The sequence below is a fragment of the Lissotriton helveticus genome, chromosome 11 (genome assembly GCF_964261635.1).
Source record: "Lissotriton helveticus chromosome 11, aLisHel1.1, whole genome shotgun sequence".
Lineage (NCBI taxonomy): Eukaryota > Metazoa > Chordata > Amphibia > Caudata > Salamandridae > Lissotriton > Lissotriton helveticus.
In genome coordinates, this window is record NC_136072.1 from 1,092,342,423 (window position 1) to 1,092,830,009 (window position 487,587).

Below are 487,587 nucleotides of genomic sequence, written 5' to 3' on the forward strand. Positions count from 1 at the left end.
GTCAAACCGTAAAACAGTAAGATAGTGTGTTTACTGTATTTTATCCAAACACGAGCCCAAAACCAGCAGTCATGCCCAGCGGCATTGCCAAACCGCTGTTGTTCACAGCGCCATTGCCGCTTGCCGACCTCGATGGACTACTCTAAACTTGGACGCCGCTGTCGGCCCGCTCATTGGTTAAGGCGGAGCCAATCAGCGGTGCCCATGAGTATAACCACTCAGAAAGCGGTATTCTGTATCGCACCAGTGACATCCAACCAGCTATTCCTTGTGTCACTTGAGAAACGCTAGCGGACCTTGCAGAGAACTGGTAAACAGGACGCCGCAGCCGGCCCGCGCATTGGTTGCAGGCGGAGCCAACCAGCGGTTTCCAAACGTAAAATCACTAGTGTTGTTGCCGCAACCCGGCCTCGCATAATGTTTGGACTGTAATGTACACAAACAGTTGCGGACCTTGATGAAAACTCTTAAGGTGGACAACGCTGTAGGCCCGCGCATTGGTTACAGGCGGAGCCAATCATTGTGTCCACGGGAAGCACTCTATCATTAATAAGGCAGCCCGGCTTCACATAATGTCGGACAGCGACATAAGCTCAAAGGCATCATTGAAACCAGTTCAGCTGACAGAACGCACCAGAATGATGGCCTACACTTGGTGTGTTTTTACTGCAAGGGGGCACTGTTCAGAGGTCGCGCACTAGTTTAGCACATGAGGAACGTCCGTTTGCCAACTAACAGTCAGACGGTATCATGGGCTCAGACTGATGTAGACACTGGCTAAATATATTCAACATAAGAAGGAGAGCCCAACCCAGTGAAGGTGTATAAACTCACTGGAGGTAACCTCTTTGCCAAAGGCAGAGCCCAGCTACCACTGTTGACAAAAGGACTCTAGTATAAGAAGGTTATTTCTCTATAACTCTTAGTTGTGTGCTGTCAGTGTGTAGTAGGATGATATATCAGTTGGATGCATGGTGGCAGAACTCCAAACCACTCTGAGGTCAGGTCAGCCGACCCGATAAATAAACCGCACCCTGCACACTCAAAGAAATTGGAATTGTCAGATGTCCTGGAGGCAGGGGGGCGTACTAAATAAGCAATGCCTAATAGTGGCTTGGTAGAAGGAAAATAGGAAAAAACCCCATGCATCACTGCCGGGCCTTTCTTAAATGGTCCAAAATGAAAAACCTCTTATCACCCACAGGTCATAAAAATCCCATGGACCCAGAGGTGTGGGACACAGAGGTGTGTGCTCAGGAAAACACAATTTGCGCACTCACAGCTGCATCCAAGGAATGTCATCATTCAATCCTTCTGTATCGCTATGAAGTTTGAAAACCCACTTCTGTTCTTTCCTCAACAGGAAAAGTGAAACATCCGTGACGTGACTAGGTATGTAGGGTTGTTCAAGAACCAACCATCTCAGTTCATCTGGGCTATGTCTCTTGTCAAGGAAGTGAGTGGTGAGCCGTGTGGCCTGTTTTCTGCGTCTCATGGTGCTCATATGTTCCTGCACGCGCAATTTGATTTTTCTTGCGGTCATGCCGATGTACCTTAGTCCACAGGGGCAGGTAATCTGGTATATCACTTTCTCACTGTTGCAATTAGTGTGGTGTTTCAATTGCCATGGTCGCGAGGTCCCTATGTCCACTTCAAGAGTTTTGCTAGTTAGCGGACATACTGAACAGTTCCCGCAGGGATGATGTCCACGTACCGGGGGCAGACCCCATAGAGTGGGCGGAGGTTCACATACTTCTTGCCGAGGTCGTGTATGCACAAGAGAGTCTCTCAAGTTGTTCCCTCTTTTAAAAGAAAAGAGTGGAAGGGGAATGCTCTCTCCGGAGCTGTTCAGGATACGCCACCTCTTCCTGATCATCTTTTGGATTCTAGAAGATGATGTGTTGTACGTTGTCACACACACCAACCTGTCTAATGGTGGTTTAATAACTGGAGGCTCAAGCAGCGCTTCCCGATGGTTATTCGCAGCGCGTTTCATCGAAGTCCGGACAAGGTTATTCGGATAGCGTCTCACTTTCAACTTCATGGAGAGATCTTTCGCTTTTTGGCGGAAATCCGGAATGTTTGAACAATTCCTCCGGACCCTCAAGAACTGTCCAAAGGGGAGGTTCTCACGGAGGGACCGGGGGTGATGGCTATCGAATCTCAACAAGGAGTTTCGAGCCATAGGTTTCCGATACAGGGAGCTCGCCAAATGGCCATCTTCTGGAAATATGACAAGATCCAAGAAGGGGAGCTCTTTTCTACTATGCTCAAGGGTAAACCTCAGAAAAGCATTCTGACCATTCAGCCACTCCTGAAACAGCAAAAGGGATGGTACATCACCACGCCAGACGACAAGAATGTCGTCGATGTACCGCTTCCACATCATCAATTGATGATGATGAGGGTTGTTGGTGCTCAACACGTGGTGGGTCTCAAACTGGTGGACATATAAATTAGCCAGGCTGGGGGCAAATTTGCTGCCCATTGATGTCCCCGAGGTTTGTAAGTACAGGGAATCCTCAAAGGCAAAGAAGTTCTCGGTCATGGCAATCCGAGCTAATTCCATGACAAAATGAGTGGGAGTTGTCAAGGTAGAAGGGAAAGCCTCTAAAAGTTCTTGTACAGTTTGTAGTGTATCAATTTGAGGAATACAAGTGTACAAAGATTCGACATCAAAACTAGCTAGAATGTCAGTGTTAATGTCGAAGGTCACCTCAGGTAGAATGCGCAGGACATCTTTGGTGTCCTGAAGATAGGTCGGCATTGTTTTAACAATGGGACTTAAAAAGATGTCAACAAAGGAGGACAATGGTTCGAGCAAAGATCCAATGCCCGAAATGATCGGACGGCCCGGAGGAGGTCTCGCAGGCTTGTGAATCTTTGGGAGGATGTAAAAATAGGGAGTGATAGGACACTTGGTGACTAAAAAGGTTGCCTCTTTTGGAGTAATCCAGCCTTCTGTGCTGGCTTCCTCTACCAGATGTTTGATCTCATTAGTTAGTCTTGGCGTGGGATTTTCAGCAAGGAGGGTGTAAGACTGTGCATTGCCTAGTTGTCTCAGGCACTCAGCTCGGTAGTCAGTAGTGTTAAGAATGACTATGGCACCCCCCTTGTCTGCTGGTTTAATCACTATCCCCGTGTCTTTCGAGAGAGTGTCAAGGACTGATCTGTCTCTTTTTGATATATTCTGGTATTTCCCCTCTTTGGAAAAGTCCATAGATTTGAGGTCTTGTAGTATTGCAGCCTCAAAAGTGCCAACTTTGGACGGTACTTGTTGCAACAGGGGCATGAAGGTGGATCTGACTTTAAGACCTGTGTTCGTGTCTTCAGTCGGAGTGTCTATTTCTTTGTTTTTGAAGAAATAGTGCAGCCTGATGGTTCTGAAAAAACGTTCGATCTCCCCTCTTATCAAAAAAGGTTCCCCACTGTTAGTCGGGACAAACCCTAGGCCTCTGTTTAAAACATCCTGTTCAGTAGGAGTGATCACTCGACTACTCAGGTTCACTACCAAGTCTTCATCCTCTTGTGAGTCGCTCATTGCCCTTGTTTGTTGTGAGTCATTGTCGAGTCCTGGTTGTCTGACCACTGAACTTGGTTTTGGCCTCTCTGCCTGCCTCTGTTCCAACCTCGGCCCTGTCCCAAAAAAGCCTGGTTATCAAAATACTGAGGCTGCATGGGGTAATGAGACATTGGTGGGGGAAACTGGGGATAACCCCAAGGGGCTGGTGGCCACCATGACCCCGTCTGGTACATGTTTCCACGATTATTATATCGACGATTCGGTCGATTCCCACGGCCTCTGCCTCTGGGTTGGCTGTTGTCTCCACTCTCAGAGCCAGAAGAATCAGTCTCAGATGATGTGGCATATGAAGAGCCTACAGTGTGTTTGGGTTTGTTGGTGTCAGTGGGAGTGTAATTATCACTGGTGTAGGGATACACATTCTCATGTGAGAATTTAGCCAGGTCTTTCTTGAACTTTTCTATCTTGGCGAGAAAAATTGGTTCTTTATACTCCTTGTTTGCTTTGTTGGAGTCTTCTAATTGTTTTTCAAATTTTTTGGTTGTTAGGGTGGTCTTAATTTGCCCTTCTAGAATTTGAATCTCGACCAAGATGGCATCTGCAATACGTTTGGCTGTAGTGATAATTAAAATCAGCCAGTCTCTTGTACAGCGCCAGGCTATTAAGGACCAGTCTTTGACAAAGACCTTATCAGTGAGGAAGAGCCTAGGCGCGTTGGTAACTATGAGACCTGTGGGTGAACATTTGCCATGTAAATATTCTGCCATTATTTGCCCGTGTATGATAGTTCGTGAATGACTTTTTTTCAGATTTAATATCGTTTCCCAGTCTCCCACAATAGCTGGAGCTGGGGTGGGGATCTGGTCTAGCATACTAGGATTTTCAGATAAAATAGATGAGAGAAACTCATCATCGAAACCCAGACCGCCAAAGTCCGCCATGGTATCGCCAATTAAGAATGTGAAGAATCCAGGAAATGCACCAAATGGTCAGTGCATTTATTCAAGATGAAGGACCCGCAGCCAAGGCTGCACAACAGAACAGAGGAACAAAAGGTTAAGGGGGGGTCCGAGGGGAGAAATTATTATAGACCTACTGGTACCTAGTCCCCCAACTAGACACTAAAACACACGGAAGGTACAGGAGGTCTGAGAAATACAGAGGGAGAGAAAAGAAAATAGCAAATCTCTCTATTGGGACCTGATAGTGTCCTCTTTACATACCCAGACTACACAGTTAATCTGGAAACAGCCAGGAACACAGAAACAAGAGAAGATACACAAAGAGAGGAAAAGAATACCCATCAGCCCACTCATAAGTGGAATCTCGTCATCTGGGTATGTGTTGGTAAATGGTGTCCTCTAGGATCTGCCTTGGAAACAATCCATAGGACTGGCTAGTGATGGACCCAGAACATTCCACCAACAGATGACAGTATATGAGCGGGAGGGGCTGAGGTTGCAGTGCTCAAAGAGAAAGAAAAAGAAAAGGAAAAATAATCCAAGTGATTCTAAAAATACCTACAATGATGTCATAAAACACTTTATTGGGGCTGACCATCAAAGTGGTATGGTTAAAAACAGTATGCTGATAGCATGTAAAGAATTGCTACCCACCAGTGTTGTTAATCGGTCAACATGTTTCAGCCTCAAGGGCTTTCGTCAGGACCTATGGTGCTACTGCAACACTTACTTAAGTGATGTGAAAGTGGAGTCTACATCTGCTTTCCAAACTGAAAGGAGTGTATCTTCTCCTGCATAGACAAAATACAAAAAAGACAAAAACAGAGACATGGACATATAATGTCACCAGAACAAGTGCAAAGACTACAAACTCTTGTTTCTATGGTCTTTATAATATGGCTGTGAACACTTGAAAAACACTCACCCTTATTGTGGGGAGAGAAAACCTCACCTCACCTGGCCACTGCTCAGGAAAGAAGGGAGGCCACGCACTGGAAACAAACAAAACACTTTAAAAGTTATAACCAGTGGTAGTAAAAACAAAATACACAAACAAGAAAACTGGATTCAAAAACACATAAATCAGAGATACACATGGTGACACAATATGGCCAGACTGGTTTCTTCTAGCATCAGGAAAGTATACCACAAAGCCTCACTGACTGCACTGCTTACACAAACCTGTAAACCTATAAAGTACAAAGGCCCAGGTAGCCAGCCGTAGTCACTGGAAATTGAGGCGCCTACTCCTGTGCTTTAAACCTAGTACTCAGAGACCAAAGACCAAAGCAATTGTGCTGTTGACTGTCCCACCGCCACTGACCTCTCCGTCGTTGCCTCGGAGTGAAAACTGAGCCGAGGGGGAGGCAATGACTGATGGTCACACGCGATGTTAAATACACTGCAGTGGACCTGAAAGGAAACTCCTTTGTTCCATAATTTGATTGGTTAAAGGCCTCCTCAAGTGTAGGCCAATAGGAAATAGGCTCACAGACAGCCAACCGTGACCTTCACGGATAAACCTCGGCCGCATTAGCAGGCCGACCGTGAGACATACCTCATTTGCATATGCGGAATAGTCAAACCGTAAAACAGTAAGATAGTGTGTTTACTGTATTTTATCCAAACACGAGCCCAAAACCAGCAGTCATGCCCAGCGGCATTGCCAAACCGCTGTTGTTCACAGCGCCATTGCCGCTTGCCGACCTCGATGGACTACTCTAAACTTGGACGCCGCTGTCGGCCCGCTCATTGGTTAAGGCGGAGCCAATCAGCGGTGCCCATGAGTATAACCACTCAGAAAGTGGTATTCTGTATCGCACCAGTGACATCCAACCAGCTATTCCTTGTGTCACTTGAGAAACGCTAGCGGACCTTGCAGAGAACTGGTAAACAGGACGCCGCAGCCGGCCCGCGCATTGGTTGCAGGCGGAGCCAACCAGCGGTTTCCAAACGTAAAATCACTAGTGTTGTTGCCGCAACCCGGCCTCGCATAATGTTTGGACTGTAATGTACACAAACAGTTGCGGACCTTGATGAAAACTCTTAAGGTGGACAACGCTGTAGGCCCGCGCATTGGTTACAGGCGGAGCCAATCAGCGGTGTCCACGGGAAGCACTCTATCATTAATAAGGCAGCCCGGCTTCACATAATGTCGGACAGCGACATAAGCTCAAAGGCATCATTGAAAACAGTTCAGCTGACAGAACGCACCAGAATGATGGCCTACACTTGGTGTGTTTTTACTGCAAGGGGGCACTGTTCAGAGGTCGCGCACTAGTTTAGCACATGAGGAACGTCCGTTTGCCAACTAACAGTCAGACGGTATCATGGGCTCAGACTGATGTAGACACTGGCTAAATATATTCAACATAAGAAGGAGAGCCCAACCCAGTGAAGGTGTATAAACTCACTGGAGGTAACCTCTTTGCCAAAGGCAGAGCCCAGCTACCACTGTTGACAAAAGGACTCTAGTATAAGAAGGTTATTTCTCTATAACTCTTAGTTGTGTGCTGTCAGTGTGTAGTAGGATGATATATCAGTTGGATGCATGGTGGCAGAACTCCAAACCACTCTGAGGTCAGGTCAGCCGACCCGATAAATAAACCGCACCCTGCACACTCAAAGAAATTGGAATTGTCAGATGTCCTGGAGGCAGGGGGGCGTACTAAATAAGCAATGCCTAATAGTGGCTTGGTAGAAGGAAAATAGGAAAAAACCCCATGCATCACTGCCGGGCCTTTCTTAAATGGTCCAAAATTAAAAACCTCTTATCACCCACAGGTCATAAAAATCCCATGGACCCAGAGGTGTGGGACACAGAGGTGTGTGCTCAGGAAAACACAATTTGCGCACTCACAGCTGCATCCAAGGAATGTCATCATTCAATCCTTCTGTATCGCTATGAAGTTTGAAAGCCCACTTCTGTTCTTTCCTCAACAGGAAAAGTGAAACATCCGTGACGTGACTAGGTATGTAGGGTTGTTCAAGAACCAACCATCTCAGTTCATCTGGGCTATGTCTCTTGTCAAGGAAGTGAGTGGTGAGCCGTGTGGCCTGTTTTCTGCGTCTCATGGTGCTCATATGTTCCTGCACGCGCAATTTGATTTTTCTTGCGGTCATGCCGATGTACCTTAGTCCACAGGGGCAGGTAATCTGGTATATCACTTTCTCACTGTTGCAATTAGTGTGGTGTTTCAATTGCCATGGTCGCGAGGTCCCAATGTCCACTTCAAGAGTTTTGCTAGTTAGCGGACATACTGAACAGTTCCCGCAGGGATGATGTCCACGTACCGGGGGCAGACCCCATAGAGTGGGCGGAGGTTCACATACTTCTTGCCGAGGTCGTGTATGCACAAGAGAGTCTCTCAAGTTGTTCCCTCTTTTAAAAGAAAAGAGTGGAAGGGGAATGCTCTCTCCGGAGCTGTTCAGGATACGCCACCTCTTCCTGATCATCTTTTGGATTCTAGAAGATGATGTGTTGTACGTTGTCACACACACCAACCTGTCTAATGGTGGTTTAATAACTGGAGGCTCAAGCAGCGCTTCCCGATGGTTATTCGCAGCGCGTTTCATCGAAGTCCGGACAAGGTTATTCGGATAGCGTCTCACTTTCAACTTCATGGAGAGATCTTTCGCTTTTTGGCGGAAATCCGGAATGTTTGAACAATTCCTCCGGACCCTCAAGAACTGTCCAAAGGGGAGGTTCTCAGTCAACAGCACAATTGCTTTGGTCTTTGGTCTCTGAGTACTAGGTTTAAAGCACAGGAGTAGGCGCCTCAATTTCCAGTGACTACGGCTGGCTACCTGGGCCTTTGTACTTTATAGGTTTACAGGTTTGTGTAAGCAGTGCAGTCAGTGAGGCTTTGTGGTATACTTTCCTGATGCTAGAAGAAACCAGTCTGGCCATATTGTGTCACCATGTGTATCTCTGATTTATGTGTTTTTGAATCCAGTTTTCTTGTTTGTGTATTTTGTTTTTACTACCACTGGTTATAACTTTTAAAGTGTTTTGTTTGTTTCCAGTGCGTGGCCTCCCTTCTTTCCTGAGCAGTGGCCAGGTGAGGTGAGGTTTTCTCTCCCCACAATAAGGGTGAGTGTTTTTCAAGTGTTCACAGCCATATTATAAAGACCATAGAAACAAGAGTTTGTAGTCTTTGCACTTGTTCTGGTGACATTATATGTCCATGTCTCTGTTTTTGTCTTTTTTGTATTTTGTCTATGCAGGAGAAGATACACTCCTTTCAGTTTGGAAAGCAGATGTAGACTCCACTTTCACATCACTTAAGTAAGTGTTGCAGTAGCACCATAGGTCCTGACGAAAGCCCTTGAGGCTGAAACATGTTGACCGATTAACAACACTGGTGGGTAGCAATTCTTTACATGCTATCAGCATACTGTTTTTAACCATACCACTTTGATGGTCAGCCCCAATAAAGTGTTTTATGACATCATTGTAGGTATTTTTAGAATCACTTGGATTATTTTTCCTTTTCTTTTTCTTTCTCTTTGAGCACTGCAACCTCAGCCCCTCCCGCTCATATACTGTCATCTGTTGGTGGAATGTTCTGGGTCCATCACTAGGCAGTCCTATGGATTGTTTCCAAGGCAGATCCTAGAGGACACCATTTACCAACACATACCCAGATGACGAGATTCCACTTATGAGTGGGCTGATGGGTATTCTTTTCCTCTCTTTGTGTATCTTCTCTTGTTTCTGTGTTCCTGGCTGTTTCCAGATTAACTGTGTAGTCTGGGTATGTAAAGAGGACACTATCAGGTCCCAATAGAGAGATTTGCTATTTTCTTTTCTCTCCCTCTGTATTTCTCAGACCTCCTGTACCTTCCGTGTGTTTTAGTTTGAAGTAGATAAGTGCCCTGCTAGAGGTTTCAATTCCCCAGAAAGCCAGCAATATTTTCACTTCTAACAACTAGCACATGCTGGTGAGTAGCAAAGAGAGACTCGTCAGTCACCAGCCTTTGTTCCTTCCTAATCACACCTATGATAGACGTGTGGTACACAAATGACAGGAACCTAATACTATAGACAGGCAACATGTCTATAAAGGCACCATTCTAGAAAATGAATGATCATTTAAACAATGCTTGAGTGTCCCGACATGAACTGATGAATGCTAGCAGAAAAAACAGTATATCGCAGCAGAGGAAGCCCCAAAAAATGGGGGGGAAAATCTGGGCACCTTGGCGAGAGTATAGAGAGTTAATGTGATAGTCTCTCAACTTAGACTTTAGTATTGCTACAAAATGTATAACATGACAGTAAATGATGATGTCTACTGTCAATTGTCTCAGTCACCCCTCACTGATAATTTCCAATGTGTGATGCCTTGAAACCTGCCTTTTTTATTGGTTTCTGTTTCTTTCTTTCGTCTAGAAAAGCAATTCATTATTTCTTTTTTTAGATCATGCTTACGCAATTTACTGTAAGCATAAAGTCAATTAAAACGTTGTGACCTGAAATTCATGCAATTATATATACTCGTATAGTTTTTTTTTTTTTTTTGCGTAAGACCTTTATTAACACAAAGCATTTGACACAGCATGAGCCTACAACCCTGGGGCCGGCTCGCTACGTTTATGGCAGCAACCATCATCAGACCTGGTCATTATACAGATACAGCTTTGTTATGTGAGGCGAAGTTCGTCCGCATGCCCCACTCATGGTTACTTAGCTGGCATATGAACTGAGTCTTACATTTTCACATTTTATAACAAATAAAAACAGAACAATAGTCCCCCAACTTAGACCGTACAGTGCAATCTTAACTGTTACTCTGCAGCTATTATGACAGTTCGGTTCCCTTCACGGTTCTGCCGTCGCCTGGCTCATTCTCGTGTAATTACCTGCACATGTTTACCATCGAGTCAAGCCAGGGGTAGGCTCTCCACATCATCCTGTATAGAAGCGAGGTATTCCTCTAAATAACTCCAGATATTTTTGGGCCTGGATTTCGCCGGCAACTGCTCCTCATAAGTTTGTAGTCTGTCACGGCATGTGGACATGTCATGTAACCATGTTTTCATCTTTGGCACCTTTCTGCTGTGCCAACATTGCGCCACTTGTCTCTTTGCCAACAATAAGGCTACGGCACAGAACTTGCGTTTCACCGCCCTGAATTGTGGCACTATACCCAGCAGGCAGACTTTGGGCGTACATTGCACCTCTCCCTCCAAAATTACAGACAAGGTGGCTGTTACCTCCGCCCAGTAACTCGCTATCTTGGCACAGTCCCATGCCAGGTGTGCAAAGCCCGCTCCCTCCCCATTACACCTTTTGCACCTATCTTCCTCCTGCAACCCAAATCTAAGCAATTTTGTCGGCGTGTAATAAATTTGGTGCAGGAATTTAAAATGAATAATTCTTAGGTTGCCGTTGGGTGTCAGTATCTGTGTCAGGGCACAAGTGCTAGTCCATTCTTCGTCTGTTAATGGCGTATCCAATAGTGCATCCCACCGCCCCCTGGCCTGCATCGTGCGTCCCGCTAATTCTGATTGTGCAGCTGAATAAAGTCTGGATACTAGGTGGGATAAATCGTTAGTTGTGATCAATAATTGCAGCGGAGCAAGGCATTCCGGTTCCGATGGGAACGTCGGGTAGTGCTCTCTCAAGGCCCTGGTGAGTCTGTAATATGTAAAGTGAAACATGGGAGTTTGGTTCTGGATGTAGCCCAACTGGTCTATGCCTATGAATGTGCCTCCTAGAAACACATCCCCCATCTTGTCAATACCAGCTCTACTCAGTAGGGACATCCCGACACTCTCCCTGGTGACTGACAACTCCTGATGATGATGTAAGGACATGGCCGGTGCATATAGCGGGGTTTTATGAGCTAACTGCCCTAACCTATGCCAAGCTTTGACCGTTGTATCCACCGTATTAATATCCCTAGCATGTAGTGCGGGTCGCGTATGTGTAATGATCGCCGAGAGGGGAACAGGATGCGCGTCACTCTCCTCTATAGCTGCATGTGTGAGGTATGGGACCGCATGGTACCAGTACGCCGCGAATTGCGCCTGCGCGCAGAGGTAGTACAGGAGGAAATCAGGCACACTGAAACCACCCCGTGCGAACGGGAGCGTAAGAGTCTGTAAGTCCACACGGGCTTGCTTGCCAGCCCATATCAGTGTCCTCACCAGTGAGTTAATGCGACGGAATATAGCCTGTGGTGGAGTGATTGGGATGTTGTTAAACAGGTATAGCAATTTGGGCAGTACGTTCATTTTAACAATAGCTATCCTGTCGGCTAACGACAGGGGCAAATGTATCCAGCGCTGGATGCTGTCCTCCAGCTTCGAGAGTACCACACCGTAGTTCGCTCTTAGCACCTCCTCTGGATCTCTATGGTACATAACCCCCAAATACCTGATCGGGTCTTTCTGCCACTCCAGCGGAAAATCCACAGCAAAGGGGGAGGTGGTGTCAGTGAGGGGTATTATAGAGGATTTGGCCCAATTTATAGCCAGCCCTGAGTGTCCTCCGAATCTGATGTACTCCCTGAGTAGCGAGTTCAGGTGAGTCTCGGGGTCACGGACATAGAGTAACATGTCGTCCGCGTATAGTGATATGTGAAGCGGCCTTGCTATAAAGTTTAAAGCCGATTCCCTGTAGTTCTGCCTGACCAGACAGGCCAGAGGCTCCAGCGCTAGTGCGAACAATAGAGGTGAGAGCGGGCAGCCCTGCCTCGTCCCTCGCTCAATAGCAAAGTGTTCCGAAACGTAGCCATTGATTCTAACCCTGGCGCACGGCTTCGTGTAAAGCAAGGTGACCCACTGCACAAACCGTTTGGGAAACCCCATTCTATTCAGGACGGTGATCATATAACGCCACTCAATGGAGTCAAACGCTTTTGCCGCATCGAGCATGACCGCCACTGCTTTGACCGAGGGTTGCAGGTAGTGTGATATCGCAAACAGGGATCTAGTATTATGCGTGGTTGATCTGGAGGGCACAAAGCCGGATTGGTCCGGTAGGACCAGACTGGTCATCAGAGGAGACAGCCGCTTCGCTATAAGTTTTGCAAGGATTTTTGAGTCCACGTTTATTAGCGACAGTGGCCTATACGAGTCGCATTCCTCTGGATCTTTCGACGGTTTGAGGAGTGCAATGATCATGGCCTCGCGCAACGTGGGGGGGAGCAACGCCTTTTCAAAAGAGGCGCCGTACATGTCCACCAAGTGCGGTGCAACAATGTCTGCATATTGTTTATAAAATTCCGAGGTGTACCAATCCGGGCCAGGCGCCTTACCATTCGGCAACGAACCTATCACCTCAGTCACCTCTTCCGCCGTGATCGGTCTGGCCAGATATTCCCTGTGCGCGTCAGACAGCCAGCCAATCGCCACATCGTGTAAATAGTCATATGTGTCGGCCGCTGGGGCAGTGGGTTTCGACTGATATAGTGACCCAAAGGAATCCACAAAGCATTTCAATATGTCCGCGGCATGTGTTTGTGGCACACCCTCCTTGGACTTCACCCTGAGAATTGCTGTCGGGCCACGGCCCTCACAGATTTTCCGAGCCAATACAGCTCCAGGTCTACCCCCCTCTCCAAAGGCTCTGGCCACATGCGTGCGATTCAGGTACTTCATTTCTGCTTCAAGAAAGTCCGCGTGTTCAGTGTGCACTTCGCGCAACTTAGACAGAAGGGAGACATCTTGAGTGGCCTCGTACAAGGACTCCAGGTCTCTCATCTGCCGCTCGCATCTGTGTATTTGGCCTCTAATATCTTTAAGAACCCCTATGGTTGTGCTAATGCAGACCCCCCTAATCGTGGCTTTGAAAGCCTCCCATAAGAGACACGGATCTTCCGTTGTTGGTGCATTGATTTCAAAATAGTTCTTTATCTCTTTTTTAATGGTGTCTGCATACACCGTGTCATGGAGAGCACGCGAATTAAAACGCCATTGAAAAGGAGGTGGCGTGTAACGTGGGATTTCTAACTGCAGTAGGACGGGGTTGTGGTCTGAAAGTGTGCGGGGCAACACCTGAAGGTGACGAGCCCACAGTGCCAAGTCCTCGGTGCCCAACCAGTAGTCCAGCCTGGACCAGCTGTTGTGTGAAGCGGTGATGTGTGTTGCCCCAGGTGTGTGAGTATGTTTCAGCCTCCAAAGGTCCGCCAACCCCAAGTCTTTCATCATGTGACCTACCATTAGGCGCGATTGCTTGTGCTGTTCCAGGGAATTAGAGGAGCGGTCCAAGCCGTCCCGCAGGGTTATGTTCCAGTCACCTCCACATAATATGTGTGTGCCATTATGTTTCTGCAGGTGGTCCCAGATTTCTCGAAAGAACTCCGGGGCGTCCGAGTTTGGACCATAAACATTCAGCAATGTCACACGCTGACCTCTCAGTGTGCCTGAAACCAACACAAACCTTCCAGACGGGTCCTGTGTAACATGTTGAGGTTCAAAGCCCACCCCCCGCTTTATCAAGATGACCACCCCTCTAGAGTAGGAAGAATACGAGGCCCTGTATACCGCCTCTGCCCATCGTGATCCCAAGTGAGCGTGTGTGTGTGGCGCCAGGTGTGATTCCTGCAGGAACGCTATGTCCACATTCCATCTCACCAGGCTAGCGAATACCTGCCTGATCTTACGAGGTTGTGAGAACCCTCTAATGTTCCAGGTGAGTATGTTCAAGATTCTCCTACCCGCATCCCTTGAACCCATCTAAAGTCGTAAATACAAAGCATGAAAAAATCATCCATTTCAACAGTGCAGGAAGTTTCAGCCGTTCCCCAGCGGGAAGCCCAGCCGGTGTGTCGGCTGGCAGAACCAACGGAGAACATAAAAGAAGAGGCTTATCGCACTCGTTCGGTCTATGTATACACTTAAGGAACCCCCCACCCCTTATCCCTCCCACTCCAGCAACCCCAACCTGCCGAAGCCTTACCCCATCAGTGCACCATTCCCTCAAACACAGAACCATAACTATAGTGCCCAAATCGAACTCTTAGTGGGTTATACCCTCACGGAGGTCCGCCAGGAGCACAACTCTCCACCCGGTAGATGGGTGCGGGCGATGCTAGACAAACTGTGTGATACGCAATTTAAGTGATCATCCATCTCCACCCCCACCGCCCCCCAACAACACATCAACAGCGTCTCAAAAGATCATAACATGCCCAGCGCAGCACCATCCCCCCGCATGTTCAGTATTCAAGCATCAAATAGCAGATCCCCACCCCCCCACACCGCTGTCCGCCTCCACAGCACATCCAACATGTTAAGGGTGTCATTTTGTTGAAGTATGTGGAATCGGGTAAACAGTAGGCAGCTAATGTCTTACATGGTTCAGCAGCCCGCCTAGAGTGAGCTCGCTCAACAGAACAAACTATCAATATGAGTCATGTCCGGCCGCCACTATCAGTTAGCAGTGCAGGAGGGAGGGTATGACAGTACGGGGCTGATAAAATACATAAGCAAGGTGAATCCTGCAGAGCAGAAAGCAGTCATATCGCCCCATCATGTCACCTCCAACCGAACAGGGAGACACTGCCGCACCGGCCTCACGGTTCTCATTCCAGTAAATCAATGCCATGGTGGTCCCACCAGCGCAGCGCCTGCGGCCATGTTATAACGCATGCTAGCAATCCATGCAACCATGCCCAGCATTCGGCGCGCCCCGTACAGCAAGCGGGCAGATCGCAGTCCTAGTAGATTGTCGGTGTGTGAGAGCAGGCGCATAGTCTTTATCCTTCCCCCCATCAGTAATTGCAATCTAGAATGCAGCGGGCCGCTCAGCCACCCCACTGCAACGTTTACAAGAGAAACCACAGCAGTCAAATGTGGAGGATGTGAATCGGACCGCTCGGTACGTGCCAGGGGAGTTGGCGCCATAACAACCCGTTACCATAATCCAGCCTAGTGTGGGGTGTGCGGGCATGAGCGTGTGGGGCAGCCTCGCGCCATAATCAAAATTAACACTAAACTGAGAAGCTTCAGTCTCGGTCGCTCCATCGCATGCCCACCACCCAGGCATTCAGTCTGCACAGGTGTTCCCCCACTACCTTGTATGCATGAAGTCGGCGCCAAACTCGCCAACCAGCACCGGCGGCCTAAAACTAACTGTCACAAGCCTTTAGCACAATCCAACTCACCACTGGCCGGCATGGAAACAGTCTAGTGGCTTCAGTCCGAGTCCGGACGCTGTTCATTTTGTGATCTGTCTTTCATCTCTCGCTGCACCTTTTTAACAAAATCTTGTGCCGCCTTTGGTGTCGCTAAAACAATCGCTTTCCCCTGCCACACCACTCGGAGTTTCGCCGGATACAGCATGGAATACACAATGTTCAACTCTCGCAGTTTGGCCTTTACTGTAGTGTATTCTTTCCGGGCCTGTTGGACTGCAACCGTGTGGTCGGGGTAGAACTCCAGGGAGTTACCTTGGTGTTGAATTTTCCCTTTTTCTCTCGCGAGTCGAAGGATCGTGTCTCTGTCGCGGTAATTAAGAATCCGCGCCACAATTGGTCTCGGAGTGGCGCCCGGCGGTGGCTTCGGGGCCAATGATCTGTGGGCTCGCTCCACAATGAAAAGTGGTGATAAGGCCTCCGCACCAAATAGATCTTTGCACAGGTGTTCAACGTAGACCTCCATGCGCCCCGTGTTGGTTGTCTCCGGCAGGCCTGTAATACGTATGTTATTGCGCCTCGAGCGCGCTTCCAAGTCCTCTTCCTTCGCTCTGATCACTTCCAGGAGACGTTCCATACCAGTGCACTTGGAGGTGGAGGCCCGTGCTTCGTCCTCAACAGCAGATATTCTGGTTTCGGCCTCATCCAGACGCTCGCCGTGTTTCTCCTGCCTCGCCGCCATGCTGTCCATTCTGCAAGTTAGATTGTCCAGTTTGCCATTGATATCCTGCAAGTTGGACTGAATCGCTAGAAGGATCTTCTCAATGTTGTTGTTCGTCGCAGGTCCGGCAGTGTCGCTATCTACCACCATATCTTCTGTTGGTTTCGTCGGTTTTTTTGTTCTCAAAGGAGATTTTCGACTGTTGCTTGTCTGGCTTGCCCATGGTGCTGACTGGAGACGTTGTCTTCTTGTGTGTGGGCCCAGATGCCCTCGTGATTCTGGTCGTGGTCGCCGTGATGTACCGGACAGAGCCACACCTCGTACCACCTCTAGGATGACAAGGGGGCCCTCCCTCCAGCCACCTACCCACGTGTGTAGTAGGGAGATCGTCCGCAGTTCTCACATGCGGTTGCGCAGGGCCGTGCGGTCGGGGATTCTGTAGTGCGCCTCAGTGATTGCGGCGATATGCTGCAGAGCGCTGATGAGCAGGATACGGCCCAGGCCACACCGTCCCAGAGGTCATGTGCATTTGGCGCGTGTTTTTACTCCCTCGCGCTGCTCGGTCGCCACAGCCCAAACCAATCCACAGGCACTTCGAGAGAGACTGCTAGGTTGACAGCGTTACAGGACCCCGACAGTGTAGCGGCCACCTTGTCATTACCACAATCTTGGGACGGTTGATCGTTCTGTGGTATATAAATAAATAATACCGGATCTATTTTTGGATGAATGAATGAATAACAGATAGCTCAATAAAATAAGAGTCAAGATTCGAGGTAGTAGGAGTTTCTGCAGGTTTATTACAGCATAAGGACAGGATCAGGACAACCTGCATAGGATGACCCAGCAGCTGCTGGGGGCCGGGTCTGGGATGAGCGCGCTAACTTTTAATAACAATACATCGACTTATATACATAGCGCAAACACATAGCATTACATTGCAGTAGGCGTAGCAGTGGGTGGAGCAGAAGGCGTGACGCGTAGCAGTCGCGAAAGATAACAGTAAAAAGAGGTGTAACTGGGAGTATACATAGACATGTGATGCAAACGTAACAGAATATGTCATGAATGGGCGGAAACATTGGAGGGGGCTACCTAAGGAGCCGGGACCTCTAATCTAATGGTGCGCGAAAACTGGCAATGACGTATTACTAGGAGAAGCTGGGGGCTACGAACTCTGTGCTAGGAGCAGAGACTAGAGTCTGGAGGGTCGGAGCGACATGTACCTAAACCCTATCTGGTATCTAATGTTTAGGGAACATGTTGATATAAACTAGAAGTCATGAGGGGAAAAGCTAACTTGATTCTAAGACTGGACCATGCATTATTTTACATGTAGTGCGTGATGAAGAATATTAAATGACCATTAATACAGTATTTCTCTAACGTGGAGACGAAAAGGCTAGACAATGACGGAAACTATTGATGCAGTTCAGTAGCTTAGGAATGCAAAGGAGGAGGACTGAACTGATAGCTGGAACTATAACATACTTTTGGCAGACTCAGAGGCAGAGCCAAGCTGCACCGGGCACTGCGAGGCAGGAAGTAAGTGAAGGGTCGAGGATACAGGTGGGGGCTGTATCGCTCCTCAGCGAGGCTTTCAGGAGACAGGAGACAGGAGCTGAATCTGTGGTCCGGGCCCTTTTGAGGCCTGGAAACGGGGACTTTATAATGGAATAACGTGCACACTGGGAAACGTGGCAACATAACTTTACATAGGCCTGATATTCGTAGTATTCACGAGGACTGGAAAATGACATACCAGAGGTGGACACAACTGGAATTGCGTCATTAATCAGACATGGGGAATAACATATGCATATTGGTCATGCACACATAACATATGATGGATGAGGCGTAGGGACACAGAACATGGCAAAATTTACTTTTCCACATTCCCTCCTTGTCACTACGTTTCCATCAGGAAACATCAATTTTCATGATACCATCTATCATTTCATACAGTACCATTTGTTCGTCTCGAATTGTCTTGGAACGGGATTTAGAACGGGGCTTGGGACTAGGAATACAAGAGGTAGCACAAATGCCGCAAATCGCAGGGCCACATTGTATACAGAGGCAGCAGCTAAATATGATCGCTACTGCAATACCTAGAAAGGACAGGACTTTCCATCCCCATGCGGAAATTATATTCCAGAACCAACCGGACCATGTCCAGGTGCCTGGATCTTGATGTAACAGATGGGCAATTTTATGGAGTCTGGTTATAGCTGAATAAACAGACGGCGCGTTATTTGGAATGAAAATGCAGCAACTAGATCCGATGACTCTACAGGCCCCGCCCCTATCAGCCAGTATGACGTCAAGGACGAGACGATTTTGCAAAACGACAAATCTCATAGCAGATTGTTCTTCGGTTAAGTTACCTAGAGCAGAGGCAGTCTCATTTACTACAGCTTCAAGGGTTCTTGTTAACCTACGGATCAGTTTACTATTCTGGACAGGTCCTACAAAGAAGAAGAAACCTTTATTGAAATCTGTATACTGTTCTAGAGTAGTTTCAGTATAATCGACAATTGGGGACTCCCTTCTATGTCTAATGTGTACTAGATGTGTGTTTCTGTGATAATCAGATGGGGCTAGGAAAACAGGTGGCAGTAGGAAAGCAATGTAACAGGTTCCCTCCCAATCGAGGGGCAGACGGACATATGCAGTTTGACCACAAATAAAATAAGAATGGCGTGAAGCTTTGAAAACAGATTTCCCACTGTCACTATACTTGACAACAGTAGTACATTCACTATGACCTATATGTACAGAACCATAATTACGGACACATAATTCGCCTTTGACAGGTAGTACTGAAATAGCAGGTAAGTCTGGAGTAGTATCAGACTGAACATTCAGGACCATGAAATTCGACGAATAATTACCTAAATTATATACTTCATTTTCTAGATCTAAACCTGTTCTGTGGGGGAGACCTTGCTTGTCTGTGAAACATGTACTGTTAAGAAAAGACATATCTGTTGAGGATGACGTTAACGTGGACCATGCTCCACACGAACCATTGTGTGAGAATGGATAAGGAAAGAGTGGCAGAACTCCCTTTGAGGTCTGGAAAGGGGGGAGTCGACCACACACCCAACAATTAGTAGCATTGCTGGTCTGGTGTGAGTAATGTAACATACGGATAAATGTGTTGTTACGCATAGCGAGACGGTAAGAATATTCGTGAGGAGGCAGATCACTAAACGTGTGCTCTACTGTAGTATTAGCAGACATATTTACATGAGGAACTGGAAAATACAGATGGAACGCATAGCTGGTGCAGGAAATCATAATGCTGATGAATAATACGAAACTCAGAAAAACGATACATCTGATTGAACTTTGACTGACTCTCTCACTATGGGGGTCTATTTTATACATGTCAGAAACAGTCTAACCGTTTCACCTAGGGGAGGACTTATACAATCAAACTGACTGACTTATTTTACTAGACCTGAGCTTTAACTTATACTCCTGTTGCGGAGTTTTCTCTACCAAGGGAGGGGTTGTAATAATGTCTTGTGCGGGACAGTCCTTTAAAACAATGTCTTGACAGTCTTTCGAATCTTGGGAATCCTTGGAAATGTTTTTAGAAACTGGTTTCAGTCCCTTAAAAAGTTTAACATGGGACAGGTGGATCCATCCTTTTCTGCCTTCCAACTTCACGGCTGTACGGGTGGTGAGGAGGACCTGACGTGGCTCCTTCCAACGTGGTTCCAGCGGACTTGATCTGTCAAAATTTCTGATCATCACCAAGGAGCCTGGAACGATCTCGTGCGGTGCCACCTCGGTATTGTCTGGAAATGCGGCGGCAACCTGTGAACGACATGAGTTGAGGGCAGACATCAAGGAAGCTAGGTAATCTGTCAGCATATTACATGAAACATCGGTAATACTTCGGGGTCTAGGAGTACCCCACATGTTAGGGGGGCGGCCGAATACGACCTCATACGGGGACAGACCTGATCTGGAATGTGCGACCATGCGCATATAAAACAGAGCAACTGGCAGAGCTACTAGCCAGTCCACACCTTTTTCTTTACAGACTTTGGCAATACGGATTTTCAGGGTCTGATTATGTCTCTCGACCAGACCGGCTGCTTCAGGATGGCGTACACAATGGAACTTCCACTGGTACCCTAACAAAAGGGAAACGTGCTTCATGAGTTCGGATGAGAATGGCTGACCGTTATCAGAATATACGACTCTAGGGAGTCCGTATCTAGGGAAGAATTCACGAACCAACTGTTTGGCAGTGGTCGCGGCTGTGTAATCTGGAACTGGATATGCTTCTGTCCACCTGGACAAAGCGCATACAACTACAAGGACATACTTGAAACCTCGACATCGCTCCATCTGAATATAATCCATCTGGAGGACCTCAAAAGGGTGGTCAGGGGGCTGGAAACCACCTTGTTCCACCGGGACACTTTTACCTGGATTAAACTGACAACATATCATACAGGTACGGACTTTCTGTTTGGCTGCAGCTCGTAAATGCTTGTTGAACCAAATGTTCTGGATACTGTCTAACATAGCTTTTTCTCCTAAATGTGCTGGACTATGTGCGGTATTGATAATGACTTGAACCATAGAATCGGGGAGAAACCATGTGGCTCTACCCTTCGTTAACCATCCTTGATCTGTCTGGACCCCTCCTTGTTCAGACCATTTCTTGATTTCATCGGGAGTAGCATGTAACTGGATATCTATGACATCTTGTGTAGGGTCCTTAACTGTCATGCATGTAATCGGATCTGGAGTATGTGTCTGATTAACTGGAATGTCTGGAGTCTGTGCTGTAAGCTTAGCTGTGCGGTCTGCTAGATCATTACCTTGGGAAATAATGTCTGTAACTTTCGTATGTGCTTTGCACTTCATGATAGCGATAGATGTCGGTAAATGTATGGCATCTAACAGGGCTTGAATAAGGAGACCATGCTGAATCTTGGTTCCATGAGAAGTCATGAAACCTCTCTCCTGCCAGAGCACTCCGAAGTCGTGTACAACTCCGAATGCGTAACGTGAATCTGTGTAAACATTAACTTTCAGGTTCTTGGCATGTATACAGGCTTGTGTCAGAGCGACTAGCTCTGCTGCTTGAGCGGACAGGGTATCAATACGGTGTGTTTCAATAACTTCAGTGTCAGTAGTCACTGCATATGCGGCGACTAGTTCTCCTGTACTAGTTCTCATACATGAACCATCCACATAAAGTGTCAGGTCAGGATCTGGTAACGGAATGTCTGTCAGGTCTTGTCTTGGCTTTGTCGTAATGTTAACTACTTCCACACAATCATGTGGGTCTGGATTTGAATTTACTGATGGTAACAGTGTAGCAGGATTCAGGACGTTGCAGCGTCTAATATCTATGTGTGGCTGGAACAGTGTCAATTCATAACCTGTTAAACGTGCAATTGTCAAGTGCTGTGTTTGTGTTCGGTTTAAAAGAACTTCTACTGAATGTGGGACTTGTACTGTCAGTGAATGTCCTAAAACTATGGAATCACTTTGTCTGATAGCTAGTGCTGTGGCTGCAACTGACTTGAGGCACGCAGGCAACGCCTGGGCGACTGGATCTAATGTGCTCGAAAAATAAGCACAGGGCTTGTATTGTCCTGCTTGATCTTGTGTAAGAACAGATAATGCTGTACCTTCACGTTCTGTAACGAAAAGTGTAAAAGGCTTACTGTAGTTCGGTGTAGCTAGAACTGGAGCTTGACATAGGGCTTTCTTTAACTCGTTGAAACTAAGTGTATGGTCAGATGTCCAAGGGAGGACAGTCGATACGGCTGCCTCCTGCGTCGTTAACTGTATCAGTGGCTTGGCTAGAAATGCATACTGGGGAATCCATTGTCTACAATAAGAAGTAAGGCCGATAAAGGCACGTACCTCCTTCTGGGTTCTGGGCTGGGGAAGACTCGCTATTAACTGGATACGGTCGGGTGTCAACTGCCTACCCCTCTTGGACAGCAAGTGTCCTAAGTATACCACTTGCTGGACACAGAATTGAAGCTTCGAAGGTGACACCTTGTGCCCCATCTCGGCTAGAAAATACAGGACTGTAAGGGATGCTCGCTCGCAGTCACGTTCAGAACGGGCTGTGATCAGGAGATCATCGACATACTGGAGCAGGGCAGTGTCAGTTGGCATGTGAATGTTGTCTAGTTGTCTCTTGAGTGCCTGACTGTAAATACTAGGACTTTCTGTGAAACCTTGAGGAGCGCGTGTGAACATATAGCTCCTTCCATTTAAACAAAATCCGAAAAGAAACTGGCTGTCTGGATGAATCGGAACACTAAAAAATGCATTCTTGAGGTCTATGACAGTGAAGAACATGGCTTCGGAATCAATGGCTGTTAACAGGGAAGAAATATCTGGGACAACTGGGTACTGCGGAATAATACATTTATTAAGCTCTCGTAAATCAATCACTAGTCGATATACTGGGGGTGCAGTTGGATCAGTACGTTTCATGACGGGAATGATCGGAGAATTGCATACATTGGAGTCAGTTTCCACAACTACTCCTTGAGCCATGAGCTCGTCAATAATTTTGGATAAGGCTGCTACAGCCTCAGGTGGCAATCTGTACTGTCTGATTCGGGGTAACACTACACCTGGTTTGAGAGTCACACGATGGGGTGTGATTTGCATGTAACCTACATCAGTTGGACCTTGCGCCCATAAATGCTGTGGAACATTAGACAATCTTGAATCAAAATCTCGTAATACATAGTGACCCTTAAAGTCACGTAGGAACAGACGTATTCCCTCTGGGGAACAGCAAATAACTGCACCTAATTCTTTCAGTGTCTTAATGCCTAATAGGTTTTCTGGACATGACTTAGTAAGTAACAGATCAGTAGTGAGGGACAATGGACCTACTTCTAGAGTAACTGCCTTTGATATCTCATTAACTATTGGCTTTCCTGAAAATCCAAGGGAAACATTTCTTGAGCCTGAGAGCGGAGCCCCTGGAACATCGGCGTGACTAATTGTGGTCCTACTTGCCCCTGTATCGATCAAAAACTTTCTGTCTTTCCCTAATACTTGACTGTGAACATAGGGACCTTCTTGATCTACAGGTATCTCGATGAGAGGCAAGCCTACCTCCCTCTCTAGGCTGTTTCATGAATATGACTGGTACTCTGGATACTCAGACTGTGCATACTGGTACATCTGCGATGTGACATGCTGTGTTGCAGCAATAGGCTGCGGTGCTGTAACTGTCTGTTGTGCATTCTGTGACTGAGGAATCTGTGAAACTTGTTCTTGTCTAGGCGGACGTGGTCTTTCTTTAGTCTTACCAGTAGCTATATTATGTTTCAGAACTGCACACTCGTTTATAAAATGACCTGGCTGTTTACAATAATTGCAGTTCCCTTTAACGGGAGCTGCAGGATGACTGGCTTGATTCGGACCCCTCTTCTGACTGTCTTGAGGAACAGATTGTGCAACTAGCACTTTCATTTTCGTGTCTTTCATACGTTTTCTCTCGTGTTCTTGCTCTTCTCTGATTCTATTCTGGTGATACTGGAGCATCTGGAGCATCTGGGACGGGGTATTTGCTTGCCAGGTGCTTTCGACTTTCAAAACTCGATTTTTAATTTGTGGGCTTGAATTCTCGACTAATTTGGTAACGAAAAGATGAGGGTATGACTCACTACTTGTCTTGAGACCACTATTAATACTGAAACATTTCTCGAATCTAGAATAAAAATCACTAATATCTTCATCTTGTTTCTGTTTACAGGCTGAGATTGCATCCCAGTCTTCCTTTCTCGTTGTCAACAATCGGGGTAAAACTTGAATCAGTAATTCTGGTAATTCTTTACATTTATCTCCAAGACCGGTACCTGGTACTCGTGCCTTGTCTTCAGCTTCTAGAGCTGTCCAATCGATCTTTTTCTCTCCCACCTCCCATTCCTTTTCCTTTAACTTTTCATACACCCCTGCGGGTAACAGGACCTTTAACATTTTAATGATATCTGGGTAAGTGTATTCTCCCATACGGAGCATGTCTTTTAATTCTCTATGGAACCCTGCTGGATCTTTGTCATGACAAGGAATTAATTTCTTCATTTCAAGGAGTTCCATCTTTGATATTGGAGTGTATACAAACACTCGTTGCATTACGCCACCCGCCCCTTGGACTGGGTGGACTTCTCGTAACGGATTCTGTCTGTCTATGTAGAATGATTTACTTTCTGGGGGTGAGACATGAACAAAATGCGGATTCAGAAACGTTCTATATTTGTGGCGCTGTTCTAGGATGACACTAATTAAATCGGTACCTAGACCTCTCCATCTATACTGGAGTAACTCGTTCAGGATATCATGCAACGGGCCTGGATCAGAATGTTGACCCTCATACAAAGTAATGAGGTGCTGGATCATATACATACCCACCAGTCGTTGCTCGGCTGGGGGCAGTTTCAGAAACATTTGTGCCACTATTTCGTCTGGAAAAGTGGTAGAATCAGTAATCCATCGGACTGCTGATCGGACTAGTTCTTGTTCATGCATGGTACTTAATTCACTGTAACCGACTCGTGATTTCAGAATGTGATCGGTAGCTTGAAATACTTGTTCTAGAGAACCTTGTTCTGGAGCTGGATGATGAAAAATAGACTTGTGTTCTAGGCGTAAATGGCGATCTGGAAATCTGGATTTTCCTACATACGCTATTCTGGCGGGATTCTCGTTCTCTTCCTCTTCAGGATCAGAGATACTTTCTTTCTCGCTTACTTGTGCTGCTTTACGCTGGTCGTGTAACCTTATTATTTCTTTACGAATTTTCTTGTACATACTCTCCATAGCACCGACGGTCTTGTGCTTACCCTCGGCTATATTATCACTCCACCTTGTCAGGATTCTCATTTCGGCGGAATCTTTAGACGGGTAATCTTGTTCTCTTATTAGACAATTGATCAGGAACTTTAATATCATGAGCTGGATCTCGGCTTTCCTTTGAGACATAGTCTCGCTAATACTTTCTGGATCATCCCCTGTACGGATGAAACGATATATTCTGTCTAGATCTTCTTTCATATTCGGCAAGGTGACTAGATACTCGGTCACTTTTCTTACACGGAATGAATATAAAACCATATTATCCTCGCCTGGGACTGGATCATAGACACATTCGGCAAGGGATTTTCTTATTTCTGCAACAGACTGATATCTAGGCGTACGCTGTGACGCTTGTGCATGTAATTCGGCTAACGTTAAACGCTTGTGTGGCGGCGGGGTTTGAGGAGGACCTCCTCCCGCGGCCCCTAGACTGGAGTCGTCTATTGACATTCTTCGTCCTGGCAGGGTCGGTAATTGTAACGTGGGCTGGACTTGTATGGCGGGCTGGACCGGGGGTACCGTAATAGGTACTCCGGTGTCTGAAGGAGCGGGAAGTGCCTGATTTACAGGGACTGGCGGAGCGTGAACAGGATTTGCATATTCTGGAACGGTGTCGTCCAGATAGGACGAAATAAAAATATCAGCTGCGGTCGGTTTGTGACGTAGCTTGGTCGGAACTAATGGTGGCGGGAAATTACTGGATGCCTCTGGGGTCGCTTTTGGCACCCCTTCGGCAAGAAGAGGATACATACCCTTGATGAGGGCATGCCTCTGTCTGTCTGACTGTTCGGCTTTGACTTGTTCACCTATCTCGATTAGTTCTCTTTCTTGGGCTCGTTCTTGGGATTCTCTACTTAACTCTGACTTTCTGACTTCCTTTTCGGTTCTTCTATGCGCTTCTTTACGCCATAACTCGATGGCATCTTTCTGTGACTGTCTGGCTTTCTTTTTCCATAATGCTTCTTCTACTCGCATGATACATTCGGCATCCCATGTACCCGATACGGGCCATCTATACTTTTCTTCTAACTGTTTAGTATACTCTACCCATAAATCTAGATACATTATGGCGCTTATGCCATGTTTCTGATACATAAAGTGACCTGGACTGTCCCTAGGCGGGACAGGAACCGCTTCCTCTAACAGACCCTTTCTAGTTTTTAACTGACGTAACTTGGAAAAGAGCGGCATGACTGGACTATAATCTGGACACAATACAATACACAATAAAAACACGAAATCACATCACACTCATACCACAACATTAAAATACATAAAGAACATTATAAATAACAGTTCGAACAGAATATTACCTGAAATACTGAGAACAGAAACAGAACAGATTTTCTCGAGAACGGAACAGACTAGAGTTACTAGATGCACTGCTATAACAGTACGGAACATACCGGTCCCATAAAGGAACGCATCAAGACCCGTATCCACCTAGGTGAACACTTCGTTTGTGAGTCTGGGCACCACCAACCCACGGACCAGGAGTCAATTTAGATTGGTCCTGTCTAGATACTACCCCAGCAATGGTACTCACCGGGCAGCACGGAACGGAAGGCCTCGGACTGGACTGGATTTCTACGACGACGAACTTCGGACTTCAGTTACGGGTGGGCCTCCGGATACCTCGGACCTTGGACTCTCGGCTTGGGCTCTGGTCGGGACTCGCCGCGTTCCTCCACCGTCTCGTTCGGATGCTGGACCGCCTCCTCCGTCTCCTCCGTGGGCCTGAGGGATACTTGAGCAGAAATATCTGCCACTGCGCAGAAGAGTTCCGTCACGACTGCAGAGGGTCAGGGGGTCGGCGTGGCTTCACCGACGCGTGGGGAAAGGGCAAGTCCCTGTTCGGGCGCCATTATGTGGTATATAAATAAATAATACCGGATCTATTTTTGGATGAATGAATGAATAACAGATAGCTCAATAAAATAAGAGTCAAGATTCGAGGTAGTAGGAGTTTCTGCAGGTTTATTACAGCATAAGGACAGGATCAGGACAACCTGCATAGGATGACCCAGCAGCTGCTGGGGGCCGGGTCTGGGATGAGCGCGCTAACTTTTAATAACAATACATCGACTTATATACATAGCGCAAACACATAGCATTACATTGCAGTAGGCGTAGCAGTGGGTGGAGCAGAAGGCGTGACGCGTAGCAGTCGCGAAAGATAACAGTAAAAAGAGGTGTAACTGGGAGTATACATAGACATGTGATGCAAACGTAACAGAATATGTCATGAATGGGCGGAAACATTGGAGGGGGCTACCTAAGGAGCCGGGACCTCTAATCTAATGGTGCGCGAAAACTGGCAATGACGTATTACTAGGAGAAGCTGGGGGCTACGAACTCTGTGCTAGGAGCAGAGACTAGAGTCTGGAGGGTCGGAGCGACATGTACCTAAACCCTATCTGGTATCTAATGTTTAGGGAACATGTTGATATAAACTAGAAGTCATGAGGGGAAAAGCTAACTTGATTCTAAGACTGGACCATGCATTATTTTACATGTAGTGCGTGATGAAGAATATTAAATGACCATTAATACAGTATTTCTCTAACGTGGAGACGAAAAGGCTAGACAATGACGGAAACTATTGATGCAGTTCAGTAGCTTAGGAATGCAAAGGAGGAGGACTGAACTGATAGCTGGAACTATAACATACTTTTGGCAGACTCAGAGGCAGAGCCAAGCTGCACCGGGCACTGCGAGGCAGGAAGTAAGTGAAGGGTCGAGGATACAGGTGGGGGCTGTATCGCTCCTCAGCGAGGCTTTCAGGAGACAGGAGACAGGAGCTGAATCTGTGGTCCGGGCCCTTTTGAGGCCTGGAAACGGGGACTTTATAATGGAATAACGTGCACACTGGGAAACGTGGCAACATAACTTTACATAGGCCTGATATTCGTAGTATTCACGAGGACTGGAAAATGACATACCAGAGGTGGACACAACTGGAATTGCGTCATTAATCAGACATGGGGAATAACATATGCATATTGGTCATGCACACATAACATATGATGGATGAGGCGTAGGGACACAGAACATGGCAAAATTTACTTTTCCACAGTTCATCGGCGAGAAGTCGATCCTCCCCCACTCCGACAGTTGCCGCCGCCATCCTGTCAGGCAGCCCGCCCGGCCTAATTACAGCAGCACCTGGCCCTTCGTGGTCCCAAGAGGCGAGATGTAGACAGTAAAAGGGAGAAGGAGCAGGTCCTTACCCCCGAGGTGGTGCCACTCGTGCAGGAAGGTGGAATAGTGCTGGCGGCTCCTCACGCAACTCTTGTATGTCCTCCGGCGGCGGCCATATTGTCAGGCAGGCAACGCGCTCGAACACCGTTTGACAGGATAATTCAGCAAAAGTCTATTTTCGGTGCGCGCTGTGCACGTCAAACGCCGCCGCTCATCTTCCCACACCTGTCGATGCGCTCGGAGAGCGGGTACCGGGGGCTTCGACGGCAAGAGATCACAGAATTGCCGATCGCCCGGCGGAGCTGCAGCTCAGGCAGCCATTACGCTGTGCGCCCCCTAGCGCCTCCTATATACTCGTATAGTTATATGCAGTATACAGATATATAGTGGTTGCTCAGTGTGTCGGTGGACATGTGGTGGTCAATAAATTGTACCACGGGCCAGTGAGGTGATCACAGAAGAAGACAACAAAATGGCGAAGAGAGCATATGTAATTACTTTTGCAACATGTGCTTAGTACGGGTTCCAAATGGATCAACGTTCAAAAAGGAGTTCAAGCCCGTCTGCACCTGGACGTTGCCAGGAGCCAGAACCCCTGCCGGTTTTTCCTCAAATCCTGGTAATATACTTGGTGATTTGTGTTCCTATACACACCATGAATTGTAAGGATTAAACACAGCTATTCTAACTTCTGTAGACATCCAGCTTACTCTGTACTTACTACACCCACAGTTCTGGAAGGCCATTTTTCATGCATATTCTGCAGATTCCAGAGTATAGAACCAGAACACTCCCTGACCCAATAGTATAACACTTGGTCAGAGAAATAGCCAAACCCACGGTCTTAACTAAAAGAATGGCTCTTCCTAGACCCTTCATTACAACGAAGGCTGGAATTGCTTCAATTTAGATCCTTGCCCAAACACGCAGTCAACATCTGGGACCTGCTTTCTTCCAAACACCCCCATATTGGGTTTCTGACCGAAACCTGGATTAACCCCAGTTCCAACCCTGCAATTGCGGTGGCACTCCCAGACGAATATCGCATTCAAAAACTTGACAGACCGTGCAGGGAGGGCGGAGGTATAGCTATCACCCATAAAGACTCCATCAAAATCTCCATTTTAGATCAATTGTGTAATGATACACTGGAAATCCTAGTCTTTAGAATAGACTTACATCTGCAACATAGCTGGAAAGGAGCTCTTGTATACCGACCCCCCGGGCCCACTGTCCGATTTCTCCTCCCAACTGATGGAACTTATCTCCTCGTATGTCATCTCGACTAGAAGTGTCTTACTTCTAGGAGATTTTAATATCCACAGTGCAAATACTGCTAATCAAAAGGCCTCCTCATGTCTGGCAGACCTGGCCACACTTGACCTTATCAAGATCAATGACGACCCCACTCACTCTGCAGGGCATATGTTGGATTTAATTCTAACCAACACCCCGAACATTCTTTGTGGAGCAACTTGCCCCCTGACATGGTCAGATCACTCATTGATTGAATTTCAAATTTGTAGTCCCAAGGATCGCACTGCCCCTAATTGTCACCCCACGAGGTCGTACAGACAATGGCTCAAACTTATGCACGACCAGTTTCAGGACTTAATTCCACTATCCCGGAATCCTGACTCACAAAATTTTTTGAGCTAGTGGCGAAAAGACAGAAGAGCACGTTCCCCGCGGATTAAGAAAAAAGCCGGACTGAAAATCATTGACACGGTGCCCTGTAGCCATGAACCTTTAAATACAACGATGGCCATAAATTGACATTAAGTAAATTATTTTTATTTATTTTTTAAGTTGTATAAAACGAATTTTAAGTAAATTTTTAGCAATGTTCTAACTGTTTTGTAAATGTTTTACTTAACCATGTACAAATAAAATTATTACCTTACCACCATCCCGGAATCCTGACTCCGATAGTGTGGAGGATCGCCTGGCCTGCTTCAGTACTATTATAAAAAACACAGTTGATCACCTAGCCCCCCTGAAGCAGTGTCCACGCTCTACCAGGCGCCCCCAGACAACTTGGTATGCTCCCCACATCCGGACGGAAAAAAGTCACCATAAAAAACTTGAACGGCAAGGACGCCTCTCACATGACCCACAGGACAAAGAAAGATATAAAAAAAGCGTTGACTCAATACCATAAAAACTGCTTGCAAAATTCACATTGTGCAGCAACTTGAACAAGCAGGGAATACCCTTCGAACCCTGTACCAGATCTTAAAATCTTTCACAAACCCAAAGGAGTGTGACAACGAAGAGGCCACATCCCAAATCTTATGCGATAACCTAGCAAATCACTTTACCCAGAAAATTGATATGATGTATAGTAAAATCACTGCGGCCAGTAGATCACAGAATAGCCCTAAGGTAGATTATTCACCGATCATATCAAATGCCTTGATATTGGAGAACTTCCCGTTACTTACGCCCGAGGTGGTAGAATCACTTCTAAATAAAGTTAAATCTGGGTCTCCATTAAATGTTATCCCCGCTAGGACCACCTCCCTGCTCTCCAAGCAACTTGCTGCCCCTATTTGCTCCATTCTTAACAGCTCTATGAAGGAAGGCAGCCTCCCTCTTGAATGGAAAGCTGCGCAGATTATTCCCATCCGGAAAAATCTTAAAGCTCACATGGATGATGTATCCAACTATCGCCCCATTTCTCTACTCCCCCCCCTTCAGAGCAAGCTTCTGGAAAAGCGCATTAACAAACACCTATCCGAATTTGTTGAAGCCTCGAACTGTCTTGATGTCTCTCAATCGGGCTTTTGGACCAGACACAGTACAGAGTCTGCCCTGGTAGCAGTAACTGATAACATCAGAATGTATCTGGACAATGGTCAAGCAGTACTTTTGGTGCTGCTTGACCTATCTGCAGCCTTCGACACCATTTCCCACCAGGCCCTTTCTAGGAGACTCCGGGACATCAGCCTCCAAGAGAATGCGCTGAAATGGCTGTCAAACCTTCTGTTTGATAGAACCCAGACGATTAATCTGGACCCTTTTTACTCCAAGACCACAAGAGTGACCAAGGGAGCACCTCGGGGCTCTTGCTTAAGCCCTACTTTATTCAACATTTATGTCACTCCCTTGGCGGGATTGCTCAGGAATTTAGCATTCATTCCAATCTCCTATGCAGATGATACTCAGCCCCTACTCTCCTTTGATGAAACTAATCCAAATACTCAGGCCACCTTTTCGGAGGGTATGAAGGTTATTGCTGATTGGATGAGTGACAACTTCCTCCAACTTAACGCAGGGAAATTGTAGATTATGCTGTTTGGGGAAGCGGTGGTGAGGTGGACTCCAAGCTGGTGGCCAGAGGAATTGGAAAAAGAACAATTGATGGACAGAATGCAGAACAATTTCAATCATTCATACCAGTAGAGAGATCTGGGCCTAAATCCATCGTTTTTTTTACTCACCATGCCGTTCCAGTTTGGACCCAGCCATATGCAAATCAGTCTTGCCCCTGCGCCCAATGGGAACAGTCCAGCCCGAATTGCCAATACAGGTCCTCCCTGGACTGGAAACAAGCATCCTAGGACCGGTTTCGGGCTTTCAGCCCTCATCAGCCAGGATAGCTTGACTCCAGTGTCATGGAGAGCGCTCCTATTCCAAAAAAGTGGTCAAAAACCTGGGAGTCCGCATAGATCAGAAACTAACACTAGGAGAGCATGTCACCACCACTGCGGGGGCATGCTTTCACACACTCAGTCTACTCCGAAGAGTCTTCCCATTCTTACCCTCTTCTACGCGGAAAACTCTGATCCAGACATTAGTATTAAGCCGCCTGGACTACTGCGATGCCCTGCTGATCTCAGCCAACGAATTCTCCTTAAATTGCAGGTAGTCAAGAACACTGCAGCCCGCCTAGTTGCCAATGCCCCTCCTAGAATGGCCTCCCTACCCCTTTTACAACTACTGCATTGGCTCCCAGTGCGGAAGCTGATTAGATTTAAGATCTGCTGTATGGTTTATAAATCCCTACATGACCTGGGCCCCAGCTACCTATCAGAAAAATTTGTAAGGTACCTACCTTCCAGGTCCCTTCGGTCAGGGTCAAAATCTTTACTTTACACCCCACGATTTAAAAAAGCTTACTTGGGTGGTAAAGCTTTCTCCTACTCTCTACTGGAACCAACTCCCTATTCATTTATGTCAATGCCCTGACTACCTGAAATTTAGAAAGCTGCTAAAAACTTCTTTGTACTAATGTGTGTATTCCTGGTTGACAGTAGCAGTCACAGCACGGAGATAACCCTGATGGGGTAATTCGGGCGCTTTATAAATAAATAAATATCAAATAGTTTATGCACAAAGTTCAATAAATTAAGAATCTATTCCGGCCAGGATAGCTGTTGACCGTGTTCCAACCTTTGATAATTTAGCAGCTCATCATCAGGACAAGAACATAGTTGGACTGTGCACAGAAATTGCAAGATGCTGTAGAAGGGTAAAAAAAGAATTACTATCTTATACTGTTAGTGACTGTGTATTGATTGATATTTACAGTAGTGATCATATCAATGACACCGGAGTGTTCAATAAGTATCTTAAAGACTAGAAAGAATAAGCGACAACACCACTGTGTGCACACAGTAACTCAATGAAACTGAAAACGAATTGAACTCACAGGTTAGTCTTTGAGCTGAGGCATCCTAAAAATAATACCAATCATACAAGCAAGATGTATATAGGACAAAAAACGCCATCAACAGCTACCCGGCCTGGAATAGTGGAAGCATTCTTCGTAGCGCGGTCACCTCTACTGAAAGCGCATCTGAAATTCATCCTTTCATTTTGGCAATTGAAACCAACTGCTCACAGCGGGATCATGTACAAATAGTTTATTTATTTGGAATATAATCATTAATCCCCACACTAAATTACACAATAAAAAACCTAATGTTCTATCATTAAAATTTTTAATTTAATACAAACAAATGAGTAAATATTTTCCACTGTCCTCAAAATGATTTGACGGTGAAAACAAAGATTCAAAACTAGCCTCATACCCTACAGGACAAAAGGTCACAGTGATCAGGGGGAGTAAGTGAAGGAGAACATTTAGCAGATATGACAGTGAAAGTGGAAACCTTTGCCACTGTTTCCTTTTGTATCTTTAAGATTGCTCACATCTGCACCCTCAACTCTGTTCACTACCGATGTAGCTTAATATTTGGATCAGACGAAGAATATTATGTCAGATACCAGTAAGTGCTGCTTTATCGCCAAGAAAGCATGTTTCCAAAAGGAGTGAGAATAAAGAAGGGCGTTTATCTGATCTATCAATCAACCTGGTGAGAGAGGAGTGAGACTTATCTGCCTTACCATAAGCTGTCAAATTAGTGATTTTCACCGAAGGAGAATGATAATCCCAGGAACCAGTTTTATCAGGTAATGCTATGGACAAGAGTATATCTGATACTCTCTTCCTGCAGCTCTCCTTGTGATAGTCAACCTTGACTCTTTGATATCTTACCAGGGAATTGCCTAAAAATCAACATCATGTGGGCGTGGCTTCGAGGGCGAAGATGGTGGACGTGGCTTGTTAGAGCTCCCACCAGCCCGCTACAGATCCGTCATTTTATCCTGGCCCCCGAATTCGTATCCCGACCCACACTTGCAGCGGAGGTAGAGACTGGCGAGGGGTGCCCTCCGGTGAAGGAACCAGAGCGCCCAGATCATTGGTGGCGGAGATAGCGGCGGCGACACCCCGGGGCCTACGCACGGCGTGTGAAGCCGGGGCCTCAATTTTGGCGGTCTCCAGCCGGGAACTCCCGGAGTCGGCGGGCAGTGACAGCGGTGGGGCCTGCGGCCTGGGGCTTGAACCTGCCGCGGAGCAGAAGGAAAGGGAGTGGCGTACCCCACGACTGTGGAGTGAGTCCAGGCTGCCCGGACCCTAGAGGTAGACCGCGGCCGGCGTGGAGGCCCAGAGACCGGGGCCTCGATTTTGGCGACACCAGTGGAGAGGCGCGAGGGAGGCCTGGGCCAAGCGGCAGCGGGACGGCCAGTGCTGCGGCCCCCGGTGTGTGATCCTGCTCGCTCCCTGGCCTGCGGGCTGTCACGCTTGCCTGTTTTTCTGGCTGGTTGGGGGCCCCCTGCCCCAGATATCCCTGGAGGTGTTGCCCGACATCAGGGGTGCAGGTAGACACTGGCAGAGGCGACGAGGTGGACAATCGGCCCGTTGGGAGCTGCGACCCTGACTGAGCAGTAGCCTGGCTTGGAGAGTCCTGCATGTGCCCCCCCCGGAGGCGGTCTGCTGGTCCGAGACTGAGTGCCTCCCTTGGCTATTACTGGCGACGCGGAATACCTAGCTGAGAGGACCGGTGCCTGCCCTGAGAACCGGGGCCCCTGAAGGGAGCCTCACCATGACCAGAGGGGGGGGTGGGCCCGCCAAACAGGGCCCCATCGACAAGTATACCGGACCGAGTGGGGGCATCCGGTGGCCAGGGGTTGGGCCCGGACAACGCGGCGCTCATGGCGGCGATCACCCAGTCTAGGGACATGCTCAATGCCAAGATTGGGGCAGTTGGGGCGGACGTGACCCTATTGCGCCAAGATCTGCGCAACGCTGTTGCGCGAATTACTGAAACCGAATCTAGGATCTCGGTGGTGGAAGACGATGTTGGGACCCTGAAGCGGAAAATGGCGGCGATGAAAAACATTCAACGGGGCCTTGCGCTTCGTGTCGAGGATGCCGAAGGGCGGGCGTGCAGAAACAACTTACGCTTTGTGGGCTTTCCGGAGGGGTGTGAGAAGGGTAATATGGAACAGTTCCTAACCCAGTGGTTGGAGAGTTGGCTCCCCCCGGAGGCCCTGTCCCGCTGTTTCGTGATCGAACGCGCCCATAGGGCCCGGACGCAGAAGCCGCCGGCGGGAGAGAGGCCCAGACCCGTGATTGCTAAACTCCTGAACTTTCACAACAAAGATACTATTTTGCTGGAAGAGAGGGCCATAGAATCTCTTCTTTTCGAAAATCAGAAGATTATGATCTTCCCGGACTACACCAGACTTGTGCAACAACAGCGGCACTCCTTTATTGCCGCCAAGGCGAAACTCCGTGGCCTGAAGATTCAATACTCATTGCTCTACCCAGCCCGCCTACGGGTGATCTTTCAGTCACGAACTCATTTTTTTGACACCCCGGAGGATGTTTTCAAATGGACCGATGAGACGGTGAGAGTCAGGCCGCATGAGCAACCTGGATTGAACCCGGGACGTTCGAGGGAGCCATCGCAAGACCGGGGGGACCAGACTGCCAGGACCAAAAGGAATAGGAAGTCAAGATCTCGGAAACGCTCCGCTTCTCGCAGTGGATCTCATTCTGCTGCACCTACTGACTCTGATCACTCTGGGAGAGGCCGCTGACAGGCTGTGGGGACATATGCCCTTAAACGTCTACCATGAACTCCGGCTGAAGAGGAGCTGCTCCGCAGTGTTCCACTATACCGGAGATTGACTGCTGAGTATACTGCTAAGGCTGGATTTTTGTTGTACTATGTGTGGGGTTGGGGGGGAAGGGTTCGGGGTGCTCCTGTATAGGGGCTACCTGCCTCCTACGTAAGTGGAGTTGTCTAGGGAAGGGGGGGGGGTTTCTATAGTTCACAGGGGTAGTTGGGATCCATTGGTATGGTTGGCCTTGGGCGCTCTGTTTTGGGCCCGAGGTTGCCCATGCCGCGACAGATACTTCTGAGTTCCATGAGGTATAGGGGTGGAGGGCAGGGGGCTGAGGGGGGGTGGGTGTGGGGGGGGTGTAGTTTGGGGCACGTTGGGCAGAGTGGCTGTCGTTGTTTTTTGGGGGTACGGGGGGGATTGCACGTGATTTTTGATGCTTTGCCAATGATGGTGCTGTGTGGCGCCAGGGTTCTGCCACGATTGCTACCTTTGACTATGGCTGACGCACCGCTCCAAAGGCTCCCCAGGGAGTCCATGCGTGTGATAACTTGGAATGTCAGGGGGATGCTTGACAAGATCAAACGGGGGGCGATTCTGAGATGGGGGAAGAGGGAGGTGGCTGATGTATTATTGTTGCAGGAAACACACATGCTGGGGACGAAGGTGCTTAGCCTGCAGAGGTTTGGTTACCAACAAGTCTATCATGCCGGGTTTTCCAGGGGGTCCAGGGGAGTTGCTGTGTTGGTGCATCGCAGGTTGGCCTATGTCCACGAGAAACAATGGATAGACCCGCAGGGTCGATACGTTTTCATCAAAGGGATGGTGGGTGCTGAACCTGTGGTTTTTGGGAGTGTCTACGCCCCTCCACCTTTGCAGTGGTCCTTGTCCGAGAAACTGTTTGCGGTGTGGGCAGATATCCCTGAGTCCTTGGCGGTGCTGGGAGGTGATTGGAATGAGGTGATGGATGTGTGTATGGATCGTCGGCGAACACAGGGGGTATTGACAGCTGCTGCCCCTACCCGGTTGAATGCGATGGTGGAGGGAATGGGCTGGGTTGATGTGTGGCGTCATATGCATCCTAAGGCCCGTGAATACACCTATGTGTCGGCTGTACATGGTTCCTTTTCCCGCCTGGACTACGTTTTTGTGCCCCATGCGTCCCTGGATAGGGTGCGGGAGGCTGGGATCTTGCCTAGAGGGCTATCTGACCACTCTCCAGTAGCCGTCAGGATTGAACTGCTTACGGAACGTCAGCCGTTCCGGTGGAGGATGTCCTCGTGGCACCTTCAGCAGGCCGGCTTCGTCCAACACATGCGGGGTGCGATTGCACATTACTGGCTTGAGAATCTAGTGGAAGATATAGACGCAGTGGTGGTCTGGGAGGCCATGAAGCCCACGATTAGGGGGATAGATATCGCATGGTGTGCAGCGGCCCGTCGGGAGCGTAGAGAGGCCATCACTGCGGCAGCCATACAGGTGGAAACTCTAGAAGAACGGTGCCGGGGAGGGGGAGATGATGTGGCATTGAGGTTGCTCCTTCAGGCGCAGCAGTCGTATGCGTCTGTGCTGATCGATGAGGCCAGGCAAGCGTGGCTGGCCACGCGCAGTAGAGTCTATCAGTGGGGGGACAAGTCTTGTACCATGCTTCATAGGCTGTGCCAATATACTGTCTAGCCGCACTCGCTGCCGCGTCTCACCGATGGGGAAGGAGTGGTGATCATGGACCTGGCGGCGAACTTCGCCCAGTATTATATGGACCTATATGCCCCGCGGGACTGTCTATCGGCGGACGCGATTGATAAATTCATTGGAGACTTGCCACCGAAGGCGGTCTCTGACGAGACCAAGGCAGCGCTGGACCTTCCCCTGACGGCGGAAGAATTGGGTGAAGCGTTGGGACAGCTCAACACAGGGAAGGCACCTGGGCCAAGTGGTTTCCCAAGTGAATTTTATAAACGATTCCAACTCCAATTGGGGCCCCATTACCTACGTGCACTGGAGGCGGCGCGATCGCAGGGCAGACTGCCTGCTGACTGGCGACACGCCGAAGTTGTGGTCTTCCAAAAACCCGGCAGGCCCCCGGACAGACAGGACTCATATCGCTCAATATCCTTGCTCAATATCGAGGCTAAGCTGCTGGCTAAGGCCTTGGCGAACCGCCTTCTCCCATATGTGACTGACTTGGTCCATCCGGACCAGGCCGGTTTCATGCCACATAGGGCGACGCGGCACAATATCAGGCGGGCGCAGGCGGCGATTGATGCGGTGGGGGACACGGGGGAGAGGGCAGCTCTACTTCTAGCGGATATAGACAGAGCATTTGACTCGGTCAGCTGGACGTACCTGTTCGCTCTCCTGCCTCGCCTCAACCTGGGCCCGGTGTTTATTTCCTACATCAAACTACTATACACGGTCATCACGGCATCTGTACGTATCTCCGGTGCGGTATCTGAGAAGTTCTCCATCGGCAGGGGGACCCGGCAGGGGTGCCCGCTCTTCCCATATCTATTCGCGCTCGCTATGGAGCCCCTGGCCTCCTGGGTGCGTATCGACGCACAGATGCGGGGCTTTGAATGGGGCGGTGCACTCATGGATAGAATTGCACTGTATGCAGACGATGTCCTCTTCTTCCTTACGGATTTAAACAGATCGGGCCCTCGAGTCTTGGAGATTATGCGTGTCTTCGTGGAGGTTTCGGGCCTCTATCTAAACCCACGTAAATCCACCTTGTGGGTGTTGGGTGGCGGAAGTGTGGCGGACTCCTGGGCGTCGGAGTTGCAGGTAGCTGTAGGGGGCTTGAAGTATCTGGGAGTGTTCCTCTCCGACTCCGCAGCTGTTGCTTGGGAACGTAACGTGGTCCCGGTGTGGAAGAGGGTCCAGACAGATGTTAAGACGTGGTCCCGGATGCCCCTTACTATCTTCGGTCGATTCGCGATCTTCAAGATGGTCGCGCTTCCGCGCCTCCTATACCAACTGAAGAACCACCCACACCTTATCGCTCCCCAGTGGTTTAGGCAGGTTAATTCGGTCCTGGGCCGCTTCCTGTGGGCTGGGGGTGCTGCCAGGGTAGCGCTGCGGACCTGCTTCCTGTCCACGTATTGTGGTGGCTTGGCCACGTCGGACCTCCTGTCTTATTATCAGGCCTCCCACCTGCTTGTACTCAATGAATGGTGGTAAGGGGACAGGGGAGACCCGGCTTATGCCCTGGAGCGCTCACTGATGGGTGACAGCACGCTACACACGATTTTATACCTTGCCAAACTACGAAGAAAGCTCCCATGTGTCACGCGTGTGGTTTTTGCTGTATGGCGACAGGCGCTGCGTCGCATGGGCTGGTGGGGCAGGCTTACGGCGGAGACTCCGCTGTGGCAGAATGGACGGCTTCCCGGGTTGGCCTCTTTGACCGGGTTCGGTGGATGGGATGCCATCGGGATCTCGTCACTAGGACATGTACTGTCCGGGGTCACCTTGAAATCGTTCCAGGAGCTCCAGACTGAGTTCCATATGCCCACGACCCAATTCTATCGCTATCTCCAATTTCGCCATGCGCTGGCATCTAACATTGCTGGCTTGGAGTTGCTGCCGGAATTCAGTCCGGTGTAGGCGAAAATCTTCATGGGAGACCTCGGCGATAAGAAGGTATCCCGAATTTATCAAACCCTAGTCACTCACTGTTCCTCCTCCCTACTTCCCCTTAAAGACGCCTGGGAGAAAGACATTGGACCCTTGGACGATTATGATTGGAGGGAGGCTCTGGAGTCCCCGAGAGGGACTGCCATTGCGATGCGACTCCGTCTCATCCAATTCAAATACCTACACAGAGCCTACTACACCCGGGAGCGATTGTGGAAGGCGGGCCTGATTGTGTCCCCAGAGTGCCTGCGCTGTGGAGTTGAAAGGGGTACGCTGTTGCATACTGTGTGGTCCTGTGCTGGCCTTACCAGATTTTGGAGTGGTGTCTGGACTTGTTTGTCTGAGGTATTGGGATGGGACCTGCCCCGCACCCCTCGATTAGGGATTCTTCATGTACTGGAGGGTGTAGGGGGGAATATATACAAGCGTCATCTCTTACTGCTGGGACTGGTGGTGGCCAAGAGGGACCTGGCACGGGCATGGAAGGGAGTGCGAGCCCCCCCACTGTGTGCATGGAAGGCTGGCTTAGACTACTTTATGGGGCTGGAGCGCCCGGTGTTTGAGGCCAGAGGATGCCCCCATAAGCATTATAAGATCTGGAAAAGGTGGGCGGAGTATAGGGGACTGCTCCTGGACCCTCCGACAGAACTGGAGGATGAATGGCAGGAGGCGAGTGACCCGCAGACCTAAGGAGGTACACGGTACCGGGCACATTAAGACCAAGTGATGAAGGTTTACTACGATCACGTGCAAAGGGTTAGGGAGGGATAAAGGGTGGGTAGTTGGGAAGTTGGGTGGTTGGGGATGGGAGTGGAGGGAAGGGGGGGGGGGGGGTTTCCTTACCCGTATCATTGTTTGAGATTTGTGATAATGCAGAAACATGTCTTGATATTTGGTGGCACTCTCCTGACTGTGGAGAGCCACATATATGCTTCTCTCTGATCAATCAATAAAAAATTTGTTGTGGAAAAATCAACATCATAGCTCTCTGATGTGTCATCCAAGACTAATCTCTTAGAAGCCTATCCTGATGTCTCTTTCGGGCTCTCTTCAATCGGGGATCCCATAAACTGACTCATTGATTCCTTTCTAGTACCCACCGGTTCCGCCAACACAGTTTGCTCCACAGCATGTGGAAAAAGGGACACAGATCCAGTAATGTTTTCTATCCAGGTTCTGTCCTCTCATGGCGCTGCCCAATCCAGAAGGAGCTTACAGGTTTTTTCATGCCTGTTTCTGATGCTTTGTGGGGCATGGGTCCTCTATTCCCATTGTGAGCTCCAGGTTATGGTGGTTGATGACATGAGAAGTTTCTTCAAGGTGCTGTTTTCTGAACATACTCAGTGCTTTTGATTCACACTCTGTCTCTGCTGTTTTCTTTCAATCTATCCTCATGCAAGGCCCCCAGTTCACTTAAGAATGCTGACAATGGAAACGGACCAAATGCCGGTAATATCTTTTTATACATTACAGGCTCAGATGAATCTATCCAGAGACTATTACAAATATTTCTGGTTTGGCCAATCTCTGGCTTTAGAATTAACTGTGAGGAACCGATACATTACCCCATAGGAGATTAGTGCCTTGGTTAAAATACTATGTCCTCATTCAGCATTAAGGCAGACCGCTTCAAGTGCTTGGGGATATAAGTTTTTGAGCTAAACTTAAAACTATTGCTGGATCTTTTAAGGCAAAGATGGCTTGTTGAGACTTTCCTGTTATCACAACTAGGTAAAATGATGGCCCAAATGTCTTTATGTTAAAATGCAAAACGCATTTTAACATAAAGACAATAAAGTAATTATATTGAGACTTTTTTATGGGAGGGTGTGGCACACACAATTTCAATGCAGACCCTTAATAGTGGCTTTTATGTTGGTTGGGCAATCCCACTGCGGCATCTACAAAACTACTGCCTCACTGCACATTTGGTAATAGTCAGTGAATGGGCCTTTAATGACCAGATTGAATGTCTGTAATGGTGAACAGACTTATAATTGGCCAGATATTTGGCCACATTATCTGTATGGGGAAAGCTAATTGATACCCTTGCCTTCTCGAATGGAGGTGGCAGGTAGGGCATGGGAAAAGGCAACCCAGTGGCACAGGATGGAACGGGAAAGTAACAAAGGCCCTATTATAGAACGAGAAATGTATGACAGAGGTCAGCAATCTAACATACTTTAAAAAGTGGAATGTTGGTGGCATAACTAAGGTAAAGACTTATGGGCACCATGCTTTTCTGTCTTCTTCCTCTATAAATAACTAATTTGAGATACCTCCGGCCCAATTCTTTATCTGTCTCCAATAACATTATCCCATAAGGCAATATGCAAAGATAGGGTAAGACGTACCTGATTATTCCCTTTAAGAAACACAATAGTGACTAAAGCAGCCTTAAAGACATGCAAAACATTGAAGTGTAATGTTAAACAAACACTGGCCAAAGCTAACTGGGACAGAAATATGGGGCTAATGTACAAAGATTAACAAAGAAACCCGAATGTACCCAAGAGACATAGCTATAGAAGCAACATTTTGGCTTGTGTAATTAAAAATACTTCATTGGGCTATCTACTCCAGAACACAGAAGAAATTGTTTGGATATCGTGTCAGAACGGAATGCTTGAGGGAATGCAGGCAAGAATGCTCATACTATCATATAACATGGCAGTGCCCCTTTTTGAAGAATTGTGTTAAAAAATATACACAAAACAATAGGCACTCCAATAGAAATACCTTTGATTGCCCTTATGGATATATGGGAAGATTTTGAAGACTCAAAATATAATCTGTTGTTGAATGTAGCATTGATCAAGAGCCATGGCTCATAAATGGTGTACGTAAGCTTTCCGTCTCAAGAACAATTCCACACAAATCTTGGTTGGTGCATGGAGGCTGCAAAAATGGTACTCCAGGGTATAGGCTGGGGACCTTGAGGTTATACTCTGGAATTGATTGAGGAACAAGAAATACAAGTAGAAGTGTGTATATTGCACAAATAACTCGTAAGTGTCTAACGTTGACCCCTGCAGTTGATTTATAAGTGGAAAATGCTGTATTTAAGTTGGTATGCTGGTGCAATACAATTCCTTTATGTTTTGATGTATACTGAACATTGAAAAGACAATAGAACTAATTTTTACAAAAAATAATGCTGACACCAAACCATACATATGGATCAAGAGCTGGTCTGAATGGAGACACCATCTCTGGGGCCAAATCGGTCTATGGTATTCTGGATCATAGGACAGTGTGGTTCTATCTTAAGCAATTGATGCCTTCCCTGCTAGAGAGAGGAGTCTGCAAGCCCTTGATTATGATTAGCTCAGTCATTATGACGTGCTGCGGTTGCTCCTGTTAAAGAACAAATGAGAATAAAAGTTTTTCAGACAAAGCATCACACCCCCACGATTTTCGCAAGGTATATTTAGGTAAGACAGTCCTGATGAAATTTACTGGGGAAAAAATGTGGGATAAATATCGGAGTATGCAGAAATTGGTGTGGAAAGCACCAACATCAGACTGTTAGGATCCATTTTGAGGCAAAATGGATAGTTGATACTATTTATTGCACCCAATAAATCCCAATCTCCGCAGTGCTCTAATGTGAGCCTTAGAGTATTTTTGCTAGAAGGTTTGCATACAGCAGCCACATAAATTTGGCAAAACCCATACTCCTTTGCAATTGTGTACAGAAACAGATAGAAAACACCTTAACAAACAAGGAGTCTTATATTCAAAGATGGTTTTCGGTCACAAAGAAGGCTCCTATTCGCAAAATCTGAGCCTTTGCTACCACAAATACCTTTTGTGGATGTTCAAAACTCATATTGTGATTCAGTAACTTGTTACTGAATTGCAAAACAGGTTTGCGACTACGTACAGAATCACAAGTTTAAAGGAAAGTGTTTAGGGTGTGCCTTCCAAGTTGCAATTTCTAATGGTATTTACCAATGCTTTGCAACCTGAGTTGGGGCCGTAATTCATTGATCCTTTACCGACACCTCAAAGCAGGAGGTAATCTCCTTTGTGAATGTTGGAAAAAAAAATCTTTTTTTAGAAGTAGGCAGCTTACTGGCTAATAAAACGTTTTTTAATTTTTTTAAATGCATCCTGTTTTTCTATAAAGAAAACAGGCTCCGTTTGAAGAAATATAGTTTTATTTGAAACCCAAGCAGGCCACCATACATGTGATGGCAGCGATTCGTACTGGGTTTTAATTTACGATCAACCTCATGTACATTGAGGTGAGTCAAATTGTGACCCCCTACAAATCGAAATTTTGTGAACCAACAAGTTTGAACGTATGTTGGTTCGCCAAAAAAACAATGCATTCGGCAAAAGTCAGTGCGCAAATTGCGACCACTTTTACTGAATGCTTAGTACGACCATAAGCCCCAAAGTTATTTGCACCTCATGGTATCCGCAGTCAAAATCATTAGTGATGCAACCTGCTCAGAGCATAGAAAAACAACTAGTTTTTTTTAATCCTGTGGACAAATATGTGAAATTCCTTTAACTCACTGAGAAGAAAGTTAGCTAAACTGTTATCTCTTGCTTGCCGCACAAAGCCTGATTTCCACCAGAATAAGGAGGCAGAGTTTCACGAACCACCAAGGAAGCTAATGACCTTGTTGTTTTTCGACATAGTAAGCTTCTCTCTAAGCGATGAACGTTAACATGGACTTTGATGCCTGTATGCAGGATTGTCATGCCTTATTCTAATGCCTAGACCTTGCCTTTTATAGGATTGAACACTTCGCTTCCTTCACAGATAAACAGTGGTCCAGTTGGCAAAATATTAGGATGTGACAGACAATTCACTATCAATGGTATCAATTTGCTTTCATACCCCTTAAAACTATTCATGCTTTTGCTTCTTTCTGCAGGGCCAAAATAATCTGTGTGGGTGCAAAAGATATAAGAGGCTAATCCAGCTCTAGACATGAGAAACTCAATGCCAAAATTAAATAAGCATCATCACATCTCTTGTTTGTAACAACCATCCATTTGCAACTCTAATCCCAACCCTACAAAATTTAACATTCCCTAATGGCCTTCAGGAAACCACTAAACTATCTTCTGTCATTATCTTGAAAATCCTTAAATGTTATTTTCTTGAACCACCTACAAAAATAACTAAATTGTATTCTTCTTCCTCAACATCTCGAAATGTGTTATTTCCCGACATAACTTCCACTACCTCTCCTTTACCTCACTTTCAATCCCTCTCTTTCAGTTTTTGTTTGGAGTGGTTTCCAGTATTACAAGATTTCTGTCTTAACGCTAAGATGTTTCTTGTAATAACCTATGGGCTCAACCATTTGTTCCATGTTAAACACTGTCATGTTACCAGGCTTTGTTCATGCTGTATATAACCAATTAAAAATTAAGGAGGGCTAATTACCACTAGTGCAAGGATAGCTATTGTACATAACATGTTACTCATTCTTATTCTAGTTTTCATGTTATTACAGGTGTTGCAGGGAGTGAAAGTGGTTCCCAAGAAGAAGCTGTGCTGAGACGAGAGCTGGTGGCTGAGCTTGGACAGATCCAGCGGAAAATGCAACAATACCTGGATAACAAAGCAAATCTCAAGTATGTTAGGGCAAATTGTAATTTATTCTTTTAGAGACACTGCACTCCCTCCCAGCCATGGTCAGTGGTGAAACAGGGACCCACCTCTGTTGGCTCTTGTGTAGATTTACAAGCATGTTTGAATATTCTAGGGATATTGTTCTCGCTTACCACCCAGGCAAACCTATTAAACCCAGGCATTTCTGAAAACACCCAGGGGAGTTCAGTTCAAGATGTATAAAAACACACAATTTCATTACATTCAGTTAGGGAAAGTTCTGGAAACTTGGGAGATCCACAAATTTCTCAACACTCAGTGTTCACAAAGATTTCACAAAAATAAAAATAGTACCCCACTTGTGTGGCTGGGCCTTCCACCAGCGTACAAAACACCCCAAAATGAGACGTGGAGACATCCAATCTCCCCAATCAAAACCAATTCTTTCACATGAATACTTCTAACTGAAGATTCCTCTCTCTGGAGCCAGTTGATTGTTCAGCATAGCCCCTGCACTGCTGGCAGGTGGCATCATGCAGCTCTACGTTGACTCCACTCTACCCCAGAAGTGATGACCGGAGCTGTATAAAAGCACCACACAAGCGCACTGACGTCAATACCTTCCTTACTACGTCCTCTTACCTTGATCCGAAGGTAGCTCCTAACTTTTACTTGTCAGTTGACAAGCTTTTTTTTCTGACAATTGTTTTGCAGTGCGGAAGGGTACATGTCCCATCCTACAACTAAAGAGTTTAAGTCTTGGTGGAACTGTTGCAAGTAGATGTCTGTGTCCGAACCCCAGTGAGGTATGCCTCGCGGTATTTAGGGTAGGGGCACGCGTCCAAGTTCTGCAAAGTGTGTCCCCTTAAGCACCTGAAGGAGATTTGGGATCGCGTAGGCAGGATGTACATCACTAAAAAAAGTTGCATAAGCCCAGTTTGTTCTTGAAGTCAAAAGCACAGACCTCTCATTCCTGCTCCCACAACAGGTCTTCATCGCGGTCCATGTCTCAGGGTAAGTCAAAGTCACAAAAAAACTAAGACATTCAAGCAGGCCTCGTCCAGCCTTGCTACTTTTGCTACGAGGATGTTACTATGCCCCTTAGCCCATTCCACAGCTGATCCTGATGCACCCAGAATTTCCGGTGCTGTTAGGGAGATTGCAACATAAGGAAGCCATGTTGCGTATCTTTGACATCCTTTTGGCTCCCTCTGGCATGCCTTTGGGCTACATGGATCCAGGCAGGCCTCTAGTTGGGTGACTGATGTTAGGATCTGCCTTTGACACAGCCTGTGCTTCCAAAACACCTTTCCCCCTTTGGTTTGACCTCTGACTCCAGTGTAGTCTCCATATCCAGCTTCACGACCCACGCCTGTTCCTGCCACGTTGATGCCAGAGGAGGACGTCGATCCTATTGTCCTGTCTGACTCTAAACCAAATCCGTCTCAACTGCAGCTGTGGTCAGGTCCTGGAACAGTTGTGACACAAACAGCCCCTGTTCACTCTAACTTGGACAAAAGACCTTTGCCTAGAAGCCGCCCTCAACAAACTTTTAAATTGAATTCTGACCGAAGGTTTTGGTAAAAATGGAAATGATGAAGATGAATTTCCCCCACAATATGATGATGACAATTTTTATTTGGACCAACCAGAGCCCAGTGGATTGGACACTTCCCCTGACACGGGGCTGTGTTTTCCCCCTGAATGATTGACAGACGAAAGATCCTCCTTTAGCAATGGGCATCAGACAGGTTGCCGAAGTCTTGCACTTACAATTGCCTTCAGTTGAAGTGAAAACCAGTGTACTCACTGACATTTTTTAGCCTGGGCAATCCTTGTCTGAGCCCTTGCTGCCATTCATCAAAGCGCAAACTGATAACCTCATGAGCATCTGAGCTAAAACTTGTTCTTGCCCACCTGTAAAGAGACATGAAGGACAATGTCACTGATGTGCTCTGGGTGACCCTACGTTTTTTGAGGCAACTCACTACTCCAGAGTCTGGTGGCTCAGACTTCCACTAGCAAAATCAATCAAAAGTAATTTTTGTGTGATCCCTATGGAAAGAGTCAAAGAGAATTTAGACATTATGGAAACAAGTTTTCTCTTCCACTAACCTCGCCTTTTGGTCAGTGAACGCTAACTGTTTGTAAGAAAGGTAGTCTCACACCCCATACGTTATGGGACATGGTTGCAAAGTGCATGCCAGCAGACCTGGATGAATTCTGCACCAACTTGGTACAGACCATTCTGGATGGCCAGGTTGCAGCCAATATGTCATACGGTCAGGCCTGGACAATACAAACTTTTTTCAACAGAGCAGTTGAAACTACTAGCACGGTGCTCTGGTACCATACGTAGAAGATCCACAGGGTTCTTGGGTGACATCCAGGTATTACATATTTGGTAAGAAGGTTGAATCCGCTCTAGAGCACAATAAAGAAAGCAGAGCCAAAGTGCACTCCTACTGTCTCTCCACACCCATAGTTTTGCCCCATTCGAGTCATTGCCCGGGGTTTTGCTTATAGGCAACGCTAAAGCCCACCACCCCAAATGGCACTCCATTCCTTTCAAGGTTGGGGTAATCCAGCAGACCGTATCAGAGTCCTGCAGGGACAGCGAACCTCAGTCCCCCGCCCCTCTGGCAGCATCCTCCAAGCCGCTTTAGTTTGCCTTAGCTGTATAGGAATGACAGGAGAAAAACCCATAAACCTCGTTGGGATGGGTGTATCGTGTAAACAAAAACAGTTCCCAACAGGTATTATGTAGAGACAATTTCAAAAATGTATGCGACAAGCATTACAAAAGGATCGGAAACAAGGAGTCAATTGATTTTTAGAATAGGTAGTATTATTTACCAAGAGGCAAAGAGGAGAAAAACTTTCATATGCAAGGATACAGTTTAAACAGCACTGTAAAGACCGGATCATGTGACAACCCAGTGACACTTGGTGCAAGGTGCTATATACAATGAGTGAAGTGAATGTGCAAGTGCTTAAAAACAGCATTGGCGGCGCATTGAACAAATTATATACATCAGTTCCAGGCTCCGAACAACAAGTTACAATCACTTGGAAAAACAATTATTTCTACTGGAGCACAGGGCGTGGTATGCGTCGTATAGTTCAAGCTGTACAGTCGACGGCGTTTCGATCCCCTTTAGTCGGGATCGTCATCAGGACAGGGTTGTCGATAGGCACAGTGCTGTGGGCAAAGAAGGGTAATTTTGAACGGGAGAACGTGGCTGAGGGCAGAGTTGGGGGTGAAAGGTGACCAGGAATTCATTAAATTAGCATTAAAGGTTGGAGTGTGAATGGCGTGGCTGAGGTGATGGCCAGAGCGGGGAGGAGGAGTGAAACTGGGGGTGAAAGCGTGGAGAGGCGGGTGGGTATCTCTAGAGTAAGACAATCGCCGATTAGTGGAAAAGTGGCGCAAAAGCTAATTGGGCAGACACTCACAGTTGAGCCAGGCAAGTCAGCGTGGCTGGAAGGACTCCATAAAGTCAATTATAGAAAGGATGCTGTAAATCAACAAGGGATGGAATTAAGACAGGCACATATATAGCTTTGGCTGAGTTCCAACCCAAGGAGAGTTGTGTTACCTGATAATTGCTTGAATCTGGTCAGTAGACGGGGTATGTTGCGCCTGCGGGAGGAAAAGGGGGGGATGAGATCAGCGCGAGCCGGCTCAGTGAAGGCACAGACGATTTAACGTTAGAATGGGCGGTGAGCGCACTCGAGATGAGCGCACTTAGAATACTTGGCGATGCTCTTACCTGAGTTAATCAGGGCGGCCAACGGCAATGCGGGGCTCTTCTGGCGTCAGGGCGACCGGCAATGAATGCGGGAGCTGCCCTGGCGTGTGCGTGCGTCCTCGGTATTAACCAGGAAGTACTGAGTCGGGGGCGGAGTCCAAGCGCAGGGGGTGGGCGGGGAACGGGTAGTGTGACACAGGCGTCACGGTACCCTCCACTAATCGGAAGGGAGAAGGCGTTGTCCAGAGGCGACTGGAGGAGGGCGGGGGGCGTGAGAGTGAGTTGCTATGGTAGCGTGAATAAACAGGAAATAGCTGAATTCAGGTTGGGGTCAGGACTGATATAGCGGCGTTTGAGGCTGAGGCATGCTAGCGGCCGCAGAGGGTGAAGGTGTCAACATTGGACGTGTATGATTAAGGTGGCAGGTTTAGATACATTGCATGCGCATACTGCATTAAGACATTAAAAAAACATTCAACGCAGTACGGACTGTATTTACCAAGGCATAACAGCTGGAGCGATAATTTTTGAGCATCAATTTACATCGTCGCGCTGAGCTAAGAAAAGTTTTGGCGACATGTGGTTTGAAACCAGTCAATTAGGTACATGATATTCGTCTATATTGGAGGACATACACCACTGCGTGGGCTGTGGCATTAACTTAGAGTCATGGTATTGATTGTAAATTACATAGAAAAGTACATCAACCATACATTTAGTATACAGTTCTTATTCAGAAAGCAGAGAGTAAAAGGCTAAGGATCAAGCAGTGTTAGAGCTTATATGGAGATGGTACTGGTCCATTCATCAAGGGTATTTAACCCATGGTTGACCGAGTCAACTCTTGCGATCCATTTGCATTCTGCTCTGTTGAGTAAGATGGACATATTTCCACCTCTGAGGGGTAGTGTTGGTTTCTCAATAACTAGCCACTTCAGGTCTGAATCTATATGCGATTTTTCCATGAAATGTGCGACCAGAGGGGCCGTCAATACTTTGCAATTGATTCTGCTTTTGTGTTGTATTATCCGTTGTTTGACCATTTGGGTGGTCTGGCCAATGTAAATGAGGTCACAGGGGCAACGGATTGCGTAAATGACATTTTGGGTCTTGCAGTTCGAATGGTGGGTTAGTTGGTGTGTCTGTTGGTTATAGACAAATTCCTTGGTGTTAGATGTTAACTCGCAGACGCTACAGGATTGGCATTTGAAGTGTCCGATTACTGGAGGCATTCCCCATGCTGCTGTGATGGTGTGTTTCTCAGTTGTGGTGGTAGGCCAAGTGATGGCGCGAACAAGGTGGTTCGCAATGTTGTTCCCTCTCTGATATGAGAACAGAGGGGGTGTTTGGAATTGTTCATCCGACCGTAGCATCGCCCAGTTTCTTTGGATTATTTTGGATACCTTATTGCTATCCGGGCTGAAGACAGAGACAAAAGGGATCCTGTTCAAAGTTGTTTTGTTTTGGTTCGGCCTTAGTAAGTCCTCACAGTGGTTGTACCACGCTCGTTTCTTCGCTTGCTTAACCAGACGTCGTGGGTAACCTCTGTTTGTCAGTTTCTCGACCAAGATGTCAGCCTCCCTAAATTAGTCTTTGCGCCATTTGCAATTGCGCCGGATCCGGAGGAACTGGCCAAATGGAAGACCATCGCGTAAGCTCCTTGGATGGTTGCTTGAATAATGCAGCAGGGTGTTGCGTTCTGTGGGTTTACGGAAAAGTGATGTACCCAGCTTTCCTTCTTCTGCATGTATAATAACATCAAGGAATGGTAAGTCATTCGGTTTAGTTTCGCTTGTGAATTTGAGGTGTTCTTGTGAGGAGTTTAGCCAGTCCATGAAGGGTTGTAGGGAGTTGGCCGTTCCATTCCAGATCAGTAAGACGTCATCGATGTATCGACGCCACAGGTGGATTTGGGGTCGATACGGGTTGATAGGGTTAAGGATCAGTGATTTTTCGAGTGAATGTACGTATAGAATGGCAAAGTTGGGGGCGAAGCAAGCGCCCATAGATACTCCTTTGATTTGAAGGTAGTATGTATTCTTGTACATAAAGTAGTTGTTTTGCAAGGCCACTCGTAGAAGGTCCATAACAAAGTCGGTCACCCTCCAAAATAACCCGGGGCTAGTCATCAAGCCCGCCGACAAAGGCGGAGGTATTGTTGTTCTAAACAACACCGAATATGACAGAGAGGTTGAGCGACAACTCACCAACCACGATCACTACCGTGCCCTTTCAAAGGACCCCCTTACAGACATTAGAGTCAAGATTCTCTCTATCACGACTGCAGCAAGAGACAACAACATCATCACCAAGAAAGAATTCGAGTATTTGAACAATCCACATCCTCGAACCCCGATCCTGTATGTTCTCCCCAAAATTCACAAAGATGCAAGAAATACACCTGGTCGCCCGATTGTCTCAGGGTGTGGCTCCATCTTGGAACCCCTTGGTAAATACCTGGACGCAGTCATTAAGGACTTTGTGCCCATCACAGACACCTATATACGCGACACCATGGATTTAATCAACACCATCGAAGACGAACCCTTCGACCTGGACAATCAAACCATGGCGAGTCTGGACATCGAGTCCCTCTACACAAACATTCCTCACCGAGAAGGACTCGATGTTATCAAAAATTTATTGATCTCTAGACCTCAACCCTCCAAGATTCCGACCGACTTTGTTATGGACCTTCTACGAGTGGCCTTGCAAAACAACTACTTTATGTACAAGAATACATACTACCTTCAAATCAAAGGAGTTTCTATGGGCGCTTGCTTCGCCCCCAACTTTGCCATTCTATACGTACATTCACTCGAAAAATCACTGATCCTTAACCCTATCAACCCGTATCGACCCCAAATCCACCTGTGGCGTCGATACATCGATGACGTCTTACTGATCTGGAATGGAACGGCCAACTCCCTACAACCCTTCATGGACTGGCTAAACTCCTCACAAGAACACCTCAAATTCACAAGCGAAACTAAACCGAATGACTTACCATTCCTTGATGTTATTATACATGCAGAAGAAGGAAAGCTGGGTACATCACTTTTCCGTAAACCCACAGAACGCAACACCCTGCTGCATTATTCAAGCAACCATCCAAGGAGCTTACGCGATGGTCTTCCATTTGGCCAGTTCCTCCGGATCCGGCGCAATTGTAAATGGCGCAAAGACTACTTTAGGGAGGCTGACATCTTGGTCGAGAAACTGACAAACAGAGGTTGCCCACGACGTCTGGTTAAGCAAGCGAAGAAACGAGCGTGGTACAACCACCGTGAGGACTTACTAAGGCCGAACCAAAACAAAATAACTTTGAACAGGATCCCTTTTGTCTCTGTCTTCAGCCCGGATAGCAATAAGGTATCCAAAATAATCCAAAGAAACTGGGCAATGCTACGGTCGGATGAACAATTCCAAACACCCCCTCTGTTCTCATATCAGAGAGGGAACAACATTGCGAACCACCTTGTTCGCGCCATCACTTGGCCTACCACCACAACTGAGAAACACACCATCACAGCAGCATGGGGAATGCCTCCAGTAATCGGACACTTCAAATGCCAATCCTGTAGCGTCTGCGAGTTAACATCTAACACCAAGGAATTTGTCTATAACGGACAGACACACCAACTAACCCACCATTCGAACTGCAAGACCCAAAATGTCATTTACGCAATCCGTTGCCCCTGTGACCTCATTTACATTGGCCAGACCACCCAAATGGTCAAACAACGGATAATACAACACAAAAGCAGAATCAATTGCAAAGTATTGACGGCCCCTCTGGTCGCACATTTCATGGAAAAATCGCATATAGATTCAGACCTGAAGTGGCTAGTTATTGGGAAACCAACACTACCCCTCAGAGGTGGAAATATGTCCATCTTACTCAACAGAGCAGAATGCAAATGGATCGCAAGAGTTGACTCGGTCAACCATGGGTTAAATACCCTTGATGAATGGACCAATACCATCTCCATATAAGCTCTAACACTGCTTGATCCTTAGCCTTTTACTCTCTGCTTTCTGAATAAGAACTGTATACTAAATGTATGGTTGATGTACTTTTCTATGTAATTTACAATCAATACCATGACTCTGAGTTAATGCCACAGCCCACGCAGTGGTGTATGTCCTCCAATATAGACGAATATCATGTACCTAATTGACTGGTTTCAAACCACATGTCGGCAAAAATTTTCTTAGCTCAGCGCGACGATGTAAATTGATGCTCAAAAATTATCGCTCCAGCTGTTATGCCTTGGTAAATACAGTCCGTACTGCGTTGAATGGTTTTTTAATGTCTTAATGCAGTATGCGCATGCAATGTATCTAAACCTGCCACCTTAATCATACACGTCCAATGTTGACACCTTCACCCTCTGCGGCCGCTAGCATGCCTCGGCCTCAAACGCCGCTATATCAGTCCTGACCCCAACCTGAATTCAGCTATTTCCTGTTTATTCACGCTACCATAGCAACTCACTCTCACGCCCCCCGCCCCTCCTCCAGTCGCCTCTGGACAACGCCTTCTCCCTTCCGATTAGTGGAGGGTACCGTGACGCCTGTGTCACACTACCCGTTCCCCGCCCACCCCCTGCGCTTGGACTCCGCCCCCAACTCGGTACTTCCTGGTTAATACCGAGGACGCACGCACACGCCAGGGCAGCTCCCGCATTCATTGCCGGTCGCCCTGACGCCAGAAGAGCCCCGCATTGCCGTTGGCCGCCCTGATTAACTCAGGTAAGAGCATCGCCAAGTGTTCGAGGCATGTGGGCTGCTAAATTCATATCTTTTGCATTAGATCGCCGCCTAGTGTTGGGTCCGGATGATCGCACATTGTTGTCCTGGAAGAGTCTTCGAAGTATCCTGAGATAGGTGGCTCCTCCCCTGGACTACAGTGCGCATGGGCATCGGCTCCATCCCCAGATTGTTTTTTTCCGCCATTGGGTTCGGATGCGGTCTCGACGTCTCTCTGTCGGAACCGAGAAAAACTAGCTTTTTTACGGCCAAAAGGCCTTATTTTCATTGCGTCGGTATTGTTTGCGCACGGTCTCGAGTTCTTCCGTCTCTTTGAGTCGGAATCTGCGGAGTCGTATCACTCTTCGGACATCGAGGCCTTCTCTTCGCGACACGACCGCAACTTTTCAGCATGGAGCGGAGCCCGTTTAAATACTGTCCCGTCTGTGGGTCGAAATACCCACATATCGATGTGCACCCGGTCTGTAACAAGTGCCTCTCGCCGGACCACAACGAGGACAACTGCATGGCCTGCTCCAGATTCAGGTCTAAAAAGACACTTAAGCTTCGGCGCGCGGTGCGCCTCGAGGCCAGACATGCGGCCCCGGATCCAGAAAACATCTTCGGCGACCAAGAAGACGAAGGACGGAGCCATCATCTTCAAATCTCCCCGCCCGAGACGGAGGTCGAGGCGGATCCGGAAGACGACGACGGAGTCGTGGGTCAAGGCCTTGAATACTTCGACGAGGTAGGGGACGTCGAAGAAGTTTATGGGGCCGCGGAAGATAGCTCAGGGGATGAGCTATGCCCCGAAGGTTACACGGACCAGGCTCGGGTCACGGGATCGCCAGTCGGCCTTACCCAAGTCCCCTTACCGCAAGCCACGGCCCCGCCTTCAGGCCCGGCCACGGACATACTTGCTGTGCAGCCCGCATCGAAACCGAAACTGAAACCAACGGTATCGACTGCACCTAAAATGGCCGACCCGAAAACGAAACCTACGAATTCGACCGTTCTTAAGATGGCGGCCGTCCCACTGAAAACGCCAAAACCTCCTGCCTCATCGACTCCGTCGGTCTCCGGTCCACAGAAGTCGAAGAAAACTGTCGATTCGATAGTATCGAAATCGTCGGCGGAGGAGGTTTCCTCTAAGAAGGGAGTTCGGCACGGGTCGACAAGTGCGACGCCGTCACGGTCCGCCAAAGCCAGCGACAAAACTCCGGTTCCGACTGGGACGTCGTTAGTCGGACGCGTGGTGGAGACGGAGCCGGCAAAATCACACGGCTCAAAAGCTGGTAGTTCAACACATCGGTCCAAGGACTCTGTGCCTGCGACGGCAGCATCAACGTCTAAGACTCCTAAGGGCCAACAAGACGTCGGATCCGAGGGCAAGGTCAAGACCACCTCGTCGGCGCCAAGTGCCGCTGTAAGTGACGCGTCCCCCATCGCCTCTTCACTACAGAGAATCAGGGAGAAGGCCTCTGCAACGTCGGCTCCGATGCCGTCCCCCCAGAAGCCGACAGACATACCGGCAAAGCCTGCTGGTAAACTTCTCTTCCTTCTGCCGCCAAAGGAGGCACCGAAGGCCTTTACTCCAAAATCGACGCCAAAGACATCGGATTCTTCAACGTCTGGAGCAGTTTCAGGTCGGCAACTCGACTCAGAAGAGGATTCTGAGCGTTTTATCGACGCAGACACGGGCAAATTGACCCTTTACAAGAGGAAAATCACTTCACAACCAGTGGATTCCTATGTTATCCCCCTAAAGAAGAAAAGGCTTGCTCAAGACGCCTCAGCCCTAATGGAACCTATCCAGCCTCCTCCTAGAAGGAGCCCAACACCTTCACCTGAACACTCGGAGGGTGAGGGATATGGAGAAGATGACCAATACACTTTCCCCATCAATGAACCAGATGCACAGCAAGATTCCTATGATGACATAGGTGACCAAGGCACCCAAAATGTGGGCCAGGACCCACAGCCTTTCAGTGCACGTGCATCCCCAACAGAAGATTCTGCAGGTTTTCATGCACTCATTGAAAGGGCAGCTGCTAATCATGATGTGGACATGCATGCTGACCCAGTAGAAGAAGACTTTCTATTTGACACTTTCTCAGTCTCTGAAATGACAGTCAAGACACTGCCTATGCTCAAAGGGGTCCTAAAGCATGCTGCGGACATATTTAAAGAACCTACCAGGGCGAGGGTGGTCAATCCACGTATCGAAAAGAAGTACAGACCAGCACCTGCAGACCCTGCATACATTCGGGGACAGTTGCCGCTTGACTCCCTTGTGGTCGCAAATGCCCGCAAAAGGGCAAACTCCCAGACAACGGGCGAAGCTCCTCCCCCGGATAAGGAGTCAAAAGTGCTAGAGGCAGGGGGCAAAAGGGTAGCTGCGCAGGCTGCCAATTTCTGGCGTATTGCGAATACACAGGCACTATTGGCACGTTATGATAGGGCGCATTACGACACCCTAGAGCAAGTTTTACAACACCTGCCTCCGCAGTTCCAAGAGGGTACCAAACTGCTTATAGAGGAGGGAAAACTAATCTCCAACGCAGCCATAAAGTGTGCACTTGATGCAGCAGACACAGCAGCTAGGGCTATTAACACTAGCGTCATGCTGAGACGCCAGGCGTGGCTCCGCATATCGGGGTTTAAACCGGACATTCAAACAACCATACTCAATCAGCCCGTCAATCCTGATAGACTGTTTGGTCCTGATGTTGACACCACCCTCGAAAAGATTAAGAAAGACAACGAAACTGCTAAGTCTATGGGGGCCCTACAATCACAACAGTTCCGTGGCAACAATTTTCGTCGCTCAGGTGCACGTGGAGTCACCAGAGGACAGATGGGTCAACAGTCACAATTCTCCAGAGGTGGAGCACAATCCTCGTACCCCAAGCAGAACAAAGGGGGCTACCGAGGGAACAGTACCAGAGGACGTGGCAGAGGAAACAACAACTCCCGCTCCTCTGCCCCAAACAAACAGTGACTCTCTGTCACTGCCCCCGACCACTTAACACCTGTCGGGGGGAGACTAGAGCAGTTCCTGCCCGTTTGGAGAAACATCACCACAGACAGGTGGGTGCGACAACTTGTCCAGTACGGTTATTGTCTAGAGTTAAAGTCCACTCCACCCAACATTCCACCAAGGCAACGGCCTATGTCCGCAGAGCATTTGCACTTATTGCAGCAGGAAGTAGTGGTGATGCTGCAAAAAGACGCAATCGAGCTCGTGCCAGTGGAGGAGGAGGGCACAGGGGTATATTCCCTGTACTTCCTTATTCCAAAGAAGGACGGATCTCTCAGACCCATTCTGGATCTGCGTCCCCTCAACCTGTATATACTATCAGAACATTTCCATATGCTTACACTGCAACAGATTCTTCCCTTGTTAAACAAAGGGGACTTCTTAGCAACCTTAGACCTCAAGGATGCTTATTTCCACATTCCACTACACCCGTCCCACAGAAAATACCTCAGATTCACTATCCAAGGCAAACATTATCAGTTCAAGGTCCTACCCTTCGGAGTGACCACAGCCCCAAGAGTGTTTACCAAGTGTCTGGCGACAGTAGCGGCGCACCTCAGGAGGCAGAACATCCATGTCTACCCCTACCTAGACGACTGGCTCGTTCAAGCCAAGTCGGAACAACAGTGCGCCGCGGACATGTCGACTACCATTCACCTCCTTCACGATCTGGGCTTCTCGTTGAACTACCCAAAGTCGCATCTTCAGCCGGCGCATGTCCGCCAGTTTCTAGGTGCGACAATCAATACCCTGACGGCCATGGCCCAGCCAAACCAAGTCAGGATAGACAGCATGCAGTCGCTAATCCAAAAGTTCAGACCACAACACTCACTTCTTGCGAGAGTGTTCATGCAGTTGATTGGCATGATGGCCTCCTGCATCTTCATAGTCCCTCACGCACGTCTACATATGCGTCCGCTCCAGGAGTGCTTAGCAAATCAGTGGACACAGGCTCAGGGACAATTGACAGACCTAGTGTTGGTTACCAGTCGGGCATACGACTCTCTGCATTGGTGGACTCCACACAACCTTTGCAAGGGCCGACTGTTCCAGGAGCCAGTGCCACAGATTATCCTGACAACGGACGCATCTCTCCAGGGATGGGGAGCTCATCTGCTCACTTACACGGTGCAGGGACTATGGACGACGCAGCAACAGAAGATGCACATCAACTATCTGGAACTGATGGCAATCTTCATGGCGCTCAAGTCCTTCATTGTACATCTGTGCAACAAGGTAGTGTTAGTCCGGACGGACAACATGACCGCGATGTACTACATTCAAAAGCAGGGGGGCACCCACTCGCCACAGCTGTCTCATTTGGCTCAGGGCATGTGGAAGTGGGCCATTCAGAGGAACATTTTCCTCATGGCAGAACACCTCCCGGGCAAGGACAATCAGATGGCGGATCTGCTCAGCAGATACAGCCATCAAATGCACGAGTGGGAGTTACACCCATCTGTACTCCACCCGTACTTCCAGCAGTGGGGTCATCCGGAGATAGACCTGTTTGCCACAAACGAAAACGCAAAATGCCAACACTTTGCCGCCAGGTTCCCTCACCCACAGTCGCAGGGAAATGCGATATGGATGAACTGGTCAGGCAGATTTGCGTACGCTTTTCCCCCAGCCCCTCTGATACCGCTGGTGGCAAGAAAGCTAAGGCAGCACTCGATGACTCTCATCCTGGTTGCTCCAACGTGGGCGCGCCAAGCATGGTACACCACGTTCCTCGAACTCTCGGTGGTGCCGCATCAAAGGCTGCGCCTCACGCCCAGACTTTTGACGCAGAACCATGGAGACATTCAGCATCCAGATCCGCAACAGCTCAACCTGGCGATCTGGCTCCTGAAGTCCTAGAGTTTGGATACCTTCACCTACCTCCAGAATGCATGGACATCATCAAGGAGGCAAGAAAGCCAACTACCAGAGCATGCTATGCTGCAAAATGGAAGCGTTTTGTCATTTACTGTACAGCCAATAACATCAACCCGCTAGATGCATCTATCCCTAACATCATTTGCTATTTGTTACATCTTTACAAGTGCAATCTAGCGTACACTTCCATTCGGATACATCTATCCGCCATAGCAGCTTATCTTCAGAATAGGCAGCATCTCTCTGTCTTCAGGGTGCCTGCCATTAAAGCTTTTCTAGAAGGCCTGAAACGAGTCATTCCCCCAAGAACACCGCCAGCTCCGGTGTGGAACCTCAATGTGGTCCTCACCAGACTGATGGGACCACCTTTTGAGCCACTACACTCGTGTGAACTCCAGTTCCTAACGTGGAAAGTAGCTTTCCTAATAGCTATTACGTCACTAAGGCGTGTCAGTGAGCTGCAAGCGCTCACAATCCAAGAGCCATTCATTCAGATTCATCCAAATAGGGTAGTACTACGTACTAACCCCAAATTCCTTCCGAAGGTGGTGTCACAGTTTCATCTCAACCAAACTATTGACTTGCCGGCATTCTTCCAAAACCCACAAACGGTGGCGGAAAGAATGCTTCATACTTTGGATGTCAGGAGGGCGTTGATGTACTACATTGACAGGACACAACACTTTAGGAAAACAAAACAGCTTTTTGTTGCCTTCTCGCCACAGCACAAGGGCAACCCTATTTCCAAAGCAGGAATAGCCAGGTGGATTGTTAAGTGCATCCAAATATGTTATCAAAAGGCAAAACGTACCTTGACAATACCCCCAAGGGCGCACTCCACACGCAAATTGGGGGCATCTATGGCTTTCCTGGGGAACATTCCTTTAGAAGACATTTGCAGAGCAGCCACGTGGGTTACACCACATACCTTTACAAAGCACTACTGTGTTGATGTACATTCCAAGCAGCAAGCAGCTGTAGGACAGGCTGTCCTCAAAACACTTTTTCAGGTTTCTGCAACTGGCACAGGCAACCGCCGCTAATGGAGGGACTGCTATATATTCTATGCAAAAGATATGAATTTAGCAGCCCACATGCCTCGAACTGAATATGCTACTTACCAGTATGCATCTGTTCTTGGCATGTAGGGCTGCTAACATTCATATCGCCCACCCTCCTCCCCGGTGCCTGTCGCAGCTGCAGACATACTCTTGTATTTAATCATTAGCATGGACATCCTTTACACTTTACACTCCATCTCTGCCACAATGGCTAAAAACAATCTGGGGATGGAGCCGATGCCCATGCGCACTGTAGTCCAGGGGAGGAGCCACCTATCTCAGGATACTTCGAAGACTCTTCCAGGACAACAATGTGCGATCATCCGGACCCAACACTAGGCGGCGATCTAATGCAAAAGATATGAATGTTAGCAGCCCTACATGCCAAGAACAGATGCATACTGGTAAGTAGCATATTCAATTCTAAGTGCGCTCATCTCGAGTGCGCTCACCGCCCATTCTAACGTTAAATCGTCTGTGCCTTCACTGAGCCGGCTCGCGCTGATCTCCTCCCCCCCTTTTCCTCCCGCAGGCGCAACATACCCCGTCTACTGACCAGATTCAAGCAATTATCAGGTAACACAACTCTCCTTGGGTTGGAACTCAGCCAAAGCTATACATGTGCCTGTCTTAATTCCATCCCTTGTTGATTTACAGCATCCTTTCTATAATTGACTTTATGGAGTCCTTCCAGCCACGCTGACTTGCCTGGCTCAACTGTGAGTGTCTGCCCAATTAGCTTTTGCGCCACTTTTCCACTAATCGGCGATTGTCTTACTCTAGAGATACCCACCCGCCTCTCCACGCTTTCACCCCCAGTTTCACTCCTCCTCCCCGCTCTGGCCATCACCTCAGCCACGCCATTCACACTCCAACCTTTAATGCTAATTTAATGAATTCCTGGTCACCTTTCACCCCCAACTCTGCCCTCAGCCACGTTCTCCCGTTCAAAATTACCCTTCTTTGCCCACAGCACTGTGCCTATCGACAACCCTGTCCTGATGACGATCCCGACTAAAGGGGATCGAAACGCCGTCGACTGTACAGCTTGAACTATACGACGCATACCACGCCCTGTGCTCCAGTAGAAATAATTGTTTTTCCAAGTGATTGTAACTTGTTGTTCGGAGCCTGGAACTGATGTACATAATTTGTTCAATGCGCCGCCAATGCTGTTTTTAAGCACTTGCACATTCACTTCACTCATTGTATATAGCACCTTGCACCAAGTGTCACTGGGTTGTCACATGATCCGGTCTTTACAGTGCTGTTTAAACTGTATCCTTGCATATGAAAGTTTTTCTCCTCTTTGCCTCTTGGTAAATAATACTACCTATTCTAAAAATCATTTGACTCCTTGTTTCCGATCCTTTTGTAATGCTTGTCGCATACATTTTTGAAATTGTCTCTACATAATACCTGTTGGGAACTGTTTTTGTTTACATTAGTTTGCCTTAGCAGCACACAACCAAGGCTTGCAATCCATAACATGTAATAGGTGGCTCCTACAGGTAGTCCAATGGGGCTACATCCTACCATTCCTTTCCGACCTGGCAACTCTTCCACCTACATCAGAGTGTCTTTCTAATAGCCACTTGTCCATTTTGCTGCAAGGCGTTCAGGCTCTTTTGGCAAAATGAGTCATACAGAGTCCAGGCCCCAGGCATCAGAACTAGATGCTACTTCCCTTATTTCCTTATGCTGAAAAAAGTTGCATGCCTTTGTACTAGTTTAGATCTTAGACCTTCTCTCTCTTTCTGCAGAGTACAAATTCAAGAGGCTTACGTTGGCCCATGTTCTGTGTGCCTTGGAAATGCAAGGCACCTATCTCAACGTTCCCTTTTTGCAGGCCCACAGGAGGTACTTGCAGTTCAAGAGGGGCTGGAAGCATTTTCAGTTTGAAGTAATCGCTTTGATCCTTACCAGGGGCCCTTGGGAATTCACAAGCTGGCCGCTCCCAGCCCCGAATTTCTATAGTGCCCCTTTTAAACATGCAGCCCGGATCTAAGGAGGCCCGACCTCGGATTCCTCAGACCCTTAACCATGGCCATTTACCGCTGGCTTTGAATTGCGCACAATTTGCAAGACTCGCTCACGTTTCCCAGATGCCTGACCTTATGATGGCCGCCCCCCGGGACTGATCTCGGAAGGATGATCCATGGCGCCTTATTTCGACACTATGCCTACCCCTGACTCAGAGTACCCCAACGCGCCGAGGAACCTCTATCTCCCTGCACCAGAGTCTCATGGCCACACGCTGCTGCGCCTCAAAGTCGCATGGGGATTCGGGAAAATAATTGTGGATTCCCGGTTTAGCAGTTTCTTGAGGATTTGAATAAGAAGTATGTGGGTAAGAGGGAAGGAAGTATGCAGATATGCCAACTGCCTGAGGATTACAATGAGCAAATAAATAAATCTTCCCTCCATTTTAGCTTAACAAATATAGGAAGAATTCACTCAACCCACATAAGATGGCGCCCCCCTGAGATCGGAACTGAGAAAAACAACACTAGAAACAAAAAGAAGACTGCTCCATATACCAATGCAAAAACACCCTGCAAAACGGGCAGACATCTTCAAATGGCACATTAATCATTAGCAACCCTTCAAATTCGGAAACAGACACCTGGAAACTTTGGGAACAAGCTGGTTAACAAGGAAAACTCCTTATTCCACACAACTCTAAACAGAACTAATCAGAATTATTAGCAAAAATTTTACTTGTCCCTGGACATTATTTGGATTTTTCTTGTCCTGGACATCGAATGGTGGGGAGCGTCTGATGCTGTGGCTGCCGTTCCTACTGGTCATAGCAACACAAGACTTTGGCGTAATTCTCACCCGGCGTTTTAACCTCAAGATGGCGCCTGTGAAGAAACTGACCTGCTTTTTGAATGCCTCGCAGCAGATCCATGGGAACTTTTACCGAACTACCTACTCCCTACCCCTCCCCGCTCTACTCCTCTCCTCTTTCCTGCTACTAACCTTTGCCCTCACCTGTCCTTGCCCTAGTCCCCACCCTGTTTAGCTGTGAATTTACCGCGTCATTTGAGAGCTAGCTATTTTGTCTGAAGCCCGATGGAGCTACCTGGTTTAGCTATAGGGGAGACAGGTCGGGGATTCCCTCCTTGGACGTCACCTACCCAGTCGGTCTTTAGCCAGACTTCCTTTCGTCTCTCCTTGTTGTCTCTTCCCCTATCCTCCCATTCTCACCTTCCCTGTTCCCTCTCCTCTACGCTCCATTTATTTTCCTCCATGTTATTGAAATGTTTCCCATTGAGACCTAGCTATTTGGCCAAAGCCCGGTGGAGCTACCTGATGGCTATAGAGGAGATGGGTTTTGGGACTTTCCCCTCGACCGTCACCTACCCAGCCGGTCTTTGGGCAGACTTTCCTTCGTATTTCTGCCGTATCTCCCCCCCCCCCCATCCTGTTTTTCTGCGAACCTCTTCCCTCGACACTCGAGACGGAACTACTTTGTCTGATGCCCGATGGAGCTACCTGGTTTAGTTATAGGGGAGATGGACCGTGGATTCCCTCCTTGGTCGTCACCTACCCAGTCGGTCTTTAGACAGACTTCCTCTCGTCTCTACGGTTGTCTCTTCCCTTATCCTCACTTTCTCACCTCCCCTACCCCCCCACTTATTTTCTCTCTCCTTTCTCTCCTCTCCTAATGCATTGCTGATTGTTTGATGTAATGTGTAATTGTTGATCTTTTTCTGTTATACTGTTAAACCACATTGTTGCACTTCCTTTCGTCCCTCCTGCTGTCTCCTCCCGCATCCTCCCTCTATTTATATCTCTCCTTCTCCCCTCTCTCAATGTATTGAGACTGAACTTTTTTGTCTGATGCCCGATGGAGCTACCTGGTTTAGCTATAGGGGAGATGGGCCGTGGATTCCCTCCTTGGTCATCACCTACCCAGTCGGTCTTTAGACAGACTTCTTTTCGTCTCTCCGTATTGTCTCGTCCCTTATCCTCCCTTTCTCACCTCCCCTGCCCCCTCCACTACTTTTCTCTCTCCTTTCCCAATTGTATTGCCTATTTGTTTGGGATTTATTGTGTAATTGTTGAACTTTTTCTGTTACATTGTTGATTCTCATGTAAAGCGCTCTGATACCTCCTGGTCTAGCCAGCGCTATATAAAACTCTTTAAATAAAATAAATAACCGGTGATATCGGTGGTCGCAGCATAAATTCAAAGGTCAGATGTTCCAGTTATCCCATACCTTGAGGACTTGCTGTTGATGTTGGGCTATTTCCTATACCTTATTCCATGTTCCTGTTCTGCAGGCCCACAGGTGCTACTTGCAGGTCAAGGTGGGCAATGAGCATTTCAATGTTCTGTGCTCCCCTTTGATCTCTTCTGTACCCCTCGCCTGTTCACAAAGGTGATGGCAGTGGTTGTAGCATATATTTGGGGCTGGGGGGGACCAGTGTTCCCCTATCTCGACTGACTGATGAAGGTGGGCTTGCCACACTCAGTCATGGACCACCGCCAGACGACAGCACACCTCCTGACATCTTTGGGGTCCATTATCAAAATGCTGAAGTCACACTTGACTCATGAGAGGTTGCCTTTCATTTGAGTCATCCTTGATACTGGGCATTGCTGGGCCTCTCCTCCAGGTCAGTTTCTAGGACATTCGAGTTCTGATCCCGATTTTTCATCCTTGTTCCTGGGTCTCAGTGACCGCAGATTCCTCACTCCCCTTCTGCATTCCCGTATTGTGGAATGGACTCTCATCTATAAAGGTCCCAAATTGGAGACTGGCACATCTGATTGTTTTTTTAGCTCTGTGCCCGAAACAAACTGACCTCAGCGCTCCAGGGTGTGGTGCTTATATGTGGCTTCAGCCATCAGTTCCGGGGCGAAGCTCAATCAGTGCAGAGCTTTTACACACAATTACAATCAACAACATCATCCCAGTGGACTGGTCGGATCACCACATGATCTTATTCCACATTAACCAAAGAATCCTATCCCTGCCTCCTGTGCAGGATCCCCCCAAATGGTCGAGAAATTTCTCCCAGATTCCCCTGAAAGTCATGGAAGATAGGCTAAAGTTGCTCCTTCCTAACGACAAAAATCTATCCACAACCGATCTTACCTCACTCTATAACATCAATATGCTAAACCTCCTCGACCATCTAGCACCATTGAAACAAAGAAAGAACCGATCCATTCCGTCCAGATCTTGGTTCGACTCGGACACTAATGAAGAAAGGAGACAATTAAGAGCTGCAGAAAGACAATGGAGAAGTGTGCCTACTATCTCCCACCGAGACAAACTGAGATCCATCCGGAAGTAGTACAACAACCATATTAAGAACAAGAAATCCATGTATTTCAGATCTGCTCTCGACAACACAAAAAACAGACCCAAGGAGCTCTTCAGTATTATTAAACAACAAACTTCCAAACCGGATTCCTCGCTTGGACAGGCCTCCAAAGAACGTTGCGACAACTTCGCCAACTTCTTCAATGACCAGGTCTCCAAGATTGAGCGCTCACTGGTCATCAACTGCTCTCCCCGACCCCATAGCAGCATAGGGGGGGTGCTTGGTTGCACTCCACCACCAAATACTAAACCATGGTCACTCTTCCAGCCCATTCTAGAAGAGGAAATAGTCAAACTTATCTCCACCGCGAAACCTTCATCTCATACCCTTGACCCCCTTCCTGCTCTTCTAGCCAAAACACTGAAACTCTCCCTAGCCCCACTTTGGTGCAGGATCATTAACAGCTCCTTAAAAACCGGAACCGTCCCAGATTGCCTGAAAGTGGGACAAGTCACCCCATTGCTAAAGAAACCAGGCCTTGATACAAATGACTTAAATAACTTCAGACCCGTCTCCAATCTTCCTCTCCTTTCCAAAATACTAGAAAGGTGTGTTCCCCAACAACTAACACAGCACTTGAACAATACCAACCTCCTTGACTCACATCAGTCAGGATTCAGGAAAGGGTGTAGCACGGAAACTGCAACCCTTAACATAATTGATGACATACACAAATCACTGGACCAAGACCAATGCTGCCTCCTCATCCTCCTCGACCTATCTGCAGCATTCAACACAGTTGACCACTTTCTTCTCCTCAAAGCCCTCGAAGAAAGGGCTGGACTAGACGATGTGGTCCTCAAGTGGTTTTCTTCTTTCCTGCATAATCGCTCTCAAAGAATCAAAATGAGAAGCTTTGAATCCGACCTTCATCCAGTCAATAGAGGAGTTCCACAAGGTTCAGTGCTCTCCCCTCAACTCTTCAACATCTACATGGAACTCCTCTCCACCCTACTCAGGAAAGCTAACATCCCCTTCCACCTCTACGCAGACGATACTCAAATCTATCTGGAAATCTCCTCTGCTAAAGACATTCACAGACTCAACTAAACACTAAAGGAAGTCCAATGCTGGCTCTCAAGCAACCATCTAAAGCTGAACCCTGACAAAACGGAATTACTCCTCATCTCAAACAAAGAAGAAAACCCACAAATGATCGAATGGCTAAAAGATATAGAGGCGCTCAATAAGAATCTCTCCCTAGCGGACTCCGTCAAATCACTAGGCATCACACTTGACTCCAAACTAGATCTGACCAAACACATCAAGATCTCGGCTAAGAGCGCCTTCCTTAATCTGAAGCTACTTAGCAAAATAAAACCTTTCATTCCACCCAATGATCTCAAACAAGCCACCCAAGCATTGGTGTTATGAAGACTTGACTATGGGAATGCAATCCTCTCCGGAATAGCCAAAACTCATCTTGCTCCACTGAAAACAACCCTCAACGCGGCTGCCAGAATGGTCACTGGAATAAAGAAATCTGACCACATCTCTCCGGCACTAACAGCATGCCTCACCCACCAAGCCCTTCACACTGGCAAACCTGAATATCTGGAGGCCAAACTTAAAAAAGCGGGTCAGAACAGGAACCTCAGAAGCTCTAACACCCTACTCCTGATCCCACTAAAAACTCAAAAACAAAAAACCAAGGACCGGTCCTTCGCCGGGAATGCACCCAAAATTTGGAACTCTATTCCCCCCCCCCCCCCCCCCCCCCCCCCGACATCAGAACTATTCCTTCTTTCCCTAAATTAAAAAAGTCAGCTCAAAATCCTGTTCCTTGATCGCTCCTTAACTATCAGATAGGACCACCCTGGAATGTCCTAAAAGATTCTGCTCCCCGCCCGGACGGGGATGGCCAAAAAAACATGTAATGGATTTCTCCCTCTTCCTCCTACTGTGACTCGCACCTTGAATGTCTCTGTGCACTTTATTGTACCTTGCTTTGCTCTGTTTGCTTTCTTTTTGCACCGCCTTGTAATTATGTGAAGCGCTCCGATACCTTGCGGTCTGGCTAGCGCTATACAAAACTTCTTAAATAAATAAAAGCTCCATGACACCACCTATCCGCATGCAGAGGCTATGTTTCAAAATCTTCCTGATCCAATCTAGCACCTCAGGATATTTTATAGGTGAGGAATCTGCAGTTCGAGTATCCACTAGAAAGAATGTTAACAACAGTAAGTAACTTGTTCTTTTTTGCAATGTGATTAGCTGTGGAATTGAGCTCTAGCTCAGTTGCCACCTAGGGACATTTACCAAATCAGACATTTCTTGAAAACTAGGCACGCAGGGCAGTCCAAGGTGGTGTGACTTTCATGGATCTCATGAAGTTGTTTTACCATACAATATTTTCAAACCTCAATCTTTGGCTTAAGCACCCATTTCCCTCACATCTCTGCAAGTGAATGCTCTGGAATTTACAGGGATTCACACATTTCCTACCATCCAGCATATGTCCTGATAAAAAAACAATAATCCATTTGTATGGGTGGCGACAGGAAAGCCTCCAAAATGCAACATGGACAGATCAAACCTTTCCACTCAAAACTGCCTTTTTTTTGTAATGTGAGTATCTGTAGATTTTGGGCTTGGCTGCCAGGAATACCCATCAAACCCAGATATTTTTCAAATTTTGGACACACAGGAGTCCAGCAGGGTCTAGCTTGCATGGATCTCTCTACTGTTTCTTACCCAATATGCCCTACAAACGTCTGCAAACAAACACACTTCTCCAGTATCGAATCTTTCATAGATTCACATGCTTGAATCTTCCCCATCGTCATGGTGGGAGTCTCACAGTACTTAGATAAGTACAATGGAGACCATTAAGAAAGAAAGGGAACTTTAATACCCATCAGCATCTTTATAAAGGTCTGATTTTTGACCAATCAGAGACAAGCCCCAGACCTCATCTCCCCCAGCAGAGTCCCATGCCTCAGATTTCTAACCGCACGTTGGTGTGAGGGAGTTTCCCTGAGCTCAGCTCAGTTTGTCAGTGAGTGAACTTTTGACCCTGCTGAATTCAGCTCACGGTATTGGTTTTCTACACTCCTTACTTTCAAAGATGTCAGAGGGATCTAAGAAATGGCTTTTTAGACCCTGCAGATCTTGTGGGAAGGTAAGACTTTTCTCTGAGGACCCCCACAAGGACTATCTTTACTGCCTAATCCCAAACATACTGCTAAGGATTGTAATTATTGCAGAACCTTTTCAGCCAAAAGTCTGACGGACAGAGAGGCCAGAGTGTTACTATGGCTTCAGAAGAAAAAGTCCAGATCGGATTCTGGATCTGATGCGGAGGAAAGTCCTAGTCCATCCTCAGCTGAGAGGAATGTAAAAATGAGGACTCCACCTCATTAAAGGCAGAATCAAAGAAAATGAAGGCTGATAAACCATTCACTTCTGAAAAAACAGTCTTGAAACAAAGAGGTTCTGAACAGAAAAATTCCTCTTCTTCTGCTGCCTCTTTACCTGCCACACCTCAAAAGCAGGCCTTGTCGCCGAAAAAAGCTCAGTCGACGGACCCGTCTTTGAGAACGACAGCCAAATCACTGTCGACGTTTGTGGGTTCAACTGTGCCAGCTTCGACGACAGCAGTGGCGACGGCCTCCTCAATGAGCACAGTGACGAATATCACCTCGTCTATGGCATCTACGACGACAACTGCGTTGATGTCTATGTCTACGGCGACAACATCGTCCTCAGCACCGTCGACGATGGCGTTCAAGTCCTCTTCAAGACTGCCGGTGTCGACGATGATTATCTTCAGACGTCTCCCTTCATCAACGGCGCATAAAAAGGACGTTAAAGACATCAGTTAATCCAAAAATCTCTATGCCTGACATCCCTGACCAAGGTATCACCTCTTTCTCCATCTCACCTTCAGGATATGGAGGAATCGGGGGGCGAGAGCTTGTTTGGTCCAGCTTACAGGCCATCACAGCTTAGGGTTAAATGCCAGGACATGGATGATGAGGATGATGCACACATCTAGGACACCTCAGAGTTCATGGAAGGGGACTATTCCTTCACGGCTCGTCATCAAACACAACAAAATGACGTTTTTCAGAAAAATTATCTGTATGAAGCATAAGAGGAACATCAGGAGGTACGGGGAGATGCCATGTTGGTACCAACCTCTCTTGTCCCTGACCGTAGGCACATGCCCCATGATTATTATAAGTGTTTTCCAGACTCTCGCGCCCCGGTTCCGCTCACACCAAGGTGGCCTGGCATACAGGTTTCATCACCACCGCCAGTGGTTACCCCACCACCTACAACTCAAGAGGAGAGACCAGCTCCTCGGAGTATTACAATAAGAGACGATTACATTGAAAGTGAGGCTGATGATCAGCCTGAGGAGGGAGAGCTCCTCCAGGATACAGACCTGGTCGGCCGGGAATGGGATGACTACGTTGCTCCATCTTCACCATCGCCTTCTCCCCCTCTAGCGAGTTCTCCTCCAGGAGCTATTGGAGGTTTCCATGAGTTATTGGAAAGAGCTTCTAAATGATTTGATTTACCTCTGCCCGTGACCCAGACCGAATGCTTCCTCTATGGTTTTAACGATCCTGCCAGGAAATCAGTATGATCTATACTGATAGTGTATTACATCTGGGAGGAAGGGTTGCGTTGATGAGGAATCCAGCCTCTGTTTCAGCTGTATTACCAAAAATGGAGAAGAAACACAAAGCCTCTAATTCGGATTCTTCTCCAGCGTGCTTCATAGGTCATCCTCTGCTGGATTCAGTGATAATGCAAGCAGCGCAGAGATGCTCCAGGATTCCAGCAGCTCCTTGTTCAGTGCCTCCTGACAGGGAAGGAAAACGGCTAGACAGCATCTGCAGGCGCTTTGCCAATGTGGCGGCTACTTCCATTAAAGCCTCCAATGCATTAGCGATTCTGGGGCGGTACGACCGCCAGTTGTGGTCTGATCTTGCACCAATTCCTGAACACCTACCTGAAGATAATAAGAAGGAAGCGAAGGACCTCCTGCAGGAAGGTGCCAGAGCATCTTCTGAAGTTATTGACTCGGCTATGGATTTGTCTTTAATCGCATTCAGGCAGATGGCAGGTGCCGTTGTTCTCCGTACGCAGGGCTGGTTGAAGGTGAAGTCTTTCCTCCCAGAGATCAAATCAAAAATCCTAGACATGTCCTTCGATGGAGAGAACCTGTTTGGTAAACTTGTAGACGAGGTGTTATAGGGCATCAAGAAGGATACGGAGATGGCACGTTCTCTAGGTACGCTGCAACAAAGGCGTTTTCAGTCCTTTCGTGGAGGAAGAGGACATAGTCCGTTTCAGCAAAGACTGTCCTTGCAAACATACAGATTTCAGCCAACAGAGTTATAGGCCGCAGTACGGTGGTCAGCAGCAGCAACATTTTTGCACTTCCAGTGCGTCGTACAACCTGCAGTCGGCTAGGCGCAGACCTTCAGCACGAGGCAAATCCCAAGATACCTCCATATGACAGTGACGTTTTACGGCCACCAGCCACCTCTTCTTCTTGTCTCCAACCTCACAGGATTCATCATCTATCTACTTTTTTACGCCAATGGGTAGCCATCACGAAAGACAAATGGGTGTTGATAGCATCTATCGGGGACACACCCTGGATTTTGTTCAAAAGCCTCCCTGACATCCACCTTCGAGGAGAACACATCAACATCTCCCTCTATTAAAGCAAAAGATCTTGACCTTGCTGTTGAAGAGGTCAATAGAAAGAGTTCCTTCCAACCAATGACGGAAAGGCTTCTATTCAAATTTCTTCCTTATAAGAAAGAAATATGGTAAATGGGACAGGTCATTGATCTCAGACAGCTTCACAAATACTTCAAGAAGCAATCATTCAGAATGTTGTCTCTGCAAGAGATTCTCTTGTTGGTGAACAAAGGGGATTTTTTAGCGTCCCTCGATCTTTTGGACTACTACTTCCACATTCCCATTCACGCTAAGCACCATTAGTTCCTGAGGTTCGAGGGGGTGCCACTATCAGTTAAAAGTTCTACATTTCAGTCTTTGCTCGGCTCCCAGAGTTTTCACAAAGTGCATGACTCCAGTAGCGGCTTTCTGAGAAGGCAGGGCCACCAGGTTTTTCCCCTACCTGGACGATTGGCTGGTAAAAGAGTCCACGTTCCACTCTGCATGAAGATCTATATGGGCCTGTCAACAGCTTTTCTAGGCTTGCTACTCAATGTAGAGAAGTATGTCTGATTCCAAGCCAGAACGAATATTTCTCGGAGCGTTATTAGACACCAGAATAATGAAAGCATTTCCCACTTCAGAGCGAAAGCACAAGATAATGCACTTGGCAGCCCTACTGCGCGTAAAAGAGTCCATTTCAGTAGAGTGTACAAGTCTATGCTGGGAATGCTATCATCATGCATCCCATTGATACCAAATTGTCGTTTTCACATGAGACCTCTCCAGGAGCAACGGGACATGCAGTGGATTCAGATACGGGGCTCTTTCAAAGATGTTATTCTCATCTCTCTAGCAATGAAAGAGGACCTGCCATGGTGGGAGGAAGAAATCAATATCTCTCCGGGCCTCTCATTCCAGGCAACACAACCCAGTTACATTATGACTACAGATGCCTCGATAGACGGTTGGGGAGCACATCTCCAAGACTTACAAATCCATGAAATATGGTCTGTCCAAGAATCACAAATGCACATCAGTGTCTTGGAATTAAGGACAGTATTTCTGGGACTACAGGCATTCCTTCCAAGGAGTCCAGGCCCTTCTGTACTAGTGAAAACAGACAGAACCGCATCGATGTTTTACCTGGTCAAGCTAGGGGGCACCAGGTCTTGCACGCTATCAAATCATGCCCAGGAAATCTGGAAATGTCTGATAGAGCACAAGATAACAATGCAAATAGAACATGTTCCATGCGTGGACAAGTGAGTAGGAATATTCTTTAAGCAGAACCCGCTTTCAATGTCACGAATGGGAATTGGATTGGAAGCAGATGAAGCGAGTTTTCAAACTGTGGGGCACTCCGCAACTGGTTCTCTTTGCAACCCTAAACAACAAGAAGTGCAAAAAGTTCGGCAGCAGGTTTCCTCAGACCAACTCTTGGGGTAACGCTCTACACATGCAGTGCACAGGGATGTTCGCTTATGCTTTCCCACCGTTCCCACTCATCCTAAGGGTGGTGTGCAAAATGAAAAAGGAACCATGCCATCTCATTTTCATAGCTCTGGCATGGCCGAGGCATTTATGGTACCCAGAACTTCTACTGCGGTCAATGTCCCCGTACATTCTCTTTCAACCTCTGCCCAACTTGCTGTCCATGGACACTGATCAGATTCTTTACCCTTGGATAAAATCTCTGAATTTTTCGGCTTGGAACCTCACGACTGAGTTTAGATATTGTACCAGATTACAATTCCATCCTACAACATTCCAGAGCTTTTTCCACTAATATATCATATGCAGTGAAATGGAAGAGATTCTGTCACTGGTGCATTGAAAAAGGTATTCATCCTCTCCTCTCGGCACCGGAGCAAGTATTGCCATATCTCCTCCTTTTAGCAAAATCAAAACTGCCGCATATATCAATCAAAGTACACCTGGCAGCAATTTCCTGTTTCGTAGGAAGCCAAGGGAACTCTCACTATGGTCTATGAGAATAGTAAAGGAGTTCATGAAGGTCCTTTTCTGTGCTTTTCGACACTTGATGCACCATACGGTTCCTTGGCAGATGAACCCTGTTCTCCCTCAACTCATGAAGCCACCCTTTGAGCTGAATTAAAATGCGACTTGTGGAAAACTGCACTCTTGGTGGCTCTCACGTCGGCTAGAAGGGTGAGTGAGATTCAGGCCTTCACTGTCGCTGAACCTTTTCTACAGTTTAAACAGGATAAAGTTATATTGAAAACACACACCTAAAGTCCCAACTTTTTTACATCTAAATGAGCCGGTACTACTGGCAACATACTTCGGATTCCTTCCACTCCTGCTGAAAGGGGGTTACATTCGTTGGATGTGAAGCGCTGCCTAGAATTCTACGTTCACAGAACAAAGACTTTTAGGAAGTCAGAACAGCTCTTTAAATTGTTTACATCTCCAAGGAAAGGCCAAGCTCTTTCAAGGAGCAGTATTGCACGTTGGATTTCTTCTGCGATTGCCTTCTGCCATAACAAAGCCGGAAGACCTCTGTCTGCAAGGGTAACCGCATACTCCACAGGAAAGATGGCAGCCGCTACAGCCCTTTTTGCCGGAGTATCACTCCCAGATATCTGTAGAGCGGCAACATGGTCGAACATGCATACGTTCACCAGGCACTACTGCTTGGAATCGGCATGGAAGAATGATGCTGCAGTGGGTCAGGCGGTCCTGAGGCATCTCTTCACGTGAGGTACAGTCTTTTTCGTATCCCTTATCTCGGTTATGTAAGCGCTACTAAGAGATATAGTTATAGATTTACATATATTTTTTAATGATTAGATATAAGGAGTGTTTCTAAAGCGGATATATATATATAATATATGCACGAAGGAGACTCCACACAACATCCAGCAAGCAGTGGAGCAACGCCGGCGAAGGAGGAGACGGACCACCAGGCTCAGGTACGATGTTCTATTTCACCCAACAGAGAGCAGCTACGCGTTTCGGGCTCAGAAGCCCTTGTTCACTATATATATATATATCTATATATATATATCTATATATATATATCTATATATATATATATATATATATATATATATATATCTATATATATATATATATCTATATATATATATATATATAGATATATATATATATATATAGATATATCTATATATATATATATATATATATAGATACTTTCCTGTTCGTTCAGCAGCCGCTGAACCACGCCATGACCCCCTCCTAACAAACAACGGCGGTCCGTGCTGGGTAGCGAGCCCGAATATTCAAATCAACATCACATAAAATTCCTCCAAGTTGTCGTAGGAAAAAATGTGAAAAGCACGGACTCCAGTCTGCATCAATTCATTTATTTCTGTTTCAAAATCAGTTACATCGGCAGCAAACAGCCACTCGACGCGTTTCGGGAGTATTCCCTTTGTCACGAGTCTAAGGATGTGTGCAAACATTGGGTATTTAAAGAAACATGTGACTCTCGAGTGATAGACAAACCGCTTGGTTTGGACGATTATTTTCACAAACAACAAGTGAGTCGGCATCTCTATATTAAGCTTAATTGATTTCACCAAACAAAACTCCGTAAACGGAACGTGTCTTTGAGCCAGAATTTCATGGCTTTTTTTGACACAGCATCTTTGAAACGCGACAACCTGAAAAGCGCGTTTATACTAAACTAACATGGCAGCAACAAGAAGGGACAAACGGGCTAAAGAAGCTGATGAAATGTTTGAACAGTGTCAAGCAGCAAACGTTGCTGGAACAAGCACGAGCAGTGCTGGTGCACAGCCTAAATCGCCGAAGAAGAATTTATGGGATGCGCTGTGGAAAGCACTGAAATTGGAACAGAATAAATGGTGGGAGGCCACCACTCTGCAAAAATACATAGACGTAGAAAGGATACCTCGAGGGTTGCGGATTTTCGTTACTCCTACCTTTCAAAACCCTGACCCTGAATTAATAACAGAATGGGCAACAAATAATCACGACTGCTCACTTAATATGCTACGGATGCTGGTGAAGTATGCATCTAAAGATGTTGAAAGATTAAACCAAGAAATTGATGATTGCACCAAAGAATTACAAACGATGTGCACAGAAGAAGAATTTAAATCCGAAATGGATAAAATGGAAACAAATTTGGGTAAAATTGAAACTGACATTCAGAATAGGAAACAAAGAAAATTTCAAAGAGATCTAATCGACTACCAGCGAGGACAGATATTGACTTTCGCAAAGAAATACGACCACATGCGAGCGGCAATGCAAACAACATCTAAATCAGCCGCACAAACAGGATTAGTAGCCACAGCACCTGAAATCTTAACTGAAGACGAAGAACAGCCGGCAACGAGTGGCAGTGATATGTCGATTAGTTCTAATTTCACTGGAGTAAAAACCAGCGTTTTAACAGAATTTTCCATGGTAATGAAGAGCAAACAAGGCAGCAACCAAGGATATCAAAGGCCAAAAAGAGGCAACAAAGGCGGCAGAGGCAGAGGCAGAGGCAAAAACACATCGACCCTAGGAGAACTAGGGAGCCCCGTGGGAACACGTACAAGGGGCCAACTGAAAGCGAAATGACAGACAAACTGACGGTCATTAACCTCTCGGAGAGGCAACTATCCACTTTTGAGGTAGAGTTATTATCTCTTGGATTGACCTTTTGCCCCTCTAACTCTTTTAATTACACCGAAAGCAAAATCGATTTGTTTTTCTTCACAAGGAAACTTCGCATTAGGAAATGGTATGCTACCAAAGTAAGCGAGAAACGTGTTACAATTGGGGCACAACCACATAACTTGAGTATTGCCACTTCCCTATGCCGGATACACACACCTTGTATGTAATAACCATTGTTTTCCATATATTTTGTCCGACTGTCATACTTTACGACAAATGTCATGCCCGATTCTCGAATACCTGTGTATACTTATACCGCGCAAATTACAAATACCGCGGGCTCACCATGTTCTAATCATGTCTGTCATGATCACTTTGACGAATGACACTCTCTGGAAATGTAATTTGCACTTACCAATTTTTAAATCCACCCTTGTGACCTCAATGTTTTAAATAATCTATGAATCGCTTGTTTACATAATGTCTTGGGCAATGCCACCTCTAACAAACCATACTCGAACACATATATGCTTAATTTATGTGACCCTAATGTTTGATAATCTATGAATCTCTTGTCAACTTAATACCTTGGGAAATGCCATTTACACCATACCCGAACATATATATATGCCTAATCTATGCCTATTGGTCCGTTCTGGACAAACTCTCCTTCCTACACTACCCTGCACTCCCTACTGACCTCCCACCTATTCTCTCACCTTCTTCCCATTTATTTACTTCTTTACATTCTTTATTCTTTCTTTCTCTTCTTTTCTATTTCCTTCACTCTCTTCTCTTTCTTTTTCTTCCATTCCCTGCTTTACCCCTCTTTTTCTCTCTCCCTTTCCTCTCTTTCTCCTATCCTAATCACATACATTCACTCATTTCGGGTGGAACAAACCCACACTCCATCTGCCGGATCTTCTTTCTGCCTAAACCGGGTCTCCTCTCTCGCTCTGCTCCTTTCGCTCCATATCACCTTCTAACCACATCCCCAACCCTACCTCACACCACTCTATTTCTGTAATGTACTTACAGCCCTGAGGAAGCCCCAGGCCGGATGGCCTTGTAGGGGGCGAAACACATGTTGGCTGTTCACTCATCCCACTCTGGCGAACAGAGTGTAAATAAATATTCAAACACTCCATGGGAAGTATTGGAATTTTTTCCAGGAAAAATCATTGAAAAAACCATCTTGCCCTGACAAAAACTGGTTGCTGCATATATCTTTTAGGGGGTCAGGGGTTGTACCCCTTGTCTAGGGCAAGAAAGAAAAGAATTAAAGGAAACAATAAATGCTCATTTTGTGGCGAGTAAGGGACTTGGACCCTTTCACCCCATCACTCCTTGAAGATCTTTCATAGATTCACATGCAGCCCTCCCCGTTTAGGCTTGCCACATTCTACCTCATGCGACTATTCACATGAACGAACTTGGGTGAGAAATCTGAGGTATGGGGCTCGTCTTTGATTGGTCAAAATTTAGACCTATATAAAGATGCTGATGGGTATTAAAGTTTCCTTTCTTAATGGGCTCTAATCTACTTCTATTTTACTGCTTATCTAAGTACTCCCCCCATGACGACGGGGAACATTCAAGCATGTGAATCTATGAAAGATATCAATACTGGAGAACCACAGTGTATAGGTAAGTAACTTGTTTATTTTACTTACTGTTGCAGCAGCATGGAAGTGTCCTGTACCTTTTCTTGCACAACATACACTTCCATGCTTTGAGATTGAGCGGAAACAGCTATCTGCTTTTGATCATCCTCCCAAAGTAGTAAATATGATGATATTTTTGAACAGTCTGCTTCTAGGCACACCTTGCCTCTACTAGCTTAGTTATCTGATGTCCTTCTTTTCTACCTTTTTGACCATATAATGTTATATAGCAACCATATCAGCCTTTCTGCTGTTAGCTGATCAGGCATCCCTGTTTAAATCATTTGTGATGCGTTTCTTAAAAGGGCTGACCCACATGTTTCCACTGAAACGTTTTGTTATGCCTCAATCGGATATCAATTTGTTTCTCACATTTCTTATGTGCACTCCATTTCAAACAATGCACAGTTGCCCTCTGAGACTACTAACCCTAAACACATTGTTCCTTATAGCGATCACATAAGTGTGTCACAGGAGTGAGCTACAGGCGCTTTCTGTACAACAATCCTAGGCTTCTTTCTTCTAAGACATGCTAGTGCTACTGACTAAGGCAGTATTCCTTCCAAAAGTTGCCACGCTCTTCCACATTGGGCAGTCTATTACCGAGCTGGTATTCTTTGCCCCTCCTCTTCAGTACAAGGAGGAGGAAAGTCTAGACTACTTATACCTGAAGAACTCTGAGCTTCTACGCTGGTCACATCAGGGACAAAAGGGTGGATGATTAAGTCTTCCTTGGGTTCTCTGGAGCAAAGAAAAGAAAGGCAGTACAAGGAATGGACTATCTCCAGGTGGATTGTCCTTTGTGCTAAGATCTACTATGAATTTGCCAGGAAATAGCCTCCGGAAGGTCTTTGGGCTCATTCCACCAGAGCCAAAGCTGCTACCATGTGCTGAGTGCTTGTTTTAGGCATTTGCCAGGCTGCAATGGGGGCATCAGTTTCCAAAATCACAAAGCGCTACTGCCTTGAATGCCAAGTCTTGTTGGGAAGGCACTTTGCCTATTTAGTCCTGCAGGATGTTTTGGTCTCAGCCATTGCAGATACTGGTTTGGTATCTGTTCACAAGGTAAAGAGCCGGCGTTCAGAAATATCAGTCAGAAGAACAGTTTCTCACCTTCGTTAACGCTCTGTCTGGAGAATACTCTGTCTAATCACAAATTCCTCACCGACTCACCCTTCTTACCGTTCCTGTGGAATGGATTCCTCTAATCCATACTAAAAAGGTTCCAATTAGAGATCTGCACACGGACATAATCTAAATTACTGACTGGTCTGCGTACAAATGCACAGACAAATATCATAAAGACACTGATGCTGATCCTTTATGCTGGAGGATATATATTGTGACCCTGACGTCCCTTTTGAGCGGGATGGTCCAAATGCAGAGCCGCACGATACTACCTACCGGCGCTCGAAGGAATTGCTGAGGAAACAAATCTCTGGATCCAGTCTGGCGCCTGGAGGTATTCACGAGGTGAGGAATCTGAGATTAGATAGAGTATCCACCAGAAAGAGCATTACCGTAGGTTAGTAACTTGTTCATCTTCGAAAATCCTCTGTAATTTTGTGATCGCTACACCTCCCTATTCCGGTGCAAATCAGTAATGTTTAGCAGGTCAGTTGGTGGAGGATAGACTTGTTCACATGTAATAGTTTTTCCTAGTACAACCCTTTCTCCTGCGGAGCTCAGTACCTGCTTCTCACTGGGTTTCTAACAATAGTGACCTGTACTTAAGCTTGGTATGCTCCCTTCTTCACACTTTGACATGTTGTGTTTGCTAAGTTTACCTTGTTCGTTTGGTTGTGTGAAGCATCATGAAAGTGTCTTTCTTGTACTCATTTAAAGGCTGTTCTTGTCAAGGAAGTTCTTCATTGGATACATTCATTCATTCTCCACAGATCATGGCGCAGACAAGCGGACATTCTTCGCAGGTGGCTAGAGACCAGTCCTGAAGGCTTGCAGGTGGAGGAGCAAGCGGAAGTCCATCAGGTGCAAAAGGAACTGCAGCAGGTAACATGATAAAACTAAATGTTTGTTGGTGGTCCTTGCCCAAGCTCCAGTAGCGGACAACTGAGCCGCATTAATACTTGTAAGCTGTTAACTCCTTTAACCCTCTGATTTAGTGGTGAGTTTTTCCTGCCAGTGTTTCTATTTAAATTAATCTGTTTTTATATATAACCATCAGGGTGGTTCTAATGTATTCATGATACCAAGGACAATGCGTTTCGGCTATCACAGCCTTTCTCAAGTGCAAGCCCGATTTCCCCATTGAAAGAAATAGTGAGTGCCGGTAAGCAAATCATAACAATTAAGAACCGACTATATAGCCATACAGAAAACAAAAAATGACATCAATAGATCTCTGTATTCATGGAAAATCATAAAGTGTACAATACAGTGATCACACGATCTCCTAATGTAAAAAAGTTAATATTTGAACTTAATTAGTCTGCCAGTGTCATTACTGTTCAGGGTACAATGGAATTCCTGCAAATTGAAAAAATGAAAAATAGAAACAATTAAAGAAATCTGAACCATACATAGGTTCCACTTCATATAACATGAATGAATGCTTCCAATTAATTCTATACAGATTATATGAGACATCTCAGAAACCAAATATTAATATACGTAGATCAACTCATAAGTTTTCCATAGAGATTAGGAATCCATTCCTGCCAGTTCACTCAATAACATCTTCATCACCTTATTCTATACAGGAATTCATGATTGGTTTGCCTATAATGAGTTTAGTTTCATTCATGTACAACAATACATTTCTCTCTCTGGGGATCTCCACTGATAATCATAAGCAATGAAAAGTCCTTCCCAGGTGCGTGGAGCACGTAGCAGTTCTTTCAAAGTCACATCTATTTCTGAAAGGCCATATATGTGACAAGCTATCTTCCCAATCGTTATTGGATTACTTTAAAATTGAGAAAGAAAATAGGGTCATGCCTTTGAAGTCACCTTACAAGGCATCTTTCTATCTGCAAGCAAAATGAAGAGTTACCTTTTAAAAACATTGTAAAAATGTAAATGGGACACTGCGCCTTTAAGGACCTTCCGGTCTCCCTTCATGCCCTGTAGGTTTCAGTTTACTCAGTTCTTTTTTTTGACTCCTGTTGACAGAATCCTGGAGCAGGACTCTATTTTTTAAAGGTTTTTCCTCACAATTTTCACCATAAGCTATTTTAAAGCTGATTCACTCAATGTCCTTTAGAGTGTGGATTATTTTTACATAATTTTCTGACAGGTAATTTATCAAATTTTCCACAAAATGCCATCTTTATGAAAACTGCCTGAAGTGTGGCAGGAAAATGGCAAAAACAGATCTGCAGAGGGTCTGTATTTTATGTTTGCCGTACTCTCATGATCCCATGACTTGTTGCTACTGCAAGACCCTCTCCAGGCACACTTTGAAGGATAGAGAGCAAATGCGCCTCCTTGGCCAAGAGGAGCACTGCAGACAAGGAGATTCCCTGACTGGTGAGGCTGCTAAAGAGTGAGGAGAGACCGTACCCTCCACTAGTGCCCTTAAGTCATGCTCTGAGGACTACCACAGAGAGAGATCCAAAAGAGAAAATCTGGAGAAAGGCATCGCTCCCATTCGACGTCAAGGACATAGACGCCTAGAAGAGGTACTGCACCTACTTGCTCGTTGTCAAGAACACTTACGACTTCAAGGAGGGGAGCACTGTCGACGTTGAGACACCATACTACCTCAAGACTTTGAATTTGATGTTGAGACATCATTAATCTTTCTTAAATAGGACAGCGGAGTGACTTTGCACGCATGAAAGCTCGCAGGGGCTTTCATCAAAGTCTGACTCAGAGTATTTAATGGCATATTCACTATCAAGACCAACATCTCCATTCACCATACCGGATTTGCCAACATTTACTCAAGTTCCGACAGGACCACCTCCACCAGCTCTCCGGCCTTCTCCTTCACAACCAGCCAGGCCAGCAAAATCTCTTCCATAGCACACCAATCCATCTCCGCCTATACCAGTAGCTTCTCCGAGGTGCTCTAAATCGCAGTCACGTCATACCAGACCTCGCACCTATAGTTTAAGATCTCACTGCTGACACAGTTACTCCAAACAATCACACTTACGGTGAAGAAGATTTTCTTCCTGCAGATTGCGATCTTCACAATCCCATCATACAACTGCATCTTCTGGCCTGTATTCACCTACTCCAATAGATTCACCGCCACCGAGAATATCTCCAGTAGATGGAGGGAATCAACAAGAATGTACTGCACAATTCTCCTCGATTAAGAGTCTCTTAACAAGATGATAGTAAGGCCCTCAATGACTACTTTTCTCAGTGGTATATTCTCACCACTTTCGTACTTGTGGTCAAGTGCATCATCCTCAGGCCTCTCATCCACCAGGAAGGTCGAGTCTCTTCTCTGAGAGACATGGTGGGATCTGTGCAAGAAACGTGAGCTAAAGTTACTGCCATCCTCTGAAGTGATACTTTTAATCACAAACATAAAATGGGACGGTCACAAGGCTAACAACTAGTGGGACTTGAAAAGGACAATTAATCCGTCCTACACACCCTTGAACGATCAAAAAAAAGGGGGACCGGAGTTTGACATGTTTCAGCCAACTTGCACCCACCTAAGGGTCGGAGGCTTTCTTCAGGACCACAATATAAATCTGATCCCTACAATACCTGGTGGGACTTGTTGTCCCCCCTGGAACTCGGTATTGTATGTTTTATTATGCAGTCAAGTGGGGGTGACTCTTGGTGTTCCCTTGCCGCACCAAAAATATGGTCCCTCACATAGAGGGAAGGAGGCTGGGAGGCAGGTTTTACCAAAGTTATGAGGCAGCAGTTCTATGCCATATGCACGGGATAATGGGCAAGTGTTATTTATGAGGCGGCAACACTGAGCCGTGTGCTCGGGATAAATGACCAGTGTTATTTGCATAAACCTGATCCTGAGTTGTGCCATAAACCTTACACAGTATCCAATAGCAACAGGGCAGTAATGAGGACCCATCTAAATTCCTCTCCAATGTAGTCTCAGATTTCCATGTCAATCAGACTTTACTTTACCTACTTTCTTTAGGAATCTGTCTTCTCCTGCAGAGAGGTCTCTCCATACTTTTGATGTTAGGTGGGTTTTAAAATGTTATCTAGATAAGACAATATCTTTAAGAAAGTCAAAGTAACTCTTTGTCAACTATTGTCCTCTCTTGCATAATCGTTTGTTATAAAAAAAAAAGCAGAACTCTATCTGGTAGACCTAGGGCCCACTCAACCAGAGGTTAATCAGCTACTGTTGCTTAGCTTAGGAGCACCCCAATTGCTGATATTTGCAAGGCTGCAACTTGGAGATCATTTCATACATTTACGAGACACTTGATTTGGTTGCTAAGGTAGATGCTCAAGTAGGGCAAGCAACTCTAAAGAATTTGTTTGCTAATTTTCCTTTTCTCCTTTTCTATCTCTTCCTTAGGAATTTTTGAAGGATAAGCTTGCTAATCTTTTCAGTGCTTATGATTATCAAAAGAGATCCCCCGAGGGAGAAGAAATGCTTTCTTACCTTTAAAACTAGTTCTTGCTCATGGGAATCTCCATTGAAAACTGTAACTTACGCCCCCACATTGAACTGCTTATGAATTCACATATTACATAACTAATCACATGGTCACTGACATCACTGATGGTATCATCCACAGAACCACTCACCCCCCTCAAACAACCACTCACATACCCATTCACAGACCCATACAAATACTTGCTCAGCCACTCACTTATCCATAGAGCCACTCACACACCCACACACCCACTCACACACAGAGCCTGATCATACAACCAGTCACTCACCCATTCAGCTACTGACATACCCAGTTATTAACCTGTTTAGTCACTAACCCATACTGCCTCTTAAAAGAGCCACTCACTCATACAACTACTCACATACTTGCACATACAATGTATACGACCACTCACTCACCCATATAGCCAATCAAACACACTCACTTTTCCATACAGCCACTCACACACTAACTCCCTTAACCTCTCACTCAAACAGCCACTCACTCAACCATGCAGCTACTTACTTATACCCACCCACTCACTCACTCACCCATACAGTCAGTGACACACTCCATCACCAAGACAGCCACTAAGTAACCCACACAGCTACTTATACACCCATACAGCCATTCTCACACCCACATGTAGTCACTCAGACACCCACTCACACACGGATACACACAGCGACTCACATAAACTTTGTTAAAAAAATAAATCGCTTATTAGTACACTAATTTCGCTTTTTTGGTACCTTGGTATATAAGTTTAACACAAAACGTTTAGAAAACACACAATCACTAGATGATGTCATCAGTGATGAAATTTGAGATGTCATGAATGATGTCACTGACCATGTCATGAGTGATCTAATATGTGAGGTCATAAGCAGTGCATTGTGGGGGTGTAAGTTATAGTTAGCTCAGGTAAGTAGAACTGCTGAATTTCACTGGTTTTGTACAAGTGAAATCTGAGCCTAACTATAACATCCCAGTAAGTCAGTCAAAAGCTAACTTTATTTGGTTTGTCACAACCATAAAGCACACAATAAAAAAATGTATAACGATCCGAATTAAAAGAAACATATTTTCAGTAATACTTTAAAATATTTACAGTTTCTATTAAACTCCCAACCCCTTTCCAGCCCCAAGCATTTGATCTTTTTCCACTTTCGCAAGTAGGTTATCTACTAATGTCATAAATTTGACCCCACGGCATATCAAAATGTTCGATGAGGCACCCATCCAGCTTGTTACCGCCTGTCTGTAAGTACGAATATTTAGGTCATTTAAGGCTGTTTTTAGCAACTTCCTTCTTTCCACTTTTACAGACTCACAGACACACATTAAATATTTTTAACTTCACTGTGTTTGCGCTGGGCGCTAGCTGTAACTTTTCTTTTCCTCCGTTTTGCCGCTTAGTGGGAACTGAGGGAGCCACTTACCCGCATATAACGCTGCATACCCACACTTGTGGGTTAGAAGGGACTCGGGGGCACTGTTTATTCCTCGCGCCGATCGGAGAGCGCCATTTTGGATTGGGGGAAGCTCTCTCTGTGGGAGCGCCATCTTGCTGAGGGAGAGCCACTCGCCCTGCCAGGACCCACGCATAGGAGGCGGAGGCACTATAAGTAGCACCTCCTCATTCTGCCTTGCTAGATCGAATCCCTGCACTTGCGCTGCACTCGCGCTGCTGACTGAACAGCTAGGCTTGTTTTAATATTTTTAACTTCACTGTGTTTGCGCTGGGCGCTAGCTGTAACTTTTCTTTTCCTCCGTTTTGCCGCTTAGTGGGAACTGAGGGAGCCACTTACCCGCATATAACGCTGCATACCCACACTTGTGGGTTAGAAGGGACTCGGGGGCACTGTTTATTCCTCGCGCCGATCGGAGAGCGCCATTTTGGATTGGGGGAAGCTCTCTCTGTGGGAGCGCCATCTTGCTGAGGGAGAGCCACTCGCCCTGCCAGGACCCACGTGACCTTTTGGTCAGGCTTCTTAACATGGTGGAGGGACTGGCGCGCAGCGACGGCGCGCAGCGGACGCGCCGTAGACGCGCCGGAGGTGCGCCAGAGGTAAGCCCGTTTGCGCCCGTTCGCGCAACGGACGCGCATAGGGCCGCTGCCTCTGGCAACCCGCTCCCTTCCCCTCGGGTTTACTCCCACTCGGACCTGTGTGCTCTGAGACCACCGCGTGACCCGGTAACACACGGTCCCTGCACTCGTTCGCCGCCCCAGCCACTCCTCTGTGGGTTGCTTAATGTGCGGTCACTCTGCAAACACCACACGGAGATCGCCTTTCTGGTTGAATCCTCCGGGCTGGATGTGTTGTTTATGACGGAGACCTGGACTCGGGAGGACTGCCTAGTAGAACTCGGCTTGGCTTGTCCCCCGGGCTTCAAAATTATCCATACTCCGCGCCCACTAAATCGTGGCGGCGGAATTGGAATTATTTTCCGCGAACAGCTGGATGTTTCTCAGCTTAAAATCGGCGAAGTTTCGGGTTTCGAGCTTATGGGTTTTTCATTCAGTAACCCAGAGAGAACGCTGCTATCTGGCGTGTTATGCTATAGACCGCCGGGCTCGGCCTCGTCGCTGCCGGAGTTCCTGGACCTAGTGTATGATCTTTCCAACACCCATTCTAATCTACTTGTCCTGGGAGATTTTAATCTCTGGCAGGGGGGCCCTTTAGATGGAGCTTTTACCTCACTCTGCCAGGCTTTGGCCGATATCCACCTGCAACAACTGGTCGGCTCCCCGACTCACAGGGGTGGTCATATGCTCGACCTCATCTTTGCGGGCGCCCACTTGGCGGTGATCATTGACATCTTAGTCCAATATTGGACGGATCACGCGCTGGTGGTCTTCTCCCTATGCCTTGGGAACAATCCCCCGGAGGCTTCAGGAGTGGGACTCTCGCAAGTGGGTCGACCGTGGTCTAGACTGCTTAGTCTAGCGCCACTACCCTCTTTGATATCTGCCAATTCTGGCCTGGGGAACTCAGTGGAAGACAGCTACTCCTCCTTCTGCCGGTCTATTACCGAGTCACTCGATAACATCGTGCCTCTTCGGAAAGCAAGAGCGAGGGCGAATCGGGCCTTTCCTTGGTTTACGGTGGAGTTACAACACCTGAAGCTGAGCTGTAAACGGGCAGAGAGAGCATGGAGAAGGGATTACTCCCCCTCGGCTAAAGTCCTGTTTAGACTCGCACTGAGAGGTTACAAGGAGCAGATCAAGCAGGCCAAGACGTCTTTTATACAAACATCCTTATTACAGGCGCCTAATAAATCTCAAGCCTTGTTTAAGATTGTTAAAGACTTGTCCCACCCGGTCTGCGCGGCTAACTCCGTGCGAGCCTCTCAGGCTTTATGCGACTCGCTGGCGCTGGCCTTCGAGGAGAAGACCGCTAAGATTCTGGCTGGCCTCACACCTCCTGCAACTGAGGAGGCCTGCCTTGCGAGCCCTTCTGACAGGGGGCGGGGAGCCTCGGGCAGCCAACCCCAGAGGGTCACCGGGGTTCTGGATCTGGGCGCTCTGAGCGGCTCACCCAGTCGACCCCAACCGACGGTTATGGGAGCTCCGGGTGAGCAGTCCAATCGACCCCAGACAAGCACTGCTGTCTCTGTTCTGGGAGCTCCGGCCAGCTCACCCAGTCGACCCCAACCGACGGCTATGGGAGCTCCGGGTGAGCAGTCCAGTCGACCCCAGACAAGCACTGCTGTCTTTGTTCTGGGAGCTCCGGCCAGCTCACCCAGTCAACCCCAACCGACGGATATGGGAGCTCCGGGCGAGCAGCCCAGTCAACCCCTGACAAGCACTGCTGTCCCTGACCTGGGAGCTCCGGGTAACTCACCCAGTCGACCCCAGCCAGTTGGCGTGGAAGCTCCGGTGGAGCAGCTCAGTCGACCCCAGAGAGGCACTAGTGTCTCTGTTTCGGGAGCTCCGGCCTGCTCACCCAGTCGACCCCAGCCGGGTGGCGAGGGAGCTCCGGTGGAGCAGGCCAGTCGACCCCAATGGAGCACAAGTGTCGCCGAGCTGGGAGCTCCGGGCAGCTTATCCAGTCGACCCCAGCCAGTCGGTGTGGGAGCTCCGGTGGGGCAGCCCAGTCGACCCCAGCCAGCTGGCGTGGGAGCTCCGGGTTGCTCCCCCAGTCGACCCCAGCCGGCCGCGGCGGCCTCTGGGGCGGGCGATCTGATCTTCTCACCACCGCGGTTGGATTCCTTCCCTCTCCCGTCCTTTGAAGAATTTTGTAAAATGGCTTGTTCGGTGTCATCTGGATCTCCGCTCGATCCACTGCCCCCCAAATTTTGGAAAACTTTTCAGGAAGAACTGTTCCCGCCTCTGTTTTCAATCTGTCGCCAATCTCTGGCATCGGCTTCTGTCCCGGGCTGCTGGAAACTAGCAGTGGTGTCGCCTCTGCTAAAAAAGCCAACCTTGGATCCAGCCGTCCTTTCCAACTACAGGCCGATTTCCTTGCTCCCCTTTCCAATCAAGATCCTGGAGAAATGGGTAACTCTCTCTCTCTCCGGCTACCTGGAACATATTGGGTGGTTCGATGAGGCCCAGTTTGGCTTCCGACCTGGTCACGGGACGGAGACCGCACTTGTGACCGTGTTGGATAACCTGCGTTCGCGTGTCGACAGTGGTCGGGCAGCCTTTTTGGTGCTGCTCGACATGTCGGCCGCGTTCGACACGGTCTGCCATCGGACCCTGGTTCAGAGGCTGGAAGAGTGCGGGATTTGCGAGGGGGCCAGAGACTGGCTGATGTCATATCTCGAGGGCAGGCAACAGCTGGTGTCACTTCCGCCTTTCAGCTCGGAACCAAGGAAAATCGGACAGGGGGTGCCACAGGGCTCGGCCATCAGCCCGCTATTGTTTAATCTGTACCTCCGTCCACTTGTCCAGCTAATAAAATCTTTTGGGGTCTCGGCATTTAATTATGCCGACGATACTCAGCTGGTGTTTTCCTTGGAAGGAAGCAATGCAATCTCGCTGAACACCTTCCATCGCTGCATGGCAGCTACAGCAGATTGGCTTCAAGCAAATTCTTTGCAATTTAATAGCTCGAAGACGGAGGTGCTTCACTGTTCCACTGATCGGATCCCGCGGGTTTTACCCACCGACTTCTGGCCCAGCACTTTTTCCGAACCGGTGTCGGCATTGGAGTCAGCCCGTAATTTAGGGGTCATGTTCGGCCCTAATTTACAACTTGACCTACATGTTAACAAAACCACGGGAACATGTATGATGCTGCTCCGCATGCTCCGCAGAGTCTTGCCTCTGCTTCCTGCTCGATCCAGGCCGGAGGTAGTCCGTGGGACTATTTTAAGTCGGCTGGATTACTGTAACGGCCTCCTTTTGGGGGCCCCAAAAAATCTGATTGGGAAACTGCAGAGGGTGCAGAATATGGCTGCTAAACTGGCCCTTTCGCGTCCCAGATCCAGCTCCTCTACTCTGGCGCTTCGTGACTTGCACTGGCTCCCGGTAGAACTACGGGTCCAATTTAAAGCGGCCTGTTTGGTATTTAGAGCGGTTCACCTCTTAGGCCCCCTTCCATTACAAAACATGTTTGCATGGTATTCTGCCCCACGGCTTCTGCGGTCGTCATCGGCCCACCTTCTGGTGGTGCCCAGGTTTCAAAGAGTGAGGATGGGCGGCCGCTCATTTAGAGTGGCGGCAGCTAAATTGTGGAACTCTCTCCCACTCACTCTTAGGAGCTGCAAGGACTATCTTCCATTCAGGAAAGCCTTAAAAACTCATCTCTTTCCTAAGTAATGGCTGCGTGTCTGCTCTAGTCTTGTGCGATGGGTTCTCTGATCAAAGCGCCAGGATGCCCTCTGGGTGACAGGTCTGCGCTATAAAAGTATGCGAAATAAATAAATAAATAAATAAATTAAGTGGCATATAGTTTCAGTATGGAACCCACATAGACGGCATGTCTTAGTTTGCTGTTTGCTTTTCCAGGTGGGGACCAGGTCCTTCGAGTAGTAATCTAATCTGTATGTCATGAACCTCCTTTTTAGTGATAGATGGAAGTGGGTCGCTAAATAGGGTTGTGGTGTGGTCTTGTATATGAATTTATTACCACCCATGCATGACGACGTTTGGTCAGTCTTCTTTTATCTTCCACGAAAGATAGTGATTTGGCCCTGGTGTTACACACACTATTGAATGTTGTTCTTTCCAGGTTGTTGTTCCAAGCTCCCTGTCATTCAAAAAACCAAAGATTACAGGGATGTTCTAGTTAGGCTCAGATTTCACTTTTACAAAACCAGTGAAATTCAGCAGTTCTAGTTACCCAAGCTAAGGCACCCTTTAGGGCCAAAAAAGCAATTTTCTTTAAAAAAAACATTCATCAAAGGTCACGCTAGATCTGTGAATCCTGCTGATTTATTTATTTTAAAAGCCTCCGTGCTTCATTATTAATCGGCTCTTGGGTGTGCCAGGTCCCAGGGGAATTTGCATATTACAGGAGGAGGGCAGATGGCCCCCACTCCTGTGTACAGCCTAGACAGCCTAATGTTTGGCTGTCTAGTACAGCCAAACATTCACTTAGCATAGCCTGCTCTCTAGCACAGTGCTGCTTTCAAGTCATTGGTATATCTTGAGTCCACCTTATACGGTTCTGGCAACCAGTGCAAAGACTGTATTTCTGTGTGCAAATACAGATGATATAACAGCATGTGTAAATGGGTCCTAGGGAATAGGTGAAAAGGTGATGTGTAATTTTCATTAAGAAAATGCAGTCTATTGGTTACCCCACACTGAACCTTTACTTTACATCTACCTTTTTGTTTTTTAATGAAAGCAGCCAATCACAATACCATAAACTGTAACCTGTTTAAATCAATGATTTCATGTGACCATTCACTTTCTGAAGCACATTTTCATGAGGCTGATGTACTCCAGCAGCATTTGTTGTCAGTAACGTAGCCAGTGTCTCATGGGCCCTGGTGCAAGGAAAGGAATGGGCCCTCTGACTGCTGTTTGAATTATAAAATACATCAATAATCAGGACGCAATGTACCCCTCAGGCCTTTGGACACTGGTCCACAGCACCTGCTGCACCAAGGGAAGCCACACCCCCTTCTTTTGTGTGCCAGTGATGGGACACTTCTATGTCCACTGGTCAAGAGGGTATGCCAGCCCTTGTACAGTTGATGCCAATGTAGGATTGTCAAATGTTACATGTATTGGTGTCTGTGGAAAGAAATTATGCCAACTTTTTCTTTTGGTGGAGAGCATTCTAACATTTTAGCCACCTTTGTTTTTTTATTGTTGGAGGGAACGATATATGCACTACTACTGCTAGTTGCTCTAACTACTCAAATGAAAAACACCTTTGCAAAGTTGATGCAGTCCTTCACTTACACAGCCTTTGTATTTTCTAACATTTGTCAAATGCAAAAGCAGAGCATGTCAACCCAGTTTTGTCCACAGTTGAATGAACCTTTTAAAATGTCAAAAAAGTAATTTCTGGGACTATGGTGAGATCTGTCAATAACGTGTTTCGATAAGCCTGGATTATTCTGGAAAGATGGAGTCAATCTTACTACAGAAGGAAAAAGGATCTTAATGAACAACATACAGGAATGGTTTCAGTATTACCTACAACCCTGCAAAATATGTTATAAAACGAGTGGCCCTTTTCAGTGCAACCCAATTACTATAATTTCATTATTTTGTTTTGTTTAAAGCCTTTTTTAGGTTTTTAGGATTTAGGAAACCTGCAAAACACGAATAAAATGAAACCTACAGTAAGGATTCGAACATCTGCAGCCTGGCACGAGTTCCATGATACCAAAATGAGTTGTGAGCCCTGTAAATGAACAGACATTTTAAGTTTCTTTGTGAAACAAAAATAGAGTATGTTAAGTGCAAACACTATCAAAAACATATTACTATTAATAGTTAAGTGTTTTCAAAACAAGTCAGCTATAACTTGAGTACAGTTTTGTCAAAATCAACAATGCCATTCAATAGTAAAATATCCTACAAATCCATTTTAGAATTGCGAGTCCTGTACAGTTTCCTGTGCTAAACCTCTATACTTGCCTATCCTTTTGTACAGGAAAAACATTAACAAAAAGAACATCCTTATGCTTCACCTATTTAAATCAGGAATATTCACAGCCTTTTCCCATGCATAGCGCCCTTAGCCATCCAATCAATGCCCACGGCCAGGCTTTTGACCTCACCCACAAGCGAACTGCCTTTAACAGTGTAAATTCAACAGTACTATCAAAGAACTCACCACAAGCCTGAGGATCTGGCCTGCAGGCACACCTTATGCCTCCCCAACCACAAGATTAAAAATGACCTTCATTGTGCCCACAGTCATCAAATCAACATCCATGAGCCAGCAAGCCTGGTACACCACAAGGTAGCAACCATGGAAAGGCTGTGCCTTTGGACATTCTAACCAAATATCACCATCAAAGTACTATTCAAATGCTTTAGCTACCAAATAACAAAAATCTGGAGTTTGCACGAATTGTGGCTGAGCGTAGTGACCATAGCCATCAAATGACCATCTATGAACCCAAAGACCAGAGCTATTGTGAAGATTAATATTGCAGCCATAACAAGAGAGCAATTGCTTTGAGGGCCTATTATTGCAAGAATCCAAGAGGTTCATGAAACAAGACAGATTTGCGAAACCCTTGAGCCTAGAAGAATTTTTCAGAGAGGGGGCGCCCAAACGTGGTTCGTGGGATTCACAAAACAAAGACTGAGTTTCGTGGATACCTAGCACTCCAAGCAGTTCCAATCTGTGTTTCCATCTAGGCCCAATATTTTTGCCATACTGTTGCCCAGCCATGGTCCAAAAGGTTTGTGAAATTCACAATAGAGTTGTGAACCGTTAGTTTGGTATCCGGGTTCAGGACCGTACCCTACAGCCTGTAGTGGCAACTGAATAAGAACATTTTCTTTTGTGGCCAGCCATTCAAAACACTCTGGATTCGCAGTTCCAACTTTCTTTTTGTGGACTCGAAGTGGACATGGGGAAAAATCTCCAGAGTCCAATCAGATTGTTTTCTTTTTTTAATTTTCTTACATGAAAGGTAAGTTCACTGACCATCAACAGCCTAGATATTTGTCTTGATTGATGACTGGCCGGATCAATTTCAGTCGTTCAGAGAGAACTTTTCAACCACCAATTGCTCAAAAACTACTAAACAGATGTACACCAAACCAAGCAAAGGCACTTTCTGAATTAAATTCATCAGTCCCCCCCCCCTCTTTTGACAGAGCTGCACCAAACTTGTCATTTTTTTTAAAGTTTCAGGCATGTTCATCTGATTTTTAACAGTTTATTTCCCAGTCTATTTGATGTTTTCTTTTAATGCATCACATCCCCCCTGTGATGCATCCATTTTGCTCAGAACACTGCCTTTAGGCAAGCTGTACACCCAGCTCCCTTTGTCCATGCACAGCGAGGGTGGGTCACAGGGCCTGTCTGGTCTTGCAGTTGGTCTCCGTAGAACATGTCTCTGTCTGCGAAACTGTTGCTGGCCTAAGGGACTTTACAGAGTCCTTGACAAAGAGAAGGGCAAAGGGTGCTACCTGTGTTATTTCTTGGTGCCCAAGTAAGATAGTGGGCTCAGGCTATTTTTAAATGTTTGATTCTTGAACACCTTTCTTTGGAAGGACAAATTCAAGATGCTGACTCTGGGGCCCAGGGTTCCTATCTGTCTTAGATCCTCCAGATGGATGCTGTCCTTGGACTTTATGGACTCTTACTTCCATGTACTCATCTGGCAGTCCTATGGACTGTTTCTCAACTTCTTTGTGGAACCAGAACACGTTCAGTTTACCGTCTTACCTTTCAGCTTTACCTCAGCCACCTGGCCATTCCTGCTCCATCCAGGGCTCACTGTGATGAAGTATGCATCATCTCTGGGCTGGGGAGGCCAAGTAGACATGGTGAAGCTCAGATACCCCCGGTCTCCATGAAACAGGAGCACCATATAACTCGTCTGGAGCTCTATGCCATCCAGTTCCACTCAAGGCTTTCCTGCCTTCAAGCAGAGACAGACCTGTTCAGGTTCTGACAGACACCTCAACTGGCCTGCAACAAGCAGTGCATGGTCGTGTCTTGTGTGCTGGTGCGCTGTGCTAGGAGTTGATGAGACTGTGGCAGGGTGAGAGGAGTATATCTGAGTGCAAGGTGAGTGGTATGTCTTCATACGTACAGGGTGAGTGGAGTGTCTTAGTGCAGGTTGGGTGTTGTACCTGTAAGTGCAAGGGGAGAGAGGTCTGTCAGTATTAGTATAGAGCGGGATGTGTTCCTTTGTGAATTCAAGGTGAGTAAAGTTTCTGTAACTGCAAAGTGGAGTAAATATGTGAATATAAGGGTAGCGCAGTATCCGTGTGAGTGTAGAGTGATGTATGCCTGTGTGAGCACAGATAAAGCCTTCTGTACGAGTATAGAGTGAGGTATGCCTGTCTGGCTTCGATGTGTGTATTGTAGGAGTAAGGTGAGTGGAGTTTATGGGATGAGTGTGGGGTGAGGGGACATTGCGTCTGGTATAGATTCAGGGTGAATGGTTTGTATGTTATGAGTGCAGAGTTAGTGGTGCACCTGTGAGAAAAATGGTGAGCACAAGACAATACATCCAGATTTATTGGCATTGCTAAAGCTTGTTTCAATGTAGAATTTCTCTTTGTAAATTTATTTTAAATTAGATTTCTGTCAAAGGCAACATTTTCATATTTTTAATTACATTAAACTAAAATTAAAAAGTAATTGTGATCTACTAGCCTGAAAAGCTTTTTTGATTCTCAATTTCAACCAACCTTGGTAAAGCCAGTGTTTCTTGCTTTTTTAAACATGCAATGGCAAAGCCAGTTTGGCCTGGCTTTTGTTAAAGGAGTGTTTAGTAATAGAGGGTGACTGTGTGTTTGCTTCTAACTCTTCCAGAAAGAATATTCTATAATCAAGCAACATTTTGGGCTACAACACCACGGTGGAAGCTGTGAGCAGGCCAGTTTGTGGAACAGACCTCTTTAGCAGAGTTGAGCTTAAGCCTCAAAGAAGGGAATTAAAAAGAGTTGGATGAAACATTTTGTTGCAAGCAGTGAAATTAAACCGCAAAGAAAGCAAAATATTGCATTGTAGATTCTTTTGACAAGATGCCACCTTGTCTGTAACTGTGTGTGCACGTCTTTACTTTGTGAACAAGGAAAACTGGAAATCCATCATGTTATCCTGACACTAAAATAAAACAAATAAACATGCAAGGATGATTGTTAGAGGACACACTTCTTAAAGAACAAAAGCCATAAACGTGAAACTAAACTGTCATTGTGTCAGTAAAATAAGTATATTTTTTGTTTTTTTAAAAAAAAGCTTTATTCGAGTTATGCACTCATAAAAGCACAGACATATAAAATTACACATTTAAAAAGCTCTAAACATACATTGACACTTAATTTTCAGATTAAAATACACAGTATACACACATAAAATATTCACCACAAAATTAATATAAGCTTTCTCATAATATACAGAAGCTAAATGCAAGTTAAAAAGCAAAATCGCCCACGTTGTGGACCATAACCAAAATTGTACAGTCAAAACTCATTACGTGCATTTAGCAACATATTATAGCTAAAATTCATAATTCTCTCCCTCGGGATTTAGCAATGCAATTCACACAAGCAAGAAAACGAGATTCAAGGCCTATTCGGAGATAGAGCCCTCCGCCTTATGGACCAAGCCCACCCCAGGTATTTTGCCGTTCCTACTACTATAGGCAATTCGGTTGAGGAACAAATAATTCTCAGCCCCTCGACACCACTTAAGACACCAAGGTTCCTGCAAACAGGTGCCAGCCACAATTTCCTTGGGTTTACATAGGCCTCACACATGAATAAAAAATGTGCTATACTTTCATTGGGGGCGCCACATGTCGGGCAACATGAACTACTATTAGTTCCCCAATTGGACGTCAATGACCTCAGGGGGAGGGAGCCTGCCCTTAGCTGGAAAAATAATTTCCTGTCTAACGGAACAGTTAAAGTGTCCCAGTACTGTTCTAGTGCAGGTCTCGTTTTAATTTCCATAAACCTACCCCCCATAGATTCTGAGGTCACACTCCTCCAAGACTTCTGGTCAATATAATCCCAATATATAGCTTTTATAGTTGTTTTACTAGGGAACACTTCCCCAGAGGGATTTTCCCAAAGTTTGGAGAGACCGAGCTCAGCAAGGGCGTCCCTAAGCTTTTTTAGCCATGTAATTTTATGGAAGACATCTGATTTAGCTAGGGCAGAAAACCCCTCAGCATAGTGTCTAATTTCTGGGGTCGTCCACAACCGTCTCCAGTAGAGGATAGGCCTTAGTCGGGCACGATCACTAAGCGATCTTCTTCCTAAATCCAGGCCAAGCGGTATTAATGGGGTACTTTGAGGAAGACTAGTTATCCCTCTCAGAAACCTGTTCTCAGATCTTTGGAGCGTATCGAACCTCTCAAAGCCCCAGACTTCAGCCCCGTAAAGGGCTGCGCCCAAGGCTTTTGCGTCGTATACCATGAGAACCGGTTTGATAGGCCTGGTTTTAGATTTTGCTTGTTCCACTCGAAGCGCTCCTGAAATCTGCTGGTGTTTCAAAACCGCCTTCTCAATATGTCTCGACCAACCAAATTTACTTGATATCTCCACCCCTAGGTATGTAAAAACATTTACTACCTCTAGTCTAATGCTGTTCAGAGATACCCTAGGTTGGACTTGGCGCTTTTGCCCAAAGACCATCAGCTTAGTTTTATTTACATTAACTTCGAGACCCCGTTCCTTGCAGAACATATCGAATATGTTCAAGGCTCGCTGGAGTCCTGCCGGGGTTTTGGACACGATCAAGGTATCGTCGGCGAACATCAGGATCGGAACCCTGATGCCCGCCAGCGAAGGTGCGTCAACCCTCGCATCCAACATCCTATCGACTATACCATTAATGAACAAGGAGAACAGCAGGGGTGCCATGGCACAACCCTGACGTACCCCCCACTCAACTGGGAAATTGATGGATGATTCCCCGTTCCTCCCCCACTGGACTTTAGCGAAGTTGCTTTCGTGGAGACGCATTATTAATGTGAGCAGTTCGAGTGGAACCCCTATCTTGCTCAAGACACCCCACAGCTTACTCCTGGGCACCAGATCGAAGGCAGCCCTCAGATCTACAAATGCTACATAAAGGCTGCCCTCGCCAAGGAGTACAGTCCCCCACCGTAGCATAGTGAAGCGAAGAATTTGATCAACCGTGCTGGTTGCTCGTCTAAATCCTGCCTGGTAGGGGGATAAGGCATTGTTTTCATCTACCCAGGCCATAAGTTTGTCGACCACCATCTTACCCACCACTTTCTGGATAGTGGCCAGCAAACTTATAGGTCTATAATTTGCCGGGAGCGACCGATCGCCTTTCTTAAAGATCGGAATTATAATTGCCCCCTTCCATACATCCGGGATTTTTGCCCCTTTTGCAAGGGCATTTCCCAGCACAGTCGCATATTTTGCCCAACGAACCTTATCATGTTTGAAAATATCTGAGGGAATTCCATCCAACCCCGGAGCTTTCCCCCCCTGCAGTGATGAAATTACAAGTTCTGCTTCTTTAGTTGAGAATAAGTCTCCCTTGGAAAATACCACAGGGATTGGTTCAATGTCCATTGTATCCCTATTCTCGGCATACTGGGGTTGGAAATACTCGACCCATGAAGCTTCATTAACATTGTTATCGGGGTTGTTTGGCGTACCACCTCTGCCCCATTTCATAATTTTCCAAAAGAGTCTTGAGTCCTTTTGCCCAGAGGCCTCAAGTAACTCCTCCCAATATTCCTCGTCCCACAGCTTCTTAGCCTTTCGAATATTCTCCTTATATTGTTTCCTAGCAGTGCTAATCAAAGCCTTGTCCCTGCTTTTAATTGCCCTGCCCAGCTCCAGTCTAGTTGCCCTGCACTGCTTGTTAAACCACCTCGCCAGTTTGATGGGTGGTTTTCTATTTGCCCTAACTGATTTGATAAAATGCGGTTTTATCAAAAGGAAGAATGTGTCGTGTATGTCTGCTATTAGAGAGGATCCCGGTGTTACAGGGTATACTGATTCCATGGCGGCAATAGCGTTATCCACCTCCAGATTAATGTGCTCCACAGTGGCTAAGTTGGCCAGCACATTAGGCCATTTCACCCTTCTTGAATCGTTAGCTATAACAGGTACAATTTCGCTACCTAATACTAGGTGGGCAGGCGCAGCCCTCCACCATGAGTGGGTAACACTGAGGGGGTTGTGATCACTTTCTATTCTCCCCACAATTTCCATGTCACCCACGCCACACCATAGCTCAAGACTACAAATGACATAGTCGATCCTACTCTTGCTATGCCAATTGTCGAATGTGCTATTTCCTCCTTGGTCACTTTTTGTCCTGCCATTAAGGGCCCTCAAGCCATACTCCAGACATAACGCATTCAAAAACAATACATCCTGAGTCCACCGCTTCACTGGTGAGAGGTTTAGGATTGGGACGCCCCATAGAGCATCCTCCTCTTGTCCTATCGGATGTTCAGAATTTTCCAAAGGCTCAAAAGTCCTATTCAGGTCACCTGCCACAACCACTCTATTACCAAGTGACTTGGATTCGAGGGAGGTTGCTAGAGCTTCAAGGGTGGGGGAATTCCCAACACTTAAACCCCTAGCATAAATGTTATAGATATCTATCACACCGCCCTGTCCTAATGTTAACCTCAATAGTTGTATATCCTTGCAGCATAGGTCAATGACTTTTATTTTGACCTGAGAATTCTGCTTGACCCAGGCTGTTAGACCTCCCGTAGGTCTGCCCCTAGGGCCCCTAGTCGCTGGTATACAAAAATTTAGATAACCTGGCAGGTAGATAGGCTCACAAGCCCACGTCTCCTGGAATAGGCACATTTCAAACCCATTAACAAAATCTAACCAATCTTGAGACAGCAATCTGGAGGCCAAACCTGCTATATTCCATGAAAGAAACCTCCCCGTGGTGTCACCTTCACCGGTCCCCCTTTCAGTAGCTACCATAACCGGTGAATTAGTCAAGATCTCGCAGTCACCACCCTCTCCCATAGCAATATTTGCACAGTTGGCCACATTGGCGTCATTTGTACCAAGACTTAATGGTGGTCTAGGATCACCCCCCCAATCGTCCTGGCATACCATATTGCCCCCCCTCATACTTCCACATTTCCTGTCTTGGACCACTTCTGCTAAATTACACATTGCATCCCCCTTGGGTGACAAAATTGGCTCCATAGTGATTTCCCTGTCCATTTGTACAACAGAGTCAAAAATTTCAACTGGATCCCGTCAGCATCCCCATCTCATGTACCCTACTCCACCATCAAAGTTATATACCTGTTTATAACTATCATTTGGACGCAAGATAGGGGCAGGGAAAGAGCTGACCTCTACCAAGGGAGGCAGACTAATTCTCATTAACTCATTACTCCCCCCCGGATGAGAGGACACAGATCTAGGATAGAAAAAAGTCAAGTCCACAACGCCAATCCCACCAATGCTAATATTCCATCCCGGTTTCGTAATTAACCCTACTACCCTTGGGTCTTGGAAGTTGATTATGATACACTCACCCCCCTGCTTTTTTAGGGTGTTCCCAATCCAATTGACCCTTCTAACCCCAATAATCAGGCCGTCCACACCCCCTGGCAAGGGTCTATTGACCCGCAGCCAATGCATGGCTTTATTTTTTAACATGTCATATGTTTCCCTTTGACCTTCCAGTAAGGGTGGGACGTTGGTGAGAATGGCCACATATGGATAGGAATCAGGGGTGAGTTGAACCGGGGGAACCCGAATTAAAGGTTTGTTAGCATATAATTTTGGTGGGCAGCGTTCTGGGACAGCAAGGCTCGAAGGAGCACTATTTCCCACAGCCATGCTAGTATTATTTCCACCGGCTGTGGTGTTGCCATCCCTTACATGACCGCCCCTATTTACTATCTGGGAGGCAAGCGGCCCGTTTGATCCATCAACATTCCTACCTAGGTTTTTATCTGTGTCTATCAATGTACCCTGGTTACATTCCATAGTAGTTGGTAGGAGTGAACTATTTTTATTAGTCGCGGGGGCACAGTTTTTAATGCCATCTTTGGTACCTTTAGCCGTTGCACTAATACAGCTGGTTTTAGTTCTCCCCGAACTACTATTGTTTACAGAGGGTAAGGGTACTGCTATGTTCTTATTATTCTGTCCCTGATTCTGCTGAGTAGGTGCACCACTCGCTATGGGGGGAGTCAATTCGACCACCGTGACACCTATATCCCGCTCGGCTAGCTTATGTTATGTCCCAATCTCTCCCAATTTATTATGGGACTTAATTAGTGATTTTATTGAAAAGAAATTATCTAAGCTAGCCTGCTCAAGATGGTCCAATTGTTTTGCTAGCTTCTCAAGTCTAGTCTCAAGGGGATTTAAGAGGGAGCGTATTAGTTTTTCCAAATCCAATAAATATTCCGGATTAGACATCAGTTGCCCAGGGGCTGCTAAAGTAATGGGGTCTATTTCTGTTACTGATGATGCAGGGATCATTGGGTTTTCTGCACCTATTAGGACAACCAATTTCTCCCCCGTTGTTACCCCACTAGGGTTCTCAGCAGGAACATTGATTATGGGTGTTTTAATGGCCAACTTCCTGACCTTCCTTGCTGGATTTGGGGCTTGGGATTTTTTTATGGTTGTGGCCCTTTTCCTCTTTGGGCATGGTTTAGGCTTAATAGCCTGTGCTTGAACACATGCTTTTGGTATAGCGTTTTGCCCCCTTAGTGCTCTATTAGAACCGTTTAAATGCTCTAACGAAAAGTGGTAGCCACTATATCTACAGGAGAGGTACCCAGTGGCTCATTGGATACAGATATATCATACAATGTATCGTGTGTAAGTGGCAGTACTGTAGAAGATAGTGGGGTGACCAATGCAGGGAAACTTTGGCCTATATGTTTATCAAGGGGGTTTTTCATAAGCTCAATCGAAAGCCTTCGCCCGGCGCGTCTTTCCGCCAAGGCAATCTCCCTATCGATGTCTTGGGGCAGGCGTTTAAAGTACGTATCTAAGGGCCCCATGACCGCCGTCTCAGCCTCACCCATAGAGGACTGCAAGGCAGAGGTATTTAAAGTATTAGCCATAGTGCACACCCCCCTGCTACCTTCAAATAACTAGATGATCCGAGCGAACACTAGGCAAATGAATTACATCCAAAAACAAGTCTGTAGATAATAGGGGGGTGGCCCAGCCCGGCCTCCTGCGGCCCCGGACGGCCACAGACGGTCCCGCCCTTGTCCCGGGCTTCTCCCGCGCGCTCTCCCGCGCTGCGGGAGTACTAGTGGCTTAATATGGAGTGTGCACCCAATAGGTGGAAGGGGTAGGAGGGGTCGGGGAGAGCGGCCCAGGTGTAGCTCTTCAGGGCTGGCGGGCGCTCCTGGGAAATGTAGTCCCAGAGAGCCCACGCGCTCGCTCGCAGCCCCGGAAAGTGCTTTCCTCAATATCCCCGTCAAGGCGCTGCAAACACTCCTCACGCAGCGGGACCCGCGAAGCGGGTTCCGCAAGGAGTAGGCTGGTGGCTGGTGGCTGCAGACAAGAGAATCCAGGCAAGTAAAAGCAAACAGCAAGGCGTCCCACTCGCTATCACCGCGAGAGCAGTTGATAAAGGATCAGTGGAAGGGTAGGAGGGGTCGGGGAGAGCGGCCCAGGTGTAGCTCTTCAGGGCTGGCGGGCGCTCCTGGGAAATGTAGTTCCAGAGAGCCCACGCGCTCGCTCGCAGCCCCGGAAAGTGCTTTCCTCAATATCCCCGTCAAGGCGCTGCAAACACTCCTCACGCAGCGGGACCCGCGAAGCGGGTTCCGCAAGGAGTAGGCTGGTGGCTGGTGGCTGCAGACAAGAGAATCCAGGCAAGTAAAAGCAAACAGCAAGGCGTCCCACTCGCTATCACCGCGAGAGCAGTTGATAAAGGATCAGTGGAAGGGTAGGAGGGGTCGGGGAGAGCGGCCCAGGTGTAGCTCTTCAGGGCTGGCGGGCGCTCCTGGGAAATGTAGTCCCAGAGAGCCCACGCGCTCGCTCGCAGCCCCGGAAAGTGCTTTCCTCAATATCCCCGTCAAGGCGCTGCAAACACTCCTCACGCAGCGGGACCCGCGAAGCGGGTTCCGCAAGGAGTAGGCTGGTGGCTGGTGGCTGCAGACAAGAGAATCCAGGCAAGTAAAAGCAAACAGCAAGGCGTCCCACTCGCTATCACCGCGAGAGCAGTTGATAAAGGATCAGTGGAAGGGTAGGAGGGGTCGGGGAGAGCGGCCCAGGTGTAGCTCTTCAGGGCTGGCGGGCGCTCCTGGGAAATGTAGTCCCAGAGAGCCCACGCGCTCGCTCGCAGCCCCGGAAAGTGCTTTCCTCAATATCCCCGTCAAGGCGCTGCAAACACTCCTCACGCAGCGGGACCCGCGAAGCGGGTTCCGCAAGGAGTAGGCTGGTGGCTGGTGGCTGCAGACAAGAGAATCCAGGCAAGTAAAAGCAAACAGCAAGGCGTCCCACTCGCTATCACCGCGAGAGCAGTTGATAAAGGATCAGTGGAAGGGTAGGAGGGGTCGGGGAGAGCGGCCCAGGTGTAGCTCTTCAGGGCTGGCGGGCGCTCCTGGGAAATGTAGTTCCAGAGAGCCCACGCGCTCGCTCGCAGCCCCGGAAAGTGCTTTCCTCAATATCCCCGTCAAGGCGCTGCAAACACTCCTCACGCAGCGGGACCCGCGAAGCGGGTTCCGCAAGGAGTAGGCTGGTGGCTGGTGGCTGCAGACAAGAGAATCCAGGCAAGTAAAAGCAAACAGCAAGGCGTCCCACTCGCTATCACCGCGAGAGCAGTTGATAAAGGATCAGTGGAAGGGTAGGAGGGGTCGGGGAGAGCGGCCCAGGTGTAGCTCTTCAGGGCTGGCGGGCGCTCCTGGGAAATGTAGTCCCAGAGAGCCCACGCGCTCGCTCGCAGCCCCGGAAAGTGCTTTCCTCAATATCCCCGTCAAGGCGCTGCAAACACTCCTCACGCAGCGGGACCCGCGAAGCGGGTTCCGCAAGGAGTAGGCTGGTGGCTGGTGGCTGCAGACAAGAGAATCCAGGCAAGTAAAAGCAAACAGCAAGGCGTCCCACTCGCTATCACCGCGAGAGCAGTTGATAAAGGATCAGTGGAAGGGTAGGAGGGGTCGGGGAGAGCGGCCCAGGTGTAGCTCTTCAGGGCTGGCGGGCGCTCCTGGGAAATGTAGTCCCAGAGAGCCCACGCGCTCGCTCGCAGCCCCGGAAAGTGCTTTCCTCAATATCCCCGTCAAGGCGCTGCAAACACTCCTCACGCAGCGGGACCCGCGAAGCGGGTTCCGCAAGGAGTAGGCTGGTGGCTGGTGGCTGCAGACAAGAGAATCCAGGCAAGTAAAAGCAAACAGCAAGGCGTCCCACTCGCTATCACCGCGAGAGCAGTTGATAAAGGATCAGTGGAAGGGTAGGAGGGGTCGGGGAGAGCGGCCCAGGTGTAGCTCTTCAGGGCTGGTGGGCGCTCCTGGGAAATGTAGTCCCAGAGAGCCCACGCGCTCGCTCGCAGCCCCGGAAAGTGCTTTCCTCAATATCCCCGTCAAGGCGCTGCAAACACTCCTCACGCAGCGGGTATGCATGGAATTTGTGCAAAGCAGGAGTCCGGCCAAGCAGAGTTGTCTGGAAGGTTTGAGAGAGCATATGTGATTGTCGAGATATGCAGGACCAGTGTTATGTAGTGCCTTGAAAGTGGGAGTGAGGAGTTTGAATTGTGCTAGTTTGTGAATGGGGGCCAGTGGAGATCCTTCAGGTGTGGTGTGATGTGAGTGCAGCATGGGAGGTTGAGCGTGATTTTGGCCTCTGAGTTCTGAATGGTCTACAGCTTTCTGGTGAGTTTTTTGCTGATCCTGTCATAGAAGGTGTTCTCTTAGTCCAGCTTGCTGGTGACCAGGACATGGGTGGCGGTTTTCTGAGTGCTTATTTGGAACCCTTTGAAAATCTTCTCAGCATCTTCAGGGTATAGAAGCATGAGCTGGTGACGGCATTGAATTGGTTGGTCATGTCGAGTTGATGATCGTGAGGTCCTTGGCTTGGGTGGTAGGGTTGGGTGCTGGTCCTAGCTCTATTGTACCACAGTGATGTGCTCTTCTCAAAAATCAAGGTTTCGTTCTGGTCAGTGTTCTGCTTTAGACTGTTTGTCTTCATCCAGTGGGCGACTTCAGTCATGCGGGCATTGAACTTGATCCGAGTTCTGGACGTCTTATCCGTAAGGGAGAGAATGAGTTGTGTGTCCTTGACGTAGGACAGGACATTGGTGTTGTGGGAGTGGATGATTCTGGCTAGAGGGGTCACGTATATGTTGAAGAGAGTCGGGCTCAGAGGATCCTTGCAGAACTCCGCAGACAAGGTTGCTGGCATCAGAGGTGTATGGTGCAAGGCTGACTCTGTCTAGTCAGAAAGAAGCAGATCCATTGGAGTGTGTGTCCTTGGATTCTGATGTCGTGTAGGAGTTGGATGAGGATGGGGTGGGAGACTGTGTTAATTGCTACGGAGAGTTCCAGGAGGATGTGGACCTCTGTCTCTCCTGTGTTCAGAGTCTTTAAGGTGTCATTTGTGGCGGCGATGAGGGCAGGTTCTGTGCCGTGGTTGGGTCTGAAACCAGACAGAGTGGTGTCGGGGAGATGGTGGTCGTTGAGGTATTTGGTGAGGTGTCTGTTGATGATCTCCTATTAGGTCTTTGTCGGGAATGGCAGCAGGGACATCAGTCTATACTTGGTGAGCATTGGAGGGTCCGCAGAGGGTTTTCAGCAATAGGAGGACAGTTGTGTGCTTCCAAGCATCTGGGAAGGTCGCGGAAGAGGTGTAGGCATTCAGAAGGAGTGTGAGCATGAAGCTGATGGGTTGCAGTCCTCCGAAGTAGATGAGCTGAGGCCAGTGGTCCGTTGAAGCCCCTAAATGTTTGGACTTCATGGTGGTGCCTGTTTCTTCTGGGGTGATGATTGGCCATGTGGTTAGCATTGGTTCTTTCGATAAGACCAGGATGTGCTTAGCAAGATTGTCGGGCATGATTGCGGGTTGAAATTGCTGCAAACTTTAAAGTAGCTAAGCATCTCCGTTGTTCCACCATTCAGATCAGTGCCAGGCACATCATGTTTCTCATCCATAAAGCAAGGTCCCTGAACATCTGCTTTGCTGTAGTAGAGAAACCTATGAATTAAGAGCAGGAAACTGAATTACCGACATAAAGATCTTCCTGCCAGCCTAAAGCCACCAGTGGCTTTCTCCAGATGCCTGTCAGTGGTAGTTGGCCATCTTGGAAGGAAGTTTTTGTCTGTTCCTAACTAGATGATTAGCTTCTATAGTGTTGAAAGGCATCACATCTATAACAGCTGGCCCTTCAGGTAAACTACTGTAAAATTGCTGTCCGAACTTTGATGGAGTGCTTCATTCAAGACATAATAGAGTGTATCTTCCAACATACATATTCTCATCTCTGCAACAAATGTCTTTCCCTAGAAGTAAACCTCCAGTTCGAGGCATGTGGGCTGCTAAATTCATATCTATTGCATAGATCGCCGCCTAGTGTTGGGTCCAGATGATTGCACATTGTTGTCCTGGAAGAGTCTTCGAAGTATCACGAGATAGGTGGCTCCTCCCCTGGACTACAGTGCGCATGGGCATCGACTCCATCCCCAGATTGTTTTTTTCCGCCATTGGGTTCGGATGTGATTTCGACGTCTCCTGTTCGGAATCGATAATACAATTTCTTTAAGGCCAAAAGGCCTTCTTTACTTCGTCGGTATTGTTCGCGTTCGGTCTCGTGTGTACTCCAACTCTTCGAGTCGGATATCTGAGGAGTCGGGTGACTCTTCGGTCATCGAGGCCCTGTCGACGCAGCAAGACCCCGACGACGCTACGATGGAACGGAGCCCGTTCAAGTACTGCCCCGTGTGTGGATCGAAGTACCCACACATCGACGTGCATCCGGTATGCAACAAGTGCCTGTCGCCGGACCACAACGAGGCCAACTGTATGGCCTGCTCAAGATTCAGGTAGAAGAAGACGCTCAAGATTAGGCGCGTGGCGCGCCTCGAGGCCCAGCGATCGGCGCCGGCAGACATCTTTGGCGACCCCGAAGCAGACGAGCAAGAGCTTCAACTGCAGATCTCACCTACATCGGCGGAGGTCGAGGCCGACTACGGAGTACCCGTTGAGGACCTGGACCTAGACGAATACGTCGAGGAGGTAGGGGACGACGAAGAAGTTTATGGGGCCGTGGAAGATAGCTTGGAGGAAGAGCTATGCCCCGTACGTACAATTACTAAGGCTCAGGTCACGGGATCGCCACACGGCCTTACCCACGACCCTACTCCTCAGTCCTCGGCCCCGCCTCCTGGCCCGGCTACAGACATACCAGCGGAGCCTCCACTATGCAAACCGAAACCGAAACCATGGGAATCGAAAACAACAAAGATGGCCGACAAACCATCGACATCGAAGACGTCGGGGTCTACATCGAAACCGTCGTCTTCGGAGCCCTCGAAGCCGAAGAAGGCTGTCAAACAGGCTAAGGCACAGAAGGGGGCCAAGGAGGCCGGCTCGAAGAAGGTCGTCGAGCCAGTGTCGACTAAGGTGGTCGAGTCGAAGTTGAAGAAGATGGTCGACACACCTTCAACCAAGACTGCCGCACCGACAGGCAAACGTACAGTCGAAGCGAAGTCATCGAGGGGCACCGAGCCAAAGTCTGGAGCCTCGACACAGTCGGATAAATCTGATGCTCCAAAGTCTGCGACGTCGACGACTAAGGCCGGGACGGTCAAGCAGAGCGCAGCTGTCGAAGGTGCGTCCGCGCCTCCGCCACCCAAGGAAAAATCATCGACGCTCGGCTCTTCCCCTGCGGGTGGACAGAGGTCGTCGGTTGGATCGACGAAGCCGTCCGCTTCTTTTACCAAGCAAGTCTCAGACTCCCTGAAACGGTTGAGAGACAAGGTGTCGGAGCCGACCACACCTTCGGTACCGAGGACCAGTGTTCCACTGAAGAAGCCTTCCATGCCGATCCTCTATACGCTACCACCAAAGGTGGCGCCGAAGGCTTTTGCACCTCGTACGGTGCCCGAGGACTCGGAGCCATTGAGGCAGACTCAGCTTAGCGGAGGCTTTGGTCGACCACCTTTGTCTGACGAACAAGGGGAGCATTTTATCGACGCCGACACGGGTAGATTAACGCTCTACAAGAGGAAAATTACATCCCAGCCTGTGGAATCGTATGTAATACCTCTAAAAAAGAAAAAGCCTGCACCAGACACGCCAGAACTTGTTGAACACATTCCACAACGGCCTAGGCGGAGTCCTACCCCTTCACCCACTTGCTCACATGGAGATGAGGATGAACAAGATCAGGAGTATAACTTCCCAGACAATACTGACCCTGATGCGCAGCAGGACTCATGGGGAAACTCTGGTGATCAGGGGGACCAGCAGGGGGTCGGTGACCCACAGTTGTATGGGGTGAAAACTTCTCCAACTGAAGACTCTGCGGCGTTTAATGCTTTAATTGAAAGGGCGGCTGCAAACCATAAGGTGGAGATGCATGCCGACCCTGTGGAAGTTGACTTTTTGTTTGATACTTTCTCAGCATCAGAAAAGACTGTGAAAACACTTCCAATGCTTAAGGGGGTTCTCAAGCATGCCACGGACATTTTTAAGGAACCCACCAGAGCGAGGGTTGTGAACCCACGCATTGAAAAAAAGTACAGACCGGCACCTGGGGACCCTACTTATATACGTGGCCAGTTGCCTCTAGACTCTTTGGTGGTCTCAAATGCCCGCAAAAGGGCGAATTCGCAGACGACGGGTGAAGCTCCTCCCCCGGACAAAGAGTCAAAAGTGCTGGAGGCAGGGGGCAAAAGGGTGGCTGCGCAGGCGGCCAACATATGGCGCATATCTAACACACAAGCCCTATTAGCCAGGTATGATAGGGCACACTATGACACCTTAGAGCGGCTCTTACAACACCTTCCAGACCAGTTTAAAGAAGGAGCTGAGTTGCTGATACAAGAGGGCAAGCTCATTTCTAACGCTGCAATTAAATGTGCGCTAGACGTGGCAGATACAGCAGCAAGAGCAGTCAACACAAGTGTTATGTTAAGGCGTCAGGCATGGCTCCGCATCTCAGGGTTCAAGCCAGAAATACAGACAACTATCCTCAACCAGCCCGTCAATCCGGACAGACTGTTTGGGCCGGAGGTTGACACCACCCTCGAGAAGATCAAAAAAGATACTGAGACGGCGAAGTCCATGGGGGCGCTTCAGTCTCAGCAATTCAGAGGAAACACTTTTCGTCGCTCAAGTGCGCGGGGTACTACCAGAGGACACTTGGCACAGCAGTCACATTTCGGCAGAGGAGGCGCCCAAGCCTCGTACCCGAAACAGAATAGAGGTGGTTACAGAGGCAACAGCGCCAAAGGCAGAGGCAGAGGCAACAATAGTTCCCGTTCCTCTGCTGCCAACAAACAGTGACTCTCTGTCCCTACCCCCCGACCATCCAACACCTGTCGGGGGGGGGAGACTCCAGCAGTTCCTGCCAGTCTGGACGTCCATCACCACAGACAGGAGGGTGAGGAAACTTATCCAGTTCGGCTATTGTTTGGAGTTAACGTCCACTCCACCCAACATACCCCCAAGACAACGACCTATGTCAGCAGAGCACTTGCACTTATTGCAGCACGAGGTTCTTGTAATGCTGCAAAAAGGCGCAATAGAGCTCGTGCCGGTGGAGGAAGAAGGCACAGGGGTTTATTCCCTGTACTTCTTAATCCCAAAGAAGGACGGCTCGCTCAGACCCATTCTGGACCTACGCCCCCTCAACCTGTACATACTCTCAGAACATTTCCACATGTTAACACTGCAACAGGTTCTTCCATTGTTAAACCAGGGAGACTTCCTCGCAACCTTGGACCTAAAGGATGCTTACTTTCACATACCACTTCACCCATCCCACAGAAAATACCTCGGGTTCACCATACAAAACAGGCATTACCAGTTCAAGGTCCTACCCTTCGGAGTGACCACTGCCCCCAGGGTGTTCACAAAGTGTCTGGCGACTGTGGCGGCGCACCTCAGGAGACAAAACATACATGTCTACCCTTACCTAGACGACTGGCTCGTTCAAGCAAAGTCGGAACAGCAGTGCGCCGCAGACATGTCCCACACGATTCACCTCCTTCACAGTCTGGGGTTCTCACTGAACTATCCAAAGTCGCACCTTCAGCCAGCCCATGTGCGGCAGTATCTAGGTGCGACAATAAATACTTTGACTGCTACAGCTCAGCCGAACCAGATGAGGATCGACAACATCCAGTCGCTCATCCAAAGGTTCAGACCGCAACACTCACTCCCAGCGAGAGTGTTTATGCAGTTGATAGGCATGATGGCCTCCTGCATCTTCATAGTCCCGCACGCACGGTTGCATATGCGTCCGCTCCAAGAATGCTTGGCGCATCAGTGGACACAGGCTCAAGGACAATTGAAAGACCTAGTGTTGGTGACCGGTCAGCATACAGCTCTCTGCATTGGTGGAATCCACACAACCTTTGCAAGGGCTGACCGTTCCAAGAGCCTGTGCCGCAGATCATCATGACGACGGACGCTTCTCTCCAGGGATGGGGAGCTCATGTGCTCCACTACACGGTGCAGGGACTATGGACGACACAGCAAAAGAAGATGCACATCAACTATCTGGAATTGATGGCAATCTTCATGGCACTCAAGTCCTTCAAGGTACATCTGTGCAACAAAGTCGTGTTGATCCGGACGGACAACATGACTGCCATGTACTATATCCAGAAGCAGGGGGGTACGCACTCTCCACAGCTGTCTCATCTGGCTCAGAGCATGTGGAAGTGGGCCATTCAGAGGAACATTTTCCTCATGGCGGAACACCTCCCGGGCAAGGACAATCAGATGGCGGATCTGCTCAGCAGGTACAGCCATCAAATGCACGAGTGGGAGATATATCCATCAGTACTCCGCCCGTACTTCCAGCAATGGGGTCATCCAGAGATAGACCTGTTTGCCACAAGGGAAAACGCAAAATGCCAAAGCTTTGCCGCCAGGTTCCCTCACCCACAATCGCAGGGCAATGCGATATGGATGAACTGGTCAGGCAGATTTGCGTACGCTATTCCCCCAGCACCTCTAATACCGCTGGTGGCAAGAAAGCTAAAGCAACACTCGATGACACTCATCCTGGTTGCTCCAACGTGGGCACGCCATCCATGGTACACCACGTTTCTAGAACTCTCCGTGGTACCGCATCAAAGGCTGCACCTCACACCCAGACTTTTGACGCAGAACCATGGCGACATTCAGCATCCAGATCCGCACCAGCTCAATCTGGCGATCTGGCTCCTGAGGTCTTAGAGTTTGGCTACCTTAACCTGCCTCCAGAATGCATGGACATCATCAGGGAGGCACGTAAGCCCACTACAAGAGCTTGCTATGCGGCAAAATGGAAGCGGTTTGTCATTTATTGTACAGCACATAAAATACACCCGCTAGATGCATCCATTCCTAACATCATCTGCTATTTGTTGCATCTTTACAAATGCAATCTAGCGTACGCTTCCATTAGGATACACTTATCCGCCATAGCGGCTTATCTTCAAAACAGGCAGCATCTCTCTGTTTTCAGAGTGCCTGCCATTAAAGCTTTTCTAGAAGGGCTGAAGCGGGTCATTCCTCCCAGGACCCCACCCGCTCCAGTATGGAATCTCAACGTGGTCCTCACTAGGTTGATGGGCCCGCCTTTTGAGCCTCTACATTCGTGTGAGGTTCAGTTCTTGACATGGAAAGTGGCTTTCCTCATTGCTATCACGTCTCTAAGACGTGTTAGTGAGCTACAAGCGCTCACAATACAAGAGCCATTTATTCAAGTCCATTCAAACAGGGTAGTGCTCCGCACTAACCCCAAGTTCCTTCCAAAGGTGGTGTCACAGTTTCATGTCAATCAGACGATTGAACTGCCCGCATTCTTTCCAAACCCAGAAACAGTACCGGAAAGAATGCTCCACACGCTGGACGTTAAAAGGGCATTGATGTACTACATTGACAGAACACAACACTTTAGAAAGACACAGCAACTTTTCGTTGCCTTCTCAGCACCGCACAAAGGCAACCCTATTTCCAAAGCCGGAATAGCCAGGTGGATCGTTAAATGTATTCAGATTTGTTATCAGAAAGCTAAACGCACTTTAACGGTCCCCCCCAGGGCGCACTCCACGCGCAAGTTGGGGGCCTCCATGGCATTCCTAGGTAATATTCCTTTGGAAGACATTTGTAGAGCAGCCTCGTGGGCTACACCACATACATTTACCAAACATTACTGTGTAGATGTGCACTCAAACAGCAGGCAGCTGTAGGACAGGCTGTTCTCAAAACTCTTTTTCAGACTTCTGCAGCTGGCACGGGCGGCCGCCGCTAATGAGGGGACTGCTATGTATTCTATGCAATAGATATGAATTTAGCAGCCCACATGCCTCGAACTGAATATGCTACTTACCAGTATGCATCTGTTCTTGGCATGTAGGGCTGCTAACATTCATATCGCCCACCCTCCTCCCCGGCGCCTGTAGCAGCTGCAGATTACTTCTTGCATTTCATCACTAGCATGGACATCATTTCTACTATCGCACTCCATCTTTGTCACAATGGCTAAAAACAATCTGGGGATGGAGTCGATGCCCATGCGCACTGTAGTCCAGGGGAGGAGCCACCTATCTCGTGATACTTCGAAGACTCTTCCAGGACAATAATGTGCAATCATCCGGACCCAACACTAGGCGGCGATCTATGCAATAGATATGAATGTTAGCAGCCCTACATGCCAAGAACAGATGCATACTGGTAAGTAGCATATTCATTCTTCGATCAGACTGGTTTAGCCACTAATTAATTAATTGCCATTCTGTTGGTCTACGTCAGACTGACAAATACCAGAATGGCGATACATTTACGTCCATAAAAACTTTAAAAGAAACTGAAAGCGCACATTTCCATTTTCAAGTAGTTCCAGAACAGCGTATTTTTCTCCAGGTTCTTGGTTCCCAAGTACTCCTTAAAGATATGCTACAACCTCATTCCTTTAACCCCTTCACTGCGGCGGCAATTCCGCCGCAGCGCTAGGGGGGTGGGGGGGGCCGCGCGGCGCTCCCATGCTCGTGACGGAACCGCTCCGTCACGAGCCTCGGGTGCGCCGTGCTGATGACGGAGCGGTTCCGTCACGGCCCTGCCCGCTCAACAGAACGTCCAGCGCAGGCGCGGAATACGCTGCGTGCCGAGCGGGCCGTGACGGAACCGCTCCGTCATCAGCACAGCGCGTCCGTGGCTGGGGACGGAGCGGTTCCGTCACCAGCATGGGAGGGGTTAAAGATATCCTACAACCCCATTCCTCTCTTCAGTCCAGGGGTGCAGGAGATTTCAGAGTCTGATTCTGGGTTAATTGTGCCCAGTCCGTATCTAACTCCCTCCCCACTGAAACCTAGTTGCTAATCAAGAAAATTCAAAAGATGGTCTGTCAGTGGAGAAAGACTTCACAATTTAATTAAACAAACCAGTGCTGGATATTTTTTGCAGGGCTGATAAGAGGGTACACAGTTGCATTTTCTACCTACACAGTCAGTAATCAATCCATGGATCCTCAGTGGCTTAAGATCACCTATTGAAAGCAGTAGTGGTAGAACACAGAATGATTCCATAGCTGGCAGTTATGGCTTATGGTGTGGGAGATGCATGTTGAGAATGGCCTCGCATCCACATTGTGCCGCCCACATAGATAAAACAACATAGTGCCCGTTGGCCAACTTGTTAGAGGCCCTGCCTCTTAATCAGAGACTGGTGAGCCAGAAATGGCCTCATGCACACATCCACAATAGACTTAACTGGAGTCATTTCAAGATCCGCCATATATTTATGTTTGGAGAACTGACTTTTGGAGAGAGACTTGGTCTGTACAAGTTGCTCATTATACATAATGTCATTGATATGATTCTGTTGAATACAGAGGTTTGTGGCAGACTACCCACAGCATCTGCTTATGGTGCTTTGGGACCAAGTATAATTCCAAGCCATGAACAAGTGTTCCTTGACACACCCAAAGGCCATCAAGGACAAGCTTTACATTGCACAGTAGCTGGACTGTCCTCATCTGATAGAGACTTCTAGCCACAGATTTCTTAACTTGGAGTAATCCAAAGGGCTTAGGCTGGATCCAGAACGTTTTTAGCAGTACCCCTGCACACTGGTAGGTGGTGGTGTTCAGTTCTGCGGCCATGTTGTTCGCACCAGAAGTGGCTTGCATGGTACATATGTGAGTGCCACCCTGGTTCGCTGACATCAGTTCTTTCCTTTTTGTGCCAGATAGCGCTGATTCTGTCAGAACTAACCTCAGTTGCTCTTTCACTGGTTTTTTTTCTTGACTTTTTGTCAACAACTTTCGAGCAATTTGCGGGCGGGAGAGATGCAGCAAACTTTATCATACAATGTGGACTGGACACAACCAACTCACTGGGTAGAGCGATTTTGTTCTCACTGGCCTTGCGACATCACGCCTGGGTGAGGACCTGGCTTTTCAGGGGATGTCCAAGCCTCTCTTATGGACATGCCCTTTGATGGCTCTCTTGAGAGAGAAGGTGAACTCGGTGCTGGAGCTCTTTAAGGACAGCAGAGCTACAGCCAGGTCCTTGGGCTTGTCTATGGCCCATCAACACCCCAGTCTGCCTTCCGTCACTTTCGTGACCGTGGAAGGGGACTTCAACAGCATCCATACCCTCCCAGTCAGCATGGCCAAGAGGCTTTCCAGCCTTTTCGTGGCCAAGGACGCAGGTCCCATAGACCATGTGGGCAGGTAGCCAGAGGTTGGGCCAATCATACCTCCTCTCCCCCACCACAGGAGTTGCTGCTGCCTCCAAACCCCTTTAGGTTGCTCTGTGACCATCATAGGCATCCAGTGAGGGTCCGCTTACGACATTCCCTGCACCACTGGCGGTTAGTAACATTGGCGCATTGGGTTTGCAAATCATCCAAAGGTGCTATTCCCTTCCCTTTGTGACTACCCCTCCACCCATGCGACCCACTTATGACCGGCTGACAGAGGACCACCACTCCCTGCTCCATCAGGATATGCTCTCTCTGTTAGCCAAGATAGTCCTAGAGAAGGTGCCTGCATCAGAAGTAGGCCATGATTGCTATTCCCGCAAGGACAGAGGCCAGCATCATATCCTATCTTAGACCTGAGCCTTCTAAATCTCTTCCTAAACAAACATTGACTTAGCCAATAGGTCTCACTTTTGGGACCTTATAAGTATGTAGTTATGCAGCACAATATCCTTGGTGCAATAACATCAACTGTTGCATGGCTAAACAATTATAAGGTCCCAAAGGCGAGACCTATTGGCTATACCAAAGCTTGTTAGCCTTTGGGAGGCTGTTTGCTCTGACAATACTCTGGCCAGCTGTAAAACTGTTCAATAATCTACTTTATACAACTATTAGACCAGACACCCCAGATTCAACTCAACCGAATGTATACATAACACCACCAAAGCAATTAATGCATACAGACACCATCGCAAATAATAGACACATGAACACAGCAACAATGTAACAAGATGGCACCAATCCCGTAACCGGCACAGCATTATTTACTCGTTTACCAGACTACACTGATCACTCCTCAGAGTGACAACCGCACTCGAGTGCACCGACCAGTGGAGGAATGAGCAACACCCTCTTTACATGGCACCTTGATCACTCGACAAAAGCAGAGAAATTAACCCTTGAGAAGCAAAGTCCAACTATTATGCCTACTCCAGACTCCAGTTAGCATCAGCACTCTATATAAACACAAGCTCACACGTGCCTTGTAGTGGCAGCACATACCACTAATACAAACTGTTCACATAGGAATTATTGCACACCTGCCAAGACCGTAAAAACCTCAAAACCAAGAAATGACCTGCCATATGCTGAATGTAGAAAAGTAAAAAGCGTGGGCAAAGTAAATAGGTCTGGGATTAATATGCTAAAGCTTTTAGCGTAAGCAAAGTAGAGCTAAACAAAGGAGGAAGCCAGCAAGAGTAAACAGAGGGCTACATTTCTAAAGTAGTCCCACATGTAGTTTAATTTTACGATGTCAGTGGCTGCAGGAAGGATACACTCAAAGCACCAAGGTGAGAGATCAATAATAATCCACTTGATTAAGACGAGACCGACAGTCTCAGGCCAATGAGAAGGACAGTCTCAGGCCAATGGCTGGTCATAAAAAGGCAATAGTTGATAAGGGTGGACCCACAGATCATAATATCTAGATTGTTACTAGTGGGTCTGCTGGTCAGCTGTGCTTTCATACCCCAGGCCTAAAAAGTACCACAATCATCAGGGCTCATAGCCTCCTGAATACACCCCTAAAGAGTGCGTGACTACTCATCACAACTATCATTAAGTACCTTACAAAAATAAAATTGCATCACAGGTCAGCCGCTAATGAACAAACTCTCAATGTATGCACCTCTCAAAGTATCTTTAGGAATAAAGGAAAGCTACAACGTACCTCAGACACTTTGTTATACTATGATTTATGTATTGCTTGATGCTTGTCATGAGCCAGTGAAGCACATTAGTTGATGGGTCGGATGCTACACCTAGGTGTGCTTGGTTGGAAGCATGATGAGTTGGAGTGTGGCCTGTGTGTGAAGTGAATATGTGTTGCGTGTGAACATATAATTTAAATCTGCATATTAATACACACGCATCATAAATATACTTTCGAGTTAATTACAAATATACTCACAAATGAAAACATGCAGCAAGAGGAGCAGACACTAAGAACCATTAACTGTTTGCGATGTAACGTGTACAACAACGGATTATTCTACTGAAGGAGACGGTAAAACAGAATACAATCTATAACAGTGAGCGATAAGAATAAAAACTCTTGCTTTGGAGCATACACCACTCAAACACGGCGATAGTTACCTTGACAGTTGCCTAAAAGTAATCTTTCCTGATGCGGTCGCACATTGTACACTGAGTAGTACAATGCACTACTTCGAGAAGTTTACTGAACTGTAATCGGCATTTTTTAGTTACCACAATTTGTGTTGACTGTCGGAGACACACACACAAATGTGCACAGAACATATTCTTAAAATATTGCCTACCGCAAATGAATCAGAAGTTAGAAATGTCTAGTAAGTACGGCACCACAGCAGGATTCTTTGCCCACGTTGAAAACAAGCACATTTGGGTGACACTCCAGGCACCAACTGTTCGTGAAGAAGTTACATGCAGAACAGGTATTTAGCGAAAACGAAAGTGTCTAATGCAATCGCACCCCACAAGGGGCCGGATGTTGTCTATGGTTCAGTCTCTTGGTTACACACTTGTTCTACAACTGACACGACCGGAATACATGTACTGAACGTAATATCCCCTTACATGAGGGTCAGAGTGAAAAGCACTGCATGGAAGCAGAGACAAGGCTCAACATGAAGCCATGGGGAATGTACTCAGGTGGGAATCCAAGCAAAGACTAACCTTAGTCAACAAGCAATGGCCGCGCAACGCGGGAAGCTTGTAGTAATGTTAAAAACAAGCATTGGCTGAGCTGTCATAAAAGTAACGGCCGGGCGGCCGTTAAAGCGAAAGTGATCGCGGGGGAAGCACGCGAGTGGTGCGCACGCAGCAATAATCACGTAATATGGCGCCTCTGCTCAAGCGCGCGCCTGCGCACATGCACTGCAAGCTGTAGCCGGCGGTAGCATTTTTTGAAGCCCCTTCTTAAAGTCTCACCAGACCAGCGCAAGCGCTGGGTCAGGCGAGACCTAAAAAGGAGAAATTCAAGATGCTCACGCGTGCGCAAGTTCTGTCAGGCCCGGACCTGGGACACTGAATGGTAGCGTTGGACTTACAGGACACATATTTCCATATTTACGTCAACAGCACTTTGTTTGCAGTGCTTCCCAACGGCCTTACCAGCACCCATCGGTTGGTTGCAGCTTATTTGCAGAAGTTCGAGGTTCCAGTTGATTCCTACCTCTACGATTAGCTGTTGAAGACTGGCTCGTCCCAGGCAGTTGTCTCCCACCTCGAGACTATGGTGAACAGTCTGCACTCACTGGGGTTCACTGTCAACGTGCCAAAGTCACACTGGACTCCCTCTCATATGCTCCCTTTCATCTGAGCTGTTCTGGACACAGTACAGTTTCTGGCTTTTCCTCCAGAGCAGCGAGTCCAGGATATTCAGGCTATGATACCAATGTTTCAGCCTTTATCATGGATCTCAGTAATAATGACCCTAAGGTTGTGCAGCCTCATGCATGCTGCTTGTAACTCATGCCCGTTGGCATGTAGGGTGGGGTGCGGGGGGGGTCTGCAGTGGGTCCTGAAATCCCAGTGGGCTCAGCATCAGGGTATTCTCTCTGACATGATTCAGATCTCAGAGGAAACTGAAAGATCTGTAGTAGTGGCTGAAGAACTGCAGTTGGGTAATGGTTGACCTCCCTCCCTTCCCAACCAGAGCTGACTATGGTGACAAATGCGTTACTTCTGGGATTGGGTGATCATCTGGGAGAGGTGGAGCTCAGAAGAATGGGAGAGGTGGAGATCAGAGTCCAAGCTCCACATAAGCCTGTTAGAGCTTCGGGTGAGTGGCATGGCATTGATAGACTTTCTTCCTGCGATCAAGGGAAGGTTGGTGCAGGCTTTAATGGACAACACCACCGCCATGGGTACTGCAACTAACGGGGAGGGGCAGTGTTGTGGACCCTTTGTCCAGAAGCTCTGCTTCTCTGAACATCACTAGAACGCCAGGGCATTTCCCTTGTGGTTCAACACCTGGCTGGCTCGCTGAATGCCAGGGCAGACAAACTCAAGCCAAAGATGCCTTGCGGATTACAAATGGCATATCCACCTGGCATTGGTGCAAGGACTCTCTCCGCATTGGGGAGAGTCCTGGTTAGATCTGTTCGCCACTGCCAAGAATGCTCAATGTCCGAAATTTCCAAGATCTCTTTAAGCCTTTCAGCCAATACCACTCCTGCTCTGAGTTTTCAAGAGGATCAGGAATGACTGGGCCCAAATTATTCTTGTGGCTCTTGATTGGGCATGTAAAGTCGGGTATCCCGAGTTGTTGACCATGACTGTCCGCTGATCAGCCTGCCTCTTTGAGAGAATTTTGTGTTGCAGCAACAGGGGAGGGTTCTGCACCTGACCCTGCACACCCTTCTCCTTCATGCATGGAGATGGAGCGACAAAAGTTGACAGCTTTCGACCTATGTCCCGAAGTCTGTGATGTTATTCTGGCAGTCACACGCTCCTCCCCCAAGTCAGTATACCCCTGCTCTTGGGGTAAATTTGTGTTGTTGTGTGATTCCCACAACATCAACCCTCTTTCTATGGTTCTCCTATTTACTCTATTGTTGGCAAACGGGCTATGCTCTGGGCACAGTTAAAGGTTATATCTCAGACATTTTTGTTGTTGCTGCACCAACCATATTTATTTAAGTGAACTGTTGTGGCTACGTTTCTGAAAGGCTTGCAACACATCTCCCCTCAGTCCATTCATCATGCCTCAGTGGGATCTAAATTGTGTTTTCACTTTTCTGATGTGTGAACCCTTTGAGCTTTTACACAATAGCCCTGTCAGGATATTGGCCATCAAAACTGCCTTTCTAGTGGCATAACGACTCCAGAACCCGGCAGCTCAGGGTTTGATCCCTGGCGCTGGTGGCAGATAAGCCCAGCACCATGTGACTCTGGGCAATAGCTCACTTGATCTTCCCGACGGCACCCAGCGCCTTGACACCCTTGGGTAATTGTTTGCGCTTTACAAATACTAGATATTTACATTACATTTACTTAACATCAGCCAGGAGGGTCAGCGAAATGCAGGCACTTTTGGTGCACCCTCCTTACACCACCTCCTACCTGGACAAGCTGGTCCTCTGGACACATGCCTCCTTCCTTCTGAAGGTTGTGACTCGCTTTCATGTAGGCCAGACAATCACACTGCCTACCTTCTTTTCTCCTCCTCATCCCTCCAAATAAGAGGAGAGACTCCACCATCTGGATCCTAAAAGAGCGTTGTTGTTCTACCTTGAACATACAAAACAATTCCGGGTGGATGATCAACTCTTCGTGGGATATGCAGGAGCTAAGAAAAGGAAGGCTGTGCAGAAACGGACCATCTCAAGATGGATAGTGCTCTGTATGAAGATCTGCTATGCATTGGCCAAGAAGCAACCCCCTTAGGGTTTATGTGCTCATTCCACCAGAGCTAAGGCTGCGACTATTGCATTAGCCCACAGAGTACCTGCCTTGGATATGTCAGGCAGTAACGTGTGCACTTTTGCATGTGTTTACCAAACATTACTGTCTGGATTTTTTTAGTTGAAATTGGCTTCGCAGATCCATCTTCGGGAAGGTATCGCTTGGGTATCTATTCTAAGGAAATTAATCTGTGGCTAGAAATATCTATTGGATAAACAAGTTACTTACCTTCGGTAACGTCTTATCTGGTAGAAACTCTATCTAGCCACTGATTCCTTACCCACCCTCTCATCCTTCCCGATCTACGATACAATTGCAGTGTAAGGGACACCTTTCTCAGGGCCTTAATTTTTCACACCAGTGGTCAGTTGTCAATGTGGCTCCATGTTTCTGGTGTAGAAAGTTGCGAAATTAACTGATGTCAGCGTGCCAGGGTGGTGCCTATATAGGTACCATGCATGTCACTTCTGGTGCAGCTTATGCCGCCGATGTGGAACCAAACAATGCCACATACCAGCACGCACAGGTACTGCTCAAAAACTTCCAGATCCAGTCTGATGCCTGGGTGTTATTCTATGGGAAGGAATCTTTGACTAGGAGTCTCTTCCAGGTAAAGTGTTATGAAAGGTAAGTAACTTATTCAGCGAGTGACTCGATCAAGTGCCAAACTTGGAGCAGATGCACTCCAAGTTCCCTAAGCCATCATAGACTCTGCAGCAGGTTACGGCCTGCAAGGAAGCCAAGCCACAGATATATACGTTCATCCATGACTCCCTCGTGTTGGGTCCGGCCTCGTGAGGCCCTCCATTCAGACTTGTGCCAGTGGACCCTCCCCTAGTTCTGTCTGATTCCAGACAAGTTGGCTCACTCCACCAATAGTAATGGGCCATGACCCCACCATTTCGCTGCAGGTCCCACCTTTTGGTCCTCAATCGGCATTGGCTACGATTTGGGCTGTGCAAGCTCCAACATCGGTTCCAGAACCATGTTCAGCTGGAGCCTGCACATCGTCTCTACTGCAGTCTCTGTCTCCACAATAGACGTTTGAAGGATAGAGGGCATTTGTGGGTCTGATTTGGGCACCATTTAAGGCCTTCACTATGTCCTGGGCGATAAAGAGAAGGTAGATAATTTACTACAACCTCTTTATACAGATGCTGAGTTGTATCTGGATTTGAAAAATTATGGAGGAATGTGCCTTTTATTTGGTTTCCTTTCAATTGTGTGCTGACTTACTCAGTCCTAGTTACGATGTCAAAGGTCTGAACCATGTTTTTGAGGGAGCATTCAATCATTGAAAACCTTGCGGTGCAGTCTTCCACAGGCAAAGAAAAACTGAATTATTTTCCCACTTTTCAGCCAAAAAGAGAGCCAAAAACCATTGAAGCAATGGAACAGAAACCTCTTCTCCCAGTCCAGCTTTACACTTGCCGTCTGTGTTGTTGGTGGTTACATGTATAATCTTTTGGACATGGTACACAAGGTGTTACCAGAGGACGTGCACTCCACCTTTGTTCAGACCATGTAAGATGGTCAGAAAGCTGCAAAGTATGTTCTACATTCTGGACCTGACAATGCATATTCTGTTGCCCATGCAGTGGACATTAGCATCATTCTTGGATGACATGCTTGGATGCATTCCACTTGATTGTCAAGGGATGTCCAGGCTTCCCCGATGGACTTCCAATTTGATAGATCTATGCTTTTTGGCAAGAAGGCTAATGGGCCTTTGAGAAATTTAAAACAGCTTGCTCATTGGGGTTACTTTTCTCTGCTTTCAAGTTCCATAATTAATATATGAATTTCTGAAGATATTCAAAAGGGCTCTCGTATTACTAACAACAACCCCTCTCAGCCTGTACAGCAATCCATGGAGACTTTTGTGGTGGCAGGGTTAGTGGAGGTCTCAAGAGATGAGGAAAACAATAGCAGCTACAATCATAGTTTTTCTCTTCACCAGGCACTGCTGCAAAACCATCTTAGGTCACACTCCACTCTGGTAGATAGCAGAATCCTGCCCTTCACTGGAACTCCATCACTTCAGTCATTGGGTCCTTAAAATGATACAAGATGATTTTGCCCTTCCATTTCTGGATGCACCTTTACACATTTCCCCTATTTACTCTTCGGCATTGGCTGCCAAATTCACTATTTCGTCCAAGGCAGGGGTGATGTTGCTTGCAAAATGGGCGATCAAGCAGGTACCTGAAGCTAAGGGAGAACTGGGGTGTTACTAGTGGTACTTTCTAATTCCCAAGAATGTTGGACCTAGATTGATTCTAGACCTCAGACTCTTAAACTCCTTCATCCTAAAGGAGAAATTCAAAAGGATGACATTTGCTTATGTTCTGCTGGCCTTGAATCCTGTTGACTGGATGATGTCCATGGGCTTGCAGGAAGCGTACTTGCATGTACCAGCCTTGCTGTCCCACAGGAGGTATCTCCACTTTGTGGGCCAATTTACCTCAAGCTGCCCTTGGGCCTTACATCAGCCCCTCAGGTCTTTACGAAGCTCATCTCAGTGGTGGTTGCTCTTCTTCATAGGTCAGCATCCCGCACCTCAAGGACTGGCTGATGAAGGTAGAATTGCTGCAGCTAGTCTTGAATGAATGAAAATCGGCTCCCCAAAATAATGTTTCGATATTTACAACTAAGAGAATTTCTATCACATCTTTTACCCAATTAAATTACCATGGATAGTAACGAGTTTCTACAGAGCTTTGTCAAAGTATCAAGATGCAGTTATATTCACGCTCTATTTAATTTTTAGTTGGACAGAGAATACTCCAAATACATTTTAGGTCTTGTCTGGAGGTTGGTCACATAATCTGCATACCAATGTCTGTCGCCGAAATGTGTACCAATCTGCTTGCTCAGTATTTTAACCCCTTGGGTGCTCATGACGAGGTCAGCTCGTCATGAGCCATGGCGCTCCGGTGCTCATGACGAGCTGAGCTCGTCATGACCGCGCCCGTTCCGTGGAACGCTCGCATGCTGGGCTGATTCCCCTGCTGTGCTGAGCATTCCATGGGAACGGGTGTGGCCATGACGAGCTCTGCTCGTCATGAGCACCGGAGCGCCATGGCTCATGACGAGCTGACTTAGTCATGAGCACTGGGGCGCTGTACGCGCCCCCCAGCACAGCGGGGGAATATGCCCCGCATGGAAGGGGTTAAATGTCTGTTTCAACAGTATGAGGTACTTGTAATTGTATCAACACGTAATACACAGTACAGAGTGTACCGTGTGTAGAACAGAGCAAAAAAACCTTTCTTGATGAATGTATTGTTCAGTACTTCGACCTCTTCTTTAGGCAATCTTGTAAGCCTTAGCCAACACGTGTTTCGCTGTATATGAGGGAGTCCTCCCCACGACATTCTCAAGGCTCTTGGATTTCTGAAATCCTATAGATGGTCCTCAATTCCGGTTGTAGTTGCAACTCTAATATAAAGTATCCAGCCTCACTGTATCCAAAAAGAGATGTAAACAACGCTATACTCTGTGGAGTCCTCCCAGAGTGATACGTCTGTAGCGTAAGCTGTATTCAGTGTAGTATAGAATGATGGTCTGTCGTCCGTATTACTGCTTCCTTGAAATGTCTTCAATAATGTTTGTGCTTTTCTCGCAATGATAGGTCTGTGCCTAACCTATGTTGGATCAAATATACATTTGTGATCTGTTGACAGTAATATTGTCTTCATCTGTCATTTCCAATAATATCTGTGTGTACGGGAGAGTCCTCCCTGGAATTTCCAGTAAGCTGCAGACTCCTGAGTGGACTCCGGGAAACTCTTTTCAAGTCAAATACAGTGTTTTGGGCGAGTATATTAACATCTGAATACAATAGCTCACTCCAGCAACAGACGATAACCGACTAATGGACGGGATCAATAATCAATCCAATTTTTAAGGACATAAATAGACAAAAATCCAAAAATTATCACATAATAACCCTCCAAACTGTTAAAGCAAAATACTTCGCCAGTTTGATTCATAGTGAGCTGCTGGAATGGGCAAAGAAAAATAAGATTATACCTCCAAACCAAACCGGATTCTCACAAGGAACTGGCACAGAAACAAACTTACTGGCAGTATTATTATCAGTGGATAAACACAAGAAACCGGCACTATATATTTGTGTTATGTTGATTATAAATCCACCAAGCTATCTTTCTGGGGTATCCCAGAACGCCCTTAAAAGCCATCCAACTGTCATGCACAAACACTTGGGTGAGGGTGGGAATTGGTGACGGAACCTTGCTATCAAGGAAAAAAAAAAAAAAAAAAATATATATATATATATATATATATATATATATATATATATATACATATATATATATACATATATATATATATATACATATATATATATATATATATATATATATATATATATATATATATATATATATATATATATATATATAACCAAATCCTGCCAGTGCAGCACTCGTCGCTGCACGAACCCACAGGTACAGACCTCTCAGACGCCAAAAAGTTATTTGAATGAAGTGTTCTTTATTATCTCCTCTCCACCAGCATGACGCGTTTCGGCTGTATTACTACAGCCTTGATCACATGGCAGCGAAATACCAATATGGGTGCTTAAATACTGTGCAAAATATTACGATTGACAACGATCACATGATTACCAGACATAGAAAAAATACTAATGTGTATGAATACACTATTTACAATAACGTTTCACATGGGGATTAAATCATAGTACAATACTCTTCATTCTCAAAGACAATAATGGATGAACCACATTTCAAATTAATTATGATATGAAATAATTGCAATGATAAAAATTCATTTAAATTACATAACCATAATGGTGAAAATTGTTGGTTCAAGTCATACCCTGAAATCCGTACTGCAACTTAGATATGCCCATCAAAACGACCTTACTAGTAGTAATGTAAACAAGCATTGGAAATGCAATAGGTCTCGCATTAGAAAAGTTGGAGTTATTGGTCTTGTAAATGACATATTTTATTTATTTGTTGGTTTTTAAAATTGCTAAATTGATGGCTTTGTCATTTACAATGCCAATAGTTATAACTTTCGCGAATGTGACACCTATAGCATTTGGAATGCAACAAGTTTTGTATTTACGTGACTTAGGTGGCAGCTCTGGTCGTTAGGCCACATCTCTAGAGAGCAGGAGAGTGCAGCAGGGGAGAGAAGCACAGCAATGCAATAGGTCTCGCATTAGGAAAGTTTGAGCTATTGGTATTGTAAAGGACACATTTTTTATTTATGTGCTTGTTTTGAAAATAGCGAAATTAATAGCTTTGTTATTTACAATGCCAATAGTTTTATCTTTCGCAAATGTGACACCTATTGTAACACAATATGTGTTGTGAGGGGTTGAGGGTGAGGGGTTGAGGGTGAGTGAGGGTGAGGGGTTGAGGGTGAGTGAGGGTGAGGGGTTGAGGGTGAGTGAGGGTAAGGGGTTGAGGGTGAGTGAGGGTGGGTGAGGGTGAGGGGTTGAGGGTGAGTGAGGGTGAGGGGTTGAGGGTGAGTGAGGGTGAGGGGTTGAGGGTGAGTGAGGGTGAGGGTGAGTGGGTGAGGGTGAGGGTTGAGGGTGAGTGAGGGTGAGGGTGAGTGAGGGTGAGGGGGTGAGGGTGAGGGAGGGGTGAGGGTGAGTGATGGTGAGAGTGAGGGTGAGTGAGGGTGAGGGTGAGTGAGGGTGAGTGAGGTTGAGGGGTTGAGGGTGAGTGAGGGTGAGGGAGGGTGAGGGTGAGTGTGAGGGGTTGAGGGTGAGTGAGGGGTTGAGGGTGAGTGAGGGGTTGAGGGTGAGTGAGGGTGAGTGAGGGTGAGTGTGAGCCGGTGAGTGAGGGTGAGGGTGAGGGTGAGGGGTTGAGGGTGGGTGAGGGTGAGGGGTTGAGGGTGGGTGAGGGTGAGTGAGGGTGAGGGGTTGAGTGTGAGGGTGAGGGGTTGAGGGTGGGTGAGTGGTTGAGGGTGAGGGTTGAGGGTGGGTGAGGGTGAGGGGTTGAGGGTGGGTGAGGGGTTGAGGGTGGGTGAGGGGTTGAGGGTGGGTGAGGGTGAGGGGTTGAGGGTGGGTGAGGGGTTGAGGGTGAGTGAGGGGTTGAGGGTGAGTGAGGGTGAGGGTTGGAGGGTGAGTGTGAGGTGGTGGGGGTTGAGGGTGAGTGAGGGTGAGGGGGTGAGGGGGTGAGGGTGAGGGGGTGAGGGTGAGTGAGGGGTTGAGGGTGAGGTTGAGGGTGAGGGGTTGAGGGTGAGGGTGTGAGGTTGAGGGTGAGGGGGTGAGGGTGAGTGAGGGGTTGAGGGTGAGGGGTTGAGGGGGTGAGGGTGAGGGGTTGAGGGTGAGGGGTTGAGGGTGCAGGGTTGAGGGTGAGGGGTTGAGGGTGCGGGGTTGAGGGTGCGGGGGTGAGGGGTTGAGGGTGAGGGGTTGAGGGTGAGGGGTTGAGGGTGAGGGGGTGAGGGTGAGTGAGGGGTTGAGGGTGAGTGAGGGTGAGGGTGAGTGAGGGGTTGAGGGTGAGTGAGGGGTTGAGGGTGAGTGAGGGTGAGGGGTTGAGGGTGAGGGGTTGAGGGTGAGGGGTTGAGGGTGGGTGAGGGTGAGGGGTTGAGGGTGGGTGAGGGTGAGGGGGTGAGGATGAGGGTGAGAGGTTGAGGGTGGGTGAGGGGTTGAGGGTGAGGGGTTGAGGGTGGGTGAGGGTGAGGGGTTGAAGGTGGGTGAGGGTGAGGGGTTGAGGGTGGGTGAGGGTGAGGGGTTGAGGGTGGGTGAGGGTGAGGGGTTGAGGGTGAGGGTTGAGGGTGGGTGAGGGTGAGGGGTTGAGGGTGAGTGAGGGTGAGGGGTGAGTGTGAGGGTGAGGGGGTGAGGGGTTGAGGGTGAGGGTGAGTGAGGGGGGGAGGGGTTGAGGGTGAGGGGGTGAGGGTGAGTGAGGGGTTGAGGGTGAGGGTGAGGGGTTGAGTGTGAGGGTGAGTGAGGGGGTGAGGGTGAGGGGGTGAGGGTGAGTGAGGGGTTGAGGGTGAGGGGGCGAGGGTGAGGGGTTGAGGGTGAGGGTGAGTGAGGGGGTGAGGGTGAGGGGTGAGGGTGAGTGAGGGGTTGAGGGTGAGGGGTTGAGGGTGAGGGGTTGAGGGTGAGGGGTTGAGGGGGTGAGGGGTTGAGGGTGAGTGAGGGTGAGGGGCTGAGGGTGAGTGAGGGTGAGGGGTTGAGGGTGAGTGAGGGTGAGGGTGGGTGAGGGTGAGGGGTTGAGGGTGGGTGAGGGTGAGTGAGGGTGAGGGGTTGAGGGTGAGTGAGGGTGAGGGGTTGAGGGTGAGTGAGGGTGAGGGGTTGAGGGTGAGTGAGGGTGAGGGGTTGAGGGTGAGTGAGGGTGAGGGTGGGTGAGGGTGAGGGGTTGAGGGTGGGTGAGGGTGGGTGAGGGTGAGGGGTTGAGGGTGAGTGTGAGGGTGAGGGGTTGAGTGTGAGGGTGGGGTTGAGGGTGAGGGGTTGAGGGTGGGTGAGGGGTTGAGGGTGGGTGAGGGTGAGGGGTTGAGGGTGGGTGAGGGTGAGGGGGTGAGGGGTTGAGGGTGAGTGAGGGGTTGAGGGTGAGGGGTTGAGGGGTTGGGGGTGAGGGGTTGAGGGTGAGGGGTTGAGGGTGAGGGGTGTAGGGGTTGAGGGTGTGAGGGTGAGGGGTTGGGGTTGAGGGTGTGAGGGTGAGGGGTTGAGGGTGAGGGGTTGAGGGTGAGGGGTTGAGGGTGAGTGAGGGTGAGGGTGAGTGGGTGAGGGTGAGGGGTTGAGGGTGAGTGAGGGTGAGGGTGAGTGAGGGTGAGGGGGTGAGGGTGAGGGAGGGTGAGGGTGAGTGATGGTGAGAGTGAGGGTGAGTGAGGGTGAGGGTGAGTGAGGGTGAGTGAGGTTGAGGGGTTGAGGGTGAGTGAGGGTGAGGGAGGGTGAGGGTGAGTGTGAGGGGTTGAGGGTGAGTGAGGGGTTGAGGGTGAGTGAGGGGTTGAGGGTGAGTGAGGGTGAGTGAGGGTGAGTGTGAGCCGGTGAGTGAGGGTGAGGGTGAGTGTGAGGGGTTGAGGGTGGGTGAGGGTGAGGGGTTGAGGGTGAGTGTGAGGGTGAGGGGTTGAGGGTGGGTGAGGGGTTGAGGGTGAGGGATTGAGGGTGGGTGAGGGTGAGGGGTTGAGGGTGGGTGAGGGTGAGGGGTTGAGGGTGGGTGAGGGGTTGAGGGTGGGTGAGGGGTTGAGGGTGAGTGAGGGTGAGTGAGGGTGAGGGTGGGTGAGGGTGGGTGAGGGTGAGTGAGGGTGGGTGAGGGGTTGAGGGTGAGGGGTTGAGGGTGAGGGGGTGAGGGGTTGAGGGTGAGGGTTGAGGGTGAGGGGGTGAGGGGTTGAGGGTGAGGGGTTGAGGGTGAGGGGTTGAGGGTGCGGGGTTGAGGGGGTGAGGGTGAGGGGGTGAGTGTGAGGGTGAGGGGTTGAGGGTGAGTGAGTGTGAGGGTGAGTGAGGGTGAGGGGGTGAGGGTGAGGGGGGCACAAGTCCTAACAAGGAAGCAAAGCAAACAGCCGGAGAAGAGAGAAAACGGCAGGAATCGAAGTAAAGAGGAGGATGCAAGGAGAGGTACAGAGGGAGTTAGCATAAAAGGAGACACGGCCGGCAGCCGTGAAACTGAAAGTACGGCCGGCCGGCCGTGAATAATTAGGGGATGAGCGCACGCTGAGAAGCTGCCTTTGATGTGGTAATGCGAGGCAGGCAGGCAGGCGGCTGGTGGCATTGTGCACGCGCTTTTTAGGGCTTGCGCTTGCGCAATGACCTAAAAAGCACATGCACTTCAAGAAATCGCCAGTGGAATCGCCAGTGGTGGTTAAACACTGGATAAGCCATAATAGAGCTTCGCCAGCTATGCGCATGCGCACAGCAGGCGAGCCCTAAAAAGGATCAACAATCACGTGAATTAGATGTCAAAAAGGTGCAAAAAAGTTAAAATTGATTATAAAGTGCATCGTGAAAATCCATAACACGTGTCATAATCCTAATCAAAACAAAAATTCCACCAATGTCACAATTGATCGAAATATTAAAATATATACATTCAAATGCATATACACAGAAATAAACACAAAAGCATACTAAGCTGATGTCAAACATGATTACTATAGCCATAGTGACTAGTAATACCCCTGATCTATTGCTAGATATATAAATGGTTACATTAAAACCCGGTTTTTTGGAGAACTGATATTGGCTAAATGCAAACGATAATCATTCAGTTTCAAAAAATTTATATATATGTGCAACTTCATATTTAACCCAATTATTAATAGGGAGAAATATTTACATGGAAAAGCTCAACCACTCAAGTCAAAGATCAGTGAATCTAATTCCATCTCCCAGGTCCCTGGTGTAGAATTGACATCATAGGTAAATCCTGAGTTAAGCAAAGATTCAATTCGGATAGGTGCTGGAAAATAATGAAAAATTAACTGGCTAATAAAGCTCATCTAGTCAGGCCTAGAGAAAAACCTGAAGATCTTCCCCCCTATTTAATCCATTAGGGATTCGGGTATCTAGAAGCAATATATACTTGCTTTCTAGTTGCCTTAAAAGTTTTTCCCGGTGCCCTCCCCGTATGTTCCTAGGCACTGCATCAATGATGAAATATTTAAGGTGGTTCAGATTTTTTCCATGCACCAGTTCAAAATGGCGGGCAACGGGATATGCTGCATCTGAATTAACAATTGCTCTCAGATGTTGCAATATTCGGTTGAAGGCTTGTAGTTTGGTGCTACCCACGTATTTTAGTCCGCAGGAGCATTCTAACACATACACCGCAAAGTCAGTGCGGCATGTGTATAATTCCCTTATAGGTGTGGGTCTAGGGTTAAATGCTGAACAAAATTCTGAGGTATTAACCCCGAACTTACATGCCCTGCACGAGAAGCATTTGTGGAAGCCCCTTTTGGTGGTGACCCTTGTTTTGCTGTTTGATACTTCTGGGCTAGTTCTAACCAGGGAATCCCTCATAGAGGGCGCCCTTCTAAAAACAATGGAAGGTTCATCAGGAAGCAAAGGTGCTAGGCTGATGTCTGTTTTCAATATGGGCCAATGTTTCTTTAAAATGCCCCTAATTTTCCGTTCCTCTGAGTTATAGGTGGTTATCAGATTGATAGGTTTTTCCTCCCTGACCCCTGTATCCATAACTCCAGTGACAAAGTAATCTTCTCTGCTTTTACTGTTGGCCTTCTCTTTGGCTGCTAGAAGATCTTTGGCCAAATAACCACGCTCCAGAAATCTTGTGATGGCTTCTCCTTGACAGATTTCTAAGTCTAGCTCTGAACTACAAATTCTGCGCATCCGTATAAATTCCCCATAGGGGATACTTTTTATGAGATGTCCCGGATGGCCGCTGGTGGCGTGCAAAATAGAATTGCCCGCTGTGCTTTTCCTATGGAGTTTAGTTTCAAGGGTATTATTCTTCACATAGATTTCAACGTCTAAGAATTGTATCTTAGTAGTGCTTATTTGGGAGGTGAATTTCAAATTTAGAATGTTGTCATTGATGGCTGTTACAAAGTCCCTGGCCGAGCTTTCTGTACCCTTCCATACCATACATATATCATCAATGAACCTCCAATAATGGACGATGTTATTGGCAAAGCTAGGAGTGTGTTTGAGGACATGCTCCTCCCACCACCCCACGTGCAAGCACGTGTAGGTTGGGGAGAAGCATGCCCCCATAGCCACTCCCCTCTGCTGCTGATAAATTTCGTTGTTAAACAGAAAATAATTATTTGTTAAACATAACCTAATCATTTTCAACAGCATATCATTATGGTTTTTGAAACATATATTCCGTTGGTTCAAGAAGTGTCTGACCGCATTCAGGCCATCGGTATGTTCTATGCTGGTATAAAGGGTACATATGTCTAAAGCCACAAGAATAAAATCTGACTCCCACTTGACATCCTTCAACTTCCTGAGGAAGTGTCCTGTATCCTTGATGTAGGAAGGAAGTTCTACAACAAAACTCTGGAGAAAATAGTCCACATATTTAGAGATGGCTTCCAACAGACTGCCTTGGGCAGATATAATGGGGCGTCCAGGTGTTGGGGAAACAAGTTTGTGTATTTTGGGAATGAGATAGAATGTAGGTATCAAAGGGAAATCTTCCTTGAGAAACGTCAATTCTTGTTTAGTTAACAATCCCTCTCTTTTCCATTGATTAAGTTCTTTATGTACTGACTCTTTCAGGTTACGGATCTCATTGAAATTACCTTTTCTAGGGGAGGAGCTACGCTACGAACCAAGATGGCCGCATAAGCTCCCGGCTCCACCGACCTCCGCCAGCAGCTCGCTTATCCTGTCTTTCATCCTGACCGTGCCCCTGATTTTCTTGTTTATGAAGGTCTACAGCTTCCAAAGATACAATCCCGAGATTTCTATCTTATCGGCTGACGAAGATACGCCGTGTTCCATTTCTCGGCCTACCACCGTGTGGAAGCCGGGGCCTCGATTTTTGGACTACCCGAGTCAGAGTTGAACAACATCGGCCGTGAGACCTGGACTGAGCCCGGTCTCCCGAAGAGTGCCTGAATTGTTGATTTTCCTGTCGATCCTTTGAACGATCCACTCCCGGGACACGCCATCGTGTCACGCCGACTGCCGTGGTGGGGGCCCAGTGCCCGGAGACCTTGTTGCCCCCTCGGGGTCGACGGGCTGGGGTCCTCTCTGGCGGCACCGGTGTGTTCTGCACGACGAGGAGCGCCTGTTACTTGTGATCGGATTTGCGTGGCCCGTGACTCCGGAGCAGCCGGCCTCCGGGGTTCGAGTCCGGCTCTGTCTCCTACTGAGAGGGGATGGAGCGGACGGAGGGCGCGCCATCTCTACGGGCCGTTGTGGCCGCCGTTGGGGCGCTCCATTCACACACAGTCGCTGTGTTCCAGACACTGATGGTGAAAGTGGACGGTATCCTGGAAGCGGAGGACGACGCCTCGTTTGGTTTCCAGCTGGAGATGATACCAGCGGTGCATTGTGTCTCAGAGGTCGAGGTCCCTGTGCGTACCCCGGAATTTATGACTCCTGACGGCCCCCTATTACCGGCTAGCCAGCCCGTGCTTCTCGCTAGCGTCTTTGGCCTGACCCTGCTGCCACCTAACACATCTACAGACGGTTTTCCATGTGGCTACGAGTTTCTTGTTGATGGTTTTGGATATTCGCTGTCTTTGGACACCTTTCCTAGTTCAAGCCGTGAACTTTTATCCTGTCTTCGATCCTCTTGTGCTGAACAGAACTTTTGTGGACGCTTTGCTTTTTCCAACAAAATGGCGGCTCGAATGGCAAAGACTCTTCTGACGGACCGTACTGGCCAGGGCTGAACTTTATCGCTGGGTTCCGATATAAGAGCTTTTCGTGATTCTGGGGTTGTATCTGTAACGTGATGGGAATTGGGTGGCTGTTGTTTATCCTTCCTTTACCGGTTTGTATACTTGCTGAATATTGATTTTAACATGTATCCGGGTGGTCGCTGTTGGCGGGGGGTGCGGGAGACCGGGAGTGTGTTTGCTTCCTCCTCCTCCGCTTTTCTTTCCCCTTCCTTTGGGGTAGTTCTGGGGCGACAGGCACGCTGCTAGTGGGGTTAGGCCATAGCCATTGCAGGGGTGCAGGGTGGGGGGTTCGGGGTGGGGTTTTTTATTTTGCCTTTTTTATGTTCTATGGCCCCTTTTCTTTTCCCTTTTTCTTTTACAAGAGACGGGCTGTATATCTTTCACGGATCCTCTATTGTCCGGGTGTTTTTGCTGACTTATTTATCCTGTGTCATTATGAATGGGTCGTGTGGGTGGGATCGCTTTGCTTGATTCACAGATTGCTTGTTTCCTGCTTCCGTTCTATGTATCCGTGCTGGGCCCTTTACTTCCTACAGTGATTATTGTTTGTTTATTTCCCCCGCCTGGCCCTTATTCTGTATTTCATCGCGAAACACCTGATGTTTGTATTGCCTACTCTTGTCTTACTGTTAAATAAAAAAATATATTAAAAAAAAGAAATTACCTTTTCTGTAGCAAGATGTATCTGCCAAGTGCCGATGAGCTTCTTCCATGTATTCTGTTCTGGGCCAGATGACAATATTGCCCCCTTTGTCGGCTTTATTAATGATAAGGTTAGAATATCTTTTATATATTTTTTCAATAACAATAATTTATATATTTTTTCAATAACAAATGGTATGGCAGTTAATTTAAAGAAAACAAAGACAAAGATTATGGAAATAAGTGGTAGAATAAATAAAAGGCATAAATGGTATCTGGATGGTAACCTACTTGAACTATTGAACTAACAACAACGTACAGATACCTGGGAGTACTGTTTGATTATAGAGCTACATTAAAACAGCATAGGAAGGACTTGAAGAGGAAAGCTGTTTCCCTGACCCTGGCCTTCTGTACATTACAAAGAACCTTAGAACGGCCCAAGCTATGCACCACTATCAAAAGGTGTTGCAGAAAGATTTCTACCAACCGTTACATATGGCCGTGAAGCACTCCGGGGCAGAGACGCAGCACTTTTAAATTTAATTTCCACAAAAGTATTTAGAACACTGTTTACCTTCCTATGGAAGCGTCACCTGCCCAGATAAGATTGGAATTTGGGCTCAAAAACCAATTAATAGCAAGATTAGGAGCCCATGTTAAAACTTGGAACCGAGTAAGTTGAGCCTTTGGAAGCCAATTATGCCAAGCTTTGTGGCAGGAGATTCAGCCATTAATGTCCTGGGAATCCAAATAATATAGGCAAAGTCCCCCTCTCCAGCTGCTTTTAAAAAATGTGTTCATACTACAGTACATAAACTATTGTTACTTAAAGAAAAAGAGAAGCTGGTCAGTAGATCACATGCCTGGATTGTGATCAATGAATATAAAATATTGAAGTATCAGTCATTTCTTGAACGGGATGGTCAAGAAACTTTAAAATAGATTTTATGCATCTCCGTTTCGGCAATATCCCCGGAGAAATAAAAGGAAAAAATGGAATAAGGAACTAACTAAAATGCCCTGTAGGTTGTGCAGTAGAGAAGGAAACATCCTGCACATAACGTGTATGATCAGGATTATTACAAGAAAGAAGAAGTTCCATTTGATGAGCGGGAAATACGTAACTGCAGGCAGGCTGTTATTGCAAGTTTTAAGATCTACCGACTCTATTGTAAACTGTTGATTTAAAAGTTTTTAATAATTGCATGGAAAGAGACCCCCTAACAATTGCAATTGAGAAAAAATAAATTCGAAAGTGAAAACTTACTACAACTTGTTTTATTATAACTCTGCTTTTGCTCATATTACACCTAAAATCTCTTTACTACGTTTTTAATAATTGTAGGGAAAAAGCTGCAAGAGACTCTAAGGGCCAGATGTAGGTCGTCCAATACCGGTCGGTATTGGCCGAAATTACCGAATTTCGGCCATTACAGACCGGTATTAGGCTACTGAGATGTAGGTGGCCTAAATTGCGAATTCGATAATTTACCGATTCGGTATTTTAAGGAATCGGTAAATGACCGATTCCTTAAAATACCGAATCGGTAAATTACCGAATTCGCAATTTAGGGAGCACTCAAATGAGTGCTTTTCCCATTTTAGGATTAGTTATTTACCACCAACTATAAGTTGGTGGTAAATAACGAATACCTTTGAAAATGCAAATCTGTGAATTTTCAACTGTGCCATGTGGCAGACATCCATGCCCTTAGGGCATGTATGTGTGCCACATCTGCACACATGCATGATTCAGGGGTGCAACAGGGTGTCAAAGTGACACCCTGGCACCCTTGAATGTGTCCCCCATTTTACCGAATCGGTCTCCAGGCCCATTGGAATGAATGGCAATTACCGAATCGGTAAATACCGATTCGGTAAATACCAAATCTTACCGATTCGGTAATGTTTACCGATTTTTTTTCTACATAGTATTTACCGATTCTAAAATACCGAATTGGTAAAATTCGGTATTTTAGAATCTGTAAATGTACTTTACCTACATCTGGCCCTTAATCATTAATTGTCAACTGAGAACATTTTAGAAAGTTACAACAACTTAATATATCATGTTTTATTTAACTCTGCTTTTGCTCATACTATGCCTAAAATTTATGCACTTTATGGAGAAAAATAGTACAACATTATCGCACTTTAGGAAATATTTAGGGATCAAGGGTTCTTGGTAGCAATGGTCCCCGATATCTGGTTATATTGTATACATATTAAACGTCTTTTTACTTGTGTACAGTAAAAACAAAAGAATTGGATCTATATCAATATCATGAAGAGACAGCGCAAGCGCTGCCTAGGCGAGACCTAGAAATGGAATAGATAATTTGAAAATCCCATTTTCAAAATTTCTTTTTGAGTCCCCCGCACATCTTTTAACCGAAGAATCACCACCAAGTATTCATTCTATCACAAGCCTAGCAGTAGTTGCTGAATATTTCACCAGAAACTCCCAGACAGGTACTCGTGAGAAAGCAGCAGTCAAACATGAATGCATCAAATGATCTTTAGCTTCAGAAAGACTCAGGGTCAGCACACACCAAAACATATGCTGGGTTCTTCACTAGATCAGTATTTCACCTCTTGATTGAACAGAAGAAGCAAAATGCATATTTATCTTTCAGGACACCATTATTGGAAAACTCACATTCAAATTGAGAAGAAAGGACATTAGTCATGTAGATTCACTCTCGGTCAACCAGCTATCGGATAACCAGATTGTCACTTGAGTTATGACTTTACACACTAGAAACCATTTGCCAGTTAGTGAGAAGGCAAACAACTAGCTTATCAAACAATATCTTGAAGCATTTTTACTGAATAATTTCATAAATTCAATTGAATCATTGCAAAATAAATTATGTTAAATTGAATTACTACACACCGATTATCAAATCTTTTACTCAGGAGCCACGGTATATAAACTTGTTACAAATAAAAATCTTCAATTGCTGAAGAAACACAGGGTAGGACTGAGAAAGGGAGCTAAATTATGCCCTCCCTTCACCTGTTTGGCCCAAACACTTTTCTTCTGTTCAGAAAACTAGCATTCATAAACAGTTTTTCTCCAGCAGCGGGTTGTCATCAGGTAGTATTGGCCATCAATTAAACTATTCAAACTAGGTCTTAAAAAAAAAGATAAATGCTGAGGATAAGACTGCTCAGATTCCAAACTTGTGCACGTGTGTGGACTGCTGAAATTTTGCATGTTGGTGGTTGGAAATAGCTGTGCACTGTAAAGGGCTACTTATCGACCCTTTTGGCCATCCTTTGCTTGTCTTATCAGACTTCATTATACAAATCACCCTTTGTGATGCATTGTCTGAAAGGGCCTTTGTCCCTGCCCCTGAATTATGACCCCGTGGAACATCAGCTTGATAGTAATGTTTTTGATATGTGCATCTTTCGAGCCTCTTCAAGTTGTATTTTGATACTCTCAACAATGAAGACTGTTTTCCGCATTACCATCTTCTCAGAGTTGCAGACTTTGTCTGTTCAGCATCTGTCTACTACCTTTTTTCCCCCTGACAAATTGGTGCTTTGGATGTGTGCATCACCTTTTCTGAAAGGATGTCACTTTTCCACAAAGGCTAGCCCAACAGGCTTCCTACATTCTTTTCCCTGCTGCGGATACACCTGTTGTATGAACGGCGTGCCTAAATTTCTACTTTTTTAGGAATAACGAATGCTAGTTGGATGATCAGCTGTTTGCTGGTGCGAAGAAAGGAAAGGTAGTCCAGAAACAGACCATCTCTTAATGGATTGCTCACTGCATCAAACTGTTTTATGCCGTGGATCCTCAAGAAGGCCTTCGGGATCATTCCAAATGTGCAATGACTGCTACTTCTTTAGCTAGGGAGCTTCAAGTCTGGATGTCTGCCCAGCAGCAGCCTGACCATCTAGCCATACTTTTCACCAAGCACTATTTTATAGATTCACTAGTCCCCAGAATGTCATTTTGCCTGCTTTGTCCAGCAGGACTTCCCGGTGTAAGTCCACTCCTTCTAGAGAAGGTAATGCTTTGTTGCAGATTCACAAGGTGAGCAATCTGTGATTATAAGTATCTAATAACAAAAATATGTTACCTTTGGTAATGAACGGGGCAACTCGTCCTTATGGATGACATTACTCTGTATTCCTTGTTCCTGGACCTTTTTAAGTTGAAGCCTATCAGACAGCACAGCTGTCTGGTTTGCTGAAGACCGCTTCCCTGGGAATGTATTCTGCCCATTGCTTACCATTGGCTTTGTAACACACATTTGCTTACTTTCTGTTTTAGGCTGCCCAGCTTGAGATACTCCGTCCCATGCAGCATACCCTGTTTACTTTTTTTTCCCCCAAGCATCTTTTTAGTAGGCATTTTACCAACGCAATAACAAACTAGACTAACAGTCATCCCTGTCCACCCCCACCTATCCCCCCCTTCCCTCTCAGTAGCTGCAGCAAACAATGTTACTGAAGTATGTCTCCACATTCTTGGACAAAAAACAGAAAATCCGAATACAATTTAAGATGTTCTCCCTTCACCTTGGTGCACTTCAGGCTTACCACCCTTCTGACTCTCATGTCCATTATTGGGGGTTGGGTGATACCTAGTTACCCTATATCTGGGTCTCGTGGTTCTCCCTCACTCCACTGCATCCGCCAATGGGTCCAATATTTTACCATACTTCTGGGGACAGCCTCTGGTCCAATATATTGTTTCCTTCCTGTCTACACTACTCCATATTACATATTACCTGTATACCCTATTTACAGTATCCTTCATGAACTTGCTTTATGTAAACAGGCCTTTAAATGTTCTTATCTTCTCACATTTGCTGTGCATTCAAAGACAGAGGTCAAATGTCAGGCTCTGACTTCATTCATAGTGAGCTTGGTGTTTACTTTTATTTATTTATTTATAACACTTGTAGAGCGCACAAATACCAATTGGTGTCCTGGCGCTAAAGTGGTAACTCCCTGAGTATAATATTACCGGACTAGAGGGTAAAGAGCCATGTTTTGAGGTTTTTTCTAAACGCTAACAGATTGGTGCTTAATTTAAGAAACAGGGGGAGTGAGTTCCATGCCTTTGTTGCTCCCACAACAAAGCTCCTACCCCCCCAGCGTGCTTTCCTGATCCAAGTTGTTTTAATCAGTCCCATAGTGGCAGACCTAAGTTGTCTCCCTGGTCTGTACCACTGGAAATGATCCTGAAGAAACACTGGGCCTAAACCATGCAGTGCCTTAAAGACAATGCAGAGGGCTTTAAACAGAATCCTCTTCCTCATCGGTAGCCAATGCAGCGCTTCTAGTTCCTTAGCAACCGATGAGAATTTGGGCAAGCCCCCAATCAGGCGGGCTGCTGCATTTTGCAAAACCTGAAGTTTGTTAAGCACCCCCTGTTGTGCCTCTAAAAAGAGGCTGTTACAGTAGTCAAGGCGTGCAAGTACGAGTGCCGTCACCACCGTTTTTCTGCTTCCCTCTGGTAAGAAAGGCAAAACCTTCCTAATGGTTTTCAGAGTACAATGTACAGAGGAAGTCAGGGCCTTGACCTGAGGTTTAAAAGAAAGTTGGTGGTCTATGATGACTCCAAGATTCTTCACCTTTTGTACCGGAGATGGCGGGGATCCCATATCTGGGGGCCACCACTTGGAACTCCAGAGATTTATATTTGACCCAAAAATAAGCACCTCGGTCTTGGAGGAGTTTAATTTTAAGCAGCTTTTGGCCATCCAGGAACTAACTGCAGACATACAGTCCTGGAACCTTGCTGCCACCCCCAGCTCCTTCCCTGGAAGCATCGAGACCACAATTTGGGTGTCGTCTGCGTAGGACGTTAACTCGAACCCGTAGGATCGGATCACTGGGGCAAGAGAGGATACATAGATATTAAATAAAGTGGGGCTAAGGGAGGATCCCTGAGGGACCCCCCCGGGGAGTTCGAAGGGTCTTGATTCGAAATCACCCATAGCCACCACTTGTACCCGATCTGTCAGGAAGGCCTTCAGAATATTGAGTGCTTGCCCCTGGATCCCGCAGCCCTCCAATCGATCCATCAGCATAGCATGGTGAACCGTATCGAAGGCTGCTGACAGATCCAGAAGAATCAGCACCGCTTGGCCCCCATCACCCAGCACTTTCCGGACCTCCTCTGTAGATTTAATCAGGGCGGTCTCAGTGCTGTGCCCTTCCCTGAACCCATGTTGGGCCGGGTCTAGACCCTTCGAGTTACGCAGAAATGAGCAGAGCTGGGAGTTCATGATTTTTTCTATAAGTTTTGCCGGCAATGGTAGTCTGGCAATTGGCCTATAACTATTAGGGTCCGTGATGTCCAGCGAGGGTTTTTTAAGTAGTGGACAGATGGAAGCCCGCTTCCACACTGTGGGAAAGACACCCTTTTCGAACATCAGGTTGAAAATATTGGCTAGGTGGTCGGCAATAGGGACAGCTGCCAGTTTTACAATTGCCGTAGGACAGGGATCTTGGGGTGACCCAGATTTAATTGCCATCAGAAGTTTTAGAACCTCGCTCGAACTTACTGGCTTAAAGGCCGATAGTTTTTCCTCAGAAGACCCGGCAGTAGGGGCCCTGTAGGAACCCTCCGCACGACTAAGGGCCACTTGTTGTTCCAGCGAGGTAAAAATTGCTTGGACTTTATTCAAGAAAAAGTCGGCCAGTGATTCACAAAGTTCAATGTTGGGAGGAACCGTCACTGGTTATGGGGAGGTTAAACTGACCACAGTATCGAACAGTTCCTTGGCCGAATTCTTAGCTTTCTCAATTCGGTCCGTATAGTAGGCACTCTTGGCCTTCCTAATGCTGTCTTTATATGCCTTTAGGCTGATTTTTAACCTTTCTTTTTCAGACTCATGATAATTCACTCGCCAGATCCGCTCTAACTTTTTGCAATTTATTTTTGCTTCTCTGAGCTCGTCCGAGTACCATGGGGCTGATGGGACCTGCCTGGCAAGCCGGCATAGCTTAGGCGGAGCTAACCTATGGCAGGCCCCATCAAGCCACTCTGTATACTCGGAGGTGGCTTTGTCCACGTCAGTGAGCATCACTGGCCTAGAGGCTGTCAGCAAATTTTCAAGGATTGTGCCATCAATGTTTTTCCATGGTCTGCACATCCTTGTTGATTGCCCCTCTCTCCGTGGCTTCTTAACCAGAGGGCTAAGGATGGTAAATAATACCACCCCATGGTCTGTCCAGGACACAGGTTCAACCTTAGAGAATACCAGATCAGGATTATTAGAAAAAATCCCATCTAATGTGTGGCCCGCCTGATGCGTTGCCCCAGAGACCACCTGGGTCAGACCCACTGCGGACATTGCTTCCAGTAGAGATATAGTGTCCCCATCCGTGGTTCCTTCTAGATGAAAATTAAAATCACCCAAAACCGTGAAAGAGTTGGTGCAAAGGGCTTCTTCCAGGATACTTCCCACTGCTTCTAAAAAAGTGGACTTCGTCCCAGGCGGTCTATACAAGAGGCAGCCCTTAAAGGATTGATGATTAGAGAGCTCCAGCTTAAACCCCAGGGCCTCACATGCCTCTGAGGTCACTGGGAAGAAGACTCCATGCAGGGACGCCTGATAAATGATGGCCAAGCCCCCTCCTTTTTACCAGGTCTGTCTAACACAAAGTTGCAATAATTTGGTGGAGTAGCCTTTATCAGATCGGGCCCCGACGCAGCGTCCGTCCATGTCTCAGTGATGAAGGCTATTTGTACCTTTCGATCCGTAATCAGCTCAGCACACTCAATACTGTGCTTTACCAATGATCTCACGTTGATAAGTAGACAGTTGGTAATTTGATCTCTACCAGTTTCTTTGGACATGGAGGATTGAGTAAAGGCTCTGGTTCTACCCCCAATGATCAATGGAAGGTTTACTTTGCATGATGCACAGCATTGCGGGCCTGGCTGCAGATCTTTATCTTGAGCCAACCGCAAACAGCTGGCCTTCTTTCCTACCCCCCCTAGGTTCCAGAGCTGAGCTCGGTTGTAAGTGACCCTCCTTAGGGGATCTGAGGGAATCTGGCCAGGGGTGGTGGCGCTGAGCGCGGGCCCGGCGTGGACGGGCGCAGATGGGCTTGCCTTCGGCGCGCCCGCCCGCTGCGCGGACGAGTCCCCATGCACATTTTATGGGGGCGGGAGGAGGGCGGGGGGCTGCGCCAACTAGTCCGCAGACCTACCCCTCCCTCCAAGATGGCGGGTCCTTGTGCCTCCTTCCGTGACAGCGCCTACTCGGCTGCACGCGGGTCAGGAGATAGTGCACAAGCTGTAAAAAATACCCTGCGCCACCGTGTTAGCAGATAAAGTGGTAAGTGCAATTATGAGATTAAAAACGATGGTCACACAGGTTCGTTCTTAAAAGTTGATGATAAAATTCATACACTCCACCTCGGTCCAACCAAATCCTTTGCGACTAAATCAGAGTTGAGATCGTGCAATTCAATCACATTTTAAAATTAATTACAGTTGAATCTTGCAACCAATATTCACAGTCAGCGCTTTCGCTCAGTTCCGACCTTAATCCCCCGGCTTTCCGCCTCTTTCTCTGACTTCAAAGTGAGAGGATTTATGTGACAATCCTGCTTGGTACCCATGTAAGATGAAAGGCTGTAGAATGTTATGTTTTTTCTAGCACACAACAAAATGTAAATGACCTGTGCAAATATTTCAGAATATATCAGAATTTGGAAATAACAAATAAAGCGCTTTTTTGTAATTTTGAAGTGTAAGGAAAGAAATATTTTAATATGAGCAAAAAAAAATCAATGCATTTGATCATGCCATTCCCGCACATTATAGTTCGTGCACTGTATACTTTTATCAGAACAACTGTATTTCAGTGCAAATGTAATGGCCATTTCAGATGAAAATGTGTTTTCTGTAATGGCAGTGCACTATCGCACCATGCAAACTCCACTCTATGCCATCCACCCTACAACACATTATGGCACTACTCCCCTCTTCACCACTCCACTCTAGGTCAGTCCTCACCACTCTAGGACACTCCACGCCACTCTAGGCCACTCCACTTTATGCCACTCCACTCTACTCTGGCTCTTTACTCCACTCTTAGCTATGCGACTCCATTCTTATGCTTTACTCCACAATACTCTCCTCCCTTTCACTTTACGACACAATACTCTACGACCGTCTACTCTAAGACGCTCTACACCACTCCAACATACAACATTCTGTGCCACTTTACTCCACTCTGTGCCACTCCATGGCACTCTACTATACAAAACTTTACTCCACTCTGCGCTATGCCCCTCCACTCTACGTCACTCCACTTTGTCAAAGTCTATGCCACCCCATGCCCCTCTAATCTGACATGACACTCTATGCCATTCTATTGCACTCCACGACACTCTGACCCTCCACTCCACGACCCTTTACATCCTTTTCCGTTCTACACCACTCCACACTATGCCACTCCACGATGCTTTACTCTACAGTACTTTACTCCACTCTACGGCACTTTAATCGACTCCATGGCACTTTAATTCACTCCATACTACACCCCTCCACTACACTCTACTCCACCCTATACCACATCACACGCCACTCCACACTACATCACTTCACTCTGACTCTCCTCTTCAATCCCATGACACTCCACACCAATCCACAACTCCACACTAATCCATTACATTCCACGTCACTATATAACACTTTATGCCACTGTACGACACAATATCCATGCCACACCACTCCATGGGCCCCTCCCCCCTACGCCACAAACGTTTAACCATGCTGAACAACAGCCACGCTGTTGTACAACATGGCTAAAACATATTGGCAAAGCCAATAGCTCTTGCATAGGCGAGACCTATTGGCTTTGCCATCGCCTGTTTGTATCAGTAATGAATAGTATCCTATTCACTCCAGGTATAATCAAAAACTATCCAAACCCTTGCTACAAGCCCTGAGGTGTTGAACTTGTCTGATGGCTGTCTCGGGCACACCGAGGAGCATCGACCAGCCACAAGCCAACAGATAGGGCTAGAGCTTTCCAGCTCTGGACATCTGTCATGGGGCGGATCTGACATTCCTTGGTGCTTTCCCATTAGTGACATGCTGTCCATACTTACACAGGATGCTTTAGGCGTAAACCATGCAGTGCCTAGACTTCAATCGGGCTCTTTTCTGAACCTCTCCGTCTCATCACAAAGTGATGCGGGGTCTGAAAACTCCCTAACCCCACCCCACCATACCATATCTCGAGCTGGGAGAGGGTGAAGCCTGCGAAGGGGCCAGATTTCAGTTCCCTGCTTCAGCATCTGAGGCAGGAAGGAGCTGTGTCCAGTACCGGCAGCTGAAGATTGTGATAAAAAAGAAACTTGCAGGTGAGGGTGTGTTTGTGGGTGTAGGTATTTTTGTGGAAGTGAAATTGAGTGAGTGAGTGGCATTAACAGTGCAACTGAGTGATTGAGAATAGGCATTACTAAGACCAGAAACTAATGGAAGTTGTTCAAGACATACAAAATACCCAGTACAAAAGTACCTCTCAAGGGGGCGGGGAGTGAAGGATAACAGAGTGTAGGAATGTGGAACTACCAAACTGGTGTCAGCCAAGTGGGGCCTGGCATTCGAGGCTCTGATCTGGACAGAAGGGTCAGTGACTGGCACGGACAAGAAGTGGTTGCCCTAGCCTTCACAAGAGTGTAGGTAAAAATGACACAGGTAAAGAGCATGCAGTTTGGGAAACGGCCTTTACAACGAAGCCGTTTCCACGAAATCTTTAACCACGCATGCAGTACAACGCATGCATGGTTACCACTAAAGCCTTTACCACGCATACCTTTACTACGAGGTTTGTAGTAAAGGCATATGTGGTAAAGGTAAAAAGTAAAAAAAGGGGGGGCTTGGGGGGGTCTCCCCCCCAAATAAAAAAACTCACCAGAAGTCCCGTCGGGATCTGCACATAATCAGCGTCGTTTAAGAGAAATCGGAAAAAAAATCAGTTTCCTCTTAACGACGTATGACGTCACCACGCAAGTAGTCGAGGGAAAGGTTATGCGTGGTAAACGAATTCCGTTGTAACGCATGCGTGGTAAAGGCATGCGCTGCAAGGGAATTCGTTGTAACGTCATACATTCGTCTGCTCGGTTGCTAGATTGTTTTTTCGGATTCAGAAAAGAGGGAGCCCTGCAGGTTTATGGGGTGGGAAGGAGTCACCAGTGAGGGTATGGAAACTGTGAACTGTGTGCACTATTTTGTATGACAACCGTCTCCAGGCAGGTGAACACCCCTCCCGTGGCAGTGTGCGACTCTCTGTGTTGGACAGTTTTCTCCTCACCTTATGTCACGTGTAAAGCCTTAGTTTGAACCCCAATGTGATTTTTGTGCTAACGCGGTGGAATATATAGTTCCCAAGCAACTTAAAGTTCACAAATTTATAATTGTAACAAAAAAAATGAATGAGTTCAAAGAAATAAAATATATAACAATCTTTAATCAAGAAAACAAAGTACATTAGCATTCTGATAAAAACACATTTCTAATGACATTAATTTTGTGTTAACGGTCAGTTCATGTTTTTCTTTTCCAGCTGGATATTCGGATTCACCATGCGGCCCAGCAGCTGACAGAGGGAAGGCTGCAGGCGCAGAGATGCATGGCTCGCCTGCAGGACATACGGGCCACTCTGGACTTGTAACTGCGGCCGCCTGGCCACCATGGACTCTGCCCCTGGCTCCTCTTCCCTGACGCAGAGATGCATGGCTCGCCTGCAGGACATACGGGCCACTCTAAACTTGTAACTGCGGCCGCCTGGCCACCATGGACTCTGCCCCTGGCTCCTCTTCCGTGGTGCAGAGATGCATGGCTCGCCTGCAGGACATACGGGCCACTCTGGACTTGTAACTGCGGCCGCCTGGCCACCATGGACTCTGCCCCTGGCTCCTCTTCCCTGAAGCAGAGATGCATGGCTCGCCTGCAGGACATACGGGCCACTCTGGACTTGTAACTGCGACCGCATGGCCACCATGGACTCTGCCCCCTCTTCCCTCGGGATCTTCTTAATGCCAGCTCTTTTCATGGAACCATCTTAGCGTTCAGCCAGTGCCCTAAATAAAATACATCCCATAATCCTGCCTTGTCGAAGTCAGGTGCTGCGATTGGCTTCCAAAGCGAGTGTCTGCTTCCTGCTCAGCCTGTGACGTCAGCACACCTATTTACATAAACAATGCAGAACTGTCTACTAAAATGACTTGTTTTCATGTACATACCATATCTATAGATATATATATTTACATATATATATGGAGCTCGATGTTCATCTCCCTCATTCTACACGCAGAGTGCACACTCACACTTCCATTGGAGGAGCCTGCTGGTGTTAAATTCTGATCCTATTCATTTCATCTCCAATAATGCAGCAGTTTTGTATCAATAAACAGATTTTGTAATTTGTTAATTTACCTTTTTTCCTGCCTCAGGCGCTGTCACTTTATAGCACTCCTTGATTCTAAACAGAAGCCCGACCCTCAGAGGGGTCTTGTTTTCAGCTGTGATGCCCCTGTAGGGGGAAACGGACACTGCAACGCGGCCGTTTCCACGGAAACATTAACCACGCATGCATTACAACGCATGCGTGGTTACCACGGAAGCCTTTACCACGCATACCTTTACTACGAGGTACGTAGTAAAGGCATGTGTGGTAAAGGCAAACATTAAAAAAGGGGGCTTGGGGGAGTCTCCCCCCCAAATAAAAAGAAACTCACCTAAAGTCTCTCGGCGTCGTTTAAGAGGAAACGGAAAGAAACCCGTTTCCTCTTAACGACGTATGACGTCACCACGAACAATTAGAGGAAAAAGTTGTTCGTTGATATAGCATTCCGTTGTAACGCATGCGTGGTAAAGGCATGCGTTGCAACGGAATTCGTTGTAATAACATACAACCCCCTGTAGGCCCTGCCTCCTCAGTGGGATTGTAGGCCTACTGCCTGCCCAACCACACCTGAGTGAAGCTGAAGACTTCTCACCTGCAACAGCACAACACTAAACCCTCCCTTGCAGCTCACACCCTGTTCTGGGGTTAGAGCACTGACTGCATACAGGTAGTAGACATGTAGAAGTGTATCTGGTTATTTACACATTGCCCATCAGAGCAACAGGATGGATGGAAACCAGTTATGGGAATGCTGATTGCAACACTAGGTGTGAGTGAGCAGGAGTGCATGGTAAGTACCATGTTTGTATTTTAATCAAGCCTAAAAGCTTTCTCAAGACTCTAATTAACCTCTGGGCTGCTTAATGCATTTGGAAGACGTCCATGCTGCACCCTCCTAATTCTTGTGATGCTGTGTGACAGAGGAATCCTAGAGAAGGAAAAAAGGTAAGAATCCTTGGAGAGGTGGGCTGCTAGGCCCTTTGTGAAATCAGAATAAAAAATTCAGACTTGAGCGACACTTTAAGATTGGCCAGTCCCGAGAGCTTATTCCTCAATATACTGGCACCAGATTATAAAGCTTTTCCAAATGTATGTCTGACTTGTGCTTGCCAAAATTCCTAAAATAGCACGTGTAACTTCACATGATTCACAATGCAGGAGCGTTTTGCATGTGGAAACTACAAAACAATGTGTGTAACATATCTGAGTATTGTGTACTATGGATGGCAATGACCAAGAGGGGGTTCCAAGACTTTTAACATGAAACTAGGGAGCTGTCGAGATCATAAATTGTAAGTGGAGTGAATGGCAACAAAGTAGTAGACTTTGAAGGTGTTCACAAATATTTCAAAATGTATTTAAAAAAAATAATCTCTTCCACCCTTTAACCTCCTTTAGGGGCATATCAACAAGCGGCAGCGATAATTATCGCTTTATCGCTGGCCGCCCTTAGCGTGAGGAATTTTATCGCCTGCTATCGCAGATAATTATCGCCATGCTAGCGCTGTATTACCAACGCATAGCGCAATGGCGATAATTATTTCTGAGATAGCGATGTTTTCCATGGAACATCGATGGTTTTCCAGCGATGTTCCATGGTAAACGGCGATATCCTTGTTGTTAGGGCTGGGTGGTCTCAGCCCTATAATCCACCACCCATTGACTAACATTGTTTAGTCAAAGGAAAAGCAGGCGTAAGGAAAGTAGCGATAACCAAGGTTAGCGCTACTTTTCTTATCGCTATGCTTGTTAGCGTGCCCATTGACAATTGGAGAAGTGTCGCTTTGCGACATTTCTCCGGTTATTATGAGCTGGAACGCCCACTTTGCATCTCATTAGAGATGCATAGGTGGGCGTTACAGGAAAGGGCGCTAAAGCAAGGATTCACGCAGTAGCGTGACCTTGATAATATTGCGATAAAATTATCGCCGCTTTTCGGCCAAAAACGGCTGCAAAAGCGGCGTGCCCCTAAGGGGCATATTTAAGCAAAAAATGGTTAGGGGTTCTGCCCACTTAACCCTCCCGTACCTGAGCAGGAGGCATCCAAGGATGAAAAAGTAGCAAAAAAAGGGGTACTGAAGGGATTAATCCTTTTTTAATTTTCCAACAAGAAACATCTAATTATCTTGTGAAACACAAATAGAACATTATAAACATATGTAGGTAAATTCATATACACACATATGAGCGGACATCTAGGGAGGCACAACAATCAACAACCTATATACAAAATATCACATATACATCATATACAAATATACAAACCATTTACAATATCAACAAACATTTATCTGTACCCTGAATTCAAAAGATATATACAAATATATATACACCAATTTAAGTAAATGCCTCCTCCTAATTTGCAATGGAGTGCACAACAAAGTGGTAGTCCCAAAAGGAAAGCACCAGGGGGTTAGAACATCAACCCAATCTCAAATTGTATAGGTGCAAAACAGAGACAAATCAAATCTTTTTAAGTTGTAACAGGGGACTCCATTCAAACAAAAGGTGTTGACGCAGTCGCGGTCGCGTTTCAGCCAGATGTAGGCTTCATCAGGACATGGGTACTCTAATCTTGACGGTCCTGGCCGCGCCTAGGGCCGGTATACCCGGTAAGACCACCGGGCCACCCACACGGGTGGGGTGGGAGCCACTATCTTAGCTCAGGTACTGCAAATAATACCTTATATATATAATATGTCCGCTTGGAAAAGGGGTAGACTCCAAACATGCGTGGCTTAAATCACACGGTCTCTCTCAATTATTCGGTTGACACGTACAAACAGTGTTCACCACGGCGTTATTCACTCTACCGGGAAGCCTAAGGGGCATATTAGCAAGAAATAGCGATATTTATCGCTAAATGCGCTTACCGCATTTAATTTTATCGCTGGATATGTTAGCGGAGAAAACATGCTAGTAGCAATGTTTTTCTCCATCGTGCTAAAATATCCAGCGATAGTGGTGAAATGCGTGAATATCGCTGGAAATCCAGCGATATTCACGCATTAATGCCAATGGGAACTTAACCTCAAAATCCACCTCCCATTGGATAAACAGGTAAGTCATGTTTTTAGCAGGCGTTAGATGATAGCGATAATTGCGCTTAGTGTGATTTTTTTTATCGATATGCCTGCCTTGCTAATAGGCGATAGCTGTGTTAGCGACTGCTTTCAGTCGCTAACAGTTTGGGTACGCCCTCTTTGCATGTATAAATATCGCTGACATGCAAAGCAGGCCCCAAACCTGCCGCTATCGCCTAAAAGCTGTTGCTAACTGCTGTTAGCAACAGCTTGCTAATAGGGCGATAAAAATATCGCCGCTTTAGCGGCATAAAGCGGCGATATGGCCCTTGCCAATATGCCCCTAAGTTCCTTATCAGTGAGGCCTTTGCCGCTCACCAGAAACCTCACGTTGGAACCAAAACCTGGTCGCATATTGCCAGGATTCTCAGCCTTGCTGTACCTTCCCAGGTTCTAGCATTTTTCATAGCAGGAAACTCACCGATGCAAGCAGCCTTGTAGTAAAATATGTGCCAAACAGGATTAATAAAAAAATTTAAAATCGTACTTTACCATTCACCCCACTTTTCCACCCCGTTGTGGACGTTTTATGTTTTTTACTATCACCACGCCACCCTGTTCCCTCGGAGAAGAGATGCTGGCAGGGTGAATGGGGCAGGATGTTTCCGAAAAATTAAGTGATGTGGTGCCCTTATCTACTCATGATCACACCCATTTCTTTTAATGGGGGATTTCAGCATACATCCCACTCTACCTTTCCCAGAAAGTTGAGTGAATGTGTCTAGGTATTTTGGTTGGGCCAGGGACCACTACCAAAGGTAAAGCCAACAGTGCAGTGACTATTAAAGTCCACACTCCTCATCCCTGGGATATACTGACTGGTTGTGCAGTGCAAGGATTCTCTAATTAGTTGCACATCGCTAGGTTCTTCAGGCGGGTGAGGATAAAAACAATGCTGGGACTAATTACGCCTATGGCACTTTACAAAACAAAGCTAACTGTTTTGCATCATGGTGTAATGTTGAAATTCATCCAGCTTTTCCTTTAGTGTCACCACCTGCATGGATGCCTGCTCCAACATCTTCCTGCTCTCCTAATGTGTGCTAGTTCTGGGTTATCCCTTGCACACAAGAGGCCATTGCCTACATGTTAGATTAGAAACCAGCCTGTTACATCAGAGGCTTTCAAGTGCAATTCTGTTGCACCCACAAGGGCCTGTTCCCTTTTAAGAGTCTTGACAACTGTTCTTCTATATGATACGCTGTGACACTGTTGATGGGTGGTGTTCAATTCCTGAGGTTGAATGATCCTTTCTGGACTTCTAAAGCTAAAACCTCTATCCATGTCACAACTTCAGCCTGTCCCGTGTAATAAACTTTTACCCCCCCATCATGTTTCCTCACTCAAAATCTTAACTTGGAAGATTGACCCAACCTCGCATGAGAGCAAGGTTGTAGTCAAGGAAGGGAGCAAGCAACAGAGATCACTCTATACACAAGGATCATCTGCAGGATTTCCATTCTCATGTGATCAACTTGATGATCCCCCATCTTGAGCTTATAGCTTTGCACAATGATCACCAGAGATGCCTAGGTTTCTGGCCTCATTGGCAGTCCCCTGGTGGAATGTGGGGGGTTTAATTCCCCAGTTGTCAATTGGTACATCCTTAAATTGGAGATCATTTTGCAACATATTGTTGGAAGCTGGTTCTTGATATGGTATGCCAAAGAGAGGCATACCATCCAAAGAGTCCAGGTATTCCCTTATGAGTGGACAGGGGCTTGCTCTAGCAATCCCAAGGTGCTCTTCTAGGGCTAGTGTGGTCGAGCAGTCTTAGGCTTATCAGAGAGGAGTGTTAGACAGCTGCAAAATACACACACTGTCAATAAATGATGCACACGACTCAATAAGTAGATCCACACCAATTTATAAAAATAACACATCTTTATATATATATATATATATATATATATATATATTTACGCACCAGAATCAATGAAATCGGGTAGGTTGTTTTCGAGTTAGAAATACTTTAGGTTTTCAAGTTGACACTGCATTTTTCGGAGGCTGCAATGTTATCCTATGGGAGGAAAACCAAATATGGCATACAGGTAGAGTACAGCAACGCAAAAGAACAGTCTCCTGGACATAAGGTAAATATTGGGCAAGGTCGAAGGCAGCACCAGCAGGTCACCTCCAGCGGCACTAGGACCGCAGGGTGCAAAGGTGCAATACAGCGTTGGGTGACCAATGTTATTCTATGGGGATCGGTCCTCGTGAAAAGAGGATGCAGGTTTGACTGGGAGGCCATATGGGCTGAACCAACAAGTGGGTTCAGGCCTCACGATGCTCGGGGCAAGGGGTTATACCTTTGATCCTCTACTCCACGGGCAAGGAGTGCAGAGGTGTCTTTAGGCGTCAGGTTTTTGTCACCCGTAGCAGTCGCTGGTCGAGGAGGCCTGCAAACAGAGGCTGCAGGTGGCATTGAGAAGTCCACAGCAGGGGAACCCAAGATGGGATTCGAGACTGGAGGGTCTGGGGACCACATTGGCACTGTTGTCCCACTTAATCTCGAGCTCGGCGGGCCTGGGTGCAGCTGTGCTTTCGGGCATCTTGTTTTCACGATCTTGGAGACTCACAGTTCTTTTTTGGGTACCTGCAAGGTGCAGGGGAGCAGCTCTGCTGTTCCACAGGAGTTCCTTGGTGAAGTGATGGCAGTTCTCACAGGCTTTGGAGAGACAGCAGCTGAAGGACAATTGTAGAAGTCAGCAGACAGGCCGGCAAGTCAGTTGCTGGTCCTTCTGTTCTTCACGTGTGTCTTCTTTCAGGTTGGTAGGATCTGATTTCCTTGGCCAGGAGCTCCTGATCACAACTCACTTCAAACTTCACCTTGCTGACACCCTCGTATGTTTATGTGTGGGTATATATAAATGATGCAATTTATATAAAATATCTTAATACCCTACAAACCTGATTTCTGTGTGGCTTTGTTTGCTTTTCGGAGTGTTCCCTAAAAACGCTTTAACATTAATCTTGTGCAGAGAATAACTCATTTGAATTGAATTGTGCATATAATAAATAGTTGGCTACACCCGACAGAACCATTGTTTTTTGCATAACTATACCCAGGTTCTGAGGGACACACCATTGTCCGCTGACATCAAGCATGCCAGACGGCACCATGGCTCTTGTGGCCAAACTGGGTCCTGTAATTTTATTAAGCCAATCCTCAAATCTAACACCCTGGCTAACGGACTAGTAGGCTTGGAATTATGCAAAGATCCCCCACCTGGCACTAAAGTTTAAACTAAACCCACCCGTTGCCTCTAACTACCAAATTCACCCCTCTCCTGAGACCTGGCCCCTAGCTTACTAATTCACCCCCTCTCGGAACTCGGACCAGCCACGTGCTCTTGGCACTTCTATGGTGGATTAACTGGAAGGGGTTCTTCACTCAAACGTCAGTAGGGAAATGGGACATTTGGAGCCTTATGACATATCAACCTTGGATGGTACCTGGTAGCCGTGGACTTATCTAGCACACGCTTGACCTCCCAGCCCAATGAATATCTCAGACACTCTACAGTAATTAATATGCTTCCCTAGAATGTGGCAGGAACTAAATCTAAGCTTGATGACCCCGCATGGGGATTTTTTTTGTAGACCAATTCGATGCATATCTACTGCAGGACACCTGGAGCATTGATTCAATTTTTCGGTTAGTCTACGTCAATTTCTTTAAATCTGCACATTATACAGGGATGGGGCATCCCTCAGGTGGCCTTTTGATCTGGGTTCGAACTTCTTCCAAAAGTGAAATTATCCCTAGTTGATACTGCCTCTGATGATATTCTAAGAATTAGACAAGTGAAAATTCTAGTACAACCCACGATTATAATGTATATAATCTTGGGATAGTGGGGGATTAGGGGGGGTAAAGAAATGCAGACCTTTCAGCTTCTCACTGCTCATAGACAACTTTTTACTTTGCATTTTCCGCTAATTATTGTGGGCGATTTTTACACGACATATGAGCCTTTAGATCAGAATGACTCTTCACCCTTTGATGCAGAGGATGAGGCATTCCACCTACAAATGCCACCCCTATGAAGCGATGGACAGACGCCACGTATCAGTTACTATCCGTTACACTATTCTTGGGCTGAGGGCATGTAAAAGCTGCACCGTGCCTGACCAAACTGCAGCAGATACCTTTAACCGAACTGGCTCCTCTAGCAGAATAAATTATGTACTGATTGCCCTGGAGTTCCGTCGTGGACATGAAGGTGATACCCAGGACAGACGGCGATCACAACGCATTACATCGCTCGCTGCGAGATATTGTTAAATAGTCAGAAAATATATCCGCCTCCCTTACAGCCAGAAACTATATCCTCCTTCCTTACTGTACAATTATTGTCATCTAATAATGGTAGCAGGGTAAGATGGGCCACAGTAGCAACCCAGCCTAGCCTCAGGACTAAAATGAATAGGGCCTTGAGAAATGTTGTTTCTGATTTGGACAATTCCTTTTCTTCCTATGATAGACATCTTACAGCTCCACGGATACATGAACGCTTATTCCGTACTTTAGGTGAGCCCTTTATACGCCATAAGGCGCAAAATAGTAAGGCCCTTAAACTGGGGTGTAACTGGTTTAACACTGATTGCAAAAGGGGAAAACTTGAGTTGCGACAGGCCCTAGAGAGAGAAGACCCTATTGAAATCCGCCGGCACGAGGAAGCAGTACAAAACAACCCTAAGGAATGCACAGCATGAGTGGGACAAGCAGTTATGGGAAGACATACAAGTAGCAGCCGCTAATAATGAGACCACAAAATTGTGGCTGCTAGTCGCAAATCAGGGGACGTGCCCTGTGTCTCGCATTGCAGGCTCTATTCACCCTGAGACCTGGCATGAGCACTATTCAGATTTGTACAGCCCTCCACCACATCAAGACTAAATAAAGTGAGAGCGAGAGGGCTATTAAATCCATAGCAGTTGGCAAAGCTGCGGACCGGATGGGATCCCAGGGAATCTCCTATCAGGCATCGAGAATTGGTTGCAATACATAAATATGCTAACTAACATAATATTAGGGGGGATGGAAATCCCATTTAGCTGGAAGGCAGCTGAAACTGTCCCTGTCTATATGAAGGGCTCGAAAGACTACCCACTGAATTATAGACCAATCAGTCGAATCGATGTAACACAGACGGTTTTTAGCAGACAGATTCTGTTTCAGCTCGAACACTAGATAGAGGAGATCGGGTCTTTGTCAAACTTGCAAGCAGGGTTCAAGAGTCAGATTAGCACCATCGACTAGACTTTTAGGTTCTTGGCCATTTAATAGAAAATGGTCATCATTGTAAAATCCCATCTTTACCTGGTATACGTGGACCTAAAGTCGATGTTTGACTTGGTCCCTCGCTGCAAACTATGGGCGGTATTGAAGGCCAGTGGACTGCCTGCCCCCTTCTAGATATCCTCATCCGCCTTCACTAAGGCACATATACACAAGTCAGAAGGGGACCTGGGGAGGAATTAACCGATCGGATTGGAGTCGATAAAGGTATCCAACAGGGGTGTTTCCTTGCCCCCACATTGTTTATATTATATCTTAACAATATGGTTGCTTATCTATATTAGTGGAGTGAGAATGACTCTCCCAGGTTTGCAGGCACAAGATACCTTTACTTTCGCAGACGATACTCTACTGGTTTCAAACACATAGCAGGACTTCAAACTCTTGTCAACAGATTTGTGACATTCTGTGATGATCAAGGGTTAGTCATTAACTATCCAAAGACAAAATTGAAGGCCATTAATCCCCAAAGGACATTCAAAGGTTCTGCAATACGGGAAGGGCAACACTTGGAGAGTTATGAGTTTAATTATCTGGAAATTATCCTCACCAATAACATGAGCTGGTCTTCATATGTGTATTAAAATTGGCACACTAAGGCTGATGCAATTAAAAAAAATTACAATGCTTCTACGACTAGACGCATTTCACCTGCTTTAAAAGTATATTGGCTGAAAGAAGAGGGCAGTGCACTATACGGGGCAGAGGTCTGGAGTTTTGTGGCCTTGACCGACTTGGGTATTGAAGAGACCAATTTTCTTTAGAGCCCTAGTTAGCTTACCTAATAGCAAGCCCCTTTTACCATTACGATGGGACTTGGTCCTCATTCCTGCCGTGCACAAGGCTCAGCTAAGGCTAACGTACATGCCAGCCTTGGGCGATTCCTATTATGCTCTCAGAGAAAGTTATATTGGATAAATCTTGCAATATAAATTGGAAAGGCTACGTCAAGGGTATGTTGACTGATCTTGGCCTTAGAAAGTTGTCAGTAATTACTACTATCAGACCAGAACTCTCCAAGGAAGCTCTCAAAGATGCATTTTGGGGGTGGAAGTGGGAACAGGAAATAAGAAACACTTCTCAAGGCGCTCTCTTTTGTGCATTTTCTTTGATATTAAACCCCATGCCAAATTTGAGCCATTCCTTGATTATCTGTTGATTCCTGGCGCTAGACAAATGTACCGTAAGTTTCGGTATGGTACCTTACGACTACTATCTTTTTGCTCAAACAGGAGCTCCAATCCTGATAAATGCATGGTATGCGTGCAAGCGAAAAAAACCTTGCCACAAATTATTTTATTTTTTCCAGGCTATGTCCAACCAAGGAAAAGCTGGATTCCCCGTCTCGGCAAGCTTCTTGGCCACCGACAGTATCTCCCGAAGCTCAGGCTTCTGCATTTGGAAACCAGGGAGCTGGTTGTCTGTGCTGTTGCTAGGTACCTCCATTGGACTTGGTCTATTAGACACCAGGGGCCTCATTTATGAAAAGTGACGCATCGCTGCGTGAAAACAGCGATGCGTCACTTTTCACTGCGCCCTCCTTGCGAGACCAATGATGCGTCATATTTACAGTATGACGCATCATGGCGCAAGGAGTTACAGATACGTCAGTATTTCTGACGTATCTGTATGGCGCAAAAGTGACGCATTGCTGGAGTGTGTCACAAAAGTGACGCGACTCCAGCATTGTGTCCTTTCACATGGGGAAAGCCCCCTGTGAAAGGGCCTGCGTCAGAGGCAGGCGTAAGAAATTGACGCATTTGTGTCCTAGAAGTGGCGCAGTGAAATCCTATAGATTTCACTGCGTCACTTCTATGACCCTGCCTTGCGTCAGAACGCCCCTCCTGCATACATTATACCTGGCGTAGGTATAATGTAGCGCAGGGGTTTACAAAGTGACGCATCTACCTAGATGCGTCACTTTGCAAATATGGTGCAACAAGGCACATTTTTTACTCTGCTGGTGCGTCACAAAAAGTGACGCGGCGTAAAAGTGACACACGGCCTCATAAATGAGGCCCAAGGTGTTGGAGTAGTTCCCATTTGAGCCCGGCTAAAGCCAGGTATCCCCCTGCAGGCACGTGCTCTTGATTGTGCTATATATTTAATTTTTGAGAAGAGAATGATGGATATGAATTTCCTCTGATTTACACGCTGTATGTGCTTTGTGTCCATTCATTTTGCTGGTGTATACACTTTTTATGATATCTTGGGTAACATGAGTTTTTATAAACTGTTTTATGGCTATCGTGTAGTGGTTTTAACTATGATTTCTTAAAATTGGTTTTGTGTATATTGATTTCTGCTGTCATGTTGTGTTAGGCCTGCTGCATGTGTTTTTATGGTTGAAAAAACCGAATAAAGAATTTTGAAACGGATTGGGGATGTCTCTCGCTGGGCTTGAACGGCAATAAACCTGCATGACCCAAACCCCAAAATTGTGCTAATTCTTCAGAAAGTACAAAAGAAAAATGTAACGTTGCCAGCCTAAAAAGCTTCACATGGATACAGTGATGGAAACTTATGTCACCTCCCACGCACTGATATGACTACAAGAAACATGAAAGGAGAAAGAACTACCAACAAAGGGCTTCACTGAATTTTATACTCCGGCAAACTAGCCAAAAAAGAAAGGCTACGCAAAGGGGTGAGGGGAGGCCATCCGTCTATCAATCTATGTTTTTGTTAAGCACGCCTTTGCAGTTACAAGCAGAACTTTGATTCACCAAACAGATAGGGATTACAATAGAAAGCTGGATGTCCGGTGAGCTCTCTCCCTAAGCTGGAAATACATTTTTATATTAATCCACGTTCACGCCTGAAGAAACAAACCATTGATTGGGTCGAATCTGAGCTAGTAGACCAGTCAGCCACACACTAACTAATCCCCTAGATTCTCACCTGTAGTTTTAATCTAAACCAAACCAGTCATCTAAGGAGAAATGGATCCTTCTGCGGAATAGATGCCACTAGCAGAATTCCAATTTGTCGACCCAGGTACTGTAATCTGGACCAACTAGATCCTTTGCTTCTTACAAATTAAGAGACCCCAAGCCCCAGAGCACTGAACTGCCACCTCCAACCTGCTGTCCCTATGGCCTCACCGAGAGGGTTAAAAAGAACTACTCAGTGTAGGATTACACCTGTATTTCCATAAATCTCTTTGATAAAATCCAAACATTCACTATATTCCCCAGATATAAAAGCAACCACTTTCATCAATTTATACCAATTGGAATTGCCAACATGGAGGCAAAACCTATCCTCGTGGTTGGGTCAGTATCAGCCGTACATCAATGGAAGAGAATCTCCTGGAGCAGCGGGTCGCTGGTAAAGTATATGACTTGAAAGCAGACCGTGGGCGCCCCCAAAAGACAGATTAAAGACCTTATCCCTGACTGGGAAACGACACAAAGGGAGTTAAGAACTTACCTCCGAGGCCACGATCAACGCTGCAATTACCCAAGGAGATTACTTAGTTAAAAATGGCACTCAATGGAGCTAAGGGCCCAAAGGAAAATACTGGATCAGGAAGCCAAAAAATGTAGAGCGAGAATCAAACTCAACATGCCAAGAGACTAAAAGAGCTAAGGAGGGGGTATAAAAAAACACACTATGGGACTACAGACTGGATGCGGAAGATCAACATTGGCTGAACCTCTTTGAAGCAAGCAAGGGTAAGAATCAGCAGGGCTTTTGGCGCTACATCAACCAATTGGAAAGAGATCAGACAGCGGACAACACTGAAGCCTCGTGGATAGCGCACATAAAGGAGCTGCATTATTTAAATGGCAATGAGCCATTCAGGCCGTGCGATGTTCCCTTACTGACCCCCCAGACAGTCCCAACATGAAATTTTAGGACCAATTAACAAATGGCGGGGAGACAGCACCCCCAATCAAAACACCAGATGGCGATCTATTCTAAAGTATACAATCTACAGCTCATATGCCTTGTACACAAGATATTGGGGTAGTGGTCAGCCAACTTCTATGGTTTGTTTAATCATTGCCTGTCCATGAATTCTATTCTCGACTTCTGGAAATTGTGGGAACTAAACCCCTTATAAGAAAATTATATTGTTTTTTAGTTATGTTGTTTGCAAATAAAGTTGTGAATCGTGAAATAGTGTACTCATTAGTTTGTAAGAAAGCATCCAAGGGTCTATGAGTGTAGGAGAGTAGGGTCTGCTTTCCAATGGTCACCCCACTTTTTGCTTCACTGGTTTTCGACTTTAATGTGGCTGTGGGCCTGCCAATCCTGTGGGTATTAACTGTCCTAGTTTTCACTGGCTTTCTCCTAGTACATCCGGAAGTGTCCTAAAAGAACTAGTTTCTAACTCTTACGTTCCCATTGTTTCCCTATGGTAACTCGCGTGTGTGAATAGACACTGCACACGCATCCCGTGGGCCTCCTGCTCCCTAACTCTCGTTAGTGCAGCGTAGCCCCAGCGATTCCCTAGGCCCTAGGCCTATCCTGTGTTCGTGCCATGGTTCTTATACCACTATTTTAGTATATGGTTTTACGTGCCCCTAGGGCCCTACTGTATATTGTGCAACTTATTGTATGATAATTGAGTAACTTGTTATGTGCTTTAGCCTCTGACCTCATAAAGAGTTCAGAGGGGTTTATAATAAATACATATATATTTTATATATAACCTGTGTGGTGTCCTTTCATTTGGTATTCAAGGGGTTACATATGGTAAAACAGCTGGCTTCACATGCTCTCTGAAGTTTTAGCCTAAGACTGCTTTGTCCATGCTACCACTAGGATAGCTGGTCTATAAGGTTGACTTTACAACCATCACCATAAGGGTTGTTTGGACTGATACAGGGTGCCCACTAGAATAGTGGACATCACATATCAGGCCAACTTCTCACATTGGTGTGCAGCGGTTGGGATAAGAGCTTGCTGTTGTTTTACTAATTGTAATCTTAAGATATCATTTGAAAGATCACATTAGGTACCTATAGGTACATATAACAAGACTTATAATACTTAAGTTCTACTTAACTTAGTTGTTGTAGACCAAAGGGCCTAGCACACCCTGACTACAACTCCTAGAGAGGTTTAGTAGGAAACACTTAGTGTAGGTAGGTGCACACACCACACCTCACTAGATCATGTCTCTGAGAGTAGAACCAAGTGGATCTCTCCCAGTGGAGGCAGATCCTTTAAGGATACCTTCCAGATATGGTACCCTAACTTTCCAAGAGCTAAGGCATTTGTTATGTTATACTACATTTTTAAAGCGCACAGCTACTCAGAGTATCCCGGCGCTGCTACCCTGAAACCCCCACCCACCAACTAAACAGGAAGAGCCTCTAAAAAAATGGGCTCAGAACAATAGTGTGTTTAAGTTCTTTTTGAAGACAACCGGATCAGAAATCCTCCTGAGAGCAAGAGGAAGCTCATTCCAGGCTAGGCCAGCCTTACGGGTGAAAGAGCAGCCACCTAACCTCTGGCGCAAAAAGCGCAGGTTCTGGATAAGAAGTTGGTCCGAAGAACGCAGAATCCTGGAAGGGATATAAAAAGCAAAACGCTTCTGCAGATAGAGTGGGCCCAATCCATACAAGTCCCGTTGGACAATGGCCAGCATTTTAAATTTCAAACGGGCCTCAACTGGGAGCCAATGAAGGTGGTGGAGATGGACCCACACTCTCTGCCTGGAAGAGAGATCCAGTAGGAGCCGAGCAGCCGCGTTTTGGACTACCTGTAGCTTTTTTATCAGTGCACCTCTAGAAGGTTACAACAGGGTTCTCACCCTACCCTCAGACACCTGATTGAGCTCATGGAGGAACATGATGCTCTCAAGGCCTCTAGCAAAGGTCTGTCAGTCAATGGAGATGAGGTACTACCCTCAACAGAAGATGCCCCTGACCCTACTGTCATAGATGATGATGAAGATGTGGAGGCAGAAGATTCTGGGGAGGAAGTAGAAAGCCAGGCCCAAGTTAGAAGACTTAGCCAGGCTAACCTAAGCCTATTTGGGGCTGAGAATGGGACAGCCCCATTCAGGCCTACAAGTGGACTTAGCCAGAGGTATAGGAGGGAAAGATCCCACTCCAGGGAGTCTCTCCACTCCAATGACTTCTCCTCAGAGGAGAGAACACCAGGCTAGGATGAGGGAAGTCCAACTCAGGATTAAGAGAGAAGAACTTGCCCTAGCCAAGGCAAAAGTTGCTCTTGCAAGAGAGCAAAAGTTAAGTGGACTAGAGCCCACTGGTGGCAGCAATATGCCTAAGGATAAAGACAGGTCCTATAACAATAGACACCTGAGTAAGATTGTGCCCCCCTACAAAGTTGGGGATGATATCCACAAATGGATAACTGCTTTGGAGAGGGCCTGCAAAGTACAGCAGGTACCCCAAAGTCAGTGGGCAGCAATCTTGTGGCTCTCCTTTTCAGAAAAAGGAAAAGACAAGCTCCTCACAGTTAGTGATGATGATGCTGCTGCTAACAATTACATTGTCCTGAAGAGTGTTCTGATTGGTGGGTTTGGCCTAACCACTGAACAGTACAGGTTGATGTTCAGAGATACCCAGAAGACACAGACTCAGGACTGGACTGATTCTGTTGATTGTGCCACTAAGGCGCTGGAAGGCTGGTTGCTGGGAAGTAAGGTTAAGGACTATACAGGATTGTATAAATTGATCATGAGAGAACAAATACTTAACAATTGTCAGAACCAGTTGTTGCACCAACACCTGATTGACTCAGGTCTGACCTCCCCAAGAATTGGGAAAGAAGGCAGACAGGTGGGTCAGAACCAGGGTTAAGTAGAAAAACCAGAACCAAGGTGGTGATCAGAAAAAGGCAGACCAAAAAGGTGGGGATCAGAAATCAAAAGACCAGAAGTCTTCTTCAGGCCCCCAGCAAACTTCTAATGAGGGGGTTCCCAAACTTCCAAGAAAAAGAAGAAAGATGGCCAAAAGAAACCTTGGTGTAACTTTTGTAAATCTGCCTCTCACTAGTTCAGTGAGTGCACCAAGAAAGGGACAGCCCCTACCACTGCAGCCACTAAGGCACCTGGACCCCCTAGTACAGTTAACAGTGGTAGTTCCCAACCCAAGGCTATCGTGGGGTTAACCGTGGGGTTAACCATGGGTACTGAGATGGATTCTGGCCTAGTCAGGATTCCAACTCAGGCTGTTCTTGTCTGTAATGTGGACATGGCTATGTCTTCTACTGTGAGACCCAGTACTCTGGGCAAATACAGGCAAACACCTTTGATTAATGATAAAGTGGCTCAGGCCTACAGGGACACATGTGCCAGTGTCACCATGGTGACACCTAACTTTGTGGACCCTGGACAGATTGTACTGGGTGATAATTACCTGGTGACCAATGCAAGCAAGTGTGGCAGTTGTTAACTTCTCCTGGGGAGGGGTAACTGGCCTCAAATGAGTTGTGGTAAGTGCAGATCTCCCTGTGGAGTGTTTGTTGGGCAATGATCTTGAAACCTCAGTATGGTCAGAAGTGGAGTATAGGACTCATGCAGAGATGTTAGGCATATCAGCTCATGTCCTTGCTGTGACCAGGTCACAGGCCACAAAGTGCCAAACTGAACAGGTCTTGGATCCTGTAACTATGGACAAGTACCACCCAAGAGAAAGAGCAGTAGGGTTAAGGCATTGCCTCCCCCCCCTGCCCTCAGGTGAAGATCAGCCTTCTCAGGAAGCTGATTGTGAGACCCCTAAAGGAACTGTCCTAGAAGAACTTGAACCTGACCAGGTTGAGTTTCCTGGGACAGGGGGACCTTCAAGGGAAGACTTGAGGCGGGCACAGTTAGACTGCCCCTCTCTTGAACCCCCTCAGACAGCAAGCTGCATCTGTGGCTGCTGGGAATGCTACAGGTACCCACAGAGTTTACTGTGATGAAGGACTCCTTTATTCAGAGGCTAGAGGCCCCAAGCCTGGTGCTTCCAGGAGGTTGGTCATACCTCTGGCATTTAGGGGTTTCCTTCTTACCTTAGCCCATGATATTCCCTTAGCATATGTCAGAAGATACCAAGGAGTTTTGTCGCTCCTGTGTGACCTGCCAAGCCAGTGGCAAATCAGGTGGAACAACAAAGGCCCCCCTTATACCACTACCTGTGGTGGGGTACCCTTTGAAAGAGTAGGGATTGACATTGTTGGACCAATGGATCCCCAAACAGCCTCTGGGGACAGATTTATCCTGGTGGTAGTGGATCATGCCAGCAGGTATCCAGAAGCTATTCCCCTAAGGACCACAACAGCACCTGTTGTGGCACGAGCCCTCCTGGGAGTTTTCTCAAGAGTGGGCTTTCCAAAGGAGGTTGTCTCAGATAGAGGTGCAAACTTCATGTCTGTGTATCTAACTGCAATGTGGAAGGAGTGTGGTGTAAATTACAAATTCACTACACCCTACCATCCACAATGCAATGGCCTTGTTGAAAGATTTAACAAGACCTTGAAAGGTATGATCATGGGTTTACCTGAAAAGCTTAGGCGAAGATGGGACATCCTTCTACCCTGCCTTCTGTTTGCTTACAGAGAGGTCCCACAAAAGGGGGTTGGCTACAGCCCTTTTGAACTTTTGTTTGGGCATCCTGTAAGGGGACCCCTATGTCTGGTGAAGGAAGGATGGGAGTTACCTCTTAAAAAGCCTAAACAAGACATAGTGGACTATGTACTTGGTCTCTGCTCCAGGATGGCTGAGTATATGAAGAAGGCTTCTAAAAACCTTGAGGCTAGCCAAGAACTTCAAAAAAGCTTGGCATGACCAAAAGGCTGTACTGACTGTGTACCAGCCAGGACAGAAGGTGTGGGGGTTGGAGCCAGTGGCCCCAGCAGCACTCCAAGACAAATGGTCTGGACCCCACACAATTGTTGAGCAAAAGGGAGAGGTCACCTACCTGGTGGACCTTGGAACTCCCAGGAGCCCCCACAGGGTGCTCCATGTCAACAGACTCAAAGCATATGTTGACAGGGCAGACAGGGGTTTGCTCATGGCTACAGATGAGGGGCAGGAGGAAGAGAGTGACCCTCTCCCAGACCTGCCGACTCAGAATCCTGATGATGGTTCAGTTGACGGTGTGGCCTTAGCTGGCAGCCTCACTGACCAGCTGCAACAGGACTGCAGACAAGTTCTACAGTCCTTCAGACATGTGTTTTCCTTGACACCTAGTCAGACAAACTGGTGCACCCATGAGGTGGACACTGGTGACAGTCTGCCTGTGAAGAGTAAGATCTACAGGCAACCTGACCATGTCAGGGACTGCATAAAGACTGAGGTACAAAAGATGTTAGAGCTGGGAGTGATTGAGCCCTCAGAAAGCCCCTGGGCCAGCCCAGTAGTCCTCGTGCCAAAACCTCACACCCAAGATGGTAAGAGAGAGATGCGGTTTTGTGAGGACTACAGAGGTCTCAATGCTGTCACTAGGACAGATGCACACCCAATTCCAAGAGCAGATGAGCTCATTGACAGATTGGCTTCTGCCAAGTTTTTGAGCACATTTGACCTGACAGCAGGCTACTGGCAAATCAGGCTAGCTGAGGATGCCAATGTTATGTTATGTTATGTTAAAACAATTTTTATAGCGCTACTAACACCTGAAGGTTTCTTGGCGCTTGTGCTGGGGAAACAGAAGAAAATGAGGGATATGGCTAATTATAGGCCTCCGTAAACAAAAAAGTTTTAAGAAGGGATCTGAACCTAGGATAGGAGGAGGACAACCTTAGAGGAAGGGGGAGGGCGTTCCAGAAAAAAGGAGCTAAGAAGGAAAACCTAAGTCCACCATGTTTCTTCCTCTTGAATCTCGGGACTGATAACAAAGCCAGTTGGGAAGAGCGGAGATTGCGCGGGGGGACATATGGGTGAAGAAGAGAAGAAATGAAAGAGGGGCCACCGCCAGCAAGAGATTTAAATATTATGCAACCTAATTTAAACTTGCAGCGAGCAGTGACCGGGAGCCAGTGAAGACTTTTTAAGAGAGGGCGAACATGTTGGTGTCTGGGTTGTAGGAAGATGAGACGCGCGGCCTGATTTTGGATCAGCTGGAGTCTCTTGGCTAGGTAGTCAGGAATGCCTACGTAGAGCGCGTTGGCGTAGTCGAGTCTAGAAATGACTAACGCCAACAAAGCCAAGGTGAGGGCTTCGGTAGTGAGAAGGCGGGAAATCTTGCGAATCTTCCTAAGCTGAAAGTGACTGGAGGACACTACCGTGCTGACTTGGGGTTTCATAGAAAGGTCGCTGCTTATGATAACCCCCAGACTTTTGGCTGAGTTCACTGGGCAAGGGGGGTTACCCAGACTGGTTGGCCAAAAGGAAGGTTGCCAAGGGTTAGAAGGCCCCCCGACAAGAACCAGCTCGGTCTTGTCGGGGTTGAGCTTAAGATGGTTAGAGCTCATCCAGTTACTGATAAAACAAAGGGTGGTTTGAAAAGTGGAAATTGATTCATCCGAGGGGTCGATGGTGAAGACCAGTTGAATGTCATCCGCGTAATTAAACGCGGTGACATTCAGCTTACGGAGGGAACGGATCAGGGGAGCCAAATACAAATTAAAAAGGAGTGGAGACAAGGAGGAGCCCTGCGGGACTCCGCAGGTCAGCCCGGCCTGGCATGCTGAGAATTGGGAAAGTCTGACTGCCTGTTGGCGTCCAGACAGAAAAGAGCGGATCCAGTCAAGGGCGGTGCTCTGGATGCCGGCCTCTCCGACACGATCGACAAGGATACCATGGTCGACCCTGTCGAAGGCGGCCGACAGATCCAAGAGCACCAGGGCCTGACAGATGTTAGCGTCGGCCCCTCTGCGCAGCTCCTCCATCACAGAGAGTATCACAGCCTCTGTGGAGTGCGCAGGTCTGAACCCGGCTTGTTGGGAGTCTAAGAAGCAGGATTCCTCAATAAAGGAGCTGAGAGTCTGGGTGACATGTGACTCCAGGACCTTACTGAGGAAAGGGAGGAGGGATATGGGCCGAAAATTGCTCATAATAGAGGGGTCTGCCGAGGGTTTTTTTAAAATAGCCACCACCTCTGCCTGCTTAAAGGAGCGGGGGACCTCACCCGTGGCGAGAGAATTATTCAACAAGGCCAGGGGGGGTTCGGGGCATACAGTGAAGGCTTCTCGGAGGACAGTGGGAGGGCAGCAGTCACTAGGAGAACCAGAGGAGATTTTATGTAGGAGGGCAAGAAAGCCCTCCTTCGTAATGGGAGGGATCTGGGTTAAGAAATTGGAGTCAGATGGAGAACGAAGAGCCACAAGCTGAGGAAGAGCAGGTGAGGCTTGAACGGGAATACTGTTTTTTATCTTGATTATTTTATCAACAAAAAATTGGTTCAGCGAGTCACAGAGTGACTGAGAGGGGGAAGGTGCAATAGTTACTCTTTCAGGATTAGATAGTTCCTCGACTATTGAGAAAATGTCCCTGGATTTATTAGCTGAGTTCGAAATTTTATTTGAGAAGTAAAGAGACTTGGCTAAGAATATAGCTGACTTATACTCTTTTTGTAGAGAGGAGAATATCAATTTGGTTTCAGGGGAATAGCCCCGGCGCCAGCGCCGTTCGGCCTGTCGGAGCCCAAGTTTCAGGGCTTTAAGATCATCAGAGAACCACTTTTGGGCATCATGGCGGCGCCTAGCTTTAACCAGTTTTAATGGTGCCACGGAATCAGAGGCAGAAGTAAGCCAGCAGGTCAGTTCCAGGGCTTGAGAGTCGATAGAGCCAGTGCTGGACGGGACAGAAGTACTAAGAAGGGAAGTAAATTTGCTCAGGTCAGCCCTGTTCCAATTACGCGCAGGAAAGTTGATTTCTAGGGCATTGGTAGTAGGCGGGGGCATGGCTAAAGTGAAAGTAATCAAGAAGTGGTCTGACCATAAACAAGGGAGGATAAGGGGAATGGAAATGTCCAAGCAGGAGGTCCAAATCTGGTCCAATATTTGACCTTTGATATGAGTGGGTGAGAGTATGTGCTGAGTACAGTTAAGGCCCGCCATGAGGTCAGAAAAAGCAAGAGAACATGGGGATTCATGAACGTCAGAGGGCCAATAATTAAAATCGCCTAGGACCAAGATGTTAGTGTTATTAATGACAAGTTGGGAGATGAGGTCACAAAACTGAGCTGAAAAACTGGGCATGGGTTGGGGGGGACGGTATACCAGGACGCATATCAAAGATGAACCTGGTTGCTCCAACCTAAGCACCAAGCAGTTGGTCATAGGAATACTAGTGGAGGCCAGTGGGGAAAAACGAAGCGGATGCCTGATAATGGCTGCAACACCGCCGCCTGGTTTACCCAAAGGGCGGTTAGCTTGAAGTATGTAGTAACCCGGCGGGATTGCCGCCAGAATATCAGGAGAGGAGTCTTCAGTGAGCCAGGTCTCGTGAGAAATAGGATATCGGGTTGCTCGGAGTCTAAAAGATGGAAAACATCCAGCTGGTGGCGGACCAGGGAGCGGGTGTTGAGGTAAATTACTGATAGCTTAGGTTTACGGGCCCTTACGGATGATGGAGAGGTAGACCTGAAAGCCCGGTCAGCCAATCTGGAGGCGCCCGATGGAGGTGTAATCTCGGGAAAAGCCTTTCTAACTGTAAGCAGACCCAGTAAAGCAAGCCTGGAGGAGGACTCAGGGGGGGGGGGGCATAGGGTCATGGAGATGAATAAGGGAAGAACGAGAATATGCGAGAGGGTAGGCATATTGGCGTGCCCCGTGCCCCGGTCGGCCGCGGACGGGCGCAGACGGGCTTAACTCAGGCGCAACTCCGGCGCGCCTTCGTCGCGCCCGCTGCGCTCGTCCGCTGCGCTTCCGGGGAGCCATTGCAATTTGAGCCCAAACCCCACCCCCAGCTAGAGCGCAGCGCGCGTCACCGCCAGGAACCAGGTCCTCACCCAAGATGGCGCCTGCCCTCCACAACAATCGGCACGTCAGCCGTGATGGACCGGGGCAGGGAGGCACACCTCGGGATGAGGAAACGAGTAGTAAGTCACCCGCTGTCTGGCCAAATCTGATCAAGGTAAAAAATTTCAATTTTAAGACAGTTTAAAAAGATCGCGCTGCCAGGCGCTATGGAGTAGTTAGGAGCAGGTAAAAACAGGGAGAACAGAGCGAAAATGGAAGGGGAGACAGAAGAGCTCCAGGCAAGGCCAGTGGCTCGCAGTCTGTCCCCAGCGCTCAGCGGACCTTCGGTAGTGCTGCCACCACACCTCCTAGTACCGCAAAGCGCCCCAGGTCTGTGGTCAATTTGAGCCCAAACCCCACCCCCAGCTAGAGCGCAGTGCGCGTCACCGCCAGGAACTAGGTCCTCACCCAAGATGGCACCTGCCCTCCACAACAATCGGCACGTCAGCCGTGATGGACCGGGGCAGGGAGGCACACCTCGGGATGAGGAAACGAGTAGTAAGTCACCCGCTGTCTGGCCAAATCTGATCAAGGTAAAAAATGTAAATTTTAAGACAGTTTAAAAAGATCGCGCTGCCAGGCGTTATGGAGTAGTTAGGAGCAGGTAAAAAGAGGGAGAACAGAGCGAAAATGGAAGGGGAGACAGAAGAGCTCCAGGCAAGGCCAGTGGCTCGCAGTCTGTCCCCAGCGCTCAGCGGACCTTCGGTAGTGCTGCCACCACACCTCCTAGTACCGCAAAGCGCCCCAGGTCTGTGGTCAATTTGAGCCCAAACCCCACCCCCAGCTAGAGCGCAGCGCGCGTCACCGCCAGGAACCAGGTCCTCACCCAAGATGGAGCCTGCCCTCCACAACAATCGGCACGTCAGCCGTGATGGACCGGGGCAGGGAGGCACACCTCGGGATGAGGAAACGAGTAGTAAGTCACCCGCTGTCTGGCCAAATCTGATCAAGGTAAAAAATGTAAATTTTAGGACAGTTTAAAAAGATCGCGCTGCCAGGCGCTATGGAGTAGTTAGGAGCAGGTAAAAACAGGGAGAACAGAGCGAAAATGGAAGGGGAGACAGAAGAGCTCCAGGCAAGGCCAGTGGCTCGCAGTCTGTCCCCAGCGCTCAGCGGACCTTCGGTAGTGCTGCCACCACACCTCCTAGTACCGCCAAAGCCAACACTGCTTTCTCAACCCCAGGAGGTCATTACCAATTTGTGGTGATGCCCTTTGGCTTGAAGAATGCACCTGCCACTTTCCAAAGGTTGGTGAACCAAGTCCTCACTGGGTTGGATGACTTTTGTGCAGCTTATCTAGATGATATTGCTGTCTTCAGCTCCACCTGGGAGGATCACCTGATCCACCTGAAGAAGGTTTTAGAGGCCCTGCAGAAGGCAGGCCTAACTATCAAGGCCACAAAGTGCCAGATAGGGCAGAGTAAGGTTGTCTACCTGGGCCACCTTGTAGGTGGGGGTCAGGTTCAACCACTGGCGAGTAAGATCCAGACCATCAAGGACTGGGCTCCTCCAACCACCCAGACACAGGTCAGAGCTTTCTTGGGCCTGTCTGGTTATTACAGAAAGTCTGTTAAGAATTATGGGTCCATTGTGACACCACTTAATGACTTGACCTCAAAGAAGATGCCAAAGAAAGTTCAGTGGACAGTAAGCTGTCAAAAGGCATTTGATGACCTGAAGAAGGCCATGTGCTCTGCACCTATTCTGAAGAGTCCTGAGTACTCCAAATAGCTCATTGTCCAAACAGATGCTTCTGAGTTGGGGGTGGGAGCTGTACTTTCACAACTGAATGTAGATGGTCAAGACCAGCCCATTGCTTTTATTAGCAGAAGGCTGACCCCTAGAGAGAAACGTTGGTCAGCTATTGAGAGGGAGGCCTTTGCTGTGGTTTGGGCCCTGAAGAAGCTGAGGCCATACTTGTTTGGCAATCACTTCAAAATTCAGACAGACCATAAGCCCCTCTTGTGGCTAAATCAGATGAAGGGTGAAAATCCCAAACTGCTCAGGTGGTCCATTTTCCAACAGGGGATGGACTTTACAGTGGAGCACAGACCAGGGACTGACCGTTGCAATGCAGATGGTCTCTCCAGGTACTTCCACTTAGAACATGAAGACACAACTGGTCAAGGTTAGTCTAATGTCCCTGCGTTTGGGGGGGCAGTTATGTAGGAGAGTAGGGTCGGCTTTCCTATGGTCACCCCACTTTTTGCTTCACTGGTTTTTTACTTTAATGTGGCTGTGGGCCTACTAATCAGACCCACAGCCCAGCTGTTCTCTCTCTAAATTCATACCATGTACTTTAGGTACATCACCAATTGGGAAATGGGGCACTCTTGTGAGTTCCTGGACAGTGTCCCATAGGTACCCAGGGCATAGGTGCACCCACGGCCTACCAGGGGCTGCAGCATATCTTTTGCCACCCCTGGCTGGCCATCCAAACTGATACAACTGGCTGATCACTCAACTGGGGCAAGGTCGTGTAATCACCCCTTGCTTAGGTATAGTATTCCTATACCTACCATTATATATAGACACATATATACCTATAAGTCACTCCTATGGCAGGCCTTAACAATCCTGAAGGCAGAGTGATTGGTTTTATGTGAGATCAGGCTCTAGCATGAGCTGAGCCTGTCTGCAGCTTTCGGAACCATGTCCTTATAGCTGTTCTATGATATAGCCATACCATATACTCTCAAGTGCATTATAATCCTTGCGGTTAAATGCTAACTCTGGTTTGGCTTTATCAAAACATGTCGTGTAAGGTGTCATATGCTTTGGAATACTACCCCCTCGCCAGTTCTGGCGACGGGGGTAGCATTCCACCCTTCTAGAGGGAGAAGACATGTTGTTCCTGTTAATCCTGGTTAAAGTTAACCAGAGCCTCAGCTTCACAAAATGGATGCTGCTGCCACAGACACAAGTCTGACCTCCTGCTGCTGGGAGTCCTTCCAGCTAGGGAGGCTTGGACAATAGGTTTCCTGTCTTGGGAGGTGCTAGCACCACCCCAGGCAGGCCATAGTGTATTGGGGCAGGGAGGGCGAAATGAAATGAGACACTGCCTGGGGGGCACACAAGGTGTCCCATGCATAGCCCTGTTCAAACCAGTTGCTGGGGCACTCAAGCCCCAGCTCTGGCGCGAACCTGGACAAAGGGAAAGGGGTGTAACCACCCCCTTCCCTGGTCCCACCCATAGCAGGACCTAGCAGGTAATCCAGCCCCTCAGATTAGTATATAGGTAGGAGCTGAGTCAAGAGACTTTAGATTTATCCTGAACTGAAACTTGTAACGAAACTCTGGACCTTCGACATTCTACTGCAACTAGAAGACTGAAGAATCTCCCTTGTGGTCAAGGAGTGACCACCCTGTGCAAACAGGCACCATCCAGCGATCTGCGGTTTACTTTGTCGATGCTCCTGCCGGAGCCTGAGCACAGAGTCCGACAAGAGCCAGACTTCTTTGACCCCGATCCACAGTCCCTGCAAAGCTGAGACCCGTGGAGGCGACGAGAGACGTGAGACTGGCCATCTTGAAAAACCTGCTCCTTGCTACTTGTGCTGCTTCTGAGGCACCCTCGAAGTTGTGCATTGGGGATTGAGAAGCCCCAGCCCCGAGCATCATCTGCACCAAAGATCAGCCCTCCACACTCCACGAGTTCTGCGTGGGGCCCTTCTGCATTTTCCTGCTCGACGTGTCTGTCCGGTTATTTGCCCGTTGGCTAGTGGCCTCTGTGACGATGAACCTTTGCATCTACACCGCCTGCCTGAGTGCTCCAGGTGGGCCCCTGCTTCCCTGCAAAGGAGAGGCCCCTTAGACCTTGCTGGTCTAACTCTTAGCGAATATTAGATTCCTGCGTGGGTTGCATTTGCCAAGGCCTGTTGATTCCAATCCGGAAGCCGACGCCGCCAACAGCGAGATCCTTCGTAGGACAGTCTGTATCCAGCTCCTGGTCGTCGTCGACGCCTCCTGGTGCACGTGGCTGCAGAGTCAAGCTTCACGACATCACATGATTGCTTTGCGACATCGCCTGGTTCCTTCCTGGTCACTGGCTAGTGACCCAGACTCTGTCCCCTCTGCTTTCGGGTACTCTTCATCCTAGATCCGCCCTTGGATCCAACCGGACACTTCTCTCCTGGTCGCCTGCAGCATCTCTCTCCAAGGCTCCATAGGATTCAGCAACGAAACCCGACACACTTTGACACCTATGCACCCGCTTCCTGTGGGTGAGGTAACACAAGTACTCCAGTCCTCCTGTGGGTATTAACTATCCTAGTGTCCTAGTTTTCAGTGGCATTCTCCTAGTAAATCCGGAAGTGTCCTAAAAGAACTAGTTTCTAACTCTTACGTTCCCATTGTTTCCCTATGGTAACTCGCGTGTGTGAATAGACACTGCACACGCATCCCGTGGGCCTCCTGCTCCCTAACTCTCGTTAGTACAGCGTAGCCCCAGCGATTCCCAAGGCCCTACGCCTATCCTGTGTTCGTGACGTGGTTCTTATACCACTATTTTAGTATATGGTTTTACGTGCCCCATGGGCCCTACTGTATATTGTGCAACTTATTGTATGATAATTGAGTAACTTGTTATGTGCTTTAGCCTCTGACCTCATAAAGAGTTCCAGAGGGGTTGTGTTTATAATAAATACATATATATTTTATATAAAACCTGTGTGGTGTCCTTTCATTTGGCATTCAAGGGGTTACATATGGTAAAACAGCTGGCTTCACATGCTCTCTGAAGTTTTAGCCTAAGACTGCTTTGTCCATGCTACCACTAGGATAGCTGGTCTATAAGGTTGACTTTACAACCATCACCATAAGGGTTGTTTGGACTGATACAGGGTGCCCACTAGAATAGTGGACATCACATATCAGGCCAACTTCTCACAATGAGGTGTTTTTTATTTAATAAATAATAATGTCTTTAAAAAAAGGGCAGCTACGCTTAGCTGCAATGTTAGTTACTTGCACACAACCACTGTGTCCCTCTGCCATTCAACTAAACAGAGAGCGGTCGTCTAATACCTGCTCCTGGTCAAACTTTATTGCAATCAAGTGAACTGACTGCTGCATGCCATTTGTTGGTTTGGAAACAAATGTAAATAAATAAAAAATCACACACAGCTTGCTGCTGCCTGGGCTGCTCTATGCAGTGCTTAGGAAATGATTGGGAGCACAAAGAGGACTGTTGTACTTTTAAATAATTTACCAACGTCAGGTAACGGAAAATATACTCCGAGATTTACCAATCTGCACCATTCGTCAGAAGTAAATCTCACCAAAAAAAATCTGAAACATTTGCAATAAAAATGATTATTGACGACACAAAAATATTAAATGGTGGCAGTGCAGCCCTAGGAGAAGTTTTATAGACTGTTCTTTGGATGAATGAGGGCGAACTTTGGGGCATATTACCAAGGGTGGCGATAGGCAATTATCGCCGGTTTAGCGGCCGTTTTCGGACGCTAAGCGGCGATAATTCTATCGCTCTATTAGCAAGCTGTCGCTAACTGATGTTAGCGACAGCTTTTAGGCGATAGGGAGCGGTTTGGGGCCCGCTTTGCATGTTAGCGATATTTATCGCTAATGACATGCAAAGTGGGCGTACCCAACCTGTTAGCGACTGAAAGCAGTCGCTAACGTCGCTATCGCCTATTAGCAAGGCAGGCGTAGCAATGGAAATATTCCCGCTATCGCCAAAAACCAACGCCTGCTCAGACCCGTTCTTAGCCATGTTATCCAATGGGAGGTGGATAACATGGCTAAGAGCATTTCGTCGCTAATGCGTGAATATCGCTGTATTCTCAGCGATATTCACGCATTTCGCCGCTATCGCTGGATATTTTAGCACAATGGAGAAAAACGTAGCTAATAGCATGTTTTCTCCGCTAACATATCCAGCGATAGGCAGCGATAAAAAAATCGTCGCTAAGCCTATTTAGCGATAATTATCGCTACTTGTTGGTAATATGCCCCTTTGTTTTTAATGTAGGCGGAAAAGCGGCTACTTTGATGTACACAAATTTTGAGGCAGAAACTGTCCTCCGTCTGAGATGTTCTCAGCAGTCTAGATAGTCACTAACTGGGCAAGCATGACTAGTGTTTTAAGCGTCATGCTTATTTGCATCAATGAAATCTGTGGCGAGCTCAAAACAGCGCGCACCGCTTTCAGGCGCTTTCTGCAAGCAGTTATAGAAGTCTGCAGGAATTTACATTATCTGATGCTCTCTGAGGGACGACACATTCGGTTTCGCAGAGAGTGAACAGTCTGTACAATACTTTCTAAACTCTTTGAGAAAACCATTTTTTGTTGTGAAAGTTTATTGAAAGAAAAAGAAAATATGCATTGGCCTGCAGCACAGGTAAGACGAGTTTGTAATGCTATATACTTAGCACCTTATTAAAATAGTTTTGATGTTTAAAATGTGGACATAATGCTCAGAAACATGGCACCAGTAGTCTGGAATTTCGTATATCAATAGCTGCATAGTATCAAACATGCTAGGTGCCCTGACACCCATGGTCAGTGCATATTTTGAAGTTCTCCATTTACTTTGAAGAGTATGTTGGTCCTTTTGCATGTGCGTATTACTACATGGGGTGTAGCAGAACATTTACATACCAGGGTATGTCATTGATGGCGAGTTTTTACCTTGTGTCTGAATTCGGCTGCAGCAGTAGAAAACAATATTACCGCCACTGCTTTGGAACGCATAATGGAAAGGCATTATTTGCATTCCATTACTATTTACCTGGAAGGACTCCGACTTGTCGACAGAAACTGCCCAGAAATGTCTCTCGTCTGAGTTCCAGTGGGTTGCACATGCCCAACTGAAGTGCAACGAGGACAAGTCGGAGGTCCTTCTGTATGGTCAGTTTCCGCCCGCCTTTAGAGAAACCTTGTGGCCACCAGACTTCCCTCGACCCAATTTAGAGGGCGTTCCAGCAAAGAACTTAGGGGTCTGGTTTGGAAAAGACCTTCGGTTTTCGGTGCAAATCAAGAAACTCACTGGAGTTTACTTTGGCACGCTTAAATCATTAAAAAGGTTCTTCCCCATGCTTCCAAGGCCAGCCAAGGAAATGGTCGCCCGCGCTCTCATTCTCTCCCGCCTTGATTATGCCAATGCTTTGTACATTGGCATGCCAGGATATCTGTTAAAAAAAATTGCAGACCATACAGAATGCCGCGGCTAGACTTCTGTTTAACATCTCAGGAAGATCAAGCGCAAGACAGCATTTACGCGATCTGCATTGGCTTCCTGTGGCCCACAGAGTGCAATTTAAGGCTCTCACTTTGGCCCATAGAGCCCTGCACGGTCTTGGACTAATGTATATCAGGAAGCGTTTTGCTTTCTATGTCCCCAGTCGATCTTTGTGCTCAGCCACCCAACGACGGATGGCGATCCCCCGATTCCGCAGGATGCGGCTGGGGGGTCAGTCTCTTTCCGTTAAAGCAGGTACAGCATGGAACTCCCTTCCCTTGGAATTACGGTATATTCAGGACTTCAGACTTTTTAAAAACCAACTTAAAACCTTCCTTTTTAATCAGCCAACTTAACTCTTCTCAACTAGGCCACGGTAACTGCACGCCAGGACACTCTGGAGTATTTGAGCGCGGTATAACATTATACTTGTGCATTCAAAAGGAGTGCCAGCCATCATCTGTGATCTTGAGGGGGAGGTTGGCATAAGGGCTAGAGTGGTGGCCCTTGAAGCTGACGAGTAGCGAGTGTGCCACTTGTTTGAGCGCTCTAGCGCTCACTAGGACCACAGGTGAGCCCTACTTAAGGTGAGCTTGGCAGTAGCTCAGCCTTGGAGAAGGTAATAGCACGCACGCGCGCTATGCTGCTGAAATTTCTATCTACAGCGCTGCTAATATTTTAAAAATACCGTTTTTGTATTTTATTTGCTCTAAATTGTATTTTCCCCTGTTTTTAACTCGATCTTGTTGTGCCCTCATACCTGCACCTTAAATTGGGCCCCCCACCGCGCTTTTCGCGGATCTGTCCCATCTTTCCTCCTGCCTTCGTGTTTGGTGCTTGGTCGCCATCTTGGGGGTGGCGAGTAGCGAGTGTGCCACTGAGACGTGGTGGGGTGAATTCTCCAACCCTGATGTAGTTACAGCAATCCCGCCTGACTATAACATCTTCAGGAAGGATAGAGCTAAGGGGAGGGGCGGTGGAGTGGCATTGGTGGTCAGGAAGGGCACTCCCTGTGCAATCTTGCCAGTGAAGGACATCCGAGGCTCGGAGACCCTTGCCTTTTCCATTACTTGGTCTCCACATCAATCTGTTAAGGGATTACTTGTGTATAGACCACCTGGCCCACTCGGCACGTTCTCTGAAGATCTGGACTCCGTGCTGTTGGGGCTGGCCCTGAAAGCGGAACATTGCATCGTGGCAGGTGACTTTAATGTTCGGATGGATGACCCGTCCGACCCGGCTGCCATCAAATTTTCCGAGGCTATGACCCCGCTGGGACTGATCCCTTATCTGCAGGAGCCTACGCACGAGAAGGGGCACACTCTCGACCAGGTATTCTCGTCTTCCCCTCTCGAGGAGATTGAGATTTCACCTGTACTATGGTCGGACCACTCGCTTGCCAAATTTACGATCAAAGGCATTGCCAAACCGGTGGCTGCCCTAGCACAGCAACAGGATCGTGCCCATAGGGCATATCACCGAGTGACCCCAGAGATGCTGGCCCAGGCCGCTGTGGATCACCCGTGCCCCCTCTCTGGCGATCTGGATGGGGATTTAGAGACTCTGCAAGATTGGCTTCTAGACAGGCTAAAAGATCTTGCCCCGGAATCGACACCTCGCCTGACACCGAAACGGGTCTCTGCGCCTTGGTTTACCGCTGCACTGCTGGCCACGCGGCAGCAGTGTAAGGTAGCCGAAAGAACCTGGCGGGCACAATATGATACTGTAGCCAAGCTGGCCTATAAGACAGTGGTCAAGGCCTATCACCGGGACATTCGCCTGGAAAAGAGAGCATATCTAGCTAGGAGAATAGAAGCTGCTTCTAACTCCTGCAAGGAGATTTTCTCCATTGTGAGAGAATTTATTTCCCCATGGTCTAACACCTCGGACGAAAAACCATCCGGTACCTGGGCTCTGGACCTTGCTGATTTCTTTACGAGCAAGATCCTACGTATACAGGAGTCTTTTCCATCGCCTGAGCCCACGGGCCACATTAATACTGAGACCATCTTACCCCAGCGGGCGTGGCCGGGTGTGGTGTTGAGTGAGTTTCCACCGATCTTTGTCCCTGACTCTTTAGCGTTAATGGGCAATCTTAAATCGGGTTCGCCCTGCGACCCATGCCCGGCTAAATTTTTAGCGAAAGTCGCGGAGGTGATTAATCCACTGGCAAACCCGCTGCTGAATCTTTCGCTGTGTCAGGGAGTGGTCCCACAAGCCTGGAAGCAGGCAATGGTGATTCCATTGCTCAAAAAACCAGGTTTAGATCCAAAGGCCCCGGTTAATTATAGACCCATCTCCCTGCTGCCGGCTCTCTCGAAGATTGTGGAAAAGCACGTTCAGGGTGTGCTTTCCAACTTCCTAGAGGCCAACGAGATCTTGCACGCTACCCAGTCGGGTTTTCGTCCCCATCTAAGCACAGAGACTGCGCTCCTGGAGGTTTCAGAAACCATTAAGGGGGTTCTGGACTCTGGGGGCAAAGTAATGCTGGTGATGTTGGACTTGTCGGCGGCATTCGACACCGTCCCCCATGATGGCCTTCTCGGAAGACTCTTTGAGATAGGTCTGCGGGGGACGGTGCTCGACTGGTTTTCTTCCTTTCTAGCCAGCCGCCGGCAAACGGTCTGGGCGTCGCCAGATTCCGCCGTGATGCCGCCTCTGGGAGTCGGGGTCCCACAGGGCTCTATTTTGAGCCCGACCCTATTTAACATCTTCATGACCCCGTTGGCGGCGTTAGCGGAGTCGTATGGCGCCCGGATCGTATCCTACGCTGACGACACCCAGCTCCTCTTCTCATGTAAGAGAGGAGGAGACTTTGAGGAGGAGAGTATCCGGGATTGCCTTGGGGCTGTTTTCCAATGGTTCCATCTGAACAGCCTCAAGTGCAATTCCGATAAGTCCGAGGTACTCTTCTTTGGGTGCGACACAGAGCCAGACTGGCAGGCCTGGTGGCCGGTTAACATGTTTCCTCCGTCCTGTTCTTCGCAAGTTGCCAAGAATCTGGGGGTTAAAATGGATAAGGGGCTAACATTGAAATCCCAAATCCTTGGGGTGTCGGGCACATGCTTCGGCATCCTTAGGATGTTGCGGAGGTTCCTTCCCCTATTGTCTGAGGAGCATAGGAAACTGACAGTGCAGGCTCTGATTGGGTCCAGGTTGGATTATTCCAACATTCTTTACCTGGGCCTACCAGAGTACTTGCTGCAGCGGCTCCAAGTGGTGCAGAACGCTGCCGCGAGAGCAATCTTTGGATTAAATAGACGGGCCAGTGCATCGGGCCTGTTGAAAACCTTGCATTGGCTTCCTATCCGGAAACGAATTGCTTTGGCTCTGACTCTGGCCTATAAAGCTCTCCACGCGGTGGGAGCAAAGTATCTTCAAAAGAGACTGGTCTTTTATCAACCGACCAGGTCTCTGAGGTCGGAATCCTTGTTTTTGGCGGTTGTCCCGCGTGTGAAGAGAGCTCGCCTGGGAGGCCGCTCTTTTGGATTGCTGGCGCCACAGTTGTGGAACTCTCTGCCACTCGCCCTGCGGGGAGCTACCAGCCTATTAGCTTTTAGAAAAGGCCTTAAAACCTGGCTGTTTACCCAGTAGCCTATCTTCCTGCATGTTTTTATTTGGCACTCTGTTCTTCCTTTTATCGGTGCTATGTTATTGTGTTGCAGCCTTCCTTTTCCATTAAAGCGCCGGGACACTCTTTTTGAGTATCCGTGCGCTATATAAAAGAATAAATAACATAACATAACATAACAAATAGGGTTAGTGTCTAGGGGGGATGCCTAAGATCCTGTGTCTTGGTAAATCACTTAATCTCTGTGTGTCCCTCTGGAATGGAATGTAGATTTTGGAACTAAATAGCACGGCGTGCTGGCTCCGCCTGGCTGTTGGTAGTTCACACCAGGGAGTAGCGCGTTGCTGTACATCACAAAACGAGCGATGGGGTGGGGGATCAAGTGAAACTTAACGTGCACAAGTAGATAAAGTGCGGCGTCCGTGAAACGAGTACACCGCTAAGTGAAATTATGTTAATGTGTATTCAAAGTTATTAAAAATAGAGGTAGGCTAGCCCCATAATCATAGAACACCATAAATAACAGTAAAAGTAAAAGCACATGTAACAGGGGCAGTCCTCATGGCAGGATACAAAAGTCCAGAAGGAGGGACTACTGAGCCCATTGACTAATCAATAGCCCAGATCTACAAAGGACAGTAAGAGGAGCCAATTGAAAAGATTGGCGGTGCTTAAAGCACATATCCAAGGAACACCATGTCTCAAAGAGACAGCGCATGGGCTGCCTAGGAGAGACCCAACAAGAAACAGCATGTCCTAAAGAGAGAGTGCATGCGCTGCCTACAAAGGGGGCCTATTCAAGTCCGGATATCTATTTTATTTATTTATTTATTTATTCAAAGTTTTATATAGCGCGAACAAGATCCTTGCGGATATCAGAGCGCTTCACAAAGACAGGGTAGGGGAGGTAGGGATGAACAGAGATAATGGAAGCAGTATAGTAGTCACTGACATGGTAGGATAATAATAACATACATAAAACATATCAATATACAAACTGGTAGACAAGTAATATAAGACGACACCAGTTATTGATCCCGCTACAGAGATGTTCAGGTACACCTTATCTATCATCTGATTGATTCTACATCCAGTAGAGCTAAGTGCTTTGCAAACCTACTCGTCCTATTTGAAAGCCTGGACATCCAAGGAAAAAAAATCCACTTCAACCAAACCGGATCTAGGGCAAAATCAAGCAAGACTGACAATTTATCCTGTTTGGCAATAGGTAAGTCAGTTAAGAGGAAACAGTTACTTTACACCTGCTTCATTGAGTTTACTAACACATTTGATCACATAAACAGGAATTTGTTATGGCAGAAAGTGGCCTTCTGGAATATCCCAGGTACTCTGCGCTATTTGGGTGAGGGCAGAGGATTGAAACAAGGAGGTAAGCTCACCCTCACCCCCGGCCTTTTTAACCAGTGTATTACTGAATTGATCACCCTGTTAGACCATGCAAAATCTCACAGACTAACCATGCAGTCAGAGCTTGACATCCTTAAAGTATGCAAAAGATGTAGTGCTTCTTAATCAGTCTGGTGTGGGCCTCCAGACTCTTTTAAACATTTAAATACTTATTGCAAAGCATATCAAATGTCTGTGAATTGCCCTAAAACAATTTTTAGCAAAAAGGTGAATAAGAAAGGGTCTTGGCATTGGGAAGGAACGCCAATTAAAAGGTGCAATGGCTATAGGCATCTGGGAGTATGGCTGCAAGATCGTAGTCACACATCTTGTTGAACTGTATTTTAAAATGACCCACATGACTCCATTTTGTGTTGCCATGCTCTCGGCAACCTGGTGAAGAATTGCTTTCCACGTCCCTGTTGAAACTTGCACAACCCTCCCCGCTCCTTGTGGTCGAGCCGATTCCGAGAAGCTGCCTGTGTGCCTCACCCCCCCAGTTGTGCCAGAGACTCAGCCACATCCTGTCCATTGTTGATAACTCAGACTGTCACAAGCAACTCCTGTGCCCCGTGACCACACCAACTGATCGAGGAAGCACGAGGCTGTGCCCCGTGACCACAACATCTGATAGAGGAAGCACGAAGCTGTGTCCCATGACCACACCAATTGGGCAAGGAAGCACGAGGCAGTGTACATTGAGCAATCAGAGACAGATGTCCCCTGGCCACGATTGCGCCACCTAAGACTGACAAAGAACTTGTCTGATGAGGAACTTGTCAAAATGAGGAACTTTGTATTGTGCAAATGGGCGTGGCTAGCGCTATAAATATGTGTGCGCTGCGAAGTAAAGCAGCAGTCTCCGTAGAATTGTCTTTGTACGATTCTGGGACCCTGTCCTTACCTCGAACTAATAAATAACTTACTTGCCTCCACGGCTGGTTGTCCTGGTCTCTTTCGTAATATATGATTCAAGCAAGAAGAACCCGTAGATTCTAGGTGTCCCCTGCACCGCTGGCTTTGACTCTCCAAGTGGGGAGGGGTCTCCAAAAAGCCGGTTCTAATATCTCGCAACCTCTCTCGCAACCTACGTTGGCCGCACAAATTCATTCAGTCCATTATTAAGGCCTTTGCTGTGTGATAATAAGGCAAAACTCATCCCAGTGCTACCCTTCGGCTCTACGGCATTCCTTGACAAATTAGGGTCTTTCCTAAATGTTTCACAAAGCAAAGTGTACCAGTTGTTATTTCATCTACCCAATAATGCATCACAAGCTCCGGTAAGTCTGGAATTCTGCCTTACTGATCAAAAGTTGTGCCTTAAGGCTTCGCTGAAAAAGTATTGATTAACTTTGAGGTACGCAGAAATGGGTACTTTGGGCCCGATTCACACAACTAACTTAAGACAAAATCCTAAACTTACTACTTTTGGTATTCACAGAAGTTAGGATTTTGTCTTAAGTTTGTCTTAAGTTTGTCTTAAGACAGACTTAAGACAGAATCCTAACTTAAGTCTGTCTTAAGACAAAATCCTAACTTCTGTGAATACCAAAAAGTAGTAAGTTTAGGATTTTGTCTTAAGTTAGTTCTGTGAATCGGGCCCACTGAAAGCATGTATCTGGAAGCAGTGGCTCCATGAGACCCCCTCCCCTGCTTCCATGGCTTAAATGGGGATGATATTGACACAATTATTCATAAGCCTTTCCTGTCTGCAGCACTGCAGACAAAAGCTCTTAAAACAAAAAATGAAAGTAAAAACCATAAAAGGGGCAGGGATGCGCAGTCATTCATAGTTAAGGAGGCCCAGCATGTAAAATGATGAGGGAAAGAATTTGCAGGGGCATAGCTTCCATCGGTGCAGCTGGTGAAGAGACACCAGAGCCCAGAAGCCCAGGGCCCACATTACACTGGCTATGCTCCTGAGCGCGTGTTAGAGAGAAAGGTCTGGAAGGAAGAGTGAAACAAAGGATGTATAAAATGAAGAAAGAAACTTTAAAAAGAAGGAAGGGCCAAAAGCATTAAAAGATCTATGTAATGGAGAAAGGAGTAACGGATGAAGAGCAACACAGCATCTGCTTGTGTGGCAGAAAGAAGGAATAGCAAGAATGAGGGAAGGCTGGATGAATAGGTGGATGGATGAAAGTCTGGATGAGTTGGTGAATTGATAAAGGATGAAATGATGGATGGATGAAAATGTATAGCTAGATAAAGGATAGATGAATGGCTAGAAGTGTTAGTGGAAGGATAGGATGAATGGAAGAGTAATAATGAAACGGTGGATGGAATGGTAAAGTATGGATAGAATGGTGAAAGGATGGATGGATGGATGCATCAAAGTCTAAAGGATGAAGCGAAAGATGGACAGAGGGTGGAATGAAGGTACCTCATCTAGGAAGGGTAGTTTATACTCGCTTCGTTCACTGATGATAATCAAGGTAGGGATCAAAGTGGGTGGGTATTTTAATTTTCTGGCTAGTTCCTTGTCTGGAATGAGAAGCAGCTGGGTGTAAATTCTAATGCATGGAAGCTAGCATTGACCTTCACCCTTAGAGATGTCCAGGCAGAGACTATTGGAACAAAATCTACCACATGCCAGATTTAAAACACTGTTGAACAAGCAAGTAAACCGGCTCTCTTTCTGCGGGGGCAGAGAACAAAATTAAGACAATAAGTCACACTTGGATTACGATGAACTCCTATTAGCCATCGCAGCACTAGAGCCATCTTGCTCAAAGCTATACAAGCAATTTTAAACTAAGACTTGCACAATTACGCCTTTAGGTTATGGTCTTCACAAGACTTACTCACAAAGTGGGTGTGTACGACAACCCACACTATATAGGAATGCTGTGTTCGCTTCACCAAGGGACATTATAGCACCTCCCCTGCAACTGCCGCAGATCCTGAACCGAACGCAGATATGGCTACGACCATTGTGCATTCAATTTGGCATAAGAACTTACCACCAAACTATTTTCTTTATACGAGGGCTGACCTCCCTACGGGGACCGTCCATTTCATTAAATTCAAGGATGAAACAGAGCGACCTATCCGGCAACAACCAGTTATTGTCTGCCCAAGAGAATGCCGGTCCTTTAACTGGGCCAGCTCTGCAGCCTCTGAAAGTACTACATTATGGCCGGGCTAATCATTGATTTACTTGCACCTTCTAATTGTATAATTTCTTTTAATCTGCTTTCATAGATACTGCAGCTCACCTACTAAGTTGTTTTTAAGGTATTTTACGGGCACTTAGCACTATAGCACCTTAAATTGATTCACTATTCCTCAATGTGTTATAGGAAGGTTATCTCTGATATGAAAGTTCTGACTTAATTTAATCTTCACTGGGGGGGCGGAGCTTGCCAGCAACCATGGCGGACGCGATAGCCCACGGCTCCGTCTCGCAGCACACACTATCCTGAATGATCCGACATCAGCAACCGAATTTGTAGCGGAATCGAGGTCCCCCTGCTCTGCTGGCCGCGGGGGCTTGCTCCGGAGTTCGGACGTGAAGCACAAGTTACTACTTGTGTAACGATATATCTGTAAGAGACATTAGTTAGTATTAGATTCCTTACCTTGGAATATCCCCAGGCGTCAGACTGGATCCGGAAATTTTTGCGTAGCAGTACCCTTGCGTCGTCTGCGGCTCCACGTCCGTCGTCGGCGTCGTGGGCGCCGTGATGACGTCGTCGGAGTACTTAGACGCCGCCTCCGCGTGCTGACGTCAGTTCTTAGACACAGCTTTTCCGCGCCAGAAACGCAGAGCCATGTTAAAAACCAACACTGGTGCCATTGAAACTAGGGCCCTGAAAGGGGGTAACCCTAACCCTAGATATCGGTTCGCAGAACGGGGAGGATGGGTGGGTCGGTAAGGAATCTAATACTAACTAATGTCTCTTACAGATATATCGTTACACAAGTAGTAACTTGTGCATCTGAAAGAGACACGTTAGTATTAGATTCCTTACCTTAGAATAGATACCCCAGCAATACCAACCCGAGTGGTGGGTCTGCGAACCAATAATCACACCAGAAAGTCCTGGAGGACAGAACGGCCAAAGAAGCCATCCCTCCGGACTTGGCTGTCCAGGCAGTAGTGTCTTGCAAACGTGTGCAGCGATGCCCACGTAGCTGCCTGACAGATGTCTTGTAAGGGCACTCCCCGGCCCAGGGCAGTTGTAGTCGCCGTGGCTCGGGTGGAGTGAGCCCGTAATCCAACAGGGGGCTCCTTCCTAGCCAAGGAGTAGCACGCCTGGATACACAATATGATCCACCGGGAGATGGTCCTCTTGTGTACCGCTTTCCCCTTCTTAGCGCCCACGTAACCAACAAAGAGTTGGTCATCCACCCGGAACTGGCGTGTGCGATCCAAGTAGAATGAGAGCGCACGTTTTGGGTCCAGACGGTGGAGCCGTCCTTCCTCTTTAGAGGGATGCGGTGGTGGAAAGAAGGTTGGCAAGGTGATAGACTGCCCGATGTGGAAGGCCGTGACAACCTTGGGCAGGAAAGAAGGCTTAGTACGCAACACCACTTTGTCCGGATGGACAGAAAGGAAAGGTGGAGTACAAGAAAAGGCCTGGAGCTCACTCACTCTCCTGGCAGAGGTGATGGCAACCAGGAAAGCAGTCTTCAAAGTAAGAAGGCGAAGAGGACAGTTGTGAAGTGGCTCAAAGGGAGCGCACATCAGAAACGTAAGAACCAGGTTCAAGTCCCACTGAGGCATCACAAACGGAACAGGAGGGAATGTGTGAGTGATGCACTTCAGAAATCTATTTACAATAGGGGACTTGAACAAAGAAGGTTGATCAGACAGCCTCAGAAAGGCTGAAAGGGCAGAAAGGTAGCCCTTGATAGTGCCCAGAGCAGAGCCCTGCTGGGCAAGAGAAAGAAGGAAGAGAAGAACCTCAGAAAGAGGGGCAGCAAGAGGATCCACAGCCTTTGCTGTGCACCATGCCACAAATCTGTTCCACCTGCAGGCGTATACCGACTTTGTGGAGGGACGCCTGGCTGCCAGAATGACGTTACAGACCTCAGGAGGCAAGTCAAATGGCCTCAACTGTCGCCGCTCAATCTCCAAGCATGGAGGTGGAGACTGGACAGGTTCGGGTGGAGGACCGTCCCCTGCTGCTGCGACAGAAGGTCCTCCTGAAGAGGCAGACGAACCGGGGGATCGACTGACATACTGAGTAGCTCTGGATACCAGTACCTTCGAGCCCAGTCCGGAGCCACAAGGATGACTTGGGCCCCGTCGCGCTTGATCTTCTTCAGCACTATGGGTAGAAGTGGTATAGGCGGAAAGGCGTACAGCAGACCGCAACTCCACTCGCGACGAAAAGCGTCTCCGAGCGAGTGCCGCCTTGGAAATTCCAACGCGCAGAACTGATGACATTGCGCGTTCCCTTCGGTGGCGAATAGATCTAACCAAGGCTCTCCCCATCGATGAAAGAGGCCTTGCGCCACGTCAGAGTTCAGACGCCATTTGTGATCCATCATGCACCGACGGCTGAGCTTGTCCGCCCTGGCGTTCAGAGAACCCGCCAGGTGTTGAGCCACCAGGGTCACGCCCTGGCGTTCCAGCCATTGCCAGAGGCGCAGAGCCTCCTGGCAAAGGGTCCACGATCCCACCCCGCCCTGTTTGTTGCAGTACCACATGGCGGTGGTGTTGTCGGTGAACCCATGCACTACACTCCCCCGGACAGAGGAGAGGAATGCTTTCAGTGCTAGACGAATCGCCCGTAACTCCAACAGGTTGATGTGGAGCCGGGCCTCCGCCGGAGACCAGAGGCCTCTGATCTCTGCCTCTCCCATGTGGCCTCCCCAGCCCTGGAGGGACGCATCCGTCACAACTACGTGCTCCGGTTGGGGAAGGGAGAGGGATCTGCCGCTGACCCAATCGCGGTCCGCGAGCCACCACTGCAGCTGTCTCGCAGTGCCCTCCGAGATCAGGACGTGGTCGGAAAGGTTGCCCTGATGCTGGGCCCACTGAAACTTCAGGTCCCACTGCAGAGCCCGCATCCGCCACCTGGCGTGATGCACCAGCAGGATGCAGGAGGCCATCAGCCCCAGAAGCCGCAGCGTCAACCTGACCGAGACCCGGGATAACGGCTGAAAGATGGGAATCAGAGCCTGAATATCCCGGACCCGCTGTTCGGGTGGATAAACCCGAAACCGCGCCGAGTCGAGAACCGCTCCGATGAAAAGGAGCTTCTGAGAGGGGCACAGGTGTGACTTCGGCACATTGATGGAGAACCCCAGCCGGTGCAGGAGGTCTGCCGTAGTCTGGAGGTGGCTGACGACTGTCTGGGGCGAGCCCGCCTTCAACAACCAGTCGTCGAGGTAGGGGAAGACTGAAACTCCTAACCTGCGCAGGTGAGCTGCGACCACCGCCATCACCTTCGTGAACACCCGTGGGGCGCTGGTAAGGCCGAAGGGGAGCACGGTATACTGAAAGTGCTCGTGGCCAACCGCGAACCGCAGGTAGCGCCGGTGGGCCGGCAGGACGGGGATGTGGAAATAAGCGTCCTGCAAGTCCAACGCTACCATCCAGTCTCCTGGGTCCAGGGCAGCTAGGACCTGAGCCAGTGTCAGCATCTTGAACTTCTCCTTCAGGAGGAAGCCGTTGACGTTCCTTAGGTCCAAGATAGGGCGTAGGCCCCCTTTGCCCTTCTTGGGTACCAGAAAGTAGTGGGAGTAGCAACCACACCCTACTTCTGGCCCAGGAACGCGCTCGATGGCCCCCTTGGCCAAGAGGGCCGTAACCTCCTCCTGCAGAAGTCGCAAATGATCCCCCGATACACGGTGGGTCGGCGGTGGCATGGCTGGAGGAGTCGCCTCCAAGGGGAGGGAGTAGCCCCTTCGGACGATCTGCAGCACCCACCTGTCCGAAGTGACGGTGCGCCAGTGGAGGTGGTGATGGCGAACCCTGCTCCCCACTGGCGTCACATGGGCCTGAAAGCACGGACTAGGAGGATTTATAGGCGGATGCTGCGGGGGAGGGTGTGGATTGACCTCGCCGTTGTCCCCGACCGCCGGGACGGCGGTTCCCACGGCCGCCACCGCGTTGGGTATTACCCTGCGGAGCGTGGCTGGCAGCACGTGCGGGTACACCCCTTCCGTGGCCACGAAAGGAATGAAAGGCAGCCGATTGCTGGCGCGGGCCGAGAGGCCCAAGGACTTGGCCGTAGCCCTGGAGTCCTTAAAGCGCTCGAGCGCATGGTCTGCCTTGTTGCCAAAGAGAAGACGGCCATCAAACGGCATGTCCATCAAGGTGTTCTGGACATCGGCCGAAAAGTTGGCGGACCTCAACCAGGCGTGGCGTCTGACCGCCACCGTCGTTGCCATCGCTCTACCCAGTGAGTCGGTGGTACCCAGCCCACACCGTATAGAATATTTGGCTGCATCCCGGCCCTCCACAAGGGCTTGGCCGAGTTTGGCCCGTACCTCCAACGGACACTCTGGCAGCACTTCCGCGACCGTATCCCACAGAGAGTGGGTGTAGCGGCCCAAGAGGCATGCGGTGTTGGAAGACCGCAGTCCCAGACTAAGGGACGAGAAGATCTTTTTGCCGTACTGCTCGTACCTCTTGGATTCCCTGTCCGGCGGTGCCGACGGGAATGCGGTCTGGGAATTGGAGGCCTGGATGACCAGGCTCTCGGGGGTAGGGTGGGTGGACAGGAAACATGGGTCACCCGGGGCGGGGCGGTGGCGTCTGGCCACGTTCCTTTCTACGGGCGAACCCGTAGCGGGCTTGGACCAAGTGCCCAGAAGAACGTCGGTCAAGGCCTCATTAAAGGGCAGCAGAGGCTCGGCCGAGCTTGACTGCGGTTTAAGGACCTCAGTGAGGAGATTAGTCCTCACGGCCGCGACGGGGAGCTCAAGGCCCAAGGCCTTGGCAGCCGTCATCAACACCACACTGTAGGTTGCCCCCTCCTCCGAAGCCACGGTAGGAGGGGAGACAAAACCAGTGTCTGGAGAGGTGTCCAGGCCAGTGGCCTCCCCAAGGTCTCCTGCCCAGTCCTCATGAGACTGACACTCTCTGGTCAAAGGGTCCTCACACCCCTCTCAATCCTTTTCATCACCCACCTCCCGAAACTCAGGGTTTTCAACTGATGGGGCCTGCTCATAGAAGTGAAAATCCCCAAATGACGTCTGGAGCGGCGCCCATCGGGGCCGTCCCGACGTCTGAACAGGAATGAAGGGGGCATCGGGGACGGCGCCGCCCGAGGACGGCGCCGGAGGCGACACCTGATGGTCCGACGCCGGGGAGATCGTAAGGTCCACCGGCGACGATCCAGATCCCGAAGAAGGTCTAGTGGGGTCCCGCGGCGCCGGGCCCGAAGGCGCCGGGGCCGCTGTACCCTGCGGCGCCCTGCCCGAAGGCACCGGCGGCGTCGGGATAACGGGAACCTGCGTCGCCGGGCCCGAAGGCGTCGGCGGCGTCGGGGCCGAAGCACCCGACGGCCTCGGGGCCGGAGCCCCCGACCCGCTAGAGGCCCCAGACGGGTCCGCTGGGCCCGAAGGCGCCGCGGAGCCCGTCTGAAGAGAGAGTTTCCTCATGGCCATGAGGAAGCGCTCGATCTCCTCCGGCGCCGCGTTTAGCCCAGGGACCGGAGGGTGTGGAGCTGGACGCGGCGCCCGCGACTCCGACAGAGCCGCGTGGGCGGTGTCACCCGAACCCCCGGACGCATCGCGCGAGCGTCGGGGGGGAGTCCGAAGAGCGATGACGCCGCTTGGACTTCTTGTGCTTCTTACCTGACGACGACTTCGACCCGAAGGAGTGCGGCCTACTCTCGGAGCTGTGGTGGCTCCGAGCCCGCGACCTGTCCCTCGACCTTCCGTGGGACCGAGACCTCTCGCGGCGCGGGACCAACTGCCGGAGTTCGAGTCGCCTGCGGGACTGCTCCCGTCTGGCTTTCGAAGAGAGGGCCCGGCAGTCGGAGCAGGCCTTGTCGTCGTGATCGACGCCTAGACAAGTTAAACACAGTTGGTGAGGATCCGTGACCGACATCAGGCGGTCGCAATCCTCGCAGTGCTTAAAGCCAGGCATCCCTAAGGCACCAATCGGAGTCGAAAGACTTCGAGAAATGATCAAAACGATCAAAAAAAGTTAGTCAAAAAGTGACTAGGGTTACTGCTTTTTCCAGATCTGCGCTTGCTGGCGCGGAAAAAAGAAGAACTGACGTCAACACGTGGAGGCGGCGTCTAAGTACTCCGACGACGTCATCACGGCGCCCACGACGCCGACGACGGACGCGGAGCCGCAGACGACGCCTACCGACGCGCAAGTGTACTGCTACGCAAAAATTTACGGATCCAGTCTGACGCCTGGGGATATTCTAAGGTAAGGAATCTAATACTAACGTGTCTCTTTCAGATAGGCTGGACGCGAGGGCGCCGGTGGCGGAGCGAGAAACGTCCGGCGACTCAGGAGGCCGGGACGCCGCGCCCTAAAGCACTGCTCTGGCCCGGGCTACGTGACTGTACGTGCAGCCATCGCGGGTGCGTTCACCCGCGGGGGGCCCGGCAGAGGCTCGGACTCACGCGATACAGGCTGCATGGACCATCAGAGGGGGAGAGCGGCTCTGTCACCCCCCCCCCCCCGCCTACCCTACCATCGCCTGTAGCGGCGGGACGTGACTGGAGACCAACCATCACTGCGGCCTGATGTCGAGAGGGGCAGAAGAGCCCTGAGGCATGACAAGGCCAGGCAAGGCCTATCCAGAAGGTGATCCCACGAGGCGGCGTCGCTGCGGGGGCGGCCGCGGTCCCCCCCCCCCCCCGGCACTGGACTAGAGGCAAGTGCGACATTCGGGGCACATGGAGCGAGCCCCACACCGTCACACAGTGAGAGAGCACAGTGTCTTCACCAGTCTTCCTCTTTACCTGCGCTATCTGCACTAGCCATTTCAAAACACCTTAGCGCCGAACAGGCAGCGGCAACCAACGATGCTGTGCGGGCCTGCGCGAGGTGGGACTGAGATTGTGCCTATCCATGCCTGCATGAAATCCCCGCTGCCACGCGGGGTGTGGAGTCTGGGGTGCCTGCAGCGATAGCGTTACCGAGAGGATGCCTCTCTCAGCAGGCAGTACCAAGCTGCGGACTGAGAAACAGAGGTCATGGGGGCGGCATAGTGGCCTGCATAGCGTCTGACAGTGGAGTTGCGACTGTGGAAATTGCTGGACAGTGTTGGGTGCTGCGGTGAGTCTGGCTGCCGCCGCTTCCGCACAAGCGGTACACATCAGATTGGCGGTACTGCTGACGCTTTACGCAATCGACCGGCTCCATGGGGAAAGGCGACAGGACCCAAACCAAGCTCACCTTTGAGCAACGCCGCTCTAAATTTCAGGAGGCTACGGGCGTGGAAAGAACCCCCTCGGCTGAGGGAGCGGACACCTCTGACAACTCTGATATCAAAACTATGCTTTTGGCCATGGAAAAAAGTCTTCAGAACAGTAGGACGTCCATAGGCACCAAGATCGACGCACTAACTTACAGGATGGACCGCATGGCGGAGCGCATCGACAAACATGCCGAAAGGTTAGACATGTCCGAGAGACGCCACACGGAGGTCGAGGAGGCACAAACGGAGCTAGATACTGATAATAAAAAGATTGAGAGACTCATGCAATCCCTACAGGAGAAAACAGAGGATTTGGAAGCCCGCTCTCCTCGCTCTAACCTTCGCATAACGGGACTTCCGGAGACGACAGACGGGAAATATGGAAAAATTTGTGGAAAAGCTCCTAACTACTCTCCTAGGTGAAGATGTCTTCTCGCCCAGGTTTGTTGTAGAGCTTGCGCACAGATCGCTGGGCCCTCGCCCACGTCCGGGGGCCCCGCCGCGCCCCATTATTGCAAAGCTCCTTAATTACAGGGACAGAGACGTGGCACTAAGGCTGGCCAGAGACAAGAAATCACTGCAATATGAGGGTTCGGAGATTTCACTCTATCCCGACTTCACTGCTAGGGTGCAGGAGGCCCGCAGGCACTTCGCGCCGTTCAAGTGACAGTTACGTGACCTTGGCCTGGACTACGCCATACTCTACCCTGCAAAGCTAATCGTCAACCAACAGGGGCACTCATCTTTTCACTGACCCTAAGGCACTGCAACAAGCTCTGAAGGATTGGTCTAGAGACCACCGTAGAGACGTCAACCAACCATTAGAGGGTGAGGAGCTGACCAGTCAGCTGGACGAGCAGGAGTAACCTGCAGCGGCATCGGGTATGTCTTGAGACTTTGGTGTGATAGCGTTGCAACAAGAGGAGCTGTCTACTATTAGAGGAGACAGACCTGGCGGCCCAGTCCTCGAAGTGGCTGCAACGGGGCCATGGCTGAACCTTGAGAACCGAGTACGACTGCCTCGGAAAAACTCTCTTGGGGCGAGAGACCTGCTGTACGGTTGGTATGTTGCAGTGGGCGGCCAAGCGGTCTCTCTCTCTACCTCACTAGATATTATGAGACTGAGGAGCGCAGGGGAGGCGGGAGGGGGGCATAGTGCTAGCGGTGCTGTGACTACTGCCGCCTAAATTGACTATAGTGGACATCACTGCAATTCCTGCTGATGTATATAACATGGTGCTGCGAGAACTTGGGGTGGGACACCTAGCAGGCAGAGTAACCACATTACTTGCTTTTTGCCTGGCAACCTTGGCCCCTGCGTGCAATGCACCCCCTTTTCTGAAACGCGGGAGGTCGTATAATTGGGGTTATGGGGTGGGGGGAGGTATTCCTGCATGGCCTTGTTGGGGGTGGTGTGCTGTGGGAGGGTGGGGGGCTTGGATTGTCATTTTGTTTGGATGTTGAGGTATTTTTCTGCTCTGAGTCACCAGTTGGGTGGGGGGGAAATGTTCCCAGGTAGATTACACACACAGGTCATGTTGGGCTCATCCGGATCTAATGCTACTATACAACTCCATCTTAAGTACAATGGCTAGTACACCTCAACTGGGGAATCACGGCGCTCCTGCCTTGTTTCGCACACTCACTTGGAATGCGAGAGGGCTGAATGACTTCCACAAGGTGAGGAAAGTGCTTAGCTATCTCCAAAGGCAGCAAGTGGATATAACGCTCCTCCAGGAGACTCACTTGCCACTGACCAGCAGAATGCTTCATAGCAGGGGGTTGGAGGGTAATATCACAGCTGCAGGCTTCACAACTCATGCCAGGGGAGTGCTTACCTGGGTAAACCCCAGGTCGAAACTTACCCTGACCCCCATGAGAGCAGACCCTGAGGGTCGTTTTGTGATTGCACATTGTAAGGGTCGAGGGATGGACTTTGTTGTAGTCAATGTGTATGGCCCTAATTACGATTCCCCAGACTTTTACCAGACACTAGCGAACATAGTTAGCGACTATGACGCCATGCAGGTGCTGTGGGGCGGGGACTTCAATTTAGTATTTAACCCCACATTAGACAGATCCGCTGGCCCTCCGCGCAGGCCTTCGGCTGCGGCCCAGCTCCTGAACACCTTGCTCACTAGTCTAGATTTGGAGGACGTGTGGAGGCATAGACATAAGGCTCCGGGGGGATACACCCACTATTCTGCCTACTATGATATTCATACCAGAATCAACTATTGGCTGGCATCCTCCTCCATGATGAGCTGCGCTAGAGACTGTGAGGTTTTGCCGCGCACTCTATCGGACCACTCTCCACTCCTGCTGATTTTGGAAGCCCCTACTAAGGCGATTCCCCCGTTCACATGGCGCTTTCCCCCATATTCGCTCCTTGACCCGGTATTCCGGGGGGAGCTGGCAGAAGCAATAGATGTCTTCTTTGAGACTAATGTGGGCTCAGTGGATGACTTTCACACGGTGTGGGAGGCCTTTAAGGTCTACATAAGAGGCATAGCAATGTCTAAACACTCCAGTGTTCTTAAGTCCATTAGACAGAGGTTGACTGCGCTGGAGCTACAACTCTTGAGGAAAGACAATTGGGGCAGCCTGACGTCACAGTCACGGAGGAGATAAAGTCCCTTATTGCGGAATTTCATGAGGAGGCTGACAAGGAGGTTAAACATATGGGCAAATACGCGATAGCTCGAACCTACGGTGAGGGGGAGAGGACTAGTTCGGTCCGTGCGAGAATTTGAAAGGGCAATAGAGGGAAACCGCTGGTCACGGAGTTAAAGACTGCGAGTGGCCAGTCTACCACAGACGAAACATACATTGCGAACACGTTCAGAAGTTTCTATTCAGAATTGTACTCCTCTAGGGGTGGAGACCTCTCAGAGGACATCTCGGAATACCTGGAATACACAGAACTGGCTATGCTTACCAACACACACAGGGAATTTCTTATGCTACCAATAGCGAAGGAAGAAATAATAGAGGCACTAGCATCTATGCGGGCGGGAAGTGCTCCGGGAGTAGATGGTCTTACAGTGGAATTTTACAAAGCTTTCCAAAAGCAGCTGATCCCCCATTTATCCGCATTATTTGATAACATCTGTGTAGAGGAGAGCATGCCACAGTCCATGAGGGAAGCGCTGATAGTCACTATACTGAAGCCTGGGAAGGCACACGACGAATGCAGCTCATACAGGCCGCTCTCTCTGTTAAACGTGGACACTAAGTTGTACGCTAAGGTACTAGCGACACGTCTGGCACTTTTGGCTCCCAAGCTGGTGGCACCGGAACAAGCGGGTTTTATACCCAGTAGGAACTTAACCTACTATAGCCGTACTGTTCTGGGCACCATGCAACATGTCAAACAGGATACGAGAGCCATCGCAGTATTTCTGGACATGGAAAAGGCATTCGACTCGGTGGAGTGGCAGTTCCTGCGTCAGGTGCTGCAGAGGTTGGGATTGGGCATCCCCTTTCTTCAAATATTAGGTGCTCTTTATAATAACCCATCCGCCAGGGTGCAAATCGGTAACCTGGTTACGGAATCATTTCCTATAGGTAGAGGCACTCGGCAGGGCTGCCCACTCTCCCCACTGCTATATGCCTTGGTTGCGGGGCCTTTAGCCGACGCGCTGAGGGAATATCATGGTAATGAGGGCATACGATTTCCTACATATAAGATAGTTGTCTCAATGTACGCGGATGACACCCTGTTATATGTTCATGACCCCGAAAATAATTTGGCACCGATGCTCAGGGAAGTTGTTCATTTAGGCGCCCTCTCGGGCCTGAGAGTCAACTGGACGAAATCGATTGCCTTCCCTCTTACCCCAGTCACTCGAGAGTTCGACATGGAGTATCCGCTCCAGTGGACCGAGGACCCAATTAGGTATTTAGGAGTGCGTCTCCACACAGACCCAGAACTTCTACTTCGCGAAAACTACGGAGTAGCAATCAGTAGGCTAGAAGACGATGTGGCCAACTGGAGCAGGATCCCTCTTTCCCTCATGGGACGCATCGCCATAATGAAAATGGTGGTATTGCCTCAACTCCTATTCTTATTCTACGCTATCCCGATTGTGCTGTCTAAGGCCTTCTTTCAACGGCTAACACAACTTATGGTCCCTCTGGCTTGGGCTGGCAAGCAGCCCAGGGTCAGATGGACGCTTCTCACGCTGCCATGCGACATGGGGGGCCTAGGAGCCCCGGACTTTGAGCTTTACTATAGAGTTACGCAGGCCTTGCACCTACACACTGGGGTGCACGGGGACAGACTCATCCCTCACGTGCGTATGGAACAGCTGTTCGTGGAGCCACTCTTGCTCCCGGCCACGGTGTTCCTGCCAATGGATCGTAGGACCGGGTTCCTGGACTCTATCATGGCCATCCACCATGTGTGGCACTCACTGCTACATAGGCAGGGTGGGGCATTGTTATACTCGTCAGACATGCCAGTGGACTGGACATTGTGGCTTCCTCCCATAGGGGAGAAGGGAGTGATCCGAGCGCTGCAGCAGCTCGGCATCCTACAGACAGGCGATTTCTTCGAGGAGGGTGTGGTTAAAACCTGGCATCAGGTGGCGGGCGACAGAAGCGACCTCTCTTTGCTGCTCCGCTTCCAGTATCATAGAGTCCGCAGTGCGTTTCTAGAACTATTGGGAACGGACCTGGCGGAACCACCGGAAGTTCCGGAGCTTACCTATGTACTCAAAACAAAAGCACCCCGCAAACTGCTGACTAATCTGTACAGACTTGCAATGTCGCATGGGGAGCACCAGCTCATGAAGGCCAGTCGCATGGCAAAGGGACTTACAGACCCCCATAGAGGATGACATGTGGCGCTATTGCTGCGTCAACACGAGGAGGATCTCCTTAAATGGAAAGCATAAACTGATTCATTTTAAATTTCTTCAAAGGGTATATTATACTCCAGAGAGGCTACATAGATATGGCCTTCGACAGACGGCGGCATGTGAGAGATGTAGCGAACCGTTAGCTGATTTTTTCCATCTGGCGTGGAGCTGCCCTGGGATACAGGCCTATTGGGAGAAAAAGATTCACTGAAATGAGCAAAATCCTGGAAGTTGAGCTTACTCCTGACCCGGGGCTTGCACTCATAGGTCATTCTAGGGCACTCCCGGTTGCGATCCGGAGACTCGCGGACATGGGGATGCGGATCGCGAGACGGGTGGTGGCGCTCTGCTGGATGAGAGGGCCTCTTCCTACCATTGCTCGGTGGACGCAAGACATGCTCTACTGCAGCACCCAAACTGAACACTATAGTGAGCTCCTACCCCCTACTAGTCGCCCAAAACATTTCTGGGGTCTATATCAGTCATATTTGGGTGGTACAGCCCAAGAGGGAGCTTCTGACACAGCGGCTAGAGATGCTGCGGCTCCAGTGAATGCACCAGACGAAGCGGAGTAATGGGCAGTTGAGGAAGTGGGAGCATACTTGACAGGGAGGGTGAGCAGGGCACTAGCTTCAAGAGAGCACGCCTCACAGGGATTGGTGGCTCCTGGTGGGACGGCCAGTACATGCGGGATGACTGCATCGCGAGGACTACTGCCTGCCAGTTGGGGGAATGCAGTTGACTGTGTGCGAGCGAATTTCCGAATGAGTCTTAACATTGTATGGACAACTTATTGAACTGTGTGTTTGTATCGGGGAGGGAGGGGGGGGGGTTCTGTTTGTACAAGCAACTAGTTATGTTGACCTTAGAAGAAAATAGCCTGAAGTTACATCGTCTTATCAGGGCAAGACGTAGGGTACTGGGGAAAGTAGGTAGGTTTACCACATCACTGCTATAATAAGATCAATGTTTATCCTATGCAAACGCTGACCTGCATACGAACACCTCTTGCTTAAACGCCGCCGGACCCTAAGGTTGTTGGCTGAAAGGCTGTGTCAATCCTGAAGTGATAAACGGGAGTCATGTTCGTCGCAGCCGGCCCCAGGGTTGTAGACTCATAGCTGTGTTTTTGTTGATGCGCCAATAAAGGTCTTTGAAACAAAAAAAACACAAGTCATCTGCACTGCATTTTAGGTTTCTGGGGGAATGCATCTACGGAATAATAAAATACTGCCTCTGATTGATTTTAAACTGCCTAGTACTATAACTTTTTTTTTAATGTTATTTAGATCTGTTCACCAAAATACAGAGCATTGAAAAGTATGCATACTATTTAACGGTACCACATTTGCTCCTGGTAAATGAGTGCCTAGTACCATAACTTTTACTGTAATGTTTATGATTATTAGTAACTTTACTAAGTAAATCTGTATAAAGTGATACTTTTGTTCAAAGTGTGGTTCGTGGTCCTATCCTCACTCAGCAACAATAGGTGATTTACATTACACCATTTAAATATTGTTCACATCTTTTATGGTTGATGTTTAATGATACCTACTAGGACAATGTTGCATATTAATGCTCTTTTGTCATGGGGCAGCCTTTCCAGCTACTGCACTCTTGTTCTCTAAAGTATTACTCTGCTTGAGGGTTTCTGTGCCCATTCTACCACAGGGACAGATGCTACCTTGGTTCTTTTAAAATACATTCCTATTTAAACACCATGTGGTCCACAATGTAGCAGTCAGTTTATTAAGCATTACTGCCTTGTGGCAGAGGTATGAGACAACTAAATTTGTAAGAGCAGTGCTGAAATCCTTATTGCTGTTGCAATTTTATCTAAGCTCCTCAGCCCTCCTCTTTCAAGAATGCTGTATGGCGGGGATTCATCAAAAAAAGCTAAATGTCAAATTATCTATTGGAAAAACAAATTACGTACCGTTGGTCATTTTCTTTCAGAGGGACTAGAAATGTCCCCATATACCTTAGACCCTCCCCTCTTGTGGATGCGTTTGTTTATATAAAATGTTCATTTGGCTCTGTCCTTTGCCTCAGTGGAGTCGTGGAAAAATTAGACAGAACCGACATCACCAGCTATTGAGCACCACATATAACATTGATATATCACTTACAGTGACTTCACAAGACATTCTTCAGCACACCAGACAGGGCCTTCTAGCATTAGTGTTCATACCTAGTCTGGAACATGTGGGAGTGGCTTAATTTGAGGAATCTGTGGTAACAACTGTATCCATTAGAATGAATGCAACCAAAGGTATGTGACGTGTTCTCTTTGGAAGAAGTGTTCTGGGATCCCACACATACGTCAATACTTTCAGTGTTTATGAATATTAGGATCCCAATATAATTGTAGTAAGCCAGAGGTCCCAAAAGAGACTAGATCCTTCGAAGTGGATTTCACGGTTGGAAAATAAATCTGATGTACAGATGGTGGTAATCCTTGTCTAAGACAGCTCTTGAGTAATACATCATAGATAAATGTACGAGGGCTTAACATGCTGTTATTATTCGGAATCCTGGAGTCTGCAATATGTTAGAGTACATCTAAAAATATTGAAGGACATACATTTCCTTGAAGGATGCAGACAACCAAATATAGTTAGTATAAAACATTATTTGTATGGATATGAGCCATTATCATGCCATATATTGATTTACACGCTAGCAGCAGTTCATGCACTCCAAGAATTTACCATAATTCTCCACTGCAGGGACACAGAAATATGCAACAACTTTTAGCAGTGGTTTAGCAGTAAAGTTATTCCTTATAATTTTTTCCACTTACGTGGTACAAACATCACAAAATAGTATTTACCATGGCATGAAGGTTAGGGCTGTAGAATATTAGAGATTTCATAAAGGAAAGAGACAATGTTTTTCTGTTAAGGTAGCCCAATAAATTCATTAATGTGTTCCACTACCAACTCAAAGAATCCATGCATTCAAGGGGAAGAAGTGGATACCAGCCAGATTCATTCTAAGGAATACAAAGGAGTCAATTTTAGGTGGTTCTCAGGTTTTTATTATTTTTTTATTTCAAAAACGTCAGCAAATAAATGAGTTAATGTGTTAACCAAATTGAACACTTTCCTTCCATACAAAAATACGGTGCTACTGATGCAGTGGAAGAATGTCAATGGATTCTCCAGGCAGAAGTAGGATACAGCGCCTATGGGAACCCAGCTTGCAGCTTCCGCCAGAAGTGCCAATCGAGAGGGATTCCCTCCATGCCTGGTGACCTGCCAGGTTTCCACAGTGATAAGAGCACAAAAAAAGAAAGATTTTCATCATATAAGAAAGAAGACTGTCATGAGCTGTTGCTCAGGTCCAGCAGCGTCCATTTAAAAGCAGATACCTTCCACCATCAATCTGCAGTGAAGTATCTGTACCCATAGCGTTGAATTCCACTACATGTCACCATCTTGCCTCCATTCACCACCAATCGATGTCCGTTTTGCCTCTGGCCCCAACATATCAAAAAAAGGATGGCGCCCTGTGCCTTCATAAAAATGCACCTCAGCACCAACCAGTAGAATTGCAATGGCAACCCTTCCCTGAGCAGTTGGCGTTTTCTCTCCTCATCTCACCCAGCTGCACAACTGAGTATTTTGATTTTCCCATAGCTCTTAAGGGTAATCAACAACGGGCCAATATGCTTTGGGTGTGAGAACCAATAGCACAGGTTCATGGAAGGGAAGCAAGTTATCTCTCCGAGGTTTGGATAGAAAGGCAATTGATGGGAGTGGCCCTGTTTGTGAATGACATCTGTTTGTTTTCCAACTAGGGGGGGGGGGAGGGTCTAAAATCTACTGAGCAGATTCAGTGATAAAAAAACCCTACCACACAAATATTAATATCCTTGTTACTCAACTGGTCTAGCGCTGGTGTCAGAAGAAAAGGGTATAATTTTCCAAAAACGGAGTTGAATTTGTCTCATGCACCTCCCTTTCTCAGCAGTAACTGGAATGTAACTGGCTATAGGACGAAAGGTCTTCATTCACAAAGTTCCTCAACTGCTGCTTTTTGGCAAAAATGAGATTCTGTGCTGAGCACACTTCAGTGCTGTAAGCTGCAGCATCCCTAGCAGTGCAGGGGACGGATTTTTTCCAGCCAAAGCACCAATCGCCTCCTATTGCACATAGAGAATATTAAAGGACGTGCTGCTGTATAGCGACAGCATGCAAGAACATACTGGAGAGACATAGTAACAAAACAAAAAAGTTAAAATAAGACTACAGCGCCCCGATAACCCTGCAGGGCATTTGTGTGCACTGAAATTCAAATAAATAAAATTCAAAACAGAACTAATCCTCAAGAAATTCAAGTAAGGAAATGGAAAAGTAAACCTAGCAGATCTTGAAATTGTGATTGCTCAAGCGGAGCAAAGAGTGCAGTGTCCATTCTGTCCAATCAATTGCCCCAAATTGATCTGAGCAGACACCCAGAATTGAGAGGACAATCACCCCAACAGATAAAGGTTGCTGGAAGCAGCCACTGAGCGATGGGACTCATTCCACATTCCCTGCAGTTGGATATATACTCAAAGACTGCAGTTTCACGGATTCATATTAGGAATGATTACAAATTAAAACGTTATTCTGTTGAGAATGCGGACCATTGATACAAAAGTTTGTTAATTAAAAACATGATTTTGTTAATGAACTGTAACTTCTTGTTATATTAATCAAGTTGCAAAATGGCAATCACAAATTGGTGTTTTCCAATGTAACACTGGTAAACGTTTAACTAAGCAGCGCAACCATGTGATTGGACATACAGGTTGGAAGAAAGCAGCATTGTTAAAAAGGGATATTCGGACCATGGCTAAAAAGGGGATGAAGTAGCTGGGAAGTGCTGTGCTTGGGAGATGTAGAAATCGCTGACGAGCAGAGAAGACTGGCTGGGAGGGTCCCCAGTCAAGAAGGATGTGCTGGTAATAGTGCCCAAGATACTGAGACAGACGCCCGTCTAACCAAGGCCGATGGCAGCCCTTGGGATACCTTGCTCTCGAGTGCACCTTGAGGTGGAGGATACCTTCCGACTGTGATAGCTGATGTCTCACCCTTCACCCAGACAGTTGGGTTAAATACTGCCTTGCAGAAACTCGCGCCACTAGCAGCTCCTGAGTCGCTTCGACTCCTCTGCTGAAGTTCTGCAGCAGACATGCTGCAGTTCTCACAAGGAGGCCTTGTGGAGCTTTTGCAAAGGGGCCATGTTGAGGCTGTGCAAGGGGCCCGTAGAGTGGTCACAGAGAGCCCATAGCTTCGCCAAAGTGGATTTTCTGGCCGGCCTTTAGGCTGAAGACAAAGTCCTTTGGTGCCTCGAAGATGAGCACGATGGTGGAGCCCAGGTTGAACTCGCCCAGCTGCTCTCCCTTCCGCATGGGGATGCCCTCCTCGCGGTTGTTGTTGACATAGCTGAAGTCGTTGTGGGAGCCTTTGCAGTACCGAGGGCTGTTTGTGTGCAGATCCTGGCAACAGAGGAAAGGAAGAACTTCAAATCAATATCCAAAGCATTCGGCATCCAACAGAGACATTTATCATGCAATACAGTCTACACAAGACCAGAGAGAGAGCAGTCTCTGTCATGTCAAAGGGTTTCTAGCATTGCATCAACGACAACATGCATTAAATAGCAAGTACTCTGGAATCCAAATAAAAGGAACAAGTTACTTATCACAGGTATTTTTGTTGTGACAAATACTTTATCTTCTCACTGATTTATGATCTCCTGAAACACCCCAGACAAGAGGGCAGAGCCATGAATGACCAGAGCTAGGGCAGTGTCAGAATGACTTAAGTTGTGAAGCTGACCAGGCTCAATGACATCAGCTCCCATAACCCCCCCACCCGTCCAAAGAAGCAAGACGCTGAGCAAAAGAGAACAAACATTTAGAAAAAAGTGTTATTATAACAACCTCAACCAAGATAGTTTTTTTTGTTTGATTGTCATAATATAAATTGTATCTGATTTGCCTCAACTTGTCACTGTTAAGTGTAATGGGGTAACCCTGCGAACCTCAGAACCTGGGCGGGTAATTAAACAAACAACAATGGTTCTGTCAGAGAACACAAATCAATTAAACATAGTACTTAATACATGAATATAGTCATATACCCTGTGAAGGATATATGCAATAATTTATACACTGACCACAAACAAAAGGAAAAATTGTCTTTAGTATTCAATCTTTTCAAACGTTAGGTGACAAAACATAAATACAACAAAACATTTTCAGAATATCCACTGTAGAACACAATAGTCACAGAAAATTAAATTGTTCTTTTTGTTCAATGGGACTTTGTGCAGACGGATATATGACATAGAACGTCGACGTTTCGAACCGGGGGATGATGTGCTGATTTATGCGCATCTGAGGCGGGTCTTCATCAGGACTGGATAATGGTTGGACAGCCTTATTATTAGGTGTATGATTCCTCTGGTCTTCTAATGTAGATGGTGCATGTCAGCAGACAAGCACCGGAGGTACTCACTGGTTCTTAATATTTCATGATGGTTATTCTGCACCAGCCGGTGCACCGTGTTTTATGGGTCTGCGCCGCCTTGGCGATTGCTCTAGCGCAGACCCTTAAAACATGGTGCACCGGCTGGTGCAGAATAACCATCATGAAATATTAAGAACCATTGAGTACCTCAGGTGCTTGTCGGCTGACATGCACCATCAACATTAGAAGACCAGAGGAACCATACAATCAATCAATCAATCAATACATTTATAGAGCGCGCTACTCACCCGCGAGGGTCTCAAGGTGCTGAGGGGAGAGGGGGGGCGCTAGTGCTCGAATAGCCAGGTCTTGATGTGTTTCCTGAAGGTGAGATGGTCCTGGGTTAGTCGTAGGTGTGCGGGGAGGGAGTTCCAAGTCTTGGCGGCCAGGTAGGAGAACGATCTTCCTCCGGTGGTGGCTCTGCGAATCCGTGGGACGGTTGCGAGGGCGAGGAGCGGAGCTGGCGGGTAAGAGTGTAGAACGAGAGGCGGTTGTTGAGGTATTCGGGCCCCATGTCGTGGTGCGCTTTGTGTGCATGGGTGAGAAGCCTGAACGTGATCCTCTTGCTGACGGGGAGCCAGTGCAGGTTTCTCAGGTGGGCATATATATGGCTGCGGCGAGGGATGTCGAGGATGAGTCGTGCGGAGGCGTTCTGTATGCGCTGAAGTCGTTTCTGAAGTTTGGCTGTGGTTCCTGCGTAGAGGGCGTTCCCGTAGTCCAGTCGGCTGTGACCGTCTTTCTGGTTTCTGTGGGGATCCACCGGAAGATCTTTCGGAGCATGCGCAGGGTGTTGAAGCATGAAGATGAGATGGCGTTGACTTGTTTGGTCATCGTGAGGGAGGAGTCCAGGATGAATCCCAGGTTGCGTGCGTGGTCCCTGGGTGTCGGTGCGGTGCCCAGCGCTGTGGGCCACCAGTCAGTCAGTCAGAAATACTTTTATTTGATCTTGTTAAAAATCATAAAAGAGTGGAAGAAGTTCAATGATACAAACATGTTAGAAAAAAACAAAATGCATAATTAGATAAATTAATGAGGGTTAAAAAAGGTGCTAAAAAAAATGAAAACACACTGCTGTCATGACCTGGATAATCATCCATAGATAATACATTCAATAAAACTTTCATATTAAAAGGAAATTTTGAACAGTGAGAGGCGGTACTGTACACCAGGGGCCCAGAAATTATGTTGGTGCAAGAGAAGAACAAGGGTCCAAGCGTTCTTAACTGGACCACACCAGTTCATTCTTGTTTGTTGTCTAATTCTTTGGCTGCCATTTTCCAAAGCATAATGGCTTTGCAAGAAAGTTCAATGGAGTGGCCTCCAAGACATTTTATGACTTCCGCTCTGCATGTCCGTAGCTGATTTTTTATCAGCAACTTGCGGAGGACCCTTTTCCGAATTTCGAGAAGTGTGGGGCAGATGCATAGAGATGTAAGAGGCTCTCTTCTCCTTGTCCACACAGCCGGCATTCTTTTGTTAACCATACTTGTTTCCATTTTGGGGTTAGGTCCTTCGTGGGGAATGACCCCAACCGTAACATAGTAAGATAATGCTTTTTATGTTGTGAGAAGTGATCTAACAAGTATGGTTGTGGTTTGAGCAACTGATAAGAACTAATCACTGCCCAAGCGTGTTTTTTCTTTGAGAATGCAGTTTTGTCCATTAGCTGTGAAATTTGTTTGGTTGCGCTGTTTACTGCCTTTTTGAAGCCAGAGAGGGAAGTATTTATGTGCCATGCCCCTTCGAGGTGTAAGTCCTTGAGTGAACCTTTTAGGACCGTGGCGATGGAATTATTTAGCCTCGCTTGCTTTTCGATTTCTTCCCAGCAGGAGTGGGCTAATGTGTTATCTTCTGCTTGCCTCATCCGCCAATAGTATTTGACGACCGCCCCTTGTCTGGCTGGTTTCTGTTTTTTTAGCCCGTATTCTAGTCGAATCTGGGCTTGAGAAATGAATGTGCTGGGGAATTGAGAACAACCTCTTGAAAAAGCTTGATTGGGCTTGGTTAAGAGCGGCTGCATCTATTGAATGCATTATTTCTGACCCGTATGATATGGTTGGTATGAGTTTGGCTGCGATTACCTTCAACACATGCCCTGTTGAGCAGCCTTTTAATTTCCTGTTTAAAATTTTGAAGGCGTAGAGAAGTTGTTTTGCTTTCGTTCTCACTTGATTCAGCTGATGTTTGTAGTTAAGGTTTTGATCAAGATGAAACCCTAGATATTTGTAAGATTCCACCTGGGTTATTGGTTTGTCACCCAGGTTCCAGATGAATTTGCCTTTTGACCCTATTTTGTGATGTTTTGAGAAGCACAGCACCTTTGTTTTCTTGAGATTAATTGTTAATTGGGATACAATGGTGTAGGCTCCTAGTTGGGTCATTGATCGTTGAAGGCCTATCGGTGTTTGTGATAGAAGGACGATATCATCTGCGTATTGAAGGCTAGTGATTGGTGTTTTGCCCAGTTTTGGGGGGTCGGTTTGGACTTGTTGAAGGTATTTCTCAAGGTCGGCGGTGTAGATGTTGAAGAGGTAAGGGGCCAGCACGCACCCCTGTTTCAGCCCGTTTTTAGTTTGGATCATACTTGTTATGCTGCACCCGTCTCCTTTTTTTATTTGGACCCATGTATCCGAGTAGGCCACCAGGAGTCGTCCAAGGATGAGGACCTACGTCTTGTCTGAGTTCAGTTTCAGCCGACTGAGCTTCATCCATTCCGCGACGTCTTTCATTCCTTCCTGGAGGTTGGTTTTGGAGGTGGATGGGTCTTTGGTGAGGGAGAGTATCAGCTGGGTGTCGTCGGCATAGGAGATGATGTTGAGGTTGTGGTTGTGTTTGCGTGCGATGGCGGCGAGGGGGCTCATGTAGACATTGAAGAGGGTTGGGCTGAGCGAGGAGCCTTGGGGTACGCCGCAGATGATCTTGGTGGCCGTGGAGCGGAACGGCGGGAGGTGGACTCTCTGGGTTCTGTTGGAGAGGAACGAGGTGATCCAGTCCAGTGCTTTTCCTTGGATCCCAGTGTTGTGGAGAAGGGTTATTAGGGTGCGCTGGCAGACGGTATCAAAGGCGGCTGAGAGGTCTAGGAGAATGAGGGCGGTTGTCTACTTGTTGTCCATCAGGGTCCTGATGTCGTCGGTGGCTCCGATGAGGGCTGTCTCGGTGCTGTGGTTGGCTCGAAATCCGGATTGGGATGGGTCGAGCGAGTTGTTTGCCTCGAGGAATGCAGTCAGCTGTTTATTGACGGTCTTCTCGATGACTTTAGCCGGCAAGGGAAGAAGAGAGATGGGGCGGAAGTTTTTGAGGTCTTTAGGGTCAGCTGTGGGTTTTTTCAGAAGGGCGTTGATCTCTGCGTGCTTCCAACTCTCTGGGAAGGTGGCTGATGCGAAGGAGTTGTTTATGACGTTCCCGAGGTGGGGTGCGATGATGGGGTCGGCTTTGTTGTAGATGTAATGGGAGCATGGGTCAGAGGGAGAGCCAGAGTGGATGGTGTTCATGACGTGGGTGGTGTCTTCTGTGCTGATGGGGGTCCAGTCGCTTAGGGTGGTGGTGGGGGTCGTTGGTTTGGTGACTGGAGGCGGAGTCTGGGCGTCAAAGCTGTTGTGTATATCTGCGATCTTGCTGCGGTAGAAGAACGTGGCGAGGGAGTCGCAGAGGTCTTGCGACGATGTGATGTCGTTGTTGCTGGTGCTGGGGTTGGAGAGCTCTTTTACGATGCTGAAGAGTTCCTTGCTGTTGTGGGTGTTGTTGTCCAGTCGCTCTTTGAATGATGTCCTTTTGGTGGTGCGGATCAGCTGGTGGTGTTCACGAGTGGCGTTCTTGAGGGCTGTCATGTTTTCTGTCGTCTGTTCGTGGCGCCAGGTTTTTTCGAGAGTCCTGCATGATTTCTTTGAGTCTTTGAGGGCATCGGTGAACCATGTGGTTTTCCTGTTGCTGGTCTTGCCTGGGGGTTCTTCAGTGGAGCAAGGTTGTCGGCGCAGTTGGTGATCCACTGTGCGAGATTGTGAGCTGCGTCGTCGGTGTCAGAGGTGTCGGCTGGTGGGTTCTGGCTCAGTGATGTGGTTAGCTGGTCTGTGGTGACTTTGCTCCAGCATCTGCGGGGGATCTGTAGCGTGCGGTGGTGGGCTGTAGTCTTCTTGTAGGTGAAATGGATGCAGCTGGGGTCGGTCCAGTGTAGTCCGGTGGAGTGGCTGAAGGAGACGTGGTTGCTAGCGGAGAAGATGGGGTCCAGCGTGTGGCCGGCATAGTGGGTGGGGGTGTTCACCAGTTGCTTGAGTTTGAGGTTGGCGAGGTTGTCGAGCAGGGTGGTGGTGTTGTTGTCTTTGTTGTTCTCCAGGTGGAAGTTCAGGTCCCCTAGGAGGATGTAGTCTGGTGAGGTTAGTGCGTGTGGGCTGACTAAGTCGGCGATGGTTTCACTGAATTGTGTGCGCGGGCCCGGGGGTCTGTAGATGAGGGTTCCTCTGAGTGTGGTTTTGGGGTCGGTGTGGATCTCGAAGTGTAGGTGTTCGGCGGTGGAGAGTGTGTTTTCGGCGTTGGTCGTGACACTGATGGTGTTCCTGTAGATGATGGGAATTCCTCCTCTGGTTTGGTTGACGCGGTCCTTCCGGGTGATCTTGTAGCCGTCCGGGATGGCTCTGGCGATGTCGGGGGCTGAGGAAGCGTTCATCCAGGTTTCCATGAGGAAGGCGACGTCCGGTGCTGTTGTGTCGAGGAGGTCCCAGAGTTCGATGGCGTGCTTGTGGACGGAGCGGGTGTTGAGGAGGATGCACTTGAGGTGGTTGTTGTTGATGTTAGGTCCGGCGGGCGGGGTGCAGGATCGGAGGCAGGCGAATTTGCAGGCTATGCAGGTGAAGGGTGCGTTTCGGGGTGGCTCGGTAGCAGGCGGTTGATCGTCCGGTGTTGAGAGCGCTGAGGGTGGCGGTGTCGTATCTCAGTCGGGTACTCTGGCTCTGGTTCTGGTTCTGACACCTAATAATAAGGCTGTCCAACCATTATCCAGTCCTGATGAAGACCCGCCTCAGATGAGCATAAATCAGCACATCATCCCCAGGGTCGAAACGTCGACGTTCTATGTCATATATCCGTCTGCACAAAGTCCCATTGAACAAAAGGAACAATTTAGTTTTCTGTGACTATTGTGTTCTATATCGGAAATTCTGAAAAAGTTTTGTTGTATTTATGTTTTGTCACTTATAACACTCAGTCACCAGTCACGACCTAGACACCTTGTTTATTCACAGCCCATGTATTCTATGTATATTGGACAGCATATCTGATTCATTGCAGAAACAAAACGTTTGAAAAGATTGAATACTAAAGACAATTTTTCCTTTTGTTTGTCAACTTGTCACTGAACTGGAAGGTCAGATGTAATTATAGACATGCACAGCCTCTTGTATCTAACTGGACACTAATAGACGGAAATATGACCAGCTGCTACAAACGTCACTTGCTGAGAAAGAAATTCGTAGTCCGCAACCTGCCGCACAATCTTGAGGTTTAGTACAAGGGGCAAAATGTCCCGGTGGAACACAGCTGTAACCTTTATTGTAATTGAAATTACTGTCCATTCCATATCTCGTCCAAGTCCCTTATCCCTTTCTTACCTATTTATTTCCCTAAATGTAATGTATATGTGTGAAAAAATGCAAATAAAGATATTTAAAAATAAAATAAAATTACAACCTCCACCAAACAGTCAGAGGTTGAAAAAGAGTGATTATGAATCTTCAGGAAAATGGATGATCCATTAGAAAATCACTAGCGAAACAGTCATTTCTAATCAATACTTCTTGAAGTCAATTCCTTTCCTTTTGAAAGGCTCTTTCTAGCAGCAAAACTGAGTCTGAGCAACACTTTAATAAGAAAAAGAAAAAACAAACTCTAAAAACAAAAACTATAGTTGGACAAGTAACCGACTGACGCAGTCTGCTGCTTGACAGGTGTCCAAGACAGCCAGCCATCCCAGCACTGCCATACAGACCGAGTTCTTCTGCTTGATTCTGTTTTGCTAATTTATTACAGTTGCAGAGGAAACGGCAAGAAGGAAAATATTACTTACGCTTTAAGCATATGTTTGTAGCTTGCAATGCTGATGATTCACATGCCTTGCATACTACTGCCATCAAGTGGTGGATTTGAACATTACACATTGTTTTTCTTTGAAGAAGCTTTGAGTCACAGGATGTAGAGTACCTTCTCCCATAGCCCACAATGCGTGCGGGCACTGACTCCACGTTTAGATTGTTTTTTGCAAAGCAGGTGAAGGGCGAGAGTAGAGGGGTATGTCTACGTGGCCTGACAATGTTAGCTTTATCTAAATAAAGTATGGTGAATGTTAAGGAACATGTCCAATCAATGCCAGCTTTCCGTGGGTGATGAATTGTGCACGTGAATCTAAAGCTCTTCAAGCGACGAACAGATGCTTACAGGGTGAGTCCAGATTGTGTTTCTAACGTGTGGCTGTAGATATACACATGCTTTCCATCAAATATAAAGTAGTTTCATCACAGCAACGGCTTGTTGGCAAATGAGGCTGGTGTTTGAAATAACGTTCTTAAGACTATTTGGCCATGCATCGCTTCTTGAGGTGCTAATAAGTGCACACAGTAATGCTTTGTGGACAAGTGTGGTGTTGACCATGTTGATTCCCTACATATATCGGCTAAGGGGAAGTTATCCAAGAATGCCATTGTAGCCCTCTTCAGTGTGAAGCGGTACGGAGAGCACGCGGTTAGCCTTAGCGTAACAAGTCTGAATACATCTTACAATCCGTCTTGCGATGTCTGCCGTAGAGATTTGCTGACCTTTGTGAGGCCTAACATAAGCAACAAAGAGCTGGTTAGTCCTGCAAAAGGACTTTGTCCCGTCAATATAATACAGGAGTGTCCATTTCACATAGAGTGTATGTCAAGCTCATTCTGCAACAGAATCAGGTTATAGAAAGAAATCGGGCAGCTCAATAGAGTGATTCAAATGGAAAGGTAAAACAACCCTAGGTAAGAACTTGAGATTAGTACGAAGGACCACCCTGTACCAATGCAACTGAGTAAATGGCTCTTAAATAATAAGTATAATAATAATAATAAGTGCCTAACGCCCTAAGAGAAGTTATAGTCATGAGAAAAGCTCCCTTCTGTGCAAGAAAATGGAATTACACTGAATGTAGAGGTTCAACTGTGGGCCCATGAGCCTAGTCAGAACTTCATTTATTATAATTGATAGGCTTGAGACCTATATATCGATCCAGGTCCTCAATAGTGACTGTGTTCCTCAAGATCAAAACACACAAGATGATGGACGGAAGTTTGCACAATGGCAAAACATTCACCCCCAGTCACAGATCTGGGTTTAATCCATCGTTATTTTGCCCACCAAGCCACCCCAGTTCAGACATGGCCATATGCAAATCAATCTTGACCCTGTGCCTCATGGGAACAGTCCAGCCCGAACTGCCGAGGCAGGTCTTCCCTGAACCGGAAACAAGTATCCTAGGACCGGTTTCTGGCTATCAGCCAGGATAGCTTGACTCCAGTGGCGTAGTGAGCACGGGACCCACGTCTGGGCATACCCTTCCCACATAGGGTGAACAGCAAAACACACAAGATGATGGACGGAAGTTTGCACAATGGCAAAACATTCACCCCCGTCACAGATCTGGGTTTAATCCATCATTATTTTGCTCACCAAGCCACCCCATCCAGGTTCGGGCTGGACTGTTCCCATGAGGCACAGGGTCAAGGCTGATTTGCATATGGCCATGTCTGAACTGGGGTGGTGTGGAGTGCAAAAAAGCGATGGATTTTGGCCCAGAACTCTGTACTGGGGTGAATGTATGGCATTGTTCTGCATTCTGTCCATCAACTGTTGTTTTTGCATTTGTCACCCTGAGTGGGACGGGTATGCTCAGACGTGAGTCCCTTGCTCTCCACACCACTGGAGTCAAGCTATCCTGGCTGATGACGGCTGATAGCCAGAAACCGGTCCTAGGATGCTTGATTCTGGTCCAGGGAAGACATGGCTTGGCAGTTCGGGCTGGACTGTTCCCATGAGGCACAGTCAAGGCTGATTTGCATATGGCCATGTGTGAACTGGGGTGGTGTGGAGTGCAAAAAAACGATGGATTTAGGCCCAGATCTCTGTACTGGGGTGAATGTATGACATTGTTCTGCATTCTGTCCATCAACTGTTGTTTTTGCATGTGTTCCTCAAGATGACATCTTATCTGCACATTCCACCTCAGAGCATGCATTCGAAGCAGACACATGTCTAAGAACATTTCGAGCTTCTAACATAGGATAATTTTAGAGAACGGGCCTTGAATAGATCAGCTGTGTCACCTCAGGACCTATTACCTCACAGGGTCTGGAAAGAACTGGCAGGAGAGCTCTTTCCACAGTTATGGCAATTTTTTGCCAATCCTGGCATAGCGGGATGGTTCCAACAGACGGGAAAAGAGCACAAGTTACTCCACTTCTGAAAAAAAGAGGTCTTTAGATCCCACGTTATTAAGTACTTACAGGCCAATATCTCTTCTACCATATTCTGTGAAGATTCTGGAACACTTTGTTAGTAAAACTCTCTCACTATCTGGAAGCTAACCGGAGAAAGAGCAATTTGGGTTTCGTCCAGGTCACGGAACTGAAACCGCTCCGCTTACTGTTATGGATGAACTCAGAATGCAAGCAGACATCGGGTTATACAGTGCTATGGATCTTGCTAAATCTGTCCGCTGCTTTTGATACGGTCAGTCATTACATTCTTTTGGCCAGGCTCTCCTCAATTGGAATTAAGGGCTTGGTGGCAAAGTGATTACACTCCTATCTGTCTGATAGCGAAGTCTTCCTCCTTCTTGCTCAGAATTTAAGTCCACTAAACATGGTGACCCGCAAGGGTCATCAATCAGTCACGTCCCATACTGTTTAATATTTATATGAGCCCACTGATCTCATTCATCAAATCATATAAAATGAATGTAGTTAACTACGCTGATGACACCCAATTAATTTTATCACTGGAAGGAGATCAATTATTGACATTGGACACATTTAAAGATTGCATGAATAAGATTACAGTTTGGCTTGAATCCAATTCATTGAAGTTTAATGGAGACAAGACAGAGCCTGGGCTGTCCAGCGTCTAAGGCTCCGGGTCCCAGTCCCACCTAATGTTTGGCCAGCATCTTCTTGGTACCGTCAGAGGTGGGGGGTAATTTTTGACAGGAAACTTAGGTTGGAAGCTCATGTCAATAAGACAGCGGGGAGCTGCTTTTCCTTAATCCGAGCACTTTGGAAGATTCTCTTATTGCTTCCTATCTGTTCTACAGCATTGGTTGTATGAAGTGTGATTCTAAACAGACTACATTATTGCAATGCCCTAGTGCTAGAAACCCCAATCTATCTAATAAAGCGGCTGAAGAGAGTTCAAGTAGTGGCAGCTAAATTGGCCCTTATTAGGCCGAGAAAATCCTCTGTAGCATGGGTTCTAAAAGATTTACATTGGCTACCATTACCGCAAAGAATAATGTTTAAGTCCCTCTGCATGGTTTTTAAATCCCTACATGGCACTGGACGGATCCCAATGCATTAGAGACTAACATGGTATGACCCCTACAGGAGCTTACGCTCCTCCTCAGCCAGGATGGCTAGGGTGGCCAGGTTTAGAAAGACTAGGCTTGGGAGTACTACAGAGCCAGGATACTTATTAGGTGGCAGTGTGTTTTATAAATAAACCATATAAAATAATAAATATGTCCAAGCATGTGCTCTAGGTGGTCTAGAGGGTATGCCCCTCTATAGACCCCTCCATTAAAGCTTCGACTATAAGGATTTTAAAAGTGGATGATTTGTTTTGCATATCTGCAGCTATGGCTGCCAAGTCAAGTCAAGTCAAATAACTTTATTCGGTTATTTAGAGAAACAACCATAAAAGCATTTCATACAAAACATATAATGACACATAATTACATAAAAAGGTTAAAACGACTTGATTAAGTTCATTATAAATGATTATAAGATAAAAAGTTACAGGCAAGATGTACACTCAAATATTAAAAAAGAATTGTTCTACAGACATAAAAAAGTTAATATTTTTCTAAAAATGTATCAGTTACAAGAACAGTTAGCCTTCAATACTTTTCCTAAATTTGAGTGCTAATTTTAAAAAACTACACACAAATAAGGTACAATCCCAGCCTAACATCTGAAGATAACAAAGTGCTGGTCTAAACTGGGAGAAATTCAGTTTTTTAAGACAGGGTTTTAGATATAGCCTCCGTGGAGTAACATAGAATGGACAGAAGAATAAAAAGTGTGCCAGGTCTTGCGGAGACTTTTCGTCGCAGCCGCAAGCCGGCAACACTTGTCCACGGTGAGCTCCCTTTGGCACGGCCAGCAATAAGTGAAATAAGTCCAACCTGAATCTTGTCAGCAGGAAGCGATCGTAACTTGTCATTGGCCATGACAAGTACGGTTCCATGAGCAAAGTTGTTTTTAATAGCACATGTTTGCGTACGCTTCCTTTCATTTTTTCGCCCGCCTCCCTGTCTAAGTACCGTGAGGTAATAAAAGCCTTCTTCACAGAAATAACATCCTGTTTCGTACTGGAATTCGGGTTTAAGAAGAGGTCGGGGCGCCCAATTTCCCTGAAGCAGTTACTTAGGTACCTTAACCAAGGAACCTTAAGCCTGTTTTCCCATGTTAGCGCTTCCCTCAATATTAGCTGGGTAAGAGGGACATCGCTATTTGTCCAACAGTGTAGCCAGCATACTAAGGGTTTTACTGCTATTTTGTCACATAGGAAAGGTACACCTAGCTCCTCGTGTACGGAGAAGTTTGCTGTTCCAACAGGGACCCTTAGTATCTTTTTGAGAAAGTTATTTTCTGCTATCTCAAGGGCTCCTAGTGGGGCATATCCCCATAACTCGCTGCCATAGCATGCTATAGCAACACTCTTGGCCTGGTAGAGTTGTAGTAATGCTGCCACTGGGCTATTGCCCATTTTTCTTGCAAAATTAAGTATTGCAGCATTTGCCCTAATTACCTCTCCCTTTTTTTTCTGGACTACGGGTCCCCAGTTCAGTTGGTAATCGAACAGGACTCCTAAGTAGGAGAAAGTTTTTGTTGTAGGGATTATGACCCCATTTACATTTAAACGGTTTGGTTTTTTGTTACCTTGGCCAACCTTCATTACGAATGATTTGGAGTTGTTTATGCTCAAATCACGAGATTTCATGAATGTAAAAAAGGAGTTTAATAATGTTTGAAGACCGTTGGCGGTTCTAGACAAAAGGACTGCGTCATCCGCATAAAGCAGAACCGGCAGTCCTTTACGACCAATATAGGGGTAATCTGCTCCTGTACTTAAAAGATGCTCTTCCAGGTCGTTTATGTATAGGTTAAAAAGGAACAGGGCTAAAATGCATCCTTGTCGAATGCCCCGGTGCACACTGAATTCTTTTGTCACGTTTAAATCCTGTGTGTACCGGACGTTTGCCCTTGTATCAGAATGCATATCTGCTAGTAGGTTAATTAAGTTCTGCGCTACACCCATTTTCATCATGGCGGTCCAGAGCTCTCTACGGCTCACACAATCGAACGCCGGCGACAGATCCATGAACGCCATGTGAATTGTACCTTGTCGGGCCTTAGTGTACTTCCCTATAATTAGGTACAAGTTTAAACACTAGGTAATGGTAGAGTGACCGGGTCTAAATCCGTATTGGATGGGGGATATTACTTTATTTTCGTCTGCCCATGCGACCAGCCTATTTAAAATTACACCCCCAACTACTTTGACAATGGAATTAATTAAAGATATTGGCCTGTAGCAGAGGGGGCTATTACGGTCTCCTTTTGAATGAGATTACAGTTTGGCTTGAATCCAATTCATTGAAGTTTAATGGAGACAAGACAGAGCCTGGGCTGTCCAGCGTCTAAGGCTCCGGGTCCCAGTCCCACCTAATGTTTGGCCAGCATCTTCTTGGTACCGTCAGAGGTGGGGGGTAATTTTTGACAGGAAACTTAGGTTGGAAGCTCATGTCAATAAGACAGCAGGGAGCTGCTTTTCCTTAATCCGAGCACTTTGGAAGATTCTCTTATTGCTTCCTATCTGTTCTACAGCATTGGTTGTATGAAGTGTGATTCTAAACAGACTACATTATTGCAATGCCCTAGTGCTAGAAACCCCAATCTATCTAATAAAGCGGCTGAAGAGAGTTCAAGTAGTGGCAGCTAAATTGGCCCTTATTAGGCCGAGAAAATCCTCTGTAGCACGGGTTCTAAAAGATTTACATTGGCTACCATTACCGCAAAGAATAATGTTTAAGTCCCTCTGCATGGTTTTTAAATCCCTACATGGCACTGGACGGATCCCAATGCATTAGAGACTAACATGGTATGACCCCCAGGATGGCTAGGGTGGCCAGGTTTAGAAAGACTAGGCTTGGGAGTACTACAGAGCCAGGATACTTATTAGGTGGCAGTGTGTTTTATAAATAAACCAAATAAAATAATAAATATGTCCAAGCATGTGCTCTAGGTGGTCTAGAGGGTATGCCCCTCTATAGACCCCTCCATTAAAGCTTTGACTATAAGGATTTTAAAAGTGGATGATTTGTTTTGCATATCTGCAGCTATGGCTGCCAAGTGAATGTATACATTATACGCTGCTTCTGCCTTCTACAGATGGGGAATATAGGAAATGATATCCTGGATTTTTGAAGGGATCCAAGCAATCTTCAAAAAAGTAATGGACAAAATTCTTCTACTTGGCAGCGTAGCAAGCACGAGCGATCAGTCTCCGAGCCTCACATGGTCTAACCATATGCTCCTTTAGGAGGTTTAAATATTCTTATTTTAGGACCACAGGTTCTAAATTGCTAGTTCTTAAGGATACTTCTTGCCTCTGATTCCATAACTTGTGAATACCCCCGGGTGCCAGACTGAATCTGGAGAAATATTTTTTAGCAATTTCCTTGCGCACTGGTAGGTAGGGATCATCTGGCTCCGCTCGACATCACCTGCCCAGGAAGTGAAACAGGAGCTACTTATAATCCCTACCACTGTAGGCTAACATCAGTTGCTTTCCTTCTGCACCTTCCGATGCCGATCCAGAGCTCTTTTCCCTACTCTTACGTCTTGACGAAAAACATTCCAATTCAAAATTTCTACAGTGTGCAAAAGACACGTCAGCCCCTAAAACAACAGGGTTTAAACCTTATAAGGATTATCACAAACAAATGTCTGTGACTGACCCTCACCAGGGATGTCTCTGGTGTCTTGGGTCCACATATAACTCCAAGTCTTGTGAAGAGTGTTCTAGGGTGAACCTGAAGATGATTCGGGGACACAAAGTCTACATCACGGAACTTTGGTAGAAAGTAAGGAAAAACGGTTTGTGGTCGCAGGTGCAGTCCCTCTCTTGAGGCTGTTACCATGATAGATCGTCTTCCCACTCCAGGTATTCAGTTAATCACAAGTCAAAACAGAACTCCTACTGAAGAACTGATTCTACAACTTGTCCCAATGCGACCAGAGTTACTGGTGGTGATACAGCCGCCACAGCAAGTGAAAGCTACAAAGGAGGTCATATCTTCGGCACCATACTAGTTCCATTTGGTGGGCCTTCGGGCACCATGTATCTGAAGAGGCCTCTGGCGGATCCGTCCCCAGCGCCATATGTGCCTCTCAACCCTGCAGTGAGGCCCAGCCTGTCTCCATGGCAGCCTCTGTCCCAACTCTTATTAAACAAAACAAAAGCCAATACTGGAATATCAATTCAACAACAACAAAGTTCCAACGAAAGCTGCTTTGATTGAAGCAAAAACAACCTATTTGTTTTAACAACATACAAATTTATTCTTATTTAGTGAAATGATCATTTTTCTTTTTTAGCACACTATTTGTCGTGCTTGGAAAATACAAAATGCAAAAAGTTTTATGTACAAAATATACAACCATATGAATATACAATTTCAAGCACACTTGGCCATTCATTCATACACAATCCTTTCAAAACAGTGAAAACAATAATAAGAAAACAATAATACGAAAACAGTGCGTCCAAGCATCGGTTAATAAATCAGTCCAAAATATTTCTTTTCATATTTTTGCGAATTATTGCAGTTGTAATTGTCACAAGATCCCTCGTGAATCCAAATAAATGCAAAACAAGAATGGGGGTAACCAGACGCTGGACAAAAAGTGGTCGACGCGTTTCAAACCCCTATAATTAAGGTGGGGTTTTCCAAGCACGACAAATAGTGTGCTAAAAAAGAAAAATGATCATTTCACTAAATAAGAATAAATTTGTATGTTGTTAAAGACAAATAGGTTGTTTTTGCTTCAATCAAAGCAGCTTTCGTTGGAACTTTGTTGTTGTTGAATTGATATTCCAGTATTGGCTTTTGTTTTGTTTAATAAGTTTGGTTGGACTCAGCCTTTCTGAGTAAGGAGTCAAGGCCCTTTTTGATTCTTGTCTGTCCCAACTCTGGCACCACAACCCATGCCAATCCATCCTGCATCGAACCAGGCCCAGACGCCACAGGAAAAACTCACTGCACTGCCGGACTTGTAACAGAACTGGCCAAACTTGCATCCTCCTACAATTTTGCCTCAAGCAACACAGTCTCTTCTCAAGAATTGGCCTGTTTTGCAAGTTATCTGTCGTGCTGTGGAAGTTCTTGATCTCCAATTACCCTCTGCAAAAGTTAAATCAGATGTGGTCACTGAAGTCCTGTAGCATGGGCAGACATGGACCACTCTTTTTTCCAGAGTCTTATATAGCGCAAACTTGACCCGAAGGTATCAAAGCGCTTTACATGAGCCCCAGTTGTGTTACTCAAGGACACATTCATTTTTGTTGGGCACGGGGAGATGAAGTGATTTGCCCAGAATCACAGGATGTTGAGCGTCCCTGCCGAGACTGAACCCGGTTCCCCAGCTTCGACGTTGACCGCTCTAGCCGTAAGGCCACATGAAATTAAATGAAATGTAATGCTTATATAGCGCCAACTGCCACTCCTGACGGAGTCTCCTGGCGCTGTAAATAACAGAGAGCAGCATCCTCTCCCACTGATAAACCTGGGTACAAGGGTCAAACCCTATTCCTGCCTGCCAGTAAGTAGGCAAGTAGCAAGACACAGACTCATGCCAGGTGAACTGGCCTTTCTGTTGCAACAACCTACATTGGAAAGTTTGGTGTTAGAGACGTCCACAAGCAGAGTTAATTCAAACTCATTTTCCACTACACCTCCAGACAGGGAGTTCAAATGTATGGAGGTTTTTAGGAAACAAAAGTTCTGATGGATATTTCTAACTACAGATTCCTCACCTTGTGAATACCCCCAAATGTCAGACTGGATCTGGAGAATTTTCTTAACAATTTACTCACATGTTGGTAGGTAGCATTGGGTGTAAATGTCAGCAGCCCTACATGCCAAGAACAGATGCATACTGGTAAGTAGCATATTCCGTTCGAGGCATGTGGGCTGCTGAATTTATATCTATGCATAGAATAAATAGCAGTATCCTCTCTAGCGGCAGTTGCCCGTGCCAGCTGCAGCAGTCCGAAAAAGAGTCCTGAGAACAGCCTGACCAACAGCAGCTTGCTGTTTGGAGTGTACATCCATGTAGTAGTGTTTGGTGAATGTGTGTATGGTGGTCCATGTGGCTGCTTTACATATATCCTCTAGAGGAATGTTACCTAGGAAAGCCATGGATGCCCCTAACTTGCGTGTGGAATGCGCTCTTGGGGGAACTGTTAATGTGCGTTTTGCTTTTTGATAACAGATTTGTATGCACTTAACGATCCATCTGGCTATACCGGACTTAGAAATGGGGTTGCCTTTGTGTTGTGGAGAGAAGGCAACAAACAGTTGCTTAGTCTTCCTGAAATCCTTTGTCCTGTCTATGTAATACAGGAGAGCTCTTTTGACATCTAACGTGTGCAGTGCTCTGTCTGCTACCGAGTCTGGATTTGGGAAGAAAACGGGCAGTTCTATGGTTTGGTTAATGTGGAACTGCGACACCACCTTAGGCATGAATTTCGGGTTGGTACGCAGCACCACCCAATTAGCATGAATTTGTATGAAAGGCTCTTGAATAGTTAGGGCTTGAAGCTCACTAACTCTCCTTAGCGATGTTATTGCCACTAGAAAAGCCACTTTCCATGTCAGAAACTGTATCTCACAAGAGTGAAGAGGTTCAAAGGGTGGCCCCATTAGTCTGGTGAGAACTATGTTCAGATTCCAGACAGGTGAAGGAGGGTGTCTGGGAGGAATCACTCTTTTGAGTCCTTCCATAAAAGCTTTAATGGCTGGCACTTTAAAAAGAGAAAGATGCTGTCTGTTTTGAAGATAAGCTGCCATTGCGGCCAAATGTATCCTAATGGAACTATATGCCAGATTGCATCTGTATAGGTGTAACAAATAACATATGTTTTGCGTGGATGCATCTAGCGGATTTATGTCATTATTAGAACAGTAAATGACAAATCGCTTCCATTTGGCCGCGTAACATGCCCTGGTTGTAGGTCTTCTTGCCTCCTTGATGATGTCCATACAGTCAGGGGGCAGGTTGAGGTAGCCAAACTCTATGACCTCAGGAGCCATATCGCAAGGTTTAACTGTTGCGGATCTGGGTGCTGAATGTCTCCATGGTTCAGAGTGAGGAGACTGGGCTTGAGGTGCAGCCGTTGGTGAGGCACCACTGAAAGTTCTAGGAACGTGGTGTACCACGCTTGCCGTGCCCACGTTGGAGCAACTAGGATGAGCGTCATGGAGTGCTGCCGCAGTTTGCGTGCCACCAGCGGTATGAGCGGTGCTGGCGGAAAAACATACGCAAATCTGCCTGACCAGTTCATCCATATCGCATTGCCCTGAGACTGCGGGTGTGGGAACCTGGCGGCGAAGGTTTGGCATTTTGCGTTTTCTTTTGTGGCGAATAGGTCTATCTCTGGATGACCCCACTGCTGGAAATATGGTTGGAGCACCGAGGGGTGTATCTCCCACTCGTGCATTTGGTGGCTGTGCCTGCTGAGAAGGTCCGCCATCTGGTTGTCTTTGCCTGGGAGATGTTCCGCCATGAGGAACATGTTCCTTTGAATGGCCCACTTCCACATGCTCTGGGCTAGATGAGACAATTGTGGAGAGTGCGTGCCTCCCTGCTTCTGAATGTAATATATGGCAGTCATGTTGTCTGTCCGGATCAGCACAACTTTGTTGCACAGATGCAGCCTGAAGGCCTTCATTGCCATAAAATTGCCATGAGCTCCAGCAGGTTGATGTGCATCTTTTGCTGCTGCGCTGTCCACAGTCCCTGCACTGTATAATGGAGGACATGCGCTCCCCAACCCTGGAGAGATGCGTCCGTTGTTAGCACTATCTGTGGTACAGGCTCTTGGAACGGTCGTCCCCTGCAAAGGTTTTGTGGGTTCCACCAATGCAGAGAGTTGTATGCACGACCGGTCACCAACACTAGGTGTTTTAGATGCCCTTGAGCCTGGTTCCACTGCCGTGCCAGGCATTCCTGAAGCAGACGCATGTGTAGCCTTGCGTGAGGGACTATAAAGATGCAGGAGGCCATCATACCTATTAGCCGCAGGAAAACCTGAGCTGGGAGCGAGTGTTGTAGCTTGAACTGCTGAATGAGCAATTGCATGCTGTTGACTCTGGCTGCGTTTGGGTGCGCTGTCGCTGTTAGAGTGTTGAGTGTCGCACCCAAGTATTGTTGCACATGTGCGGGTTGAAGGTCTGATTTTGGGTAATTGAGCGAAAATCCTAGACTGTGTAGGAGGCGAATTGTGCAGAACATGTGGCTGGCACATTGCTGGGCTGACTTTGCCTGAATAAGCCAGTCGTCCAGATAAGGATAGACGTGGATGTGTTGTCTCCGAAGGTGCGCCGCCCCTGTTGCTAAGCACTTTGTGAACACCCTGGGGGCATTAGTGACCCCGAAAGGCAGGACCTTGAACTGGTAATGCTGGTTGTTTATGGTGAACCTGAGATATTTCCTGTGTCCTGGGTGAACGGGAATGTGGAAATATGCGTCTTTTAGGTCTAGGGTTGCTAGGAAGTCTCCCTGACTGAGCAATGGTAGAACTTGTTGTAAAGTCAGCATGTGAAAATGCTCTGACAATATATACTGGTTTAGGGGTCTGAGGTCTAGAATGGGCCTGAGAGACCCGTCCTTTTTTGGGATTAAGAAGTACAGTGAGTACACCCCTGTACCCTGCTGATTTAAAGGCACGAGTTCTATGGGCCCTTTTTGCAGCATGCAGAGGACTTCTTGCTGCAATAAGTGCATGTGCTCTGCGGACATAGGACGGTGCCTTGGGGGTATGTTGGGTGGAGTGGAGGTAAGTTCTCCACAATAGCCCTGTTGTATAATGTCTCTCACCCACCTGTCTGTGGTTATGCCTTCCCAGACTGGCAGGAACCGCTGGAGTCTTCCCCCGACTGGTGTTACATGGTCGGGGGGCAGTGACAAGACGTCACTGTTTATTGGGGGCGGAGGATCTGGTATTATTATTTCCACGTCCTCTGCCTTTGGTGCTGTTCCCACGATAGCCACCCCTATTGTTCTTGTTATAGGTGGTCTGCAAGCCCCCTCTATTGTATTGGGCTTGCTGTGATGCTTGACCTCTGGAGGCTCCCCTGTTACCGGAGCGACGAAAGGAACTGCCCCTGAACTGTCGTGACTGCAGACCCCATGGATTTTGCTGTCTCAGTGTCTTTTTTAATTTTCTCAAGGGTTGTGTCTACATCAGGGCCAAAGAGAAAATCAGGGTTAACCGGCTGGTTGAGTAAAGTAGTTTGTATCTCCTGCTTAAAACCAGAGATGCGTAGCCAGGCATGCCTTCTAAGCATCACACTTGTGTTTATGGCCCTAGCTGCCGTGTCTGCTGCATCTAGCGCACACTTGGACGCATTTGAAATTAATTTCCCCTCCTGTATTAGCATTTCTGCTCCCTCCTTATAAGTCTCAGGCAGGTGTTGCAGTAGCTGCTCTAACGTGTCGTAGTGTACCCTATCATATCTGGCTAATAGGGCTTGTGTGTTGGAGATCCTCCAAATATTTGCTGCTTGAGCTGCTACTCGCTTGCCAGATGCTTCAAAGATTTTGGATTCTTTGTCCGGAGGGGGAGCATCACCACTGGGGTTTGAGAGTTTGCCCGTTTACGAGCATTATCCACTACGAGGTAGTCCAACGGGAGCTGGCCTTTGATGTACGTGGGGTCCACAGGTGCAGGCCGGTACTTCTTTTCAATCCTTGGGTTTACAACCCGTGCCCTTGTGGTCTCCTTGAAGATGTCAGTAGCGTGTTTAAGGACACCTTTTAGCATAGGCAATGTCTTTACTGACTTTTCTTAAGTTAAGAAAGTATCAAACAAAAAGTCCTCCTCTACTGGGTCAGCATGCATGTCCACATCAAGGTTTTTAGCTGCCCTTTCAATCAAAGCGTTAAACGCAACAGTATCTTCAGTAGGCGAGGTTTTGATGGTATAGGACTGAGTGTCAGGTGTGGTCTGTGGCTCACCAGGGTCAACAGGGTCAGTCCATGTTTGCTGTTCATCCTGATCAGTGTCAGCAGGATAATTGAACTCCTCTTCATTGTATCCCTCCCCTATATCTTCATAGGTGCGTGTGGGTGAATAGGAATAGTCTTGTTCATAGGACTCCACAGGCTCTGAAAGAACAGGTGAGGTTGCGGAGTCTCTCTTTCTTTTCAGAGGGATTTTGTATGACTCCAAAGGTCTTTCTGGAGCTATTTTCCGTTTATAAATGGTGAGTCTACCTGTATCCGAGTCGATGAACAGTTTTGTTTGATTGTCATAGGAGGATGGTTGGGAAATGACATCCTCTTCAGTGGACTGACGCCTGGAAACTGCCGACACTTTCTTGGTAGTGTCGGTGCTTTTTTGTGGCTCGATGGTTTTTGGTCGAGCGGTTGGGGGCAGTCCATATTTTATAGGTTGTGAAAGCAGTGGAGACGAGCCGACCGTTTTTGAGGGTGTCGCCGTCTTTGATCCGACCAACTTTTTAGGATCACTTGGCTGCTTGTGGACTTGCGTCGATTCGAGCTGTCGGTGCGCAACAGGTACGCCTTTTTGCTTCGACGCGATGTGCTATTTCGGGTCGGCTGTACTTTTCGACTCGAAGGCCTTGCTGGATCTCGGCGCCGAGGCTGGAAGTTTCGGATCGACAGTCTTCCTAGCCTTGAGTCCTTTGCCAGTGTCGGCAGCTTTGGGCGTGGGCGTCGACAGCGTCAGCGCGATGTGCTTGACGGCAGAGACAGGCCTTGGCGTCCCGTGTTTTGGGTCGACGCCCCCTTGTGACCCCGAAGGGTTAACGACACTTTTAGATGGCGTCGGAGCCGACGAATCCGAAGCTGTCGAGCCGAGGACTGACGTAAGCAGTTTCGGTTTCGATACAGTCCCTGTCGGTTTCGATTTCGCAGTCGAAAGTGGCTGATGGACCGATTGCTCTGTAGAAGTATTCTTAGCCGGGCCTGGACGCGGGGCTATAGAATGCGGGTAAAGAGCTTGGCTAAGGCCTTCCGGCGATGCCTCGACCTGAGCCGTAGAGAGTATAGTGTCAGTATCGGGCCCCGCGATTGCGGATGGGCCTTGCTCATCGCTTGAGTCGTCATCGACGGCTCCGATGGCGTCTGCGTCGTCTCCTACCTCGACGATGTCTTCTTCATGGACGTAGTCTTGTTCTTCGTCCACACTATATTGTGAGTCGTGCTCCGATGCAGGGTCCGACTGCTGGTCTGGATCCTGTTGATCGGCAGCCTCGATGACGTCTGCCTGGAAGATATCTTCTGGGTCTTTCGCTGTTTGCTGGGCCGACTGCCTCGCGGCGCGTCGAAACCGAAGTGTTTTTTCGACCGGAACTTGGAACAGGCCATGCAGCTGGCCTCGTCGTGGTCCGGGGATAGGCACTTGTTGCACACCGGGTACACATCGATGTGAGGGTATTTGGAGTTACAGACGGGGCATCTCTTGAACGGGCTCCGTTCCATCGTCGACGCTCGTCGGGGCCTAGCTGTCGAAAGGCAATACGGCCTTCGACGTCCTGTTCGAAGAACTGGATGAAGTATTGGGCACCGAACGAGAGACAATACAGACGCCCCGAAGGCCTTTTGGCCTCGCGAAAAGTATTTAAAGTATATTCCGAACTGGAGTCGAGAAGAGACACCCGAACCCAATGGCGGAAAAAAACAATCTGAAGATGGAGAGGATGCCCATGCGCACTGTAGTCCAAGGGAGGAGCCACCTATCTCGTGATACTTCGAAGACTCTTCCAGGACAACAATGTGCAATCATCCGGACCCAACACTAGGCGGCGATCTATGCATAGATATAAATTCAGCAGCCCACATGCCTCGAACACAGCAGTTTGAAGCTCCTAAAAAAATTTCTATTGCAAATTATTTTTGGTACCTTTGCAGAGCCCTCTGGTATACCTTTTGCCCCCATGGATAGTACTGGATGTCATCTTGGCCCCCATCAACAAGAACAGTCTATCCTAGACCCTGGGAGAAGTTTGTGGCTTGGATTACTACTCTTCATAACGACCGCAAGCTAAATCATCCACTAGGCTGGTTTGTGAGCTTTGTTTAGGACTTGCTGTGGCCACTGTTAAAGGTTGTTTGTCAGCCTTGTCACCTTTTTTTTACGTTCACCAAATTAACTATTGTTGCTCAAATCACCTGTTGTGGCTCGTTTACTGAAAGGATTAATGAATATGCTGCTTACCAGTATGCATCTGTTCTTGGCATGTAGGGCTGCTAACATTCATATCTTAGCATTAGATCGCCGCCTAGTGTTGGGCTCGGATGATTGCACATTGTTGTCCTGGAAGAGTCTTCGAAGTATCCTGAGATAGGTGGCTCCTCCCCTGGACTACAGTGCGCATGGGCATCGGCTCCATCCCCAGATTGTTTTTCGCCATTGTGGCAGAAGATGGAGTGAAAAGTGTAAAGGATGTCCATGCTAATGAATAAATACAATAGTATATCTGCAGCTGCGACAGGCACCGGGGAGGAGGGCGGGCGATATGAATGTTAGCAGCCCTACATGCCAAGAACAGATGCATACTGGTAAGCAGCATATTCAGTTCGAGGCATGTGGGCTGCTAAATTCATATTTTAGCATAGAATACATAGCAGTCCCTCCATCAGCGGCGGTTGCCCGTGCCAGCTGCAGAAACCTGAAAAAGTGTCTTGAGAACAGCCTGTCCTACAGCTGCTTGCTGCTTGGAATGCACATCAACACAGTAGTGTTTTGTGAAGGTATGTGGTGTGACCCACGTGGCTGCTCTGCAAATATCCTCTAAAGGAATGTTCCCTAGGAAAGCCATGGATGCCCCCAGTTTGCGTGTGGAGTGCGCTCTGGGGGGTATTGTTAAAGTGCGCTTGGCTTTTTGATAACATATCTGGATGCACTTAACAATCCACCTGGCTATCCCTGCTTTGGAAATTGGGTTGCCTTTGTGTTGTGGTGCGAAGGCAACAAAGAGTTGTTTTGTCTTTCTAAAGGGTTGTGTTCTGTCTATGTAGTACATCAACGCCCTCCGTACATCTAAGGTATGGAGCATTCTTTCCGCCACCGTTTGCGGGTTTTGAAAGAATGCTGGTAAGTCAATAGTTTGGTTTAGATGAAACTGTGACACCACCTTCGGAAGGAATTTGGGGTTAGTGCGTAGCACTACCCTATTTGGATGAATTTGAATGAATGGCTCTTGGATTGTGAGCGCCTGCAGCTCACTGACACACCTCAGAGACGTAATAGCTATAAGGAAAGCTACTTTCCACGTAAGGAACTGGAGTTCACACGAGTGCAGTGGCTCAAATGGTGGTCCCATCAGTCTGGTGAGGACGACATTGAGGTTCCACACTGGAGCTGGCGGTGTCCTTGGGGGAATGACTCTTTTCAGACCTTCAAGGAAGGCTTTAATGGCGGGCACTCTGAAGACAGAGAGGTGCTGCCTGTTCTGAAGATAAGCCGCTATGGCGGATAGATGTATCCGAATGGAAGTGTACGCCAGATTGCACTTGTAAAGATGCAACAGATAGCAGATGATGTTGGGGATAGATGCATCAAGCGGGTTGATGTCATTGGCTGTACAGTAGATGACAAAACGCTTCCACTTTGCAGCATAGCATGCTCTAGTAGTTGGTTTCCTCGCCTCCTTGATGATGCTCATGCATTCTGGAGGCAGGTTAAGGTACCCAAACTCTAGGACCTCAGGAGCCAGATCGCCAGGTTGAGCTGTTGCGGATCTGGATGCTGAATTTCTCCATGGTTCTGCGTCAAAAGACTGGGCGTGAGACGCAGTCTTTGATGCGGCACCACTGAGAGTTCGAGGAACGTGGTGTACCATGCTTGGCGCGCCCACGTTGGAGCAACTAGGATGAGAGTCATCTCGTGCTGCCTTAGCTTTCTTGCGACCAGCGGTATTAGAGGGGCTGGCGGAAAAGCGTACGCAAATTTGCCTGACCAGTTCATCCATATCGCATTCCCCTGCGACTGTGGGTGAGGGAACCTGGCGGCAAAGTGTTGGCATTTTGCGTTCTCTTTTGTGGCAAACAGGTCTATCTCCGGATGACCCCACTGCTGGAAGTACGGGTGGAGGACAGATGGGTGTAACTCCCACTCGTGCATTTGATGGCTGTACCTGCTGAGCAGATCCGCCATCTGATTGTCCTTTCCTGGGAGGTGTTCTGCCATGAGGAAAATGTTCCTCTGAATGGCCCACTTCCACATGCTCTGAGCCAGATGAGACAGCTGTGGCGAGTGGGTGCCTCCCTGCTTTTGAATGTAGTACATCGCGGTCATGTTGTCCGTCCGGACTAGCACGACCTTGTTGCACAGATGTACAATGAAGGACTTGAGCGCCATGAAGATTGCCATCAGTTCCAGATAGTTGATGTGCATCTTCTGTTGCTGCGTTGACCATAGTCCCTGCACTGTGTAAGTGAGCACATGAGCTCCCCATCCCTGGAGAGATGCGTCCGTTGTCAGGACAATCTGCGGCACAGGCTCTTGGAACAGTCGGCCCTTGCAAAGGTTGTGTGGAGTCCACCAATGCAGAGAGTCGTATGCCCGACTGGTAACCAACACTAGGTCTGTCAATTGTCCACGAGCCTGTGTCCACTGATTCGCTAAGCACTCCTGGAGCGGGCGCATGTGTAACCGTGCGTGAGGGACTATGAAGATGCAGGAGGCCATCATGCCTATCAACTGCATGAACACTCTCGCTGGAAGCGAGTGTTGTGGCCTGAACCTTTGGATCAGGGCCTGCATGCTGTCTATCCTGACTTGGTTTGGCTGAGCCATGGCCGTCAGGGTGTTGATCGTTGCACCTAGGAACTGCCGGACATGTGCCGGCTGAAGATGCGATTTTGGGTAGTTTAGGGAGAAACCCAGATCGTGAAGAAGGTGAATTGTAGTTGACATGTCCGCGGCGCACTGCTGCTCTGACTTGGCTTGTACGAGCCAGTCGTCTAGGTAGGGGTAGACATGGATGTTCTGCCTCCTGAGGTGCGCCGCTACTGTCGCCAGACACTTGGTGAACACCCTCGGGGCTGTTGTGACTCCGAAGGGTAGGACCTTGAACTGGTAGTGCCTGCCTTGAATAGTGAACCTGAGGTATTTCCTGTGTGACGGGTGTAGTGGAATGTGGAAATACGCATCCTTGAGATCTAAGGTTGCTAAGAAGTCTCCTTGGTTTAGCAAGGGAAGAATCTGTTGCAGTGTAAGCATGTGGAAATGTTCCGATAGTATGTACAGGTTGAGGGGGCGTAGATCTAGAATGGGTCTGAGAGATCCGTCCTTCTTTGGAATAAGGAAGTACAGGGAATATACCCCTGTGCCTTCCTCTCCCACCGGCACTTGCTCGATTGCTCCCTTTTGCAGCATCACCACTACTTCCTGCTGCAATAAGAGCAAGTGCTCTGCGGACATAGGCCTTTGCCTTGGCGGGATGTTGGGTGGAGTGGACTTCAATTCTAGGCAATAACCATACTGGACTAGTTGTCGCACCCACCTGTCTGTGGTGATGTTTTTCCAGACGGGCAGGAACTGCTGCAGTCTCCCCCCGACAGGTGTTAGGTGGTCGGGGGGCAGTGACAGAGAGTCACTGTTTGCTTGGAGTAGAGGAGCGGGGGTTGTTGTTTCCTCTGCCGCGACCTCTGTTGCTGTTATTCCTGTAACCTCCCTTGTTCTGTTTCGTGAACGAGGATTGTGCCCCACCTTTTGAGAACTGGGATTGTTGACCCATTTGTCCTCTGGTGACCCCACGTGCACCTGAGCGACGAAAATTGCTGCCACGAAACTGTTGAGACTGCAGGGCCCCCATGGATTTAGCAGTGTCCGTGTCCTTTTTTATTTTCTCTAGGGTGGTGTCAACATCTGGACCAAACAGACTATCAGGATTGACCGGTTGATTAAGAATTGTTGTCTGAATATCCGGTTTAAAGCCTGAGATGCGTAGCCACGCCTGTCGTCTCAGCATAACGCTAGTGTTGACAGCCCTAGCAGCTGTATCTGCAGCGTCAAGCGCACACTTGATGGCTGCGTTTGAGATTAGCTTCCCTTCGTTAATGAGCAGTTGTGTAGCTTCTTGGAACTGTGGAGGCAGGTGTTGTACAACCTGTTCTAGGGTATCGTAGTGTGCCCTATCGTAACGCGCCAAGAGCGCCTGTGTATTGGCGATGCGCCAAAAGTTTGATGCCTGTGCAGCTACTCTTTTGCCCCCTGCCTCTAGCACTTTGGACTCCTTATCCGGGGGAGGAGCTTCACCCGTTGTCTGGGAGTTGGCACGTTTCCTGGCATTGGCGACCACAAGAGAGTCCAGTGGCAATTGTCCCCGGATGTAGGCGGGGTCCGCAGGTGCAGGCCTGTACTTCTTTTCAATGCGAGGGTTGACCACTCTCGCTCTTGTAGGCTCCTTAAAAATGTCCCCAGCATGTTTGAGGACTCCTTTTAGCATAGGAAGTGTCTTTACTGTCCTTTCAGAGACTGAAAAGGTGTCGAAAAGGAAGTCTTCCTCAACCGGGTCGGCATGCATGTCCACATCATGATTGGCTGCCGCCCTTTCAAGTAGTGCATGAAAGCCTGCTGAGTCCTCAGTCGGGGATGCACGTGCATTAAAGAGCTGCGGGTCCTGCCCCACACCCTGGGTGTTCTGGTCACCAGTGTCATCGTATGAATCCGGTTGTGCATCAGGTTCATCGATAGGGAAATTGTACTGCTCGTCCTCATCATACCCCTCACCCGCAGAGTGTTCTGGGGAGGGAGTAGGGCTCCGTCTTGGAGGAGGCTGGATTGGCTCCGTGAGGCCTGAGGCGTCAAGGGGCACCCTCTTCTTTTTCAGTGGGATGACATAGGAGTCCACTGGCTCCGAAGTGATTTTCCTCTTATAGAGGGTCAGCTTGCCTGTGTCAGCGTCGATGAAATGCTCTGAATCGTCTTCTGATTCGAGTACCCGACGTGGAAGCGGGCCAGCCGGCGAAGAAACTTGTTTCGGAGCCGATTTGGTTGAAAACGCTTTCGGCGCCTCCTTAGGTGGCAAAAGAAAGAGAAGTTTCCCAGAAGGCTTTGCTGGAGTGTCCTTTTGCGGCTGCGGCGATGGTATCGGAGCCGACGGGGCAAAGGCTTTCTCCCTGATTCTTTGCAGTGAGTCTGCGATGAGGGACGTCTCACTCACAGTGGGTTTCGTCGCTGACGAGGATGGTCTGATCGGTCCCTCGGATCCGACGTCCTTGTGGGCCTTGTGCGCTTTGGGCGCGGAACCCGTCTTCAGCGCCTCCGATTCCTGAGTCCGGGGCGCAGACTTCTTGTGCGTAGCCTCCTTGGAGCCGACTTTGGCGGGCTTGGACGGCGTCGTAGCCGCTGACCCGTGCCGACCATCTTTCTTGGAGGACCCCTCCTCAGGCGTCGGTTTCGATTTTGCAGCATCGGAATCGACTGACTTCTTCGGCTTCTGCAGACCGGAGGTCGACGGAGCCGATGGGGTAGCGGGCACCGTCTTTTTCACCGGCACGGCAGCCATCTTAGGGACACTCGAGTCCTTAAGTTTCGGTTTCGTTTTCGGGTCGGCCATTTTAGGTGTCGTCGATCCCGATGGTTTCAGTTTCGTTTTCGAAACAGTCTGCTCAGCAAGTGAGTCCGTAGCCGGGCCCGAAGGCGGGGCTGTGGCTTGCGGCAACGGGTCTTGGGTAAGGCCGACAGGCGATCCCGTGTCCCGGTCGGTATCTTCGTAACCTTCGGGGCAGAGCTCGTCCCCCGAGCTGTCTGCCGCGGCCCCATAAATCTCATCGTCGTCTCCTACCTCTTCGACGTATTCAAGGCCTTGACCCGCGACTCCGTCGTCGTCTCCCGGATCCGCCTCGACCTCCGTCTCTGGTGGGGAGATTTGTAGATGGTGACCCTGGACCTCTTCGTCCTGGTCGCCGAAGATGTTCTCCGGATCCGGGGCCGCTTGCTTAGCTTCCAAGCGCACCGCGCGCCGAAGCTTGAGAGTTTTCTTTGAGCGGAACTGCGCCCACAATTTGCACTTTCCGTCGTCGTGGTCGGGCGAAAGGCACTTGTTACAGACGGGGTGTAGATCGATGTGTGGGTACTTGGACCCACAGAGCGGGCAGTACTTAAACGGGCTCCGCTCCATGTCCGAAAAGGCTTGCAGTCGTGTCGCGATGAGAAGGCCTCAAAGTTCAGAGAGCGAAGAAAACTCCGCTTATTCCGGCTCCAAGAGACGGAAGACTCGAGACCGTGCGCAGACAATACCGACGCAATAAAATCGAGGCCTTTTGGCCGCTAAAAGTTAGTTTTACTTGGTTCCGACAGTAAGACGTCGAGACCACATCCGAACCCAATGGCGGAAAAAAACAATCTGGGGATGGAGCCGATGCCCATGCGCACTGTAGTCCAGGGGAGGAGCCACCTATCTCAGGATACTTCGAAGACTCTTCCAGGACAACAATGTGCAATCATCCGAGCCCAACACTAGGCGGCGATCTAATGCTAAGATATGAATTTAGCAGCCCACATGCCTCGAACTCCATGTTTCAAACTATTTGTGATGCCATAGTGGGACCGTAACTTGTTTCTCCTATATCTGATATGTACCCCATTCAAACAAATGCACTGCTGCCCTCTGTGCCTTTTGACTCGGAAAACAGTTTCTCATAGATATAATGTTGGCTTGTTATGTGAGTGAGTTTCACGCGCTGTCTGTCCAGCAACCATATACCACCCTTTTTCCAAGACTAACTGGTGCTACAAACTAAAGTGTCATTACTGCCCCCAGTTGTGTTGCCCTTTCATGTCAGAAAATGTATCACTCTTCCGGCATGCTTCGCTCCACCTCGCCCCTTGAAAGAGGATGAAAGACTCCATCGGGTGCCCCTAAAACCCCATGAGCTTATGATCGCACCACAGACCAATGGGTGGACGAATAGCTCTTTGTGGGTTTGTAGGAGTAAAGAAGGGTAAGGTAGTGCTGAAAGAGCAATTTGTAGGTGAACAGTATTCTGCATCAAAATCTGGCTAAGAAGCAGCTACAAGAATGCTTAAGAATCGATTCCATCAGGGCCTCCCCTGCAGCAGCAGCTCTAAGATTTCTACCAGGCTGCAATGTAGAGGTCTGTTCACAAATATTGCCTTGATAGCCAAATCTATCCAGAAGGACTCTTTGTCCATTCAGTCCTGCAGGACTTTTTGGTCTGAGCCATTCAACATGTCCACAAGTTACTCACATTTGGGAAATGCTTTCTCTGGTGGATACTCTAACTGCGAAACCCTCATCAACTAGCTGACCTCCCATCCCCACTCTATTGAGTGGACTCTCTTCTGCATCTTAAAAAGGTTGCAATTTAGAGATCTGCACACTATTTTGATAAGTCAATGGCACTGTGTACATGGACATGGTTCAGAAAGAAACAAATGTAATTGTGCAGGGATTGTGACAATACATGGCTCCTGCATCACTTCTGGTTTGGGAGTGAGTTGATGCAGAGCAATATGACGCCATTTATTAGCATGCAAAGGAATTGCTGAAAAATTCTCTATATCCAGTCTGGTGCCTGGCAGCATTCACAAGGCGAGGAATGTGTGGTTAGACAGAACCACGAGAAGCATTAACAAATGTAAGCTATTTGCTCGTTTAACAGTCTATGGTACAGGTGTCTGACCACGCCTTAGTGTTGAGTGAGAAGGCATGGCCAGACAGGTAGTGTCTTGTGTGGGCTGATAGACATCTCTAACAACATAGCGTACCAGTGCTGTATGGCCCAGGTTGGTGCCACCAGAATGAGGGTCATGGAGACTCGCCTTATTTTCCTGACCACATATGGGAGAGGTGGGAAAGCATATGCAAATATTCCTGACCAATTAATTAATTGTGTGTTGTCCACGGACTGTAGGTGTGGATACCTGGAGGCGATGTTTGGGCATTTCGCGTTTTCATAAGTGGCAAAGAGCTTGACAGATGGGCTCCCCCGCTTGTGAATATACAGTTGTGAGACGTGCGGGTGGCGTTCCTATTCTCGGACTTGTCGATGAGGACCTGCTAAGAAGGACGCAAAGTCATGGTATACCAATTAGTAATGTTCTGCCAGGAAATGTATGTTGCAGTAAATCACTCAGTGCCAAATCTGATAGCCGGGATAGACAGCAGAAGGGAATGGCTACCCCCCTTATTATCCATCTTTATAAGGACTATCTTGCCCCGGACACGGACATAAAAGGATTGGAGAACTATGGAAATGGCTAGTAACTCCAGGTAGTTGACGTGTCTGTTTTGCTGAAGCGGGTTCCATGTGCTTTGTACAGTTATTTTGCCAAGATGTGAGAGCCATGCTATGAGCAATGCATCACTGGTAAGGGTTCCATGAGGAACAGGGTCAAAGAAAGGGCTGCCCGATAACAGGCAGTTGCCGTTCCACCACTACAGAATGTGATCTTCCAATTGACTTCAATTGAATTCAATTGAATTTCTATTGAATTCAATTGAAAGATCTTCCAATTGACCCTCTGCTTGTGACTGATGTCTGGTGAGATACTGCTGTAATGAAACGTGTAATCTGCTGTGCAATACTATTGTTATACATGATGCCGTCATACTGAGCATTTCCATTACAGTTTTTTCTGCAATGGGTGAGCAGCCTGAAAACGAGGCAGCAGTTGTTGAAATGCCATCATCATCTGCTGGTAGGGGTATACCTTCCCTGTAACAACATTTGGGACTAATCCTAAAAACGGTTGGATCTGCTGAGGTTGGAGGTGGGAATTCTTTACATTTACTGTAAACCCTAAATGGTGTAGGAGACAGTGCTGTCTGAATGTGTGCTACATACTGTAAATGTAAATGTGTTGTATTTGTATAGCGCGAACAGTAACCCGGAGGCATCCCGGTGCTTGTACTCCTACCACAAGGGAACCCCTCCTGGCTTTTCCTTGTGAGGTGTCCACTCCTGGGCATCCCATGGTGAAACCAGGCATCCCTTGTGCATCGGGGGCCGTTGTGGAGACTAAGCAAGTTATTGCCCAGTGTTGCAGCGTGGGGCCCATGCTTAGATTCGGCACTGAGGCGAGAATATCCGGTCAGAGGAATTTAAGCCCGATCCCGCCGAGGCGGGAATCGAACCCTGGTCCCTGGCCAGCGTTCTGCATCAAGGTCTGCCGCTCTAACCATTGAGCCACACTTCTCCACGGTTCCTTCTCTCGATCAAGCCAGTTGTTGAGATAAGGAAAGACGTGTATGCCCTCTCTTCTGAGGTGGGCAGCAACAATCTCTAAACACTATATAAAAACCTTTGGGGCTGTTGCAACCCTGAACGGTAGTACTGTGAACTGGTAATTATGTTCACATACCATGAACCGGAGATGCGTGGAATGGATGGAGATGTGGAAGTATGTGTCCTTGAGGTCTAACATTGTCACAATCGAAGCAACAGGATGACATTGTGCAAGACTGTCATGTAACTGCAATTGTATTTATATGGCGCTTACTGCCCCTGATGAGGCATTGAAGCGCTTTTAGGCAGGCAGAAAGCTACTCCGGAACCTAAAGGTGGATAATCGGTGGATTAGTAGAAGGAAATACACATGGTTATTGAGAGTGGAAGACATGCGAGTGCTAGTTGGATGAATAGGATAAAGGAAGGATAGAAGAGGGAAGAGTTTAGAAATTATTATTTGTGAGTTCATAGTAGTAAAAGAGGTTTGGGATGAGTCAGAGTGAAGGTAGGGGATATTTTGGAAGAGCAATAGGATGAGCCAAGAGTGCTGTTTGAGGAGATTAGTTAATTTTTATTTTTCCTCTATATATTTTCCTCCTGTTGAAAATATGTAGATACATAACCACACATAAAAGGTATACATAAATAGAGATTTGGAAATGATACACAAATGGAGTAAGTGCTCTTACAGCATGAATTGGTTGAGCAGCCTGAAGTTGAGGATGGACCGTAGAGTCTGTCCTTCTTGGGGATGAGGAAATACATTCAGGCTTGAACTTCCTTTTGTAAAATCATGAGGCGTTGCTGACTGAATACCCGCTGATGTAGTGATATGTTGGTGGGGTGGGGTGGAATTTGAGGCAGTAGCCTTGTTGGACTACTGCAAGCACCCATTGTGCTGAGGTGATTTTCGCCAAGTGAAGTGGAAATCTCGCACCCTCCCCCTGACAGGTGTAATGTAATCTGTCCCTTGGGCGAGTCAGCGATTGGGGGCAGAAGCTCCCTTTCCAGAGCCACCTCCTTTGCTGCTATTTATGGCTGCTGCAGCCAAAAATCTTGAGATCTCGATTTTTACATCTGAGCTTATTTTTACAGTCTTACTACATTTTAGGGACCAAAAGTCTATTTTTTTCTTTCATTCAGTATAGCTCTGTTAGCATGGTAACCGTAATTTTAGCGTTTGTAGTAGATAACATGCTCACAGAAAAAATGCCCCAATTTCTCTTCATGTGCTGGAATTCAGAGGATAGATAACTGGGAATGTTTTGATTCCCTTTTGAACAGGACGACAAATCTGACAAATGGCGCTTCTCGTGCTTGTGTTGTCTTTTCTTACTGTACTTCTCAGATGATTAAGAAGAGGAACTGGACCGAGAGTCTTGACCTGGGTATTTGGCTGACAAAGATTTTATCTCACTTCCCCTACAGCTTTGAGGAGATTTTGTTGGCATGGAACGCATGTTTCAGAGCCAAGTTTTAAACCCAATCACCACATTTTTCTGTGTTAAGCACATACAAGTTCTGCATTCTACACATCGAATGTTGCATTTTAACTGAGACAATAACCCTCAAGAATTATTGAAGAAAATAAACTAGAGAAAAACTTGGGAGAGAAACTCCAGATCCCAGTTTCTTTGACTTGCTCTAAATAAGAAGTAAACATCACAGGTGCAAATTGTAGTCTTTGTGGAGCCATGCCAACTGATGACAACTGGCTCCTCGATAGGAGCCATTCTGATGGGACATAACACTCACTGATGGGATGTGTTCTGTATCAGTTATTTTAACAGACAATTAATCTGCAGGACCAAAGAATGCACTAAAAAACATTCATGCAAAAAGTAATCTAAATGCTAAAGCACTCCATCACATCCCGCAATAAGAAATTTGAAACAGGAATGCTTTCCAGCTGCTGATCCTACTCCACTGACATTCAATTCAGTCCAGCAACCCATCTAACTCCAATGTCCTCCCATCAACCAATCCTATCACAACCATTCAATAAATCCGACCACCTATTCAACTCCAATGCTGTTCAATGCATTCCAGCTACACACCCACCTTCAATGTCATTCAATGTATTCTATCTACCCATTCAACTCCAATGCCATTCAGTACATTACAGCTAAACACCCATTTCCAGTCCCATTTAGTGCATTCCGGCCACCCATTCAAGTCCAATGCCATTTAATGCATTCCAGCTACACACCCACCTTCCATGCCATTCAATGTATTCCGGCCACCCATTTAACTGCAAAGCCGTTCAAAGCGTTCCAGCTACCCACCCACCTCCAATGCCATTAGATGCATTCCAGTTACCGATTGCTTCAATAAAACCCAGTTACTCATCCAACACCACCATGAATCTGTGCGTTCCTGCTGGCCATCCAGTCCCATCATAGAATCCTTCTCTCTTATTTTTTCCGGCTGCCCATCCTATTCTACTAATAAAATGCCTCCCAGTAACCCGCATTATATCTCCAATAGGTCTTTGAGCTACCCATCCAATCCCATCACTTGTGAGCTCTTCATCACAATTAAATATTTCACAGTAGAGGTCATATCCCACCACTATGGGTCCCCATCCTGCCAAACCATTGAATGCCTAACAGCTAGTCATCTATCTTAATGCAACAAAATGCCTTTGAATGAGCTACCCCATCAAACTGAAAGGAAATACCTTCCATCCAATCCAGCTGCCATCCAATAACTTAAATGAATATAATCCCACCACCACTCAAAGCTTCACCACGTTCGGTACCTTTCAACTATCTATCTTATACAATCTCCATTCACTGCCTCCCAGCCACCCATTTTATAGTACCAATATTCACTGCCATCCAGCTATTCAGTTTGTCCTATCATCATCATTCATTGCCTCTGCTACCAATTTTATCTCACCAATAATTTAGGGACTCCCATCTATCTCATCCAGCCACTCTTTCAGACGCAACTAATAAATAAGAAAGCTATTCAATATCATCCAGCCAATCATATAATCCCACAGCTAAACAGATCCTTTGTGCATCACTCTGACCGTAATATCTTAACCCATTCTGTGCAGCCAGCTTTACTCCCAACAGCACAACCAAGCAAAGCAATCAGGTATCATCAGTAATTGGTGTATATCATCTGTGAAATTAACAACACGCACCCTGCTGTGAAATTAATAAGCGTAAGAATCTATCTATACATTTAACCCCACTGAATTTCTAGGAAATCTTTTAAACCAGAAACAGCCAGCAAACGCGATTTACATTTGTGTGACATATAAAGTATTCTATCAAAGCTAGGCTTTTAATAAAACATACCCTGTCAAAGTAGATCCGAATAGACCCAACATTGGTAGCTCCTACGGCTGTCAGTGAGAAGAAGCCATGCTTCCAACCACCAGTGAGGACCACCCGTTCATTGTAACAGAAGAGTTCCTTAATCCATCGGGCGACCCCCGGATTCACCGACATCAAAGAGCCTGTGATAAAAATAACATCATGAACAGGGATATTGCGACTGTGCTTCTGCTTTCTAGGCCCTAGTAAAAACAGAACATTGGCAATCAACTACATGCTTGAATACACACTGAAGAGAATCAATAACTGTTTCTGAAAAAGTAAAGATCATAGAAGGCAACACAGACAAGAACTGTTAATTTGAATTCCAGATACTGATAACGCATTGGCCAATGCAAGCAAAAGAACTCTCCAAAAACTGGTCTACTTTGGGGGACTGCAATTAAACTAATTACTTACCTCTAACAAAAGCTATCCAGATTGTTATGATATAGGCTAGAAAGCCATGTATATTCCTTCTTTCCGGTTGGGTCGCACAATTGTAATGTTTGTTTTATGACCAACTACTATTAACACACTATATAGTACAGATGCAGCACCTTGTTGCCTCACACTATGCACAACTTAATATCTATTTTCAAGGGGGAGAAGGGGGTGCATGGGATGGTAAAGAGTGCGCACAAGTGTGTGTTTGAGAAAGAGAGAAACCTAAAGAGAAACCTAAATGTTTCAACTTCGAGTGGTGGATGGGTGGATTGCAGATGAATCCATACCATATCAGACAACAAATCTATGCATAAAGTAAATAGATTATTTTGAAACATGGGATACAGTCAAATGTGTTTAGATCAGGAAGCAATATTATAGAGATAAGTTACATGTTGAAGTAGTTTTTAAAAAAATTAAGCATTTGACGTACCTAAATCAATTAAAGAAATGCAGTACGAAAATATTTCCCAAATAAAAGTGTTAAATAATATCTTATTTAGAATTATTTTTCTTTCTATGGATTGACGCATTAGCTTGAAAGGGCCCAAAGAGGTGCCAAAAGGGCCTCACAAAGTGTTCTGTGAGATGTTTCTTAAGAAACATGGCGTATTCGTTAATCTCAGGTCAATGATCTAATAAAAATATATATGATAAATAAATCCCTTGCACGAATCAAAACTTACTTAAAAATGCTTCATTGGTTATCTTGAAAAAATAATTCTTCGCACTGTGTGAACTCTAGGTACACTCTTTGAAGGCTCAAAAAGTGACGGAAGAAATACAAACCTGGGATGATACACTAAGCCACAAGATTACTCTTGTTGTAGTAGTGTAATACATTTAAGGACACCTGATACAAACACCAGAGAACTGGCGTACACAGAATAACACTCATGGTCAGTCACTTTTAGTATCATTTGACATTCCTAAAAATATCAGGAAGCTTGGATGTGTACTTAGTTTTGGAATAGCTTTGAAAACTGTGGGATAATCAGAGAGCCTTGAAAAAAATAATATTGTACACATTATTTTTTCAAAACATTATGCAGAAGACAGATTATGAATTCAAACGAGCAATATCATCACAGATGTTCATTAACGAGTTATTGTACCACTGATGTTTATGTTGTCAGTTCCTTGTTTTTGACTGTAAGTAAGAAAGACCCCCACCTAAGCTACCTGGTGCTGCGTGTAGGAAGGTGGATATCTGATTATGGTTACCCCCAACTTTTTGCCTAGTGTTTTGCTGGGTTTTGACTTAGTTGGCCTGGGATCCTGCTATTCAGGACCCCAGGACCCCAGGCTTCCTGCTCTCTCTGTTAAAATGGACTCCATGTACCCTAGGTACATATCTAATTGGATACTGAGTCACCTTATCAGTCCCTGTACAGTGTACCTTAGGTACCCAGGGCATAGGTGTACCCAGGGCCTACCAGGGGCTGCAGCATGTATTATGTCACCCCTGGCTGGCCATCCAAAACTGACACAACTGGCTGCTAAGACAGCTGGGGCAAGGTGGTGTAATCACCCTTTGCTATAGATATAGTATACCTATATCTAACCCCAAAATGGACACATATACTCCTATCAGTCACTCCTATGGCAGGCCTTATCAATCCTGAAGGCAGAGTGCTTGGAATTATGTGAGATGGTGCTCTAGCATGAGCTGAGCCTGTCTGCAGCTTGCGGAACCAAGTCCTAATAGCTGTTCCATGATAACGCTATACCATATACTCTTAAGTGCATTATAATCCTCGCGATTGAATGCTAACTCTGGTATAACATTATCAAAACATGTCGAGTAAGGTGTCATACGAATTGGAATACTACCCCCTGGCAAATTCTGGCGACGGGGGTAGCATTCCACCCTTCTAGAGGGACACGACATGTATGTAACTGTGAACCCCGGTTAAAGTTAACTCGAGCCTTGGCATCACAAAATGGATGCTTCCACCACAGACACAAGTCTGACCTCCTGCTGCTGGGAGTCCTTCCAGCGAGGGAGGCTTGGACAAAGGGTTTCCTGCCTTGGGAGGTGCTAGCACCACCCCAGACAGGATTTTGTGTATTGGGTAGGATAGGCTTGAAAGGAATGAGACATGCCTGGGGCACACAAGGTGCCCTGTGCATACACCGGTTCAAACCAGTTGCTGGGGCATCCCTGCCCCAGCTCTGGCGCGAAAACTGGACAAAGGATAGGGGGTGTAACCACCCCCCTTCCTGGTCCCACCCAGGGGGGGGACCTAGTCAGTAGTGCAGCCCCCTTTAGCAGGATAAAGGTAGGAGCTGGTCCCATTCCAGAGTAGATTAATCCTGAACTACTCTACAAGAAGAAACTCTGGACTTCGACGTTCTGCTCCACAGAAGACTGAAGAAATCTCCCTTGTGGGCAAGGAGTGTCCACCCTGCAACTGCAGGCACCATCAAGCGACCAGCGGCTTCACTTTGTCGTCTTCCCTTGAGGATCCAGACTTCAGAGCCCGACGAGACCCGGATTCCCAGACCTCTCCGACCTCAACTCACCTCTGCAGCACAGCTGAGATCCGTGGGTGCGACGAGACACGTGGGACCGGCCATCTTGAACGAACCTGCACTTCGCTTTCAGCACGACTCCCGAGGTAAACTCGACCAAGTGCTTTGGGGACTGAGAAGCCCCAGCCCCGAGCAGCCCCTGCACCGAAGATCAGCCCTCCAGCATCCACGAGATCTGCGTGGGGCCCTTCTGCTTGTTTGCTGCTCGACGCGTTGTCTGGTCACTTGCCGGCTGGCTAGTGACCTCCTAGACGACGAACTTCGAAATCTCTGCTGCTGGTCTGGTTGCTCCAGACTGGCCCTTGCTCCCTTCCAAAAGAGGGTCACCCCGGACTCTCCTAGTCCGCACCAGACGCTTTTTCCACTCACCGCGTGGGTTGCCTTTGCCAAGGCCTGTTGACGCCGATTCCGGAACAGACACCGCCGACAGCGAGAGCCTGCGTGGGACAGCTCGTGTCTCCATCCTGGTTGTCGAAGACACCTCCTGGTCCACGTGGCTGCAGAGTCAAGCGTCCACTCTTCACTTGATCGCGACGACGACATCTGGTTCCTTCCTGGTTCCACTCCAGTCACTGGCTAGTGACTGTGAACTTTGTCCCCTCTGCTTTCAGTTCTTCAGCATCCCTGATCCATCCTTGGATCACACCGGACATCTTCCTCCTGGTCGCCTGCAGTATCTTTTCTTTCAGGCTCCATTGACTTCAACGCAGAAACCCGACACGACTTCGCACCCGCAGCCCGTGGGTGAGGTAACGAGAGCATTTCGGTGCTCAAGGGTAGCTTGACTCTCCTAGTGTCCAGTTCCACAGTCGTTTTAGTCCTACCTAGTCAGGATTGTCCGTACTTACCTTTTCTTTGAACTGTACTGTCCATAGACGTTGTTACGCATCCTGCGTGTGAGTTCACACTCTGCACCCGCGTCCCGTGGGCCTCCTATTACTTACCTCAGGTTAGGAAAGGGTAGTCCCAGCGGTCCTGCAGCCTCTGGACAGCTCCATTTCTTCTGTTGACTCTCACATTCCATTTACTTAGTATATGGTTTGCCGTGCCCCTAGGGCACCATTGTAATTTTGTGCAACTTGTCGTATTTTTCCCAAGAGATTGTCATGTGCTTAGCCCACTGATCTCATAAAGAGTTCAGAGGTGTTTGTTATTAATAAATATATTGTTTATTCATAACAACCTGTGTGGTGTCCTTTCATCTGGTATTCAAGGGGTTATATTGTGGTAGAACAGCTGGCTTCACATGCCAAAAGAGTTTAGCCTAAGACTGCTTTGTCCATGCTACCATTAGGATAGCTGGTCTATAAGGTTGACTTACAACCAATCACCATAAGGGTTGTTTGGACTGATACAAGGTGATCACTAGAACTAGTGAGCATCATATATCAGGCCAACTTCTCACACTGCGCACGACCTTTAGCCGATGCATCCCCGCCCACCCTTCAGAACGCCCGCTCCGCAGCGGAATGTTCACTGCAGTAAACGGGTTAAGGTCCAAGAGGAGGGGGGAGAACAAAAGATACTAACACTTAAGACCTTTTACCGGACCTATATTGCTTTTATTATGACCTATACAGGTTCACTAGGTCAGTAACCCACCGATATTGTGCAGCGCCTCAAAATTTAAGGCTATATATATATATATATAACATGTTATAAGTATAATCAAATATATTTAAAAAATATATATATATATTTTTTTTTTATAAATATATTTGATTATACTTATAACATGTTTTCTTTGTGCAAATGAATATTTACATTGCAATATTTTATCTTTTAATATACATATTAAATAGAAAAAGTCACAAAAACATACATAAATACAAAACAGTGCACATCTCTTCAAACAATTAAGTCAACATTCATGGCTTATTGCAATTGAATTTACTAAGAGTATCAAATACTTAACCCAGCAGCAACATTTAATTAATTCATTCATACTACACATACACACTCATTCTAGCTGCAATCATACTATAAATACACATCACTAGGGAGGGCAGCTTGCCCCCGAGAAGTGGTCCTGGAGAGACAATTTCATCATTAAGCAGTGTTTGTAGGCATCTACAAATACTGATCTCTCCAATACAACGTGTTACCTCCCAGAGGGCTGAATCTCTAGTGATGCGTATTTATAGTATGTTTGCAGCTAGAATGAGTGTGTATGTGTAGTATGAATGAATGAATTATAGGTTGCTGCTGGGTTAGGTATTTTGATACTCTTAGTAAATTCAATTGCAATAAGCTATGAATTTTGACTTAATTGTCTGAAGAGATGTGCACTGTTTTGCATTTAAGTATGTTTTTTTGTGACTTTTTCTACTTAATATGTATATTAACCCAGCATATGTATAGCACCCAGGATCTGGAATGCTCTCCCTCCTGAAACCAGGCTTATCTCCTCCACTGCATTTTTCAAGAAAGAGGTAAAAGCCATCCTTATGGCCAAGTTCACCTGAACTCTTTTGTTGCTGGATCAGAGACTTTGCACCGCTTTTGTATCATTGGATACCTGATTGATTATTGTTACTATATCTTTACATGTTTGCGATCCTATTATGCTACTCACTTACTACTGACTTCTATATTGTACCCAATAGTTTGTTTAATCACCCTCTTGATGCCCCTACCCTGTGTTTTTCTGTAATTTTTAAGAAATAGGTACAGGCCATCCTTATAGCCAAAGTTCACCGGTACTGTTGCTGGATCAAAGACTTTACACCGTTTTTGCATTATTGGTTAACTGATTGTTTTTTTTTTCTTTTTTGTTGTTATATCTGTACATGACTGCTATCCTATTATGCTACTCACTTACTACTGTCTGCTATATTGAACCCATTAAGCTGTTTAATCGCCCTCCTGTTGCCCCTAGCACCTGTTTCTGTAAAGCGCTCTGATATCTGCAAAGATCTTGTTCGCGCTATATAAAACTTTAAAAATAAATAAATAAATAAAATGATAAAATAATGCAATGTAAATTGCAAATATTAATTCATTTGCACAAAGAAAACGTTATAAGTATAATAAAATATATTAAGAAAATATATATACCGTTTGCCTTATATTTTGAGTCGCTGCACAATATTGGTGGGTTACTGACATAGTGAACCTGTATAGGTCATAATAAAAGCAATATAGGCCCGGTTAGAGGTCTTCAGTGTTAGTTCCTTGTTTTTGCCCTCAGTTAAGTTGCAATTTTCAATCAAACCTTTGCCCACTGTTAGTTATGTGCTCATTGACAGTAAAACATAATTATAAGATCAAGAAAGATAGCTAAAGAACATATCTTTTCTCTCATCATGGATGTGTCACAACTCGGTCAGTTATTTAATGCAAATAAACTGGTATGTAAATATGCCTCTGTAACTACAGCCACCTAGTAGTTAATTCCACAGCAGAGTAGTCTTTAGTGCCTTTATACTCATCTCACCTTAGACCGATCAGTCCTTTTAGGCATCTAACACCCACACCAAAGACCCTCTTGTGCATTTAAATAATGTGATGCTGGACACATCTTATCTAATGCAACAGACTGTACCTGGAATACCCCTGCACTCAACTACTACATACACATTAAACATACACACAATATACTCACCTAATCTGACAAACAATCCCATGTGCAATAGTTTTAGAAAAGCATATGGCCACACCCTCTGTTACCTTAGACTTGTCCCCAAGATCTGCACACTACGCCGCAGGCTATTTGCACATCAAATCCGATCTGTACCAAACAAATTCCACACATTGCAATATATGCATCTGCTACTCAGCATAACATTACACTAACTAACCACTCACAAAGGCCATAAGAAACATCTGCAACCCAGCCTGCACAAAACCAACAGCTAGGAAGAAAAATATTACAGACAGCCTACAGTGCTCTGTGTGATACCAATGGCAAATGTGATCTATACAACGACTAGTAACAAGCTCTCAACATGCAGCAGAAAACCGGTTGCCGGTTTAACAGGACTCTTATGGTCTGATTTCCTGCCTTATCTTGAGTGCTTAGGATGTCTTCACTCTATATATACATGCAACATGTGCACTTTCTTTTCAGGGAGCATTTTCAGAAACCGTCTTCATGGTAGGAAAGACGTCTTTGGCATAAGAGAGTATTTCATTGAAGGCAAGGACGTTCCAGTCAGATTGCTAAACATGGTTCCGCCCCAAGCACGGCAACAGGTTTCCACCGATCTCCATTTGGGTGACCTCAAGACAACAGTGAACTTGAGGCAGCCAGCTCTGCTCTCTCTCAGCTGCCTTTGATACTGTTCACCGTCCTCTTTGGTGAACAGGCTCCAGAGCGTAGATGTCCTTGTTCCTGCCAGCACCTAGAGATCAACTTTAAACGCTATCCATTCACTACTGAAGTAGTGGTCCTTCAACAATCTATGGTGCCCCTGCCACTCCCAGATGAAAGTTTGGGGTTCTCCTACTGGAAATAGGATAATGACACTCAGATTAAAGTGAGACAAGTAAAAAGTACTGATAACAGAGTCCTTGTACTCTCTCTGCTAGCATTGTAAAAACGGCAAGAATTCCAACCACCTCAAGCTCAATGAAGCTGAAACAGAAATCCTGGTACATGACAATTGGTCTTCTGTTTCAGCCAAGAGGCCAATGGACAAAGAAAGGTGAAAATCTATTAAATAGATCCTTCGAGTTAAAGAACCACCAAGCAATCAAACCCTCAATCTAGACCCAGAGGAATATCCTCTACTTTCTGAGATTCCTTTCAACAAGCCCGTAATATCATTTCAGTACTTAAAGGTCACACTGAACCACAGACTCGTGAGATTCAGAACACAGCTGCCAGGCTGTGCTTCCTCTCCAACCATGGAGCCATAATGTTCGAGCCCTACAAATAGTGCATCAGAAAATCAATGTGACTAGGTCTCTTTAGTCCAGTAACATAATCTCCAAACCTACCAACAAGGAGGGTACTATGGTGAAAGGCAGCACACCTACTTCACATTCCAGAGTACAGAAATGCCAAATTGGCGGTGCTGCTTTCTCAGTATAACCCAGAGCTCTGGAACACTCTCAAGTCTGAATCACAAAACTTTAACTAACTTAACATCCCAATAGCAAGCTTTTCCCATAGCCTATATGAACCCACACCATGCATCGAGCAGTGATACAGGCAAACATCTAGTACCTCTTCGCACATGAAAGCAGATGTTCTGTACTCTCATCTTCCACCTTTCAATCATGAAAATCTGTACAATCCAATTTTCTGTAGGAGATTTGGAGCATATCTCAGAACCTCAAACACCCTGCCCAACTGTTGACACATTGGACGCATCACATTCATATACTCCCTTCTATACATGCAAGCACTGGACTGCAACCAACTACATAAGCCCAGAGAGCTCTTTGTGGCAACAGTGCTGGCAAATACCGATAGCTTTACGAAGGTTGCTAAAAAAAATAATAAAAATCACATTTCAAAGTGAACATTCAGTCATCAAAAAACGTCTGGCACCAATGACCTCAAAGCAATATGGAAAATGCTCCTCACCAGTGACTTAAAGATACAAACTGCAGCGCCGCATTTCACCAGATCATTCTGGAAAAAACACACCCTTGCCACCCACACAGGTTTACATCCCTGTGATAGATAGAAGATGTCCTAAAAGCGTATCCCAAAAAGAATAACAAACCAGGATAAACATTAAGGTTTCAATCAAAGTTATATTTCATGTAACGCAATTTCCAAAACAATTCTTACACCTTCTGTAATGCTGTATTCTTAGACACTTTAGTAAAACTACAGTGATATCCAGCCAGGACACTTTCATCCACTCACTCAAAGGGGCGCTCACTGGCTGCTTCATTGAAGAAAACATTAACAAAGTGCTGTTGAGCCAACTCTCTTAAAAGCCTTACCTGGGAAGTGCCGCCGGTGGTGCACACTCCAGTCGGTGGGCGAGTGAAAGCAGTGATAATCCCCTGGTGCCAAGTAAATAACACAGTGATACAGTTCGTTTCCCTCCTTGGTGACCAGCTGGTCCTGGAAAGAAGTACTCGGTGAAGCTAGGACGGAAAATAAAAAAAAACAGTGTCAACAATTTACAGACTTACATTTTATGACCGGATGTTTTAATACATGTATTAAACTCCTGAAGTGGAGGTGAGCTAGGTAAGGGATTACTCGCAGTAACACAGGGTGAATACAGATCATACAAAGCTCTGAAGATCCGACGTTAAGACCCAGTGCACTCTGAGGAGCTAAGAGCACAGCGTCTGCACTCTGAAGGACAGGGCCAGGGGAAGAGAGCAGTGCTTGACGGACAGCACCTGGACAAATTGCTGCACTCTGAAATTATTAAAAGAGGCTCCTGCACCGTGAAGATTTTCGAGCAGCCTCCTCTATGGCATGAATATGCTGGTGAAAAATGTCAGCGTGTTATGAAGGTTTTGCATACAACCAGGGGGGAAAGACACAAATTAAGTCAAGACTCTGAGACACCCTTAATATCTTTAGGCTCTGTCACTTCAACAAACAATAGTTACCAGTTCATCGAAGCAGATGCACGTGGTTCTCAGCAGAATATTTTCACAATTATTGCATAGTAGTGATTACACTTGTTCACAATGTGTATGACAGACAGGCGTATGGACATATGCCTGCTTGTGATGACTCTTGCACTGATTAATAAAGCGAATGTTCTGGAGCAAAAACTGATGCTTTATCATGAACCATGTAAACTGCAAAAGAACACTAGTAATGCAGACAGTTCAGCCTGGAGATTTTGTGGCCAAATGGTCATGGAGAACAATTAATCCGTAGAAAGTTTGGTTCAATAGTTATTTCTGCACTGTCTAGCAGGATCACCTGTTTACCAGCATTTGGCATAGCCATGCTGAGCCGGCAGATTTTGCTTTCCTGATTATTTGAGGCTACACTGAAGGGAACTGGTAGAGAGGAAACCCCTGTCAAGAGCTGTGCCCCAACTCTACATTGTCTGGCCTGCCTTGGCTTTTTTCATAGTGTGCTTGGCAACCTGATTTGACTGAGAGTGTTCTGTGATTTTATTAGGTGGGTTGTCCCAACGGGGGTCCTCACCATGGTATAAGGTTGCCGCTAGCCCAAACCAGGCAATGGGAAGACTGACCAATGGCGGCAGCTAAGATTCTGGTAAGAAGCTTTTAAATAGAAATTAGCAAATGCCGGATCAGCCCTTCATCCTTAGTGTGTTTTCCAATATGTTTTTTAAAGATATAACTTTCAGCAATCAGGGCCTATGTGGGCACATACAAAAATAAGTCTTTTTTTGTTAATAAAAAAAATCCCCTGGGATTCTAGCTTTGGCTAGGATTATTAATTAAGAACCTATCATGAAGAAGATGGCAAGGTGATGGGCATACATTTTTGAGAAGACAATCCCAATTTAAGCTGGGCAATAGTCTATGACACCTCAATGGACCTGTACCAGAAAGAAACAGGTAGGTTGTGTATACATCCGTTTTTCAGCAAGCAGACTATTGAAGTAGTGGACAAAGCTGAGCAATTCCCTCAAGCAAAGGAGAGTGACATTTTGAATTAAAGCAACATACCAAGGCACGTCATGCAGGGCCCAACGTTCGACTTCTAGTAAAGTTTATTTCGGTATTTCCCTGGCAAAGGGGAGACTGTCCCATAGAAAGGGGTGAGTTTGAGCAGCGAGCCCGCTGACGGGTGAGCATCCACAGCTTACAGTTTGCGGGCCTACAATGATCACTTACTTCTGGTGACTGGCAGATTATCGGTCCATGTCCGAGGCCCCAAAAATGACTCCAGGGAGTAGGTAACACCTTTCACCTGCTCTACTTCACAGTTCTTCACGCGCCCAAAGTGCAAGATTTTTCCATCAGATGGACTGATCTGTAGAGAAAGGTCATATAACCAATGGTGTATAAGAGTTCGGTCTGTGAAAGTTTTTAAAGTTTAGCATTGCATACCCTAAACTATGCATGTCAAATCAACCTTTGAGAAATATCACACATGCATCCTTTGCTTGATATATACACAAGACTGTATGCCACATCGGTCCCTCACTTTCCATACTCCACACATCGCTTACTTGCCCTTCACCAATGAGGATATGCGTGTCACTTACTGGCCTCTCACAACTGATACTGTTCATGTCCAGCAAAGCTTTCAAACTATCATGGGCACTGCTCAGACAAGCGTCTCACTCATCCTCATCAAGATAACAATGGACTGGGATGCCGCCCGAGTGATTACCAGTGACTGAGATTAAGTCAAGCATTCCATCCATCACTGTTCTGTATACTTATGGTCTCACTCATCCTCGGCTGAGGTGATGTCAAGTCCCTCACCCACCAGACTCTGCATGTGGCTGATGAGCTCAATTCACAATACTGTGCTGTTGCTCCATAAAATGCATGCTGCCGACTGAACCTTCACCCATCATACAGGGTAAGCTACAAACAGGCCACTCGCTCACCGTTCTGTTCATCTTGCAGACATGCTTCTCACTCTTGACCTCAAAGATATGCCTCTGTCTAATTATTCTGTGCATACTGCAACTAGATTCCAAGATCGCCATACTGCAGATGTGTCAACCAGGCTCCTTACCATACTATGCATGTCACAGACCGGCCATGCCTAGATCACCATACTGCAGCTGTTTCAACCAGGCTCCTTACCATACTATGCATGTCACAGACCGGCCGCGCCTGAGGCTTCAGTTTCCTTCGGAAGAACTCGCTCAAGTTCCTGTAGTGATGAAGATCCTCCACAGCGGCCTCTTTCATGTTGACACCAAAGGTCCAGATGTAAAGGCTGTAGACTGGCTTCCGGAGCCAAGTGGGCAACTCAACCTGGTTCAGGCGTCCCCAGGCCCGCGACAGCAAACGTGTTGGCACAGTTTTGTATAAAGCAACCTATGGGAAACCAGAGGAACATAATAAGGTCACTTAATTTTTGTATACTTCCAACACTCACTCTCTTCCATTACAATCATTGATAAAGCAGATATCAATTCAACAGGTTCAACCAAAATCATTGCAATCCTATACTGACCCTGTCAGTTTTAAACTTCCAAGCTGGGAAAAGAACACCGAACAGACCGCGTCAGTCTAATCAAGCATAATATCCCAAAATGGAACATTTCGGTTTTTTTGTGAACAAACACAAAGTCAATCTACCTGAAAAATGACGTTTATATAGCTCACTGAAGCCAAAGGTTAGTTCTGAAATCAAGGGCCCAATTCCTCTGTGCTTGCAGTCTGAGACTACGGCTGTAAACAGACCGGTGGTTGTCTTTATCTGCTGCGAGGTCACTCCTGAACTTCTTTTTCTGTGGCTGGAGCATGCAGGCTGTCAGAAAAATTGCCTTTATGGTGACTGACAATTAATAGCACTAACCACTAAAGTTTTTTAATGTAATTTACAGTTTCTCATTCAAACAATCTGCATCTGCAGATTTTTCTAACTCCCAGTTTCACTCAATGTTGGAGACAACTTGCTTATATAACACATTTTACACCACGGTTGAGTGGTAGAGCACGATTGAAAACACGAGTCACACAAAGGGAGTGTAACAAGGGGGTGAGCAAACAAACTGCATGGATGCTCACAACCAGGACTGTGGGGGTGTTTCCAAACATTCTGCACCGTCATTCCCAACCAGGAAACATAGGGAAACTACTTATACAGAAGATAGGATGTAGTATGTTTGAAGGGTGCAATTTGATGTGACGTCACTGCATCTCCTTTACGGCCTGATTCACCAACGGGCCGTTTTGCGAGCCCCTAATAGCGATTCATAGCAAATCGCTATTGAGGACTCGCAAAACGGTATTCATGTAGGAATCGCTAAATAAATAGCGATTCCTACACATTCCTTATTTGCGAGTAACAATTTGCTACTCGCAAATAAGGAATAACTCCCCATTCATTCCTATGGGCCAAAAGGCCCATAGGAATGAATGGGGAGTAACCATAAAAGTACATCAAAACTAGAAAAAATACATTTACAACTCAACCAATACATAGTTACATCTCATTTTGAATATTTGCAATAAATCAGTTAGCGTGCGGTTTGTAATGTGACAATAAAAGCACTAAGACAATAAAATACAATACAAGGGCTAAAATTTTTTAAGAACACGATAAAAAACTAGTTATTACTGAGACAGAGCAGTCTACCCACAATAAGTGGGTTACTACAAACGAATCAGTCTTCGTCTAGTTAACCACATCGAAAACAAAAAATTTAGCAATAGCAGTAACTATCAATGCGTTGGTATCAGTTTTTAAAATTCTGAAATAATCCATGTAGTTCCTAACTCCTAGGTTCACACATAGCTGTATGATCCATTTTTTCCTGCTAGCAGAATAGGCAGGACAAAACAAAATCACATGGATTAAAGATTCATTTGGATCGTTGCAACCTGGACAAGGACGAGCTAAACCCAATTTCCATTTGTCAGAATAAGAATGAAGAGGTAGTGTACCATATCTGAACTGTAAAAACAATTTTTTTGCTAAGACAGGTTCTATAGTATCTAATTCTTTCTCAAAACTATAGACATTCTTGAAATCCAAAAAACTGTCAGTGAGACTTGAGGGCCTGGCTGATCGTAGAACCTCTTCTAAGTTGTAATATTTGATAGACTCAGCCAGGGTTCTCTTTGAGATGGATTTGCATGTGTCCTCCGGGTTGGACCAGAGATTCTCCATGCCAATCTTAGACGCCTGCCCCCTTATAAAAGATAACCATTTTATCCTCCCTACACCCGGGCGAGCCATCACAATCTTTAATTCTTCTCTGTAACACTCGAGCTCCGGGACACTCCACAATCTACGCCAGTAAAGGAGCGGGCGTGAGGCGATTACTTCTGCAATAGGCCTCAGATTTATGTCCAGCCTTAGTGGAACTAGAGGGGTGTTAGTTGGTAAGGAGAGCAACTGTCTAATAAATTTGTTCTCTGTTATACTAATCTCATTCGCTGAACAGTGGCCCCAGAGTTCCGCCCCATATAGGGTGGAAGATCTGGTTTGTACCTTGTATATTTCCAGCGGTACACTGACTAGCTTATGGACACAGGATTTCTGTACTTTAAGAATACCCCCCATAGACTGAGAAAGGGTTAAATTAGCCTTAGTCATTTGGGTTTCCCAACTCATTCTGTCGTTTAAGGTCAGGCCTAGATAAGTAAAGTTATTTACCCTTTCCAGGGCTCGTCCATCCATTGTTGGACAGGGGCAATTGGTTGCAGTACCATTGAACACCATGTACTTTGTTTTGTCTATGTTAATTACCAGATTCCTGTCCCTACAGAATTTGGTAAATTGGTCTAACACCCGCTGCATCCCCATAGATGTTTTTGAGAGCAGCAGGGTGTCATCCGCAAACATGAGTGCTGGAAATTTACCACCAGCTAGGTTAGGAGCGTCACTATTTTGTACTCTAGTTAAGTCATCAACGAGGCCATTTAAAAAAAGGGAAAATAGCGTGGGGGCCAATACGCATCCCTGCCTAACTCCCTTCTCAATGGGAAAATCTCGAGTTAGCTGGCCGTTTTTGCCATAACGAACCTTTGCATAGGTTCCTTCGTGGAGTCTTTTGAATTGGAGACATAAATAGGGAGGAATCCCCATTGTTGTTAGTATGCTCCAAAGTTGGTTTCTGTCCACCATGTCAAATGCGGATTTTAGGTCCACAAATGTCAGGTAGAGACTCCCCCCTTCCATCACCACATGCTTCCAGTAAAGGACCTGGAGCCGTAGTAATTGGTCAATGGTCGATGTTTTAGCACGGAACCCTGCTTGCAAGTGGGAGAGGATATTGTTCTCACTAATCCAATCTTGCAAGCGTTGCAAAAGCAGTTTGGCATAGATTTTTTGAGTAACGTCAATTAGACTGATTGGTCTATAATTTGACGGGGCCAGCGGAGATCCCTTTTTATAAATCGGAATGATTTCGGCCCCCAGCCAAGTGCTTGGGGGCTCTTGACCGTCAAGAATGGCGTTAAATATGACGGTCAAGTAGGGGACCCAGATCTTCGGCTCATCTCTAAAAAGATCACCGGGGATCTTGTCCAGCCCAGGGGCCTTATTACATTTTAACCCTTGGACTGCAAGTGTAACTTCCGACATAGTAAAGGGGGGGGAGGGGCATTCTAGGCCCGGTCTCAAAGGCGTTTTAAATAACGCGTTATAGGGGGAAGCAGTACTAGAGTAAAGATCACCAAAGTATGCACACCAGGCTTCCTCGGCAATATTGGGATCGATCTTTACCTTCCCTTCTGGCTTCCCAGTGTGGACCAAATTCCAAAAGGTTCGGGCATCTTTCGCTAGTAGTGCTTGTTTGATGGCCTTCCATTTCTCGGTTTCCCATTCAGATTTTGCATGAGAAAGGAGTTTCTTATAAGCGTTCCTTGCAGCCATAATGTTAGCTCTATGGCCTGATTTGATGACAGTAATTAGAGTGGTCTTCGCCTTCCTACAGGACTGATTGTACCAGGGATTTGTGGCACATGCCTGTCGGTTAGTGTATTTTGCCGGTTTAGAGAAGCTAACCGCTAGGGTCAGCATTAATTCTTTGTGTATAGTTAAACATTTAGCATCGTTGTCAGGATTGCAGGCATTATCATGCAATATATTTAGCCGCTCAAGCTGGGGAATGACACTTTTATACAGTGATGCCAGGTTGTCTGGCGACGACTTGATAGTAGACCATCGAATTTTTTTGCCACCCTGTGTGATCCTAATGGCACTGGAGACCAAGTCGAGCTCTTGGTACTCCCCGTCGTGGTTTGGCACATCCAGTTCTGCTACCAGGGGGTTGTGGTCACTTTCCACGCGATCGAATACGTGGAAACGTCGAATCAGGTGCCATAAAGACATACTAACCAACAGATAATCTATTGTTGACGAATGGCCCATTCCATTATAAGTACTCCTTCCTGGGCTGTCCCCCGGAAAGCGGCCATTGCAGGCTCTAAGTGAGAATGAGTATGTCAATGTAGTGAGCTGCATGGCCATGGGAGTCCAGTTTTTGACTTGGTAAACATTTGGGGGTGGAATCCGGCAAGCATCATCCTCGTCTGTTGTTAACTGTAAGACACCCCCGAGTGGTTCATAATGGCAATTAAAGTCCCCCCCTATTATCACCATGGTATCAGTTGAGAAGCTGTTTAATAGGGCAGTTAAGGACTCTAGAGTATGAGAAACCATACCACCCAAAAGCGGACGTAGGTAGATATTAATAATCGCTATTTTGGGTGTGTTTCTGCGGGTTAGGAGAATACACAAAATATCGCAAGAGTTGGTGTTGATTCTTTTAACCGAAAACCCAAGGTGGACACCCACCCATATGGTCAGTCCACCAGATGGTCTGCCCCTGGAACCTTTAGTTGCAGGCTCGGCATAAGTTACAAAACCCAATCTATGCTGAATAGTCCTGGCCCATGTCTCTTGGAATATACAGATACCATGGTTATCCACATAATCACAGCACTCCATGTTATCTAGCTTTACAACCAAACCCGCCACATTCCATGATAGCAACAATAAATTTTTATTATTGGAACACTGTTGATCAACTGGCTTGTTTGGGAGTATAGCAGTTTCCACGTTAGGAACACCCACTTCGGGACTCGTCTGTTCCTTCGGGATCTCATGGTCAGATACAATGCAAATGTCATCATCTATGCTAGAGGGGGAACTACCACGTTGGGGGGATGTAAGTAAGTAGCTTGTCCCACTCTGAGTATCCTCCTCTACTAACCCCCTACCACCAACACTAAAATCTTTGGCAGGGGGGGCAGCCATAGCTGGAAGTCAATCACAGCCGTCAAGGCCAGAAATGGCTCCATATCTATTCGAGGTTTCCAGTGGAGTAAAAGGAATCAGGTGGTCCATGTTTCTATTCCCCTGGAAAAACTCTGGTCCCACAGGGGGCTGGCTGCGTCCATTAGCAGGGACTATATTCCACACTGAATTATTCCTAGGAGGGGGAGGCCTCTGCAGGTGGCACATATAGCTGTTAGTTGGAGGCAAATGAGTGTTCCTAATGCCATTTGGGTCTGAAACCCCCCCAGAGAAAAGGGCAGGAGTCACGTACGACCTTGGGTAAAAGTAAGTTAGGTCGTATGGGACTATGGCGGTATTCGAGTTCATAGTGGGCCCTGTTAGTATAGCCCCAACAGCTACTGGGTTCCTGAAATTAATAACAACTATATCACCCTCAATGTTTTTTTCCCTGGTACCCAGCCAGGGCAGGCGTCTAACATGTACTATCTCCCCATCGATATAATAAGGGAGTGGTCTATTTTGACCTAACCAATGTAGAATCTTATTCTTAAGTTGTGGATGGCCCTCCTTTCTGCCTGCTTCTAATGGGGGGACACCTGTGAGTACAACTACAAAAGGTAGCGACTCTGGGGGTAATTCTACATTGGGTCCGTGTGGGATACCATTAGTGGACTTTGCAAACCTCCCCCTACTAAAATACTTAGTCTTGGTACCAAAATTAGCGTCGCCCGTCTGGGCTTCTCTTGGGGCCTGAGCCATGGTTTTTGTTGCTGTATGGACAGGAGCCTGGGCCTGTTGCAAAACCAAGTTTTTCTGCTGGTTGTTATTCAAAGACTTACTGTTTAAAGTGGTTGTCTTAGCAGAAGTCATTGGTGAGTCTACAGTGCCCTGTTTATTACTGACAAGAGGTTTAGCGATTCTATTATTACCACTATTGGAGTCGTTTGGGGCCAGGGTAATAGGAGCAGAAACTGTTAGGGTCTGTGGTAAAATTGTCGACACAGGGGTGGACATTAAAGAAGTGGTAGGAACACTTAATTTGCCATTATAGAGAGCCTCCAAGTTGCCTAGTCGGTGCTCCACCCTTTTTAAAATATCCAAAATTGGGAGCATAAAGGACCTAAGCAACTGCTCAACTGTATTCCGCTCAGTATCAATAGGGGGAATAGACACTATGCTTGGGATAGGAGCAGCCTCATCTTGCCCCCCTCGGGTATTACCAGGATGTATATTAGTAGGGTCTGGGGTTGGTACCGCTATAGGCACTGTATCAGTCAGTACCGAAGTTTTGGGTGCAAGTACACCAGAGGTCTTAGGTTTAGATGTCTTGCCAAACTCAGTGTGGCTGAGCTTGCCTCTTTGGGGCACTCCTAACCCCCTCCTCTTTTTGGTAGGCGGAGGGCCAAGGGTTTTAGCGGTCATAGATGGTCTACCTAGCCTTTTCGGCTGCTCCTTGGGTAGGGGACAAAGTACATTGGTCACATTTGGGGACGGACTAGAAACACATGGAAGCAAAACATTAGGTGAGGGAACAATTACTTTAGAGCCCGTAGGCGGTGGAGTACTTCTAAGCAGTAGTGGGAATTCATCCAGTGACAGTGGATCATCAAGGGGTGTGTCAGTAATAATATCCGACAAAATGGGTGGGGAAGCCAGATCAATTAGAGGTCTATTTTTCAGGGACTCGATAGAACGACGACGTTCAATCCTGCGTTCCGATAATGAGTCATCCTTGTCCAGATCCACAGCACCCCTAATAAAATAATTGTCAAGAGTCCTTTTACTGGGACCCACTATGCTGGAGTTCTCAGAGTTCGCCGCCATAGATGAAGGCCTACCTTACAGTCTGGGACAGAAGATGTTGGTGGGGTAGCCCGTCCCGTCCTTGGACGTCCCCGGACGGCCACAGACGGTCCCGCCCTTGTCCCGGGCTTCTCCCGCGCGCTCCCGCGCAGCGGGAGTGGTGGTTCCTTAATATAGCTGTCCAACTAGCTACCGGGAGGGCGTGGCCGGCAGGGAGAGCAGCCCAGCTGGAGTAGGGGCGCGCGGGGACTCCTGGTCCTCGGAGTCCACCGCTATGCTCGCAGCCCTGCCGGTTGGTCTAAAACAATGCCCCTTAACTAGACAAGAAAGTGCTGCAAGCCGCGAAGCGGGACCCGCGCAGCGGGTCCGGCAAGGCGTGGCGGCTACAGCAGGCTCCACAGGCTTCCTCGCTGGGGTAGGAGATGCTTTGCTCAGAGTCGGCGTTTGCAACAGAGTCCACTGAGGGCCAGGTGGTGACGGTAATTTATCCGATATGAAGGTGAGGGCGTGGCCGGCAGGGAGAGCAGCCCAGCTGGAGTAGGGGCGCGCGGGGACTCCTGGTCCTCGGAGTCCACCGCTATGCTCGCAGCCCTGCCGGTTGGTCTAAAACAATGCCCTTTAACTAGACAAGAAAGTGCTGCAAGCCGCTTAGCGGGACCCGCGCAGCGGGTCCGGCAAGGCGTGGCGGCTACAGCAGGCTCCACAGGCTTCCTCGCTGGGGTAGGAGATGCTTTGCTCAGAGTCGGCGTTTGCAACAGAGTCCACTGAGGGCCAGGTGGTGACGGTAATTTATCCGATATGAAGGTGAGGGCGTGGCCGGCAGGGAGAGCAGCCCAGCTGGAGTAGGGGCGCGCGGGGACTCCTGGTCCTCGGAGTCCACCGCTATGCTCGCAGCCCTGCCGGTTGGTCTAAAACAATGCCCCTTAACTAGACAAGAAAGTGCTGCAAGCCGCGAAGCGGCACCCGCGCAGCGGGTCCGGCAAGGCGTGGCGGCTACAGCAGGCTCCACAGGCTTCCTCGCTGGGGTAGGAGATGCTTTGCTCAGAGTCGGCGTTTGCAACAGAGTCCACTGAGGGCCAGGTGGTGACGGTAATTTATCCGATATGAAGGTGAGGGCGTGGCCGGCAGGGAGAGCAGCCCAGCTGGAGTAGGGGCGCGCGGGGACTCCTGGTCCTCGGAGTCCACCGCTATGCTCGCAGCCCTGCCGGTTGGTCTAAAACAATGCCCCTTAACTAGACAAGAAAGTGCTGCAAGCCGCGAAGCGGGACCCGCGCAGCGGGTCCGGCAAGGCGTGGCGGCTACAGCAGGCTCCACAGGCTTCCTCGCTGGGGTAGGAGATGCTTTGCTCAGAGTCGGCGTTTGCAACAGAGTCTATATATAGATAGATATAGACAGATATATATATAGATATAGGCACTGACCGAAACTAGTTAATCCCAAAATTCCTGAATAAATACCTTCAACTGAATCCGTGGTGTGTCTCCTGCAGTCTTTTGATGGAAGAGGCTATTGAATTGATATAGATATATATATATAAATAAATGGTGGCCCAGTAAAGATTGCAACATCCATTTCAGTTCCCATAGTTTACACAGTGATACGACAAACACTTGCCTTTTTAGAAGAGTAAAATTATCACCACATAAATAAGTAATTGGAGTGTACAATTTGGAAGACAATTTTTTTTTACAATGGATGTGGAAAAAGGGAAGTAGGGGGCATATTTCCAGTGGGTGCCTATAAGCATTGCGTCTTCAAGAAGCGGGCAGCCGTGGAACTCAGGCGCACTGCCAAATACTACAATATACGCATCAACCCTGCAATGACTAATAAACACACCACCCACCTCCTTCCCTCCCTACTACAGTTAATGCCAACAGGCTGGCACCCCTTTTAATAATCATGTCTTCAGTTGTGACGTCTATCAAGGAAACGATTTCTTCGCTGAAGTGGTAGGAAAGCAGGGTGGCCTGGCGATACTTCCTTTGAGAAGAAGTTCCCAGAAACCACATGCCAATTAATGGATTCAAGGAAATCAAGTATATATTTAATCCTGTTGCACCGTCTTTTAAAACGAGCAGCTATGTCTTTGTTTCTCCCTTTGGATGCTACCAGCATTCCCTTTAATCTGCACGCCAAAGGTATGTACATTTCAGTGTTAGAAGGTAACTAACCTCTAAGTAAGTTATAATGAGGACAAGACATGTTCATATGCCACTGAGAAAGCACGGCTTTCATTTCACAAATAACGATGGTTATTAATGTATGAATGTGTTCAATAGACCGAGAAGCATGAAAAACACTGGTTCTACCCCTTGCAGGTAGAAGGGTCATAGATAGATGCTTCCAGCCCACATAGACCCATCAGCACACCGTTCCTTTAACGTCTATGAAGAAAACATAGAAACTGGAATCTCACCAATGTTTCAACAGGTGGTTAGTTACATCAAAAAGCAACACCTCTTTCAAGATTGAAGAAAATAGGACTCTTATTAAAGCAGCAATAAGTCTGGTCGTCTTTGAATCCAAAAAATGCAGTAGAGTAACAAGCATGTCAGTTCCCTACATGGATCTTGCTCCAGTACAGTACTGGAGAAAACTGCTAGTCTTTTCACTAAACTGACACATAGAGCCAATTTTCGACTTGTTCTGTAATCCACTTAAAGCGCGCACCTGTGCTTTCCTACTTTCAAATCTTGCAAACTAAATCCTGCAGTCCAGTAGTTTCAAAAGCAGTTTTCTGGGTACTGCTTTCTATCTTTTTTTCTTTTTTTTTAAATAAAACAAACAGTGGTTTTACTTTTCTGAAGATTATCCGACTGTTGAGATTTGTGAGGTGTTTGTATTTACTTATTTAGTCATCAATTATTTATTGAGTGAATTGTACGCCAATTGCTTCTTGTCGTAGTTGGATTAAAACTCAACACACCCATTCAAAGAACTGCCTGAAATGTAGACGATATATACAAAAAAGAGGACTCAAAAAGGGAACACAGCCAACACTAAGGCCCACATGCATCATTGTTGCCGTTTGCGAATCCTTAATTGCGAAAATTAAGGAATCGCAATTAAGAATTAGCATACGGCAATGCATGAAAAATTCGCATTTTTTTTGCGATTTCTTATTTTTCCTTAATTGCGATTCACAATTTGCGAATCGCAATTAAGGAAAACCCTGCCCATGGGAATCAATGGGAAGGCATTTACAATTTGCGATTTTCAATTTGCGAGGCCCTACAGAAGCTCTCCCTGGTGAGGGGAACTGGGGCTGCGAGCTGCTGAGGAGCGGAGACTAATCGCGATCTTTGGCGTTTTTGACTGTTTTATTATTTGCCAGACAATTGGAGCGTTTTTAACATTTTATGTAACTGCCGCTTTTTAACGTTTTCTTACATTGGGGGCTATTATATTAATGGGAATTTGTAAAATCAGGCACTCTGACACTCCTTACACCCTCTGTACCTTCTCTTTTTAGCCCAGCCGCTTTTCAACTACATCACTCGGCGGTGGGCGCCATCTTGAGTGAGGAGGGCGAGGTCAGCGCTCAAGTCGGGCCGGCCTCCAGCCCTCCCCCCTCCCTATATCATGTGTCATCCTCCCAGACGGCGCAGCGGGCTGGCGCAGCGGGCGCGCCGGTCGCGCGCCGAAGCCGCGCCTAAGCCAAGCCCGTCTGCGCCCGTCCGCGACCGGACCGCGCTGGGCGCTGGGCACGCTGCTAGGTTGAAACCCATCATCAGGTACGACCCCAATCATTTACTGTCCCTGCGCCCCCTACTCGTCCCCCACCTTTCTGACTGCCCTCATATTTACCCCCTGTCTAGCCCCCTTGTATGCCCTCGTTGTAAATGGACTCCCCCCCTGCCAATAAATGACGCAGCCGACATGCTTGCCCCCTCGAAATGTTACTCCACCAACTTCAAGGGAGGTCTCGTGAATGCCAGGTCTCTAACCTGCCATTGCCAGGACGTGCACGACTTAATATCAAACTATGAACTAGACGCCCTGTTCATAACTGAAAGTTGGCTCAACGATTCCTCGAACCCTGTTTTGGCTATCGCCCTCCCTCCTGGTTTTACCATCTTCAGGAGGGATAGACCTTCTGGTCGAGGCGGCGGGGTAGCACTTATCATTAAGGAAACATTTCCTTGTCACACATTCGACTTATGTCACCTTAAGGACACGGAAAGCATGGGTTTCTCTATTAAAATAAACGCCTCTCTCTCCCTATCAGGAGGGCTCCTATATCGCCCACCGGGCAATCCCACCTCCTTTCTGAACTCTCTGGATGAGATGCTTGGAGCACTCATGTTACAATACCCTAACTTTACGCTCATCGGCGACATGAACCTACATATGGAATCACTCGTCGACCCCCACACCATTTCCTTCCTACAGTCCCTGAACATCTTTGGACTCTCCCAACGCATCAATACAGCCACTCACAGTGCCGGCCACACTATTGATGGCATATGCACCAATCTTTCAAACCTTTCCACTTTCCCCCCGTTACCCCAAATCTGGACCGACCATTACTTCATCCCTTTTAATATTACGACACCTCTTACCACCCGCTCCAGCCCTAGGCATGCCCAAGCCTCCTTCTCAGTTAACTGGAAGAAAGTGGCCGAACGAATTAAACTAGAGTCAAAACCGATGCCCCCACCCCCCATTGAAACTGGTGATGTCGAAATCGACTCCCGCAACTTTCATACCTGGATGAGCCAAATTATCGCGGCTAATTCTGAGCCCAATAACCATCGAGAAAAGGCCCCTAAGAAGAAAAAGCCAAGACCAGACCTCAGACCCTAGCAGACAGTCATCTTCTTTGTCGGAGACTAGAGAGACTCTGGAGACAAGCATATGATACGGTCTCCAGAACAAGTTATGTTCAACAGAGGAAACTATATCTCTCTGACATAAAAATAGCCAAAAAGGAATACTACACCAAGCTTATAATGGAGGCACACCATAGTTAAGTCCTTCACTCACCCGAAAGTCCTCACCACTGACATACCCCCCTCAGAGAGTCTCTGCAATCAAATTGCAGATTATTTTGTCGACAAAATAGTTAATATCCAGAAAGATTTTCCCCTTCCGCCGACAACCCCCTTAGAGGCAACAGTCAACTACCCCCTTTTTTCCGCTTTTAAATCTGTCTCCCTGCAACAGACTAGCAAGGCAATTCGGGCCTGCAAATCAGGAGCGCCTACCGATTCCTGTCCCCCCATCATCCTTCATCACTTGATCGACACAGTCAATCCCTACATTAATGTTATCGTCAATGAATCCCTTGAATCCGGACTTGTACCTACCGAATGGAAGAAGGCTACAGTAAAACCCCTACTGAAAAAACAGAATAAATCGCCAACAGATTTGACGAATATGCGTCCCATCTCCCTTCTACCCATTCTGGGCAAAGTCACGGAGCATTTAGTGCATGAGGAGCTAAAACCTTTGTAGAGGCCCACAACATCTTACACCCTCAGCAATCAGGCTTCCGCTCCGGTCACTCCACTGAAACAGCACTGATCGAATTAGCTGACTCCATCAAGTTCCTGCAGGATGAGGGAAAGCAGGCTGTCCTCATCCTGTTGGATCTCTCAGCAGCATTCGACACCATCTCGCATGTCATCCTAATAAATCGAATGCGAGAGATTGGCGTGACTGACACAGCCCTAGCCTGGATTTCATCGTTTCTATCAAACAGGTCTCAGACTGTGTCCCTTGGACCCCACCTATCCTGCGAAAAACTCATTACATCGGGAGTGCCCCAGGGGTCCATATTGAGTCCTTTGTTTTTTAACATTTACATGGCACCTCTTTTAGCTGTGATAGAATCACATGGGATTCTTGTCACGTCCTACGCTGACGACACTCAATTGGTCGTCACAATTGACAAGCAGCGGACCGACACTGATCTTCGGTTCAAAAACTGCCTTTCTGATGTCTTTAAGTGGCTAAACACTAATCATCTGAAATGCAACAGTGCTAAGACGGAAATCATCCCACTGGGTAAAAACCTTTCTTTCTGCCCGAAAGATTGGTGGCCCCCTGGATCAGAGGCCCCCCCAAGTGCAGTTCCATCAGCCAGAAACCTAGGCGTTCAATTTGACTCATCTCTTTCCTTTGATGACCACGTCAAGACCACTGCCGGTCGCTGCTTTGGATTAATAAAATCTCTGAAAACTTTTTTTGACTTCCTCCCAACTGCAGCCAGAAAGTCAGTCGCGGTAGCCCTCATACTCTCCCGACTTGACTACTGCAATGGCCTTATGGCCGGAGTGAAAAAATCAACTCTCAGAAAGCTGCAGAGCATCCAACACGCTGCAGCTCGACTGGTCTTACAACTCCCCAGAAGGTCATCAGCGTCTGCAGCACTAAATTTGCTGCATTGGATGCCATTGCATAAAAGAATTCTCTTTAAACTACTACTCACAGTTTTCAAAACAATGCAAAATACAGGACCCCGCTATTTTGCAAAGCGTTTTATGCGCTACAACCCCCCGCGCTGTTTGAGATCTTCTGGGACAAATCTGGTCCTAATCCCCAGATTTAAATATAAGACCATGGGTGGGAAATCCTTCAATGTTCTAGCCGCCAAAGCCTGGAACAATCTGCCTGTCAGTCTCAGATCCATAGATAATGAAAACAGCTTTAGAAAACTTCTCAAGACATGGGTCTACCAACAACTAGACTCCTCTGTCCTGTCAGCCATCTAGTCTTCTCCATTCCAAATCCATCCTTCTGTTATTCTCCGCAGCTTGCCCAGCGCCATGATGCTCCCTTGGGAGCGAACGTTAGCGCTTTACAAATGCACATAAATATCAAATATCAAAATATCAAATAAATTGAAAATGCAATTTCAAGGGTGCAGGGGGGGGGTCCAAAGAACCCCTCCCTGCACCCCTGAAATTAAACTTAAGTGCAATTTACTCACACACATTTCCCAAGGACATGTGTGTGTGTAAAATGCAACTTTCAAAAATGCTTTTTTGTGCATGTTTGAAGGTTTTTGGTAAATTAGCATGAAGCTCAACTTCATGCTAATTTACCACTTCCAAATTGCGAATTCGCAATTTAGAAATGATCATGCATTGCATTTAAGAAATCTGAAATTGCGATTTCTTAACTGCAATCGCAATTTTAGAAATCGCAACATGATTGCGATTCCTAAAATTGCGAAATACATGATGCATTCCAATTTTGATAATTGCATTCGCAAACGGCCGAAAATTGCGATTCGCACCGTTTGCGAATGCAATTATCGTTGATGCATGTGGGCATTAGAGTTTTGTTAACCGAGTGAGACAACTTTTGGCTGACCTGGTCTGTATGTTTCGCGTGAAATCTGATGCCATTTGTTGTCTGGAGGTGCATGTTGCAGCATCTCTATGTGATTGTCACCATATTTGTGCCTGGGACAGAAAGAGAATTTATCATTTTACAAAGCCTTGAAGCCATATCCGACATATTTGGTTTTGAGCACTGCAAGGAGAGAAAGGCTGGCGTACTGTAACAAACGTCCTAGAGTACTATTTAAATATGGAGGTGATGCATTCTGCCAAGTTCTCATACAAACCTCTATGGACCATGATCATAGCTTTAAGTATCACCCTTGTGTATTGACAGTCAGTGTAGAGATCAAAGGACGGCCCAAGCGTGATCCCTGTATGAAAGCCTGCCTTGCAGGCGAGCAGCAGCATTCTGGATCAATACTGGGCGGTGCAGGTTGTATTTTCTTTTTTTTAAACAGATGCTCCAGGGTATACTGTGTTTGCAAGGTATACTGTACTTCAGATGGATTTGAACGAGTGTGTACACTGCTGGGATATGAGAGTGATGCTCGATAAAGGGTATAAGTCTTTTCAGGATCTTAGGCTTGTAACACATCATAACCTATTTGGTTAGGATCTAGAAATACATTTCTCCACAGTGGTAGCAAAGCAATAGCGAAAGGAGGGGGGTTAGTGAGTTATAGTAATAAATTGCACTGCTTAGACAAAAGTCTACCGAGTGTTCATCATGTGCTCTTCATGCATGGGACGTTGGAAGAGGGGCTCGAGTGGAAGAGGGGCTCGAGTGGAAGAGGGGCTCGAGTGGAAGAGGGGCTCGAGTGAATGAGGAACCCTCGAGCAGAAGTAGGTTGTTTTTGAGAACCACTTTGAAGATGTTCATACTGAAAGGTAATCTGTGGACTGTAAGGCGGGGCTCAGAACTAGAATTGTTTACGTCGGGAGGTTTCTGGAAGTGATAAAATGGTGTCTGCAACAGTGGAGAGGCCAGTGTATAAAAGGAAACTGTCTCAAGAGGCGACCACGGACTAATTTGAATACAAGAAATAGGAAAACGCTAGCCTGCATGCTACATGGAGGGGAAGGAAATATGGACATCGAAAACAAGAAATGGGAGCAAAAGTATGATGGTACATTGCAGTATTTTATTAAGGACTGGGAAGGAGCAGGTGGGGAGGGCATTGGTACACCTATTCCATCTAGCATGCGGAGGACTCGTGAAGATGGGGTGGATTTTGTGGTTGTTGAGGAGATGGTAGCAGTCAGGGGTGGCGGCCAAGGTGAGGACGAATGAAAATGAAGGTTGCACTCATAGGGATAGAAGACAGGTAGGCTTGACATGACATGAATGAGATTATTTAAATCTTGACAGAGTTAAGCAACAGGCAGCACATGGCCATCGAACAACAGATGCTGAAGAGGCAAGACAAGAAAGCTGCATGCGTAGGTCAGAAATTGCCCTGACTGGGAGAAAAGGAAGGGGGCAAAGATCACTTGTGAAAAGCTAGCTTACGGTGATGTGGGTCTGGATGCACCAGGAGAAAAGATCAGACCCTAAGGTAGGATAACCATAAGAGATGACCTGGGATGCATAACCTTGACATGGTGGCTAAACAGTATTCATTCGCAATGGTACTGGAAAGAAGGAGGAGCAGCCCAGATGGTTCTGGTGCACAGCACTTTTGAAGTTACAGAAATATCTAAGACCAGTCTGTGTGAAATGCATTTGGTGAAGCCCATTTACAGGGCGTTGCATATGTTACTACTGGTGCAGAATCAGGTGAATCCTTTTAGGGCAAATCTTTATAAAGAATTTGGAGCAAAAGAGGGGCAAGGAGAGTGGGGAGAACTGAAAGAAATAGAGGGTATGACACATGGCTCTTTAGGTATTAGGCAGGTGTAACAGATCTTCTGAAGCAGAAACAATAATTGCCAGTCAGTAAAGATTGGCTGTATGGTGGAATAGGCTGGGAGTGAAATGGGAGAGTTTTTATGCTCTTGGAATAATAGGTGCCCACGACAGTGCACAAAGGGTTGGCCAAGAATGATACTGAATGATGAACAGTTGATACAACTCGGGTCACGGCTGGTCTCACTGCTTCAAGTTACATAATCACACAAGATGAACAAAGAAGCATGGGTTACCAAAGAGTCTGCAATGGAGTGTTGGGGAAGAGGTTGCATGGGTGGGGAGTGGTGAGACGTGAACTGCCCTTGTGTACATCAAGCAGAGTTCACAGCGGATCTGAGCGCTATGCTGGGCTGATAAGGCCTACTACATTAAATGAAGTATGGCACTTGCCACAACAAGTTGAACAGACGCTTAGGAAGAGATCGAAGGTGGCTTACAGCAGTGCAAGAAAAGCCCGGGCCAGTCCTAACATCAGCTAGGCTGTTGGAACAGTAGTCCTATGCATGACTTGGAAAAGCTGCACTGCTAAGTTTGCGTCTCCGACCTGCCTTAGGTGTTCCCCATAGATGGCTCAACAATCTGTGAACCTACCTGAAGAGCTCCGAATTTTGGGTCAGATGTACAACACATTTTACCAGTCGCAAACGACCCTTTGGGCCCATTTGCGCTATAGCGGAGCGTGGCTTACTACCCCTTGTGTCTGGCTACGGGGCAGCTGGAATCAGTGTATTTTAGGCCATCAGAGTATGATTTTTAAATGAACACCTAGCGGTGTGGCATCCAACCACTCACAATAAGGTAAAAGTGGTACCCCACAAATATTGATACTGGATATGGAAACTATTGCCAGCCCTACCAACAAGTTGCACCCACGATGACTAATAATGAAAAACAATATAAGTGTTACATGCGATATAAGAACAATTCATTCTCCAGAAATGGCACGATGGGTTTAACTTGAACTGATTGTATTTAGAAGTTGACGATTAATCATTAAGAACATAAATGAGTTACATGCTTTAAAATTCCAGAATATACCGTAATCAACGTATAACACATTTAAGGGTGGGCGGGGTATTTGAAAAAGATGCTTAAAAAAGTCTTGAATAATGAAGGGAAGGAGAATGGTTGAAATAATGCATTATGGGACTCGTAGTAATGTAGATAGTGAATTCAAAAGGACGTGGTTTATTGGGATTGGCTGATGTATAGGGGAGGAGTTATTTGACATTAGTTAAGAACGAGGATGGAAGTAGTGAATGGAATGCCACTGTTAGAAGGAGAAAACTTGTTTGGAGAAAGATCGTAATGAGAGAGGATAAAGGTATGGAGGAAGGGTGATTATGTTGGTTTAAAGAGATGGATTCACAAACAATAGCGTCAAGCACGAGCTTTGGGGGAACGAGTAAGAAGTTGGTAATATGGAGAAATGTCAAAATCGGGGTGAGACTCGTTTGGGTAACTGTAGCGTAGAGATATACGCATAGAGGGAAAAATGCAGATTACTGGTTCGGAGTAAAAGTAGCATGAATTTAGTTAATAATTGTTCATTATCCTTGTATACACTTCAGTTTGAGTATTTTTAAAAATAAATCGAATGAAGAGCTAATAAAAGCTTGAAATGCATTGGGTAGAGAAGAACTATCAATATGGATGAATTTATGTATGTGGCACGCGACAGAAAAAGGTCTATATGCATATCTGCTGTTTCGATGCTTTGTTATACATAAGTGCTCAACACGTAAAATGCTGAATGGAAATTAATTTTTGAAATACTTGGAGTAAAACGGATGAAATTTGGATGAATTCGGTTTCCGTATGTTTATTAACGCACGTGGTTCGAGGGCTGACCGCGATTTGGGCTGCACGCCCAAACCTTTATAAATCACAGAATAATTATGGAACCTGAATACACAGGAGTGCACTTGTTAACTCTCTTCTGTTGAATATTGACCCCGCAAATTGTGTCACCCGCCATCTCGAAGGTCGAAAAAGAGTTTTTGCCTCACAGGGAAGTTTGAGTGCAATAGCCAGCGTCCATATGGGGCATATTCTGTTAGCCCACATTGGCGTTTACCATGCAGGCTTGCCACAGTACAGGTTGCATCTGACTTGCTCTTTGTTTGGTTCTCCTTCCCAATCCTGGTGGAATGCCGATCCCTTACTTGTAGAACATTTTTCACCGAACCCCACTGAACTCATCCCTCCAAATTTAATGTGTTTTGCAGGCTGTCGCCTGGTAACCAGATCACAATGGCTCCAACATTCCTGGGATGGAGCATGAATTTTAGAAAGGAGCTACTTGTGTAAGACAGTCTCAAACCCAGTGGAAGGTATAACTTATCACTAAGGGCTGGTGACATCATAGCAGAAGTTCAGAATATGAAAAACAGATATAGTGCATTCCTTTGCCAGCGACCTTTGTGCACAGACTAACTCAAGGCAAACATAACGGCAAAGAGGTCCAGGTACACCGGACAGCTGTCCCAAAGGTTAAAACATTCACCACACGTCTCAAGGTAAATAAAACCTACAGCTGGATGCAAAAAAATTAAAAAATATTATAAGTATGGTAAAGCTGAGGCCAGATAGTGCTATCACTTTATTTTTGTGTGTATTAGCTGTAGCTCCCCCTTTTCAAGTCCTGTTCTTTTTGAGGGTGTTGGCACTCACTAGATATTGAGGTTGTGCCATGCTAATTGCAAAACTTAGGCCTTCAAATAGGAATAATGTGAAAATGTCATCAAATGTCTGGAGGTTGTGGGGGATGAATGAGTAAAAACCAGCCTAAACTACGCCAATACAAGCCTGAAGGGGGCATCAGACTTGTGATGGCCGCGAAACATTTGGCCAGCATCACTGATAACACTCCAATACCTGTACCCCTGATGGAAAATGCAAGCTTCCAAATGGGAAAGGATATGTCCCTAAAAGGTACTGATTCTTGCCAATACCTATCGTTCTGGCACAGGATCAAGGTGTTTTTGGCCCAAATCAGTGCTTAATTTGTAAATAAAAATAGTGCATTCTAAGACGCTGAATTGAACGCCGTTGAAATCTATGCCACTGCACTCTACGCCACTATACTATGCAACACTATACACCAGTCCATTCTACTCTACGCCACTGCACTCTATTCTGCACCATAATACTTAACGTCATTGCTCTACACCACTACACTCTACGACACTCTACTCTGCAACAGTGCACGCTATGCCACTAAACTCTACCCCAATGCACTCTACGCCACTGTACTCTGCAGCACTCCCCCCTATTTCACGTCACTCTACGCCTCTATACTCTACTCTGCACCTCTCTACGCCACTGCGTACTGGCACTCAAGTCTACTCTGCATCACTACACACTACACCACTGTACTCTACACCACACCACTGAACTCTACGCTACTGCACTCTACTATGCAAAACTCGAATATACACCACTGCATTCTACAACACTGCATTGTAAGCCATTGAATTCTATGCCACTGTACTCTGCAACACTCTACGCCAAAGCAATCTACAACAGTCCACTCTATTTCAATCTACTGGACACAGGCTATGCCACTCCAATACATGACATTCCATGCCACTCCACTCTATGACACTCCACACCACTCTCCTTTATGCCACTAACTTTTAGCCTTGCTGCACAGTAGCCCTGCTGGCGTACAACATGGCTAAAACGCATTGGAAAAGCCAGTAGCTCTTGTATAGGTGATCGTATATTCTTGTATTAGAAAATTGTTATATAAGTGCAGAAGTAATGTTTACGCAAGGTCGTGTTGAATAGTCTTGAGTGGCTACTATCGATGTCGAAATATCGGAGGCCGGATTAGTGGGATTTTCTCTTGATACAAATGAGGTGCGACTATTTTTACAATGTATTTGATTGTTTTGTGGGAGACCAAACGCATTGAATGTTTTGGGAATGTGGTGTCAAGTAACGCTAAAACGTGCATTCTAGAGGTTATACGTTATTTTGGCAGATTTTGAATCCTATATACTTTAGGGAATAAAATATGGTAACAGTAATAGAGTTAGATGTCTTTTTAGAATGAGGATGTCGCAGATACGTTGTATTTACTTTTATATGAGGTACAGTGGCAATAAACGATTAGGAGGTGACAAAGATGGTTTTGTGCAATATTAGATATACATAAAAATTAAGTGTACTAGTGTTGATCAGGCCGGTATCCTTCTGTTACAGACTCGAATTTTAATTTGAACATATCTATCATATTCCTAAGGAAAGACATGAAATGATTTATTTGAGGTAAATAACATATATAGATACACATACTTTCTTGGATTGGTACTTTGGACTTTTAGATCTACAGTTCATTTCTTCATTTCTGGTGTGGTACGAGTACTAACTAATTTAATTTAATTTTTGACTTTATTGACTAATTAACACAGAGGGTGATGATGCACCTTTTTTCGGCTCTCTCATTTGTATAAACTTTATTGGTGATGGTGTAACAAAGAGTTAATCACATGAGAAATTTACTGATATCATGTATTTCAATTTTCTGGGTTGCAGCCCTGATGAAGTAATTTGATGCATGTATATAGCATATGACGAAACACGTGTTGGCTGCGAAAGAAGTTGTTTTGGAGAACGATCATTAAAATACTTTGGACTACTCTTCAAGTTGGATATTTGGATTTGTATACAACAGTGGATTTCCTATCTTTATGAACTTTACGATTGTCTACTAAGAAGAACTAAAAGAGACATTACTTCTGCACTTATATAACAATTTTTCTAATACAAAAATATATACGTACACTTGATTTGAATTGTTGTAGAGCTCAGGGAGTAACTTGTGATGTACTTTGATAAACCCAGAATCTGATTTTGTTTTTTTTGGGATAGAGTGGTAACCTATCCCTTCTTCCTTGGAGCTCTCGGTAATTAAATTTCATAATACTTTGTCTTTACATTTAGTTGTGCGCCAGAATCTATACCTGGTTACCATTTCTTTTAATTTTGATTATTTCAGGTTTCTGGCAGCCTCTTGGGTGTTATTACTATGAATAGGGATCAAGAAGCACAAGACCTGTTTAAGAACTTGAGTTCAGGTTCCTCGATTAGTGCAGCAGTAACAGTAACCAACAAAACTAACAAGCATTGAAAATGCAATAGGTCTCGCCTCTGATTAAGTTAAAGCCATTTGCTTTGCTAATGGTATTGTATAGCAAAGCAAATGGCTTTAACGTAATAAAAGGCGAGACCTAATGAGTATGAAATTTAAACCGGGGAAAGATTAGCATTTTTATTAAATTGCCTCTTGCCGTGAGACATAGTAGGAGACAGTTCCATTTTTGAGATTGAGAAGTACTAGAAGAGAGACACAAGCCATAATTAAGTGTAAACATCTCACCATGAATAGCAATTGCAACTCCAGATATGTTACTAAATAAACATAGCTTTTCTCCATCTCATCCATCTGTTGATTACAAAAATAAAAATAAGTGTCTGTATTTGTGCCGACTGAGATACTGGCGCAATATTGCCATAAAAGTTTGGGCTTGGCCCCATCAAATCCAGAGGGAACATATTAATTGAGTTTGTCAAAACATCAAAATACAAAGCTAACAATAATGGCAAGGCTAATATTAATCCTAAATTCATTCTGTTTTCTTTTATATTAGTTTTTCTGATCACTCATATAATTACAATGTAGGTTATATCGCAGTGGCTAGGAGAGCACTTCTAAGCTGTTGTAATTCATTCTTAGCCTGTTTCTTGTGATTGATAGAATAGCTAAGAGTACTCCATTCTACCACCCTCGCAAGTTAATCCCACACTATCCTGAGAGGAGCAGAACCCACATTCTCCTTGATAAAGTCTCCAACATACATTTCTGATACTTGATTTTGTGGGAAAGCTTGATCAAAAGTCAACCTTGTATACGGAGCCAAACCACCAAATTATGCAGCTATAGATAAAAATAAAGGACCTTGAGAAATCTACGATATACAAGTTCTTGAATGCTATTTATGTGGAGATAAATAATATGTAAATCACGGCCGAGACAGGTGGTATGAATGTCGTCCATCCATGCATTCCAAGGAGTTTGTCTGAAAGAGAGCAGCTCTGGGACAGAATAGTCTTAAAACATTCTCAAGGGCAAGGTGAAGCCCAAGATGTCGGACTCCTAAATTCAAAGTTCCCGTACAGGCCAGGGCCTCGCTGACTCCCCACTGCTCCATCCGACCCCATCTCGCTCGCGGTGTAGTGCGCAGGAGTTGATGTGGAGAGCTTGAGGGACAGTACAGATCATCTTTCAACACGGCTGACTAAGCAGACTGCGTCCGAGTGGAAGGTGAGCCGCAGAGCAAACGACTCACAATGGCAGTGAGCGGAAGCTGGAGGGTAGACCCGTTTTGCAGCAGTTAGACCCTCAAAGCTGGAGAGCGAATATGATCATTCCGACCCTGATCGATCACGTAGGGGTTGAGAGCGGGGTTAGCTACATGCCAATCCTGCATCTGGAGGCTCCTAGTGGCACGATGCAATACGGGGCGAGCCTGGCCCTTTGAGCCAGTGTAGATCACATCGACCTTCTCCAATACACTGCGGAGTAAGTGTTGTGATGTGGACACTCTTTTAGGAGGGTGCAGGGGAGCTGTGGAATGATGGTGCCTGTATTGGGTGTTCCCGTGACCACAAAATGGGATCCTTCGACACCGCTGATAGCTGGGACCTGGCAGGTGACATCCGGCTGGTGAAACAGTGTGAGGCCTCTACCACTAATAAGGATGAAGGGAGTGCCAAATCAGTCAAGTGCTTGAGAAGTGAACTTGTGCAGAGATTGGACTGCCGCCCACACCCACCCTGAGAAGACAAAGAGAAAGTAACGAAAGGCCTCATGATTCAGTTGTTCACAGACCTTAACCTGCCTCCTCCTCGACTGTGACCAGCTCTGTTTCGTGAAGAGGAGGGTTTAACATTTATTTCAGCAGCGGTGTATCAGGCGCAGGTATTCAGCACCAGTCTTTCAAGTCGTAACGTGAGCATTTTAGTCATACTTGCTCGCGCCCTTACCGTTATGTAGGCATTTTTTAAAGTCAGCGCGAGGCATTTTCACGCTTCAAGTCTTTCATTTCATTTCACGCGAAACTGAAACGACGGGTGTAGCGCAAGAGACGCCGTCGCCGTCCTCGTGCACGTTGGCTGTCCCTGCGCATGATGAGAAGACACGCCGGAAGACACGCCGAGCTGAGGTAGGGGATGTGTGTGTGTGTGAGCGCCGGAGGGCCAGGGGGGGTTCTGTATGTATGTGTGTGTGCATGCGGGCTGCGCGGGGGGGGGCGGGGGGTTCTCTATATGTGGTGTGTGTGTGTGTGTGCGTGTGTGTATGCGTGGCGGCGGGGGGGGTTCTCTATGTGTGTGTGCGTGCGTGTGTGTATGCACGGCGGCGGGGCGGGGGGGTTGGGGGGATCTATATGTGTGTGTGTGTGTAACTGTGTGTATGCGCGGCGGTGGGGGGGGTCTGTATGTGTGTGTGTGAGTGCGTGTGTGTGTGTGCCTGCTTCCAAGGAGCCATGGGAGACAGGAAGCGCGCGCGACCTGATCCCAGTTCGGAAGGTTGCGCATGCACATCACTTGTCTCCTGTCTCCCTTGACTCCTTGAAAGCAGAAACGATCACAATAGGTTTCGCTGCGACGATCGCTTCGCGATCGATTCGCAGGGCGAAACCTAAAAATGAGGGTTTACGTGCTAAGTTTATCAAATTGGAGAGACTTAAAAGACTGGAACTCAATAAATGGTGGGACGCAGTTACCCTTAAGCAGTATCTCACCTTGAACCGTATTCCACGTGGTCTAAGATCACAAATTGTACCGACCTATGAAGATTTAGAACCTGACCTTCTGGACCTGTGGGAAAAAAAATTGACTAGTAGTTCCAATAATCTGATTAAGATTTTGATTGATAATGCCGAAAGGAAAATTGCCAAATTATTGATTGAAATTCAAACCTGTGAGGAAGAAATTAAAGAATTAAATTTACCAGAAGCAACAGTTAAAAATTATACATTATTGGATGATATTTTGATGAACTTACAGGCAGATATCAAACGTAGGACGGCGAGGAAACTCAAACGGGACGAGCACGACTATAAGACCGGTCGTGTTTTCACTTTTGCTCGCAGATTTGATTATTTGGTTAATAAGGAGCAGGTCTCTAAGAAGACCGTGACCCCATCAAGTTCGGAGATTCCGTCCTCCTCCAGCAGTGTCTCAACAAGTGAGAATGAGGAGACTTTGGAATTAACAACTGGCAAGATACTTGACAATTCTTTTTTTCAGGAGGTCCGTCAGTTCAGGATGGGGAATCGAGAAACAGGTGGGAGATTCAGAGATACAGGAGGGGAAAGACAAGGAGAGGGACAAGAGGGAAAAGGAGAAGAAAAAATAAGAGTAGGGATGAGAACACGCTCTTGGAAGTAGCGAATGATGTGACTAATGAGATAGAGATTATCAATCTTTCTTCATTCGAATTGTCAGGCAGTATGATTTCACTATTAAAAAAAGGTTTGGGATTCTGTCCGTCTACGTGTATTGATTGGTACACTACTAAGATTGATGTTTATAAATTTTCAAGGTTACTTAAACTTAAAAAGTTTTTTCAAATCAAGACACTGTGAAAAAAAGTACGGCCACTACTGTACTATTAAGTAATGTGACCATACAGGAGGTGCTAGATACTAGACTCCTTCTTTCACTTACTGAGAGTGAGGAGGATCCAGTCACTATGAGCTCACTATTAGAAGATCTGGAGATCAGACAGAGTTCTGCTATTAGCAGTGGGCTAAAAACTAAGTCGAAATGGATACCGCAATTCAGAGCCGGCGCTAGGCATGGGCAGCGAGGGCAGCTGCCCAGGGCCTCGCACTCAGCTCACCAGCATGGGGCCACGCACTGGTGATGCATCCTGTCGGTTCCCTGGCGATCCATTTCAAAGAAAGGTGTCACCATTCTTTGAAATGGAGGGGCCCCCCTCCCCGGGCCTCTCAGGGATGGTATCTGGATACAATTGAATTGAAATGAAGGGAGACCCATTCACAGACACTGTGGGAGGCCCATTGTCCATCATTTTGGCGCCCCCATAGTTTTAACTTTTAGCCCACACGCAATTTTCACACCGATCGGACTGAAGGTGTGAGAAATGATTGTGGGCTCAAAGTTAAAACTGGGGGGGCGACAAAATGCTGGACAATAGGCCTCCCACAGTGTCTGTGAATGGTCTCCTTGCAAGGGGCCACTTATCTACATTAGAGGGGCCTCGCACATGCCTTTTTAGCCCAGGGCCTTGCAAATCCTAGAACCGGCCCTGCCGCAATTATTCTCAGAGCGGTAATTGCAAACACAACAGTGATGGACAGAATGTGGATCAATGTCACACATTCACCCCAGTCCAAAGATCTGGGCCCAAATCCATCGTTTTTCCACTCCACACCACCCTGGGTTAGACAATGGCGATATGCAAATCAGCGCTGACCCTGTGCCCCATGGGAACAGTCCAGTCCGAACTACAAAAGCCATGTCCTTCCCAGAACGGAATCAAGCATCCGAGGACCGACCCGGTTTCGAGGTAACACCTCTCATCAGCCCGGCTAGCTTGACTCCAGTGGTGTGGAGTGCCTGGGACTCACGTCTGAGCATCCCCAGTACACTTAGAGCGGTAATTGCAAACACAACAGTGATGGACAGAATGTGGATCAATGTCACACATTCACCCCAGTCCAAAGATCTGGGCCCAAATCCATCGTTTTTCCACTCCACACCACCCTGGGTTAGACAATGGCGATATGCAAATCAGCGCTGACCCTGTGCCCCATGGGAACAGTCCAGTCCGAACTACAAAAGCCATGTCCTTCCCAGAACGGAATCAAGCATCGGAGGACCGGCCCGGTTTCGAGGTAACACCTCTCATCAGCCCGGCTAGCTTGACTCCAGTGGTGTGGAGTGCCTGGGACTCACGTCTGAGCATCCCCAGTACACTTAGAGCGGTAATTGCAAACACAACAGTGATGGACAGAATGTGGATCAATGTCACACATTCACCCCAGTCCAAAGATCTGGGCCCAAATCCATCGTTTTTCCACTCCACACCACCCTGGGTTAGACAATGGCGATATGCAAATCAGCGCTGACCCTGTGCCCCATGGGAACAGTCCAGTCCGAACTACAAAAGCCATGTCCTTCCCAGAACGGAATCAAGCATCCGAGGACCGGCCCGGTTTCGAGGTACCACCTCTCATCAGCCCGGCTAGCTTGACTCCAGTGGTGTGGAGTGCCTGGGACTCACGTCTGAGCATCCCCAGTACACTTAGAGCGGTAATTGCAAACACAACAGTGATGGACAGAATGTGGATCAATGTCACACATTCACCCCAGTCCAAAGATCTGGGCCCAAATCCATCGTTTTTCCACTCCACACCACCCTGGGTTAGACAATGGCGATATGCAAATCAGCGCTGACCCTGTGCCCCATGGGAACAGTCCAGTCCGAACTACAAAAGCCATGTCCTTCCCAGAACGGAATCAAGCATCCGAGGACCGGCCCGGTTTCGAGGTAACACCTCTCATCAGCCCGGCTAGCTTGACTCCAGTGGTGTGGAGTGCCTGGGACTCACGTCTGAGCATCCCCAGTACACTTAGAGCGGTAATTGCAAACACAACAGTGATGGACAGAATGTGGATCAATGTCACACATTCACCCCAGTCCAAAGATCTGGGCCCAAATCCATCGTTTTTCCACTCCACACCACCCTGGGTTAGACAATGGCGATATGCAAATCAGCGCTGACCCTGTGCCCCATGGGAACAGTCCAGTCCGAACTACAAAAGCCATGTCCTTCCCAGAACGGAATCAAGCATCCGAGGACCGGCCCGGTTTCGAGGTAACACCTCTCATCAGCCCGGCTAGCTTGACTCCAGTGGTGTGGAGTGCCTGGGACTCACGTCTGAGCATCCCCAGTACACTTAGAGCGGTAATTGCAAACACAACAGTGATGGACAGAATGTGGATCAATGTCACACATTCACCCCAGTCCAAAGATCTGGGCCCAAATCCATCGTTTTTCCACTCTACACCACCCTGGGTTAGACAATGGCGATATGCAAATCAGCGCTGACCCTGTGCCCCATGGGAACAGTCCAGTCCGAACTACAAAAGCCATGTCCTTCCCAGAACGGAATCAAGCATCCGAGGGGAATATGGTTGATGCCTTTTACAAAGCCGTCAACCTTGACATTGACAGACTTATTGAAAGAGAGTATAGAGGCTTCAATAAACCTTTACCAGGGAACCTTAGTAAGGAAGAAAGGTTGGCTCTCAAGACTTTAACATCAAACCCAGAATTGATTATACGTATGGCAGACCAGGGCGGCAACATTGTCTTAATGAATAGGAAAGAATATAATGAAGACATTTTATCTCAACTTAATGATGAGAAATATTATGAGCAAGAAACAGTCAGTCCATTATCACAAGTTACTGAGATGATTAATTCCAAACGTAAGGATTGGTATGATTCCTGTTTACTAGATCATGACGAATATATATATTTGCGTGAGGAGTTCCCCAGGGCCCCATGCTTATATAGTTTACCCAAGATACATAAGAATCGGGAGAAACCACCGGGTAGACCCATTATCTCGGGTATCGGTGGGCCTACAGAGAAATTGTCCCAATTTATTGATATGTTTATAAGACCATATGTCAAGAACCTTCCTTAACACATAGAAGATACCAAGCATGTACTTAACTTAATGTGTGATGTTGCGTGGGAATCCGATATGATTCTGGCAACATTGGATGTAGTCTCATTGTATTCTAATATTGATAATGTGTTGGGTATGAGAGCTATGGAGAGTTTCTTGAATAAAAAACCTGCTGAATATTTTGAGCATACAAATATGATCATGGACATGACAAAAATTGTACTTGAGAATAATATTTTTTTATTTGATAACAACTGGTACAGACAGAAACTTGGGACAGCGATGGGCTCCAGATTTGCTCCGTCCTTTGCCAATCTCTTTATGGGATGGTGTCAGGCGGAGTGGATCTGGGGCCCTAAAGGCAAGAGATGGATTGATCACATTTATTATTGGGGGCGATTCATCGATGATTGCCTCCTGATTTGGAGAGGGACCACAGTGGAACTTCATGCCTTTTTTGATCACCTAAATACCAATGAAGTTAATATGTCGTTTACAACACATTTTGATACACAACATTTGACCTTCTTGGATATAGAATTATTCGTAGAAGGGGATAGATTGTGTAGCGGCATGTTTCGTAAAGAGACAAGCTGCAACGCACTCTTACATGCTGACATTTGCCACCCGAAGGGCCAAATTAATTCAATTCCATTCGGAGAGATGCTTAGAGCCCGGAGGAATTGTTCACAAGATCGTGACTTTGAATACAATCTGAACGATATGGCTAATAGATTCAAAAATAGAGGTTATAATAAGAGAACTATTGATCAGGCTATGACAAAGGCTAAGAAACTGAAAAGAGAAGATACATTAAAATTAAGAAACGTGGCGATGAAGGAATCACAATCACAAAAGATTAGACTTGTTACTAGCTTTGGTACAGGGAGTCACAAATTGTTTACAATCTTGGATAAATACTGGCATTTGTCAGAGCCCGTCTAAGCGCCTGCAATACAGCGCTACGCGGTAGAAAGACTGCCTTCCTTCTGGGCAGGAAAGACTACATTTCCCAGATGCCTCGGCTGAGGCTACTTCAGTCTGTGTGACACGCTTCCTGTTGCGTGTTATTCTGAGTCCAGATCTCGAGCAGGAGAAGGGAGGTCGCGTCTTGCTGCTTCGCATGAGGCTCGTTTGGACGGCTGCCGTGGTGATTTCTGCATCAGGTAGGAGCAGCCCCCGCCCTTCTTAGTACGTCGTTGAGCGGAGCGCTGTGGTGCACCCCACGCGTTGCCGTTTTCCGGAGCGCACAGTGAAGGAACTGCCGCGCATTGTCTTTGTTTAGGATTTTGCTGAAGAGCGGAGCGGAGTGGTAGGGCGCCACACGCTGCCGTGTCTTCTTCTTCACTTTGTACATTGTGGTGGCCAAACTTGTTTCTCTACTACCTTGGGTAGGTGGTGCGCGGTGGCGGTCGCAGCTCCGTGTAGCCAGAACAAGCGCTTGTTGTTGTTATTTGTTTTGGACCATTTGATTACCTTTTACTCGCGGAGCGCGGTGGCGGTCGCAGCTACGCGTTGCCGTGAGAACCGATTGTCACGTCTAAAGGAGGTTGTGCTTTTATAGTGTTAGCCTTTCTGCTTACTATTCAACAGCCTTCTGTCATTATTCGTTGATCTCTACCATTGTTTGGTACCTGAGGACTACTTTGTGTTTAGGGAGTACTGTACCAGACGGAGCAGAGTGCAGTGGTTCTTGCTTCCCACGCATTACCGTGTCCTGTATGTTTGCACTCTTACTGCTACACTGTTCCCTCTCAGTCCTATTACTCTTTCATGGTGGTAACTCCCACCCGGAATCCCTTATTGTGCAGGCTTAGACTATGCTTCAGGTATGATAGGAGGTATCTTGCCTGGTTCATGTGTGTCAGTAGTTGATACCAGATTGATGTTAACCTATGTATGTTCCATATAGGTCTCGAGCTTATCGATCTAGAGGGGGAACAGAGAAAACCTATAGCCAAGTCCTGCCTTTTCCCCACAGGTATCTAGTCTATTACAAAGTGCTTTAGATATTTACGGTGTTGCATGAATGGTGATCTTACCCCTGTATGTTCTGTCGTTTCAGGTACATCCCTTTCCCAGCTGTCCCCTTCCTTCCCTTCCCTGTTTATTATTTTACATTTCCCCTCACCTAATGGCTCAAATCCTCTGTTGATAAGATATCAGAGTGTTTGTGACATTTGGAGGTGGGCCTTATATTCGACATCCGGATCCTGTGGAGCGTACCTGACAGAATAACACGCCCACGAATTAAGCTACACCCGATCTGGGTGGAGACTATATGGCTACCTTGGAGGATGTGCTTCAGGCGTTGGTATTGGTGCAACAAGAACTTGTTGCTTCCAAGGCTGAGGCCCCTGCCCTCAAAGAAAAGGTGGACAGATTGAGTAGGAACCCCTTTGATGCCTCTCCCTCACAAATTCAGGTTACGGTTCCTCCTCCTATACCCCTTGCCAGCCCAGAGAGATATTCAGGGGATCCAGCTAAAACCCAGGTTTTTCTGACACAAATCATGATGCATTTTTCATGCAAACCGGCCTCCTTTCCGACCAACCATTCCAGAGTGGCTTTCGCCATTTCCTATTTGATTGGAGATGCGGCTAATTGGGCAGTACCTTTGGTGCGCAATGATGACCCTGTACTGAACAACTGGACGGCGTTTAGGGCTGAGTTCGAGCGAGTGTTCGATCGCCGGGCTACTACCTTCAGTGCAGACCGAGAGTTACTTACACTCAGACAGGGAAAGAGAGACCTGATATCCTATATGACTGATTTCAACAGGCTGATAGCTGAAACTGCTTGGCCAGAGGAAAAGAGGATGTCCCTATTTTATCAAGGATTGAGGGATGGACTCAAGGATGTCATAGCCCAGATAGACCCCCAGCCAGCTACCTGTACAGACATGATAAACCTGACCTTGCGTCTGGATGGTAGGATGAGTGACAGAGGGGGTGATAGGAGACGATGGGATCGGGGGTACCTTGGGTCTGACTCTAGCCCACGAAGAGCGTTAACGGCTACCGAATCAGGTTCCGAACCCATGGAGATAGGGGCAGTCAAAGCCCCATTGTCCAAAGAAGAAAAGGAACATAGGCGAGCCCTGGGCCTTTGCCTTTATTGCGGCAAAAAAGGTCACTATGTTAGGGACTGCCCTACCAAACCTAAAACCAGTGGTGTGTGGAATCGTAGCAAACGGTTGGCCATCACATCTATGGGTGCAGTAGAAAAAGGAGGAAAAGCAGACTCTTCCTTCGATGTCAGTTCTCCCCCTTATCAGATCCCTTCGTTGACAGTAATGACGCTGTTAGAGACCGAAACTCATATACTCCTTCCCATGTGCTTGGAGAGTCATTTCCAAAACCATCAGGTGAGAGTCATGATCGATTCCGGGGCCACTGGGAACTTCATTGATAGTGGGTTGGTAACAGCGCTGTCCTTAGAAAGAGTGCCAAGAGACGTTCCTGAGGATGTATTAGCTGTGGACGGAAAACCACTAAAGTCAGGAAAGATTACAGAACAAACTGACACTCTGGTGTTGTCGGTAGAAATCCCGGAAGGACATCACAGGGAAGAATTGACGCTGAATATCATAGAGGCACCTCAATACGAGGTCATTTTGGGTATGCCCTGGTTGAGCCACCACAATCCTACTATCGATTGGAGGTCAAAGGAGGTCCGGTTTGCATCCGAGGAATGTAGAGAGCATCGGGTTTCCTCATGTGTGACGAATGCAGCGGTGTCTTATCTACCTTTGATAGTGGCCACAGCGGCCGAAAAGATGGTGGTTTTGCCCCGCAATATAAGGCGTATGAGGAGGTGTTCAGTGAAAGTATGGCGGAACAACTGCCTCCTCATCGTCCTTATGATTGCCGGATAGACTTAGTGGATGGGGCTACTCTACCTTCTTGTCGTGTGTATGCTCTCTCGGTTCCTGAGACAGCGCACTTGAGGGATTATCTTGGCCACTATGTGGACATTGGGTTCATCCGTCCCTCTAGATCCCCGGCTGCCTCCCCTATGTTTTTCATCAAAAAAGCCAACGGGGAGTTAAGAGCGTGTGTCGACTACAGGGTGTTAAACAAGAACACCGTCAGGAACCGATACCCCTTACCCCTAATTACTGTTTTACTGGATCAGGTGAAGGATGCTCGGATTTATACTCGGCTTGATTTGAGGGGAGCGTATCACCTGGTCCGAGTAAGAGAAGGCGATGAATGGAAGACTGCATTCAAAACCCGTTATGGCCTTTTTGAGTATACTGTAATGCCGTTTGGGCTGTGCAACGCCCCTGCGGCATTTCAGTATTTTTTGAATGATGTCCTGAAGGAATTTGTGGATGTCTGCGCTGTTGTGTATATAGACGACATCCTTATTTATTCAGGCAACACCACGCAACATCATGCTCAGGTGTCTCAGGTTTTGCAGAAACTAGGTGAGAACAAACTGTTTTGTAAATTGTCCAAGTGCGAGTTCAGTGTGTCTGAAGTGGAATTCTTGGGGGTGGTGCTGAGTCATGCTGGTTTACAGATGTCGGAAAGAAAGGTGAAGGCGGTGCAAGAGTGGCCGATTCCGACGAGTATGAAGGAAGTGCAAAGCTTTCTAGGGTTCTCTAATTACTACCGTAGATTTATAGCACAATTCTCTCAGGTGGCTGCCCCTTTGTCTAAATTGTTAAGAAAAGGGGTTCCTTTCCAATGGACAGAGGACACCGATAGAGCCTTTCAGACCCTAAAAGCTGCGTTCACTTCCGCTCCTATATTGGCACACCCTAAACCTGAACATCCTTTCATCGTTGAAGCTGACGCTTCGGATGAAGCTGTAGGGGCCATCTTGTCTCAAAGGAATCACCTCACGGGTCAATTGCATCAAGTGGCATATCTCTCAAAGAAGCTCAGCCTGGCAGAGAGGAATTACACCATAGCGGAGAAAGAACTGCTAGCTATTAAAAATGCATTTCAGGAATGGCGCCAACACTTGTGGGGGGCTGCGTTTCCTGTTACTGTTTATTCCGACCACCAAAACTTACAGTATATGAAAACCGCCCGCAACCTCACTCAGAGACAAATGAGGTGGATGCTCTTTTTTTCGGAATATGACTTTGTTATCACCTTTCGTCCTTGGGCTGACAACAAAAAGGCTGATACTCTATCTCGACAACATCAGGGGGAGGTGTCAACAGAGATCACCAGGCTTGAACCCATTGTGGAACCTAGAAAGGTGTTGTGTGTGATACAAGCTGACTCGTTCTTGGACCGCATCAGTCGAGCAAAGACCCCAGGGGAGTGGTCGCACACTGAAGAAAGGCCTCCCCTTTCAAAACACGAAGTTGTTCCTCCCAAGTGAAGCAACCAAAAAGACTGCCTTTGAATGGTGTCACGATTCCCAATTGGTGGGACACCAAGGGGTGTGTAAGACTATGCAGTTGTTACAAAGGTACTTTTGGTGGGACACGATCAAGAAAGACGTTGTTGCCTGGGTAAGATCCTGCAGCGACTGCGCTATGGCAAAAAATGAAACTGGGAAAAGGAAAGGATTGTTGTTTCCGCTACCAACTCCCAACAGACCATGGCAGACTATCAGTCTAGACTTTGTTACCGGTTTACCCCCGGATCAGGGTATGACCGCCATCCTAGTGGTGGTAGATAGTCTCTCCAAATTGGGTCATTTTATTCCCTGCGTGAATTTGCCTACAGCAGGACAGACTGCCCAACTACTGATGTCCAACGTCATCAGGTTACATGGGATACCTGAGGTCATTGTATCTGATCGGGGTCCGCAATTCATCGCTAGGTTTTGGAAGTTTTGGTGTCAGGCCCTGGGTATCCGTTCCTCTCTTTCTACCAGCTTCCATCCGCAAACGGATGGACAAACGGAGAGGTTGAACCAAACCCTGAAAAAATATCTCCGGTGTTATGCTGCGGATGCTCATGACTCATGGGTCTCGTTATTGTGGATGGCTGAAGTGGCCTATAATAACGCTTGGCACTGTTCCTTGGGGGTGTCTCCATTTTGTGCAACATATGGGTATGACGCTAAAATCCTTCCCCTTACTATTCCTGGTGTTGTAGCCGATCAACCTACAGTTTTGGGCCAGATGCGTAAGGTTCAGGCCGTTCACAAGAAAATCAGGTCTCCTCTAATAAAGGCTAAGAAGGAATACAAGAAGTACGAAGACAGACACAGAAGACAAGGACCATCGTACGCGGTGGGTGATAAGGTGTGGCTTTCGACCAGGAACATCAGGTTTAAACTCCGCAGCATCTTTCACCCTAAGTACATAGGGCCTTATGTGGTGGTAAAAAAGCTCAATCCTGTGGCCTACAAACTGAAACTGCCTGGTTCGCTTCGTATCCATCCAGTGTTCCATTGTAATCTGCTGAAACCTGCGTTCTCGGACAGGCGCAGGGCGCCTCCCCCGGTGTTGTGTGATGGGGGCTTTGAATATGTGGTGCGAAGCATCAAGGATTCGAAGTTTCGGAGGGGGGTGTTATGGTACCTGGTGTCGTGGAAGGGGTATTCCGTTGAGGATGACTCCTGGGAACCTGTGTCCAACATCCATGCTCCGGAGGCTATCCGTTCCTACCATAGACGGTTTCCTCTGCGACCTGGTCCTAGTAGGCGCTGAAGGGGAGGGCATACTGTCAGAGCCCGTCTAAGCGCCTGCAATACAGCGCTACGCAGTAGAAAGACTGCCTTCCTTCTGGGCAGGAAAGACTACATTTCCCAGATGCCTCGGCTGAGGCTACTTCAGTCTGTGTGACACGCTTCCTGTTGCGTGTTATTCTGAGTCCAGATCTCGAGCAGGAGAAGGGAGGTTGCGTCTTGCTGCTTCGCATGAGGCTCGTTTGGACGGCTGCCGTGGTGATTTCTGCATCAGGTAGGAGCGGCCCCTGCCCTTCTTAGTACGTCGTTGAGCGGAGCGCTGTGGTGCACCCCACGCGTTGCCGTTTTCCGGAGCGCGCAGTGAAGGAACTGCCGCGCATTGTCTTTGTTTAGGATTTTTCTGAAGAGCGGAGCGGAGTGGTAGGGCGCCACACGCTGCCGTGTCTTCTTCTTCACTTTGTACATTGTGGTGGCCAAACTTGTTTCTCTACTACCTTGGGTAGGTGGTGCGCGGTGGCGGTCGCAGCTCCGTGTAGCCAGAACAAGCGCTTGTTGTTGTTATTTGTTTTGGACCATTTGATTACCTTTTACTCGCGGAGCGCGGTGGCGGTCGCAGCTACGCGTTGCCGTGAGAACCGATTGTCACGTCTAAAGGAGGTTGTGCTTTTATAGTGTTAGCCTTTCTGCTTACTATTCAACAGCCTTCTGTCATTATTCGTTGATCTCTACCATTGTTTGGTACCTGAGGACTACTTTGTGTTTTGGGAGTACTGTACCAGACGGAGCGGAGTGCAGTGGTTCTTGCTTCCCACGCATTACCGTGTCCTGTATGTTTGCACTCTTACTGCTACACTGTTCCCTCTCAGTCCTATTACTCTTTCATGGTGGTAACTCCCACCCGGAATCCCTTATTGTGCAGGCTTAGACTATGCTTCAGGTATGATAGGAGGTATCTTGCCTGGTTCATGTGTGTCAGTAGTTGATACCAGATTGATGTTAACCTATGTATGTTCCATATAGGTCTCGAGCTTATCGATCTAGAGGGGGAACAGAGAAAACCTATAGCCAAGTCCTGCCTTTTCCCCACAGGTATCTAGTCTATTACAAAGTGCTTTAGATATTTACGGTGTTGCATGAATGGTGATCTTACCCCTGTATGTTCTGTCGTTTCAGGTACATCCCTTTCCCAGCTGTCCCCTTCCTTCCCTTCCCTGTTTATTATTTTACATTTCCCCTCACCTAATGGCTCAAATCCTCTGTTGATAAGATATCAGAGTGTTTGTGACGTTTGGAGGTGGGCCTTATATTCGACATCCGGATCCTGTGGAGCGTACCTGACAGCATTTGCTTAAAAATGATAAAGATATTCTACCTTACCTTACAGACAGACCATCTCTAACATTTAGGAAGGGTGTAACATTGGCCAATATAGTTAGCCCCAGTTAACCGAGACATATATCCAAAGAGAATTGGTTAACTAACCGTCTAACTGGGTTCTATTATTGTGGAAAGTGTAGCTCATGCCGATGGGTTATCAAAAAGATCAAGAATTTTGAATACAACAATACAGGTGAACATAGTATCAAACCATTAGGCATTAAATAACTTTTGGAATATATGACTTTCCCTGGCACGCCACAGGACAATTAACTTTCCCCACTGAGGGACAAACCAATAACATCCCCCTGGGATATCAATATAATCTCCTTTAGATTTACAGTAGGACCCTTGAAATACCATTTGTAAATAAGATACTGTTGATACATGAACTCACCTTTCTTTCTTTTATTTGTGGATTGTTTATATTTGAATTTATTAAGTTTTTCCACCAATTTTGTCACTGTGTTTGTTTCACGTTGATCAAATTTAATAGCCAGTAAGCTATTTTTGCCAATATCGAATGTATTTTTTGATGTAAGGAGACAATCAAAATTGAGTTGTTCACACCCAATGTGTACCCATTTGAACCTTTTAAAAAAATGTGCTAAAAAACAAGAGCATTCACTGTCAATAAATAGGACGTGAATAGAAAATAACTTGTGTGATCCATGGTGTCAGAGGCTTTGTTCATTTTACCATAGTATCAAACCATTCATTAATTGTGACACTATGTATGTTGTCTATGTTATTGTGTGCACTTGCAAAAACATTTATGTGGGGAGCACTGTAAGACGACAGAGATAGAATGATGGAGCATTTTCGTGCACTCAAAAATGGCAACACAAGATATCCAATTGCAGCCCATTTAGTTCAGAACTTTCACGAACAAGAGAAGCATAAATTTATGTACCATGGAATAGAACATGTTGTTATGGATAGAAGGGGCGGCAATAGGGTACTTAAGTTGAGACGTATAGAGGCTAGATGGATCATGAAACTTAGAGCAGTAGAAGATGGCCTGAATTTGGACTCAGAGTTTGAATATTTTTTAGGGGAATGAGGAGATTTACATGTATTATTTAAGAAACGTAAAACTCAAATTTTCATATGTATTGTTGACCTCGTCTGAACCTTTATATTTGAATTGTTATAGTTAGAGACAAAACTTTTTTGTATATAAGTATTGTTTTTTATACTGGTTGGTTAAATAATATCTTTACGTGTGACAATGCTTGTTGTTATGACATCTCATGGGTACTGTGAGAATATTATAACTACATTTGTGTAACAGTACTAACTTTGTACTTATACCTTACTTTTCCCTATATGCCCTCTACCTGGGATCTCACCCCTTTCCTATTATTGAATGGATTCTTACTAATTGATAATGTAATCGAACTTTTGACATTGGGATGCTGGCACTGATTACAACAGGAATTTAACTTGTGTGATATTTACCCAAGAATTGTATGAACAAGAAATAATTGGTTGTGGGTGACTGGTTTCGTATTAGGTTAAGAACCATGTAGCTGCCAGTTCAAATCTGCTATGAGCAATTATATTTTTGTTTTCACTTTTACATTTTATGATTACTTCGATAATTGTCGGAATTATGACAACTTCAACTCTACCTTTGAGATTATACCTATTAGTGTCAGGAATGAGTAGGTAAGGAATTAATTTTGGATCTATCGAGAGGCTTGGTAGTTGCTGGCTCGAATGGGATTAGAGAGAGGACTACGTCCTCATTTTCGAATCTATGTATTATTCACTGTATCTTGCTTAAATGCCATTTACTGTTGTTAGGGGATAAATAATTCGATATGTTGAAGGAATACTTGAAGAATAGCGAGAATTGAAGCTCAATTTATTTTTTAGTCAGAGATTGTAGAAATGCGACAAATTAGATTTTTTTCTAATTTTAAAATACTACTGACACCACTGCTGGAACGAATTATTATATTCGAATAATAAGGTGAAGGATTATGTATTCATCTTATATTATGAACATCGTACAAGATGGCGCCCGTCTTTCACCTAGTAATAGCGGTCGAAATAAAAAGATGGCGCTAGTGTGAAACGCCAGTCCGTGATCGCGGGACTGTATGTGCTTCAAGACAGGTCAGTACAGATATCGAGGGGGATTAGAAGTTTACAGTCATGGATGCGGATCGTGACTCTAGTATCGGTTTTCTTGCGGTTAAATGTACTCGTGTTAACGCAAGGTCGTGTTGAATAGTCTTGAGTGGCTACTATCGATGTTGAAATATCGGAGACCGGATGAGTGGGATTATCTCTTGATACAAATGAGGTGAGACCATTTTTAGAATCTATTTGATTGTTTTGTGGGAGACCAAACGCATTGATTGTTTTGGGAATGTGGTGTCAAGTAACGCTAAGACGTGAATTCTAGAGGTTATACGTTATTTTGGCAGATTTTGCACCCTATATACTTTAGGGAATAAAATATGGGAACAGTAATAGAGTTAGATGTTGTAAGAAACTCACATTGAGTTACTCTCTTTTTAGAATGAGGATGTCGCAGATACGTTGTATTTACATTTATTATGAGGTACAGTGGCAATAAACGATTAGGAGGTGACAAAGATGGTTTTGTGCAATATTAGATATACATACAAATTAAGTGTACTAGTGTTGATCAGGCCGGTATCCTTCTGTTACAGACTCGAATTTTGATTTGAACATATCTATCATATTCCTAAGGAAAGACATGAAATGATTTATTTGAGGTAAATAACATATATAGATACACATACTTTCTTGGATTGGTACTTTGGACTTTTAGATCTACAGTTCATTTCTTCATTTCGGGTGTGGTACGAGTACTAACTAATTTAATTTAATTTTTGACTTTATTGACTAATTAACACAGAGAGTGATGATGCACCTTTTTTCGGCTCTCTCATTTGTATAAACTTTATTGGTGATGGTGTAACAAAGAGTTAATCACATGAGAAATTTACTGATATCATGTATTTCAATTTTCTGGGTTGCAGCCCTGATGAAGTCATTTGATGCATGTATATAGCATATGACGAAACACGTGTTGGCTGCGAAAGAAGTTGTTTTGGAGAACGATCATTAAAATACTTTGGACTACTCTTCAAGTTGGATATTTGGATTTGTATACAACAGTGGATTTCCTATCTTTATGAACTTTACGATTGTCTACTAAGAAGAACTAAAAGAGACATTACTTCTGCACTTATATGACAATTTTTCTAATGTACTTTGATAAACCAAGAATCTGATTTTGGTTTTTTTTTCGGATAGAGTGGTAACCTATCCCTTCTTCCTTGGAGCTCTTGGTAATTACATTTCATAATACTTTGTCTTTACATCTAGTTGTGCGCCAGAATCTATACCTGGTTACCATTTCTTTTGATCTTGTATAGGTGAGACCTATTTGCCCTGCCAATGCTTGTTTGTTACAGCATTCTCTTTTTATTGAGCATCTGCCTAGTTGAAAAAGACTTCTGTGAAACTGTGCTGAAGATTTACAGCACAGCCCCAGCCCTCAATGCAACAGATCACGCTAAGCTGCATTTGTAAAGCATAAATGTGCTTCTGATATGACAGGAGTTTTAAGATTTCCTCCATGGAAGCTTATTTGGAGACATTTTGTTGCCTGAGTACTTTGTCTACGGGCAGCTGTGAGCCGATGTCCGCATGAGTGGTTGTAGACGTGAGTGGTGGAAGTTTTCTCCAAGTAGGAGCATGTTGGTGTGGTTCAAGAGAATATGATGCATGCTCTGACGTGCTGGAACAGGCTAAGCATATGTCAAGATTTTTTTTCCGATTCAAGAATTTCTTTAGGAGCTAGAGTGGAGGATTTGCAACGTTTTGGAAGGTTTCCTTGTCCAGACCATAATTTTATAACTATCCCACGTCCAGATGCTTGTTTAGTAATGATTTCTTCTCAAAGTGGGTTTCGTAATGCTCTCTGTGGACAAGTACCTGGCACCATGAAACTAGTAGCTAAGGAGGATAGAGTCTCTACGTTCTGGCTGAGGATCCCATTAAATCTTGGAGAGGATAAACGAAGGAGCGGATGATGTTTTGGCTCCATGTGACAGCAGCTCTATTACTAGTTACCCTGTACGCAGTTCAGGAAGAGACCAAATTTTGATAGTTTAGAAGCACTTACTCCAGCCTTGATTAACCAGAATCTGGATCTTTTGGAGGATTTGCAAGAGATTAGGATCAACATAATTAAAGCTTTATCTGCAGTCAAAATTGCATTTAAATGTTATGTCCTCCTCTTTTGCCGTTCTGAACATTAAGAAAGCCTTTTCATAGTGTTGGGTTCCATGAAGGTACAGCCTGTTCAGGGCTGATTGTACTCTGCAATCATCTTCATGTGGTGGCTTCAAAACCATGCACTCTGTTCAGTGTTAAGGCTTATACGCACTATTGCAGGATTACACACCCATTCTATACATTGGTTCTAATGTCTTCCCTCAGAGAGGACTGGTGGGACAGAAGTGAGCATTTGGAGCTCTGGTAACAGCAAGATGGAAGTAACGGCACTTGAACAGGTGTGCCAGCACAGAAAATAAACATAAAACACCCACATGTTATGAGTTAATGTTGGTGTATTAGCCTAGCGCAAAACTAGCTGGAGAGCTGGAAGAAGGCAGAAGCCAATAGATACTTTACAGCACCATTTACATAAAGGGGAGGAATATGGAAAGATCTAGTGTTCGCAAATGTAATGTTTAAGGGTGGTCATGCTGTCCAAAATTTGCACAGTCTGTCATGGCACTACACTAACTGGAAAAGAACATAAATGTATACACATGATTACACATGATAAGGATAGAGCCATGTTTTATCAGGCTCACTCCCTGATCCAAATATCTTAACAGCATTTCCATGTACTTCACAACTATTTTTTCACTGTCCTGCTGTAGCCAATCCAGGCAAACTGACAAGTGACCACCCCTATCTGCTCAAATCATTACTCTTAAAAGTCCACATCTCCAATGCTTACATATGACACTCTCCTCAAAAAGACATTTCAAATCTCTTCAAAGGCACCTTTCCTCCACAAGACACCTGTACAACACTTCCAGATCACAATTTTCTCCCCAACAAACACCTCCTAGAACAACTATAACAGCCCCTTACCGGTAAAACCTCCTTTCAACCAAGCTCTGACAGCGATTTATCATCAAACTGAAAACGTATAGACGTCTTCCGAGATGTAGGAAAGAATGATACCACAAGTGCAGAGACCTCAACCACAGCATGACTTGTAAGTCCCCTGCAGTTAGTATTTTACAGGAAACAACCATACCAACGTATGCCTTACATCGAATGCCTTTCAACGCAGTCGTTAGCAAACCATTACATCGCAAGTCATTCCAACGACTTGCTGTAGGGGGCGCACTGGTGTTGGATTTAGAATCCAACACCTTCCCTGCTGTTGCACAAACTGGGGTAGGAATAGTAAATTATACTATTCCTAAGTCCAGCACGCCCCCTACAGCAAGTCGTTGAAATGAGTTGCAATGTAATAGTTTGCGTTGTAAAGGCATGCGATGTAAAAGTATATATTCATATTTCACCTGCCTAATAGGTCAGAATCTGCCCTCTTAATTATTTTTTATGATGTCCTAGAAATAATGGATGCCATTGATGGTTTAGTATTTGTTCTACTCACATTCCAGATTCGAATTTCCTCTACTCCTCTCGGATTCACAAAAACTCTACCCTTTGTAGGAAATGTGCCTTTCTGCGGGGTCACCCCAGTCTTTTCGCCTTTTGCTGGACTCTATATTTTTGCTGTCTGTAACTCATTGCACTTTACCCTTCCTAACCAGTGATACAGTGCCTGTGCTCCCCCCTTTTACCATGGTGAAATGGGTATACACCCGATTGGCATATTTAACTTACCTGTAAGTGCCTAGTATATGGTATAAAGAGTACTCATAGAATATTGAGTTAAATGACACTAGTGGACTGCAGCACCCATTGTGTCACCCAATACAGTGACAGTGAAACATGATTGAAAGCCTACCATTTATAGCCTGGTTGTTTCAGTTTAAACTGCAAATTCAACCTGTCAAAATTACTTCTGTTGACAGGTAAAAACTTCCTTTTAAATATTTTAGGCCACCGCTATGTAAGCTTCTTTGCTAAAAGGCAGGGTGTATGGCCTTTAAAAGCAGTACGTGTAAAAATCTAATGTTAAACATGTCTTTACATTGAAAAAAACTCAAACGCTATTTCATTGCAGAAAAGCTGACCTGAATGGGCAGAGATGATCCTTCTGAACCTGACAGAATATACAGGGTGGGGCTGTGAGCATCCTTTTTGACATTACAGTTGCAAATCCTGCTTGACGGGTCAGCTGGGTTTACATATAACACCAAGAGGCACATTTGAAAGGAAGAGAAAATGGATCCCACAACAATTCTTGTGATCCACTGTCTGGATGCTGGACCACCCTACTTTTGTTCTACTAGACTAGTGAGAGTGTTTAATGTGGAAGGCCACTAGGAGTATCACAGCACACGCCACACACACACCTCTATTCCCAACTTTAGTGTGGCCACAGATTTTAGACATCTTGAAAATGCCCAAAGAGATTCCGGCAGCATCATCTTATAGATTGCTCTTGCCTGGGTATATTTGGAGAGCTCTGTCCTGAACAAATTTGAACTCTATAGCCCATTTCCAGCTAATTCTATCCAATATGCTGCCAAACAATACTGAATGATATGTTAAGCTTTAAGACAGTCAGACCGAAAAGCCAAAATAGGTCTTGTGGGACCCCAATAATTCCTTCTAATTATACAGGACAGAGTCAGACGTAAAGGAAGGCACAGAGAAAGAGGTTTAGATAGAGAAAATAGCAAGAAAATACACTTCCCAGGGGGCTCTTTGGAAGTTGGGGGCCCTGGCTAACTGGCCACTTTGCCCATGCTTTAAAAAGTCTCTGGCCCCGGGAACTGTTAGCCCATTGGTTAGGGTGTGCCGAAGTATCTTTCACACCAGCTTTCTGGAACCAGGTATAAATACTGCACCTCCAGGCACTCACTTCTGAACACTTCTGGAAATTAGGAAGATCAGAAGAGGACTGAACCTGCTGTCTGCTACCTGAGAAGAGCCCTGGATCCAGGACAAAGAAGTGCACTTCAAGGGTCATAAGGCGGACCTCATATTAAAACTATGGAGGCACAATAAGCTACAAGAGGCCTTTTCCTCCAAATACCCAACTGACCAGAGGCAATGGGACCCTAGACTGGACCGTGCTGTTTGGCCTCTGCCTGACACCCTGTGAGTCTCTTAAGTGCCTCCCCCTGTGGTCCTGGAGGGGGCTTCAGAAGTGTACTCCTGTAGTGGTTTAGGACTTAAAGGTCTAAAGTCAGAAGGTAAAATCTTAGACCAGGTCAAACCTTATCGGTGTATCAGACCCACGCTCCATCTCGGTCAACGTCAAATTGCGCCTAGTTTCCGGTCTACAGTGATCATTGACTATCGCTGGTGCTTTAAGCTTCTTTGTGCTATTTCAACTTAAAACTTTAAAAATTCTTATCTCAGGTTTCCCTTATAGGATTTTTGTCATTTTGCTTATTAATTTTTACTCGTTTGTAATATGGTTAGGGATTTTTATTATTTTCCATTTTCAAAATGTACTACTGTTTTTGTTCTACTATACATATTTCACACATTCACCTACGTAAAGCTGGTCTCCTCTATGCCATAGCTACCTGGGGGGTTGAGCTCAAGTTAATTTAGTGACTCAGAGGGTCCACCAAGAAAGGGTTGTGATTATTCTTCTAGGTAGCTATTCACTCACCCCAAATAATCCAATTTCTTACACACTCCTACATAGGGAGGTGATCGCTGACCTTGGTTGCCCTGATGAATTTGCCGTTACTGTTGAAAAGGCAATTAAACATGTTGGCCATCCTCAAAGTGGTTAACAACATGCTGTTTTTTAAATATTGGGCCAACTCACGCTGTGGAATAAAAAGTTATGAGTGCGTATGTGAGTTGAACTCAATTTTATTTGAGACTTCTTGTATCCCATTCTTCATGGTGTGTTGTTTTTTTTCTTTTTCAATTTTCACACCTTTCCTGCAATGGACACATAGTTCATTTTATATGAGAAAGTTATCAATGATGACAAGTACGTGGGCAAGCTGGTGAGAACCTGCCAGTTGCTCCTCCGGTGGTGCGCACGTGAGATACTTTCTCATTTTCCTACACGTTTTTAGGTCTCGCCTGTCGATGCGCATGCGCATCGAGCTTGCGAGACTATTGGGGCTTAACCACTCTTTAACTAACTTGCAAGGAATCGTGGCGATTCCTTGCAGTGCCCGTGACTTTTAAGCTCAATGCGCATGTGCATTGAGCTTAAAAGCGCGTGCACATCAGTTCCCTCAGCCGCACTCCAGGCCCCTGCTGTTTTCACACCCTCTCCCCGCTCCGCCCCCTCCCCTGCCCGCCGTGTCGCATTTCTCCTCCCCCCTCCCCTTATCTGCCTTTCCCTCCGTCTTGTTTTTTTTTTTACCCGCTCCGCCCCCTCCCCTGCCCGCCGTGTCGCATTTCTTTTCTCCTCTTTGCTCCTCCAGCAGTTCTCTGTCTCGGCTAAAGACTTCCATTTAGGGTATTTTTTTATTAAATTGAGGTTTCAAAGAAAAGCTGAAGGAGAAAGTAATCAAATTAGTTCGAGAGGATGTTTTCATCTTTCACATTGGCGCTTTTATAGCACTTATCTACATTAAGTGTATCACTGGCACTTTCCGCTTGCGCCTGCAGCCGCCGCCTCGGCGCTGCCCGCCCGTCTTGAAGCGGTTCAGTGGCTTCATGATCACACAGGTCTGGTGCCTGTCGGACAGCCTATGGGCCACTTCCGTGTTCTGCATGAGCAGTCCCTGTCGCTTTTGCAGGCCAGCTGCTGCTGAGACGCTGACACACTCCCGCTTTCTGCTTGGCGCCACCATCCCTTCCTCGCCTTCCCCCCCTCCTTCCAGGGACGACCATCGTCTCTGGAGAGGTCATATGGGAAATTATCTTACGGTGGCTTGTTTTTACCTCTAAGAGCTATATTCGAGGTCTTATTTCGGTAATTATTTATTACATCAGCTTGATAAGGCTCACGCCTTGGGTGACTGCCGCCCAGTCCTCATGAAATTAAAGCACGCACATTTCTCTGAATGCGAGTGCCTTGAGGAGACGGAATACAAACTCCATGGCCACCGGCAATGAAGCGCGCGCACAGCAGGAATAAAGTGACTCGCTGAGCGAGGCATAGCGCAGGATAATACATTTCACGTCTCAGGTCATGCCATGACTATTTGTCACCTGCAACGGCTGCCGTGTTTATGCGGAGCCATTCTTCCAATATAGTTACATCTGTGTTTCCCCTGTATATTGTTTCACGTCAAACGTTATTATCCAGACAACAGTAGTGCCACCGCCTTCTTTTTGTTTGTTTGTTAACTCTTTTGATTGGCAAAACAAAGAAAAAGCTCGTCATTAGGAGATACAATGCCTCGCCCCCACTAATAGTTATTTTATTGTAGAACCCGACTGTCCATGACAAACGATGGTGCGGAGTTTGCTTTAATGCCACAGTCGAGCGTGTGATGTTTTGAGGAAGTGCACGTGGGGGCGTCGGCTTTGCTGACTTCCACGAATCGGCTCTCTGTAATTGCTGATATGGTCTAATAGGCAATGGAACGCCACCGTATTTGTTGTGCTCCCTCTGAACTTGCACGACTTCCTAGAAAATGCGGTAGCCTTAACCCATTTATTCATGTTGAATGAAGAAGAGGTCCCATTGAGTACTATTCCTTGGTAAATGAAGTTACGTGTTTGAGATAATGCTCGAGTTTAGTTTGATTTATGTTGAAGCATGTCTTTCTGAAAGAATGTGCACACTATTGCAGTGCCAGAATAAAACGTATCAATTATGGAGCTTTACCGCTCACATCTTCTCTACTCCTACCCTCCGCCTCCAAGAGAGCCTCCCTTCAGATACAACCCCGTCGCATATTGTGGGTGCCTGCCTATCTCGTTCTTTGACATGGATTTTTTTAAAGGCGTTGACCATCTGCCAAGAGCCTTCTTTTCATGTCAACACTGAGTCCGTCTGCCCTTCTCGCTTTATTATGGAAGTAATCCTTCCTGTTGCTCTGATTATTTTACTGTATCTAACGATAGATTCCTACCATTCGTCGTTTTTTTCTAGGGAGGAAAGGGTACTCTATTTTCACCAAGCAAGCATTACCCCACGACTTGGAGTTTGGATGTTTTATCTCTGATTGAAAAACGGAAAAAACGATTTACATGTAGGGTCTACTTTTGTAGGTGTCGCTGAGCCAACGCGCACACACAACCAAACACACACAACACCCCCCCACACACACAACACCCCCACACACACACAACACCCCCCCACACACACAACACCCCCCCACACACACAACACCCCCCCACACACACAACACCCCCCCACACACACAGCACCCCCCCACACACAGCACCCCCACACACACACAACACCCCCCACACACACACAACACCCCCACACACACACACACAACACCCCCCCACACACACACAACACCCCCACACACACACAACACCCCCACACACAACCCCACACACACAACCCTCACACACACACACACAACCCCACACACACAACCCCAAACACACAACCCCAAACACACAACCCCAAACACAACACAACACACACACAACCCCAAACACAACACACACACACACACACACAACCCCGAACACAACACACACACACACACAACCCCAAACACAACACACCCGCTCCGCCCCCTCCCCTGCCCGCCGTGTCGCATTTCTTTTCTCCTCTTTGCTCCTCCAGCAGTTCTCTGTCACCTTTCCTTCTCTCCTCCCTTGTCCACCTTTTCATTGTTTTTGCCCACCTCTCCTCCAGTTGAACTCTGTCACTAGCTCCTTTCAGCCCCTTCTCATTCCAGTGTTTTCGGGTCCCATCTCATGCTTGGGGTTAAGCTCCCTTTGCCTGCAAATGCACGGGAAAACGGACAGACACGCACCAGGAAACACCACACAGACGCAGTACAAGCATTGATTAATCACTCGCACACATCACGTTTTACTCCTTTGCTAGTGTTCTCGTTGTTTACATCAGAAAGAAACAGACCTTAAAACGATTGAATAATTGACAGAATCCTCAAATATTGTTAATTCCATTGAAGTCTAGTGAAAACGCTGCTCGAAGATGATATGTTGCTAAAATTACCGTAACAAAATCAATCCACTCACTGTAATATTCTTAATGTAATTGTATGTGCTAGCACCAGAAGGTATGGAGTGAAATTACTTAACTTGTGAGTAAACATATTTGTTCACACCCTCTCCCCGCTCCGCCCCCTCCCCTGCCCGCCGTGTCGCATTTCTCCTCCCCCCTCCCCTTATCTGCCTTTCCCTCCGTCTTGTTTTTTTTTTACCCGCTCCGCCCCCTCCCCTGCCCGCCGTGTCGCATTTCTTTTCTCCTCTTTGCTCCTCCAGCAGTTCTCTGTCACCTTTCCTTCTCTCCTCCCTTGTCCACCTTTTCATTGTTTTTGCCCACCTCTCCTCCAGTTGAACTCTGTCACTAGCTCCTTTCAGCCCCTTCTCATTCCAGTGTTTTCGGGTCCCATCTCATGCTTGTTATAAAGGGGCTGCCAAAATGCGGACACTCCTCAACCCTCTGCTTCACATGAGACTCTGCGGCTCTCCTGGGACAATAAACCACTCCAGAACAAACATGGAGTTGTCATACGCGGCCATCTATCTCAATTAAAGGCCACATAGCTTCTCTAACCTCTAGGAAAATCTAGCCCTGCTATTTAATTTTGGTGCGGGATTACTGTGTAAAGAAGGTTTGCATAACGTCTCATCTGACTAACTAGTGCTTTAGTTTAGCATTGTATGTGTTTTCATAGGCTTGTGTGTATGTCCTTTAATGCATGTGCATGCTTGTCTTTTTCTGTTCAGTTCCCGTGTCAGTGTGTGCTTACCTGGATTTCCGTTTGTCTAATTTATGTGGCCTTTGTCAACGAGGCAATCCGCTACTCTGTCCAACGTTTATGAAGACCAGACACTCAACCACGCAATGCCACTCACACACACAACGCCACTCACACACACAACGCCACTCACATACGCAACGCCACTCACACATGCAACGCCACTCAACCACGCAACGCCACTCACCCACGCAACGCCACTCACACACGCAACGCCACTCAAACAACAGCGTCACTCACACACGCAACGCCACTCACACACGCAACGCCACTCACACACGCAACGCCACTCACACACGCAACGCCACTCACACACGCAACGCCACTCACACACGCAACGCCACTCACACAAACAACGCCACTCACACAAACAACGCCACTCACACAAACAACGCCACTCATCCACGCAACGCCACTCATCCACGCAACGCCACTCATCCACGCAACGCCACTCATCCACGCAACGCCACTCATCCACGCAACGCCACTCATCCATTTGCAAAACGAAAAATGTTAAACTCTTCTATTGCGAGACCTATTGCATTTTCAATGCTTGTTGCACCATTCTGTCTTTGTGGCACATATACACTCTATTGTTGACTGGTGCTGGTTGAGTGAACTGACTGTTGACTGTTTTTCCCCCCGCTGTGGGAGTTTTAAATTATTAAGTATCGAGGCACGGGGGATTAGGTCAGAGTTCATGAAAAGAACTACTGAGCCTGGGAGAAGATAAAAATATCGCCCTACGAGTAATCCTATGTATTTATGTATACAAATTGATGAGTGCCTAAGAATGCCAGGTCCTTGTTGTTGGATTATATGTTGATTGGAGGGTGGCCTGGCATATAGATTCCCTCTATAGCTCCTTGCTGATTACAGCATTCTTATTACGTCAGAATTGTGAAATCAGGTTTTCTGATTGTGCCAGGGCTCATATTATATCCAGGTTTTCATTCTAGCAAGAGTCTGATTTTGCCAACTTTCCACAAAACTGCATCCCGGGCTGGAAAAAGTGAGGAAGTGGTAGTTCCAGGGTTGGAACGCCCTGCAACTCTGCACACCCGAAAAAAATACGGGGCAGATTCATGATGATCCCTGGGGATGCGCCAGTTATATTGCGCCGCTGCTCCGCCACCCATGGTGCGCCACATTTACAATGCGGCGCACCATGGGGCAAAAATGGCACAGATGGGTGACGCATCTGTGCCGTAAAGGTGGCGCATTGCTGGAGTTGCGTCGCAAGCGCGACGCAGCTCCAGCAAGGCTCGGGGGTGCCCTATCTGACCAATGCTGCGTCAAGACCTACGCCTGCTTCAAGCAGGCACAGGGTTTTGACGCAGCATTGGCCTGAAAGTGACTGAGTGAAGCCACTTTTGCGAGGCGCATCTGCCCCGGAACGCCCACCCTGCGCCGGAACGCCCACAAGTGGCGCAGGGCTTTACAACGTCACGCTGTAAATGGGTCGTAGGGATGCGCCACGTTTACGCCGCAGTTGCGTGACGCAAACGTGGCGCATTCCCAACATAAATCTGCCCCTACATGCTTAAGGAATTCACAAACTCCTCTCTAACTTTTTGCCGCACTGGATCAGGATAGAAATATACTTCCAAAAGGGCAAAAATAAAACTTTTTCCAGGGTGGACAACAAGAGGCTGTATGGAAAGTGAATTTGCAATAACTGAGATGGTTTTGGAATGAGGAAACGTGTGTTTATATTTGCTCGTGTGAAAATGGAATTCACAAACTTTTTGTTAAGAGTACGGTTTCCAGATCTACTCCTGTAAAGTCTTGTGAATTCCTGAAAGCACTTTAGTGAACAAGAACTAAGCCCCCCAATTTACTTTTATGTCGCTAATAATGGTTTTACACCGATTCTTTATTAATAGCTTTTTATGCATTTATTAAATATAGGCATGTTTTACTAAATCATGCCTCACAGAAATGGTATCTAGCGTTGCACAATATTTTTTACACATTTCATTTACAAAAGTAAACAATCACATATCTTGTCTTCAGGCTTCTGCACGTATTTGCATATAACCAGCGATCATTATAAATATCCTTAAACTGTAACATTTTTGCAAGGATCTAGAAGATTCAATTCAATGCTCTTTACTTCGGCGTTATATACACGTTTTTATGCTTGAACCACAGTCAGCAATGCAAGCTGAGAGCCCAGCTTACTACGTTTCCTTAGAGTATTAACCCTAATAGTTAAGGCAATGCATTCATAATTTATATATACACGTTAGAACAGCTTATACACATGGCTACAAATACTGCCTTAGTGACCGGCTCCCCCTTTTTCACAGATCTATACAGTGGGACTGTAAACTTTCAGTCAATAGTAGTCCAGGGTACAAACAAAACAAGAAACCTTGTTGCCCTGACCCCAAAGATGATGTCCCTGGGTGTCGGGCAAAAGAAATTCCACACATATGCCTCTTCATAATCTTTTTAACATAGTCAAATATACCAAAGAACAATCAATTCTGATCTCACTATGCACTGCAGTTACATCAGTTGACTGGTTCTTATTTCACCCCGAAATTGTCCTTCCGATCTTTCTCGTCCATACCACATACAGCACCCCATGGCTCCAGACTGTACCCAACTTAACTGCACCCCGCCCCCCGGGCAACAGACTCCTCTGTCAGCTTGACCTTCTGCATAGGACATGCATAGCTTATCCTTCTTTTTCATGCTCATATCCCAAAACCATTTCTAGACCTCCCACGGTCTAACAGCAGTTAGATACTGGGTGGTACTCAGTCCCACACAACTCAACTCCTTAAACTGAAATGTTCTTTCCAGCAATATCTGCCGACAGCCACTCTGACCACCCCTAACTCATTTTCCCCGCATATGTTTACTCTTTCACTTGGAAAGTGAGAGTCCTATTCAATTCTTGCACACCGCTGGAATTATTTATCTGCAACACTGCATTGGAAGTCAGATTCCAGAAGCAGAGCATCCTGAAATTTTCTATTTCATAGCCTCAAATGTTGTCTGTGCCCTAGCAATGAACAAGCAAGATTACGGTCAATGTTTTCCAGCATGCCACCCATTCAACACCTCACTTATCCTTGACAAAGTCAGAAAATGTACATGGATCATTTTAACTGCACATGAAATTACCACATCTCGGGCCACCAATACCAAGGTGGCTCGTTAGCTGCCCACCTAAGGGTGATATACTAGCACTCACGCAATTCTATGCTATAGAGACATCCTGAAACACCCCCTACATTGTGAAGACTGTCTTCTGATACCCTCCAGTCGGAAAACATCTATCTGCCAACAAATACACCCTGGTCATTGCCATGTCTTCCTGCTGTTCTTCTCATACTACCCTTTTACCTCCTACGCCCCCCTACAATCCATGTCCTACATGTGTTGAAAAAGGCCCTCAAAACAAATCTCTTCCATACAGAAGATCTTTTGGCTTTCTAATCCTCTTGAACATCAGCTGCAAAACGTATGATTGACTAAAATTTGAAATATGAAAATTATTGCTATGAATGTGCTGCTCTTTGTCTTGTAGTTTGTCTATCACCGTTCAAACACATGTTCTGAATGTTTCGACCTCAATGTTGAGACCCACGTACCTTTATGTCAGGTATGTATAGTGTTAATTTTCGAAATGCTATTCAGTAAATCAAATGAATATGAACAAATTCATCCAATCTATTCCTTTTTTTAAGGCCCAGGTTTTCTGTCATTTAACTGCACTTCCCTTCCAGATTCAACCTCCATCCCTTTCATTCATCTCAGGGCGCTCGTACCAGGAATCTACTTCCCTTATTCCAGATGTGAGCCCTAAATATACCACCAAATATCCCCCGCATTCTCCTCACCAAGCAGTCATCAAACTCATCTGCCTCTCATCTGAAAACACATCCACCTGCTCCACTGAAAGAAGTACATCACACAACTCTGCAATGCCAACATGCTGCGTCTTAAAATCTGGAAGCCTCAACTCACCAAGCACTTGGTAGCTCTCGGAGGTTTACCACTACAATAAATGAGCAAAAGGCTACAAAAGGCCAGTTGTACCGTGAAAATAAAGGTTGTATGCATATCATGACACGGATTAACTACACAATATTGTTAGTCCTTGCAAATCTGTTACCCTAAACCCAATGCCTTAGTCTGCCAGCCTACAAACCCCTTGCCTCAATAACCCTCTGCCCACCCACTTGCCCCTTACTGTCCTCATGGCTCACAAGCTATTTATAAATCTCTGCTGGACACTTACCCTGCTGGTAGGCCTCCATCCCACTCTGGCCAAAGGTTTAAGGGCACCGAAGGGCAGGAGGTAATAAAGGATTGTCAGCGGCCAAGAGCGTAGTTTCAGCGCAGACCTAGACATACAGCTCAGCTGGCCCAACCTCCTCCTCAGTGCCAGCTGGGGAAATTGCAACCTGTTGGATCACACACACAAAAGTGTCAGGCTTCTCCTTTCTGCATGCCCCAGTTATGGGTCACTTTCAGACGACACAGTAGCACAGATATGCTACATCAAGCAAGGGTTACTTACAAGACAGACAGGGGAGAGTTATCAAAAATACTAACACAAAAGGCAAGCAAAACTACCACCAGCCCCCGACATCCTCATTGCTTCACAAGTTAGCTTTTTCCAGGACCTGTTTTTTTAATTGTTATTTACTATAAATTGTGGACGGATGAGAATCCTTCTTGACTTCACTCTAATGGTGGCACCTTAGACCGTGAACCCCTCTGACAACTAAAAAGGATCCCAATGGCTCCGTTTCTAGTAACTTGAGAATAACAGTCCAGAAACTGGGCACTAATTGCTGCAGGATCTTTGTGCAAAGGTCGTAAAAGACTAGTTTATGGCAACTAACTGGTGTTATTCTGGCCTTTCATTGCACTAATATTGCCTGGCTAAGGAACATCATACCGTATTGGTTCCCAGAGGCCTGAAAACTAATACTGGTCAGGGATTGGTTGCTCAGAGAGCTTTCTTTTAGAGCTGGTAGACTGGTGGTAAGAGAAGCACACCTAAAGTCCAAATTCTGATGATCAACGCTTTCTTCCAAGCCATCTGTGTGCTGGCTTGTGGACTTATCCATAAAGTGTGGCTTTGAGTGTAGAAACCGCATATATGTCTTGGGTTTGAAGATAACCCCCTCAAGATCTGAAGGTCTGCTGGGCTGTTGCTTTTTCTATCGGGTAGTTTGAGGACCTCCCTCAGAACATACATAACACCATTCCACCAGGAGCAAAAGGTGGTGATTTACAATAGGTTGGGTAGTGCTGAAATGGGTGCTTACAGCAGCACACATCATTAGCTTTGCTGCAGTTTCCATTAATGCCTGAAACCAGAGAGCAACAACTTGGCACCAAGCTAATATCCATTCCATCCTTACGCCTTACAGAATTGGCCCACTGTTTCACAAACCAAATTCTATTTTATTGAATCAAACAGCAAAAAAGAAAATGTACGCACATTCACTGAACACATTTTTTTCAAATTAAGGTTCTAATAAAGAGATGGGACATCTTGCAATGGAGGGATCTTCTCTGGCTAAGACAACTCCCCCTGCACTAGTCTGTAAAGCCATCAAACTTGCCACCTCCAAGAGGCCGAAAACACTGCAGCCACAATACAGGCACAAAAACAACAAAATAATTTGAACCACCATGTCCCCAGTCCTAACAGCACTACACTGACTTTCGTCAATGCCCGTAGCATCCTCAAGACCATTTGCTCAAACAAATGTATCCAGGCAAAAGCCACCAAATATAACTGCCAGAATAAAAAACACTCATGCTCACACATATGCTCCATCACCCGACCAATAATCGCTGAAGATGTCCTGAACACATTGCAGCTTAAAAGGAGATAAAAGCTTCACATTTCAATTAAGAGAGCCACACAACTCAGAGCCCAAGACTATCCACTTCAAGGCCAACCACTCCAGTTAGAGGAAGAAGCTCAGAACCAGTCTTTTTCAATAGTAGCAGTCACCCTCACCTCTAAAGGGAAGTACCGAGGGGTGATGGAGTTCAGAGCTGAGATAAATAGCTGCTTGGTTCATTCATTGACGTGTTACAATACACTGCACCTTTCAGCCAATAGTGCATAAACTCTGTTATCCATAAGGTTACATGTAAAATAAACTGCGTAACCTTCAATGCCTATGTAATGAGCAGCATCTGACACCCACGCCTCACCACTTTTTTTACTTGCACACCTAGTCTGTATCACAGTCTATGAACAGCACTTGTTAGGGCCTGGTCTGCACAAGAAAATGCTAAAATAAACAATAAATGTAGCAGCAGGAATACCTTCATCAATTGCTTCTGAAAAGGGTAGCTTTGCTTACTCTAGTCCCGTGAAAAAAGCAGGTTTACCCAAGGGGCTAGTTTCCTCACCTATATCTCAGTACAAGCAAGCATGCCACAAAAGTACAGCAGACACTCAACAGGCCAAGCCAGCATGGCAGGCGCTGAGAAACGGAAGTCCTTCTACTCACAGGGTCGGGCTATTCCAACAAGGCAGTCGCATATTTAGTGGGTTCAGCCCCACTGCTATCCTGCGGGCCCAAACACTAGCCTCCTGGAGTCCTCGCGCTGACCTTTGAACCTCACGCGTCAGCAGTAATACATGTGTATCTCTCAATGCCCACTGCTCTCATAGAAAGGAGCCAGCCACATGAATTGTCCCTGAATGAAACGCAGGGCTGCCACGCTGCCGGGTCAGCAGCGCATGAGCGCTGGGGCTGCGAAACCTCCAGGATGTGTCCGTCACATAAGCCAAGTTAAGTTGTCCCTGGCCTCGAGGTCACCTCCTCACTGCCTGGCACAGACACCCTTACGGTGATGCGGCACCCGCAGGAACCCTGACCTGATACGGCCCCTTATTGTAACTTGCTGTTTGGGGACGCATTTTAAAAGTCTGTTTAAGGAATATATTGCGTGCAATGCACATCTAGTCCTGTTCAGGGCAGACCGACACTGGCACCCGTGCCATCCATCCACTGCCACCTCCGCTCTGCCATCTTAATAAAAAGCAGTGCTGGAGAATGAAGTCAGGCCGTGGGCAGGAGGCAGCTGACATGGAAACGCTGCCAACTCTGATGTCCTGAAACACAACAAAGCCACCAGTTCTTTCTCTGACGAGCTGGGCTCCATCCCAGAGGCAGAGCGCCACGATCCGCCTCCGTCCCACAGACCGGGAACACAGTGATCACATGGGCCGATGAGTTGGGCATCAGGGCCCGGGTACCAGTATCCCAGCGTCCCCTCCCCCACCTTCCTCACTGCAGACGACCACTAACCAATCCCCGGCAAGCATCGCACGCTCTGAGGGACTGATCGCTTCTTGCTGCCTCCCGCTCCTTCTCAGCAAAATATTGCCTTGGTCTGCTAGTGGGGATGCTGCTAAGGTGCCATCCATTGAGGGGCGCTGGGAGCTGTCAGCGATGCCTCTCCTCTCCAGCATCAGCATCCCTCCCTCCACCTCGCCGCCTCCCTCCCCCTTCCCCACTCAATTCAAAGCATAAGGAGCTTTGCGGTAATTAGGCCAAACAACGACTTTGCTTTCCTGCTGCCCCTTCAATCTCCTGTGCCCGCCCCCTCTAGTACCTGAATCGGGCCCGCCTGCTGGGGGTGCCGCCGTCAGGGCGGCCCAGGTCCGCGCTGCCTGGCTGCTCCTCCCCGGCCCAGCCACTGCCGCTGGCTGCCCGCGCCCTGCGGACATGGACCTTCACCTTACGGAGGTTGAAGCACGAGCTAGGCGGATTAGGCAAAGGCCTACGACATCTCACCATCTCCCCGTGTGCAGGTCTGGGCTCTGGTGCCGGCTGCTTGACTGACACATCGTCTGTGCTCAGGCTGCGCTGCCCTCCCCTCGCCAGGGAGGGATGCAGGGATGGAGGACGTGACGTCACGGGCAACTCCATTGGCTGCCCTGAAGGACACTCTGGTCCCTCCTTCTCCATCATCTCATAAATCTCTTGCTGGGTAATGTGGCTCTGCGCTGCCTCCAAGTGTACACAAGATGCAGGAAACGATGGATCCGGGGCCATACGGGTGACCTTCAGGGCCTCCAACCGCAGCCAAGTGGGGCACCTTCAACCGCCGGGCTACAGCATCGCGCTGTTACCTTCAGTGCATGCGAAACTACAACAAACCCAAGCTACAGCAGCACGGGCAGCCTAACGTGCATGCCAAAATACAGCAGCCACAAACAGCACGGAGCTACCTTAAGTGCATGCACCCCCCAAACTACACCGACATGAGGCGCCCTTGAAAAACAGCTGCATGCTGCTATCTTCAGTGGATGCTAAACCACCGCAATCCAAAACTGAGGCCACATGGGGCTAATCTGTTTGCATGCTCAAATCTAGAAACCCCACACTGCTGCAACACTGGGTGACCTTCACGGCCGTCAACGGCAGCCAAGCGTGGCACCTTACACCGCCAAAGTACAGGCGCATGTTATTACCGTCACTAAAGCCACACTGCACCCACACAAGCTACCTCCAGTGCATGCCAAAACACAGCAAGACCAAACTATAACCACATGGTGCCATCTTCATCAAACGTTAAGTTACAACAACCCCTGAAAAGCCAACCACATACGAGGAAATCTTGAATGTGAACAGGAATACCAAACACACAACCACATCGGAATAACTTCAGTTTAAGCTTCTGCACCCTAAAACTACAGCCAAGTGTGCTTTCTGAACAAGAGCACCCCCAAATTAAAGCTGCATGGGGGCTACATGAGTATATGCAAAAATACAGCGACCGAAAAACTACAACCACATGTTCCTATCTTCAAGGCAGACTAAAGAACAGCAACTCAAAACTACGACCACACAAAGCTACTTTGTTGTTACACTCGAGTAGCTCAAACCACAACCATGAGACTGAACAACTGCATCCTCAATTAATGCAAAGGTCCATTAAGACACAAACTACTGCCACATAGAGCTATCTTCAGTGCATGTTAACTACAGCAACCTCAAATGATTGTCATGTACCCCAAACTACAATCATAACGGGTGATCCTCTGAGCCCCAAAACTGAAGCAAGTGGGCTACACTTGGAAGGTGCAGGCCAGAGCCACACTGCAGTAACCTTCAGCAGATGCAAACCAGAGCGACCAGGGATGACCTGCCATGACCACAACTGCAGCAATATAGGTCTACCTGTAGACCACTCACTTACAGTTCTATGCCACAACACTAAGTGCAATTACTAGTAAGGGGGGGGCCTCTAAGGAACTGAGATCAGGGAGAAGAGGGGAATACTACTAAGAAATATGCAACAAGCTCCCTCACGATCTATACTGCTTTAATTTGTGTAAACAACATCAAATAAAGGCTACACATGTGTAGCCCTCATTTGATGTTGTTTACACAAATTAAAGCGATATAGGTTGTGAGGTAGCTTGTTGCATACAACACTAAGTGCACACTCCATTACAGCAATCCACGGGCATACTAGGTGACCCTTGATATCTCAAAAGAAGACCACCTAGATGTACCTTGAGAACACCAAAGCACAGCCACATGCTGCTACCTTCAGTGCATGCTCAACTACTGTAAACCCAAACTACAGCACACTGGGTTAAACCCTGAGCCCCTAAACCAGGCGTTTGGGGCAATCTTCAGCATTGGAAAACCAGAGCTATGTGGGGCATCCCAGAGCATGAGCAGGCCACAGCCAGCATGAGCTGCCTTCAACACACGCTGGCTGTACACACACAGAGTGACAGCCTCAGGAACACTCAACTGCAGTCACATGGGGCTGCCTTCAGGAAGTCTGAACCTCTGTCACAAAGGGCCACATAAAGCATGCGTACACTGCAGCCAAATTGGGCCACCCTCGGCAAGTACAAACGACAGACACATGGATCAACCCCTCAGCAGGTGCACAACACAGTCACATGGGTCATCCCCTCAAGTATAAGCAAACCACAACAGCCTCATGTGTACACCCTTCAGCAGGTGTAAACTACAAACGCATGGGGAAAGCCAGACATGTGAGCTAACATTGGAGCTCCCAAAACCAGCCACATGTAACCGGCTATAGATCCAGCGAACCACACTTTAGATGCGTGGGGGACCCTCATAGCCCTGAACTCACACCTCAGTAGAGCTAATGTGAGTAGCCCAAACAATAGCCACGTGGAATTAGCCTCAGCATCGCCAACCCAAATCTACACAGAGCCATCTCCAGCACCACCACACCATAGTCACATCATACTAACAGAGCACCCAAACCAGAGCACAGCACCAGAGCAAGCACCTCTACTCACAACCCCCATTACACCCCTAAACGAGAGGCTCTTGGGGTCAACATTAACAGCACACATAAATCCAGCCACATGGACCAGTCTCGGGTACCACCAAACTACAGCCACATATAGCTATATTAAGCACTTGTCGAGGCAGCCACATGATGGTTACATGCACTCCCAAACCACAGCCACATGGAGAACACCAGCACCCCACCGGACTACCAACTGCACAACAACTAAGTACCTGCTGCACTTACAACAGCAGTGATGCGCATCTAAGGACTGCATCACCAAACCAATGGCGTGGGGGTAGTGGGGCAACTTCAGCATGTAGAAAGCACTGCAACACGGGTGAACGGTGTATACATGCAACATTTAGCCGCACTAGAGTGCAGCCAGCGAGGGCTACGATTAACGTGCAGCAACCACTGCCACACAGGGCTGATTTCAACATGCACCAACCACAGCTACTGGTGGTGATCCTCAAACCCCTCAATTCCACATGGAGGTCCCACCTAAAACTCATAACTCCAGCCCGGGTGAACCCTCCACTCGAGTACCACTGAGAGCTGTGGCGTCCACTGAACCAGCTTCTCACCCACCATGGGCACCCGCGGCCCTTCGCCGATAGGCAACCCATCTCCTCCTAACACACTTAAGCCCTCCATGTAACCACTGGAGTCTGCCCAGGTCCTCAATATAAGCCAATGCTATCCTACCACACCTGTGGCATGAATATAACCTGCCATCATACATCGCACCTGCCTCATTTCCAGGTATCACCTAAATCATGTCCAGGACCAGGTCTGATACATAGAAAATCTAACCAAGGCCACCTTTCACCACCACACACGCCACTGCACGCAAAATATTTACCAATATTGTTCGTATCTAGCGCTCATCTCACCCCCTGCCGTATACTGCCCGTCTCACTCCTCTCAGCCCTGCTGACACTGCCCCAGTCTCTTCTCACTCCCTGCAGTATACTGCCCCTACTCCACTCAGCCCTGCTGACACTGCCCCAGTCTCTTCTCACCCCCTGCCTTATACAGTCTCATTCCTCTCAGCCCTGCTGACACTGCCCCAGTCTCTTCTCACTCCCTGCCGTATACTGCCCGTCTCACTCCTCTCAGCCCTGCTGACACTGTCCCAGTCTCTCCTCACCCCCTGCCGTATACTGCCCCTCACTCCTCTCAGCCCTGCTGACTCTGTCCCAGTCTCTCCTCACCCCCTGCCGTATACTGCCCCTCACTCCTCTCAGCCCTGCTGACACTGCCCCAGTCTCTTCTCACTCCCTGCAGTATACTGCCCCTACTCCACTCAGCCCTGCTGACACTGCCCCAGTCTCTTCTCACCCCCTGCCTTATACAGTCTCATTCCTCTCAGCCCTGCTGACACTGCCCCAGTCTCTTCTCACTCCCTGCCGTATACTGCCCGTCTCACTCCTCTCAGCCCTGCTGACACTGTCCCAGTCTCTCCTCACCCCCTGCCGTATACTGCCCCTCACTCCTCTCAGCCCTGCTGACTCTGTCCCAGTCTCTCCTCACTCCCTGCCGTATACTGCCCGTCTCACTCCTCTCAGCCCTGCTGACACTGTCCCAGTCTCTCCTCACCCCTGCCGTATACTGCCCCTCACTCCAATCAGCCCTGCTGACACTGTCCCAGCCTCTTCTCACCCCCTGCCTTATACAGTCTCATTCCTCTCAGCCTTGCGGACACTGCCCCAGTCTCTTCTCACTCCCTGCCGTATACTGCCCGTCTCACTCCTCTCAGCCCTGCTGACACTGTCCCAGTCTCTCCTCACCCCCTGCCGTATACTGCCCCTCACTCCTCTCAGCCCTGCTGACTCTGTCCCAGTCTCTCCTCACTCCCTGCCGTATACTGCCCGTCTCACTCCTCTCAGCCCTGCTGACACTGTCCCAGTCTCTCCTCACCCCTGCCGTATACTGCCCCTCACTCCAATCAGCCCTGCTGACACTGTCCCAGCCTCTTCTCACCCCCTGCCTTATACAGTCTCATTCCTCTCAGCCTTGCGGACACTGCCCCAGTCTCTTCTCACTCCCTGCCGTATACTGCCCGTCTCACTCCTCTCAGCCCTGCTGACACTGTCCCAGTCTCTCCTCACCCCCTGCCGTATACTGCCCCTCACTCCTCTCAGCCCTGCTGACTCTGTCCCAGTCTCTCCTCACTCCCTGCCGTATACTGCCCGTCTCACTCCTCTCAGCCCTGCTGACACTGTCCCAGTCTCTCCTCACCCCTGCCGTATACTGCCCCTCACTCCAATCAGCCCTGCTGACACTGTCCCAGCCTCTTCTCACCCCCTGCCTTATACAGTCTCATTCCTCTCAGCCTTGCGGACACTGCCCCAGTCTCTTCTCACTCCCTGCCGTATACTGCCCGTCTCACTCCTCTCAGCCCTGCTGACACTGTCCCAGTCTCTCCTCACCCCCTGCCGTATACTGCCCCTCACTCCTCTCAGCCCTGCTGACTCTGTCCCAGTCTCTCCTCACTCCCTGCCGTATACTGCCCGTCTCACTCCTCTCAGCCCTGCTGACTCTGTCCCAGTCTCTCCTCACTCCCTGCCGTATACTGCCCGTCTCACTCCTCTCAGCCCTGCTGACACTGTCCCAGTCTCTCCTCACCCCTGCCGTATACTGCCCCTCACTCCAATCAGCCCTGCTGACACTGTCCCAGCCTCTTCTCACCCCCTGCCTTATACAGTCTCATTCCTCTCAGCCTTGCGGACACTGCCCCAGTCTCTTCTCACTCCCTGCCGTATACTGCCCGTCTCACTCCTCTCAGCCCTGCTGACACTGTCCCAGTCTCATCTCTCGCCCCCTGCAGTGATAGTGAGTCAGTCTCTTCACTTCGCACTTGGACTGACACTGTCCTAATCTCCTTTCGCCTCCTGCGATACACAAATCCTGTCGCGCCTTTCTCAGCCCCTTCCGAGGTACTGCCCTAGTCTAATCTGAGCTCTTGAGATGACACGGCCCAGTCTTTGCTCTCCCCGCCAGCAGTAACTAAGTCGTGTGATATTCTTATGCATTCCCTGTCGTGTCTTCAGTTCTTCACCTCCCAGGGGCGTCTCTGCCCCTGCCCCTCTTTTGTCCCGCGCCATTAGCAGGGCTTCCGTTCCGTCTCTGCCATGGACGGCACGTGAAGAGAGGCGAGCCACGCGCTGGGCATCTTCTGTCAGAAAGGGGGGCGTCCATTTCTAGAGTGGAATAAAGTTACAACCTCTGCGAAGCGCACGTGTGCGGCGCAGACCTCACGCCCAGGTGGCATCGATGCTACCTGGGCCGCGTCCACCACTCTGAAGCCCCTGCCAACGCGGCTGTGTAAGGGAGCGTGTGGGCCGGGTGCCCGAGGCACATGGCCAGCCTCATCCAGAGAGCCAATGTCGGGCTGACCCATTCCTCCCAATAACTGGGTGCAGCGTGGAGTGCAGCGTGGAGGCACCTTTCGGATGGGCACAAGTAAAGGGCTGGGCTCCCCGCGCCCCGACTGCAGCACTGAGCACTTTTCCTAAATGGAAGGGATTGGGTATTTAGGACACTGGGTAGGAAGCTTGGAGCAGAGGGAGAGGCGGCAGTGGGTATCTTCTATCGCCTTACTCCAAGCTCCTGCGCCACTTCACCGTGGCCAGCAATATGAACCACCCCCAGGGCTTTAAGTGGGCCGGGTCTCACCTGGTCAGAGCACCGGCAGTCTTTTTATGGGGACTCGAAACGGGTCTCTATCGGGCTCTGTTTTGAGCCTTGGCACAGGCGGTCCGTTTTTTTTCCGGACTGCAGCGACAGCAGTTTGCTGTCACTGTAGCCTGGAAAAAAGTGCCAGGGCGCAAGCCAGCCTGATAGAGACCCGTTTCGAGACAGCAAGCACGTGGATGTGCGCTGCCCTCACTTCTCACTAGCAGAGAAGTTACGGCATGACGTCATGCCAGGTGAGCGCTGTGGGGGAAGGGAAATCCTTTAAAGAGTCATTTTCTTTATGGATTTCCCTTCTCTTTTTGAAAGAGCAGCAACATTGTGGTAAGGTCACCAGGGCTTTAATTGGAAGCTTTTTCAATATTATAAGTAACAAGCCATAGTTGCAGCTTATTTATCTTATGCAACTAATAACCATTGACAAAGCCAATAGTACTTACTTGTTGTAAGTATGATGTTACTTGTTGTATCACATATCTGGATGCAATGACAGAAACAGCAAAATACAAGTCGGGTGGCACACTATGCTTAACAGATTGTTTGCATAAGTGTTTTAAAGCCACGCCCCTAATTACACTGGCCATGCCCCTTTGAGAGACCCCCCAGTTTTTCATCCCACTTAAAGCCCTGACCACCCCTGTCGGAGGCGGACAGTCCATGGAGCACGGGAAGGTCCCCGGGCGGCCGGCTCTTCTGGTTTCTCATAGGCCGCCCTGCACTCTACACTTCTACAGGTTGAAGGCGCGGCTGAGCCTGGGATTTACTGTGAGCCGCGCGGAATGCCCGCATCCCAGCTGGACACAGCGAACAAGGACAGGCATTGTCAGGCAGCCTCCCACCGCATTCCCAGGGCAGGAGGAGCCGCGTTCCTAGGGTGACCTTCACGCCCAGGTACTGGCCGTCCGGCGGCATGGGGCGGCTGGCTACGAGCCCGCTCCCTCCCTTGCGACTAAACCAAAGAAGAACAAAAGCTTCAACATTATTTAATAGAATGTGTGCACTTTCATGAAAAACTTTATAAATCTGTTAGCAATTAAAAATAAACGAACCAAAAATAATATAAAAGGAGCACATTTTTTTCAAAATAGAGACAGAAAGAGTGAGTGACAGCAGCACGGATTGCCTCCCTGCACTGCGATTCATTAAATGACTTCCCATGCACCGGCATTACGAGGCAGAAGAAAAGACAGGCGCAGCCATGCAATGCCGTGCAGTCTGCAAACACTTGGCACTTTACCTCGGCCTCATGGCGCTCTGCGCTACACCGCCGTAACTCAGCTCAGGGTACCCGCGTCTTCCTGTCAGGGAAGTAGTGTCTGTCGTCCCACACCCGGCCACTGCTTTTTATCCTGGCTCTGTTTGCTTTGGCCTCAAGGTCGCTGGATTGAGGAACAAACCGCCTCCATCAAGGAAAGTCAACACGGACAATAAAAAATTCCATTCCAACTCACGCCACGCATCGCCACGCCAAGGCGGCAGAGTTCAGCGTGGGATCGCCTGTGCGGGGACCCACAGGCTGCCGCTTCACACCTCGCCCCGGCGGGACGGGAGGATGCACGCGATAGGGCGACTGGCCGGCCCTCCCAGTCCCTCCCTGCACAGCCATCCCAACCCTCCCGCATCGCCACAAGCGCGGCCTCTGCCGGCACGGTGCAACACGAGTCTGGACACTTGTTTCCACCAAACGCTGCCCCAACTTCTGGGCACAAACACCTTCAGATCTCATCCCACCTGTCCTCTCGAGTACCACAAGTCAAACCTCTGCACTTGCCAACATCACCACCTTCACCCGCCTCCACAATGGATCACATAGCGCCATGAAACCAGTGGTGTCCGAGCGCTCTATAAATAATTTTTACATTACACATTACCACTAACCACCCTGCCAAGCCACACCGCCAACCTCTAGCCCCAGAAACGCGTGCACGAGAGTAACTTCGTCTCTCCCGGACCCTGGAAACAACACTGCCTACTCCAGGTCTAACTTAAGAAACCTACCCTTGACCCTCAACAACCCCACCAGCTACTGCCGGGTGGCCATCCTGCCATGTCTGGATTGTGTAGTAAAGTAAGCCATCCTTAACACGTCACACAACGGCTACGGCAATCCGTGTCATGTACAGCACAGGAGCCGCACAGCACTTTGTTTAGTACCATCATTATGACGAGGACAGGAAAGTTTTCGTCATACACCACCCTACAACAAAAGCAGGAATAAACGGTTTGGCAGTAGGGGAAGCAAAGTTGCAGCACCTTGCTATACACAATATCCTAATAAAATACTCAATTACAGTTGCCCACCTCTTTGGTCCACTACCACAAGACCATAAACATTTAGTCCACAAACAAGCACATAGAGAGGCAACAAGGCAGTTATTTTTCAAAATACTTCAATGCTGGATTTCGAGTTGGGCTGTCGGCGGGTGGAGAGACTCAGCGTCTTACGGGGGCCGACTGAGGAGCAACTATTTACACTAAGTGTCGCATATTATAGCGTACACCAGCAATCTGCGGAAACGCTTGATATTTCTATGACGTGGTTCTTTGAAGCAACTGTGAACCGTCCTGTGTGAAGCGTGCACCATTTTTATTGAATACTCTGCGGGAGAATACTTACTTGTGACGGATGAGATACCTCTATTATAAGCTTATATCACATTGACCAGATATATCAGAGATCACCACTACACTGGTGGACTCAGTCTCATGCCCTGAGGAAGCCCCATTTGGGCGAAGCGCGTTGGCTGCACTGTGGCTGTTGTGCTTGATCATCTTGCATCGAGAATAGTTCAAGGATGTATTAAAGAGACCGTTTTTTCGCATCATTGAAGGACACTCTTATTTTTAGTGTGTTGAATCATTTTGAAAAATAACTGCTTTGTTGCCTCTCTATGTGCTTGTTTGTGGACTACAACAAAAGCACACAAGAGACAAACCCAACAAGCCCCCTGGAGGAGCTACGCGCCGGTCCAAGATGGCCGTGTAAGCTCTCGGCTCCGACGTGACCGCCCTCCAGCCCTAACATCCTGCTACTCATCCTGCTCTTCAAGCCGGTATATTGAAGGCGGAGTGTAAGCGGCGCACTCAGCGCCTACCACGACCTTCCTAGGATGTCGGGAGCTGGAGATACGGGCTTCGGAAGCTGCGGCCTGCGCTGTGCCTGGAGCTGGGGACCAGCTTGATCTTGAGGCCACCCGGAGTGCATAAACAACGGGACCTGGACCGGAAGTCGCCGGTCAGGTCCGCTCACCGGGAGTCGAGATTGTGGTCGGGCACGGAAGCAGGTAAGAGGCGGAGGGGGCGGATAGTGGGGCTTGAGAAGGTGCACCCCCCCTCGCGCTGTCTCCCCACGGCGTCCGGAACTTCCTCGCAGTCAAGAAAAAACTTAGGGATAAAGTATGCTATGATGTTTCCGGCGCGTCTGAGAGTGGAGATCGAGGGAAGAGCATGGTTCTTCGATAACCATGAAATCGCGTCTGACTGGATTGACAGTGGCTCCGGGTCTCGGGACCGAGGTGGTGATCAAGCAACGCAGGAACAAGACTGAGATCAGGCGCCCATGTTTATGGACTAAACGTACATTGTCAGGTACTGGGGAATGGGACTAGTGTTAGGATATCTGCCTATTTCCAGGGTGAACAGGACTGTAATACGAAATGTGAGTTTCAAGGGACAATCTTATGTGTCTTGACACAGGTTGGGGGGGTGGTGACGGAACGCCCGCCTCCCTCCTCTTTACTATCTTTAGTTATATTGTAGTTCTAGTGTGTAGGGCGACAGGCACTCTGCCAGTTGGGGATGAGCAAACGCCACGTGCAGTGGTACAGGGAGGGAAAGAGTGGGGTAGGGGCTGTATTGACTTTTACTTTTGAATTTGTATTGTTTGACTGTTTGTTTAATTCGACATTTCTGAAAATCAGAGCAGAGCTAGAAGGTCTTCTACGGAGGCGAAATGTTGAATGATAGGAAAAGATTAGGGTCAGAGTGCTCAGTTGGAATTTAAATGGGCTGGGGGACAAACTAAAGCGGGGCATGGTCAACCAATTCGTTAGACGGCATGCCCCAGACGTGATCCTTTTGCAGGAAACTCATCTGATTGGGAACAAATGTATGGCTTTGCATAAGGGAGGATACAGACTGGTGGCACAAGCGGGATTCACCATAGGGTCTAGGGGAGTCGGTATACTGATTTAAAACACGTTTCCCTCCACGATACAAAACACATGGACAGATAAACGGGGAGGTATGTAGGGGTCTCGGGCCTTTGGGAAGGGAAGGTTGCCACATTTGTTTCAATATATGTCCCCCCAGGCCTACAGACGGAAACATTTAAGGATCTTGGGGCAGTTTTCCTTACTCTCCTGCTAGGTATTCTGGTGTTGGGGGATCTGGATCGACATCCCCCACGTGTGATTAGGTCAGCTCTGAAGTGGCTCCCTGAATTTGTAGACAGTGGGTCTGTTGGATAGCTGGAGGATCCATAATCCTGATAGAGCACAGTATACGCATGTGTCAGGGGTACACCACAGTTTGTCTAGAATAGACTATATCCTAGTCCTGGCGGCCTAGCCCATACTATTCGAGAGGTACGCCACCTGGGACGGAGAATCTCGGATCACTCTCCCGTGTGGCTCCAATTGGAGTGGGACTATGTGAATGTTGGTAGGGTAGCCCCCATCAACGCATGGTATTTGAAGGATCCACATACTCGCAGAAACCTAGTTAAAGTCACAGACCATTACTTCCAAGAAAACAAGGACTCAGTGAGTTCCGCCCAGACAATATGGGAGGCTTACAAAACGGCGGTCCGGGGAAAGACGCTATCCCTAATAGCCGGAAAGAAGAGCTATTAGGCTGATCTCGAAAGGGCAGAAGAGGATGTTGTAAAAGCAGAGGCAGATTAGACTAGGGCTATTGTCCCGGAGGGCCTTCATCTCCTGAGACTGAAGCAAGATGAGTTTCACAGTATTGCTAGAGATAGAGCCCGGGCGCAGATCAGAGAGGTGCAGGGCAGAGTCTACGAACTCGGGGACAAAGCAGGAAGGCTGATAGCGTGGCTGGATAAACGTGAGTGGGCGTCTCGGGTGGTGTCTGAAATAGAGGGGCTAGATTCCGTTCCTATAAAAGACCCACAGGCCATAGCGGACGCATTCGTCGCCCACTATCGCGCAGTCTACACTGCGGCTGGCAGATTCACGGAAGAAGAAAATAAGGAATTGTTAAGAGATATAAGACTCCCTACCCTCTCTGATGAAAACAGAGAATACCTGGATTCCCCTATTACTGATGAAGTGGCGCAGGCTATCTGGGGAGTGAACTCAGGGAAAGCTACAGGGCCTAATAGTATCCCAGTTGAATTATATAAACTGAATTCCAACAAACTGGCCCCCTATTTCCGGTCCATGTTACTAGAGAGTAGGGAGAAGGGACTGCTACCTTATGACCAATGAGTGGCAAACATTGTGGTCATACACAAGGACGGTAAGCCGAAAACTAGCTGTGCCTCTTATCGGCCGATATCACTGTTAAATGTGGAGCCCAAGGTCCTTGCTAAGTTATTGGCGACGCGTTTGATCAAGGTAATCACCACTCTGATGCACCCAGACCAATCGGGCTTTATGCCACATCGCAATACAGCCCTTAACCTACGTCGGCTGCAGGGAATATTGAGTAGAGCGTCCACTATAGTGGAACCATCAGTTATAGTTTCATTAGACGCCACTATGGCGTTTGATATGGTTGAGTGGCCCTATTTATTTGCGGTCTTAGACAAGTTCGGATTCGGGCAGGAAAATAGTGGCTGGATTCGACTCCAGTACTCCGGCCCGATGGTCCGGGTGATGGTTAATAATCGTAAGTCCCCAGATTTTCAACTCAGTAGAGGTACCCGGCAAGGGTGCCCCTTGTCTCCGCTCCTGTTCGCATTAGCAGTGGAGCCACTGGCGGCTTGGATCCGGCAGGACAGCTCCATCCGTGGATTGCGGTGGTCGCTGGAATGGGAGGACAAGATATCGCTGTATGTGGTCGACGTCCTGCTGTATCTCACAAACCCTAGAGGGTCATTAATCTGCCTCTTTGATGTGCTGGGAATATTTGGAAGGTACTCAGGATTTACTATAAACTGCCTCAAATCAGTGGTATTCGTTCTACAGGGTGAGCCGTCTATAATACCGAGTGGTTGCCCGATACAAATTGTGTCGGAAGGGTTCCGCTATCTTAGAATTTATGTGACCCTAGACTCGAAACTCAGACATGCCCGGAATCTGGACCCACCACTGCAAAGACTTAAGAACGACGTCGCACACTGGAGATCTCTTCCTCGGTCCATGTTAGGCAGGGCTGTACTATTCAAAACTATGGCGCTCCCACGTTTTCTATATGCACGTCAGAATACAATGGATCTGGTTCCCGCGTCCTATTTCAAAGAAATCGAGAGACTCCAGAGACAGCTCTTATGGGAGGGCAGACCACGCATTACATTCTCCAAATTAACCTTAAACTGGTATGATGGGGGAATCAGTTTGCCGGATTTAAAGAAGTACTACTGGGCGTCGCAGTTGGCTGCAATCAACCACGGGGTCTATGGGCGACTGGATGAACCTGGTTATGCCATGGACAGATGGTTGCTCCGGGGGGGGGGGGGGGGGCGGGACTACAATAGAGCGCTATACGCAAAGCCCCATAGATACCCGCTGACTGGACCGGCCCCGCGCATGCCATACACATATGGCACGCTGCCACCAAAGACCTGCAATGGGAGAATAAACTCATGCTCGCCACGCCACTATGAGCTCAGAGAAACTGGGAAACTTCTGGAAATCCAAGGGGTTTGACAAATGGGACCTTATTGGAATCTCCCGAATCAAAGTCATTTGGGGAGAGGGCACGATACAGCCGTTTCCGACATTACAAGCGCAATATAAATTGGCAGACACTGAGAGCTACCGGTACCTTCAGATCCACACTGGTAACAGCACCAACACCCACCGACCATGCACGCAATCTAGGATTCATCCTAGACTCCTCCCTCTCCATGTCTAAGCAAGTCAACGCCGTCTCCTCCTGCTACAACACCTTCCGCATGCTCCGCAGGATCTACAAGTGGAACCCGACCGAAACAAGAAGAACGGTGACACAGGCCCTCGTCAGCAGCAGACTCGACTACGGCAACGCACTCTACGCAGTAATTCCAGCCAAACACCTATGACGACTACAACGCATCCAAAACGCCTCCGCCCGACTGATCGTCAACGTCCCTCGCCGCAGCCACATTACCCCCCTCCTGAGAGACCTACACTGGCTCCCCGTTGACAAGAGGATCACCTTCAAGCTCCTCACCCACGCACACAAAGCACTCCACAACACCGGATCAGCCTACCTGAACAGCAGACTCAGCTTCCACACCCCCACCCGCCAGCTCCGCTCCGCCAGCCTCGCCCTCGCCGCTGTCCCCCGCATCCAACGAACGACCTACGGCGGCAGATCATTCTCCTACCTCGCCGCCAAGACCTGGAACACCCTCCCTACCCACATACGGCAGACCCAAGACCTACTCGCCTTCAGAAGACTCCTCAAGACCTGGCTCTTCGAGCAGTGGCAGCAGCCCCCCTTCCCTCCTTTGGGACCCTCACGGGTAAGTAGCGCGCTTCACAAGTACTCTGATTGATTGATTGATACGACATGCATTACTTACTCATGTGCCCAGCGGCACGTCACTTCCAGAAGCCTCCCCCTGGAGGATAGAGTTCTCGATGGACATCTTCCAGAAAAAACCATATCCCTAATATACAGGAAACTGATTAACAACATGGAGAATCTGTTATCGACCCTCGGAGGGAAATGGACCGGAGACGGTCTAGAACTAGACGATGAAGACTGGCAGGAGGCGGTTTCCTCCCCGCACGTGGTCGCAATTCAGGCCAGGCTGAGGTTAGTGCAGCTTAAAATATTGCACAGGGTCTATGTCACAGGCCCGGGCCTGGTCCGCATGGGACGGGCGGCGAGTGGAGAGTGCAGACGGGGGTGTGGGGAGCTAGGAACGTTCAATTTTGTGAACAGATAAAGTGGTAATCCCAGATAAAATTGACAAATATAGCCCGTTCTCAGCACAATATTTGCCGCCTTCACAGATGTGTCCGGTGGAGATTGCTGTTGCTTCTCATACTAATGGAATTTACATGGAACCGAACAGCAGGCTTGGTGAAGGGAAGTGCCACCTGACTAAACCAACCTTCATGTCAGCCGGATGCTCAATTCTGCCTAACTCTGTGTACCCCAGAGCTCCAGCACTGTCCAGGATCGTCATTCTCCAGGATTGCCATACTTAAAGGCATGACATCTGCAATGACTCCACCATCATCCCCGTTGGGTTTGTCAGTGATGGAAACGTTAGAACTAATTTGAAACCCACTCCATCTACAGAAAGTGCTGCAATGCTATGAAGATAACATCAAACAACATGATTGTTGTCACCCAACCTTACTGACAGACTGACAGCATTTCTCTGAGGGCATCCAGGGTGACTTATTGTACCGTGAACTGAAGTAGAACCTGAGTGACCAACTAATACAACAAGCATTGAAAATGCAATAGGTCTCGCAGCATTAGAGTTAGTGCTTTTAGAATTGTTTATGGGTTTTTTTTGTAAATCTTTAGCATTTTTGTTTCCTGTAGCCAATGCTAAAGAATTTCAAAAAAAAAAAGCCATAAACATTTCTAAAAGCTCTGAAATGCAGTCTGAAATGCTGGATATATATTCAGTACAGATACACTATATTGTTAATGAAGACATAGGATATAATATGTTGTACTGTATACACACAATTAGATGGGAACGTGCTGTGTGTGTCAGCGATTGAAAGAGACTGCACTCAGAGTTGCTGTGCGCATCAGCGAAAAGATTGCAGAGTAGACATGCAATACTTGTACTAAAGTGTTGTGCGATTGTACTGTAGGCACGCAATTTAAAATCCAGCTAAACGCGTCAGCAGAGTTGCTGTGCGCATCAGCGAGTGAACTGTAAACTAGACACGCAGTTTTAAAATCAAGATGTGCGTATCAGCGCTGCTGTGCGAGTCTGCAAGAAAGCATGGAGCTGCTGTGCGCATCAGTGAGTAAACTGTAAAGTAGGCACGCAATTTAAAATCCAACTGTGCGCGTCAGCGCCGCGGAGTTGCTGTGTGCATCAGCGAGTGAAACCACGGTTCATGTTTTGGACGGCATTTAATATTTTCAGAGGCAAATCGCACTTTATCTCTTCATTAGCTCGGCACTAGGCTTCAGCTTTATTATTAAATATGGTGACCACTCGTGTTGTTAGTCACAGGTGTTTTTTCATGGCTCAAGCAGCATGTCTGATGCTGTTTTATTTAATTATAAACGGTGCTGCTTTCACTTTAAATTTAAGGAGCAGAGGTGAGCAATACGCTTCAACACGCGACTTTATTTCTGCACAGCGCCATGCAACTCCTCCCCAGTTGTTGGTTGCTTCCACAGTTACTGAGTTTGTTAATAGGCTGCAGCAGGGCTCCGTATCTCTCGATCCATGTTGGATGTTTGAAGAGGGACACTGAACTGAATTTATGGATGATCTTTGAATGTAGTACATGGATGATCCTCTAATGTGGGATTTCTGTCATACGTAGTAGTTTAATTTCTCAGCAGGGCATGGGGCATGTCAACTCACCTAATTAAAATGAGTGTCCAAATTTTATAGCGAAAAAAAAAGGTTGTACTTTACGTTTGTTTCGCTAAATTGCACTCACTTCAATTCAAGCATATGAGGAAATTATAAGAAGTAAGGGAAAGGAAGCACAAAGTAGGTGTGGCAAATGAAAGAACAAACAATATGGTGCAGCAGGAGCCAGAAAAAAAGAGAATATTCGAGAAAGACATGGAAAAAGAAGAGAGTAGAGAAAAGATAGAAAAAACTAAAGAAGAAAGAAAGATTAAAAAGAGGTGGGCGCATTAAAAATATGCAGAACGTGGTGAATAGGAGATAAAGCGCAAAAGGTGGAAGGAGGGAAAGAAAGATGCAAGTGAAAGGTGAAGAAATGGGTAAAAGAAGGGGAAAGGAGACCTTGCCTGTCTCAGAGAGAAATATGGAGTATAAGAGAGGGGAAGGCGGAAGGAGTTAGTGAAATAGAAAAAAAAGGAATTGGGATGACAGAGTGGCAGTGAAATCGAGAGGAAAGAGGAAGGAAGAAAACGAGAGCCTGCGAGCAAATTGGGCGAGGAGGAAAGAGTGGGCAAAGGCGAGGAGAGAGACAGCACGAGACTGGAGAATGAGGGAGCGTGAGACAGGGAAATACAAAGAGAGTGAGAGCTAGGGTTAAAAGAGGAAGATTTTGAGAAAAAGTGAAGGGATATGGTTGGAGGAAAGAGAGAGGGAACGGCAAAGAAGGAGGGGGGACATAGAGAAGGTTGGGGCGAGAGTGAGAGGGGGAGAAACACGGGCCACAAGAAGAGGATGAGAAAGAGAGAGAGTCCACACCTCGCGAGGCCTCTGTAAACTGCCTCAGACGGACAGCATAACGCCCCTCCGAGGATTAAGGCTGTCTGGCACCGACTGCCACAGAATGCGAAGAGAGAGTTTGTTATTTAAATTTACGAGCGCCCTCAAACAAAAGGTGGCCACAACATGGCGGGTTCCACGGAAGTGCACGTCAGGACCGGGCCGTGATTTAAGTCGCAGACTCTGAAAAGCATGCTCAGACATTTATATTTCCTGAAGTGTCACCGGAGCTTTTGATTTTAATTTTTTTTTTAATGTACAGCTGCAGAGTCGTAAAACGAAGGGGCTGAGGGACCAGAAATCAATGACGAGTCTGACAAACACTCCCCTGAGACCACAGAACCCCCCACGGCCTGACCCCACCATTTGAACCACTGTGAGGACCTGGGCAGGGGGGAGGACAGAAAATGGCGGTGCAGGGAGGGGGCGGGTGGGGCGCAGAAACAGTTGTGTCCTCTCTTGCAGCTATCCAAATAGAGGGGGCGGGGGCGGGGGGGGGGGGGGACATTTCGAAATTCCTACCTGGTACACAGTCCAGTCGACCAGTTACAACTGTGAATCATTTAAAAGTAGAAAGTCAGGTCGCCACAGATGGGATGACCTCAATAGCTGACAAATGACGGGAAATACGCCACTCTTCGGCTATCGGTTAAACACAAACACGAAGTGCTATTTTTACGACGAAGACACAGGCCTTGATGCCTTTGTATGAGTGGAGGGGAAAGAAACGTTAGATGAAATGAGCAGTAAGCTGGGTACAGAAAGGGGGCCCAGGCGATTGGTGCACAGAGCTGTTACCTACCCAAGCCCTGGGAGAGCTTACGGATCCTTCTTACTCATTAGCCGCCCCGCCCCCCCCCCTCCTTCCATGGCGGACCTGCAAGCCTAACAGCGGAGCAGGCTGATCTCTACAGCAGTCAGCGCTGACTGCAGCTAGGCAGAGCTGTGTGTGCTGCAGAGGAGGGAACAGGGGGAGGGGGATGCCCCCACCGACTGCACTGGTCCTAGCAGGAACTGAGGCGGGAGGTGAAACTGGGCAGAAGGCAGGTATGGGCCCGAGGGAAAACTAGGATGGAAACGGGACTATGGGAGGCTAACTTGAGAGATGGAAGGAGGTAGGCAGGAGACTGCAAATTTTAGACGGGGTGAGATTTGCACAGCGTTTACCTTGCGGGAGCGATGGTAAACGCCGCACATGCTGAAGAACTCCTTGCAAACAGTAGTACATGCACGCGTTTCCAAGTACGACAAGCTCTCGGCATTGCGTGGCGGGAGGGGGCGGGGGGAACGTCGAGGGCAGGCAGGATGACTCAGGGGAGGGGGCGGAGCAGGGCAGAGCGGCATGTGGGTGTGAACAAGCCGGGCCTTTGAAGTGAAGCTAAGCTTCACTTCAAAGGTGTCGGAGGAATGCGGGCGGCTGTGCACGCGCTTTTAAGCTCAATGCACATGCGCATTGAGCTTAAAAGTCACGGGCACTGCAAGGAATCGCCACGATTCCTTGCAAGTTAGATAAAGTGTGGATGAGCCCCTATAGTCTCGCTTGCTCGATGCGCATGCGCATCGACAGGCGAGACCTAAAAAGGGGCCCCCTGTAGGAGATACGGGCAGACGTCAGGGGAAAATTACACTACTGCAAGGGAGAAAGTCCACCCTAGCGGATCAAAGAGTGGCCCATAAAGAGTCCAACATTAATTGACATACAACAAGGAACTCACCAAGGGGTAGCAGAGAGGTCACGCGGTACACAAAATATCAAAATAAGAAAGTATAAAATCTTTATTTTCTTTTAATCATGTTTTGTTTGTGCAAACTTCATCAAAAATACTTCATGTCCTAATATATAGATTAGTTAATTCATAAAACATACTTCAATAGATACACAGTACAATCACCCCACAAAACCTCTCAACAAAACACACATCCTTCTCTTTCAATCACGTTCAGACACTCACTAATATACCAGACACTAGATACACATTCCTCAACGTAATCCCCAGAGTGACAACAATAATGGTAGGATCCTGCGGGATCTTCATAGCAAATCGCCAGAGAGTCCAAGTTGGTGAGACAAGATCAGGAGACACGTAATGCCGACGCGCGTTTCGGTGCACAGCCTAGATCTACAGGAGCACCTTCAACAGGGCTCTCACGCCGAGGTAGAGAATAAAGATGTTGGACTCTTTATGGGCCACTCTTTGATCCGCTAGGGTGGACTTTCTCCCTTGCAGTAGTAGAACCAGAGTGACCACCATCAGGAGAGAAAGTACAGTGATGTCTTGCAACTGGGTGTCACTTGGCATGTTGACTCCATCCAGTTATTTGCATCGGATGTTTAGCTCTTACAAGTTAGTTACAATAATCAAGCCTTTAGCCAATCTGAGAATGGAATCAGCCAATTTGCTTTCCTCGGAGAGGAGTGGAAAGACAGGCCTGAGTTTACAAAGGTGGAGATTATAGGATGAATCCAGCAGAGATTTGACACTTCATCTTGAGTTTAGAAACAAATTTAAAACTCTGGGTCTTTAAATTGAACTAAGGTTGAGGGAAATGTTCCAGGCTGTCAGGCCAGATACAAGGGGACCAAGCAGAGATGTCATTGCAGATTAACAGGACTTCTGTTTTATGAAGATTGATCTTAAGCCAATTGGGGTTCATACATTTCTTAACCTTACAGAGACAAGGCTTTCTTGTACAATTGCTGTATATGTGAAGCTATGTAATTGGATGAATACTAACACAATTATAATAAAATAATGACATATGGTATTTTCAGACTGTGCCCAAAAATGAGTAAGCAGGAGAGTGTTACGTCATAAAGCGTCTCTAAAATACATCAATTATATGACATGGAGCAGTAAGGTAGAATGCGCTTTCTCCACATTTGTGAAATGTAGTATAGCTATTACCGATTCTATATGTATTCTTAATTAGCACATAATTAACTAGCCCCCACTGTAATGGTGTTATTAGGCAATCCCTATGATCATTTATGTTTCATATAAATATGTATGCATGGCTATTTATCATCAAGTTACTCCAAAGGTATTGAAAGAATGATTCTAAACTCAGCTAGAGAATGTATGGCTCCGAGGTACAAAGATTGTCCATTGCACGGTCATAAGCCTGGTAGGTGAAATGCAGGAAAGTAAGACTTTGCACATGGTAGTTGTGATGGACACTTCTTCCTGCATATTGCTCACCTCGTGTATCTCTTCCAGGCATAGGACTGGATTTGGAAAAAATTTACAATAGGTCCCCCACGCCAACCGGAGGTGGCATGGCTGTAAGTCAGCTCTGACTCTTCACATGATGTGGCATCAGAAAGAAAAGTATGAAGTGCTTCAGAGCTCTGAAGTCCCCACTCTTTTTCTGCACTCTTCTACGCAGATCCAAAGGGCTTTCTTCTGAAGTTTTCTTCTATTGTTAAGGATTCTGGACTGCTCCGGATCCTGGCTCTAGCTGTTCGAGATCCCTTAAGGTCACTTACTGCTCCATTGTTGTCATCTTTGATTAGTCAAAATCTAGAGGAATCAAAGGCCTTGTTTAGTTCTGGTTTTCATTTCCACACACTCCAGTAAAAGGGAGTTACCCTCTAATACATCATGTATGCCAGCCAGGGCACAGTGAGTTCAAATCTTGTTCTATATCCTGCTCCCTATGTACTTTTGAGAAATTGTGGAATTTGTAAGCTAACATCATACTATTTGCACCGATCAGAGTCGAGGTGTGTTCCTTCTATCAAATCTCTCTCTTCCGAGGCTGTACCCAGTCAACCCTCGACTCTGTCCTATTATACAGGTTCGGCTCTTGTCCAGTTAGGCAGAGGCCCAGAGCCAGTGCCTGGCTCTGTATCGGTGCCAGGTCCAGTACGGCCACATCTGCTCCCAGCTTTCCTGCACCTGGAGTTGATCCTGTGCAAGTGCCAGTAATCGCCAGGCTCTGCTGGCTGGGCTACTGCCCTCTTCCAAAGCCCTTTGACAAGCCCCTTTGCTAGAGGTCTCTACCCCTGCACGGTAGACTTGGAGGAGCTGATTGGCTTATGTTCCACTCTCCTGTCAAATTCCTTGTCAATTTCTTCATCTTTGGATCATATGATGGAGCCGCGCCTGGCACCTTTGCAGGGCTGTTGTAGGCTGTTTTGTCAGTCAGAGTCAAAGAGACTTTTAGAGTAGATCCCTTGTGCTTGCGAGTTTTACTTCTTTCAGTCTCTCAGGCACTCAACTTTCTTCTGGGTTATCAGCTTACCCTATTATGGTGTCCGGAGAGGTATGCAAGGAATTGGGTTAGTTTCATTCAATGAGGCACTGACCAAACCCATTAAGTATTTTGGAACAGGGTGTGAGGCTATGGGCTGCATGGAGACAGCTGCATAACAGCCGAGCTACGGCTCCTGAAGCCCGTTGAGGCAGTCACCTTTGTCCTCTGTGACCCTATCTGGGTCAGAAGAGTATCAGAACACCTGGGGGGCAACTAAGACTCGTGGCGACAGCGGCACTTCCTGAGACAGGGAGAACGGACCAGGAGGAGGGTAAGAAACGGCATGGCAATAGGGTGGTGGCCTTGCCACGACCGCACTGACCCTGCCCTTCTGCAGACACACACAGATGCAGAAGCCTGGACAACTGGATAACGAGGGGGCCTGAGAGTCAGACCCAGTACATGACTGGCCGGATCAACTCTCCGCAGGTAAGAAATATGGGATAGGTCGGAGCCTGAGCAGGTAAGCAGGAGGCAAGGGGAAAGAGTCCGAAGGAAATTATAGGCACTACAGCCCACAGGGGAAGTGGACACAATTCTCCCACCTCCCGGTCTGTAGATTGGAATCATTACCACTCGTAAAGAACAAGAGCACAACCAGCGCAGCCAGTGGGGGGAGAGCCCGCACTATGAAAGCTCTGCATCGGTCTCCTGAGCACAGTTTGGAAGATAACCTTTACAGGAAAATTGACAGGCCAACGACAGGGGCAGCACCATTGCCTTGTAGCCACCTGGCGAAATTCTGGAGTAAACCCTGGTGAAAGAGATAAGCTAGAGGAGGACAACTCTGCACGACTCCTCTGTGGAGTAGAGGCTCTGAGCTGAAAGACCCCCCACATCTTCTTGCAGAGGATAGAACCCCAGAACCTTTTGCAAAGCATACAGAGGATCAGTGAGACTCCCACCCACAACAGTGTGAACCATCTGGAGAGTCATGGTGGTATATCGTGAAATGAATAGAATAACACGACAGACCAGCACACGTGGGTGAGGAGAGACTGGTGAGGGTGCAAATGCTTGGGGCTGATGGCTAGAACATTGGGGGCTAGTACAGCCCTCCCCGATCAGGATCCCTGTGAACACTAGATGTCTGGTCCCTAGAGATCAGATGTGGCCCAAGGGGGGATACCACCCCATAGGCGATGATGCTTTACCTGCTGGTGGCAGCCCCAGGCAGTCGTGAACTACCTGGAAGAGGGTAGAAATGAGGGGAGATAGGGCCTACTGGAAGAACCCCTAACAACGAGGGCACCAAAGCAGAACCAGCCACGCAGTGAAGAAAACGCAAGATGGTCTACTAGCCACCCAGGCCTCCCCACACTTAGAGCATCCCCCAGGTAGCAGAGAACACAGTGATGGCAGATGGCCACGGGCAAGAGGCACATACCACTGCCATACTGTCAGCAATTTAAGAGACCAAAACAGCCCTAGTACATAAAACTGAGGTTGTCGCACAGGAGGTGAACACCCTGAGAGCCCACCATCGGAAACTGGCAGAAAGGGTCTCGAACACAGATAGAAGGAAAGATCGTTAACATCTGTCCGGACTACACCAGAGCAGTTCAAAACCAACAGGAAACCTTCACAGGAGTTAAACAGCACCTCAGAAAACTGGGACTCCTATATGCACTGTTTTTCCAGGCAAAACTCTGCATCATTCATTAGGGGACATCACACTTCGTCAAAAGGTGATAGCGGTATGAGAATGGCTAGAGAGCCATGTACAACCCCTCCCTCAGGACAGAGAGATGGGCTGAACAGTAAAGTGGCAGGCACATAAAAAGCAACGCAGGATGCAGAGACCCTCACAGAAAACCTCAACAAAAACCCAAGGAGAGTTTAAGAGAGTGAAAGTTGTGGAGGACATTCAGCTGTCAGGTGACTTCCGGGCCACCAATAGATGAGAACCTCTATAAAGAGAAACTGAGGACTGAAGCCAATAGGATGGCGGCGCCCTCACACACCGGGAACAAGACATATAGCTCTGCAGTGTTTCCACATCGAAAGTTAGAGTAAAAAGGGCGAAGGACACACCGAGCATTAGGGAGATGCCTAGTTCAAAGACTGCTGCACGGTAAAGTAGGACCAGAGGAGGATGGTCCACCCCCCCAGGTGGGACATGATACATGGAAGGAGGACTAGGACACCTAGACAAATGAGGTACATACTGAAATTGCTTACATGGAATGGTAATGGGCTGGGGAACCCCATAAAGAGAGAACTTGCACAGTATTTCACGCATGTAGTATTCCTACAAGATACACATATGAAAGGCTCTAAATTTAAAGAGGGTAGTCACTCGGGCTATACTACAGGTTGAAGCGGATTAGCGACCCTGAATAAGAAGTCACTGGCCGTCTGTGTCACAGACCTGGATTTATGACACGAGGATACTGGGCGAATGGGAAGGTGTAGGAAAGTAGGAACTGCTTCTATAGTTACCCCCCCCCCCCTTTTTGCCTGGTGCTAAGCAGTATTTGACTAGTCTGACTGGGATCCTGCTACTCAGGACTCCAGTCTATCTGCTTTCTCCCTAAATTGTATTGTTCAGTACTTAGGTACATCCCAGATTGGATTGGAGCATAGGTACCCTAGAGGTCTCCCATTGACTTAAGCATGTATTATTAATGGCCAGGTACCCCCCTCTTGGAAACACACAATAGTAAGAGCGCTCCTTAAGAAACCGACCCTTAATCCAGATGTTCTGAGTAACTACAGACCCATTTGTCTATTACAGATGATCTGCAAGATTCTGGAAAAACATGTCAATTCTAGTCTTTCAACTTTTCTAGAAACCCATGATCTCAAACGATTCTCAGACCGGGTTCAAACCCCAGTTGGGCACTGAGCCAGCTCTGATCTCGGTGGTGGAGGAAGCCAAGAAGAGCATGGATCAGGGAGGGGCAGTTGCCATTATCCTCCTCGACCTAAGTGCAGCGTTCGACACCGTCAATTTTGACATTCTTCTGAACCGCTTACAGAAGGTAGGAGTAGCAAGGGCCTCCATTGCATGGATCCAATCACATCTCAATGGAAGAACCTTCAACGTCTTTTCAGGAGAAGCCACCTCAAGCTGCCGACCACTTAGGTATGGAGTTCCTCAGGGATCATCCGCGAGTCCTACCTTATTTAACGTTTACATGAGGCCATTAGCAGACATTGTCCTCCCTTTTGGGATAAAAATCATCACCTACGCGGATGACACCCATCTAGTGGTCTCCCTAAAGCACCCGTATAATGCCCACTCCGACCTAGAATCATGCCTGGAGAATGTGGCAAATTGGATGCAAAACTCATGCCTTGGGCTCAATGGCGATCAATCAGAAATCATGTATCCGGGCAATCTACCACACACAGATTTTTTTTTTTTAATTTATTTTATTTGCATTTTGTTCATAACTCAACAGTACAGTCATGTAATTAGCAACATTGATCCCCCTACGCCCACTCCTGCCCCCCCCCCATAATCGTACTTTGCTGTTACGATTCATATCATACAGATGCAACGTAAATCTATTCGATGAACGGGTATCTCTCAACGCCCCTTCCCAGGCCCTCCCTCCGACACCCGTGTGGACTTGAATACTAGTAAGGAGCGCAGCTCTCTCCCAACCCCCCATCCAGACCATGATAGTGTCTCCACCTGGACCAAACATTTCGAAACTTCCTAGGGCACCCTCTGGATTTATAGGTTACTCTCTCGGCAGCCATGTAAAGGCCTAGCCCTCTTCTCCACTCCTCCAATTCCGGGGGAGTCGGTGACCCCCAGTGTCTCGCTATGTCTCTTTTGGCCACCACTAGGGCTAAAACCAGGAAAATTAGGAGAGGGCGCGGTAGGTCCACGTCGTTAGTCATCCCCAGTAAAGCCAACTTGGGCTCCTGTACAAGTGGAACCTCTAATATCTCCCTTAGTTCCATAAAGATGCGATTCCAGTAGGTTTGAATCACCCCACATGTCCATAGTGAGTGATAAAAATCCCCGCCTTCCCTGTGGCATCGAAGGCATCTAGTGTCCTCTATTTTCCCCATTTTATGGAGTTGTACCCTGTCATAATAGGTTCTGTGTAGCACGTTGTATTGAATGAGGCGAAGTCTAGACTTAATCGCCACCTCTCGGGGATGCATTAACACCATGCCCCAATCTAGGTCATCAAGTGCTCCCACCTCACCTTCCCAGATATTTCTAAGCTTCGCCAGATCCCCTAGCATATTGTTGGTTAAGGTTTTGTAGGGGAGTGAGACCGCCTTCCCCTGAATCTGTTCTTGTAAAAGCCTACCCTCCAACGGTGCATATTCTGGAAGCCCTGACAAGTGTATGTTTTGCGCCCTCCAGGCAGGGCGTAGCTGGGTATATTTGAAGATCTGTGAGTGTTGGAGCCCGAACTCTGCCTTCAGAACCTGAAAGGATTTCAGTTCCCCCTTAGCGACCACATCTCCAATGTGGAGATTCCGATGTCATCCCACCGTTTAAATCCCTTAAGTTTATGAAGTTCAGTTAGCCACATGCAAGGCCATAGTGGCGTCTGCCGGGTGGGTGTCTTATCCCAGCCTGTACGTTTCGTGGCCTTGTTCCATGCATGTAATGTAATAAGAGGCGCTGGAAGCAGTGGCTTTCGTGCAGAGCCTCCGTATAGGTAATGCAGTAAATTGTGCGAGGACAATTTATGTCGTTCTAGGGCATATGTGGGGTGGTCTGCCTGTGTATGGAGCTATTCATTAATAGGGGTCATGTGTTCCGCCCAGTAGTAGGCTTCTAGGTTCGGGAGTGAGATTCCTCCGCTATATTGGTGCCTTTGGAGAGTGGTCAATGCTATTCTAGGTTGTTTACCTAGCCAGAGGAAGGCTCGAAGATCCGAATGGATTTTACGCAGCAGCGTCTCCGGGAGGAAATAGTATTCATTCTGTAGGGTGTACAAATATTTGGGGAGAATAATCATTTTGTACATGGCCGCTCGACCTAAGAGTGTAAGTGGTAGCCGTCTCCATCGCTCCATGTCAGCGGTGGAGTTCAGCGTGACCCTCTCTATATTTTTCTGAAGCAAGAGTTTCCTATCATGGGTGATGTATATCCCTAGATATTGAAAGCCCTCTGTTGTCGTGATTAATTGTTGTGGCATCGTCGTCCAGCGGTTACCGCCCCTAGGGTCGTATAGGATTGATTTATGCCATTTTATTTTGTAACCAGAGTGCTTACCATAGCATTCCAGTTCCAGGAAGAGCTCTGGGACAGTGGTTTCCGGGTTGGTGATGTACAGGAGGACATCGTCCGCATAAAGGGACAACTTCTCCTGGGCCATGTCCGTATTGGTTCTTTTGAATCCGGTGATCTCCGGGTTTTGCCGGACCCTGGCTGCTAGGATCTCGATGGTGAGTGTGAATAGGAGGGGCGACAGAGGGCAGCCCTGTCATGTCCCTCTCTGGATCTGGAATTCCCGTGACAGACTCCCATTAACCCTTACTTTAGCTCGCGGCATGTTGTAGAAGAGCCGAACCCAAGTGTGAAATTTAGGGCCAAAACCAAATTTTTGTAGGACTCCCTCCAGAAACGGCCAGTGGACCGCATCAGAGGCTTTCTCTGCATCGAGGGAGAGAAACCAGTGCGGTGGCCCTCTATCCCTCACCTCCTGCAGCCAGTTGTGGGTGCGTCTAAGGTTTAACTTAGTGGCCCTGTCTGGTGGGAAGCCAGTCTGATTTAAGTGTATTAGGTCCGGGATCACCGACCTCAATCGTAGTGCCAAGACAGTCACGAGGAGTTTCACCTCAGTATTTAGGAGGGATATGGGTCTGTAGGACGCGCAGTCCTCCCGTGGTTTGCCCTCTTTATAAATTGGGATGATTGTCGTCGTGGAGAAGTCAGTGGGGAGCCTCCCTTCCTACCCAACACAGATTTGAAACTACAATGGCCCACATGCCTAGGACAAGCGCCCACCCTAAAGCCCAAGTTAAAAAGCTTGGGGGTGCGGCCTGACAAATCACTTAAATTTGAACAACAAGCGGTGGAAGTGGTAGGTACGTGTTTTGGCTATATAAGAATGCTGAGAAAAATTATCCCCCTTCTCCCCAGTGGGGCAAGGAGAACGGTAGTCCAGGCCCTGGTTCTATCACGCCTGGACTATGGTAACTCCTTGTACTTGGGAGCGCCCAAAGCCACTATTAGGAAAAGCCAATTCGCCCAGAATTGTGCGACAAGAATGCTGCTTGGAGTGCCTACAAAGCAATCTGCGAAGCCTTGCCTGAAAGAGCTCCACTGGCTACCGATTCTGGAAAGAGTGAAATTTAAAGCACTTTGCATAGCCCACAAAACCTTGATGGGAAAAGGCCCCAACATCTTTAACTCCCTTATTACATTTTACCAACCCAGGAGATCGCGCCGCTCCGCCAGCATGACCGTGGCCGTGGTGCAGAAAATTCGGAGAACTCGGAGCGGGGGCAGTTCCTTCTCTTACAGCATAGCCAAGCCGTGGAACACCCTACCCTTGAAGATATGCTCGGAGTCTCATCTCCTTACTTTCCGGAAGCATCTGAAAACATGGCTATTCTCAAAATGTTGAGCTGTAGACCCTCCCTCCATTCTCCACCTATTTCCGCCAGCGCTGGGATGCCTCTGGGTAGCTATGCGCTTTAGAAATGTTAAGTAATAATAATGATAATTATTATTCCACCCATGAGAGACCATTCAAAATGGAACTACAGGCCTGCCATTGCAGCCCGTGTGAGTTGGTGCTAGCACCACTTACTAGAGATATAGGTTTCCTATATCTAGGGTCACTGCACTTAAAACCTATAAGTCACCCCTCTAGCAGGCCTTTGCAATCCTGAAGGCAAGGTGCTTGGTTCTAAGTGAGAGGGTGCCCCTGCATGAGCAGGACGCCCCTGCATGAGCAGGATACCCCTGCAGCCTACAGAGTCCATCCTCCCGGGTTGTCAGTGAAGCAGCCATATACTGTATAGAGGGGCACCGCGTAATTACGCGATGACCATCTCGAAAACGGCTGCAACGGATCCTATCATGTTTAGTATCATAAATGTTGGAATCATAACCCCACACCATAAACAGTGTGGGAGGTATGATTCCAAGCACTGGAAGAGCCCTCCATTAGGCTCTCAGTTTTCCTGGTACCAGCCTTCTTGACCCAGACAGCACAAAATGGTTGCTGCCTACCAGAGACACGATTCTGCCCTCCTGCTGCTGAGCCAAGCTCGAGCAGGAGATGGCAGAATAGGCGTTCTGTCATTGGAAGGAGTGACCACCTTCCAGACAGGATTTAGTGTATTGGGATGGGGTGGGTGCGCTTGCCAGCACCACACAGTCTGCATGAGCGGCACATTTGCTGTCACAGTCCAGTTCAAACCAGTCCCGAGAGCCGTTGGCTCCTGCTCTTGGCCGAAACTGGACAAAGGACATGGGAGTAACCTACCCCTGTCCAGACCCTCCACTGGGAGGGTCCCCTGAATCTTCCCAACCCTTTCCCTAGGGAACTTAAGGGCTTACCTCGGTGTAGGTCCCTAGATTCGTCGTAGGATAAGATTCAGATCAGACACCACTGCTCTTTTACTGTCTAGGCACTCCAGACTTTGCTGGACTTTGTTTGGGCCAGACTTCGTTTCCTTTCCAGTCTGCTGCATCGTCCGTGCCTGTGCATCATACAGGAACCTTCCAAGGCCTGTGAAGCTTCAAAGACACTTGAGGAAATCTCCCTTGGAGTGAAGGATTTACTCACCTGCATCCGCAACCACCGCAACGAAGTTGGCCGGTCTGCTGAACCTGAGCTCCTCTGGACTACAAGGGCTCTGCATCACAGGTAGTGGTTTTCCCCAGCTCCTGAGGGCTGCCCTGTCCATCTCACCAAGTTTGAGGCCAGCATCCCTCGTGGGGGTTGCAATAACCAAACCCCTGTGCACTGAGTCAACATGCAGTTGCAAAGGCTTGTTGACTTCTTTCCAAGAAGATCTTCGGCCCCCAAGTAGCCCCAACCTCGAGCACCTCCAGTGACTAGAATCTTCAGCCACATCGCATTGTGTGCATCCTGGCCTGCATCTTTTGGTGAGCTGCTTGCGGTCCTCTCGCGACTCAAGTGCCTCCGGTTTGTGGGTCCAAATGAATGTCACCGTAGTTTCTTTTGGGCTCCCCTGATTGCTCAGGCCTGCCCTGAATCCCTTGCTCTTGGTGAGTCCCCTGGACCTTGCTGGTTCCGACATTGTTCCTTCTTCGATTCCTGTGTTGAGTGCACTTGCCAAGGCTTGTTGTTGCTCCCGATGGACACTGACCCTCAGCACTCAACATCCTTTGTGGGACAGCTCGTGCACGGCTTCTGATCCTCCTCAGCATTGCCTGGTACTCACAGCTGCAGAGTCAAGATCACTGTCAATAATCCCACAACACCCGATATCGAAGGCATTCGTCTTCAAAGTATCCTGGTCACTCCTGAGTAGCATAGACTCTGTCCCCTCTGCTTACAGGTACCTCTCATCTAGAATCCACCTTTGGATTCCACTGGACACTTTCTCCTTCTGCAACAGCGAAGTCCTCCATTGGGTTTGACTGCGGTTTCAGAAACCACTTCACATGTATGCACCCGGCTTCCCTGGTGAAGGTAACGTGGGTACTAGGGTATCCATGGGTGGGGTGGCTCTCCAATTTTCTTTCATCCATGGGGTTTCTTCAGGGTCCACTGGGAAGAGTCCTAAATCTTTAAAAATCCAACCACGACTTACACGTTGAGTTGTACGGAACACGCAGTCATGTTCCCACACTGCACACGCTCTCCGTGGGGTCCCTATCTACTCACCTTGGGTGGTTCCTTGAGGTCCCAGCATTTCTACGTCCTCTTGACCTGGTCTTGACCAGAGTCGTGGTTCTTCTACCACTTTCTCAGTATATGGTTTGGTCCCCCCCGCCCCTCCCCCCTGGGCCACTGTGTATTTTGTGCTATTTACTGTGTTTCTTTGCCAAAGTATTGTGTGCATTGTGTTTATCTTGTGTAGGAGACATTTGAACGTACTACATAGTATTATATAATAAATTAGGGGGAGGGGGGAATTGAGGAGTTCGTAGACTGCCCCGTTAGGGCTGGAACGCAGGTAGCGACGAGTAAGACCCGGGTGAGTCGTCACACTGATGTACCAGCGGGACCACGCTCTGTAGATTCAGTGAGCTTAAGTGTTGCTTGTGCGGTAGTCACGACCCCTCCAGGGGATTTCTAGGGGGGGGGGAAATTGTTGTTGAGGGGACATAAAATGCGGAAACATGATTATGTTGTTGACCAGACATCCCTCTGTAACATACTAGGAGACCTTGTTGGACATTGAACTTACGCCGCCCGGCCTCCGGGATGTGGGCTGATGGGCTGTGTACAACCCAGGAAATGTGTGGTACCTTGTATGGAGGTGGTGCTGATGGTTGATTTTCCCGATGTTTTGACCGTAATTCTGCAATAAAAATATACTTTAAAAAAAAAAATAGTATTATATAATAAATACATATTTTTATAAATACTTAGTGTGGTTCTTTTCCCTTAATCTATACTATAAGATTGCATTCTGTCCCGTGGATGTCCCATGAAATGGTCCTCTATATGAAATAAATGGAATGCCTATCATGGAAGTATCTATATTCTAAGGGTGGGCGTAGTTCCCGAAGTAGCGCTACGCGAAGCTACGCGAAGTGCACTTCGCACTACGCGAACTTCACGTAGCACTACGCGAGCTGCGTAGTAGCATGTTCGCACTGTGCAAGATGTGGTTTCAATGATTGCACAGTGTGGACAAGCATCCGGCACTGTGCAATCATTGAAAACGGCATCTTGCACAGTCGAGCTGTAGTTTTCTGCTGCTCGAGTAGATTTTTACTCGAGCGGCAGCTTTCTCAACGCGAACTGGTAGTTTCTCATTGCGAGCGGTCGCGAGCATGCGCAACCTGAGAAACCTGACCTCCCCGCGTTGAGAATCTTGGCGGGATGTCATTTTGCTTGCTCGCGGTCGCGAACATGACGTTGAGGACCGCGAACAAGAAAAAAATGACCGCTGCACTACGCTACGCTACGCGTGTTCGCACTGTGCTACGTGCAGCTCGCGTAGTGCGAAGTTGCGCAAACTTCGCAAACTACGCGAGCGTATCGTAGTGCTTCGCCCAGGGTTACTATATTCCCCCCCTTGATCCGGTCTCAGATGAACAACTTACACCATAATCATTGTTATCAGTTGAAAATACCTGTATACTTGTACCCATAAATGCTCTAGACTCGAAGTATGTATACATTTTCAGTGCCCTGTAATGTCGACTTTTTTTTACAGTTTAATAAAAAGAATTATAAAAAAAAAAAGATTGCATTCTGGCAGAACAAGCTGCTTTACACTCCTTCTGGACTAAGAAGCCTGAAGGCTGCTCTCCACAGCTACCACTTAGAGAGCTTTCTAAGGTTGTGTAAGATCTCAAATCACCACGAGGGTTGTCTGGACTGGTGCAAAGTAACCACTTACATAAGTGGACATCATATACCAGGCCAGCTTCTCACAGAAGGGGAGACAATGGCTTTGGTCAATGTGTATGTCCTACAGGGGTTCCATTAGACACACTTCCCAAAGCTACAACCATCCTGTGGAGAGGTTTCAATATGGTCCTACACATTCACTTAGCTAGAACGTCAATCAAACAGATGCTCCACCCACTAGCAGGGAAACTGGGGAGCTTTGTACAAGAGATGGGAATGGGGGATATTTGGAGGTCCCTGATGGTACAAGTAAATGTTACTCCTATTACTCAGGGGCACATAACACACACTCCTGCATAGATTACCTCTTCATACCACTTACAACATTGGGTTGATTCAGAGGTTGAATACAAAGCAAGAGGTACATCAGACTATTACCCACTGAGTGGCACATTAGAAACCAGGAAAATGAGGGGTAGGGGAGAGTGGAGGATGGTGGCATGGAGACCAACACAAAAATAAGTAGGAGCGACAAGAGGAAGCCGTGGAGCATTACTTTACAGAAAATACTGAAACAGCAAAGGATGCTGAAATACTGTGGAAAACCTACAAGGTCACAATATGGGGAACAATAATTTCAGGGTTAGGTGAGAGGTTAAAGGAAAAGGATACAGCAGAGCCTTGACCTGGAAAGAGAGATAGTTGACCTAGAAAAGGACTACTACATAACCTCCTCAGAAGATATACAACATGCATAGCTCTTTAAAAGGAGTACCACCATATGATACGCACTAAGAACGTAAAAAGGACTTCATTTCTGTTTTGCCAATTAATATATAAATCAGAGGACAAGGCTGGGAAACTCCTGGCAAGGCTTAGTGGTAGAGATAAGGAAAGGAACCATATATGGGAGATTGTGGCTCAGAACAACACAAAATCACAGGGAGTAACGAAATAGCGGCAATACTAGCAGACTACATGTAGGAATTCTATTCGACATGCATAACACCGCCCAGGCTTTTATAAACCACTGCCCCATTACGAAACGACAGAGCCTCTGCATTGGAAGACTATGTCATGCAAGAAGAAGTGCAAACTACACTCATGCAGCTTTAATCTGTGAAGACACAGAGCCCGAATGGGCACCCTGCGGAATTTTTTTATTGAATGGCAAGTAGAGTGATGAACAGAAATGTTTCAGAGATGTAAAGTAAGGGAGAACTCAAAAGACTTATGCACTGCAACAATAGTGCTCAACCCAAAACCAAAAGACAGATGCGACTTCTACCGCCCATTCCCTCCGCTCAATGCAGACACCAAAGTACTAGCTAAGGTGTTAGCAAACCGACTACAGGGGAGTGATCTCAGATCTGGTACATCCGGACCAGAGCGGATTCGTACCTCTCAGCTCAACTAAACTAAACCTCTGTCGCCTCTATAATAACATCAAAGTGGCCGAGGGGCTAGCAGTACCACTTACAGTGGCGTATTTGGATACTCAAAAACTCTATTGAATGGCCCTTTTTATTTGTCAATATGGGAAAGATAGGGTTTGGACTCAAATCTAAAATATGGACAGAAAACACCTAAATACTAACACTAGAGTCCAACTGAAAATCAATGGCACCCTCTGTAAGAACATCCCCATCCAGAGGGGCACTAGGAAAGAATGTCCCCTACTGCCAATGCTCTGGCAATAGAAGCCCTGGAGGAATGGATAAGGGTAGATGCTCAGGTGTGGGGATGAAAATGGGGAGACTCCTGGGAAGAGTGCATATGCCAAATTGTGGAAGACATACTGTGGTACGTGGCATACCGGGAAATGCCCCTGAGGAGACTAGAGAGATTTTCAAAGTGTACAGGGCATTCTCTGACTTGAGAATAAACTTGGAGAAATCCCTAATATTCTCCATGGGCAACTGGACACCAGAGGGTGACTTACCTCTGCCACTGAAAACTGCCACCCAACATTTCAAATACCAAGGGCTGTGGATGTCAATAAGCGATCAAATGCACTATGAAGATAACCTAGCCCCACTAATTCACAGATTGGAAAAGGATATTAAACACTGGGAAGCACTGCCTCTCTCTATCCTGGCAGAGCAACGCTCTTTAAAATGATTGCATTGTCATGCATTACATATGTACTTCAAATGAGTCAATGCATAGTCCAGGAGGTGTTCTCCCGGACAGTAAATAGATTGCTCCAGACCTTGCTATGGAGAAATGGCCCGCTCCGAATAGCGGTGGCTACCCTCCAGAGATCGGTCTACGATGGAGGAATGGCTTTACCAAATGTCCGTAGATACTATGAGGCAACTCAGGTTAGCACTATAAATAAATGGGTGTATGGTCCACGATATGAACGGCATTAAAGATGGACTGCCTAACATGGGACAGAAAGGAACAGCGGCGGCTCCTCCATTAGGGAGGAAGAGCGTCACCCCACTGCTTTCTCGCAGTGCGAGAAGCAGAAACATAAAATGGTATTTTAAATACCATTTTATGTTTCAGCTTCTCGCGCTGTGAGAAAGCAGAAGGCAGGGTATGCCTGGCTGGGGTCTGGCGGGTCGGGGAGGAGTGGCTTGCCCACTGTTGTGGGCCTTGACTGTTTGGTCGGCCCTCTGGGGCTGACCAAACCAGTCATGCGCACTCTACTCGGTATAGAAGTTGCATGCAGCCTACATAGAGAAAATGGCCTCACTACAGGCGCCGGGCTAGGCGTTGTACGCACCAATCACAACACTGCCATTGCAGCGTTGTGATTGGCTTAGGGAAGGGAGGGAGGATGCATGCTTACGGTTCCAGGAAACGGGACCCAGCCAGGACCGGAGGGGGTGCAGTACCCGGTTAGCTACTTTTTTTTTTTTTTTACTTCCCCGCACGTCCCCCATCCCTTCCGCCCCACCCAAGAGTCAAGCGAGCCGCAACTGGAAAGGATACCTACATATACTATATGGAGGGAAGAAGAGAGCAGATGCCACAACAGCCACTGTAACAGTGATATTCATGTGGTGCAAGCTAACAGGAGAACCTGGATGGAAAAATAGACTTGGCCCAGTGACCGTAACACCAAGCTTTCACAAATGGGATAATATCTGCCGCTTGACACTAGGGAACGTGTGGAACGCAAATTGCATAGTGCCCTTTGAGTACCTACAAACAGAATATAAGATGGCAATGATGCAGATCTTTAAATATCTCCAACTACAGTTGACGATTCCTCCTGATAAACAGACCAAAGAGGACTCCCCGCTGGAGAGGAGATAACTGGATGGACATGTGACTGTGAAGGATATATATAGATATAGATATGTTCAGCTGTATTTTACATATTTCAAACCCAGTAAGAATTGATTCTTCTTTTTAAATATTTTCACTTGTTTATTTTAGTGTGAGTAACAACTTTATGGGCATAAGTGGTGCTAATAATCTAAAAGATGTGTTGTTGTAGGCCTTAGATCTTTTCCGTTTTTTTCATTCCTGATTCAAACAGTCTAAATTTAACTTTGGTGATACCATGTAGGATATGTACTGTATATAGATGTATATAGATGACATTTTTGTATATATTTTATAATGAAATTAGAGGGCCTCAGTATTTCAATGAGCGGCTATTGCATTTATGCAGTGAGCACAACATAGCCGGTTTATGAATATAGTTGCGGCTGTAATAAATTGTAAATATACATGAAATGTGGACAGAGATACGCAACATTATGAATTGATATGTACTGTGGGAATTCTCAGTTGACCTATTTTATTAATGCATAATCATATAATCTTACATGTGTATTCGGATAACAAGTACTGTATTGAAACAGATATTTCTAAGAGCTGGCTCAAGATTGCCCTTTTACTCTGCCCGTGCATGCGTCTTTAAATGATTAACTTCACAGCTGTGTTATATTTTTCATGAATTAAAGCGCAGCCAATCAGGTATGTCGTTGTTACTGCACTAGCACTTTAAATGCACGCAACTCTTTCAGTGCACCATGTGACCAAGCCCTCTGTGTAGGGCGAAACGTTATCTTGCCGTGGTGTGCTGTTAAATAAAAAACTCAACTAGCACTCTGGGTCTTCCGTGTTCTTGCTAGTTTGTCAGCCGAGGATTGATGGCGTGGCAGCAGGAGTACAAGTGCGGAGATATATATATATATATATATATATATATATATATATATATATATATATATATATATATATATATATATATATATATATATATATATAATCACCAGAAAAGACCCGTTGATTCACGAAGTCCGTGGCCCATTCACAGATGGCGAGTCCAACCGAGCGGGACACTCGGTAATTTATCCACCACCAAAACTCTATACATAGAGAGAAGGACTCGCGCTAGGGATAACCAGGGTTTATTTCAGGCAAGGTAACGCGTTTCAACAGTCAAAGCTGTCTTGATCACACCTATATATATGCTCCATAGTTCACCCTTACTGCCAAAACTCAGGACGGGTGCTCTAGCCGCAAGTACGTGCAGGGTGAAGCCACGGTAAAAATAAAAGCTCAAACACGGCAGCACTCTTGGGACACTGTTGATTTAATTAGCATAGGAGCAAATGCCTTTCGGCATGTGGCCTTCCTCAGTGCTCTGCTAGGCTAGGCTGCACCTCCGATAGCCCATTGATTTTAAACAGTTTTTAGGAGGTTGGGTCGTCGTCATCAACAAAGGACTATGTTGAATCATTGTCTTATTTCCACAGTCTCTGGCTACCATCTTAGAATGTGTTCCGTTGGTATGAATCCAACAATAAACAGAACGTTTTTCAGTTGTTAAAAGTTCACAGATGAACTCGTATTTCGTTGTTATTCATACAGCAAGAAAAACGAAAATGGTCTGTTTATACTTGCGCGCTGGTAGAATCCATACAATCCTTTGTGATATATATATATATATATCACTTTAATGAACAATACACAAGACAACCTAGGGAGATTAAAAGCCCGAGGGAAAGGAGATATAGGTGAACTGGACAATGATGATTAGAGGGACATGCTACAATTCCCTAGAGAAGTGGCCATAAAGGCTACTTTATGACTCATCCAGCTAAACATATTACATATAAGGGATAAAGTACCCCCAACCGTACATTTTAAGGATATTGCAAGTCACAGAGGAGTTCGGTAGCCATATGGAGCGGAGTTCCTTTATAAGGCTATGGAACTCCTCAGTGACTTGCAATATCCTTATCATGCACGCCAGGGAGTATTTTGTCCCCTATAATGCTCAGTCACACGATTACCTTTTCCACAAACCACTTAAAACCTTGGTGCGTAGCTTTTTCATATGAAAGAGTGAGCATGTTTGCAAACATGAAGAATAAAAATAAAACTCTAGTGCAAAATGAAACATCAAAAACCTGTTAGTTATTTGTTGCAAACAGATATTAGAAAGAGTTCAATACAAGTCAGCTTTTCTTTTTAGGTCTCGTGACCTACAATGCGCGCAAGCGCATTTGGGATCGAGAATTCAAGTGCTCGATCGACTAGTGAAACCACTGCGGTTTCTTCACAGTGCATGTGAGGTCACGTGGCCACAAAAGCGGGTCACGTGACCACACAAGCACGCGCATCTCCCTATTCTGCCTGCATCAACTTCTCCCGTCGCTCGTATTCCCGCCCCCCCACCAGGCTCTCCCGCGCTCCGGCCTCCGAGAGCTTCAAAGCTTCCCCGCCCACTGCTTCACACTTCACGGCCGGCAGGCCGTGAGATCCATTCCTTGCTTCCCGCGCTCCGGCCTCCGAGAGCTTCAAAGCTTCAAAGCTTCCCCGCCCACTGCTTCACACTTCACGGCCGGCAGGCCGTGAGATCCATTCCTTTAATACAGTTGGAAAAGCCCAGCCACCTGCAGTTCCTTGTAGCTTGTTCTAAATATTTGTGCTGTGGCAACCATTGATAATGCCAATAGTCATAGTTGCTCGTAGGTGTTATTTTACCTGTGTTACATATGCATTGCTGCTTGTAGGTGTTATTTCATTTTTTTTTTAAGTTGTTCATCGCTTCACAAATATATCGAAGCACTTTGCTGCTGGTCAAGCGCGCAACGCCATTAGGCTAAAAGGGATTCAGGCAACCCCCATCCGTCCTGTATGGCAGCTCCTGCTCCGGATGCTTCCCGGGCACACACACACAGCCCTAGTACTTGAAAGGTGTTATTGGCACACTATGCTAAAACCTACATTTTAGCTTATTTGTGCTTTGGGAGTGTTTTTATTAGTTGCGAATGCCTTCCATATGTTTAATTATTATTCGCACTACACTTTACCTAGGGCTTTAAGGGTGCCTGGTCGAAGTAGGTGCTGCACCATGTGCAGATCGGGCTCTCTGTTTTTACCGTCACCCTAGAGAGAAAAATCATAGTTTACCTTTGCAGCATTTTAGGTTTCAAATTTTATTTGGTTTTTGGGCTATTGTATATTGTGCTAACTCGAACATAAAGTATTGCACAGTTTTACATAGCCACTAGTTATTTTTTTCCTCTTATTAATCGTTGTGGCTTTGCATTATCTCCCTTAATGCAATGTATTGCTGGTTTTGACTCACTTAATTCCATGGATATAATTATCACATTGCTTAAACGTTGGGTTTGTGGTGAGCTTACCTTGAAACACTGTACTTGTTTAATAGGGTCATTTAGTTGTACATAATGTCTTCTGTGTTATATCTACAGTAACAAAAATACTTATAACACTTTTTTATTGCAACCTTTTAGCATGCTGCACAGCAGCCACACTGCTCTACAACACATCTTAAAAACATTGCCAGAGCCAATAGCTCTGGCTAAACACTTATGAGCACCTAAACACGAGACCTATTGGCAATGCCAATGCTTGTTTTAAACTGCACTACCTCTGAACGTGAAGAAACATGCAGAAAGATTCTAGTTTTTCTCCAAATAGTGCAAAAAATAAACATGTTCCCTCTGCTTGTCATTGAAAGCTAATAAAAAATAAAAAGAGCAGATGAAATGCAACATTTCCTTCTCGTTGATTTAAACAGCAGCTTCAATTATGCCCCGTGTCCTGACCTGCTTTTCGCAGCTGGCTCCAGCAGCAGGCATTGGGACCTCAGAACTCGACTGTAGTACCTTATAATCCTCAAGTGCAGGCGTCTTTTCTTTAAAATAGGCGATTGAGAGCGTCAATAGTCGCCGATTATAAAGAAATTAGAGATGTGCATTTATACAGGGATTAACTGAATCCCCATTTATTAAATAGAATGTATTACACCAGAGCACTAATGTTCAAAATAGGTCGAGACCGGGACGATAAATGTCTGAGAAAGTGTGGACAAAAGGTGAATTTCCTATTTACACTATGGGACTGCCTTGCACTCGAAGCGTTCTGGCACAAGACGGTAAGCAAACTGGAAGAGGCCACAGGAGTAACTATCGAAGCAGAGTCCCCACTGATACTACTGGAAATATGGAGGGACTCAGAGGCAACGTCGTATAAAAAATTACTGATAATTGGGGGTTTCTACTGGCGCAAAGGAAAATTGCCAGGAAATGGGGTAGCCAGACATGCCCAAGGTTCTAAGCATGGACAATGGGAATGGACGTATGTGGAAATTAAGAAACAAGCATTGGCATAGCCAATAGGTCTCACTTTTGGGACCTTCTAAGTATTTAGTTATGCAGCGCAATATCCTTGGTTAAACACTTATAAGGCCCCAAAGGTGAGACCTATTGGCTAGGTCAATGTTAGTCAATCATTTTTATTATGTGGGAAGCATCTTGTTACACAGCCCAGCTGCCTACATCAACTTGCCGGCAGGGCGTACTCTCTTGGCAACGACACAGCGTCTGGGCCTACACCCCGGAGGGCGACCCCGCGTAGATGAATGAGCTTAAAGACTAGCCCCGTCTGTTCTATAGCCACCACTTTTGTAAGAGAACAAATAAAAGAAACAAAGACCCCAACCCCCCACTCCCCTCTTCTCCCCCCCCACCCCGCTCCGCATCAGCTTCTATCTCGAACCTTCACTCTCCCGAATCCACCAGGTCTACCAAGCACCACTCAAACAGCAGTCGTAGCCCCGCTAGGCTCTAAAGGAATACGTTGCAGGATTTGTAGATATTTCGGGCATGTCACTTCTCGTAGGTCTTTAGAAAGGAGTTGTAAGAACGGACCCCAGAGCTTTGCATATTCAGAGCCCTTTCCATCCATGCCCAGCGAGAGCCGTTCAATGGCTAGAATGTGCCAGAGCCTTTGAATCCAATCCCGAGGATCGGGTTTGACCGGGGAACCCCACTGCACCAAGAGGACCTGCCTCGCTGCTAGCAGAGCTAAAGCAATCTGTCTACCCCTCAGCGAGCGCAAGGGAAAGGACTTAGGGTGGGGAAGCCCCAACAACACATGCTCAGGCGCCCGGAGAAATGTAATCTGAAACGCATCATCTAGCTCATCCAGTACCATTTTCCAATATCGCCCCAGCTTCGGGCAATGCCACAACCCCGCCAGCAGAGGCCCGACTTCGTTACATCCCACGCCTTGACGCGCGCTGGGGCATAGTACCAATAGGCTGCCACTTTATAGGCCGACTCGGTACCCGCAGTGTTAGAAGCCGTGTGATGTACGCGATAAAAGATGTGCTCCCACTCCTTTCTCGTCAAGGGACGCCCTAACTCTGTTTCCCAGCGGACTTGCGCCTTTGTACGTTGCTTCTTAGGATGGCGCAGAATCATCGCATAAATCTCTGAGATGATCTTGCGGTCATCCTTCTTACAGACCAACCATTTTTCAAACACTGACAAGGGGCGAGACATAGAGGCAATATTGGCTGGTTGGGTCACCCAATGTGCCACCTGCAAATAGTAGAAAGCGTCAGACTTCGGCAGCTGGAAGTACTCTTTACATAATCGGGCAAATGGAATCAAGCCATCAAGGTCAAAGAGGGAGCCCACCCTCTTAGAGCCTTCCTCTCACCAGAGATGGAAGACTGGAGACGCGCATCCCGGCGGAAAGTCCGGGTTATCAACGATAGGAGTCATTGGGGAGGGAAAAGTAGTCCACCCCCTGCGCTGCGCCAGTTGGTCCCATGCCTTTAGGGTAAGGAGAAGTCACCGGGGCAGAGTAAAGACCCCATGACCTGTGCGGTAACCACAACTCCCGCCAGATGTTACAACCCGCCACCGTTTGGTCCATAAAGTTCCAATGTTTGCTAGACAGGGGCCTGTTCCATTCTGCGATATAGTGGAGACAGGACGCCGGATAGTAAACCGTCAACAGGGGGAAGCCCAGCCCGCCCGCCGCCTTCGGGGTAGTAGCGAGGGACAGCGCTAGCCGCGGCCGCATATTGTTCCATAAAAACCTATTGAGAAGCCCCTGCAGTTTCCGCTGAGTGCCCGGCGGGGACTCAAAGGTAGCATTTGGAAGAGATAAAGGGCCCGCGGGAGTACAGTCATTTTCACCGCAGCCAACTTCCCATACCAGGCCAAATTGAGGCGGGACCAGTCCGAGAGGGCTTTGGCGGTGTGTTCAACGAGCAAACTATAATTAAGGGACAGCAATAGAGGGGGACAGTCGGATACCCAGGTATGGAATGTCGGAATGAACCCACTGAAAGGCAAAGTCTTGCTGCAGATCCTGTACATCAGGGACGGAGACGTTAAGAATTTGTGATTTTGAGAAGTTAACTTTAAAGCCCGCTACCTTTTGAAATTCGAGGAGTTCCGCCGACAGACACCGCAGGGAGGAATGAGGTTGGGTTAGTGACAGGATAACATCGTCCGCATACAGGTTAATCTTGTGGATATCAGCGCCGAACTTAATCCCCAAGATACCTATGTTGGACCGTACGCGCTGGGCGAAGGGCACCATATAGAGCACAAAGAGCAACAGGGATAGGGGACATCCCTGTCGCGTTTCCCTAGTGATGGGGAAGAGGGCTGATTTACAGCCATTCACCCGCACCCCCGCCTTAGGGGCCGCATAGAGGCACTGAACCCAACGCAGGAAGTTGTCGCCCACCCCGAATGCCCTCAGAACAGCGAACAGGTAGTCCCATTCTACTCAGTCAAAGGCCATCTCCGCGTCAATAGAGAGTAAGAAGGCCTGAGTGCGAGAGCGATGAACCAAATCTATGAGGTGGAGCAGCCGTTTGGTATTATCCCCCCTTGCCGAGTCGGGATAAATCCTGCTTGATCCGGCTCAATGACTCCATCCATTAAAGGGCTGAGTCTCGCAGCCGACACGCCCGCGAACAATTTTGCATCAATATTGAGCAGCGAAATCGGTCTGTACGAACCGCAATTCTTAGGGCCTTTCCCAGGTTTAAGAATGACCGTAATCACCGCCTCAGCCATGGACGGAGTCACCGCTCCCGTATCAAGAAAGGAATTAAAGAGACGGTTTAAAAGAGGAGCCAGCTCCGCACAGTAAGTTTCATAAAATATGGCAGAGAAGCCATCCGGCCCTGGGGATTTAGCTACTTTCAACCGCGCTATCGCGGATATGACCTCCTCGATGCGGATCGCTGAATCCAAAGCTTCCGCCGAAATCTGAAGTAGGGGCATAATACCACGATACGCCAAATAGTATGCCATTCCCCCAGAGGCCACGCCCTCCCTCCTATACAGAGTCTAAGAAAACTGTCAAAAGGTGTCCACAATGGCGGTATCAGTGGCTTGCTCAATTGCTTGAGGGCCCCTAATGGATTGGATAGTGGTTAATTGAGTTCGCTACCGCAACCTGTGCGCTAGCATCTTCCCCCCCCTTTGTCCCCACTGAGGTAGAACTTGTGCCGCAAGCGCAATAATGCATGTGCAGCCCTGTCAAGGTGTTTTCACATGCGTCTTTACGTCTCCAACTCCCTCCAGACCCTCGGGCCCCAGTCTTCTTATCTATCACCTCCAAGCCACCAACCTCCTTCTCCAACTCAGCGCGCTTCTCTTTGCGCAGTCGGGAATACGTTGCTGCAAGTGCTCTAAACTCTCCCCTCACTACTAATTTCAAGACCTCCCAGACCGATGCTAGGGGTGTATCCTCTACCTCATTATCGGCAAGATAGTGGGTAATAGTGTCTCGAATCCTCGCGACCACAGAGTCCAAATGAAGCAAGAAGTCGCGGAGGCGCCAGCCAGACGGCGGCGGCCGATCGCCATGGGAGGTAAGCAAGACTGAGATGAGCGCATGATCCGACAAGGAGCGTGGCATGATTTCGGCTGCCGACAGATGAGGTAAAAGAGAGGACCGGGACAGGAAGTGGTCTAAGCGCGCATACGTTTTATGAGCTGCAGAGTAGTAGGTGTAATCGCACTCCTGGGGATGCTGAAAGCGCCGCACATCATGCAAACCTCCCTCCAGAAGCCACTACCTCACTCCCTGCGACATTGCCCCCGCCTGGTGGGACCTCTGTTCAGACCTGTCCACTCCCGAGTCCATCACAATATTCAGATCACCACCCACAAGGATCAAGGCATCCGGCGACGCTAACACCTGAGAGAGGGCCGCCTGCAAGAAAGGCTCCTGCCTCTCGTTCGGAGCATATATGGACCCTATTGTGAGCAGTTTCTCCCCCCATTGAGCGCGGACAGCCAAAAATCTGCCTTTAATGTCCACTACCTGAGAGAGAACTTTGCAATGCGCACTAAAAAGAATTGCTACCCCATGCTTCTTAGCCGGACCTGAGGACCAAAATTGCAGCGAAAAGCGTTCGTCTGCCATGCACTTAACATCTTTAGAGAGGAGATGAGTTTCCTGCAACAGGCGCACACCACTTTCCGCATTCTCCAGGAGGGAGAGGATAGCAGAGCGCTTAACTGGGCTATTCAGACCCCTAACATTTAGGCTCACAACCTTTAAGTCCCTACCCACCATATCTAGAACAGGGAGGGATAGCCAATGCAAGTGTAAATGTAAATGTAGTTGAGCTTATATAGCGCACAGCTACCCGCAGTGGGTGTCCCGGCGCTTGCTTAGGGAACCCTTCCTGGTATTCCCCTGTGAGATAGCAGGGTATCCACAAGGTGAAAGTCAGGCATCCCGCCGCGAGGGGCCGTTGTGGAGATTAAGCAAGCTATTGCCCAGAGTCGCAGAGTGTGAACCCGTGAGTCGAGGAGGCACCGGGGCGAGAATTATCGAGTCCATGGAATTTTTAGCCCAAGACCCGCCGAGGCGGGGAATTGAACCCTGGTCCAGGACCGATCTCAGCTTCCGGGTCTGCTGCCTCTAACCCCTGAGCCACACTTCTCCACAAGTCCCATCTCCAATGCCCCTACGGTGCCACAGTGCCCCGACTGCACCCCTATCCTCGCCCAGGTCCCTCAAAAGCTGATGCGGAGCCCCCAAAACAACCCCAAGCCCCCAACCAAACCCCCCCACCCCAGCCCCAACCACATGAAAACCCCAAAAGAAAAAAAGACTCAAATTTCGCAAAAGTTAACAACAGTCTGTTAAACAGGCCCAAATAGCAGGAGAACATGGCGCCTTCATCGCACATTTCCAGTTCCTGATTCAGGACACACCATCTTCCAAGGACATAGGAGTGCAACAACACTTTATTGGAGAACCGTCCTCCTCCGGCGCCAGTTATAGTCCCAGCTAGTGCCAAGCTGCTGGGCCTCAAGAGGCCCCAGGTGTATTGGTTACCAAGGCCACGGAGGCAACAGGAGCCCCCTTCTCTAGTAGACTTGCTGGCAAGTCCCATTTCGCCGATGAAGAGGGCTTCCCAACACGTTGTCACTCCTTGGAGCGCCTGCGCTGTCTAGTAGGCAACCTGCCGCTTCTAGGTGTGGATGCGGTCAGTTCCAGACCCAAGATTTCGAAGCCCGATCCCAATGAGCGAACTTGGACCAGCTTGACATTGAATTTGAAAATTAGCCGGAACGGGTGGCCCCACAAGTAGGGAATGCCTTGCTCCCGCAAGTGATTAGTGATGGGCTTAAAATCCCTACGTTTGATGAGGGTGGAGGCCGCCAGATCCTGGTAAAGCGCTGGCTGGTGGTCCTGGAAGTGTATGGAATTAAGATCACGGGCTTTCCGGAGAATCCTCTCCTTAAGCTGAAAGTCGACACATACCAGTATGTCCGGGGGAGGGGCCTTAGCCCCATGCGGCAGACCAACGCGATGGACACGATCCATTTGAATGTCCTGGACCTCCTCCTCACCAAGGATGTGGCGGAAAAGTGCCCCAACGTACTTGCGCAGGTCATCCCCCTCTCCTTTCCAAGGAACCGCCGGATTCGAATATTGTTCCGCCGAGACCTGTTCTCCAAGTCCTCGGCGTGCGCCTGGAGGTCCAAGTTCTGCTCCGTGAGGCGGATTACATCTTGCTGGAGTCGGTGGATGTCCTCCGCTGTTCCCAGGTCGTGCTCTTCTAGGGTCGCCACCCGCTCTCCACAGCGTCCACATCACGCCTCATCTTGCGCAAGTCCAAAGTAAGCTGCAAGCGGAGCTCTAAAATGTCTTTCTTTATGGCAGAGAACAATTCTAACATGAAGGCCTTGGTCGCCGGTGACTCATTGTCCTCAGAGCGCGGGGATTTGTCAGTAGACGGAGAGGCAGACTGCCCGCCACCTTCTGGGGCAGATCCTTGAGGGGTTTATCCTTCCGATTCCTGGCAGCCGCCATCTCGCCCCCGGAGGGGCCCGTGCCCCAATGCACAGAAATAGGGCAGAGGCGCAGCCAACTCTGAGGGCACGGCCGAGGGCCCACGTGCTCGCCCCCAAACTCCGGCCTAGACGTGAACTCAGCACCGCAAAGTACCTCCTAGGCCTCTCAACACTCCGGGGGGGGAGTGGAACCACCACTCGCTTAGGGCCTCGATCGACATCCCGGAGGCCCAGCCGCCTCCCCAGGCCACAGCGACCGATTGTCAGGGGGAGGGGGGGCACCACTGGAAGGCCAGGTTCAAAAGCCTCCCCGACCGCCAATGCACAAACCATGAGTGGGCCCCCTGCACCCAGCAGCACAAGTCTCACAGGCCCCAACCCACCAGCAAGGGCCAAAAAGCACACCTCTGCAAGGTACTCTCCCAGTATAGTCTCACTCCCAGTCCCCGCTGGACGGGGGTGGGGGTGGGGGGGAGGGAGGCATATGCTGCCACAGTCCACAATTACAGTTCAATTCAGCAAGGCGCCAGGTCCTGCCGTCCGCCCCCACCAGCACACCACCGCTCCTCACTCCGCCGACGAGCAGACCGATATATAGCTCCGGGGGCAAGTCAGCCACTAATACACCAGGCCTCATCCAGGCCAGAGCACAGGAGCGGGCACCACCCGAAACAACCAGCAGAGAGAGGCTTCTCCCACTGACACGCGGGCCGATAGCAGACCAGCCCCACCCGCAAGGCATCCTCCAGTACCCCAAGCACAGCCCATCGGATTGAACTCAGTGGGCACTTGGGGGGGGGGAGGGGGGAGGGCATCCACACCCGTCGTGCCGCACAGTCTCACTGCCAGCAGCCCTCGCCCTCGACCGCCTCCAAAGGTACCGCTAGTCCTCCAGCATATATGACGCAGATCGGGTGCACCACTAGGCCCCTCAGGTCGGAAGTGCAGTGCTCGGGGACCACGGCAGGGGCAGAGACCCTGTCTACACACTCTCCACGCGGAGTCCTTGTCTCCCCCGCAGCACAGGGGCACGCCATCCGTCGGTATACGGACCGAGTTCTGCTGCCCAAAGTCCGCTGCCCCCTCTCACCTTGCTGCACTGTGCCTGAGCCTTCTCCGCTCCTCCGCACCGCTGCTTAGCACACGCGGGCACCGGACCCGGCAGCCCCACACAGCTGCGGTCTCAGACAAGCCGCCGCTCGCCAGGGAGGCCGCCCGCACACTTTCAACGGGAGGGGGTCACCAATAGCACACGTCGCTAGGCCGCACTCGTCTTCGGCTCCAATAGGCACGGGCCGCTCACCCACGCCAAATGGTGGCTAGGAGGCAGACCCTCGATCCCTGCAGATCGGGCTTCTCCGCAGGATGGGACCTCAGCTTGCACGCCCTCTGCTATGCTGGGGGAGCAGCCTCCTCTCCACAGCGGGGTCTAAGGTGCCGCAGTGCCAGGGTCCCTGCCGCCAGCGTCCCGCCAGTAACCTCGCCGGGCTGCAGCAAGGCCGGGACCGGACGGCTCAAGGCAGCACCGAGCACCACTGTCGATCGCCGAAATACACCCTTCACTGGGGCGGGAGGGTCAACGGGAAAGTCCACGCTCACTTTCCAGCGCGGATGGGCACCAGGAGGGCAGATATCCAAAGCTAATAACAGTCGGCGCCGGAGGGACAGAGAAACGCGACCTACTCCGCCGCCATCTTGGCCACGCCCCTAATGCTTTTTTTTTAAAGGACAAGCAGTGCTATCAGGCTCTGGTTGCCACTTAGAGGTAGAGAGAGGTGTGTAGAGAGAGAGAGGTGTGTAGAGAGAGAGAAAGAGGTGTGTAGAGAGAGATGGGTAGAGAGGTGTGTAGAGAGAGGTGTGTAGAGAGAGATGGGTAGAGAGGTGTGTAGAGAGGGCTAGAGAGAGGAGTAGAGAGGGGTGTAGAGAGAGGGGTAGAGAGAGAGGGGTAGAGAGAGAGGGGTAGAGAGAGAGGGGTAGAGAGAGAGGGGTAGAGAGAGAGGGGTTGAGAGAGAGGGGTAGAGAGAGAGGGGTAGAGAGAGAGGGGTAGAGAGAGAGGGGTAGAGAGAGGGGTAGAGAGAGAGGGGTAGAGAGAGAGGGGTAGAGAGAGAGGGGTAGAGAGAGAGGGGTAGAGAGAGAGGGGTAGAGAGAAAGGTGTAGAGAGAAAGGTGTAGAGAGAAAGGTGTAGAGAGAAAGGTGTAGAGAGAGGTGTGTAGAGAGAGATGTGTAGAGAGAGGGGTGTAGAGAGAAGGTTGTAGAGAGAGGGGTGTAGAGAGAAGGGTGTAGAGAGAGGGATGTAGAGAGAGGTGTCGAGAGAGGGATGTAGAGAGAGAGAGAGGTAGAGAGGGACTCGTCTGAGCTACGGTAAGCCTCGTGGGCTCATCACAAAGCCAGGATCTCACCTGCATATGCAGGATTTTAATGACAGGGTAGGCAAAAACACAATCCTACATGCAAGAAACATAAAACTGGAAAACAAACTTTACAGAGATCTAAACGACCTGAAAAAGTATATCTTATGTAGTTTCACTGCTAGGAGTCTAGTGGCGGACAAGGAAACATGCGGCCAGATTCATCAACGTAAAATCGGCTAGCAAAGGGCCAGATTCTGAGAATCTGGCCCTTTGCGAGCGCAATTTTTGCATTTGGGATTCATCATCCCAAATGCAAAAATCGCTATTATAGAATTCGCAATTTTGAGAGGAATTGCATTTAAGGAATCTCTATTTGAGATTCCTTAAATGCAATTCATGAAACATTTCAAAATTGCGAATTCGCAATTTTGGGCCGCTATTTACCGCGAAGTCAAACCTTGTGGTAAATGGCGGAAACTTAGAAAAATGCACTTAAGTGCATTTTTCTAAGTTGTATGTTACACACACACATGTCCTTGGGACGTGTGTGCATAACACCAGCGTCCCATATCATTTCAGGGGTGCAACAGGGTGTCCTTTGGACACCCCTGCACACTTGAAATCGCAAACTCAAAATACGAATCGCTAATAGCGATTCGCACATTGATATGTCTTCCCATTCATTCCTATGGGCCTAAACCCATAGGAATGAATGGGGAGTTATTCCTTATTTGCGATTAGCAATTAGCTAATCGCAAATAAGGAAGCTGTAGGAATCGCAAAATAAATTGCGATTTGTACATGAATCCCGTTTTGCGAGTCTGTAATAGCGATTCCTTAATAATCGCTATTACAGACTCGCAAAACGGGACTTTGATGAATCTAGGGGATAGTTCTTAAAATGCCGGAATATCTACTTGTCCAAACCGCGTGGTCCTGGGCAAATAACCTCTGTCTTCCAGTGGCTCGCTTGCCTTACATGCCAAAAGTCAACACAGCATCAAAAGGCGAAAACCCTGGATTAGGAGATATACACAAGCTACATATTCAATTACACACAAAAGCCAACAGAGCCGGGCAGACACATAGGGTGGTCTGAGTCTGTGCACCCTCAAGTACCAGCGCACATGCTGAACTCGCCATGAAAACCTCGTGAAGACTGCAAGTTGACTGTAATGTTAGGTAGGTGGTGTTGAGCCTCACAGCCACACCTGTGGGTGCTTCTGAGGCAGTATTAGTTTGGTCCCGCTGCCTTTGTTCCTAATTGGGACCTTCAGACTTGGGAACAGTCAACCTCAAGTGTCTTTGCTCCACAGTGTGTCATCCACCTCACCTTTTAGGGGTTTCATGCACTGGCCCTTCAGAGCTTGAAACATTTCTGTTCAGAGTTAGATAGATGCTCCTTTGGTGCATTATGGAGCACCACTTTTGCTGGTTTTTCTTTTTCTTTATTTGTTTCTGTATTCAATTGCCCTTTGCTCTGGGGCAGAAGTGGAGTTTGGGCTATGTTTTGTGCCTTGGGCACTACGGGGAGCAAGTGGATAGTGTATGTCTGGATGCTCTTGTGTTCTATTATCACTCCTCCAGATGTTGGTCTGTCATTGCCTTTAGTGGTTTAGCTCTCTTACTTACGTTAACTTTTAATCTCTTGATGATTCCTGTATTTATGGCTATTTTCTCACCTCTCAATGAGATATGCCATTGTTTTAGCTTTGGTGCATCTTCCTTTGCCCATTTTATATGCCAATGGACGTCCATTTTTGGTTGTGCCATGTGGGAGTGGTTGTTCTTGCTACAAAAGGAGTAGGTTTCTTGAAGAAAAAGAACAGGTGCTTTGGATGGCTCACAAGATGCCTGCTGTAGCTGTCTGAATTAATCATCATAAAAACATTTATTAGAGTCTTAGTGGTATGGAAGGGAAGGGAGGAGCACATTTTCCTAATGTCGGGCTAGCAGCTACAGCTGTAATGGAAATAAAGTTGTGTATGTGGTACGAAAAGGTGATACAGGAGATAATTTAGCCAAGATAGGAGGTGAACAAGAAGTAAAGAACGGAGTCTGGAAATTGAGCCTGAGGAGACACCTGAAGCAATAAGCATTGCCAGAGACAACAGGTCTAATCCTTTACCTTTACCAATGCTTTTTGCTGAAGATGCTCAGCATTTGTGGAAAAAATGGTCATGGCTGATGCCAAACAGCAGCAAAAAAAACAAGCATTTGCAATGCAATAGGTCTCGAATCTATGAGAGTATATGACAATAGCTTAAATGTGAGACCTATTGCATTGCACATTTTTTTGTTGTTTACATGCCCCCCATGCCACGCTTTCACATTAATAGAGGCCGTACCCTTTACTTTAGTCAAGCCGCAGCTAAAGAAAGGAGCACAGCCACCATTAAAGTGAAAGTGCGGTATGGGGCAACTTTACAAATAAAAAGCATTTGTTTGTCAACCTGGACCCACCAGGATTGCAAACTATGCTTGCAGTGTTCCACGTCGGGTTGGCGACCCGACTGTTACCTTTGTGGTCTGGTTTGGTCGCACACTAGCTCCCAGCTATGATGGAAAAACATAATCGGAGCCATGCTAAGCTATCCTTCGAGGCAAAAAGGCCTTTGAGATCCATCAGCACTGAGGCTAGCAGAGGACCCTCATCAGAATGGCTTTCTGGGGAATCCAGCTCTCACTTGGATATTAAATATTTGCAAACAGATATGGACCAGTCTAAGCACAGTCGATTCTAAAATTGATGACCTGCCCAATAGACTAGACTGGATGAGCAACAAAATAGATAAATATGATGATCAAGTGTATCATCTGGAAAGTAGATTATCTGACACTGAAGATGGTCGCTACAGTAAGCAATGAACATCTTTTGAGGATGGAGAAAGTTTTGGAGGTTATCAAAGTTAAAAATGAAGACCTGGAGGCACGCTCCAGAAGAAACAATACTCTTCTGTTGGAATTGCTGGATTCCACACCTTTGGAACATTTTGAGACCTAAGTAGAATCAATGCTGAAATCACCCTTTGGTGAGCAGCTTTCTGATATGTTCTCGACTGAGCGCTCTAACTGATCCCTGAGCCCACGATCTCAATCGGAGGCTCAGGCGCGCCCAACCATTTCCAGAGTACTGCATTATAGGGATTGGGGCACAGTTATTAGAATTGCATGGGAAAGAGTGGACTTGCAATACCGGGGAAGAAATATTTTGATCTACCCGGGCATTATCCTTGCTGTCCAGGCTGTATGATGGTAGTTCACCCTCATTTACCTGCAAATCAGAAAAGTTGATTATTTCACGGATCCCAAGTTGGTGACCAAATTTGGCCACACATTTGCTGCTAAGGGCCTGAAGGACAGAGGAGAAGCTAGTGAAGGTTCTGGAGACCATGCCAGTGATAATGAAGGAGCCTCTCATGGAATTTTCTGATGCCCTGGCAGACGCTTGACACCGGCTGCTCCCAGATTGCAGACAACTAATATATGTATTGAAGTGAATTGGTGAACACTCTTATGGAGAAGGAGGATTCTGTTTTATCTTTATTTTAACACATGTTCTTCTTGGGTTTGATTGATTGATTTCCACTTGCTACCTATCCTCTTGTTGAGATGGGGACTTTGCCCAGCTACCCTGGAATTGCTACGATTGGTTTTCAGCAGGCCCAAGGACCACAAGGGCAATGCTTTTGGATTTGGCCTCGGGAGAATTTCTTCAACGGTCTGGGGGGAGTTCAAGTTGGCGGGGGTTGGTTCTTTCCTCCTCTCTACTGTGAACGTGACTTCTTATGTTAAGAACACTAAGACAAATCTTGGGCCAATACTGCATGAGTATTTTAGATTTAGCAGGCTGACCGGGATCAAAGTAAATTGGTCCAAATCAGTTATATTCCCCCGACGCCAGCCAAGCCATTATCTGCAATTGAATTTCCACTGGCATAGGCGGGACATACTGTGAAATAGCTGAGGATATGGAATATGGATTAGCGGGGATCTCAACACACTTTGGAGGTAGAACAATGGTACAGCTGTAGCTTGGTTGGAAGAGTGGGCGAAGCTGCCACTGTCTCCTGCAAGAGAATCGTGATCGTCCGGGTGTTAATTCTGCCCAAATTCCTTTACCTAGTTGTTAACATTGCTATCCCACTGAGAAAAGCATTTTGTAACCGCATTAGATCCCTACTGGTTGATCTGACATGGGCAGGGTAGCAGCTGAGGATGGCATGGGAGATACTGGCTTCAGCGTATGCTCAGGGTGGAATGTGCCCTTCTGACCATGAAGTATAATATTACTGTCCGCAGCCTCAGTTTGTTCATCAGTGGTTTTCGTCAACATTATATCAGTCACACCTTGCAATTGAAGCTGACAACACCAGCCCCTGCCCGTTAATCAATGCAATTTATGCATTCCACTGTGCCAACTAGAAGAGAGATTGATGCTGTGAAAAGTGCTGTGTGGGTATGAAACTGGTTGAGACACTGGGCTAAGCGGACCTGCCTTAATCCAAGAGGACTGCAGTTGGCTCAGAACCCTACCCTGTCTGTCACAGTGGATGGACTGGTCAGAATCAGTTGAAAAGATTGAGGTGTGGTTAGGGATCTTTTACCATGAGGGACATTTCATTGCTTTACAGGCCATTACAAATGTTACGGCCAGCATATCACTAGACATTTTGTTTTATGTCAGATTGAGTAGCCCCTACAAGGAAGTGGCTAGCACTTATCCAAAGAAGCACCCGAATTTAGAGGCACCGAGTTGTGTGGTGGCCTCCCCTCCTGGAGTGTTTGATCACTTGTCTATACACAACTATGCAAGATAAATCCCTTGTTGTCCCATCAAAAGCGAGATTTGAGTGGTAAAATGATCTCAGAATTGACCTAACTGATGAGCAGTGGAAGTAATGCCTTGAGCAGACGAACACCTCGTCGCCCAATTAAAGGCTATGACTAAAATATGTCAAATACATGCACAAGATATATCTCACCCACACTAAACTACATAACATGGGATTAGCACAGGATTCCTGCTGCACACTCTGCGGGGAAGCGGACGCAGATGCAGACTTTCTGCATTTAGCTTGAGGGTGCCATGAGGTAGCCATTTTCTGGGCTGCTGTGTACAAATGTATTAAAGAGGTTGGGGAGCAATGAAGGACAGAGGAGTGTTCGGGTGACCTTACTGGGGTATGTCAAGGATGTGTCTGCTAGCACTGGCAAGCTTAGTGCCATGATAGTCCTCCTGGCCAAAAGAAGGGTGGCAATGCACTGGAGAAGAGGGAGGTCCTCCTATGTTGAATGCTGGCTGAATGGCATTTCATATTGCAGGGAATAACTGAAGAAATATTGGACCATGATGCCAGTCAGTGGGGCCTGTTTGGCATGTATTTGGGTTTCAGCATTATAACAGAACTGATCACTATATAATGCTATACTATGTGACGTGGACAGATGAAGGATGGCGAGGTGTGCAGGCACATGGGACACAGTGCTGAGGTGGTTGTGGGGGAAGGTGTCAGCCAGACCCCAGCTCTGACACCTGCAGACGGTGGACCTGGCGAGGCTCCCAATTCCTCTTACTAATACCTAGGATAATTGTGCTGTGTGAGCTTGTGGGGTTTATGCCGCTGTTGACATGCTTGCTATTAACTTATTACTGTAACGCACTGGATGGAAGTTGTAAAAAGAGAGCCTCTGTTGTGGCTTGCAGTTTACTCTGTTTGTTTAATTTTGTCAACATCAAACTAAATGTTAATAAAAGAAAAATGAGGCGGTAAAGCATTCGACTATTACAGGACAGAAAGGATCAGCGGGAACACAAGAAGTGCTAAAAATATGGTGAATGTAGTGGGGTTTAACATTAAAATGGGGTGCAATGAGGGTCAATAGTAACATAATATTGCTATATTTGTGTGTCATGGAGTGCAAGACATAAGAAAAAGCATGTAGGGTGTTAGTAGTGTAAAGACACACATGGAACAAGCACTGGCGTTGCCAAAAGGTTTCGCATTTGGAAAGTTGGAGCTATTGGTTTTGTAAATGACATTTTATATTTATATATTGTTATTGACAATGCCAATAACGATATATAAATATAAAATGTCATTTACAAAACCAATAGCTCCAACTTTCCAAATGCGAAACCTATTGGCAACGCCAGTGCTTGTTAATGCTTGTTTCAGTTGTTTCAGCTACCAGAAGTCCCCCGCCACACACGAGAGCACCCTGGTATTCTCACAGCGGGATGTTATTTGTCACAGAGAACACGGCTCCATGCTGGCGCCGCTCGGATAACAATCTACAGTGACAGCACTAAAAGCGTTGTGTGTGTTTGTGCTGGGAGGCGGTGGGCTGGGGGCGGGAGGAGTGTTTCACCAGTGGATGGCTGGGTAAGCTTTAGTAAGCACAGTAAATGGGAGGCATGTCGCAGAGAGCGCACACCAGCCATCTCAAAATGAAGACACGACCAGGAGGAAGCAGCTTTAATGAAACTTTAAACTGGCAGCAGCAAATGCGTCTCAAAGCACACAAAACACGCTGCATTCTAAACAAATAATTGAATTAAAAAAACATATTGCCAACCGATGAAATAAAGGAAGCAAAAAAAAAGATGAAGCACTGTGTCCGGAGGAGTGTTTCACCAGTGGACGGCTGGGGAAGCTTCAGTAAGCGCGAAAGTGAAAGCATTTTGCTCGCGCTTGGAGATGAATGCCAAAGAAAAACAAGCCGAGCCACAGAAATGAAAGGAGCCTCAGCCATTGTTAAAGATAAACGCGTGGCAGGCGGATTAGGGAGATGCGCGGAGGGAAGCCGGATGGGGGCGGGAGAGCCTGGTGGGGGGGCGGGAATGCGAGCGAGGGGAGGAGAAGTGTGGCAGGCGGATTAGGGAGATGCGCGTGCTTGTGTGGTCACGTGACCCGCTTTTGTGGTCACGTGACTCACATGCACTGTGGAAAAACCGCAGTGGTTTGACGAGTCGATCGAGCACTTGAATTTTCGCCTATTACATTCGCAAGCGAATGATAATAGGCGAAACCTAAAAAGGACCATCCAATGCAGCACGTAAGGTATCTTAAGTCTTCAAATGACTCAGAGCCACGCAGTAGGAAGAGGTTGCTCTAAATACCATTAAGGTATGTGGACGTAGATCGAGGTGGATTTTACTTTCAGGGGTGGTGGAAATGATCCAAAGGCTCCTATGAATAATTTTATTAGAGGACGAACGGATGAGGAACTTGGAGAAAAGCAGGAGGTCCAGGCAAGTGTCATGCGAGAGAAGGAGGAGGAATGACGGGTGTTACATGGATGGTCAGCAAAGATTTGTGGCAAAAGAGTCCAATCACACCAGCCTTGCAGGCTCAGTATGGAGTGCCTGTGGAATGTCCATGGGAATAGTGACAGGTACTGTGGAGTGTTGGGAATGTGTATCCGAGTGATAGCTGATAGGAATGAAGCAGGGGTGCCTATTGATATTGCAGCCATGGCAGTGAGATGAGGTAGCAGGGTGGGGGAATGTGAAAGATGGAGTCTAGAAGCAAGAGGATTAAGAGAGCAGTGGGAAAGTGCAACGGCTACCAGGCTAGAGACTTTTGTTAATGACTCAGTGTGAGGGTGATCGAGGTCACTGAAGGAAACATGCTGGGGCCTCAGTGGTCCTCAACAGGAAACAGAAGTATTGGGATGCATGGCTCTAATCAAGTATAGGGAGGAGTATACCATATAAAGAAAGGGATACATTATGCCAATCACTTGAAGTTTGTAAGAAAGGGCCTGAAGAAGGGCACAGACTGAGCGGAGTGCAGGGCGCCGCTCACTCAAAGTATGAGCTTCACGGTCAGAAAGGCGCAGGAGCATAGTGCACTGACAGAAAGGTGCAGAGCACCCTCGATAAGGGCCCGCAGTGAGACCTTTGCACAAGGGAGCCCACTGTCGCCAGGCCGCTGCGCATCGCTTCCAAGAGGCAGCACAGTAAGAAGGGTGATGGAACCATTCACATGGGGGATCCAAACCAAGGGCACGAGACCAGAGTGCACAGATTCGTAAGGGCGCAGGGAACCATTTACTGACACTCGTGAGTGCCACAGACAGAAGGGTGTGCGGGAGCTGAGCAGATATTGAGAGGATCACAATTCACTAAAATGCATACGGGCCAACATCAAGAAGCATGCGGGGGACACACTGCACAGTTTAAGAAGGTTGCAGGTAACTGTTCACTAGGGGGTTCACAGTAGAAAGGGTGCAAGGGCAAAGTGCGCACAGTTCACTAAAACGTACGACTTTCCACTACCAGACGAGTGTGGGGCACTGTGCACAGCTTGAAAGGGAAGTAGACACTTCTCCCCATCAAGGCATCGGCTTCCACACTCAAAAAGGTACAGTGGGCATAATTCCAAGGTGCAGCCCGCTGTTCAGTAAGCGCCCGAGTTTCCACAGCCAGAGGGTGCCAGGGCACAACACACAGATGGCATTTCTTTAGTATTACTGTCCGGAGCGGGACTGGTTCACAAATGCACTATTTAACTTGAATAAAACAAACTTAATGTCGAGTTTTAACAGTACCACCACCACGTAAGAACTAATCAGATATCATCCCCAAAGAATGGCACCTGTCCTCATTTTGTGGATGCAGTCTCTGCCTCATCTCCATTCTGACAAAACATTCACCACTGTGTCTTACTTTCTTACATTTTTTTGTATTTCAAATGATATTGCAAACATGTCACACACAAAAAATCCTAATTGGACTCAAAACTTTCTTCTAAACTGTTTTCGAAGTAGCAATTGCACTGTGCGTATCAGTGTCTGGTACAGTGCAGTCAGGATAATGGAATTCCTTCCTTCCTGGCAACTTGCTCGCTCACCACCACAACCTCCACTGTAGCAGTAAGTTTCTATGCAACATTATCTTTCATTGGCTACGCACTCCATTTCCCATACTTTTCCTACATAACTTCCTTTGCAAAACGACACAACTTTGGCAGAGCGCAGAAAAGGTACAGGATTTTATGAGAATTGTTTCTGCACACTTTCTCGCCATTCAAACATGATTTGTATCCTACTGGCCGGCAGCATGGGAAACTCACAGTGCCAAAAAGAATTTCAGCTATCAGTGATATAAATGAGGCCCTTCCAGTGGCGCCAAACGACCACTCTAAAATCATCTACACAGTTAGAAAGATGTTCAATTTTCATAGCTCTAACAAAAAAGCCAATTTAGCATCCATCATATTGGAGCTGAAGGCACCGAAGGTTTTGCAACTCCAACACCACAAGACGTGGGTTCTGACAAGAGTTTAGAAGAGGACAGCCAGGGGAGGGGTGAACAAGGTGTGTTACTTGAAGGCAAGGAAGCACAAGAGGGGATGGATTACAGGCGACAGCCGAGGTGGGGCAGTGAGCAGTTAACGATGAACGAATAACTCAGAAACAGAGTGCTACCAGGATACAATGGAACTCCGAGAAGGGAGTACTCAGAGACAAAGTGGACTCTTGGAGGCTAGACCTGGAGACAATTGTGAGATCTGGAAGACGCTGGTGGGAAACAACCCCCAGATCTAGGAGGCACCAAAAGCAAACAGCCCAAGGACCTATCTGGACCGCACTGCGGGTAGGCAGCCCGTGATCTAGGAGGTGCACCAGGGAAACACCCAGGGACCCACCGGGAGACCACATTACATACATGTCTCCACTAAGCAGACTATGACGGGAGACAGGCCCGGGAATTGTGAGGGACCACCGGGAGACAGGCCTGGAAACTAGGAAGAAACTTTCTTGGGCGGCGGCGAGATCTAGAGGTCCTATGAATGGGAGGCACCGCTGGGAAACAAACCTAAGGATAGAAACGGGCCACAAGGACAGCAGCCCGGAACGTGCTATCTGGAGACATGGGAGCCTCAAGGTATAACCAAGAGAGGTCCCAGAAAATGTGGGGCAGCCAGGGGTGGAGTAACCGAAAGAACATAACTAGGAAGTGGGTCACTAGTGGACAGTAGAACTGGGAAGGAGTCTTACTAGAATACAGGTTATTTTCTGCTAGCACAAGACAGCACCACTGGAAAGGGGTTACCAGAAGACAACACAATTTTGAGTGGATTACCCAAAGAAAGGTCACCAAAGGAACAACCACAAGACAGCACAACAGATTGGTGAGGTTACCAAGAGAACATAAAATTGGAAGGAGAGATTCCACCAAAGCATAGCAGCCGAATGTGGAGGTGACGGAACACACAGAAACTTGTGTTCCAGTAGAAAGAGAAAGTGCAAGAGTGGTCACCAGGAAACTTAGGATAGGCGTGGGACTCCTAAAAGCCTACAAGTTAAATCACAGCTCTGGCTTCCTCGCGGGGCAGCACTTGCAACACATGCTGTCCCTTAGTCGACGCAAAGCGTGTGCCACAGAGATGAGGCATTCCAAACTGTAGGATGGGTCCAGGAAGAAAGTGCTTGCCAGCACATAGGTTTTTAGTTAATGTGTTAGCTGACGCTGTTAACTGGCCTAATTACAGATTATGTGTAAGGTGGCCAGTTGCAGTTGCTGTTATGTACCCAAAAACAATTGACCCTCTCATTTTTTCGGATATTAGGACCTTTTGCTGACCCTTTGTTTTAAAAAAGTGTTCATGTCATCCATTAGCAAGAGAGATGCTTGCCCAAGCAGAGAGATGAAAGGCCATCTATACCTTCTCCCCCATTGGAGTTTTACAATCTTTCGTTGCCTGCCATTAAAAACATGGAGAAACGCACAACATTATTTCATTTTGTTTTTTAGAAGGCTGCCTGTGACTCGGTGCGTGACATATCAGTGTTTTCTGGCTTTTCACCCAACACCGTCTTGAATTCTGGGGCTGGTAATTTTGTTACAGACTCAAAATTCTCAACATACAAAGAAATACTGTTTGAAAAGCCAAGATTAGCTAAAGGCGGCACCCAGTACACGGAATCCTTTCACACTATCTTAACATGTTACTAAGTGCGGGAGTCTATTTTGAAAACGGTACTTGCTTTACAAGCAAACCAAGGAGTAAAACTGCTATTCGTTTATTTTGCATTCTTTCATTTGCACCTCGCATCAAAGGACGCACCGTCGATGGCAGCTGTTTTGGCTTTAGTGTAGTGAAAAGGATACACCACGATTCATTAACACACAACAGAGGTGCAGCATGGACAGCAACACTATAAACTTCCTTAACAAAAGAAAAGGTAAAGGCCAGATGGCAGCAGCTGGAGCAGCACTGCAAGGCCTTGTCACACAGACACACACACACCACCCCTCCCTCTCTCCCTCCCCATGGCAGTGGCACATCGATCGTCCACACTCACAGTAATGTACAGTTATCAGTGGCATGCAGAGGACAATGACAGCTCTGGAGTGGGTGCATGGGTGAGTGAGTGAATGCGAGTACAGCCACCATAGCCAGTCATCATTGCCTCACAGCGCACTTGCTGTAGCTCTTTTTCACTCATGTTGCTGTGTCTTGAGCGACACACTTGATGAAAAACGATGGACTGGAATGTTACCCAGCGCGACTGCCAGTGGTTTGGTCTATTCGCAAGCATTCCTCCCATCACCTGTTCTGTGGCAGCTGAGGTTTCTGTCAATTCCTAACAGGCTGCTGCGGCTGGTCAGAGTCCCACTGTCACGTCTACCTCCGGCCATTATATCCTGCAGCTTGCTGCGGTCACTCCATGCGGATCCCAATCCTGCCGTTCTCTGCCAGGCTGTACTGCTAAAGCCAACATTACTGGGTTCACCCCCCCCCCCCCCCGCTGCGGTCACGTCCTGCACTCCTGGTGAGATCACAGAGTCCTGCAGAAACTGCCTCCACCTTCTGCTGCTGTCACTGCCTGCACCTCCTGCTGCTGTCACTGCCTGCACCTTCTGCTGCTGTCACTGCCTCCATCTCCTGCTGCTGTCACTGCCTGCACCTCCTGCTGCTGTCACTGCCTCCACCTCCTGCTGCTGTCACTGCCTGCACCTCCTGCTGCTGTCACTGCCTGCACCTTCTGCTGCTGTCACTGCCTCCATCTCCTGCTGCTGTCACTGCCTGCACCTCCTGCACTCCTGGTGAGGTCACAGAGTCCTGTCACTGCCTGCAACTCCTGCTGCTGTCACTGCCTGCACCTTCTGCTGCTGTCACTGCCTCCATCTCCTGCTGCTGTCACTGCGTGCACCTCCTGCACTCCGGGTGAGGTCACAGAGTCCTGCTGTCACTGCCTCCACCTCCTGCTGCTGCCACTGCCTGCACCTTCTGCTGCTGTCACTGCCTCCATCTCCTGCTGCTGTCCCTGCGTGCACCCCCTGCACTCCTGGTGAGGTCACAGAGTCCTGCTGTCACTGCCTCCACCTCCTGCTGCTGTCACTGCCTGCACCTTCTGCTGCTGTCACTGCGTGCACCTCCTGCACTCCTGGTGAGGTCACAGAGTCCGGCTGTCACTGCCTGCAACTCCTGCTGCTGTCACTGCCTGCACATCTTGCACTCCTGGTGAGGTCACAGAGTCCTGTTTTCACTGCCTGCACCTTCTGCTGGTGTTTGCCTGCAACTCCTGCACTCCTAGTGAGGTCACAGAGTTCTGCTGTGACTGCCTGTAACTCCTGCATTCACACCCTGCCACTCCTAGTGAGGTCACAGAGTCCTGCTGTCACTGCCTGCACTTCCTGCACTCCTGGTGAGGTCACATACTCCTGCTGTCACTGCCTGCACCTCCTGCACTCCTGGTGAGGTCACAAAGTCCTGCTGTCACTGCCTCCACCTCCTGCTGCTGTCACTGCCTGCACCTCCTGCTGCTGTCACTGCCTGCACCTCCTGCTGCTGTCACTGCCTGCACCTTCTGCTGCTGTCACTGCCTCCACCTCCTGCTGCAGCCACTGCTTCCACCTGCTGCACTCCTGGCGAGGTCACAGAGTCCGGCTGTCCCTGCCTGCACCTCCTGCACTCCTGGTGAGGTTACAGAGTCCTGTCACTGCCTGCAACTCCTACTGCTGGCACTGCCTGCTCCTCCAGCTGCTGTCATTGCCTGCACTCACTCCATGCTACTGTCACTGCCTGCACCTTCTGCCTGCCCTCCTGGTGAGGTCACATAGTTCTGTTGTCACTGCCTGCAACTCCTGCTGTGGTCACACCCTGCCCTCCTGGTGAGGTCACAGAGTCCTGTTGTCACTGCCTGCAACTCCTGCTACAGTCACATCCTGCACTCCTGGTGAGATCACAGAACCCTGCTTTCACTGCCTGCAACCCCTGCTGCTGCTGTCACATCCTGCCACTCGTGGTGAGGTCACAGAGTCCTGCTGTCACTGGCTGCAACTCCTGCTGCTGTCACTGCCTGCACTACTGGTGAGATCAGAATCCTGCAGTCACTGCCTGCTACTCCTGGTAAGATCACAGAGTCCTGTCATTGCCTGCAACCCCTGCTGCTGCTGTCACATCCTGCACTCCTGGTGAGGTCACATAGTCCTGATGTCACTGCTTGCAACTGCTGCTGCTGTCACATCCTGCCACTCTTGGTGAGATAAAGTCCTGCTGTCACATCTCGCACTCCTGGAGAGGTCAGAGAGTCCTGTTGTAACTGCCTGCATTCCTGGCGAGATCACTGTCCTGCTGTCCCTGCCTGCACCTCCAGCTGCTGTCACTGCCTGCACCTCATGCTGCTATCACTGCCTACGCCTCCCGCTGCTGTCACTGCCTGCCCCTCCTGCACTCCTGGTGAGGTCACAGTTAAGTTGTCACTGCCTGCAACTCCTGCTGCGGTCACATCCTGCACCCCCAGTGAGCTCACAGAGTCCTGCTGTCACTGCCTGCAACTCCTGCTGCAGTCACATCCTGCACTCCTGGTGAGCTCACAGAGTCCTGATGTTATTGCCTGCAACCCCTGCTGCTGCTGTCACATCCTGCCACCCCTGGTGAGATCACGGAGTCCTGCTGACACTGCCTACAACTCCTGCTGCTGTCACCGCTTGCACTCCTGGTGAGGTCACAGAGTCCTGATGTCACTGCCTGCAACTGCTGCTGCTGTCACATCCTGCTGCTGTCACATCCTGCACTCCTGGTGAGATCACAAAGTCCTGCTATCATATCCTGCACTCCTGGTGAGGTCACATAGTTCTGCTGTCACTGCCTGCAACTCCTGCTGCTGTCACATCCTGCACTCCTGGAGAGATCACAGAGACCTGCTGTCACTGCCTGCAACTCTTGCTTCTGTCACATCCTGCCACTCCTGGTGAGATCACAGAGCCCTGTCACTGCCTGCAACTCCTGCTGCTGTCACATCCTGCCACTCCTGGTGAGATCACAGAGCCCCGTCACTGTGTGCAACTCCTACTGAGATCCTCTGTCTTGCCCATGGGGCCCTGTATGGCTCAGGCTCAGAGGGCATTTGGTCCCTCTTACATGCTTACTCTCCCTGTAGAACTCTTCGATCTTCTAGTAAAAATCCTCTGGTAATCCCTTGCTTTCATAAAGTAAGGTGGGGAGGGAGAGCCTTTTCCTCCCTGGCGCCCAGGCTGTGGAACACTCTTCCCCCTGATTTAGCAGGACAACCCTCTATTATGCTCTTTCGTCAAGCATTAAAAACATGGCTCTTTGTAGAGGCCTATCCGTAGTCCTGCACTAGAAGATTTACAAGCTGTACGATCTTTCAGGCGCCTTGATGCCTTTGGGCTAAGTTGCGCATTACAAGACTCCATTCATTCATTCATTCATTCATTCATTCATTCATACTGCTGCTAGCACATACTGAACTCCTGGTGTGATCACACAGTCCTGCTATCATATCCAGCACTCCTGGTGAGGTCACATAGTTCTGCTGTCACTGCCTGCAACTCCTGCTGCTGTCACAAGCTGCACTCCTGGTGTGATCACACAGTCCTGCTGTCACTGCCTGCAACTGCTGCTGCTGTCGCATCCTGCACCCCTGGTGAGATCACAGAGTCCTGCTCTTACTGCCTGCAACTGCTGCTATCACATCCTGCACTCCTGGTGAGATCACAGAATCCTGCTGTCACTACCTGCAACTCCTGCTGCCGTCACACTCTACCACACCTAGTGAGATCACAGTCCTGCTGTCACTGCCGGCAACTCCTGCTGCTGTCACACCCTGCACTCCTGGTGATATCAGAGCCCTACTTTCACTGCCTGCAACTCCTGCTGCTGTCACACCCTGCCACACCTGGTGAGATCACAGTCCTGCTGTCAATGCCTGCAACTCCTGCTGCTGTCACATCCTGCCACACCTGGTGAGGTCACAGTCCTGCTGTCACTACCTGCAACTACTACTGCTGTCACATCCTGCTAATTATGCGAGGGTCACGTTGGGTACTGCTGTCACTATGGTAACTCCTGCTGCTTTCAGTTCCTACAGCATTGCTGATCTCTTCGAGTCCTGTTTCATCTATAGCTCGTAGTGCTGCTGGTCTCTGCGTTTTCTGCTGCCAACGCTTTCCCTTGCAAACTCCACTTGTTCTTTAAACATACCCTAGCTTCTCTTACATGCACCTTTCTTACACACTTTCCCTTTTTTGCTTTCTTTCACATAAAGAAAAGTATTCCCCCTTTCCTACACTCCCTATCAAAGGCGAGGTGAGGAATATGCAGTCAGATAGGGTCTCTACAAGAAAAGACATTACCAGAGGTAAGTAACTTGTTCTTTATTATCTTTGCTACTTCTACCTACAGATCCATACACCTTGACAAATATATATATATATATATATATATATATATACACATATATATATATTCACTGAAAAAACCATAGGTTTCACACCAGTTATAGTTAGGTGAAAATTTTACTCGCATAAAACCATTGAAATTCCCACGTTATAGTTAGTTGGACTCACTATAACTTGCGCGTGCAATGCACTGCTGATGACGTCACATATTACATCACTCATGACATGGTCAGTGACATCACTCATGACATCACTGATGACATCTCAAATGACATCACTGATGACAACATCCTTGTGACAAAGTGGCAGACCTCCTATCAGCATAAAATAACCTTTGACACACACATTCAAAATAGAAACTAAGATTTTCTTAAAAAAGGAGAAACCAATACCAATTACAACAACTTATTAGGTAATTCCAACATCTACATACACATCCACTCATTCACCAACAGTTCTATATACTCACTCATCATATGTACTCATACACCTATACATCCTGTTACACACTAATACTCATCCATATAGTTACTCACACACAAATTCACACATGCAAATAAACCATCAAAAAACCATTTACTTGATTATACTGCTATATACACACCACTACACATACTTCTACAGAAACGGAAACATATTTACTCTCTTAAACAATCAATTATAAAAACACATACTCACTAACCCACCCATACACACAATCATCCACCCATACAGTCTTGCACACATGCTGTCTTCAAAATACATACAAATAGTGAGTCACTCATTCATGCATCTGTGCTCTAAGTAATATCCCCCACCGAATCATACAGACACTGATACTGATACTCAAAAAAACAACTAATAACCCATATACACACTCATGTAGCTACTCACCAACCCATGCAGCCACTTATACACAAAGTGAGACACAGATACAGATATTTACATATTTAAACATTACTCGCTAATATATGTATTCACTAAGATACATTTAATAAGTCAGTTAACCAATCAATTTTACACAAAAAATCATCCATTTAGACATTTATTTACCCATTTATTCTTCCATCAACCTTTAGATATACATATATAAAAAATATTTATTTTTCAGAAAGACACACATTCACTGGATGATGTCATCAGTGATGTCATTTGAGATGTCATCAGTGATGTCATGAGTGATGTCACTGACCATGTCATGAGTGATGTAATATGTGACGTCATCAGCAGTGCATTGCACGCGCAAGTTATAGTGAGTCCAACTAACTATAACGTGGGAATTTCAATGGTTTTATGCGAGTAAAATTTCCACCTAACTATAACTGGTTTGAAACCTATGGTTTTTTCAGTGAATTTAATAGGTTTTTTAAATGCTAATTCCTAACTATAACTGGTGTGAAACCTATGGTTTTTTCAGTGAATATATATATGGATGTGAAATCCCTTTATACTTCCATCAGATATAATGATGGGATTAAAGCAGTTGAACACTATTTAAACAAAAGACCTATGAACTATGTACACCACAACAGGATGATCATCAGCATGTTGAGACTTTGTTTAGAACAGAATTTCTTTTTGTTCTATGGCCAATTTACCAACAGATAAGAGGGGTTGCCATGGGGGCCTGCTTTTCCCCCAGTTTCGCGTGTTTACACATGGGACTGTGGGAGGAGCGGGTCCTCATGGGGGACCACGAAGCCATCATGAGGGAGAACATAGTCCTATATTGCAGGTACATAGATGATTTATTCTTTGTTTGGAGGGGAGATGTGAAAGAAGCAACTGACTTTGTGTGCAAATTGAACAATAACAACTATAATTTGGAGTTCACATCCACAATACACAAGGAAAGAATAAACTTCCTAGATGTAGAAGTGTACATCGAGAATAATGCATTGGAGACAATGGCCTATAGAAAAGAGACCTCAGGTAACACTCTCTTACACGCTACCAGCCAACACCCTGGACACCTCATACGCAGCATTCCCTATGGGGAAATGTTGCGCATGAGACGGCTCTGTAGTACTGAGAAGGAGTGTGATATAGCACAGAAAGACAGCAGGAGCCGCTTTTTAGAGAGAGGATACAGAGCGGATGTGGTGTACAGTGCTATAGAGCGTACAAAAAATATTCCAAGGGCACAGGCCCTGAAAGGTAAGGGGCTGGTAACTGTAGCCAATTCTGAAACCATACAATCAAGGGCAATTGTCACCTATAGTGTCCAACATGCTGAAATTCGCAAGATTTTCAGCAGAAATTGGAACCTGGTTAAGAGAGATCCAGTCATTGGCAACCTTGTACCTATCAAGCCACAACTGACTTTTCGTAGGTCTCCGTCTATGGCAAAAGCTTTAGTGAGCAGTACTCTGGATAAGCCCCTCTCAGGAACCTGGATGGACCTCAGTAGAGGTTTCAAAAGGTGTCCTTTTTGTAAAGCTTGCAGGCAGGGACTCAGTAAAACCCATTATTCTATCCCATTCCATGATAGGCCTATAGCCATCAAGCATAGACTAACGTGCAAAACTGAATACGTAGTATATGTGCTGCAATGTCCGTGTGGGCTATGCTATGTGGGCAGCACCCGACTGCCCGCCCACAAACGGATCTTGCAGCATCTTCGAGCCATTTCAGGCAAAGATCCAGCTTACCCTGTTGCACGACATTTTGAGCAGCTCCATAATAGTAATCCAGATGGATTGGTCTACTTTTTGGTGGACACGATCCCGCCCCTTAAAAGAGGGGGGAACAGAGATGCTCAATTGAGGCTACTAGAGATGAGATACATTCTGGAGTTCAATAGTAAGGCCCCGGGAGGCCTTAACGCCACCGAGGATATGTATACTTGCCTATGATAATACTGGCTCATATATTTTTTGCACATCAGTATATATGAGAGATTAGGTTTCCATTTCTCTTGTTTGGCTGTACTATTTGGGATTGGACAGCATTATGATTAACAACTTGAGTGCTCGAATCCCCGATTATAACCAGACTATTATGATGTAGTTTTTAAATAATTTTCACATTTATTCACTTTGGGTGATCTTTCCCCAGTACGATTATGTAGGGTATGTATATATGTAACAGCTAAGAAGCTAAACATTAAACTTAGACATTTTTAGGCAATTGGTAGACCACTGGAGTGGGATTGGGGATTGCGAGGTGGGGGATCAACGGAGTTTTGAATCTTCCACTCCTCCCCATTTTCCTTACTGTATCCTATACCAGTCCAGCAAGACCAATGCTAATATTTGAGGTTATATGAAATGCGTTTTTTTATATGTGAATATGACTTCCTTTTAAATTGGTTTTTCTTAATAATATGTAAATATGAGTGTAAATAGATGGTCTATTTTTCTACATATTTATTTATTTTGTATATAGTATATATTTTTCTAAACATTCGGTAGATATATTTCTGTACAATGTTGGGCACTTGCCCTTTAACCTTGCTGCTTGCTGCTTAGTATTTCCTTCGTGGCAATATCTCTACTATGTCTATGATTGCATTTTAGAAAAAACACACACAGCTGTAAATGGTTTGCAATCAACCGTTTTTACATATATACCCTCTTCTATGTCTGTGACACATCATGTGATCAAGCCTCTGTGAGAGGTGAAACGCGTCATGGCATTTTGCTGGCTGAATTATATGCACGGAATAAAGCACTGAAAATACTGCACGCATTTGTGGTTTCGTTCCGACGTTGTTTGCCCATGAGGTAATGGAGCGTGATGGATGGCGTCTGTTGAGCATATATATATATATATATATATATATAAAATTTCTATGGCAAAATGAAACCCCTCATTTTGTTCCTTTTCAAATTAAATGTATTAAGTGTTACCACTTTATTCCAATCAAGATGACTTCAGGTGTGCCATACTTTTGTCATAAGTAAGACTGTTAGCGTTCTAGTTGTTCTTTAGAACACTCTGGGACATTCTGTCATTGGGCTATAGTTGGGCTACATCTGGCTGATATTTGGGCTACATTTGGGCTCTTTTGTCTCTGGTGGCCATCTTGGGAGACTGCATATCAGAATTTTTTTAATGAAATATAGGAGGATTTGAGAAGTCACTCAAAATGTGCCCTAATTTTTCTTTCTTCAGCACTAATCATAATTTCTATGGCAAAGTGAACCCCCTCATTTTGTTCCTTTGCAAATTAAATGTTTTAAGTGTTACCACTTTATTCCAATCAAGATGACTTCAGGTGTGCCATACTTTTGTCATAAGTAAGACTGTTAGCGTTCTAGTTGTTCTTTAGAACACTCTGGGACATTCTGTCATTGGGCTATAGTTGGGCTACATCTGGCTGATAATTGGGCTACATTTGTTTTTTTTGTCTCTGGTGGCCATCTTTGGGCTACATTGGGCTACATTTGGGCTCTAACATATATATAGCCCAATGTAGCCCAATATATATTTTTTCAAAGTTAATTTTCGTAAAAACCACTGGAGCATATATCTTGAGACATAGCAAAGGCACATCGGGGTACCAGTCCCTACAATTTTGCCAAGTTTGGTGGAAATCCATTCAGCCGTTCGGGCTAAAAGTGAGTCCAACCGCCCTATGGAAATTAACATGGGGAAAACACGTTTTGGGACCCCCCTTTTATCTCGGCCCCCGCTTGACCGATCCCCCCGAAACTTTCAGGGAAGGAGCGGAGCGCAGCGAGGCAAAGTTAAGGAAAATTAAAGGCAGATCCCTCATTCGGCGCCAAAGTTATTCCCAATAGAATGTTGCGGATTTCCTATGGAAAACGATCCTAACTATAACTACCTACTGGCGACCGCCAGTAGGTAATATATATATATATATTTTTTTTTCCTTCACTGAAAAAACAAAGGTTACATGGACGTTATAGTTAAGAAATAGAATTTATAAAAAGCTTAGAAATTCACTGAACAAACCAGTGGTTAATTGTAGATAGGTTCAGACAGTGATATCAATGATGCCATAGAAGATGTCATGACTGATGTAATAGTTGGGGTAATTAGCAGTGCATTGCAATCCCGTGAGACACAAACCATTTTGTGGTCAGTTTACCAAAACACAGTTTAGTTATGAGAAAGAAGATTGTCTGCTGCTAAAACAAGATAAGCAGCCCTCTGTAGAAAAAGTTCAAATTGGTATATAGGATTCAGATGCAAAACCTTTATTGTTAGTTTGAGAACTCTAAGGAAACACAGCTAGTTTAAGCTCAGCTTGCATTACTGTTATTGATTCCAATATGAATGTATGAACATAGGTTTGCAGAAGTGAACAATCTATGACTATTTGTAATACTGTCTGAATGATCCTTGATTATATATGAAAATACATGCAAAAGAATGAAGGCAAAATTGCTGTTTTTTTTAAAGCGAGAATTACTGTAAAATGATTATGGACAACTGTAAAAAAAATATCTTAGTGGCCCCATTATTAAAGAAATTTGTAAAAGTGCACCCGCAGTTCTCAAACCTTGCCTGATGTAGATTCATGACTTTCCGAAATTCACAATAGTTTACAAAAATTGGCTTGGAAGCCAAACTCAGAACGAACTTAAGTGGATTCCATTTTTACCTGAGCAAACATACCTGTATACATTTGTTAATGCAAAAGTCTGCAGCATAAACAAATTCATGTTTTAAAACGTTTTATCCTTTTTTTGCTCCTACGGGGGTGGGAATATTGTCCTGGAGACAATTAGATCCTGAACTTATTCCCCCACCGTTTTTGGTATGAGGTGAGGTCACTTCATACCCTGGAAAGGTTTTACTCAAGCCCTTGTAGGAGCTTATTTTCAACATTTTCCAGGCCGGGAAATGGTTGGAGAGGAGTTGTTGAATTCATTAATATCTTAAACATGTTGTTTGTCAGTATGCCCAAACTCATATGATGTCTGAAACCACCACTTCCCCCCCTAATTCCAGTCCTTGTGAGTAGATTTCATCACATGAAAGTTTTCATGTGACAAAATCATTTCATGAGTTTAAAACCAAGTTTTATAGATCTAAATCAAACTACATGTGTAAGTAGCTTTGAGAATCGAGCACACACCATTGTAACCTGGCAAGGCTTTGCAGATTTTATCTATTTGTGAAGTGAAACTAGTCATTGATCTAGTGCTTGGTACATGCTCACAAATATAGCGCGCTAAGGAAGCGAGGCACAGTGACATGAAGTGATCTGCGCAAGAATTTAACACAATGTGGGTCATTCAAAGAAGGTCAGACGGTTAGTGGACTCGATGAGTCTTGTCAGTCTAGGAAGTGGACCTCAAATACTATCTGGGTTTATTTAAAGTAATATTTTCTAAAATTGAGTGAATGCTTTAAGGTGAATTTACCAAAACAATACAGAGGACGCTGCCACAAAAAATAAGTTAAGAAAGAGTGTCATTGTGCAATTAGAAAAATGAAGCATCTTGAACTCTGCTATGATCAGACCTCTGTGACAATGAAAGTGCTGGCAAATTCAGAACCCTACCATGATCAGAAAGCTGGCCTAAACAAAACCCATTATTAGACAGAAGGTCGGCATACCCCGAGCCTGTGAATAATATGAACAGAGCCCTGGTATGTTTGGGAGTCCAGCATAATCACAAAGGGCTACCATAGAAGCTTTGTTAGGAGTAAATTAAAGGCAAAATAGGAGCCCCAGCATAATCAGAGAGGCGGTTATCAAAGCTTTGGTCAAATGAGAACTGTGCCGTAATTTCTCAATTCACAGCACCGAATGGCACAAGTGCATTTTTTTTACAGGACAAATAGATGTCTGAAGCATTCTGTCCCTTAGAAAAATAGATATTTTATAAAATCCACAACCCTGTAACATAATCAATTTTTTGTGTATATGTTTTAGGTTTACACATATAAGAACTTCACATTGATAGATTAAATATTTCAGTGTACAATTGTAAAGCTTTAAGTATAATAAACGTGCACTTGCCTCTATATACTCACCATCACCCAATTGAGGCTACAATATTTTTGTAGTAAGATATTTCATCTCCGATATTCTGGTAATATACCTTGAGAGGCAGGCTACCTCCAGGATAGGGGGCATAAATTGGAGACCAGACTCACAGGGTATTTGGTGAGGATGTAACTAAAGCACTGACGAGATTCACTAGTTATAGACACTGAGCAAAATCAATCTGCTATGTATATTCAAATACATTTTTGGGGAGTTTACACAATGTTACGCAAAGAAAGTTTTTCTTCTCAGCATACAGACCAAGGACTGAAGAAACGTGCCTGAGTACTCCAGCAAGCCACACCGCGGAGCTGTTTATGAGATCAATGGAGCGCTGATAGGAGAGGAAATCCTTTAAGGGGATTATTTCTCCAATCCCAGCAGGAAAGAATGGATGCTGAATCGGTAACCTGAAGCTTCTGTGATTGGTGGTCAACTTTCTTACACCAACAGCCTATTATCTCTTACTCACTGGATGACTTAGGTTCAAAAGGTATTTAATTGGCCCGCTGGTAAATGAGGTCACAATGTGTGTCAAACCCTTGCTGGCATAATTAAACAAAGGGACATTCTAGAAAGCATACTGCTAGTGTTGCAGAACTGGGTAAAGCAAGCACAGTTATTTTCTCTTCATTGGGTGGCCATTGACGTGCAGGGTGTCCAGGACGCCTGTCAAGGATAAATAGTAATGGAGAACCCTCCTGCCATGTGCTTTGGGCTGTGATACAAAGAAAGTGGACCTTGTGTAGGAAGCAGAGATCTTGCTGCTGTTGTAGTTCTTCAAAGTGACAACGAATGCCTGACACAAATGCAGGGACAGACCAGACCATATGACAGCTCCCAGTTTTCTATTGCTATGTTACTAATACAAGATAAGACAGAAAGAGTACAAAGGCTTTAACCAGCCAGGCAGTCACCTATACAGACTAGTCGGGTGCACACTAATTAATGTAAGAAGGGATTACATCCAAGGCTCGCACAGTTTCAACTGCTATATCTTGTTACCTTTAGCTTCGGCGCTTGTTACTGTTTGGTAACAGTAAAGGGCAGAGAAGGACGTATGCCAGAAAAGTGTTCAGTCTCATTATGGAAGTAAAACAGTGTACAGAGGCTAGAGTCAAACAGTACACACTGTCTCTTATGACTATGCAGGCCAGTATCCCGTTACTGGTCTTCACCCTGTGAACTGAAGGCCTACTGAATAACCGAAGGTTTTTACTCAAAATTAAAGGTAGAGAAGATAGGAGACACAAACCAAAAGTACACATGTACTTTAGCCTACTAGCACCTGGGGCCTTAACCTCAGCCTGCACTTGCAAAATGTTCTCTAAATAAGTTAGCAGACTCTTTTTTCATCCAGAAAATGTGCTTGTGAAAACACAGTCTTTAGAGAATGGTAGGGAGAAAGGAATACTTCTAACAGTCCTCAAATAAGCAAGGAAGTAAACTAGGTTGACTAGAAAGCCAACCAATGACAAGCAATAGACTGACGAAAGCCCACTCTTTTTATCAGCATTTGACACGAGGTCTTCAACTACAGACATTTGCAAGCGGTCTGTAGGAGAGACTAAAAACACGCTCCAGTTTCGCTGATTAAATGAAGAAGGGGACATCAGAGAAAGTGCATAAGCATGAGACACAAAAAAACTAGAGAGCTACAACCCATACCAATTAAAGGGTCCTTGGAAGTCCAACTTCAGGCTGCACAAGGGCAAAGGATGTCTTAATTCACGCTTAAAACTGGAATCGCAAATCACATTCCCTTTTTGTGCTTCCTGTTTTTTTGTTTTTTTTAATGCTCCCTATCGCACTCACCGACTGGTTTCAGGGACGCCAGGGGCAGTCTCTGGACCTACTGTGGTCCTTGTGATTGGTTCCTGAAGTCCGGACAGTTTCCATGAAGCTGCTAGTTTCTGAGGTGTAAGGTCACGCCTTTGCGACCAGTAGGGAACTGTAGTACTGATCTCGGTGCATAGTGTCTTGTTGCTTGTGTCACGCCAGAGCAGTGCTTATCTACTACTGTGCCTCTAGAGTGCTATCGATAAGTAGGAGGGGTTCTGATTAACCAGGAAGGCAATTACTCAGTTATCTTTTTTACTGCTCTGTATTACAATTCCCCACCAGTTCCTTTCTGTCAGAGACATCTGCACTGCTCAATCTGTGGCAAATATCTTCCAATAACATGACCAGAAAGGTCAAGAGCAGCAGAAAAATAATTTCAAAGAGAAATATGGGTTGTGTCCCCTGTCATGTTCAAAATCATGCTCCATAAGGCACGGGAAGCAACGCGGTACTGAGGAAGACAGCAGTTACTCAATAACCTGGCAAGTTCGATTGACGGAAGCGAGCAAGTCCAAACATTAAATGGAAATGTAACAGCAAGACTTAATTTTGTCATCTCTTTTCTCTTCACAGGGTATACTGGTCTACTTTAAAACTCTCCAAGTCAGCAAAGGGTCCTATTCTGTGCTGTCCGAAATGCCAGCAGGAAAAAGCAGATGATGAGCATATGTTTTTAAGCTGCCCAATGTAACATCAGTTTTGGGGTTTTGTTACTAGAGGTATGGAAGCCATGTTTGGTTTTGACATCCAGGTGAGCATAACTTTAGTATTTTTCGGGATTTCCCCAAATTATGAGTTGTTATCGTCAGATAAGAATAAGTTGTGCTTTTACCTTATGCTACTTGCGCTGAGAGAAATCTGTAAATGTTGGATTAACATTATTTCTCCGACATTTTTAGACTGGGTACATTCTATTAAGTCTACAATGAAGTTTGACAGGGCCATATGGAAAAAGAATAGCAAGAGATAAAAATATTTTTGGCTGCCGTGTGCGGATTGGCTCGACAATTTTTAATATCAGGGGCATAACAGTCCAAGAATTATGCCTTCACCACACGGGTCAGTTCTGGGGGCAAAACCGATACAAGAACAGAACAGACTGAATACGAGAGGTTTTGTGTAAAGTGCATCCATTTAGATCAGAGCTCGACAATTTTTAATATCAGGGGCATAACAGTCCAAGGATTATGCCTTTACATAGAGATACTTCACCACACGGGTCAGTTCTGGGGGCAAAACAGATACAAGAACAGAACAGACTGAATACGAGAGGTTTTGTGTAAAGTGCATCCATTTAGATCAGAGCTCTCTTGCTGGTGCCAATGAAGTGGGGGGCCGCAGAGAAAGCTTATTGGCTCTGGATATATCTAATGACGTATGAGGACAAAAAAAAAAGACTTAGTTTTGTACTACAATCAAAGGGCGGCACTAAGGTACCCGAGACACAAACCATTTATATCACTTATGTCGGAGCGCTCATATGCATGCGCTCCAACAAAGACGATAACACTGTAATGCACTGCGCTTGACCAAGGCCATAGACCGCAAACAAAACTCGGGACACAGGGAGGCTTGGTTCTTGCTGCTCGCTTGCTCTTGTGTGTGTGTCGGCTCTGATGCCACACGCACAGCTATTTATTGCCAGTCCTGCGTTTTGCCTTTGCAGGGCAAACCACACTAATCATGCCAGCGGGGGAAGGCTCACCGCCCACCCCACGTGTGCTCCGTTACAATGGGAACGATCAAAATCAGATATCGCGAGGAGCGATATAACAATCACTTAGCCTCTCCAAGCAGACAGAATGTGGCCACCTATCTTTCACCACATCATGCTTCCTGAAGCTCGCTGCTTTTAACCTAAAATACTCAACCTGTTCTCCAAGAACAGGAGTAGGGCACCTTTTGACGGATATTAGATGGTTCATATTTTGAGAATGTTTACAAGTTGCATTTTTCCAGAATTAGAACTGGCTTTTTGGTGAGGCATAAAAATCTAATAATGTCTGAAGAAGAAATTTGTGGAGACTTCAGACGCTACCCAATAGAAATCTATCATTAAGGAAAGTTATAGTTTTGATGTCTTTGCCGTGCAGTCACCCTGTGCTATTGAACTCAGTGTCTGAACTGCAGAACACTAGAACACTGTGCACCCCTTGTTCCTCAAACACGGGTAAGACTATGAGGAGGATTTTATTAATATGTTTGACTCATCAGGGAATTTTTCACGATTATTAAACTGTAGTAAGTAACAGCAATCAGATGGTTTGTTTGTAGGGGTCACTGAAAGTCACACATATCAAAAACAGGTAATGAAATGTGTAATACACATTGAATATACTCACATCTGTACTAAGGTACCTTCTTCTCAATGTAATTCTGGGTGTACAAGTAAAATGCATAAACAGAAGATTAATTGCTAAAAGGGTCAGGGTAAAAGTTCCATCTTCCTATGGCAAACTTGCTCATGGTAATTTCTCCAATTATCAAATTGAGGTTAACTACTAACATACTCCTCAACAGAGAGGTATTGATTTGGGTGGGCGATGAAGATGTACTCCCAACCCAAGTTTACTCCCTCTCCTCAGTTGTTAGAGGGCCAGCCACTGGACCTATATTTAGGCCAGTAACCGACTCCCATTTATCTAAAGACTTTACAAAGTAACTTCAGGTTTAATCTCATAATCAATAGTCCTAGAGCTGGATAAGGATGTCTGCAGCAATTTTTGATCCCTAATCAACAAATTACACTTCAGAATGGGACCCTTCAATAGGCTCAACAAATGTTTAACTACTCTGCAAACTCTGCAGCTACACCTTACTCCGGGTTGGATCATGCAAGTCAAGAAGTTCAGGGAAACGTCAGGACAGTCCCATTCACCAGTAAGAGATTTCAATGCACAAATGAGAACAAAACTCAGAAACGGAGCTTGGGAAAACTATTAATATGTTTAGCTCATTCCAACATGCACCAGACGTTGGAACGGTGTTCAAGCACAATGAGGGGTCGAGGAGGAGTAGGTCAACAGTTGCCTACGGAAGGAAAGTGGCCAGAAAATGGTCTAGGGGGAGGAAATTGATGAAGGACTCAATCCCTGATCGGGGTACTATTCCCAGTACAAACTGACATAGAAATTGTTTTCCAGTCCCCTCAAGATTGGATGTCTCATATGCCTTCCAGCTTCAAAAGCCTGTGCACAAAGATATCCAAATATCAGAGAAGGCAACGCAAAGGGCAAAAGAGCAATACTGTAAAAAGCAAACGAAACGGGGAAACAGATAGATTGTGAGATTGAAGTACAACAGTGTTTGTCGTTTGGACGATGCAAGAACTACAACAAAACAAACAGCACACAATGCAGTGCCTCCACTTGACTCTAAACTGGCAGACTGTACATGAACATAGAGTTTTGGGTCAGTCCTGTACACCTTAAAGCTGAAGCGGATGGCTGTGGATCAGTGAAAACTGAACCACTCGGTTCACCGCACAGCTATTTGCTGTCCCCTGCCCACTTGCTTCAGATCTATTCTTTTTACAATTGCAGCCCTTCTCTGCTCAGCGCCACTGCTGCTCCACACGTCCAGAAGATGAAGGACAGAAGTGTAAGCTGTCACCGTCTGCTGATGGAATACCAGTCCCATACTGCTCTCAAGTAGTGAACAACCAACCATTGGAGGGACATAATTATTAATGCCATGTCCATATCCAACACAGTCTATGCATTACCTGCCTCACTCAAACAGAACTATGATCAACCTGTTGTGCTCATATTGAGCTTCACCTACAAATTAATTGTTACACCCATATCCAGCTCAACATATGAAATAAATGTCATGGTCTGGTCCAACACAACCACTTAAGCTCCATAATGACAACTTTCATGTCCCATAGGAAGTCATGCACATTTCGAGCTTGACTTATGAATCAAGATCTTACCAATCTCCAGCCTTAATGGGACTAAGAGAAGCTCAACACTTGGGCACAAAACCAAACAACCTGAGTCAAGCATTAGAAAAAGACTGGACAATTATTATACGCCTACTCAGTGCCACCCCAATTGGTTCCCACTTCCAGCTACACTTAATAAACATTTGCGATATCCTTATTTACCATCAAGAGGGAGAGTATGATGCCTATTCAACAGAACAACCAAACTCTCATAACTGCCATTCGTCCGAAAGAGCAAACACAAGGAGAGGCCCCTGGAGTCAAGCTATCTTGTCTGATCCGGAGTGAAACCCCAAAACCGGTAGTAGGATGCTTGTTTCCAGTTCAGGGAGGACCTGGCCTGGCAGTTCGGGCTGGAATGTTCCCATTGGGTGCAGGGTCAAGACTGATTTGCATATGGCTGGGTTCAAACTGGAATGGCATGGTGAGCAAAAAACTATGGTTTTAGGCCCAGATCTCTGTACTGGGGTGATGTATGACATTGTTCTGCATTCTGTCCATCAATTGTTCTTTTTGCATTTGTTCAAAAGAGGGAATAGACCGATTTGGGTCTTAAACTTAACACAAACTAGCTCAGATGATAACAATGGCTCATAGCTGAACCGAGAGTGCATTTGAAACCTACGCTGGGCTTGACAACCCTTCAAGACATTATATGACTGTAGGAAGTTGACACCCATACTGTCCCTGGCATACAATGATGCCATCACATTTTACCACTCTGTCATATGAGGAAAGACTCACGTCTGAGGTTCGGAAATGTGCTATTACCAAAACTACATGTTCAAAGTCGCCATGTGATTTCCTTTCGGAAAGTTATTCTTTTAACTTTAAATGTCCTCCTTGGCCGATACTTGATATTTATTCATAGCACTTTTCCTCTCTGCACTTGGCCTTTACAGAACCCCTCAGCTACCCAAAGACTACATAGGACACTTAAATTCCAAAGACAAATCGAATTGAAAAACATTGTAACAGTAATGCCATTACAGGTGTAATCTACAGTACTCTCCTCCCATTTAAAAACTGCATTGGCATAGTTGAACTTCCCAAAAAAAGCATTTCAAATAAACTGTTTTTATAAATAAATAAAAAAAGAACATCTAGGAATATTTAGTGTTTTGTCACAGAACCAAGGAAGTTAAAAACTCTGCAGGACAAAATAATATCAATAGATGTCCACCAGTCAGCAAAAGTCAAGATAGGGATGTGGAAGAAAACTGACAGGGAAGGTGTTCGGGAGAAACAAGACAGACAGAATACTCAATTACTTGGCACTGCATTCTGGTAAACTAGCAAAGTAGGTATCTAATTCATCAGCTTGGCAACACGGCTACTCTATCAGTTGGGCATCACTGTAGACACAAACTGTGGAAAAAATCACTTCAGTTGTAAAATATAATGTGAATAATCTTCACCAATCTGAAATCTCTGTGCAAGAAACTGCAGACAGCAAAAACCACTGTTAATGATTTTGGCAAATGCCAACATGTCCCATATCTTCCCTTCATTAAAAACAAATAAACAGATCTTAGTCAATAGGAGCAAACTTGTTATCAATATAAAAGACAAAATATTCACAGACAATTTACGAACTAACAAGCAAAAATCTGCAATCAATGATACATGCTCTCCACATTATCTTTACAATTTTTTTAATATTGCTGCAATCGGATATTCTGCAATTAACTGTTTAGGGAACAAAACATCAAGGTGTTCCCAAACCACCACAAAAATGAAAGGCAAACAAATTCGGTCAACATGGTCAGTTATGCTGACTGGGAACTTATTTTACCCAATGACTCTCCAGATTTGACCACAATGGCAGCACGACTGGAATATAAAACCAAAAAGTAGAAGGAAAATGCTACTTACCACAGTATGCATCTGTTCTAGGCATGTACAGTTGTAGATTCACATGCTGTGCATGGCTTGCCATCTAGTGCTGGGTCCAGATGTTTGCACTTTGGTTTTCTTCAAAGAAGTCTTTCAAGTCACGAGGTAGGGGACTCCTCCTTTCAGTGATAGTACGCATGGGAATCGACTCGATCATTCCATTGTTTTGCTGCAGAGGGTGATGATGGCGTTAGTAAGAGTATTAAAGAGAGATGTCTATGTATATTGCATCAAAGTAAGATAGTACCGCATCAGGTATAGGTACCGGGGAGGAGGGTGGGTGCATGCATGTGAATCTACAGCTCTACATGTCAAGAACAGATGCATACTATGGTAAGTAGCATTTTCCGTTTGAGGCATGTAAGCTGAAGATCACATGCTGTGCATAGACTATATAGCAGTTTTCTCCCAAATCGGTGGCTAACCTGTAGCTGTTGCAGCGGTTTGAAATAGTGTACGTAAAACTGCTCGGCCCACCCTAGCTTGCTGTCTAGCTAAGACATCTACACAATAGTGTTTTGTAAATGTATATGATGCAGACCATGTTGCAGCTTTGCAAATGTCATCTTATGGCTATATTTCCTAAGAATGCCATGGAGGCCCCTAGTTTGAGAATGGAGTGCACGCTAGAGGGGATTGTTAATGTGCGTTTTGCTTTAATATAGCATGTTTGAATTCACTTGACTATCCACCGTGCAATACCTCATTTTGATATAAGATTACCTTTTTGTGGTGGAGCAAAAGCAACAAATAGTTGCTTGGTCTTACGGAAAGGTTTTGTACTTTCAATGTAGTAGAGTAATGTCTTTTCACATCTAAGGTGTGTAGAGCATGTTCTGCCACAGAATCTGGTTGAGGGAAGAACACAGGCAACTCAACAAATTGGTTGATATGAAAGGCAGAAATAACTTTAGGTAGGAACTTTGGGTTGGTCCGGAGAACCACTTTATTTTGGTGTATTTGTAAAAAGGGTTCTTCTATGGTTAGTGCCTGAAGCTCACCCACTCTCCTCAGTGATATGATAGCTATGAGAAAAGCTACCTTCGAAGTGAGAAATTGCAGTTCACATCTATACATTGGCTCAAAAGTTGGACCCTCTAGTCTGGTAAGGACAATGTTCACATTCTACACTGGAGCGGGTGGAAGTCTTGGGGGAATGATTCTTTTAAGTCCCTCCATAAATGCTTTAATAGCAGGCACTCTAAAAAGAGACAGATGTTGCCTGTTCTGTAGATATGCAGCTATTGCAGCAAGATGTAAGTGTATGGATGTGTACGCTAAATTGGTACACTGTAAATGTAATAGATAGCAAATTATGTTCCGAATTGAAGCATCAAGCGGGTGGATTTGATTGTTATTACAGTATATCACAAACCTCTTCCACTATGCATCATAGCAAGGTCTTGTGGTAGGACGCCTAGCCTCTTTGATAATATTCATGCAGTCTGGCGGAAGATTGAGGTAGCCAAACTCTAAGATTTCAGGTGCCAGATTGCAAGGTTGAGATGACTGGGATCTGGATGCCTTATGTCTCTATGGTTCTGAGTGAGGAGATTGGGAGTAAGATGTGATTTTTGGTGAGGAACTACTGATGACTCCAACAGGGTTGTGAACCAGGGTTGACGGGACTATGTGGGAGTATCGTGTAAGTATAGTGTCAGGGACTGTTGCCTGAGCTTCCCAACCACTAATGGAATGAGTGGGAGAGGTGGAAAAGCGCAGGCAAATATCCCTGACCAATTAATCCAAAGTGCATTGCCTTTGGACAATGGGTGTGGATAGCTTGGGCATTTTGCGTTTAGGTGTGTGGCAAACAGATCTATCTCTGGGAAGTCCCACATTTGAAAGAATGGGAGGAGAACCTGTGGGCTGGAGTTTCCATTTGTGGATCTATCGTCGTTGACGACTGAGCAGATCTGCAATCTGGTTGTTTACTCCTGGAAGGTGTTCTGCAAGGAGATACATTTTGTGACTTATAAGCCATCTCCAGATTGTCAGAGCTAGCTGTGACAGCTGGAGAGAGTGTGCCCATCCCTGTTTTTGTATGTAGTACATTGCTGTCATGTTGTCCGAATGAATTAGGACAGCTTTGCCTACTAGATGAAGTTAAAACGCTTTGAGCGCTAGAAAAATCGCTAACAGTTCTAGATGGTTTATGTGGAGCTGCTTTTGTTGCAGAGTCCATGTGCCTTGAATTGTATGTTTTTGGAGATGAGCTCCCCAGCCAGTGAGCGATGCGTCTGTTGTTAGTACTATCTGTGAAACCTGGTCGATGAAAGGCTGCCCTTTAAAAAAGTTTTGTGTATTCCACCACTGCAGAGAGCGATGGATCAGGGCTTCCACCAACACTAGATCTGATAACCGACCCTGAGCCTGGTTCCACTGACGTGCTAAGCATTCCTGGAGGGGATGCATTTGAAGTCTTGCGTAAGGTACGATTAGGATGTAAGATGCCATCATTCCTAGTAACTGCATGAACACTCGAGCTGGTAATGAGTGTTGGGGCCGAAACTGAGAGATTAGAGTCTGCCTGTTGTGGATTCTGTCTGGGTTGGGACACACTAGAGCTTTCGGAGTGTTTATTGTGGCTCCTAGATACACCTGTATGTTGGGTGGTTGCAGATGAGACTTGGTCAAGTTTACGGTGAACCCAAGATCGTGGAGTAGTTGCACTGTTTATTGAGTGTGGCGTAAGCAGCTTTGTTGCGAGCTGGCTTTTATGAGCCAGTCTTCTAGGTATTGGAAGACGTGAATGTGCTGTCTTCGTAGATGAGCTGCGACTACTGCTAAGCACTTTGTGAAAACCCTGGGTGGGGTAGTTACTCCGAATGGGAGCACATTGAATTGACAATGATGGCCTCTACCACAAACCTGAGGTATTTGCGGTGAGCAGGGTGTATGGGAATATGGAAATAGGTGTCCTTTAAGTTACGAGTGGATAGAAATTTGCCTTGTTGAAGTAGTGGGAGTACTTGCTGGAGTGTGACCATGTGAAAGTGGTCCGACTGAATGTATAGATTTAGTTCTCAGAGGTCTAGTTTAGGCCTGAGAGAACAGTCTTTTTACGGAATTAGGAAGTACAGGGAGTATGCCCCGGTCCCTTGTATTGTAAGGGGACTGGCTCTATGGCATCTTTTTCCAACAAAGAGAGAACCTCCTGCCTTAGGAGGGTGATATGGTCTTGTGAGATTGTATGTGATCTTGGAAGACTATTTGGGAGAATGTCTGTAAGCTCTGGGCAGTAACCATATTGGATCATTTCTAGTACCCACTTGTCTGAGGTGATTGAATTCCAGACAGGTAGAAATTGAGAGAGAAGTCCCCCGACAGGAGTGGAATGATCGGGGGTAACATAAGGAAGTTACTGTTTGTTTGCAAGGGAAGTGCTTGTTGAGTTGCCTCTGCCTCTTCCCTTACCGTTGCTTTCTCGAAACCCCCCTCTAAAATAGCCTCTTGATGAGGGTGATTGGCTGTTACCCTTGCAAGAGGAGGATGGAGTTTCTGTGGATACATTTTTTGAGCCACCCCTGTAAAAGGAGCGACAAAAGGAACCCCTTTTTGTAGATGACTGCAAAGCCCCTATGAACTTTGCAAACTCCGTGTCTTTTTTCATTTTCTCCATCGAGGGAAAGAGATGTTCCTAATCAAACGGTTGACTGTGATTGGAGGTTTGGACCTCAGTCTTGAATCCTGAGATTCTCAACCAAGCATGTGTGTGTAGTAGTACGCTAGTGTTTACTGCACGAGCTGTCGCGTCTGCTGCGTTGAGGGCACATCTGATCGAAGTATTGTTAATGAGTTTGCCTTCCTGGATAAGATTATTAGCCCTAGACTTATGCTCATCAGGGAGAAATTCCATGAGTTTTTCTAGCTCTTCGTAATGAGCCCTATCATATCGGGCCAACAAAGCTTGAGTATTAGCAATATGCCAATGATTGGCCGCTTGGGAAGCTACTCTTTTGCCCGAGGCATCAATGAGCTTGAACTCCTTGTCAGGAGGAGGATTGCGCCTGTGATCTGTGAATTAGCTCTCTTCCGAGCGTAGGAAACCACAAGAGTCCAAGGGCAACTGACCTTTGATGTAAGTGGGGTCATAGGTGCAGGATTATAGTTTTTCTCCACCCTAGGTTTAATTATTCTTGCCCTCACAGGATCTTCAAATATTTTATCCGCGAGCTTTAACATCCCTTTAAGCATTGGAAGTGTATGAGTGGCTCTGTGAGAGGAACTTAGGGTCTCAAATAGAATGCCTTCTTCTAACGCCTCCTTATACAGCTCCACCATGTGATATTGAGCAGCCCTGTTAAGTAGCTCAATATAACCAATGCTATCATCAGGTGCTGAGGGTCTGGACGAATATAGATCAGGGCCATTGTTCATTCTTGGGTCAGTGTGATAATCCTCTCAGGGGCAGTGTCCTGTGGCCTATCCTGATCCTTATCCCCATCATCCTGTGGGTCAGGTGATCATGGTGGTGGTGAATTTGTGGGTGTGAGGAGTAAGTTGGGATCAGAGGGGGAAGGAGGTGGAATGCAAGGTGGAGAAGGGTTTGTACCCACACTTTTCTTTTTGAGGGGAATGTGGTAATCCTCTGGTTGGTCTATTTTCCGTTTTTTTGGAAGGGTGGCATGGATATGTCCCATATCTGGGTTTATAACTAGCCTTTTCTGTTTCGGATCCGAAGGAGGGGAATCGGGCCGAGGCTCTTTAGATGGAGTGTCTTTGTCCTTACTCACAGGTTTCGGCGTTGAAGGTTTCGGCTCCGAACCTTTCGGTGCTGAAGGTAGATTCTTTGGTAATGATGGGATTGTCACCGAGAGATGTTCCGGTTTGGGTTTCGGTGTTGAAGGTGTTGGTTGGGCACCGATATGGGGCCGGCCCGAGCCGGAAGGCTTTTCTTTGTGTTTTAGTGCCAGGTCCAAGGGCGGGGCGACAAACTTTTTGTCGGTGACGACCTCAGCCTGAAGGCAGAGAAGGGACCAGAGCCTTTCTCTTTGTTTGTTGAGGGGACAAGAGGGTATCTTTACTCATGGTACGCTGACCTGGAGTAACCTGCTCCTCTTCTTCCATGTCGGAGTCGACTTCGGACACGGAGATATGTTGTTCTTCTTCCTCGGCTCCTGAGCGTGATGTTCTGTGTCGGAATCTTCATCGAGGATGTCCGGTGCAGTACCGCTTTGATGATGCATCTCGTGACGTGGAGCCCGACGGTAACGAAGCGTCTTATTCGATCGAAATGATCGGCACGCGTCGCAGTCTTTCTCGTCGTGTTCTGGGGACAGGCAAAGGTTGCACACTTCGGGCAAGTCGGTGCGCGGAAATTTAGCACGACACCCTGGACAGAGTTTGAAAGGAGTCCGTTCTATTGACTGCTAGCACGCCACGAGTTTTCCGAAATGATACACAAAGACGAAGTTGTTTTGAGCTGAGACGATACGCGAAGAATGGGAAACCGCGATCAATAACAAAACCGTCGAGGGTAGTGGATTGCGCACCGAAGGGGTCCGAGAAACAGTGCTGAACCGGAGCGCAGCAATACACATCCGAACCCGATGGCGGAAAAAAACAATCTAAAGATTGAGTTGATGCCCATACGCACTATTGCCATACGCAATATCACCAAAAGGAGGAGTCACCTACCTTGTGACTGGAAAGATTTCTTCGAAGAAAAACAAAGTGCAAACATCTGGACCCAACACTAGATGGCGAGTTATGCATAGCATGTGATCTACAGATCACATGCCTCGAACACAGTATTTTTTAGTCATTTAGATCATAAAAATAACTTACAAGTTATGCCACTTTAGAGATAAATAAAATACAAAGTTGCTGACTGCAAAGATTCAAATACCTTCAGTTATCGTAGAACTGTTACTGTCCACATTCTGCTTTACGCCTCTTGCAGAGCAAAAACTATTTATCAAAGTAGTTTTGCATACATCGGTAAGGTAGACAAGCCCCTGCTCTCCCAAATCAGAGACACTCGGATCCCAGTGACAAATGTTTAATCCGTAAACTGCGTACCTTTTAAGGAGCCTCCTAATGTCTACAGAAGTCTCTTTTGATACCTTCACACAACACAAGCATGCAAAACGCAAACTTACTCAGACAAAATCATGATAACATTTCCTCATTCTTAAATGTGTGCATTGAGTATTAGCTTCATCCATTCCAGGACTAACCTCCACTTCATTTGCAAGCTTTGGTGGAATTTCTATCCCTTGTCTTTCAAGCTGGAGATTCTGGTACTTCCCATACTGTCTGTATCCAACGTATCCTCCACCAGTGCCCAGCAGAACGTAGAGCGGTCGTATTCGCAATGCAACTGCGGCTGATGCTGCATGGAGCTTCCTTGCATCTGAAATTGTCAAAACCGAGAGCAGATGTAGGATAAGTAAACACAATCCAAAATGTAGGAAGAACAATCTTCTTTTCATTGGGGTCCTAAAAAGACCACACATTGAAGAGCCAACAAGAGTCTAACAGCATAATAGCTATGATGATTTTTAGTGTTACTAACTATATTTTCCAATGTCCCCAATAATAAAGATTTGAGGAGTTGGTGACCAAATGAGCCACTAACCCAGGAGCACAGTCACTAGAACATATGCACCCATTCAGCTATGAGTACAACAATAACAAAGACCTTTGCTTATGTTTCAAATTAAAATTGTGAAATGAAAATAGAGTATCAAAAATAAAGAAAAGAGAAACAGATGAGAAATAGCAACAAACAAAATATGCTAAAAAGGTTGTGAGCTCAGGGTTTAGGGATGAGGTCACTGAGAAGCAGAGATCTGACTTAAGGTGTGAGGCATGGTAAAAACCAAGATGTCCAGGTTAGGGTAGGGGTTAGAGTTCAGACTGGGGCGAGAGCTAGGGATTGAGAAGAGGGCTGATTTAAGTAGGGGTTTGCTCTGCGTTAGGATTAGAGTAAGGAAAGGTGGAAGTTGTTCACATACACGTGGCACACAATGATTGCATCATTTAACATGTTCACGTGGTTAAGAAAAAGACACCCCATATTGTCTTTCTTCAAACAATAAATCCCATACATTTCCACACCATAGATAAATAACAATTTAAGCATTTTCTCATTTCATTATTCATGTGAAAGCAAAATTAATCAAAAGGTGACAGTAAAGAAAAAGAACAAAATGTGAAAGAACGCCCAGAGAATTACATCAATACACATGAGTGTTTGCACTGAAATGCATTTAAGGCATGATTAATTTGTATTTGCATAACAGGTGTCACAGTCATAACAGCAGCACTCATGCTGCCACAAATATCAAATATATTAGGACATATGCAGCCTGTCTCAAGAAAGCGTCAATACTAAATAAGAATTACACCCTTAGTGAGCAGCAGTGATTGTTTCTTATCACCTTTCTAGCCATACTTCCTGAAGACAAGTGGACATCATTAATAATTGCACTTTTATAATCATTCTCAAAGTGAGCAACCATATTTAGTCGAGAACCTTGTATGGAAGAAAAACATTGACTAAATTCTACACATGGTGTTCTCTAGGAGTAATCAGATTATCACATTGATCAATATTGTACACCTGTGGGGCAATCTGCAGGCAACATGCATGTCTCATATGCATATCTAAGTTACACTACTTTAAAACACCTCCCATACCCAATGTAAAAACATAAATCAAATTACAGGATGCTATTATTAACATAGACACACCCGCTATCCCGGGACCATCACTCCCGAGGGCTTAGTTACTTTTTAAATGGGGAGGCCTCTCAGACCCCCCAGCCCTGGGGAGTGCCCCTTCCCTGGGGCTATTCCTGAAAAAATGTGGGAGGGCGTGAACCAACCACCCTTCCAGCCCCGGGGTCTGCCTCCTCCCCGTGGCTTTAATTTTAACCACCTACTGGGGCTTTTGTTAAACTGAATGCGGGGGCAAGTGCCCGCCCCCCCCCCCCAACAGCTCCGGGGACCACCACCTCCCTGGGGCAAAATCTAAGGAAAGATCCATAGATGGCACTGGGAACCACCACCCCCCAGAGCCGGCTCCTGCTATGATCGGGGCCACCCCCGGGAAATAGCTGTTTGCTATAGCTTGGCAGGAGCTTTACTGCTCCGCCAATCAATAGCAAAAACTCCGCTTCCAGAAAGTGAGAGATGGAAGTGGAGCAAAATTGCTTTCACGGAGAGGGAGCTGCATGTTCAGCAGCTCCCTCTCTGTAAAAGCAATGCCAGCTCCCTCAGGAGGCAGGGAATCGCCAGGGACCACAGGGCCTTGAGCCTTCCCTAGGGGGGTCCATAACAGTTGTAAGTGGGTGACTGGAGTGGCACCAGGGCACCCCAAAAAAGAGGCAGCCGAAATCGGCCTGGGGGGCAGCACTTGACCCCTTCCCTTTGATTTACAAAAATAATCAAAAGGCTTGGCCCAGAGGAGATGGAGTCCCCAGGGCTGAAATCGACCTGGGGAGAGAGGCCAATCTGCCCCCCTCCTCCATTCAAAAAAGGCCTGACCCCGGGGTATGGGGTCCCAGAGCTGAAATTGGCCCAGGAAACAGGACCCCCCCCCCATAAAGAAATTTAAAAAATAACTAAAAAAGCTGGACCAGCAAGTCGTCAGAGGCCCCACTCCCCATCTCCACCACTTTGCAAACGCGCCCCCTGGCGCACAACTGGTTGGGGGATGAAATCCACTTTACTCCTGAGGGTCCTTGGGGGCAACTACCCTTCCTGTTACCTCCAGTAAGTCCCACACAGAGGGATTGCTGAGATGTTGTTGGAGTACCGCCCCCTTTTGCCACCACTCTACAAATGCACCTTCTGGCTCACTACTGGTTGGGTAATGAAGTCCCAATGGCTACTGAGGGGCCAACAACCCCGCCAGTTATCTCCAGTAAGTCATCACAAAGCTGGACTGCTAACAGGGCAAAGGCCACGCCCCCTTTCTCCACCACTCTGCAAACAAGACTACTAGTTAAAAAAACCACAGAGAAATTCACTTAAAAAACAAAGGTTACAGGGATGTTATAGTTAGGCTCAGATTTTACTCATATAAAATAAATAAAATTCAGCAGTTACAGTTACTGGAGTTAACTATAACTTACATCCCTTGCAATGCACTGCTTATGACCTCACATATTACATCACTCGCGACATGGCCTGCTCCCCTACAAGCGGTGCATGCAGCCACAGACCCCCATCCCACATTTTCCTTTTTTAATACTATTTTTGTCCCACTGGATCAGGGGGGCACGGTGTGTCCTGCAGGCCCACAATGAGGCAGAAAAATCATTTTTATTTTATTTTTGGCCCCTGGTGGGTCCCAAAGGAACCAACCCTCCCCTTCCCCTTCCAAGGGCTAGGGTGTAAAAGCAACCATATCCTGTCCTTTATATAGGTTTTAAAAAATATTTTTAGGATCCTCAGACGAAGTCCCAAAGTCAGTAGTGCTTGCTTCAACATTTGTCTCAATGTTGCAGCTGTCAATCACATTGCACGATCCTACAGGTGTCCTGTGCACCTAAATCATCAGAATACATTTTTTGTTTGTTTTTCCCACAGAGACCGCAGCAACCGATATCTATGAATTTTTAACCTTAATTTCTCTAAAACAGCTGAACAGAATTATACCAAATCACAAACACGCTTTCTCGATACATATCCAGCAATCTACTAAATTTTATGTAATTCTGTTCAGCCTTACTTCAGTATCATCTAGTTTTTCCTATGGAAACTGCATGGGGAAAAAAGTATTTTGGGTCTCCTTCCACCCCCTTTTCTCAGCTCCCGCTTGATGGATCCCCCTGGGGTGAGGCGGAGGAACTATCTTTTGGGAAGGAACGTTTTGTAAAGATTTGGAAAACAGCAGTAAAGTGAAGGAAAAAAAATCGCTCTTCCTAAGAAAACACCCACACACACACACACACACACATATATATATATATATATACATACATACATACATACAAAATGCTTTGGGGCGGGCATTTTAGGGATGTGGAAAAGCACAAGAAGAGAGAGCTAGAACACCAATACATTTCTGGATGGCTGAAGCAAAAAGAGAAACGTAGTTCCCTTAAAGTGAGCAATGGAAGGAAATAAGTAAGCAAATCAAAAAGATGGTAAAGATGGTATGATCAAGGGAGGAACAAACACAAGAAGAAGAAAAAAACATTAAATGAGAAGAAAGAAGAGGAGAGTGACAATAAAGCCAATAACTGTGAGCAATGGGCGGGCTCCAGGTCCACTGTAGGCCTTTAGGAAACCCAGAATAGGTCTTTGACAACCAGTCAGCTTGCACTGTCTGGTAGGCGCAGCCTAAAATGGCAAGGAAGGAGCAGCAGTTGCTGTCCAGATCACCCCTAACTGATGTCTATGTTGCAAAGGAGAAAGAGATGTAATACAGATTTACACTGTTGTCTCAGTTTTGAGTCCTAAAAGGAGTTTCGTGTGGCAGGCATCGGTTCACAAATTGCCGGATAATACTCATGAAAATGACAAAAGCCCAGATTATGTACATGACAACGAACAGGCTTCGTACATGAAGAAGCATATGAATATAAACAGTCAACGCCTTGAACGAGTAAAGAATATTTTTGTAGCAAAAACAAGCTAGCTGAGACCAGCATGAAAGTGCATCAAATACTAACGTGCAAACAAAATGCGTCACATACATGAAAATGAATAGCACACGTACATGATGACAGGTTACAAGACAGTACCTTGCTAATTCACACAATACCTCCACGAAAGTCCTAGAATGTACATATAATAATAATAAATAGGACTGGCACAAGAAAATGCATCAAACATGCACACGAGGTCAATAACCAGGAGTCCTACAACAATGTGAAGCAATTGTGCCAGGAAAACGACTGCTATGTCAGCAAGAATGTAAATAAACTGGTGGTTGGCAACAAGTGTGACCAGACACTTCACAATGATAATCAAGGTAAGGGATGATATTGACAAAGTCTATCTCAGCAAATCTCTCCATCATTTCTCCCTCCAACCTATGCCTGCTCAGGACCATTAACTTTAACCCTTTCGCTGCTAGGCTCCCACCGAGCTAAGCCTTTTTTTTGGCTATTTAGTGTATTTCATGCTTAGGCCCCTGTAACTTTTTGTCCACATAAGGTATCCACGCCAAAGTTGTGTCCTTTTCTTCCAACACCCTGAAGATTCTAAAGGTATAACATGAAATGGTAGTGATGGTTCAGACAAGTCGCACATCAGAGTTATTTTTCCCAAAAGTACAGAAATAATGTATTCCCAAATTGGGGATATGCAAATATTACGGTGCCACTCAAGGTAAAAGAGGCATCCCACTACCAAGGATGTCGGGTCAACAGGCAAAAAATACCTGTTATTGATTATCTTACAAGAGTAGGTTATACCTCGGCACTCTAAGATTTATGTTTATGCAGTGTGGCAATTAGGTCCATACATCTGATGGCCAAAATAGTCATTCAACAAAGGTTTTACTTGGACATAACAAATCTGTTGTAATCATTACTCCAAATAGACAGAAGAGAACATCATAGGAATCAAACACTTTTCTTATTCTATTTATTTTTTTATTTCAATTCCCAAAATCTATGGGACATCAAGGAACTCTGGGCAATCAACACAAGAGATCCAACAGACAGTACAAAGGGTGTTTAGAAATGCAAGTAGTACATCGTACACAAAATTCACATTCAAATGCACAGTTTGTTAAACATTGTAGCACTACCGAGAGACAAAAAGTAACGGCCACGTTGGGGGTCCTAGTCCTAGGGCCTTCCAGGTCGTGATGTTATGAGAACAGCCGATGACAGCCGACACGTGTTTCGTTATATGTAATGTAACTTTCACAAGGCTGCAGAAACAAATATGTTACATGTAGTGCTTATCATACATTAATTTCATTGAGTACGATACTAAGATTTCTTTAGTGACATTCCATCTCTCAACGTGCGAGAAAAAAGAGATAACGTGCAATGATGTTCTCTTAAAGTGCCCAGGAAGAAAGAGCTGGTGTGAGAAAGGCATAGACTTAACCAACATATCTCCCATTGTTAGGTCTCGGCCTATTCCCATTCCACAGGAATGGAACAGGACGAGTCTATAGCAGTGAAACCAAGACTTAAACTAAGGTCTCCCAAAAAGAGGATTTCCACGAGTGCATGTGCACATGCACGAGCCCGAGCCTTCTGCCTGCCTCCTAGGCAATCTGCTTCTCCGCCCCCCTGGTGTTTCTGGCTTGCTCTTCAAAGGCTCCCCATACCATTTGCTCCTGCCTCCCTGCCCACTGCTTCACACTTCACGGCTGCCAGGCCGTGAGCTCGCATTTCTGCCCAGCAGCTTCAAAGGGATCTTCTTTCCCGCCCACTGCTTCGCACTTCACGGCCTGGCGGCCGTGACTCGCATTTCTCCTTCCCCCTCCCCACAGCAATGCCAAGAGCTTGTTTTACAGGTTCCTAGAGGCCTTTCAGATTCCCTATCATTCAGCAGCTTGACTTCAAAGGGATTTCCTTTCGCGGCCGCGTTTTTTCTGCCCCTGTTAGGCTCGTTAGGTCTCGTGACCTTAAATGCGCGCAAGCGCATTGAGGAACGAGAATTCAAGTGCTGAAAATGCTCATGAAACCACCAGCTTTTTGCTGGCGTTTTCATGCAGTTCATGTGAACCACGTGTTCAAACATGAACGCGCATCAGCCTCCCTCCATTTGCCGCACAGCACATCAAAGGGCTTCGCCCAGCGTGCGCTCTGCGGTTTCTCGGCTTCTCCTCCCCTAACTTCCTTGCATTTCTCCTCCCCCTCCCCAGCCAGCTTCCCCCAGGCCGTGTTCCCTCATCCCTTGCACCCCCCTCCAATGATCGCACGTCACGACCAAAAGATTTGTTTTTTTAGAACAACCTCCCTGCCTTGACTTTTCTTGCTCCGTCTCTTCTCCAGTGTCTTCCTTCTCGTCCATGTCTCCCTGGTCTTGTTATCTGCCTTTTTTTTTTTTACCTCTACTTGTAATTGCACACATGTCACTTTTTCCTTTTGTAACGTATCGCTTGCTACCTCTTGTATTTTGTTTGCTTTTTTCGCACATGCACAATTGTCATCTTTGCCTCATGCAATGTAACGTTTGCTTTTGTAACACGTCCACTTGTAATTTTCTCCTCATGTAAGGCTACTGTTCCCATTGTGAAGCGCTTTGACACCTTCGGGTAAAGTCCGCGCTATATAAAAACGCATAAAGTAAATCAAAAAATTAATCAAATCTATTCTCCCTTTCAACAGCTGTCAAAGTCTAGCAGGTACAGCACAGGCAGCAGCAGTGCAAGCTTCTCTCACGCTTAGGACAGGTACAGCACAGGCAGCAGCAGTGCAAGCTTCCCTCACACAAGGAGCAGGTACAGCACAGGGAGGAGCAGGGCAAGCTTCCCTCCCACACGGAGCAGGTACAGCACAGGCAGCAGCAGTGCAAGCTTCCCTCACACACGGAGCAGGTACAGCACAGGGAGGAGCAATGCAAGCGTCCCTCACACACAGGGCAGGTACAGCACAGGCAGCAGCAGTGCAAGCTTCCAACACACATAGAACAGGTACAGCACAGGCAGCAACAGTGCAAGCTTCCCTCACGCACGGAGCAGGTACAGCACAGGCAGCAGCAGTGCAAGCTTCCCTCACACACGGAGCAGGTACAGCACAGGGAACAGCAGTGCATGCTTCCCTCACACATAGAACACGTACAGCACAGGCATCAGCAGTGCAAGCTTCCCTCACACACAGAGCAGGTACAGCACAGGTGGCAGCAGTGCAAGCTTCCCTCACACAGAGCATGTACAGCACAGGCGGCAGCAGTGCAAGCTTCCCTCACACACGGAACAGGTACAGCACAGGCAGCAGCAGTGCAAGCTTCCCTCACACACAGAGCAGGTACAACACAGGCAGCAGCAGTGCAAGCTTCCAACACACATAGAACAGGTACAACACAGGCAGCAGCAGTGCAAGCTTCCCTCACACATAGAACAGGTACAGCACAGGCAGCAGCAGTGCAAGCTTCCCTCACACACAGAGCAGGTACAGCACAGGCAGCAGCAGTGCAAGCTGTGCAAGCTTCCCTCACACACAGAGCAGGTACAGCACAGGCAGCAGCAGTGCAAGCTGTGCAAGCTTCCCTCACACACAGGCAGGTACAGCACAGGCGGCAGCAGTGCAAGCTTCCCTCACACACGGAACAGGTACAGCACAGGCAGCAGCAGTGCAAGCTTCCCTCACACACAGAGCAGGTACAACCCAGGCAGCAGCAGTGGAAGCTTCCAACACACATAGAACAGGTACAACACAGGCAGCAGCAGTGCAAGCTTCCCTCACACATAGAACAGGTACAGCACAGGCAGCAGCAGTGCAAGCTTCCCTCACACACAGAGCAGGTACAGCACAGGCAGCAGCAGTGCAAGCTGTGCAAGATTCCCTCACACACCGAGCAGGTACAGCACAGGCATCAGCAGTGCAAGCTTCCCTCACACACAGAGCAGGCACAGCACAGGCAGCAGCAGTGCAAGCTGTGCAAGCTTCCCTCACACACAGAGCAGGTACAGCACAGGCATCAGCAGTGCAAGCTTCCCTCACACACAGAGCAGGCACAGTACAGGCAGCAGCCAGCAGTGCAAGCTTCCCTCACACACGGAACAGGTACAGCACAGGCAGCAGCAGTGGAAGCTTCCCTCACACACAGAGCAGGTACAACACAGGCAGCAGCAGTGCAAGCTTCCAACACACATAGAACAGGTACAACACAGGCAGCAGCAGTGCAAGCTTCCCTCACACATAGAACAGGTACAGCACAGGCAGCAGCAGTGCAAGCTTCCCTCACACACAGAGCAGGTACAGCACAGGCAGCAGCAGTGCAAGCTTCCCTCACACACAGAGCAGGTAAAGCACAGGCATCAGCAGTGCAAGCTTCCCTCACACACGGAGCAGGTACATCTCAGGCAGCAGCAGTGCAAGCTTCCATCACACATAGAACACGTACAGCACAGGCAGCAGCAGTGCAAGCTTCCCTCACACACAGAGCAGGTACAGCACAGGCATCAGCAGTGCAAGCTTCCCTCACACACAGAGCAGGCACAGCACAGGCAGCAGCAGTGCAAGCTTCCCTCACACACAGAGCAGGCACAGCACAGGCAGCAGAAGTGCAAGCTTCTCTCACACATGGAGCAGGTACAGCACCAGCAGCAGTGCAAGCTTCCCTCACACACGGAACAGGTACAGCACAGGCAGGAGCAGTGCAAGCTTCCCTCACACACGCAGCAGGTACAGCACAGGCAGCAGCAGTGCAAGCTTCCCTCGCTCATAGAACAGGTACAGCACAGGCAGCATCAGTGCAAGCTTCCCTCACACACAGAACAGGTACAGCACAGGCAGCAGCAGTGCAAACTTCCCTCACACACGGAACAGGTACAGCACAGGGAGGAGCAGTGCAAGCTTCCCTCACACACAGAGCAGGTACAGCACAGGGAGGAGCAGTGCAAGCTTCCCTCACACACAGAGCAGGTACAGCACAGGGAGGAGCAGTGCAAGCTTCCCTCACACACAGAGCAGGTACAGCACAGGCGGCAGCAGTGCAAGCTTCCCTCACACACGGAGCAGGTACAGCACAAGCAGCAGCAGTGCAAGCTTCCCTCACACATGGAACAGGTACAGCACAGGCAGCAGCAGTGCAAGCTTCCCTCACACATAAAACATGTAAAGCTCAGACAGAAGTTCTACTTGTTTCTTCTCTCTCACACTCACACACACACACTCCCCCCACCCCAACACCATCCCCTGCATAGAGAACAGTTACAACACAGGCAGCAGCTGTGCAAGCTTCCCTCACGTCGAATATTCCAGCACTGACAGCAGCACTGCTTGTTTCTCTCACACACCAGGATACAGCACAAACCGTAGCAGACAAGCTTCCATTAGTCTCAGTACAGGAAGAGCCTCCTTCATATTAATAATTATAATCATTATTAATGCAATTATTTTTAAATGAACATTCGTATAGCGTTAACAAACACTACCAAAACAAAATCTCTTGGTGCTATTAAGTCAACAAGGACTACAAGTAGAAAGGGCGTGTTTTATGCACCGCTTGCAGGTTGTCAAAACACATAAATTAAAGGCATTGTCATTTAGAATGCCAGTAGCTCTCAAAATCTCGCAAATACGAGATCTATTGCATTGCAAATGCTTGTTTTTTTTGTGCCTTTGTCATCTTCTTTCATCACATATTCACCATCCTGGACAAAATGCATCCACAGGCACAGACATTAATGGGTCACCCTCTTTTCGAACCTTTTATCTCCCTCTTAAAACTGTCCATTTGCTTTCAGCTTAAAGGGATCTCTCTCTCTTATACTCATGACTAACCCCCCTCCTCCCACATCAGACATCAGACATCCACAAGCATCAAACATCCACAAGCAACAGACATCCACAAACATCAGATATCAGACATCCACAAGCATCAAACATCCACAAGCAACAGACATCCACAGACATCAGACATCCACAAGCATCAGACATCCACAAGCATCAGACATCCACAAGCATCAGACATCCACAAGCATCAGACATCCACAAGCGTCAGACATCCACAAGCGTCAGGCATGCACAAGCGTCAGGCATGCACAAGCGTCAGGCATCCAAAAGCATCAAGCATCCACAAGCATCAGACATTCACAAGCATCAGACATCCACAAGCATCAGACATCCACAAGCATCAGACATCCACAAGCATCAGACATCCACAAGCGTCAGGCATCCAAAAGCATCAAGCATCCACATGCATCAAACATCCACAAGCAACAGACATTCACAAACATCAGGCATCAAACATCCACAAACGTCAGGCATCCACAAGCATCAGACATCCACAAGCATCAGACATCCACAAGCGTCAGGCATCCAAAAGCATCAAGCATCCACACATGCATCAAACATCCACAAGCAACAGACATTCACAAACATCAGGCATCAGACATCCACAAACGTCAGGCATCCACAAGCATCAGACATCCAAAGGCATCAGGCATGCACAAGCGTCAGGCATGCACAAGCGTCAGGCATGCACAAGCGTCAGGCATGCACAAGCGTCAGGCATGCACAAGCGTCAGGCATGCACAAGCGTCAGGCATGCACAAGCGTCACACATCCACAAGCATCACACATCCACAAGCAACAGACATCCACAAGCGTCCGGCATCCACAAGCGTCCGGCATCCACAAGCGTCAGGCATCCACAAGCGTCAGGCATCCACAAGCGTCAGGCATCCACAAGCGTCAGGCATCCACAAGCGTCAGGCATCCACAAGCGTCAGGCATCCACAAGCGTCAGGCATCCACAAGCGTCAGGCATCCACAAGCGTCAGGCATCCACAAGCGTCAAACATCCACAAGCGTCAAACATCCACAAGCGTCAGACATCCGCAAGCGTCAGACATCCGCAAGCGTCAGACATCCGCAAGCGTCAGACATCCGCAAGCGTCAGACATCCTCAAGCGTCAGGCATCCACAAACATCAGACATCCACAAACATCAGACATCCACAAGCATCAGACATCCACAAGCATCAGACATCCACAAGCATCAGACATCCATAAGCAACAGACATCCACAAGCAACAGACATCCACAAGCAACAAACATCCACAAGCATCAGACATCCACAAGCAGCAGACATCACCAAGCATCAGACATCACCAGGCGTCAGACATCACCAGGCGTCAGACATCACCAGGCGTCAGACATCACCAAGCGTCAGACATCACCAAGCGTCAGACATCACCAAGCGTCAGACATCACCAAGCGTCAGACATCCACAAGTGTCAGACATCCACAAGCGTCAGACATCCACAAGCGTCAGACATCCGCAAGCATCAGACATCCGCAAGCATCAGACATGCGCAAGCATCAGACATCCGCAAGCGTCAGACATCCGCAAGCATCAGACATCCACAAACATCAGGCATCCACAAACATCAGACATCCACAAGCATCAGACATCCACAAGCATCAGACATCCACAAGCATCAGACATCCACAAGCATCAGACATCCACAAGCATCAGACATCCACAAGCATCAGACATCCACAAGCATCAGACATCCAGAAGCGTCAGGCATGCACAAGCGTCAGGCATCCAAAAGCATCAAGCATCCACAAGCAACAGACATCCACAAGCAACAGACATCCACAAACATCAGGCATCAGACATCCACAAACGTCAGGCATCCACAAGCATCAGACATCCAAAGGCATCAGGCATGCACAAGCGTCAGGCATGCACAAGCGTCAGGCATGCACAAGCGTCAGGCATGCACAAACGTCACACATCCACAAGCAACAGACATCCACAAGCGTCAGACATCCCCAAGCGTCAGACATCCCCAAGCGTCAGACATCCCCAAGCGTCAGACATCCCCAAGCGTCAGACATCCCCAAGCGTCAGACATCCGCAAGCGTCAGACATCCGCAAGCGTCAGACATCCGCAAGCGTCAGGCATCCGCAAGCGTCAGGCATCCGCAAGCGTCAGGCATCCGCAAGCGTCAGGCATCCAAAAGCGTCAGGCATCCAAAAGCATCAAGCATCCACATGCATCAAACATCCACAAGCAACAGACATCCACAAACATCAGGCATCAGACATCCACAAACGTCAGGCATCCACAAGCATCAGACATCCAAAGGCATCAGGCATGCACAAGCGTCAGTCAGGCATGCACAAACGTCAGACATCCACAAGCGTCAGACATCCACAAGCGTCAGACATCCACAAGCGTCAGACATCCACAAACGTCAGACATCCACAAGCGTCACACATCCACAAGCAACAGACATCCACAAGCAACAGACATCCACAAGCAACAGACATCCACAAGCAACAGACATCCACAAGCGTCCGGCATCCACAAGCGTCCGGCATCCACAAGCGTCCGGCATCCACAAGCGTCCGGCAGCAGCAAGCGTCCGGCATCCGCAAGCGTCACACATGCGCAAGCGTCAGACATCCACAAGCGTCAGACATCCGCAAGCGTCAGACATCCGCAAGCGTCAGACATCCGCAAGCGTCAGACATCCGCAAGCGTCAGACATCCGCAAGCAGCAGACATCCGCAAGCAGCAGACATCCGCAAGCAGCAGACATCCGCAAGCAGCAGACATCCGCAAGCAGCAGACATCCGCAAGCGTCAGACATCCGCAAGCAGCAGACATCCGCAAACAGCAGACATCCGCAAGCAGCAGACATCCGCAAGCGTCAGACATCCGCAAGCGTCAGACATCCGCAAGCGTCAGACATCCGCAAGCGTCAGACATCCGCAAGCGTCAGACATCCGCAAGCATCAGACATCCGCAAGCATCAGACATCCTCAAGCATCAGACATCCGCAAGCATCAGACATCCTCAAGCATCAGACATCCGCAAGCATCAGACATCCGCAAACATCAGACATCCGCAAGCATCAGACATCCGCAAGCATCAGACATCCACAAACATCAGGCATCCACAAACATCAGGCATCAGACTTTTATTTAAGTATTAATTATTAAAAAAATTAAAAACCATTGTTATTTGTAATATCAATACATGTAAGTCACGTAAATACAACACATATTGCATTACAAATGCTATAGGTGTCACATTTGCGAAAGTTATAACTATTGGCATGGTAAATGACAAAGCTATTAATTTTGCTATTTTCAAAAACAAAACCTAAATAAAAAATTTGTCATTTACAATACCAATAGCTCAAACTTTCCTAATACGAGACCTTTTGCATTGCAAATGCTTGTTAATAGTTAGCAATTCAGGAGAGTGTTTGGAAGAGGAGCAGAAAGAAAGTAGGATTTAACAAATTTTCTCCAACCCGTGTGTAAGTAAGCATACTGGCGAAATGAGACAAGATTATATGAGAGACAGATATAATATATCTACCTCACTCTTATTTAAAATGTCGAATTTGTCGCGAGAAAGTACCACGTAAAGGATTTCCTGTCTGAGTAGAAGATACTATAAGTGAAGATCTGAGAGAGAAAAGATAATAAAATGATCATTATGTATATATATATACAGCGCTCATCAACTCCAGGCAAATCCCCAGGAATGAAAGACAGCACTCGGGAGGTTCCTTCTCACGGAGTAGTTTATTAACTACAGCCTATACCTCAGACGCGTTTCGGCGATTTGCCTTCGTCAGTGTGTGTGTCCCATATATATATTCATGTTGTGTGATTTTCAAGCTATTTATAAGTTCTAGCACGATAGTCATAAAACAATACATAATAATCCGTAAAGAGTAGGTATAGCCCCTTCAGAAATATGGGGTATCATCGATTTAGGAGGTGTAGCTTAAAATGGTCCGTCAGAAAGCCTAGGAAATATATTGCCAAGAAAAACAATTGAGGTCATAGACAGGTAAGGCTCCGCATAATTCATAGGCATCTTTTTAGTTCTCAACCTGCTTAAATCTCATTGGGATCATACAAACTCATATCTAGAGTATATAATTTATCTGGGTAGCCGTGCTGATATATTTGAAGAGTTAATTCTTAATTTGTAACTTTGGCTTTAGTAAACTATGCCTCCAAATCTGAGAGAGAGTTTTTTAACCTCTGTTTTGCTTCTCACTTTACATTCTAGGGACATATAATAGTCCTTGTTTCCCGTCTAACAAACTACTTTCATGTAAGTGAATGTTTTTAAGAAATCTTTCCTTCTATGTATAAATTTTTAAAACTTGAGACACACATCGTATTTTGATGTTTGGTGTCATTGTACCTTTGTTTCTTACAGACATGATTTTGGTCATACAGGCTTCGTTACTGAGACACCCGGCGTATACCACTGTATTGCGGCATTTTAATTACCGCGGTGCCAAGATATGTTCCTTTTATTATTGGAACCAACTGGTAGGTCTCTCTCAATTTTTAGAAATACTCCTAATTAATCATAAAAAATTAAACTGGACAAATGGGGAACCCGAACGAATAGTTTCTTACCTGTCGGTGTAGTTTTGCAGCTTGAAGATCTTTCTGGATTCACTATGCTGTGCATATTCCGCAATCAGGTGGTTGGGTCCGGAATCGTAGTCTTTTTTCTCTCTTTTTTTTTGTCGTAGCCCAGGTGGGCGTCGACGTCCCACCATTTGGTGTACCTTCGGTGACGTCGGCGTGCTTCCGGCGGAAGCTACCACCCTTGGGCGGCATCTTCGGATTCTTTTTTCTGTCTCTTTTTCTTTTTTGTCTTTGTAGTGAATCCATGGCTATGTTTGTTAATCGTTCTTTCAACGTTATTCTTTCCACGTATCTTTTAATCGTTCCAACTTGCTTTCTTTTCTATGTGTTTCCACCCTCTTCTCCAGCCTCATCTTTCTGGCGGAGGCGGGCGGGTTCGCTAGTGAATCCAGAAAGATCTTCAAGCTGCAAAACTACACCGACAGGTAAGAAACTATTCGTTTTGCAGTGTGAATCTTTCTGGATTCACTATGCTGTGCATAGATTTTGTAGCGGTTTTCGTTACTTTTGTGGCGGTTGGGTGGAAGATGAGCGTTGGTTGTTGAAAATATGTTGAAGCACTTTTTGTCCTACTTGTGCTTCTTTGTTCATCTGTAAATCCACGCAATAGTGCTTAGTGAAAGTGTGCACTGAAGCCCATGTTGCCGCCAGGCATATGTCCTGAATTGGTGTGTTGGCCAGAAAGGCAATTGTTGCTCCCTTCTTCCTGGTGGAGTGGGCCTGTGCCCCTCCTGTTAGCTCTTGGCCAGCTTGTTTGTGGCAGAATTGAATTGTCTGTGCGATCCATCGAGCTATGGTGTTTTTAGTCACTGGTTTGCCCATGTAACTGTTTGCGAAGGACACGAAGAACTGTTTTGTTTTCCTGTGTTCCTTCGTTCTTTCAATGTAGTGCATCACAGCCCTTCTTGCGTCTAGGGTGTGGAGCGACCTCTCAGCGCTTGTGGTGGGGTTTTGGAAAAAGCTAGGGATCTGAATACTCTGATTCATGTGGAACCTTGACACCACCTTTGGCATGAAGTGTGGGTCAGTTCTCATCAAGACCCTGTCACTGTGTATCTGGATGTAGGGTTCCTGCAGTGTGAGTGCCTGCAGTTCGCTCACCCTTCGTAGCGAGGTGATTGCTACCAGAAAGGCCGTCTTCATTGTTAACATTTGCAGTGATGCTTTGTGGATGGGTTTTAAAGGTGCTTTCATGAGCTCCGTCAGTACCACATTTAAGTTCCAGGCCGGTGGTGTCATTCTCTTTGGCGGCGCTATTCTTTTAGCTCCTTCCAGGAATCTTTTTACGACTTGGGATGTGAAGAAGCTTCTCCCTGTTTCTCCTCTTGTGTATGCCACAATCGCTGCCAGGTGCACCCTCAGCGAGGATGAGCTTAGCTTAGCCTTAATTAGGTGCGTGAGGTACCTTAGCACTGTGGATTCCTTGGTCAGTTTCCTTTGGAGCCGTTTCTTGCAACACCATTGAGTGAATCTTTTCCATTTTTCCCCATAGCACTTGCGTGTGCTGGGCCTTCTTGCCTCTCGCAGCACCCGCAGGGTGCTCTCTGGTAGTTTTAGGTGTGCGAATTCTAAGTCCTCAGGAGCCAGGCTGAGAGGTTGAGGCTCTCTGGCTCTGGGTGTAGAATTTCTCATTTTCCATGGAGAGTAAGTCTCTTCTTTTTGAGAACTTGTGGGGGGGCCCCTGCGCCATCTCCATTATCTGAGAATACCAGGTCTGTCTGGCCCATTGTGGTGCCACAAGGATGAGCGTCATGTTGCTCTCCATGCATTTGTTGAGAACCCTGGGGATCAGTGGTATCGGGGGAAAAGCGTAGGCAAATGTTTTTGACCAGCTTATCCATATGGCATTCCCCTGGGACAGTGCCTCTGGTTGCCTGGATGCAAAGTATTGGCATTTTGCATTCCGGTGTGTTGCAAATAGGTCTATTGTTGGGGTGCCCCATTTCCTGAATAGTCTCTCTGTTTCCTGACTGTTGAGTTCCCACTCGTGGGACGCTGAAGTCTGCCTGCTGAGCCAATCCGCTTCTACATTGTCCTTCCCTTGCAGGTGTATGGCTAGCAGGTCTATTTTTAGTGGTATAGCCCATTTCCAGATCTCCTGTGCCAAGTTTGACAGAGGGAACGATTGAGTTCCCCCCTGTTTGTTTATGTAAAACATCGTTGTGGTGTTGTCTGTTTGTATTAGCACCTTCTGGTTGTACAGGTGTTTCTGAAAAGCCTTGAGGGCTAGCAACACAGTTTTCAGTTCCAGGTAGTTGATGTGCCTGACTGCATCTGTAGGGCTCCACAGACCCCTCACTCTGAGCCTGTTCATGTGTGCGCCCCACCCCTTCTGGGATGCGTCTGTGGTGATGGTCACTGTTGGGTCCGGTGGTGTTAGAGGTTTCCCTTCTGTTATTCTCTCCTTGGTCCACCACCTTATCTCTTCCTGCACCCTGTGCGTTACAACCACTAGATCCTCCCAACTTCCTGTAGCTTGTGACCATTGTTGTTGCAGCCACTGTTGGAGTGGTCTCATTTGTAGGCGTACATTGGGGACCAGGTGTATGCATGATGCCATCATCCCCAAGATCTTGCTCACAGTCCTCACTGTCAGAGCTCGCCCCTTCTGGTAGTGACGTTTCTCCCTCAGTAGGCTGAGCGTTCTCTTTTCGCTCTGTAAGACTCTGCATTGGACGGTGTCGATCTGGGCTCCCAGGAAGATCTTCACTTGCTCTGGTTCCATCGAGCATTTGCCCCAGTGTATGGAGAAACCCAGGCTTGCTAGCGTTCTTGTCACCTGTTCTGCATGCTCTTTGCATGTCCTGTAAGAGCTTGCCTTTACCAGCCAGTCGTCGAGGTAGGGGTACACATGTATCCCCTTTCTTCTTAGGTGTGCGGCCACTGCCGCGAGGCATTTGGTGAACACCCTTGGTGCGGACTTTAGGCCGAAAGCCAGGGTCGTGAATTGGTAGTGATCCTTGTTTACTGTGAACCTTAGCATATGCTTGTGCTGCCTGTTCATGGGGATGTGCAGGTACGCATCTTTGAGGTCTATGGTGGACAAGAAGTCCCCGGCTTTTATCTGTGGGATGACCTCTTGTAGGGACGTCATTTTGAATTTTTGAGTTTAGACGTATTTGTTTAGGAACCGTAGGTCCAGGATGGGTCTTAGACTTTCGTCCACTTTTGGCACTAGGAAGTAGTTTGAGTACACTCCCTTGTTCCGTTCTTTGAAAGGAACTCGTTCGATGGCCGCTTTGAGGAGGAGTTCTTGGGCTTCCTCTTGCAGTAGTTGCAGCTCTCTTCCCGAGTGCTGTCTTTTCTTTGGTTTTCTGTTTGGTGGCCTCTTTTCCAACTCTATGCAGTATCCGAACTGCATAATATTGAGTATCCACTTGTCTGTTGTTATTTTTCTCCACTCCTGGAGAAAAAATCTCAATCTTCCTCCTACCGGCGTTACATGTTCCTTTGTGTCTTGTCCGTGTAGCCCTCTCCTCTTTGTTTTTCCGGGCTTCTCCCCTGGAGGGTTTGGGTGGTGGAGCACCTTCTCTCTTGCGAAGTCACTTAGAGGGGGGTTGTTCACCGCCTCTCCTTCTCTGGCCCCGTCCATTTCCTCTTGACCGAAAGGACTGGCCCCTGCTTTGGTAGTTCCAGCTTTGCCTCTGCTGGCCCTGGTGGCCTTGGTTGTCACTCTGTTGCCCCTGGTGGAAACTCTGGTGAGAATCTCCTCGCTGACTTCCACCTCTGCCGTTCGGCCTCCGTGTAGGAGTGCCCCTTCTCATCCCTCTGAACTGCAGGGCCCCCATGGACCTTGCCGTCTCGTTGTCCTTCTTCAGTTGGGTGAGCTTATCATCAACTGGGGCTCCGAACAGTGTTTCACCGTTGAAGGGTGTGTTCAGGATGTTGTTCTGAACCTCAGCCTTGAATCCTGAGATCCTGAGCCAGGCTTGCCTTCTTTCTGTGATGCCTATGGCCATCAGTCTGCTGGATGTTTCTGCCCCATCCAAGGCTGTCTTCAGGCACGAATTGGCGATGCTCTTCCCCTCTTCCACAAGGTGTGATGCCCTCTCACGGTATTGTTCCGGGAGGTGCTTGAGCAACTGTCCCATCTCATCCCAGTGCTGGTATTCATGCCTATTCAGGAGGGCGTTGGAATTCGCCATCCGCCAGTGCGTTGCGGCGTTCCTCTCAATCTTCCTGCCAGTTAGATCCATCCTCCTGCTTTCTTTGTCAGGTGGGGGTCCAGACGTTGTTGGGACGTTTGCCCTTTTCCTGGCCCTCGCAGCGATTATAGAATCTGCTGCGACGGATCCCTTGATGTAAGCTGGGTCTTGGGAGGAGAATTTGTATTTCTTCTCTGTCCTCGGCGTTACAGATCTGCATGTAGCCGGGTCCTTGAAGGCCTCCTTCCCCTGGTCTGTGATACTCTTGAGCATGGGCAGGAACTGGCTTCTTGTCTGTATGGGGAGCAATGTCTCGAGCAGGAAGTCTGCTTTTGGCTTCTCCTCTTCCAGCTTAACTCCATAAGCTGCTGCCGCCTTTCTTACCACCTAATTGTATGCCCCAATGTCATCCGGTGGCGAAGCCTCGAGGGGTATGTTTCCACCGCCTCCTCTGGGTTTTCGGCCTCGATGTCATGCCATTCCTGGTCTTGGACCGTCGAGGAACCTGAGCCGTAGCTTGACTGCTGTTCCCCGTAATCCTCCTCTTCGACGTGCTCCGAAGGTTCCGGAGTTTTCGGCGGCTCTTCGACATCGAACTCCTCGAGCTCCTGTACCTCAGCGACAGTCGGTGCCGGCTTCGAGGGGATCTTGTAACTTTTCATCTTTTCATCGAAGTCCTTCTTTCTCTGAAGGATGTTCTCCATTTCGGCCTTGAGCCTTCTTCTCTTTCTCTGCATTTCTGCGGCCTGTTCGCCGTCGAGCGTTTCGGCTGCTCTTTTCGGCGGCGGCGGCGACGTCGAAGCTTTCTTCGGCTCTTTTTCTTTCGAAGTCGAAGTCCCTTTTTCGGGGGCTTGCTTCGATGACCTTTGCTTTTCGCTGGTCTTCGGCCTCCGGGAGTCCTTCTCGGAGGATCCGCTGGGCTCTTTTTCGGAGGATGCAGCTTCGGTCGTCGATTTGTTCGGCGCCGGTGCTCCTTTCGAGGCTCTGTGCTCAGACTTTCGAGAGTCTGCCTCATGTTTTCGAGGCCCTGTGGGAGTTTTCGGGGGTCGTAGACTCTCCTACCTTATCAGCGTTTTCTTATCAGTCTCAGAGACCGTGAAGTCATCTGGGCCTTCGGCGATGTTGTCCTCGTCGTCGGTGGAGAGGCCAAGTTCATAAAGCGTCGGGGCTTGGCCCTTGCCCTGCATCGTGTGGTGAGCCGTCCTCTGTCTTTCTCGAACTCGGAGTGTCTTCGGCTTGAAGACGGAGCAGGCGTTGCAGTCTCTGCGCTCTCGTGGTCGATTGGCAGGCAGAGGTTGCAGACTGGGTGCTGGTCCTTCTGTGCGAACTTGTGGTGGCAGTTCTTGCAGAATTTAAAGGGCGTCTTGTACATCCCTGCACTGAGGGGGCCCCCTGTGTGCGCATTCCTCCAAGGACGTTGAAGATTTCGAAGTTCTCTCCTTTCTTCGTGGTCTCTTTTCTAAAGGTCCTCTTCTCTCGATGTTCTCAGGTCTTCACCGTTGAAGATTTGCTGTATTTTCTCCTTTCCTCCTCCAAAACTTCTGGAGCTTCACGCGACGATCCAGACCCAACGGCGGAAAAAAGAATCTGAAGATGGCGCCCAAGGGTGGTAGCTTCCGCCGGAAGCACGCCGACGTCACCGAAGGTACACCAAATGGTGGGACGTCGACGCCCACCTGGGCTACGACAAAAAAAAGAGAGAAAAAAGACTACGATTCCGGACCCAACCACCAGATTGCGGAATATGCACAGCATAGTGAATCCAGAAAGATTCACGCTGCAAAACATCTAGTATGTTACTGCCACCTCACTTCGACGTTCATATGCCGTTAATTTAAACGCCGTATATTTACTGCTCATAGAGCTTAATAATACGATTGGTGGATTTCTTTATCTCTCTTGCAATGGAAATTAGTCGTACTTTCTTAAATCTGTGCTGCTTGAACATAACGCACAAAACACTATGAATTATTGTGCCTCTCGTTCTGATATGTATACGTTTTCTCCTAACAGAGATTTATGACCATTAGAAAATAACCCTTATTGGGGGTCGAAAAATTACTACGGGGCGAGACCTGAAACAGTCTTGTCAGTTATACGCTTCCTTTAATACGCTTTCTACTCTGAATCCTAGGGTGTTTTCAGATGTCCACCATCTCTATATGTGAAACAGAATACTTACTTAAGAATTAACTCTTCATAAACATAAATCTTAGAGTGCCGAGGTAGAACCTACTCTTGTAAGACTCTAAAGGTACCCAGGGTTTGTGGATTTCCTGGAGGAGACCCATAAAATAGCCAAAATAGAGCAAAGTTTTAGTTGAGGGGGGGTGGAATGAGTGCTGCAGAAGAAAGCGCCAGTTTTTTTAGCTACAAATTGTATCAACAACGGGTTTGTGGTGATGAAATCATCAGCTTTCAGGGGCAGGCAGACTTTTGTCAGAAAACCTAAATTGTCTACACAGTTTTGGCACTTTACTGGGATATAGTCTATTTTTAGGTCTCGCCCAGGCAGCGCGCATGCACTGCTCTAGGAGGGCCTTTAGCCATCGGTCTTCACTTTTCAAGCACTGCACTTGTGCCTGTGGCAGCATCCACCTTGCGGGAGCGAGCAGCGCCGCGCCACAATCTCGAGTGCAGTGCTTGAAAAGTGAAGACTGCTCTCCCAAATGCGCGCGTGTACACCACTCACGGGCTCACCTCCTGCTTCTTTACGAGACTTTACTTTCGTTTCTCATGCCTGTTTCTTTTTTGCAGATTTATATAGCGGGAACTCGACCCGAAGGTATTGGATCGCTTTTTTCGTCTTGCTTGTTTAGGGTTAACAATGGCTTCAGTCTAACACGTCGTTTTATCTCCACCTTCTAAGTGTGCGCGCTCTCTGGCAGGTAGAATAAAGCTGAACTCGCAAGACCTCCTGTCCTCGCGCCGGTGCACTGGGGCGGTATCTGTGCAAGTTCTTCAGATCTCAATCCGTGAATACACATTCTTCTCGGCCTCATGCTGGTACGTGGTGTCTGTTTTTAATTCACACGTCTGTTCTTCGAGCCGTACATTTAAAAAGACATGATGCCTCAAACGCAAGCCTGCAAGCAAGCACAGAAACCAAACCAGGTCAGACTTGGAAGCAGGGTTTTAAGTGGGGTGGGTCCCACCCGTGCTGAACTCAGGCAGTTTTAAACAGCAGGTTCCGAGACCGGTCCCTATTGGGCTCTCCATTTTTGCTATCACCCTCCGGGTGGAAAAACATTCTTAACTCTGCAGCAGTTTCACCCTTCACTGCCTTTTGGGTAACTTCGGAGAGGCTCGTTAAAGTTCTTTCACAGTCTCATCATTTCAGAACTGAAGGATTGTCATATTATATTCAATGAAGTCATATTTTTTGCTTTTGCAACTAACAGCCATTGGCAAAGCCAAATTGTTTTAAGCCAAGCCCTTAATTGCATTGGCCACGGCCATTTGAGAGACCACCCAGTTTTGCATCCCACTTGCACATACCAGCCCCAAACACAGGAGGCTGCGGGTACAATTACGTCATGGGCCTGCCTGGCTTCTGGCAGCCCCTTCGGCTCTGAAAGCATCCCTTATCCAGCAGAGTGGAAAGGATGCAACGGGCCCTCGTGCAAGCACGGAAAATGGGCCCTTTGACTGCTGTTGGGGTGATAAGCTGCAATAATTATCAGGGCTCAATGCTCTGGGTCCTGGTGTCACTGCACCAATGGTAGCTACACACCTGCCCTTTGGGGATGTGCCAAGATGGCACAGTGGGTGGGCTGAGCCTCTTCAACAGAAACCCTTCCCCCTGCAGAACCGATACGGTGCCAGCACTTCCGTCTCCACACCTGTCTGACTCTGGCTTTTGGGCAGAAGGACGCCCGCGCTCTAGTCCTCTGCCAGCGGGGTGGTCGAGCACGTCATGCTGGCTGGCATCCCTCACACCCACAAACAAGCTTACATCCACACCTGGGCACTGATATGCTCACATACAAAGTCAGAGTTACACATCTTAAGAAACAGTGAAATGTGTATGCGCAACAAACTCTTCATTGCTGGAGCTTTCACGCTCCGTGGGGGTGGGTGTTTCTAACAAGACCACCGAAAGCGCTACAAGGCCATTCTAGTGACAGAATGGGCGCTATACAAGTGCACATAAGAAAACAAAACACAGAACAATAAATATGGCAAATATATATGTGCTGTGGCTGCTAACTGTTTAAATACAAAAGTCCGGCCGCACACAAAGGTACCATTTCCGGGCCCGGATCCGCAAAGTCAATCAGCCTGCGTAGGTGCACGCGTGCTCTCTTTTATGCAGGAAGAGGCGCTGCAAGTGAGAAGAAAGGAACACTTGAGGGTGTGCGGTCCTATTTTGATAATTGCACACCTGGGAGTTTTCTGTAGAGGTGATTAAAGTGCATTTTTCCGTTTCCCGGCTGGAACGCTGGGACATATCCTGACTCGCTCTGTGTGCTCACACCCACAGGCCTCTGCGGTCTCCAGGTGAGACAACAGTCTTGTTTCACTGCTGCACCTACAATGCAGCGCGTGTCGTGGGAGGTTGGCGCTATACATGGTCTATGAGCATTGCCAAGGCACCCTGCGGGTCACTGCAGCGCAGCAACCTCCTCATCTTTTCATCTTAGGCAGGAGAGAGCTTGTACCCCCCCCCCCCGTGCCTCCAGGCCCCACTCTTATCCACCCTCAAGTGTTGTAGTGCCTATTACCTATATTTGGTCTTTTGTATAGCGCTTAAACTCATTGTTGTCCGGGTGCTTTTCTGACCCTGAGGTAGAAGTTGCTGAGTGGTGAAAGGCTGGTCTCAAGGCCTGGTTGGTTATCAGGGCTGCCGAGAGTCCATGCAAGGCATGACCACCTCACCCATCTTATTTTACGTTTTTGTAATTTAATACATGTACTTTCAATTTAATCATTAGAAAATGTTTAGACTAAACAAACTACCCCGGTAATACTCAAGTGCACCAAGTGACAGTATCCTGTAATTATTTAATATATTACAAGGATTTGATATTTTGTGGTAGAAAAATTGTTTAGCTAAACAAAATAAAAAGTTGTCGGCTGAACAGCATTAGCTATCACCAGGAACGTCGATTTGCCAAAATGCGAGGGGTAGTGGAAGTGACATCACATTCCCTTTGACTTGTGACGACTTCGTAGGAAGTGACCTCACATATCATAGCCCCGGATAGCATTACCGAAAGTAAGTACCGACATGTGGCTTTTGATCCTGATGATATCATAAGTAGCGACATCACCAAAGTTAAAAATATATATATTAATAATATTAGGAGCAAAATTTAAACCAGGGTTAATAAAATAACAAACAAGCATTGGCATAGCCAATAGGTCTCGCCTTTGGGACCTTATCAGTGTTTACTTATCCAGCACAGTATCCTTTGTGCAACAACATCAAGTGTGGCATGGCTAAACACTTATAAGGTCCCAAAGGCAAGACCTACTGGCTATGCCAATGCTTGTTACTATTTGTTGTGCTTTCAACCTCCTTCCAGTTAGTGTTAGAAATGGGCATGAAAGCAATAATTGATCCCGGTAGCTATACAATTCTGGAAAGTAGACAAAATTCTGGATTTAGTAAGGGGCCATTGTGTAGATCCTTCAAGGTTTTACTACAGAAACTAACTGTTGAAATAAAAAAATATTGAAATGGAGTTGAAAATAACAATATACTGTTATGTCCGCTGGACCGTTCTAATTGTGATGTTATATAGGACTTGCAGATTCACCAAGAACCCGAAGTACCCAGAGCCAATAACTGAGCTGTGTCTTGCAATGGGTTTTGATTGTATAACGCATATATAGGAATTCATTCAGTAAAATATAAAGAGTGAACAAGCACTGGCATAGCCAATAGGTCTCATCTTTGGGACCTTATAAGCAATTAAGACTATAATAAAGCAATACATACACCCGGACTCCCTCCTCCCATCTGTGCTGCTGCCAGAGAAGAACAAACATTATAATTATGTAGGAGACTTATAGCATTGCAGTGTATAATAGAGTGGGGTAGAGTGCACTGGCGTAGAGTGGTGCAGATTAGAGAGGTGTAGAGTGAAGAAGCGTAGAGTGCAGGGGTGCACAGAGATTAGGGTGGCATAGAGTAATCCAGAGTGCAGTGGCGTAGAGTAGACTGTCACAGAGTTCAGTGGTAGAGAGTGCAGTGCTGCATGGTAGAGGGCAGTGTCGCAGAGTGCATTGGTATAGTGATACAGAGTAAAGTGACGTACAGTGCAGTAGCATAGAGTATAGTGGTGTACAGTGCAGTGGTGCTGAGTAGATTAGCATAGAGTGCAGTGGTTAAAATTGTACTATTTTTAGTGCAGTGGCGCAGAGTGGAATCGCGCAGTGTAGAGTGGTGTGGTGTGGAATACAGTGGTGTAGACTGCAGTAGCGTAGAGTAGAGTGAAGTGGTGTAGAGTGCAGTGGTACGGAGTAGAGTTTCGTAAAGTGTAGGTGCAAAGTGGATTAGAGTGGATTGGCGTAGAGTGGAGCAATGCACAGTTCAGTAGGGTAGAGCTCAGAAGGTTAGAGGGGCATGAAGTAGAGTGGCAGAGAGCATCGTGTTGCAGAGTATTTTGTTGTAGAGTGCAGTGGTGTATAGCGGAGTGGCATGGAGTGCATTGGCGTTGAGTGCAGTGGCGCAGAGCAGAATAACACAGAGTGCAGTGGCGCAGAGTAGAATGGCATAGAGTGCAGTGGCGCAGAGTACAGCGGGTGCAGTGACGCAGAGTAAAATAGAGTGGCGTAGAGTGCAGTGATGTTAAGTATAGTGGATTAGAGTGCAGTGGTGCAAAGTAGATTGGTGTGGAGTGCAGTGGTTTGAGTAAAGGGGTGTACAGTGCATTGGTATAGAGTGCAGTGTGTAGAGAGGTCCAGGGCAGAGTTCAGTGGCACCAAGTGCAGCTGCATAGCGTAGATAGCTTCAGAGTAGAGTGCAGTGGTCCAGAGTACATTAGAGTGGCTTAGAGTGCACTGGCATAAAGTGCACTGGCATACAGTGGAGTGGTACAGAGTAGAGTGCATTGGCGTAGAGTGCAGTGTTGCAGACTAAGGTGGCATAGAGTGCTGGGGTGTAGAGTGCATAGTAGAGCAATGCGGAGTACAGTGCATTGGCATAGAGTAGAGTGTGGTGTAGAGTAGAGAGGTGTGGAGTGGTGATAAGAGTGCAGTAACACAGTGTGGGGTAGTGTAGTCTGGAGAAGTGCAGAGTAGAGTGGGGTACATGGAGTATGCACAATATGGTAGTGTACTGCCATTACAGACAATACATCTTCCGTTGAAATTACCATTACATTTGCACTCATACAGTTTTACTGATGAAAGTATGCAGCGCATAAACGATAATGTGTGGAAATGTCATCACTGAATGAATTGATTTGATCAGCACAGTTCCTTCACAAACATTTAAATTTTGTAGGGAGCTAGAAAAAAAAATAACACCATACAGCTTTCCTCAAACAGACCCCCAGTAGCCAGCATGATTGTCACATAAATCCTCTCACTTTCAAGTCAGAGAAAGAAAAATAAACACCAAACGCCCTGGAAGACAGAGCCTGACATTTGACCTCTGTTTTTGAATGCACAGCAAATGTGACAAGATAAGATCAAGATTTAGACGCCTGTTTACAGAAAGCGAGTTTGTGGACAAATACAGTAAATAAGGTTTGGATAACGAAATGGATGAACTCAAGCTGGACAGCCTAATGCAAACAAAACCAGTAAATAGAAAGTGATTAAACTAGGCAAAATCATATGTCTTCCCCTTGCGGCAAGATGCACCCACCCCCACCCCCACAGGCCATTTCCCTGGGCGGCACGCAACTGACATGGGCAGAGACTGCGGTCCACTCCCTCTGCATCCAACTGTACCACTCACAACAAAATCTATTTGAGAGCAGCACGAGGCGAGCCTTGATAGCGATCACATCCCAAACATGGCTCTGGCAGCGCCTGCCCCTTGACCTTACAGGCAAAATCGCCGTCTCCAAAATGATCGTCCTCCAATGCCTGTTATACTATTTCATTAATGTACCGGTATACACCCCCAGACAATTCTGGGAGATCTGTTCTGGGTTAGCAAGAGGTGACGCGTAGCTCTCCGCAAACTACAGCTGCCGGTCGATCAGGATGGACTCAGTGCTTCATCCTTCGAGCCCTGCCACCTTGCAGCACAACTCCAATGGGTATCCTGCTGGTTGGCAGGAAAGAACTAATATGAAACTAGGACTGGGAATGGCCCTTTCGCCCTTGACGTTCTTCACCAGCTACTACAACCTACAGACAAAGTACACCTCTCCTGGTCCTTACACGTCTGGGTAGCCAAGAAGTGCCTCACCAGGATTTTCCAATTGACACAACACATGCAACCCTATTCCCCAACATTCCCTCTCCAGGAGCAAACACGACTCTCCAGATCCTTCACATCGGACCACCTGGAACAAACAATCCATAGAGATTGTGGGTAACCTCTTCAAAATGGACACACTGCGCCCAAACTACGACATTCCCCACGGCCAGTTCCTCCTTTATAGGTAACTACTGGTGACGTTCTGGGCTCTGTGGCACACAGTGGAAGAGCCCCAGCCCACCCACACCATACTCTGTATACCATGGAGGCAGGACGCCATCAGGTTACATGGTTATATAAAGCCACCCAAGAACACATGGGGACCTCTCTGACACACCTCCTCCAAACATGAGAGGAAGAGCTGATGCATCCCCTGAATGACACCGAATGGAACATTCCCCTAGAATCCCCCAAAGCATCTCTCGACATGCATGATTCAAGTACTTCTAGTGCATGATACTACATAGGGTATATCTCACGCCCTCACGATTAAATTGTATCTTCCCCACAGCACACCAAACATGCATCAGATGCCAATCCCAAATAGCCGACCTTCAACACATGATATGGCCGTGCTCTAGTATTGCCCAGTATTGGCACAAGAATACATGATACCCTAGCAGCGATCACAGAGTTTACTATGCTGAACACCTGGGAAGCAACTGCGCTGAGAATTTTTAAAAGGCGGAAGAACCATGAGTGTAGGCATGCATCGCCAATCTCGCTCTACTACTGGCTAAGCGTATCCTCACCCTGAATTGGAGAGCCCAACAACCCCAAGTGATATCCCAATGGTACAGAGGACTCCTCCTTCGGTGGGGGGGGGGGGGGCAGAGAGCACCGCCCTACACTGGGAAGAAGCCGCACATCTCTGTAAGCGACCCATAGCAGAAGCCTGGGACACCATGGTCACCCAAACTTTGAGAATTACCTCGAGAAGGACCCGTCCCTCCACATAAGCCCCCTTCAACAATGTATTTTCACTGATGTCTTCCACCAGACCCACAGCTCCTTCTCATCACCCCACATATTTTTGGTAATCCTCCTCTCCCTGACCTCCACAAGAGGAAGACCCAGCTGCCAGAGTGCTACGACCCCAGACAACGCCCTTCTCTGGAACCTCCCGCCCACACTCATCTCTCCCACCCGCCACCCCCCAGTTCTTCCTTTGCACCCTCGCTCATGCCATCACCTTGTTAACCCCCTCACCCTAATAATCCCCCTCATCCTCACTTTCTCCTCCATCGTTACTTAGAGGATCATGCACAGCACCACTTCGCATGGGTTCACCAGGATCAGCCCAATCTAACCGTCACAAGCTAAAGCACCTTCCTTTGAAAGGTTGCGACTCAGGTATTTGGATGCTTAAGCTATAGTAATGTGTAACCTGGAATTCTGTCTCTGAAAGTACTCCTAATAATGCTGAAACTGCTCTACATGACTGTACATTTTTCTTTTCAACACTGCTATGCTGACGCCAATTATTTCAATGCTTAAAAACTTCAATAAAAATAATTTTTTTTAAAAGAGATAAAGGGCTATCAGCCTGATTCATCAACGGGACGTTTTGCGTGGCCCTAATAGCGAATAATAGCGACTCGCTATCAAGGACACGCAAAACGGAATTCATGAATAATATAGAGAAAATAAAGCGAATCGCACGCGGCCGCAAATACCGGTTGCGACTATCGAAAATCGCATAAAAAACGCTATTTTCGGCAACATCCGTGTCGGAATTGCGAATTCTCTAATAGCGAGATCGTCAATAGCGGGACCTCAATTAGCGCGAGATCGGGAAAACGGGAAGTCGCATGTCGAGCACAGCGATGACATCACAACCAGGAAGCAGCCAGGGCCCACCCCCATTCACCACAGTGAGGCAGACCTCGAGTAAGCAACTGGGAGAGCTCCAGCAAATCTGTCAGGAAACTACTCAGCAAGTACAGTGCAGCAATGTCTGAGGAGGCTGTTCCTGGGCCCAGCAACACCACAGGGCGGAAGAGAAAGTTAAAATTCTCAGAGCAGGAGCTGGAGCATTTAATAGAAGGGGTGGTGGCCAACCACTCCAAACTGTTTGGGAAGGACTCTAGGAGGGTGGCAGAACAGGAAAAACGCAGGATCTGGCAGGGTATAGCGTCCACGGTGAACTCCGTGGGTGTGGCCGACAGGTCACTGGATGAACTGAAAAAACGCTGGTACGACCTCCGAGGTCGTGCCAAAGACAGGGTGGCTGAGCGCCTTGGAGAATCATCGGGCACAGGAGGGGGAGAACCTACAGTCCCTCCAAACACCCCCATGGAGGACCAAGTAGAGAACACCCTGGAGACAGAGGCGGTCATCGGAGTGACTCAAATGGACTCATCCCGCACCACCCAAGACACCCGAGGTAAGTGGCATGCGACTGCGACCCTGTCCCCTATGAATGTCCATGACCAATTAGCCTCCCATATTGTTCCATAGTCATGCCATCGTTCCACATCAGGTAATGCCCTGAAGCATTGTGGGACATGTAGTGTGGGCACAATGTAGATTTACCACAATGCAGCCAGACAGGTTCCAAAGTACGCAAAGCCATAGCCAGTCAGGGAATGTCACCCAGCATGCATGTAGCAACTGCACGTGTGACAGATACATGCAACTAATGAACGTCCACTTCCCCTCACAGGTGGTGCAGATAGCAGCGACAGCGAGAGGCTGCAAATAGATGAGGAGGCACCGGATGAGGAGGAGGTGCCGCCACATACACAGCCACCAGCCCCTGCCCCAGCAACTACTCCCGCAGCCAGGTCCACCACCAGAGTGCCTCCTGCGTCTGGCGCAGCAAATACTTCCGCAGCCAGGTCCACCACCAGGGTGCCTCCTGCGTCCGGCGCAGCAAATACTTCCGCAGCCAGGTCCACCACCAGTGTGCCACCAGCCCCTGCCCCAGCAAATACTTCCGCAGCCAGGTCCACCACCAGTGTGCCACCAGCCCCTGCCCCAGCAAATACTTCCGCAGCCAGGTCCACCACCAGGGTGCCTCCAGCCCCTGCCGCACCAACAACGCCTGCCGTGACACCACCAGCAGCTGGTGCTTCAACATCAGGGCCTGCGACAGCGGCAACACAGCGGCCACCCACTGTGTCAGGCCAGCAGAGCAGGCGTGGCACGCCTCGCCTGCAGAGCAATGCACCTAGCAGCAGGAGGGGGAATGGACCGGAGCTGGTGAGAGTGAGCGTGGAAAGACGCATGCTCCGTATACATCAGCTGCAAGCACGGCAGCAAGGTGCCATACAGCTACAGCTGTACAACATTGGGCGCAATGTTGCCGGAGTGGGGGACCGGATGGACCGCATGACGGCAGCCATGGAAGGTGTGGGGGAGGGAATGGCTAGCATGACTGCAGCCATGGCAGGTGTGGGGGAGGGTATGGCCCGCATGACTGCAGCCATGGTGGCCAGCACTGCTGCAAATACATCGCAGCGCAACGCAGCACGCCGCCGCCACCGGCAGCTATTGACCCGGCTGACCGCCTACACCAGGTCAAATTATATCGTAAGCAATGCCACAGCACAGTTGTGCAGCAGCAGCAGCTCATCCAGTGCTGCGAGGATGTGGCCAGGGTCCTTGAGCACCTGACCAGTGCCGTGACAGCACTACACCGTCCTGCTCTACCTGCCACTGTTGGGGTTGATGATGCCAGTGAGGGGACATCTAGTTTGAGCAGCCACTCTGCCTCACACGTAGGGGCACTCAGGCGCAGCACCAGGCCCACAGCAGCTGCACGTGCCATGGATGAGGATGAGCCACATAGGCGTTTGGGTGGTACGCGCAGGAGGCGCACAAGACTTGCTATGACTCTTACAGGCACAGGCTGAGTATAAGCCTGCCCTGTCCTTTCACACAGCAGTATGCTGAAATACTGTTAGCAAAGACAACATTTAAAGTGGTACCATTATTGTGAATGAAACAATTATATTTATTTTAGCAGCACACATTGGCGTAGTGTCATTATTGATTTCTGCATGCATTTGTGATTTGTGGGGTGAGGGTAGAGGGTGCATCAGAAACTGTTCAGTGTGATGTGGTTGCGACGTCTGTGGCCTTCAGCAGGATTCTCCCCGTGTGCATGGCGCGCATGAGCAGGTGGCCGGTCGTCCCCTTCAGATTCACTGCCAGATATGTCGACAGGTATCCGGCGCTTGGTTGCAATGTTATGAAGTATTGCGCAGACAGCCACAATGCGGCAGCACATTGCAGGACTGTAATACATGGCCCCACCTGTCTTGTGCAGTATGCGGAACCTGCTTTTGAGCAACCCAAATGTCCTTTCTATGCAGTTCCTTGTCCGAATGTGCGCAACATTGTAGCGCCGTTGCTGGGGTGTAGCAGGGTTGAGGTATGGGGTGAGGAGGTAATCACGGAGGGCGTAGCCACTGTCACCTGAATGAGAGGAGCAGAGGGTGAGTGCCTGTGCTGTGCTGCTACTTCATAGCAATGTGACATTGTCGACAAAGTGTACTTACCAAGTAGGTGTCCTTCCCCAAAGTCTCCCCTGGCCAGTCGTGTGTGGAGGCCGCTGTGCCGGAAGATATAGGAGTCATGGGTACTCCCTGGGTACTGGGCCACAATGTCAGTGATGTAAGTCTTGGCATTGCAGACCATCTGTATGTTGAGGGAGTGGTAGGACTTCCGATTGCGGAACATATACTCCGTGGCAGCTGGTGGGCAGATGGCGACGTGGGTACAGTCTATGCATCCGAGTACATGAGAAAATGTGCTACATTGTAGAATTGTAGCTTGGTCAAGTCCAATTCCTGTTGGCTGGTGGGAAATTTTATGTATCGGTGTAGCTGGGTAAGCATAGCGTCAACAAAAGTCTTGAGGCAGCGTGACATGGTGGGCTGGGATATCCCCCCAGCAGCCGCTACTATCCCCTGGAAGCTCCCAGAGGCCAGGAGGTGCAGGCTACACAATACCTGCAAATGTGTAGGCACCGCATTGGTACGCCTTGTTGGGTGCTGCATCAGGGGGTCAAGGTCGTGTATGAGCTGGATTATCATTTCCCCATTCAGCCTGTATTTTGCATATATCTGCTCTCTTGTTTGGCCCAGCAAGGTGGCCCGCTGGCGGAATATCCTCTCCTGGATCTGGCCTCTCCTCCGTGCTGCTCGCTGTAGCCTTCGGCGCCTGACGACCATGTACATTCCTGGCATTGTGGAACTCCTAATGCAGCTGCTGATTGTCCTTATGTGTGATTGGTCAGGCCTGAACCTGTTACTGATTGGCCAACTGTTTTTTGAAAAAAAAAAATCCATGGCTTTTATGGTTACCACCTGCTTTGAGTTGTCCTTAATTTGCGCCGCGCAAACAGCGATTTTTGGGTTTTTCTCTATTTGCGGTATTTCATGAATACCGATTGCGATTGTATAGCGGAACCGCAATTTATTTCGCATAATCCGTGGATTGTCGCATTTTCTGATTCGCTAATGCTCTCCTACCGGGATTCTGCGAATATTATTGCGTATTCGCTATTTTGTGTTTGCGATTTAATGATGAATGCCGATTACCGACATTGCGCCCGCAATTGCATTTTCGCAGCGATTGCGGGCGCAATTTAGCTTGATGAATCAGGCTGTATGTCCCGTGCTGGGCCCATAAGTTGTATTTTGCACTGATTTGTGGTTTGCTTGCTCCCTGTATTGTCCTACGAATACTGTATTACTGGTGACTGATTTTTTGACTCTGCTTTTTCTCCTCAATAAAATCTTATGTTAAAAAAAAAAGAGATAAAGAACTGAATGTGGCAAACAGTGTGACGACTGAGTGTACTTTTCAGATGTAAAATAGCCCTCGGACATTCCACTGGAAGGCGAACGAAACATCAAATAGCTCAAAAGCACGTGGTGAGGGAGTATTACTCCTCTACGCAGAGCCAAAGCGCACACTGTTAATTTGATCAAATTTCTAACAATGCGTCATGCAGACAGCTGCACAGTCAGACAAACCTTATATAACGGGCATAGGAAGCAAACATCGTTTCATGTAAGAATATGTTCTAGGTCAAATTACAAATGTTAGATCACAAAAAACTATGGAAAGAATGGAGGCCGTTAAGAATCAAGCACCCTGTGGTGTGGAAGATAGTAGTGGCTGGGGTCAAATGCTACGACCCACACTCCGAGTACTTGTGCAGGTGCATTGAAAGACTGATCCAATGTCCCTTGCTCTAGTCCCTGAAGAAGAGCAGCATGCATAACATCCCTTTGACAGAGGTACATGAAACGAACACCAGTGAGCAACCTATGAATCTACCCTAATTCCTGCTCTATTCAGTAGCTAGCTGAGCTTATCACCCTGCCAGTGTCTGCCACCCTTCAGTTTTCTCCTATGAACACACTAAGTGGTTAACAGTCCTAGGGGTAAACAGGTCGAGCTAAAAGGGGGGGAGGGGGGGGGGGGAATCTGTGCTTGCAGAAGAGCAACACACTGAACTTCAAATATGTAGATCGTATTTCAGTGTATTTATCCAGGATGCTTCTCTCTGGGAAGAATGATCACAAACAAATCATATCTTCTTGCATATCACAACCAGCTTGTTATGCTCTCCAGGCAAAAACTTCCACCCAACCCCAGTAGTTAAAATACAAAATGAGGTCAACCCTGAACAGGTATTTGAATAGCTGTCTGAAACCTCTGAAACCTATCCAACTCCTAAAAGAGGACCGGTAAATCACAGAAGAGTAATGGTGTGCAAGCGATGCTTGGAGTGTTGTGCATCAGGAATGTGAGTTAATAAAGCTCGAACTTCCTGCTCGTGACTGAGGGAAGCTTGATTTGCTGTCAGCTTCTGCCATACCTGCACTACACAGTGTGTGAAGGAAGCTTAATACAGATCCGCACTCATGCTCTACCAGGGTGTGCGCAGGGGGCATGCACTCCTACAACTATGCTGTGCTTCAACTTTTTTGACGCTACTTTTCTTTTTACTTACACTTCATGGTTAAAAAGGCAAAGAAGGAACTTAACTGAATAATCTTTACATCACCTATTTGTTGTAGCAATTTTGGAAAACTTAAATGAAACGGGAAACATAGTTTTCAACAGATTACCTAGCTACAGTGGCACGCACAAGTTTTTTTCCAGTGAACTCTTTAAAATACACTATTAAATGACTACAGCAACAAAAGGTCCGCACTGAGTGGGCCACGGATTCGACCACGGGGGTACTGTAGGCTCAGAACAGCACTTCAAACACAGATGAAGGAGCGACATGGTATGACAAGAGACTAGTGCACTCCAACAGTACTGAGATCTGCCAATGCTATGGAGGATATTAGGCTTCAGTACCCTTAAACCATCATCTTTGACGCTCACTGAAGCCTAATTGTCTTGATCCGACTAAGATGCTTCACTAGAATACTTTCAGTGCTTTAAAGCTGCCTCGGGTTGGCAATAAGTGCTATGCACAATCTCCGAGGTAACATGAATTAGGCAGATGGAGAAATTTGCAATTTTCTCATAGAAAAGCAGAAAGGAAAAAAGAGGACAGGCATGTGACACGTCCCTTCCTGTTTACTCTCAGGATTAGACCTTTGACCTCGCTAAAACCGATATTCACTCAAAATACTAAACTGGTGTAGATTTAGAATTTGTAAAAGAACAGGCTGTCCAACTGATGAGATGCCAGAGAGGAGGTGTGGGCCAGTGGAAGTTTCCTCTGCGGACTGATGAGAGAATACATCATGATACCGCAGATAATATTTACATGGGCACCCGTTAACTCAGAGCCTGGCGAGACTTTGCTGAATTTGCTCTCCAACCAGCGACTCGGGAAATGTCACTAGCACTGGCTGCCAACAAGCTTCGTGCAGCAGTACTACATCACATGGCATGGATCAAGCAAGCGCAGGGGCTACTGACCAGTGAAGGACGAACATTAGGATAAAAGGTCGTTCTAGAAGCAGGAGAGGGCATGGCATACTGGGCATGCGACAGCAGAGGTCAGCTCATGAACAGGCTCTCTGATTTCGCCCGAACCCATCACAGATCAGCACACAGGGTTGAAGACACTGCGCCTCTCCATTCTAATCAGACAGGGTGCATGGTCAGACCCAGGGTACGAGGTTTGAACCCAGATGCTCCTGTTGCAAACGTAAAAGTAATCGGCAATCGGGGGCCTGACATTACAAAGTTAGTGGAACACCAGGTCTTGGACCACATAGGCTGGGTATCAAATAACAGCACTTGAAGTGGTTCCTGTCACACAGCAGAACACGGAGTGGACACAATAACCTCACAGGTTTCTATTTACATCACCATACCACACACAGTGGCCTTACAGGTTCTTAGGAGTTGCTCTTAGGGGTACAAGGTACTCGATAGGTTTGTATTACAGAGCAGTAAGTGGCTTACTGGGCCTCATGCGCCCAGGTGCCCCTCAAAGGGCAGATCCAGGTACAGAACCTCCAATACATCTCTACCGATCACAGCCCAGCACATCTGTAGGATGTGTGACACTAACAGGATCCAGCGTCAGAAACAGCACACTTAGACAAGCAAAGCCTATAAGAGGGACCAAGATGTCCTTAAACTCAACTCTTCAGGTGTTTGACAGCAAGAAGCAGGAGAAAAGAAGACAGTCGCTGGTGATTTAGTTTAGACAAGCATTATAATGGTATAGAGAATCCATCGGCAGCCACTCAAATAATTGAAAACCACCATGGCCAAAAAGGTACCCCTGTAAACATCCAACACATGGGGTACACGTCATTTATATAATAACTGGTGAGAATACAGACATGGACAACACTGTTGGTCACTGCGATCATAACTCTTCAGATCCAAATCCAACAAAACCAGTGCTCAGTTATCAAAATGATCAATTGGGAGGTCTTTAATTCATTCGGATGGATACAGATTAACACATACAAAAATATGTTTGAAAATGAGCAGCAATGGCATAGGATCAGAGAAATAAGTATTAGATCCACAAGTGACATTAGTAGGTCAGAAACATGTACTCGATAGGAAGAAAATAGTCTTGGCATAGGGGAACTAACCGGAGAAAAGTAGAAGAGTAGCCTGGGATTGGAGGGCTCTGTCCTTGGTTCTGTGTTCTGCAACTTTCATAAGCAACATTTCAGAAGAGTATTGATAAGTAATTAAAAGTGGTCTAAAGGGGGAAACTAAGATAAGACCCAGGTAGGACTAAAACCATGCACTAAGTCTGCAGAAGCTCTTTGGAGGACCAGCTGGTGGGAGAGATGAGCAGCTACCTAAAAGGAAGGGGACCTGGCAGTTATCACACGCTGGCAACAACCAGTCCAAAGCAGAAGAAACTCACTTAGCACAAGCCTTGCCTCCTGATCTCACCTACCCAACACTTCTGCAAACTGAAGCCCAGAAGGTAAAAAAGCAAGAGTTCGGAAGTGACATCCCACTCACCGGAATGGACATTTCTGGAAGTCTTTTGATTGCTGGAGATCTGGAACTGCCGTGGAGCAACCTTTATAAACCAGTGTAAACTGCAATGATGAAATAGAAGATGTTGATTAACCTCGAGGGTTTATCACGTAATAGTCAACTAAACAGACACATAGAAGATGCACACATTGGTGACACATGATCAGTGCAAACACAAGAGTGAATCACACATCACAGCGTTTACAATGGAGAGCAACTGATAGGGACGAAAATCTCTAACTATGAATATCGGATACTACCTACTACCACATTAGAAATTCAGCAATGGGATATGCGATTTTCAGGATCCTAGCCGCTGGTGATCAAAGATAGCTTTTCAAGAGTTAAAATATGCAAACAAACCCTTCAAAGTAAAACAAGACAAGCTTCAGGATAAATGAAAGGCAACTGCATGTCAAATTTCACTCAACTCTAACAGTACTTGCGGGAAGCACGCCCAGGCCAAGGAAACGTGTTTTGAACACATGTAACGTCACTGGATGGGATCAAAGAGTCCAGAACAGAGAAGGGATGCCTGGTCCACCCGCTAAATCCATTCCATGTATGCTTTCCACCACAGCCCTAGCATCCACATGTTCTTTCCAAGACCCTCCCTGGCTGAGGTGTGCTTGAGGTAAGTCTTTGCGAGCCAGGGCCCCACTACGCATCTCCCAGCAGCCCCTGCACAGCCACTTCCACACATTTGCAAGTTTTCAGTCTTACAAGTGAACCCCCAAAGAGGTCTATTTTGGCCCAATCAATTACATCTCCATAACATAGCACACTTGCTGAATCTTTTCTATCCAAATAAACTTGCCACGTTTAAAACAAGCTTGCATGATCCCAGCAAAAAGCAGGGGTCACACAAATGTAGCAGACTAAAAAGGGTGAAAATATAATGCGTGTCCATCGATAGACACCTGGGATTTTACATAATTTTTATTAACGGTGTGCAAATAAGGAAAGCAATCCTGACTGTATCCAGTTTACTGAGTGAAGAAAAAAATCCGATCCTCTCCTAGGAAACAAGGTTTACTTACAAAGCTGGCAGCAGATATGGACGGCCTAAAGGTGCAGCCACGAAAAGTAGGTTCGAACTGGCCTAAAGGGCAATCATAGGTAGTGCTCTGATGGGATGGTCTGACAGACCAGTGTGTGGGCCGATTTATTTGAGCAGTTTGTGGGCCTGTTTTACGGCCAGGTGGGCCAGATTTTACTTCCAATTCCCCTATTAACACAACCATTGCCTGCAGATTACACAGATGCATGCATTCTCCCGTACCGTGCAAACTACCCACACAGCGGGTCTTTACATGTTCAAAACTGACTTGATTTGCAAATATAGACCACTTTCTTTTAGCTATCTGGATTGCAACCGGGACCACTTTTAGTTTGCCAAACGGAAGCAAATGGTCTAGTAGAATCAACTGGTTCCACTTCGCTCCTTTTCTGCATTTCGGGAAACCAATTTGAGAAATGGAACTGCAATTCTACCCTTAACCTGTGTATTATTGACCCACGCTAGTGAGGACTGTAGTTTTTAGGTCAAAGCCCACCAGACAGTGCAGCGGTCTGCTTTGCTAATGACATCTTGGGGATATTGGGAAAGCTTCCCTAGCAATGCATTCCACCATCTGCTTACCATTGGGTTTGTGGTTTGTAACTCACATTTGCTTGCTTTCTATATGCTAGCTCTATTTGTTTAAGGCTCTGCACATTAAGTTCGTCCCTTCTGTTGCACAAACCCTATTTACTGTATTCTTACACAAGTGCTCGATTTCTGTAAAGAGGCCTTTTGATCTTATCACATTTGTTGTGCATTGAATTACAAAGGTCAAATGCCAGACTGTCTTCCAAGGAGCTTAGTGCTTATTTTTCTTTCTCTGACCTCATAGTGAGAGGATTTATATGGCAGTCATGATGGCTACTGGGGATGTGCTTGAGGATGGCTATACGATGTTATTTTTTTCTAGCACACAACAAAATGTAAATGTCTGTAAATGAACTGTGCAGATATTCGAGAATATATGAGAATAAGGAAAGCTGAAATTAAGCACCTCTTTGGTAATTCTGGAGTGTGGTGGAAAGAAATATTTTAATATGATAAAAAAATGAACCCAATAGGTGATGACAGTTCCACACATTACGGTTTATGTGCTGTATACTGTTATCAGTAAAACTGTATGACTGTGCAAATGTAATGGTAATTTCAACTGAACATGTATTGTCTGTAATGGAAGTACCACACCATATATACTTCACTTTAGCCCACTACACTCTAATCTGAGCTACTCCACACCACTGCAGTCTGCCCTGCACCATTCCAAACTGCGTCACTGAACTCTACTCTGCACCACTCCACTCCATAGCAATGCACTCTACCCCACACTACTCTTCAATGCACCACTGTACTCTACACCACTTCACTCAATGCCACTCCACAATACTGCACTCTACTATGTACCACTCCATTCTAGGCCAGTGCACTCTATGCCGCTCTAATCTACTCTGCACACTACGTCACCCCACTCTAAGCCACTGTACTCTAGCATGCACTACTCCACTCTACTCCGCTTCACTGCACTCTTCACCAATGCACTCTACACCAGTTTACTCAAAACCAATGTACTCTACGTCCATCTACTCTGCACCACTCAACTGCACTCTATGCTACTACACTCTGAATTCATGCCATGCCACGCCACTCTAATCTAATCTATTCTGCACCACTGCACTCCTCACCACGTTACTCAATGCCATGTCACTCTACTCTGAAACTATTTAGTCTGTACCACTGGAGAAACGACCTTAACAATGCGAGCTCAGCCAGGCATGCCTTTTCCCTGAAAGCCGAACCCCATGTGCCGTAACCCAGGCCTCGAAAAATATACTCGCCCACTCGCAATTGCGAGTGACATTTTATCAGGTGAAGCTATTTTTAGCACCTACTAGTTCCATCTGGCAAGTGAACTTAAGCGGGAAAGGAACAGGTGTTCTGTTCATTCAGAAAGAGAATGAGCAATACAGATGCCATTAAATCTTGTTTTAATCTTGACACATTCGCTGTCTGTTAAAGGAAAGAGGTCAAATGTCAGTGTGTCTTTTTACTAATTGCTGCTTGGAAAAGAGCGTTTATTTTTCTCTCTTTTACTACAGTTAGAGGTTTTTGTCAAGTGAGCTGTCTGAGGATGTCAGTTTTTTTCTCTAACACATAACATTTAAATAAATAGCCTGTAAATGACTATTAGAAATACTTAAAAATATATCATGATTTACGAAAGCATATATGTTTTGTAATTAAGAAGTGTGATGCAAATATTTAAATAGGAGCAAAACAAAATCAGAAAAATGTACTTGGTGATGTGCAAATAACGCACATTTGCAGAAACTGTATTTACAAACTCTGCTTGTACACTATGGGCCCGATTCTGATGCGGGTTGGAAAGCTTCCCAACCGAATGGGTTTGGGAATGCTTTCCCACCGAATCTGACGAGTCCACTGACCGAGTACGATGCATCCGGATGCTTCCAGATATGATTTGGTTGAATTCCCATTGGCTTCAATGGAGCCTTTGTTCCGACCGAATGCATAGGCTCCCATTGAAGAAAAGGGTGGCTGGGGAAGGCACCCCCTGTTGCCTACCACACTGTGCATGGCTGGTAAGTGAAGACCCATGGGTACCCCAACAGGCCTGATTGGGAAGGCTCCAGGTGCAGGGGGACCTACTACGGGCCCCCAAATTCTGATTCCGACTGCCGTTTCGAGTTGGACGGCACAATTCGGAAAGGCTTTCCAAAGCCAGCATCGTACTCGGCCGTTTGGAAATGCGGCCCGTAGAGACGCGCAATTCTGCTCCGTACGGCTTGGTCATTCCAAATGCCGTCGGGTTTGGATTAGGATATTTCTAACGCCTGACTCGCATCATACTCGGTCGGTTGGAAACCTTTCCGAGTCGGTTGGAAAGACAAAATCTGGATCCGATTTGGAAGGAGCAAATGCCGTTAGGAGGCCTTCTTAACCGCATCAGAATCAGGCCCTATATAGTTTTATCAGTAAAACTGCATGTCATTGGGAAATGATGTGGGCATTTCAATGGAAAATCTGCTGATTGCAAATGACAGCATGCTACCACCTTATGGTTCAGTTATGTATTTATTAAAAGTGATAGTTTTCAAACATAAGTTGAAAAATGTGCCTGCCTCCTCCCTGATGACAATTGTGTTAATGAACTAAGAGGCAAATCGGGTCATGTGTATCCTACATGTGGCTAGATTTGTAGAATATATGGAGTAAAGGTTTAGTCTATTAAATCAAAAGAGCTTTTTGTACAGCAGACATGCTGGACTCACATATTTGCAGGTACTTTCATACTTGATAATGAAGAAAACGGAAGCTCAATTAATTAAAATATTTGCCCACGATCACATCATTTAAAACCAGTTTATGGGTCAAGAGCATTACAATTCAGTTGAATAGATTATTTAAGTCACTAGACCTGCAGGTCTAGTGACATTTTAATGATTTTTTTAGGCCAGCTTAACCACGCATATACCTTGACGTCGAAATGCGAAGTTGCATTGCGACTTGGCAGGCACAGGAAGAGGAAGTATCGGGAAGGGATACAGTGAGCTAAATGGAGCTGGGTCCGGGCCTTGGGTGGGGGGGGGGTAATTTGTAGGGCTCAGGAGCGGTTTGAGGTTGTTTAAAGGGGGAAAGAACAGTTTTTTAAAGGGCTAGGGGCAATTTTAGGCCTCAGGGCAGGGGGGGCGCTTGGGGGAGTTTTGGGGTGCAGGGTTCATTTTTAGAGGTCAAATAGGATTGGGGCAGATTTAGGGCTCGAGGGGGGGGGGGTCGGGGTACTTTAGGGATGTAGGGAACAGTGTTTAGGGCTCAGGGTGGGGGAGCCTGGAGTCGGGGTAGTTTTGGGGTGCGGGGTTAATTTATAGGGCTCAGGGCAGGGGGAAAAGGGACAGTTTACAGGGCAGTGATATGATCTTCAGCATGCATGTCTCTTTACCCATCATGTCTTTACCACAAAATTGCGTGGCAAAGACACAATCGTGGTTGAAATCACGTGGTACAGACATGTGTTGTTCAGTAATGCGTTGTGCCATCATAAAACCAAGCCACAACAATCTGTTGTATTCAGGCAAACAATACATATCACTAAAGTTGACAACATCTCCATAAAGAATTGTGAGGCTTTTCTAACAAGATGCAATCCTTCACCGTCTTCCACCTGTAACTTCCTGCTCCTTTACAGACCTCCACCTAGCAACATTCCCAGACGCACTTCTAGACACAGTTTCAAACCTGACAACAATACACTCCAACCTATGCGTTCTGGGTGACCTTAACATTTGGTTTGATAAAACCAATATGACCTATCCAAAAACAATAATCACCGGCCTAGACGCATTGAACCTGCATCAAATGTCCACAATCTGACACACACCGCTGGACATATCCTAGATGTCATTTTTGCTAATACTGAACTAGTTACCTTTCAAACTATAACTCCAGTCACATGGTCAGACCATCACTTGCTTGCTTTCCAACATAAAACAACACTAAGCGACTCACCTAAAACTACCTTACATCCATCCACCTATCGGGTGTGGAACAAACTCAATTTGGAACACTAGGAAACACAACTAACATCCAGTATACATCTGGAAACCATATATTCAGTTCAGAATCTATCGGAGTGGCTACAGGAAGCTTTTGACATCCTGATACCACTCAAAACCACACAACAGAACAAATGAAAAAAAGCGCCTTGGAGAAACATAGAAATAAAAGACATAAAACAACAAATTAGAAAGCTGCAACGTACCTGGCTCAAAACAAACGCCAAACAAGACAAACTTCACCTACAGAAAATTAACAGATTATATAAGTCGGCTTTCAAAAAAGCTAAGGTACTATTCAGACAGAATTCAAAACGCTTAATGTGCAAATAAAGAATTCTATAAAATACTCAATGAATTTCGTAAACCAAATTGCCTAGTAGGAACTCATCCTGTTACTCAAGATTTCACAGACAAACTGGCAAATCATTACTCAGACAAAGCAGACACGTTGGACTCGTACTTAAAACAGAAACAAAGCACTAGCACTAACCCTTGTACAAAACAACTATCAAAGAATACTCTAATCAAGCCTCTCCGTTCCTTCCAACACATCTCACACGATGAATTTATGGACCTGGTCAAAGCAAGCAGGCCTGCCGGCAGCCCTTCTGACCCCTGTCTGCCACAAACTTTCAAGACAATTCTTTCAACAACCTCTGCTGCCATTCCAGTAAGAAGAATCCTCAACGATTCCTTAACTACTGGAATATTTCCAGAAGAACTCAAAAAGTCATACGTACGCTCTTACTGAAGAAAACAAACTTGGACCCCCTGAACTCTGACAACTACAGACCCATTACAAATGGACCTTTCCTGGGCAAACTGATAGAAAGAGCAGCGTTCGCCCAGATGTCACAATTCATTGAAGAGAATGACATACTTTCAGATTTCCAAACAGAATTCCATCTGGGAAGAGGCACTGAATCTGCCCTCCTTGCCATCTCGGATGACCTAAAGAATACAGTTGACCGCAACGGGGTTGCTGCGCTACTCCTCTTGGACCTCTCAGCTGCCTTTGACACCGTTGACCATGACCCTCTGAAACAAAGACTTTATGAAGCCGGCATAGAGGGAACTGATCTAGACTGGATCGCGTCCCACCTTCGAAACAGAACTAATGTCATCCATACTCCACCTTTCTCATCCAAACAGTACTCAACAAAAGCAGGGGTCCCTCAAGGGTCTATCATCTCGCCCATGCTTTTCAACATCTACATGAAGTCTTTACCAGTACTGATCAATAGATTTCACCTCACGTGCTAAAACCATGCAGATGACACGCAAATACTCCTTCAACTGGAATGCCCCAAAGACATTGGTAAATCACCAATTTTCAGCTGTCTCAGAGCCGTGGATCAATGGATGACTTGGAGCCATCTCAAATTGAATGCTTGAAAATCTGAAATACTCACGTGTGGCGAATGGAAAAATTACAACCCGCTTGCCGCATGGCCTGATGAACTGGGATCACTTCCTAAAGTATCGAAGGAAGTAAGAAACCTCGGAATGACCATGGACTCCAAGCTGTCGATGAATGCCCAAGTGGATAAACTAGAAAGATCAAGCTTTGTTACTATACAAACACTGCAACAAATTTTCCCTCATTTGGGATTTCCACACAGGGTCCAAGCTACCATCTCCCTTGTTCTATCCAAACTTGATTACGCCAATAGCCTCTACCACGGATCACCTATAACGACCATGAAAAGACTACAACCGATTCAGTACTCGGCTGCCAGACTACTCTTGCATATCAAAGCACGAGACCACATCTCCCCTGCCTTGAAAGCCCTGCATTGGTTACTGGTTGCCAGAAGATCCACGTTAAAGCTGCTTTGTATTACCCACAAAGCAATACATGGAATAGGACCACTCTTCATCAGGAATAAAATCACAAAACACATTCAACAAAGGAACCTCCGCTCTAAAGGAGCATCTCGCCTCAAAATCCCACCATACAAGAAAAAAAACATAAGTGGCACATCCTTCTCTGTTCAAGCAGCCAAACTATGGAACACTTTACCCCCCAACATAAGATCCACCGACAACCACCTTATCTTCAGAAAACTACTAGATTTGGCTCTTCCCCACATAAGCACCATACGGAAACAGAAATTTACAGCATATCCCTCTGCATATAAGCATTTGTTTTCACTGTAGATATGTGCCTATCTTTGTGTATTACGTTATCAAACATGTAAAATAATTATGTTGTTAAGAGAAAAGAAAAAAAAATAATAATATTGATCAATAAATAAAAATCATCTTTGGTCTACGTGTACATAGTTCCATTGTGCATCCATGCACCTTCCATGTACTTGGATCTGAGTGTCTGTTACTTTTCTCCTGAAAAAGCATATCCTAAGCACTACCCTATTTCTCATCCTGTGCCTCTATCAATATATTTAATCTAAATATACTTACTTCCTTTATGTATCTATATACTTTCAATGTACTTATGGATCTATATATTTATCACTTTCTTCTAATTTAGCATTTCCAATGCACTAGCCTATTTCTCAGCCTATACTTCGCTCAATATATCGTCTAGCCCAACCTTCTGACTCTTCTCAAACTTCTTTCTACTACCCCTTCCAATGCACTACCCTATCTCTCATCTAATACATCTATCATTATATCCTCTACATCCACTCTCTCATTTATCCCAAACCCCATACCACAACTATGATCACCAAAATGACCCTTTCTAGACTCTCTTCTGCTCTACCCCTCCTTGCATCATCTGACACCCTTTTACTACACCGATCCCCTAAAACAAACCTTTCTAAACTCTCCCCTCTGACTCCTCCACTCCAAATCTCATTTGTACTCATACAAAAACCTCTTCCTACTGCTAAGACCTAAAAAAAAGTCACTCTTTTATCCCCCCACTATCCTTTTCAATCAAAATTAACAGACTAACATGTTCACTTCTCAAATTCCATATTCAACTATACTAATATACTGCCCAAATAACTGAATAACATATCTACTACTCAAATTACTTCATATTTATACTATACTAATTTTCAACACTAATCCTTTATGGGTTACGGAGTGGCGTGCTACTCGCCAGAAAAGTGCTTCAACACCCATCAGTGGTAACAAGTGCTATATGAATGCAAATCTTTCTTCCCCTTTTATCCCTCCGCTATCCTTCTCACTCCAAGTAACAGACTAATATCCACCACTGAAATTACCTCATATTTCACCATATTAATTCACCACTAATCCTTTATTTGCTTCCTGAATGCGTCAACAAGTGATAAATAAATACAAACCTTTGTCCTCCTCTATCTTTCTGCTATCATTCCAAATCCAAATAACTAACTAACCTATCCACCACTTAAAATGTAATTGCAAGTTTCACTATACTAATTCAACACTAATCCTCTATGGGTCCCGGAGTAGCGTGCTACCCGCCGAAAAAGCGCTTTGATGCCTCGTCAGGGGTAGTAAGCGCTATATAAATGCAATTACAATAAAATACTCCATTAAACTCTACTCCACGATGCTTTACGCAACTCCCTCTTAGCCACTTCATGCCACTTTACTCCACTCTACCACTCCACTCTTTGAACCCTGTGCCACTCCAGTCTATGCCACTTGACTCTACATCCCTCTACTCCATTCTACAACAATCTACTATTCTCCCTACCACTCTACAATATTCTACTCCTCACCCTCTATGCCACTCCACTCTGCTCTATACCATTCCACACCACTCAACTCTACTCCTCTCCACTCTACGTCCTTCCACTCTAGGAGAATCTACTTCTTCTACAACACTCTACACCACTCTACTCCACGCCACTACTTAACACTCCACTCTATGACCCTCCATGCCACTCTCGTTTACGCCACTAACTTTTAGCCATGCTGAACAGCACCCACACTGGTGTACAACATGGCTAAAACATATTGGCAAAGCCAATGGATCTCACATAGATGAGATTTATTAGCTTTGTCAATTCTTGTCCTAATAGTCCTCTATCTTTCACAGTGTAATGACCATTTACAGATCTTAAGAAAATATCTTCAATACTTAAACAATAATATGCTTTATTTAATTTTCAGCAATCATGAATACCAGGGATGTGGAGGGTGAGCATACAGAGAACCCAAAGTGCAGCTTGACTTTCCTACAGTAAACGTTTGACCTGCTTCTGTAACTGTGTGCAGAGAAGGCAGAGAAGTGTGCATATATAACCTGCTAGAGTAGAGACCTATTGCATTTCAAATGTCACACACAAGCAGACATAGACACGCACACAGACTCATTAAAGAGTTAATAAACAAGCCCACGTTAAATGGAAAGGCAAGAAATTTGGTGTGTAGTCGCACGCAGGAAAATTAGTACGTAAACCGTGGGAGTGCCTTAAGTCTCAGTTACAAGCACGGGTACTCCTATCAGCCATATAACAAAGTTTTTTTTTTTTGGTTTTTTTTTGAGAACCTTTATTAGCACTTCACATAAATACAAGCATGGGCCTACAACCATCCCGGCCGGCCGCTAGGCAATCTGAAAGATCAGCAAAGCCATATAAAAAGATACAGCAGCCCATAATTGGGGGTCAGATAAGCATCCAGGATATAACTCGTATTCAAGCGTACAGCGTGACAATCAGGATTCAAGAGGGTTCATTTTACAGTGAAGAAAAAATTAAAAAAGAAAAATATCAGAATAATTGCCATACGGTCATACATGGTCCTACAATAGCAACATGAAACAGAAATCTGCAAAGAGTGCGAAAACACTTAAAGACATGGGGGCAAGGCATACGAGTCAGGATAAATGTAAATAGCACATACAGGCCTGGTCGGAGAGCACCCCAGCCCTTAAAACAAAACAGACTGTAGGAAACATGAAAAACAACGACACCGAAAAGAAGAAAAGACAAAGGGTCATAGAGACAAAGAAAGAACAAATAAACAACCCCCTTCCCCCTACCCCCCACCCTGCACCCCTGCAGAAGGCTACGGTCTACCCCCTCCCAGCAGCGTGCCTATCGCCCTAAATGAGAACCCGAAATATAGAATAATAGAAAAAGGAAAAAGGAAAAAATGAGAAGGGCCCTCGATCAAACCACCCGGCCCCCCTCCCTCACCCATCGCGCACAATTACCATCATAAAAGCACGGTCAGTATAGCCACAGCCAGCAATAATTATCAATTCAATCAATGACATCCCCGTTGAAAGTCCCTCTAGTCACCGTCAGCCAACAATGCGTTCCACTATGTCCTATACGGTCTCACCCCTGGCCTTTCCTATCAATAGTACCTACATGCGGCCATTCAGCAGTCGGCATACAGAGCAGTGTGGTGGGTCCAACCGATCCGGGCGGACCGGGCAGCGCCATTACTCCATGGGACTGTAGCCCCCAAAACCCAGCCGAATACGGTTGGCGGAAATCCATCTGTGTCAGTAGCGATACCGGAAACATCGCCCAGTCCGAATACAGTCTCACCAGCCAGGAAGAGAGGGTCACACAATCCGGTAATCGTTGAAACGCCGCCGGGGCAGCCCAAACTATGGATCGATGTTGTTTCTTCAGCCGCCGTACAGATAAGGGCCCCGACGAGTCACTCACATATACAACAGGGCAATCCAAAGCAGTATCAAGGACCGGGTCTATCGGCGTCTCCACGAACGTAGGCGCAGCTGGAACATTCATCACTGACGCAGAAGCGGGCACATCGGCGCTTCCTTGAGATTGAACCATGCCCATGTGGAGCGGCGGGACAACAATGGCGGCCATCCTTCTTCCCAGATCCCGAGCGTCCCGGATCAGGGTCATATGCAGAGTTGTTAACGCAGCCAATACATCTCTGGACGTGGGCTCTTTCTCGTGGCGCCAGATCCCAGGACTCTCCCGCACAGCGGCTTCTCTGCCCGGATGAGGTGTACGTAAGAGGGTGCTATCCGCCATCCTAGCTGATCCGGCCTCGTCCTTCTCCACCTCACCTCGGGATCGGGCCCCACACCAGGGAGGGACAGGATTCACAGCGGGAATCTCAAAAGTCAAGGCAGGGTTCTCAGCGGAGAGTCACCAAAAGGCTAAAAACTCCGCCTCTCCCCGGGGGCCGCACGTTGACTCCGGGAAAAGTCGTTAGTGTGCCCGGACACAACACCAGAATGGGGGCCAAGTATCATGCACGCCCCTCAACGCAGCTGTATCGCACTCCCCAGATGGTGCTCCTCTCGGTGGGCTGGGTCGGCACTGTCGCCATCGGCCATCAGGTCTTCAGTTCCCTCCGGCCGACTCCTCCCCATCACCAGAGGCCGCTGTTGTTGCAGTCGCGGCCGGCCGCTCTTCGCACTCAAGACCCCGGTCCCAGCGCTGTGAAGGCCGCAAAGCATTCGGGGACATTTCAACGGGTCAGCAGCAAGCAGGAGCCTCGAGAGCGAACGGTAAGTGAAAGTTATCCTTCGCCTACATAAATACTCCGTTACGGCCCAGGATAAGTGCCAGGATGTAAGCGCGGGGTGAAAAGGCTCACGGAGCCGAGCGTTTACGCAGCCATCTCGGTCGCCATCTTGGCTCCTCTCCCCATATAACAAAGTTATGGTAGAGCCCACCAGCTGCTTACCGCTGGTTGTCGGCTGCCGTGTTAAAACATGGAGCACGTCAGGTACTGTGTTGAAAAACAACACAAAAAAACAGCAGCACGCCATGTAATAGGGCATCGGGTGCTGTGTTGAAAAATAATACATAAGGGCAGCGCGGCCACCTTGTTAAAACATGAAGCATGTCAGGTGCCTTGTTTGGAAACAATTTCTCCAAAAGTAAATATTTCAGGGGAAAAAAAAGGCGGGCGGCTGTCACATTTTTTATTTTTTACTTTTGTAGAAATTGTGTCACGACCCACTTTAGATGTTTAAAGCTAAAGCGCAGCGTGCAGAGATTGCTACAAAACTAAATTAATTCATTAATAGAAAAGCGGTGCCTGTCTGCTTTTTTTCTAATTATTTACTTTTGTAGCCATTGTGGCACACTGCACTTTAGCTTTAATCCTCTGAAGCTAAAGAACAGCATGACATAAATGCTAATATAGCAAATAAATATAAAAAAAGGCGAGCGGCCCACGTTACTGCTACTAATAAAGTAAATAAATACTGGGAAAAAACACGATTTACTTTGTATGTGCTGGTTGTAGGAAAGTAAGTTGTGGCTGGAATAGGGGAAATTATTAAAGAAAATAGTGCTCACAAACTAGATAAAACAGAAGTAAAATGTCCAGGCCTCATGGGAGGTTACAAATGCAGACAAGGTGTTTCTAAGGAGGGACTAAGAAGCCTATTAACGAACCAGAGGCAATCACTTAGAAAGGACAGTAACAGGAGCCAACTGAAAAGATAGGTGAAACTTCAAGTCCATACCTGAATACAGCATGCCTCGCAGAGTAGCGCATGCGCTGCTCATTCTCGACCTAAAAATGACCTCCTTCCACCTACCTCTCCAGCTGCTTTCAGTGCTTTTCCACTCTGCCTGAATCTGTGCTCTCTGCTCTCCATTGGAACAGAGAACCAGCACTATGTGGCCTGTCGTTCCTTTAAAATAAAGAAAGAGTGGGAAACAAACTAGTGGATTTTGAATTCAGTTATGTATGGCCCTTACAGAAAGCCTCTAGTGAGAAAAAAAAATCTTTAAATCTGGTTATTCACTGCTATAATGAAGCAACTGTGGGAAACAAAAGATATTTCCTACTGTTTCTAAGCCATGAAGAGGTTCCAGGCCACTCTGACCGGATTCTCAGAGAGGCTGTTTAGTGCAGCACTGAATGGAGAACATAAAACAGATTTAGGAGCAGTAGTACAGAGGGTGGTTGGGGTAGGGGTGGCTGGAGGATAGTATTTATTTTTGCGTTTGGTAGTGAGATATAAGGCCATGTAATGTATGACTACCCAATTACTTAGAGATGAGTAAAATTGAATGGGGATGTTTTCCACTGTGGGTTCTGAGTGACATCTTAGGCAACCTGAGCTTCGCTTTCGTCTACTTTATGTCAACCAGAATCCTGCTCCCCCTTACTCTGCTTAGTTGAAAGCAGTCCGACGATTTTGGGGGTTATACATAACATACCATTACAGAGGGCTAAAAGGTGAAAAACGCTGATGCCGTTCACCTCAGGGGTCTCAGTGACATCATAGACAGCTTGAGCTTCGATCCTGTCTATTTTTAGTCAATCAGAATCCTCTGTGAAAACAAATCCCCATTATTCTCTGTTAACCATTTATAATTATGAATATTCATGCTCCTCGCTCTCTATGACAGCCACGCATAGGATAACATGTGTATTGAACAATTACAGAAATTATAACGGAGCGCTCATTGATTAATAACTGCCATTTTGTGCTTAACCTAATGTGATGTGGCCAGTGATACTATCACTGTAGATGAATGGTCTACTAACTCGTCACAACTACTACTGTGATCAGTGCTCCCACCGCAAGCATGCCCTAGGCCTAGACAGTCTATTATTGTTAGACGCCAAAGTGTATTATGCTGAGTAATTATTATCTGCTGTAGACTCACGTAGTGGGTGAAATACACTTCCATATAATCAACATACTTATTTTGTGAATAGAGAATGGATGGCTCCCATCCTTCAAAAAGTGCCTATTAAAACCTTTTTTGGGCCAGTGGCTTACGTTTTTATTAGCATTATTAAGATTATAAACCAACAATACAGAGAGTCGTCACGTGCAAACAGCACAAGCAGTCACATGAAGGAAAACACATGAAAATTACTAGGTAGCGAGCATCGTAACACAACCATGGGTATAAGGTATGAAGTCATGAAGATTGACATTAGAATGGAGGTGGGAATGCACCGGCCACAATCAGGGCGAAGAGGGACATGTAAAAAGTGTACAGCAGCAGGACACGTTTCGGAAATCTGTCAACCCCCAAAGTCAGGGGCATACTTAAAAGCACATTTGGAAAATATGAAACTCCGACACCACTATGCGCCGCAGTTTACTCAGCAATTAATTTTCTGGAATTGACTCACAGTAACCTGGGCCACCCACCCATCTCCTATCATTGAGACAACATAAGCTCCTGAACAACATTCATGCACACAAGAACTGGGCACACTGAGTGCTAGAGGTGTCCTTGAAAGCAGTGTCTACAGTACATTGACAATTGGGAAATAGCATATTACCACATCGCACCAGGGCACTGCCAACTGGGGCCCTTATCCAGTGGCACTACTGCTTCAAAGCGACTCTTTTCAACACCGACATATCCGTTCTCTAAAGATAGCACTTGTATTTTGTCTCCAGGCCCACCTATTCACCTTTTGCCTCCTTTCCCAACCAGCACAAGCTAACCATTCATCAAGTCATCCTTTCACGACAAATTTGCATTCCTCCGGATACGGAAAAGAGAAACTTCTTCTCAACATCACTGCTGATGTAGCTTTATCATGTTAAAAATTGGATTGGAATGGGAGTTAATGCCTTCCAGAGAGTATAAACAATATCCAAGTGCTAGAGAGCTAGCAGAGGTCTGCCCCGTGCCTGCATCTTCATAGGGCACTACCTTGTGGTTATGTGTCCATGCTGATGTAGTAACAAATTATGTAGAGTGGATGATTTAATTTAAAACATTTACAAAAAACAGGGGCAGCCCGAAACTAATTGAAACCAGGGAGAATTAAACAGTAACACAAACAATGGTTCCAAATTGATCATAAATGTAGGAATGAACATCTAGAATTACAAATGTATCAAAACAGTAATTACACAAAAAACAATTTCAAAAAGACCTGTTTATCATACAATAGAGCAGTTTCAAGAAAACAGTGCTCAAGTGATCACACGGTGAGAGGTCAAATGGATTAATCCTGGTCCTTCATTTTCTCAGGATTTCCTGCACTTGCTTCTCTAATCTTCCACTAGTCCTGACGATGACCCTCAAGCCACCGAGTGTTAAACCGTTGTCAACACCTTAGGCTGTGTAAACAACAAATACCTACAAGTTGTATGGAGTCTGAACTCTGGAGGCCCTTGTTCTGTACATATTTGTTTACTCTGTATTTAACCTATTATTCCATTGCCGCCTTGTATTAGACACACTACAGCACTGGCTTATGGCCTCTCACAAGACTGCAAAATCATATATGCAAACTATAGACACCCAAAGTCTTGACTGGCATTTGCCTCCAAATATAGTTGGCATGTTTGTACGAAGATATTTAAGTTTTACGGCCGATATATTTTCAGGCTATATTTTGAGCAGATGACTTAGCAGTGCAGGTTTTTTGGGCTGCCTTCAAAGGCAGATAAGAGTGAGCTCAGCCAGTGTGCAGCGATTTCGCTCTCTCCTTGGAAAATCTCGTTTTAGGTTGATAGACCCTTTCAAGGTTGTAAACCCAGCAAAGGAATGCATTGTCTACCCTTAGATCAGGAATGTATTGTATTGTAATTGCATTTCTATAGCACTTACTACTCCTGACAAGGAGTTAAATCACTTTTGTGGGGAGTAGCACGCTACTCTGGAACCCATAAAGAATTAGTGGTGAATTAGTATAGTAAAAATATTAAAGTAATTTGAGCGGTGGATATGTATGTTAGTTATTTGGATTGAGAAGGATAGTGGAGGGATAGAAGAGGGGAAAAGGTTTGCATTTATATAGCACTTGCTACCCTTGCATGCACATTTATTGTTCCTATGCAGGGGGTATGTTTATGTAAATATAAATTATGTTGCTGTATGTAAACACCCGGACTATTTCTCATAGTGATGTCTCAAAAGGCTGGAAGCATTTTTTATTGGTTCTAGGCAGGTGGCAGTGCTAAGATAGAATATGCTCTTCTCTGTATCTCCGTTACATACATCAAAGTAGAAGACAGTTGTTCTACCACAGTTTAATACAATCACAAAGTGTAAGATTTGCACTGTTGGAAGGCAAAAGTGTAGAAAGGGGACACCAAAGAATAAGTGAACAATGGGGTTTCCATGTGAGATGAGAAGCTGAGTCGTCGTATTACCCATAAGGCTGTCCACCAACAGGTATATAAGAGCCAAAGCATTTGCTTGAAAGTTGGTTTTATGGGTACTGTCAGTAATCTGCAGCTGTGGTCGCCCAGACAACATTTGCTTTTCTATAATCTGCTTATAGTACAGTTGCCACAGGACATTGGGGCGATGTATGCAGTCCAAGTTCTCTTCCAAGTCGTTTTATACACAAAAAATAGAAAAAGCATGTTTTAACACATTACATTTATTTATACATTTACACATTTACATTTATGACCATGGAGTTTACACCAATCCTTTCATCGTGCATTATGTTACATTTTCATCCCTTTTCCCTCAGGAATCAAGGGAGCCACCCATGAACTGGTTTTTCTCGATCCAACATGTATGTATCTTGGAGCAGGGTAGGGCCACAGATACAAGCCTGGTAGGATAAGAAATCTTTGGTACAATTAGCCTGGAGTGGGAGAGTCAAATGTATTTGAACACTCGTCCGATTACACTCCAGACGTGAGAATGTAAATAAAAATTAAATTGGTGTCAAGCAATAAGAGACGTCTTTTTAAGGCAAAAAGAACTTAGTGGTGTATCAACATCATTTCTTCACTAGAGTAGAAGGTCCAAATGACTCAGACACATATGTAAAAGCTTTAAAGGGAATAACAGCTTGTTGTGTATTTGAGGGACTTACTTTACAATTAATACGAGACCAATTAGTTGTCTAAAGCTATCTGTCGTAGCATGGTGGTTTTAAAGTGTTATATACAAGTGTCAGTTCCGGTTCCAGTGTCAAGTGCAGTGCATGTGTGCAGGGATTTCAAACCCTCCAAGCCGATAATTGCCCTATATCTATAATCCATAGCTGACAAAGTAGCAGCAATAACAGCAATAACGGCAACTTCAACTGCAACTGTAACAGTTAATAGCTACAATTACAGTCTACGACTCAACTCAACTACGGTTCGTAAAAAAAACATCTTTGCCTGTATTTTCTCCCTGTCAATCCTGTCAATCCTGTTAGTGTTGCCTGGTTTTGGTCCTGATGATCGCACAGTGGTATAGTACTCACCGATCGGTGCTCCTGGTATCCCGGTGTGGGTCTGACCACGAGGCACGGCAGGGAGAAGGACAAGTTCGAGGTTCCTGGTACTCTTGGTGCCCCGACTCTCAACCTACAGCTTTTCGAGGGGCCTGCTCATCAGCTTATCAGCTCGCAGCCTCCCGCTTCAATACAGGCTGCATTTGTATCTTGCGGGCTGCATTCGCGCATCACATCCGCATCTACTGTCCAGTATTGCTGCTTGCCGCTCACGGCTGCCGCTCGCAGTTCTGCCGACCTGCCACTCAGCCGCTCGGTCTGCCGTCCTCCGCTGCTCAGTTGTTGCCGGCCCACGCTACTCTGTTGTCAAGGGCGACACAGAGGAGAGGCGGGTCGGCCATCGGGAATCGAGGCTTGAAGCTGGGAGCACTAACGGAGAATCTGCTAAGCGCTGCTGTGAAAATCTATGTGAACTTCTATGTCCCAGTAACCTGGACGGGGTCCAGAGGTGGTAAAAAGGCGGCTAAAAGATACAGGGTCAAATTGCTTGTGTGCGATTATCGGATCCAGGGGGGAGAAAAGGACCCAGACCCGGAAAAGCTCAAGCTGTAATAAAACACAGAGCAATAAGAAAAGGAATGGCGGGGTATACTGGGGCAGGGGGCGTGCAGGCCAGTAAACAGCACCTACAACAGACCCCACAAGAAGTACAAGAAATACAAGACACTCATGAAATATTGAACACTCAGAGCACAGAGAGCGCACATAGCACACAGAGCACGCAGAGAACCAAGGGCACACAGAGACGACCTGAGACAAGGGGGTCCAAAACTAAAGAAAATAAAGACCAAGACAAAGACAAAGAAAAGGACAAAAAAGATAAAGACAAAGATTAAAATGAAGACAAAGAAAAAGGCAAAAATAAAGATAAAAATAAAGACAAAGACAAGAATAAAGATAAAGACAATGAGAAAGACATGGAGAAGTACAAGGAGAAAGGGAAGGATATAGAAGGCAGCGATAATTTGGAATTGCTGGTCAAAAAGGCAAAGAGACTGCAAACAATCAAAAACTTGAAAGCAGCTGCCAAAACCACCGGGCAATCATTAGAGTCTCAACCAAGGATCTCCAATATCTTTACCCCTCTGCCCAAGGAAGGGTTGAGTAGCTCCGCTAAAGCTGAAAACCAAAGGTCTATGCCGGATAACCCAGGGACCCAAATTGGTGAAGCCAGCGGAATAATCAATCCTGCCGACCCTACAGCGCCTGCATCAGAATCAGAGGTGGCGACAAGGCCGGCTCTGGATCCAGGAACCCTGATCTCAGCCCCCACTCAGGGAAAAAATATGGCGAGTACAACAACAGTCATAGCCGAGACAGGGGAGCACATGCACAAGTATTCAAACAAAACGCCAATATCCAACTGCTCTTCTCCCTCAACAAAAACGTCCTCTCTCGGAAAAATAATAAAATCTCAAACCCAAGCAACTTCCAAGGAATCAGACTCTGAAATATATGAAACAGGCATCTCTATTTCTAGTGAGGCAAGTGACACAAGTGAAGCACAAAGACTAGATCCATCAAGCCCTGAGTCATCAGACTCCCCAGTTCTAAACACAAGAAAAACGAACGAATCAGGCAAGATAACACCCCAAGAAAAAAACTGGAAAAAAGGAGAAAAAGACAAAATAAATTAATATATCAAGAAACTACAGATCAGGGGAGCAATACAGAACAGATCAACTATACTCGAAAAAGCTCAACTCCAAAACACACAACAGAATCAGACCATAATCACTACATCTTGGATGAGACCAAAGGGATCGGTCATAAGCAACATGAAAACATCCGCTGCACTGGAAAACATGTAGAGCCCTCCCTGAGTGAAGTACTAAGCTCTATTAAGAACTTTCACGAAGATGTTAAAATAGACAATCGGAGGAACCACGTTGCCATCCAAAAACTGCAAGGAGCGATCAAAAAAGTGGGTCACACCTGCTTAGAAATCTCAGACAGAATGGCTTCAGTAGAATTACGTACTGAAAATCTGGAGAAAGACGTTGCTGATCTTCAAACTCAAGAAAAAGAGCAGGAGGGAATTATAAAAGATCTAACGCTGAAGGTCGAAGATCAAGAAAATAGAGCCAGACGAAATAATCTGCATTTTCTTGGAATTCCCGAAGGCGCAGAGGGAAACGACCCAAGGGGCTTCATGATCACCCTCCTTAAAACAGCCTTTCCGGGATTACAATCTTGGGAAATGGACAGAAAGGTACAGCATGCTCACCGCTTCCCCCTAACCCTCCCAAAGCGATATCCTACTCCACCACAATATCCGAGGGCAATGCTGGTACACTTCGGGAACTTTCTCTTGCGCGAAGCCATCTTTGATCTTGCTCGGCCCACCAGTAAGAGGGAACACAAAGGCTTCATGTTCTTTGCTCGACCAGACTATGCCCATGCCACGGTGGAACGAAGGTGGAGGCCGAGACAACTATTTACCCCCTTCGAGCAAATCGGCGCAACAGTCTTTCTACAGAACCCAGCTCGACTAAAAATAATCTTCAATGAAGCAATACAAAGTTTTACAAGCGAAATTCAGGCACAGGCATACTTAAAAGAAATCTCAGACTCGGGAAAACGTAAAACAGAAAAACACCAAAAACAATAAAAAACACAACTACTATTGTAAAAACCACCAGCGACAAGATCAGGAGTACAAGACAAGAAAAGGATGGGGCTCCGTCCTGAAGAGAGGGGGGGAAGAAAAGACTGGGGGAGGGGGGAAACAATCAAAATATGACTTAATATATGGTTTTGTGCAAATGTATCGAGAAACTTTAATCAAAACAGATCACCCTCCTCCTCTTATTACTTGGCAGACACACAGGGTTCTGGACGCGGGGCGGGCTGAGGCGCACTGACTATACTGACACCCACACCTGGGTTCCCCGGGATCCAGGAAGCCTCAATGGGTGGTAATGGGTGGGTGGGAAGGGGTGGGAGGGCGGAGGGAGGAGCACACAGGCACAACGCAACACGGGTAATCATAGATAGATCATGGTCAAAATTAAAGGAAATTACACAACAATGGTATAGATTTTCAGATAGGAATCAAGGACATAGGATAACATATGGTTTAAGGATGTATCAGAACTACCTAGCGCGGCGATTGAGGCTGCTGGCGTGTCACGGCGCTGTAGTCCGTTTTAAACTCCTTTTGACAGCTGATCACTAGCTGCATTGTTTTTAATCTTGGAAACTGTTACTCAGCATTAACGCGCATTTGTGTATTTGTATTTTATAACTATTGGGCTGGGGTTTGTCTTACCTGTCTCCTTTGCTCTGGACCCCGTTCCGCCCCGGCATTGTGCCGTTTACGCGGAGGGTCGATACATCGAGCACCACTTCCTGCCCTACCCCACTTCCACCCTGCCTCTCCCTCGCGCAGGTCAGCGGTCTAGTGGCTGCTGCCCTGAGCTTATATTTAGCGCATCACTTCTGCCACAATTTACCTAGCGCGGCGATTGAGGCTGCTGGCGTGTCACGGCGCTGTAGTCCGTTTTAAACTCCTTTTGACAGCTGATCACTAGCTGCATTGTTTTTAATCTTGGAAACTGTTACTCAGCGCTAACGCGCATTTGTGTATTTGTATTTTATAACTATTGGGCTGGGGTTTGTCTTACCTGTCTCCTTTGCTCTGGACCCCGTTCCGCCCCGGCATTGTGCCGTTTGCGCGGAGGGTCGATACATCGAGCACCACTTCCTGCCCTACCTCACTTCCGCCCTGCCTCTCCCTCGCGCAGGTCAGCGGTCTAGTGGTTCACTTCCCTATTGGATAAAATGGCGACCTGGTGGAAGCGCAGCGGACGAGCGCAGCGGGAGCGCCGACTTCGCGCCGAAGTTGCGCCAAAGTCGGGCCCGTCTGCGCCCGTCCGCGGCCGACCGGGGCTAGGGGCATCCCACTCTGCTCAGCTGATCAGATATACTCCATCACAGCTTTGCTCCTACTGGACCCCTGGTACCATTCCTCTCGCCGTATCCAATCGCGTGACCTCTCTTGGATTGTTTACTACACCTCTCTGCTCTCCCCCGGAGATTGTTACCCAGCTGACATTTCTGCCTTCTACCCTAACCCCCACCCCACCCCTTTCCTTTAATCCTCAATCGCTGGTATTTAACCTCTCGGCTGCCCTACTCAACACCCGGTCAGCTGTCCAACACCAGTACGAGCTATTTGACTATATCGACACGCATGAACCTGATCTCCTGTTTTTAACCGAGACCTGGTTCAGAGCGGACTCCCTGCCCAATGTTCTAGCTGCACTGCCCCCTTCACACTCTGCCATCCGAGCAGATCGGCCTGAGGGCAAGATGGGCGGAGGAGTAGCCTTGATAGCTCGTGCTGACTTGCACTTTCAGATCCTCCCCTTTCCTATAATCCCTGAGGTTGACTACTTGGTAGCGCGCTCGACCTCATACCAAACCCCTTTGACCTGTGTCCTTGTCTACCGCCCCCCTCAACTTACTTCATCTTTCATTTCTAGCTTCCAAGATCTCCTGGCTACTCTGGCGATAAATAACTCGTCAGTCTTAATCCTAGGGGACTTTAATTATTGGCCTAACGACCCTGCCGAAACGTCTCATTCTAAAGATTTCATCGACCTCATGATTAGCCTCAATTTTGTACCTCACATCCATAGTCCAACTCACACTCATGGTCATACACTGGACCAAATCTGGGCCCTAAATGTTCCCACAACTCCCCCCACCATCTCTCCCTGCCCTTGGTCGGACCATTCCCTCATTTCCTTTTCCCTTGCACTATCTCCTGAGGTTAAGCCCCCGCTCCCCAAGAACACCTGGGTCAGGAAATGGGGCAAAGCCGATATGCCCTCCCTTTGCTTATCCTTGTCCGAGTTCAGCCCTGATCTCTCAGGCCTTGCAGCCCCAGTCCAATTGGAATCCATCAATAATTGGCTGATTCAATCGGGCGACAAATTCGCTCCTTTGAGGCGGATTACGGTTAAGCGAGCCCATGCAGCTAATAAGTGGTTCCACTCTGACCTTAAGGTGAAAAAACTAGCTGCACGGAGAGCTGAGAGAGCTTGGAGGAGAGCCTACAGCCCTTTACTGAAATCCACATACCATACTGCCTTACAGATTTATAAAAAAGGCATTCTTGAGGCTAAAACAGAATACTACTCAGGAAGGATTTTAGCGGCAGAGTCCCAATCCAAAGAGATCTTTGCCACCGTCCACGAATTGGCAGCATCCGATAGAGTTACGACTACAGTCCCTCCCTCTCAACATCTCTGCGATTCGCTAAATGAATTTTTCATTGAGAAAGTCGCACAGATTAAAATTAATATACCTCCTCCCTCGCTTACCTTTGTTAACCCGTCCCCTCCTTCCTCTACTTCCAAACTGGCTAGCATCCCCCTGCTGACCAAGGACTCACTCCTCCCTCTGCTCCGGCGGGTGAAGTCGGGCTCCCCCTTGGATTTTGGTCCCGCTCATGTTTTAAGAGAGATCTTCTAGGCCTGTCCTATCCCTCCCCTCACGCTTCTTAATGACTCACTAAGTAATGGTGTGGTTCCCTCTTTTCACAAATCAGCAGTTATCATCCCGATCTTAAAAAAAACTGGCGCTGATCCCTTGTCCCCAGCTAATTACCGTCCCATTTCCCTCTTGCCCTTTTGGGAAAGGTCTTAGAAACCCATGTCACGACTACCCTGAGCACTTATGTGGAGGCAAATCACTGCCTCTCCCCTTGCCAGGCGGGCTTCCGACCTCTACACTCCACAGAGAAGGTAGTGATCTCAGTGATGGACGGACTCCGCGAGGGTATTGACACCAACCTTCCGCAAGCCCTTGTTCTCTTGGACCTTTCCGCCGCTTTTGACACGGTGGATCACTCCATTCTTCTCACTCGTGTCAGGGCGGCGGGCATAGAGGGCTCTGCCCTCTCCTGGCTCAATTCCTTCCTGTGCGATAGGGCACAGGCCGTTCATCTCGCTGGTTTCACTGCCCCCTCACGAAAGGTGGAGTGCGGCGTCCCCCAGGGCTCTTCTTTATCCCCTCTTTTGTTTAATTTATACATCTATCCCCTTATTTTTTCATTGCAGCAGCTCGAGGTCACGGTGTTTAATTACGCCGATGACCTCCAGCTCATCTTTAACCTCTCTCACTCCCCCTCCTCTGTTCAGAATTTCCAAACCGTTATGTTATTCATCCAAGACTGGATGAACTGCAACCACCTTAAACTCAACCCTGACAAGACAGAGTTGGTCTTGACAGGAGGTGGTTGCAGTCCCTGGTCCCCCTCGTTCTGGCCCCTCTCACTTGGTGCCCCCCCCTCCCGGTTCCTAAAGTCAAAACCCTTGGGATCTTTCTTAATTCCCAACTATCTGTAAATCCCCAGGTCAGTTCGGTGATTTCCTCTTGGTTTTTTTCCCTCCGAATAATTAGGAAGATTTCCCGCTTTTTCTCCCTCCCGGCACTGAAAATAATTGTGATGGCAATGGTGCTCTCGCGCCTCGATTATGGGAACATAATCTATAACGGCGCACCGGCCTATGCCATACACCGTTTGCAGCTAGTGCAAAATCAGGCTGCCCGCCTAATCCATGGGTTGCCCAAATTCCACCGAGCAACCCCACTGCTGAAATCATTGCACTGGCTACCCGTGAGGGAACGGGCCTTATTCAAACTAGGCTGCCTCACCTTCCAGGCCAGGATGGGCACTGCCCCTGAGTTTATATGCTCAGCCATCAAACCCTATCTGCCGGGCAGAGAACTCCGCTCCACCCACATGGCACTCCTGGTCACACCTCGCTTCAAGAAAAAGAAAGCAGGTGGGGCGAAATTCGCGGTTCTTGCACCTGCCTTCTGGAACTCCCTTCCCATGACACTTAGGTCTGCAACCTCCTATTTAGAGTTCCGGAAGAATCTGAAAACCCTCCTTTTCTCCAGAGCTTTTGCTGCCTAACCTGCCCCTCTTGCTGCTGCTGCTAGTATTAGCTCCTATAGCGCCATGAAACCGCTGGGTATAAGCGCGCTCAATAAATGTTTTTAAATTCAAATTTAAATTCAAATACGCAAGGAATGGCTAAGCTAAGGATTTTAAAGGTTAATATTTGTGGCCTTAATTACTTGAAAAAAAGACAGAGGGTGGCAATCGGTCTCAGGGCAATGGGTCCTAATATTATATGTATCCAAGAGACACATGTGGAAGGGTCGCAGCAACAACTTTAAAAAACATGGGATACAGGCTGATCATATCCACAACGCAGGCGACCAAGACAAGGGGGGTAGCCATTTTGGCAATTGGAGGGGGGCTTCAATTCATCAGGTCTGCAGCCGATAAGTTAGGGCATTGGGCAATCACAGAGTGTAAATATGGTCAGGGAAAGAAAGCCACGATATGCTCCATATATGGGACAATAACTGACGACCCAGACTTATTGGGGTTTATATTAAATGAATTGGTACACTGGCCGCCCCCCTTTATTGTGTGTGGCGATTTTAACCTGAACTTACCCTCGGACTGGCAACTGGAGTCGGACGTCACATATAAAGGAAGGAAACCTAGAGTATTTGGAATACTCCAAGAACTATGCGCCACACATGGGCTAGGGGACTGTTGGCAAGCAAAACACCCCAATGATCCAGGTTATACATTTTTATCCCACCCACACGTTAAATTGGCCAGGCTAGATTATATATTCGATTCTCACACTATTCTATCAAAATGCCTAATAGATAGACTACCTTGGGTCTTATCTGATCACAATCCACTGATGTTAACCATTGATATTGAAGGGCCGCAACATAGCGAGAATATGTGGACATTTGAGAGGGCTTTACTCCTAAATGAAAAATATTGTCAATGTATAAATAAATGGATACCGGAGTTCCTCGAGGATAACATGGGTAGCGCACCGATCGAAATAATCTGGGATACTCTAAAGGCAGGAATAAGGGGCGAGACCCTAAGATTCTCACATAATCTTAACCGTGAGGCAAAACTAAAAATGAAAACATTACAGGGAAAGCTAGTAGTAGCTGAGCAAGATCTCATGAGGAGGGTACTAGAGGGGCGGAACATCGAAGAGGCATTGGGAATAGTGGCCATTGCAAGAAACAACGTGGCAGATATATTTACAAAAAAGGCAGTCGATAAAGCTACAGTGAATAGGGAAAGAATATATGAACTTAGTGAACAAGTGGGGCATCACCTGGCGGTAGGAGTGAGACAACAAAATATGGCAAACACAATCAAAGAAATTAACGACCCCAAAAAAGGACTCATACAAGACCCAATAGAGATAAGAGTGGTGTTTCAAGATTACTACCAAGACCTATACAAGGAAACTAATAAAAATCAAAAAAAGATCGAAGAGTATATAGAACAGTCTATTGTACCTTGACTTTCAGAGGAAGATCAAGAAAGCTTAGCAGTAAGTCCACAATGGGGGGAAATTTTGTTATCAATTAATAGCTTAGCCATCGGAAAAGCAGCCGGGCTGGATGGGATACCAGCTGAATTTTATGCTAAATTCCATAAACCGCTGAAGGGAATCATAACAGCACTAATAACACATATGTTCTTGGGTGGACAGCCACCAGGTTCATGGACCAGGGCAAAAATTATTGTATTTCCAAAAAAGAACAAAGACCCGGCAGAACTGGGATCTTAAGGCCCGATCACTTTAATAAACTGTGACTCCAAAATCTATTCAAAGCTATTGGCCACCAGATTGGCGCAACATATACATAAAATGATCTTGCCACGCCAACATGGTTTCATTCCGGGTCGATCCACCACTGACCATGTTTAGAGGGTCATCATACTCTTGGATATAGCGGAGGTGGCAGGAGACCCTATGGCCCTGATACTATTAGACGCCGAGAAGGCTTTCGATAGGGTCTCCTGGCAGTATCTTTAGACGGCTATGTCAGAGAGTGGGATTGGTGAACGATTTATTGAAGCTACCCGCATGTTATATACAAACCCCAAAGCGGTGGTTATGATAAATGGGGAGATGTCTGGGAAAATCAGAGTAACCAGAGGGACAAGACGGGGTATCCTTGCTCCCCCTTATTATTTGCCATCTTTATTAACCCTTTTATTCTTAGATTAGAATCCAACCTGGCAATTCTACCAATCAAAACCATAAATAGCGATACCAAGACCTTAGCCTATGCGGACGACATAGCGATAGTCACAGGAGATCCCAGGGAAGCAGTGAAAGCTATGGAAGAAGAATCCAGACAATTTGGGGAGGTATCAGGATACAAGCTTAACCAGGGCAAAACCCAGTTAGTTGTTAATAGCAAGGTCACATACCAGGAAAACCGGATAGTCGCAAATGACACATACCTAGGAGTTAATATAACCTCCGACCTAGATAATCTGGTTAAAATTAACTTGGAACCACTTATAAAACAAACGGGAAAAAACCTCCATAGAATTGAAAATCTACACCGGACCCTAGTGGGCCGATGCAATGCCACAAAAATTTTATACTTTCCCAAATGTTTATACTTTTTTAGGACCATATGTTTAGACTTCATCCCACAAATATTCAAAGACATAGAGGACTTATTTTCTCGATTTATATGGAGCTACGAAAGGCCACGCAGAGCACTTAAATACATCACACTCCCAAAAGATAGAGGTGGCCTTGCACTACCCAACCTCAAAGTTTACTGGTGGGCCACGATACTAAAGTATAGCAATATAATGCTTACCCCAAAAAGGAACACAGAGCAAGAGGGGGTAATCCAAACACCACAGGAACTAATCTTAGGCAACGAAGCTAGTGAACATCTTTGGAGATTAACGTATAATTGTTATTTTAAAAAGGTAGGATTTAAAACTCTTAAGGGTGTATATTCGGCATGGAATAACGTACGAAAACTCCTGGGCATCGGGAGATTCTCCTATTATACAACTCTATTGGGGAATAACAACCTCCCAGAGACTTTTAACGATGCATGCATGAAAAGGTGGCAAAGGACAGGGATTACCCGGTGTGGCAATTTCTACTCCAACACAGGATTTAAGTCATTCGAGGAACTAAAAAGGGAATTCGGGCTAAACCAAAGAGACTTCTTTAAGTTCCTACAAATCAGAGACTTCTTAATGAAAAAAGGGGAAGGCCCATCTAAGTTAAAAAAAATCAGACAATTGAAATAATCAGCCTAAATACGACTGTTAAGATTGGAGTAATTTATGATAACCTGACGTCCACACTATTGGACGACATGGAAAAATTCACGGCAAAATGGCAAGATAAACTGGATGTGGCAGAAGGGACAAGTGAGAGATCCTTCGAAGCATCCCAATCATGGTTAATGTCGGCTAACTTGCAAGCCCAATATTACAGAACCTATTTCCAGCTGTACTATACCCCAAATAAGATTGCCACGTGGGCATGGCCAGAGGCGTGGATTGCCCACGTTGTATGCAGTATGAGGCAGACATCGTACACATATTTGCTACATGTGCTACTTTGGGTACAATTCATAGGGAAATATCCACCTTTCTGTATGAAATCTTTAATTCAAGAATTGAAATTACAAAGGGAGAATGAGTATTAGGGCTGGACGGAGATATTCGTCCTAAAGGAATGCAAGGGCTTATATTTATCTCCACGGCAGTCTTTAGAATATGTTTGGCCGCAGCCTGGCTAGACCCCAATCCTCCCGCTTTCCAACAATGGCGGGCGAGACGCCTGGCCACATATAACCTAGAAATGGCTATATCGTAGAAAGGGTAGAAGGAAACAAATGACGGGGCTGGAAATCTGGGACCCCCTCACACGCTGGATACAGAATCTTGCTTTATAACTCAACCATGTCAAATCTTGTGAACTAATATAAGAAATGTATAATAATTGTGTCAAAATGTTCTAACAAAATGTCATATCACTAACCGTGTACAAATATTTATGCTTTCATGCCTGGGGAGGCGGGGGTGATGGGGGGGGGGGGGAGTCTATTTTTGGGGGGGATCGTATGTAGAATAGGGGTTTAGAAATATCTCAATAAAGACTTGTTTAAAAAAAAAGAAAGTTGGTTTTATGGGTACCGTCAGTAATCTGCAGCTGTGGTCGCCCAGACAACATTTGCTTTTCTATAATCTGCTTATAGTACAGTTGCCACAGGACATTGGGCAATATATGCAGTCCAAGTTCTCTTCCAAGTCGCTTTGTACACAAAAAATACAATAAGCATGTTTTATGACCATGGAGTTTACACCAATCTTTCCATCGTGCATTAAGTTACATTTTCATCCCTTTTCCTTCAGGAGTCAAGGGAGCCACCCATGAACTGTTTTTTCTCGATCCGACATGTATGTATCTTGGAGCAGGGTAGGGCCACAGATACAAACCTTTTTAGGATAAGAAATCCTTGGTACAATTAGCCTTGAGTGGGAGAGTCAAATGTATTTGAACACTTGTCTGATTACACTCCAGACGTGAGAATGTGAATAAAAATTAAATTGGTGTCAAGCAATAAGAGACGTTTTTTTAAGGCAAAAAGAACTTAATGGTGTATCAACATCATTTCTTCACAAGAGTAGAAGGTCCAAATGACTCAGACACATATATAAAAGCTTTAAAAGGAATAACTGCCTGTTGTGTATTTGAGGGACTTATTTTACAATTAATACGAGACCAATTAGTTGCCAAGTACAATTCTAAAAAGGGAACATTTATTTGATTTAAAAACAACCTTCCGTAGACAAAGCTGTGGACACAGCCAGCAGCCCCTTCAATTGCTAGGAAGAGTCAAAACAATTGGAGGCTCGTTTGAATACCATGAATTTGACTAACGTACCTTCCTTTCCCATTCTGAAAACACAAAAATAACCTTTCAAACTGACAATCTCAAGCAATTTGGGAGCCAAGTGGCAAGATCTTTGCATTATAGGTGTGCTTCACCATCACATGTGCCTAATCCCATAACTGCATAGTCTGTGAAGACGAATGCAGAAGGTGTGGAATTCTGACAAAGTATGCAGAAGAGGTAAGCAGGGTGATTTTAGATGTCTGACGAATGAAAGGCAGGCATGTAGAGAGGGAGAAGAAAAACTTAGAGCTGGTTTAGTAACCAACTGTGCAGTTAGCAGTGCTTAGGAGTCACCTAACGTGCATAGTGATCGTCACATAGCGGTCAGCATTGATGGAATTGAGGATCTGCTGGTGAACTAGAGGCACAAGAATCACTATCATATCAGTGGACAAGTATAAGGTATTAGGGAGAGGCAAACCAATATTACCTCCAGATGCCACCAATACTGCTATTGAAGGAAAGAGAATAGTTCTCATCTGGTATTTTCTGGGATGGAAACTGCGCTTAAAGACAGGCAAAAAAGGGATGAATGCGTTGGGAAAGTGGCATCATGCAGAATTTGGAACTGTGGATAGGCTCCCACGTCACTTTACTTACCATGGCTGGCTTAAACGTCACTCTTGTTTACTGTGCTGATCAGCACGCCTAGGATGTCGTGTTTTGGGGCCTAGACCTACTACTTCCAGTAGCCAGTGTCCACGTGCCTGCAGGGGTATTTTATTTTTATTTTGAACTATAGCACTCCATCAGAGTTAGTTTTGCAGGCTGTCTCTACACTTGCATTTGCGGATGCTTGGCTTGGCTTCCCAACAACCTCTCTCCTGCCGTTGCTTACCTCTTCCACAGAGCCCCCCCTCCCTCAACAGTCACTGATGTTCCCTATGTTGCTTATCTGGCATTGATCCCATATTCAAATTGAAGATTATTAATAAGTCATTTGTATACTTTGGCTGTATTTAACACCAGGATGCGTGTTCTTCGAGGTCGGTTTCAATTCTTTGCAAAACTCTGCTTGTCTATCGCTTTGAAGTTAATTGGTTGCTGCCAAAACATTACTCTTGGTGCTACATTTTACTTGCATCTGGCTAGCAGGCTAGTGGGGTTTCCAAGCAGTGACTTAAGTGCCAAACCGTTTTGCTAATACCCAAGTTTGTCTCGGAGTTCTTTTTGTAGCAGACGAAAATTGCAAAAGCGGTCCTAACTTCCCATAGAATTGTAAATATAAATTATGTATGGTCCTAGGCCAGGGGCTTGCTGCAGTCACCAATATTTTCGTTTTGCGATGCATCCTGACGTCATAAACAAGAGAATGTTTTGAGATTGTTTCCTCTGTGCGTTTAATAGGTGCAGTAGATGCCATAGAAGATTAATATGTTTAGTATATTTAATACAACTGCTTTAGAACACCATATCTCTCCAGGCAATGTGATTGTTTTTCGGAGGCAACTTTGCTTTTGGTGAAAATCTTCATAAATGCTCGTTGTGGGTATATCATGTGATAAACTGCTGGTGCACTCAATGTGTAGAAAAGACTGCTGTAAAATGGGTAGTCTATCTCTTCACAGACATAACATTTCTTCACATCTAATACAATAATCCTGCTATGCAACATCCCCATCCCTCACCCCATCACTGCTTTCCCCTTTGTTGTTTGTCCTATTTTTCCATTGGTGCCTCATTTCCTGGTTTCTGGTGTACATTACTTTGGGACCTCACACCCTTAAAGGCATGTCTTATTTCTCACCATCTCATGCTTTTCTAGCATCCAACCCATTTGTGCCCCCTTCCTCTTCAGTTTCCTCCTCAGCGCCTAAGCCGTGCGCACCTTCTCACAGTCCGCAGCCCCCTCTTGGTTTTTAGGTGGAGCCAAGAGTCAGGGCACATGCGCTGCTTTGCAAGCAGCTGACACACGGCAGCAGTCACACGCCGCCCACAGTGAGCAGTAAATATTCAATAACCTTAGTGGGTTCTTTCATTTGCTTATTTTAACCTTTTATTGGGTTTTAATCCTCCTGATCACCTTTTTCTACATTTACCAAGTGTTCACATTCTCCAATTTCAGATTTTCAATTAGTGAGCAACATTAAATTATTGTTTTTGCTCTTGGATTCTCTGTTCAGCTTTTCTTGATTTTCCTTTTAGATTTTCAGAGTACCTCTACGTTCCTGTGGTTTCTTCCCACTAAAAATGTCTATACTTTGTGTCCGCTTTTGCTGGATCTTTCCTTCTTTGTGTTTCTATTCTGTATGTATTCATGTATCGTGCTTGCTTTGAAAAGTTTCTTACTATGTGCCAGAATCCTTCCAACTGGTGTTGTGAAATCTTCCAAAAAGTTTGAGATAAAAACACTATGTGTCCAGTACCGATCATCAGTTAGTTACAAACTACCTTCCTTATTACTGAATGCCCCGGTTACTTACCGGTAATCTTCATTACTCCGAGTCCTAGTCTTCCTCGCCACAGTAATTACTAATGAGCATCCTGCTCCCACAGAAACTCCAAGCAAAAGTTAACTTACTAGTCTCCCTATCCCTCCAATATGGCCCCCAGTGGCAACCACCAATCACATAAAAGGATACAAGATCCCCACCACGACCTGTAAACGAAAGCTGTATACATGAAGCCACAACAAAGGGCCAGGAGGGAAGGGAAACTATACTGTGGTGAGGAAGACTAGGACTCGGAGTAATGAAGATTACCGGTAAGTAACCGGGGCATTACCTCCTCGTCCGTCTTCCTCGCCACAGTAATTTCTAATGAGCAGATACCAAAGCAATATCAGCTTCATGGATAGGAAATACAGCCCACACACGGAAGGCAGCACAACAAAAAACAGCAACGACAACAAAGGAGAGAGATACACCTCAAGAAACCACTGAGTACAGAACCAAAGAGGCAATGGCAACAGAAGCACCAACCTCAAGCCGGTAACGAGAAAAGAAGGCATGAGGAGAAGACCAAGTGGTCGACCAGCCAAACACCCATGGAAACAACCTGAAAGGCAGACCAAGACACCGCAACAAACCAGAAGAATGCCCCCGAAACGAACGAGAGGGAACTACCGACTGAAACAGGCACCAAAAGGAGAGCCACCCAAATCCACCGGTTGAGAGCGGAAGAGATGGCAACAGACCCCTACGGACCACCTAAAATGACAAACTAGAGACCACCACAGAAAAAGCAGCCGTGCGAGACCAAGAATTCATCAAGGCATGCTACACAACCAAAAATGTGCAAAGGAGTCAACAGGAAGCAACACCCCTGCCGACAGACTAAGAAGAGCACAAGCAGGCATAAAAGAAGGAAGAGTACGCAAGAGCACCGAAACCTTCCAAACGTCAAAAACAGAAAGTCCCCGTACTCCAACTGACCAATGGACCCCGTGCAATGCACCAACACCAACGGAAGGTCCCACAGGGAGGAGATAACCCAGGACAAAGGGGTAGAAGGGCCAGAGACACGAAAGACGAGCCTCCAAAAGGCCCCACAGACACAAAAGGGAGACCAAGAAAAAGCTCCAAAGGTGCCCCCCCTCCTCCCCCCCCAAACATGGAGGGTAGAAAGGGCCAAGCCCAACCAACACCGACCGCCCCAAAAAATATCTAGGACCCGACCAGGAGCCAAATCATAGTGCAGACCCTAATAGCAAAGGAGACCCAAAGCGTAGCGAAAGACAACAAAGCAGAGGGGCGCCCCCACAGCGGAACAAGGCCCAAATGAACAATCATCCAGGAACAGGGAACACTGCAGAAGAGCCAACCCAGAAGGAACACGGACCGGAACACCGGAAGATGAACCGGAGGGTCCAACAAATGGAAATGAAAGGAACGGCAACGCCCAACCCGGATGCAACGCCACCACCAACAACAGAGGAAACCACGGGGGCGCAGCCAACCCGGAACCACCAGAGGCACCAAAGCCCCAAACCACCCAAACCCCAGCACAAGTGCCGGAAGTAGGGGAACCAGAGGAAGGCGGACAACAGGCCCCTCGGCCACTGGAAGGACATCGCATCCACCTCCAAGCCCACGGAAAATGCATAAAAGAGGAGAAACAACGGAACGTGCCAAGGACCGAAGAAGCAAACAAGTCCACCATCCGATATTCAAAACACCACAACAACGGCAGGAATATCATCTGTAGCAGATAAAAAGACCCCACGGAGGGAAGATCCCACACGGACAGCCCGTCAACACACTCCCCCGGTTCAGGAGAGAAACCGCAGACAGTGAGGCCAACCATGACCCCGGCCTGGAAAAAGGAGTCGACAAGGAAACTGAGGGAACGAACAACGTAACCCTCCCTACAGAGAGAAGCAGAACATGACAACATGAGAGTCCACCCGGACACCAACACGGCGAACCGCCAGCAAGGCTGGTAAACGTCCAGCGACCCAACTGAACAGCCTTCAGCCCCCTGCAACTGAGAACAAGAAAGCAGAGCCACCGACCACCAGTGCGCATCAAAGAGTCATCCAGAAAAGCCACCCAAGGCCACAGACAGACACGCGCAGTGACCGTCCGAGAGGGAACAAACAGAAACGGACGACATCGGAACAGAGGACCGACATCCAGCCACCAACACAGAACCACCCTCACCAGGGCAGGCACAGGAACCCCCAGATCGAAATCCAGACCATAGGGGCGTCAATGAGAAAAACAAGATAACTCATCATACGAGACAAAGAGAGAGGAGCCCAAGGCACTTTCACCAGCAAGCAGGCGGACAGAATACCCGGACCCCCAACAAAAGTCACACTGGAGGGCAAGTCCCCGACACCAGGGACCGAAAACAGACTCCAGAGGCAAAGTCAGTGTATGATGCCCGAACACCAAACCCAACAGCGTCCCAAGTGAGCCCCAATGTACATCCGATCCAGAGAAGGAATCAGGAAGCAAGAGAAACCGTGACCCACGAGGACCAGGCAACCCTCACGGACATGGAGCATTGCCTCAGAGAAAAAAGAAGCAGATTCAACCAAACAACCAGGTAAGGAAGAACACAATCACCCTCCCATGAAAAAGCCCAACCAGAGGAGCCAGAACCGCAGCAAAGACACGAGGGGAGGAACACAGGCTAAAAGGCAAACCAATACGAGAGGTCAAAAGGACAGGGGCATGGAGAGAAGCATCCCGCAAACCGAAGAAATCCAGAAGCCCAATGAAGTAGCAGAGGCAGGAACACCTCCAAGGACACCAACTGGCATGTGACGGAACCAAAACATCAATCCAAAACAGGGAAGATACGCAGAGTCCGCAAAAGCAGGACCGGTAGCACAAACAAAAGAGACCGGCACAGCAATCCCCAGCGTCCGCTAGAGCAGGACAGGGGAAAACGCCCTAAGCGCCAACCAAGGGGGGAAGTGAAACAGGCAATACAAGCGTGAAAACCAACACCCCCTCCCCCCCCCCATCAGAATGGGGCCCATGAGTCCGCTAAAGCAGGACCGCCGCCCCCAACTCACCTGTAGACCAGGAACATGAACAGCACTCGGAGTAGTGCAGAAACAAAAAAACAGGTTGTGTTGTGGATCTTGTATCCTTTTATGTGATTGGTGGTTGCCACTGGGGGGCATACTGGAGGGATAGGGAGAATAGTAAGTTAACTTTTGCTTGGAGTTTCTGTGGGAGCAGGATGCTCATTAATAATTACTGTGGCGAGGAAGACGGACGAGGAGGTAATTCATAATAGCAAAATATTGTGTGTTTTTCACAACCAGTAACACAATGATGGTAAAGTTTCTTCCAACAGGTAGGGGGTCACTGCTGCTGCTTGCTTATATTCCATTCAGCATCACTAACCCCGTTAGACTCGGATCTGACCACTTCCTCCTTTCCAAAATCATTCCTGTGCCCCTGGTTTATTGTCATTTTTTGCCTCCAACATCTTATCCAAGAGCTGGTGGCAGGAAACAAAAGCAGAAAGGCAGAGTAGAAAACTATATTGTGCAAAAACCTATCATAGTGAAGTTGGCCTATAAAATGAAATGAAAAATTCCACTTATATAGCGCATAACTACCCGGAGGTAGAAGGCCTAGAAACAGTGAAGATCTGAATGTTGCATGGTGTCTGCTAAAAGGAAACAATTTACAGAGAGACAGTAACAGCTCTCTCACAGTTGTGGTCTCTTTGTGCAACTTCAGGGCATATCTGCCGCCACCTTGGGTTAACCACTAAATGTGGATGGGGAAGAATTTGATGTTATGCCGATAAACCTCAGCATTTTGTCTGCCCACAGCTATTCAGGATAAATTCCTCTCTTCATTGTTTTTCTACCCAGTTCACTGTTTCTGATCAGGTATTTTTCTAACAGAATGCCTTATCACACCGCCAGTTAACACACCCCTTTTGCCCATTGTACTTGGAAGGGCACATAACTCTTAACCCCTTCTCTAAGGGGACCTACCAAGTACTTGAAGGGAGAAGTCTGATTATCCCCAGATACCTTTAGCTCAGTTCCTCTTACCTGTTTTCATTTACTGTGTGGTCTGCCTTTGACCCATAGTTATGCCTTAGCTTTTTTGCTTTTGGTGCACTGGCTGGCCTAATCATGCCTTCTCCATGTTAAACAAGCATTTGCATAGCAATAGGTTTAGCATTACTGAAAGTCTGAGTGATTGACGTAGCAAATAATAATGTTTGTTACAATTTTCTCTTGTTGACTAATGTCTCAGCAGTAGCATAAGTAAGGGTGTAGTAGTGCCTTATGTGGCTAATAGAGGTCCCTTTAAGGGCTCCACAGAGACACCTAGTAACAGCCTGTAGTACTGCCCCCTTTTCTCGCTTCGTGGATTTTATTTTATTACTTATGCTACTGCTGGGATATTTTTTGACCAAAAAAAACCTAACTAACAATATCATTTGCAATGCTAATAGCTCAAATTGTCAGTAAAGCGATGCCTATTGCATTGCAAATACTTGTCCTAATATCTCATCTGTGTGTGCTTTCCTTTAACTTGCCAGGTCTCACACCCGTTTTAAGTGGTCCGCCAAGCGGCGCTTGTGGCCCTACTGAATGTTTGTTTTCTCTGAAGAGGAGGTAGGGCTCGGATTAGAGGAGACCTCTTTAATCCTCTTAACAGTTCCAACTTTTCCCTCACCTTCATCCTGAATCCCCGTGAATATTTATCCCTTTATCGCTTCAAATGGCCCCCTCCTGCCTCCTTGTTTGTGCCCTGGGGTGTAGGAGAGTAGGGTCTGCTTCCTATGGTCACCCCCACTTTTTGCTCTGATACACTGGTTTCTCGACTTTAGTGTGGCTGTGGGCCTGCTAATCAGACCCACAGCCCAGCTGTTCTCTCTCTAAATTCATACCATGTACTTTAGGTACATACCTAATTGGGTATTGGGTCACCTTTGTGAGCCCCTGTATTGTGTACCATAGGTACCCAGGGCATAGGTGCATCCAAGGCCTACCAGGGGCTGCAGCATGTATTATGCCACCCCTGGCTGGCCATCCAAATTGACACAACTGGCTGATCACTCAGCTGGGGCAAGGTTGTGTAATCACCCCTTGCTTAGGTATAGTATCCCTATACCTACCGTTTACATATAGACACATATGTGTGTGTTTGTGCGTGTTTGTATTTATATAGCGCCTTCTACCCAGAGGTCTCGTAGAGCTATATTCATACCGCTGTGGAACCCTTCCTGGCTTTCCTGTGAGATGTCCACTCCTGGGCACCCCCAAGGTGAAGCCAGGCACCCAAGCGCTGCTTGGGCCATTGTGGAGATTAAGCAAGCTATTGCCCAGAGTCACAGAGTGGGACCCATGATTAGACTAGGCACCGAGGCGAGAATTATCAGGTCCGGGGAGATTGAGTACAAGAGCCGCCGAGGCGGGAATTGAACCCTGGTCCCGGGCCAGACCTCTGCATCTGGGTCTTCCACTCTTAACCTTTGAAGTCAGTTATTTCAGTTGGAAGGAGAATTTTTATTTACAGCGTACTGGAACTTCCATGGGCTTTCCCGGGGCCCCCTCTTATGCAAATATATTCATGGCCTTTTTTGAGCACACACACATTTTGACAAACCCATGTTGGCAATCACAAACAGCAGCTTTTTTACGATACATTGATGATATTCTTGTCATCTGGAGAGGCTCCAGAACTGAGCTTGAAGATTGTATTGCAAATCTGAATCTTCAAAACCCTAGGATTCAGTTTACTCATGATATACAGAGAGAAAAAATTCATTTTTTGGATATAGAGATAACCAAATCATCCAAGGGGTTAACAACAGCAGTTTACAGAAAGCCTACTGACGTAAATAATGCCTTGCATTTCAATAATGCACATCCCATGGCATTAAAAGAACATCTCCCATTCTCACAATTCATGAGAAGTAAAAGAATCACTTCGGATAACATGAATTGTGAGAATCACATTCAAGAACAATCCAGAAGATTCAAGGCAAGAGGTTATCCTTCTGAGATACTAGAAAAAGCAACCAAACGAATTGCATCCAAGCAGAGGGATGAATTGTTACAGCCTGGTTACAAAGAAGCGCAGAAACGAGAAGTGTTTGTATTAAAACACTCCACCCAAGCAACACACATCAAAAGGATTATTAGAAGTAGGTGGGAAATCATAGATCAGGAACAAGATTTCGCAAGCCTTTTCAAGGGTCCACCTCTATTTGCGCACACAAGACCTAGAAACATACGTGAACTGTTGAAACCCAAACAGTCATACATAGACAGTCATAAGGGCATGCGGAAGTGCCACAATTGTGGACAATGTAGTAATGTAATCTTGGGGGACGTGTTCACACAACCACACACAGGGAAACAGCTAAAACTGCGACATACTTCGGACTGTAACACAGATCAAGTGATATATGCTATCAAATGCCCATGTGGCCTAGTTTACATTGGGAGAACAAGTCGGAAGATTAAAACCAGAAAAGTGGAGCATAAGAGTCGAATTCGTAATCGCAACACTACTTCACCATTAGCTGCCCATTGGTTGCAGGCATCTCATACCATACCACAATTGCGTTTTACGGTATTAGAGCACATTATTCCAAAGTCAGGTATTGACATCAACACAGCGCTAGCACGTAGAGAAACATATTGGATCAAAACCCTAGGCACTGTGACTCCGGCAGGATTGAATGATCATTATGAAATGATTTGCTTTTTGTGAAATGTATTGTTTCAGATTTATTACTATGTACAGAATTTGCACTAGTTTTGTAAACCTACCCATTTTACATTTTTTGATCATTTGTTGATATTGTAGTTTATATTTTATTTCTCATTTCTATTTTTCATTTTCATTCATATTAGGCACTTGTGTTACTCATCACTGGAGTGTTGCTAGCATTTACAGTGGCATTAGGGGTTAACCCCCTTTTTCCCTTTTCACATAACGCACTGATATAACTTGAGAGATATCACGTTATCTGTGGTAGAGCACCAATGAGGCTGTCATATTTTGAACTTTCATATTTTCCCATAATGTAGGTGGGTATGACACTCATTGGCCTTCAGAGGCACAAAATTTGGAGACCGCATTGTTAGAAGACACCATCAGAATGCACACGAGTGGAACAATAAAGTTTCATTCTTACTGTTGACAAGGCGACAGTAACACTGGAGTTGGATTCGTTCAACTCAGTGGCGTCTCTCATACACTAATTTTTTACATACTACTTCTTTTCCAATTAGCGTTGAGTTATAAATGAACGTTATTTCTATTATTCATCCTGTTTAATTTGTTCATATTATATGAGCCTTAACTCGATTTGGAAATACAATAATGAGGGAAATATCAATTCGGCACACTGTGCCTTTAAAAAAACGGTTACTGCAAACACAACAATGATGGACAGAATGTGGATCAATGTCACACATTCACCCCAGTCAAAAGATCTGGGCCCAAATCCATCGTTTTTCCACTCCACACCACCCTGGGTTAGACAATGGCGATATGCAAATCAGCGCTGACCCCGTGCCCCATGGGAACAGTCCAGTCCGAACTACAAAAGCCATGTCCTTCCCAGAACGGAAACAAGCATCCGAGGACCGGCCCGGTTTCGAGGTAACACCTCTCATCAGCCCGGCTAGCTTGCTTCCAGTGGTGTGGAGTGCCTGGGACTCACGTCTGAGCATCCCCAGTACACTTAGAGCGGTTACTGCAAACACAACAATGATGGACAGAATGTGGATCAATGTCACATCCGTTCTGGGAAGGACATGGCTTTTGTAGTTCGGACTGGACTGTTCCCATGGGGCACAGGGTCAGCGCTGATTTGCATATCGCCATTGTCTAACCCAGGGTGGTGTGGAGTGGAAAAACGATGGATTTGGGCCCAGATCTTTGGACTGGGGTGAATGTGTGACATTGATCCACATTCTGTCCATCACTGTTGTGTTTGCAATTACCGCTCTAAGTGTACTGGGGATGCTCAGACGTGAGTCCCAGGCACTCCACACCACTGGAATCAAGCTAGCCGGGCTGATGAGAGGTGTTACCTCGAAACCGGGCCGGTCCTCGGATGCTTGTTTCCGTTCTGGGAAGGACATGGCTTTTGTAGTTCGGACTGGACTGTTCCCATGGGGCACAGGGTCAGCGCTGATTTGCATATCGCCATTGTCTAACCCAGGGTGGTGTGGAGTGGAAAAACGATGGATTTGGGCCCAGATCTTTGGACTGGGGTGAATGTGTGACATTGATCCACATTCTGTCCATCACTGTTGTGTTTGCAATTACCGCTCTAAGTGTACTGGGGATGCTCAGACGTGAGTCCCAGGCACTCCACACCACTGGAATCAAGCTAGCCGGGCTGATGAGAGGTGTTACCTCGAAACCGGGCCGGTCCTCGGATGCTTGTTTCCGTTCTGGGAAGGACATGGCTTTTGTAGTTCGGACTGGACTGTTCCCATGGGGCACAGGGTCAGCGCTGATTTGCATATCGCCATTGTCTAACCCAGGGTGGTGTGGAGTGGAAAAACGATGGATTTGGGCCCAGATCTTTGGACTGGGGTGAATGTGTGACATTGATCCACATTCTGTCCATCACTGTTGTGTTTGCAATTACCGCTCTAAGTGTACTGGGGATGCTCAGACGTGAGTCCCAGGCACTCCACACCACTGGAATCAAGCTAGCCGGGCTGATGAGAGGTGTTACCTCGAAACCGGGCCGGTCCTCGGATGCTTGTTTCCGTTCTGGGAAGGACATGGCTTTTGTAGTTCGGACTGGACTGTTCCCATGGGGCACAGGGTCAGCGCTGATTTGCATATCGCCATTGTCTAACCCAGGGTGGTGTGGAGTGGAAAAACGATGGATTTGGGCCCAGATCTTTGGACTGGGGTGAATGTGTGACATTGATCCACATTCTGTCCATCACTGTTGTGTTTGCAATTACCGCTCTAAGTGTACTGGGGATGCTCAGACGTGAGTCCCAGGCACTCCACACCACTGGAATCAAGCTAGCCGGGCTGATGAGAGGTGTTACCTCGAAACCGGGCCGGTCCTCGGATGCTTGTTTCCGTTCTGGGAAGGACATGGCTTTTGTAGTTCGGACTGGACTGTTCCCATGGGGCACAGGGTCAGCGCTGATTTGCATATCGCCATTGTCTAACCCAGGGTGGTGTGGAGTGGAAAAACGATGGATTTGGGCCCAGATCTTTGGACTGGGTTGAATGTGTGACATTGATCCACATTCTGTCCATCACTGTTGTGTTTGCAATTACCGCTCTAAGTGTACTGGGGATGCTCAGACGTGAGTCCCAGGCACTCCACACCACTGGAATCAAGCTAGCCGGGCTGATGAGAGGTGTTACCTCGAAACCGGGCCGGTCCTCGGATGCTTGTTTCCGTTCTGGGAAGGACATGGCTTTTGTAGTTCGGACTGGACTGTTCCCATGGGGCACAGGGTCAGCGCTGATTTGCATATCGCCATTGTCTAACCCAGGGTGGTGTGGAGTGGAAAAACGATGGATTTGGGCCCAGATCTTTGGACTGGGGTGAATGTGTGACATTGATCCACATTCTGTCCATCACTGTTGTGTTTGCAATTACCGCTCTAAGTGTACTGGGGATGCTCAGACGTGAGTCCCAGGCACTCCACACCACTGGAATCAAGCTAGCCGGGCTGATGAGAGGTGTTACCTCGAAACCGGGCCGGTCCTCGGATGCTTGTTTCCGTTCTGGGAAGGACATGGCTTTTGTAGTTCGGACTGGACTGTTCCCATGGGGCACAGGGTCAGCGCTGATTTGCATATCGCCATTGTCTAACCCAGGGTGGTGTGGAGTGGAAAAACGATGGATTTGGGCCCAGATCTTTGGACTGGGGTGAATGTGTGACATTGATCCACATTCTGTCCATCACTGTTGTGTTTGCAATTACCGCTCTAAGTGTACTGGGGATGCTCAGACGTGAGTCCCAGGCACTCCACACCACTGGAATCAAGCTAGCCGGGCTGATGAGAGGTGTTACCTCGAAACCGGGCCGGTCCTCGGATGCTTGTTTCCGTTCTGGGAAGGACATGGCTTTTGTAGTTCGGACTGGACTGTTCCCATGGGGCACAGGGTCAGCGCTGATTTGCATATCGCCATTGTCTAACCCAGGGTGGTGTGGAGTGGAAAAACGATGGATTTGGGCCCAGATCTTTGGACTGGGGTGAATGTGTGACATTGATCCACATTCTGTCCATCACTGTTGTGTTTGCAATTACCGCTCTAAGTGTACTGGGGATGCTCAGACGTGAGTCCCAGGCACTCCACACCACTGGAATCAAGCTAGCCGGGCTGATGAGAGGTGTTACCTCGAAACCGGGCCGGTCCTCGGATGCTTGTTTCCGTTCTGGGAAGGACATGGCTTTTGTAGTTCGGACTGGACTGTTCCCAGGGGGCACAGGGTCAGCGCTGATTTGCATATCGCCATTGTCTAACCCAGGGTGGTGTGGAGTGGAAAAACGATGGATTTGGGCCCAGATCTTTGGACTGGGGTGAATGTGTGACATTGATCCACATTCTGTCCATCACTGTTGTGTTTGCAATTACCGCTCTAAGTGTACTGGGGATGCTCAGACGTGAGTCCCAGGCACTCCACACCACTAGAATCAAGCTAGCCGGGCTGATGAGAGGTGTTACCTCGAAACCGGGCCGGTCCTCGGATGCTTGTTTCCGTTCTGGGAAGGACATGGCTTTTGTAGTTCGGACTGGACTGTTCCCATGGGGCACAGGGTCAGCGCTGATTTGCATATCGCCATTGTCTAACCCAGGGTGGTGTGGAGTGGAAAAACGATGGATTTGGGCCCAGATCTTTGGACTGGGGTGAATGTGTGACATTGATCCACATTCTGTCCATCACTGTTGTGTTTGCAATTACCGCTCTAAGTGTACTGGGGATGCTCAGACGTGAGTCCCAGGCACTCCACACCACTGGAATCAAGCTAGCCGGGCTGATGAGAGGTGTTACCTCGAAACCGGGCCGGTCCTCGGATGCTTGTTTCCGTTCTGGGAAGGACATGGCTTTTGTAGTTCGGACTGGACTGTTCCCAGTGGGCACAGGGTCAGCGCTGATTTGCATATCGCCATTGTCTAACCCAGGGTGGTGTGGAGTGGAAAAACGATGGATTTGGGCCCAGATCTTTGGACTGGGGTGAATGTGTGACATTGATCCACATTCTGTCCATCACTGTTGTGTTTGCAATTACCGCTCTAAGTGTACTGGGGATGCTCAGACGTGAGTCCCAGGCACTCCACACCACTAGAATCAAGCTAGCCGGGCTGATGAGAGGTGTTACCTCGAAACCGGGCCGGTCCTCGGATGCTTGTTTCCGTTCTGGGAAGGACATGGCTTTTGTAGTTCGGACTGGACTGTTCCCATGGGGCACAGGGTCAGCGCTGATTTGCATATCGCCATTGTCTAACCCAGGGTGGTGTGGAGTGGAAAAACGATGGATTTGGGCCCAGATCTTTGGACTGGGTTGAATGTGTGACATTGATCCACATTCTGTCCATCACTGTTGTGTTTGCATTTAAAAAAAACGGAGCATGCAGGGATAGCTTGCGACGAACGCGGAAGACCAGCTTACACGCGGGTTTACACAGCTGGGAGTTTGAAAGCACGTCAGTACTCTGGTCAGACATTTTATATTTCGGAGATATCGCATCACTTTTTCATACACTATTAGTGCAGCATCTCATAGCCTTTCGTCATTTTGTTCTTTTAGATACGATTGAGGGCATTTCAGCAACACATTGGTGTTTGTCAAGAGTCAGGCATTCATCTTGAGCGCGGTGAACGGTAAGCGTTCACGTTTATAATGTATACAAATGGTAACGCATTGGCAAGCTAGAGCAGTTTAATCTCATGCTCAAATATTCAAATTCGTTACAGCTGGCTCCCGAAGACAGGTGAAATCTTGGATTCACCTACGAACTGTGAGAATTATCTTTCAGCAATAGATCAGAATACACTGCACGTCTCATTCCGCCACATGTTTACATTCCCAATTCACTTCATTAAGCGGTAAGACGTTCTAGCCATTATAGGGATGCATTTTGTTTACCCATCAAAAAGAGTTTAATGATACATTCACGAATCTAACATAAGTAACTTGTCTAAAAAGGAGACTGATAGATCATTTGGGTTGTAAACTTTTTAAGTGGGGTGAAGCATTCATATAGGAACACTTGCAATCCATTTTCTCTTCTCTTTTTCTGTTTCTTGACATAATTCATTTTTTATTTTTGAGTGCAAATTCTACATTTATAAATGTAAAAACTTTAATAGGTTGGTCATGTGTGTATTGGTACCAATCTTTGTTTTTGTCACTAATTGTATTTGTAGGTTCCTGTGGACAGAATATTTGGATACTGCCAGCACTTTCCGAACATTTGTCATATCCCCTGAAGAAGGGTTCGCTCTTTAGAACCCAAAATGCATTGGGATTCGCATTTAAGATTGTTCATCAGTTAATCATTTAATACCGGATGTATATGTATGATTTATCCAATAGCCTGAGACTGTAGTTTACAGTGCAATATGGATGTTTCATTTTGAAAATGTATAATGAATTAGGTTTCAGATGAGAATGTCACTCAAGAAGTGATGAACAAAGGTACAATTAAAAAAAGTGCCCTTGAGCTTGTTTTGTGTTAAGAGTATTAACTTCAGGATTAAAATATTGAGACGACTAGTGTTGTCTATTTGTGCTGTGCTCCGCTTTTAGGTTGTGGTGATCCACAGCCCCCTTTTAAATTGTTTAAACATTTAGAGATTGACAGGGTCTGATCTTTCTCTCAATAACGGCAGCACGCACACACACACAATAGATTATTTAATTTGAAGTCACGTTTGGATCACATTGATATAATCATTGGTGTGCAGTCACATTCTCTTTATTTGCTCTAACCATTGAGCCACGCTTCTCCACATATATACCTACAAGTCACTCCTATGGCAGGCCTTGACAATCCTGAAGGCAGAGTGCTTGGTTTTATGTGAGATGGTGCTCTAGCATGAGCTGAGCTTGTCTGCAGCTTTCGGAACCATGTCCTTATAGCTGTTCTATGATATAGACATACCATATACTCTTAAGTGCATTATAATTGGGCTCCCGGTTTTCCGTTTTTACGGATTTATACATATAAATACAGACGGAAATCTATATTTCCTTTGTCTGTATTTATATTTATAAACGGCAAAATACTAGCAAATTTTACCACGCTGCCGTCTGGTATTTTGCTACCGACGGGGCACTTGGAATGACTTGGGATGCCTGCTGTAGTAGAGGCTTCCCACACTTCAGTCTGGCAAGAAGGGGTGAAATAAACAACAAAGCCTCGTTAACATGTGAATGGTCTTTTTAAAGACCTGTGAAGTACTCGGGTGAGGCTTGTCAGCTTCGTTATCTCGCGCAGCAAGAAACTCCTGTCAGGGCGCCTCCTGGCCCTGACTGCGGCGGCAGATTCCTTCCAGAAAGAACACTGGGGTTTAGAGTATGGGCCCCCTCATTTGCAGAATCATGCTGCGGGACCCCCGCGAGAGTAATTAGCTGTCTCTGGGAGCTGTCTGCGTGGCGGCTCACTGGTGTTTAGTGTATTGCCTCCTTCTTTGCTGCGGGGGAGTAGGGGGCATACAATGAGGTAGCGGTGACCATTTGCAGGAGCCGAGTGGAGATTGTCACCAGGCACGGAGAGAGGTGAGCCAGGCGGCCGTGTTGCTGCTCTCGGTGGCACAGGCCATTGTTGCTAAAGTAAGTGTGCCTACAGTGTAGAGCATAAAACCATTTACCGGCGCGCTGGTGTTGTAATGTTTTAAATTCCAAAGTACTGGCTGCACCAAACACACAACCCGCACTCGCGGCCACAGACACTTGATTTGCACATTTAGTTTAACATGCACAGACTGCAGTGCTGCTCTAGGTACGAACCGTTTTACACAGACTATTAACAAAGTCGCCCTCTCCAGGCAGTGCAGGACGTGCATGATCTGTGATATGTATTCGGAGACTGCCGCACGATGAAAGGAGCAGTGGTCAGAGTGAGCATGATTTGAAACTCAAACAAAACCGTACCTTCTTTCAGTGTACCACCTGTGTCTGAAGCCAGCACAAGCCACGAGTCTGCAGACCGAGTGCGGCTTTTTATTAGACAAAATAATTAATGTACAGACTTTATGCCAAAAGTGTCAGTGAGACTGTGCCAGCCACGTGTTAACCTGCAAATTTACTTTTTATTGCTAGTGCACGATTATGACTCGGTATCACTGATATCAGACACAACAATGAGGATGTTTAGTGTAAAATGTCCTAAATACTGTGTGACATCCGGCCTCCCATGCTGCGGCACTGGCAATCGCAGCCGTCCGGTAGGAGGCCTGAAACTACCCGATGGAAGCAAATTTCATATGCCCAGCTCTTCAAGTGTTGCGCCCCACCCGACTAAGAAAACATCTGCGTACTTCCGAGGGGCCCGAGGAACACATGTCTGGTTCTGCCAGGGTCACCGAGCGCACAGTGACTGGACGCCGCTCTCCAGCGGCATGAGTGACACAAGTAAGCTGTGAACGGGACTGATGCATGATTTGCAGCGATTTACAACTGTCCTGAGCTCTAAGACAGTAAGACACAGCCTCTGATAGTGTGCCTGTCTACCTTACTGTGGATGCCTAGACAGCATAGTCAACCCACTCGTAAGTAGTGTTGCCACAATAGGGTTCCTGCCTTGGGAGGTGCTAGCACCTCCCCAGACAGGCTATAGTGTATTGGGACAGGGTGGGTTGAATGAAATGAGACACTGCCTGGGGCACATAAGGTGCTCCATGCATAGGCCGGTTCAAACCAGTTGCTGGGGCACTCCAGCCCCAGCTCTGGCGCAAAACTGGACAAAGGGAAAGGAGTGTAACCACCAGGTTCCACCCATGGGAGGGACCTAGCAGGTAATCCAGCCCCTTAGATTAGTAGAAAGCTAGGAGCTGTGTCTATAGACATGAGATTATCCTGAACTGAAACTCTGAAACGAAACTTTGGACCTTTGACATTCTACTGCAACTAGAAGACTGAAGAATCTCCCTTGTGGTCAAGGAGTGACCACCCTGTGCAAACAGGCACCATCAGTGACTTGCTGGTTTGCTTTGTCGACACTCCCGCCGGTGCCCGAAGACTTAGCGACGCAGCCTCTGGACTTCCAGACTTCTCTGACCCCGACCCACATCCACAGCAAAGCTGAGTCCCGTTTCGGACACGAGAGACGTGGGCCCGGACTACCTGCAGTACCTGCTTTTTGCTAACTGTGCAGCTTCTGAGGCGTCCTCGAAGTTGGGCATTGGGACTTGAGAAGCCCGAGCCGTAAGTGCACCGAAGCTCAGCCCTCCACGAGTGCCGCGTGGGGCCTGCGCCTGCATTTCTCCTCGACGCGTCTTCGCGGTTGCTAGCCCGTTGGCTAGTGGCCCTCCTGAAGACATCCTTTTGAAACAACACCGCTTGCCTGGTTGCTGGCTTGCTGCTGCTTCCCTGTAAAGGGGAAGCTCCCCAGACCTTGCTGGTCTGAACAGAAGCCGATCTTCCCTTCCTGCGTGGGTTGCCTTTGCCATGGCTTGGTGACTCCAATCCGGAAGCCGACACCGCCAACAGCGAGATCCTTCGTGGGACAGTCCATATCCAGCTCCTGGTCGTCGTCGACGCCTCCTGGTCCACGTGGCTGCAGAGATAAGCTTCACTTCTTCACCTGTTTGCATCTCAACATCGCCTGGTTCCTTCCTGGTCACTGGCTAGTGACCCAGGCTCTGTCCCTTCTGCTTTCAGGTTCTTCACTGCTCCGATCCACCCTTGGATCCATCCGGACATCTTCCTCCTGGTCGCCTGCAGCATCTTTGTGCAGATCTCCATAGGATTCGACGACGAAACCCGACACGAAAGACCACCTATGCACCCGGCTTCCCTGGGTGAGGTAACTAGAGTACTCCGGTGCTCCCGTGGGTAATAACTATCCAAGTGTCCTAGTTTAACTGGGTTTTCCCGTAGTCCATCCGGAAGTGCCCGAAATCAACTTACTTTGTAAACTTTACGTTCCTATTGAAAGTCTATGAGAACCCGCGAGTGTGTTTAGACACTGCACACGCATCCTGTGGGACTCCTACTTCCTAACCTTTGGTTGTTCAGTGTAGCCCCAGCGATTTCCTAGGCCTACTCACCTTTCCTGAAGTGGTTCTTATACCACTTACTTAGTATATGGTTCGTGAGGCCCCTAGGGCAGAATTGTATTTGTGCAACTTAAGGTATCCTTATTGAGTAACTTGTGCTGTATCTCGAACTCTGACCTCATAAAGAGTGCAGAGGGGTTGTGTTAGTAATAAATACATATATATTTTATATATACCTTGTGTGGTGTCCTTTCATTTGGTATTCAAGGGGTTATTATTGGTAAAACAATTGGCTTCACATGCTCTCTGAAGTGTTAGCCTAAGACTGCTTTGTCCATGCTACCACTAGGATAGCTGGTCTATAAGGTTGACTTTACAACCATCACCATAAGGGTTGTTTGGACTGATACAGGGTGCCCACTAGAATAGTGGACATCACATATCAGGCCAACTTCTCACATGGGGCACTATGCATATCACACAGTATTTTGCATTTACAAAACTTACTTCTTGAGGGGTGAGGGGATGGAGAGGTGGGGCTCCTCCTGTCTCTCCTCTGCACATGTATCCCCCCATGTATCTCACCCTGCTCTACCTTTGTCACTGACATCGGGAAAGGAAGCTCGGCTGTGGGGTAGGTATAACTGTTACCTTTACTCAGTACCCTGAGCTGCAATGCCATAAAGTTTGTAAGGTCAAATGATGAACGGTGTGCATGTGATGCCTACAATATGATCTTAAACAACAAGTACCGTGCTAGTCCCTCAAAACTAGGGCACCCAAACCTATCATTTTGTCCCATCCTTTGATGCCCCCTTCACAAATGTTCACAACATATACTCTATACCCTGGCATCTCACCCATAAAAAACAAGCTAGCAAGTGCCTAAACAATCTGACAAAATTAGGTTGATGGGAACTAGTGATGTTTATAATGAAGAGCATATATTGTGGCATAGACAACTTGCTGGTTGGACAGAGAAACAGGAAGACAGTATCATATAACTACATGAAATGCCCGGTTATTGACCGAGGTTTAAAACCTCACTTCAACCCAAAGGTCTATTAGCATTGTTTTAGTTTTATATAGCACAAACTCGAACCGAAGGTATTGGAGCACTTTACATGAGCACTATTTACATTACACAGTGTTTTTGATTGAAGTTTTACTTTTTTTACTTCGTAGTAAAAAAAAAAAAAGTGTAATTCCGTGGACAATGTTGACCGCGTCATAATACTTTTTTTTAAATATAAACTGTAAGCCTTGTTGCACAACAGCTCAACTGCTGTACAACATGTAAAAAATATTGACAAAGGCAATAGGTTTTGCATAGGCCAGTAGTCCCCAAACTGTGCGCCACCAAACTCAGCCAGGGGCACCGGGGTCAATACAAAACAATAAAGTTGCACACATTGTTCAGCAGTGAAGATTTGCAGATCTTTTCAATGAACTGCAGTTCCTATGACAGCCACTAGATGCCAGAACGAGCACATACCTCCAGAATTGGGAACAGCGACTCTAGTTTCATCATAGTGATTGCTGAAGGGCAAGTTCTACTTATCTGTGTTTCCCCTTTAGTAAGTCACATTATCCAGACAAGAAGCACCGTTTTTCAAAAGAATGGCACCCATGCCCTACACACTCAAGGTGACTCCGTTTTGCTTTCACTATTGCTCTCTCTCAGCTTTGCCGGAATACTGTTGATATTTTACATCAGGATTCTATTACAGGACCGGAGGCTTCAGATTATGCTTCTCAATCTTTACTGCATAAAACACAGCAGCCAATGAAAATTTATATTTTCAGTAAACAATAACAATAAAACTTCATTACCCATGAACACCCATGAGTATAGGCACGCCCCCACAGTCCATAAGAACCCCTTGCGTGCTCCCATCATCCTCTTTCTTTGCTGCTCACAAGCCAGAGTTAAGTGCACTTCCCTGTCCCCTCACTCTGCTTGTCGGTTTGGGGGTTGCTTGGAGGGATGTTTGATTAATTTTGTGTTATTAGGCATATGGGATTGCTGCGGCGCTGTCCGCTACATAATTGAGGACTTTATTGTGTATTTTCTGGCTGTGTTTGCTCCTACGTTTACTCGGTACCGCGCGAGGGTTGCACTCACCTCGCCGTACTTTCATTCCTGGGCCGTGTGACACTGGGGCTGCTCTCGCTGGGAGCGCACGCACTTTCAGTGCGATTGCGACGGTCTTTGACCGGCAAGGGGCCGCCGCGTCTCCTCACAAGGGCCCGTTACCGGCAGCCTGGGGGCGCGCAGAGGCTCCCTGGAACGCCCTGCGTTCAGGCCGGGTGGCTCACGGCCGACGCGCGCGCCCAAAAGCGCTTACCAATTGGGCTACTTTCTGGTAGGTTTTGGTAGCGTTTTGGGCGGCGCGCCTCGGCGCGTTTCCTTGGCTTTCAGGAACGCGCGTTTTGCACGTTCCACACACCGGCTTGCTCCTTGTTTGATCGCCAGGCTCACTGGTTGTACAAATTTTAGGGTCAGGAGTGGGCACACGCTCCCTGTATTTTCAGGACCTGGGTCTCTGACTTTGCTGATTACAGCCTTGCTGAGGGGGTTTGGGTACAGTTGCCTGTCTATTGATTATTGTGTGCAGTGGGTTGACCCCCCCCACCACCCCCAAGTACTGCCAGGGTTATTCCCTTGTGTTCTCTTGCCATTTCAACACCATGGAAGAATGGGTTCAGTACCCTGAAGAAGGAGAGGCAGATGGGGAGGAAAATAATGAAGGACAGCAGGAGGCTGTCCTGGAGGATAACATTGTAGAAGCTTTGGATGCCTCGGTTCAAGCTTCAGTTGATAAGGCCTTGGACAGGAAGGTCCCGCAGACTGTGCAACAGGCACTAGCAGTGGCCCTGCGCCCCATTCAAAAGCAATTGAAAGGCTTTGCTAAGCGCCATGGTTATGATAAACGCAAAAAGCAGAAGCGCGATGTTCCCTCTACCTCGGCTTCAGTTTCTGAGGGGCGGCAAATGTGGCCGCATGCGCAGTCCTTGGCTTCCCTGCCGGTTAAGGATGTCCCTACTCAGCCACGTTCTGGCGGCAAGGCGAAAAGTAAGCGTCTGGTTGTAGTGGACACGGATACCACCACCACCACGAATACGGATACCAATACGGACACTGATTCTTCGGAGGAGCAGCCTCCGCCCCCTAAGAAGGCCAGGCCGGCTCCCAAGACGGTGGAAGACAAGACCCCTAAGGCCTTTCACTTCGATCCTTCTGACATCGTTCACCCTCGGTCTTCGGACTGGGTTCCGCCAGCGGACGTCTCGGATTATATTCATGACCACCTCCGGAAGAGCTTCACTCGGGAGGTGCGCAACCGACTGCGGTCGGAATGCCCGCGTCCTGATATTCCGGACAGTGTCGCTGACACACCGGAAATAGACGCAAGTATGCTGACATTCCTTAAGAAATTTTCCAAGGATCCTAAGAGAGGGCTTGACAGGGCCTGGCGGGGCTGTCAAGACAAAATGCTTGATGTCATAGGGCCCCTAACGAAGATCCTAGAGATGGCCTTAGCGGCCAAAGAAGGGGCGACTCCTGTGGATCCTGACATCTTGGCTGAGTGGACTCAGCGCGCCATTTGCTTTCTGGGTAATGCGAATTGCGCTGTCTCTTCGGAGCGGCGCAAATCCTTACTAATGCGCATGGACAGCAACTTAACGGAACTGGCGGAGGCAGAACCGGGCCCTCTGGCCGGTGGGTGTCTCTTTGGAGACAGGTTCGTGAAGGATGTCACCAAGTATGTGGGCACCTTCACCGCATTGGATAAGGCCCAGAGTGGTATTAAGCGCGCCCTCACGCAGGGTGTTTTCAACAGGGCCGGGCGAGGCGGGGGTCGCTCGTCAGGCCGAGGGTTCCAGAGAGGCTCCCAGAGAGGTGATTTTGGCCGCGGCGAGTGGGACTCTACCCGCGGAGGAACCTTCTACCCATCGCGAAGAGGCTTCAACAAAGGCCGTTTCCAGTCGGGAAACAACAGGGCGAATTTCAAGGCCCATCAAAGTTCCGGTGAGTCTGACGGATGTGTCTTTCCTTCCTTTGGGGGGTCGCACGCAGCATTGCCTGCAACAATGGCAAGTGTTGACTCAAGATGTTTGGGTCTTGCAGACTGTTCAGGGATTCAGGCTGGATTTCTACTCTCCTCCTGCGCAAGCGTTCCCCCCGCCAACTCTCCATTTTTCCCAACTAGATCACAGTTTTATAGAGGCAGAGGTGGCAGACTTGCTGAGGAAGGGCGCGATCGCTTTTTGCCAGAGAAGTCCTCGCGGCTTCGCCAGCAATGTCTTTCTGGTCCAAAAGAAGGGAGGTGGCAACAGACTTGTACTCAACCTCAGAGATTTCAACCAGCACCTGGTGTACAACCATTTCAAAATGGAGGGTATCCACATGTTAGCGGATTTGTTACAAGAAGGAGATTGGTTAGTGCGTTTAGATCTGAAAGACGCATATCTTTCTATTCCAATTTTTCCTCCACACCGCAGATTCCTGCAGTTTCAGTGGAACGGCCGGTGGTACGAGTACTTGGCTCTTCCTTTCGGTCTCTCCTCGGCTCCCTGGTGTTTCACCAAGGTAATGAAACCAGTGGTGGCCTTCCTCAGAGAGAGGGGTGTGCGCATGATCATTTACCTAGACGACATTCTGATCATGGCTCAGGACCGGTCAGTGTTGCAGCAACACTTGACCATGACTATTTCCTTGTTGCAAAGCCTGGGGTTTGTGATAAATCTAGCGAAATCAGTGGTGATTCCGGCTCAGGTGATAGATTTTCTGGGGTTCACGGTCAACTCCCTCACGGCGCAGCTGCTTCTTCCACAAGCGAAGTTGAGGGACCTGAAGAAGGAGATCAGGAAACTGTTGGACAGTCAATTGGTCTCGCTCAGAACCCTGGCCAGGATTGTAGGAGTCCTGGCGTCCTCTATCCAGGCGATATTTCCAGGTCCTTTGCACTACAGAGCCCTCCAACGTCTGAAGATCAGACACCTTCAGAGGGGTCTCTCGTATACGGACTCAGTTCCGCTTACGGACGAGGTTCGGCACGAACTCCAATGGTGGCTAGGCCACGTGGATGCCTGGAACGGCAGAGCGATCTTCGGGTCGCGACCGGATGTGGTAATCGAGTCGGACGCCAGCAGATGGGGCTGGGGCGCGCGCTGTGGAGAGGTTTCCACAGGCGGCAGATGGTCATCTCAGGATCTGGAACTTCACATAAACTGTTTGGAATTACTGGCAGGATCGTTCGCGGTCCGCACATTATCCCCGAAGCAGACATCATGTTGCATCCTCCTGCGCCTGGACAATGTGTCCGCAGTGAGGTATATCAACAAGTTGGGCGGCAAGAGGTCGTCTCTTCTTGTCCAGATAGCCAAAGAGTTTTGGCATTACTGTCTGCAGAACCAGATATCAGTCATAGCGGAGTACATCCCGGGTCAGGCCAACCAAGTGGCAGACTGGCATTCCAGACACTTGAGGGATTACAGCGACTGGAAGCTGCTTCCCCAGGTCTTTCTCTGGTTGCAGGCGATTTGGGGTCCTTTTCAGACGGACCTGTTCGCATCCAGGTTGACGTATCAACTTCCCCGGTTCTTCAGCTGGAGACCGGATCCGATGGCAACGGCGACGGACGCATTTCTCCAGGATTGGTCGGAGGGAACCCAGTATGCATTTCCCCCCTTCCTGTTGATTCCCAGAGTAATGACTCATGTGATACGGCAAGCGGCGGAGATTGTCATGGTGACTCCGTGGTGGACATCACAAGCGTGGTTTCCCAAGTTGTTGCAGTGGAGCTGCGACCGCCCCCGGCTACTGCCGGATTTGAAGTGGTTGTTGCAGGGCCCTCGTCAGGAACAGCACCCGTTGCTGTTGGAGGGCAGGTTATCCCTGATGGCATGGAGGCTTTCAGGGAACAGTGGCAAATGCCAGGAATTTCGGACAAGGCTGCTGACTTTATCAAGCAGGCTTGGGCACCTTCCACCAGGAAGCGATACTCCGCTGCCTGGAAGAACTGGGTGGATTGGTGCGTGGGACGACGTCTGGATCCCGTGGGGGCAGGTTTACCCCAAGTGTTGAACTTTCTGTCCGAGAAGGCGGCAGGAGGCCTAGCGTATCGTTCGGTCAACAACTTTCGCTCAGCCCTCTCGGCGGGGCATGCCCTGGTGGATGGTAAACCAGTAGGCATGCATCCGGTTGTTTGTAAGTTGTTGAAGGGCATCAGGGTGGCCAACCCTCCCAAACCCAAGTATACGGGTTTGTGGGATGTCTCAGTGGTGATTTCTTTGCTCGACAGATGGCCGGTTAATTCTCTCCTGTCTAGGAAGCAATTGTGGGCTAAATTAGCCATGTTACTTTGTCTCTCCTCTTGCAGAAGATCTTCGGATGTCAGAGCGCTCGACGTAACAGGTAGAGTGTTTACCCCGGAAGGGGTTTCTTTTCATATTACGGGTCGTACTAAGACAATGTCTCGACATATATCTTATAATGCTTTTCCTGATAATGAAAAACTATGTGTGGTCCATTGTTTGAAGACCTACGAGGAATGTACGAAGGCCTTGCGGCCGCAGGGCTGTTCACAATTATTGATTTCTGTTCAAAAGCCCTTTAAACCAGTGGCGGCTGCCACTATTGCTAGATGGCTTCGGTTCATTATGAAGGAAGCTGGTGTTGATACAAATATTTTTGGTGCTCATTCAGTTAGAGGCGCGATGGCGTCCAAGTCATATGGTTTAGGATCCAGTATCCAAGATATTATGCATTGTGCAGATTGGTCCTCTGATTCAACGTTTAAGACGTTTTATTACAAGCCGGTGGGAGATATTACTTCTGTGGTATTTAATCAGCGTTAAACTAGCATAATCTGAAGCCTCCGGTCCTGTAATAGAATCAAAAATTTGCTAGCATTCGCGACAAGAATTTTCAATTCTATTAAGGACACGGAGGCGAGGATTATCCCACCCGGCTTAATGTACTGTATGTATTAAGCTTACCCACCCTTTTATGCAAGGATTACGGTGGTGTTGTTTCCTTTATTTCAGGATCTGATAAGAAGTCGGATTAATCGACTCCGGAGGTCAGGATGTTCCGCCTGAAGATGTTCTTCCACGTTGGAGGATTGTGACTGTTCAAGTTTTGTTGGACTTGTTTCGCCTCAAAGAAAGAGGATGATGGGAGCACGCAAGGGGTTCTTATGGACTGTGGGGGCGTGCCTATACTCATGGGTGTTCATGGGTAATGAAGTTTTATTGTTATTGTTTACTGAAAATATACATTTTCATTGGCTGCTGTGTTTTATGCAGTAAAGATTGAGAAGCATAATCCTCGCCTCCGTGTCCTTAATAGAATTGAAAATTCTTGTCGCGAATGCTAGCAAATTTTTGACTCTCTTTTGAAGTAGAGAAATATGCTGGTATTAACATGTTTTTCTGCATTCAGTCCAGTGTTCGTAACAGTCAGTCTGGCCTTTAAATTTCAATAGTTTCTCAGGATTACCCCTGTAACAAATTGTGTGATATCATTTTGATTCCAGAATGTATGCAGTAGGGATTTACATGCTCCTTCTTCCGGTATCTGGTGGTGTACAGAAACAACAAGCTGTCTGGATTGCATTTGGCACTTTAATGTATTCTCTTTCCCTTCGTTGTGGATTGATGCTGCATTAGCCTTCGTTATATAAGGTCTCCGCTAGAAGGCTGATGAATGAGCATTTACAGTGTGTACTATACAAAACCAAACCATAACTCACAGTCAGGTAAATCAATGGCTAAAGTGGGTCTACGTTGTGCCCCATTCCATGTGTTGTGGTGAGTAGAAGCAAAATGTGAATGACACCACAGAAGACTAATAATGGATGAATAGGACAGGCAGAAAGCCCCTGAAAGTATGTTTATTACATTATTTTTTTTTATTAAAAACAAAAGGTTGGAGGTAATGCCCAACCTAAAACTTTCCTCGTAGTGACAAATTAAATAATGCAGTTTTCCCTGTCCAGGAGAGGTGTCCAGTGCACTGTCATATCCAGATTTAAAGACACCTCTTGATTAAGAATATGGTCTCAAGCCAGAGACTCATCTAGCGATATAACAGTTCTTTTTTTTTTTTGCGATTCGACTCCTCCACCGGCAAAAGAAAGTAATATAATGAGGAGCTGCGGCCAACAGGCAATCGGGCAAGGGAGACGTAGGCTCGAAAAAGTTTGGGAACCACTGTCAAACGCATAACCTATAGACTTTGCCAATGCTTGTTAAGTCCAGTCACAGTACATGCTTGGTGTTTCCAGATAGACAGCTAATGTTAATGTATACTTTGGGTCTGCCTAAATTGTTTGACTAATTACTGTAGGCAAAGATGACATGGTTATGTTTATGTTCAAGTTACAGCCAACAAGCTTGCATTATTGAATATTAAATGCAGCAACGTAGGTAGGAGGCCTCACATTTTACATTCTGAAAGACTTGACAGAGTCTATAAGCTTAATCTTTTGATTGTGAAAAGCCTGTTTATTCCAATAGATTTATAAAGTGGTGTTTTTAGGATTTAAGGCTGCTGGAGTGCAACCTGCCACTTGGCACCTCGCAGATAACAGGATCAGACTACATTTAGAAGATTAGAAGATCCCTCTTCTACTTATTTGTACCCTGTTCAATCTGTAAGGCCCTATATGTGGGGTGACAATTTGTAATTCCACCTGAAATCTTAAAAACATTTGAAATTTTTAGTAAAGTATTTAGTTGTTTGATCATTAAAGTACATTTACCGTTTAAAGAAAAACACTGGTTGGACATTAACTTTAACTTTGGGCGAATTTTGCGGATCCGCGCGAAATGGCAAAAAAATCCGTGAATTTTCCCACAAACTCGCGGATTTTTTGCCATTTGCAATAATGTGATGTCATGTACCCTAGTGTGTGTGTGGCGGGCCAAACGGACGGGGCTTCCATGCGAGTTCACATGCCTCTTGTTTATAAAGGGTCAGAGACCGATCAGAGCAGCAGATGTGAAGGAAGCAGCCTCCTGATCACAGGAAGTACATGGGGATTGCACTCGAGAAACTCGTGGATGCAAAGACCTCCATCAACGATTACATCTAATTGTAGGCGGTAGATATGGGGAGGAAGCACACCTGCCTAGTCTCGACCATGCTCACTAGTTGTTTGGGCTGATTATAATGCGTGACTGAATTTGAGCTTCAACTCGGGCACCTGCTTTATGTATATCTGTAAGTGCTTCCTGTTGAGGTTTAATTTTTGTGACAGGAGCATCGTGCCAGAATGAGTCCTGCCTGCATATTTATCCACGAAGATGCCACCCTCTACTGAATAAAAAAAAGAAAATCCGCTCGTTTTTCGGCAATTTCACGCGATTCGCGGATCGCGAAATTGCCGAAAATCCGCGAGCGGAACGGATTTTGCACCCATAGTTAATTAACTTATTGTGGGCTACTCTGTTCTGAACTCCTTCCCTACAGTGCCTCCATAAGTCAGCCTGGAATGCTCTGCAACAGTACCCTGAGAGTTAGATTTTACATTGTAAACTCTTTGATAAATGCACAAGGAAGGGGATTTAAACTCTGAACTCAATCAGAAATCGAAGGGGAAATGGTTTTACACTGAGAACTATGTGACAGTCGTAATAACTTCCTTTAACGCAAGACACAAGGGATGGTCCACACGTTGTTTAACACTAAGAGACAATATAAAACCTATCTATAGTTCAGGTGGTGCTAAAGGTTTGTTTCTTTGTGTCCATCTGTAATTTTATGTTTGGTATTTAGTAGTGTGTCAAACTACTTTTTCTTGTTTAAAGTAATAACACTGGACAACAATTACGCATAAGCTTGAACTTTGTGCAGAATTAACTTTCATGTAAACATTTTGGTTGATTTAATTCATTCTTTTGGCTTTATTTCAGTTTTTAATCTATGCCGATATTAAATTCCTGCTATAACAAATTGGAAGTAATCTGACATTCCCCTTAAACTTCGGGAATGTCTTCCTTTAGCTTCATGTCTGATGACGAATGACGTTCTGAAATTGAATGCTGATAAAATGGAAGTGTTGGATCTAGAGAATCATCCTAGCGCTCTGTTACTGGTTGGTGGCCCACTTCCAGATCCTGCGACCAAAAATGTTGGTGTTACTCTCAGCGCTGATCTAACCTTCTGTCTATATGTGTATGTTACTCCCCTTGAAGAGTTCAGAGCTGTAGGGAGAAGGTTGATGAACCAGGTAGCCATCTCATTCTATTTAAATTATAATAGTGCTGTCTTGCTTGGCTTATTTAAGTCTCTCGTGTCACCTTCTGATTGTGCAAAATGCAGCTGCACTTCTGTTACCTATTTTACCGAAGTACACTTCTGTTACTTCCCAGCAGGACTTCCTCCACAAGTTATAAGTGAATAAACAGATCTTTTACAAAACACATTATGCTTGGTGGACCCTGAGCATCTCAGCTCTCTGCTTCAGCCCTACATACCTTCTCAAATGCTTCCTTCCTCTTCTTATGCACTCATGGCTGAGCCCATGTTTCATCGACCCAAAGTACATAGATTCTCTTTTCTTGGTTCTCACTCATATTCTCAGTACATAAGATGTACAAGTCTCTGCCCATGTGAGTACAGGGAGGGCAGTGAGCCTGTAAAACTGTAGAGGGCAGCACATTAAATCCAGCCCTATTGGCATTGCTAGTGCTTGCTAAACGGACTAAGGAGTCTGATTAATGTTACTGTTAATAAATAAAATATGTTCCTAATGTTAATTTCATGCACTGACAGGCCTCAAAAGATCTACTCGCGCACTAGCTTTGGCGAGTCAGATTTTATCAGATCAAGCTATTTTAGCACCCACTCCTCCGTTCTGGCGAGTGACCTTAAGCTGGAAGGAACAGGGGTTCTGTTCCTTCAGAAAGTAATGAGCAATAAAGCTGCCTTTAAATCTTGTTTTTATGTTGACACATTTGCTGTGTGTTCAAGGACAGAGGTCAAATGTCAGTTTGTCTTTTTACTAATTGTTTCTTATCTTTTACGGGAAAAAGTTGTTTACTTTTCTTTCTCTTATTACAGTTAGAGGTTTTTGTAAAGTGAGCTCTATGAGAATCATTAAAAAACAAAAGGCTGTAAGATGTCAGGGTTTTTTCCAATACACAACATGTAAACAGCTTGTAAATAAAAAGTACAAGTATTTCAAAATATATCAGCAATTACGAAAGAACACTATTTTGTAATTCAGAAGTTTGATGCAAACAAAGATTTAAAACCAAAGGAAAACAAATCAGAACACTTTACTTGGTGATGCTGATGCGCAAATGATAAATATTTGTAGTAACTTGATTTTAAAACATTATAAACTATATAGTTTTATCAGTAAAACCACGTCAGTGGGAAATGTTGTGGCCATTTCAATGGAAAACCTGCTGATTGCAGATAAGCCTGCAACACCTTCCTGCTTCAGGTGTGTATTTATTAAAAGTGATAGTTTTTAAACATGATCTGAGAAACATTTCTGCCCCCCCCCCCTTGTCACAATGCAGTTAATGAACTAAGAGGCAAGTCAGCAGTTGTGTGACTAGATTGGTATTTTATATAGAGCAAGACTGGGGTCTATTAAATCAAACAAAAGTGTTTTTTTACAGCAGACTTGCTGATTGTGTGTGTTTGAAGGTGCCCTAATATGCGATAAAGATGAAAATGGTGGCTCCGTGATTTAAAATATTTGCCCAGGATCACATCATTTGAAACCAGTTTATGGGTCAAGAGCATTATTAGGTCAAAATAGATAATTTAAGTCACTAGACCTGCCGATCTAGTAACATTTTAATGATTTTTTTAGGTTTGACTGAGCCTTTATTTAAGTATTCACTTCACAGCAATAAGGTGACAAAAGCACACGAGAAACACGTTTTGCCCAACATAAAAAACTAGTCAAGTAGGGGAACTGGGAAGAGATGACTGCTTGCTCCTAGACCTGTAACGTTCCTACTGTCACACATTTCAATTACTAGATAACTAGAGTGGGATCACTGTCCCTTGAGTTAATAGCCAACAAGTGATGGGTTCCAGCAATTACTTACATTTAGTATATTTTTAATTTTAATCTGATAACAAAGTACTTCCAAGTCTTAGCCCCAAAAAATGGGATTAGAGGAATAGGTTATAAATAACACTTCCAAATGCACTCAATTTGAACACAATTGGAGCCAAATATTTAAAATAATTTCTCTTTATGTGTGTATTCATTTTTATTGAATTAACATGAATTACAATAATAAATAAAAAGAATATATTTACGGTCATCATGTACATAAGTTAGAAAAATAGATCAAATACACAATAGGGGTCATAAATATAAGATAAAAATATGGTTAAGATTAAGTGGCACAAGACCCTAACATTTTATAGGCTTGGGCTAAAAATGTCAGTAATTTTATAATAAAACAGTTATCTTGAAATGTAAAATAGTACTTGACTGTGTGCGTTGAATGCTTAAACATCAGACATAAATATAGTTTTCTTTAACACAAACGTTTTGGGCAAGCACACAGTATATCCATTATCTTAATGCCATGGTTTCCAACTTTCCTACTAGAATCCCGCAACTATCCTCATCAGCGAAATACCACTCTATTGGGGGTCTTGCTCATTTCGTTTTTAGGTCTCGCCTGATCCAGCGCATGCGCTGTTCTGGCGAGACATTAAGTAACTGCTTAGAAAACTGCTACTTCCCGACCACCAGGTTGCCAGACAGCGCACAAGCACGCGCAGTGCTGCGCGTGCATCCCTTGCGTGCTTCGCATCATCACGATCACTTTCGCTTTCACAGCGATTGTGATCGTGATGACTTTCTCTATTTCACCGCCGAACCTGTGAAGGAAACACTCACTATCCTGAAACTTCCTCCTCCCTCCCCCTGCCTTCCACACAGCGCAAGCTTCCAACCGCCCACTGCCCACGTTTACTTTGCGTCCTCAGGATTTAATTTCACTTTCCTTATTTGCAAACGGCCGCTTTCTTTACTCTCCTCCTCCTGTCCCGGCATTTAATTTCACTTACGCGGGCGATAAGTTGTAGCTGTTTACGTTTTTTGCAAACTATGTTTAATTTTGATCAAAGGCTGACTTTTATTTACAGGCAGAAGTTCTACATTAAAGCAGTGATTATTTCTAAAACATCTCGACATAGTTTGTGTAAAGAGGGCTTTGTGACACCCTCAAGCTGTAACTAAAAATAATGGTTACTTTCCTTCCCCCTCTACCTGGCCGGCGTTTTCACTCTCCTCCCTCTGACCCGGCTTTTAATAACCACATAATTGTGTAGCGTTTACTTTTTTTACCGATTATTGTGCTTAAACAAAATACATCCCCCCTTGCTCTCCCTGCCTTCCACACAGAGCACGCGTGACGCACAACTGCCATTTGGCTTCTTCCTGCGTTCCCCCTGCCTTCCACACAGAGGGCCGACAGAGCCATCCTCTTTCAGTAACACCTCATTTTCAGAAACAGCGTGTGCATCCTGCTTCTTTAGCTCCTTTCTCTCTGCTGGAAACAGACAGCCGGCGCCACTGGGGCAATCTAGACAGAGCCATCCTGTTTAATGAATGTTTAGGGGAATTCACGTGTCTAAAGGAAACAAACCCCAAGGGACAAGAGAGCAAAAGCCAGACACAGACATCAGCTTTAATTAACGTTTCTCCTCTAAAGTTAATTATTTTACGCTAAATTATAATGTTTTGGATTAAACAAAACCCTGGACTTTTTAAAGGATACTATCTTAGGCAGTATTGTTAGCGTAAACATTTTTTATCCATATAATGAGATTTAAAATTAAGGACAGAAGTAAAATATGGGAACTCGTGTTATGGCAGGACCATTATATGTTAATGTAGGGTCTTATGAAACATTATAGTTATTTAAAAAACACCTCGGCATATTTTGTGTAAACAGGGCTCTGTGACACCCTCAGCCTCCTACGAAAAAAAACGGTAAGTGTGCTCATTCCTCAGCCTGGTCGCTATGTTATCTTTATTAGCGGCTATGTTAGGCTTTCTCACCCTAATGTGGCTTTAACTAAGCACAGAATTATGTTGTGTGTACTGTTTTAAGCAAGTTTTTTGCTTATACAAAACATCATGTGTTAATGTAGTGTCTTCAGTACAATCATAGCTGTTATTTACTAAACACCTTCACATTGTTTGTGTAAACAGGGTTCAGTGACACCCTCAGCCTCATACTTAAACTACCGCTGAATGTGCTCACCCCTCAGCCTGGCCGCCATGTTAGCCCTCCTCCCCCTAACACAGCTTTAAATAAACACACAAATATGTAGCGTTTACTAACGTGTGCAAATTTGTGCTCATACAAAAAACATGGCACAATGTCCATAAAGTAATGTACCTTTTTACTTTCCCACAAATCAAAAACAGTGCATGTGCGAACAATTAATTGCTCTTACTCCTCTTTCCTTACTTTTACCCGCCTCACACACAAAGAACACTTCCACCCGTCCACATCTACTTTGCGTCCTCACATCCGATGGCACCATTAGAGCACTTAAAATCCTTGCATGTTCCTTAGGCGTTAAATAAATATGCCTCTGTGCCAGTTTTTATTACATAAAATATGTAGCTAAGGATAAAGCAACTGTGTGCCTAAGCTTATTTTTAAAAACAAATAATAGACTCCTACTACAAATACCGCTGAATGTGCTCACCCCTCAGCCTGGCCACCATGTTAGCCCTCCTCCCCCTAACACAGCTTTCAATAAGCACACAATTATCTAGCGTTTACTGTCGTGTGCAAATTTTGGCTCATACCAAAAACATGGCGCAATGTCCATAAGTAATGTACCTTTTTATTTTAGCACAAATCCAAAACAGTGCATGCTCGATCTCTACACACCTCTCTCTCTACACACCTCTATCTCTCTCTCTCTCTATCTCTCTACACACCTCTCTCACTACACACGTCTCTAACTCTATCTATACACACCTCTCAATCACTCTACACACCTCTCTCTAACTCTCTCTCAATGAATGACAAGCTGAGTAGCTACTTACTGGTCTCCAGCAAGCAAACATGGTACCAACAATGTATAAACAAGCACTGCCATAGCCAATAGGTCTCGTTTATGCTTTTGGCATTGTAAATGACAATGCCTTTTTTTTTTTTTTTTTTAAACAACACATTAATAAAAGGCATTGTAATCTACAATGCCAATGGCTCAAACTCTAGTCAATGCGAGATCTATTGCATTGCAAATGTTTGTTTAACTATGTGTTCATTCCCAGTATAGCTTGGTAAAGCAGAAACAATGGGATTATATTTCAAGACTTCCGGGTCCACTGCTAAACTTCATCCACCATCTACAATGGTAACTACCCACATGGTAGTTGGTCTGATTTTGTATTTCAATTGGACATCTACGTCCTTTAGTTTGGACGCTTTGCTCTCCAAAGGCAGCAGTTGGGACAGCCAAAGCAAACTCCAGTTCGGAGACAGTATGACAGAGTAAGAACACCTCGATAAATTCAATGCCAAGTCAGAGCTATAACTTTCAAAGAGGCTAGGTTCCCGATTTCGAAGAAGGTTGTACAGACTGCACCTCCTCCGCCTTCCCTGCCCTCCATATAACCATCTTCTGAAGCCTCAATCAGCACATTGTGGCAGAGAGCCAACAGTGTCCAGCTATGGGATAATTATTATTCCTTCCCAGGGCTTTAAGTGAGCCGGGTCTGAGCACCGGCAGTTTTTTAAAGGGGGCCTGGAAAGGGGTCTCTATCGGGCTCTGTTTTGTGTCCTGACACAGGCGGTCCGTTTTTTTCCAGCCCGCAGTAACAGCAGGCACATGGATGTGCACTGCTCACTTCTCACTAGTGGAGGAGTTACGGCATGAGGTCATGCCAGGTGAGCATTGTAGGGGAAGGGGAATCCTTTAAAGAGAGTCATTTTCTCTCTGGATTTCCCTTCTCTTTTTGAAACGCAGGAGCAGCAACATTGTCATGATATCACCAGGGCTGTAAGTGGAAGCTTTTTGAATATTATATGCAAGCCACAGTTGCTGCTTATTTATCTTATGCAACTTACAACCATGGACAAAGCCAATAGTCCTGACTTGTAGGTATTTTGTTACTTGTATCATATCTGGATGCAATGACAGAAACAGCAAAATACAAGTCAGGCGGCACACTATGCTAATCAAAGATTTTTGGCCTACGTGTTTTAGCCACGCCCTTAATTGCATTGGCCGCGCCCCTTTGAGGGGTCCCCCCAATTTTTCCCCACTTAAAGCCCCGTTTCTTCCACATAATACCCACACCCGTCACTTTGACACATACTTTCTTACACACTATATGGCTCAACCTCAATGGCCCTTCTCTGGTTAACCTGCCCTTGCTACTGTAAAGCAGCACCTTATCGTTTACGTATCAAATCCGGCCTTTACACCTCAAGACATTGTCTGATTCAAATTAGAGCGAGGCTGCAGTTGAGCTTTAACATTGTGAATATGAGCCGAAAATTCTCAGCACACACAAGTGCCACTGTCAAAAATCCGGTCTGCTTTAAAGAGCCACACGTGAGCCCTGAGGGGCCACGTAAAGGGTAAGTACACTTCACTCCGCAGGATAACTTCTCCTGCCCTTGCCCCAAGGGTAGCTTTCAATTTAACCCCTAGACCGCACCCTACTCTCCGCCCCAGGTGCTCACCGGCTCGCTGGCTTTCCCACGCTGATAAATGCTCGCCCTATGTACGCCGCCATCGCTTCCCTGTTCCGTCACTGTACGTAAGGTGAACAAGACGTCACACGTTAGCCGGTTTCAAACTACCAATGAGAGCGCCCCTCGGCTCGCGAGATGAGGCACGGGGGCGAACTGCGCGTGAGCCGTCAGGCTCGAGACAGATCCCAGTATGCAATAGCGCGTGCATTAATCACCTGCAAGATGTATCCTTTTTGAAGCTGAGATAGTGGTCTTTTCAGATATGGAGGTCTATCATACTTTTGCTGTTTTAAAGGTCTGTTAACGTTGCCTCACATAACATGGGTGACGCTGCCCCATGCCCGAGTGTTTACCGGAGATATTTTCTATTGTTATTAAAGAAAATGAATCGGAGAGAAGTGAAAAGAATATTGGAAAGTGTGAACTCCCCCCCACATTTACTGTTTTATTTCTTGTCGCTGACTGAAAACAGCATTCATGTTGGAAAGATACCCATGTGCAGCCAGTAGAAGCTAGTGGCAACGTTTATAATGCCCGTGTGTTCCACGTCGGCGAGCAACAAAGTAAGAGTAGCTATTAATGGCACAATTACTCAAAACACATCACTTGAAAGCACCCTTCCAGTCACTGACTTCTGTCCTGCATAGATCATCAGGAAATGGTAATTCAGTGGGTTATGGTAATTACTGCAGAAATGTGTGTGTGCATGTTGCGCATGTTTGAATCTCTACAATTTCTACTTGTCCTTTCAGCTATCCAAAGTCCCTAAATGAGCCACCCTAGTTATTATAGCTCAAGTAAACAAATAATTTAGCAGCAAGCACTATACAGATACGTTCTGAGAATAGAGGGCTTCTAGCATAGATATTGTGAATTGTTTAATCTTGTACTTCTAAAATGTTTGAAATCGAACTTGCGCTAACATAACCCAAGATGCACTGTCCTCCATTTTGAAATGACAATTGCAATCTTCTCACTAAAAGACAGTGAGTGTTCCCAGGAGCTTCTCACAATGTTGTACCCAACCAAGGACATCCCAACGGTCCCAGGCTATTGTTTATACAATGTATCGACTCATGTGCTTGAATAAACTGTGAGAGCTTCTGTGTTCAATGTAGTAGTATCATGGGGGAATCCTCAAATGAATTCTGTAGTAAAAGGTTTTTTCTTGCTTGTTTCTTATTGGTGCATATCCTGAGAACCATTTAAGCAATGTTTGAAATCGTTTGTCTAAAGACCTCTAAATGGACCTACTTTTCCACTGTAACTAGGATACTCAATTACCCTCTCCGTAATTGGGTCTCCGAATCTATGCTTGATTTTGCATTTAACTTTACTGAGTTCTCTGTACTTATGATTTGTACTCTTTGTTGCTAATCATGCTTTTGAGATACTTCCTGTATTCTGCTTAACAATACGTTATATAAAACTCCTTTAATCTTGACCCATGTCTGTCATCCTTACCGAAAATGCTACAGTTCTGATTCTGGGTTTGGGCTCTTTAGAATTAGAGATGGGTCCAGTCGGGGAGCACCAAAGTCTGAATAGGGATTACACCGCTCCTGGTCCGAGCCGTTGGTATACCCTTGGTAAGGTTATGAGAAGACTGGTTTTCACACCAACAATGCTAACCGCCCAACAAGATGTTTATACTCTCATTTATCAGTATTGTGAAGGTGTCTTCTTATTGATGCCTACATTTTTAATTTCTTGTGTTATGATTAACAAAAGAGGCTGCTGCTTTGTGTGTATACATGCATCCATTGATGTAGTACGGATTGTTTGCACTCCCATGCGCTTTTTCCTTGCTCATTGAACTGACATCCTACTACGCCATTAAAATGAAATAAACTAAGTACACTTGGCTAAAAATGTATGCTTCTTTCAATTTCATGCAGACAGTACCCGCATGGGTGCCAAAGTACATGTAAATGTAGATCTGTACCCATCCCACGTGTACTTGGGTCGCTCTCTCTCTCTGAATATGATAAACATACATAACATTCCGGGAAATATGATATACACCAATAAAGTCAATCTGTGGATTTGGTGTAATAGAATATACCAAATAAGTAGCCTCGAATATTTTTTACATGTTTATGGAACCAATCTTTTTATTAGTATTATAAAGAATCATAATAAAAAGAACACATCTTCGTGCCTACATCCAGAGGCCGACAGAGCGTACATTTTGCAAAATTACAGAGCTGAATGCCAACAACCCTGGGGCCGGCAGCGTCTGAGTAAGCGTGTCAATTCATAGAGAGTGATCCAGCGCTCTGTTTGAAAAACTGTCTCAATAACACTACCTATTACCTCAATACTCACCATTAATCATGAAACACTTATAAAGGCCCATAATACTAATGAGACAATTTTTGAGCAACTGAATCTAGTAGTATGATTAATCAAAACTACTTACATAGTATTTACATTATTATATACAACTTGATCATTTATTAATCAGACCACTTAAGGCTATTGGATCAACTGATGGAAACTAGACCATGAATAAAC

At 46.9% G+C, this 487,587-nt stretch overlaps 2 protein-coding genes across 4 annotated transcripts in view; one reads left to right on the top strand and one right to left on the bottom strand.

Moving 5' to 3' along the window:
- Positions 1 to 143,068, top strand: part of SFI1 (SFI1 centrin binding protein) — a 553,452-nt gene extending 410,384 nt beyond the window's left edge. Inside the window, exons 30-32 of the mRNA XM_078667725.1 lie at positions 44,895 to 45,015; positions 78,647 to 78,758; positions 142,202 to 143,068. Of these exons, the coding sequence (XP_078523851.1) occupies positions 44,895 to 45,015; positions 78,647 to 78,758; positions 142,202 to 142,309 (341 nt within the window). The 3' untranslated portion in view covers positions 142,310 to 143,068. The remainder of the gene's footprint in view (positions 1 to 44,894; positions 45,016 to 78,646; positions 78,759 to 142,201) is intronic.
- A 51,639-nt stretch (positions 143,069 to 194,707) lies between these two features.
- PISD (phosphatidylserine decarboxylase) lies at positions 194,708 to 485,197 on the bottom strand. 3 transcript variants are annotated; one of them, XM_078667731.1, is made up of 8 exons: positions 485,059 to 485,197; positions 420,204 to 420,283; positions 383,415 to 383,590; positions 243,933 to 244,169; positions 243,006 to 243,144; positions 241,167 to 241,313; positions 232,266 to 232,426; positions 194,708 to 197,178 (listed from the first exon to the last, which is right to left on the bottom strand). In XM_078667731.1, the coding sequence occupies exons 1-8, from the start codon at positions 485,109 to 485,111 to the stop codon at positions 196,954 to 196,956; spliced, it is 1,218 nt and encodes a 405-aa protein (XP_078523857.1). In that variant the 5' UTR covers positions 485,112 to 485,197; the 3' UTR covers positions 194,708 to 196,953. The 3 variants fall into 3 exon arrangements, with proteins under 3 accessions (XP_078523857.1, XP_078523858.1, XP_078523856.1); XM_078667732.1 differs by lacking the exons at positions 383,415 to 383,590; positions 420,204 to 420,283; positions 485,059 to 485,197 and adding exons at positions 296,086 to 296,251; positions 307,054 to 307,273; XM_078667730.1 differs by lacking the exons at positions 383,415 to 383,590; positions 420,204 to 420,283; positions 485,059 to 485,197 and adding exons at positions 296,086 to 296,251; positions 299,442 to 299,672.
- Between the last annotated feature and the right edge of the window lie 2,390 nt (positions 485,198 to 487,587).

What these genes read in the sequence shown, in the direction of transcription:
- PISD (XM_078667730.1), bottom strand. Translation starts at nt 299,626, where the DNA reads ATGGTGAGATGTCGTAGGCCTTTGCCTAATCCGCCTAGCTCGTGCTTC. An exon ending in AGCAGGCGGGCCCGATTCAG is followed by an intron (nt 296,252 to 299,441) that starts GTACTAGAGGGG and finishes GTGATCCAACAG; the next exon opens with GTTGCAATTTCCCCAGCTGG. An exon ending in CCACCGGCGGCACTTCCCAG is followed by an intron (nt 232,427 to 241,166) that starts GTAAGGCTTTTA and finishes TTTTTATCACAG; the next exon opens with GCTCTTTGATGTCGGTGAAT.